This window comes from Pleurodeles waltl, chromosome 4_2 (genome assembly GCF_031143425.1).
Source record: "Pleurodeles waltl isolate 20211129_DDA chromosome 4_2, aPleWal1.hap1.20221129, whole genome shotgun sequence".
NCBI classification, from domain to species: Eukaryota; Metazoa; Chordata; class Amphibia; order Caudata; family Salamandridae; genus Pleurodeles; species Pleurodeles waltl.
The window spans coordinates 1,034,067,290-1,034,530,246 of NC_090443.1; the positions used below are offsets into that span (position 1 = coordinate 1,034,067,290).

A 462,957-nucleotide genomic window follows, 5' to 3' on the forward strand; every position below is an offset into this window, starting at 1 on the left:
TTTATCTGGGGGTGGTGCGTCCCCAGATGTGTGGGAGTTGGCTCTCTTCCGAGCTGCTCCCACTACGACGGAATCTGGTGGCAGCTGTGTGGTGATGAAAACAGGGTCTGTAGGAGGTGCTTTATATTTCTTGTCCACCCTTGGCGTTATTGCCCTACTTTTGACCAGCTCCTTGAAGATTTCCTTTGCGTGCCGAAGCATACCTGGCAGCATAGGCAGGCTTTGGTAGGAGCTGTGGGTGGAGGAGAGGGTGTTGAATAAAAAGTCATCCTCGACTTGTTCTAAGTGGAGGTTTACGTTGTGGAATTGTGCTGCTCTAGCCACCACTTGAGAATATGCTGTCTTCAGGTGGTGAGGGCTTTGTTGGATATGCCTCCGGACTGTTGTCCGACACTGGGGCGTCATATAAGTCCCAAGCGTCTTGATCCTGGTCACCTTGGCTCATGGTTGTGTGAGCCGGGGAATGTGACGGAGTTTGCGCTGGTGAGACGTTAATTACAGGTGGAGGAGAGGGTGGCGGAGTCACCTTTTTCACCATTTTTGTTTGTGGCGCCTGGTCTGTTTGAAACTCCAGTCTCCTTTTTCTCCTAATAGGGGGAAGGGTGCTTATTCTTCCTGTTCCCTGCTGTATGAAAATACGTTTTTGCGTATGGTCCACTTCGGTGGATTGCAGCTCTTCCTCAAACCTATGCTTTCGCATCTGAGAGGACAGTGATTGCTCCTCTGTATAAGAGCCTGGACCTGGGTCGGTTACGGGTTGTTTCGGCACCGAAACCCTGCCTGTATCTTTTTTCGGCTCCGAGGTGGCTTTTTTCTTTTTTGGAGTCGAAACCTCTCGGCGTCGATCTTCGTCGGTGCCGCTGTCTCGGCGTCAAGCCGTTTCTACACCGCTATCTCGGTGTCGTTGCTTCTCTCCAGCACTTTCTCGATCCCAAGAAGGCTGCGTGCCGGTGTCGGACGATCTCGGCACTGTTTTGGCCTTTTTCGGTCACCGAACTTATGGGTGGAGCCATGGCCTAATGGCAGGGGCGTCCCCTGGGCCTTGTCACTTTTCTTATGTGTTGTTTTCGACGTCTTACTCACGGTTCTTTGATCGTCGAATTCCTCGGAGTCCGATTCGTGGATCGAAAAGGTTTCTTCTTCCTCTTGTTCCTCGAACTCTCGGTGCGCTGTCGGCGTGGACGCCATCTGAAGTCTCCTGGCTCGACGGTCACGGAGTGTCTTTCGGGACCGGAACATGCGACAGGCTTCGCAAGTCTCCTCACTGTGCTCAGGTGACAGGCACAGGTTACAGACCAAATGTTGGTCTGTATACGGGTATTTGTTGTGGCATTTGGGACAAAAACGGAACGGGGTCCGTTCCATCGGCGGTGTTGGACACGCGGTCGGGCCGACCAGGCCCCGACGGGGGCTCGAAAACTACCCCGAAGGGCACCGGAGCGCGTCGATCTTCGATGCGGTGTTGAATCTAACTACGCCAATCCCGAACGCAACAATACCGACGAAAATCTTCCGAAATCTACTAACTTTCCATTCCGAAACTCGGAGCGACAGAAACACGTCCGAACCCGATGGCGGAAAGAAAACAATCGAAGATGGAGTCAACGCCCATGCGCAATGGAGACAAAAGGAGGAGTCACTCGGTCCCGTGACTCGAAAGACTTCTTCGAAGAAAAACAACTTGTAACACTCTGACCCAACACCAGATGGCGAGCTATGCAGAACATGTGTATCTACAGCGACAGATGCCATCGAACATATATTTTTCTATAACAAAACCTATTGGCTGGATTTGTCTCTGAGTATGTGTTCCTCATTTATTGCCTGTGTGTATGTACAACAAATGCTTAACACTACTCCTTTGATAAGCCTACTGCTCGACCACACTACCACAAAATAGAGCATTAGTATTATCTCTTTTTGCCACTATCTTACCTCTAAGGGGAACCCTTGGACTCTGTGCATACTATTCCTTACTTTGAAATCGTGCATACAGAGCCAACTTCCTACAGTGTTTTCCTATACTGTTAAGTGCCTAGCGATCTGGCAGTATCAGTGTCCGATTTTATAGCTTGAAGTGCATCAACGTGCTTTCCGAACAGTGCTTCTCCATTATAGGGAAGATCTAACATTTTCGACTAAACCTTGAGTCGGAAATTAGTGGGCTTAAGCCACCCTTGGCTCCCTAATACTGCTGCCCAAGCTAATTATCTAAAACCCATGGTGGCGATGTTGTGTGCACAATCTATTTCTGCAGAAGAACGTTGCCCTTCCATTAGTACCTTTTTGGCTTCTCCCCCAAAGCTCTACAACCATAGCTGCCCATCATATCTTCCAAAGAGCACCAGGGAACTTGCAGCTTGTACTACAATGGCAGTCATTGAGGAAATGCGTTTATTGATGTTATCACGGCGCCTTCCTTCTTCATCTGGCAGTGTGGTTAAAGGTTTGGAAAGGTTTCTAGAGCGCTGCTGTGCTGCTTGTGAGATAAGAGTCCGGCCTTGGATGACCCGTTAGACATGCAGGAGCATCACCAGTGGCCTTGTACTTTTTTTTTTTTTTTTAATCAAGCTAAGTTAACACCGCCGGTACTGTTGCAGGGTTACTCATAATTTATCACTTGGCTCCAAACGTGGTCAATGATTGGGATAGCCCTTAATGGTTTCCTGTGGGGCTCTTTAGAATCGTACAGGAAACAATCCTGCTGCGCCACCGGTATTTGTAAGTCAAAGCGTGTGGCTGCCTTTTCCAGTAGGGTGTCAAAACCCCCCTATATCCTCAGGAGATTCTACTATATGCAGCACAGGAGAAGCAGGCAATGGTATGATATATTTATCTCGTTCATCTTGATGGGTGCGGATCTCACTCTCTTCCCAGTCTTTGTCCGAAGAATTGTGGTTTTGAATAGGTACCACCTGATGGGAACCTCGTGGTTGAGGCAGAGGATACATCTGAGGCTGTTGAAGTTGTTGAGGGGTTGCTGGGATTGTGGAAATGTGTGGTTGCTGTGCAGATGCAAATACTGGTGGGAAGAGTTTCACCATAGCCTGTAGATCCGCCACCAAGCTGGAAGGTAGACACCATTTCCTGTGTCGATGGGGTGGCTGGTCATGATACTGTTGGTCATAATGTGCGCCATCCTTGACTATTCCTGACATTCGACATGCAGCTGCGAAGGGCTTCTAGCATCTTCCTCATCCAAAAGATAGGATGGTAACAGTCTTATTACTTTACTCCGAGATGTGAGAGATGGCATCAAAAAATGTTTACGCTTTTTAAGTCCTATATGTTCCGTCGACGGGAAACGAGGTAATGTTGATAAGCTCTCCCTTCTTTTTGGTGTTTCAATAGTCGACGGAAGGTGAATCGGAGTTGTTGACGGTGGTGGCATTGACAAGTTAATAGACGGAGTCGAAGGAGGTGTTGTCAACGGCGTTAGCGTCAGTGGATCAGTCAACGCGTGTGTAAAGAAATGGCTCCCTGTTGCAGTTACCCCCCACTTTTTGCCTGATACTGATGCTGACTTGACTGAGAAGAGTGCTGGGACCCTGCTAACCAGGCCCCAGCACCAGTGTTCCTTCACCTAAAATGTACCATTGTATCCACAATTGGCACACCCTGGCATTCAGATAAGTCCCTTGTAACTGGTACTTCTAGTACCAAGGGCCCTGATGCCAAGGAAGGTCTCTAAGGGCTGCAGCATGTCTTATGCCACCCTAGAGACCCCTCACTCAGCACAGACACACTGCTTACAAGCCTGTGTGTGCTAGTGAGAACAAAATGAGTAAGTCGACATGGCACTCCCCTCAGGGTGCCATGCCAGCCTCTCACTGCCTATGCAGTATAGGTAAGACACCCCTCTAGCAGGCCTTACAGCCCTAAGGCAGGGTGCACTATACCATAGGTGAGGGTACCAGTGCATGAGCACTGTGCCCCTACAGTGTCTAAACAAAACCTTAGACATTGTAAGTGCAGGGTAGCCATAAGAGTATATGGTCTGGGAGTTTGTCAAACACGAACTCCACAGCACCATAATGGCTACACTGAAAACTGGGAAGTTTGGTATCAAACTTCTCAGCACAATAAATGCACACTGATGCCAGTGTACATTTTATTGTAAAATACACCCCAGAGGGCACCTTAGAGGTGCCCCCTGAAACTTAACCGACTATCTGTGTAGGCTGACTAGTTTTAGCAGCCTGCCACAAACCGAGACATGTTGCTGGCCCCATGGGGAGAGTGCCTTTGTCACTCTGAGGCCAGTAACAAAGCCTGCACTGGGTGGAGATGCTAACACCTCCCCCAGGCAGGAATTGTCACACCTGGCGGTGAGCCTCAAAGGCTCACCTCCTTTGTGCCAACCCAGCAGGACACTCCAGCTAGTGGAGTTGCCCGCCCCCTCCGGCCAGGCCCCACTTTTGGCGGCAAGGCCGGAGAAAATAATGAGAAAAACAAGGAGGAGTCACTGGCCAGTCAGGACAGCCCCTAAGGTGTCCTGAGCTGAGGTGACTCTGACTTTTAGAAATCCTCCATCTTGCAGATGGAGGATTCCCCCAATAGGGTTAGGATTGTGTCCCCCTCCCCTTGGGAGGAGGCACAAAGAGGGTGTACCCACCCTCAGGGCTAGTAGCCATTGGCTACTAACCCCCCAGACCTAAACACGCCCTTAAATTTAGTATTTAAGGGCTACCCTGAACCCTAGAAAATTAGATTCCTGCAACTACAAGAAGAAGGACTGCCCAGCTGAAAACCCCTGCAGCGGAAGACCAGAAGACGACAACTGCCTTGGCTCCAGAAACTCACCGGCCTGTCTCCTGCCTTCCAAAGATCCTGCTCCAGCGACGCCTTCCAAAGGGACCAGCGACCTCGACATCCTCTGAGGACTGCCCCTGCTTCGAAAAGACAAGAAACTCCCGAGGACAGCGGACCTGCTCCAAGAAAGGCTGCAACTTTGTTTCCAGCAGCCTTGAAAGAACCCTGCAAGCTCCCCGCAAGAAGCGTGAGACTTGCAACACTGCACCCGGCGACCCCGACTCGGCTGGTGGAGATCCAACACCTCAGGAGGGACCCCAGGACTACTCTGATACTGTGAGTACCAAAACCTGTCCCCCCCTGAGCCCCCACAGCGCCGCCTGCAGAGGGAATCCCGAGGCTTCCCCTGACCGCGACTCTTTGAACCTAAAGTCCCGACGCCTGGGAGAGACCCTGCACCCGCAGCCCCCAGGACCTGAAGGACCGGACTTTCACTGGAGGAGTGACCCCCAGGAGTCCCTCTCCCTTGCCCAAGTGGAGGTTTCCCCGAGGAATCCCCCCCTTGCCTGCCTGCAGCGCTGAAGAGATCCCGAGATCTCTCATAGACTAACATTGCGAACCCGACGCTTGTTTCTACACTGCACCCGGCCGCCCCCGCGCTGCTGAGGGTGAAATTTCTGTGTGGGCTTGTGTCCCCCCCGGTGCCCTACAAAACCCCCCAGGTCTGCCCTCCGAAGATGCGGGTACTTACCTGCAAGCAGACCGGAACCGGGGCACCCCCTTCTCTCCATTCTAGCCTATGTGTTTTGGGCACCACTTTGAACTCTGCACCTGACCGGCCCTGAGCTGCTGGGGTGGTGACTTTGGGGTTGCTCTGAACCCCCAACGGTGGGCTACCTTGGACCACGAACTAAGCCCTGTAAGTGTCTTACTTACCTGGTTAACCTAACAAATACTTACCTCCCCTAGGAACTGTGAAAATTGCACTAAGTGTCCACTTTTAAAACAGCTATTTGTGAATAACTTGAAAAGTATACATGCAATTTTGATGATTTGAAGTTCCTAAAGTACTTACCTGCAATACCTTTCGAATGAGATATTACATGTAGAATTTGAACCTGTGGTTCTTAAAATAAACTAAGAAAAGATATTTTTCTATATAAAAACCTATTGGCTGGATTTGTCTCTGAGTGTGTGTACCTCATTTATTGTCTATGTGTGTGTACAACAAATGCTTAACACTACTCCTTGGATAAGCCTACTGCTCGACCACACTACCACAAAATAGAGCATTAGTATTATCTATTTTTACCACTATTTTACCTCTAAGGGGAACCCTTGGACTCTGTGCATGCTATTCCTTACTTTGAAATAGCACATACAGAGCCAACTTCCTACAGCGTGCTTCCATGAAAGTAGACGGGATAGTAGACGAGGTGTGCAGCGTCAGACTGCATGAACGGGACGAAATGGGACGCACTGTCGACGAAGAGGACAAGACAGTTGACAAGGACCCTGTTGACGCTGTCAGACAACGGTTGATGTCAACGCCTGAGCCATTGACAGTGATATGGTGCCGTCGACGGTGCAGAGGCTGTTTTTTTTAAATGTGTGCTTAACCTGGGGGCTCAGAATGAGATTCCGTTTTTGACAAGGAATCATACTGTTGTCTTATCCGTCTGCGACAAAAGTTTTTGAAGAGCTATGAGTTTTTGATGAGCCCTCAGATGATTCAGTGCCGTTTTTGGAGGTTCCTTAGAAGCAGTAGATGTATCCTTACTAGGGCTCTTCACTGGTGTCTTGGTGACTGACAGAAAAGGAGGCGCTGTCAGAGACAGTTGCACCTAGTATTTAACTTCTGCAGCCAGAGAAAACTACTCTCACCATCTTTTAATGTTTCAAATGAACATTTAACATACCTTGCAATCTCAGGTCTTATGGCTCGGGGAGTGACAGTATATACAGTCCTCATGCGGGTCATCACCATGAAGGCTCTTCATGCAGGTAGCACAGGATTTGAAAAGCCCCCTTTTAGGTGTGTCTGACATGGTCAATTTGAAACACCTACTTGAAGAGAATTCAGGTTCTGTGAAGTCAAAAGTTCAATTCCAAAACACCGCTGAATAACTTTGAGAAAGAACTGAGCAGAGCTCCCAGGAAACTCCTTAGCATCTGTGCAGTGGAAAATCGGAGGGACTACAGCTTCTCATAGGAGGGTTCTAGAGGGTGGTATAACCTGATAGGTGGATTTTGGCATTTGGTCCATTTTACAAAATGACTGATATGTTACTAAGCTAAAGACCTAATGCCTGTAATGTATTTGTAGATTAGAGCCTTGCTTTTGTACAACACCGGGGACTCCCATCTCTATGACCAAGAAGGATTCAAGCATGTAAATCTATTAAAGTTCCAATACTGGAGTAACAGTCTTAAGTCGTCTTGGGAGCCGCAGCATGCATTACGAGTCTTAGTCATTAACTGGACTTTAGGTGGCAATTGTGGCGACAATTGAGGCAGCACTGTTCAGGTTACAAAACGGCACGTCATAGTTTCAAGACCTTACTTTTAGCAATTAACATTCTAGGACTACAAAGACCTCCTGCAAAAACCTAAATTGTCATTACATTGTTGATCATGGGTATGTCGGACAACGTTTAAACAATCCTTCGACAAATTTCTCATTTGTTAGCCCATTCGTAGGTGCTCTTGATGCACTTTTGTACCCATCAGAAGAAAGTAAGAATCTAAAAGGAAAATGTTACCCTATAGGCATTTGTTCAAGGCATGTAGTGTTGTAAATATACATGCTCTGCATACTTCTACCTTCTTGTGTAGGGCACCGTTGAGTCAAACTAACTCAGCCTTGCTTGACACCCACCAGGAATGTCTGTAAATGAACACTTTCAAACCCAACCACTAGGGGGTAGATTAGTGCACAACATGTAAATCTAGAACACTTTTCAACTACAAAGCTCATAAGATACTATTTTCACAAAGGTTTGGTCAGCAGATTGCTAACAAACTCACTATTCTACTGAAAACCACCAAAGGGAAAACTGATGTACCAAAAAAACATACGCCAAATTGATATGGGCTACACAATGGTCGAACACCCCTGACCATCCCTTGAAAAGCCATATATGGAGGACCCTTAGTGTGTGCATCAAAGCCAAATGGCTAGTGATTTACTACATAGATGATGTACTACAGCAAACACAAAAATCAGACAGCTGCAGAACACACACAAAATCCCAACGAGGCAAAGTTTGTACAACTTTTTATTGTCAAAAAAAATATTTTGCTTCCAAGCAGGTATCTGTTTTTGTGAGGAGGACCAATAGACATCATTGCATGTCTTACAAAATCTAATTGAAATAGTCTCTGTAAATCATCCAAGCCCCAAGCACCAGCAGAAAAAATGAATCATACAGCCACGAAATGTAGCAGCCTCACACTCCCACTGACTGCATAAATAGACCTGGTATCAAACAAGAGACTGCGCTTTACTAACGCATTGAACATTAAGGGTTCTGCAGACACCCATGGCTAGTCACTCACACAAAAGAAAATGTATTATTGACTCAGTTAAACAGAAAGAACTAATATTTTACAAAATATTTCAATAGAAAAACATTTTCACCCCCCTAGCATAGCCATATGTGCACCATCACCAGCTAGTCATGTATCATGTTCACAAGAAGCCTCAGTCCTTTCTATCTAAAGCAAGGTGGTGCTGACAGTGTAGAATGGTGGTGCAAAAGTCCGGGAAATTTGCAGCAGGAGGGAGTAAAATAAGACTGCTATTACCCTGACTGTTCATTAAACAAAATCATTTTCTGTTTCTACAGTTGAAAAGAGGGAACGCTGAACAAAATAAAGAAATATTAAAATAACTTTTTAGGACTCCGGATGCATGTTGCTGATGCAATGACCACACATTTTTGTGCAACTCAAATATGTACAACATGTCCTTATCTGTAACAATGCTGTGGGTCTGTATTTCAAAATGTGCAGCTTCAATAGCCTGCTTTCCTCTTCGAATGAGTCACTGATTGCTGAGTGGTAATCAGGCTCCCCTCTTCAGAAGACATCAAGGAGGAGAGTTAATGCTGCAGAATCAACACATCCTTTTGGTAAATTAAATGTCTCATGTGAACAGAAAGTTTGGAGTAAAGATGGGCTAGAAGTTATCTTCTCTCCTCACTGAGGACAACACACGGCAACTGAGAGATGGAAATCCACCAGCAACCAACTCTGAATGGATATGTAAAATTTATGGTTCAACATATAGGACGTTTATGTTTGAAAAGATATCCCAAATGGCTGGTTCACTGCAGTCAGTGGAAATATAGCATGGAGAGTGATAAATGGAATAATGGAAGTGCTAAACAGTTGAAAGAAACTCAAAGGACAACATTATATGAAAGCTTATTAGTTCTTTTTGCCAAACATCTCGATTCCTTCTTGCAATATACTTTCACTTCCTACTTCTACTCCTGTGTCTATTCTTCAGACTTCCAGTCACAGCTACATTGCATAAGATCCTTATTTTAGTCTTACATAAGTTTTGGCAGTTTAAGAAGTGGTTTACTTGTTTTCTCGATACCCTGAGGAGCCAATGAACCAAAGGTAAATCGGCATCGGATGTGTTACACCAGTACATTCAATGGCTACTAACAGTTGTACGACGTACTTGTGCATAGGTCAGGGTACCCCGGTTCCAGCCGACAGGATATTACATTCCAGGAGCTGTGGGTATAATCAGCTGAGCAATGCAAGCTTACATCTAAGAGACCGGTCACTTCTCTGGCAAGCATACGCAACATTTTGTTCCCATCTTATTACAGGCATTCTTGATCACAGTTGCAGGTCATGATAAGTTGACTAATTATGGGTTTATGCTGGCAGTCTTGTATCACACTGGATCGTTTCAATTCCCCAGCACCAAGACACCCTTTTTTGGGTGATCACTGCTGTGGATGTCAAATCAAATCATTAGGCTGACACTGCAGCTGCTGTGCGCTTTGCTAGTGGTGTGTGGAGTAAAGATACAGAGAAGGGCTTGTCAAATGCTACATCATGCCTCTACAGCATAGTTACAACACAAGGAAGGAGACTGGCACAGACCTCGAAACTGGCAACTTCTTACAACCACAAAACTGACAGCTTGCTTTTCCTGCGTGCTCCACAGCACAAGACACTCACAAAGACGAGTGCAAGTACCCCAAAACTGTAAGAGGCTATTCATTCTAAATACAGCTCGTTCAGTGAGCATTTCACAATACACTTATTTTCTACTTCGTCATTGCAATGACGACCATAAGGACTATATGCCTTCTGGAGCTCACTGAAATCTGAGTACAAAAGGATGCACGTGATGCTAGGACACGGATCTATTTAGGAATTTCTACCGAACATCCTGCCAGGCAGGAGCCCAACCACACCACATATTTTGTTTATCCAGTGAGTCTCCTTTGGGCATGCAACTAGCAACCATTCTGAAACCTAGCTTTGTTTGAATATCAACTTGTTTGTGTCTATAAAGTTATACCCTTAGTTTAGTAAGTTCGTCCTAAAACTAAAATATTAAACCCCTTCTTGTGAAGATCAGTTTTTAACCATATTTAAACTCAAAGAAAGCCAAACAATCTGGCAAGTAAACTCACTCCTGGGAGGGATAGCGGAAAATATCCTCCACTATACGCAGCTCACACTGAATTACAAAGGGTAAAACGCAGGAAGTCTGGTGTCAGCTGTAGAAAAAGGAAACACGAGGCACTCACTTTTGCTACGGTCATGGTGTTTAAGAGTAGAGCTATATCTTAGAATTAGGAATGGTGCAAACAGAGATGGATTGTAGGGAACCAGCTCTAAATTATTTGTAGTTGCATGCATTTGAAGAAAAAGGATGGGCCAGGATGTAGAAAAGCTAAAGGGTTAACCTCTCAACCACTGAGAAATTCATTTAAAGAAGGTGGTAAGTGTGCAACTGCAATTTCAATATCTGTCTGAAAGATTATCTGACGAGGAGCTGCAACTCGTTCCAATAAATAACTTCTGCTTTATTTGGTGGAATATTTTCTGCAGTGTGTGTGTGTGTGTGTGTGTAAGTTGGATGTGTTCAGCCTGAATGTCATGGAGATGCAGTCCTTAAACAGCTCTGCTTCAAGCATGGAGCCACTTTCCTGTTGGTGAATTTGTTCCTTGGAAGATGATCTGTAGACAATGAAAGCTAACTTATTTCCGATTGTTTGAAGTAGCCTAGCATCAAAGCATGCACTTTAATGGGTAAAGAAAGCAGACTTACTGATGTCACAGTTGTCTACTGACCAGAGTAAACATCTTGCTTCTCATACAGTGCTGGCGACCTTATAACTTTCAAACACCATAGGGAAAGCACAGCTCACCCAAAAACTAACATAAAAAGCAGAGTATTATGGAAGACACTTCTCAGACTCTTGGTGCTTTAGCCAGTAATGAAGGGAAGGTAAAAGGAAATGCTGTATCACTGTTAGTGAGCCATGTCTGTAACCTCACCTGCACTCTAAATGCCCCTCCTTTCTTGCTAACAGGAAACAATGTAGCCAAGTGCCTTGCCCAGGTCAAATTCAGTGCCAAAGCAAAAAGAACAAAAATAACAGATGCCATTGTGGCATTGAATCAGCCCGGTGACAATTTCACAAACCAAATACCAGGTCCTCTGGAACAGTAAGGCTCCCCACAAACAAACCCTGTCAGAATAAACAAAATAAATTAAGTGAAACTGAAGGAGGAACATTCTTATTGCGCACTTCAGTTTTAATCCTCCTCTGCCCAAGCTTTTACTCTTCAGTGGACCAATTATGCCAGGCAGGCAAAAGTAAGAGCAAACGAGTGACAATCCGGAGAGTGGTGGAGGGGGATGTCAAGCACGGGCCCCTTCGCGCACACTTGCTCTCTCCAAGGCTTGCTGGTGGACACCGAGGCTGTCTGCAGTCTGTGCCTTGCACTGTACTCTCCTTGGAGGAGAAGGGGTTGGGGAGGGGTGTTTTGGTGGCAGGGACACAGAGCCCCATCCATAGTCTTTCACACCGTGCCCACTAGCTGATTTTCTGAATGAGCTTGTCGTCTGACAGGCAGTACAGGCTGTTGATTGAAAGGTCTGAAATGAAGCTCTCACAGGCTGAGCGAGTAATTTGTTTGCAGCCACGAAGGTCTATGAGGTTGATATTGGGTATTCGTCTAAGGAACAGCAGGCACTGATCTGTCATCTTATTGCAGCCTGTTTGGAAGAAGAGAAGAGGATGAGAACGCAAAACTGGATGGAGCAGATTAACAAGTTGCTTACCTTTGGTAATGTACTTTCTGGTGGATGCTCTATGGAACCATGTGTGGACCTCACCTTTTCAAATACCTAAGGCGCCAGATGGGATTTGAATGTCAACAATAGGTCCCATGCACTGGCAAGTTAGGCATCAGAACGTCATCCCACATCCATAAGTAGAGACACTGAGCTGCCTATAGGTACCAACCCTGCGCAATGATGTCATACACTTGACAACAAACTATAGCTCCTTTGGGAGCAACTGCATATTCAATTATATAGTGAAAACATCAAAGAATACATCAAAGAATACATCAAATTAGGGTAATCAAAGACCCAAAGAACTATACTTGTTACACAAATATTTATCTACGTAAGTAGCAATGCGGATAGAGCAACTAAGAAGGGAAAAACAGTACTGAACACATACTGCAGACAAAAGTGTGTTGAGACTTAAAATTACACAGGGCTAATGCAACACTCCACGTGAATAATAAACAGACTAGAAAAATATGAAATAGTTAAAGGTCAACCTTTCGGTCCACTCTTGCTGCTTTATAGGACCATCCTCAGGACACGAGGTCTAAGATTCCATGTGGCAGTCAGGAAGTGCTACAATGAGAAATTATTCGGAAAAAATCTGCCGGACAATATGTGAATAAGCTTAAATATGCAGACTAATGCAGCAGAGTTTATAGGACAATTTGTTATTTGTTTGGAAAATGCAACGAGTCACAGCATCACCAGCAGGATTCAGTCTCAATTCCATCATACTGAGACAACAACCACTTTTCTTGTCTATACGGAAAGCGGAATGTTCAAAGGCTACTTAATCTGCAGAAATGCTGAAATTTAAATGATACTGAACCCAGGAAGTGCTTCCGTGACTCATCACTTGGTGCGTCCAAGAAGTACTCCAAGTGTTTGACCCATTGAAAATGAAGCTTCCACTGGAGAACATGCATGTGCTAACAAGCACCAGCAGTAGTGAAGCAGTCTTAATTTCTTTAGTTAGGATGGTTGATGATCTTGGCACAAACTTAGGGAAAGCGAGAGGAATGGATAAAAATGGAACAGAGTAATCAAATTTAACGACCTGAACGACTTATTGGTCTGAAGTAACTACACGCTGCCTGGTAGACAAATTCTTTCCTTACTGATCTCATATGACCATGGCAAGGGAAACTAAAGCCATCTGGTGTGGCTGTAGCTGGTGAAGATTGCGGATTTACGGGCTTTGCCATCACAAATTCCAGCCACTAAAAGGCTGGCCACGTTAGGCAGGCTGTATTCATCATGTCAGAAGTCAAGACCCCTGGAGTATCCCAGAACTTCTGGTAGTACTGAAAACTGTAGCCAGCCTGTCTTTAAAGTGTTCCTGTAGTGAATTCACCTTCAAACGAAGAGCCGGTCTCTGTAAAGTGGCATGCCCATCAATGATGCTTGGAGATCTCCAGAGGACCTGGTCAGCATGAACCCAAGCATAATGTCTGACCAGGACGCCAGTGCCCATTAAGCTGCTGACAGTCCGTAGCGTCCAGACTAGTTCTAAGGATTCACTGCAACATACTGTAAGGTTTTTTCAAAGAAATAGCTCATGGCGACACGGAGAAAGGCAAGATGTCACTTCTTATGTCCCAGAGAACCTATATAATGGCAAAAGGCATACAGCATTCAATGACAAAAGGCCTAACTAGCAAAAGAAAAATACCTGCATATGTTAACATTTTTGGATTCCCTATCAGAAGAAGCCGTAGGGAAAGTGTTAGTGATCAGCACACTTGCCTGAGCGATGACACTCCCAGATTCAACCATGAAGGGTGCTTCCCCAAGACCAAGAATGTGGACAGTTGAGTTCACATGTGATGCAGGAGGATGTTTGGACCAGGTCGCTATATGTACCCTGGGCAGGGATTTGTTAAAGTAGTTTGTAAGTGTGAGTTGGTCTTTGCTGTGGGCAACCACAGCCAATGAGGCACTCTTCAGTGACTGGTGGGGTTTTCCGGATAGGCAGACTAGGTCAAATTTAATTCAGTTTCAAAAGAAGTGTCCAGACCACAGGCAATCTGAAGATCAGGGCAGAGGCCAGCACCAGGAGGGTATTGTCTGCCTCAGTCATCTTTGTTGTGAGGAACCTTTTCCTGCCCCTGAACCTTACTAGAGTAAGAACAGAAAAGAGTGGAGGCAAAGGAACAGTACAGGATTCTTCCCAAGGTGAGACATTCATAGCACAACATCCAGCTAGTTACTTCCAGATGGGACACCCTAGTCTGGAAGTAGTCTGAAACTAAAGCCTCAGGAGGTGCTGCAGGAGGACCTGCCAGTCGAAGTCCTACTGAAGGCTCTGACAGATCCATCGAGGTTAACGCGAGGGACAAGAAAACATAGGGAACAACTGCAGCCACTTAAAAGGCCTCAATCTGCTGTAGAGTTGACAAAAGACCTGGAACTGTGGGGGTACATTAGATTCAATCTGACTCAGATGCCAGAGGCGGACCTTTTGTATCAACTGAGCAACTTCTCCCTGGAGCTGGAACAGCGGGACAATGTTGAATCCCACTTAGCCTTCTTGTGCCGAGACTTGGCTTTCAAGTGTCTTGGATTTGCAAGCGGATAGTTAAAGGGATCTGGAACAGTCTTGAGACTTCAAAAGAGACTGATCTAGTTTCTGCGCTTGGTGAGTACAGGTTTTTATTTCACCCCCCCCGCCCCCCCCCCCCCCCCCCAAGATGGCTTTCGGATGCGCCAGGGAGCATTAGTCCGAGACCTTCAAGCTAGGGTTGGAACCAAGTCACTCAAGACTGACCCTGTATGTCCATTATCAACAGCTTCCTACAGGCGAAGCACAGCTTAAATCCTGAGGTCTTAGGGTACATCCCTGCACATTGTCAGAGAAAGTTTGGAAGTCAGTAAAACACTGAAAGTTTTGCCCTGAGGTCCGGATCTGCTTTGAAGGATGTAGAATGAAAATGTCACTTACCCAGTGTACATCTGTTCGTGGCATCAGTCGCTGAGATTCACATGGTATGCATGAGCTCGCCATCTGGTGTTGGGTCGGAGTGTTACAAGTTGTTTTTCTTCGAAGAAGTGTTTTCGAGTCACGGGACCGAGTGACTCCACCTTCTGTGCTCATTGCGCATGGGCGTCGACTCCATCTTCGATTGTTTTCCCCGCAGAGGGTGAGGTAGGAGTTGTACTATAGTAATAGTGCCCGCGCAATGAAAAATGTAAGTATGTACCTATTAAAGGATTAAGTAATATATATACAAATGTACAAAATTGAAGGTAACTTCTGAACTGCTACAGGCTTCCGGGGAGGTGGGTGGGTCCATGTGAATCTCAGCGACTGATGCCACGAACAGATGTACACTGGGTAAGTGACATTTTCAGTTCGATGGCATCTGTCGCTGTAGATACACATGGTATGCATAGACTAGTAAGCAGTTAGTTCCCCATAAGCGGTGGTTTAGCCTGTAGGAGTAGAAGTTGTCTGAAATAGAGTTCTTAATACAGCTTGACCTACTGTAGCTTGTTGTGCGGATAGCACATCTATACAGTAGTGTTTGGTGAATGTGTGAGGCGTAGACCAAGTGGCTGCCTTACATATTTCTTGCATTGGGATGTTTCCTAAAAAGGCCATTGAAGCACCTTTTTTCCTTGTTGAATGTGCCCTGGGAGTAATGGGCAGTTGTCTTTTTGCTTTAAGGTAGCAGATTTGGATGCATTTAACTATCCATCTGGCTATACCTTATTTTGATATTGGGTTACCTGCATGAGGTTTTTGGAATGCAATAAATAGCTGTTTAGTTTTTCTGATGTTCTTCGTTCTGTCAATGTAGTACATTAATGCTCTTTTGACATCTAATGTATGTAGTGCTCTTTCAGCCACAGAATCTGGCTGTGGGAAGAATACTGGTAGTTCTACCGTTTGATTTAGATGGAATGGAGAAATAACTTTTGGTAAAAATTTTGGATTAGGTCGTAGGACGACCTTATTTTTATGTATTTGTATAAAAGGCTCTTGTGTTGTGAACGCTTGAATTTCACTTACTCTTCTTAGAGATGTAATGGCGATGAGAAAGGCAACTTTCCAGGTGAGGAATTGTATTCCGCAAGAGTGCATGGGTTCGAAAGGTGGGCCCATGAGTCTTGTTAGAACCACGTTTAGGTTCCATGAAGGAACAGGTGGTGTTCTTGGTGGTATAATTCTTTTAAGCCCTTCTATGAATGCTTTGATAACTGGTATCCTATACAAGGAAGTTGAATATGTAGTTTGCAGGTATGCAGATATTGCTGCAAGGTGTATTTTAATAGAAGAGAAGGCTAGCTTTGCTTTTTGTAAATGGAGCAAGTAATTTACTATATGTTTTGGAGTTGCCTCTAGTGGTTGTATCTGATTATGATGGCAGTACCAAACAAATCTTTTCCACTTACTTGCGTAGCAGTGTCTAGTGGATGGCCTTCTGGCCTGCTTTATGACTTCCATACACTCTTGGCTAAGTTGTAAGTGTCCGAATTCTAGGATTTCAGGAGCCAGATTGCTAGATTCAGCGATGCTGGGTCCGGGTGTCTGATCTGTTGGTTGTGTTGCGTTAACAGATCTGGTTTGTTGGGCAGTTTGATGTGTGGTACTACAGACAGATCTAGCAGTGTTGTGTACCAGGGTTGTCTTGCCCACGTTGGTGCTATTAAAATGAGTTTGAGTTTGTTTTGACTCAATTTGTTTACTAGGTAAGGAAGGAGAGGGAGAGGAGGAAAAGCGTAAGCAAATATTCCTGACCAGTTCATCCATAGGGCATTGCCTTGGGATTGCTTGTGTGGGTATCTGGACGCGAAGTTTTGGCATTTTGCGTTCTCTTTTGTTGCAAATAAGTCTATTTGTGGTGTTCCCCAGAGTGTGAAGTAGGTGTTCAGAAGTTGTGGGTGGATTTCCCATTCGTGGACTTGCTGGTGATCTCGAGAGAGATTGTCTGCCAGCTGATTCTGGATCCCCGGAATAAACTGTGCTATTAGACCAATTTGATGGTGGATTGCCCACTTCCATATTTTTTGAGCTAACAAGCTTAACTGCGTTGAATGTGTTCCTCCTTGTTTGTTTAGATAATACATCGTTGTCATGTTGTCTGTTTTGACAAGGATGTATTTGTGGGTTATGATTGGTTGGAAAGCTTTTAGTGCTTGAAAAACTGCTAATAATTCTAGATGATTTATATGCAGTTTTGTTTGATGTATGTTCCATTGTCCTCTTATGTTGTGTTGATTGAGATGTGCTCCCCACCCTGTCATGGAAGCATCTGTTGTTATTACGTACTGTGGCACTGGGTCTTGGAAAGGCCGCCCTATGTTTAAATTTATACTGTTCCACCATAGAAGCGATAGGTAAGTTTGGCGGTCTAGCAACACCAGATCTAGAAGGTGACCCTGTGCTTGAGACCACTGTGAGGCTAGGCACTGTTGTAAGGGCCTCATGTGCAGTCTTGCGTTTGGGACAATGGCTATGCATGAGGACATCATGCCTAGGAGCTGTAGTATTGTTCTTGCTTGTATTGTTTGGTTTGGAGACATGTGTTGAATGACCCTGTTGAAATTGTGGATCCTTTGTGGAGTTGGCGTTGCTACTCCTTTTGTCGTGTCTATTATGGCTCCTAGATATTGCTGTACTTTGCTTGGCAGAATGTTTGATTTTGCAAAGTTGACGGTGAACCCTAGATTGTAGAGGGTTTGTATGACTTGATTTGTGTGGTTTGAGCATTGTGTGAGCGAACTGGTTTTGATTAGCCAGTCGTCTAGATACGGGAACACATGTATTTGCTGCCTTCTGATGTGTGCAGCGACTACTGCTAGGCATTTTGTGAATACTCTTGGAGCGGTTGTTAAACCAAAAGGCAATACTTTGAATTGGTAATGTATTCCTTTGAATACAAACCTTAGATATTTCCTGTGTGATTGATGTATTGGTATATGGAAATATGCGTCCTTGAGGTCTAGGGTTGTCATGTAGTCGTGTTTTCTGAGCAATGGTAACACTTCTTGTAGTGTGACCATGTGAAAGTGGTCTGATTTGATGAATGTGTTTACTACCCTGAGGTCTAGAATTGGTCTCAGTGTTTCGTCCTTTTTTGGTATCAAGAAGTACAGTGAATAAACTCCTGTGTTTATTTGTGTGCTTGGTACTAATTCTATTGCATTTTTTTGCAGTAGTGCTTGAACTTCTATCTCTAGAAGCTGTGAATGGTATTTTGATAAATTTTGTGATTTTGGTGGTATGTCTGGAGGGAATTGCATGAATTCTATGCAATAACCATGTTGGATAATTGCTAGGACCCATGTGTCTGTAGTTATTTTGTCCCATGCTTCGTAATATTGATGTATCCTCCCCCCCACTGGTGTTGTGTGGGAGGGGTGAGTGACGTGTGAGTCACTGCTTGTTGGTAGTGGTTTTGGGGCTTTGAAATCTTCCTCTATTCCTAGGAAATTGGCCCCCTCTATACTGGCCCCGAAAACCTCCCCTGTACTGTCCCTGGTAGGTGGGCGGTGCGGACTGTGAGGTGCTAGCTTGTGTGGCCTGACCCCGAAACCCTCCTCTAAAAGGTGTTTTGCGGAAGGTGTTATAAGCTCCTCTGCTCTGCGGGGAGTAGAGTGCGCCCATGGCCTTGGCAGTGTCAGTGTCCTTCTTGAGCTTTTCTATGGCTGTGTCGACCTCCGGACCGAACAGAAGTTTCTCGTTTACTGGCATGTTAAGCACTGCCTGCTGAATTTCTGGCTTGAATCCAGACGTTCTGAGCCATGCGTGCCTACGGATGGTAACCGACGTATTAATGGTTCTTGCGGCCGTGTCTGCTGCATCCATGGAGGAGCGTATTTGATTGTTGGAAATGTTTTGACCCTCCTCAACAACCTGTTTTGCTCTTTTTTGCAGATCTTTTGGGAGATGTTCAATGAGATGCTGCATCTCATCCCAGTGGGCTCTGTCGTATCGCGCTAGCAGCGCTTGTGAATTTGCGATGCGCCACTGGTTTGCTGCTTGGACAGCAACCCTCTTCCCGGCTGCATCGAACTTCCTACTTTCTTTATCTGGGGGAGGTGCATCCCCAGAAGTGTGTGAGTTTGCCCGTTTTCTGGCAGCCCCTACCACCACAGAGTCTGGTGGCAGCTGAGAGGTGATGAATACAGGGTCCGTAGGAGGCGCCTTATACTTTTTGTCCACCCTAGGCGTCACTGCCCTACTTTTAACTGGCTCCTTGAAAATGTCCTTTGCATGGCGTAGCATGCCTGGGAGCATCGGCAGACTTTGGTAGGAGCTGTGGGTTGAGGAGAGGGTGTTAAATAAAAAATCATCCTCTACTTGTTCCGAGTGTAGTTCCACATTATGGAATAGTGCTGCTCTAGCCACCACTTGTGAGTAGGCTGTGCTGTCTTCCGGTGGTGATGGCCTAGTTGGGTATGTGTCTGGGCTGTTATCAGACACTGGTGCGTCGTACAAGTCCCACGCATCCTGATCTTGGTCATCGTGGCTCATGGCGGTGTGAGCTGGCGAATGTGACGGGGTGTAAGTTGGCGAAGCCGGAGTTACAGGTGGAGGCGAGGGAGGAGGTGTTACCTTTTGTGCTGTTTGTTGCTGAGGAGTAAACTGAAGCGTTCTCTTTCGTTTGACAGGTGGAAGGGTACTGATCTTCCCAGTCCCCTGCTGAATAAAGATACGCTTTTGCGTGTGATCCACGTCAGTGGATTGCAGTTCTTGTTCAAATCTATGTTTCTTCATTTGAGAAGACATAGAATGCTCTTCGGTATAGGAGCCAGAAACAGGGTCTGATGTCGCTTTTTTCGGCTCCGAAAACCCTGTCGATTGTTTTTTCGGCTCCGAGGTAACCTTCCTCTTTTTCTGTGCCGAAAATTCTTGGCCTCTATGGTCTTCGGCGCCACTGTCTCGGCGTCGATCGGTGTCGACACCGAACTCTCGGTGTCGATGCTTCTGTTTAGCACTCTCTCGGTCCCGAGGAGGCTGCGTGCCGGTGTCTCGACCGAAGTCGGACGATCTCGACACTGAATGGGCCTTTTTCGGTGCCGATTGTTGGTCACCGAGAATTTGGGTGGAGCCATGGCCGGTTGGCAGTGGCGTCCCCTGGGCCTTCTTTCCTTTTTTAAGGTTTGATCTCGACGTCTTACTCACAGTTCTTGTAGAGTGTAGCTCGTCGGAGTCTGAATCCTGGATGGAAAAGGATTCCTCCTGTTCTTCTTCTGTCTCGAACTGTCGACGCTCTTTTGGCGTGGACGCCATCTGCAGTCTTCTCGCTCGACGGTCGCGCAGAGTTTTTCGGGACCGGAACGCCCGACAGGCCTCGCAGGATTCTTCACTGTGCTCGGGTGACAGGCACAGATTACAGACCGAGTGTAGGTCCGTATAAGGATATTTGTTGTGGCATTCGGGGCAGAATCGAAACGGGGTCCGTTCCATCGGCGTTGTCCTCCACGCGGTCGGGCCGACTAGGCCCCGACGGGGTGCCGAAATCTACCCCGAAGGGCACCGAAGCGCTTCGATGTTCAACGCGTCGTCGTATGTGTCTATTTCTAACCGGATCGCAACGATACCGTCGAAAATCTTCCGTTTTCAGCTATCTTTCCGTTCCGAAACTCGGAGCGACAGGAACACGTCCGAACCCGATGGCGGAAAGAAAACAATCGAAGATGGAGTCGACGCCCATGCGCAATGAGCACAGAAGGTGGAGTCACTCGGTCCCGTGACTCGAAAACACTTCTTCGAAGAAAAACAACTTGTAACACTCCGACCCAACACCAGATGGCGAGCTCATGCATACCATGTGTATCTACAGCGACAGATGCCATCGAACAGAGCAAATTATGTAAGTGCACAAGCATAGGGCATAAATGCGTCTCCATGTCATCACTTCAAAAGGTAGGATGAAGCCTGATGGCGTGGTCCTACAAGCAGGAAAGAGCAATTACAGAACTTTTGTAATTTCAGTCTGGTGCCTGGGGGTCGGGGGATGTTTGGATTCAATAGTTGATTAATTTGCAGTTTGCGGTATCGATAAGCAATGACAGGCTAAGAGAAAACTCAACTTAAGGGAAAGGACCTAGTCTGAGCTCTGGCAAAATCTCAACATTTTAACCAGGATGACAAATCTCACTTAATCTAAAAAGACAGTAGGATTTCCAGTGAAGAAGAAACTCACCTGCTAAATTTAACTCTGTCAATGAGTTGCGGGTCGAAGATCCAACAGCAGTTAGCAGGTTGACAGACTGGTCGGTTAGGAGGCTGCAGTGACTAACGTCCAGCCTTGAAAGGACAGGCATGTGTCTGATGATGAGCCTCAGTGTGGCATCAGTTAGGTCAAGGCCAGCCAGGCGAAAGTCAATCATGTTCCTGAGCTTGCTGCGATTGTCATGACCTGTAAATAAGTGCAGAAGAACTTGAGCCAACTTTCCAAAAATGCATCCAAAACAAAATGTTTTACCTGGCACAACTGCTATTTTTTGTACAAATGTATTTCCTCTCACAAAGCTTAGCAAAAGACTCAGGACTCAAATTTGCTGGGATGGGCTTGCGTTTAATATGTATAAACAATGAATATCTCCAAGTTCATGGGGAACAAAATTGTCTGTTTAAATGCACTTAATTTTATCCAAACAGAACTATCAATGGTTTTCTGAGTTCATGAACTGGAAATCTTAATCATTCAACATGGCCCCTGTACTATCCCTTCATAGAAATCTAAGAGCTCTACTTCTGAAGAACAGTCTGCACGTCTCCTAGATAAGCCTGCTAATTAGAGGTCTGCAAAGCTCACGCAATACCACTGTACTGGCAGCACTTACACACATGAAAGAAAACACTCTGTTACAAATATAAAGGTACTTTATTTTAGTGATACAATTACCAAAGAGTACTAGAGACACAACCCTTCAATAGGAGGTAAGTAACATACTAGATATGTACACTAGTAATCAGAAATAGGCATAAACAGCAATAGAAAACAGTGCAAATCGCAACGGACAATAGTGACCCTAGGGGGAGCCCAAACCATATACTAAAAAAATGGAATGCGAATGCAGGACCCCCACCTAGATAAGGTGAATGTGTAGAAGGGCGCTGGGGGAACTAGGAAGCCCCACTGTTAAGTTCTACAGTGCCCCCCAAGCGACTAGGAAGAAAGGAGTAAGTTACTGGATTCCCCCCAAACCACACAAAAGGACGAAAAAGAAGATAATGCAATATCCAGACAAGACCGCAAGAAACCAGCGGTAGATCCCTGGAGAGGAAGACCTGTGGAAGAAGGGGACCAAGTCCAGAAGTCACAGAAGAGTCCAGTGGGGGCAGGAGCCACTATCCACCTGTCTGTAGTTGCAGAAGTTGGTCGACGGTAAGCCGAAGACGGCCAGCAATGCCGCCCTGGAGTTGAAGAGATCCTGGATGATGCAGTCTATGTCCCACGCCGGATGGATTTTTGCAGTTGGTCAGTGGTGTGGAAAAGCCACCAATAAGCCCTGGCAAAGGCAGAAGTCGCAGTGAAGCAAAGGTGGAGCTGCGGGGACCAGCAAGGTCCAGGATGACTCAGCCCATGATTTTATTTTGAGTGGGGGCGCAGGTGTTTGGGGGCTAGTCCTAGGGGGTTCCTCAGCAAGGACAAGAGTCCACATAAAGGACAGCCCCCACTGGAAGAGGAACCAGTAGTCGCAGAGGAGCCCACACAACACAAGTGAAGGGTCCCATGTCGCAGGAGAAGCACGCAGACGGCTGTACGTCGCAGGAAGGAGTGCTGGGGGGCTGGGTCTGAAGATCCCTGGGAGGAGATGCCAACAAGCCTTGGGAGCTGCAAGAGACGTGGTGCACAGGGGTACTGTCCTGCGTCGGAAGGCAAGCGCTTACCTCCACCAAAGATGGAAAGTTGGCAGCAATGACCAAGAGAACTACTCCGGACCACCACCCGTGATGCAGGATCCATGCAGCTCAGGATGAGAGAAGATCCACGCAGCCGGTCGTTGTAGTAGTAGGTGCATGCGGCTGCAGGGAGTGACTCCTTCATTTCAAGGGAGATTCCTTCTTCCGTCTCGTGCAGACTGAAGACTTTCCGCCCTCAGAGGAGACACAGCCAGGGAAATGTTGCAGAAGCTGGAAGGAGCCGTGGAAACAATGTTGCAAGCAGAGTATTCATCGTGAATGCAGATTGTCGGTTCCTGGAGGGTCCAGTCGCAGTTCCAGTAGCTATAAGTCAAAGTAGAGGTTGCAGATGAGTCCTGCTGGAATCTTGCAAGCTGAACCTGAGGACTCAAAGAGAGAGACCCTAAGTAGCCCTGAAAGGGGAATTGGTCATCTAGCCTTGTGATCACCTATCAGGAGGGGGTTATGGTGTCACCTGCCTGACCTGGCCACCCGAGGCCCCTGCTCACCTTGGATTCAAAATGGCACAATCTAGGGACCCTGTGGAGGAGCTCTGGGTACCACTCCTGGGGTGGTGATGAACAGGGGAGTGGTCACTCCCCTTTCCATTGTTCAGTTTCGCGTCCGAGCAGGGACCGGGTGTCCCTGACCCAGTGTAGGCTGGTTTATGCACGGAGAGTACCAAATGTGCCCTTCAAAGCATACCAGTGGCTTGGAGAGGCTACCACTCCCAAGCCATGTAACACCTATTTCCAAAGGAAATCATTTGTTCTGCCTGCCCGAGCTGATCAAGTAGCAGGAGGGCAAAAACCTGTCTGAGGGGTGGCAGCAGCTTGGGCTGCCCGGAAAACCCTGGAAGGCTGGTGGTAGCAATGCTGGGGGTCCTCTAAGGGGCCTTCAGAGTGCATGGGATCAGACTTCCAATACTTGCAACAGTATTTGGGTATGATTTCGACATGTTTGATACCAAATATGCCCAGGTTCAGAGTTTCCATTATGTAGCTGGACATAGGTAGTGACCTATGTCCAGTACACAAGTAAAATGGCATCCCCACACTCTCAAAGTCCAGGAAAATGGAACTGGAGTTCATGGGGGCACCTCTGCTAGTGCAGGGGTGCCCTCACACACAGGTACCTGCACCCTGCCCTCTGAGCTGAGGGGGCCTACTCTAGGGGTGACTTAGTCACCAGTAGTGAAAAAGGGTGCATGCACCTGTTTTACGCAGACTGCAATGGCGGGCCTGCAGAACCTTTTGCATGGGCTCCCTGTGTGTGGCAGAATAACTGCTGCAGCCGATAGCGATCCCCTGGTAGCCCAGTGCCCTGGGTACCATATAGTAGAGACTTACATCGGGGGACCAATATGCCAAATGGGGGAAGAACAAGGTACAGTTACCAAATTTTACAGGAGAGAGCATAACCACTGGGGTCCTGGTTAGCAGGATCCCAGTGAACACAGTCAAACACAGCCAACAGGCAGAAAATGGTGGAAAGCATGCCAAGAAACAGGACACTTTCCTACACTGATCCAAAGGGATTTATCTAAACCAGACTGATCAAGACTTACAATGCCCGTACTCTGCTTTCAGAGGCAAAATAGTCCTAACAGGCCCTAAGAAAATCTACTCCAATCACCAGTAAGTACCATGGAAATTACCAAAGGGCTATTTTTCGTGCAAAGGAAGCATGTGTAGCCACACAGAATTTTCTAAGAGCCCTGACCTCGGCCTCAAATCACTACTGGAACAAGCACAAACAAATTACAATAGTGACATTGTTATATACTTATTACTGCGTCCATGCAAAATTAGATCTTATTGGTAGGTCTACCAGGTAAATCAGAACCAGAGTACTGGAACATAATTTCAAAATAAGACAAGCAATAGTAACAAATAAGTGCTTGCTTTAAGGAACATCAACACAGCAGATTAACTAGATTGGACTACGCCTGAGAAGATAATGGAGCAACCACTCTAAAATAGACTTCTGTTCAAAGAAAAGAAACTGATTTACCAAGAGAACAATCAATCAGTAATTTCTAAAGCGCAGCTAATCACCCGTAGGGTCTCAAGGCGCTGCTTGCTGGAGTGCTGTTCAATTGAAAAGCCGGGTCCTGAGGTCCTTCCTGAACTGCTTCAGTGATTTGGTCTGCAAGAGTTTGCGAGGTGGTGTGTTCCATGTCCGGGCTACAAGGTAGGAGAAGGATCTTCCTCCTGCTGTGCTTTTTCGGATCTTGGGAACGGCTGCGAGGGCAAGCTGGGAAGAGCAGAGTTGTCAGTTGGGTACATAGAAGGCAAGGCAGTGGTTGAGGTATGCCGGAAGTGCCTTGTAGGTGTGGATTAGGAGTTTGTATGTGATGCGCTTGTTGACTGTGAGCCAGTGAGGTGGGAGGAGATGTGGCTGTGTTGTTGGGGGGGGGGGGAGGGGGGATCCAGGGAGAGTCTGGCTGCTGCATTCTGGATTCTTTGTGGTCCTGGTTGCAATTTCTTGGTGATGTCGGCATACAGTGCATTGCCGTAGTCTAGTATGCTAGTGACGAGTGCGTAGGTGACTGCCTTCCTCATGTCAGAGGAGATCCACTTGAAGATCTTTTGAAGCAGTCAGATGGTGTGGAAGCATGACGACGAGACGGCGTTGACTTGGCGGATCATGGATAACATGTACATAACAGGCCTAAACAATAAGACTGAATGGCACTCTTACAATAAAAAGGTCAATCAGAATTATAACCTACTGAACACTATTTGCTAATGGTGAGGGCTAAGTGGTAAATGAAGTATACAAGAGCCACAAATCCAGAGTCCGTTTTTAAATCACCACTAACAGAATGTATCTGTAAGGAAATGCCTCCTTGGCATGGTTGCCCCCTGACTTTTTGCCTTTGCTGATGCTATGTTTACAATTGAAAGTGTGCTGAGGCCTGCTAACCAGGCCCCAGCACCAGTGTTCTTTCCCTAACCTGTACTTTTGTATCCACAATTGGCAGACCCTGGCATCCAGATAAGTCCCTTGTAACTGGTACTTCTAGTACCAAGGGCCCTGATGCCAAGGAAGGTCTCTAAGGGATGCAGCATGTCTTATGCCACCCTGGAGACCTCTCACTCAGTACAGACACACTGCTTGCCAGCTTGTGTGTGCTAGTGAGGACAAAACGAGTAAGTCGACATGGCACTCCCCTCAGGGTGCCATGCCAGCCTCTCACTGCCTATGCAGTATAGGTAAGACACCCCTCTAGCAGGCCTTACAGCCCTAAGGCAGGGTGCACTATACCATAGGTGAGGGTACCAGTGCATGAGCATGGTACCCCTACAGTGTCTAAACAAAACCTTAGACATTGTAAGTGCAGGGTAGCCATAAGAGTATATGGTCTGGGAGTCTGTCAAACACGAACTCCACAGCACCATAATGGCTACACTGAAAACTGGGAAGTTTGGTATCAAACTTCTCAGCACAATAAATGCACACTGATGCCAGTGTACATTTTATTGTAAAATACACCACAGAGGGCACCTTAGAGGTGCCCCCTGAAACTTAACCGACTATCTGTGTAGGCTGACTAGTTCTAGCAGCCTGCCACAAACCGAGACATGTTGCTGGCCCCATGGGGAGAGTGCCTTTGTCACTCTGAGGCCAGTAACAAAGCCTGCACTGGGTGGAGATGCTAACACCTCTCCCAGGCAGGAATTGTCACACCTGGCGGTGAGCCTCAAAGGCTCACCTCCTTTGTGCCAACCCAGCAGGACACTCCAGCTAGTGGAGTTGCCCGCCCCCTCCGGCCACGGGCCCCACTTTTGGCGGCAAGGCTGGAGGGAACAAAGAAAGTAACAAGGAGGAGTCACTGGCCAGTCAGGACAGCCCCTAAGGTGTCCTGAGCTGAGGTGACTCTAACTTTTAGAAATCCTCCATCTTGCAGATGGAGGATTCCCCCAATAGGGTTAGGATTGTGACCCCCTCCCCTTGGGAGGAGGCACAAAGAGGGTGTACCCACCCTCAGGGCTAGTAGCCATTGGCTACTAACCCCCCAGACCTAAACACGCCCTTAAATTTAGTATTTAAGGGCTACCCTGAACCCTAGAAAATTAGATTCCTGCAACAAGAAGGACTGCCCAGCTGAAAACCCCTGCAGCGGAAGACCAGAAGACGACAACTGCCTTGGCTCCAGAAACTCACCGGCCTGTCTCCTGCCTTCCAAAGATCCTGCTCCAGCGACGCCTTCCGAAGGGACCAGCGACCTCGACATCCTCTGAGGACTGCCCCTGCTTCGAAAAGACAAGAAACTCCCGAGGACAGCGGACCTGCTCCAAGAAAAGCTGCAACTTTGTTTCCAGCAACTTTAAAGAACCCTGCAAGCTCCCCGCAAGAAGCGTGAGACTTGCAACCCTGCACCCGGCGACCCCGACTCGGCTGGTGGCGATCCGACACCTCAGGAGGGACCCCAGGACTACTCTGATTCTGTGAGTACCAAAACCTGTCCCCCCTGAGCCCCCACAGCGCCGCCTGCAGAGGGAATCCCGAGGCTTCCCCTGACCGCGACTCTTTGAACCTAAAGTCCCGACGCCTGGGAGAGACCCTGCACCCGCAGCCCCCAGGACCTGAAGGACCGGACTTTCACTGGAGAAGTGACCCCCAGGAGTCCCTCTCCCTTGCCCAAGTGGAGGTTTCCCCGAGGAACCCCCCCCTTGCCTGCCTGCAGCGCTGAAGAGATCCCGAGATCTCTCGTAGACTAACATTGCGAACCCGACGCTTGTTTCTACACTGCACCCGGCCGCCCCCGCGCTTCTGAGGGTGAAATTTCTGTGTGGACTCGTGTCCCCCCCGGTGCCCTACAAAACCCCCCTGGTCTGCCCTCCGAAGACGCGGGTACTTACCTGCAAGCAGACCGGAACCGGGGCACCCCCTTCTCTCCATTCTAGCCTATGTGTTTTGGGCACCACTTTGAACTCTGCACCTGACCGGCCCTGAGCTGCTGGTGTGGTGACTTTGGGGTTGCTCTGAACCCCCAACGGTGGGCTACCTTGGACCAAGAACTGAACCCTGTAAGTGTCTTACTTACCTGGTAAAACTAATCAAAACTTACCTCCCCTAGGAACTGTGAAAATTGCACTAAGTGTCCACTTTTAAAACAGCTATTTGTCAATAACTTGAAAAGTATACATGCAATTTTGATGATTTGAAGTTCCTAGAGTACTTACCTGCAATACCTTTCGAATAAGATATTACATGTAGAATTTGAACCTGTGGTTCTTAAAATAAACTAAGAAAAGATATTTTTCTATATAAAAACCTATTGGCTGGATTTGTCTCTGAGTGTGTGTACCTCATTTATTGCCTATGTGTATGTACAACAAATGCTTAACACTACTCCTTGGATAAGCCTACTGCTCGACCACACTACCACAAAATAGAGCATTAGTATTATCTATTTTTACCGCTATTTTACCTCTAAGGGGAACCCTTGGACTCTGTGCATGCTATTCCTTACTTTGAAATAGCACATACAGAGCCAACTTCCTACAGTATCACTGCAGGAATTAATAGGAAAAAGGAATAGATTAATTGCACAAGTCTTTACCTGAACCAGAACTTTAGTGATGTGGAGGCATAAATGCTCCTAAAAGCTCTGGGCCATCTTTTGGGGCTTGGGTTGGGTCCTAATTCTAATACAGAAGAGGGCCTCCTGCAGTAGCTATCGCCTAGCTTGCATTACTTAGTGAGGTATTCACTTGACTTATCTGTATAATATAATACTAATGTAAACCATGCATAGTAAACCTCTGTAAGAATGATACCTACCTAGGAAAGCACTGCTGGCTGCTCCGAATATTGATGACCACATGATAGTTTGCATGCTACTGGCTCGCTCATTAAATGCGCCCTGGACCTACTGCAAGGCCATGCTCCAGACCCACTATTCCTTATGGAAACGTGGTTAAACCCCCACCTCCGCATCAGACAGCCACCCCCCACGGCTACAAGATCACCATGCAAGTCAGCAGAAGCTCAGAGGGGGAGTCACCAAGTCTAGACTAGAAGTGAGTCTTGTCTGGTTTTGGCACCAGAAGTATACTGGAGTGGAAGCCTTAATTAATCTTTTTAGGATTTTCTCAGTTATGTGTTTGTATAGAAGGTCCTTGGTTTCGAGCTGCATCTCCTCCTTTGTGTTACAATTTCTTGGTTTTGATTTCATGATTGGTGGGTATCTTAACAGTTCTATGTCGTAACCATGCCAGATGTTTAGAATCCATTAGTTGGTGGCAATTATTTGTTACTCCGAGAAACCCTCTATTCGCCCCCTATGGGTGTTGGGGTATACCTGCTGATAAGCCACTTCTTTGAAATCCCTGTGTGTCTCAGGGCAGCGCCTCTCCCTCTAGCCCGACTTCAAAAGGGCTGCCTCGGTGTGCTAGGGTATAGCTACTGAGAGGGTGTGCTTTGAGGGCTGAGCCGTAGCAAAGTTGAGTAAGGGGTAAAGATCTCCCTCATGTGGCTGGTCTTCTCCTAAGCATTGCTCCTCTAAATCTCACTGAATTGGAAAGCTCCCATAGCCCTTGCATTCCCACTACCTTCCTTCATTTTTTCCTATCAAAAACGCTGCCCTCCCCTCTTGTCTGAAACCAGATACCCAAAGCTATGCGTGTCTCCTTTGAGCAAGTAGCCAGTTGTTTGAAGGTACCACTGTATCAGTTGCACCTAGTGCTGACAAGGCGTGTTTGTGATTGGGTGAGCCTCTTTGCTCTAGTCTCCGCCAGGGATGTGTTGTATTAGCTCCCCGATTTCATCATAGGTAGCAGTACCTATTATGCACAGCATAAGAATTAGCAATGCGCCATTAGTTGGCCACTGACCTCTCAAATTTATTCACCCCACCATCTTTATCTTTTACTCTTGTTCGGTGGAGAGTCCTTACGGGGGGCACTGGCCCTTTTTTGTGGTGGCAACACATCTGGAGTCTGTCATGTCCTTGATGTAAGCCAGGCCTTTGGAGGAGGGCAAGCTTTTCCACCCTGGGAATCGCTTTTGGTGGTTCCCTAAAGGCCCCTCGTCCATGGTCAAGGACACAGACTAACAGTAGGAACTGGTTCTTTCTCTTTGCAGGCAGAAGGGTCTCTAGGAGGAAGCAGGACTGTTGTTCCTCCAGTTGCATCCCATATGTGCCTGCTGTCCTTTCAACCAGTGCGTTTTAGACAGCAATGTTGGCAGAAGGTGATGGTCTGGAGGGATAGGTGTTCACTATTTCAGAGCAGTCTGTGTCTATGTCCTGCCGCCACTCTTCATTTGTGTCTGGGTCTTAGAGAAACCTCTGGCCAAACGGACCACCTTCTGGGTGAATCTCTTCACTGACAAATAGCACTTCCTCCTCCTGGGAATCAAGTGTTGTTGGAGGCGTTGGTACCGCCCTGCTCCACATCCTGTCCTCTTGAGGATAGAGTGGAATGATGATTCCCTTGAGGAAATATAACTCCTTCCTCTTTACGAGGGCCTCTATTTCAGCTTTGAACCTGGTTTCTTTCTATGTCAATCTTCTCCACTTCAGAGCCAAGGCTTCCTTCTCTCTAGGCACTTTCCTCCTTCTGCCTCGACTGCCTTTTAAGAGTCAAGGCTGGCTCCAAGGGTTTATTGCCAAATGTTTTTCAACCTCGACCTATGGGGTTCCTTTTGTTTATGCTTACCCTCAAACACCGTTGTTTTTGGAGTTGAGGTAGCCTTTGATTTTTAGTCAGAATGTTATGCTTTTTCCCCAATTGTGCCTGTGTTAGCTGGTGCTTCTACGACTCATCCTTTGGCAACGTCTTCAGCTTCTCCCTCAGTTTTGATAAACTCTTCATCAGAACCTCCTCCTTCTGCTACCTCAGTTTCTTCTGGGTTCCCGTCTTTGCTGGACAGGCAGAGGTCCTTCAATGATGATTTTTGTGACTGCATCTTGGTGAAATGAGCCCACTTTAATTTCTCCCTCGTCTACAGGGCCTTCGGTTGGAACCCTGAAAACACATTACAGCCCTTGGCACCACTGTCTTTAGGTTGGAAAAGGTTGAAGTCCTCGCAGAAATTCTTATGTGCGTACATATGCTGGCATTTCAGGTAGAATCTATAGAGGGCCAACCACAAGATGGGGAATAATGTAAAGCATGTGTAGGAAAGTCCCTCTTACTTGCATGGTTACCCCCCCCACGTTTTCCCTGTTGTCAGAGAGCTTAGACTGCTCTTCACTGGGATCCTGCTAACTAGGACCCCAGTGATGGTGCTCTCCCCTCTAAATTTGTTTCTCTTGGTACCCTTTATAGCCCATAATTGGCATGTTGGTGTACCCCTGTAAGTCCCTAGTATATGGTACTTAGGTACCCAGGGCATTGGTACACCAGGGGTCCCCAGGGGCTGCAGCACGTATTATACCACCCATGGGAGCCCATGCAAACTGTCTGCAGGCTTGCCATTTGCAGCCTGTGTGAAAAGATGCATGCACCCTTTCACTGCTGGGCACTACATCATGTCACTGTAAGTCACTCCTATGGTAGGCCCTTCCAGCCCTAAGGGCAGGGTGCAGGTCCCTGTGTGTGTGGGCATCCCTGCAGGAGCAGAGGTGCCCCTACGAACTTCAGTTCCATTTCCCTGGACTTCGTAAGTGCAGAGAAGCCATTTTAGCTATGTACTGACCATAGGTCACTACCTATGGTCCATCTACTTAACGGTAACTTTGAACCCAGGCATGTTTGGTATCACACATGTCAGAATCATACCCCAATACTGATGCCAGTATTGGTGGCATGATTCTAAGAACTCCGGGGACTCCATAGAGGACCCTCCCGAGTATTGCACCTACCAATCTTCAAGGGTCTGTTGAGCAGGCCATGCTGCTGCAGCCCCTCAGACAGGATTCTGCTCTTTTGCTGCTTGACCAGCTCAAACAGGGGACGGAAGAACAAAGGATTTCCTGTGGGAGAGGGGTGCAACCTCCTCTTCTTTAGAAATAGGTCCCTGCTCTAGCACATAATTGGAGAAAGAAAAGGGGAGTGACCACTCCCCTGTCCATCACCACCACAGAGGTAGTGGCCAGATCTCCTCCAGGAGGCAACTTGATTCTGCCATCTTGAAATCAAGATGGGCAGAGGCCCCTGGTAAGATGTGACTGGTCAGGTTAGGCAGATTACGTCAGTGACCCCCTCTGATAGGTGGTCACCTTGCAAAGTGACCAAGCCCCTTTTGGGGCTACTTAGGGCCTCCCTTGCAGGTGGGTCCCCAGAGTCGAGGTGCAAGAATCCACCAGGATTCCTCTGCAACGACCTCTCCTGCTCCTGGCCACCAGAACCGCTGCTGGACATCACAGGAACCGACCTCTCCTTGCAACATTGTTTCCACGGCTCCAGTCCGCAACCTGCAACATTTGCACGGCTGTGCATCCTCTGGGTTGGCATTACTTCACCTGCACCGAAGAAGCAAGAAGGAATCTCCCTTGGAGTGAAGGAGTCACTCCCTTGTATCCGCAGGCACCTAAGGCAACAACGTCCGGCTGCTGGGATCTGCTGTTCTCTGGACCTGCGCAGATTCTCCAACACAGGTGGTGGTTCTGAGGGGTCCTCTTTGTCCTCTCTGCCTTCTGTACAACTTGGGAGATGGTGAGTCTTTGCCTCTTCCTCCAAGACAGAACCCCTGTGCACCGCGACTGTTGTAGCAACCAAGGCTTGTTGATTCCTGCTCTGAGGGATCTTCAGGCTCCAAGTAGCCCAGCCCCCGCACTGTACCTCTATAAGGAGTCTCCTCTCAGCTGCGCCAACGACATTGGACTACTCTTGAGGAGTGCTGCCTGGGCTCCACTGCGACTTACCGTACCTGCTGCTAGTGGGATGCTTGTGTGGGGGGGGGGGGGGGGGGGGGGGGGGGGATCAGATTCTGCTGGCTCTCCGGTCTTCTTAGGGTCAGACGAGACTCTCCCCTCTTCCCCCCCCCCCCCCCTCCAAGGGTGGAGCACCCAGGACCTTGCTGGTCCTCCTCAGCCCTCCAAATCTCCAACAGCTCCAACTGCATTTGCTTGTGGGCAGTGCTCCCGACCACTGATCTTTGTGCAATCCGGTGACCATGGAGGGACAGCTTCTAGGCAACTTCAGGGACTACTATGCAGCTCCTGGACTCCACAGCTGGATTTCATCTATCACGTCGACCTGGATCTTCACTCACAGAAGGGTGGGTATTGCCTCCTGCCCCAACTGGACACTCCTGTGTGGACTGGGCTCTGTCCCCTTCTTTAGCAGGTCCTCTTCATCCAGAATTCACCGTCGGGTTCCTCCTGCCTGGCCCTGTTCTTGCAATATTTCATTTACGATTCCCCATGTTAGCCTCTGGGAGGACCTATACTCAGCACAGAGTACTCCTTTCTCTTTGGTTTAGGAGTCTCCCTCAACTGCTTCAACGTCAACTTTCAAGGTTAAGCCGAAATCTGTGGGATTACCAACAGTAGTGTCTTTGGCTCTGACCAATGGGGTTATCTGCATTTCAACTTCTCTTCAGTCACAGTGAATTTTGGAGTCCGCTGTGTCTTTGAGAACACCCTTGAGCATAAAGATTTTAACTGTCCTGCTATGGCCTTGTGTGTGTGGCGTTAAGCCACTTCTTGTGCTCCTCCTTCTTAGTGTCTTCTTCCCAAACTGCCTTTTTGGGTTACACATCTATCCCCTTTACTTCGGATCTTCCGCGCACTTCCCTCCAATCACATTCTCGGGGGAATAGAGCAGAACAGCTTAATTCTTGGTTTGTTTTTAGATACTTGTGATGCATCCGTATAACAGAGAATGGGTCTCCGAGAAGGAACCCATGCACCTGTTCTGTCTTTCTGCAACTCCCCTCCCATCCCAATGAGGGAGATTTCCGGGTAAGTGAGACTACATGAAGATAGAAGACACCCAGAAAATAAAATGTAAAAAAGGAGAGAATTCCTGATGCACCCATTAGATAGAGAAATAAAGCACAGCATGTGAATCCAGAAAAAAAAATCATACTGCAAAACGTTTTTTGTATGTGTGGCTAACTACATGAATAAAATACTGCTATACTTTTGCTATACAATCTGAACCACTTCAGGAGACTAGCGACTCAGACTGAAGTGGGCAAGAAACATTCACAAAAGGTGTTTCTTTTATAAAACATGAGGTGCTTCTCTTCAGCACAAATGACTGCATGTGCCAAAACTGCTTTTGAGCTGTAATACAATCATACTGCATGCACTAGAATGAGCACAGGGAACATCAAAAAGTATTGTAGTTTTCTGTAGCTGTGATCTGTTCCATTTGGTGATCTCCCTGGTGTTCACTGGAAGCCACTTTAGTTTAGGCCAGACGACAAGCCCACAACACTGCTACACTGACATGGGAAAAAATGATTAAAAATGTCACTTACCTGGCTTTTCAGAAGGCGGTGTTAACAGGTCTCGGATCTGGGTATCTTTAATGCCTGGTGCCCACCGCAGATCAAGTGTCCTGAGAAGGGGGCAGCTGGAAGTGCTGAGAGCAGAGATGGCAGACCACGAACAGCCTGCTAGCATGAGGTCTTTCAGGCCTGCAAGGGAATGGAGAAAAGTGTGAGACACCAAATACATGTGAATCACCAAAGCCATGTCTGTACACTTAATGTATACAAAATAAATAGAATTTGGCCAAAGGCTTCAAATCTCTGAAAGTGGACAAATACAGGAATTACCAGGGTTGCAACTGCAAACAGTTACATGCTTATAGCTAATTATTAAGCTTTTGAGGCTCAGGAAATATGCACCTCAATAGTTTAAGGAGTTTGACAATAACAGTTGTACAGGTCAGTGTGTGAGCATCCTCGCTTCCAATGGACTGGTGGCTAGATGTCACAATGCTGAAAGTATGTGCTGACATTAAGATACACCAGGAATGCGCAAGAAAAATAAGTAAAATTAAATAGACAAGATAGGTGCCGGTCATCTAGAAAGACGATGAATTATTTGGATAAAACAAAGAAAAGCTTTCAGACTTAGGCTCTTTAACAGTTTGTTTTGTGCAATTGGCTAGAAAAGTATTGTTGCTTCATCGGTACTTCTGTAATCATGCAGGAGACGCATGAACTGCTCCCTTTCAGTAACTGTACTCAAAACAGTTACTCTGCTCAAACGTGGTATTTTGCCCTGATCCCATCAGGTGGCAACCTAATATAGAGTTGTGAGGTTAGTCATTAAAAATGTCAATGGAACTCAAAAGTCCACCATATGGAGAAAATGCAGCAACCTCCCCCCTACAGGAGATTCATGTGAAGGGATTGATGGAGGACTAAGGCTGCTTTCCCTGATGCACCCCTCCGGAGGAAGAGGCAGTGTGCTGCTGGATGGCCCCTCGCGTATGTACTCTACCCTGCCCCCTAGATCATCTTTAGGGGTGAGAAGTATTAGGTTGCTGACCTGCGGACTGGAATCTCCCCCGAAAGGAAGAGCTACGCCCAAACCCCCTGAACCTCCTAAATAATCTTAACGGAGTAGAGTTGGAAGCTTGTAAGCCAAAGGATCTTGCGGAAGCCCTACTCTCCTTGAACCGTTCCAAAGCTTTTGTTCCGAAGAGTTTGTCCCCATCAATAGGTAAGTCTAGGAGAGTAGATAGTACATCGGAGGAGAATCCAGACGACCTTAACCAGGCCTGACTTCTGGTCGCTATGGATGTGCCCATTGCCCTGGCCACTGAATCAGATGTGTCTAGCCCTGACTGGATGACCTGAGTTGCCGCCGCCTGTGCATCAGCCAAAAGGCTCAGAACATCCTGTGACAACCCAGTCTGTGCAGTCTTGGCCTCCTCCATTAGGGCATAGATGTACCTGCCTAAGACACAGGTTGTGTAGGAAGTTGGCTCTGTATGTGCTATTTCAAAGTAAGGAATAGCATGCACAGAGTCCAAGGGTTCCCCTTAGAGGTAAAATAGTGGTAAAAAGAGATAATACTAATGCTCTATTTTGTGGTAGTGTGGTCGAGCAGTAGGCTTATCCAAGGAGTAGTGTTAAGCATTTGTTGTACATACACAGACAATAAATGAGGTACACACACTCAGAGACAAATCCAGCCAATAGGTTTTGTTATAGAAAAATATATTTTCTTAGTTTATTTTAAGAACCACAGGTTCAAATTTAACATGTAATATCTTGTTTGAAAGGTATTGCAGGTAAGTACATTAGGAACTTTGAATCATTTCAATTGCATGTATACTTTTCAAGTTATTCACAAATAGCTATTTCAAAAGTGGACACTTAGTGCAATTTTCACAGTTCCTGGGGGAGGCAAGTATTGGTTAGTTAGTTTTACCAGGTAAGTAAGACACTTACAGGGTTCAGTTCTTGGTCCAAGGTAGCCCACCGTTGGGGGTTCAGAGCAACCCCAAAGTCACCACACCAGCAGCTCAGGGCCGGTCAGGTGCAGAGTTCAAAGTGGTGCCCAAAACACATAGGCTAGAATGGAGAGAAGGGGGTGCCCCGGTTCCGGTCTGCTTGCAGGTAAGTACCCGCGTCTTCGGAGGGCAGACCAGGGGGGTTTTGTAGGGCACCGGGGGGGACACAAGCCCACACAGAAATTTCACCCTCAGCGGCGCGGGGGCGGCCGGGTGCAGTGTTAGAACAAGCGTCGGGTTCGCAATGTAAGTCAATGAGAGATCAAGGGATCTCTTCAGCGCTGCAGGCAGGCAAGGGGGGGCTTCCTCGGGGAAACCTCCACTTGGGCAAGGGAGAGGGACTCCTGGGGGTCACTTCTGCAGTGAAAGTCCGGTCCTTCAGGTCCTGGGGGCTGCGGGTGCAGGGTCTTTTCCAGGCGTCGGGACTTAGGTTTCAGAGAGTCGCGGTCTGGGGAAGCCTCGGGATTCCCTCTGCAGGCGGCGCTGTGGGGGGACAGGTTTTGGTACTCACAGTCGTAGAGTAGTCCGGGGGTCCTCCCTGAGGTGTTGGTTCTCCACCAGCCGAGTCGGGGTCGCCGGGTGCAGTGTTGCAAGTCTCACGCTTCTTGCGGGGAGATTGCAGGGTCTTTAAAGCTGCTCCTTTGGATAAAGTTGCAGTCTTTTTGGAGCAGGTCCGCTGTCCTCGGGAGTTTCTTGTCGTCGTCGAAGCAGGGCAGTCCTCAGAGGATTCAGAGGTCGCTGGTCCCTTTGGAAGGCGTCGCTGGAGCAGAGTTCTTTGGAAGGCAGGAGACAGGCCGGTGAGTTTCTGGAGCCAAGGCAGTTGTTGTCTTCTGGTCTTCCTCTGCAGGGGTTTTCAGCTAGGCAGTCCTTGTTGTTGTTGCAGGAATCTGATTTCTAGGTTCAGGGAGAGCCCTTAAATACTAAATTTAAGGGCGTGTTTAGGTCTGGGGGGTTAGTAGCCAATGGCTACTAGCCCTGAGGGTGGGTACACCCCCTTTGTGCCTCCTCCCAAGGGGAGGGAGGTCACATCCCTAATCCTATTGGGGGAATCCTCCATCTGCAAGATGGAGGATTTCTAAAAGTTAGAGTCACCTCAGCTCAGGACACCTTAGGGGCTGTCCTGACTGGCCAGTGACTCCTCCTTGTTGCTTTCTTTGTTCCCTCCAGCCTTGCCGCCAAAAGTGGGGGCCATGGCCGGAGGGGGCGGGCAACTCCACTAAGCTGGAGTGCCCTGCTGGGCTGTGACAAAGGGGTGAGCCTTTGAGGCTCACCGCCAGGTGTTACAGCTCCTGCCTGGGGGAGGTGTTAGCATCTCCACCCAGTGCAGGCTTTGTTACTGGCCTCAGAGTGACAAAGGCACTCTCCCCATGGGGCCAGCAACATGTCTCTAGTGTGGCAGGCTGCTGGAACCAGTCAGCCTACACAGATAGTCGGTTAAGTTTCAGGGGGCACCTCTAAGGTGCCCTCTGTGGTGTATTTTACAATAAAATGTACACTGGCATCAGTGTGCATTTATTGTGCTGAGAAGTTTGATACCAAACTTCCCAGTTTTCAGTGTAGCCATTAGGGTGCTGTGGAGTTCGTGTAAAACAGACTCCCAGACCATATACTCTTATGGCTACCCTGCACTTACAATGTCTAAGGTTTTGCTTAGACACTGTAGGGGTACAGTGCTCATGCACTGGTACCCTCACCTATGGTATAGTGCACCCTGCCTTGGGGCTGTAAGGCCTGCTAGAGGGGTGTCTTACCTATACTGCATAGGCAGTGAGAGGCTGGCATGGCACCCTGAGGGGAGTGCCATGTCGACTTACTCATTTTGTTCTCACTAGCACACACAGGCTTGTAAGCAGTGTGTCTGTGCTGAGTGAGGGGTCTCTAGGGTGGCATAATACATGCTGCAGCCCTTAGAGACCTTCCCTGGCATCAGGGCCCTTGGTACCAGAGGTACCAGTTACAAGGGACTCATCTGGATGCCAGGGTGTGCCAATTGTGGAAACAATGGTACATTTTAGGTGAAAGAACACTGGTGCTGGGGCCTGGTTAGCAGGGTCCCAGCACACTTCTCAGTCAAGTCAGCATCAGTATCAGGCAAAAAGTGGGGGGTAACTGCAACAGGGAGCCATTTCTTTACAGGTTGCATTTGTCGACTTTAGGGCCATACTACATTAAGAGAAAGTTTTCTTCGTGGGCTGTTCCATTTTCTTGGATTCTCTGACGGGACCCCAGGAAAGGACCCAGGAGCTGTACGTGAAGAACATGAGGCTTGCACCACCAAACTCTCCGGAGTCGGGTGTTTTGAAAGAAATCCTGGATCCCCAGTAGCCACTCGGTATCTTCTTGCTACATATCTATTCACTGCTGCAGAAGACACAGGCTTTTTCCACACTTCCAAGATTGGATCCATGAGCACCTCATTGAAGGGGAGAAGCGGTTCCACCACAGCTGAAGCAGGGTGCAATACCTCAGAGAGGATGTTAGTCTTAACTTCAGCAGCAGGAAGTGGAAGGTCAAGAAAATCCGCCGCCTTCCTCAAAACTGAGTGAAACGATGCCGCCTTTTCAGTGTACTCCCCTGGAGAAGCCAAGTCCCATTCCAGGGAAGTGTCCAGACCGCTGGGGGAGTCCAAGCCCTGTAGGTCCCCCCAGGGGCTCTCCGATCTCTCACTCTTCCAGAAGCGGTCGCCTACAATCCTGCTCTTCAAGTAGTCAAAGAGCTTTTCTCCTGGAGCGCAGTCTGGCCTCAATTCTCAGAGTCAACAAGGCATTTATCGACGCCAAAGACCTTGGTTGGCGTCGATCATCGGATCCATCCAACACTGGATCAATCGGTGCCGTGGGTTGATGGACCTCCCTCTCCGGCGACGATTGAAGCTGAGGCGAAGACATCGGCGCCGGGGCAGCAGAAGTCGTTGGCGTCACAGGCCTTCTAGGCGACGCCACCGGTACTGGCGCCGAACCAGCACCTCCCACAGGCCAGAAAGGCATGAAGGGCGTTGGTCTGCACAGAGCCGGAACACCCAAGTCAAATGCCATATAACCCGAAGGTCCTGCAAGATCCACCGCCCGGGGCCATATGGGCGAAGATATTAAACATCGCATTTAAAAATGCGGCTGGATCCATACCTGCGCCGGCAACGCCGGGTACTCCTGCGGCGCCAGTGCTTGAGGTGGACCCGCCGTCGGCTTGGGCACCTCCGATTGCACCGGTGAGAAAGCCGGACTCTGATGAGGTTCGACCTCAAACAGATGGCGACAGAGAAGCAGGTGTGGTCGACGGTTGAGGTATCAATGTCAGGCTAACTTCCCAACTCGTATGGCACCGAGCCGACGTGCGTTCGAGTGGGACCGGTCCTTACTCGACCGACGTCGTGAACCATGCCGGCGCCATGAGTCATGGCGACGCCTCTTATGAGACTTCGAAGACTTAGAAGAAGAACTTCGATGATGTTTCTCCTTCACCAAGAATAACTTCGCTTCCCGCTCTTTGAGTGCTTTGGGGTTCATCCATTGACATGAACCGCATTCCTCGACATCATCATCGGAACAGACACCACAAGCAATCATTATGTGGATCCGTAACCGACATACGGCCACCACACTCCCTGCAGGGTTTAAACCCAGATTTTCGTGGCTGAGACATTATTAACTAAGTATCACTACACAAAGATACAGTTGCTCCCTGGAGCCTCGAAGAAATAACAGTTACTCGAAGGCACGGAAAAAAGGGAAATTACGTCAGCACGCCGGCGAGGACCTCTTATTGCCTGGATGACATCAGATGGCGTCGCGTGGGAGTCGGGCAATTGTGACGTCCTCGTCGACGTGCAGAGCTGGAAGAAAATTTCTATCAACGCTGGCACATGGGGGAAAATTCATTATGTGAGGAATCCACAGGTAGTTGTATCCATCAGAAATGAGAATTTTAAGTGACTAGACCTGGTGGCATTAGGAGCAGACATTCCCCCGTCCATCATTCATGTTGGGTGAGATGAAACACAGGGGATGCATCAGTGATGGAGCTTACTACAAGACCCTGGTGCTGAATCATGCATGTGCTGTAACACAGATTAAATAGAAAGTAGACTACTCTATCAGAGAAAAATTCAAACACTACTCAGTTATCAAGAAAATAGTCTGCATATATCTAAACGCATTGTGGGATAGGTTTAGATGCACAGGCCATGTTGCAGGGCTGAGGAAAATGAAATTTCTAAATTTCTTAGGGGAAAGAATGAATTGCAAAGCCCCCGGTTAAGCTGAGAGAGAATACCTGCTGATGCAAATCATTACAGAAAATGTGGCCTTACTTTCATGCAGGATGAAAAATTTGTATTATAGCACGAAAACTTTGAATATCAGAAGCCACTGTAAAACCTCACCTGGTAGTCTGTTGACAAGCCATGTTAGTTGCTTTTTGGAGATGTTCGTCCAGCTGAGATCAAGTATGACTGGTTGCCGTTTGATGATGCCGCTGAGAGCTTGTGGGACTATGGTCTTCCACCGGCTCAGATCAATCTTTGTCCACAGTCTCTTGTCACAACACCTATCCCAGACAGATGGAAGAAATATATTAAACAACAAACTTTAACATGTCGCAGAAGTGGCTATTCTGGAAATGGAACCAATAAGTGCTAATCCCTCTAGATATTTCTAACCTTCTTTGGCTCAATAGCATATCTGTTTATTCGCCATAACCTTAGGCAGGACTAACACCTAGAGTCCAATAACGCTGATGTCTTTACCATGTGATTGTGTCAAAGAATAAGCCCTAAACTAACATGTTCGTTTACAAACATCAACTTTGAAAATGCCCTAACGTGTACCTACAGTGCCCCTCACTACTGTAGCACCCTGACCATTACATCTGTGACAAAACGGGTCTGCTAATGTAGCTAAAAAATGACTAAGCACCTTGTGGTTCCATCCAGGAATACCTCTTAGTCATAATTAACTGCATACCTTGTTACTCCAACACTGAAACCCCAGGACGCAGCCATCAGCAAGTTAACTTTAAACCCCGGCCTGCAGACCCCCCCCCCCCTCCAACCTCCAAATATTTTAGGTCCAAACACTTCTCACAGGCCAGATTGGTAGCTCACCATTTGTACCATGTCTTGCAGACACGCATGCATTCGCACAGTTCTTTCCGGTTGAGGTAATGAAAGACAGACATCCAGACATCCTTTTGCATGAGCAAGTCCTGGCCCTCTCGAGACCCTGGTGTCCTTCTCCGCCCTCGGGGGCTGGAGCCATTGCTGCCACTTTCATCCATGCTGTCATCCTCATCGTCGTCATAATCATCCTCCTCTTCATCGTTGTCCACTTTGTCCCCATGCGACTGCAGCCTGGACTGTGCCTGTCGCGACAGTATGCGAGCTGGAGGCGCTGGGCGCAAGTTTGCAGACAATGCAGTTATAGCCTGCAGCTTGGGCACTATGGAACTGGATTGAAAATCTTTGGGGGCCCGCTGCAATGTCACTGTGAGGTAGGACCCACGAATCTTGGCCCGCTCTGCCTCGGACAGCTCCTTACCACTTGGATTATTCTCTTTTTCCTGTGCCAGTTCAATGCCAAGTTCACCAGTGTGAAGACGTAGGAGTTGCCGTCGCTTTAGACGGTCATCTCGGGGGTGATGGCTGGGGCCAGCACCCGGAGAGGATCGAGTCACCATTCCTCCCCTTGTGGGGGACTGTGGAGAACCTGGGTCAAGGGTTAGTTGTAGCCTGCTAGAAGGAGATGAAGGCTCGGAGGCCAGTGGGTCCTCACGACTCCGTAGTGGTCGCAGCACCTTCGTGGTCACGGTCTCATCATCGCTGTCCTCCATCTTCCGCTTCTGGAAATAAGAAAATATTTGTTATTTTTTCAGCCAACCACATCGATGTAACATACCACCACAAAACCTTTCATTTTGAGGAAACACTTATCCTTACGAAAATGATCTGATAATGAGTCATACAATTTATCTAGAAAGCAATCCGCAAAACAAATGTGTACTTAGAATTAGAGCATTGCCACTTTTAGGGTACATCCACCACTGCTCTTAAGTTGTCCCAGAGGCTTTGGTACTCCGAACAGTATGCAAAAACAATTAAAATAAGAAGGTAAAAAGGAAGAAATCACTCACCGGCTGCAATAGGAGCCGGTCATTTTCTGGCGCCATCTGCAAAGTAAGACACCAACAATCAGGGGGCAGCAAGTAACCTATGCACCACTGAGGGAGAACTTAGCCAGACAATCTAGGCACATAACTCCATTCACTATGTCTTAAATGGCACCAGAGCAGTGCAGAGCCATTACAGACTGATCCTTCTATAGCCAATGGAGGGGAGCAGTGAACACAGGTCAAAGCCTCCATCTTGTCAGGAAAGCGAGAGTGTAAAGACGAGTGTCCCTCATTTTCCAAAAAAGACAAGAGTATACCTCCTATTCCAAAACTGACTGCTCTAAATATTCAAAAACATCTGCCACCAGAATTAGGGTTTCTACATGATATAAAAAACAAAATGCCCTGAAAGAGCTGAAAAGATTTGTTTTCTCCACAGAATACATCTTGCTCATGAAAAGTGTCATCTTATTTAACAAGAAAAGCTGCAATATCAGTGAATGGCTCAAGAGATCTGTTAAGACATTTTGGGAGGCAGGCTGCACCTCAGATTCCAGAAACTATTAGCAGGTCCAAGTTGTAGTAAGTTGGCTCTGTATATACTATCCCAAAGGAAGAGATAGTGTGCACAGAGTCCAAGGTTTCCCCTTAGACGTACGATAGTGGCAAAAGTAGATCATTCTAATGCTCTATTTTGTGGTAGCGTGGTCGAGCAGTAGGCTTATCAGAGGGTAGTGTTAAGCATTGGTTGTACACACAGGCAATAAAGGAGGGACACACTCAAGAAGACTTAATTCTAGGCCAATAGTTTTTATATAGAAAAATATGTTTTCTTAATTTATTTTAGAACCACAAGATTCAAGATTTGAGGTAAGTACATAAAATGCAAGGTACTACACACAGGTAAGTATGGAACTTTGAATTAAAGCAGTAGTACACACAGTATAGGTTAAAATGGCAATCTATTTTAAAAGTGGACAAGTGGAAAAATCAACAATTCCTGGGAGAGTTAAGTATGGTTAGGTTTCTCACGTAAATAAAGCACTTACACAGTCAGTCTCCTGGGCATAGGCAGCCCACCGTTGGGGGTTCAAGGCAACCCCAAAGTCACCACACCAGCAACACCGGGCCAGTCAGGTGCAGAGATCAAAGGAGGGCCCAAAACACCAGGGTGCTGTGGTTCCATCTGCTGGCAGGTAAGTACCTGCATCCTCAGGGAGCAGACCAGGGTGGTTTTGTAGAGCACTGGGAGAGGAGGGGAAACACCAACAGGCACATAAAACATACCCTCAGCGGCACAGGGGCGGCCGGGTGCAAAGTTGGCGTCGGGTTTGCTATAGGAAGCAATGGAGGCACCCAGGGGTCACTTAGGTGATGCAGGCAGGGCACAGGGGGGCTACTCTGGCCAGCCACCAACTGAGCTAGGAAGAGGGCCGCCTGCTGGTCACTCCTGCACTGGAGGTTGGTTCCGCTCAGTCCTGGGGGCTGCGGGTGCAGTGCTTGGCCCAGGCGTCAGGTTCCTTATTACCAGGCAGTCACGGTCAGGGGGAAGTTTCTGGATCCTCTGTGCAGGCGTCACTTTGGGGGGTGCAGGGAGTCAACTCAGGTTACTCACATCGTCGCAGTCGCCTGGGAGTCCTCTCTGAAGTGTTTGTTCTCTGGAGCTCGAGCTGGGGGTGTCAGGTGCAGAGTGAGAAGTCTCACGCTTCCGGCAGGAAGGAAGAGTTCTTTGAAAGTTGTTTCTTTGTTGCAAAAATGTTGCTGTTGGTGAACAGTGCCGCTGTTCTCATGAGTTTCTTGGTCCTTCGGTTTCAGGGCAGTCCTCTGAGTCCTCAGAGGTCGCTGGTCCCCGCCGAATGCATCGCTGTGCAGGTTCTCCGAGTCTGGAGACAAGCCGGTAGGGCTGGGGCCAAGTCAGTTGTCTCCATCGTCTCTGTGGGTTTTCAGTTCAGCAGTCCTCTGTGTAGGTTGCAGGAATCTGATTTCCTGGGTTCTGGGTCGCATCTAAAGACTAAATTTAGGAGTGTGTTTAGGTCAGGAGGGCAGTAGCCAATGGCTACTGTCATGGAGGGTGGCTTCACCCTCTTTGTGCCTCCTACCTGAGGGGAGGGGGGCACATCCCTATTCCTATTGGGGGAATCCACCAAACTCAAGATGGAGGATTTCTAAAGGCAGAGGTCTCCTCAGGACACATTAGGGGCTGTCCTGATTGGTGGGTGACTCCTCCTTGTTTTTCTCATTTTCCTCTCCTGCCTTGCCGCCAAAAGTGGGGGCAGTGGCCGGAGGAGCAGGCATCTCCACTAGCTGGGATGCCCTGGGGTGCTGTAACAAAAGGCATGAGCCTTTGAGGCTCACCGCCAGGTGTTACAGTTCCTGCAGGGGGAGGTGAGAAGCACCTCCACCAAGTACAGGCTTTGTTCCTGGCCACAGAGTGACAAAGGCACTCTCCCCATGTGGCCAGAAACTCGTCTGGTTGTGGCAGGCTGTCAGAAACTGGTCCGCCTGCACTAGGAGTCAGACTTGTATTCAGGGGGCATCTCTAAGATGCTCTCTAGGTGCATTTTACAATAAATCCCACACTGGCATCAGTGTGTGTAGGAAGTCGGTGACTTACCTATGCCATAGGCAGTGTGAGGTTGGCATGGCACCCTGAGGGGAGTGCCATGTCGACTTAGTCATTTTCTCCCCACCAGCACACACAAGCTGGCAAGCATGCTGAATGAGGGGTCCCTAGGGTGGCATAAGACATGCTGCAGCCCTTAGAGACCTTCCCTGGCATCAGGGCCCTTGGTACCAGGGGTACCAGTTACAAGGGACTTACCTGGGTGCCAGGGTTGTGCCAATTGTGGAGACTGGTACATTTTAGGTGAAAGAACACTGGTGCTGGGGCCTGGTTATCAGGGTCCCAGCACACTTCTCAGTCAAGTCAGCATCAGGCAAAAAGTGGGGGGTAACTGCAACAGGGAGCCATTTCCTTGTCTGGAAGTCGTCGTCCCCCCCCCCCCCCCCCCCCCCCGGCCAGGAGACTCCGCCAAAGCTGGGAGAGTCTTCCTAGTCTGTCAGGCGAGGAAGAGTAGAGGAAATAGGCTGGTTTGTTGCAGCGCCTACTCTGCCTTACATCCTCCTGTTCAGGTCATTCCCTCTGGGGAACTGACCCACTTCCACAGTGATCGGACCTAGTCTGAATTGCCTTTTGTCTGTGCTTTTAATGTCTCCGCCCATTCTCTCTATTTTGGGGTTAGAGGTATCCACCTCTGCTAATCTTATCTTAGCCAGGGTCACCCCTAGCTTACCCAAAGAGGTTACCCAGAGCTGGAGTAACCCCACCATGACCAACAGGGTCAGGGGCCTAACTTGCTATTTGGCATGGGGTCAGACCACCATGCCAAGGATAGTGCAGCCATAAAGGCTAACACCCAGCAGAGGCCACTGACAGCTGTCAGTTCCCAGAACCACACCTTTAGCTCTTCACCTACAAGGGAAGGGGCTAAGTTACAGGTTTCTTTGGGTTCAGGGTGCCTGTCTGCTGTATTAGAGTGGGGGGTTACCACATGTTGTAGTAAACACCCTTCTTCCACTCTTTCTTCTGTTAAGCCTGAGTGGGTGGCTCCTCAGCTAACAGTTGCCTGACTAGCCAGGACTTCTGAAGGGTCAGGGTGGACGTTACCAGTGCCACTTTTGGATTTCTCCCCTACTGGAGCAGAATCTCCTTGGCTTGCTGGAACCTTGGCTAAAGGTTGTCCACCCTTCCTACACTGTTTTCTTTTCTTTTTCTTCTGGGGCCTGCTTGCAGTTACTACAGGGGCAGGACCTCCAGAATCCTTGAGAGAGGACTGGCACTGGACCAGTTCCTCTCTTGGGCTCTGACTAACTTCTGGGTAGTCATTTCCAAGGAGACAATCAAGGGGGAGGTCTGTACTGACTACCACCCTTCTCCAGCTAAAAGTCCCACCCACTTCTATGGGCACAAAAGCCACAGGCCTATCAGTGACCCTGTCTGGGCTAACTCTTACTCTGGCAGTCTCACCTGGGATGTACTGGTTTGAGAACACCACCCTGTCATGCACGATAGTGTGACTGGCACAAGTGTCTCTTAGGGCAGTGGCTGGGATTCCATTCACCAGTAGGTGGTGGAAGTGTTTACTTCCCTCTGGAATCTCCAACTCACCTGTTGGGCCCTTTTTCCAGTTGAAGGCTATGAAGACCTCATCTGAGGAGTCATCCCCAATGGCTACACTGGTCACCCCTGGGATTTTGCTAGGGGGTTTGTTTTTGGGACAAGAAGTGTCCTTGGTGTGGTGCCCTGTCTGTCTCAGTTATGGCACCATGCCTTAGTGGCATCCCAGTTCTTACCCTGGTACCCACCTTTGTTTTGGGTTGTGTCTCGTGGCCCACCCACCTGGTCTGGTTTTTGGGGGCCTACAGAGGACTCTCTTTCTTTGTTTCTAGTGTCACCCACTTTCTCCTGGGGAGGCTTTGTAACCCCTTTCTTTTGGTCACCCCCAGTGAAAGTTTTGGTTACCCTAGTCTTGACCCAGTGGTCTGCCTTCTTTACCAATTCTTAGGGAGAAATTGGACCTAGGTCTACCAGATACTGATGCAACTTTTCATTGAAGCAGTTACTAAAAATGTTTTCTTTCATAAACAAATTATAAAGCCCAACATAGTCATGCACTTCATTTCCAGTTACCCAACCATCCAGTGTTTTCACTGAGTAGTCCACAAAATCAACCCAGGTCTGGCTCAATGTTTTTTTGAGCCCCCCTGAATCTAATTCTATACTCCTCAGTGGAGAATCCAAAGCCCTCAATCAGGGTACCCTTCATGAGGTCAAAATATTCTGCATCTTTTCCAGAGAGTGTGAGGAGTCTATCCCTACACTTTCCAGTGAACATTTCCCAAAGGAGAGCACCCCAGTGAGATCTGTTCACTTTTCTGGATGCACAAGCCCTCTCAAAAGCTGTGAACCATTTGGTGATGTCATCACCATCTTCATATTTAGTCACAATCCCTTTAGGGATTTTCAACATGTCAGGAGAATCTCTGACACTATTTAAGTTGCTGCCACCATGGATGGGACCAAAACCCATCTCTTGTCTTTCCCTTTCTATGGCTAGGAGCTGTCTCTCTAAAGCCAATCTTTTGGCCATCCTGGCTAACAGGAGGTCCTCTCCACTGAGGCTATCCTCAATGGTTTCAGAGGTGCTGGTCCCTCCTGTGAGGGAAGCAGCATCTTTGACTGTCTGTAAGGAAATGCCTCCTTGGCATGGTTGCCCCCTGACTTTTTGCCTTTGCTGATGCTATGTTTACAATTGAAAGTGTGCTGAGGCCTGCTAACCAGGCCCCAGCACCAGTGTTCTTTCCCTAACCTGTACTTTTGTATCCACAATTGGCAGACCCTGGCATCCAGATAAGTCCCTTGTAACTGGTACTTCTAGTACCAAGGGCCCTGATGCCAAGGAAGGTCTCTAAGGGCTGCAGCATGTCTTATGCCACCCTGGAGACCTCTCACTCAGCACAGACACACTGCTTGCCAGCTTGTGTGTGCTAGTGAGGACAAAACGAGTAAGTCGACATGGCACTCCCCTCAGGGTGCCATGCCAGCCTCTCACTACCTATGCAGTATAGGTAAGACACCCCTCTAGCAGGCCTTACAGCCCTAAGGCAGGGTGCACTATACCATAGGTGAGGGTACCAGTGCGTGAGCATGGTACCCCTACAGTGTCTAAACAAAACCTTAGACATTGTAAGTGCAGGGTAGCCATAAGAGTATATGGTCTGGGAGTCTGTCAAACACGAACTCCACAGCACCATAATGGCTACACTGAAAACTGGGAAGTTTGGTATCAAACTTCTCAGCACAATAAATGCACACTGATGCCAGTGTACATTTTATTGCAAAATACACCCCAGAGGGCACCTTAGAGGTGCCCCCTGAAACTTAACCGACTATCTGTGTAGGCTGACTAGTTCCAGCAGCCTGCCACACTAGAGACATGTTGCTGGCCCCATGGGGAGAGTGCCTTTGTCACTCTGAGGCCAGTAACAAAGCCTGCACTGGGTGGAGATGCTAACACCTCCCCCAGGCAGGAGCTGTAACACCTGGCGGTGAGCCTCAAAGGCTCACCCCTTTGTCACAGCACCGCAGGACACTCCAGCTAGTGGAGTTGCCCGCCCCCTCCGGCCCGGCCTCCACTTTTGGCGGCAAGGCCGGAGAAAATAATGAGAATAACAAGGAGGAGTCACTGGCCAGTCAGGACAGCCCCTAAGGTGTCCTGAGCTGAGGTGACTCTAACTTTTAGAAATCCTCCATCTTGCAGATGGAGGATTCCCCCAATAGGGTTAGGATTGTGACCCCCTCCCCTTGGGAGGAGGCAAAAAGAGGGTGTACCCACCCTCAGGGCTAGTAGCCATTGGCTACTAACCCCCCAGACCTAAACACGCCCTTAAATTTAGTATTTAAGGGCTACCCTGAACCCTAGAAAATTAGATTCCTGCGACAACAAGAAGAAGGACTGCCCAGCTGAAAACCCATGCAGAGGAAGACCCGAAGACAACAACTGCCTTGGCTCCAGAAACTCACCGGCCTGTCTCCTGCCTTCCAAAGAACTCTGCTCCAGCGACGCCTTCCAAAGGGACCAGCGACCTCTGAATCCTCTGAGGACTGCCCTGCTTCGACGACGACCAGAAACTCCCGAGGACAGCGGACCTGCTCCAAAAAGACTGCAACTTTGTTTCAAGGAGCAGCTTTAAAGACCCCTGCAACTCCCCGCAAGAAGCGTGAGACTTGCAACACTGCACCCGGCGACCCCGACTCGGCTGGTGGAGAACCAACACCTCAGGGAGGACCCCCGGACTACTCTACGACTGTGAGTACCAAAACCTGTCCCCCCTGAGCCCCCACAGCGCCGCCTGCAGAGGGAATCCCGAGGCTTCCCCTGACCGCGACTCTCTGAAACCTAAGTCCCGACGCCTGGAAAAGACCCTGCACCCGCAGCCCCCAGGACCTGAAGGACCGGACTTTCACTGGAGAAGTGACCCCCAGGAGTCCCTCTCCCTTGCCCAAGTGGAGGTTTCCCCGAGGAAGCCCCCCCCTTGCCTGCCGGCAGCGCTGAAGAGATCCGTTGATCTCTCATAGACTAACATTGCGAACCCGACGCTTGTTTCTACACTGCACCCGGCCGCCCCCGCGCTGCTGAGGGTGAAATTTCTGTGTGGGCTTGTGTCCCCCCCGGTGCCCTACAAAACCCCCCTGGTCTGCCCTCCGAAGACGCGGGTACTTACCTGCAAGCAGACCGGAACCGGGGCACCCCCTTCTCTCCATTCTAGCCTATGCGTTTTGGGCACCACTTTGAACTCTGCACCTGACCGGCCCTGAGCTGCTGGTGTGGTGACTTTGGGGTTGCTCTGAACCCCCAACGGTGGGCTACCTTGGACCAAGAACTGAACCCTGTAAGTGTCTTACTTACCTGGTAAAACTAACAAAAACTTACCTCCCCCAGGAACTGTGAAAATTGCACTAAGTGTCCACTTTTGAAATAGCTATTTGTGAATAACTTGAAAAGTATACATGCAATTGAAATGATTCAAAGTTCCTAATGTACTTACCTGCAATACCTTTCAAACAAGATATTACATGTTAAATTTGAACCTGTGGTTCTTAAAATAAACTAAGAAAATATATTTTTCTATAACAAAACCTATTGGCTGGATTTGTCTCTGAGTGTGTGTACCTCATTTATTGTCTGTGTATGTACAACAAATGCTTAACACTACTCCTTGGATAAGCCTACTGCTCGACCACACTACCACAAAATAGAGCATTAGTATTATCTCTTTTTACCACTATTTTACCTCTAAGGGGAACCCTTGGACTCTGTGCATGCTATTCCTTACTTTGAAATAGCACATACAGAGCCAACTTCCTACATTGGTGGATCAGCGGTGGGATACAAGACTTTGCATTTGCTGGACTACTCAGCCAATACCTGATCACACGACAAATTCCAAAATTGTCATTAGAAATTGATTTTTGCAATTTGAAAAGTTTTCTAAATTCTTAAAAGACCTGCTAGGGCCTTGTGTTAGATCCTGTTTAGCATTTCTTTTAGAGTTTAAAAGTTTGTAAAAGTTTGAATTAGATTCTAGAACCAGTTGTAGATTCTTAAAAAGTATTCCAACTTTTAGAAGCAAAATGTCTAGCACAGATGTGACTGTGGTGGAACTCGACACCACACCTTACCTCCATCTTAAGATGAGGGAGCTAAGGTCACTCTGTAAAATAAAGAAAATAACAATGGGCCCCAAACCTACCAAAATACAGCTCCAGGAGCTTTTGGCAGAGTTTGAAAAGGCCAACCCCTCTGAGGGTGGCAACTCAGAGGAAGAGGATAGTGACTTGGAGGAAAATTCCCCCCTACCAGTCCTATCTAGGGAGAACAGGGTCTCTCAAACCCTGACTCCAAAAATAATAGTCAGAGATGCTGGTTCCCTCACAGGAGAGACCAACACCTCTGAAATCACTGAGGATAACTCCAGTGAAGAGGACATCCAGTTAGCCAGGATGGCCAAAAGATTGGCTTTGGAAAGACAGATCCTAGCCATAGAGAGGGAAAGACAAGAGATGGGCCTAGGACCCATCAATGGTGGCAGCAACATAAATAGGGTCAGAGATTCTCCTGACATGTTGAAAATCCCTAAAGGGATTGTAACTAAATATGAAGATGGTGATGACATCACCAAATGGTTCACAGATCTCACTGGGGTGCTCTCCTTTGGGAAATGTTCACAGGAAAGTGTAGGGATAGACTCCTCACACTCTCTGGACAAGATGCAGAATCTTATGACCTCATGAAGGGTACCCTGATTGAGGGCTTTGGATTCTCCACTGAGGAGTATAGGATTAGATTCAGGGGGGCTCAAAAATCCTCGAGCCAGACCTGGGTTGACTTTGTAGACTACTCAGTAAAAACACTAGATGGTTGGATTCAAGGCAGTGGTGTAAGTAATTATGATGGGCTGTACAATTTATTTGTGAAAGAACACCTGTTAAGTAATTGTTTCAATGATAAACTGCATCAGCATCTGGTAGACCTAGGACCAATTTCTCCCCAAGAATTGGGAAAGAAGGCGGACCATTGGGTCAAGACTAGGGTGTCCAAAACTTCCACAGGGGGTGACCAAAAGAAAGGGGTCACAAAACCTCCCCAGGGGAAAGGTGGTGAGACAGCCAAAAATAAAAATAGTCAAGAGTCTTCTAAAGGCCCCCAAAAACCTGCACAGGAGGGTGGGCCCAGAGCCTCTTCACAAAACAATCCTGGGTACAAGGGTAAAAACTTTGATCCCAAAAAGGCCTGGTGTCGAAACTGTAGTCAGTCTGGACACCAAACTGGAGACAAGGCCTGTCCCAAGAAAAGTTCCACTCCAAACTCCAATCCAGGTAACACTGGAATGGCTAGTCTCCAAGTGGGATCAACAGTGTGCCCAGAGCAAATCAGGGTCCACACTGAAGCTACTCTAGTCTCTGAGGGTGGGGTGGATTTAGCCACACTAGCTGCCTGGCCCCCTAACATGCAAAAATACAGGCAGCAGCTCTTTATTAATGGGACAAGTGTAGAGGGCCTGAGGGATACAGGTGCCAGTGTCACCATGGTGACAGAGAAACTGGTTTCCCCTGGCCAATACCTGACTGGAAAAACTTATACAGTCACCAATGCTGACAATCAAACTAAAGCACATCCCATGGCAATGGTAACTTTAGAATGGGGGGGGGGGGTCAATGGCCTGAAACAGGTGGTGGTCTCCTCCAACATCCCAGTAGACTGTCTGCTTGGAAATGACCTGGAGTCCTCAGCATGGGCTGAGGTAGAACTAAAAACCCATGCAGCCATGCTGGGTATCCCTGAACTGGTGTGTGTAAAAACAAGAGCACAATGCAAGGCACGGGGTGAAAAAGTAGAGCTGGAGTCTGGAAAAATGGCCCAGCCTACCAAGAGAAAAGGAAAGTCAGTTGGGAAACCAACTGCAACACAGTCAGAAAAAGGGAACCTCTCTTCTCAGGAAGAAGTTCTGCCCTCTGAGGGAACTGAGCCTTTGGAGCTTGAACCTTATCAGGTTGAGCTCTTGGGCCCAGGGGGACCCTCAAGGGAGGAGCTGTGTAAGGGACAAGAAACCTGTCCCTCTCTTGAAGGCCTTAGGCAGCAAGCTGCTGAAGAGTCCAAGGGCAAGAAAAATGGAACACATAGGGTCTATTGGGAAGATGGACTCCTGTACACTGAGGCCAGAGACCCCAAACCTGGTGCCACTAGGAGAGTGGTAGTGCCTCAGGGTTTCAGAGAGTTTATTCTGACCTTAGCCCATGATATTCCCCTTGCTGGGCATTTGGGACAAACCAAGACGTGGGAGAGGTTAGTCAACCACTTCTACTGGCCCAATATGTCCCAGAAGGTTAAGGAGTTTTGCCTCTCCTGCCCCACCTGTCAATCCAGTGGTAAGACAGGTGGGCACCCAAAGGCCCCCCTCATTCCACTTCCAGTGGTGGGGGTCCCCTTTGAAAGAGTGGGTGTGGACATAGTTGGTCCACTGGAACCTCCCACAGCCTCAGGAAATATGTACATCCTAGTAGTAGTGGATCATGCTACTAGGTATCCTGAAGCTATTCCCCCTAGGTCGACTACTGCCCCTGCAGTAGCCAAGGCCCTCATTGGTATCTTTACCAGAGTGGGTTTCCCTAAGGAGGTGGTGTCTGACAGAGGTACCAACTTCATGTCAGCATACCTAAAACACATGTGGAATGAGTGTGGAGTGACTTACAAATTCACTACACCATACCATCCACAAACTAATGGCTTAGTTGAGAGATTCAACAAGACATTAAAAGGCATGATCATGGGGCTCCCAGAAAAACTCAAAAGGAGATGGGATGTCCTCTTGCCATGTCTGCTTTTCGCTTACAGAGAGGTGCCACAGAAGGGAGTAGGATTCTCACCCTTTGAACTTCTGTTTGGTCACCCTGTAAGGGGACCACTTGCTCTTGTTAAAGAAGGCTGGGAGAGACCTCTTCATGAGCCTAAACAAGACATAGTGGACTATGTACTTGGCCTTCGCTCTAGAATGGCAGAGTACATGGAAAAGGCAACCAAAAACCTTGAGGCCAGCCAACAGCTCCAGAAGTTTTGGTATGACCAAAAGGCTGCACTGGTTGAGTTCCAACCAGGGCAGAAAGTCTGGGTTCTGGAGCCTGTGGCTCCCAGGGAACTCCAGGACAAATGGAGTGGCCCTTACCTAGTGCTAGAAAGGAAGAGTCAGGTCACCTACCTGGTGGACCTGGGCACAAGCAGGAGCCCCAAGAGGGTGATCCATGTGAACCGCCTTAAGCTCTTCCATGACAGGGCTGATGTGAATCTGTTGATGGTAACAGATGAGGATCAGGAGGCAGAGAGTGAACCTCTCCCTGATCTTCTGTCATCAGACCCAAAAGATGGCACAGTAGATGGAGTGATCTACTCAGACACCCTCTCTGGCCAACAGCAAGCTGATTGTAGGAGAGTCCTACAGCAGTTTCCTGAACTCTTCTCCTTAACCCCTGGTCAGACACACCTGTGTACCCATGATGTGGACACAGGAGACAGCATGCCTGTCAAAAACAAAATCTTTAGACAGTCTGACCATGTTAAGGAAAGCATCAAGGTGGAAGTCCACAAGATGCTGGAATTGGGAGTAATTGAGCGCTCTGACAGCCCCTGGGCTAGCCCAGTGGTCTTAGTCCCCAAACCTCACACCAAAGATGGAAAGAAAGATGAGGTTTTGTGTGGACTACAGAGGGCTCAATTCTGTCACCAAGACAGATGCTCATCCAATTCCTAGAGCTGATGAGCTCATAGATAAATTAGGTGCTGCCAAATTCCTAAGTACCTTTGACTTGACAGCAGGGTACTGGCAAATAAAAATGGCACCTGGAGCAAAAGAGAAAACAGCATTCTCCACACCTGATGGGCATTATCAGTTTACTGTTATGCCCTTTGGTTTAAAGAATGCCCCTGCCACCTTCCAAAGGTTGGTGAATCAAGTCCTTGCTGGCTTGGAGTCCTTTAGCACAGCTTATCTTGATGATATTGCTGTCTTTAGCTCCACCTGGCAGGATCACCTGGTCCACCTGAAGAAGGTTTTAAAGGCTCTGCAAACTGCAGGCCTCTCTATCAAGGCATCCAAATGCCAGATAGGGCAGGGAACTGTGGTTTACTTGGGCCACCTTGTAGGTGGAGGCCAAGTTCAGCCACTCCAACCCAAGATCCAGACTATTCTGGACTGGGTAGCTCCAAAAACCCAGACTCAAGTCAGGGCATTCCTTGGCTTGACTGGGTATTACAGGAGGTTTGTGAAGGGATATGGATCCATTGTGACAGCCCTCACTGAACTCACCTCCAAGAAAATGCCCAAGAAAGTGAACTGGACTGTGGAATGCCAACAGGCCTTTGACACCCTGAAACAAGCAATGTGCTCAGCACCAGTTCTAAAAGCTCCAGATTATTCTAAGCAGTTCATTGTGCAGACTGATGCCTCTGAACATGGGATAGGGGCAGTTTTGTCCCAAACAAATGATGATGGCCTTGACCAGCCTGTTGCTTTCATTAGCAGGAGGTTACTCCCCAGGGAGCAGCGTTGGAGTGCCATTGAGAGGGAGGCCTTTGCTGTGGTTTGGTCCCTGAAGAAGCTGAGACCATACCTCTTTGGGACTCACTTCCTAGTTCAAACTGACCACAGACCTCTCAAATGGCTGATGCAAATGAAAGGTGAAAATCCTAAACTGTTGAGGTGGTCCATCTCCCTACAGGGAATGGACTTTATAGTGGAACACAGACCTGGGACTGCCCATGCCAATGCAGATGGCCTTTCCAGGTTCTTCCACTTAGAAAATGAAGACTCTCTTGGGAAAGGTTAGTCTCATCCTCTTTCGTTTGGGGGGGGGGGGGGGGGGGTTGTGTAAGGAAATGCCTCCTTGGCATGGTTGCCCCCTGACTTTTTGCCTTTGCTGATGCTATGTTTACAATTGAAAGTGTGCTGAGGCCTGCTAACCAGGCCCCAGCACCAGTGTTCTTTCCCTAAAATGTACCATTGTCTCCACAATTGGCACAACCCTGGCACCCAGGTAAGTCCCCTGTAACTGGTACCCCTGGTACCAAGGGCCCTGATGCCAGGGAAGGTCTCTAAGGGCTGCAGCATGTCTTATGCCACCCTAGGGACCCCTCACTCAGCACAGACACACTGCTTGCCAGCTTATGTGTGCTGGTGGGGAGAAAATGACTAAGTCGACATGGCACTCCCCTCAGGGTGCCATGCCAACCTCCCACTGCCTGTGGCATAGGTAAGTCACCCCTCTAGTAGGCCTTACAGCCCTAAGGCAGGGTGCACTATACCACAGGTGAGGGCATATGTGCATGAGCACTATGCCCCTACAGTGTCTAAGCAAAACCTTAGACATTGTAAGTGCAGGGTAGCCATAAGAGTATATGGGCTGGGAGTCTGTCAAAAACGAACTCCACAGCCCCATAATGGCTACACTGAATACTGGGAAGTTTAGTATCAAACTTCTCAGAATAATAAACCCACACTGATTCCAGTGTTGGATTTATTAAAAAATGCACACAGAGGGCATCTTAGTGATGCCCCCTGTATTTTACCCAATTGTTCAGTGCAGGACTGACTGGTCTCTGCCAGCCTGCTGCCGAGAGACGAGTTTCTGACCCCATGCGGTGAGAGCCTTTGTGCTCTGAGGACAGAAACAAAGCCTGCTCTGGGTGGAGGTGCTTCACACCTCCCCCCTGCAGGAACTGTAACACCTAGCAGTGAGCTTCAAAGGCTCAAGCTTCGTGTTACAATGCCCCAGGGCACTCCAGCTAGTGGAGATGCCCGCCTCCTGGACCCAGCCCCCACTTTTGGCAGCAAGTCCAGGAGAGATAATGAGAAAAACAAGGAGAAGTCACTGGCCAGTCAGGACAGCCCTTAAGGTGTCCTGAGCTGAGGTGACTGACTTTTAGAAATCCTCCATCTTGTAGAAGGAGGATTCCCCCACTAGGGATAGGAATGTGACCCCCTCCCCTTGGGAGGAGGCACAAAGAGGGTGTACCCACCCTCAGGGCTAGTAGCCCTTGGCTACTAACCCCCCAGACCTAAACACGCCCTTAAATTTAGTATTTAAGGGCTCCCCTGAACCTAAGAATTTAGATTCCTGCAACTTACCGAAGAAGACTGCTGAGCTGAAAAGCCCTGCAGAAGAAGAAAGACGACACCAACTGCTTTGGCCCCAGTCCTACCGGCCTGTCTCCTGCCTTCTAAAGAAACCTGCTCCAGCAATGCTTTCTCCAGGACCAGCGACCTCTGAATCCCCAGAGGACTGCCCTGCTTCAAGAGGAACAAGAAACTCCTGAGGACAGCGGCCCTGTTCCAAAAAGACTGCAACTTTGTTTCAGAGGAGCAGATTTAAAGACCCCTGCAATCCCCGCAAGAAGCGTGAGACTTGCAACACTGCACCCGGCGATCCCCGACTCGACTGGTGGAGAACCAACACCTCAGGGAGGACCCTCCGGCGACTCAGAGACTGTGAGTAACCAAAGTTGTCCCCCCCTGAGCCCCCACAGCGACGCCTGCAGAGGGAATCCCCAGGCTCCCCCTGACCGCGACTGCCTGACTCTAAAATCCCGACGGCTGGAAAAGACCCTGCACCCGCAGCCCCCAGGACCTGAAAGATCGGAACTCCAGTGCAGGAGTGACCCCCAGGAGGCCCTCTCCCTTGCCCAGGTGGTGGTTACCCTGAGGAGCCCCCCACTGCCTGCATCGCTGAAGAGACCCCTTGGTCGCCCATTGATTTCCATTGGAAACCAGACGTGTGTTTGCACACTGCAGCCGGCCGCCCCCGTGCTGCTGAGGGTGTACTTTCTGTGCTAACTTGTGTCCCCCCCGGTGCCCTACAAAACCCCCCCTGGTCTGCCCTCTGAAGACACGGGTACTTACCTGCTGGCAGACTGGACCCGGGGCACCCCCTTCTCCATTGAAGCCTATGCGTTTTGGGCACCACTTTGACCTCTGCACCTGACCGGCCCTGAGCTGCTGGTGTGGTAACTTTGGGGTTGCTCTGAAACCCCAACGGTGGGCTACCTTGGACCCAAACTTGAACCCCGTAGGTGGTTTACTTACCTACAAAAACTAACAAATACTTACCTCCCCCAGGAACTGTTGAAAATTGCACTGTCTAGTTTTAAAATAGCTATATGTGATTTATTTGAAAAGTATAAATGCTATTGTGATTATTCAAAGTTCCTAAAGTACTTACCTGCAATACCTTTCATTTGAAGTATTACATGTAAAATTTGAACCTGTGGTTCTTAAAATAAACTAAGAAAAGATATTTTTCTATACAAAAACCTATTGGCCTGGAATTGTCCCTGAGTGTGTGTTCCTCATGTATTGCTTGTGTATGTAGAACAATTGCTTAACACTACTCCTTTGATAAGCCTACTGCTCGACCACACTACCACAAAATAGAGCATTAGTATTATCTCTTTTTGCCACTATCTTACCTCTAAAGGGAACCCTTGGACTCTGTGCATACTATTCCTTACTTTGAAATAGTGCATACAGAGCCAATTTCCTACAGCTAGCATCTCCAGGAGGGTCACCTGAGTTTCCTCACCACGTAGGGAAGGATTGGAAGGTGTGGAGAAAAAATCCCAGATGCGAAAGCTGAGGAAAGCCAGAGCTGCCCTGCTGTGTATGTAGTATATGTTGGTCATAACTGTTCTGATGAGGACCACCTTCCTCTCAATGATGTGAGTGAGGTAAATAGCCAGCAGTTCCAGGAAATTGATGTACCAATCCTGTTGAGGGCTACATACCATGGACAGTCATGTTGCTGAGATGCACTGGTTTTAATGGTCTCATATATTGGGTCCGCAAAAGGCTAGCCTTGTATGTAAGAGACTGTAGATATTCCACCTTTGCAGAGAGGTATGCCTCGGCATGTACCAATACTAGATAGGCTCACTAAGACTACGATTGTGCCCACTGAACAGAGAGGCACACTTAGAAGGGTTTAACTTGTAGGAGTGGGACTTGGTCATATTTATGGTGAACTCTAAGCTGTGGGGGTAGAAGCAGTTGTCTGCCCTGTTTCCTCAAAGATGTTTGAGGAGCTAGGTCTCTTTCCACTGTGTCGTCATTACATGAGGAGCGCAAGATAACTGCTTATTCACCAATAGGATACTGCTGTGCCACCCACTTGCCAAAGGCATTGATCTGTTTTCTCTCCTTTCTGAAGGAGTCGTCACTGGTCATCTGTGTGGAGGTGTGCTTGAAGGTGGGTGTCTACTACCAGTCTCATACCCTTGAAGTTGGGTCACTAGAAGAGGGTTTAAGCTTTTGCACGACCATCTGAGTGACAATCAGCCTTGATGGACTACCTAAAGTTTCTCTGGGACAGACTTTTGCATGCCCTTGAGAACACTCAGGAATAGGACAGTCAACTCAGAATTTGCGTGATTCTCAATAAAGAAGTTACCTCCTCCTGGGAAGGAAGTTGTCCTCCTCTGGGTATGCTGCACCCCTCAGAATCACCTTGTGGTATGCCGCTGGGTCACCAGGTGGCCCCTACTAGGTAATCTGTCTGGATCCCCAGGGGTCTATATTGTAGTCAAAGGAATCATCAGGGGAGACCTGTCCTGAGGTCTATTCGCATGATGTGAAGGTCCCATAGGGGCTACCAGGCTCAGCGTATAATGGGGGAAACCCACTGGTGACTGTTGCATCTAGATGGGGTGGTGTGCCTTGGTGTGGTGGGAGAGGAAGGGCAGATGGTGCAAGCAGCAGCTGAGGCAGTTTAGTTGAAATTTTGCCCGTGACTGGGTGAACAGTGCCTCTGTCAAGCATCCAGTTCCTGCTCGAGACTCAACATACCAATCAGAGGAACCTCAAAGTTGGCTAGGATCTTAGTTTCTACAACAATGAGGGTTTTGGTGCCACTGCTGGCATCAGATTCTAAGCAGATGGAGGCTTGAGTGCCAGGCTTACATGGGTGCAATAGAGGTAGGTGGCTTTGGAGCAGCTAGAGATCAACAGAAAGTGGATGGGGTCAATGTCGTTGAGTAGGATCCTGCTCAGCTTCAATAGGGCGGAGGGGGCCCTTGGCTTTCCTCCACATTCATGCTCCTGCCTAGACACCCAACTGCCTTGGGAGCAGTGCTCCTACTTCTGGGACCCGGCTTGGAGATGTGGACCTTAGATATACTTGTAGCTGGTCTCTGGAGAACAATTTCTGGCCTGTGCGTTTACTGCACAGCTGGGAGGCACAAGGGGTCAGTTTCCCTTTGGTATTTAGCAACAATGGGGTCTTCCTCACTGAAGATGGCTGGGGTGTCCAAGGTGCTGCTGGAACATTTTCCTGTGTTTCCAGTGGCGTTTCCTTGAGTACTTGGGGGTCTTCTTAGGTATGAAGCATGACAGACAAGAAGTGTTGCTGTGGTTTGGGGACAGGCACAGGTTGCACAACTTTGTGGTGGTCTGCGCAGGGACATTTCAACAGGCAGCAAGGGCAGTTCAGGAAGGGGGTTCATTTGATCACTCATGCAGCATTCTCTGGCGAGTATAGCCTGGAGGCAGGTTGTAGGAAGTTGGCTCTGTATGTGCTATTTCAAAGTAAGGAATAGCATGCACAGAGTCCAAGGGTTCCCCTTAGAGGTAAAATAGTGGTAAAAATAGATAATACTAATGCTCTATTTTGTGGTAGTGTGGTCGAGCAGTAGGCTTATCCAAGGAGTAGTGTTAAGCATTTGTTGTACATACACATAGACAATAAATGAGGTACACACACTCAGAGACAAATCCAGCCAATAGGTTTTTGTATAGAAAAATATCTTTTCTTAGTTTATTTTAAGAACCACAGGTTCAAATTCTACATGTAATATCTCATTCGAAAGGTATTGCAGGTAAGTACTTTAGGAACTTCAAATCATCAAAATTGCATGTATACTTTTCAAGTTATTCACAAATAGCTGTTTTAAAAGTGGACACTTAGTGCAATTTTCACAGTTCCTAGGGGAGGTAAGTATTTGTTAGGTTAACCAGGTAAGTAAGACACTTACAGGGCTTAGTTCTTGGTCCAAGGTAGCCCACCGTTGGGGGTTCAGAGCAACCCCAAAGTTACCACACCAGCAGCTCAGGGCCGGTCAGGTGCAGAGTTCAAAGTGGTGCCCAAAACACATAGGCTAGAATGGAGAGAAGGGGGTGCCCCGGTTCCGGTCTGCTTGCAGGTAAGTACCCGCGTCTTCGGAGGGCAGACCAGGGGGGTTTTGTAGGGCACCGGGGGGGACACAAGTCCACACAGAAATTTCACCCTCAGCAGCGCGGGGGCGGCCGGGTGCAGTGTAGAAACAAGCGTCGGGTTTGTAATGGAAGTCAATGGGAGATCTCGGGATCTCTTCAGCGCTGCAGGCAGGCAAGGGGGGGGTTCCTCGGGGAAACCTCCACTTGGTCAAGGGAGAGGGACTCCTGGGGGTCACTCCTCCAGTGAAAGTCCGGTCCTTCACGTCCTGGGGGCTGCGGGTGCAGGGTCTCTCCCAGGTGTCGGGACTTAGGATTCAAAGAGTCGCGGTCAGGGGAAGCCTCGGGATTCCCTCTGCAGGCGGCGCTGTGGGGGCTCAGGGGGGACAGGTTTTTGTACTCACAGTCTTAGAGTAGTCCTGGGGTCCCTCCTGAGGTGTTGGATCGCCACCAGCCGAGTCGGGGTCGCCGGGTGCAGTGTTGCAAGTCTCACGCTTCTTGCGGGGAGCTTGCAGGGTTCTTTAAAGCTGCTGGAAACAAAGTTGCAGCTTTTCTTGGAGCAGGTCCGCTGTCCTCGGGAGTTTCTTGTCTTTTCGAAGCAGGGGCAGTCCTCAGAGGATGTCGAGGTCGCTGGTCCCTTTGGAAGGCGTCGCTGGAGCAGGATCTTTGGAAGGCAGGAGACAGGCCGGTGAGTTTCTGGAGCCAAGGCAGTTGTCGTCTTCTGGTCTTCCTCTGCAGGGGTTTTCAGCTAGGCAGTCCTTCTTGTAGTTGCAGGAATCTAATTTTCTAGGGTTCAGGGTAGCCCTTAAATACTAAATTTTAAGGGCGTGTTTAGGTCTGGGGGGTCAGTAGCCAATGGCTACTAGCCCTGAGGGTGGGTACACCCTCTTTGTGCCTCCTCCCAAGGGGAGGGGGTCACAATCCTAACCCTATTGGGGGAATCCTCCATCTGCAAGATGGAGGATTTCTAAAAGTCAGAGTCACCTCAGCTCAGGACACCTTAGGGGCTGTCCTGACTGGCCAGTGACTCCTCCTTGTTGCTTTCTTTGTTCCCTCCAGCCTTGCCGCCAAAAGTGGGGGCCGTGGCCGGAGGGGGCGGGCAACTCCACTAAGCTGGAGTGCCCTGCTGGGCTGTGACAAAGGGGTGAGCCTTTGAGGCTCACCGCCAGGTGTCACAGCTCCTGCCTGGGGGAGGTGTTAGCATCTCCACCCAGTGCAGGCTTTGTTACTGGCCTCAGAGTGACAAAGGCACTCTCCCCATGGGGCCAGCAACATGTCTCTGGTGTGGCAGGCTGCTGGAACTAGTCAGCCTACACAGACAGTCGGTTAAGTTTCAGGGGGCACCTCTAAGGTGCCCTCTGTGGTGTATTTTACAATAAAATGTACACTGGCATCAGTGTGCATTTATTGTGCTGAGAAGTTTGATACCAAACTTCCCAGTTTTCAGTGTAGCCATTATGGTGCTGTGGAGTTCGTGTAAAACAGACTCCCAGACCATATACTCTTATGGCTACCCTGCACTTACAATGTCTAAGGTTTTGCTTAGACACTGTAGGGGCACAGTGCTCATGCACTGGTACCCTCACCTATGGTATAGTGCACCCTGCCTTAGGGCTGTAAGGCCTGATAGAGGGGTGTCTTACCTATACTGCATAGGCAGTGAGAGGCTGGCATGGCACCCTGAGGGGAGTGCCATGTCGACTTACTCATTTTGTTCTCACCAGCACACACAGGCTTGTAAGCAGTGTGTCTGTGCTGAGTGAGGGGTCTCTAGGGTGGCATAATACATGCTACAGCCCTTAGACACCTTCCCTGGCATCAGGGCCCTTGGTACCAGAGGTACCAGTTACAAGGGACTTATCTGGATGCCAGGGTGTGCCAATTGTGGAAACAATGGTACATTTTAGGTGAAAGAACACTGGTGCTGGGGCCTGGTTAGCAGGGTCCCAGCACACTTCTCAGTCAAGTCAGCATCAGTATCAGGCAAAAAGTGGGGGTAACTGCAACAGGGAGCCATTTCTTTACACAGGTCGATTCCAAAGAGGCACAAGACAGGCAGAGACTACAGTGTACGGTGTTGTTGAAGCTGCTCAGGAGTTGGAGGAATTCAGAAACCTACACCATAGGATCAAAATAACAGAATGGGCGGGTACAGTCTTTTATAACACAGCCAACTAAGAGCCCACCGTGGTAGGGTGTGGCGAGTCACCAATACTCTTGGAAAACGTATTCAAACAAAAACAGGAATCCGTGGCAAGGTGGAAAGTCTAGGGAAAATATCCCATATCAGCTTATCCACAGACATTGCTCATGGACTGCAAGTGTGAATACCTGGAGATAGTTCGCTGGCATTTCACGTTTGTGTAGGTGGTAAGAGGTGCACCGCTGGTGTCCCCCAGTGGTGGAAGTAATGGTTTAAAATTCTCACACTGTAAGTGTCTTGATGCTTTCTGGCGTGATCGACAAAGCATGCTGTCCACCCCAGAAATAAGCTCTGCTGCCAATTCCAAATTCTTAGAGTTACTCCCCGTTTCTTTACATAATATGGATGGGTCACCTTTTCTGTTCAAATCAGGGCCATTCTGCTTGAAGTTGTACAGCCACGAGTTCTAATTCACATATATGGAGCAGACGCTCATGCGCACAGCACTAACCCTGAATGGTGAGGTTGCCTATGTGAGAAACTATCACAACTGAGTAGAACATGATGCAAAATGATACCACGGCAAGCAATTCCTATTATGTTCCTAAATAGCAAAGACAGCTGTAAACAGGGAAACTGGTAAAAATGTCATGATGACTAATACAGTAACACAAGTCACTCTGATCTGCAGGTCCGAGGTTCTGCAGTGCAGCTACTCAGTTACAGTGAATCAATACAGCTCACTTTACCAAGATCAGAAGGATGAAAGTGGTCAATCTTTCTTAAGAAAAACACCGTACCTGCAAGTTCCACACAGATCTCAGCCATAGATGCCAACTGAACTAACTTGTTAGTTTCCATGACCAACAAAATGAACAGCTGCATTTGATTAACAATGATTCACTGGGACGTCTTGCTACAGATCAGGATTTATACCAAGTTACTTACCTTTGGTAACAATCTTTTAGTGGCTACTCTAACCGCAGAAGCTTAGCTTTAGGGATACTCCCCAAGAGTAAGACTGGATCTGGAAACTTAATGCAGTACTCCTGTGCGCCAAAATGTCAAGTTGCACGGCTTCCTGCAGACATCGTTGAGCTCCAGAAAGGTTGAGCGAAGCTACAGACATCATTTATGTGCGCGGCCATTAGTGGCTTTCTTAGGCTGTAGACACCCTCAGAAGAATAGCCTATCAGCAGATATGCACAACCAGTGTGCAGATCTCTAGATCTTTTAGATGGAAAAAGCCCAGTTCACAAAACAGGGAGGCAGAAGGACCTGTAAAGGATTTGGGAATAGAGCATCCACTAGAAAGAGCGATACAAAAGTAACTTGTTTTTTTGACGGCTACTTGTACCACTGATTCTGCACCTTGTGGGTGAATAGAGTAGCAGGCGGAGGGTCTGTACTGGCTCAGAACAAAAGGCCCACCAGCACTGCGTGGGCGAAACGCCCCTCTCGATGGGCAGACTGCTCAGGTAGTAGGGTTTCTCAATTTCCCACTGAGCCATGTGACAAATGTCCAGGACAGGTACTCCGCTTGCCAAAGCAGTGCTTGCAGCTTTTGTTCTGGTGGAATGAGCTAAGTAAGTCCTCCAAAGGCGGCTGCTTCACCACTGTGCAGCAAATGTTTATTCAGAACACAAGCCATCAGGTGATAGTCTGTTTTTGACAGTCCTGCCACTCCTTTGCCGTAGAGAAACCAATAAAGAGCGGACCCAATATTTTTTGGTGTGATCAATAGAAAAGCTTTGTCTTCTTGGGGGTCTAGGTGATGGTCATTCTTCGTTCCTACAGGAGTGAGGTGGGGCAAATGATGCCAGAAGGCAGATGGCCTACCCAACATTAAATGGAGCATGCACTTTTGGTAGAAAGGAGCAACAGGTCCTCAACACCAGTTTACTGGAAAGAATGTTGTAAAAGTGTAAAGAAATGGCTCCCTGTTGCAGTTACCCCCCACTTTTTGCCTGATACTGATGCTGACTTGACTGAGAAGTGTGCTGGGACCCTGCTAACCAGGCCCCAGCACCAGTGTTCTTTCACCTAAAATGTACTTTTGTATCCACAATTGGCAGACCCTGGCATCCGGATAAGTCCCTTGTAACTGGTACTTCTAGTACCAAGGGCCCTGATGCCAAGGAAGGTCTCTAAGGGCTGCAGCATGTCTTATGCCACCCTGGAGACCTCTCACTCAGCACAGACACACTGCTTGCCAGCTTGTGTGTGCTAGTGAGGACAAAACGAGTAAGTCGACATGGCACTCCCCTCAGGGTGCCATGCCAGCCTCTCACTGCCTATGCAGTATAGGTAAGACACCCCTCTAGCAGGCCTTACAGCCCTAAGGCAGGGTGCACTATACCATAGGTGAGGGTACCAGTGCATGAGCATGGTACCCCTACAGTGTCTAAACAAAACCTTAGACATTGTAAGTGCAGGGTAGCCATAAGAGTATATGGTCTGGGAGTCTGTCAAACACGAACTCCACAGCACCATAATGGCTACACTGAAAACTGGGAAGTTTGGTATCAAACTTCTCAGCACAATAAATGCACACTGATGCCAGTGTACATTTTATTGTAAAATACACCACAGAGGGCACCTTAGAGGTGCCCCCTGAAACTTAACCGACTATCTGTGTAGGCTGACTAGTTTTAGCAGCCTGCCACAAACCGCGACATGTTGCTGGCCCCATGGGGAGAGTGCCTTTGTCACTCTGAGGCCAGTAACAAAGCCTGCACTGGGTGGAGATGCTAACACCTCTCCCAGGCAGGAATTGTCACACCTGGCGGTGAGCCTCAAAGGCTCACCTCCTTTGTGCCAACCCAGCAGGACACTCCAGCTAGTGGAGTTGCCCGCCCCCTCCGGCCAGGCCCCACTTTTGGCGGCAAGGCCGGAGAAAATAATGAGAATAACAAGGAGGAGTCACTGGCCAGTCAGGACAGCCCCTAAGGTGTCCTGAGCTGAGGTGACTAACTTTTAGAAATCCTCCATCTTGCAGATGGAGGATTCCCCCAATAGGGTTAGGATTGTGACCCCCTCCCCTTGGGAGGAGGCACAAAGAGGGTGTACCCACCCTCAGGGCTAGTAGCCATTGGCTACTAACCCCCCAGACCTAAACACGCCCTTAAATTTAGTATTTAAGGGCTACCCTGAACCCTAGAAAATTAGATTCCTGCAACTACCAGAAGAAGGACTGCCTAGCTGAAAACCCCTGCAGCGGAAGACCAGAAGACGACAACTGCCTTGGCTCCAGAAACTCACCGGCCTGTCTCCTGCCTTCCAAAGATCCTGCTCCAGCGACGCCTTCCGAAGGGACCAGCGACCTCGACATCCTCTGAGGACTGCCCCTGCTTCGAAAAGACAAGAAACTCCCGAGGACAGCGGACCTGCTCCAAGAAAAGCTGCAACTTTGTTTCCAGCAGCTTTGAAAGAACCTTGCAAGCTCCCCGCAAGAAGCGTGAGACTTGCAACACTGCACCCGGCGACCCCGACTCGGCTGGTGGAGATCCGACGCCTCAGGAGGGACCCCAGGACTACTCTGATACTGTGAGTACCAAAACCTGTCCCCCCTGAGCCCCCACAGCGCCGCCTGCAGAGGGAATCCCGAGGCTTCCCCTGACCGCGACTCTTTGAACCTAAAGTCCCGACGCCTGGGAGAGACCCTGCACCCGCAGCCCCCAGGACCTGAAGGACCGGACTTTCACTGGAGAAGCGACCCCCAGGAGTCCCTCTCCCTTGCCCAAGTGGAGGTTTCCCCGAGGAATCCCCCCCTTGCCTGCCTGCAGCGCTGAAGAGATCCCGAGATCTCTCATAGACTAACATTGCGAACCCGACGCTTGTTTCTACACTGCACCCGGCCGCCCCCGTGCTGCTGAGGGTGAGATTTCTGTGTGGGCTTGTGTCCCCCCCGGTGCCCTACAAAACCCCTCTGGTCTGCCCTCCGAAGACGCGGGTACTTACCTGCAAGCAGACCGGAACCGGGGCACCCCCTTCTCTCCATTCTAGCCTATGTGTTTTGGGCACCACTTTGAACTCTGCACCTGACCGGCCCTGAGCTGCTGGTGTGGTGACTTTGGGGTTGCTCTGAACCCCCAACGGTGGGCTACCTTGGACCAAGAACTGAACCCTGTAAGTGTCCTACTTACCTGGTAAAACTAACAAAAACTTACCTCCCCCAGGAACTGTGAAAATTGCACTAAGTGTCCACTTTTAAAACAGCTATTTGTCAATAACTTGAAAAGTATACATGCAATTTTTATGATTTGAAGTTCCTAAAGTACTTACCTGCAATACCTTTCGAATGAGATATTACATGTAGAATTTGAACCTGTGGTTCTTAAAATAAACTAAGAAAAGATATTTTTCTATATAAAAACCTATTGGCTGGATTTGTCTCTGAGTGTGTGTACCTCATTTATTGTCTATGTGTATGTACAACAAATGCTTAACACTACTCCTTGGATAAGCCTACTGCTCGACCACACTACCACAAAATAGAGCATTAGTATTATCTATTTTTACCGCTATTTTACCTCTAAGGGGAACCCTTGGACTCTGTGCATGCTATTCCTTACTTTGAAATAGCACATACAGAGCCAACTTCCTACAAAAAGGTTGACAGTCTACAGCTTGTTCACACAGCTCACTGATGTTACAGTAAGGAAGAAGGCCGATTTCACAGTCACAAGACTCAGTTGGCAACTGTACAGCGGCTTAAAAGATGCACATCAAACAAAAGGACCGAGTTCAAGTTCCACTATGGCATCACAAACTGGCTGGTAGAAATGTTGCAAAACTTTCGTAAATCTCATCAGAACAGGTTTTTTAAATTTATGAGTTTGAGCAGGCCAATGCTAAAAAGCCAAAAGAGGTACAAATAATCTGCAACAGTGCCCGAAGCAAGTCTCTGCAGGGCAAAGGACAAACAAAATTTCAGACAACTCAGCTTGTAGTGGGTCAATCAGTATGGTGCTGCACCAAGCCACAAACAAGTTTGTTCCGAGTGGTATACAACGATCTTGTAGAGGTCACTTCCCCAGCAAAATGACAATGACCTCAGGAAGAAGGCTGAATGAGGACAAATGCCACCTCAATTTAGAAGCATGGACATGCAAATAGTGCTTGCCTGGATGCAGCACCGAGCCCTGCTGCTGCAACAGAAGAACCCCTGAAGCAGCAGCTCAATTAGAGGTAGATACTCATTCCCAGGAGTTCCGGCTACCACATTCTCCTGGCCTAATCTTGTGCCACTACGATGACGTGAATCAAGCAGAAGTGCAGCAAAAGAAAGGCACATCGGATTACAGAGCTCCGCTCTAGGTAGAATGAGTCTTCGAGAGAGAGCCTTCTTAAGATTTCCAACGCACAAATGTGCTGGCATTACGTTTTTTTCAGTGGTGGCAAAGATTGTGCCAAGGTTCTCCCAATTGATGGAAGGTGTTTTGTTCTACTTCAGGGTGTAACTGCCGATGATGGTGTGGCCATGCCAAGTGTACGCAGCAGAGATTGTCTGTCCAGGCATTTAGAGAGACTGCCAGGTTGTTCATCACAAGAGAAATTCCCTGGAATTTCAGCCATATAGGAGGTAGAGAGCTCCCTGCCACTGGACTCAAATCCAAATAATTGATGAGTAGTACAGCCTCTGTCAAGAGTCCTGTTTACCACCTCTCCCAGATGGACTCTCCAACCCAGAAGCAAGGCATCTGTTACCACTGTCAAATCTAGGTGGTGGTGATGTCTGCTCTGCCACTGACCCCATCGCGGTCCAGTAGTCACCACTGCAGATCTTTTGCAGTCTCCTCTGTGCTCTTAGATTGTCTCCAGATTCCCCTGCTGCTGTGCAAAACGGGACAGGAGGTCCCACTACAGAGTCTGCATACGGGATCTGGTAGGTTTGACTATCAGGATGCAGGAGACCACAGATCCAGGACAAAGACTGAAACACTGAGATCATAACCTGAATGTCCTGGACACTCTGCTTAGGGGGGGAAGGCACAAAACCGTACTGTATCCATAATAGCTCCAAATGAAGGAGCATCAGCAAAAGGGTCTGGTGTGACCCGGCATGCTGAACCACAATTTGGTTAGGTTTATAGTATTGAGATGGCTGAAGACTGGCTGGGGTGACCCTATCTCAAGCAGCCAGTAGCTGAGGTAGAGACAGGGAGTCTGACAGCCCAGTAAGCAAGGAAATTACTTCGGCGCACATTGGGTGCTGCTTGTAGGCGGCTCCGCTTGACACTTCCAGAGCAGAAGTACATAGGTACAAAGCCACATGATGCCACTTACTGGAATATAGGAGTACTTGTTTAAAAGTTTCTGGACCCAGTCTGAAGCCGGGAGAATACTCACAAGTTGAGGTATCTGTGGTTATAAGTTTCTATCTGAAATAATAGTTTATGGAGTCTAGAGAAATGCAATTGGTTTAAAACAAAACGTCATTTAATCTGGGAACCACTGATCGGATCTGCCCTCTGTCAGTAACCTTGCCTGATGGGAGTGGGAAATCTGACCTTCACAATGGCTGGTTTAAAAGTCAACAACCCAAGGCTGATTTCCCAGAATATTTTTTTTATACCTCACCACAAACTTTACAACGTGAAGTATTGGAAATGCACACTACCCAGAGCGGCTGTATGTCAGTAAGATGCGACTCCACTGGACTCGTAGGACTTTCTTCTTTCCAGATGCAGTGGTCCTCAGTAACACTTGTCCAATTTCGCAGGAGTGGCTGTCTGAAGTCCTTCATCTTGGACAGAGCGCTTGCCTGCCGATGCTTGGCCTTCTTAAGTCTGGACTGCCATCCATTTGCCCTTTGTTGCTTAACGGCACCTGCCATGGATGTTAGTTGGGGCTCCACGGTTACCCATTTCTCAAGCAGCCCAGGACTCATCAGGGGCTGAGCTGTCTGCAGAGGGAAGGAAACGTTGCAGTGTGCTATGTTCTCCACAGGAGCAAGACAAAAGTAAAACCCAGCTGTCAGCAACACCAACTGTCACATGTGCTCCCCTTCACCAGTGCTTGTGCTCAAGTTTGTGTTGTGATGGAATAAAGATTTCTACTGTTACAGCATTCCCCTTCACCAATGATCACATGTACAGCTAGGAACATGGAAAAGAAGCTCCATAAAGTGCTATGGTGAGTCGCCAAGCTGCAGGGCCAGAGCAGCTGCACCTGATCCCTGAGCTGATACAGTTGCTTCCTCACTAGAAAGATAATTTAGGCAGGAAACTAAGCTTCCCTTTGGTTTTCAAGAAAAGAAGTCAAGCTACTTCTGTCCTAAAAAGAAGCGGTTTACTTGGCTTTGTCATGAGGAGACCGTTCTACTGAAATACGGTAAAGGCTGAAGCGGCTTTCTGCAATTAATCGAGCATCAGTTTGCAGATTATGGAGGACTGACTATTTGATGAAGTATTTAGTGTTTTCCTTCCAAAAATTCATTGCTTCTACCCCAATGATTCAGTACAATCCGTGCTGCCACATTGTCCTGCTTCAGGAGAAGGTTGTTTTGGTTAACAGTAATACAGTGAGTGTTTGCAGGAGGGAATGGGGAGGGATTTGTTTTACCAGTCAGCAAGGAAAGTGGGACCCTCTAGAAAGGGGTAAACTAATCCATGCATGTAAAGTGCTACCCTTCAGGAGATCGTCTATATGCAATGGATGTGCCATTCTGTGATGACTAAATGAATGATAATTTGTATTGTGCAACAGTCACCCTAATTAGGGTATCCTGGAAAAAAGCATTTTAACAGTCAGAGAAAGCCAGCAGACTGAGGTAATGAGCTAAGAGGAAGGTTTTAAATTGTTTTGTGAAGTCCAATGTGGAGATTTAATGAAGTAACTGATTCTCTGCTTTGGTAGTGAGGTAGCTTAAACAAAATGTTCTCCAAGCCTTTGCCTGCATAGTACAAGAGCAAACAGCACGAGTACGTTAGCATTGTGTAAACATTTCTGACTATATCCAGATGCTGTAATATTCAATGCATGATAGCAGGAGTGGAGCACTTTGAATAGAGGCATCCTTTCGATGTTAAGCCGGTTCAAGTTGTGCAATTGCTGATACACACAACAGCATATATTTCAGCCAATTAGCAGGTGAGCCGCAGAGTTTTAGACTGGTTGTCGGGTTGTTTTAGGAGACCAAAATAAACTGCATGGCAATAGTCTAATCTGCACATCATTGATGCTTGGCTAACAGTTTCCCTATATTCTATATAGATAGAAGGAAAGATCTTCAAAGTTTTCAACTGAAAACAAGACAATTCGAGACTGTTTTAGAAATATGCTCTTGAAAAGATATTATGGAGATAAAAATGACCCTAGGATTCGTTGACGAGGAGAATGGAAAAATTGGTGATGCAAGTTCATCCTGCTACCAAGCAGTTCTAAATGGTAGGGTTCGCAAATATCAAAATTTCAGTTTTGGAGAAGTTTAATATAAATGAATCGGAAGTCATGCATTGAGCAATAAATAGACTGCACCCACAGTCTAAAATTAGTTTGCATGGAAGTTAGATCATCATATAGCCCGCGCAGATGATGATATTCGTCAGCATAGGAAATCAAGACTGAACGACCAGATGACTCCAGCCAAGGAGGACCGAATACTATAGAGCTAAGGGACACCACAATCCGTCAGTTTAAAACTAGATTTACAAGGCAGCATGAAGACAGCTGTCAGGCATGAGCAATGCCAGCCCATCTAGGACACAGCGCCCATACCTGCTGCTAAGAAAAAAAAAAGGAGAGGGTGGAAAAGGGAGTCAAATGTTTTGGAAGGTAAATGTGCATTAGCACTCAAAGGCATCTCCCTCATCCTGAAGTGTTAGACACTCATATTGTGACTGGAACTAGCATTCCTTTTTAGGCTACTCTATGGCACCCACCATTGTCTTATTTGGATAGGCATCATTCCAAGTATTTTATTCTCAATCGCTGCAAGTATCTGGGCCAAAGTGTGGATCCAGGGACTTCCTAAGGGTGAGCAAGGGTTTAGACAAAGGAGTCAGATGGTACGTTACTCTTGATAAGGGCAGTCTGAGGCTGGTGCGTTACTCTTGATAAGGGCTTAACGATGTTGGTTTGTATTTTTTCCTCAATCCACAGGGACACTGCTCCAACACTGACCGGGTCCTTGAAATTCTCCAAGGCATTAGCTGCCTTTGTATTCTGGCGCAGTAAGCCGCAGTGCCACCATGGAATGAACTTAACTGGATAAGTCTCTAGATTACTGTTCTCCTGTGGGTCTACACAGTAATTCTTCCACAGGTCATGCTCTCCAGGTGGTTCAAGACCAAAGAAAGAGTCCTGAGGGTTATACTGGCTGTCATGATATGAATCTATGATCTAGAAAAGTACAAGTGCAAGGCGTTGATGGTATTAGTGGTGAATGGGGTGGTGGTGGAGGTTGAGGAATGTGGAGGAAGCTGTGGTCCTGGCCTAGTGGCCCGGTCCATGCCCTTCCCGGGTATGGGATAATTACCTAACTCATCGGATACCCTGTTCAAGGTGCGCTTCCTTTTATTTTACGGGGGCGGCTGTGGGGTCTGTGGCTCCTCAGGAAGCAGTGGGAAGAACTTTTTCTGACGAGGGGTGATGTACATCTTGTGCTGGCCACATCGCCAGGCTACTTGCTTTTGGCTTGAAGCTGCCACGGAGCTGAATGAAACTCTTGGTGCTGCGGCACCCAGTCAGATGGCAGATCTGAAGACCAGTGCCTATTGTGGGCAGTCTCTGGGCTCTGTCCTCGTGTGAGTTGAGGAATGGTGGCTTTGGGTGTTTTCTTTGTTGTGAGCCCTGGTATTGTCTGTGGGTAAACAGGCCTTTCCTGGTCATCAGAGCCCTCTTATGAAAGAATCTTTGGGTCTCTGTTGCTGGGCTGGTGGATTAATGGATGGACCCTCACCTCCGCAACAGTGCCACTGAAGCCAGCCAGCATACCAGTCGGACCAGGCCACAGGAATTTGGTGCTACACTTAGGATAAAGTTAGAAAAGTATATTCTCTGGTATGGTAGTGATTTAAAGCGGTGATGCCTTAATCAGTTGTACAAGGGATCTTGACAATGGACAAATGGAACATAAAGAAACGGCAGACAGTTCCAGATACTCTAGCTGAAACGTCCAAACAAGATGGAAGAAAAATAATGCGAGGTGGAGGCTTTGCCCTGGTGTGTTATAGGCTAAGAAAGGAGTCAGAACACAGAATGAGGAAAAACTTGCAAATTCCTACTAGCAATGTAAGGTGGCAGGAGTTTGCAGAGCACATAATTTACAGTTTTAAAGGATAGCAGTTTGTACTTTGAAACAGATTAACGAGCAAAGCCAAAGCCTCTCCAAGTAAAATTTTGTAAAAAATATAAAATGGTTTAAGTACATTTAATATGTACCAAGGACTGCTAAATTACAACTGGACTTAAAGGAAAGCACTGTCTCGTGCATGGTGGCTACTGTTACACAAGAGAACGTTACAAATAACGGTTAGTTTTGGGATTCAGCAGTTGGTAAAAAGATTCTAGTATGCAAAAAATTAAAGCTAACTTATCCATGGTAGAAAAGCAGTTTGATTGGAATCCAGATCTCAAGCATGGGAACCTCCAAGAAGTGAGCACGTTGTTGGAATCGGATGAAACAAAACTGGGATCGACTGGTGCAATCTAGCATCACCGGAGAGCTACTCCTGTGGGGAAGTGCCGGATCCCGTAGGCCAATGGGAGGATATTTGGGAATCTAGCAGAAGTATCCACCAGAAATGGTGCTCCAACTTCTCTCCTGTACTGACAACCCCACAACAGCATATACGCAGGTTATTTTTTTATTTTTTTTAATAGTGAACACAAAAAAACACAAGAAAAGTCACTGACAAACTTGGACATAGCCCACAGGCAAACAGACATGAGATGGGTACTTCAAGCACAGCAAGGAGTCCGAAGTAATCCTAATAATGGCCTAAGGCAGAAGACTGGTTCACAGCTGTTCAAGCATGGTCGCTGCTGTTGATAATGTAGCAGCGTCTCATTCCTGCTTGTGCAGTATATGATTTGAGGACAGAGTTCACAGCTTCGTTAGCCACTGCAAAAATACATTCTAATAGTGCGAGTGAAGAGATACCAGGTAAGGCTCATCAACAGCGATTAGTTTCTGGCACATTCTACGATCCTTGGCGCATATAACCAGGATCTTAAACCACAAACCAGCATGTTGGCAAAATTAATAGGACATAAATGACATACTAAAAAGACGACGACTTTGGGGCTTAGTGGATCAAAGACGATACTCAACAGCTGATACAGGCAAGCAGAAGATGTACAGGGCAAGTCAGACGAAAGACTGCTGGGGCAACAATCTGGACTCTAAAGTTTTAAAGCTAGCAAATCTAGTTTACAGTGCTCGTCGGTTTTGGAAGCTGGAAATGTGAAGGGGTGAATGTGGCTATCAACAGTGAAGGAGGCAAGGTACAGAGTTGCAGGGAGATTTTCATTTAACGAGATTTAGAAAAGGGGTACAAAGGTAAAGACAGCAATGTAAGGTGCAGGAAGTTAAGCAACAGGCAGGTAAATTAGAGCCTGATTCAAGTGAATTAGAGAGCAGTATTAGAGATGCAGAAAACAACTGTGGAATGGAAGTTTAACTTTCCTACCATGACATTCTCCGATTTCTTCTCCTCGTTGCACTTTGGACACTCCCAGCAATTGGGCAACTCTTCGTTCAGTATCCCTTCTCCATCCATCTGCGAGCATAGTGATAGGCATAATGAATGAAGACATATAAAGTCCTTCCAAACCACATTCTTTGAACTTCACTGGCAGTATAGATACTAGTTAGATGCATTGAAAGACTCACCTACTGTTACAGTCTCTACAAATAAAACTTCTAGCAACACTGCCCTAGTTTTTATATAACCCATTTCGTTGTTAAAATAAAGTCTTGAACAGTATGCACGCAGCATGTGACTGGCTCACATTCTAGTAAGACTCACCATCAGGCAGCTTGGATGAACAATTTCGTTACAGATACAGCATTCCATGAGTTTCTTTTCAAAGCCCTCACCATTTTCATTCTTGTCCACTTCCCCGCAAAGGGCACAGGTTACAGAGTGAGGTAGCCTTGGCTGCAAAGAAAAAAGTGTGAGTTCAAGACCGAACAGACTTTGGCAGGAGCATAATAGCAACTGCGTAAACAGATTTCTGAGGATTACCTCTCCCAGTAAAAAGTGCTGTCCCAACCAAACAAAAAAGATTTCAGGGGTAACTTCGATTCTTTGGCCTCAGTATCTCAAAGCAAACCACTCACCACATGTGCCCCATGCTCACTCAGCATAGCACCAACTCTGTGCTTGTCCCCATTGACTCGAGTTGGAGGCCTTAACTTTAGAAACCAGGAGGATTACTCTGCCAGGATTAAGCATGTGAGGTTGTTGTGAACTAGAATACAAGTTTTCCATCAGAGCTATTGTATTGCTTTACTTATGTTTAGCTTCATCCAATTCTCCAAGTATAAAACTGTAATTCAGGAATTACCTGGGAGGACTGCAGAAGATTTCTGAGTACTAATCGCCTGTTTAACACAAACACCTGCCACTGGTGCAATATCCCCAGGAGCAGGAGTCGTAGATTGAGGGAGACAATGTGGCATAACTGCCTGGGGTGCTGACATCAGAGCTGGGGTAACCAGGATTGAGTCTCAGCATCGGCTCAACATCCTGTGATTCTTGGCACATCACAATCTTCAAGTGCCTACAATTCAGCGCCTTGAGACTCACGGGTGATTTGCCGCACTTTACAAACCCTGGATTTAGTTTTTTATTGTAAAATCCATCAGTGAACCAGAGCAGTCTGCCACATTTGGTACGTCAAGCACAATGTACATTGTGGCTAAATAGTTCCAGACAAACTGAAGTGGCATTGGAATGCCATTCCAGGCCCTGAACAGGCTAAGCCAAGGTCCATGAACTTTCCTTAAGCGTCACCGAGTGATGCAGGCAGCAGCCACAGAACAGTTCCGATTTAACACCTGTGACCAAAAGTCACTTCCTGATTAAGTTATACCAATGCCTAGACAGTTGTTGCTATTGTGTCATGGTGCACCACAGTATCCAGTCCTCACCATCTCTATCTAGTAAGGTAACTGCTCTCTATTTTTCTACCACCACAAACTTTGAAATGTTCTTCCCCAATACAGGCACCTTGATACAAATGTAATGGCTGTCTCTGAACATCACAGACTGGATGGCCACACATTCATTTCTCCTGCTAAGACCATGATTATCTCTTCACCTCATTTTTTTATTCTTAACATCTACTAACCATAACTTGATACAAATGTCACTCATAAATGTTAAGGTGTGAGAGCTGACAGGATACCCAAGTTATGTTAACATGTTGCTTTGCTTTTATACCTAATTTTTTGTTGGTGGATTACTCAAATATTTTTTTTTGTAACAACCATGCTTGCCATCTCTTCTTTGACACTGTTGTGATGCACCTCTGCCCTGCTTACCACCTCTCCGTGAGCACTGCTCCCCCCTCTTGCGCATGTAGTGTGCACACAAACGTACAGAGCATGCTGATAGGATTGTTCCCAGATTAGATAGGAATGTCTCTCTGCTGATTCATGCAGGTTTCTTCTTTACATCCTCTGCTGGTTCTTTCTTGCAGGATTGTCCTATCACCTACACTGTGCCAGTGTCTCTGCAACTGCTCATGAACTTCTTTTTGATGCAGAGATGGCTCGGACATACTTTTAGCAACTGGTTTCTTTGCCAGCTACATATTCTTTGCCAGCTCCAGTGGGTCACCTGTCCTCCGGTTGTGCCCAGTCCTTCACATCGCCTTCCCTGCAGCCTAGCTGTCTTCCATAAGGGCTCATTATCCACCACTGGCGAGTTCTGAGCACCGTTTCTTAGGAAGACAGTTTGTTTTGGCATTGTGTTGACCTAACAAACAAGTTACTGATGTTTAACTCTTTCTGGTGGATACTCTAAACACAGATTACTCACTGTAGAAGACCCCCCCCCAGGTGCCAGACTGGATCCAGAGAATATTTACACTCCTAGGAGCATTACGCAGCTCACTGACTCCATACCACACCAGAATCCATACAAGAACCACTCCTGCGTGCTGATGCCAGATCCTGGTTTTTACCTGTCCACACCGTCACATGTGAAGCAAAAAACATTTGTTGGTGACAGAGTGCTGATCTCCAGGTTGGACCTGCTCAGATGTTGAAAACAGGTCAGTCCACAGAAAGAGGAGGCAGGAGGGAAGTAAGGGTTCTGTGGTTAGATAAGAGTATTTTCCAGAAATGGCATTAAAAACAAGTAGCTTGCCCTTCTTATGGATACTTCTTACAGCAGATTTCTTACCTTAGAACAGATACCAAAGCAGTACCTACCAAAGATGGAGGGAATGTGGAGTGGACTCAAAGCAAAAGTTCTCACAGAAACAAGCAGGAAAAGGGTCCTTCCCACTGGACCTGGTGGTCAAGGTAGTGCACCAATGAGCACATCACAGCCTGGTCGATATCAAGGACGGGAACGGACTCGCACTGAAGCAGCCATAGTCCCAGGAGAAAGCTCCTGGGTCTCTTGGAGCAGTTTCTAGGCCAATGCATAGCAGATCTTGATACAAAAGAACCTCTACCCCAACAGGGTAATCTTCTGCACAGTGCTCCCTTATTTTGCCAGAGAAAGACCAACCAAATAGGTCAATAGGGCGTGGTACGATCAAAACAAAAGGTCAAATGCTGTTTGTGGTTCAACCAATGGAACCTTTTGAGGGTTGATGAGAAGCAAAGAAAGCCAGTAGTGATGGGCAGCCCAATGTAGAAGGGAGTCACAGACGTGGGTAAAAAAGGAGAATGGACACCTCAGTACTAATTCATCTGGTAAGGTAGCGGTGTAGGCGGTTATACTAAAAATTCCTCCAATTGACTCATGCAATGAGCTGACAATCAGAATGAGGAAGATAGTATTGAAAGTCAAGCAACGCTACAAGCAACTATGCATAAGTAACTATGCATACGTTCAAAAGGTGAACTAGGAACTTCAAGACCAAGTTAAGGTCTCAAGGACTGTTGGCCCAGCAAATGTAGAAACAACATAAGGAATACCAAATTACCTTTTACAGGCCCCACTGCAAAGCCTTGCTGGGCATCCGCTTCACATGTAAGGGGCCAGTGTTCCAGACACCACACCAGGCTACAAATTTTCCCAGTGCCATTTCGTATAACAACATCTGACAGCAAAGGTGCCTTCAACCAATTCAGATGGCAAGTCAAATACAATCAATTGCCACTACTCAATCTTCACACATGAAGAGTGAAGTTTTGGTTGGAGGACCTGGCCCTGCTACTGAGACAAGAGGTCTATGAAGAGTAACCTCAGAGGGCAGATACTCTTGTGCTGAAGTTACAGATACCACAATCTACTAGCCTAATGTGAGGGCATTTAGGATCACTTAGGCACAGTTCTGGATTATCTTTAAAAACTCCGGGGCAGGAGAGGTAAGCGCAGAAAGTCACTTAGGAGTCGCTCTGTCCATTCAGCCGGAATGCATCTCCTAAGAAGTACACTTGAGGAAACTCCAATGCTGCTGACTGTTCGATGGTGGAGTATAGATTTAGCCAAGGCTCTTTCCACTAACTGAATACACCTTTGTGCCACCTCGTGGGGCAGACATCACTTGTGATCTGCCACGAGTCTACTCAATATGCCTGCTCTAGCGTTCAGGGACTCTGTCGAGTTACTGGCAAAGATATTTAGCTGCACCAGCCACCTGCTGAGACAAAGCCTAGTGACAAAGGGCCCCACTGCACCATGCTTGTTGCAATAGTGTTGTCTGTGAGATTGTGCATCAAGCTCCCTTTAACAGACAAGAAAGCCTTCGGATATCTTGTACAGCCAGAAGGCTGATGTGGAGCTAGCCCTATGCTGGCAACTGGGGGCCTCCATCTCGATATCCCCCAGATGACTACCTCACCAAGCAGTAGCAATACGTCTTTCATCACAGTCATCTCTGGGTAGGGAAGGAAGAGTGGCCTACAACAGGACAAATTGTGAGTGGTCAGCCATCGCTCCAGACCTTGAGCCATCTCCTTCAAGACCTGAATGGGGTTACAATGGCAGCCTTGATGCAGGGCCCACTGCAATTTCAGTTGTCATTCTAGGGTCAGCATGTGCCACATGACAGTTCACACAGAGGATGCACAAGACTAAAGTTTGAGCCACCCTCAATGGGATCCAGGACTGAAATAAAAATATTGGGATCATAGCCCGAATATCCTGGAATGCGGGAAAGGAAAAGGCCTTGAATGCCACTGTGTCCACAGAGCACCAAATGAATGGAGGCCTCTTGAATGAAGCGGGTGAGACTTCGGCTAGCTTATGGAGAACTTCAACAATGTTAGGCATTCCATCACCAGGCGTTGTTCTGCCACTGACTATGATGAGCCAACCTTCAGCAGTCAGTTGGCAAGTTAATAGAAAATTGTAATTATCAACCTTTGAAGCTGGACAGCAACCACTGCCTAGAATTCAGTCTAGAACACTCAAGGAGCAGAGAAAAGGCAAATGGGAAGCATGGCAAATGGAGTGTCCCTGGGCCTCTTTAAAGTGCAGGTAACTACTGTGAGACTCCTGGTCTACTATCTGGATATGCAAGTCCTGAAACTCCAAGGACATCAGTCGCCTGGTTGTAGACCAAATAGAGTCTGAATTTGTTTTCCACAAGAACACTCGAAGGTATGCCAGAGGTCCTGATCCTTGTCTACAGGGAAACCCCGAAATTTGCAGAACTGACAGGATTCTGCGCTGCACTAATTAACAGCCCTCTGCGGGGAATGGACCTGTGTGCAGACCTCAACTACTACTTATATTGGTTGATGCACAGCGTCACATTTCCTCAAATCACCGTCAACTGCTTTATTTGCACAGTCGTGGAGAGCACCCAGTTACAAAAGCGTCCTTGCATTTGGGGAATGGCTTAAAACTTGTAGTTTTCCATGGCATCATTAACTAGCACACTGTAAAGACAACATGGAGTCATCAGAAGACTGGCACAAGGTAGGAGCGACACTCTATCTGTGTTGAAAGGTAAGGAAACTGCAACTAGAAGTGTCTTATCAGATGTCAGAGCACAGGGGTGGTGTTTATATGCAGCTGCCTTCCGCCACTTCTAGGGTGGTATGAGTCAGCTAGGAGCTGCATGGCACCATTTACCAGCACATAGGGTATTACTGGAAAATTCTCTGAATCCAGTCTGTGCCTTGGGTGTATTCTAAGGTGAGGGATCGTGTTGTGTTCTTTGTTGTCAATTATACAACCCCTCGTATAGCACGCCTCACCACAAAACTGTTACAGTATGATTTTCATGTCAGATACATTCCAGGAAAAGATAATTTCACAGCTGACTTTTTATCTCGTTTACCGGTTTGTGATGAAAGTACTGTTGATGTGGAGGATGATGTGGAGGATTGTATGACTAATGGGCAGCAGACAACTAGAATGGGACTCTGCAGTTACTTTGGTTGGCAATTTTGAGCGCCATCTTGGATGTAGTTGTTGTCAATGCTACACTGGGCCACAGTATTAAGGACAACAGCGAAAATACCGTTACATTGGAAATTTTTGTCTTAAACGCTACACTGTATCATTATAGCAGGAACTACCGGGAAAAATACGTCTATATTGCTTTAAAGTGCTACAGTTTTTTTTGTTTTTTTGTTTTTATTGAAACAATATTCATCTGAACACGTCCTGGTCAGTTCTGTTTTTTTTGCTGCCTCTTGATTTGTGCTATGCAGTCTGTTAATCCTCCACCACCCTTTTTGGAAACTCCAGGTGCCCCTCCCATCCCTTGGAGACAATGGTTTGACGGTTTCGAGACGTACCTAGGAGCTATTGGAGCCTCGCGTTTTCGCCCTGAAAGGAAGAAGTGTCTTCTTTTACATTCTTTGGGATATGAAGGTAGAGAGATTTTCAAACACTTACCGGACCTGCCGCAAACTGATGAGGAGCTTGATGAATATGATATGACCACCAAGAAGTTGTCCACAAGGTTTGATGTACTCCCGAGTTTGGTGGCTTTGCGGCACAAATTCTTCAAGCGTCAGCAGTCTCAAAGTGAGGATGTTGACGCATGTGTCAGTGCGCTGAGACAATTGGCCTCGAAGTGTGAATTTAGAGATTTCCAAGACCAGTTAATTAGGGACCAGTTCATCGGTCACTGCTCAAATAAGCACATTCAACAGAAGCTACTTACCATGGGCAATCCTACCTTGGAAGATGTCATTAAAACAGCTAAGAGCGTTGAACTGGCGCAGATATCTCTAAAGGAACTCTCAATAAGTACTGCGGTGAAGACTCTGATCAAATGCATGTGAATGTCGTTACTAAAATGAGTGCGGTAAAGAAAGGCGACTCGAGAAAATATGACAATCCATTCTTCAGGTCGTCTAACATATGTTTTAGATGTGGGAACATGCCTCACTTTAAGGATGGCAAAAGTTGTCCAGCAAAGAATGCTGTATGTAGGAAGTGTAGAAAAGTAGGTCACTTTGCTAAAGTCTGTCAATCCATGTTTAATAAGCAAGCTAAGGTGTCCACAGTGGTAGAGGAAGAGGGGGGGGAAATGAAGAGGATTCTTTTGTAAAGGCCTATGAAGATATGATTGTGGTGGTCACTGAAAAGGTATGTGGAGTCAAAGATCAAAATCAATGCTTAGATCCTCTTGTAGATATTCGGGTTGGTGATAAGTGGCTTCGGTTGTTGGTGGATTCTGGGGCACGTATTACTATGATTACATCGGATCTCTTCCACAATGTTTGGGGTGACAGGAAGTTATTGCCTCCCGACAGATCACCTGTGTCTTATGAGGGCAGGAAAATTGAACTGGAAAGCTACATAGAAGATAGTCTTGAGTTCAAGGATCGAAAGATTTTCGGTAAAATTTATGTGGCATATAAAGGTTTGAACATTTTAGGATGGTACCACCAAGGGCTGTTTGGCATGGTGTTGAAACCTGGTGCTAAAGAACAAGTACTTGTTGTAGGGAACTCAGAATCAAAGGCACTATTTGAAGAGGAGTTTCCTAGCATTTTTGCACAGGGTTTGGGAAAGATTGCTGGTTTCAAGCACAAAATTAAGGTAAAGGATCGGGCTATCCCAGTGAGACATAAGGTCAGGTCCGTACCATTTAGTCTAAGAGACGATCTTAAAGCTGAATTGCACAGACTACAAAATAATGGTGTAATTGAGCCTATTGAGTCCAGTTTGTGGCTTTCTCCATTGGTGGTTGCCCGGAAACGAAATGGGGACCTACGTTTGTGTGTGGACCTGAGGAGTCTCACTAAGGAGATATGGGTAGACTCGTATCCTTTACCTAAGATTAGCGACCTGCTCGATGAGCTCAGAGGCTCTATGTGGTTTTCAAAAATGTATCTTGCATCAGCATATCACCAGGTGGTGTTGGATGAGGATTTGCGCCATTACACAGCTTGCAATTCCCCGTTTGGCACTTTCCAGTTTTGCAGGATGCCATTTGGGTTGGCCTCCGCTGCCTCAGCGTTTCAACGCATCATGCACAAAATGTTGGGGGAAGTACAGGGCATTCTGGTTTTCCAAGATGATGTCTTGATTCATACTAGGGATTTGGAAGGTCATCACGAGAAAATCAGATATGTCTTTAAAATTCTTCAGTCATATGGCGTATGTGTAAGGAAAGAAAAATGTGAGTTTTACAAGAAAAAGATAGAATTTTTGGGTCATTGTGTGTCTGGGGATGGTGTTGCACCGCGGCCCAGTTTGGTAAAAGCGATTGTGGAATCGCCTAATCCCAAGGACAAAGACGAGTTGCGATCATTTGTAGGCATGTGTGAATACTATTCTAGGTTCATTTCCAATTATGCTAGCAAAATGAAGATGGTCAAACTTGCTCAAGAACAAAGTACCGTTCATATGGGACAGTGAGTGTCAATCTACATTCGAAAGGGTCAAGCAGGAGTTGGTCGATGCAAGGCCATTGAGTCCGTATGACCCCAGCCAATTGTGCACCATCACTGTTGATGCTAGTAGGTATGGTTTGGGTGCTGTGCTGTCTCAAGGTATGGGGAAGGATGAGAAGGTTATTAGTTATGCCTCTAAAGTATTACGTGAGTCAGAACTCAATTACTCTGTGATTGAGAAAGAGCTGCTAGCATGCTATTGGGCTAGTGAGAAATTTAGAAGCTATATATGGGGGAGAAATGTTGTTCAAACTGATCATAAACCATTGGAGTACATTTTAAATGGAGACAAGATCAATTATACAACCCCTCGTATAGCACGCCTCACCACAAAACTGTTTAAGTATGATTTTCATGTCAGATACATTCCAGGAAAAGATAATTTCACAGCTGACTTTTTATCTCGTTTACTGGTTTGTGATGAAAGTACTGTTGATGTGGAGGATTGTTTTATAGCGGCTGTGGATGCTGATGAATCCAAAGTTTGAACGGAAACGGTATGGAAGATGGCTGAAAGCAATGACGAGGTGCTATCCAGGGTTAAGCAGTATATAGTCAACGGCTGGCCTAAGGAAAGGAATTTGAATTCAGAGGTCCAACCGTATGCCAAGGTGGGTGATGAGTTATCAATTGACGATGGCATTGTGTTAAGGAACGATAAGTGTGTACCTCCGTGCGAAGTTAGACAACAATTGGTGGACCATGCACATGATGGGCACCTTGGTAGCACCATGACAAAAAGACGGATCAGGGCGCTCTATTGGTGGCCTTCTATGGATAAAGATGTGGAAAGGGCTGTTCATGGATGTGTTGTGTGCAATGGTGCCGAAAAAGGGTTAAAGATTGTGAAGCCACCATTACAACCCATACCTTTACCAGATAAGGCTTGGGTTAAAGTAGGTGTTGATATGGTTGGGCCTTTCAGTTTTCTCCCTAGTCACATGCACTATACCTTTGTACTGATGGATTACTTTAGTAAGTGGCCAGAAGTGCGGTTTTTCGCTAAGCCTTCAGCAAGTTCTGCCATACAGTTCCTCAAAGAGATCTTTTGGAGGGAAGGTTTTCCAGAATATTTAATCTCGGATAATGGTGTACAGTTTGTGAGCAATGAGATGCAAACCTTTCTAAGAGAGTCTGGTGTGAAACATTTGAAGAGTTCTCTGTACCATCCTCAAACGAATGGTTTAGTCGAAAGAATTAACAGAGTGGTTGTGGAATGCATAAAGTGGGCTAAAGCGAGTAGATTGGATGTGGAAGAGGCTGTGAATTCGATGTTGTGGTTTTATCGTACCACACCACATTCAGTGACAAAAATCTCCCCATTTGAACTTTTGAAAGGTAGGCGTAATACGTCAAAACTTTTCCCGGCTTGGTTAGCCAAGATCGTGTCGGGTAAATTTCCTGATGCAGTGGACAAGGATATAGTTAGGGATGAGGTAAAGAAAAATCAGGACAGGGTGAAAGCTAGGTATGACCAGTAAAATTCTACAAAAGAATGCTCTTTTCAACCAGGTGATGTTGTGCGCATTAAGTTACAGACCTTTGTGAGGAAAGGGGAAGCTTGTTATGGAAGTCCAGTTACAGTGAGGAAAGTGTGTGGTAATGCTATTATGGTTGAGGGTGGTCAGTGCTGGAATGTGAGTAAAGCTGTGAAGGTGAATGACGACAGTGACTGTGGAATGAAAAGGTGTAGTAGAGCGGTATCTGAGGGCATGGTTCAGGACCGATCGGCATTAAACACTAAGTTGGGAGTTCCCCAAACACTTAGATCTGTTCGAGTGAAATGGGTGCCGCTCAAACTTAGGGAATTCTCCCGTGCTGTCGAGCGCGAGTGAAACAGTTGAAGGCTGCGGGGCCGGAGGACGTGAAAGCGGCGGTCTCTGATTTTCACGGAAATAAACTTATTTAAATCTTCACATCGTCTCCTACCTTTCATCACAACAGATCGGTATTTACATAGTGTCCATAAGAAAACTTTATTTTAAGAAGCAGCACTTGTGACTACCCTCGTTTGGCGTTGCACAATGAAGCACACGCTCGCCTTTAATCCAGCTAAATGTCTTTGCCTCTTTTCATAGGAAAATAAATCCTAGGCCCATCTTCCGAGAGTGTCCTGCATTTGTACCAGCTATTGTCTTGCTTTCACCGATTGTATCGGTTTTCTCTGATTTCTCTCAGGATTGATACAAGTTACCAGTCCTGATGACTTATTTGCCTAGGGTCAAAACGTCACTGACTTTCACTACATGAACCAAAGAGTGATATTTTCATATTTGTTTTGTAATGCGAAAACATGTGATATAAAGATTGTTTTGTTTAGTCATCTGAAACTCGTTCTTACATTGTTGAATTCAATGGTTTGTGTCGATCATTAAGAGCAGTGAGCTCACTTTTTTTTTTTTAAACTTATTCACATTGTGCATATTAATTTCTCTTTCCCTGATACATTATATTGTGATTTATAAATATTTAAAGCTGGTCTAAAAGGAATGCTACAAATTCTATTAAATTAAGTGCGTTATAACACTGTCTTCATAACTAGTTCTAATTATTTATAGGAACCACTATTGCTTGTTAATAAACTTCTCTGCATCAAGGCACCAAAAACCATTCCATCCGTCATCTTATTTTTTGTCCCTGTCCGAAATTCATTTTCTAATTTTAATAGGGTATGGTTCGCCAAATTTATTACTTTGAACACTATTAAGGCCTTTCTAATATTTGCAATATCCAGCCACTGACCTGTTGTCAGAAATAACTAAACCTGTCTCTGAGTTGTCACTTTCTCTCTATTGCAAATTCTAACTTTGCCTGTTCAACACAATTGAGGACCGTTTCCCACCTGGAGGCCTGGAACTGTTAGTTCCCTGAACACGTTCTATCAGTCCCTAAACATCACTGACTTCAATGAGAGCACATTTCCAAAGCCCAGAGATCTGCAGATATATACAGCAGTAAGTGTTCACAGTGCACTCCAAGATGGACTGGATGTTGTACTTTTCGTTCTTCCACACATTCTTCTTTCTACAGCCAAATACTAATGTCTGCAGCATTTCTGCAACAATGTCTATAACAAATCAAATATAATACTTATTTGCTGACCTTATCTAAGGTCCTCTGTCCTTCAGACATTAGACTCACTTAAATGAAAATGTCACTTACCCAGTGTACATCTGTTCGTGGCATCAGTCGCTGAGATTCACATGGTATGCATTAGCTCGCCATCTGGTGTTGGGTCGGAGTGTTACAAGTTGTTTTTCTTCGAAGAAGTGTTTGAGTCACTGGACCGAGTGGCTCCTCCTTCTGTGCTCATTGCGCATGGGCGTCGACTCCATCTTCGATTGTTTTCCCCGCAGAGGGTGAGGTAGGAGTTGTACTATAGTAATAGTGCCCGCGCAATGAAGTGTGTAAGTATGTACCTATTAAAGGTTTAAATAATATATATACAAATGTACAAAATTGAAGGTAACTTCTGAACTGCTACAGGCTTCCGGGGAGGTGGGTGGGCCCATGTGAATCTCAGCGACTGATGCCACGAACAGATGTACACTGGGTAAGTGACATTTTCAGTTCAATGGCATCTGTCGCTGTAGATACACATGGTATGCATAGACTAGTAAGCAGTTATTTCCCCATAAGCGGTGGATTAGCCTGTAGGAGTAGAAGTTGTCTGAAATAGAGTTCTTAATACAGCTTGACCTACTGCGGCTTGTTGTGCGGATAGCACATCTATACAGTAGTGTTTGGTGAATGTGTGAGGCGTAGACCATGTGGCTGCCTTACATATTTCATGCATTGGGATGTTTCCTAAAAAGGCCATTGAAGCACCTTTTTTCCTGGTTGAATGTGCCCTGGGAGTAATGGGCAGTTGTCTTTTTGCTTTAAGGTAGCAGATTTGGATGCATTTAACAATCCATCTGGCTATACCTTGTTTTGATATTGGGTTACCTGCATGAGGTTTTTGGAATGCAATAAATAGCTGTTTAGTCTTTCTGATGTTCTTTGTTCTGTCAATGTAGTACATTAATGCTCTTTTGACATCTAATGTATGTAGTGCTCTTTCAGCCACAGAATCTGGCTGTGGGAAAAAAACAGGTAGTTCTACCGTTTGATTTAGATGGAACGGTGAAATAACTTTTGGTAAAAATTTTGGATTAGGTCGTAGGACGACCTTATTTTTATGTATTTGTATAAAAGGTTCCTGTGTTGTGAACGCTTGAATTTCACTTACTCTTCTCAGAGATGTAATGGCGATGAGAAAGGCAACTTTCCAGGTTAGGAATTGTATTCCGCAAGAGTGCATGGGTTCGAAAGGTGGGCCCATGAGTCTTGTTAGGACCACGTTTAGGTTCCATGAAGGAACAGGTGGTGTTCTTGGTGGTATAATTCTTTTAAGACCTTCTATGAATGCTTTGATGACTGGTATCCTATACAAGGAAGTTGAATAGGTAGTCTGCAGGTATGCAGATATTGCTGCAAGGTGTATTTTAATAGAAGAGAAGGCTAGCCTTGCTTTTTGTAAATGGAGCAAGTAATTTATTATATGTTTTGGAGTTGCGTCTAGTGGTTGTATCGGATTATGATGGCAGTAACAAACAAATCTTTTCCACTTACTTGCGTAGCAGTGTCTAGTGGATGGCCTTCTGGCCTGCTTTATGACCTCCATACACTCTTGGCTAAGTTGTAAGTGTCCGAATTCTAGGATTTCAGGAGCCAGATTGCTAGATTCAGCGATGCTGGATCTGGGTGTCTGATCTGTTGGTTGTGTTGCGTTAACAGATCTGGTTTGTTCGGCAGTTTGATGTGGGGTACTACAGAAAGATCTAGCAGTGTTGTGTACCAGGGTTGTCTTGCCCACGTTGGTGCTATTAAAATGAGTTTGAGTTTGTTTTGACTCAATTTGTTCACTAGATAAGGGAGGAGAGGGAGAGGAGGAAAAGCGTAAGCAAATATTCCTGACCAGTTCATCCATAGGGCATTGCCTTGGGATTGCTTGTGATGGTATCTGGACGCGAAGTTTTGGCATTTTGCGTTCTCTTTTGTTGCAAATAAGTCTATCTGAGGTGTTCCCCAGAGTGTGAAGTAGGTGTTCAGAATTTGTGGGTGGATTTCCCATTCGTGGACTTGTTGGTGATCTCGAGAGAGATTGTCTGCCAGTTGATTCTGGATCCCTGGAATAAACTGTGCTATGAGGCGAATTTGATGGTGGATTGCCCACTTCCATATGTTTTGAGCTAATAAGCTTAACTGCGTTGAATGTGTTCCTCCTTGTTTGTTTAGATAATACATCGTTGTCATGTTGTCTGTTTTGACAAGGATGTATTTGTGGGTTATGATTGGTTGGAAAGCTTTTAGTGCTTGAAAAACTGCTAATAATTCTAGATGATTTATATGCAGTTTTGTTTGATGTATGTTCCATTGTCCTCTTATGGTGTGTTGATTGAGATGTGCTCCCCACCCTGTCATGGAAGCATCTGTTGTTATTACGTACTGTGGCAATGGGTCTTGGAAAGGCCGCCCTTTGTTTAAATTTATACTGTTCCACCATAGAAGCGAGAGGTAAGTTTGGCGGTCTATTAACACCAGATCTAGAAGGTGACCCTGTGCTTGAGACCACTGTGAGGCTAGGCATTGTTGTAAGGGCCTCATGTGCAGTCTTGCGTTTGGGACAATGGCTATGCATGAGGACATCATGCCTAGGAGCTGTAGTATTGTTCTTGCTTGTATTGTTTGATTTGGAGACATGTGTTGAATGACTCTGTTGAAATTGTGAATTATTTGTGGAGTTGGCGTTGCTACTCCTTTTGTCGTGTCTATTATGGCCCCTAGATATTGCTGTACTTTGCTTGGCTGAATGTTGGATTTTGCAAAGTTGACGGTGAACCCTAGTTTGTAGAGGGTTTGTATAACTTGATTTGTGTGGTTTGAGCATTGTGTGAGCGAACTGGTTTTGATTAGCCAGTCGTCTAGATACGGGAATACATGTATTTGCTGCCTTCTGATGTGTGCAGCGACTACTGCTAGGCATTTTGTGAATACCCTTGGAGCGGTTGTTAAACCGAAAGGCAATACTTTGAATTGGTAATGTATTCCTTTGAATACAAACCTTAGATATTTTCTGTGTGATTGATGTATTGGTATATGGAAATATGCGTCTTTGAGGTCTAGGGTTGTCATGTAGTTGTGTTTTTTGAGCAATGGTAACACTTCTTGTAGTGTGACCATGTGAAAGTGGTCTGATTTGATGAATGTGTTTACTACTCTGAGGTCCAGAATTGGTCTCAGTGTTTTGTCCTTTATTGGTATCAAGAAGTACAGTGAATAAACTCCTGTGTTTATTTGTGTGCTTGGTACTAATTCTATTGCATTTTTTTGCAGTAATGCTTGAACTTCTATCTCTAGAAGCTGTGAATGGTGTTTTGATAAATTTTGTGATTTTGGTGGTATGTCTGGAGGGAATTGCAGGAATTCTATGCAATAACCATGTTGGATAATTGCTAGGACCCATGTGTCTGTAGTTATTTCCTCCCATGCTTCGTAATATTGACCTATCCTTCCCCCCACTGGTGTTGTGTGGGGGGGGGGGGGGGGGGGGGGGGGGGTGAGTGACGTGTGAGTCACTGCTTGTTGGTAGTGGTTTTGGGGCTTTGAAATCTTCCTCTATTCCTAGGGAATTGCCCTCCTCTATACTGGCCCCGAAAGCCTCCCCTGTACTGTCCCTGGTAGGTGGATGGTGCGGACTGTGAGGTACTGGTTTGTGTGGCCTGACTCCAAAACCCTCCTCTAAAAGGTGTTTTGCGGAAGGTGGTATAAGATCCTCTGCTCTGCGGGGAGTAGAGTGCGCCCATGGCCTTGGCAGTGTCAGTGTCCTTTTTGAGCTTTTCTATGGCTGTGTCGACCTCCGGACCGAACAGCATTTTTTCGTTTACTGGCATGTTAAGTACTGCCTGCTGAATTTCTGGCTTGAATCCAGACGTTCTGAGCCATGCGTGCCTACGGATGGTAACCGACGTATTAATGGTCCTTGCGGCTGTGTCTGCTGCATCCATAGAGGAGCGTATTTGATTGTTGGAAATGTTTTGACCTTCTTCAACAACCTGTTTTGCTCTTTTTTGTAGATCTTTTGGGAGATGTTCAATGAGATGCTGCATCTCATCCCAGTGGGCTCTGTCGTATCGCGCTAGCAGCGCTTGTGAGTTTGCGATGCGCCACTGGTTTGCTGCCTGGACAGCGACCCTCTTCCCGGCTGCATCAAACTTTCTGCTTTCTTTATCTGGGGGAGGTGCATCCCCAGAAGTGTGTGAATTTGCCCGTTTTCTGGCAGCCCCTACCACCACAGAATCTGGTGGCAGCTGAGAGGTGATGAATACAGGGTCCGTAGGAGGCGCCTTATATTTTTTGTCCACTCTAGGCGTTACTGCCCTGCTTTTGACTGGCTCTTTGAAGATCTCCTTTGCATGGCGAAGCATGCCTGGGAGCATAGGCAGGCTCTGGTAGGAGCTGTGGGTGGAGGAGAGGGTGTTAAATAAAAAGTCATCCTCTACTTGTTCAGAGTGTAGTTCCACATTATGGAACTGAGCTGCTCTAGCCACCACTTGTGAATAGGCTGTGCTGTCCTCAGGTGGTGATGGCCTAGTTGGGTATGTGTCTGGGCTGTTATCAGACACTGGTGCATCGTACAAGTCCCACGCGTCTTGATCTTGGTCATCGTGGCTCATGGCGGTGTGAGCTGGCGAATGTGACGGTGTGTAAGTTGGTGAAGCCGGAGTTACAGGTGGAGGCGAGGGAGGGGGTGTTACCGTCTTTGCTGTTTGTTGCTGAGGAGCCTCTCGTGCCACAAACTGAAGTGTTCTCTTTCTTTTGACAGGTGGAAGGGTACTGATCTTCCCTGTCCCCTGCTGAATAAAGATACGCTTCTGCGTGTGATCCACTTCAGTGGATTGCAGTTCCTGTTCGAATCCGTGTCTTTTCATTTGTGAAGACATAGAAAGTTCTTCAGTATAGGAGCCTGAAACTGGGTCTGTTGGTGCTTTTTTCGGCTCCGAAAACCCGGTTTGTTTTTTCGGCTCCGAGGTAACCTTCCTCTTCTTTTGTGCCGAAAAATCTTGGCCTCTATGATCTTCGGCGCCACTGTCTCGGCGTCGATCCGTGTCGACACCGAACTCTCGGTGTCGATGCTTCTCTTTAGCACTCTCTCGGTCCCGAGGAGGCTGCGTGCCGGTGTCTCGACCGGAGTCGGACGATCTCGACACTGAATGGGCCTTTTTCGGTGCCGATTGTTGGTCACCGTGAATTTGGGTTGAGCCATGGCCGGTTGGCAGTGGCGTCCCCTGGGCCTTTTTGCCTTTTTTAATTTCTGATCTCGACGTCTTACTCACTGTTTTTGGATGGTCGAGTTCGTCGGAGTCTGAATCCTGGATGGAAAAGGATTCCTCCTGTTCCTCTTCTGTCTCGAACTGTCGATGCTCTTTTGGCGTGGACGCCATCTGAAGTCTTCTCGCTCGACGGTCGCGCAGAGTTTTTCGGGACCGGAACGCCCCACAGGCCTCACAGGATTCTTCGCTGTGCTCGGGTGACAGGCACAGGTTACAGACCGAGTGTTGGTCCGTATAAGGATATTTGTTGTGGCATTCAGGGCAGAATCGAAACGGGGTCCGTTCCATCGGCGTTGTTCTCCACGCGGTCGGGCCGACTAGGCCCCGACGGTGTGCCGAAATCTACCCCGAAGGGCACCGAAGCGCTTCGATGTTCAATGCGTTGTCGTATGTGTTTATCTCGAACCGGATCGCAACGATACCGTCGAAATCCTCCGTTTTCAGCTATCTTTCCGTTCCGAAACTCGGAGCGACAGGAACACGTCCGAACCCGATGGCGGAAAGAAAACAATCGAAGATGGAGTCGACGCCCATGCGCAATGAGCACAGAAGGAGGAGCCACTCGGTCCAGTGACTCGAAAACACTTCTTCGAAGAAAAACAACTTTTAACACTCCGACCCAACACCAGATGGCGAGCTAATGCATACCATGTGTATCTACAGCGACAGATGCCATCGAACTAACACATTTCTAGTTATTCCTTTCACAGGCCACAACCAACAGCAAGCACTGCTGTGGCACTCAGCATGGATACATCTCTTGACACCTTCCTTACTCTCATTTAATGACTTCTGCTTAGAACTGCTACTACATACAGCACTAATGTACGCCTATCACAGACATCTTTCTTCTTGACTAAGACGCATTGATGTTTGTTGCCCTATCTGCAAGTCTTTTCCTCACAAGGTATACTCACGGCCAAGCACTGCCGCTCCACACAAGACTGCTTCATGCGTCCAGGGCCTCCAAACTTTTTCATGTCCCTGCAGTAGTGGCAGACACCACACTCCCCTTGCAAGCAGGCATCACATTTCCGGCAGCGAACTCTGCGTCGGCGAGCTCCGGACACGTGGGACGACACTGGCTTCATGTTGTAAGGTGGGTTAATTCTAGCTGCCGGTCGCATGGTATGTGGCTTTGTGATGGGAATAATAGGTGCGCCAACTTTTGGCTTCAGTTGGATCTTGTACTAGAGAAAGAAAAAAAATGAAGGGGTGAGCATGAACAAAATACATGGAGACCATATCAACTGCAAGTTTTATGAGGTTTCCCCAACATTCATTATATTGCTAAACTGCCAAATGTTCTATAAATATATGTTTTTAAGCTGCATGGCTCATTCATAAACAAAGGATGCTGGGCACTACTTTAAAGCCCACCAAATGCAGCAGAACCAGACCTCCAATAAAAGGCAGATAGCAGTGGAACAGAGCAAAAGTAACATCACAAAAAATTTGATTGGGTTGTAAGAAGGTCCATCTGACTAGAGGTTGAATAGTCAGCAGACTATGATAGGAAGAAAGTATGACTCTCTGAAGTGTGGGGCTTTATGCTAACAGAGGTAGTTCTCATATTTAACTTCCCACACAGATTAGCATAACAAATGCCACCATTTCAGAGTTGAAGATCAGTCTTCAGTACCTCACTCAAATACTCACTCAGGACAAGTCACTGCCCAGTGACAAAGCGTCAAACTACAGAGCAGATGACTTGCCTTATGCAACGATTTGTTGCCATTAAAAAAAAGTTCTCTCATTATACATTAACACCACAATTTAATTGAAAATAGGGAAAATAGTGACTAAATGGATACACTACTCTCAAATAGTTTTTGGTAAGGGCCGTCATGGACACACAAGACACCAATAGGAATTACTCAATTAAATCTTGTGATATTGCTATAGGAGTGTTCAGTTCAGATGACAAAATGCATTTGATAGGCATCTCCCACTTGTTCTTTAATCAGCTGACCAGTTCAGAAGCATTGTAGGTGCAGGAAGCAATACACTGAAGATTAAATAAGAGGAGGCAAGCAAAAGAGAACCACCTGGGAGCTGCTGGTCACTAAAAAACTTCACACAAAATAAAAGAAACCAAACGACTGGTCCACCAGCTCCTGACACCAAAGAACACATCAGGCAGATGCACACACCGGAACCAACACTCTTCCAGTGCCCGGGATAAAGTGTTACTCAAACTGAGTGAATATTATTGAGCGTGTGTTTGGCAGGGTCAAAAACAGAAGGCGATGCTTACAAGTTCTCATGGCACCAGCATCTATGATCTACATGTTTCAGCCACATGCAGTGCCAGACAACTGGTTCTGTGACTTTCTCATGACCATATCTACAACCCAAAAGTATAGGGCGTTTTCCTTATAAAATGAGTATGTTGACTCTTGATAAATTGTTAGATAGCATAACCACAGAAGGAAAATGTTACTTAGTTGTGTAAGGGAGTCTGTTCCATCACCCTGTGTGTATTTTCCGCAAAGCTGTTGGGAAAGTCTATGATGAGGGGCACATGGCCCAGAGGGCTAAAGCTCCTAACGGTTAGGAGTTGCTTGTAGCCGGTCTATTGGCTAAAGCTCCAAAAAGCGCAAGCATGAAAACGTGGAGGCGGGCCAGTAAGGTCAGAAGGGTGTTGGTTTGTCAGATGTGGAATGGCATCACCAACTACGGTAGAAACGCTGTTCGAGACGAACACCAGTTTCTGGTGAAAAAAAGGTGGCATAACGAGGCTGGATCATGAGGGCTTGAAAGCTCACTTACACTGCTGCCCGATATTACAACAACTAGAAAGACCTTTTTCAATGACAAAAGGCGCAATGGACAACTGCAGTGGCTGAAAGTGATACTACACATGGAGAAATTAAGGTTCAAGTCCCAAGGTGGCATCAGAAAGAGCTTTGCAGAAACATGTTGCAAACCCTTAAGAAAATTCATCACAACTGGTGATTTGAGCGCAAACAGCTGGTGTGGTAAATGTAAAAAAAATTTTTTTTTAAAACCACATAAGAAAATCCAACAGTTTAGCCTGGAGCAGGTTTGACTGGCAGGTGGCAAACTGTTAGGAGCACACCTGCCTAACATCCCAGCAAATAATCTGCCCCATTGCATCATGATAAATGTAGTTTCCTCAAAAAACGAACTCAGTTACTTTTAAATATTTCACCTCTAAATAGGTGCAGCCTTTGCTGTGCATCTCTGGACACATGTGTTTCTGGGTTAATCCCTTCTTCAGCAGAGAACAAGTTTGCGGGGTGCTGGAAATGCTGCCATTAATCATCCGGTTTCAATACCTCTTCACTGGCATGCTCCAGAGCTCGTCAGCCCAGTGGCTCAAGGGAGCCTTTTTAAAGTCACAAACAGTTAGGAGCACACCTGCCTAACATCCCAGCAAATAATCTGCCCCATTGCATCATGATAAATGTAGTTTCCTCAAAAAACGAACTCAGTTACTTTTAAATATTTCACCTCTAAATAGGTGCAGCCTTTGCTGTGCATCTCTGGACACATGTGTTTCTGGGTTAATCCCTTCTTCAGCAGAGAACAAGTTTGCGGGGTGCTGGAAATGCTGCCATTAATCATCCGGTTTCAATACCTCTTGACTGGCAGGTGGCACACCAAGCCACAAACTTATTTAAGAGTTCAGCATACACTGATTTTGTGGTTGGCTGCCTGCCTGCTAGGACCAAATCAAAGACTTCAGGAGGAAGGTTGAAGATCAGTTGTTGCCACTCTTTATCCATGCATGGAGGCGCAGACTGCATCTCCATGCCTACAAAGTGGCCCGTTTTTCAGCTAAATCGAAATATTATATCGCTAAAGTGAAGGAGGCAGAAAATGCCCCGAGAACTTTTTAATGTGATAAATACATTGTAAGTAAATGCCTCCTTGGCATGGTTACCCCCTGACTTTTTGCCTTTGCTGATGCCAAGTTATGATTTGAAAGTGTGCCGAGGCCTGCTAACCAGGCCCCAGCACCAGTGTTCTTTCCCTAAACTGTACCTTTGTCTCCACAATTGGCACACCCTGGCATTCAGATAAGTCCCTTGTAACTGGTACCCCTGGTACCAAGGGCCCTGATGCGAGGGAAGGTCTAAGGGCTGCAGCATGTCTTATGCCACTCTAGGGACCCCTCACTCAGCACATGCACACTGCTTGCCAGCTTGTGTGTGCTGGCGAGGAGAAAATGACTAAGTCGACATGGCACTCCCCTCAGAGTGCCATGCCAACCTCACACTGCCTATGGCATAGGTAAGTCACCCCTCTAGCAGGCCTTACAGCCCTAAGGCAGGGTGCACTATACCACAGGTGAGGGCATAGGTGCATGAGCACTATGCCCCTACAGTGTCTAAGCAAAACCTTAGACATTGTAAGTGCAGGGTAGCCATAAGAGTATATGGTCTGGGAGTCTGTCAAACACGAACTCCACAGCACCATAATGGCTACACTGAAAACTGGGAAGTTTGGTATCAAACTTCTCAGCGCAATAAATGCACACTGATGCCCGTGTACATTTTGTGAAATATACCCAGAGGGCATCTTAGAGATGCCCCCTGAAAACATACCCGACTTCCAGTATGGGCTGACTAGTTTTGCCTGCCTGCCACACACCAGACATGTTGCTGGCCACATGGGGAGAGTGCCTTTGTCACTCTGTGGCCAGTAACAAAGCCTGTACTGGGTGGAGGTGCTTCACACCTCCCCCTGCAGGAACTTTAACATCTGGCGGAGAGCCTCAAAGGCTCACCCCCTTTGTTACAGCGCCACAGGGCATCCCAGCTAGTGTGGATGCCCACCCCTTCGGCCACTGCCCCCACTTTTGGCGGCAAGGCTGGAGGAGATAATGAGAAAAACAAGGAGGAGTCACTGGCCAGTCAGGGCAACCCCTAAGGTGTCCTGAGGTGACTGACTTTTAGAAATCCTCCATCTTGCAGATGGAGGATTCCCCCAATAGGATTAGGGATGTGCCCCACAGGGAGGAGGCACAAAGAGGGTGTAGCCACCCTCAGAGCTAGTAGCCATTGGCTACTATCCTCCCAGACCTAAACACACCCCTTAATTGAGTAATTAAGGGCCCGCAGAACCTAGGAAGATAGATTCCTGCAACCTGAAGACGAAGAAGGACTGCTGACCTGAAGCCATGCAGAGAAGACAGAGACACCAACTGCTTTGGCCCCAGCCCTACTTGCCTGTCTCCCCACTTCGAGAAAAACTGCAACAGCGACGCGCCCCCCAGGGTCCATCGACCACTGAAGCCTCAGAGGACTACCCTGCATCTAAAAGGACCAAGAAGCTCCTGAGGAAAGCGGCCTTGTTCAACAAAACTGCAACTTTGCAATAAAGAAGCAACTTTTGAAGACCACACGTTTCCCGCCGGAAGCGTGAGACTTTCCACTCTGCACCCGACGCCCCCGGCTCGACCTGCGGAAAACTCACAATACAGGGAGGACTCCCCGGCGACTGCGAGCCCATGAGTAGCCAGAGTTGACCCCCCTGAGCGGGCTACTTTGGACCCAACTTTGAACCCTGTAGGTGCTTTACTTACCTGTGAACTTAAATACTTACCTCCCCCAGGAACTGTTGATTTTTGCACTGTGTCCACTTTTAAAATAGCTTATTGCCATTTTTGGCAAAACTGTACATGCTATTGTGATGATTCAAAGTTCCTAAGATACCTGAGTGAAACACCTTTCATTTAAAGTATTGTTTGTAAATCTTGAACCTGTGGTTCTTAAAAGATATTTTTCTATATAAAAACCTATTGGCCTGGAATTGTCTGTTGAGTGTATGTTCCTCATTTATTGCCTGTGTGTACAACAAATGCTTAACACTACCCTCTGATAAGCCTACTGCTCGACCACACTACCACAAAATAGAGCATTAGAATTCTCTTTTTGCCACTATCTTACCTCTAAGGGGAACCCTTGGACTCTGCATGCTATTTCTTACTTTGAAATAGCACATACACAGCCAACTTCCTACATACATTATCCACCCCCCCCCCCCCCCCCCCCCCCCCCCCTTAGGCCTCGGGATCTGGAGAATTCTCAGGAATTCTGTGACAAGGTCGTGGAGCACTTGGAAAATAAAATCCTCCAAATACATGCTACCTTTGACCCTCATGTTATCTCCAGGGAATCCTTGGCAGATTCGGACACAGATGTTAATGTAAGGGACCCACTTTTAACTGACTTTCATGCCTCCACTCAGGACCTTGTTAAAAAGATGATTTGCGATATAAAGTCAAGCTCCCCACTGGATCCGTGCCCCCGTTCATTTTTAGATTAGCCCCTGACCTGATGGCTCGGGCTTTAGTCCCGATCTTCCAAGAAGTGCTAGTCTCTGGGAAGTATCCAGCCTCCTGGAAGGAAACGATAGTGATGCCATTAAAAAAAAAAAGCCAGAAGGGGATAGTCAAGACTTAAATATCTTATGGCCTATAACGCTCCTTCCCTTTCTGGCCAAAATTCTAGAGAAATTGTTGAATGAGGAATTGGCAGAATTCCTAGTGGATGGGGAAGGCCTGGATTCGTCACAACATGGCTTCAAAAAAGCGCACAGTACAGAGACTGCTTGGATCTCTTCTGATTCAATCTGGAAATTCGTCGATGATGGCCAAGGGACCATTCTAGTATTGCTGGAGTTGTCAGCAGCATTTGACACTATTTCTCCTTATCTATTGATATCCTGCCTTAGTCAAGCGGGAATTAGAGGACGAGCCCTTAAGCTTTTAGAATCCTTCTTGTCAAATAGGTGGATAACTGTAAGCTGTGGCAATTTCCGATCTTCCCCTTTTTTTATTGCCATGTGGGATTCCTCATGGCTCATCCTTAAGCCCTACCTTGTTTAACCTTTATGTTGCACCTTTGGCCGATATCATCCGATCGTTTGGGTTTATCCCCACCTCCTATGCTGATGATACTCAGCTTATTATACCGATTGCAAAACCCTGGGAGGAGGTTGCGGACCGGTTTAGCAATTGCATGCAAAGTGTTAGCAATTGGATGAAGACAAACTGGCTGAAAATGAATGCCACTAAAACGGAAATTCTCTGCTTTGGGCCAGCAAAAGAATTATGGAATTCACACTGGTGGCCAGTAGACTGTGGGATTCCTCCAGCACCGACCACGGTCAGTAGGAACCTGGGCGTTTTCTTTGACGACCACTTGTCTTTCAGAAATCATGTAAATCACACTCTGAAGACATGCCTCTGGCTGATCAAAATGCTTCGCAAAATCTTTCCTTACCTCAAGCAGGAATGGAGAGTCTCTGCGGTCTTAGCTCTAGTAATGTCGAAAGTTGATTACTGCAACGCCTTACTCCTTAATGTTGATAAGACATTGATTAATAAGCTGCAGATGGTCCAAAATGCAGCAGCTAGAGCAATTTTAAATCTTCCACAGTGTAATTCAGTCAGTGGGAACCTTAAGAAATTACATTGGCTTCCAGTGTCCCAGCGGATTATTTTTAAAGCACTTTGTCTAACCCAAAAAGCAATTCATGGAATAGGTCCAACAATCTCACCACTAGGCTTTGGTGGTACGCTCCCAAGAGAAACCTGAGGTCTGCTAAAGCATTTAGAATTCAGGTTCCTCGTACACAAGGAGCAAGATGGGGGGACAAAGCTTTCACGGTGGCTGCTGCTAAAGGTTGGAATTCATTACCGCTGAGTATCAGGCAAGAACCAGCCTATTTAAGGTTTAGGAAATTGGTCAAGACATGGCTCTTTCCTCGATAGTCTGTTTTCTGGTTCACTCTTTTCTTAGTAGCATTTTGGTATAATTGAGGAGGGTGGTATGAAGGTTGGGTTTGCTAGTCTGTTTTCTTCCTCATCTTCGACTCTTTTTAGCGCTTCGATGCTCCTGGTGAGTCGGAATGCGCTTTACAAATACCACATAAATACATACATACAGGGGCGGGTGCAAGACCCTGCCCTGCTGCTGTGCCTGAAGCCTGATCTCAAGACAGATGCTCAGGCCCAGAAGCTCCAGGTACCACACACTGCTACCTCGATATGGAGCCACTAGGATTAGTTGTGCCAAGTTATCCTTAATCTTCAGAAACTGGAGCAGGCTATGCAGTGACATTAAGGTGTACAGGAGTCATGTGCTCCACTGCATACAGAATACATCTCAAAGGGACAGCCTTCTTCGTAACTAATGCCCAAGTGTTGACACTGTGTTCTGCACAATGGTAAATAAAATGAGCCACGGTTTGCTCACTAGAGGTTTGGAAGTTGTAGTCTGAGGAACGGTGAGTCTGAGGAACGCTGCCCCCGATGGTCTGCTTGTTGTCTGCTAGCCCATGCCACTGATGCTAAAGGAGCTGGTAGTACTGTTTGCGGGCAGTGACGCCAATGCGGTCGATATTCCCAGCTCCTGGCACCCCCCCCGAAAAGGGTGTTCCTTTTCTGAAACAAACATCTTCGTCCATGATGGAATTACATTAGGTCTTCCTATATGGACTGTTCAATGTCACCTGGGAGACAAAGTGGACGAGTCATCTGCTCAAAGGAAGATGGGACAGGGAGAGGCAATCTAGGAAGGCAAGGACAATACTGTGATCTCGGATGACTGGCTGAGGCCTGGGAGAGATGGCCAGGCTTCCTCAAGAGCAGACTGAACCTGAGCATATCAGAGATGAAGCGGCTGAACCTACAAGTTGATTGCCTCCCTTAGTTGTGGCATAGAGAGCAAAAAGGCGAGCAAGATGGTGCATAGATGTAAGGAAATGCCTCCTTGGCATGGTTGCCCCCTGACTTTTTGCCTTTGCTGATGCTATGTTTACAATTGAAAGTGTGCTGAGGCCTGCTAACCAGGCCCCAGCACCAGTGTTCTTTCCCTAACCTGTACTTTTGTATCCACAATTGGCAGACCCTGGCATCCAGATAAGTCCCTTGTAACTGGTACTTCTAGTACCAAGGGCCCTGATGCCAAGGAAGGTCTCTAAGGGCTGCAGCATGTCTTATGCCACCCTGGAGACCTCTCACTCAGCACAGACACACTGCTTGCCAGCTTGTGTGTGCTAGTGAGGACAAAACGAGTAAGTCGACATGGCACTCCCCTCAGGGTGCCATGCCAGCCTCTCACTGCCCATGCAGTATAGGTAAGACACCCCTCTAGCAGGCCTTACAGCCCTAAGGCAGGGTGCACTATACCATAGGTGAGGGTACCAGTGCATGAGCATGGTACCCCTACAGTGTCTAAACAAAACCTTAGACATTGTAAGTGCAGGGTAGCCATAAAAGTATATGGTCTGGGAGTCTGTCAAACACGAACTCCACAGCACCATAATGGCTACACTGAAAACTGGGAAGTTTGGTATCAAACTTCTCAGCACAATAAATGCACACTGATGCCAGTGTACATTTTATTGCAAAATACACCCCAGAGGGCACCTTAGAGGTGCCCCCTGAAACTTAACCGACTGTCTGTGTAGGCTGACTAGTTCCAGCAGCCTGCCACACTAGAGACATGTTGCTGGCCCCATGGGGAGAGTGCCTTTGTCACTCTGAGGCCAGTAACAAAGCCTGCACTGGGTGGAGATGCTAACACCTCCCCCAGGCAGGAGCTGTAACACCTGGCGGTGAGCCTCAAAGGCTCACCCCTTTGTCACAGCCCAGCAGGGCACTCCAGCTTAGTGGAGTTGCCCGCCCCCTCCGGCCACGGCCCCCACTTTTGGCGGCAAGGCTGGAGGGAACAAAGAAAGCAACAAGGAGGAGTCACTGGCCAGTCAGGACAGCCCCTAAGGTGTCCTGAGCTGAAGTGACTAACTTTTAGAAATCCTCCATCTTGCAGATGGAGGATTCCCCCAATAGGGTTAGGATTGTGACCCCCTCCCCTTGGGAGGAGGCACAAAGAGGGTGTACCCACCCTCAGGGCTAGTAGCCATTGGCTACTAACCCCCCAGACCTAAACACGCCCTTAAATTTAGTATTTAAGGGCTACCCTGAACCCTAGAAAATTAGATTCCTGCAACAACAAGAAGAAGGACTGCCCAGCTGAAAACCCCTGCAGAGGAAGACCAGAAGACAACAACTGCCTTGGCTCCAGAAACTCACCGGCCTGTCTCCTGCCTTCCAAAGAACTCTGCTCCAGCGACGCCTTCCAAAGGGACCAGCGACCTCTGAATCCTCTGAGGACTGCCTTGCTTCGACGACAAGAAACTCCCGAGGACAGCGGACCTGCTCCAAAAAGACTGCAACTTTGTTTCAAGGAGCAGCTTTAAAGACCCCTGCAACTCCCCGCAAGATGCGTGAGACTTGCAACACTGCACCCGGCGACCCCGACTCGGCTGGTGGAGAACCAACACCTCAGGGAGGACCCCCGGACTACTCTCCGACTGTGAGTACCAAAACCTGTCCCCCCTGAGCCCCCACAGCGCCGCCTGCAGAGGGAATCCCGAGGCTTCCCCTGACCGCGACTCTCTGAAACCTAAGTCCCGACGCCTGGAAAAGACCCTGCACCCGCAGCCCCCAGGACCGGAAGGACCGGACTTTCACTGCAGAAGTGACCCCCAGGAGTCCCTCTCCCTTGCCCAAGTGGAGGTTTCCCCGAGGAAGCCCCCCCTTGCCTGCCTGCAGCGCTGAAGAGATCCGTTGATCTCTCATTGACTTCCATTGCGAACCCGACGCTTGTTCTAACACTGCACCCGGCCGCCCCCGCGCCGCTGAGGGTGAAATTTCTGTGTGGGCTTGTGTCCCCCCCGGTGCCCTACAAAACCCCCCTGGTCTGCCCTCCGAAGACGCGGGTACTTACCTGCAAGCAGACCGGAACCGGGGCACCCCCTTCTCTCCATTCTAGCCTATGCGTTTTGGGCACCACTTTGAACTCTGCACCTGACCGGCCCTGAGCTGCTGGTGTGGTGACTTTGGGGTTGCTCTGAACCCCCAACGGTGGGCTACCTTGGACCAAGAACTGAACCCTTTAAGTGTCTTACTTACCTGGTAAAACTAACAAAAACTTACCTCCCCCAGGAACTGTGAAAATTGCACTAAGTGTCTGTAGGAAGTTGGCTCTGTATGTGCTATTTCAAAGTAAGGAATAGCATGCACGGAGTCCAAGGGTTCCCCTTAGAGGTAAAATAGTGGTAAAAATAGATAATACTAATGCTCTATTTTGTGGTAGTGTGGTCGAGCAGTAGGCTTATCCAAGGAGTAGTGTTAAGCATTTGTTGTACATACACATAGACAATAAATGAGGTACACACACTCAGAGACAAATCCAGCCAATAGGTTTTTGTATAGAAAAATATCTTTTCTTAGTTTATTTTAAGAACCACAGGTTCAAATTCTACATGTAATATCTCATTCGAAAGGTATTGCAGGTAAGTACTTTAGGAACTTCAAATCATCAAAATTGCATGTATACTTTTCCAGTTATTCACAAATAGCTGTTTTAAAAGTGGACACTTAGTGCAATTTTCACAGTTCCTAGGGGAGGTAAGTATTTGTTAGGTTAACCAGGTAAGTAAGACACTTACAGGGCTTAGTTCTTGGTCCAAGGTAGCCCACCGTTGGGGGTTCAGAGCAACCCCAAAGTCACCACACCAGCAGCTCAGGGCCGGTCAGGTGCAGAGTTCAAAGTGGTGCCCAAAACACATAGGCTAGAATGGAGAGAAGGGGGTGCCCCGGTTCCGGTCTGCTTGCAGGTAAGTACCCGCGTCTTCGGAGGGCAGACCAGGGGGGTTTTGTAGGGCACCGGGGGGGACACAAGTCCACACAGAAATTTCACCCTCAGCAGCGCGGGGGCGGCCGGGTGCAGTGTAGGAACAGGCGTCGGGTTCGCAATGTTAGTCTATGAGAGATCTCGGGATCTCTTCAGCGCTGCAGGCAGGCAAGGGGGGGATTCCTCGGGGAAACCTCCACTTGGGTAAGGGAGAGGGACTCCTGGGGGTCACTTCTCCAGTGAAAGTCCGGTCCTTCAGGTCCTGGGGGCTGCGGGTGCAGGGTCTCTCCCAGGCGTCGGGACTTTAGGTTCAAAGAGTCGCGGTCAGGGGAAGCCTCGGGATTCCCTCTGCAGGCGGCGCTGTGGGGGCTCAGGGGGGACAGGTTTTGGTACTCACAGTATCAGAGTAGTCCTGGGGTCCCTCCTGAGGTGTTGGATCGCCACCAGCCGAGTCGGGGTCGCCGGGTGCAGTGTTGCAAGTCTCACGCTTCTTGCGGGGAGCTTGCAGGGTTCTTTAAAGCTGCTGGAAACAAAGTTGCAGCTTTTCTTGGAGCAGGTCCGCTGTCCTCGGGAGTTTCTTGTCTTTTTGAAGCAGGGGCAGTCCTCAGAGGATGTCGAGGTCGCTGGTCCCTTTGGAAGGCGTCGCTGGAGCAGGATCTTTGGAAGGCAGGAGACAGGCCGGTGAGTTTCTGGAGCCAAGGCAGTTGTCGTCTTCTGGTCTTCCGCTGCAGGGGTTTTCAGCTGGGCAGTCCTTCTTCTTGTAGTTGCAGGAATCTAATTTTCTAGGGTTCAGGGTAGCCCTTAAATACTAAATTTAAGGGCGTGTTTAGGTCTGGGGGGTTAGTAGCCAATGGCTACTAGCCCTGAGGGTGGGTACACCCTCGTTGTGCCTCCTCCCAAGGGGAGGGGGTCACAATCCTAACCCTATTGGGGGAATCCTCCATCTGCAAGATGGAGGATTTCTAAAAGTTAGAGTCACTTCAGCTCAGGACACCTTAGGGGCTGTCCTGACTGGCCAGTGACTCCTCCTTGTTATTCTCATTATTTTCTCCGGCCTTGCCGCCAAAAGTGGGGCCTGGCCGGAGGGGGCGGGCAACTCCACTAGCTGGAGTGTCCTGCTGGGTTGGCACAAAGGAGGTGAGCCTTTGAGGCTCACCGCCAGGTGTGACAATTCCTGCCTGGGGGAGGTGTTAGCATCTCCACCCAGTGCAGGCTTTGTTACTGGCCTCAGAGTGACAAAGGCACTCTCCCCATGGGGCCAGCAACATGTCTCGGTTCGTGGCAGGCTGCTAAAACTAGTCAGCCTACACAGATAGTCGGTTAAGTTTCAGGGGGCACCTCTAAGGTGCCCTCTGTGGTGTATTTTACAATAAAATGTACACTGGCATCAGTGTGCATTTATTGTGCTGAGAAGTTTGATACCAAACTTCCCAGTTTTCAGTGTAGCCATTATGGTGCTGTGGAGTTCGTGTTTGACAGACTCCCAGACCATATACTCTTATGGCTACCCAGCACTTACAATGTCTAAGGTTTTGTTTAGACACTGTAGGGGTACCATGCTCATGCACTGGTACCCTCACCTATGGTATAGTGCACCCTGCCTTAGGGCTGTAAGGCCTGCTAGAGGGGTGTCTTACCTATACTGCATAGGCAGTGAGAGGCTGGCATGGCACCCTGAGGGGAGTGCCATGTCGACTTACTCGTTTTGTCCTCACTAGCATACACAAGCTGGTAGCAGTGTGTCTGTGCTGAGTGAGAGGTCTCCAGGGTGGCATAAGACATGCTGCAGCCCTTAGAGACCTTCCTTGGCATCAGGGCCCTTGGTACTAGAAGTACCAGTTACAAGGGACTTATCTGGATGCCAGGGTCTGCCAATTGTGGATACAAAAGTACAGGTTAGGGAAAGAACACTGGTGCTGGGGCCTGGTTAGCAGGCCTCAGCACACTTTCAATTGTAAACATAGCATCAGCAAAGGCAAAAAGTCAGGGGGCAACCATGCCAAGGAGGCATTTCCTTACACAACCCCCCCCCCCCAAACGAAAGAGGATGAGACTAACCTTTCCCAAGAGAGTCTTCATTTTCTAAGTGGAAGAACCTGGAAAGGCCATCTGCATTGGCATGGGCAGTCCCAGGTCTGTGTTCCACTATAAAGTCCATTCCCTGTAGGGAGATGGACCACCTCAACAGTTTTGGATTTTCACCTTTCATTTGCATCAGCCATTTGAGAGGTCTGTGGTCAGTTTGAACTAGGAAGTGAGTCCCAAAGAGGTATGGTCTCAGCTTCTTCAGGGACCAAACCACAGCAAAGGCCTCCCTCTCAATGGCACTCCAACGCTGCTCCCTGGGGAGTAACCTCCTGCTAATGAAAGCAACAGGCTGGTCAAGGCCATCATCATTTGTTTGGGACAAAACTGCCCCTATCCCATGTTCAGAGGCATCAGTCTGCACAATGAACTGCTTAGAATAATCTGGAGCTTTTAGAACTGGTGCTGAGCACATTGCCTGTTTCAGGGTGTCAAAGGCCTGTTGGCATTCCACAGTCCAGTTCACTTTCTTGGGCATTTTCTTGGAGGTGAGTTCAGTGAGGGCTGTCACAATGGATCCATATCCCTTCACAAACCTCCTGTAATACCCAGTCAAGCCAAGGAATGCCCTGACTTGAGTCTGGGTTTTTGGAGCTACCCAGTCCAGAATAGTCTGGATCTTGGGTTGGAGTGGCTGAACTTGGCCTCCACCTACAAGGTGGCCCAAGTAAACCACAGTTCCCTGCCCTATCTGGCATTTGGATGCCTTGATAGAGAGGCCTGCAGATTGCAGAGCCTTCAAAACCTTCTTCAGGTGGACCAGGTGATCCTGCCAGGTGGAGCTAAAGACAGCAATATCATCAAGATAAGCTGTGCTAAAGGACTCCAAGCCAGCAAGGACTTGATTCACCAACCTTTGGAAGGTGGCAGGGGCATTCTTTAAACCAAAGGGCATAACAGTAAACTGATAATGCCCATCAGGTGTGGAGAATGCTGTCTTTTCTTTTGCTCCAGGTGCCATTTTTATTTGCCAGTACCCTGCTGTCAAGTCAAAGGTACTTAGAAATTTGGCAGCACCTAATTTATCAATGAGCTCATCAGCTCTTGGAATTGGATGGGCATCTGTCTTGGTGACAGAGTTGAGCCCTCTGTAGTCCACACAAAACCTCATCTCTTTCTTTCCATCTTTGGTGTGAGGTTTGGGGACTAAGACCACTGGGCTAGCCCAGGGGCTGTCAGAGCGCTCAATTACTCCCAATTCCAGCATCTTGTGGACTTCCACCTTGATGCTTTCCTTAACATGGTCAGACTGTCTAAAGATTTTGTTTTTGACAGGCATGCTGTCTCCTGTGTCCACATCATGGGTACACAGGTGTGTCTGACCAGGGGTTAAGGAGAAGAGTTCAGGAAACTGTTGTAGGACTCTCCTACAATCAGCTTGCTGTTGGCCAGAGAGGGTGTCTGAGTAGATCACTCCATCTACTGTGCCATCTTTTGGGTCTGATGACAGAAGATCAGGGAGAGGTTCACTCTCTGCCTCCTGATCCTCATCTGTTACCATCAACAGATTCACATCAGCCCTGTCATGGAAGAGCTTAAGGCGGTTCACATGGATCACCCTCTTGGGGCTCCTGCTTGTGCCCAGGTCCACCAGGTAGGTGACCTGACTCTTCCTTTCTAGCACTGGGTAAGGGCCACTCCATTTGTCCTGGAGTGCCCTGGGAGCCACAGGCTCCAGAACCCAGACTTTCTGCCCTGGTTGTAACTCAACCAGTGCAGCCTTTTGGTCATACCAAAACTTCTGGAGCTGTTGGCTGGCCTCAAGGTTTTTGGTTGCCTTTTCCATGTACTCTGCCATTCTAGAGCGAAGGCCAAGTACATAGTCCACTATGTCCTGTTTAGGCTCATGGAGAGGTCTCTCCCAGCCTTCTTTAACAAGGGCAAGTGGTCCCCTTACAGGATGACCAAACAGAAGTTCAAAGGGTGAGAATCCTACTCCCTTTTGTGGCACCTCTCTGTAAGCGAAAAGCAGACATGGCAAGAGGACATCCCATCTCCTTTTGAGCTTTTCTGGGAGCCCCATGATCATGCCTTTTAATGTCTTGTTGAATCTCTCAACCAAGCCATTAGTTTGTGGATGGTATGGTGTAGTGAATTTATAAGTCACTCCACACTCATTCCACATGTGCTTTAGGTATGCTGACATGAAGTTGGTACCTCTGTCAGACACCACCTCCTTAGGGAAACCCACTCTGGTAAAGATACCAATGAGGGCCTTGGCTACTGCAGGGGCAGTAGTCGACCTAAGGGGAATAGCTTCAGGATACCTGGTAGCATGATCCACTACTACCAGGATATACATATTTCCTGAGGCTGTGGGAGGTTCCAGTGGACCAACTATGTCCACACCCACTCTTTCAAAGGGAACCCCCACCACTGGAAGTGGAATGAGGGGGGCCTTTGGATGCCCACCTGTCTTACCACTGGCTTGACAGGTGGGGCAGGAGAGGCAAAACTCCTTAACCATGTTGGACATATTGGGCCAGTAGAAGTGGTTGACTAACCTCTCCCACGTCTTGGTTTGTCCCAAATGTCCAGCAAGGGGAATGTCATGGGCCAATGTTAGGATGAACTTCCTGAACAGCTGAGGCACTACCACTCTCCTAGTGGCACCAGGTTTGGGGTCTCTGGCCTCAGTGTACAGGAGTCCATCTTCCCAATAGACCCTATGCGTTCCATTTTTCTTGCCTTTGGACTCTTCAGCAGCTTGCTGCCTAAGGCCTTCAAGAGAGGGACAGGTTTCTGGTCCCTTACACAGCTCCTCCCTTGAGGGTCCCCCTGGGCCTAAGAGCTCAACCTGGTAAGGTTCAAGCTCCAAAGGCTCAGTTCCCTCAGAGGGCAGAACTTCTTCCTGAGAAGAGAGGTTCCCTTTCTTTTGCTGTGTTGCAGTTGGTTTCCCAACTGACTTTCCTGTTCTCTTGGTAGGCTGGGCCATTTTTCCAGACTCCAGCTCTACTTTTTCACCCTGTGCCTTGCACTGTGCTCTTGTTTTCACACACACCAGTTCAGGGATACCCAGCATTGCTGCATGGGTTTTTAGTTCTACCTCAGCCCATGCTGAGGACTCCAGGTCATTTCCAAGCAGACAGTCCACTGGGATATTTGAGGAGACCACCACCTGTTTCAGGCCATTGACCCCTCCCCATTCTAAAGTAACCATTGCCATGGGATGTACTTTTCTCTGATTGTCAGCGTTGGTGACTGTGTAAGTTTTTCCAGTCAGGTATTGGCCAGGGGAAACCAGTTTCTCTGTCACCATGGTGACACTGGCACCTGTATCCCTCAGGCCCTCTATTCTAGTCCCATTAATTAAGAGTTGCTGTCTGTATTTTTGCATGTTAGGCGGCCAGACAGCTAGTGTGGCTAAATCCACCCCACCCTCAGAAACTAGAGTAGCTTCAGTGTGGACCCTGATTTGCTCTGGGCACACTGTTGATCCCACTTGGAGACTAGCCATACCAGTGTTACCTGGATGGGAGTTTGGAGTGGAATCTTTCTTGGGACAGGCCTTGTCTCCAGTTTGGTGTCCATGCTGTTTACAGCTATGACACCAGGCCTTTTTGGGATCAAAGTTTTTACCCTTGTACCCATTGTTTTGTGAAGAGGCTCTGGGCCCACCCTCCTGTGCAGGTTTTTGGGGGCCTGTAGAAGACTCTTTACTATTTTTAGTTTTGGTTGTCTCATCACCCTTCCCCTGGGGAGTCTTTGTGACCCCTTTCTTTTGGTCACCCCCTGTTGAAGTCTTGGACACCCTTGTCTTGACCCAATGGTCCGCCTTCTTTCCCAATTCTTGGGGAGAAATGGGTCCTAGGTCTACCAGATGCTGATGCAGTTTATCATTGAAACAATTACTTAACAGGTGTTCTTTCACAAATAAATTGTACAGCCCATCATAATTACTTACACCACTGCCTTGAATCCAACCATCTAGTGTTTTCACTGAGTAGTCTACAAAGTCAACCCAGGTCTGGCTCGAGGATTTTTGAGCCCCCCTGAATCTAATCCTATACTCCTCAGTGGAGAATCCAAAGCCCTCAATCAGGGTACCCTTCATGAGGTCATAAGATTCTGCATCTGGTCCAGAGAGTGTGAGGAGTCTATCCCTACACTTTCCTGTGAACATTTCCCAAAGGAGAGCACCCCAGTGAGATCTGTTCACTTTTCTGGTTACACAAGCCCTCTCAAAAGCTGTGAACCATTTGGTGATGTCATCACCATCTTCAGATTTAGTTACAATCCCTTTAGGGATTTTCAACATGTCAGGAGAATCTCTGACCCTATTTATGTTGCTGCCACCATTGATGGGTCCTAGGCCCATCTCTTGTCTTTCCCTCTCTATGGCTAGGATCTGTCTTTCCAAAGCCAACCTTTTGGCCATCCTGGCTAACTGGATGTCCTCTTCACTGGGGCTATCCTCAGTGATTTCAGAGGTGTTGGTCTCTCCTGTGAGGGAACCAGCATCTCTGACTATTATTTTTGGAGTCAGGGTTTGAGGGACCCTGTTCTCCTTAGATAGGACTGGTAGGGGGGAATTGTCCTCCAAGTCACTATCCTCTTCCTCGGAGTTGCCACCCTCAGAGGGGTTGGCCTTTTCAAACTCTGCCAAAAGCTCCTGGAGCTGTATTTTGGTAGGTTTGGGGCCCATTGTTATTTTCTTTATTTTACAGAGTGACCTTAGCTCCCTCATCTTAAGATGGAGGTAAGGTGTGGTGTCGAGTTCCACCACAGTCACATCTGTGCTAGACATTTTGCTTCTAAAAGTTGGAATACTTTTTAAGAATCTACAACTGGTTCTAGAATCTAATTCAAACTTTTACAAACTTTTAAACTCTAAAAGAAATGCTAAACAGGGACTTAACACACAAGGCCCTAGCAGGACTTTTAAGAATTTAGAAAACTTTTCAAATTGCAAAAATCAATTTCTAATGACAATTTTGGAATTTGTCGTGTGATCAGGTATTGGCTGAGTAGTCCAGCAAATGCAAAGTCTTGTACCCCACCGCTGATCCACCAATGTAGGAAGTTGGCTCTGTATGTGCTATTTCAAAGTAAGGAATAGCATGCACGGAGTCCAAGGGTTCCCCTTAGAGGTAAAATAGTGGTAAAAATAGATAATACTAATGCTCTATTTTGTGGTAGTGTGGTCGAGCAGTAGGCTTATCCAAGGAGTAGTGTTAATCATTTGTTGTACATAGACAATAAATGAGGTACACACACTCAGAGACAAATCCAGCCAATAGGTTTTTGTATAGAAAAATCTCTTTTCTTAGTTTATTTTAAGAACCACAGGTTCAAATTCTACATGTAATATCTCATTCGAAAGGTATTGCAGGTAAGTACTTTAGGAACTTCAAATCATCAAAATTGCATGTATACTTTTCCAGTTATTCACAAATAGCTGTTTTAAAAGTGGACACTTAGTGCAATTTTCACAGTTCCTAGGGGAGGTAAGTATTTGTTAGGTTAACCAGGTAAGTAAGACACTTACAGGGCTTAGTTCTTGGTCCAAGGTAGCCCACCGTTGGGGGTTCAGAGCAACCCCAAAGTCACCACACCAGCAGCTCAGGGCCGGTCAGGTGCAGAGTTCAAAGTGGTGCCCAAAACACATAGGCTAGAATGGAGAGAAGGGGGTGCCCCGGTTCCGGTCTGCTTGCAGGTAAGTACCCGCGTCTTCGGAGGGCAGACCAGGGGGGTTTTGTAGGGCACCGGGGGGGACACAAGTCCACACAGAAATTTCACCCTCAGCAGCGCGGGGGCGGCCGGGTGCAGTGTAGGAACAGGCGTCGGGTTCGCAATGTTAGTCTATGAGAGATCTCGGGATCTCTTCAGCGCTGCAGGCAGGCAAGGGGGGGATTCCTCGGGGAAACCTCCACTTGGGTAAGGGAGAGGGACTCCTGGGGGTCACTTCTCCAGTGAAAGTCCGGTCCTTCAGGTCCTGGGGGCTGCGGGTGCAGGGTCTCTCCCAGGCGTCGGGACTTTAGGTTCAAAGAGTCGCGGTCAGGGGAAGCCTCGGGATTCCCTCTGCAGGCGGCGCTGTGGGGGCTCAGGGGGGACAGGTTTTGGTACTCACAGTATCAGAGTAGTCCTGGGGTCCCTCCTGAGGTGTTGGATCGCCACCAGCCGAGTCGGGGTCGCCGGGTGCAGTGTTGCAAGTCTCACGCTTCTTGCGGGGAGCTTGCAGGGTTCTTTAAAGCTGCTGGAAACAAAGTTGCAGCTTTTCTTGGAGCAGGTCCGCTGTCCTCGGGAGTTTCTTGTCTTTTCGAAGCAGGGGCAGTCCTCAGAGGATGTCGAGGTCGCTGGTCCCTTTGGAAGGCGTCGCTGGAGCAGGATCTTTGGAAGGCAGGAGATAGGCCGGTGAGTTTCTGGAGCCAAGGCAGTTGTCGTCTTCTGGTCTTCCGCTGCAGGGGTTTTCAGCTGGGCAGTCCTTCTTCTTGTAGTTGCAGGAATCTAATTTTCTAGGGTTCAGGGTAGCCCTTAAATACTAAATTTAAGGGCGTGTTTAGGTCTGGGGGGTTAGTAGCCAATGGCTACTAGCCCTGAGGGTGGGTACACCCTCTTTGTGCCTCCTCCCAAGGGGAGGGGGTCACAATCCTAACCCTATTGGGGGAATCCTCCATCTGCAAGATGGAGGATTTCTAAAAGTTAGAGTCACTTCAGCTCAGGACACCTTAGGGGCTGTCCTGACTGGCCAGTGACTCCTCCTTGTTTTTCTCATTATTTTCTCCGGCCTTGCCGCCAAAAGTGGGGCCTGGCCGGAGGGGGCGGGCAACTCCACTAGCTGGAGTGTCCTGCTGGGTTGGCACAAAGGAGGTGAGCCTTTGAGGCTCACCGCCAGGTGTGACAATTCCTGCCTGGGGGAGGTGTTAGCATCTCCACCCAGTGCAGGCTTTGTTACTGGCCTCAGAGTGACAAAGGCACTCTCCCCATGGGGCCAGCAACATGTCTCGGTTCGTGGCAGGCTGCTAACACTAGTCAGCCTACACAGATAGTCGGTTAAGTTTCAGGGGGCACCTCTAAGGTGCCCTCTGTGGTGTATTTTACAATAAAATGTACACTGGCATCAGTGTGCATTTATTGTGCTGAGAAGTTTGATACCAAACTTCCCAGTTTTCAGTGTAGCCATTATGGTGCTGTGGAGTTCGTGTTTGACAGACTCCCAGACCATATACTCTTATGGCTACCCTGCACTTACAATGTCTAAGGTTTTGTTTAGACACTGTAGGGGTACCATGCTCATGCACTGGTTCCCTCACCTATGGTATAGTGCACCCTGCCTTAGGGCTGTAAGGCCTGCTAGAGGGGTGTCTTACCTATACTGCATAGGCAGTGAGAGGCTGGCATGGCACCCTGAGGGGAGTGCCATGTCGACTTACTCGTTTTGTCCTCACTAGCATACACAAGCTGGTAGCAGTGTGTCTGTGCTGAGTGAGAGGTCTCCAGGGTGGCATAAGACATGCTGCAGCCCTTAGAGACCTTCCTTGGCATCAGGGCCCTTGGTACTAGAAGTACCAGTTACAAGGGACTTATCTGGATGCCAGGGTCTGCCAATTGTGGATACAAAAGTACAGGTTAGGGAAAGAACACTGGTGCTGGGGCCTGGTTAGCAGGCCTCAGCACACTTTCAATTGTAAACATAGCATCAGCAAAGGCAAAAAGTCAGGGGGCAACCATGCCAAGGAGGCATTTCCTTACAGTGTCCACTTTTGAAATAGCTATTTGTCAATAACTTGAAAAGTATACATGCAATTGAAATTATTCAAAGTTCCTAATGTACTTACCTGCAATACCTTTCAAACAAGATATTACATGTTAAATTTGAACCTGTGGTTCTTAAAATAAACTAAGAAAAGATATTTTTCTATACAAAACCTATTGGCTGGATTTGTCTCTGAGTGTGTGTACCTCATTTATTGTCTATGTGTATGTACAACAAATGCTTAACACTACTCCTTGGATAAGCCTACTGCTCGACCACACTACCACAAAATAGAGCATTAGTATTATCTCTTTTTACCACTATTTTACCTCTAAGGGGAACCCTTGGACTCTGTGCATGCTATTCCTTACTTTGAAATAGCACATACAGAGCCAACTTCCTACAATAGATTTAAGAGATCTAAATAAAAACACACCAGTAGACAACTTCACTTTACCTAAGAACAATAAGCTTTTGGTTAAGGCCATGGGAGACAAGTGGTTTTCCACTATTGATCAAGCTTCAGCATACCACCAGGTACCACTCCATCACAATGGTACTATTCTAACTTCATCTGTAACACTCTTATGATGGTGTTGAATGCCTTGAGAACTAGTGGTTTGACTGCTGAATGTCAAATGTAACTGCTGTTAATTTGGTGACCTACTTTTGTTTAAGTCAATGAACACTGAATTTGTTTTTGGTAGAACTCAGCCTATAAAATGTTCACCCCTTGAAACTGCTATGGGTGAAGTAAGCCCTTTCTTATGACTATCAGAATATTTTTTTAAAGTTTGTGTGAGATTTTGCATGCAAGAGATACTATATTACATATAAGTATAAAGACAAATCAAAAATCGGAGCTGCACAAGAGTCTGCAAAGACATTGTGAAGCCATTAAGATATTTGTTATTGTCTTCCTTTATGGGGTTTGAACCTGTGTGCAGACAGATACTCAACTGCTGGAGGCTTTGGAGCAGTGCTGTGTCACATTACTGACAAGGGTCATATACGTACCATTTTTTTTTTCTCTCTATCCTCAGCACAGAAGAGGAGCTCCATAATAGTGTGATGCTCTAATGTATATGGGCAAAGGAAGAACTCAGACATTACGTATGGGGTTCACAATCTATTTTCTGTATTGACTTATAAAACACTTATTAAAATTCTAACCTCACCCCCTGTCCCTTGGACTTTTCAAAGCCACTCCTCGCTTTGCTAGAATATTTAATTCTCAGACTATAGCTACACAGTACAATACTAGGAACAAACAAAGGTGCAGATTACTAGGGCAGATTTCCCCATCAGACCAAAGAACATCTGGTGAATGAATGTGGGGGGTGAACTTTCCTTTCCATTAATCGATTCAGACTTTGAAAGTGCCATTTCACCAGATGACTACTACAGGATATGTTGTCCTTAGTGAAATTTGCAAACATGTTTAGAAATTTTTGGTCATGCTGCAAAACAATTGATGAGTGAACTGAAGAATTTTTGGGAGGTTGAGGATAAGCTAGTGGATGACTAGGGCTTATCAAATCCCAACTTAAACCACCTCTGTACCCAATGGAGATTCCACGGGAAGCCTTAGTGTAAGGAAATGCCTCCTTGGCATGGTTACCCCCTGACTTTTTGCCTTTGCTGATGCTATGTTTTGATTTGAAAGTGTGCTGAGGCCTGCTAACCAGGCCCCAGCACCAGTGTTCTTTCCCTAACCTGTACTTTTGTTCACACAATTGGCACACCCTGGCATCCAGGTAAGTCCCTTGTAACTGGTACCCCAGGTACCAAGGGCCCTGATGCCAAGGAAGGTCTCTCAGGGCTGCAGCATATCTTATGCCACCCTGGGGATCCCTCACTCAGCACAGACACACTGCTTGCCAGCTTGTGTGTGCTGGTGAGGACAAAACGAGTAAGTCGACATGGCACTCCCCTCAGGGTGCCATGCCAACCTCACACTGCCTATGCAGTATAGATAAGTCACCCCTCTAGCAGGCCTTACAGCCCTATGGTAGGGTGCACTATACCATGGGTGAGGGCACCAGTGCATGAGCACTGTGCCCCTACAGTGTCTAAGCCAAACCTTAGACATTGTAAGTGCAGGGTAGCCATAAGAGTATATGGTCTGGGAGTCTGTCAAACACGAACTCCACAGCACCATAATGGCTACACTGAAAACTGGGAAGTTTGGTATCAAACTTCTCAGCACAATAAATGCACACTGATGCCAGTGTACATTTTATTGTGAAATACACCCCAGAGGGCACCTTAGAGGTGCCCCCTGAAACCTTAACCAACTACCTGTGCAGGCTGACTGGTTTTAGCAGCATGCCACACTCGAGACATGTTGCTGGCCACATGGGGAGAGTGCCTTTGTCACTCTGTGGCTAGTAACAAAGCCTGCACTGGGTGGAGATGCTATCACCTCCCCCTTGCAGGAGCTGTAACACCTGGCGGTGAGCCTCAAAGGCTCACCCCCTTTGTTCCAGCACCACAGGGCATTCCAGCTAGTGGAGTTGCCCGCCCCCTCCGGCCACGGACCCACTTTTGGCGGCAAGGCCGGATGAGATAATGAGAAAAACAAGGAGGAGTCACTGGCCAGTCAGGACAGCCCCTAAGGCAACCTGAGCTGAAGTGACTCTGACTTTTAGGAATCCTCCATCTTGCAGATGGAGGATCCCCCCAATAGGGATAGGAATGTGACCCCCCCCTCCCCTTGGGAGGAGACACAAAGAGGGTGTAGCCACCCTCAGGTCTAGTAGCCATTGGCTACTGCCCTGCCTGACCTAAACACACCCCTAAATTCTGTATTTAGGGGCTCCCCTGAACCTAGGAAATCAGATTCCTGCAACTTACGAAGAAGAGGACTGCTGAGCTGAAAAACCCCTGCAGAGAAGACGGAGACACCAACTGCTTTGGCCCCAGCCCTACCGGCCTGTCTCCCTCCTTCAGAAGAAAACTGCTCCAGCGACGCTTTCCCCAGGACCAGCGACCTCTGAATCCTCAGAGGACTGCCCTGCTTCCAAAAGACCAAGAAGCTCCCGAGAACAGCGGCCCTGTTCAACAAAGACTGCAACTTTGTTTCCAGAGGAGCAGATTTACAGACCCCTGCAATCCCCGCAAGAAGCGTGAGACTTGCAACACTGCACCCGGCGACCCCGACTCGACTGGTGGAGAAAACGCTACAGGGAGGACCCCCGGCGACTCCGAGACGGAGTAACCAAAGTTGTCCCCCCTGAGCCCCCACAGCGACGCCTGCAGAGGGAATCCCGAGGCTTCCCCTGACCGCGACTGTCTGAATCCAAAATCCTGACGCCTGGAAAAGACCCTGCACCCGCAGCCCCCAGGACCTGAAGGATCGGAACTCCAGTGCAGGAGTGACCCCCAGGAGGCCCTCTCCCTTGCTCAGGTGGCGGCTACCCCGAGGAGCCCGCCCTTGCCTGCATCGCTAGAGAGACCCCTTGGTCTCCCATTGAAACCAATTGAAAACCCGACGCGTGTTTGCACACTGCACCCGGCCGCCCCAGTGCCGCTGAGGGTGTACTTTCTGTGCTGACTTGTGTCCCCCCCGGTGCCCTACAAAACCCATCTGGTCTGCCCTCCAAAGACGCGGGTACTTACCTGCTGGCAGACTGGAACCGGGGCACCCCCTTCTCCATTGAAGCCTATGTGTTTTGGGCACCTCTTTGACCTCTGCACCTGACCGGCCCTGAGCTGCTGGTGTGGTAACTTTGGGGTTGCTCTGAACCCCCAACGGTGGGCTACCTTGGACCCAAACCTGAGACTTGTAAGTGATTTACTTACCTGCTAAAACTAACAATAACTTACCTCCCCCAGGAACTGTGAAAATTGCACTGTGTCCACTTTTAAAACAGCTTATTGTGTTTTATGTAAAAAGTATATATGCTACTGTGATTATTCAAAGTTCCTAAAATACTTACCTGCAATACCTTTCAAATGAGATATTACATGTAGAATTTGAACCTGCGGTTCTTAAAATAAGCTAAGAAAAGATATTTTTCTATAACAAAACCTATTGGCTGGATTTGTCTCTGAGTGTGTGTTCCTCATTTATTGCCTGTGTGTATGTACAACAAATGCTTAACACTACTCCTTTGATAAGCCTACTGTTCAACCACACTACCACAAAATAGAGCATTAGTATTATCTCTTTTTGCCACTATCTTACCTCTAAGGGGAACCCTTGGACTCTGTGCATACTATTCCTTACTTTGAAATAGTGCATACAGAGCCAACTTCCTACACTTAGCAATTGATATCTTTAGCCCCATATTGGCTGCTAGTGGCTCTTCCAAGTAGGTTGTAGTACTGTTGGATCTTTTTTTCTAAAATGGTCAGAAGTGGCCATTTTGAATGAAGCCAATGACTGAAGCAATTATGAAGTTTTCGGATGAAGTGTTTTATCCGTCCTTTGAGATAACTATTCCTAATTTTTGTCAACCTGTATGAAAAACGTCATTTCCAGCAATAGGATTAAGACAAAATGAACATCTTTGTATCATCCGATGGGCAATGGTATGGCAGAACACTTTTATAGTTATCATAGGAAGGGTGACAGCTACTCATAGGATTCGGTGCCTTTAGGGCTTTAGATGGAGATCCCTGTTACAATGGACAGTGTGGCATGGATGTCCATGAAAGACAAGGTATAGCATCCTTCTGTTAAGGGGAATATCAGGAAGGCACAGTGTGTGTTCACAAAGAAAACTGTGTTGAAGTCACTGTGTTAAGGCAACTTTTCAAATAGGAAATTAGGTGCTTATCAGGAATCCAATTTAAACAAACTAGGGAACTAGTACATTTTCAAAACCGTTAAAATTTATAAACATTCACTAATTTTGCCAAGTTAAATGATGGGAAATGTGACAGTTCAGTGAATTGGCTAAATGCAACAAGAGCACGATTTTAAAGGGATAAACTTGGAGTTGGGAACTGTTCCACAGCATGATTGTAGGAAGATGACTTGTAATGGTAACAGTGAAGACTATTCTTCCGAGAAGGGGAGACAGTAAGACCTACGGGGAAGACTGCAGCAGAAGAAATGTGAATTAAAGTCGACAGACCACAAGTTCAGGCTGTATAAGTTCCTGGCGGAGCTAGAAGGAGCGGGGAAACCATTAGGTATATGGGTGGCATGACATTCTTGATGACTGACTACAGGGGCATGCCCCCTCCTCCCTCTCTGGTTGCCTTCAGTGTTTTCCGAATAAAGAATCACGATTGAATATCGCTCCAATTGACTGAGCTCACAAGACAGTTAAAGCATATAAATAATGTTGTACGTTTGTCTGCCCCCATTAACTAAAGCGGTAAACAAGAAATTAGATTCTGTGGCACTTTTTGGTCCTGATGAAACCCTGGATCCCATGTGGTCATGTGTTTATGGGCTGAAACACGTTGACAGATTTGTAGGCTAACAGGGTCCTCATTCTGCATGTTTACTCCATTTGTTGTTTTAATCATTTCTGAACACGTGCTAACAAGTGATATCTTGGTGGTTCGAAATTATTTTAAATTCTTTAAAAAAAAAAAAAAAAAAAAAAAAAAAAAAAAGACTGGCTGGTATTTATATTCAAAGTGCTCCCTGCAAAATGGTTGAGCCCATGCAGGTGTTAGGAACCAAAAGACCAGATGAACCATGCCACTATTAGAGTGAGGACCTTGAAAAGAAAAGAAGAAAAAAACAACAACAATTTAGTTTCCAGTGAAGAGAGTGATACACTCAGATCTGAATCTGTCAGGAATATATGTTGGGTGTGGGAAACACATAAGTGTGTTGATATAATAGGAAAAATGTATCTCCTACCCTGAAAAATGTCTCCCCATTTAACAGTAATATTAAGTCACCCTTAAAGGTTCATTTGATTTAATATATCCGTTGCACAATATATAGGTCAGGACTACTGCCTCCGTCATAGATTTTCATAATAAACAGATCAGACCTATGGCATGACAACTTTTCTCAATAAACCAATTAGATCAATAGCCTTTACCATTGGCTTGTAACCATAACCAACTCGGGTCTACTGAATTGAACAAATGCTTCCCCACAAAGCAGAAAGTGCAATATAAGCAGTCTTTTGGTGGGAGGACACATCTTTCGCCCAATCAAATGCTGTAGACCAAACATGTGATGAAGCCAAAGCCCCTCCGTCATTAGTGCTTCTTAAAGTTTTTTTCTGCTGATCACATAGGGTCTAGCAACAGAAGTGCTATTAAACCAAACAGTTCACTTTGGGGAAATGAGGTTTTCAAACAAGGAAAATGCTTTACTAGAAGCAGTGAATTAAATTGGTAAATCAATAGCAACCAGTTAAAATGAAAGCCCAGTGTAATTTGAAGACTTGAACAAATAGAATTCTGGAAGAATGAAGGAGAGAAATGGGCTTGAGAAGCTCTGCACAAACGTAAAGATGTTAGAACTCTCTAGTCACCAAAACATTATTTCATCCATCTTGACATGTTGATAGTGGACCGAAAAAGTAGGGACTTGCACTTCCTACTGGTTTAGTTCCTCATTGCTGACAAGCAGATAACGGGAAGAAGAGATGGGTGGTTCCTCCACCAGACCAGCCCACTGCACCAACAATGACCACAATCAGAGGATGGAAACATCAAGTGGGTGTGCAGGAACATTTCTAGTCTATCACCGCCCTGAATGTCAATTTTCTTGACGGGACCCCAAACCGATTCCATCAAAGAACAAAACCATCAGAATGTCAGGGGAACAAGGCACATCATTTTTGTTGTGTTCCCCTCTAACATCATGGTTTCAGTCTTGCTGTTGTTTCTAGTAGCTGCGTGAGGTAGTCGGAGTGCTCCAAGATTCCCTCAACTCTACTTGCTCCCAGCAGGGAACCTCAAGTATATTAATATAGTAGTGTGATGGGTCACATGCCACCCTGCTGCCAATGTATAGGATGACACGAAATAGTACATGAAGGCAATGAGGATAGGATAAGGGAACACAGAAAAGAACAGATGAGTGCAACTAGACAAGACAGCTGAAAGGATGAAGTGATAGAGGTTGATGAGTTAATGGATTAAGGCTCATAAGTGAGGGGTCCGAGGTACAATATGTAAAGGAGAAGCCACAGCGATACAACAGCAAGTGTGTAGAAAAAAACACATTACAAGAGCGGTCTGTCACTAATCATCTCTTGCATGGCTGGCTCCTGGGAACTCTGCACAAGGCGAGCAGAAGTCAAATGTGCCTCTGCATGAAGTGCACCACTATAGGTTAGAAACAAATTATGATCATCTGCAAAGCCCAGAGGTACTGATGGCTAGTGACCAAAGATAGATATGAAAGAAAATAAGCAGATGTTGGCAATATGGTTTTGATGCGTTTCCTTAGACCCCCTTGAGCTGTTCAAAGTAAAGAAAGAGAATCAGGTCACACAAAGTGACCAAGACTCCTACATGCAACTATGCAGGTTTATTATCCCAAACCTAAGAGGACCATAGAAAGGAGCATAAGCACCTACCTGACCAACGTACCTTGTCCTTCATGAGGCAAGGCAAACGTACATCAGCTTTATGGGAATACGAGGCCAAAACCTGAACTGCACATTCACTGTGGTCTCGCTGGCTACCTACCAGCTGAAAGAGGTTGAAATCACTGACTGCTTGAAGCGTTCAGATGTTAAAAACATCTTATGTACAGCTCCACCAAGAGCCACTAGCATGAATACTAACAGATTCTAAACTGAGTTATTCACTACTATGATCTAGCAGCAGTGGCTACATCATAATGTCAAAGGAATTCCAGGCTGCTCTTGTCAGTGTTCCTAGACAAACTTGGTGCAGCTGTGGCTCTCTGCTCTGGTGGAGATCAGAGAGCACATCTTCAGACAAGGATGTCTGAGTGTAGCTTTTAGTGATAAAAATCTAGAGTTAGTATGTAATCTTTTTGACAAACTATTGTGTGATTTAACTTTGATTAATAATTATATAAAGAAAACGGGTGACTTTTTTGACTTATGTTAACTTAAGCTAAATGGAGTTATTTTTCATTATTTAGTCTTCACAAGAGAAGATTGTGCTTCTTAATTAGAAAATGTGTTAATAGTGACAGCTGCAGGACTAGAGCAGAAGCAAGGTTGTTGTGTAATGCAGCTAATGGAAATGTTTCAACTGTCTTTCTACATTTGAAAGTCTCATTGTTAGAGAAATGTTCTTAACGTGAGTATTTTCCCCTAGGGTGGAAGTAAAACAAACAACTATTAATCGTTCTTCCCGTGTGTTCGCATTCTTGGTGAGGTGGGAACAAAGGATCCACAGATGAGATGGAAGAGAAGGAAATCAAGGATATAAAATGTATTAGTTTAGCTTTCGTCAACAGAGCAATAGCGAATAGAAAACTTGGTGTAAAATTAATGTATAATTTCTAGATATCTGTTAATATTCTGATTGGTCTTAATTTGCTCACCTTATGCCTCATCCAATCATTTTCACTGACAAGTTTAACTTTATGTTCCGTCACCATTGCTTGGGGGTCAGTCTTCGGGCAGTTACCTCTTGGATCATTCCATGAGTGTTTTTTAATGCTATATTAACGTTCTTAATTTGTTAATGGTTTAGTGTATCTTATAGTCCAAGGCCTAAACCATTATCCCTATCCTGAAGCCGATTGCTGATGGTGTCCCTCTGATGAAGTAGATGTTGTTGCGGTTATCTGTAGTACATTAGTAATGTATGGACTGTGATTTGTTACGTGTCTTGTTTTTCAGGTACCAGCTGCAAGTAACTGCTGCACATAATCTTTGATATTATCCGAGCTAGATGTCTTCCTAAAATTTTTGTTACTAAAACTTTTACATGAAGCCCAACATGTTAATGCTAATTAGTGGTTAGTGAGAGAAGTGTTCTCACATGAACATGATATGTTTCTGATGCTTTTTTGTTTATCATTATACTGATGTATTCAATCTCTCTTGCTCAGATTCTGTTGCTATGGTTTTGTGTTATAACCCTGGAGTTGATTTGTCTATTTGCATTGATTAAACTCAGATAGATAAGGCGTTCGAATCAGCCTTTGTCTCCTCTCTCTATATGTATCATTTGTGTTTAAGGATTATTTCCATGACCCTAGCACTGTTAATATAGGGAAATAAAATTGTTAACTTCTTAATAAACTGGTGTGGTTACTGAAGTGTTATTGAGATTGTATTGATTTCAATATCCTGTTATGATGTTTATGATGTATTACAATGGACATCTGTAGTGATGTATTGGTTTGTATGTAAAAGAAGAATGCTATGACATCAGGGGCAGTGGAATGTTGGGGCAGTGGAATGTTGGGACAGGCTGTGACTGGGGATTGGAATGTTTTCATATGAAAGGTCAGAGTTGTGCCGGTTTGGGGATGGCAAGCTCATGTATCTCTGTCTGTACATTATAACTGGAAATAAACTTTTAAGGAAAGAACAAGAAGAGCCAGTGTACTTACTTCAACACCCCCTCTAAACAATGCTGGTTCGGTTCATCGGCCTGATGCGTGAAATCCACTATTTAGTCTAAGATATTAGCTAGGGTTTGTCTGCATTCAGATGAAAGCCACAGAAGATGTTGAGTGGGTGGAATTCTATCTGGTAGAACTTATATGTTTGGGTAAAGATGGACTGAAGAGGGTGGTGTGGGTAAACGATAGGGAACCATGTTCTTCTAATTTGGGTGGGGAGGAGGTAGTAAATACAGAGGATGAATAGCAGGACACCAGGGTCTTTATTACACATAGGGCATACTTTTCCCGCTTGCGCAATGACATTTATAAAATAGATGCGCCTTGCACAAACACGGAAAGTGCACCCTATTACGGATAATGTGCTGCCCTGGAGGCAGGGCATTCAAGTGAAATATGGAGAGGCTGTGTTATAAATTAGGTTAACTCTAGTCACAGAAGGTCCATGAAGTAGTTTATTGAAAACTCACATTGATGCAGTTGGTGCTCCCTCTCTAGCCAGACCTCAACTGACTCCAGAGAGAACCCCAGCTAAGTCATGGAACATAGAACTCTCATACATGCCCTAATAATTACAGGGAGTGCAGAATTATTAGGCAAATGAGTATTTTGACCACATCATCCTCTTTATGCATGTTGTCTTACTCCAAGCTGTATAGGCTCGAAAGCCTACTACCAATTAAGCATATTAGGTGATGTGCATCTCTGTAATGAGAAGGGGTGTGGTCTAATGACATCAACACCCTATATCAGGTGTGCATAATTATTAGGCAACTTCCTTTCCTTTGGCAAAATGGGTCAAAAGAAGGACTTGACAGGCTCAGAAAAGTCAAAAATAGTGAGATATCTTGCAGAGGGATGCAGCACTCTTAAAATTGCAAAGCTTCTGAAGCGTGATCATCGAACAATCAAGCGTTTCATTCAAAATAGTCAACAGGGTCGCAAGAAGCGTGTGGAAAAACCAAGGCGCAAAATAACTGCCCATGAACTGAGAAAAGTCAAGCGTGCAGCTGCCACGATGCCACTTGCCACCAGTTTGGCCATATTTCAGAGCTGCAACATCACTGGAGTGCCCAAAAGCACAAAGTGTGCAATACTCAGAGACATGGCCAAGGTAAGAAAGGCTGAAAGACGACCACCACTGAACAAGACACACAAGCTGAAACGTCAAGACTGGGCCAAGAAATATCTCAAGACTGATTTTTCTAAGGTTTTATGGACTGATGAAATGAGAGTGAGTCTTGATGGGCCAGATGGATGGATTGGTAAAGGGCAGAGAGCTCCAGTCCGACTCAGACGCCAGCAAGGTGGAGGTGGAGTACTGGTTTGGGCTGGTATCATCAAAGATGAGCCTGTGGGGCCTTTTCGGGTTGAGGATGGAGTCAAGCTCAACTCCCAGTCCTACTGCCAGTTCCAGGAAGACACCTTCTTCAAGCAGTGGTACAGGAAGAAGTCTGCATCCTTCAAGAAAAACATGATTTTCATGCAGGACAATGCTCCATCACACGCGTCCAAGTACTCCACAGCGTGGCTGGCAAGAAAGGGGATAAAAGAAGGAAATCTAATGACATGGCCTCCTTGTTCACCTGATCTGAACCCCATTGAGAACCTGTGGTCCATCATCAAATGTGAGATTTACAAGGAGGGAAAACAGTACACCTCTCTGAACAGTGTCTGGGAGGCTGTGGTTGCTGCTGCACGCAATGTTGATGGTGAACAGATCAAAACACTGACAGAATCCATGGATGGCAGGCTTTTGAGTGTCCTTGCAAAGAAAGGTGGCTATATTGGTCACTGATTTGTTTTTGTTTTGTTTTTGAATGTCAGAAATGTATATTTGTGAATGTTGAGATGTTATATTGGTTTCACTGGTAATAATAAATAATTGAAATGGGTATATATTTGTTTTTTGTTAAGTTGCCTAATAATTATGCACAGTAATAGTCACCTGCACACACAGATATCCCCCTAACATAGCTAAAACTAAAAACAAACTAAAAACTACTTCCAAAAATATTCAGCTTTGATATTAATTCGTTTTTTGGGTTCATTGAGAACATGGTTGTTGTTCAATAATAAAATTAATCCTCAAAAATACAACTTGCCTAATAATTCTGCACTCCCTGGATTATATTTAAAGACATAGTAACCTTACAACACATCTTCCCCCTTACAGAAATTATACATACATATTTTCCTTTCAAACTATTATAAATTATTTCGGTGACATTCTTTGCTGTGTTAATGGTAACCTGGATAAACGATCCGCCTAAATATTTTTCCACCCTAGAATGTATTCCACTGTGTGCTGCTATTCTTACAAGCGGGATGCCAGTTTGGCTAAACTCACTGATCCTTTCTCTGCCCCACCAGGTAACAAATCCTCAATAATGGTTTATTATCTGTTCGTACAATGATCAGGAAACCCCACAAATACATCCTAAAGTATACAACTGCCGATACAGCTGATAGTACTTCCCTTTCTATAAAAGAATAATTTTGTTCTGCACGAGTTAAAGAACAGGAAGCAAAGGCTACTGTTCCCCCCCCCATCCTTGAGTTTGTGACATAACTGCACCCAAACCTACTGCACTTGCATCCACTGTAATTATAGATGTGAGTTGGGTGTCAAACGGAGTCAATACTCTTGCAGAACAAATTTCATTTTTTTATAATTTCAAAACATTTAGCTTCTGTCCACTAGTATTTGCATCCTTTCCTTAATTTTTTGAATCCTCAGTTTATTCCGCAAAATTCTTTACAAACTGCATAAAACTGAATAAGGCCAAGAAAGGATCTCAATTGGTCCTTATCTAATCAAATGCGTGCTTTCCTTATTCCTCTAGAAGATCTTTAGCCTCACCCCAGAAGATGACAATGTATAACCCAGGTATTTTACTTCCAACACAAAATGTACATTTTTTCTTTGAGTGTTAATTCTGTTTCAATTATCTAAAACTCTTAAGGACCATAATTGGACTTTTAATAGTGTCTCAAAAAAACAAAATATCATCTACTTTGTCTATCCCCTTCAAGATTTACATTGACGCAGCTGGTGCTCCCTCTCCAGCCACACCTCAACTGACTCCAGAAAGAACCCCAGCTAAGTCATGGAACACAGAACTCTCATACATGTCCTAATAATTCTTATACTTAAAAGACACAGGCCCTCACTATAAGGATGGTGGTCTTGAGACAGCCAGCCCTGCGGTGATGGTTGGGCCGTCACACCCCAGGCGGTCAGACTGCCACATTCCAACCGCAGCGGTCAGACCGATATCCCTGCCAGGAACATGGTGCCCGATGGGCTGAGGGCGGTCAAACCTGTGGTCAGTCACGTCAGCGCTGGACTCAGCACCACCGTGCTGATCAAGACTCCTGTTTCCACCAGCCTTTCCATGGCAGGGACCCTGCCATGGAAAGGCTGGCGAAAACAGTGCAGGAAGCCATAAGGGGGCTCCTGCACTGTCACCCCGCTCCATCCCCCCCAGAATGCTCAGTCTGCCTTGCTGACAGTGTGCATGATGCGCTACTATATTGGCCTTGGCTCCTTAAGAGAGCCGAGGCCAATACTGTAGCACTGTTACCGCCAGTCAGCAAGGTGGGAACATCATAAATGAACAGGGGATGGCAGCTAGTATTATGGCTGTCTTCTTCCCGCAGCTTTGGTGGTCGTAGTATTCTGACTGCCAAAGTCGTAATGAAGCCCATAGTAACCTTACAACAGTCCGCTGAAAAGCCACTCTGTTTTTCACTGTGAAAGCTGAAACTCACCTGAACTTTGGGGAAGGTTTAGACATTCCTTTGCAGGCAGGTGCAGTGAGTGACTGCGCCCGCCTGCAAGGGAATGTCTGTCAATTCCATAAGACCACCTCCCCCTTGCACAGGGCTGACATGGGGTGGGGGGGGGGGGGGGGGGGGGGGTGGGGGAGGGCTGACAGTACACCATTTTTTGTGACGTATTTTACAGCTCCTGACAGCTTCTTTGCTTGTTCTTCTGCATCCATAATACAGCGCAGACACAAGAATATTCTAATTTGCATGGGGCCATGCCCCCATGCAAATAAAGGAACTACCTTTTGAGATAGTGCTGGTGCACATGTAGCACCAAAACCATCCGCATTATAGAAGGGGCTACACAGTATCTGCAGCCCCTTCTGTAACACCAGAGTTCCCCAGGGGCACGCACAGTGGGTGCACATGCCTGTTCCACCATCTGTCCAGCCCCCAATGGCACTTTCTGTAATTTGCCCCCAGGTGTGTGTGTGTATGGGGAGGGGGGGGGTTGTAGGTGGTGCGGGATGGCCAGAGAGTGGTTGAAGTGGGTGGCAGGACACCAGGTTTAACAGAGCACAGGGCAAGGCATGCTAGATAATGTTATGTATGGCTCCCCATGAATCCTCTACCACTACCTACATAGGTGTTGAAAGCTAGGGCAGGTGATTTGGGTGGGCCACGTGCATCACAACTGTAGACGGGCAACAGTGAATAATGGATGTTTTTCACTTCGGAGGCATGAGGGACAGACACCTCAAGCTTTGCTCTCTTCTTCCTGGTGTCACTATGAATCTCCCAGTGAGAAACATCTGTTATTCACGGTTATCTATTCCATGTATGTAATGTTTTCCACTGGCACAGGGGTCACGTTCTGCGTCCAAAAGCCTCTGAATCATGCTATCCAGCTGTATCTAGCCACTTTGCAGCTTTCTCTCCTCCAGTAGCCCCTATGTCTCACTGTTTATTTTTATGTTTTATACCTTTCTCTCCCCCTTGTATATCACTATCCCTCTGTATGCAGCTGCTTTAGTGCCACTCCCCTTCCATGTAGCTCGCTATCCATCTGTATCTATTTGATTTGCACCTTTCACTCTGCCCCCTCCCAGGACTCCCTAACCCTTTTGCAAAATTTATGCTTCATAACTTTCTCTCCCCTCCATCTCGCTACCCCTCTGTACGTAGCTACTTTAGTGTCACTCTCCTTCCCTTCCGTGCATCTTGCTATCCATCTGCATCTAGCTGATTTCGTTTTTCTCCTCCCCTTCATCTAGCTACTTTACAGTTTCACTACCCCCCTCACTATCCATCTGTATCTAGCTGCTTTACACTTCACTCTTTCCCTGCTGCGTTTCCCTACCCCTCTGCATTTTTGCTTCAAGCATCTCTCCTTTTTACCTAACTGTATCTAGCTGCTTTAGTTTCTCACTTTTTCCCTGTACCTAGCTCCTTTACAGTTTCTCTCCTACCCTGTATCTCGCTATCCACCTGGATCTAGCTGCTTTACAGTTTCTCTCCGCCACCTCTCCCCTGTATCTCGCCATCCATCTGTATACAACATCTTTACACATTTCAGTTTTCCCCTCTCCACTGTCTCTCCCCCTCTGCATTTATGCTCCACATATTTCCCTCTCCCCTGTATCTCGCTATCCAGCTGTATCTAGCTGCTTTACAGTTTCTCTTCTCCTGTCCCCTGTATCTAGCTGCTTTACAGCTTTCACTTTCTTCCGTGCCTCCCTATCCCTCCGCATTTATATTCTTCACACTTTTCTCTCTGCCCTACTGTTACATGTATTTTGGGACTAGTGGACTTTTTCACCCACTATCCGTTACAAAGAAAAACACATAGCTTAGATCCGTGGACACAGGAAATTTTCCAGCAACGTGTAGAAGTTTTGATAGATTAGTGTTCTTTAGACACGATAAAACATTTTTAAAAAACTAATAGAACAACTACGTTAAAATCAAAGCCAACAAAAGAGAATGGCTATTTCTTTTAGAAGTCAGACTGATTATTAATGCATGCATCCAGGGAAATGACTGACGAGGTCACTCCAAGAGACTGACATTAGGCCATGACATTTTAGGAAAGGAACATCACCCTGTGCCATTCCTATATACAGCTTCAACATCGGTCTGAGGCTTGTTGCATGCTGACCTCACTCCACAACTCGGCACCGTGGCAACGCCCCAAGAGGCTGACTTCAGAAAGTCACATCAAGTTAAAGCAAGCATTTGCAAAGCAACAGGTCTCGCATTTGCTTGAGTTAAAGCTATTGGTGTTGTAAATGAATAACTGGACTTTTCTTGCCACATAACACGGTCAACCCTGCTGCATAATTTGGTTCTCTCTGCCACACAATTCCAGTGGCCCTGCATATTAACTAAAGCAATTCCATTTCACGTACTCCTCTATTTGCAGGGAAAAAATAAAATATTGCCATTATTTTAAAATGTATATTATTTTGGGGTCCCCCAACCTACTGTGGGTACCCAAAGATGTCCTAGACAGAAAGAGCATGTCATGCTGACCCTTTTGATGGTGGTCTCATTGTCCTGGGACCACCACACTGAGTTATGGGCAAAAATGTTTCATAAAAGGAATGCACCGCAAAGCATTATGGGGCAAGGTTCTGAATGCAGCGAATATTGTAGTATCTTGAATGTAATGCTCAGAACAGCCCCTAGAGGACACTACAATAGCAGCAGCATTTGGAAGAAACATGGTTATGTAACCATATAGTCAGCCCCTAGAGGGTATAACTACATGGAGAGTAGCAGAAAGTAATGCAGGGTAATATTTAGCCCCTAGAAGGTGTAGGTCCTTACACATTTTCGGGCCTATTGCAATAACATTACAAACAAGGTCCTTAAAAACACAAGGTACTCCCATCTGTAAAACAAAAGTTCCAGCCATGAGAGCTTAATTTTTTTTTTTTTTTTTAAAGACACTGAATGGAGGGAAAGGTTACTATTTTGCACCCCCCACCCCCACCCCAACCCCCTAGTGTGGAGACCCAGAGATGACAGACTGTGTGTTGTGCTGAATTGTTCCGTGGTGGCCCATTGTCTTTGGACCACCAAAGGCTGAGTTATGGGCCAAAATGTTTTGTCAACGAAATGCTCCGGAAAGCATCATGCGGAGAGTTTCCAGAGTGCAGTGAATATTGTAGTATTGGCTCTTCCGCTGTGCAGTAAGAGCTGTGTTGAGAATTTATGTTTTCTGTTTAAGATGCACCAGTTTGTATATTTTTCAACTGCTACACTTGTATGTAAGTGGTACTCATGTAAAGAGCTCCTCTGGTCGAGTTTGAGCTACATAAAACTTCCAAATAAATACAAAAAGAAATCCACTCCAGCTTGCAGCCTTTGGGAGCAGGTACCACAAAGAAACAGCAGCATGCCCAAAAAGGAAGAAACGGACACAGAGTGAGAAGACAAAAGAAAAAAGTAGTGCACCACAAAGGTATATGGCCGATCGTGCAATAATCCATACAGCAGGGTCAGTCTTCAAGGCGGTAAGAAAGGAGTGTAAAGGTAGGACAAATGTTAAGCATTTACCTACAAAATCAAGGAAATTTTGGAAGGCAGGTGAAGGAACGAATGAAAGTGATGGATGTGGTGAAAGGCCACAAAAGTAGATTACAAGGTTTCAAAGACAACGCATGTGCGCTGCCTAGGCTCGACCTAAAAAACTATGAAACTGGATGTTCAAATTATAAACTATACTAGAAGAGACTGACCTCCGACGTCCTACAATCTAGGACGTCAAATAGTATTATGCTCCGTTAAGGGGCAGATGCAGACTGACGTCACTCTGGGAACATGGCATTATTTCGGACAGAGAACACTAGTGTGACAGCAGTCTAGGCATCACGGTAAGACGCCACCTCAAAATCTTCAACAGCACTTGGCAAATGCAAGACTAGGCTGTGAGATCACCTGAGCAAGCATTCTTTAAATGGCAAGTTAATTGCAGGGATCTTAGAGGCTGAAGTTTCACCAGATTTGAGGTAATGACACTTGTCCAAGAAACTAACAAACGGAGATCCTTTTTCGAACGAGATTAGAGGGTGGTATTAAGAAGAAAAAAAAAAAGAGTACACACGAAAAGTGAAAGCAATAACAGGTTGGAAAATTACATTCGTAATCCAACATTAAAAAGTGACTGATGGTTGAGACCAGGGTGCGGCCTGTGTTTAGTAAACTGACATTAGGCCTTTCAGAAGCAGTTCAATGGCACGGAGCTCAGTCACCGCATAATTCTGACAGCGAACCACATGCCACGGTTTAGTGAGACACTAATATACTTATTCACCGGTGATGCGCTTGCATCTCACTCGAAGAGCTGTACCCCCACACCCCGAGATCGCCTCGAGAGAAGTGTAATTGAATGAGCCGCGCCGGCTGCGCTCCTGTGCAGCCCCCGTGCACGGCGCTGCTGGCGGAGATGTGACCGTGGCACCCGTGGCCTCGCAGTGCGTCTGTTCTGTACACCGGGCCCTGGAGCCCGCATTCTGCCTCGAATTCAGATTTGACCATCCGTGCGGTGTGTTATGCAGCGGTAGCGGCGTTGAGTGTGTGCGCTCGTGTCCGCCCTCCGGCGGCCCGCGGGGCCCGGGGCGAGGCGCTCTTCCGTGGGAGGCTTACCTCGGGGGGCGCGGCAAGACCCGGGGTGACCGCCGTGGGGCTCACTCAGACCCCCGGCACCTCCCCGCACCCTCGCGCTGAACTTCCTGCGGCTCCGGAGCTCCCCCTGAGGCCTGGGCCTCTCTCCCTCCCGAGGCCTGTGCCCGGGGCCCCTCTCCCCGGGGCCCCTCTCCCTCCCGAGGCCTGTGCCCGGGGCCCCTCTCCCCGGGCCCCTCTCCCTCCCGAGGCCTGTGCCCGGGGGCCCCTCTCCCTCCCGAGGCCTGTGCCCGGGGGCCCCTCTCCCTCCCGAGGCCTGTGCCCGGGGGGCCCTGTGCCCGGGGGCCCCTCTCCCTCCCGAGGCCTGTGGCCAGGGGGCCCCTCTCCCTCCCGAGGCCTGTGGCCAGGGGGCCCCTCTCCCTCCCGAGGCCTGTGGCCAGGGGGCCCCTCTCCCTCCCGAGGCCTGTGGCCAGGGGGCCCCTCTCCCTCCCGAGGCCTGTGGCCAGGGGGCCCCTCTCCCTCCCGAGGCCTGTGGCCAGGGGGCCCCTCTCCCTCCCGAGGCCTGTGCCCGGGGGCCCCTCTCCCTCCCGAGGCCTGTGGCCAGGGGGCCCCTCTCCCTCCCGAGGCCTGTGCCCGGGGGCCCCTCTCCCTCCCGAGGCCTGTGGCCAGGGGGCCCCTCTCCCTCCCGAGGCCTGTGGCCAGGGGGCTCCTCTCCCTCCCGAGGCCTGTGGCCAGGGGGCTCCTCTCCCTCCCGAGGCCTGTGGCCAGGGGGCTCCTCTCCCTCCCGAGGCCTGTGGCCGGGGGCTCCTCTCCCTCCCGAGGCCTGTGCCCGGGGGCCCCTCTCCCTCCCGAGGCCTGTGCCCAGGGCCCCTCTCCCCCTCAGGCCTGTGGCCAGGGGGCCCCTCTCCCTCCCGAGGCCTGTGGCCAGGGGGCTCCTCTCCCTCCCGAGGCCTGTGGCCAGGGGGCCTCTCTCCCTCCCGAGGCCTGTGGCCAGGGGGCCTCTCTCCCTCCCGAGGCCTGTGCCCGGGGGCCTCTCTCCCTCCCCAGGCCTGTGGCCAGGGGGCCTCTCTCCCTCCCCAGGCCTGTGGCCAGGGGGCCTCTCTCCCTCCCCAGGCCTGTGGCCAGGGGGCCTCTCTCCCTCCCCAGGCCTGTGCCCGGGGGCCTCTCTCCCTCCCGAGGCCTGTGGCCAGGGGGCCTCTCTCCCTCCCCAGGCCTGTGCCCGGGGGCCTCTCTCCCTCCCCAGGCCTGTGGCCAGGGGGCCTCTCTCCCTCCCCAGGCCTGTGGCCAGGGGGCCTCTCTCCCTCCCCAGGCCTGTGGCCAGGGGGCCTCTCTCCCTCCCCAGGCCTGTGGCCAGGGGGCCTCTCTCCCTCCCGAGGCCTGTGCCCGGGGGCCCCTCTCCCTTCCCAGGCCTGTGGCCAGGGGGCCCTCTCCCTCCCGAGGCCTGTGCCCGGGGCCCCTCTCCCCGGGGCCCCTCTCCCCCTCAGGCCTGTGCCCGGGGCCCCTCTCCCCCTCAGGCCTGCGGTGCTGCTCCTCCCCTCCGTACCTCGGTCACCTCAGGGCCTCCCCCGCGCGCGGCCTCTCCTCAGGCGACGCCTCCCGCGCGCCCCGGAGCAGCACCTCGGAGGGGGAGGGGCCGCACCGAGGGGAGGGCGGGGGTCTGCTGCGAGGAGGGCGGGGGTCTCCGGGGGCACCTGGCAGCGCGGGGGCGGGGCGGCTGCTGCGCGGAGACCGGTCTGTCCCCACCGGCCCTCGGGCTCAGGTGCTCTCAGGGAGACGCTCGGCCGCTCCGGAGCATCACAAACAAGGCACGAGGGAAGCACCCCGGGGGCTGCCGGGACCGTGCGCGGCACCCCAAAAATGAGGCAACGGGAGTAGAGGGAAGGAGCTGCAACACAAGAGCACAACCCTGAGAGCAGGGGGAGCACGGACAGGAAGGACAAGGGATGGCGCAGGAACAGCAGAGAAGGGAAACCGGAGGGAAGAGAGGGATGGAGCAGGAAGAGGAGGGAACACAAACATGAGAAAGAAAGGAGATGGATGGAGCAGGAACAGGAGAGAAACCTGAGAGAAAAGAAAGAGGGATGGAGCAGGAAGCGGGGGGAACACAAACCTGACAAAGGAGATGGATGGAGCAGGAACAGGAGAGAAACCTGAGAGAAAAGAAAGAGGGATGGAGCAGGAAGAGGGGGGAACACAAACCTGACAAAGGAGATGGATGGAGCAGGAACAGAAGAGAAGAGAAACCTGAGAGAAAAGAAAGAGGGATGGAGCAGGAAGAGGGGGGAACACAAACCTGACAAAGGAGATGGATGGAGCAGGAACAGAAGAGAAGAGAAACCTGAGAGAAAAGAAAGAGGGATGGAGCAGGAAGAGGGGGGAACACAAACCTGACAAAGGAGATGGATGGAGCAGGAACAGAAGAGAAGAGAAACCTGAGAGAAAAGAAAGAGGGATGGAGCAGGAAGAGGAGGGAACACAAACATGAGAAAGAAAGGAGATGGATGGAGCAGGAACAGGAGAGGACAAACCTGAGAGAAAAGAAAGAGGGATGGAGCAGGAACAGGAGAGAAGGGAAGCTTGAGAGAGTAGAAAGAGGGATGGCGCAGGAACTGGAGAGGTAACCTGAGAGAAGGAAGAGGGATGGAACGGGAGGGAAAAGGAACCTGTGAAAAGGAAGGAGACAACAGAAAGAGGGATGGAAAAGCACAGAACCCTCGGAGAGAAGGAACGAGTGCAGGAAGAGGGGTGGAGCAAGAACAGGAGAAAAGAGGAACCTGGAAGAGGGACTGAACAGGAGGGAAGAGGAACCTGAGAGAAAAGGAAGGAAGGAGAGCGCAGAAAAAGGATGGAAAAGGGCAGAGAAGCCTCAGAGAAAAGGAAGAGGGATAGAGAAAAGGAAGAAGGATATAGCAAGAAGAGGGATGGAGCAGGAACAGGAGAGAAGAGAACCCCGAGAGAGATGGAGCACCAACAGGAGGGAAGAGAAGCCTGAGAGACAAAGGAAGGAGCAGAAACAGGAAGGAAGATGAACCTGCGTGAAGGAAGGGGAGAGCAGAAAGAAGGACGGAGCAGGAACACAAGTGAGGAGAAACCTGAGAAAGGAGAGAGTAGTAACAGGGATGCAGTAGCAGCACGAGGGAAGAGAAGCCTGAGAGTCTGAAGAGGGATGGAGTAGGAGGGTAGAGAAACCTGAGAGAGAAGGAGGAGAGGCAGAAGAGGGATTAGACGGGGGGGACAAGATAGAGAAACCCGAGAAAGTAGGACGGTGGAGCAGCAAGAGGAGGGAAGGGAAACCCGAGAGTAAGAAGAGGGGGGAGAGTAGAAAGAGGGATAGAGCAGGAATAGGAGGGTAAGGAAACCTGGGAGAGAGGAGGGACGGGGAAGAGAAACTGGAGAGAGAAGGAAGGAGCGAATTGGAAAAGGGATGGAAGGGGAGGGCAGAGAAACCAGACGGGAAGAACAGAAAAAGGAGAGGAGGAACAGAAGGAAGAGGGTAGAAAGAAAAGAGTGATAATGGGAAAAAGACAGGAAGAGCAAGAAAGGGGGATAGAGACGAAATATGAACACGTAGAAAAGGTGAGAAAGTGAGACGAGTTTTTTTTTAATTTATTTATTAAAAACAAGGGCATGCAGGCTTGCCTTAGTGTCCAGATGACAAAGAACAGTTCAAGCATGACAGCATTCTAGCACCTATACCTAATAGATGATGTAGAATGTCAACCAAGCAAAGACTATTTTATTTGGAACTTGTTGCATGTCTGCAATCCTGAAGTAGTATGTCACTGCTGCTGGACTTAAAGGATTTCTGACCCTAACTATATGCACAGTTGTAACTAGTGTGTTTTATGTCTACTCGCCTCACGCTGAAACCAGCATTTGCTCCCATTTCTAAGGGAGCAGAGGAAAACGGACGACATGCATAGGCGGTGGAAAATGTTCATAAAGGGCAGGGCAAACCTACATCCACACAAAAAAAGAATGGACTGGATCTTCCACTCATCAGCAACAAGTTTCAAGGTTGTAGCTGCAGGTCGAGATGTCTAAAATGGACATCAACTTAAACACGAGAGAAATCGCAATTTGGTACAACACAAGGTGCAAATGGACTTCACCAATCACAAGTGCACACATATGAACCACAAATCCCACATAACGACAAACATACATTCTTCACTGGTCCCAGTTTTGAAGGCATCCCAGGTATGAGGCATTGATGGACCTTTAATCGGGGCAAAATAGTGGAAAGTCTCGGTCAAGGGGTGAGGGTAAGAAGGCGCTTGGCTCTCCATCAGAAGCACAGTATCACCAACACCAGGCCATTTCACAGCCCTGCTTGCAGTGACCGAGCGGCTCTCTGGCATTACAGTTGAGCTCTGGTCTCAATCGAAACAGAACATCTTCAGTTGGCTTGCATGCCTGTGACCCCACTGAAGGAACAACAAACAGAGGGCCAGTCTGAAAAAATATTCACATGGGGAGTATGACCGGTGTCCAGATTAATTTATAGGACTTTTGCTTTGACAGAAGTGGAGCAGAGAGTTGGTATAAAGAGTGGTGGACGACTTTCACCCAGGAGAGGCTGACTGAGTCAATACACAAAAGGGACCACTGTTCAGGTTGAGAGCAGGGTACCAGGACCCAGAGACAGATAAATAAGGCCATGATTGTGGTCGGAGACTAGAAGTGGACCTGCACCCTGTACCCAGCCATTCCCGCAATGCAAAAGTAACAACACATGCCAAATATTCTTAACTTTTACAATCAACTTACAAAGGCAGCTGCAACTAGCAACCAGCTTGTATGGTTCATTTACCCAGTATATACACACAGCACTTTAACAAGCCTGCATTTTCACAACTAGGTAAACCAATTGTGCAAACTCCGCCCCATACGCCCCCACAGCAGCTTATGGTCGGTCGAAAGTACTAATCTTGTCCAATGTAAGCAGTAAGCAAACGCTCTACTGCGCCAGACCATACCACGAACTATACTTCAATTAGCTCATTATAGCCACCGTTAAAGGGTCAGAAAAGAACCAACTAATGCTTCCTTGATAACATGGTTCTCTCCGAAGAACTGCTGGCATCTAGATATATAATCCATTATTCCCAGCATCAGACGATTGTACACCGTTTGCACTTTCGTTTTATCCACGTTGAAACATTAGTGTACACAAACATTTGAGTACATCCAGGTGTAATGAGAGCTGTTAGGTGACCTGTTTATGTAGCACAACGTGATGATATACATTGGCCAAATCCAATGTCAAACACTATAGCATTCGCCAAGATGAAAGCCATCTTGCACAAATATAGCACTAAATAATCAAAGTACAGCTTGCATACACCTAGAGAGAATCTCAAAAACCCACTACCACTATTGAGGGGACTAAAGGGTGACCAATTTGTAAGCCCAATGGCTTCTCATCAGTCTTGGCTGCCCTAACCGTGTGACATTTATCAGTTTCTTCCGATACGTTAGTAGATTCCTCACTTTGCCACATATCTGCACTGCTCCTTCACTCAAGGCCCTAAGACGATGACTAAATGCATTCTTCCAGAACGTCAATTTTCAAAAATTCCCATCAACTTTACATAAAGTTCAGTACAGTCAGTACAGCATGAGACTGCCAGGCCAAAATAACTGCTCCTTACATGACAGACGTATCTGCTCACTGTCCCTCCAAAACCTAATTCATTAAAAAAAATATCCAAGATTTGTTACTGTGCCTACATTATAACCAGATCTCGCATAAGCTGGCTGTGATCTACCTCACTCTAAAACAAAAGAGGGGATAGGAGGAAAAAAATACGGGCTGGGCTTACCCTCCTAAATGACTATGTAACGTGACCTAAAAGCCCAGCACAACTCAAAAGGAAGCCTCCACAGAAGAAATTCAGGAAAATATAGTTTTCCTAAGAAAAGACCTCACCCACCAGGGTTACCTCTTGGTGGTATGCATCATCATTGGGTCCATCTTGATCCGTTGCAGAACGAGGCGTGCTGCGAATAACGAATTACGCGGGAGCACTTTAAAAAAAAAAAAAGACTATTTTGAACTTCCTTGCATGCTAAAGATGAAGTATACTGCACCTAACACCTGTGGTGTGGTATTGCAAAGAAAATCATTGGTTCCGGTATCATAGATCCACGGGGCAGGTTTGGGGGTGCTTGTAGTCACAATTCCGCCAAAGCAACAATCCTGCTCTTTCACCTACTAGCCTCCTTACCACTTTTCAATGCAATACTTTTGATGACACCACGAGAGTTAGGTGCAGTATACCTTATCTTTAGCATGCTAAGGACATGCATTTTTCCTTTAAGGAGTGGTACCAGGGAGTTATCCCTGGTCCTGATAATAAGCCTAGCTGTAGACCGGGAAGGCAGGTACATAATATACCCCATTTTTAGGTTGAGCACGTAATTGCTCTGGCCTGGTGTAATCTATCTGTGGGCTTTTAACCACGCCCATTGCTATCACTCGTTCATGGGCTTGCCTTTCTAAAAACACTTATCAGTGGTAAATGCTTTACGTTTGTCCCTCCTTGGGGCAGTTTTGTGACCTCCTTGGCCATTAACTGTTACATGGATAATTACACGTTTGCCGATACGGTTGTCTGAGAGCTAACTTTTTTCCTCTTCTCTCTCCTTCGCGCTCCTGGCGGCAGTGGTGCTTTGAATCTGCTTGCTTATGTCAACTGTTTTACTTTTCATTTTCAATTTATGCGGCAAGAAAAGTCCAGTTAGCAATTTACAACACTAATAGCTCTAACTCAAGCAAACCTGTGACCCATTGTATTGCAAGTGCTTGATAATCATACCGCCACTGTGGCCGGTAGTAAAATATTGATGCCCCTGGTCGGCAGGTATTTTAAACCTTTTCAAGACCCTTACCCCTATTTTCTTCCCTCTCGGGGAATGAGGTTATATAGTTTTTTTTTTTTTTTTAAAGTGCTCCCACGTAATTTGTTGGTCGCACAGCACGCCTCATTCTGCAATGGAATGAGATAGACCCAATTATGAAACATGCCACCAACGGGTAACACTGGTGGGTGAGGGTTTTTCTTAGGAAAACTAATTTTCCTGTATTTCTTCTGTGTTTTGAGCTGGGCTTTTAGGTCATGTCACATGTGATCTACCTCAGTCAACAACTTCCACACATCTTCAAACATTTATCTACTCCAGGATTATCTTAAATGTGTACTAACTTATCTATTATACCATCCTTCTTTTGCTGTTCTTCAACTTCAGTAACCAGTAAAACTGTGTTGCTGGGCTGAAGAGAGCCTACTGTGTGTTTGGCCGGCCCAAGACAGCCGGCCAACCACGTGCACTGTGAAGGTGGAGTGCTGAGCACTCCCCCCTCCAGTCCACGTCACCCTCCGTAGCCCCGCCCCTTAGAGAAAACGATCATAAAAATAGTTTTGCATAGTTTTCTTTAAAAGGTTTTGCAGCGGCCGCTGCTGGCGGGGGACAACTCTCCTCCGCCCAAATGGAGGAGTCACCACTGTCTTTCACACATCACCTTAAAATGCCGATAACATGTACTCTTCTTCATACCTCCATTCACATACTGGATTGATCAGTTCCTCGTTTCATGGAGGCTTTTACCTTTTAGTTCCTCCAAAGACACTGACTGCGACCTGTAACGGAATCCCTGCCGAGGACCACTAATTCTTGGATCTTTTTACTTTAAGTTCTCATGAACATTTATTCATACAAAACCTAATTGGCGCGCATTTCAAAGCTGCATGTGGCAGCTCTTGTAAACATCAGATATGTATGCTTTCCGGCTTCTACACCTCTACTGCAATACGTCATTTGTTTTCTTGCAATACCTTTCTTCCATTTCCTTTGTGTGTTATTACATTCAGTCATCCTTGTAGATGCAGTTGCTACCTTATGTAAATGACTTGGCTCGTTCAACCCATAAAATTACCCCTCACTAGAGAATTGTTTTTAAAAAATATGTTCTTCCCCCTTCCTGTACTTCAATATACACTTCCGACAGGTCTAGTAATCTTGCTTGTTTGAAGCACACTGATGGGTCATTCACTGGTTTGTAAAACGACTGGCACATGATGCTGTTTAGGTGCCATGATTATAATACCCATCCACTCAACTGCGTAACTGCCTTCCCATTCAATTCTTACACATTTTGTTGTGGGTCAAGAACTGTCAGCCTTAATAGTTACAACATAAATCAATAGAGGCACTCCAACTAGCATCTTCACTTCGTTTTCAGAAATTCAATACTAAACACAAGCGAAAAAAAGTGTTGACAGCTGTCATCAGGATCTCAATACAAAGAGCACACGTTCTCTCGAGCCATACATGCAATATAAGCTAAAACAAAGCAGTCGCTGTCTGGTTACTATGGACTGAAGAAAATAATGTAACCCTTTACCTGAAAAATCACTGAATTTTGGGTATTGTCTTCATTGGAATAACATGCGATGTGTGGAATAAAACACTACACTGTAGCAATTACATTGTGCAACATACATCTTGTGTATATTCCCCACAGTTACATTGGCATGACAGTAATTTTTTCCCCAGTTTATTTACCTACACTGCATTTCATGTATAGTAACCAGAGATGGTGCAAACCACTGTGCAAGAGATGGCAGTCAGAGATGGGAGAGAGAGCACAGCCAGGGAAGGGAGAGGGAGCAGCCAGAGAAGTCAGGGAGAGAGAGAGCTGCCAGGGAAGGAAGGGAGAGAGCAGCCCGAGAAGTCAGGGAGAGAGACAGCTGCCAGGGAAGGAAGGGTGCAGCAGAAGTACGAACTCCTACGCTACAACCAGAGGAACTAGAGTGTAGTCAGGTGATGGACAGAGTCAGGGAGCTAAAGACTAACCAGGCACCATAAATACACCGCTGCTCTATCAACAGTAGTCTGTGAAGTCACACAAGGACCCTACCGAGAGGCAGTCTCAACAGGTCCCTAACCAGAGCGCCGAGAGCACACAAAGAGCCCCCGAGGGAGTACAAAACAATGACAATGCGCCTGAAGTTAAAGAGAAAGCTGCCAGAAGGCACGTAAAGACCATCACTTTATCGAGAATGCTGTCATGGCGGTCATTTATGAAAACATGAGACAATACGCACAAGCAAATGCGCACCGTGTTTAGAAACCAGCCATAAAGTTTATACAAAAGCATTGCACCATCAGGAGAGCAGAGGGGCCCCAACCAGACAGCAATCACAAACAGCAGGCAAGAAAGCAACATTACTGGAAGTGATTTGAAGCATAGAGATATGTGCTCTCATACCCCGATGAGACAGCATCACGGGGGAACACAAACCTCGTCATGACGCCAGGGTCGCAGAGACCCGGGTCTACTCAAGAGGCCTTCGTTTTACTGGGAATGAAGCCAAGTGAGGCACGGGCGCTGCTATCGGAGAGAGAAAACACAGACCGCCTCTCTGCGATCCCTGGAGTGCTGCAGAGCGCGCCTGGTGCCAGCTGGAAACAGACAAGGCACAGACAGACAAAGAGCTTACCTTGTCCCTCTTCGGCCAGTGCACGATGGGGAGCCCGGTCAAGGAAAGCTTCTTGGGGTCGTTGGCGTGTTCCTCCAGCAGCTTCTGAAAAAGAACAACACAGTGGGGGTGAGAGGAGGAAGGAGAACCCTGGCGTCACTGCAGATCAGAGGCAGACTCTAGGATGTGATAGCTCATGTCTAACCCTCTACTGTGGCGGCGACCTTCAGCCTGTGATGACTACTCCAGAGCAACTTGCCGCTACAACCGGTACCTGCTCCAAACCCAGCTACACAGTCACACTCGGAGCCCTGGTCCCTGTGCGCAGACCACGAGCTGCAGACAGGAACTGAGCCAAAGCGGTGCCACATCCCCCACGCAGAGCTGCAGCCACCGACAAGCCCCAGGCTGAGCCTCTCAAAGGGTTGGGGGCACGAGGGGCAAGCGAAGGGAGCCCTGCTACACAGAAGCAGAGGCCTGCCCGGTGGGGAGAAAGGCAGCATGACAGTGCCTTACATGGGCTGCGGAGCATGAATGACAGCACAGACCAGGCTGGGTCAGGCTCTGGCTTCAGAGTTTGAATCACAGTCGGCTGCAGAGCCCCAATGACGCGCCCCTCAGGGGAGGGGAGCCGCAGGGCAGGCTGGTGCTCACACCGGCTCCAGTATAAAGCACAGGCCCGGGGAGGGGGGAGGCAGGGTCAGGCTGGTGCTCACAGCGGCTCCAGTATAAAGCACAGGCCCGGGGAGGGGGGCAGCAGGGTCAGGCTGGTGCTCACACCGGCTCCAGTATAAAGCACAGGCCCGGGGAGGGGGCAGCAGGGTCAGGCTGGTGCTCACACCGGCTCCAGTATAAAGCGCAGGCCCGGGGAGGGGGGCAGCAGGGTCAGGCTGGTGCTCACACCGGCTCCAGTATAAAGCACAGGCCCGGGGAGGGGAGCCGCAGGGTCAGGCTGGTGCTCACACCGGCTCCAGTATAAAGCACACGCCCGGGGAGGGGGGAGGCAGGGTCAGGCTGGTGCTCACACCGGCTCCAGTATAAAGCACAGGCCCGGGGAGGGGGGAGGCAGGGTCAGGCTGGTGCTCACAGCGGCTCCAGTATAAAGCACAGGCCCGGGGAGGGGGGCAGCAGGGTCAGGCTGGTGGTCACACCGGCTCCAGTATAAAGCACAGGCCCGGAGAGGGGGGAGGCAGGGTCAGGCTGGTGGTCACACCGGCTCCAGTATAAAGCACAGGCCCGGGGAGGGGGGCAGCAGGGTCAGGCTGGTGCTCACACCGGCTCCAGTATAAAGCACAGGCCCGGGGAGGGGAGCCGCAGGGTCAGGCTGGTGCTCACACCGGCTCCAGTATAAAGCACAGGCCCGGGGAGGGGGGAGGCAGGGTCAGGCTGGTGGTCACACCGGCTCCAGTATAAAGCACACGCCCGGGGAGGGGGGAGGCAGGGTCAGGCTGGTGGTCACACCGGCTCCAGTATAAAGCACAGGCCCGGGGAGGGGGGAGGCAGGGTGAGGCTGGTGCTCACACCGGCTCCAGTATAAGGCACATGCCGGGGAGGGGGGGCAGCAGGGTCAGGCTGGTGCTCACACCGGCTCCAGTATAAAGCACACGCCGGGGAGGGGGGCAGCAGGGTCAGGCTGGTGCTCACACCGGCTCCAGTATAAGGCACACGCCCGGGGAGGGGGGAGGCAGGTGCTCACACCGGCTCCAGTATAAAGCACAGGCCCGGGGAGGGGGCAGCAGGGTGAGGCTGGTGCTCACACCGGCTCCAGTATAAAGCACACGCCGGGGAGGGGGGCAGCAGGGTCAGGCTGGTGCTCACACCGGCTCCAGTATAAAGCACACGCCCGGGGAGGGGGGAGGCAGGGTCAGGCTGGTGCTCACACCGGCTCCAGTATAAAGCACACGCCCGGGGAGGCAGGGTGAGGCTGGTGCTCACACCGGCTCCAGTATAAAGCACAGGCCCGGGGAGGGGGCAGCAGGGTGAGGCTGGTGCTCACACCGGCTCCAGTATAAAGCACAGGCCCGGGGAGGGGGCAGCAGGGTCAGGCTGGTGCTCACACCGGCTCCAGTATAAAGCACAGGCCCGGGGAGGGGGCAGCAGGGTGATGCTGGTGCTCACACCGGCTCCAGTATAAAGCACAGGCCCGGGGAGGGGGCAGCAGGGTCAGGCTGGTGCTCACACCGGCTCCAGTATAAAGCACACGCCGGGGAGGGGGGCAGCCTGGTGCATTACACTGAAACTCCAGGCTGCAGTGTAATGCACACGTCCGTCCAGAGAAGGGGGCAGCAGGGCCAGGCTGGTGCCTTGCACTACTAGAGCTCTGGAGTCGGAGTTTGCATGGCACGCCTGTCCCCGGGGCGCAGGCTAGGCGGCTGCCTTGCACTCCTGGCTGCAGAGCCTGAATCACGCCCCTGGGAGGGGGACAGCAGTGTGAGGCTGCTGCTTCACACTGGAGCCTCCAGGATCTCTCAGACGCCAAGGGAGAGGTGGGTCAGGCTGTGCTCACACCGGCTCCAGTATAAGGCACACGCCGGGGAGGGGGGCAGCAGGGTCAGGCTGGTGCTCACACCGGCTCCAGTATAAGGCACAGGCCCGGGGAGGGGGGGCAGCAGTATCAGGCTGGTGCTCACACCGGCTCCAGTATAAGGCACACGCCGGGGAGGGGGGAGGCAGGGTCAGGCTGGTGCTCGCAGCGGCTCCAGTATAAGGCACACGCCGGGGAGGGGGCAGCAGGGTCAGGCTGTGCTCACACCGGCTCCAGTATAAGGCACACGCCGGGGAGGGGGCAGCAGGGTCAGGCTGTGCTCACACCGGCTCCAGTATAAGGCACACGCCCGGGGAGGGGGGAGGCAGGGTCAGGCTGGTGCTCACACCGGCTCCAGTATAAGGCACACGCCGGGGAGGGTGACAGCAGGGCCAGGGTGATGCCTTACACCGGTATTCCGGCCGCAGTCCCGCCCCCAGCTCGGGGGAGGGCCGGCTCAGCGGCCCGCAGAGGCGCTCCGGTCCGGCCGCGGGCTCCCGGCGCGCACTTCCAGGCTCCCACAATGAGGAGCGGTGAGTCCGCGTCCGGCTCCGCTCCCCTCCCCCACGCACACACCGCCAGCTCCCAGCAGTGCATTGCAGCGGAAGGAACACACTGGGGCCCGCCCCCGCGAGCCAGCCCGGCCCCGCCCACAGCTGGCACCACGAGGCGAGGGGCGGGGCCAATGCAAGGGCCAGGACTCCCGGAGCAACAGCAGGCCCCGCCCACCGCTGGCGCCACGAGGCGAGGGGCGGGGCCAACAGGAAAGGCGTGGCCTCCCGGAGTAACAGCGCTGCTGGCGCCACGAGCCGAAGCAGGCGGGATCAACAGGTAGGCGCGACTTCCATAGGGAGAAGCAGCGGCACAGGGACAGGAGGCCCCGCCCACTGGGTGGGGTACATGAGCCATGGGGGCGGAGTCAAAAGGAGGAGCGCTGCTTCCTGAGGCAATAGTGCTCTAGGGACAACAAGGCCCCGCCCCACTGCCGGCGTCAGCCGCCGAGGGGGCGGAGTTAAAAGAACGAAATCACCAGCAGAGGGCGGCAGCTGAGAGGAGTTCCGTCCGGGCGGAGTCCAGAGCGGGGGCGGGGCCTGTCAGTGTGTATCACTCAAGGCCTCCCTCCGGGAGGGGCGGGCAGGGAACAGGACGCTCTCTGCCTCCCACAGACAGCACACACCCGCCTCTGCGGGCGCAATGACTCAGCAGCACACTGGCCGGCTGCAACGTCACTGCCATAAACCAGCAGCATGCACACACACACTGTCAAACAAGATTGCCCACAGCCGTACTGCCCTCAGCCAGACGCCTGCATCCACCATGCACATCCTACAGCAGCATCCAGGCTCCCACCAGACCACTGTCTGTGAACAAACTAGCAGCCTACAGCAGAACTAGCAGTAACTGCAGCATGTACACACCAGGACTGTCAAAAACTAGCAGCATTCTGCCTACACCATTCCTGCCCTGAGCCAGAAGCCTGCATCCACCATGACCATCCTACTGCAGCTTCCAGGCTCCCACCTGACCACTGTCTGTGAGCAAACTAGCAGCCTGCAGCAAGACGAGCATCAACTGCAGCATGTACACACTAGGACTGTCAAGAACGAGCAGCATTCTGCCTAAACCATTACTGCCCTGAGCCAGAAGCCTGCATCCACCATGCACATCCTACAGCAGCATCCAGGCTCCCACCTGACCGTGATAAAACTAGCAGCCTACAGCAGAACTAGCATCAACCGCAGCATGTATGTACACACCAGGTCTGCCCAGAACGAGCAGCATTCTGCCTCCACCATTACTGCCCTGAGCCAGAAGCCTGCATCCACCATGCACATCCTACTGCAGCATCCAAGCTCCCACCAGACCACTGTCTGTGAGAAAACTAGCAGCCTACAGCAGAACTAGCATCAACTGCAGCATGTACACACCAGGTCTGTCAAAAACAAGCAGCATTCTGCCTACACCATTACTGCCCTGAGCCAGAAGCCTGCATTCACCATGCACATCCTACAGCAGCACCCAGGCTCCCATCATACCCTTGTCTGTGAGTAAACTAGCAGCCTACAGCAGAACTAGCATCAACTGCAGCATGTACACACCAGGTCTATCAAAAACAAGCAGCATTCTGCCTCCACCATTATTGCCCTGAGCCAGAAGCCTGCATTCACCATGCACACCCTACAGCAGCATCCAGGCTCCCACCTGACCCTCGTCTGTGAGCAAACTAGCAGCCTACAGCAGAACTAGCATCAACCGCAGCATGTATGTACACACCAGGTCTGTCAAAAACAAGCAGCATTCTGCCTACATCATTACTGCCCTGAGCCAGAAGCCTGCATTCACCATGCACATCCTACAGCAGCATCCAGGCTCCCACCTGACCCTTGTCTGCGAGCAAACTAACAGCCTACAGCAGAACTAGCATTAACTGCAGCATGTACACACCAGGACTGTCAAAAACGAGCAGCTTTCTGCCTACACCATTACTGCCCTGAGCCAGAAGCTTGCATTCACCATGCACATCCTACAGCAGCACCCAGGCTCCCATCAGACCCTTGTCTGTGAGCAAACTAGCAGCCTACAGAACTAGCATCAACTGCAGCATGTACACAATTGGACTGTCAAAAACAAGCAGGATAATGCCTACATCATTACCTCCCTGAGCCAGAAGCCTGCATCCACCATGCACATCCTACAGCAGCATCCAGGCTCCCACCAGACCACTGTCTGTGAACAAAGTGACAGCCTACCCACAAACTCTGTCCTACATCCGCAACGTAAACACACACTGCCTGCCTTAAATCTGCTCACACTGTGCCTGATCGACGCCAGAGGCACACCAACAGCCGGCAGTGTGATAACAGAGCATCTAAACAAGACATTTGACCGCAGCAAGCTAGCGCTAAACCTGTACACGTGCACAATCACTTCACACCATATACTTACAAGTCACTCGACACTACCTATTCTAAGCCAGCAATCTACACCCATATGACACGCCCATGCGAGAAAGTTACCAACACTAACTCCATCCCAAGCCGGTAACCTAGCCACACTGCCTAACCCCCAAGCCAACATCCACTTGTCACCTTGCCAGGCCTAGTGTTTCAGCCAAGCAACCCACCCACACGTCTTCTCTAAGTAAACAACCTAACTCACACTTTATCGTTCCTATCTTTACTCAACATGCAATTGGCAACAATTACTATGCCTCAATACAGTCCTGCCCAAAAACAGTGCCTACTCCACCCAATGACCTTTGGGCACAAGAGTGCAACAAGTACTGTCTGCATCATGCATAACCCACTCGTCATCATGCCCTCTGGTATTTGTTTCACATCATGCCTGACACAAGAACCATATCTGTGTGCAACAAATATCATGCCTCAGTGCATGCCAATACCATATGTTAGGCACTCTTGGTACTTTCTTTCTGGTAGATACAATATTGAACTGCAGATTACTTACCTTTAGAATATCCCCAGGCACTAGACTGGATCCAGAGAAATTTCAACAGCAGTGTTTCTGCACACCGGCAGATGGTGCAGTTGAATTTCACAATGGCTCCATGGAACTCTGAACGTGATGGAGTGGAGCCCCACCCCAAAGTGCAGACATCTCTTTCTAGTCTTTCCCCCATTCCATGCCTTCAGATGCGTAGTGTATTAACAACTGATGGTGGCATAGTGCCAGCCTTTTTAAACACCAAAGAGGCGTTATGAGGAGTTAGGAGGCTTGCAAGGAATCTGGTTAGAAAGAATGCCCACCAGAGACCGCTACCAAAAGTAAGGAGCTTGTTCTTGCTTTCTGGCTAGGGAGGACTCTACATAAACAAGGCACTTTCTTACATTGGAGGCCTATGTGGCGAGTCAAGCTCTGCTGCAGGGCAGGTGGCTAGCCTACTGGCATTTTATAAATCCAAGCATACTGTATCATCAGTAGATAGAGTCAGGTTGCAGACAGAATCCTGCTGACCTATGAAGGACACTCAAGAGCCCCAAAAGCAAAGCCAGAGGAAGAGGCACATGACTTGGTCCCAGCCCTACTGCTCTGCTGCACCCACCGATTTGCACCAAAGTCGACTCGTCCTGCAAGCTGCAGAGCCTCCAAAAGCCTGGTAGACCTTCCTGCCCTACTTAGTATTTTTACTACAGTGGGCGTCCCTAAGGACGAGGTATAAGAGGCAGTAACTTCATGTCTGCACACCTCAAGGCCATGAAGAATAAATGCGGAGTGACTTATAAGTTCACTACTCCATCTCACCCACAAGGAAATGGTTTAGTTGAGAGATTCAACAAAACCATCAAAGGCATGATTGCAGTACTCCCTGAAAAACTCAAACGACGACAGGATATCCTGTTACCATGCTTGCTTTTTGCCTAGAGAAGTGCCACAGAAGGGAGTAGGGTTGTTCCCCTATTGAACTTCTGTTTGGTCTTCCTGTAAGGGGACCACTGTATCAAGTGAGAGAAGGCTGGGAGACACAACTCAAACAGTCCAAACAAGACATTGTGGACTATGTGATTGCCTACGTTTAAGGATGGCTGAGTATATGGAAAAAAGCATCCAACAACCTTGAGGCTGGCCAAGAGCTCCAGAAGCACTGGTATTACCAAAAGGTTGCCATGGTGGAGTTCTAACCGGGTCAGAAGGTGTGGGTACTGGAGCCTGTGGCTCCCAGGGCACTCCAGGACAAATGGAGTGGCCCTTACCCCATCCTTGGAAAGAAGAGTGAGGTAACTTACCTGGTTGACTGAGGCACCCCCAGGAACCCTCACATGGTCATCCATGTGAACCGCCTAAAGCTCTTCCATGACGTGGCTGAAGTGGCCATGCTGATGGTCACTGATGAGGATCAGGAAGAAGAGAGCAAGCCTCTGCCCAAACCCCTGTCTCACAGCCCCGAAGATGAGTATGTTGAGGGTGTGGTCGTTTCAGACACTCTCAAGCTTGACTGTTAGCATGTCTGACAGCAGTATGCTGAGCTCTCTTCCCTCACCCCTGGTCAGACTAACCGGTGTGACCATGATTTGGACACTGGTGACCACATGCCTGTCAAAAGCAACATTTATACACAATCTCACCAATTGAAGGATAGCATCAGCGCTAAAGTAAGCAGAATGCTGGATTTGGGGTTAATTGAGCCCTCTGACAATCCCTCTGCCAGCCCAGTGGTCTAAATACCCAAACCTCAGTCCAAGGGGTATGGTACCATTGTGGCACCCCCTCACAGAATTGACCTCCAAGAAAGTACCAAAGAAAGTAAACTGGACAGTGAGCTGTCGAAAGACTCTTGACACTATGAGGGAAGCAAGGGAAACTAGGGAATTTTGATATCAAATATTGTATTAATAAACCCTCACTGATGGCAGTGATGGATTTATTAATACATGCACCTAGAGAGCACCTTAGAGGTGCCCCCTGAAAACCTACCAACTACCCATGTGGGGACTGACTAGTTTTAGCCAGCCTGCCACCACCAAACACAAGCCTGAACGCCTAGGGTGACAGTCTTTGCTCTCGGGTGCTCGGCTACAAAGCCTGCTCTGGGAGAGGTGTTTACACACCGCACCTAACATAATGACCTGCGAACCTGCATTCTAAGGCAGGGGGCTTTAAAGAAGTCCACCATCCTTGGTATGCAGATCTGGCTTCACTCACAGGAGAGATGCCAACCCTCCTGCTCCAGGGCCTACTGGACACTTGGACAGGTGGGAAATTTAGTATTCAGGGAGGTGTCCCCAACCCTCAGGTCAGTTCCACTTCTAAGGTGCGCTGCCTGATGTAGAGACAACTTTTAGAAATCTGCCATCTTGGTGTGGGCAAATTTAGGAACTCTGGGACAGGGTTATGTCCACTTCCCACAGGAAGTGGTCATATAAGGGGTGTAGTGACCCCAGGTGTAAGTAGTCCATTGATTACTCCCTGCCCTCCCGAAACACACCTAAATGCAGTATTTAGGGGAGACCCTGGCACCAGGAAGGCAAATTCCTGCTGACCTACGAAGGACACTCAAGTGCTGCAAAAGCAAAGCCAGAGGAAGAAGCAAATGACTTGGTCCCAGCCCTACCGGCCTGCCTGCTGCTTCCACAGGTTTGCACCAAATAAGATTCATCCTTCAATCTGCTGTGCCTCCAAAACCCTGGGAGGCCTGCCTGCCTTCAACAAAGACCCAGGAACTTCTGTGGAGCAGCAGAGCTGCTTCCCTGCATTTTGGAGGCACCCCAAGAGAACTGCGAGGACTCTGGACCACAGAAAAACCAGACACCTGAAAGCACCACTGCACCTGTGCCGCCTTGGCCAAGATGAGGTGGGCCAACAGTGCCAAAGTGGTACCCCAGCCCTCCAGAGACAAAGCCCACACTGGACTTGCCCACTGTAGACTTACTGACACCACCTGCAGCCTCTACATGCAGGCCCCCTCAACCGCAAGTGCTCTGGTGGAGAAAACCCGATGACTCAGGACAACTCTGCACCAGTCACCCCTGGCTCATGAAGAAGAGGACTAAGGGTGTCCCCACGTCCCTGGACACCTCAAGATTGGAAACTACTTGTTGACCCCCTCCCCCCCCCCCCCCCCCCCAACGACTGGATCCCCAGTCCTCACCTGCAGCATATTTTCAACCAGACCAATCCCCATTGATTAACATTGGGCACTCAATGCCATAATACATCACTGCACCCAGCCACCCCAGTGCCACCCGGTGTGAGCTGTTGGGTGTGCTTCTGACCCTTGCCCAATACTCGCCTACAGTCCAGGGAATTGGCCCGTAAGTCATTGTACTGTACTTGTTTGCCATCCTTTGTTTTTCCTCCATAGGATAACACTGCAGCTTCCAAAAATTGCACTAGATGTCGACTTTTCAAAACTGTAAACATTTTTCTTGCAAAACGTACTTACCCGATTATAAGGAAGCACTTTCCAAAGTAAGTTTCTGAAGTAAGCAGGATGATATATGTAGGAAGTTGGCTCTGTATGTGCTATTTCAAAGTAAGGAATAGCATGCACAGAGTCCAAGGGTTCCCCTTAGAGGTAAGATAGTGGCAAAAAGAGATAATACTAATGCTCTATTTTGTGGTAGTGTGGTCGAGCAGTAGGCTTATCCAAGGAGTAGTGTTAAGCATTTGTTGTACATACACATAGACAATAAATGAGGTACACACACTCAGAGACAAATCCAGCCAATAGGTTTTTGTATAGAAAAATATCTTTTCTTAGTTTATTTTAAGAACCACAGGTTCAAATTCTACATGTAATATCTCATTCGAAAGGTATTGCAGGTAAGTACTTTAGGAACTTCAAATCATCAAAATTGCATGTATACTTTTCAAGTTATTCACAAATAGCTGTTTTAAAAGTGGACACTTAGTGCAATTTTCACAGTTCCTAGGGGAGGTAAGTATTTGTTAGGTTAACCAGGTAAGTAAGACACTTACAGGGCTTAGTTCTTGGTCCAAGGTAGCCCACCGTTGGGGGTTCAGAGCAACCCCAAAGTCACCACACCAGCAGCTCAGGGCCGGTCAGGTGCAGAGTTCAAAGTGGTGCCCAAAACACATAGGCTAGAATGGAGAGAAGGGGGTGCCCCGGTTCCGGTCTGCTTGCAGGTAAGTACCCGCGTCTTCGGAGGGCAGACCAGGGGGGTTTTGTAGGGCACCGGGGGGGACACAAGTCCACACAGAAATTTCACCCTCAGCGGCGCGGGGGCGGCCGGGTGCAGTGTAGAAACAGCGTCGGGTTCGCAATGTTAGTCTATGAGAGATCTCGGGATCTCTTCAGCGCTGCAGGCAGGCAAGGGGGGGATTCCTCGGGGAAACCTCCACTTGGGCAAGGAAGAGGGACTCCTGGGGGTCACTTCTCCAGTGAAAGTCCGGTCCTTCAGGTCCTGGGGGCTGCGGGTGCAGGGTCTCTCCCAGGCGTCGGGACTTTAGGTTCAAAGAGTCGCGGTCAGGGGAAGCCTCGGGATTCCCTCTGCAGGCGGCGCTGTGGGGGCTCAGGGGGGACAGGCTTTGGTACTCACAGTATCAGAGTAGTCCTGGGGTCCCTCCCGAGGTGTTGGATCGCCACCAGCCGAGTCGGGGTCGCCGGGTGCAGTGTTGCAAGTCTCACGCTTCTTGCGGGGAGTTTGCAGGGTTCTTTAAAGTTGCTGGAAACAAAGTTGCAGCTTTTCTTGGAGCAGGTCCGCTGTCCTCAGGAGTTTCTTGTCTTTTCGAAGCAGGGGCAGTCCTCAGAGGATGTCGAGGTCGCTGGTCCCTTTGGAAGGCGTCGCTGGAGCAGGATCTTTGGAAGGCAGGAGACAGGCCGGTGAGTTTCTGGAGCCAAGGCAGTTGTCGTCTTCTGGTCTTCCGCTGCAGGGGTTTTCAGCTGGGCAGTCCTTCTTCTTGTAGTTGCAGGAATCTAATTTTCTAGGGTTCAGGGTAGCCCTTAAATACTAAATTTAAGGGCGTGTTTAGGTCTGGGGGGTTAGTAGCCAATGGCTACTAGCCCTGAGGGTGGGTACACCCTCTTTGTGCCTCCTCCCAAGGGGAGGGGGTCACGATCCTAACCCTATTGGGGGAATCCTCCATCTGCAAGATGGAGGATTTCTAAAAGTTAGAGTCACTTCAGCTCAGGACACCTTAGGGGCTGTCCTGACTGGCCAGTGACTCCTCCTTGTTTTTCTCATTATTTTCTCCGGCCTTGCCGCCAAAAGTGGGGCCTGGCCGGAGGGGGCGGGCAACTCCACTAGCCGGAGTGTCCTGCTGGGTTGGCACAAAGGAGGTGAGCCTTTGAGGCTCACCGCCAGGTGTGACAATTCCTGCCTGGGGGAGGTGTTAGCATCTCCACCCAGTGCAGGCTTTGTTACTGGCCTCAGAGTGACAAAGGCACTCTCCCCATGGGGCCAGCAACATGTCTCGGTTTGTGGCAGGGTGCTAAAACTAGTCAGCCTACACAGATAGTCGGTTAAGTTTCAGGGGGCACCTCTAAGGTGCCCTCTGGGGTGTATTTGACAATAAAATGTACACTGGCATCAGTGTGCATTTATTGTGCTGAGAAGTTTGATACCAAACTTCCCAGTTTTCAGTGTAGCCATTATGGTGCTGTGGAGTTCGTGTTTGACAAACTCCCAGACCATATACTCTTATGGCTACCCTGCACTTACAACGTCTAAGGTTTTGTTTAGACACTGTAGGGGTACCATGCTCATGCACTGGTACCCTCACCTATGGTATAGTGCACCCTGCCTTAGGGCTGTAAGGCCTGCTAGAGGGGTGTCTTACCTATACTGCATAGGCAGTGAGAGGCTGGCATGGCACCCTGAGGGGAGTGCCATGTCGACTTACTCGTTTTGTCCTCACTAGCACACACAAGCTGGCAAGCAGGGTGTCTGTGCTGAGTGAGAGGTCTCCAGGGTGGCATAAGACATGCTGCAGCCCTTAGAGACCTTCCTTGGCATCAGGGCCCTTGGTACTAGAAGTACCAGTTACAAGGGACTTATCTGGATGCCAGGGTCTGCCAATTGTGGATACAAAAGTACAGGTTAGGGAAAGAACACTGGTGCTGGGGCCTGGTTAGCTGGCCTCAGCACACTTTCAATTGTAAACATAGCATCAGCAAAGGCAAAAAGTCAGGGGGCAACCATGCCAAGGAGGCATTTCCTTACACAACCCCCCCCCCCCCAAACGAAAGAGGATGAGACTAACCTTTCCCAAGAGAGTCTTCATTTTCTAAGTGGAAGAACCTGGAAAGGCCATCTGCATTGGCATGGGCAGTCCCAGGTCTGTGTTCCACTATAAAGTCCATTCCCTGTAGGGAGATGGACCATCTCAACAGTTTAGGATTTTCACCTTTCATTTGCATCAGCCATTTGAGAGGTCTGTGGTCAGTTTGAACTAGGAAGTGAGTCCCAAAGAGGTATGGTCTCAGCTTCTTCAGGGACCAAACCACAGCAAAGGCCTCCCTCTCAATGGCACTCCAACGCTGCTCCCTGGGGAGTAACCTCCTGCTAATGAAAGCAACAGGCTGGTCAAGGCCATCATCATTTGTTTGGGACAAAACTGCCCCTATCCCATGTTCAGAGGCATCAGTCTGCACAATGAACTGCTTAGAATAATCTGGAGCTTTTAGAACTGGTGCTGAGCACATTGCCTGTTTCAGGGTGTCAAAGGCCTGTTGGCATTCCACAGTCCAGTTCACTTTCTTGGGCATTTTCTTGGAGGTGAGTTCAGTGAGGGCTGTCACAATGGATCCATATCCCTTCACAAACCTCCTGTAATACCCAGTCAAGCCAAGGAATGCCCTGACTTGAGTCTGGGTTTTTGGAGCTACCCAGTCCAGAATAGTCTGGATCTTGGGTTGGAGTGGCTGAACTTGGCCTCCACCTACAAGGTGTCCCAAGTAAACCACAGTTCCCTGCCCTATCTGGCATTTGGATGCTTTGATAGAGAGACCTGCAGATTGCAGAGCCTTCAAAACCTTCCTCAGGTGGACCAGGTGATCCTGCCAGGTGGAGCTAAAGACAGCAATATCATCAAGATAAGCTGTGCTAAAGGACTCCAAGCCAGCAAGGACTTGATTCACCAACCTTTGGAAGGTGGCAGGGGCATTCTTTAAACCAAAGGGCATAACAGTAAACTGATAATGCCCATCAGGTGTGGAGAATGCTGTTTTCTCTTTTGCTCCAGGTGCCATTTTTATTTGCCAGTACCCTGCTGTCAAGTCAAAGGTACTTAAGAATTTGGCAGCACCTAATTTATCTATGAGCTCATCAGCTCTTGGAATTGGATGAGCATCTGTCTTGGTGACAGAATTGAGCCCTCTGTAGTCCACACAAAACCTCATCTCTTTCTTTCCATCTTTGGTGTGAGGTTTGGGGACTAAGACCACTGGGCTAGCCCAGGGGCTGTCAGAGCGCTCAATTACTCCCAATTCCAGCATCTTGTGGACTTCCACCTTGATGCTTTCCTTAACATGGTCAGATTGTCTAAAGATTTTGTTCTTGACAGGCATGCTGTCTCCTGTGTCCACATCATGGGTACACAGGTGTGTCTGACCAGGGGTTAGGGAGAAGAGTTCAGGAAACTGTTGTAGGACTCTCCTACAATCAGCTTGCTGTTGGCCAGAGAGGGTGTCTGAGTAGATCACTCCATCTACTGTGCCATCTTTTGGGTCTGATGACAGAAGATCAGGGAGAGGTTCACTCTCTGCCTCCTGATCCTCATCTGTTACCATCAACAGATTGACATCAGCCCTGTCGTGGAAGAGCTTAAGGCGGTTTACATGGATCACCCTCTTGGGGCTCCTGCTTGTGCCCAGGTCCACCAGGTAGGTGACCTGACTCTTCCTTTCTAGTACTGGGTAAGGGCCACTCCATTTGTCCTGGAGTGCCCTGGGAGCCACAGGCTCCAGAACCCAGACTTTCTGCCCTGGTTGGAACTCAACCAGTGCAGCCTTTTGGTCATACCAAAACTTCTGGAGCTGTTGGCTGGCCTCAAGGTTTTTGGTTGCCTTTTCCATGTACTCTGCCATTCTAGAGCGAAGGCCAAGTACATAGTCCACTATGTCCTGTTTAGGCTCATGGAGAGGTCTCTCCCAGCCTTCTTTAACAAGGGCAAGTGGTCCCCTTACAGGATGACCAAACAGAAGTTCAAAGGGTGAGAATCCTACTCCCTTCTGTGGCACCTCTCTGTAAGCGAAAAGCAGACATGGCAAGAGGACATCCCATCTCCTTTTGAGTTTTTCTGGGAGCCCCATGATCATGCCTTTTAATGTCTTGTTGAATCTCTCAACCAAGCCATTAGTTTGTGGATGGTATGGTGTAGTGAATTTGTAAGTCACTCCACACTCATTCCACATGTGTTTTAGGTATGCTGACATGAAGTTGGTACCTCTGTCAGACACCACCTCCTTAGGGAAACCCACTCTGGTAAAGATACCAATGAGGGCCTTGGCTACTGCAGGGGCAGTAGTCGACCTAAGGGGAATAGCTTCAGGATACCTGGTAGCATGATCCACTACTACCAGGATATACATATTTCCTGAGGCTGTGGGAGGTTCCAGTGGACCAACTATGTCCACACCCACTCTTTCAAAGGGGACCCCCACCACTGGAAGTGGAATGAGGGGGGCCTTTGGGTGCCCACCTGTCTTACCACTGGCTTGACAGGTGGGGCAGGAGAGGCAAAACTCCTTAACCATGTTGGACATATTGGGCCAGTAGAAGTGGTTGACTAACCTCTCCCACGTCTTGGTTTGTCCCAAATGTCCAGCAAGGGGAATGTCATGGGCCAATGTTAGGATGAACTTCCTGAACAGCTGAGGCACTACCACTCTCCTAGTGGCACCAGGTTTGGGGTCTCTGGCCTCAGTGTACAGGAGTCCATCTTCCCAATAGACCCTATGCGTTCCATTTTTCTTGCCTTTGGACTCTTCAGCAGCTTGCTGCCTAAGGCCTTCAAGAGAGGGACAGGTTTCTTGTCCCTTACACAGCTCCTCCCTTGAGGGTCCCCCTGGGCCTAAGAGCTCAACCTGATAAGGTTCAAGCTCCAAAGGCTCAGTTCCCTCAGAGGGCAGAACTTCTTCCTGAGAAGAGAGGTTCCCTTTCTTTTGCTGTGTTGCAGTTGGTTTCCCAACTGACTTTCCTTTCCTCTTGGTAGGCTGGGCCATTCTTCCAGACTCCAGCTCTACTTGTTCACCCTGTGCCTTGCATTGTGCTCTTGTTTTCACACACACCAGTTCAGGGATACCCAGCATTGCTGCATGGGTTTTTAGTTCTACCTCAGCCCATGCTGAGGACTCCAGGTCATTTCCAAGCAGACAGTCCACTGGGATATTTGAGGAGACCACCACCTGTTTCAGGCCATTGACCCCTCCCCATTCTAAAGTAACCATTGCCATGGGATGTACTTTTCTCTGATTGTCAGCGTTGGTGACTGTGTAAGTTTTTCCAGTCAGGTATTGGCCAGGGGAAACCAGTTTCTCTGTCACCATGGTGACACTGGCACCTGTATCCCTCAGGCCCTCTATTCTAGTCCCATTAATTAAGAGTTGCTGTCTGTATTTTTGCATGTTAGGCGGCCAGACAGCTAGTGTGGCTAAATCCACCCCACCCTCAGAAACTAGAGTAGCTTCAGTGTGGACCCTGATTTGCTCTGGGCACACTGTTGATCCCACTTGGAGACTAGCCATACCAGTGTTACCTGGATGGGAGTTTGGAGTGGAACCTTTCTTGGGACAGGCCTTGTCTCCAGTTTGGTGTCCATGCTGTTTACAGCTATGACACCAGGCCTTTTTGGGATCAAAGTTTTTACCCTTGTACCCATTGTTTTGTGAAGAGGCTCTGGGCCCACCCTCCTGTGCAGGTTTTTGGGGGCCTGTAGAAGACTCTTTACTATTTTTAGTTTTGGTTGTCTCATCACCCTTCCCCTGGGGAGTCTTTGTGACCCCTTTCTTTTGGTCACCCCCTGTTGAAGTCTTGGACACCCTTGTCTTGACCCAATGGTCCGCCTTCTTTCCCAATTCTTGGGGAGAAATTGGTCCTAGGTCTACCAGATGCTGATGCAGTTTATCATTGAAACAATTACTTAACAGGTGTTCTTTCACAAATAAATTGTACAGCCCATCATAATTACTTACACCACTGCCTTGAATCCAACCATCTAGTGTTTTCACTGAGTAGTCAACAAAGTCAACCCAGGTCTGGCTCGAGGATTTTTGAGCCCCCCTGAACCTAATCCTGTACTCCTCAGTGGAGAATCCAAAGCCCTCAATCAGGGTACCCTTCATGAGGTCATAAGATTCTGCATCTTTTCCAGAGAGTGTGAGGAGTCTATCCCTACACTTTCCAGTGAACATTTCCCAAAGGAGAGCACCCCAGTGAGATCTGTTCACTTGTCTGGTTACACAAGCCCTCTCAAAAGCTGTGAACCACTTGGTGATGTCATCACCATCTTCAAATTTTGTCACAATCCCTTTGGGGATTTTTAACATGTCAGGAGAATCTCTGACGCTATTTATATTGCTGCCACCATTGATGGGTCCTAGGCCCATCTCTTGTCTTTCCCTTTCTATGGCTAGGAGCTGTCTCTCTAAAGCCAATCTTTTGGCCATCCTGGCTAACAGGAGGTCATCTTCACTGAGAGCATCCTCAGTGATTTCAGAAATGTGGGACCCTCCTGTGAGGGACTCACTATTTCTGACTAACACAGTTGGAGACAGGACTTGAGGGGTCCTGTTCTCCCTATTTAGGACTGGAGGAGGGACATTGGCCTCCAAGTCACTAATTTCTTCCTCTGTGATGTCATCATCAGAGGGGTTGGCTTTTTCAAACTCTGCCAACAGCTCCTGGAGCTGAATTTTGGTAGGTCTGGAGCCAATGGTTATTTTCTTTATATTACAGAGAGACCTTAGCTCCCTCATCTTAAGATGGAGGTAAGGTGTGGTGTCGAGTTCCACCACATTCATCTCTGTATCAGACATTATTTTGCTAAAAGTTGGAAGACTTTTTAAAGAATCTAAAACTGTTTCTAGAATCTAATTTCAAACCTTTAACAAACTTTTAAACTCTAAAAGACAATGCTAAACAGGGACTTAACACACAAGGCCCTAGCAGGACTTTTAAGAATTTAGAAAAATTTCAAATTGCAAAAATGAATTTCTAATGACAATTTTGGAATTTGTCGTGTGATCAGGTATTGGCTGAGTAGTCCAGCAAATGCAAAGTCTTGTACCCCACCGCTGATCCACCAATGTAGGAAGTTGGCTCTGTATGTGCTATTTCAAAGTAAGGAATAGCATGCACAGAGTCCAAGGGTTCCCCTTAGAGGTAAGATAGTGGCAAAAAGAGATAATACTAATGCTCTATTTTGTGGTAGTGTGGTCGAGCAGTAGGCTTATCCAAGGAGTAGTGTTAAGCATTTGTTGTACACACACATAGACAATAAATGAGGTACACACACTCAGAGACAAATCCAGCCAATAGGTTTTTGTATAGAAAAATATCTTTTCTTAGTTTATTTTAAGAACCACAGGTTCAAATTCTACATGTAATATCTCATTCGAAAGGTATTGCAGGTAAGTACTTTAGGAACTTCAAATCATCAAAATTGCATGTATACTTTTCAAGTTATTCACAAATAGCTGTTTTAAAAGTGGACACAGTGCAATTTTCACAGTTCCTAGGGGAGGTAAGTATTTGTTAGGTTAACCAGGTAAGTAAGACACTTACAGGGCTTAGTTCTTGGTCCAAGGTAGCCCACCGTTGGGGGTTCAGAGCAACCCCAAAGTCACCACACCAGCAGCTCAGGGCCGGTCAGGTGCAGAGTTCAAAGTGGTGCCCAAAACACATAGGCTAGAATGGAGAGAAGGGGGTGCCCCGGTTCCGGTCTGCTTGCAGGTAAGTACCCGCGTCTTCGGAGGGCAGACCAGGGGGGTTTTGTAGGGCACCGGGGGGGACACAAGTCCACACAGAAATTTCACCCTCAGCGGCGCGGGGGCGGCCGGGTGCAGTGTAGAAACAGCGTCGGGTTCGCAATGTTAGTCTATGAGAGATCTCGGGATCTCTTCAGCGCTGCAGGCAGGCAAGGGGGGGATTCCTCGGGGAAACCTCCACTTGGGCAAGGGAGAGGGACTCCTGGGGGTCACTTCTCCAGTGAAAGTCCGGTCCTTCAGGTCCTGGGGGCTGCGGGTGCAGGGTCTCTCCCAGGCGTCGGGACTTTAGGTTCAAAGAGTCGCGGTCAGGGGAAGCCTCGGGATTCCCTCTGCAGGCGGCGCTGTGGGGGCTCAGGGGGGACAGGCTTTGGTACTCACAGTATCAGAGTAGTCCTGGGGTCCCTCCCGAGGTGTTGGATCGCCACCAGCCGAGTCGGGGTCGCCGGGTGCAGTGTTGCAAGTCTCACGCTTCTTGCGGGGAGTTTGCAGGGTTCTTTAAAGTTGCTGGAAACAAAGTTGCAGCTTTTCTTGGAGCAGGTCCGCTGTCCTCGGGAGTTTCTTGTCTTTTCGAAGCAGGGGCAGTCCTCAGAGGATGTCGAGGTCGCTGGTCCCTTTGGAAGGCGTCGCTGGAGCAGGATCTTTGGAAGGCAGGAGACAGGCCGGTGAGTTTCTGGAGCCAAGGCAGTTGTCGTCTTCTGGTCTTCCGCTGCAGGGGTTTTCAGCTGGGCAGTCCTTCTTCTTGTAGTTGCAGGAATCTAATTTTCTAGGGTTCAGGGTAGCCCTTAAATACTAAATTTAAGGGCGTGTTTAGGTCTGGGGGGTTAGTAGCCAATGGCTACTAGCCCTGAGGGTGGGTACACCCTCTTTGTGCCTCCTCCCAAGGGGAGGGGGTCACGATCCTAACCCTATTGGGGGAATCCTCCATCTGCAAGATGGAGGATTTCTAAAAGTTAGAGTCACTTCAGCTCAGGACACCTTAGGGGCTGTCCTGACTGGCCAGTGACTCCTCCTTGTTTTTCTCATTATTTTCTCCGGCCTTGCCGCCAAAAGTGGGGCCTGGCCGGAGGGGGCGGGCAACTCCACTAGCCGGAGTGTCCTGCTGGGTTGGCACAAAGGAGGTGAGCCTTTGAGGCTCACCGCCAGGTGTGACAATTCCTGCCTGGGGGAGGTGTTAGCATCTCCACCCAGTGCAGGCTTTGTTACTGGCCTCAGAGTGACAAAGGCACTCTCCCCATGGGGCCAGCAACATGTCTCGGTTTGTGGCAGGCTGCTAAAACTAGTCAGCCTACACAGATAGTCGGTTAAGTTTCAGGGGGCACCTCTAAGGTGCCCTCTGGGGTGTATTTGACAATAAAATGTACACTGGCATCAGTGTGCATTTATTGTGCTGAGAAGTTTGATACCAAACTTCCCAGTTTTCAGTGTAGCCATTATGGTGCTGTGGAGTTCGTGTTTGACAAACTCCCAGACCATATACTCTTATGGCTACCCTGCACTTACAACGTCTAAGGTTTTGTTTAGACACTGTAGGGGTACCATGCTCATGCACTGGTACCCTCACCTATGGTATAGTGCACCCTGCCTTAGGGCTGTAAGGCCTGCTAGAGGGGTGTCTTACCTATACTGCATAGGCAGTGAGAGGCTGGCATGGCACCCTGAGGGGAGTGCCATGTCGACTTACTCGTTTTGTCCTCACTAGCACACACAAGCTGGCAAGCAGGGTGTCTGTGCTGAGTGAGAGGTCTCCAGGGTGGCATAAGACATGCTGCAGCCCTTAGAGACCTTCCTTGGCATCAGGGCCCTTGGTACTAGAAGTACCAGTTACAAGGGACTTATCTGGATGCCAGGGTCTGCCAATTGTGGATACAAAAGTACAGGTTAGGGAAAGAACACTGGTGCTGGGGCCTGGTTAGCAGGCCTCAGCACACTTTCAATTGTAAACATAGCATCAGCAAAGGCAAAAAGTCAGGGGGCAACCATGCCAAGGAGGCATTTCCTTACAATATATTAAAACAGTCTTTCCTCACTGGACTTCACCTTCAACTGCCACTGCTGCTCCCGTCAACCACCCACATTCCACCCCCCCAACATTCCATTGAGCCTCAGTGCTTGTCCATATGTCAACAAGCACTGAGACCCAACACATATTTCCCCTTAACATAACAATGAAATACTATATAAGAATTAGAAGAATATATCAAAATGGAAAGCAAACAATAAATGCATAAATATTCTATAGAATAACATTAGAATATACAAATTAAAATGGAACATAAATATACGTGGAAACACAATCACATGAATCAGGAATACTGCATTGAAAATCCAATACCAAAGTTTCTAAACACATTAAGTAAATAATAAATAATCTCGATATTTGTTAGGTAATTTCTTATCCCTTAAAGATGCTCTTGGTTTTAGTCCTTCCACATTGTCGATTGAGTTCTTGTTGTTGCTTGCACTTATACCTTTTTTTTTCTTTAACTTTCACTTCATGAGCTATTGACAATTTTTCCTTATTTCACCAATTTCCATCATTCAATATAACTGCATTTTTGCAAACTCTCTCAACCGTTTTGGGTGATAAAAATGTTGACTCTCCTTTCTGAATCATACGAGCACTTTTAACTTTTACATAGTCTCCTATCTTCACACAAATTGTCTTTCTCAGTTCCTCTATGTACTTATTCTGAGCTTGTTCTCTCCTGTCACCTACCCTCTCTATCATGCATTTATCAATGACAACTCACCCATCCACTGTCTTGTTAATTTGGTTGCTGGAACCCTACCTCTCAATAATACAAATGGGGAAACGCCTGTATCCACGTTGGGAGTAGTACGCACAGCCCATAACAATTTTTTGAGCTCCAATTTGCAATTTAAACCATTAGCCTTTGCTAATTGCATATTATTTTTAATGACCCTATTGAATCGTTCCATGAGACCTTTGCTTCTAGGATGATACAATGAAGTTTTGGCATGTTTGATGCCCATGTATAACCAGGTAATTAGAGAACTGAGTTGAAGTAAATTGACAGCCATTATCTGTCAAAATTTCATCAGGGATTTCCTCCTTATCAAAAACTGATTCAAGGAATTCAATAATTTTTGTGGTATTACGCACTTTTACGAACTTGAGCTCAGACCAATGACTGTAAAAATCAATTAGTACTACTCTGTATTCAACTACCCCACTGAATAGCACGATGGGGCCAGTAAGATCAATAGCAATTTTGCTCCATAGTTTGTTAGGTATACTTATTGCCTCAACAGGACTAGGTAGCGTGACTTGAGATTTATCACTCACCACACACATTAAACAATCTCTCACAAAGTGTTCTACACTCTTATCTAATCCTGGCCACCAAAACGTTTCGCTGATTCTCCTCTTCACAGCCCGCATCCCTATGTGCCCTTCATGAGCAAGGGTTAGTATCTTGTTCCTTATGCTCTCTGGCACAACCAAAACATTAGACCGCATAAGAATTTGAATGACCACTAATAATTCTTCAAAAACTTGTTTGTATGCCTCACTTACTTTTCCATTGGATTTCCACTCAGTCCATCCTTGTGAAATACCTTGTTTAACCTCACTTATCAGTTCATCATTATCACATGCTTCCTTCCACTCATCTTCCGTTACAGCACCTTCCAGATGGCAATCTATTGTTCACACCAATTCATCATCCTCCTCAATCCCTTCTTCACCTTCATTATTTATACACACACTAGGAAGACGAGAAAGACAATCTGCAAGTACATTTCTAGCTCCTGGTACATATTCAATATGATAATCATATGTTTGTAATCTGTACTGCCATTTTGCAATTCTGGGAGTAGCACGTTGTGCACCTTCAGTAGAGAACAACTGCACTAAAGGTTTGTGATCCACCCTAACCGTAAAATGCACGCCCCACTGTTAGAAATGGGGTTTTTGGTTGGCAGTCAGGTTACCCCCTGTCCAAGCAAAAGCCCTCACTCTAGTCAGGGTAAGTCACACACAATCCAAGATTATCCTGTGCCCACCCTCTGGTAGCTTGGCATGAGCAGTCAGGCTTAACTTAGAAGGCAATGTGTAAAGTAGTTGTGCAATAAATCATACAATACCACCATATAGCACCACAAAAATACACCACACAGTGTTTAGAAAAATATATAATATTTATCAGGATAATTGTAGGTCAAAACGAATAAAGTTGCAATGTGAATTTGTAGAGATACCACTGAAAAGTGATATAAAGTATCTTAAGTCTTTAAAAAGCAAACAAAGTCTCTTTCAAGCACAAAGTACCTGGTTTGGAGTGGAAAATCTCCTCAGAGGGCCACAGAAGAAGAGATACGTGGAAAAAGGGTGTGTGCGTCGATTTCTCCCCAGCACACACGGACTCGCGTCGTTATTTTTCACGCGGGGAAGTCGTGCGTCGTTTTCCGGCACGCGGACAGTCTCTTTCTGTGGATCGCGGGGATTACCAGATGTCGAGGGTCTGTGCGTGGATTTTCCTGCTTGTTTTCCGGCTGCGCGTCGAAATTTCGATCTCACGGCAGGAGTCGCGTCGATTTCTCCTCTGGAGGTCGGGCGGCGTTGTCCTTGCGAAGCCGTGCGTCAAAGTTACGGTCGTCCCAAAGGCGTAGCGTCGATCAGCGTCGGTGTGCAGTGTTTTTCTCGCCGCGGAACAAGCTGTGCGTCGAAAATTTCGGCGCACGGAGCGTCCAAGTGAAAAAGAGAAGTCTTTTTGGTCCTGAGACTTCAGGGAACAGGAGGCAAGCTCTATCCAAGCCCTTGGAGAGCACTTTCACAGCCAGACAAGAGTTCAGCAAGGCAGCAGGCCAACAGACAGCAAGGCAGCAGTCCTTTGTAGAAAGCAGACAGGTGAGTCCTTTGAGCAGCCAGGCAGTTCTTCTTGGCAGGATGTAGTTTCTGGTTCAGGTTTCTTCTCCAGCAAGTGTCTGATGAGGTAGGGCAGAGGCCCTGTTTTATACCCAAATGTGCCTTTGAAGTGGGGGAGACTTCAAAGAGTGGCTAAGAAGTGCACCAGGTCCCCTTTCAGTTCAATCCCGTCTGCCAGGGTCCCAGTAGGGGGTGTGGCAGTCCTTTGTGTGAGAGCAGGCCCTCCACCCTCCCAGCCCAGGAAGACCCATTCAAAATGCAGATGTATGCAAGTGAGGCTGAGTACCCGGTGTTTGGGGTGTGTCTGAGTGAATGCACAAGGAGCTGTCAACTAAGCCCAGCCAGACGTGGATTGTAAGGCACAGAAAGATTTAAGTGCAAAGAAATGCTCACTTTCTAAAAGTGGCATTTCTAGAATAGTAATATTAAATCCAACTTCACCAGTCAGCAGGATTTTATATTACCATTCTGGCCATACTAAATATGACCTTCCTACTCCTTTCAGATCAGCAGCTACCACTTCAATACTGTATGAGGGCAGCCCCAATGTTAGCCTATGAAGGGAGCAGGCCTCACAGTAGTGCAAAAACAAATTTAGGAGTTTTACACTACCAGGACATGTAAACTACACAGGTACATGTCCTGCCTTTCACCCACACAGCACCCTGCTCTAGGGGTTACCTAGGGCACACATTAGAGGTGACTTATATGTGGAGAAAGGGGAGGTTTAGGCTTGGCAAGTACTTTTAAATACCAAGTCGAGGTGACAGTGAAACTGCACACACAGGCCTTGCAGTGGCAGGCCTGAGACAAGGAAAAAGGGCTATTTAAGTGGTTGGCACAACCAGTGCTGCAGGCCCACTAGTAGCATTTAATCTACAGGCCCTAGGCACAGAGAGTGCACATTACTAGGGACTTATAAGTAAATTAAATAGTCCAATCAGGTATGATTCACGGTTACCATGTTTTAGGGGAGAGAGCATATGCACTTTAGCACTGGTTAGCAGTGGTAAAGTGTGCAGAGTCTAAAAGCCAGCAAAAACAGTGTCCAAAAAGTGGAGGGAGGCAGGCAAAAAGTTAGGGGTGACCACCCTAAGGCTGTCAGGTCTAACATGTGTCCCCCCCCAGCTGAAAGTGGGGAGAGCTACCGACCTCCTGGGAGCTCTCATCGCTAAGGCGGAAGTATCTAGCGAGACCATCAGCATTGGCGTGGTCAACCCTGGGGCGATATTCCACCGTAAAGTCCATCCCCTGTAGGGAAATGGACCACCTCAAGAGTTTTGGATTCTCACCCCTCATCTGCATGAGCCATCTGAGGGGCCTGTGGTCTGTCTGAACCCGGAAGTGAGTCCCAAACAGGTAGGGTCTTAGCTTCTTCAGTGCCCAGACCACAGCAAAAGCTTCTCTTTCAATAGCACTCCACCTCTGTTCCCGTGGTAATAGCCTTCTGCTAATAAAGACTACTGGTTGGTCTAGGCCCTCCTCATTTAGCTGTGCTAGGACCGCCCCTATGCCATGCTCTGAAGCATCTGTCTGCACGATAAATTCCTGGGAGTAGTCAGGGGCCTTGAGCATGGGGGCCGTGCACATGGCTTCCTTCAGGGAGTCAAAGGCTTTCTGACAAGCCTCTGTCCAATTCACCAACCTAGGTTGTTTCTTGGAAGTGAGTTCTGTCAAGGGTGACACAATGGTACCATATCCCTTGACAAATCTGCGGTAGTATCCGGTGAGGCCTAAAAAGGCTCTCACCTCAGTCTGAGTTCTAGGTGGTTGCCAGGCCTTGATAGTTACAATCTTGGCCTGGAGTGGCTGCACCTTGCCACCACCCACTAGGTGTCCCAAGTACACCACGGAACCCTGCCCAATCTGGCACTTACTAGCCTTGATGGTCAGGCCTGCCTGTTGCAGGGCCTGAAGCACCTCCTTGAGGTGGAGCAGGTGTTCCTCCCAGCTGGAGCTGTAGACAGCTATGTCATCCAGGTAGGCTGCACAGAAGGCATCCTTGCCAGCTAGGACCCCGTTAACCAACCGTTGGAAGGTAGCGGGGGCATTTTTCAATCCAAATGGCAACACCCGGAACTGGTAATGGCCATCAGGGGTTGAAAATGCGGATCTCTCTTTAGCCCCCTCAGTCAGGGCGATCTGCCAGTACCCTGAAGTAAGATCAAACGTACTCAGGAACTTGGCAGCGCCCAGCCTGTCAACGAGCTCATCAGCTCGGGGGATGGGGTGAGCATCAGTCCGGGTGACTGAGTTGAGACCCCGGTAGTCCACAAAGAACCGGAGTTCTGGCTTCGCACCTGGGGCAGTAGCCTTAGGGACCAACACCACTGGGCTGGCCCAGGGACTACTGGATTTCTCGATAACCCTTAAAGCTAACATCTTGGAGACCTCCTCCTTGATGCTGGCTTGCACCTTATCCGATAACCTGTAAATTTTGTTCTTCACAGGGAGACTGTCACCGGTGTCAATGTCATGAACACAGAAGTGGATCAGTCCAGGAGTAAGGGAGAACAGGGGGGAGAACTGCTCCAACAGCTCATAGCAGTCTCCTTTCTGGTTTAGAGTCAGGGAGTCAGAGAGGATGACCCCTTTCACTGACCCATCACCTTCTTGGGCAGAGAGGAGGTCGGGGAGAGGTTCACTCTCATCTTCCATTCCTTCATCTGTGACCAGAAGCATGTTGACCTCAGACCTCTCAAAATGAGCCTTTAGCCGGTTGACATGGAGCACCCTTAGGGGGTTCCTAGGGGTTTGGAGGTCCACTAGGTAAGTGGCCTCCCCTTTCCGCTCCTTTACTTGAAATGGGCCAGACCAGCGGTCCTGGAGAGCTCTAGGCTCTACTGGCTCCATTACCCACACTTTGTCTCCAGGTTGAAACTCTACCAGGATGGCCTTCTGGTCATACCAGCGTTTCATTACCTCTTGACTGGCCTCAAGGTTACTTTGGGCCTCTTTCCAGAAGCAGGTCATCTGGTTGCTGAGGGCCAACATGTAGCTGACCACATCCTGAGGGGGTGCCTTTGGAGCTCTCTCCAACCCCTCCTTGACAATGCTTAAGGGTCCCCTGACAGGGTACCCATAGAGAAGCTCAAAGGGACTGAACCCCACCCCCCTCTGGGGGACCTCTCGGTAAGCAAAGAGAAGGCATGGTAAGAGGACGTCCCACTTACGCCTCATGGCCTCAGGTAGGCCACCAATCATGCCTTTCAAGGTCTTGTTGAATCTCTCCACAAGACCATTAGATTGGGGGTGATAGGGTGTGGTGAACTTGTAGGTTACACCACACGCATCCCACAGAGACTTCATGTATGCAGACATGAAGTTAGTGCCTCTGTCAGACATTATCTCCTTTGGGAATCCCACACAGGGAAGTTCTGGTCACCACCGGTGCAGTTACGGTCCTCAGAGGGATTGCCTTTTTTTTTAGCGCCTTGAGACCCGCACGGGTGAGTAGCGCGCTTTATAAATGTTAATGATTTGATTTGATTTGGGTAACGGGTGGCATGGTCACCCAAAACCAGGATGAACCTGTTTCCTAAGGCAGTTTTGGGGTCCAATGGACCAACAATGTCGATGCCCACCCTTTCAAAGGGGGTGCCAACGACAGGAAGTGGAATCAGGGGTGTTTTAACCCTTTTCCCTGCTTTACCACTGGCCTGGCAGGTAGGACAAGATCTACAGAACTTATCTGAGTTTGTCCTCATTCTGGGCCAATAAAAGTGGGTGACAAGCCTGTCAAAGGTCTTGCCTTGCCCCAAATGTCCTGCCAGGGGAATGTCGTGAGCCAGACCCAGTAGGAAGGTTCGGTAACACTTTGGGACCACCAGCGTACGCCCTGCCCCAAAGGCCGGAACCTTAGGCTCACTGTAGAGGAGATCATTCTCCCAATATATGTGGTGATCGCCAGAGGCTTCAGCTGCCGCCTGGTCTGAGGCTTGCTTCCTCAGACCCTCTAGAGTGGGACATTCTTTCTGCGCCTTGCAGAATTCCTCCCTGGTGGGTCCACCCTCAACTTGCCAGCCAGCAAGCTCCGGTAGGTCACCTAGGGTGGCAATGTCTTCCCCCAGTTGGCTCGGGAGCCTCCTCCTCAGGAGCCCCGTCAACCACTGCGGGAACTTCTGGGACCGGTTTCCCGCAACCCTTGCCCCTCCTCTTGGCAGCTCTCTGGGCCATTGTTCCAGGCTCCAGACGCCCTTGACTTCCCTCTCGGTCAGCCATGGACCGTGTGGTCATGCAGACCCACTCAGGTAACCCTAACATCTCCAGGTGAGATCTGAGCTCCACTTCTTTCCAAGCAGTATGCTCAAGATCATTGCCTAACAGACAATCTACAGGCATGGCAGGACTCACAGCTACTTTCAGAGTACCAGAGACCCCCCCCCTCAAAGGGAACCAGAGCCACCGGTAGGTGACTCTCACGATTGTCAGCGACTATGACCTGGTGGAATGTATTAGGGACTATCTGCTCTGTTGACACCAGCTGACTCTTGATAGTAGTCATACTGGCTCCTGTGTCACGCAGAGCCTCCACCTTCTGCCCATCAATGGTGACCCACTGCCTGTAATTGGAAGAATTTTGGGGCATGTGGGCTTTGGGCACCATTTCTCCTTCTCCCAGGGACACTAGGGAAATCTCTACCTGTTCCCCAAAGCTATCTGGGTCCATCTCCCCCCCGAGCGCTACACTAGTCAACCCAGGTGTCTATCCGGTAGTGGACGGTGCTCTCTTGGAGCACTGGGGGTCGCCTTTATAGTGACAATATTGGTAACACTCCATGCATTTGGGGTTGGATTTCCCTGACCTATCATATGTCCCTGGCTTTTTCCAAAATCTGGAAAAGGAATGGTTGCCACCCCCTCCCTGGGAATTCTTTTGGGGGCCTTTGGAGAGTTCCTTATCTGCAAGTTTATCTCCCCCCTCTTTCTTCTGTTGGGAACCCTGACCACCTTTGTGGGTGTCCCTTCCCCCAGGTACCTTCTTGGACACTCTGGTGCTAACCCAGAGGTCCGCCTCCTCAGCAAGCTTACTGGGATCAGTCAGCTTACTATCCACTAAGTGCTGGTGCAACTCTGTAAAAGTAGTATTAAGCATATGCTCTCTCATAATCAAGTCATATAACCCTTTATAATCATCTACTTTGTTGCCCCGCACCCATCCATTCAGTGCCTTACTGGAAAAGTCAAAGAAATCTACCCAGGTTTGTGTGGTTTGTTTGGTGCTGTCCCTGAACCTCTGACGGTATCCCTCAGGGGTCAGCCCAAACTTGGCAAGTAAAGTGGCTTTCTGAAGTGGGTATGTGTTTTGATCAGGTTGATCCAATGTGAGAAGTGTGTCCCTCCCCAATGGCGGCACATAACCCCACATAGCTACCCCCCATTGCCCTTCCGGAACCTCATGAGCCCTTAGTGCAACTTCATAAGCAGCTAACCATTTATCTATGTCATCTCCCACCACAAAACTGGGCACCACATTTTTGGGTATACGAACCTTCTTTTCTCCAGCAGGTCCTGTCTGTATGCTGCCACCATTATTGCTGGATTCAGACTGTCTCGCCTTGATCTCCAGCTCCTTGAGACTCAGTTCATGAGCCAACAATAGTTTCTTTTCAGCCAAAGCTCTCTCAGCTTCCACCTGTTTGGCTGCTCTTTCAGCTTCAGCTTGTTTGGCTTCTCTTTCAGCTTCAATTTGTTTGGCTGCTCTTTCAGCCTCAGCTTGCTTGGCTTCTCTCTCAGCCCTTCTTTCCTCCTGTTGAGCCTCAATTTTCAGTTTTGCCATTTGCAATTGGAACTCCCTTTCCTCTGCGGTCAGGCTTTGCACAGAGACACTGCTCCCTGGTCTGGAAGGGGGCACAATTGCAGTGGTAACATCATCCACAGATAGCAACAAATCCTCTGAAGGGCCATTTTCTGGCTCCTCTTCCTCATCATCCTCTTCTAAATGGGCTTCTGCCCAGGCCCTCAGCTCCACTTGAAAGTCCTCCTATTTGGAGGCCCCTTGGGTGGGTACCCTCATTGCCCTGCAGAACCCTCTTAGCTGTTTGACCGTATATGTATCCAACAGGACTAGGTCAAAGTCTCCCATTTGAGACCCAGTCAGAGACATGTTGAGTGAGGATTTAGTTTTTGAAAATTGTCAGGAAGAAAAAACCCCGATATTTTGCAAAAAGAGATAAAAATCAAGTTGACCTTCAACTGTGGGTAGGTAGTGAAATACTTAGCTACTGTATGCCACTGCACAAACACAAGTCCTATCCTCACCGCTGATCACCAATGTTAGAAATGGGGTTTTTGGTTGGCAGTCAGGTTACCCCCTGTCCAAGCAAAAGCCCTCACTCTAGTCAGGGTAAGTCACACACAATCCAAGATTATCCTGTGCCCACCCTCTGGTAGCTTGGCACGAGCAGTCAGGCTTAACTTAGAAGGCAATGTGTAAAGTATTTGTGCAATAAATCATACAATACCACCATATAGCACCACAAAAATACACCACACAGTGTTTAGAAAAATATATAATATTTATCAGGATAATTGTAGGTCAAAACGAATAAAGTTGCAATGTGAATTTGCAAGGGATACCACTGAAAAGTGATATAAAGTATCTTAAGTCTTTAAAAAGCAAACAAAGTCTCTTTCAAGCACAAAGTACCTGGTTTGGAGTGGAAAATCTCCTCAGAGGGCCACAGAAGAAGAGATACGTGGAAAAAGGGTGTGTGTGTCGATTTCTCCCCAGCACACACGGACTTGCGTCGTTATTTTTCACGCGGGGAAGTCGTGCGTTGTTTTCCGGCGCGCGGACAGTCTTTCTGTGGATTGCGGGGATTACCAGATGTCCCGGGTCTGTGCGTGGATTTTCCTGCTTGTTTTCCGGCTGCGCGTCGTTCTGCGGGGCTGCGCGTCAAAATTTCGATCTCACGGCAGGCGTCGCGTCGATTTCTCCTCTAGAGGTCGGGCGGCGTTGTCCTTGCGAAGTTACGGTCGTCCCGAAGGCGTTGCGTCGATCAGCGTCGTGTGCGGCATTTTTCTCGCTGCGGAACAAGCTGTGCGTCGAAAATTTCGGCGCACGGAGCATCCAAGTGAAAAAGAGAAGTCTTTTTGGTCCTGAGACTTCAGGGAACAGGAGGCAAGCTCTATCCAAGCCCTTGGAGAGCACTTTCACAGCCAGACAAAAGTTCAGCAAGGCAGCAGGCCAACAGCAAGGCAGCAGTCCTTTGTAGAAAGCAGACAGGTGAGTCCTTTGAGCAGCCAGGCAGTTCTTCTTGGCAGGATGTAGTTTCTGGTTCAGGTTTCTTCTCCAGCAAGTGTCTGATGAGGTAGGGCAGATGCCCTGTTTTATACCCAAATGTGCCTTTGAAGTGGGGGAGACTTCAAAGAGTGGCTAAGAAGTGCACCAGGTCCCCTTTCAGTTCAATCCTGTCTGCAAGGGTCCCAGTAGGGGGTGTGGCAGTCCCTCCACCCTCCCAGCCCAGGAAGACCCATTCAAAATGCAGATGTATGCAAGTGAGGCTGAGTACCCTGTGTTTGGGGTGTGTCTGAGTGAATGCACAAGGAGCTGTCAACTAAGCCCAGCCAGACGTGGATTGTAAGGCACAGAAAGATTTAAGTGCAAAGAAATGCTCACTTTCTAAAAGTGGCATTTCTAGAATAGTAATATTAAATCCAACTTCACCAGTCAGCAGGATGTTATATTACCATTCTGGCCATACTAAATATGACCTTCCTACTCCTTTCAGATCAGCAGCTACCACTTCAATACTGTATGAGGGCAGCCCCAATGTTAGCCTATGAAGGGAGCAGGCCTCACAGTAGTGCAAAAACGAATTTAGGAGTTTTACACTACCAGGACATGTAAACTACACAGGTACATGTTCTGCCTTTCACCCTAGGGGTTACCTAGGGCACACATTAGAGGTGACTTATATGTGGAGAAAGGGGAGGTTTAGGCTTGGCAAGTACTTTTAAATGCCAAGTCGAGGTGACAGTGAAACTGCACACACAGGCCTTGCAGTGGCAGGCCTGAGACAAGGAAAAGGGGCTACTTAAGTGGTTGGCACAACCAGTGCTGCAGGCCCACTAGTAGCATTTAATCTACAGGCCCTAGGCACAGAGAGTGCACATTACTAGGGACTTATAAGTAAATTAAATAGTCCAATCAGGTATGATTGAAGGTTACCATGTTTTAAGGGAGAGAGCATATGCACTTTAGCACTGGTTAGCAGTGGTAAAGTGCGCAGAGTCTAAAAGCCAGCAAAAAACAGTGTCCAAAAAGTGGAGGGAGGCAGGCAAAAAGTTAGGGGTGACCACCCTAAGGCTGTCAGGTCTAACACCCACAAATAAGCTTTAAAGTGCATAATCCCCATCAACACGCAAGGGCTTCTCATTCTATTGTCGAATAAGTAGATTCAGCACCCCTCAAACTACGAGAAGCAAAAGCAATCACATCATCCTTACCTAGTTTACGCTGCAATAATACAGCACCTAAACCTTTTTGACTGGCATCAGTCATGATTATTATTTCATCCTTAGTGTCGAATGGTTTTAATGGAATGGCATGTGCCATTTATTTTGTTATGATCTGAAATTCCTGCTCACAATTTGAGTATCACTCAAATTTGACATTCTTCTTCAAATGATTCCATATAAGTCTTTTCAGCACATTTAGGAACACATCTAGCATAGAATTCTATTAATCCCATAAAAGATCTGACCTGATCTTTATTTCCAGGAGATTGAAAATTCTCTATTGCTTTAACTAGGCTTGCCTTAGGTTCTACTTCTTGCTCAGATATTTTGTAACCTAAGTAATCAATACATGCTTCATTAAATTTACATTTGTTTGCCTTGAGAGTGACCCCTTTTTCTTTTAAAATTGACAAAGCTTGTCTCATCCTTTCATCATGTTGTCTTTGAGCCTTCCTAAAAATTAAGATGTCATCCTGGAATGCAATGGTTCCGTCAAGATCTTTAAAACAAATGATCTACAACCCTCTGAAATACAGCAGAGGCAGACGCCAGACTAAATGGCATAGGTTTAAATAGGAACAAAGCTTTGGGTGTGTTAAATGCAGTTAAATGCCTAGACTCAGGGTGTAGATTAATCTGATGGTACGCAGAAGCCATTTCCAATAAACTAAGCTACTGGCATTCTTTAGAGTGGACAACATCTCAGTGATGTTAGGTAAGGGATGACTATCTATCCAAATTTGTCCACTGAGATCCCGCAAGTCCACACACATACGCATAGACCCATTGGCTTTACGAGCGATAACAATTGTAGCAACCAAATTAGAAGATTCAACTCTTTCTATTACATCCTGTTCACATAACTGGTCAAGCTCTTTTCTTAATTCCTCTCATAAAGCTAAAGGTACTCTCCGAACCTTGTGTATCTTAGGAATAGCATTTTCTGTCAATTTAATTTTGTGGGTAAAACCTGTGAACATCCCAAGTGCTTCCCGGAATACATCAAGGATAATCATCTTCCCATGCATTACTTTTAACAGAAGGTATTTGCTTGTAATCCTTGCTTAAAATTACCTGGGCAGGATTGTTTGGATCAAGCAAAATTCCTAATTTCTTTTGATCGTTCCACCCCAAAAAACACGTATCATTTTTTGCACCATACACAGTTCCTTTCGCAATACTTCCTTGAAAACTGATTCGGCTTCATATTCACCCAATACTTCTATTGGTTTCCGTCCATAACCATCAAATCACCAAGAAAAAGAGGGGCTAAAAAGCAGGGGAGGGTCGGAAACGATGTCCAGGTCCTGTGTATAATACTCCCATCTAACGTATAAATCAAAAGTATACACAGTTCCACTAAAAAGAACACGCTCCTATAGTTCTAGAGACCCTGAGGATCAAAATTTCTTTGAGCAAGAGCCCTCACTCACTAGTTGGTGACATGCTTCATCATTGGGCTGTGCTCCTCGTCAGGCTGGCACTGTGTATACTTTAGATTTATTCCCTCCATAACCCACAGGTTTTATGCAAGAATCTAAGTTTAATGTGATCAAAACACTCTTTCCACTTTTGCTCACTCAGAAGAGTAAATTGCAAGCCTGAATCAGCCATTACTTTTATTTCATTTTATAATTTAGTTGCAAAAAGGTCTTCTAGCTCTATTAGAAGTTACACCACACGCATTCAGATATACTAGTAATAATTAGAATTTCATCTTCCTCACTGGTGGTTGTCTCATTACCACCTACGTTATCATTAAGCACCCTGGGATTTTTGCTCAGTGCAGATTTCCCTTTTGATCTACATACTCTAGCAAAATGCCCCTTTCTTTAAACACTTGGAACCTTTTTTTATCCATCACTGGACATACGTTCGCATTTCCTAAGTGAAACATGCTACAACACCTAGAACACACTTGTAAGGAAATGCCTCCTTGGCATGGTTACCCCCTGACTTTTTGCCTTTGCTGATGCTATGTTTTGAATTGAAAGTGTGCTGAGGCCTGCTAACCAGGTCCCAACACCAGTGTTCTTTCCCTAACCTGTACTTTTGATTCCACAATTGGCACACCCTGGCATCCAGGTAAGTCCCTTGTAACTGGTACCCCTGGTACCAAGGGCCCTGATGCCAGGGAAGGTCTCTAAGGGCTGCAGAATATCTTATGCCACCCTGGGGACCCATCACTCAGCACAGACACACTGCTTGCCAGCTTGTGTGTGCTGGTGAGGACAAAACGAGTAAGGCGACATGGCACTCCCCTCAGGGTGCCATGCCAACCTCACACTGCCTATGCAGTATAGATAAGTCACCCCTCTAGCAGGCCTTACAGCCCTTAGGCAGGGTGCACTATACCATAGGTGAGGGCACCAGTGCATGAGCACTGTGCCCCTACAGTGTCTAAGCCAAACCTTAGACATTGTAAGTGCAGGGTAGCCATAAGAGTAGAGGGACCAGCATTGAAAGTCTCTTTTAACTTGATCAATGATATGATCAGAGTTATCTGTCATCATATTTTTTAGGCCAGGATTAAGTAGAATCCCTATATATTTTAGTCTACAGCTAGTCCATATAAAAGCAAGATTATCAATAGAAGAGATTATAGTAGTATGAGTCATTGGTCTGGGAGTCTGTCAAACACGGACTCCACAGCACCATAATGGCTACACTGAAAACTGGGAAGTTTGGTATCAAACTTCTCAGCACAATAAATGCACACTGATGCCAGTGTACATTTTATTGTAAAATACACCCCAGAGGGCACCTTAGAGGTGCCCCCTGAAACCTAATCCAACTACCCGTGTAGGCTGACTGGTTCTAGCAGCCTGCCACACTCGAGACATGTTGCTGGCCACATGGGGAGAGTGCCTTTGTCACTCTGTGGCCTGTAACAAAGCCTGCACTGGGTGGAGATGCTATCACCTCCCCCAGGCAGGAGCTGTAACACCTGGCGGTGAGCCTCAAAGGCTTGCCCCCTTTGTTCCAGCACCACAGGGCACTCCAGCTAGTGGAGTTGCCCGCCCCCTCTGACCACGGCCCCACTTTTGGCAGCAAGGCCGGAGGAGATAATGAGAATAACAAGGAGGAGTCACTGGCCAGTCAGGACAGCCCCTAAGGTGTCCTGAGCTGAAGTGACTAACTTTTAGAAATCCTCCATCTTGCAGATAGAGGATTCCCCCAATAGGGATAGGGATAGGAATGTGACCCCCTCCCCTTGGGAGGAGGCACAAAGAGGGTGTACCCACCCTGAGGGCTAGTAGCCATTGGCTACTAACCCCACAGACCTAAACACGCCCTTAAATTTAGTATTTAAGGGCTCCCCTGAACCTAAGAATTTAGATTCCTGCAACTTACTGAAGAAGAAGAAGACTGCTGAGCTGAAAACCCCTGCAGAAGAAGAAAGAAGACACCAACTGCTTTGGCCCCAGTCCTACCGGCCTGTCTCCTGCCTTCTAAAGAAACCTGCTCCAGCGACACTTTCTCCAGGACCAGCGACCTCTGAATCCTCAGAGGACTGCCCTGCTTCCAAGAGACCAAGAAACTCCTGAGAACAGCGGCCCTGTTCAACAAAGACTGCAACTTTGTATCCAGAGGAGCAGATTTAAAGACCCCTGCAATCCCCGCAAGAAGCGTGAGACTTGCAACACTGCACCCGGCGACCCCGACTCGACTGTTGGAGAAACAACACCTCAGGGAGGACCCTCCGGCGACTCCGAGACTGTGAGTAACCAAAGTTGTCCCCCCTGAGCCCCCACAGCGACGCCTGCAGAGGGAATCCCCAGGCTCCCCCTGACCGCGACTGCCTGACTCTAAAATCCCGATGGCTGGAAAAGACCCTGCACCCGCAGCCCCCAGCACCTGAAGGATCGGAACTCCAGTGCAGGAGTGACCCCCAGGAGGCCCTCTCCCTTGCCCAGGTGGTGGCTACCCCGAGGAGCCCCCCCCCCTGCCTGCATCACTGAAGAGACCCCTTCGTCTCCCATTGAAACCTATTGAAAACCCGACGCGTGTTTGCACACTGCACCCGGCTGCCCCAGTGCCGCTGAGGGTGTACTTTTTGTGTGAGCTTGTGTCCCCCCCCCCGGTGCCCTACAGAACCCCCCTGGTCTGCCCTCCGAAGACGCGGGTACTTACCTGCTGGCAGACTGGAACAGGGGCACCCCCTTCTATCCATTGAAGCCTATGCGTTTTGGGCACCACTTTGAACTCTGCACCTGACCGGCCCTGAGCTGCTGGTGTGGTAACTTTGGGGTTGCTCTGAACCCCCAACGGTGGGCTACCTTGGACCCCAATTTGAACCCCGTAGGTGGTTTACTTACCTGCAAGAACTAACATTACTTTACCTCCCCCAGGAACTGTGAAAATTACAGTGTCCACTTTTAAAATAGCTAAATGTGTTTTATGTAAAAAGTATATATGCTATTGTAATTATTCAAAGTTCCTAAAGTACTTACCTGCAATACCTTTCAAATGAGATATTACATGTAGAATTTGAACCTGTGGTTCTTAAAATAAACTAAGAAAATATATATTTCTATAACAAAACCTATTGGCCTGGAATTGTCTCAGTGTGTGTTCCTCATTTATTGCCTGTGTGTATGTACAACAAATGCTTAACACTACTCCTTTGATAAGCCTACTGCTCGACCACACTACCACAAAATAGAGCATTAGTGTTATCTCTTTTTGCCACTATCTTACCTCTAAGGGGAACCCTTGGACTCTGTGCATACTATACCTTACTTTGAAATAGTGCATACAGAGCCAACTTCCTACAACACTGTTTTTCTAAAATTGTCTTTTTTCCCCAAGATGTCTCAGGCCTATCTTTCATATTATTTTCCTTATTCTTCTGTTTAACCAATGATACACATTGTTGTGACAATTTTGCATCTGAAATGTTCATTTGTTCCACATAAGATGTTGTGTTTTATAATCTGGTAGGGATCTCAACTGCTTTTTCTAATGTTAAGTTTGGGGTAGATAAAAGAGTTTCTTGCACCTTCCTATTCGTTTTTTCAACTAGTTGATCTTGTGTCATTTCATCTGAATATGCTTTATAATCGCATGACAGCTAAAATTTTCAAGGCACCCACAAAGCTTGCAACAGGTTCACCTGATATTTGAGCTCTTTTGTAAAACTTGTGTCTTTCCATAATGACATTCTTACATGCCTTAAATCTAGTGTCAAGAGACTTTATGGCTGAAGACTATTCATCAATACCTCCATCTCCCTCTCCTCCTTCGCCTAGCAGAACAACTTCTTGGGGAATATGTTTTAAAATCTTTCGACCGTCTGATCCTAAACAATGTCGAAGAATGGCAAACTTTTTTATTGAGTGAAAGAATCACCATCCAAAGCATCAAGGTATGCTTCAAACCCCTCTTTGCACGATTCCCAGTGTGATTCGGAAGAAGCAGGATCAGGTGTTAAAACAGGTGGTGGGATTATCGAGTATTGCATGTATTAAGAACACCAAGATAATTATGTATAAGGAACTGTATTAAGCGGGGAGTAAATGACTGATAATCCTACACTCCTTAACTGAATGGATGCCAAAAGGATGTGATCAGCAAGTGCTACCACTCATTAATGTCAGGCAGTATGTGACACGCTCAATTTATCAAGGTGTGCGTGTCACCGTTTGTATGTTGGAAGAGAAAATTGTCAGACACAAGTAATTCAAGACACGCTCGATTTAACAAGGTGTGCGTGTAGCCGTTTGGAAGCAGGGAGAAAGAGTCGCCAGAATGTTAAACACACGACGACACAGCGTGTGTAATTCAAGACAGAAGTGCAAAAGGTAACATGCTTAATACGACATGGTGTGCGTGTCACTGTTTACACTGGAAAATGCCGGAACAAGCCTTTACGATGCTTTGCTAAGCAACCGATGAGACAGCGTGCATGCGTTGCTTAGCATGAACCATAACAATGACACTTAATGTGCTTCTTTGACGTCTGCGTTCATGAGCAACTCCGCTGCATGTGCATAAAAACAATGGGGCTCACCAACAAAAACCATTAAAATCCGTGAATTGGAGCACTGTAACTTTAGGCGACCCCCCCTAACTCCCAGCAGACTCCAGAAGGATGGTGGGCAGCAATACCAGACCAAACAGCCTCACCTGGAGAGAACGAAAGACTGTCCAAACCTCTGTAGGCTGCACGCGTGGGTTGGAAGATCATCCTGCTTCTTAGACGCTCGTCGCCAATACAAGGAAGCGCTTTCCAAAGTAAGTTTTATTGAAGTAAGCAGGATGACATATTAGAACAGCCTTTCCTCACCTGACTTCTCCTTCAACTGCCACCGCTGCTCCCTTCAACCACCCACATTTCACCCTCGACATTCCATTGAGCCTCAGTGCTTGTTAATATGTCAACAAGCACTGAGACCCAACACTGATCCAACTGATTCTGGTGCCAAAATATATATAAAGATACGGGTTAATCTTGTAAATTGGTGTGGTTCTCCTTGAGTCGTGTGTCATTTATTGACTCATTTGCAGATGTCTCACACTCCTCCCGGATAAGCCCAAGGCTGCTCAGCTACACTACCCCCTAAAAGAGCACCTTGGGATTGCTAGAGCAAGCCCCAGTCCACTAGTAAGGGAACCCCTAGACTATCTGCACGATATATCTCATTTTGATATAGCTAAAGAGTCCGCTTCCTACAGCCCCACTATGTCATTTCAGGACTGTACTGAGCAAATGCAGTTCTGCAAAACTCCACATACCAGATCACTGCTTTTGAAGGTCTGTCACTTGGGGATATTCTAAGGGTGAGGAACTTGTTGTTAGAAATATCCATCAGAAATACCACTCCTTCATTAAAAAAGGGAATTTAACATAAAACCTGCTCCATGCAAGCAGCCCTTCCCACAGTGGCATTTTTAACAAACATCCAACCTCTTAGACACATCTAGTCTAGATGAGTTGGTGCCCCACCAAACACCTGCCATAAACTACCAGCCTGATAGTCCTGCCCTACAAGATTGCAGTCTGCCACTATGCTATAACCCACCACACCTTCTCAAACAATGTGCATCCCTATGCCTATTTCTAATTAAGTAGTGTGCGCCGCACTGTGGCTTTATTAAAGAATCTGCCATAATGTGTGCTTGTCCTTGGAGATGGGAATCTGAGTGAATGAAGCAAGTTTTTCTTTCAGAAAACAATCAAAAACAACTTCCTAGAAAATGTTTTACCAACATAGCCTTCTATCTGGCAATGATACATGCTAGGTGTACCCATCCAGTTTTAAGTACAAGTCCAGCACCTCGGATAGTCCAAGCCAGGTCTAGGCCTGTGAGGACAGACTTAGATTAGTGCCAAAATAAACAGCCGGGACACCAGGTATACACAATCACACACTCAGGGAAGGGGCACACACTCTTATACAATGCAAGGGACGTTTGTTCCAATCCCTATAAATGCACAATCATTCCTGCTATAACATCCCCAGTTAATGTGTGCCTAGCCCTCTGAAAAGAGCAGGAGAGTTACAGTGTAACCGCGATTTGAATTAGGAGTATTGTCATGTGGTAAAATTACTTAAAGTTACTAAGCATATCCTCATAATAAAGTATTACACATTTTTCTTCATAGAATAATAATGCTTTGACACTTTTTTGTGTCAGAGATTGAGATCCTGCACCAATTCATCCTTTCCGTCTCCATTTAATAAACTGGGGAGGGTCTCGCTGTCTTAAGGTCTCGACCATCACCACGCAGCATTAGTATGGCCGGAACCACCGGTTTTCACAGTACACTCTCTTTGTTCAAGTCAGCAGCCAGGTTGGTTGAGTAATTGACTTCACTGTTCTTTTTCAGAACTGTAAAGGTTACCGGTTCCTTGTGCTCTAGAACTACTGTGCAAACAAACATCACAATCAGGAACTGTTGTCCTTTCTGGTTGGCAGACAGCACTGCCTTCCTGGTTGCACCATTCTTTTAGCAGTTCCAGGCTAGCCTGAAGGCTGCTTTTCTCTCTTGCATCAGCTGCGCCATCTTGCACATCAGGGCAAGAAATTAATGCATTAAGTCACTTGTGTGTGACCTCAGTTTTCCTACTTAACCCCCTATCCCCAAAGTATTCAAGCTGCAGATAGTGAGTTAATAAAAAAAAAGTAAAAATGTGCTAAACCACACACACTTGTGTAGCACTGCCAAGTATGTGAAAAATATGGACAGCAGGCGAAGTTCCATTTACTCCTCTACGGTTGCTCTAATGCATCGATCATGCTCTTGAAAGTCTTCTTGAACCTCTCTAATCTAATACTTAGTGGTGACTTAAGATGGAAAACAAACTGGTTACTTACCTGTAGGAGTAGTTTTATAACCTGAAGGTCTTTCTGGATTCACATGCTGTGCAATTTTCAGCCATCTAGTGGTTGGGTTTTTTGTGCAAGCGTCGTTGATATCAGCCATCATTGGGTTTCATGCGCATCCTCCAATGACCTCACACTCCCTTAGCCGGAAGATGCTGCAAGCAGCCAACATCTTCAGATTCCTTTTTTTCTTTTCTTTTTGGCAAGTTTTGTGTTGTTTGACGTCCCACAGATCAATCTCTATTACCTCCATTAATGTTCCAAATCACCTAATTTCTTGGGGAGGTAGGAGAGCCGCATGTGAATGCAAGACATTCTTCAAGCTGCAAAACTACTCCAGCAGGTAAGGAACCATTTTGTTGTGCAGCTTGAAGCTTTTCTGGATTCACATGCTGTGCATATATTTTGTATCACTATTCCCTTCACTCAGGAGGTTAGGTTGAAATGAGAAGGTGTTTGTGAATACATGCAAAAGTATTTGTTGTCCGACTTGCACTCTGAACATGCGTATGGAACGCCATGTGGCTGTTGTGCAAATGTCATGAACCAGCACATTGGCAATGAAAGACAGTATTGCTCCCTTGTTATTTGTTCAATGCACTCTTTGCCACTCTCTTAATGCTACTCCTAATCTCCTGTAGCACATCTGGATCACTGAACAATCCATCTCTAGAGTTTCCTTATTTACCAGTGGACGTTTGTTAGCTGCTGCAAATGAGACAAATAAAGGGCTTCCTTTTCCGTAGTCTTTTGCTTCTTGTAAGTAGTATATCACTGCCCTTAAAAAATCCAGCTTTGTATTTTTTTTATTTTTTATTGCAGGTGCCTGCAGAGCTTGGTTAGCATTGAAGTGCGATATTACAATTGGAAGAAATGTTGGATTTGTACTCAGCACTATTGTAAAAGGCTCTTGCATGGTGTGACCTTGCAGTTTGCTCATTATTCATAAGGATGTGACGGCTATGTGGAAAACCGTCTTAAGCGTGGAGTAGGTCAATCCTCCTTTGTACAACGATTCAAAGGGCAGTTTTAATATTTGCATACCAGATTTAAGTTCAATAAAGGTGTTCCTACTATGTTAGCCCCCTTCCAAAAGATACTTCCTCTTGTAACACCTCCTAAATACGTCACTATGATTGACAAATGTTTCTTAAGAGAGGCCTAAAACAGTCCCTCATCTAGGAGCATGCTAGGTACCTATTCAATTATAGTCTTCGGTGCCCAAATGTCTGAGTTTGTTCCCATTGCACCTGTGAATAGACCTGCTCTATTTGACTGTGGAACATCTTCTTGCGGTAGCTCTTCTGACTTCTATGCGAGCTTCCACTGACCTACCCATATGGCAGCCCTCGATGACCAAACTGTCTACAGAAGCCATGACGATGCTAGGCGGAGGGTACCCGGTTCTGGGAGGTACACCTGCCCCTTACTAACAGCACCTTTGCTATTTCTCGCCATGAAGCATGAAGCTTATCATGGCCCATTTCCTTCACAGTATTCCTATTCAACTTTTCTAATATTTGAGAGACGTTTTAGCCTTGAGAAAGTCTAGAAGACGAAACAAGTGTTGGCTGCATTCATGGATGTTAACATGTGGCTGTTTCCATGGTTGTAACATGTTTTGGAAAGAATAAATCCTTTAACCACAAGATGTGTTTAAGTCTTTAACTTTAGTCACTTGATCTCTTATATGGACATTCTGCTAACTGTTTTGGTGTGCTCTGGTGATCCTATGAAGTAACCCTTTGGGTTGTGAGTAGGTACTAATGGGCTGGAGGTCTCATCACTGGAATGTGCCATTTCTACAAGGTCTAAAAACCAAGCCCATTGTGCGCTATCAGAATTAGGGTCACCTAAGCTTGGTTGCAGCTGTCCAGTATTAGCAGGGTCAGTGAAATTGGCGAAAAAGCATATGCAAATGTTCCTTAACAGCCCATCTACAGGGCATTCCACAGCGACCAGTATTGTGTGTACCTGGATATAAAGCTTTTACATTTCACACTCTAATGTTGCAAAGAGACCCACTTGTGATTTGCCAGATAGCTTGAAACTGTTTTCTATTTGTTGCTTTAGCTCCCACTCTTGAGAGACGCTTGCCCATCTGCTTAGCTCGTCTGCATGGGAGTTTTCAATCACTGGCAGGCAGATCTCTGTATGACCCACATCTCTTGTGCCAGTTGGGACAGTAATGTGACCTTGCTCCCCAGTTTGCTGAGATAAAGCATTGTGGTTCTGCGGATGGTTTGGATCTGAACTGCCCCACCCATATTTGTGCTTGGAATGCCTTCAGGACAAAAAAAATAGACTATCTGCAGTTCCAACACGTTTATGTGCTGTCCTGCCGCTCTTGGGTTTCAGAAACCCCCGATGTTCAGTTTTACTGTGCAGCTCCCACCCTGTGGGTGATGCATTTGTTGTGATGGTTACAGAGTGAGCTGGGTGTTTGAAAGGTCTGCTTGCAGTGATATTCCCTATGTTCCATCACCCTATTGCCTGTAGTTTCTCTGACAATCACTAGATGTTCCCAGCTTCCTATGACTACTGATGTTGTCGCCACCCATGGAAATGTCTTGTGTAACCTGGCATTTGGAATTAGTGAAATGCAATAAGTCATCATGCCCTATAGTTTCTCACTGTCAGAGCTTGGCCCTTCTGGTAAAAGTGAATATATGCTGTTATTGCCAAGATCCTTTTTGCAACTAGGTAAGCTTTGCCTTCCTTTGAATTTTGTCTCGCCCACAGAGAAGTATTTTTCAATGTTTAAGCAGAACCGTAGAGTGTGGAGCCTCTCCATGACTGATTATGCAAGGGTCAAGTTGCTTGTTTGAAGATCTAGCCCCTCGCGGGGTGCTACTTTCTCTATGTCGAGATGGTTGTTGCTCTTTTTGTTCCTAAATATTGCCATTGCGACCATGCGCTGCGTGAGCCGGTTTACAGAACGAAGGTAACTTGATGATGTGATCCCCCTCTTCAGTGGATTCATTTACTTAGGGCAAACCCCATTCTGAATTGTGTCCTGGACTGAAGTGCACCCACTGCCTCTTTTCATTCTTTGTAATGAATATGTCACCACAGATCCAAAGAGGCTTTCACCGCTGCACTTTTACTACCGGCTGGAACCCTGAGACCCTCCGCCAGGTGTGTGTTTCCTTGGGGAGGTTATCAAGCAGAGTTGTTGCCTTGGTGCATCTCCTGTATCTAACGCAGACTTCAAACATACATTGGCAATGCTTCTGCCTTCTTGGAAAATATGTGCTATTTTCTTGTGATGCGCAGAGATGTGTTGCATGAGTTCTGTTTCCTCCCAGCTTTGGTGGCTGTATCTGTTGAGCATCGCATTCGAACATCGAACTGGCGATGCACCACTGCATGGCGACTGTCTCTTCGTTTTTCTTCCAGCATGCCCACCATTTTGCGCTCTCTATCAGGTGAAGGTCCCATTACTGCAAGCGCATAGGGTCATTTACAGGCCCTGGCAACATTAGCAAAGTCCGCTAATGCATTCCCCTTGATGTACTCTAGGTATCTGCTATTGTTGCCTTAACTGCTGCCGATTCCCTAAAAACATATCCTCATTCTAAGACCTTGGGCAGCATTGGAACTGACTTTTTTGCATTGAGGGATCAAAAGTGTCAGCAACTCCTACAACGGTACCCTACAGTTATCAGCAGATTTTTTATTCAGAGCACTGTACAATGCAAAATCATCTCGAGGGGGGGGGGGGGGGGGGGGCCTTGAGGGATATGACTCAAATCCTTCCTCAGGCTCATGCCATGCCCCTTCTGTTTCAACATCGAGATACTGACTTCATACTGGGCCTCCTCCTGCTCACCTCTGTAGTCAAAGACGACTTTTTCTTCTTGGGGCTCTAGCATCGAAGGGGCCTCCAACACTGTGGGCACTTCTTCTTGTGACTTTTCCACCCAAGTTTTCTTTGGAATTAGGTAATCCTTTAAGGAGCTTTCCAACTTGTGTTTTCTTTTCATCAGAGCCTTTATTCCAGTCTCAAGGTAATGCTTTTTCTTTTAATTTTTCAGATGTTGATGGCCCTTTGTATGTCGGGGAGCATCAGTGCTTTCTTCTTCGATGTCGAGGACTCATCTTGACAGTTTCGCTCACTCCTGGTCCTCTTGATAGCCTGTCAGTCAAAGGTACAGAGGTTTTCAGTTTGTGCTGGGTTTGCTCAACTGGGAAGTATAGGCGCCTTTGCTTTTCTCAAGGCCTCAGCTGAAACACAGCACACACACTGCAGCCCTCTGCACTGTGATCCCTCTGCAAATAAGGATTACGTGCCTAGAGGCGGAACTTTTGAGAAAACATATGGTGACATTTGGGGCAAAATGTAAAAGGCGCATGTGCCATACCATTCTCCCATACTCCAACCACCCCAGTTGACCAAATCTCATGAAATCTCCAGTTTCGTTTTTTTTGTTGTTGTTTTTGAATTCCCTTGTAGTCTCTTGATCTTGTTTTCTTTGACTTCCATTTTTTCCTTCGAGGTCCTGCTGAAATACTCAATTTTTCTGATTCCACAACAGACCTTTTTGATTGCGTTTCCAGATCCAAAGGCAGAAAAATAAATCTGAAGATAGGGAACAAAGACTACCCGAGCATTTGCCTGACGTCACTGGAAGATGGATAGAGCACCTAAAGGTTGACAACGCCATGCCCCAAAAACAAAAAAACAAAAAACAATAAATACCATTTCCTACCCAATCCCTAAATGCACAGCATGTGAAGCGCTACAAAATGTATGGTGTAGGAAGTTGGCTCTGTATGTGCTATTTCAAAGTAAGGAATAGCATGCACAGAGTCCAAGGGTTCCCCTTAGAGGTAAAATAGTGGTAAAAATAGATAATACTAATGCTCTATTTTGTGGTAGTGTGGTCGAGCAGTAGGCTTATCCAAGGAGTAGTGTTAAGCATTTGTTGTACATACACATAGACAATAAATGAGGTACACACACTCAGAGACAAATCCAGCCAATAGGTTTTTATATAGAAAAATATCTTTTCTTAGTTTATTTTAAGAACCACAGGTTCAAATTCTACATGTAATATCTCATTCGAAAGGTATTGCAGGTAAGTACTTTAGGAACTTCAAATCATCAAAATTGCATGTATACTTTTCAAGTTATTCACAAATGGCTGTTTTAAAAGTGGACACTTAGTGCAATTTTCACAGTTCCTAGGGGAGGTAAGTATTTGCTAGGTTAACCAGGTAAGTAAGACACTTACAGGGCTTAGTTCTTGGTCCAAGGTAGCCCACCGTTGGGGGTTCAGAGCAACCCCAAAGTCACCACACCAGCAGCTCAGGGCCGGTCAGGTGCAGAGTTCAAAGTGGTGCCCAAAACACATAGGCTAGAATGGAGAGAAGGGGGTGCCCCGGTTCCGGTCTGCTTGCAGGTAAGTACCCGCGTCTTCGGAGGGCAGACCAGGGGGGTTTTGTAGGGCACCGGGGGGGACACAAGTCCACACAGAAATTTCACCCTCAGCAGCGCGGGGGCGGCCGGGTGCAGTGTAGAAACAAGCGTCGGGTTTTCAATGTTAGTCTATGAGAGATCTCGGGATCTCTTCAGCGCTGTAGGCAGGCAAGGGGGGGATTCCTCGGGGAAACCTCCACTTGGGCAAGGGAGAGGGACTCCTGGGGGTCACTTCTCCAGTGAAAGTCCGGTCCTTCAGGTCCTGAGGGCTGCGGGTGCAGGGTCTCTCCCAGGCGTCGGGACTTTAGGTTCAAAGAGTCGCGGTCAGGGGAAGCCTCGGGATTCCCTCTGCAGGCGGCGCTGTGGGGGCTCAGGGGGGACAGGTTTTGGTACTCACAGTATCAGAGTAGTCCTGGGGTCCCTCCTGAGGTGTCGGATCTCCACCAGCCGAGTCGGGGTCGCCGGGTGCAGTGTTGCAAGTCTCACGCTTCTTGCGGGGAGCTTGCAGGGTTCTTTAAAGTTGCTGGAAACAAAGTTGCAGCTTTTCTTGGAGCAGGTCCGCTGTCCTCGGGAGTTTCTTGTCTTTTCGAAGCAGGGGCAGTCCTCAGAGGATGTCGAGGTCGCTGGTCCCTTTGGAAGGCGTCGCTGGAGCAGGATCTTTGGAAGGCAGGAGACAGGCCGGTGAGTTTCTGGAGCCAAGGCAGTTGTCGTCTTCTGGTCTTCCGCTGCAGGGGTTTTCAGCTAGGCAGTCCTTCTTCTTGTAGTTGCAGGAATGAAAATGTCACTTACCCAGTGTACATCTGTTCGTGGCATCAGTCGCTGAGATTCACATGGTATGCATGAGCTCGCCATCTGGTGTTGGGTCGGAGTGTTACAAGTTGTTTTTCTTCGAAGAAGTGTTTTCGAGTCACGGGACCGAGTGACTCCACCTTCTGTGCTCATTGCGCATGGGCGTCGACTCCATCTTCGATTGTTTTCCCCGCAGAGGGTGAGGTAGGAGTTGTACTATAGTAATAGTGCCCGCGCAATGAAAAATGTAAGTATGTACCTATTAAAGGATTAAGTAATATATATACAAATGTACAAAATTGAAGGTAACTTCTGAACTGCTACAGGCTTCCGGGGAGGTGGGTGGGTCCATGTGAATCTCAGCGACTGATGCCACGAACAGATGTACACTGGGTAAGTGACATTTTCAGTTCGATGGCATCTGTCGCTGTAGATACACATGGTATGCATAGACTAGTAAGCAGTTAGTTCTCCATAAGCGGTGGTTTAGCCTGTAGGAGTAGAAGTTGTCTGAAATAGAGTTCTTAATACAGCTTGACCTACTGTAGCTTGTTGTGCGGATAGCACATCTATACAGTAGTGTTTGGTGAATGTGTGAGGCGTAGACCAAGTGGCTGCCTTACATATTTCTTGCATTGGGATGTTTCCTAAAAAGGCCATTGAAGCACCTTTTTTCCTTGTTGAATGTGCCCTGGGAGTAATGGGCAGTTGTCTTTTTGCTTTAAGGTAGCAGATTTGGATGCATTTAACTATCCATCTGGCTATACCTTGTTTTGATATTGGGTTACCTGCATGAGGTTTTTGGAATGCAATAAATAGCTGTTTAGTTTTTCTGATGTTCTTCGTTCTGTCAATGTAGTACATTAATGCTCTTTTGACATCTAATGTATGTAGTGCTCTTTCAGCCACAGAATCTGGCTGTGGGAAGAATACTGGTAGTTCTACCGTTTGATTTAGATGGAATGGAGAAATAACTTTTGGTAAAAATTTTGGATTAGGTCGTAGGACGACCTTATTTTTATGTATTTGTATAAAAGGCTCTTGTGTTGTGAACGCTTGAATTTCACTTACTCTTCTTAGAGATGTAATGGCGATGAGAAAGGCAACTTTCCAGGTGAGGAATTGTATTCCGCAAGAGTGCATGGGTTCGAAAGGTGGGCCCATGAGTCTTGTTAGAACCACGTTTAGGTTCCATGAAGGAACAGGTGGTGTTCTTGGTGGTATAATTCTTTTAAGCCCTTCTATGAATGCTTTGATAACTGGTATCCTATACAAGGAAGTTGAATATGTAGTTTGCAGGTATGCAGATATTGCTGCAAGGTGTATTTTAATAGAAGAGAAGGCTAGCTTTGCTTTTTGTAAATGGAGCAAGTAATTTACTATATGTTTTGGAGTTGCCTCTAGTGGTTGTATCTGATTATGATGGCAGTACCAAACAAATCTTTTCCACTTACTTGCGTAGCAGTGTCTAGTGGATGGCCTTCTGGCCTGCTTTATGACTTCCATACACTCTTGGCTAAGTTGTAAGTGTCCGAATTCTAGGATTTCAGGAGCCAGATTGCTAGATTCAGCGATGCTGGGTCCGGGTGTCTGATCTGTTGGTTGTGTTGCGTTAACAGATCTGGTTTGTTGGGCAGTTTGATGTGTGGTACTACAGACAGATCTAGCAGTGTTGTGTACCAGGGTTGTCTTGCCCACGTTGGTGCTATTAAAATGAGTTTGAGTTTGTTTTGACTCAATTTGTTTACTAGGTAAGGAAGGAGAGGGAGAGGAGGAAAAGCGTAAGCAAATATTCCTGACCAGTTCATCCATAGGGCATTGCCTTGGGATTGCTTGTGTGGGTATCTGGACGCGAAGTTTTGGCATTTTGCGTTCTCTTTTGTTGCAAATAAGTCTATTTGTGGTGTTCCCCAGAGTGTGAAGTAGGTGTTCAGAATTTGTGGGTGGATTTCCCATTCGTGGACTTGCTGGTGATCTCGAGAGAGATTGTCTGCCAGCTGATTCTGGATCCCCGGAATAAACTGTGCTATTAGACCAATTTGATGGTGGATTGCCCACTTCCATATTTTTTGAGCTAACAAGCTTAACTGCGTTGAATGTGTTCCTCCTTGTTTGTTTAGATAATACATCGTTGTCATGTTGTCTGTTTTGACAAGGATGTATTTGTGGGTTATGATTGGTTGGAAAGCTTTTAGTGCTTGAAAAACTGCTAATAATTCTAGATGATTTATATGCAGTTTTGTTTGATGTATGTTCCATTGTCCTCTTATGTTGTGTTGATTGAGATGTGCTCCCCACCCTGTCATGGAAGCATCTGTTGTTATTACGTACTGTGGCACTGGGTCTTGGAAAGGCCGCCCTATGTTTAAATTTATACTGTTCCACCATAGAAGCGATAGGTAAGTTTGGCGGTCTAGCAACACCAGATCTAGAAGGTGACCCTGTGCTTGAGACCACTGTGAGGCTAGGCACTGTTGTAAGGGCCTCATGTGCAGTCTTGCGTTTGGGACAATGGCTATGCATGAGGACATCATGCCTAGGAGCTGTAGTATTGTTCTTGCTTGTATTGTTTGGTTTGGAGACATGTGTTGAATGACCCTGTTGAAATTGTGGATCCTTTGTGGAGTTGGCGTTGCTACTCCTTTTGTCGTGTCTATTATGGCTCCTAGATATTGCTGTACTTTGCTTGGCAGAATGTTTGATTTTGCAAAGTTGACGGTGAACCCTAGATTGTAGAGGGTTTGTATGACTTGATTTGTGTGGTTTGAGCATTGTGTGAGCGAACTGGTTTTGATTAGCCAGTCGTCTAGATACGGGAACACATGTATTTGCTGCCTTCTGATGTGTGCAGCGACTACTGCTAGGCATTTTGTGAATACTCTTGGAGCGGTTGTTAAACCAAAAGGCAATACTTTGAATTGGTAATGTATTCCTTTGAATACAAACCTTAGATATTTCCTGTGTGATTGATGTATTGGTATATGGAAATATGCGTCCTTGAGGTCTAGGGTTGTCATGTAGTCGTGTTTTCTGAGCAATGGTAACACTTCTTGTAGTGTGACCATGTGAAAGTGGTCTGATTTGATGAATGTGTTTACTACCCTGAGGTCTAGAATTGGTCTCAGTGTTTCGTCCTTTTTTGGTATCAAGAAGTACAGTGAATAAACTCCTGTGTTTATTTGTGTGCTTGGTACTAATTCTATTGCATTTTTTTGCAGTAGTGCTTGAACTTCTATCTCTAGAAGCTGTGAATGGTATTTTGATAAATTTTGTGATTTTGGTGGTATGTCTGGAGGGAATTGCATGAATTCTATGCAATAACCATGTTGGATAATTGCTAGGACCCATGTGTCTGTAGTTATTTTGTCCCATGCTTCGTAATATTGATGTATCCTCCCCCCCACTGGTGTTGTGTGGGAGGGGTGAGTGACGTGTGAGTCACTGCTTGTTGGTAGTGGTTTTGGGGCTTTGAAATCTTCCTCTATTCCTAGGAAATTGCCCCCCTCTATACTGGCCCCGAAAACCTCCCCTGTACTGTCCCTGGTAGGTGGGCGGTGCGGACTGTGAGGTGCTAGCTTGTGTGGCCTGACCCCGAAACCCTCCTCTAAAAGGTGTTTTGCGGAAGGTGTTATAAGATCCTCTGCTCTGCGGGGAGTAGAGTGCGCCCATGGCCTTGGCAGTGTCAGTGTCCTTCTTGAGCTTTTCTATGGCTGTGTCGACCTCCGGACCGAACAGAAGTTTCTCGTTTACTGGCATGTTAAGCACTGCCTGCTGAATTTCTGGCTTGAATCCAGACGTTCTGAGCCATGCGTGCCTACGGATGGTAACCGACGTATTAATGGTTCTTGCGGCCGTGTCTGCTGCATCCATGGAGGAGCGTATTTGATTGTTGGAAATGTTTTGACCCTCCTCAACAACCTGTTTTGCTCTTTTTTGCAGATCTTTTGGGAGATGTTCAATGAGATGCTGCATCTCATCCCAGTGGGCTCTGTCGTATCGCGCTAGCAGCGCTTGTGAATTTGCGATGCGCCACTGGTTTGCTGCTTGGACAGCAACCCTCTTCCCGGCTGCATCGAACTTCCTACTTTCTTTATCTGGGGGAGGTGCATCCCCAGAAGTGTGTGAGTTTGCCCGTTTTCTGGCAGCCCCTACCACCACAGAGTCTGGTGGCAGCTGAGAGGTGATGAATACAGGGTCCGTAGGAGGCGCCTTATACTTTTTGTCCACCCTAGGCGTCACTGCCCTACTTTTAACTGGCTCCTTGAAAATGTCCTTTGCATGGCGTAGCATGCCTGGGAGCATCGGCAGGCTTTGGTAGGAGCTGTGGGTTGAGGAGAGGGTGTTAAATAAAAAATCATCCTCTACTTGTTCCGAGTGTAGTTCCACATTATGGAATAGTGCTGCTCTAGCCACCACTTGTGAGTAGGCTGTGCTGTCTTCCGGTGGTGATGGCCTAGTTGGGTATGTGTCTGGGCTGTTATCAGACACTGGTGCGTCGTACAAGTCCCACGCATCCTGATCTTGGTCATCGTGGCTCATGGCGGTGTGAGCTGGCGAATGTGACGGGGTGTAAGTTGGCGAAGCCGGAGTTACAGGTGGAGGCGAGGGAGGAGGTGTTACCTTTTGTGCTGTTTGTTGGTGAGGAGTAAACTGAAGCGTTCTCTTTCGTTTGACAGGTGGAAGGGTACTGATCTTCCCAGTCCCCTGCTGAATAAAGATACGCTTTTGCGTGTGATCCACGTCAGTGGATTGCAGTTCTTGTTCAAATCTATGTTTCTTCATTTGAGAAGACATAGAATGCTCTTCAGTGTAGGAGCCAGAAACAGGGTCTGATGTCGCTTTTTTCGGCTCCGAAAACCCTGTCGATTGTTTTTTCGGCTCCGAGGTAACCTTCCTCTTTTTCTGTGCCGAAAATTCTGGGCCTCTATGGTCTTCGGCGCCACTGTCTCGGCGTCGATCCGTGTCGACACCGAACTCTCGGTGTCGATGCTTCTGTTTAGCACTCTCTCGGTCTCGAGGAGGCTGCGTGCCGGTGTCTCGACCGGAGTCGGACGATCTCGACACTGAATGGGCCTTTTTCGGTGCCGATTGTTGGTCACCGAGAATTTGGGTGGAGCCATGGCCGGTTGGCAGTGGCGTCCCCTGGGCCTTCTTTCCTTTTTTAAGGTTTGATCTCGACGTCTTACTCACAGTTCTTGTAGAGTGTAGCTCGTCGGAGTCTGAATCCTGGATGGAAAAGGATTCCTCCTGTTCCTCTTCTGTCTCGAACTGTCGACGCTCTTTTGGCGTGGACGCCATCTGCAGTCTTCTCGCTCGACGGTCGCGCAGAGTTTTTCGGGACCGGAACGCCCGACAGGCCTCACAGGATTCTTCGCTGTGCTCGGGTGACAGGCACAGATTACAGACCGAGTGTAGGTCCGTATAAGGATATTTGTTGTGGCATTCGGGGCAGAATCGAAACGGGGTCCGTTCCATCGGCGTTGTCCTCCACGCGGTCGGGCCGACTAGGCCCCGACGGGGTGCCGAAATCTACCCCGAAGGGCACCGAAGCGCTTCGATGTTCAACGCGTCGTCGTATGTGTCTATCTCTAACCGGATCGCAACGATACCGTCGAAAATCTTCCGTCTTCAGCTATCTTTCCGTTCCGAAACTCGGAGCGACAGGAACACGTCCGAACCCGATGGCGGAAAGAAAACAATCGAAGATGGAGTCGACGCCCATGCGCAATGAGCACAGAAGGTGGAGTCACTCGGTCCCGTGACTCGAAAACACTTCTTCGAAGAAAAACAACTTGTAACACTCCGACCCAACACCAGATGGCGAGCTCATGCATACCATGTGTATCTACAGCGACAGATGCCATCGAACTCTAATTTTCTAGGGTTCAGGGTAGCCCTTAAATACTAAATTTAAGGGCGTGTTTAGGTCTGGGGGGTTAGTAGCCAATGGCTACTAGCCCTGAGGGTGGGTACACCCTCTTTGTGCCTCCTCCCAAGGGGAGGGGGTCACAATCCTAACCCTATTGGGGGAATCCTCCATCTGCAAGATGGAGGATTTCTAAAAGTCAGAGTCACCTCAGCTCAGGACACCTTAGGGGCTGTCCTGACTGGCCAGTGGCTCCTCCTTGTTTTTCTCATTATTTTCTCCGGCCTTGCCGCCAAAAGTGGGGCCTGGCCGGAGGGGGCGGGCAACTCCACTAGCTGGAGTGTCCTGCTGGGTTGGCACAAAGGAGGTGAGCCTTTGAGGCTCACCGCCAGGTGTGACAATTCCTGCCTGGGAGAGGTGTTAGCATCTCCACCCAGTGCAGGCTTTGTTACTGGCCTCAGAGTGACAAAGGCACTCTCCCCATGGGGCCAGCAACATGTCTCGGTTTGTGGCAGGCTGCTAAAACTAGTCAGCCTACACAGATAGTCGGTCAAGTTTCAGGGGGCACCTCTAAGGTGCCCTCTGTGGTGTATTTTACAATAAAATGTACACTGGCATCAGTGTGCATTTATTGTGCTGAGAAGTTTGATACCAAACTTCCCAGTTTTCAGTGTAGCCATTATGGTGCTGTGGAGTTCGTGTTTGACAGACTCCCAGACCATATACTCTTATGGCTACCCTGCACTTACAATGTCTAAGGTTTTGTTTAGACACTGTAGGGGTACCATGCTCATGCACTGGTACCCTCACCTATGGTATAGTGCACCCTGCCTTAGGGCTGTAAGGCCTGCTAGAGGGGTGTCTTACCTATACTGCATAGGCAGTGAGAGGCTGGCATGGCACCCTGAGGGGAGTGCCATGTCGACTTACTCGTTTTGTCCTCACTATCACACACAAGCTGGCAAGCAGTGTGTCTGTGCTGAGTGAGAGGTCTCCAGGGTGGCATAAGACATGCTGCAGCCCTTAGAGACCTTCCTTGGCATCAGGGCCCTTGGTACTAGAAGTACCAGTTACAAGGGACTTATCTGGATGCCAGGGTCTGCCAATTGTGGATACAAAAGTACAGGTTAGGGAAAGAACACTGGTGCTGGGGCCTGGTTAGCAGGCCTCAGCACACTTTCAATTGTAAACATAGCATCAGCAAAGGCAAAAAGTCAGGGGGCAACCATGCCAAGGAGGCATTTCCTTACACAACCCCCCCCCAAACGAAAGAGGATGAGACTAACCTTTCCCAAGAGAGTCTTCATTTTCTAAGTGGAAGAACCTGGAAAGGCCATCTGCATTGGCATGGGCAGTCCCAGGTCTGTGTTCCACTATAAAGTCCATTCCCTGTAGGGAGATGGACCACCTCAACAGTTTAGGATTTTCACCTTTCATTTGCATCAGCCATTTGAGAGGTCTGTGGTCAGTTTGAACTAGGAAGTGAGTCCCAAAGAGGTATGGTCTCAGCTTCTTCAGGGACCAAACCACAGCAAAGGCCTCCCTCTCAATGGCACTCCAACGCTGCTCCCTGGGGAGTAACCTCCTGCTAATGAAAGCAACAGGCTGGTCAAGGCCATCATCATTTGTTTGGGACAAAACTGCCCCTATCCCATGTTCAGAGGCATCAGTCTGCACAATGAACTGCTTAGAATAATCTGGAGCTTTTAGAACTGGTGCTGAGCACATTGCCTGTTTCAGGGTGTCAAAGGCCTGTTGGCATTCCACAGTCCAGTTTACTTTCTTGGGCATTTTCTTGGAGGTGAGTTCAGTGAGGGCTGTCACAATGGATCCATATCCCTTCACAAACCTCCTGTAATACCCAGTCAAGCCAAGGAATGCCCTGACTTGAGTCTGGGTTTTTGGAGCTACCCAGTCCAGAATAGTCTGGATCTTGGGTTGGAGTGGCTGAACTTGGCCTCCACCTACAAGGTGGCCCAAGTAAACCACAGTTCCCTGCCCTATCTGGCATTTGGATGCCTTGATAGAGAGGCCTGCAGATTGCAGAGCCTTCAAAACCTTCCTCAGGTGGACCAGGTGATCCTGCCAGGTGGAGCTAAAGACAGCAATATCATCAAGATAAGCTGTGCTAAAGGACTCCAAGCCAGCAAGGACTTGATTCACCAACCTTTGGAAGGTGGCAGGGGCATTCTTTAAACCAAAGGGCATAACAGTAAACTGATAATGCCCATCAGGTGTGGAGAATGCTGTCTTTTCTTTTGCTCCAGGTGCCATCTTTATTTGCCAGTACCCTGCTGTCAAGTCAAAGGTACTGAGAAATTTGGCAGCACCTAATTTATCAATGAGCTCATCAGCTCTTGGAATTGGATGGGCATCTGTCTTGGTGACAGAATTGAGCCCTCTGTAGTCCACACAAAACCTCATCTCTTTCTTTCCATCTTTGGTGTGAGGTTTGGGGACTATGACCACTGGGCTAGCCCAGGGGCTGTCAGAGCGCTCAATTACTCCCAATTCCAGCATCTTGTGGACTTCCACCTTGATGCTTTCCTTAACATGGTCAGATTGTCTAAAGATTTTGTTCTTGACAGGCATGCTGTCTCCTGTGTCCACATCATGGGTACACAGGTGTGTCTGACCAGGGGTTAAGGAGAAGAGTTCAGGAAACTGTTGTAGGACTCTCCTACAATCAGCTTGCTGTTGGCCAGAGAGGGTGTCTGAGTAGATCACTCCATCTACTGTGCCATCTTTTGGGTCTGATGACAGAAGATCAGGGAGAGGTTCACTCTCTGCCTCCTGATCCTCATCTGTTACCATCAACAGATTGACATCAGCCCTGTCGTGGAAGAGCTTAAGGCGGTTTACATGGATCACCCTCTTGGGGCTCCTGCTTGTGCCCAGGTCCACCAAGTAGGTGACCTGACTCTTCCTCTCTAGTACTGGGTAAGGGCCACTCCATTTGTCCTGGAGTGCCCTGGGAGCCACAGGCTCCAGAACCCAGACTTTCTGCCCTGGTTGGAACTCAACCAGTGCAGCCTTTTGGTCATACCAAAACTTCTGGAGCTGTTGGCTGGCCTCAAGGTTTTTGGTTGCCTTTTCCATGTACTCTGCCATTCTAGAGCGAAGGCCAAGTACATAGTCCACTATGTCTTGGTTTGGCTCATGGAGAGGTCTCTCCCAGCCTTCTTTAACAAGGGCAAGTGGTCCCCTTACAGGATGACCAAACAGAAGTTCAAAGGGTGAGAATCCTACTCCCTTCTGTGGCACCTCTCTGTAAGCGAAAAGCAGGCATGGCAAGAGGACATCCCATCTCCTTTTGAGTTTTTCAGGGAGCCCCATGATCATGCCTTTTAATGTCTTGTTGAATCTCTCAACCAAGCCATTAGTTTGTGGATGGTATGGTGTAGTGAATTTATAAGTCACCCCACACTCATTCCACATGTGCTTTAGGTATGCTGACATGAAGTTGGTACCTCTGTCAGACACCACCTCCTTAGGGAAACCCACTCTGGTAAAGATACCAATGAGGGCCTTGGCTACTGCAGGGGCAGTAGTCGACCTAAGGGGAATAGCTTCAGGATACCTGGTAGCATGATCCACTACTACCAGGATATACATATTTCCTGAGGCTGTGGGAGGTTCTAGTGGACCAACTATGTCCACACCCACTCTTTCAAAGGGAACCCCCACCACTGGAAGTGGAATGAGGGGGGCCTTTGGATGCCCACCTGTCTTACCACTGGCTTGACAGGTGGGGCAGGAGAGGCAAAACTCCTTAACCATGTTGGACATATTGGGCCAGTAGAAGTGGTTGACTAACCTCTCCCACGTCTTGGTTTGTCCCAAATGTCCAGCAAGGGGAATGTCATGGGCCAATGTTAGGATGAACTTCCTGAACAGCTGAGGCACTACCACTCTCCTAGTGGCACCAGGTTTGGGGTCTCTGGCCTCAGTGTACAGGAGTCCATCTTCCCAATAGACCCTATGCGTTCCATTTTTCTTGCCTTTGGACTCTTCAGCAGCTTGCTGCCTAAGGCCTTCAAGAGAGGGACAGGTTTCTTGTCCCTTACACAGCTCCTCCCTTGAGGGTCCCCCTGGGCCTAAGAGCTCAACCTGATAAGGTTCAAGCTCCAAAGGCTCAGTTCCCTCAGAGGGCAGAACTTCTTCCTGAGAAGAGAGGTTCCCTTTCTTTTGCTGTGTTGCAGTTGGTTTCCCAACTGACTTTCCTGTTCTCTTGGTAGGGTGGGCCATTCTTCCAGACTCCAGCTCTACTTGTTCACCCTGTGCCTTGCATTGTGCTCTTGTTTTCACACACACCAGTTCAGGGATACCCAGCATTGCTGCATGGGTTTTTAGTTCTACCTCAGCCCATGCTGAGGACTCCAGGTCATTTCCAAGCAGACAGTCCACTGGGATATTTGAGGAGACCACCACCTGTTTCAGGCCATTGACCCCTCCCCATTCTAAAGTAACCATTGCCATGGGATGTACTTTTCTCTGATTGTCAGCGTTGGTGACTGTGTAAGTTTTTCCAGTCAGGTATTGGCCAGGGGAAACCAGTTTCTCTGTCACCATGGTGACACTGGCACCTGTATCCCTCAGGCCCTCTATTCTAGTCCCATTAATTAAGAGTTGCTGTCTGTATTTTTGCATGTTAGGCGGCCAGACAGCTAGTGTGGCTAAATCCACCCCACCCTCAGAAACTAGAGTAGCTTCAGTGTGGACCCTGATTTGCTCTGGGCACACTGTTGATCCCACTTGGAGACTAGCCATACCAGTGTTACCTGGATGGGAGTTTGGAGTGGAACCTTTCTTGGGACAGGCCTTGTCTCCAGTTTGGTGTCCATGCTGTTTACAGCTATGACACCAGGCCTTTTTGGGATCAAAGTTTTTACCCTTGTACCCATTGTTTTGTGAAGAGGCTCTGGGCCCACCCTCCTGTGCAGGTTTTTGGGGGCCTGTAGAAGACTCTTGACTATTTTTAGTTTTGGTTGTCTCATCACCCTTCCCCTGGGGAGTCTTTGTGACCCCTTTCTTTTGGTCACCCCCTGTTGAAGTCTTGGACACCCTTGTCTTGACCCAATGGTCCGCCTTCTTTCCCAATTCTTGGGGAGAAATTGGTCCTAGGTCTACCAGATGCTGATGCAGTTTATCATTGAAACAATTACTTAACAGGTGTTCTTTCACAAATAAATTGTACAGCCCATCATAATTACTTACACCACTGCCTTGAATCCAACCATCTAGTGTTTTCACTGAGTAGTCAACAAAGTCAACCCAGGTCTGGCTCGAGGATTTTTGAGCCCCCCTGAACCTAATCCTGTACTCCTCAGTGGAGAATCCAAAGCCCTCAATCAGGGTACCCTTCATGAGGTCATAAGATTCTGCATCTTGTCCAAGGAGTGTGAGGAGTCTATCCCTACACTTTCCTGTGAACATTTCCCAAAGGAGAGCACCCCAGTGAGATCTGTTCACTTTTCTGGTTACACAAGCCCTCTCAAAAGCTGTGAACCATTTGGTGATGTCATCACCATCTTCATATTTAGTTACAATCCCTTTAGGGATTTTCAACATGTCAGGAGAATCTCTGACCCTATTTATGTTGCTGCCACCATTGATGGGTCCTAGGCCCATCTCTTGTCTTTCCCTCTCTATGGCTAGGATCTGTCTTTCCAAAGCCAATCTTTTGGCCATCCTGGCTAACTGGATGTCCTCTTCACTGGGGTTATCCTCAGTGATTTCAGAGGTGTTGGTCTCTCCTGTGAGGGAACCAGCATCTCTGACTATTATTTTTGGAGTCAGGGTTTGAGGGACCCTGTTCTCCCTAGATAGGACTGGTAGGGGGGAATTGTCCTCCAAGTCACTATCCTCTTCCTCTGAGTTGCCACCCTCAGAGGGGTTGGCCTTTTCAAACTCTGCCAAAAGCCCCTGGAGCTGTATTTTGGTAGGTTTGGGGCCCATTGTTATTTTCTTTATTTTACAGAGTGACCTTAGCTCCCTCATCTTAAGATGGAGGTAAGGTGTGGTGTCGAGTTCCACCACAGTCACATCTGTGCTAGACATTTTGCTTCTAAAAGTTGGAATACTTTTTAAGAATCTACAACTGGTTCTAGAATCTAATTCAAACTTTTACAAACTTTTAAACTCTAAAAGAAATGCTAAACAGGATCTAACACAAGGCCCTAGCAGGTCTTTTAAGAATTTAGAAAACTTTTCAAATTGCAAAAATCAATTTCTAATGACAATTTTGGAATTTGTCGTGTGATCAGGTATTGGCTGAGTAGTCCAGCAAATGCAAAGTCTTGTACCCCACCGCTGATCCACCAATGTAGGAAGTTGGCTCTGTATGTGCTATTTCAAAGTAAGGAATAGCATGCACAGAGTCCAAGGGTTCCCCTTAGAGGTAAAATAGTGGTAAAAATAGATAATACTAATGCTCTATTTTGTGGTAGTGTGGTCGAGCAGTAGGCTTATCCAAGGAGTAGTGTTAAGCATTTGTTGTACATACACATAGACAATAAATGAGGTACACACACTCAGAGACAAATCCAGCCAATAGGTTTTTATATAGAAAAATATCTTTTCTTAGTTTATTTTAAGAACCACAGGTTCAAATTCTACATGTAATATCTCATTCGAAAGGTATTGCAGGTAAGTACTTTAGGAACTTCAAATCATCAAAATTGCATGTATACTTTTCAAGTTATTCACAAATAGCTGTTTTAAAAGTGGACACTTAGTGCAATTTTCACAGTTCCTAGGGGAGGTAAGTATTTGCTAGGTTAACCAGGTAAGTAAGACACTTACAGGGCTTAGTTCTTGGTCCAAGGTAGCCCACCGTTGGGGGTTCAGAGCAACCCCAAAGTCACCACACCAGCAGCTCAGGGCCGGTCAGGTGCAGAGTTCAAAGTGGTGCCCAAAACACATAGGTTAGAATGGAGAGAAGGGGGTGCCCCGGTTCCGGTCTGCTTGCAGGTAAGTACCCGCGTCTTCGGAGGGCATACCAGGGGGGTTTTGTAGGGCACCGGGGGGGACACAAGTCCACACAGAAATTTCACCCTCAGCAGCGCGGGGGCGGCCGGGTGCAGTGTAGAAACAAGCGTCGGGTTTTCAATGTTAGTCTATGAGAGATCTCGGGATCTCTTCAGCGCTGTAGGCAGGCAAGGGGGGGATTCCTCGGGGAAACCTCCACTTGGGCAAGGGAGAGGGACTCCTGGGGGTCACTTCTCCAGTGAAAGTCCGGTCCTTCAGGTCCTGAGGGCTGCGGGTGCAGGGTCTCTCCCAGGCGTCGGGACTTTAGGTTCAAAGAGTCGCGGTCAGGGGAAGCCTCGGGATTCCCTCTGCAGGCGGCGCTGTGGGGGCTCAGGGGGGACAGGTTTTGGTACTCACAGTATCAGAGTAGTCCTGGGGTCCCTCCTGAGGTGTCGGATCTCCACCAGCCGAGTCGGGGTCGCCGGGTGCAGTGTTGCAAGTCTCACGCTTCTTGCGGGGAGCTTGCAGGGTTCTTTAAAGTTGCTGGAAACAAAGTTGCAGCTTTTCTTGGAGCAGGTCCGCTGTCCTCGGGAGTTTCTTGTCTTTTCGAAGCAGGGGCAGTCCTCAGAGGATGTCGAGGTCGCTGGTCCCTTTGGAAGGCGTCGCTGGAGCAGGATCTTTGGAAGGCAGGAGACAGGCCGGTGAGTTTCTGGAGCCAAGGCAGTTGTCGTCTTCTGGTCTTCCGCTGCAGGGGTTTTCAGCTAGGCAGTCCTTCTTCTTGTAGTTGCAGGAATCTAATTTTCTAGGGTTCAGGGTAGCCCTTAAATACTAAATTTAAGGGCGTGTTTAGGTCTGGGGGGTTAGTAGCCAATGGCTACTAGCCCTGAGGGTGGGTACACCCTCTTTGTGCCTCCTCCCAAGGGGAGGGGGTCACAATCCTAACCCTATTGGGGGAATCCTCCATCTGCAAGATGGAGGATTTCTAAAAGTCAGAGTCACCTCAGCTCAGGACACCTTAGGGGCTGTCCTGACTGGCCAGTGGCTCCTCCTTGTTTTTCTCATTATTTTCTCCGGCCTTGCCGCCAAAAGTGGGGCCTGGCCGGAGGGGGCGGGCAACTCCACTAGCTGGAGTGTCCTGCTGGGTTGGCACAAAGGAGGTGAGCCTTTGAGGCTCACCGCCAGGTGTGACAATTCCTGCCTGGGAGAGGTGTTAGCATCTCCACCCAGTGCAGGCTTTGTTACTGGCCTCAGAGTGACAAAGGCACTCTCCCCATGGGGCCAGCAACATGTCTCGGTTTGTGGCAGGCTGCTAAAACTAGTCAGCCTACACAGATAGTCGGTCAAGTTTCAGGGGGCACCTCTAAGGTGCCCTCTGTGGTGTATTTTACAATAAAATGTACACTGGCATCAGTGTGCATTTATTGTGCTGAGAAGTTTGATACCAAACTTCCCAGTTTTCAGTGTAGCCATTATGGTGCTGTGGAGTTCGTGTTTGACAGACTCCCAGACCATATACTCTTATGGCTACCCTGCACTTACAATGTCTAAGGTTTTGTTTAGACACTGTAGGGGTACCATGCTCATGCACTGGTACCCTCACCTATGGTATAGTGCACCCTGCCTTAGGGCTGTAAGGCCTGCTAGAGGGGTGTCTTACCTATACTGCATAGGCAGTGAGAGGCTGGCATGGCACCCTGAGGGGAGTGCCATGTCGACTTACTCGTTTTGTCCTCACTATCACACACAAGCTGGCAAGCAGTGTGTCTGTGCTGAGTGAGAGGTCTCCAGGGTGGCATAAGACATGCTGCAGCCCTTAGAGACCTTCCTTGGCATCAGGGCCCTTGGTACTAGAAGTACCAGTTACAAGGGACTTATCTGGATGCCAGGGTCTGCCAATTGTGGATACAAAAGTACAGGTTAGGGAAAGAACACTGGTGCTGGGGCCTGGTTAGCAGGCCTCAGCACACTTTCAATTGTAAACATAGCATCAGCAAAGGCAAAAAGTCAGGGGGCAACCATGCCAAGGAGGCATTTCCTTACACAACCCCCCCCCAAACGAAAGAGGATGAGACTAACCTTTCCCAAGAGAGTCTTCATTTTCTAAGTGGAAGAACCTGGAAAGGCCATCTGCATTGGCATGGGCAGTCCCAGGTCTGTGTTCCACTATAAAGTCCATTCCCTGTAGGGAGATGGACCACCTCAACAGTTTAGGATTTTCACCTTACATTTGCATCAGCCATTTGAGAGGTCTGTGGTCAGTTTGAACTAGGAAGTGAGTCCCAAAGAGGTATGGTCTCAGCTTCTTCAGGGACCAAACCACAGCAAAGGCCTCCCTCTCAATGGCACTCCAACGCTGCTCCCTGGGGAGTAACCTCCTGCTAATGAAAGCAACAGGCTGGTCAAGGCCATCATCATTTGTTTGGGACAAAACTGCCCCTATCCCATGTTCAGAGGCATCAGTCTGCACAATGAACTGCTTAGAATAATCTGGAGCTTTTAGAACTGGTGCTGAGCACATTGCCTGTTTCAGGGTGTCAAAGGCCTGTTGGCATTCCACAGTCCAGTTTACTTTCTTGGGCATTTTCTTGGAGGTGAGTTCAGTGAGGGCTGTCACAATGGATCCATATCCCTTCACAAACCTCCTGTAATACCCAGTCAAGCCAAGGAATGCCCTGACTTGAGTCTGGGTTTTTGGAGCTACCCAGTCCAGAATAGTCTGGATCTTGGGTTGGAGTGGCTGAACTTGGCCTCCACCTACAAGGTGGCCCAAGTAAACCACAGTTCCCTGCCCTATCTGGCATTTGGATGCCTTGATAGAGAGGCCTGCAGATTGCAGAGCCTTCAAAACCTTCCTCAGGTGGACCAGGTGATCCTGCCAGGTGGAGCTAAAGACAGCAATATCATCAAGATAAGCTGTGCTAAAGGACTCCAAGCCAGCAAGGACTTGATTCACCAACCTTTGGAAGGTGGCAGGGGCATTCTTTAAACCAAAGGGCATAACAGTAAACTGATAATGCCCATCAGGTGTGGAGAATGCTGTCTTTTCTTTTGCTCCAGGTGCCATCTTTATTTGCCAGTACCCTGCTGTCAAGTCAAAGGTACTGAGAAATTTGGCAGCACCTAATTTATCAATGAGCTCATCAGCTCTTGGAATTGGATGGGCATCTGTCTTGGTGACAGAATTGAGCCCTCTGTAGTCCACACAAAACCTCATCTCTTTCTTTCCATCTTTGGTGTGAGGTTTGGGGACTATGACCACTGGGCTAGCCCAGGGGCTGTCAGAGCGCTCAATTACTCCCAATTCCAGCATCTTGTGGACTTCCACCTTGATGCTTTCCTTAACATGGTCAGATTGTCTAAAGATTTTGTTCTTGACAGGCATGCTGTCTCCTGTGTCCACATCATGGGTACACAGGTGTGTCTGACCAGGGGTTAAGGAGAAGAGTTCAGGAAACTGTTGTAGGACTCTCCTACAATCAGCTTGCTGTTGGCCAGAGAGGGTGTCTGAGTAGATCACTCCATCTACTGTGCCATCTTTTGGGTCTGATGACAGAAGATCAGGGAGAGGTTCACTCTCTGCCTCCTGATCCTCATCTGTTACCATCAACAGATTGACATCAGCCCTGTCGTGGAAGAGCTTAAGGCGGTTTACATGGATCACCCTCTTGGGGCTCCTGCTTGTGCCCAGGTCCACCAAGTAGGTGACCTGACTCTTCCTCTCTAGTACTGGGTAAGGGCCACTCCATTTGTCCTGGAGTGCCCTGGGAGCCACAGGCTCCAGAACCCAGACTTTCTGCCCTGGTTGGAACTCAACCAGTGCAGCCTTTTGGTCATACCAAAACTTCTGGAGCTGTTGGCTGGCCTCAAGGTTTTTGGTTGCCTTTTCCATGTACTCTGCCATTCTAGAGCGAAGGCCAAGTACATAGTCCACTATGTCTTGGTTTGGCTCATGGAGAGGTCTCTCCCAGCCTTCTTTAACAAGGGCAAGTGGTCCCCTTACAGGATGACCAAACAGAAGTTCAAAGGGTGAGAATCCTACTCCCTTCTGTGGCACCTCTCTGTAAGCGAAAAGCAGGCATGGCAAGAGGACATCCCATCTCCTTTTGAGTTTTTCAGGGAGCCCCATGATCATGCCTTTTAATGTCTTGTTGAATCTCTCAACCAAGCCATTAGTTTGTGGATGGTATGGTGTAGTGAATTTATAAGTCACCCCACACTCATTCCACATGTGCTTTAGGTATGCTGACATGAAGTTGGTACCTCTGTCAGACACCACCTCCTTAGGGAAACCCACTCTGGTAAAGATACCAATGAGGGCCTTGGCTACTGCAGGGGCAGTAGTCGACCTAAGGGGAATAGCTTCAGGATACCTGGTAGCATGATCCACTACTACCAGGATATACATATTTCCTGAGGCTGTGGGAGGTTCTAGTGGACCAACTATGTCCACACCCACTCTTTCAAAGGGAACCCCCACCACTGGAAGTGGAATGAGGGGGGCCTTTGGATGCCCACCTGTCTTACCACTGGCTTGACAGGTGGGGCAGGAGAGGCAAAACTCCTTAACCATGTTGGACATATTGGGCCAGTAGAAGTGGTTGACTAACCTCTCCCACGTCTTGGTTTGTCCCAAATGTCCAGCAAGGGGAATGTCATGGGCCAATGTTAGGATGAACTTCCTGAACAGCTGAGGCACTACCACTCTCCTAGTGGCACCAGGTTTGGGGTCTCTGGCCTCAGTGTACAGGAGTCCATCTTCCCAATAGACCCTATGCGTTCCATTTTTCTTGCCTTTGGACTCTTCAGCAGCTTGCTGCCTAAGGCCTTCAAGAGAGGGACAGGTTTCTTGTCCCTTACACAGCTCCTCCCTTGAGGGTCCCCCTGGGCCTAAGAGCTCAACCTGATAAGGTTCAAGCTCCAAAGGCTCAGTTCCCTCAGAGGGCAGAACTTCTTCCTGAGAAGAGAGGTTCCCTTTCTTTTGCTGTGTTGCAGTTGGTTTCCCAACTGACTTTCCTGTTCTCTTGGTAGGGTGGGCCATTCTTCCAGACTCCAGCTCTACTTGTTCACCCTGTGCCTTGCATTGTGCTCTTGTTTTCACACACACCAGTTCAGGGATACCCAGCATTGCTGCATGGGTTTTTAGTTCTACCTCAGCCCATGCTGAGGACTCCAGGTCATTTCCAAGCAGACAGTCCACTGGGATATTTGAGGAGACCACCACCTGTTTCAGGCCATTGACCCCTCCCCATTCTAAAGTAACCATTGCCATGGGATGTACTTTTCTCTGATTGTCAGCGTTGGTGACTGTGTAAGTTTTTCCAGTCAGGTATTGGCCAGGGGAAACCAGTTTCTCTGTCACCATGGTGACACTGGCACCTGTATCCCTCAGGCCCTCTATTCTAGTCCCATTAATTAAGAGTTGCTGTCTGTATTTTTGCATGTTAGGCGGCCAGACAGCTAGTGTGGCTAAATCCACCCCACCCTCAGAAACTAGAGTAGCTTCAGTGTGGACCCTGATTTGCTCTGGGCACACTGTTGATCCCACTTGGAGACTAGCCATACCAGTGTTACCTGGATGGGAGTTTGGAGTGGAACCTTTCTTGGGACAGGCCTTGTCTCCAGTTTGGTGTCCATGCTGTTTACAGCTATGACACCAGGCCTTTTTGGGATCAAAGTTTTTACCCTTGTACCCATTGTTTTGTGAAGAGGCTCTGGGCCCACCCTCCTGTGCAGGTTTTTGGGGGCCTGTAGAAGACTCTTGACTATTTTTAGTTTTGGTTGTCTCATCACCCTTCCCCTGGGGAGTCTTTGTGACCCCTTTCTTTTGGTCACCCCCTGTTGAAGTCTTGGACACCCTTGTCTTGACCCAATGGTCCGCCTTCTTTCCCAATTCTTGGGGAGAAATTGGTCCTAGGTCTACCAGATGCTGATGCAGTTTATCATTGAAACAATTACTTAACAGGTGTTCTTTCACAAATAAATTGTACAGCCCATCATAATTACTTACACCACTGCCTTGAATCCAACCATCTAGTGTTTTCACTGAGTAGTCAACAAAGTCAACCCAGGTCTGGCTCGAGGATTTTTGAGCCCCCCTGAACCTAATCCTGTACTCCTCAGTGGAGAATCCAAAGCCCTCAATCAGGGTACCCTTCATGAGGTCATAAGATTCTGCATCTTGTCCAAGGAGTGTGAGGAGTCTATCCCTACACTTTCCTGTGAACATTTCCCAAAGGAGAGCACCCCAGTGAGATCTGTTCACTTTTCTGGTTACACAAGCCCTCTCAAAAGCTGTGAACCATTTGGTGATGTCATCACCATCTTCATATTTAGTTACAATCCCTTTAGGGATTTTCAACATGTCAGGAGAATCTCTGACCCTATTTATGTTGCTGCCACCATTGATGGGTCCTAGGCCCATCTCTTGTCTTTCCCTCTCTATGGCTAGGATCTGTCTTTCCAAAGCCAATCTTTTGGCCATCCTGGCTAACTGGATGTCCTCTTCACTGGGGTTATCCTCAGTGATTTCAGAGGTGTTGGTCTCTCCTGTGAGGGAACCAGCATCTCTGACTATTATTTTTGGAGTCAGGGTTTGAGGGACCCTGTTCTCCCTAGATAGGACTGGTAGGGGGGAATTGTCCTCCAAGTCACTATCCTCTTCCTCTGAGTTGCCACCCTCAGAGGGGTTGGCCTTTTCAAACTCTGCCAAAAGCCCCTGGAGCTGTATTTTGGTAGGTTTGGGGCCCATTGTTATTTTCTTTATTTTACAGAGTGACCTTAGCTCCCTCATCTTAAGATGGAGGTAAGGTGTGGTGTCGAGTTCCACCACAGTCACATCTGTGCTAGACATTTTGCTTCTAAAAGTTGGAATACTTTTTAAGAATCTACAACTGGTTCTAGAATCTAATTCAAACTTTTACAAACTTTTAAACTCTAAAAGAAATGCTAAACAGGATCTAACACAAGGCCCTAGCAGGTCTTTTAAGAATTTAGAAAACTTTTCAAATTGCAAAAATCAATTTCTAATGACAATTTTGGAATTTGTCGTGTGATCAGGTATTGGCTGAGTAGTCCAGCAAATGCAAAGTCTTGTACCCCACCGCTGATCCACCAATGTAGGAAGTTGGCTCTGTATGTGCTATTTCAAAGTAAGGAATAGCATGCACAGAGTCCAAGGGTTCCCCTTAGAGGTAAAATAGTGGTAAAAATAGATAATACTAATGCTCTATTTTGTGGTAGTGTGGTCGAGCAGTAGGCTTATCCAAGGAGTAGTGTTAAGCATTTGTTGTACATACACATAGACAATAAATGAGGTACACACACTCAGAGACAAATCCAGCCAATAGGTTTTTATATAGAAAAATATCTTTTCTTAGTTTATTTTAAGAACCACAGGTTCAAATTCTACATGTAATATCTCATTCGAAAGGTATTGCAGGTAAGTACTTTAGGAACTTCAAATCATCAAAATTGCATGTATACTTTTCAAGTTATTCACAAATAGCTGTTTTAAAAGTGGACACTTAGTGCAATTTTCACAGTTCCTAGGGGAGGTAAGTATTTGCTAGGTTAACCAGGTAAGTAAGACACTTACAGGGCTTAGTTCTTGGTACAAGGTAGCCCACCGTTGGGGGTTCAGAGCAACCCCAAAGTCACCACACCAGCAGCTCAGGGCCGGTCAGGTGCAGAGTTCAAAGTGGTGCCCAAAACACATAGGTTAGAATGGAGAGAAGGGGGTGCCCCGGTTCCGGTCTGCTTGCAGGTAAGTACCCGCGTCTTCGGAGGGCAGACCAGGGGGGGTTTGTAGGGCACCGGGGGGGACACAAGTCCACACAGAAATTTCACCCTCAGCAGCGCGGGGGCGGCCGGGTGCAGTGTAGAAACAAGCGTCGGGTTTTCAATGTTAGTCTATGAGAGATCTCGGGATCTCTTCAGCGCTGTAGGCAGGCAAGGGGGGGATTCCTCGGGGAAACCTCCACTTGGGCAAGGGAGAGGGACTCCTGGGGGTCACTTCTCCAGTGAAAGTCCGGTCCTTCAGGTCCTGAGGGCTGCGGGTGCAGGGTCTCTCCCAGGCGTCGGGACTTTAGGTTCAAAGAGTCGCGGTCAGGGGAAGCCTCGGGATTCCCTCTGCAGGCGGCGCTGTGGGGGCTCAGGGGGGACAGGTTTTGGTACTCACAGTATCAGAGTAGTCCTGGGGTCCCTCCTGAGGTGTCGGATCTCCACCAGCCGAGTCGGGGTCGCCGGGTGCAGTGTTGCAAGTCTCACGCTTCTTGCGGGGAGCTTGCAGGGTTCTTTAAAGTTGCTGGAAACAAAGTTGCAGCTTTTCTTGGAGCAGGTCCGCTGTCCTCGGGAGTTTCTTGTCTTTTCGAAGCAGGGGCAGTCCTCAGAGGATGTCGAGGTCGCTGGTCCCTTTGGAAGGCGTCGCTGGAGCAGGATCTTTGGAAGGCAGGAGACAGGCCGGTGAGTTTCTGGAGCCAAGGCAGTTGTCGTCTTCTGGTCTTCCGCTGCAGGGGTTTTCAGCTAGGCAGTCCTTCTTCTTGTAGTTGCAGGAATCTAATTTTCTAGGGTTCAGGGTAGCCCTTAAATACTAAATTTAAGGGCGTGTTTAGGTCTGGGGGGTTAGTAGCCAATGGCTACTAGCCCTGAGGGTGGGTACACCCTCTTTGTGCCTCCTCCCAAGGGGAGGGGGTCACAATCCTAACCCTATTGGGGGAATCCTCCATCTGCAAGATGGAGGATTTCTAAAAGTCAGAGTCACCTCAGCTCAGGACACCTTAGGGGCTGTCCTGACTGGCCAGTGGCTCCTCCTTGTTTTTCTCATTATTTTCTCCGGCCTTGCCGCCAAAAGTGGGGCCTGGCCGGAGGGGGCGGGCAACTCCACTAGCTGGAGTGTCCTGCTGGGTTGGCACAAAGGAGGTGAGCCTTTGAGGCTCACCGCCAGGTGTGACAATTCCTGCCTGGGAGAGGTGTTAGCATCTCCACCCAGTGCAGGCTTTGTTACTGGCCTCAGAGTGACAAAGGCACTCTCCCCATGGGGCCAGCAACATGTCTCGGTTTGTGGCAGGCTGCTAAAACTAGTCAGCCTACACAGATAGTCGGTCAAGTTTCAGGGGGCACCTCTAAGGTGCCCTCTGTGGTGTATTTTACAATAAAATGTACACTGGCATCAGTGTGCATTTATTGTGCTGAGAAGTTTGATACCAAACTTCCCAGTTTTCAGTGTAGCCATTATGGTGCTGTGGAGTTCGTGTTTGACAGACTCCCAGACCATATACTCTTATGGCTACCCTGCACTTACAATGTCTAAGGTTTTGTTTAGACACTGTAGGGGTACCATGCTCATGCACTGGTACCCTCACCTATGGTATAGTGCACCCTGCCTTAGGGCTGTAAGGCCTGCTAGAGGGGTGTCTTACCTATACTGCATAGGCAGTGAGAGGCTGGCATGGCACCCTGAGGGGAGTGCCATGTCGACTTACTCGTTTTGTCCTCACTATCACACACAAGCTGGCAAGCAGTGTGTCTGTGCTGAGTGAGAGGTCTCCAGGGTGGCATAAGACATGCTGCAGCCCTTAGAGACCTTCCTTGGCATCAGGGCCCTTGGTACTAGAAGTACCAGTTACAAGGGACTTATCTGGATGCCAGGGTCTGCCAATTGTGGATACAAAAGTACAGGTTAGGGAAAGAACACTGGTGCTGGGGCCTGGTTAGCAGGCCTCAGCACACTTTCAATTGTAAACATAGCATCAGCAAAGGCAAAAAGTCAGGGGGCAACCATGCCAAGGAGGCATTTCCTTACATATGGGTTATCCCAATCTTGCTCCACATGGTCCTCATTTAGGTCAACATGAAATCTATTTAGTTAGTTCTTTTGGGAATCTATTGTGTGAAAATATGCAACAACTTTAGCTACCACAGGGACGGTCATGCTTCTCAAACTGCTTCCAATCTTCCTGCATGATACACAACCGTAGGATATACCAGTTACCATAAGTCAGACAACCTGAGGAACTAACAAGGCCTTTCTAAAGGTCCTCCAACCAGTGGCAGGGCCTGATGTCCACACTTTTAACTCTTTTGTCAAGTAAGACACAAGGAGCAAAAGCAACACATTTGAATTCCATATCCAGGACAACAGAATGTATAGAAAACAATCTGTATTTGTTTCAAAGACATAACATCTACCCCAGTCTGGTCTGGGGTGCTTCTCTGTACCTCCACCATTCCCACAAGGGTGCCCCTTCTGATAGAATCCATTACCCTTAGGCTCTTGCCTTTGCAGTCACTTTGGACTATTATTATTTTTTTTTAAGAGATTTGGGGCTAGGATGAGGTACTCATCACCATGGCATTTTGCCACTTGACTACTCTGTTTTGTCTTACCTGGTTCAATACTGGCATTTTAATGGGGTACAATGTAGTTGTGTGGCCTCATTGTGTAATACACTTACCAAACCCTTTAGGGCCAGTAGGTCTTGTTTGTGAAACTCTTAGCTCAACCTTGAGCAGTTGTGGCTCTGCACAGTCCGACTTACATAAAAGAACAAGGGTTAAGCATATACACAGCACCAAAACAATTTCAGAAGGAATACACGAGACACCCAAGAACCCGGACATCAATTTAGAACAAACATTTGCAATGCAATGGGTCTCGCGATTGCTCGAGTTAGGGCGATTAGCGTTGTAAATTCCTAACTGGACTTTGCTTGCCACATAAATTGAAAATGTAAAGTAAAACAGTTGACATAAGCGAGCCGATTCAAAGCGCCACGGCCACCATGAGCATGAAGGAGACAAAAGGAAAAAAGAAGCTCGCAGTTTTACATACCGGCAAAAGTGCCATTATCCACTTAACAGGGTTGATGGCCAAGTCGGTAACAAAACTGCCCCAAGGAGGGACAAACGTAAAGAATTTCCCATGATAAAGGATTTTTAAAAAGGCAAGCCCACAAATGAATGATAGTGATGGGTGTGCGGTGGGCATGGTTAAGAGCCCACAGAGAGATTGCAACAGGCCAGAGCGCTTGTGCTCAACCTAAAAATAAACTATTCTAATGTATTTTTAAACAAGAAAACGAAAAAGTTCCACCAGAGGTTTACAGAGATACAAATTTGTATAAGAGCCTTCTGCCCTCATGGGGAGATGTGTGAATGACTAACAGGAAAGGTAACAGTAGAGGCCTGACACTGGAGGAGGTGTTAGCTCCTCCAGGCAAAAAAACATACAGGGTGTATGCCCAAAAGGCTATCTTCAAAGTGGAAGCTGCCTTTTGAAGGGCAAATGACTAACATGGGAGAGGGACTGCTCTATTGTCTTGGTAGACAGGCTGACACTAGCTAGGGGCAGAGCGGACAAGCCAGCTGGCAAACTATTTTTTCAGTGGGAGTGTAACCCCTAGATGGCCACACGTCCAGGGTAGGTTGCTGAACTCTAGAGACCAAGTGAGGGTCTCTGCCATGATGGACTGGGCAGAATGGTGCATCAAGGTTTAGCCAGATTCCACACTTCGCAGGAAGTGGTCATCAGGAGGGAGAGAACCTGGTAGATTGGCTACCAACCGCATCCTGCCCCTGAGGGCATTTTCTGAGCATTAAGAGGGCACCCCTGACATCCCGAACTCAGATCCTGACTGGACAAAAAACCAAAGAAGGACTGCCCTATTATACCAAGGACCAGGCAAAGGTAGGCTGCACAGCTGCGGACTACACCTGGTGAACCTGGTGGCTAGCAAAGGAGAGGAGACTCTGTCTGCTGTGTCCTGCTAATGGAATAGTAGTCTCGGAGCCCAGCCAAAGCTAAAGACTTCAAGGGTCAGGTGGCTGACCACCTATTTGCAACACAGGGCCACCACAACAGCGGAGTAGCTGCAGTAAGACCCATGTCAACCGCACTGCAGCCACAAAATCCTTCAGCATCCTGTATCCCTTACATCAGGACCACTTACATATGAATCAATCGAAAAAACAGAAAAGTGCCGGGAACTACCCGACGAACAACTCCTCCCTTTGAGGCAACTGTTTCAGAGGACCTCAATGGCCCTCATGACTGGCTCCCTGCAGCGTTGGTCACCTAAAGTAACATTACACACTCATTGATTCTTACCCAAGTTTTTCTTGAAAACGTTTTTAAGTGTCAAGTGTAATTTGCCAAGGCTTGTTTGCGGTTGAGTAAAAAGTGCACATTCACTGTCCCTTGCAAAATCTATATTTCCAGAGCCCTGCTGTTGATCTTTTTCAATTTGATGTCTAAAAATACAGCCTATTTCTATAAATTGGTGTCATATTTCTAAAGTGTGTTGAGTACTTCTCAATTGTTTTGGTGCTGTATAAATGCTTTAAACTTGTTTCTGTGAGTAAGCCTTGCAGTTTAGAGCCATAGCTACCCAGAGTTGAGCTGAAGGTTTGAAAAATGAAACATACTGATCCTAAAGTGGTTGGTAAATATATTACATGGTGAGGTTGCACAACCACACCATATAATACACTCCATTTCCCCACATTGGTGCCTAGTGGTGAGATCTAGAACTTGTGTGTAGCAGTAGCAATACAGGTGTTTAAGTTTTAGACCACCGAGAATCCCCTGAGGTCTTGTGCCTCCCAAGAATTTGTTGAAGTTAACATTCTTCCGTAACTGGAAAAGGAACTGCATGCATTGTAGTGGGGGAAGAAGATGACAAAGAGGAGGATGGCCAGAGTGTCATGGACCAAACCAGTGGGGCTGGGGATGTTGTCTTATGCCTGCTCCACCAGCCACGCCACAAAAGGCCCAAGGGTGGCCTTACGAACTGGCAGCCAGGCATGCTCCATCACCATCCGTAAGTCCATCCAAGAAAGTATATCATCAGTGAACATGGAGGAGCCAGCCATGGTCTTTACTGAAACAAGAATGGCCCTTGAGGAAAGAAGGGCCAGACTGGGCCCAGGGCCCCTGGCCCAGGGAAGATGGTAGCTGCAGAAAAACAACTGAAAGTGCTGACAAGGGATCCCATGAAATCAGGCTGCCAGAAGCGATTGTCACTAGCTATGTCCAGGGGGGTGACAGTAAAGTGGCCAACCTCATATAAGAGATCTCAAGATGAGGAAGGTGGGTACACAACAGTGGGGGAAGACTACTCTGGCAGTTAGTGCCCGTAATTGGTAGGGACAGACTGCTCACACTTGAGGATGTGGTAGCAGAATCCTACCCACATATGAAGGCAGAACTGACTGAGAATTTTGGACTGTCCTCTGAAGAGTATAGGCAGAAGCTGAGGACTAAACAGAAGGGGCCAGCACAGACAAGGGTTGACTTTGTTGACAGTACAGTTAAGGCACTAGATGGCTGGGTTAAGGACAACAAAGTATACACTTGAAAGCCTTTACAAATTTTATTGTCAAGGAGCACATTTTAACAAGTTGTTATTCAGAGAAGCTGAACCAGCATTGGGTGAGTTCATTTGTTTCAGGGTCTCCAAGAAGTCCCTGGAGGTGACCAAAAGAAAGGAGGTCAGGCCCCCTTTAGCGGAAAGGGAGGAGGTAAAGATTAAAAAAGAAAAGAAAAACAGGATAGCCCCCAAACAGTCCCCTAAGGATGCCGGGGGGCAGAGCCACATCCCATTCCTGAGGGGTTGGCAAGTACTGAGGAAAGAAGTAAAGGCTGGGGTATGTTCTGACTAATCAGCCAAGACACAAGAGGGGTGATTCAGTATGCACTACAAAGGCACCCACTGGTGACCAGTTCAAAGGGTTGGCTACTGTAGGAATGGGTTAAGAAGTTACCCCTAGAGATCCCAAAGGTTATACAGAGGCCACCTTAGTGCCCAAGGGTGGGGAGAACATTGACCTTTGGCTCACTGGCCTGCTTGTATGGAAAAAGTACAGACAGAAGCCAAAAAATCAATGGGGTGCAGGTGAAGGCTCTGAGGGATACAGGTTCTAGTGTGACCATGGTAATGGCAAAACTGTTTTCCCAGACCAGATCCTACCACAGCAGGTGAACAACATTGTCAATCCATTAAACAATGAACTAGGTCCCTTGAGCCAAGAGGAGGGGCAGGAAGGATAGCCGCCGAGCTTCCTAGAGTCCACAGTCTCAAAAGGAGCCCAACCCTCAGAGGGAAGGCCTGGTGCCTGAAGATGTGAGTGCTGTAGGTTGCTTGCCAGACCTGGCAAAACTCCAAGGAGCAGGAGGGAACTCCAGAAAGGTTCTGAGTAATGAACAAATGACATTTCCCTACCCTTCAGGTAGCTGTCCAATAGGAACAACAGTTAGCTGTCCAATAGGAACAAGGGGATACTAGTGGTACCAATAAGGTATACTGAGAGGATGGAATTCTATTCAGCAAGTAAAGGGGCCCCAAACCAGCGGCATCCAGAAGACTGGTAGCCCCCCAGCAATATAGAGAGTTTCTCCTTAACCTGGCCCACAAAATCCCCTCAGCTGGGCATCTGGGCAGGCCAAGACCTGGGAAAGGCTGGTCAATCATTTCTACTGGCATCAAGATTGATGTCTGATTGATCCCACCTCACTGCCAAGACGTGGAACACTTTGACTATCCACCTGCGACAGACACAGGGCCTGCTAACCTTCAGGAGAGACACCTCAAGACCTTGCTGTTCGAGCAGTAGCAACACCTCCCCCCTTTCATCACCCCCCCAGACCACCCTCAGTGCCTTGAGACCCTCACAGGTGAGTAGTGTGCTTTACAAATGCTATGATTGATTGATTTAAGATTATGGAGCATTCGCTCTGAAAGGAATGTTGGGAAACACATTTCCACCCACACAATACACAGGATAAAGCATACTGCAGCTGAGAAGTGGGATGCACAGAATGATTAGGAAGCTCAAATAAAAAATAAAAATAAAAAAAAAACACAAAAAAGGAGGAGGAAAGGCATGAGAAGAGACTGCTAAAAGAAAACCATGGAAAACAATGGATTCCCCACCAGCCCTGAATATTAATTACAGTAATTTTCAGGTGGACGTGCATATGTGATTCGGAAAAATACTGTTACTGGCAGAGCAGCAGGACAAAGGGTGACCAAAAACACACTGTATATGTACATACATATACTCTTTATGCCTTGTTTTATTAAAAGGTCCTCACACGTACACCTAACCAAGGATTTGTGCAAATGTTCAACACCCAGAATTTGTCAATGGAAGTAATCATCACCAAATCTTTGCTTACCACAGTAATCTGTGAGATTCAATGTAACAATATGCCAAGCTACACATGACTGAAGAGCCCAATCAAGGAGAAACTGGCCCTTGGGCGATTGTGTTCTTAGAGAGGACCTGGCTTGTCAGTTTGAGCTGGACTGTTACTAGAGGAGCAGGGTCAAGACTGATTTGCTTAAGGCTGGGTCTGATCTGAGGTGGCATGGTGGGAAAAGGACAATGGTTTGGAATGCTACCCGAGCGACTGCCGGTGGTTTAACTTATTGCAAGTATCCTCCCTTTTGTGATTTTGACAACATGCCAATCTGCAGGTATTTTTATACAGTGTAATAGCAATGTAAGCTTAAAGACCTACTGGTCATTATCACAATTAATAAGTTAGGACTACTGCCTTTGTTGCAACTTTTCATAATAAACAATCGGTCCTGTGGCGTCTGAAATAACATTTCCTAACGAACCAATAATGCCTATACCCCTTATCATCCGCTCATCAGCATAACTAACCTAGGCCTACCGTAACATGCATACATGTTCCTACAAAGTAATCATCAGGTATGCAATTATAAAAAATAGAAATAATTACAAAATAACAGTTGACAAAACAATAAACAACCCTTCATAAGAGGGCCTAACAAGAATTCTCACGGAGCAAATCTTGTACACCCACGGTTTTCTCAGAGAGATAAACACCAGACCTATTGCCTAATTATAATAATTGTAGTAATCAATGAGAATCCAAGTAAAGCAATACCGGTCTACAGGTTTTAACACAATGTAATAACAATCCACACTTCAAGGCATACTGGCTTTAACACATTTTCACAATAAATAAGTCAGGCCTCCTGTTTTTCTGACAACTTTCAGAACAAAAAGATCACACCTATAGCATCTGACATAACTCGTCTCATTGACGATTTGTATCCTTTTATATGGGTTTATTGCCAGTACCAACTGGGGCTGCCAAAATTGCATTCAAGCTATCAACCATCAGGCCCCCAGTCATAAAATTAATTTATGTACAAAACTACTGCTGGCATAACAAATCACAACCCTTCTGTAAAGGAGAGAAGCAGAATGATCACACTACAAGGGTTTTTCAGTAGAGGTATCAACACTTAAACCCTTGCCAACTATGCTAATGCGTGAGAGCCATGAAACAAAATACCAGTCTTCTCCGGCCTTCAGCACTATGTGCCTGATTTAGATACTGGCGGATGAGTTACTCCGTCACACCGGTGACTGATATCGCATTCGACAAAATCTAAATCCCATACGATATAATGGGTTTAGATTTTGGCAGACAGGATATTCATTACCGGTGTGACGAAGTAACTTGTCTGCCAATTTCTAAATCAGGCCCAAAGGTACAACAATCCACCCTGGAACTCCTGCAGGAAATAAACGAAATTCATAATAAACTGGCCGAGCCTAATACCTTAGTTGTAAGTTTTTATAATGAAGATATCAGTCCAATGGCATCTGATGTTTTCACAAAGAACCGATCAGGTTATAACCTTCATTACTGGCCCGTCACCATAACCAACTCAAACCTAATGAGTTTTGCATTAAACTTTCCCACATGGCATTCCTTAGGCATATAGTCATAAAACTATTTAAAAACCTCACAAAATCACAGTTGGCAAAACAATATTCACCCCATTCTAAGAGGGTAAACCAGGATTATATAAGGGCAAGTGTTCTATCCACAGGGTTTGACAGAGGAGGAAGTAACGCCCAAGCCCTTGCCTACCACAGTCATCTGTGAGAATACATATAACACAATTACTATCTGCATGCCTTAACGTAGTGTAGCAACAATCCAGCCTTTGAGGCTTATTGGGTATAACATATGATTTTCACAATAAAGGAGGCAGGCTTGCTACATTTGTCATAAATGTTCATAATAACATTAAATCTATGGTCTCTACCCAATCAGGCCTATTGCCTTTGCCTAAACGCCATAAACCTCTCCGGCAGCATAACCTTGCCCACAAGGAAAATCCAACAGGTTTTCATTCATAAAATTTGAAAAATGTTCACATGTAAAATTGGCAAAAAATTATACAACCCTTCCTAGAACTGCATAACAAGATTCACAAAGTGGATAACTACCCAAAAACCTTTGCTTACTGTGGTAATCTGTGAGATTCCACCTATCTACAAACTTTAGCACAGTGTAAAGACAATCCACTCTTGAAGGCATATTCTCTTCACAATCAATAAGGCACGCCTAGTGACTGTCATAACTTCATAATACACCAATCAGACCTACAGCTTTGAACAATGGCTTGTCACATAACTCTGTCCTGCTCTACTGAGCATAAGCTTTCCCTCAAGGCAACAAAACACTATGCAAGCACTCTCTTTCAAAACTGAGACACAGAACACCTGCCCATTCAAACTCTGTGTACCACCATACTTCTTAAAGAGATTCCATTCAAGCAATAGGGTGACTGATTGTAAGGAAATGCCTCCTTGGCATGGTTGCCCCCTGACTTTTTGCCTTTGCTGATGCTATGTTTACAATTGAAAGTGTGCTGAGGCCTGCTAACCAGGCCCCAGCACCAGTGTTCTTTCCCTAACCTGTACTTTTGTATCCACAATTGGCAGACCCTGGCATCCAGATAAGTCCCTTGTAACTGGTACTTCTAGTACCAAGGGCCCTGATGCCAAGGAAGGTCTCTAAGGGCTGCAGCATGTCTTATGCCACCCTGGAGACCTCTCACTCAGCACAGACACACTGCTTGCCAGCTTGTGTGTGCTAGTGAGGACAAAACAAGTAAGTCGACATGGCACTCCCCTCAGGGTGCCATGCCAGCCTCTCACTGCCTATGCAGTATAGGTAAGACACCCCTCTAGCAGGCCTTACAGCCCTAAGGCAGGGTGCACTATACCATAGGTGAGGGTACCAGTGCATGAGCATGGTACCCCTACAGTGTCTAAACAAAACCTTAGACATTGTAAGTGCAGGGTAGCCATAAGAGTATATGGTCTGGGAGTCTGTCAAACACGAACTCCACAGCACCATAATGGCTACACTGAAAACTGGGAAGTTTGGTATCAAACTTCTCAGCACAATAAATGCACACTGATGCCAGTGTACATTTTATTGCAAAATACACCCCAGAGGGCACCTTAGAGGTGCCCCCTGAAACTTAACCGACTGTCTGTGTAGGCTGACTAGTTCCAGCAGCCTGCCACACTAGAGACATGTTGCTGGCCCCATGGGGAGAGTGCCTTTGTCACTCTGAGGCCAGTAACAAAGCCTGCACTGGGTGGAGATGCTAACACCTCCCCCAGGCAGGAGCTGTAACACCTGGCGGTGAGCCTCAAAGGCTCACCCCTTTGTCACAGCCCAGCAGGGCACTCCAGCTTAGTGGAGTTGCCCGCCCCCTCCGGCCACGGCCCCCACTTTTGGCGGCAAGGCTGGAGGGAACAAAGAAAGCAACAAGGAGGAGTCACTGGCCAGTCAGGACAGCCCCTAAGGTGTCCTGAGCTGAGGTGACTCTAACTTTTAGAAATCCTCCATCTTGCAGATGGAGGATTCCCCCAATAGGGTTAGGATTGTGACCCCCTCCCCTTGGGAGGAGGCACAAAGAGGGTGTACCCACCCTCAGGGCTAGTAGCCATTGGCTACTAACCCCCCAGACCTAAACACGCCCTTAAATTTAGTATTTAAGGGCTACCCTGAACCCTAGAAAAGGAGATTCCTGCAACAACAAGAAGAAGGACTGCCCAGCTGAAAACCCCTGCAGAGGAAGACCAGAAGACAACAACTGCCTTGGCTCCAGAAACTCACCGGCCTGTCTCCTGCCTTCCAAAGAACTCTGCTCCAGCGACGCCTTCCAAGGGACCAGCGACCTCTGAGGACTGCCCTGCTTCGAAAAAGACAAGAAACTCCCGAGGACAGCGGACCTGCTCCAAAAAGACTGCAACTTTGTTTCAAGGAGCAGCTTTAAAGACCCTGCAATCTCCCCGCAAGAAGCGTGAGACTTGCAACACTGCACCCGGCGACCCCGACTCGGCTGGTGGAGAACCAACACCTCAGGGAGGACCCCCGGACTACTCTACGACTGTGAGTACCAAAACCTGTCCCCCCTGAGCCCCCACAGCGCCGCCTGCAGAGGGAATCCCGAGGCTTCCCCTGACCGCGACTCTCTGAAACCTAAGTCCCGACGCCTGGAAAAGACCCTGCACCCGCAGCCCCCAGGACCTGAAGGACCGGACTTTCACTGGAGAAGTGACCCCCAGGAGTCCCTCTCCCAAGTGGAGGTTTCCCCGAGGAAGCCCCCCCTTGCCTGCCTAAAGCACTGAAGAGATCCGTTGATCTCTCATAGACTAACATTGCAAACCCGACGCTTGTTTCTACACTGCACCCGGCCGCCCCCGCGCTGCTGAGGGTGAAATTTCTGTGTGGGCTTGTGTCCCCCCCGGTGCCCTACAAAACCCCCCTGGTCTGCCCTCCGAAGACGCGGGTACTTACCTGCAAGCAGACCGGAACCGGGGCACCCCCTTCTCTCCATTCTAGCCTATGCGTTTTGGGCACCACTTTGAACTCTGCACCTGACCGGCCCTGAGCTGCTGGTGTGGTGACTTTGGGGTTGCTCTGAACCCCCAACGGTGGGCTACCTTGGACCAAGAACTGAACCCTGTAAGTGTCTTACTTACCTGGTAAAACTAACAAAAACTTACCTCCCCCAGGAACTGTGAAAATTGCACTGTGTCCACTTTTGAAATAGCTATTTGTCAATAACTTGAAAAGTATACATGCAATTGAAATGATTCAAAGTTCCTAATGTACTTACCTGCAATACATTTCAAACAAGATATTACATGTTAAATTTGAACCTGTGGTTCTTAAAATAAACTAAGAAAAGATATTTTTCTATAACAAAACCTATTGGCTGGATTTGTCTCTGAGTGTGTGTACCTCATTTATTGTCTATGTGTATGTACAACAAATGCTTAACACTGCTCCTTGGATAAGCCTACTGCTCGACCACACTACCACAAAATAGAGCATTAGTATTATCTCTTTTACCACTATTTTACCTCTAAGGGGAACCCTTGGACTCTGTGCATGCTATTCCTTACTTTGAAATAGCACATACAGAGCCAACTTCCTACACTGATGCTCTGGCTCAGTCTCGATACTAGTGACAAGAGAGAAAACGCTCAACTAAGAAAAAGACAACACTGAAATTCTTTCTAATATTAACCAAGCTGAATCTCAAACTTTGCACCCTCAGGAGAGAAAAACATATTCAAACTTATTCTGAATACTGAGATCTCTACTCCATCTACAGATAAAACTGAACTATTTTCTCCAAATAAATTCTATCCACAATAGTTCTCCAAACATAAACTTCCTATCACTTCTCAACAAGCTCTCAATATTGCAATTTCTCATGCTAGTTATTGCATTAGCTCTGTAAGCAATCAAATTAAGGCAAGGATACCCAAAGATTGCTTTGATCCCACTAGACACGGGTCCATCAGCACAAACCTGTCCACTAACACACCTATTTAACCACAAACAGAGGAGAAATCATTAGCACTATCTGTAACAGACTCAATACAAGGTACTGCATATTCTTACCTACAGAAATATATGAACTCAATGAACACAGCTGGGAACATATACAGAGCAGAGTTACAATAGTCAGGTACACCAGGAACATCAATCTTAGCAATCTTAAAGAAAATTAACCCCATGTCACTTTGGATTTGAATAGATAACTACACGAATACCATACAGAATCTGTCAAGCCTTATATAAATAATACACCCACAAAGTCAACTTACATCACTTTAAAAGTACACTGCAAAACAGTTGTAGTGCACAGGATCATATCCTGATTCTCAGTGAACTAGACCTATTAATACTTACAGAAACCTGGCTTATCAGCAGTTCCCAACATTTAATTGACTGTGTGCTTCCGCCAGGATCATCAATCCTTTGCATAGGATGAGAGAACAGGAGATGTGGCATTCATTCACAGGGACTCACTATCATGGAAGATTATCTAGATGCGTAACTTTCAGCACCTGAAATGCGCAGTAACTGAAATCTGCTCAAACCACATAAGACCCATATATCGTCTACAAAGTGACTGAACACAGTCCTGGCCAGGATAACAACTTCCTAGAAGAACTCATGAAATTCATACTATCTGAAATTCGAATTTTATGCCAGCAACATTTTTATTGCCAATGTCAATATTGACTGGCGTGACAACTCCAACACTGGCAACCTCACTGCAGGAGCACAACATGATGCAATACTCAACATTTCCCATTCACACCAGTAACACCAGCATAGGTCTCAACTAATGGTTATGAAAACAGCAATTAAGTAATAATCTGATTTTCAACAGATTCCATTCGAAATGATGAGCACCAAAACAGTGCTCAGAGAACAACTTAAGTGCATGCACATCAAATGCAGGGACCTGAAAAATATCAATGAATGTTCTGTGAGGGAAAAACACCACAAGTCGCTGATAAGGATAAGTTACTTACCTGTAAATCCTAGTTCTCTTCCAGGGGTATCCTCATCAAAGTCATAAACATTGAATATTCTCGCCCTCGTGCGGGGACCCCAAAGCATACATAAAATACACAGATGTAATAGTATGAAATATGCACGAAAAATATATATATTTAGCATTTTTAGTAGACAATTTTCATACCAAACTCATGTATACGTGTGTACAACAGCAATGCAGACTTAATTCATAAACAGGCAAAAATGCTTTATTTCTATGGAGTTTTTTTTTATTTTATTTTTAAACAGTCCCTTTCAAAATTACAATAAGAGAAAAACTTTCCAAAGCCCCACTACTGGGCCCAGGGAAAGAAGCAGTAGCAACATCAGCGAAAAAAGAGAAAAAAAACTAAATTGAAAACAATGGAGCATTATTAGCCAATAGGCTGCATGCAGGTTAACACAGGAGAACCATAAAATTCTGGCACCCTGCCTTTAAGACCCTGAGCACCTCCAGTGTCCCACCATGCCTCAGGGGTGAAGGAGAGGTGACAGTTGGTTCACAGTTAGGTCAGTTCTTTTTTATGTGACAACGTATCCAACAGATTAGGGAGATAGTCTGTCCTGCACTTCTAGGAGACTTGCGTCCGGAGAGGAGGGTGGGTTGTTTATGACTTTGATGAGGATACCCCTGGAAGAGAACTAGGATTTACAGGTAAGTAACTTATCCTTCTCTTCCAGGGGATCCTCATCAACAGTCAAACATTGAATAGATTAGCAAGCCCATCCCCTATCTCTGCAGACTGTCCAATAGAAGCGCAGGAAAAGATACACTACGCAAACAAATTTCTCAGAGACGCTTGCCCAACTTGAGCGTCCGCTCTGGCATCTGAGTCCAAACAGTAATGCCTAGTAAATGTATGTACAGACTTCCATGTAGCAGCCTTTCAGATTTCAGAGATTGGAACATTATGAAGGAGGGCAGCAGTGGCCGCTTTTCCTCTTGTCAAATGAGCCTTAGGCCTAGCTAATAACTGTTTGTTAGCCAAATGATATGCAGTAACAATGCATGAAACTATCCATCTAGATATTGTTAGTTTCGAGGCTGCATCGTCTGTTCTCATATGACCGTAATTTACAAATAGGTGGTGAGATCGTCTAATACATTTGGTCTTATCCAAGTAAAATTTTAGCACTCTTTTCAAATCCAGAGAGTGTAAAGCTTTTTCCGCCGGAGTATCCGGATTGGGGAAAAAAGGTGGTAGTGAAATAGTCTGATTAATGTGAAAATCCGACACCACCTTCGGTAAGAATGATGGATGAGTTCGTAGAACCACTCTATTTTCATGGAAAACCGTGTACGGTTCCTTGGAGGACAAAGCCTGAATTTCACTGACCCTCCTCGCTGAAGTAATGGCTACGAGGAAAGCTGTCTTCCACATAAGGTGTTGCAAAGAAGCTTTGTGGATAGGTTCGAAAGGAGGGCCCATGAGTCTAGATAATACTATGTTTAGTTCCCATGGAGGAGAGGGTTTTCGAATGGGTGGAAAAACCTTCTTCAAACCTTCTAAGAAATCCTTGACTACTGGTCTTGTAAAAAAGGATTCCTGAGAAGATGACTTACGATAGGCTGTAATGGCAGATAAATGTACCTTAATAGATGACACTTGCAGACCCGATTTCGCCAGATGGAGCAGGTAAGACAGTATGACCTCCTCCTGAGCCAGTATAGGATTCTGACCTTGCTGACAACAGCATAGGTAGAACCTCTTCCACTTCAACGCGTAAGAACGCTGCGTGGAAGGTCGTCTGGACTCCTTTAAGATGTTCATGCACTCCTGCGAGAGCCCTAGATGCCCATACTGCAGGAATTCAGGAGCCATGCCGTCAAGCTCAGAGAGGGAAGGTTGGGATGAAGTATCCTGCCTCCCAGCCTGCAAAGGAGATCCGGTCTGCACGGCAGCCTCCTGTGCGGTTGTTCTGATAGGCTGAGGAGATCCGTGTACCAGAACTGACGAGGCCATTGCGGGGCTATGAGAATCATTCTGGTGCTGGTATGAGGGGAATCGGTGGAAAGGCGTAGAGAAATATCCCTGACCAGTCGATCAACAGGGCATTCCCTCGAGACCCCGGACGGTAGAACCTGGACGCGAAGTCTGGGCATTTCTTGTTTACCTCGTCTGCGAAGAGATCTAACTGAGGCCGACCCCATTGAACGAAGATGTCTTCGACGACCTCGTCGTGAAGAACCCAATCGTGGGCGTCCTCGAGGGTTCTGCTTAGGAAGTCCGCCTCCACGTTTTGCTGCCCTGGGAGGTGAATTGCTGTAAGAGACATTCCCTTCGCTAAGAGCCAATGCCAAATGGCCTGAGACTCCAGAGACGGGGGCAGGGATCTCGTTCCTCCTTGTTTGTTCAGATAGTACATTGTCGTTGTATTGTCCGTTTGTACTAGGAGAGATTTCCCCTGAATCGATGGAGCAAAAGACTTGAGAGCCAGATGAACTGCTCTGAGCTCCAGCAGGTTGATGTGGTACGCTCTTTCTTTGTTGGACCACAGACCTTGAGCTTGAAGGGAACCTAGATGAGCTCCCCAGCCCTGAAGCGACGCATCCGTTACCAGAGTGTCGGACGGGATCGGCTGATGAAAAGGAACTCCTACTGACAGGTGATGCCTGTGCATCCACCATTGTAACGATTGTCGTGCTCCTATCGGAAGAAGCATTCTGTCTTCCCAGTGGCCTGTGTGCTGGTTCCAGTTGTTCTCCAGAGCCTCTTGAAGAGGCCTCATATGCAATCTGGCATTCGGGACAATGAAAATGCAAGAGGCCATGGAGCCCAACAGAGATGTCACCTGACGGGCAGTAGGTGCGTGGGAACTCAGGTCTTGACACTTCCTCCTTATTGATAACAGTTGTTCCTCCGAAGGATACACTCTTTCGAGCTCTGTATTCAGTATTGCTCCCAGGTAGTGGAGGGTTTGTGTTGGGATGAGGGTGGACTTTTGGTAGTTGACTTGTAGACCTAGAGATCGGAAAACACTGAGCACAATGTCCAGATGGTTTTTCGCCTGCTCCGGAGAGGAGGTTTTCAGTAGCCAGTCGTCTAGGTACGGATAAATAAAGATTTTCTGCTTCCTTAAATGCGCCGCTACCGTTGTTACACATTTGGAGAAAACGCGAGGGGCAGATTTTAGGCCGAAAGGAAGCACCTTGAACGGATAGTGTTGGAAGGCTATCAGGAATCGTAGGAATTTCCGATGTTTGGGAATGATCGGGATATGAAAATACGCGTCTTGCAGATCTATGGAGCACATCTAGTCTCCTCGATGCAGTTGAGGGAAAATCTGGTGGAGAGCCAGCATCCTGAACTTTTGCTTCTTTATGTACTTGTTCAGCAGCCTCAAGTCTAGGATCGGTCTGAAAACTCCTTCCCGACCCTTCTTTGCTACTAGAAAATAGCAGGAGTACACCCCTCTCCCTCTGTGTGCGGCTGGAACCTTTTCTATTGCTTTTTTCTGTAACAGAGCATGAGCCTCTTTGCGTAATAAGCTCATGTGAGCCGGATTGCATTTGGTTGATGGCAAGTGAGGAGGAGGTTGTCGGAAAAGAAGAGAGAGTACCCATTCTCTACAATGTTCAGCACCCAACAGTCTTTTGTTATGCCACGCCACTCGTGAATGAACGCTGTGATACTTCCCCCAACCGGAGTGGTGCACGGTATTAAGGGAAGCGAATCCTCATTGCTTTTCAGGAGATTTGGGGGTAGACTGCTGAGGTCTGCTTGACCTTCGGTCTCTTGTGGCTTTACGAGACTGGAAGAGTGGACGCCCTTGTTTCTGGTGTGGCCTCTGGGACCAATGAGGGGTTTGAACCCTCTGTTGGAATGGGCACCTGTAGTAAGGCCTATATCTTCGCCTTAAGTCCTTCCTTTTCTCGAGGCCCACTGCCCTCATGGTGTCCACCTCCGCCTTCATACGCGCCATCTCCTCATCTGTGTGGGTTCCAAAAAGCGAGTTTCCGTTAAACGGAAGGTTTAGGATACGCTTCTGCGCTTCCTGCTTCAATCCTGTGAGTCTTAGCCAGGAAGACCTTCTCGCACAAACCCCATGCGCGTAACCATGTGCTGCTAAGTCTGCACCATCTGCTACCGCACTGATGACCTGATTGGAAACCAGACTTCCCTCCTGAAGGATCTCCTGAAAATCCTGCCTGTCCTCTCTAGGCAGCTATTCTGTAAACCTGCTCAGTGAGTCCCAGAGTGACCGATCGTATCTGCCTAGGAGTGCGGAGGCGCTGGAGACCTTCATCATGGAAGCCGTCGTGCCACACATCTTCCTCCCCAGAGAGTCCAGGTGTCTACTCTCCTTGTCCGGTGGAACCGTGGAGGATGATGCCACTGAGTGCGTCTTCCGGGCTGCGGCCAATATGACTGAGTCTGGCTGTGGATCAGTCCTGAGAAACAAAGGATCTTGATCAGGTGCCTTGTATTTCTTTAAGATCCTATTAGGAGCTGATCGGAGGTTGGCTGGTGCTATAAAGGTGTCCATGGTTGGTTGTAGAAGACCAGGCACCAGCGGTAACAATTTCTTTGAAACCGCCCTGTGTTGCAGGGTTTCAAAGATTACGGATGAGGAGGTTGAAGGCTCCGGGACCTCAATATTCAGCTTCTGTGCTCCCCTGAGAAGCACCTTGTTAAAAGTTGTGATGTCGTCCACCGGGGAAACTCTAGCTGGTGGAGAATCCGTCGGGGAGTACCCTTTTACTGAAGACCCCGACGATGTGGACCAAGAAGGAGACCTTCTGTGACGGCGTGATATTGATCTGGATCTTCTCTGGGAGCGTGACCTGCTCCGAGATCTTGTTGCAGCGCGCCGAGGCCTAGTGGCAGACTGGCGAGACGCAGAACGAGCCCGTTCTGCCCGCGCTGTTGGCGATGGGGTCCTCGGGAGAGAAGCCGAAGGTGAGTACATTCTCGAGTATTGCGAGTCTGGAGAAGCAGTCGTTTTATTAAGACTCTCCAACCACCTTGGCGATAAGTTGATGGGCGAGATGTGCCCAGACGATGCGACTCTCGACCGCCCAGGCGAACCACTCCTTATGGAGACCACTGGACTTGTTGGAGTGTTCTTATCAGCCGGCGGTAGCCGACGCTCTTCTCCTTGTGAGATAGGCAACACTTGTGTCGACGTCGAAAGTTGCAACGACGTCGAAGGGAGTACCACGGACTGTTCTGGTCTCGACATCGAGTGCCTCGACGGTGACCGGTGGTCCCTTGACCGCGACCTGCTCCACGTCGTGTGCCTCGCCGTCGAATGGTGGGCCGCCGCCGACGGATGTCTTTGCTCTCGCCGTTGAGGCGATCTCAACGTAGTCTTCCGTGCTGTCGAGGGGTGCGAGGCCTTCGACGGCGAATGAGCACGGCGGTGCTGGCTCGACGTCGATCGGCGGGTTGCCGTCGACGGAGATCTGCCCTTATGAAGGCTATGTACCTTCGACGTCGTATCCCTCGACGTCGGTCGGGTCGCCGTTGACGGCGATCTAGGACGATGTGACGGTGGCAGCGATGACGTCGACGGGGAACAAACAGGCACCTTCCTACCAACTGACGTCGATCTAGCCTGTCTCTCCTGAGAATGGCTTGTTGGCTGCCTGGGAAGCGAAGAGGATGATGTCTTCTGTCTCTCATGAAGACCATGAAATCTGATCTTCTCCCTGTCCTTCAGAGTTCTTTTTGACATGTTCTTGCAGTGTCTGCAAGTGTCAGGGCAGTGACTCTGAGGTAAACACACAATGCAGAGAGAGTGTGGATCAGACTGGGCCGCCTTCTTCCCACAGGAAGGGCACTTCACAAAAAGAGAAGGCATTTTCCAGTCAGGAAAAAATCCCTTGACTCAGACAAAGGTGTGAAATGTCGAGTGAAGGTAGAAATAACGCTGTTTTTAAATATTTTCCTGAGAAAAACTCAGAAAAAACTGAGAGCTCAATGCTCCAGCATCCTCTCAGAAGAAGCCGGAAAACAGAACTGACCTAACTGTGAACCAACTGTCACCTCTCTTTCACCCCTGAAGCATGGTGGGATACTGGAGGTGCTCAGGGTCTTAAAGGCAGGGTGCCAGAATTTTATGGTTCTCCTGTGTTAACCTGCATGCAGCCTATTGGCTAATAATGCTCCATTGTTTTCAATTTAGTTTTTTTTCTCTTTTTTCACTGATGTTGCTACTGCTTCTTTCCCTGGGCCCAGTATTGGGGCTTTGGAAAGTTTTTCTCTTATTGTAATTTTGAAAGGGACTGTTTAAAAAAAAAAAAAAAACTCCATAGAAATAAAGCATTTTAGCCTGTTTATGAATATAGTCTGCATTGCTGTTGTACACACGTATACATGAGTTTGGTATGAAAATTGTCTACTAAAAATGCTATATATATTTTTTTCATGCATATTTCATACTTTTACAAGTGTGTATTTTATGTATGCTCCGGGGTCCCCGCACGAGGGCGGGAATATTCAATGTTTATGACTTTGATGAGGATACCCTGGAAGAGAACTGACCATCCAATCCAGGAAAAATCATACAAATGTTACTGTAGGTCGAGTAACTTAAATAATCTACTCGACCTAACTGTAATGTACTTGACCCATAAACGGGTCTCGAATTGTTTGATCCTAGGCAAATAGTTTACAGAGTCACCTTTTTCTTCATTCTCACATATGATTACACCTTCAAATATGTGAGCTCAGCATTTCTGCAGTACAAAAAGAAACTCTTTTATTTGATTAAGTAGACTAAAGTTTGCTGCATGCATCACAAGATCTAGCCCACATAAAGGGGACACATGAACCATAACTTCTTTTAGTTTACTAAGAGCATTGGCATCAGAGCAGGAGTGTTTCTCAGTTTGTTTAAAAACTCAATTTTAATAAATATGTTACTAAACCCTGATGCGGTAACTATACACAGTAGATTTCCAATAAATGTCCAAAAACATCTCCACTGACTTGCAGCTTTACTGATAAAACTATATAGTCATTTAACAATTTGTGAAAATTGGATTTCAGAAAACATATCCTTTGCACAGCAACATGTAAAGTATTCTGATTTGTTTTCATTCTATTAAAATATGTTTTTCATCACACAGAAATATAAAAAATGGGCTTTCACAACTCCTGAAATATATTTTGAAAGTTTGCACAGTTGACTAAGTCATTTAAATGTTGTGTGTTACGAAAAACCTGACACACTATATAGTTTTATTTTACTTTCTAAACAGCAGGTCACACAGTTCACCTTACAAAGTCCTGGGACTCTGCAGTCAAGGAAAATTAATTGTAAGATAAACTGACTTTTTACCTCTGTCTGTAAACACAGAGCAAATGTGACATAAGAACAAGATTTAAAGGCATATTTCTTTGCCCCTCCACTTTTCAACTGAACCGAACACCTGATCTTTGTCAACTCGCCAGAAGGGGCGAGTAAGTCCTAAAAGTTGCTCGACCATAGCGAGTGGCCGAGTAGATTTTTCTAAAGAACTGAGTCAAGAAACAACTTGGTGAAGGTACTGGTAAACAACTGATAAACAAAAAAAAAAAAAAAACAAGTTCAAGTTCTATTGTTTCTCTCCCTAAAAACATCAAGAAAATTATACAAAAAGTAATTCTTAATGGCCGAAGCTTTTTATTTCCAAAACGACCTGACTGAAGCAACAAGCCAAAGACACTAGTGAACATGAGCAATAAAGTACCCAGACTTCCTCAAAGCCCTCCTCCAGATACCTCCGGCAAGAAATGTAAACTAGTTCTTTTATCAAAAAAAAAAAAAACAGGAAGTAAGGGATCATTAAGTATAGTCACAACAGAGTGACCAACTGTTTTTGTCTTCATATGAGAGAGCTCTATAAAAAAGAAAAAAAAAGTCCCTATCCCTTGCTCAACCCCCATCCATACCCTGAAGAATCTGTTGTTGTGGCGGGTACCTTTGGTAAGTGAAAACAACCTCGATGAAGGTGAATTGATTTCTCGCTTCACCAAAGCAGGTCTCAGATTTTTGATGCAGACATGGAAATTCTGCACAATTGGCACTGTCTTGATTCCAGGAATCTGAAAGCTGCATCTGAATGTCCCTGCAGTGTAAGTGATTCATTGGAGTCTCTAGGTTACAAAATCAACGAGCTTTAGCAATCCACAGAGGTAGTGGGCTGATATTTGCTGTCTCTTTTGGAAATAGCAGAGTGTTGGATTCACAAGAATATGTTTCTCTGAAAGAGAAAGTACATACTCAGACAAGTGTCTAGCACTACACCAATAAAGTGAGGTCTCTGAGATTATTGCATACTGACAGACAAGCCCACATTGAAAAGTGTAACTAGGATGAGTAATCACTTTTCAATGAGGTGTATTAGTGGTCAGTCGATTGACATTACAGGCTGCCACTACCAACATGACTTTGGTGACTACTCTTGGAGCGGAGGGCAGGCCACAAATAGAGAACCCCCACACAGATTGAAAACAATTCCACTTCAAATCAAATGTACTTGCAATGGGGTATGTAATATAATATATGGAAATATATGAGGTTCCACTTTTGCATTTGTCAAGCACACAATATGCCACTGGTGTGTCCCCTGAAATACTCCAACATTTGTCCCACATGAAATGTTCTAAAGGTGTTCAACAATCTAGGGAAAAAAGACCCAGGAAAGTGCAGCTAACCCACCTTCTTCGGCACCCTATAAATAGAAGCTGAACCCCCATCTCCAGCCCGCAGGACTCTGGGATCTTCAGAGATCTGGAATTAGCCATGAATTAAAAAAAAAAAAAAAAAACAGACACTTTGGCTCCCATTATGGACGTGTGAGAATGGAGCTACTCATGGTTTACCATTAAAATCAACTATGATTTTTTGATTCTGCACAGTCCCAGTTATAGAAAAGGTTACGTGCTTCGGTGCGAACAAGTTGTAATGAAAATGTCACTTACCCAGTGTACATCTGTTCGTGGCATCAGTCGCTGAGATTCACATGGTATGCATGAGCTCGCCATCTGGTGTTGGGTCGGAGTGTTACAAGTTGTTTTTCTTCGAAGAAGTGTTTTCGAGTCACGGGACCGAGTGACTCCACCTTCTGTGCTCATTGCGCATGGGCGTCGACTCCATCTTCGATTGTTTTCCCCGCAGAGGGTGAGGTAGGAGTTGTACTATAGTAATAGTGCCCGCGCAATGAAAAATGTAAGTATGTACCTATTAAAGGATTAAGTAATATATATACAAATGTACAAAATTGAAGGTAACTTCTGAACTGCTACAGGCTTCCGGGGAGGTGGGTGGGTCCATGTGAATCTCAGCGACTGATGCCACGAACAGATGTACACTGGGTAAGTGACATTTTCAGTTCGATGGCATCTGTCGCTGTAGATACACATGGTATGCATAGACTAGTAAGCAGTTAGTTCCCCATAAGCGGTGGTTTAGCCTGTAGGAGTAGAAGTTGTCTGAAATAGAGTTCTTAATACAGCTTGACCTACTGTAGCTTGTTGTGCGGATAGCACATCTATACAGTAGTGTTTGGTGAATGTGTGAGGCGTAGACCAAGTGGCTGCCTTACATATTTCTTGCATTGGGATGTTTCCTAAAAAGGCCATTGAAGCACCTTTTTTCCTTGTTGAATGTGCCCTGGGAGTAATGGGCAGTTGTCTTTTTGCTTTAAGGTAGCAGATTTGGATGCATTTAACTATCCATCTGGCTATACCTTGTTTTGATATTGGGTTACCTGCATGAGGTTTTTGGAATGCAATAAATAGCTGTTTAGTTTTTCTGATGTTCTTCGTTCTGTCAATGTAGTACATTAATGCTCTTTTGACATCTAATGTATGTAGTGCTCTTTCAGCCACAGAATCTGGCTGTGGGAAGAATACTGGTAATTCTACCGTTTGATTTAGATGGAATGGAGAAATAACTTTTGGTAAAAATTTTGGATTAGGTCGTAGGACGACCTTATTTTTATGTATTTGTATAAAAGGCTCTTGTGTTGTGAACGCTTGAATTTCACTTACTCTTCTTAGAGATGTAATGGCGATGAGAAAGGCAACTTTCCAGGTGAGGAATTGTATTCCGCAAGAGTGCATGGGTTCGAAGGGTGGGCCCATGAGTCTTGTTAGAACCACGTTTAGGTTCCATGAAGGAACAGGTGGTGTTCTTGGTGGTATAATTCTTTTAAGCCCTTCTATGAATGCTTTGATAACTGGTATCCTATACAAGGAAGTTGAATATGTAGTTTGCAGGTATGCAGATATTGCTGCAAGGTGTATTTTAATAGAAGAGAAGGCTAGCTTTGCTTTTTGTAAATGGAGCAAGTAATTTACTATGTGTTTTGGAGTTGCCTCTAGTGGTTGTATCTGATTATGATGGCAGTACCAAACAAATCTTTTCCACTTACTTGCGTAGCAGTGTCTAGTGGATGGCCTTCTGGCCTGCTTTATGACTTCCATACACTCTTGGCTAAGTTGTAAGTGTCCGAATTCTAGGATTTCAGGAGCCAGATTGCTAGATTCAGCGATGCTGGGTCCGGGTGTCTGATCTGTTGTTTGTGTTGCGTTAACAGATCTGGTTTGTTGGGCAGTTTGATGTGTGGTACTACAGACAGATCTAGCAGTGTTGTGTACCAGGGTTGTCTTGCCCACGTTGGTGCTATTAAAATGAGTTTGAGTTTGTTTTGACTCAATTTGTTTACTAGGTAAGGAAGGAGAGGGAGAGGAGGAAAAGCGTAAGCAAATATTCCTGACCAGTTCATCCATAGGGCATTGCCTTGGGATTGCTTGTGTGGGTATCTGGACGCGAAGTTTTGGCATTTTGCGTTCTCTTTTGTTGCAAATAAGTCTATTTGTGGTGTTCCCCAGAGTGTGAAGTAGGTGTTCAGAATTTGTGGGTGGATTTCCCATTCGTGGACTTGCTGGTGATCTCGAGAGAGATTGTCTGCCAGCTGATTCTGGATCCCCGGAATAAACTGTGCTATTAGACCAATTTGATGGTGGATTGCCCACTTCCATATTTTTTGAGCTAACAAGCTTAACTGCGTTGAATGTGTTCCTCCTTGTTTGTTTAGATAATACATCGTTGTCATGTTGTCTGTTTTGACAAGGATGTATTTGTGGGTTATGATTGGTTGGAAAGCTTTTAGTGCTTGAAAAACTGCTAATAATTCTAGATGATTTATATGCAGTTTTGTTTGATGTATGTTCCATTGTCCTCTTATGTTGTGTTGATTGAGATGTGCTCCCCACCCTGTCATGGAAGCATCTGTTGTTATTACGTACTGTGGCACTGGGTCTTGGAAAGGCCGCCCTATGTTTAAATTTATACTGTTCCACCATAGAAGCGATAGGTAAGTTTGGCGGTCTAGCAACACCAGATCTAGAAGGTGACCCTGTGCTTGAGACCACTGTGAGGCTAGGCACTGTTGTAAGGGCCTCATGTGCAGTCTTGCGTTTGGGACAATGGCTATGCATGAGGACATCATGCCTAGGAGCTGTAGTATTGTTCTTGCTTGTATTGTTTGGTTTGGAGACATGTGTTGAATGACCCTGTTGAAATTGTGGATCCTTTGTGGAGTTGGCGTTGCTACTCCTTTTGTTGTGTCTATTATGGCTCCTAGATATTGCTGTACTTTGCTTGGCAGAATGTTTGATTTTGCAAAGTTGACGGTGAACCCTAAATTGTAGAGGGTTTGTATGACTTGATTTGTGTGGTTTGAGCATTGTGTGAGCGAACTGGTTTTGATTAGCCAGTCGTCTAGATACGGGAACACATGTATTTGCTGCCTTCTGATGTGTGCAGCGACTACTGCTAGGCACTTTGTGAATACTCTTGGAGCGGTTGTTAAACCAAAAGGCAATACTTTGAATTGGTAATGTATTCCTTTGAATACAAACCTTAGATATTTCCTGTGTGATTGATGGATTGGTATATGGAAATATGCGTCCTTGAGGTCTAGGGTTGTCATGTAGTCGTGTTTTCTGAGCAATGGTAACACTTCTTGTAGTGTGACCATGTGAAAGTGGTCTGATTTGATGAATGTGTTTACTACCCTGAGGTCTAGAATTGGTCTCAGTGTTTCGTCCTTTTTTGGTATCAAGAAGTACAGTGAATAAACTCCTGTGTTTATTTGTGTGCTTGGTACTAATTCTATTGCATTTTTTTGCAGTAGTGCTTGAACTTCTATCTCTAGAAGTTGTGAATGGTATTTTGATAAATTTTGTGATTTTGGTGGTATGTCTGGAGGGAATTGCATGAATTCTATGCAATAACCATGTTGGATAATTGCTAGGACCCATGTATCTGTAGTTATTTTGTCCCATGCTTCGTAATATTGATGTATCCTCCCCCCCACTGGTGTTGTGTGGGAGGGGTGAGTGACGTGTGAGTCACTGCTTGTTGGTAGTGTTTTTGGGGCTTTGAAATCTTCCTCTATTCCTAGGAAATTGCCCCCCTCTATACTGGCCCCGAAAACCTCCCCTGTACTGTCCCTGGTAGGTGGGCGGTGCGGACTGTGAGGTGCTAGCTTGTGTGGCCTGACCCCGAAACCCTCCTCTAAAAGGTGTTTTGCGGAAGGTGTTATAAGATCCTCTGCTCTGCGGGGAGTAGAGTGCGCCCATGGCCTTGGCAGTGTCAGTGTCCTTCTTGAGCTTTTCTATAGCTGTGTCGACCTCCGGACCGAACAGAAGTTTCTCGTTTACTGGCATGTTAAGCACTGCCTGCTGAATTTCTGGCTTGAATCCAGACGTTCTGAGCCATGCGTGCCTACGGATGGTAACCGACGTATTAATGGTTCTTGCGGCCGTGTCTGCTGCATCCATGGAGGAGCGTATTTGATTGTTGGAAATGTTTTGACCCTCCTCAACAACCTGTTTTGCTCTTTTTTGCAGATCTTTTGGGAGATGTTCAATGAGATGCTGCATCTCATCCCAGTGGGCTCTGTCGTATTGCGCTAGCAGCGCTTGTGAATTTGCGATGCGCCACTGGTTTGCTGCTTGGACAGCAACCCTCTTCCCGGCTGCATCGAACTTCCTACTTTCTTTATCTGGGGGAGGTGCATCCCCAGAAGTGTGTGAGTTTGCCCGTTTTCTGGCAGCCCCTACCACCACAGAGTCTGGTGGCAGCTGAGAGGTGATGAAGACAGGGTCCGTAGGAGGCGCCTTATACTTTTTGTCCACCCTAGGCGTCACTGCCCTACTTTTAACTGGCTCCTTGAAAATGTCCTTTGCATGGCGTAGCATGCCTGGGAGCATCGGCAGGCTTTGGTAGGAGCTGTGGGTTGAGGAGAGGGTGTTAAATAAAAAATCATCCTCTACTTGTTCTGAGTGTAGTTCCACATTATGGAATAGAGCTGCTCTAGCCACCACTTGTGAGTAGGCTGTGCTGTCTTCCGGTGGTGATGGCCTAGTTGGGTATGTGTCTGGGCTGTTATCAGACACTGGTGCGTCGTACAAGTCCCACGCATCCTGATCTTGGTCGTCGTGGCTCATGGCGGTGTGAGCTGGCGAATGTGACGGGGTGTAAGTTGGCGAAGCCGGAGTTACAGGTGGAGGCGAGGGAGGAGGTGTTACCTTTTGTGTTGTTTCTTGCTGAGGAGTAAACTGAAGCGTTCTCTTTCGTTTGACAGGTGGAAGGGTACTGATCTTCCCAGTCCCCTGCTGAATAAAGATACGCTTTTGCGTGTGATCCACGTCAGTGGATTGCAGTTCTTGTTCAAATCTATGTTTCTTCAGTTGAGAAGACATAGAATGCTCTTCGGTATAGGAGCCAGAAACAGGGTCTGATGTCGCTTTTTTCGGCTCCGAAAGCCCTGTCGATTGTTTTTTCGGCTCCGAGGTAACCTTCCTCTTTTTCTGTGCCGAAAATTCTTGGCCTCTATGGTCTTCGGCGCCACTGTCTCGGCGTCGATCGGTGTCGACACCGAACTCTCGGTGTCGATGCTTCTGTTTAGCACTCTCTCGGTCCCGAGGAGGCTGCGTGCCGGTGTCTCGACCGAAGTCGGACGATCTCGACACTGAATGGGCCTTTTTCGGTGCCGATTGTTGGTCACCGAGAATTTGGGTGGAGCCATGGCCGGTTGGCAGTGGCGTCCCCTGGGCCTTCTTTCCTTTTTTAAGGTTTGATCTCGACGTCTTACTCACAGTTCTTGTAGAGTGTAGCTCGTCGGAGTCTGAATCCTGGATGGAAAAGGATTCCTCCTGTTCTTCTTCTGTCTCGAACTGTCGACGCTCTTTTGGCGTGGACGCCATCTGCAGTCTTCTCGCTCGACGGTCGCGCAGAGTTTTTCGGGACCGGAACGCCCGACAGGCCTCGCAGGATTCTTCACTGTGCTCGGGTGACAGGCACAGATTACAGACCGAGTGCAGGTCCGTATAAGGATATTTGTTGTGGCATTCGGGGCAGAATCGAAACGGGGTCCGATCCATCGGCGTTGTCCTCCACGCGGTCGGGCCGACTAGGCCCCGACGGGGTGCCGAAATCTACCCCGAAGGGCACCGAAGCGCTTCGATGTTCAACGCGTCGTCGTATGTGTCTATCTCTAACCGGATCGCAACGATACCGTCGAAAATCTTCCGTCTTCAGCTATCTTTCCGTTCCGAAACTCGGAGCGACATGAACACGTCCGAACCCGATGGCGGAAAGAAAACAATCGAAGATGGAGTCGACGCCCATGCGCAATGAGCACAGAAGGTGGAGTCACTCGGTCCCGTGACTCGAAAACACTTCTTCGAAGAAAAACAACTTGTAACACTCCGACCCAACACCAGATGGCGAGCTCATGCATACCATGTGTATCTACAGCGACAGATGCCATCGAACTTGTCTGTTCTTAGTTGCAATCATTCTAGGCTTTCCTGAATATTGTTGAAAACTCGATCCAGTGGCACCTGGTTTGGTCAAAAGAAACTTGAAGACTACCTTTTCGAAGGTCTGATGGGAGTTACAATTATTACCTGTTATGACACATTGACTTACAATGTCCAAAACCTTAATGTTCCCATCGAAAGGGAGATCACAGTTTCTTGATCTTTTGGTTCCCGACTCAAAAACATAGCTATAATTCAGGTGTGACACATGGTAGCTACTCCATGCCTCTCAGTCAGCAGTTTTCCCTTCCAGTAGTAAGTTGTGCTCATTACCAGATACACAAAATTGTTCCGATGGTAATAAATTCATTTCCATCAATCTCCTGTAGCTTTTTCTTAAAATGGAACCATCCCCTTCCATATTTAAATAGCACAAGGCACTCGAATGACTGGTGGGCTCGACTAATGTAAAGTCACTGAGGATCAGTATTAAATCCCCTGCTTGCAGTATCATGTAACGTGTCCCTTTAGCTGGCAGAGAAGCAAAAGAAAATGCCGCAGCTTACTTAATGAATTGTTCAATCAGGCAGGGCTCTAAATTGTCTCCCCAGCCCCACGAGCAAGCTTGACAATACTTTGTCCTATTAGAATACCTGAGCAACACCTCTGATGTCCACACAAAACAATCAGAAGTACTGAAAACCTGCTCTTCTAGATCCTAAAGGCAATAGGCATTCTTACTACATAGAAATAAAAGCTGACTGGAAAAGTTTTGTCAGTACCAGTCTGTAACTGTGGTAAGGGAGGGACAGCAATCTCCTGCAGTGGTTGGAACAGCACTCTGAAGAGCTGGATTTAGAAACAGCAGAGCAATCACAAGCCTTGGAATTAGAGTAAGTAACCAAGGAACTGGCAGTGAAATAGCTGAGCCCGAAAGAGAAACATCTGAAGACAGACGGTAGTTGTGCCCTAACAATTCTGCTACATTTTGGAGAGATCTAGTTGTTGTCGAGCACACCTCAAAGAATTGATGAGACCGAACCTTTCAACTTTCTTTTCCTCCACACCGATTCTCGCAATACTAGGACAGCATGAGAACAGCAGACTGGTCCATGCATGCCTAAATCCTAGTACATCTATGGGTGATGTACGTAATGTGTCATTAACGGAACACCTATCCTGGTCCAATTGATACTAGTGCTAGAGACCACCATTGGCAATTTCTGTTTTCCCCTCAAATCCGTTCTCCAGCAAAACTATTGGTGCAGATTTCATTTCTAATCAAAGAGTATACCACAATGTTGAGTACCCTTGGGCCCAGTGTCAGATTGGCGTGCTTTCTGGCTGAGTCCCCCTCCACCTAGGTCGAGATATTTGTGGAAATAGGACTGTTTGTGCTTCTGATGGTGTTTTTTTCAGGCATACTCATAGGAAATACAAATGCTCTTCTAGCTTTGGTTAAACGTCTTCTGAAGATACCAAAGAAACATACCTACAGAGTATGTGTCAACTATTGTAAAGCAGATCCCTGCTTCCCTACGGGCCAGACATGTTAGAGAAGTAGGAGGTATTCTCAGTGCTCACACAGTAGAGATTCACCTAAACCCAATAAAGAAACCTCTATGTATACACCAGTATATTCATAGACCTGAATCGGCAGAAGGAATCCACCATTCACATGTACATTATTAGACCAATGTATTCCCCTCCCTACTTCGAATATTTGCAAAACACCTATCCTACCTGTTAAGAAACCCAAAAAAAGATACAAACAGCTTTGTGCAAGATTCATGAATTGTGCATATCTATTCTTCCGAATCCACTATTTAGTCTTACATACCTTCCACTCCCTAGTTCAATGTGGCTGATTTGTGATCTGCTTTCTTTTCAATCTCACATCTTGATAGTCAATTTATAATTGTGTCTACATTCAATCCAAGGCAGCTACTGTGGACTCAGCTATCAGAGATGTACAGAAGTACCCTCTATTTTCCAACAATCCTTTAAGAAGAATATTGGTTTCCTAACTTCCCCTTATGGTTTTGTTCTTAAAAAAAAAGATTAAAATAAAAAAATTGCAGACAAACTGTTGGTCACTTCTGGTTGCTTGGACCAACGCTAATGTGACTCACTTATCTGCTCACCAAAATAGCCAGGAAGGAGCAAAAGTCCTTCAAAGACCAAGAAAAGTGTTACTTACCAGTAGACACCTGTTCATGCTGCAGATTCACATGCTATGCATAAGCTCGCCATCTAGTGTTTGGTTCGGAGTGGTACAACTTGTTTATGTTCGAAGAAGCTTTTCGAGTCATGGGATCGATTGACTCATCTCGGTAATACTGCGCATGGGCATAGAGTCCTTTGTTAGATTGTTTCTCCGCAGGTGGGAGAGTGAAGTGGTGAAGAGAGATTAGGATAGAAAAGATGTCCATGCCATGTATGTATACATGTACAATATTTACATGTTAAATTGCAACGGCCACACGTGCCCGGAGAGGAGGGAGGGTGCATGTGAATCTACAGCACTACATGCTACGAACAGATGTCTAGTGGTAAGTAACATTTTCTGTTCGATGGCATGTGTGGCTGTTGATACACATGCTATGATTAGACTGTAAAGCAGTCCCTCCATCAAGCAGTGGCTAACGTGCAGGAGTTGGAATTGTTTGAAAGTGTTTTTAGTACTGCTTGCCCGACATTTGCCTGTTGACGTGCAACTACATCAACACAATAATATTTTGTAAAGGTATGCGGTGTAGACCATGTAGCTGCTTTACAAATATCTGCTATAGGTATGTAACTTAAAAAATGCCATAGATGCACCTTTTTTCCTAGTGGAGTGTGCCAAGGTGGTGTAGGTAATTGTTGTTTGGCTTTATGATAGCAAGTTTGAATACATTGGACTATTAATATAGCTATACCGGATTTAGATATAGCTTCTCCTTTATGGGGCTTTCAAAAGGCCACAAAAAGTTGTTTTGTTTTCCTAAAGTGTTTTGTTCTATCTCTATAGCACATAAGAGCCCTTTTAACATTAAGAGTGTGTACAGCTCTTTCCGCTACGGAATCTGGTTTGGGAAAGAAAACCGGCAATTCAATTGTCTGATTGATATGAAATTGTAAAACTACTTTTGGAAGGAATATTGGATTATTTCTTAAAACAAGTTTTTCTTTGTGAATTTGGAGAAAGGTTCTTCCAAGGTTAAAGCCTGGAGCTCACTTACATGGATATCTTCCATGACAGACATTGTAGAGAACAGGAATGTAGTGGCTCAAAAGGAGGACCCATAAGCCTTGTGAGAACAATATTAAGATTCCAGGATGGTGCTGGAGGAACCCTTGGTGGAATAAATCGTAAGTCTTACACAAATGCCTTAATAACAGGAACTCTAAACAAAGAAGTATGCTATCTGTTCTGAAGATTTGCCGCTGTAGCTGATAAGTGAAGAAGAATGGAAGTATAAGCAAGATTAGCTTTTTGTAAATGTAGTAAGTAACAGACAATCTGTTGAATCGTTGGTTTGAGAGGATCTATGTTTTGCTGATTGGCAATAGCAAACAAAACATTTCCATTTTGCCGCGTAAGAATGTCAAGTTGTGAGGGTTTACATGCTTCTCTAAGAACATCCCTACATTCTAGTGGTAGATGTTAGTACCCAAATTTTATGACCCCAGGAACCATATCGCTAGGTTGAGGATGTCTTAATTGCCCTTGATTTTGTGTTAGAAGGTCCAGCATGTAGGGGAGATTCTGATGTGGCACTACTGAGAGATCCAGAAGTGTTGTGAACCATGGTTGACGTGCCCATGTAGGTGCTACCAGGATAATGGTGAGTGAAGATTGCCTGAGCTTCCGAACTAGAAAAGAAATGAGTAGGAGCGGGAGAAAAGCATAAGCAAATACTCCTGACCAACTCATCCATAGAGCATTGCCTCTGGGGTGAGGACACCTGGAGGCAATGTTTTGGCATTTCGCGTTCTGAGGTGGGGCTAATAAATCTATTTGAGGTGTTCCCCACTTTAGAAAGTGTTCCCATTCGTGGACTTGTTGCTGCATCCTGCTTAGCAGGTCTGTAAACTGATCGTCTATCCCTGGGAGATATTGTGCCACTATGGGAATGTGGTGATGAATTGCCCAATTCCATATTGTTTGTGCAAGATGGGATAGTTGAGGTGATTGTGTCCCCCCCGTTTTTGAACATAGTACATGGCAGTCATGTTGTCTGTACGTACCAAAACCACCATGCGTTGCAAGTGTGAAGGGAATGCTTTCATTGCTAGGGAGACTGCTAGGAGTTCTAGCTGATTAATGTGTAAGGACTGTTGAGTGATGTTCCATAGCCCCTGGACTGTGAGGTTGTGGAGATAAGCTCCCCAACTGGTATGTGAGGCGTCTGTAGTGAGAATGATCTGAGGCACAGGGTCTACAAAGGGCCGCCCTTTCATAAGGTTTGTGGTGTGCCACCAGTGGAGAGATAGATGAGCTTGGTGGTCCAACAACACTAGATCTTCCAGGTGACCATGTGCTGAGACCACTGACGAGAAAGGCACTGTTGGTGGGATGCATGTGAAGTCTGGCATGTGGTACAATGGCGATGCAGGATGCCATCATCACTAGTAGGCGCATAAAAGTCCTCACTGGGTATGAATGTTTCTCGGTCAACAAAGCGCTCATCTTTTGAAAGCTTGCATTCGGGCTGAGCTGGGACATGCTAGTCCTAAGTGTGTATTGAGAATCACTCCTATATAGGGCTTTATCTGGAGGGGCTGAAGATGTGATTTGAGATAATTGATGGGGAATCCTAAAGTGTGTAAGAGATCGATTGTAAATTGAGTGTGATGTTGACATTCTTGGAGGGTACAGGCCTTGATAAGCCAGTCGTCCAAGTAAGGGAAGGCATGAACTTGTTGTCTTCTGAGGTGCGGGGCTACTGTTGCGAGACATTTGGTGAATACTCTGGGAGCAGTTGTGACCCCGAAATGTAAGACCTTGAATTGCTAATGTTTTCCTGCAACCACGAATCTGAGATATATGTGCGCAAGTGACCATATGGAAGTGTTCTGACAGGATGTATTGGTTTAAGGGTTTGAGATCTAACATTGGTCTGAGAGACTCGTCTTTTTTGGGTATTAGAAAATAGAGGGAGTAAACTCTTATACCTTGGTGTTGTAAAGGAACTGGGTGTGAGCTCTAAACAGTAACCATTTTGGATAACTGACAGTACCCATTGATCTGTGGTAGTTTGAGACCATTGTGGGTAAAAGTGTTGTAGTCTGCCGCCAACAGGAGTGATGTGTGGTGGTGGTGGCAGGTGGAGGCAGTCATTGCTTGGTGGTGGATCAGGAGCCTCTAGACGTAGATGGCTTTCCTCCGCCTTTATTTTTGTTCCCTCTGTAGGAACCTCTATAATAACCTCTGGAGTATAACTGAGAGGTGGGGCTCTGCCCAAGTGGAAGACTGGTTCGTAAAGGATAACCGAAAGCCTCTTGAGAACCCAGGGTGACAAAAAGTACAGGGTGTACAGGCTTGGAGTGCCCCCATAGCTTTGGCAGTCTGATTATCTTTGTTGAGCTTTTCAAGTTTGGTATCCACTTGTGAGCAAAATCAGTGCTTTTTATTTCAAGGCATGTTTAACACTGCCTGCTGTACCTCTGGTTTAAAGCCTGAGCATCTAAGCCAGGCATGTCGTCTAATGATGACGCTGCTATTAATATTGCGTGCTGCTGTAGCAGCAGCATCCAGCGCACATTTAATTGAATTGTTGGTGACAGTTTACCTTTCAGCTACAATTTCTGCACCCCTTTTACGATGCTCCTCTGGGAGTTATTGTAGAAGCTCCTCCATGGCATCCCAGTGTGCTCTACCAGAGCAGGATAGTAACGCCTGTGCGTTAGCAATACACCAGTGATTGGCTGCTTGAGACACCACCCTCTTACCTGCTGCATCTAACTTTTTACTTTCCTTGTCAGGAGGGGGTGTGTCTCCTGTTGATTGGCTCTTAGCCCTTTTGCGAGCAGCAGAGGCAACAATAGAGTCAGAAAGAATCTGGGCCTTGAGAAATAAAGAGTCAGTGGGTGCAGCCTTGTATTTTCTGCCTACCCCGGGAGTGATAACTCGTGATCTAAAAGGTTCCTTAAAGAGTTCATCTGCATGCCTGAGCATGCCTGGGTGCATGGGAAGAAAATGACTTTCCTTGAGTGTTGTGTGAAGGGTGTTGATTAGAAAATCTTCTATTGGATCAGTGTACATGTGCACGTTATCAACTGCAGCTGCCCTACCTATAACCTGTTGATTTGAGGTGGAATTCTCAGGTGGTGAAGGTCTAGCTGGGTAGAGATCCAGATCATTAGGTGTAATAGGATCCGGATCATATGTATCCAATGGGTCTGGATCATCTCATGTATCTCCTAAATCATGAGCCCCACCACGTGGCTAATTAGGTGGTGTGAACCCCGAAGGAGGAGATGTTGGTGGAGGAGAAGGATCAGGAGAAGAAGGTGGAGAAAATTGATGAGAAGTCTGAGGGAGAAAAGGAGCCTTATCCTTAGTAGGCTTTTTTGGATGCGGAGAGGAGTCAAGCGCCTCTTGAAAAGTTAATTTCCTCTTTAAAAGGGAGAGGAGGTAATGTTCTAATACGTCCTGTTCCTTCTTGAATCTGAAGTCGGTGGGGACGAGCGTCCTTAACTTAAAAAAATTGCTTCTATTGGTGAAAGGATGGCCGAAGACTGTTCGGAATCAAGAGAGGTCTTTTTTTTTCGGTTCCGAAGATTTCAGTTGTGGGATATTTTCGGCACCGAAATAGAGGATGGCAGTTTTTTCTTTGGTGCAGAAGTGGTTGGTACCGAAGCACTGTGTGTACTCGATCAGGTTGGTGCTGAGGTGGAGGTACGATGCCGAAGATTTGTCTTTGGCTTTTTCGGGGCCGATCCAGAGTGCAGGGTATCTGAAGGAGTTTCACAGTTCCGACCATGGCCAGAAGGCAGTGGCAGACCGGTGACCTCTTTAGATGTGTTCTTGACAGAGGGTGAAGGGGTGTTTTTACTCAGTCTGTGGTGACTGCAGCAGTTGACTTTCGATGTCGGATCAAACTTTTGAGTCAGAGTCTTCAATGGAGAAGGCCTGTTCTTGCTCCAGTTCCTCCTGTGCATGCTTGTCGCCGAAGATGTCTGGTGTGTCAACTGGAGTCCGAGATGCCATTTCTATCCGATGAGCTCTTCGATCTGTAGTGTCTTCTTTGATCAAAAGGAACGGCACTGGTCGCAGGTCTGCTCATTGTGGTCAGGGGAGACACACAAATTACACACCTGGTGGTGGTCAGTGTGTGGAAATTTGGAGTGACATCGAAGGCAAAACCAAAATGGAGTCTGTTCCATCAGGTCTGCATAACTGGATGCCACGCGGCTGAGGTAGCCTGAAGAGGGCCAGAGAGGATCACATCTGCCTCAAAGGGAAGAGAATCAATTCCGGGTGTAAGCTGGAAACGAAGGCAGAGTGAGGGAAGAAAACGTGATTGAACAATACAGACGGTGATAGAAAGATGGAGAGAGAACCGTTTTGGATTGTATTGAGCTGAGAACTCGGTGCGAGAGGAACACATGTCTGAACCAGATGGCAGAGAGAAACAATCTAACAAAGGACTCGATGCCCATGCACAGTATTCTGTGACTCGAAAAGCTTCTTCGAAGAAAACCAAGTTGTACCACTCTGAACCCAACACTAGTTGGCGAGCTTATGTATAGCATGTGTATCTACAGCCACACATGCCATCGAACGTGCAATTTTGCTTTCCTTGTGTGCATTATGCATTCCTTGTTTACATAATGTGTAAATTTTTAGGATCGAGCCTGCGTTGCATGCGCTCGCGCATGTGTATCGCAGCGAGACGCTTTTGTTATTAGAAAAGGGCTCGGAGCCCGGTCGACGTCACGTCAGTGTGTTTCATTGGTTCGTGGGCTTGTCTAGTAAAATCTGCTTGCTTTCATTAGTGGAAGGCATGCACACGTCATGCCTTTTCCGGTGGTTAGCCCTCCTCGAGCGCAGCAACCAAGTACAGAAAACATGCGAGGCTCCCTGTTTTCTGTCGTATCGTGGACTACTTTTTCTCTATTTTCCTAGCGTGATTCCGCTTGGCAGAAGTCGAGCACTTTACACAGTTAATTTCACTTTTTCGGGTTACGTACATAAAAACACTTTTGCCGATAGATGAAAAGTCGGGTTAGGAGTTTACAACGCGATCAGCTCTAACATGAGCAAACGCGAGACCCGTTGCATTGTAAATGCTTGTTTAAGTCATGATGTCACAGTTGGAGAAAGACACGTTCTGTAAACCACATACAAGTGTTCCATTACTGTGCGCTGAATGCACATCCTTCTAGATATAGCATTTTTGGTTATGATGATATTGTAAAACCTCTATGTCCACATGATTTTACAAAGAACTACACCCCCTGAACTATTGCAAACAACTGATTTGATGCCTAAACATCTTCTGTTTGCAAGTTAAGGAGACTATTGAATAGATGATGGCAAGCAGGACGCTAGCCGCATGTCAAGGGCCACCAGAGCAAGTCATTGCTTCAGCCTCAACGGCATAAAAAGTGCCTTAAAAAGTGCTGCTCATCGCCACTACAGCTGTCAAGTGGGGTTTTGGAGAAAGGCTGTTGTAATGAGCAGCGTTTCTGTCACTGCTGCAAAACCGGGAGGAAGACTAAATGCTGCAGCCCTTCCCCCTGCCAACAACCACGGTAACAGAGGCTCAGGCCACTGTAATCTTGTGTGGGTTTGGCCTGCCCTATTTACAGCAGATTTAACAGGCTGTTTAATTATTTGGATGTGCCCTGAAGCGACAGTATGTGGCGGGTCCAGAAGAGTACAATTAGACAATGTTTGTCAACATCACCAAGATTTTTCCTTTCATCCCTAAGGAATTACGTCAGGCAGTTATCATGCTTATCACTTCTCGTCTAGATTATTATATTTCTCTATACCTGAATACCAATATGAGAGGCATCAACAAGTTGCAGGTGGTTCAGAATGCAGCTGCCTGGCTCATTTTGAATATCCCTAGACAACTATCGGTTAGGGAAGGTCTGCGTGCCCTACAATGGCTTCCTATCGGAAACAGAATTGTTTTTAAAGCCTTGTGTATGGTCCATAGGGCCCTTCACATCCAGAGCACTGAACAGCTTAATGCTATGTTTCGTTGGTATGTACCAGCGAGACCACTTAGATCTTTCTCTCGTAGACTGGCAACTGTTACAAGATTTCGCAGAGCCAGATGGGGCAGAGGGGCTTTCTCTGTGGGAGTTGCCAAACACCCTGCCGCCCCACACTGTGGATACAGAAACCCTTTCAACTTTTAAAAAACAACTGAAAACATGGCTCTTCACTCAGCCGGGCTCTGCATGAGTGTTTGCCTTGCCGGGTCTCTGCTAGCGATTTGATGCCCTTGGGTTTAGTGCACTCTACAAATGCTCTTAACATAACCAGAGGTAAACGATGGGCTATCAAGTTAATGGTTACTGGAGGTTCTTCATTTCTAATACACTGGACTTTAATTTGACAGAATGCTGTCTCTGTTCCCATGTAGCCACAGATTCAAAGGGAATTGAGCCCACTGACTTACATCTGGCAAATGTACCTTGGCCCGAACCATTCTAGAAAATAAATCTAAAGGCGCACATCTACGAGGAAGACAAAGAGCCTTGCTGTTCATCTAATGGGTGCTGTGTAAGGGGGGAAATGGTAGTAATATGAGTACAGCACCGCATCCATACAATAATCCAGCAGGAGGACCAAATCCTTTCCTGACTTACTCCCCCCAAAAATGTACCCACAACTACCTTTCCATAAGGAGCGCTTCTCACCTAAAAAAGCATCACCTGCCTAAACTGGTAGTTGGTACATTTGTGAAAATAAAGCAATATGTGGTTCCCTAAAGCTCTACCTGGCTCCTAATATTCCCAATATTTGTGATGATTCTGAAATTGCAGAACTGGGTAGATATGCCCACTACTTAGTGCAATCGAGTGAATTCATCTATAATGTTGCATTGTGGACTGAGGATTCACCAGAAAGCCAAAGAGGGATAGTAGAATATGAATGAGAAACACTTCATTCTACGTTCTGGGACAAGGATACAGAAAAAAAAAACCATCCACAGGTGCTAAAAAGAAGTTTGAACCTTAAAAATGCAGCTAGATATGTTGTAAGAACAACACTGGAGAACAAAAGAATACATAATCTTAGCTGTGAATACTGATCTATTTTAAGTTTTAACTCAAAACAGTGTTTATGCATCAGATTCCCTGTATGAGAAGAAACACTCAGTCAATTTAATATTGCTCTAAGACAACTCAGAACACAAAACCTTTTTTTGCTATATGAAGAAAGGGGATACTTGCTACTTTGTTCAGGACCACTATCTCTCTAGGCATGAGGTAATGTGTACGTACTCATGCCCGGAGAATGAAAATGAAGAAAAAGCTGGATACACAAGAATTCTGAGAGAATGGTAATTATTCTTCCTCGCAGACGTAGTTCACAAATAATTAGCTAGAGACATGCTGAGCATGAGGCATTTTGCTTTAACTAGATGATATGCTTGGAAGGATTTAGTGATATCCTAGACTTTGGTTGGAACAGCTATTGAATGCTGGGCCAAGATCAGTCTTCCGTCATGTATTTCAGGATACATCGGAATACGTACTCTGGTAATATCTTTATCGGGTGATAGAAGTGGTGCACCAAAGGCTGTAGCCTTTTGAAGGTCAGACTGAACGTACTGTGTGATGACAATTTTAGTATACCCACTGCAGGGATGTAATCTCTACAGAGTTGACTGTCACCTGCTCAGGTTTATGGAGGAAAAAAAAAAACAAAACACAGTTTTACTCCTCCGACAGCATACATAAAAAAAGAATCAGGATGGAGTAGGTACCCTGCACCAAGAGCCCACTTACAGTCAACTCTGACAGAAATATCTAGTTTCCTTTGGCAGAGAAAAATGAGGGAAAGCAGCGCTGATCCAAAGAAAAACCTTTTAAATACTAAATTGGTAAAAGGCATTGTAGGAAGTTGGTTCTGTATGTGCTATTTCAAAGTAAGGAATAGCATGCACAGAGTCCAAGGGTTCCCCTTAGAGGTAAGATAGTGGCAAAAAGAGATAATACTAATGCTCTATTTTGTGGTAGTGTGGTCGAGCAGTAGGCTTATCCAAGGAGTAGTGTTAAGCATTTGTTGTACATACACATAGACAATAAATGAGGTACACACACTCAGAGACAAATCCAGCCAATAGGTTTTTATATAGAAAAATATATTTTCTTAGTTTATTTTAAGAACCACAGGTTCAAATTCTACATGTAATATCTCATTCGAAAGGTATTGCAGGTAAGTACTTTAGGAACTTCAAATCATCAAAATTGCATGTATACTTTTCAAGTTATTGACGAATAGCTGTTTTAAAAGTGGACACTTAGTGCAATTTTCACAGTTCCTAGGGGAGGTAAGTATTTGTTAGGTTAACCAGGTAAGTAAGACACTTACAGGGCTTAGTTCTTGGTCCAAGGTAGCCCACCGTTGGGGGTTCAGAGCAACCCCAAAGTCACCACACCAGCAGCTCAGGGCCGGTCAGGTGCAGAGTTCAAAGTGGTGCCCAAAACGCATAGGCTAGAATGGAGAGAAGGGGGTGCCCCGGTTCCGGTCTGCTTGCAGGTAAGTACCCGCGTCTTCGGAGGGCAGACCAGGGGGGTTTTGTAGGGCACCGGGGGGGACACAAGCCCACACAGAAATTTCACCCTCAGCGGCGCGGGGGCGGCCGGGTGCAGTGTAGAAACAAGCGTCGGGTTCGCAATGTTAGTCTATGAGAGATCTCGGGATCTCTTCAGCGCTGCAGGCAGGCAAGGGGGGGGTTCCTCGGGGAAACCTCCACTTGGGCAAGGGAGAGGGACTCCTGGGGGTCACTTCTCCAGGGAAAGTCCGGTCCTTCAGGTCCTGGGGGCTGCGGGTGCAGGGTCTCTCCCAGGCGTCGGGACTTTGGATTCAAAGAGTCGCGGTCAGGGGAAGCCTCGGGATTCCCTCTGCAGGCGGCGCTGTGGGGGCTCAGGGGGGACAGGTTTTGGTACTCACAGTATCAGAGTAGTCCTGGGGTCCCTCCTGAGGTGTCGGATCTCCACCAGCCGAGTCGGGGTCGCCGGGTGCAGTGTTGCAAGTCTCACGCTTCTTGCGGGGAGCTTGCAGGGTTCTTTAAAGCTGCTGGAAACAAAGTTGCAGCTTTTCTTGGAGCAGGTCCGCTGTCCTCGGGAGTTTCTTGTCTTTTCGAAGCAGGGGCAGTCCTCAGAGGATGTCGAGGTCGCTGGTCCCTTTGGAAGGCGTCGCTGGAGCAGGATCTTTGGAAGGCAGGAGACAGGCCGGTGAGTTTCTGGAGCCAAGGCAGTTGTCGTCTTCCGGTCTTCCGCTGCAGGGGTTTTCAGCTGGGCAGTCCTTCTTCTTGTAGTTGCAGGAATCTAATTTTCTAGGGTTCAGGGTAGCCCTTAAATACTAAATTTAAGGGCGTGTTTAGGTCTGGGGGGTTAGTAGCCAATGGCTACTAGCCCTGAGGGTGGGTACACCCTCTTTGTGCCTCCTCCCAAGGGGAGGGGGTCACAATCCTAACCCTATTGGGGGAATCCTCCATCTGCAAGATGGAGGATTTCTAAAAGTCAGAGTCACCTCAGCTCAGGACACCTTAGGGGCTGTCCTGACTGGCCAGTGACTCCTCCTTGTTTTTCTCATTATTTTCTCCGGCCTTGCCGCCAAAAGTGGGGCCTGGCCGGAGGGGGCGGGCAACTCCACTAGCTGGAGTGTCCTGCTGGGTTGGCACAAAGGAGGTGAGCCTTTGAGGCTCACCGCCAGGTGTGACAATTCCTGCCTGGGAGAGGTGTTAGCATCTCCACCCAGTGCAGGCTTTGATACTGGCCTCAGAGTGACAAAGGCACTCTCCCCATGGGGCCAGCAACATGTCTCGGTTTGTGGCAGGCTGCTAAAACTAGTCAGCCTACACAGATAGTCGGTTAAGTTTCAGGGGGCACCTCTAAGGTGCCCTCTGTGGTGTATTTTACAATAAAATGTACACTGGCATCAGTGTGCATTTATTGTGCTGAGAAGTTTGATACCAAACTTCCCAGTTTTCAGTGTAGCCATTATGGTGCTGTGGAGTTCGTGTTTGACAGACTCCCAGACCATATACTCTTATGGCTACCCTGCACTTACAATGTCTAAGGTTTTGTTTAGACACTGTAGGGGTACCATGCTCATGCACTGGTACCCTCACCTATGGTATAGTGCACCCTGCCTTAGGGCTGTAAGGCCTGCTAGAGGGGTGTCTTACCTATACTGCATAGGCAGTGAGAGGCTGGCATGGCACCCTGAGGGGAGTGCCATGTCGACTTACTCGTTTTGTCCTCACTAGCACACACAAGCTGGCAAGCAGTGTGTCTGTGCTGAGTGAGAGGTCTCCAGGGTGGCATAAGACATGCTGCAGCCCTTAGAGACCTTCCTTGGCATCAGGGCCCTTGGTACTAGAGGTACCAGTTACAAGGGACTTATCTGGATGCCAGGGTCTGCCAATTGTGGATACAAAAGTACAGGTTAGGGAAAGAACACTGGTGCTGGGGCCTGGTTAGCAGGCCTCAGCACACTTTCAATTGTAAACATAGCATCAGCAAAGGCAAAAAGTCAGGGGGCAACCATGCCAAGGAGGCATTTCCTTACACAACCCCCCCCCAAACGAAAGAGGATGAGACTAACCTTTCCCAAGAGAGTCTTCATTTTCTAAGTGGAAGAACCTGGAAAGGCCATCTGCATTGGCATGGGCAGTCCCAGGTCTGTGTTCCACTATAAAGTCCATTCCCTGTAGGGAGATGGACCACCTCAACAGTTTAGGATTTTCACCTTTCATTTGCATCAGCCATTTGAGAGGTCTGTGGTCGGTTTGAACTAGGAAGTGAGTCCCAAAGAGGTATGGTCTCAGCTTCTTCAGGGACCAAACCACAGCAAAGGCCTCCCTCTCAATGGCACTCCAACGCTGCTCCCTGGGGAGTAACCTCCTGCTAATGAAAGCAACAGGCTGGTCAAGGCCATCATCATTTGTTTGGGACAAAACTGCCCCTATCCCATGTTCAGAGGCATCTGTCTGCACAATGAACTGCTTAGAATAATCTGGAGCTTTTAGAACTGGTGCTGAGCACATTGCTTGTTTCAGGGTGTCAAAGGCCTGTTGGCATTCCACAGTCCAGTTCACTTTCTTGGGCATTTTCTTGGAGGTGAGTTCAGTGAGGGCTGTCACAATGGATCCATATCCCTTCACAAACCTCCTGTAATACCCAGTCAAGCCAAGGAATGCCCTGACTTGAGTCTGGGTTTTTGGAGCTACCCAGTCCAGAATAGTCTGGATCTTGGGTTGGAGTGGCTGAACTTGGCCTCCACCTACAAGGTGGCCCAAGTAAACCACAGTTCCCTGCCCTATCTGGCATTTGGATGCCTTGATAGAGAGGCCTGCAGATTGCAGAGCCTTCAAAACCTTCTTCAGGTGGACCAGGTGATCCTGCCAGGTGGAGCTAAAGACAGCAATATCATCAAGATAAGCTGTGCTAAAGGACTCCAAGCCAGCAAGGACTTGATTCACCAACCTTTGGAAGGTGGCAGGGGCATTCTTTAAACCAAAGGGCATAACAGTAAACTGATAATGCCCATCAGGTGTGGAGAATGCTGTTTTCTCTTTTGCTCCAGGTGCCATTTTTATTTGCCAGTACCCTGCTGTCAAGTCAAAGGTACTTAAGAATTTGGCAGCACCTAATTTATCTATGAGCTCATCAGCTCTTGGAATTGGATGAGCATCTGTCTTGGTGACAGAATTGAGCCCTCTGTAGTCCACACAAAACCTCATCTCTTTCTTTCCATCTTTGGTGTGAGGTTTGGGGACTAAGACCACTGGGCTAGCCCAGGGGCTGTCAGAGCGTTCAATGACTCCCAATTCCAGCATCTTGTGGACCTCCACCTTGATGCTTTCCTTAACATGGTCAGACTGTCTAAAGATTTTGTTTTTGACAGGCATGCTGTCTCCTGTGTCCACATCATGGGTACACAGGTGTGTCTGACCAGGGGTTAAGGAGAAGAGTTCAGGAAACTGTTGTAGGACTCTCCTACAATCAGCTTGCTGTTGGCCAGAGAGGGTGTCTGAGTAGATCACTCCATCTACTGTGCCATCTTTTGGGTCTGATGACAGAAGATCAGGGAGAGGTTCACTCTCTGCCTCCTGATCCTCATCTGTTACCATCAACAGATTGACATCAGCCCTGTCGTGGAAGAGCTTAAGGCGGTTTACATGGATCACCCTCTTGGGGCTCCTGCTTGTGCCCAGGTCCACCAGGTAGGTGACCTGACTCTTCCTTTCTAGTACTGGGTAAGGGCCACTCCATTTGTCCTGGAGTGCCCTGGGAGCCACAGGCTCCAGAACCCAGACTTTCTGCCCTGGTTGGAACTCAACCAGTGCAGCCTTTTGGTCATACCAAAACTTCTGGAGCTGTTGGCTGGCCTCAAGGTTTTTGGTTGCCTTTTCCATGTACTCTGCCATTCTAGAGCGAAGGCCAAGTACATAGTCCACTATGTCCTGTTTAGGCTCATGGAGAGGTCTCTCCCAGCCTTCTTTAACAAGGGCAAGTGGTCCCCTTACAGGATGACCAAACAGAAGTTCAAAGGGTGAGAATCCTACTCCCTTCTGTGGCACCTCTCTGTAAGCGAAAAGCAGACATGGCAAGAGGACATCCCATCTCCTTTTGAGCTTTTCTGGGAGCCCCATGATCATGCCTTTTAATGTCTTGTTGAATCTCTCAACCAAGCCATTAGTTTGTGGATGGTATGGTGTAGTGAATTTATAAGTCACTCCACACTCATTCCACATGTGCTTTAGGTATGCTGACATGAAGTTGGTACCTCTGTCAGACACCACCTCCTTAGGGAAACCCACTCTGGTAAAGATACCAATGAGGGCCTTGGCTACTGCAGGGGCAGTAGTCGACCTAAGGGGAATAGCTTCAGGATACCTGGTAGCATGATCCACTACTACCAGGATATACATATTTCCTGAGGCTGTGGGAGGTTCCAGTGGACCAACTATGTCCACACCCACTCTTTCAAAGGGAACCCCCACCACTGGAAGTGGAATGAGGGGGGCCTTTGGATGCCCACCTGTCTTACCACTGGCTTGACAGGTGGGGCAGGAGAGGCAAAACTCCTTAACCATGTTGGACATATTGGGCCAGTAGAAGTGGTTGACTAACCTCTCCCACGTCTTGGTTTGTCCCAAATGTCCAGCAAGGGGAATGTCATGGGCCAATGTTAGGATGAACTTCCTGAACAGCTGAGGCACTACCACTCTCCTAGTGGCACCAGGTTTGGGGTCTCTGGCCTCAGTGTACAGGAGTCCATCTTCCCAATAGACCCTATGCGTTCCATTTTTCTTGCCTTTGGACTCTTCAGCAGCTTGCTGCCTAAGGCCTTCAAGAGAGGGACAGGTTTCTTGTCCCTTACACAGCTCCTCCCTTGAGGGTCCCCCTGGGCCTAAGAGCTCAACCTGATAAGGTTCAAGCTCCAAAGGCTCAGTTCCCTCAGAGGGCAGAACTTCTTCCTGAGAAGAGAGGTTCCCTTTCTTTTGCTGTGTTGCAGTTGGTTTCCCAGCTGACTTTCCTGTTCTCTTGGTAGGCTGGGCCATTCTTCCAGACTCCAGCTCTACTTGTTCACCCTGTGCCTTGCATTGTGCTCTTGTTTTCACACACACCAGTTCAGGGATACCCAGCATTGCTGCATGGGTTTTTAGTTCTACCTCAGCCCATGCTGAGGACTCCAGGTCATTTCCAAGCAGACAGTCCACTGGGATGTTTGAGGAGACCACCACCTGTTTCAGGCCATTGACCCCTCCCCATTCTAAAGTAACCATTGCCATGGGATGTACTTTTCTCTGATTGTCAGCGTTGGTGACTGTGTAAGTTTTTCCAGTCAGGTATTGGCCAGGGGAAACCAGTTTCTCTGTCACCATGGTGACACTGGCACCTGTATCCCTCAGGCCCTCTATTCTAGTCCCATTAATTAAGAGTTGCTGTCTGTATTTTTGCATGTTAGGCGGCCAGACAGCTAGTGTGGCTAAATCCACCCCACCCTCAGAAACTAGAGTAGCTTCAGTGTGGACCCTGATTTGCTCTGGGCACACTGTTGATCCCACTTGGAGACTAGCCATACCAGTGTTACCTGGATGGGAGTTTGGAGTGGAATCTTTCTTGGGACAGGCCTTGTCTCCAGTTTGGTGTCCATGCTGTTTACAGCTATGACACCAGGCCTTTTTGGGATCAAAGTTTTTACCCTTGTACCCATTGTTTTGTGAAGAGGCTCTGGGCCCACCCTCCTGTGCAGGTTTTTGGGGGCCTGTAGAAGACTCTTTACTATTTTTAGTTTTGGTTGTCTCATCACTCTTCCCCTGGGGAGTCTTTGTGACCCCTTTCTTTTGGTCACCCCCTGTTGAAGTCTTGGACACCCTTGTCTTGACCCAATGGTCCGCCTTCTTTCCCAATTCTTGGGGAGAAATTGGTCCTAGGTCTACCAGATGCTGATGCAGTTTATCATTGAAACAATTACTTAACAGGTGTTCTTTCACAAATAAATTGTACAGCCCATCATAATTACTTACACCACTGCCTTGAATCCAACCATCTAGTGTTTTCACTGAGTAGTCAACAAAGTCAACCCAGGTCTGGCTCGAGGATTTTTGAGCCCCCCTGAACCTAATCCTGTACTCCTCAGTGGAGAATCCAAAGCCCTCAATCAGGGTACCCTTCATGAGGTCATAAGATTCTGCATCTTGTCCAGAGAGTGTGAGGAGTCTATCCCTACACTTTCCTGTGAACATTTCCCAAAGGAGAGCACCCCAGTGAGATCTGTTCACTTTTCAGGTTACACAAGCCCTCTCAAAAGCTGTGAACCATTTGGTGATGTCATCACCATCTTCATATTTAGTTACAATCCCTTTAGGGATTTTCAACATGTCAGGAGAATCTCTGACCCTATTTATGTTGCTGCCACCATTGATGGGTCCTAGGCCCATCTCTTGTCTTTCCCTTTCTATGGCTAGGATCTGTCTTTCCAAAGCCAATCTTTTGGCCATCCTGGCTAACTGGATGTCCTCTTCACTGGGGCTATCCTCAGTGATTTCAGAGGTGTTGGTCTCTCCTGTGAGGGAACCAGCATCTCTGACTATTATTTTAGGAGTCAGGGTTTGAGGGACCCTGTCCTCCCTAGATAGGACCGGTAGGGGGGAATTTTCCTCCAAGTCACTATCCTCTTCCTCTGAGTTGCCACCCTCAGAGGGGTTGGCCTTTTCAAACTCTGCCAAAAGCTCCTGGAGCTGTATTTTGGTAGGTTTGGGGCCCATTGTTATTTTCTTTATTTTACAGAGTGACCTTAGCTCCCTCATCTTAAGATGGAGGTAAGGTGTGGTGTCGAGTTCCACCACAGTCACATCTGTGCTAGACATTTTGCTTCTAAAAGTTGGAATACTTTTTAAGAATCTACAACTGGTTCTAGAATCTAATTCAAACTTTTACAAACTTTTAAACTCTAAAAGAAATGCTAAACAGGATCTAACCCAAGGCCCTAGCAGGACTTTTAAGAATTTAGAAAACTTTTCAAATTGCAAAAATCAATTTCTAATGACAATTTTGGAATTTGTCGTGTGATCAGGTATTGGCTGAGTAGTCCAGCAAATGCAAAGTCTTGTATCCCACCGCTGCCACCAATGTAGGAAGTTGGTTCTGTATGTGCTATTTCAAAGTAAGGAATAGCATGCACAGAGTCCAAGGGTTCCCCTTAGAGGTAAGATAGTGGCAAAAAGAGATAATACTAATGCTCTATTTTGTGGTAGTGTGGTCGAGCAGTAGGCTTATCCAAGGAGTAGTGTTAAGCATTTGTTGTACATACACATAGACAATAAATGAGGTACACACACTCAGAGACAAATCCAGCCAATAGGTTTTTATATAGAAAAATATCTTTTCTTAGTTTATTTTAAGAACCACAGGTTCAAATTCTACATGTAATATCTCATTCGAAAGGTATTGCAGGTAAGTACTTTAGGAACTTCAAATCATCAAAATTGCATGTATACTTTTCAAGTTATTGACGAATAGCTGTTTTAAAAGTGGACACAGTGCAATTTTCACAGTTCCTAGGGGAGGTAAGTATTTGTTAGGTTAACCAGGTAAGTAAGACACTTACAGGGCTTAGTTCTTGGTCCAAGGTAGCCCACCGTTGGGGGTTCAGAGCAACCCCAAAGTCACCACACCAGCAGCTCAGGGCCGGTCAGGTGCAGAGTTCAAAGTGGTGCCCAAAACGCATAGGCTAGAATGGAGAGAAGGGGGTGCCCCGGTTCCGGTCTGCTTGCAGGTAAGTACCCGCGTCTTCGGAGGGCAGACCAGGGGGGTTTTGTAGGGCACCGGGGGGGACACAAGCCCACACAGAAATTTCACCCTCAGCGGCGCGGGGGCGGCCGGGTGCAGTGTAGAAACAAGCGTCGGGTTCGCAATGTTAGTCTATGAGAGATCTCGGGATCTCTTCAGCGCTGCAGGCAGGCAAGGGGGGGGTTCCTCGGGGAAACCTCCACTTGGGCAAGGGAGAGGGACTCCTGGGGGTCACTTCTCCAGGGAAAGTCCGGTCCTTCAGGTCCTGGGGGCTGCGGGTGCAGGGTCTCTCCCAGGCGTCGGGACTTTGGATTCAAAGAGTCGCGGTCAGGGGAAGCCTCGGGATTCCCTCTGCAGGCGGCGCTGTGGGGGCTCAGGGGGGACAGGTTTTGGTACTCACAGTATCAGAGTAGTCCTGGGGTCCCTCCTGAGGTGTCGGATCTCCACCAGCCGAGTCGGGGTCGCCGGGTGCAGTGTTGCAAGTCTCACGCTTCTTGCGGGGAGCTTGCAGGGTTCTTTAAAGCTGCTGGAAACAAAGTTGCAGCTTTTCTTGGAGTAGGTCCGCTGTCCTCGGGAGTTTCTTGTCTTTTCGAAGCAGGGGCAGTCCTCAGAGGATGTCGAGGTCGCTGGTCCCTTTGGAAGGCGTCGCTGGAGCAGGATCTTTGGAAGGCAGGAGACAGGCCGGTGAGTTTCTGGAGCCAAGGCAGTTGTCGTCTTCCGGTCTTCCGCTGCAGGGGTTTTCAGCTGGGCAGTCCTTCTTCTTGTAGTTGCAGGAATCTCCTTTTCTAGGGTTCAGGGTAGCCCTTAAATACTAAATTTAAGGGCGTGTTTAGGTCTGGGGGGTTAGTAGCCAATGGCTACTAGCCCTGAGGGTGGGTACACCCTCTTTGTGCCTCCTCCCAAGGGGAGGGGGTCACAATCCTAACCCTATTGGGGGAATCCTCCATCTGCAAGATGGAGGATTTCTAAAAGTCAGTCACCTCAGCTCAGGACACCTTAGGGGCTGTCCTGACTGGCCAGTGACTCCTCCTTGTTTTTCTCATTATTTTCTCCGGCCTTGCCGCCAAAAGTGGGGCCTGGCCGGAGGGGGCGGGCAACTCCACTAGCTGGAGTGTCCTGCTGGGTTGGCACAAAGGAGGTGAGCCTTTGAGGCTCACCGCCAGGTGTGACAATTCCTGCCTGGGAGAGGTGTTAGCATCTCCACCCAGTGCAGGCTTTGTTACTGGCCTCAGAGTGACAAAGGCACTCTCCCCATGGGGCCAGCAACATGTCTCGGTTTGTGGCAGGCTGCTAAAACTAGTCAGCCTACACAGATAGTCGGTTAAGTTTCAGGGGGCACCTCTAAGGTGCCCTCTGTGGTGTATTTTACAATAAAATGTACACTGGCATCAGTGTGCATTTATTGTGCTGAGAAGTTTGATACCAAACTTCCCAGTTTTCAGTGTAGCCATTATGGTGCTGTGGAGTTCGTGTTTGACAGACTCCCAGACCATATACTCTTATGGCTACCCTGCACTTACAATGTCTAAGGTTTTGTTTAGACACTGTAGGGGTACCATGCTCATGCACTGGTACCCTCACCTATGGTATAGTGCACCCTGCCTTAGGGCTGTAAGGCCTGCTAGAGGGGTGTCTTACCTATACTGCATAGGCAGTGAGAGGCTGGCATGGCACCCTGAGGGGAGTGCCATGTCGACTTACTCGTTTTGTCCTCACTAGCACACACAAGCTGGCAAGCAGTGTGTCTGTGCTGAGTGAGAGGTCTCCAGGGTGGCATAAGACATGCTGCAGCCCTTAGAGACCTTCCTTGGCATCAGGGCCCTTGGTACTAGAAGTACCAGTTACAAGGGACTTATCTGGATGCCAGAGTCTGCCAATTGTGGATACAAAAGTACAGGTTAGGGAAAGAACACTGGTGCTGGGGCCTGGTTAGCAGGCCTCAGCACACTTTCAATTGTAAACATAGCATCAGCAAAGGCAAAAAGTCAGGGGGCAACCATGCCAAGGAGGCATTTCCTTACAGGCATGGTGTGAAATGTAAAGTTAAAAAAAAAAAAAAAGTTCCAGCCCATAAATGCATGTGATAAAAGAAAGAGGAAAGGGCCGAACCTCTGATTGTGGATCCTACCACAAAGATGGAAAAATAGCTGGTGGCCCATTTACTAACACAAAAGGATAATGGACGGAGTGCTGACAATGCAAATACTCACCCCCAGTCACAGATCTGGGTTTAATCCATCGTTTTTTTGCTGCCCATGCCATTCCAGTTTGGACCCAGCCATATGCAAATCAGTCTTGACCCTGTTCCCCATGGGAACAGTCCAGCCCGAACTGCCAGGCCAGGTCTTCCCTGGACTGGAAACAAGCATCCTGGGACCGGTTTCGGGGTTTCACCCCTCATCAGCCAGGCTAGCTTGAATCCAGTGGCATGGGAAGCACGGGACCCACGTCTGGGCATACCCTTCCCACTTAGGGCGACATTAGCAACACATAAGGATGATGGACGGAGTGCTGACAATGCAAACATTCACCCCCAGTCACAGATCTGGGTTTAATCCATCGTTTTTTTGCTGCCCATTTACTATACTTCGTGCGCTTGCAGGTACCAGGCTCCTAATGCGGCAACGTGTCGTCTTCAATGTTGGGTTACACGCTACGGAACCAATTTCAGTTTATTTTCCATTATTTAAAAGGCACGTGTTAATTAGGCAGTAAAGCTAACATTTGGGTTTGAAATGCATTTTTAATTGCCTGATGGGTTTTGTTATTTAGTTTATAAATTTGGTTTATATTTTATGAAATCTGAAAAGAAAATGTTGCTTTACATTGTATTCTTATTCTTTTTTGGATGTCTACATTTTAAAAGTGCTCCAGGATCCAGAAAGTGAGTGGAAATATTTAGTGCCTTTGAATATTAACGAAGATTCCATTATACAGAAACTCACTTCTAGTCCACGGCATTGACTCAAGCTCAGCTGATCGTGCATTTCTTTTACCTCATGGCTCTGTCCTAGGTTGGCCAAACCTCTGCTGTAGTACACACATGCGGCTCAGCTGCCAGAATCCCCTCGGCTTCGAGCATGGAGTTCAGTTCAGCTGATCATGCCTCTATGCCAAGCCTAACATGTCTGTGTGCCTGACTGCCCAGACTTCTTCTCTAGTGCTAAAAAGGGCTCAAGCTAGACTGATCATGTCCCTAGGCTGCAACCTTCCTCTCAGCAGGGCTGATTAGGCCTCAAATAGTAAACTGTGCTCACATAATCTACCCTCTGCTCAACCCCACCAGCACAGCTAGGTGTTGGACTGATTCTGACACCTCCCCCCGCAAAAAAAGTTCCCCAATAGAGTTCTGTACTTCGTACATAAAAACCAAGGGTATTGGAGTTTGTAAAAGTTATAATACTATATTAATTCCTGTGTTGTAATACATTAGGGTTGGGTCAGTGTCGGTCACATGTTAAGCATGCTAGAAAAGTGCATGACTTTCTGGGTTATATTAGGTGATCCGGAAACACGAGTAACTACCATTTTTTCCATCATACCACAGAATTTGTCAACTAACTCGCTCTTGCCCAACAAGCAATTCAGAAAGAAATTGCACAAAACAACCTTCCCAAAGCTCTAGCAGTAATTTCACTGGGTTCTTGGAAATATTCCAATCAGTAGCATCCCGCAACGTAGTTCACTGGGAAAACAAGTCGGAAATCTTGCCAAAGTACATGTATATTCATTCTCATTCATTCTCTCTCTCAGACAGTGATCCTTCAGGCTCTCATATTGCTGACCTTACTATATTAGAGTAACAACAACAAATAACAGCTCACTGCCAAGTGAAGACAATCTCTTGAGACATAAGTCACAGTTTTGTACATTTTTCAGATTGCCTCACTCTTTCTCTCCCTCTCACACATACAAGACAGTGCTCCTTCAAGCTATGACATTGTGGACATCACTACACATTAGAGTAATAAAAACAGATAATAGCTCACTGCCAAGTGAAGAAACCAATCTCTTGGAACGAGTAAACTTTGAACGGTAGGCCCAAGTAGAATCTGAGCCCTGAATGTTCTTCATCTGCCAAACTTCAGTTTGAAAACACTTTTTGCATTGCCTCTACTGTAGCCCAGCTGTTTTACACCTTTAACTTTTGTATATGCGTATCTCTCCATCATGTTCATTGTCTTGCATCCCCTGTGAAACTTACCTTAACATCAGCAATAAGGGCATCCTCATCTTCAATGCCAGTGGGCACACACTTCTTGTGCAACGGCAACGACTCAAGCTTCTCGACGAGGCTGCGCAGCCCTTCCAGTTCAAAGTCTGTCAAGTAAATCGGAGAATTGTCCTTGGGGGCTCCAGCAAATGACATCTCTGTGGGAATGGTCCGCTCACTGCTGCCATGCGAGCTGGCAGACTCAGATGATTCTGTGGACACCATCCGCTTCAGGGTAAGTGGGGCATCGCGAGTGCACTTTCCTATGTCAAGCTTCGGCACCACTATCCCAGAGCGACCGTTCGACACAGGGTTGGTCAGGATGCAGCGTCGGGAACTTGGCTTCTTGTATTCCTCTTCAACCACATAGTCTTCGTCATCGTCATCATCATCGTCCTCCTCCTCTTCTTCCTCATCCTCATCTTCCTCCTCGTCTTCAGACTGGTCCTCATCCTTTACATGCCGTTTCCTTCCAGATTCCGATCCATTCAGTTCCAGATCTAGAGGATAGGTACAAAAAAATGTGCTGAGGAATCCGGCAATTTATAACACTCCATGCTTTTGCCTTATCTTGGAATTACATATGAATTGTATGGTTAAGCAAAAAAAAAAAAAAAAACGTAACTTTGGAAGCAATCCTTTATGACTAGTACTAGATATTCCTGTAGATTCCTTATATTTTCAAAATACAAAGCAGGACTATGATTGCACAAAGATAATTTGGATATGAAAGTCAAGGATCCAAGGTAGATCCAGAAAGACACTCTACACCCAGGTGTTTGTTTCAGCCACATTAAAAACAAAACAAAAAAAACACAAAAGCAGAGAAACTTCAAAACTTTAGAAGAAAATGAAATTATTTCATTATTAAATTATAATTACAATAATAATTAATTATAATTAAATTATCTAGAAGAGAGGAATTATGGTTAATGATTCATTTTTTTTGTGATGGCACTTGATTGGAGATGGGACTTTTGAGGTCTATTGTGTGGGATTTGTATTTTTCAGTGTTGGCTGAAGCTTCCTTGTGCTAATAATTTCACAGTGGCACAGCAAACCGACTGAAATCTCTTAACAAGAAAGATGAGTCTTTCACAACTTTTAGAACCTCACAAGGTTAGCATTAGCACGCAAGAAGAGACGAAGGCTGCTGCCACTGAGAAAGTCTTGTCACCTACTTTAGCAGTTCTATTGTTCGGAACCGACCCAGAACTGTGAGCCAGACTGAAAATGGTGAAAAAGCGGATAACAATTAAATGTTTTTGCTAAGAACAAGTAAAGGGCTCTATGGCAAGATATGCCAATCTTTGATTAACCAGGAGCGAATGTAGTACTGTTGTTGATTCTTTGGATGGTGGACAGGGTATTAGTGATGTATAACAAGGCATGGGAGAGCAGGCGGCACCTGGGCACTATGAGGGAGGCGCATATTGTCATGCTGCCTAAACCGGACAAGGATGCTACAAACGTGACGTCCTACCACCCCCTTTCGATGCTCAATGTCAAACTACTCAGTAAAATCTTGCGCCTCGGGTGCTGAAGCATTTGCCGCAGCTGGTACGCGAGGACCAGTGTGGGTTTATACCACATCAGAATACCCTATATAGCTTAAGGAGGCCATCATTGGTCATGCCACCCCCATTATGGAGAACGATCAATACGCACTGGCACTGCTTGATATTGTACACGCATTTAATTCCTTGTTGAGGGAATTCTTGTGGAAAGTCAAATATTGGTGAGCGGTACATTAAATGGGTGCAGTTGTTACTCAGCACCCCCGTGGCGAGAGTGAGGGTGGGTGGGACAGTGTTGCTGCACTTTTCTTTATATTGGGGGACAAGACAGGGCTGCCCATCATCTCCCTTACTTTTTGTGCTGGTAATGGAGACCCTGGCAAGCAAGCTGTGTACTATGCTGCAGGGTTGGGAGAACACAAATTGGGGAGACCACTCGTGGTCTCCTTATATGCGGATGATGCATTGGTCTAGCTGTGACCGTGCTAAGAGTGTCCTTTATCTTGGGACCAGAATTACGCATGGGACGAAAAAGTTTGAGGTTGCAAATATAGGTAAAAGTACTGGAGGGGTTAAGGCGGGAGTGAAACTGTGGAACACTCTGCAGTTGTTTTTGAGGGGTACGTTGGCGATGGTTAAAATGATGGTACAACCAGCATGCCTATATGTATCCCAGGGGACATTGTTCGAGGTCCCTAGAAAATACTTTGTGGAATTAGATTAACTGATTGTAGACCTTCAATGGGCCTCGGGGAGGAAAAGGGTTAGCATTGCCACTCGTGCCCATGGAGGAGGGGGCGTGGTCTTGAATGACCTTGTCTGGATCTTTACTGCCCTGCGGCAGTAACAACATGCGGTACACTGGTTGAACAACAACGAGAATTGGGAGTGGAGGTATCCTCTGCCTGAGCATCGAATGATAGGGGCAGGGGTTCCAGCCTTGATGCCTTATGTGGTCGGTCAGGTGTATCGAGTGTGGGGGAAAGCAGTCAAACTCGCAGCGTGGAGGGCCCCTTATGCGCCACATGTGTGTATCTGGGCGTTGCACCAATTTGAGAGCATTGCACAGACAATGTCAGTCGAAAGATGGCGTGCTGGTGGGTGTGGAACTTTCTGGGACTTATACCCAAATGATAGGTTTATCACATAGGCAAATGCAATACTCTCTTCTGATGTGGGAAGTGGCCAGTTCTTGCAGCTTGCAAAACTTGTGGCGGCGGCCTGTGGGATTTGGCCTTCCTTCCCAGAGGCCCCTCGGGAATCGCAGATGTTGGGAACTCTGTTGCATATGGCTGGGGTTGGAGGATGATCTTGCAAATCTACAGGGCACCGAGGCAGGATCTGCTGCTGTGCAATTTACTGGTACACGCCAAGTGGCATGAGATACTCTAAGCTCCTTTATGGGAACAGGAATGGGAGTGAGTTTACGAAGGGTGAAGGGAACCTCTATCAATGTGAGGTTTAAATTGTTCCAGTATAATGTGGTATACCTCACCCAGAGTACGCTGTATGAAATATACCCAGTGAGATCTTCCTCCTGCCCCCGTTGTGTGGGCAGAGAGCTTACTTTCTCCATGTGTTGTGGGGATGTCTGAGCCTGGTTACCTTAGGGGAGACGATTGTAAAATCCATAAATGCGGACACAGGGTGGTCCATTACTAGTGATGTCGGGCAGTGCCCGACCAAAAAGAAAAAAGGAGCTAAGTAAGAGGTTCCTCATTTTGCGTCTGGTGCTGGCCAAGCGCAGAATAGCCATTAGATGGATGTCTCCTTTTGCACCGAAGGTGGCTGACTGGTTGAGAGATATGGCTCAATGGGTGGTGGCAAAAGGAAGCCACATGCGGAAAACGGCAATAAACTTACCGATGACCTGTAGGCTTGGGCAGCAGTGTTGCTGAGCTCTTGGAACCCCCAGATGCTCTGCTCCCTTGAGTGCGGAGCGCCCGTGGGCGAGGAGGAGCTGTCTGACTGCGGAATGTTACTGTAACTCTGCTTATGGACAAATACACCTACTCCACTAAATAGGCCTAATCATTGCACCACATTTTTGTTTTTCCACTGTGCAGTTTAGAATAGAGACATGTTCTGTTAGAGCCGATTGGGGATGTGGGGGGGTTGTCTTAGACTTTACATTGCCTGTCACTATGTTTCTTCCAAGTGATACAGATGTCATGTTTAAGTTCGTAAATGCCAAAAAACAACCAACAGAAAACCGGTGATGCCATTGGCAAAGCTCGTAGGTGCCCTATTGATGCCACCGACTTCAGAAGTAGCTTTGAGGCCAGTATGAGCCACGATGGAAGGTGACAGTATGAGCAACTTCAGACGAAGGTACATCAAAGAGTAAATTGGAAATGTAGCAACCACTGGTTTTCAAGTACTGCAACCTGCTCTGCAGAGTCCCCATAGGAAGGAATCCTGACCTCTCTAACCTCCGGCAGAAATGGATCAGACTCTGAAGATGAAGAGGATATTTCTTTGCCCGCCTGTGCTTGTTGCGGGAAGAATGATGTTCCTACTTATGATGGGCCTAGAATAGGATGTCATTCTCATCAACCTGCATTGCAATTTACAACAAGCCTTTACAACGGTGATCATAATTAGTTTTCTCTCCTCCTAACTACTTTGTGGTGCATGACAGCACATATATTAAATGACACGTGGTTGAGTGCATTATCCAAACATCAAAGATGGATCATAGCAAGGTCTGAGACGGTCATCTTATGCTTACAAGAACCTCAAAGTTTAAAATCCTTGTACTGTGGCAGGGGGGCTTAAAGAAAGGAACTGATGACAACCTCAAGGTGATACCTTATGCAGCATCTGTCATGTTTGGTCCAGTCTCTGAGTGGCTCTCCCAGCATCACAGCAGTACCATCTGGTGATGGAAGACCACCATGGGATGGGAAAAAAATTCCAGATCAATTCTGCCACCTAGGATGCGCTCAATTGAGGAATCCGCACGAGCGACCATCCAAAACAAAACGTGTGCCTCGTTGTCATTTTAGTACAGGAGCGTTAGGAAAAAGTACCATCACACTCTAAGTTGACATACCAGCCAACTCCTTGCATGGTACAGGCTGTGCATAAAGGCACAAAGGAAGCAGCAGTAACTACCTTATTTTAGCGGCGGCAGCTAGATAGATGAGACAGAAAAGTGAACTAGTGGCTCTTACCAATGCTGAGCGATTCCTTCTGGTACTCTTTGGTGAGGTGAGATCGGCGCGTCATGCAGTACACGTAGCGCTCTAGGACGTACCAGCACATCTCATAGTAGTACGGATAGCGGAACTTATTCGGCACCTGGAGAGAAAAAAAAGCATAAGATTCCCTTAGATCATTCACCATTGCGATGGAAAATTAGCGTCTCCATGAGGGCAGCATGTCATGACTGATGTTTGTTTGTAAATTTGGGGTGCTAATATTAAAGAGCTCAACAGGAGTTGTCTGTGCCCCAGGTTAACAATTAGAAACACTGATTTATTTAGGTGTGTAGATTTCAATACACAAATGTTTACTGTATGAGGGTAGTGTAGGAAGTTGGCTCTGTATACACTATTTCAAAGTAAGGAATAATATGCACAGAGTCCAAGGGTTCCCCTTAGAGGTAAGATAGTGGCAAAAAGAGATAATACTAATGCTCTATTTTGTGGTAGTGTGGTCGAGCAGTAGGCTTATCAAAGGAGTAGTGTTAAGCATTTGTTGTACATACACACAGGCAATAAATGAGGAACACACACTCAGAGACAAATCCAGCCAATAGGTTTTGTTATAGAAAAATATATTTTCTTAGTTTATTTTAAGAACCGCAGGTTCAAATTCTACATGTAATATCTCATTTGAAAGGTATTGCAGGTAAGTATTTTAGGAACTTTGAATAATCACAGTAGCATATATACTTTTTACATAAAACACAATAAGCTGTTTTAAAAGTGGACACAGTGCAATTTTCACAGTTCCTGGGGGAGGTAAGTTATTGTTAGTTTTAGCAGGTAAGTAAATCACTTACAAGTCTCAGGTTTGGGTCCAAGGTAGCCCACCGTTGGGGGTTCAGAGCAACCCCAAAGTTACCACACCAGCAGCTCAGTGCCGGTCAGGTGCAGAGGTCAAAGAGGTGCCCAAAACACATAGGCTTCAATGAAGAGAAGGGGGTGCCCCGGTTCCGGTCTGCCAGCAGGTAAGTACCCGCGTCTTCGGAGGGCAGACCAGGGGGGTTTTGTAGGGCACCGGGGGGAACACAAGTCAGCACAAAAAGTACACCCTCAGCAGCGCGGGAGCGGCCGGGTGCAGTGTGCAAACACACGTCGGGTTTTCAATGATGTTCAATGAGAGACCAAGGGATCTCTTCAGCGGTGCAGGCAGGCAAGGCGGGGCTCCTCGGGGTAGCCACCACCTGGGCACGGGAGAGGGCCTCCTGGGGGTCACTCCTGCACAGAAGTTCCGTTCCTTCAGGTGCTGGGGGCTGCGGGTGCAGGGTCTTTTCCAGCCGTCGGGACTTTAGGTTCAGGCAGTCGCGGTCAGGGGGAGCCTCGGGATTCCCTCTGCAGGCGTCGCTGTGGGGGCTCAGGGGGGACAACTTTGGTTACTCACGGACTCGGAGTCGCCGGAGGGTCCTCCCTGAGGTGTTGGTTCTCCACCAGTCGAGTCGGGGTCGCCGGGTGCAGTGTTGCAAGTCTCACGCTTCTTGTGGGGAGTTGCAGGGGTCTTTAAATCTGCTCCTTTGAAACAAAGTTGCAGTTCTTTTGGAGCAGTGCCGCTGTCCTCTGGAGTTTCTTGTCTTTCTTGAAGCAGGGCAGTCCTCTGAGGATTCAGAGGTCGCTGGTCCTTTGGAAAGCGTCGCTGGAGCAGGTTTCTTTGGAAGGCAGAAGACAGGCCGGTAAGACTGGGGCCAAAGCAGTTGGTGTCTTCTGTTCTTCCTCTGCAGGGGTTTTTCAGCTCAGCAGTCCTCTTCTTCTTGTAGTTTCAGGAATCTAAATTCTTAGGTTCAGGGAAGCCCTTAAATACTGAATTTAAGGGCGTGTTTAGGTCTGGGGGGTTAGTAGCCAATGGCTACTAGCCCTGAGGGTGGGTACACCCTCTTTGTGCCTCCTCCCAAGGGGAGGGGGTCACATCCCTAATCCTATTGGGGGAATCCTCCATCTGCAAGATGGAGGATTTCTAAAAGTTAGAGTCACTTCAGCTCAGGACACCTTAGGGGCTGTCCTGACTGGCCAGTGACTCCTCCTTGTTATTCTCATTATTTCCCCCGGCCTTGCCGCCAAAAGTGGGGCCGTGGCCGGAGGGGGCGGGCAACTCCACTAGCTGGAGTGCCCTGTGGTGCTGGAACAAAGGGGGTGAGCCTTTGAGGCTCACCGCCAGGTGTTACACCTCCTGCCTGGGGAGGTGTTAGCATCTCCACCCAGTGCAGGCTTTGTTACTGGCCTCAGAGTGACAAAGGCACTCTCCCCATGGGGCCAGCAACATGTCTCGGTTGTGGCAGGCTGCTGGAACCAGTCAGCCTACACAGATAGTCGGTTAAGGTTTCAGGGGGCACCTCTAAGGTGCCCTCTGGGGTGTATTTTACAATAAAATGTACACTGGTATCAGTGTGCATTTATTGTGCTGAGAAGTTTGATACCAAACTTCCCAGTTTTCAGTGTAGCCATTATGGTGCTGTGGAGTTCGTGTAAAACAGACTCCCAGACCATATACTCTTATGGCTACCCTGCACTTACAATGTCTAAGGTTTTGCTTAGACACTGTAGGGGCACAGTGCTCATGCACTGGTGCCCTCACCTGTGGTATAGTGCACCCTGCCTTAGGGCTGTAAGGCCTGCTAGAGGGGTGACTTATCTATACTGGCATAGGCAGTGAGAGGCTGGCATGGCACCCTGAGGGGAGTGCCATGTCGACTTACTCATTTTGTTCTCACCAGCACACACAAGCTGGCGAGCAGTGTGTCTGTGCTGAGTGAGGGGTCTCCAGGGTGGCATAAGACATGCTGCAGCCCTTAGAGACCTTCCCTGGCATCAGGGATCTTGGTACCAGAGATACCAGTTACAAGGGACTTACCTGGATGCCAGGGTGTGCCAATTGTGGATACAAAAGTACAGGTTAGGGAAAGAACATTGGTGCTGGGGCCTGGTTAGCAGGCCTCAGCACACTTTCAATTCAAAACATAGCATCAGCAAAGGCAAAAAGTCAGGGGGTAACCATGCCAAGGAGGCATTTCCTTACAGGTAGGTTTCAATATTGGGGCATAAATGGTGCTGCAGTTAACAGGAAGTTCATTGGGAGACTTCTGTGAGGCGGTCACTACTTGAATAGCTTGAATACAGGACAGTACTCAAGAGCGTTGGCTGAGCTGGGTGTACTGGTTTCAGTCCTTTGGGTGACTCATTCGGGTGTGCGGGGTTTAATATCGGGGTGATTTATCTGGATGGGAAAATTGTGGGGGGAAATTGGTGCCATAGTTCATGGCTGTGATTATTTGGGAGAGCTGTGGGAGGAAGCTGACACTGAAATAGCAGAGGGCTGCACAAGAGTAATATGGTTAATTTTAGGTCCCAGTGATGGCTTACAAGAGGATGCTGTGGGTCAGGAGTGAAGTGTACTGCAAGAGCGGTAGGTGGTCTCAGTGTTGGAGTAGTGTGTCCATCACCCTGGAGATTTCTGCAATCGCACTGCCAAGTCCCCTCTCTTTCCAGACATAGTGGAAGGCCATGCTTGCAGACTGCAGCACAGGATGGATTAAAAAAAAAAAAAAAAAGCCCAAAACCATGTGCGAGCCACTTGTGACTCAGCCTTTAGAGAGTTCACAGGTATCCATTTCCTCATTCCCCAACTTCCCATTGAGAGAGGTTGGTGGTAAACTGGACAGATGGGTAAGTGTGAAGTGTGGAAAGTATAAATGTGACAATAATGAATGAGGAACATTTACTGACGTGAACTGCGGAACCTCCATCATGGGCGTTGTTAGAATAAAACGTTCTCAGCATGACTTGATAAAGCTATGCTAGTATAACATGTGCATAATGGAGAATTTACCTCTCCTTTACTCCGTGACCTCTTATACCTCTGTCCGTGACCTTATAGGCGGCACAGAGGGAGGCCGTGTGCGTCAGAGGAGCTATGGTTCCTGTGAATCACACAATTATGTGAGCCACTCGTGCTTTTTACATCTTTCCTTAGTCGGAGGGAACTGTGAAAGCCTATAATTCACATTAGGAATAAAAACGCCTCAGCCAGCAGCCAACCTTTGCAGTCCGGCTGTGAAACCCGCTTTGGGAAAAACAGCAAAGTAGCAACATTTCCATAAAAACATTTTGGTGTCAACCTAATGAAGGAAGCCGGCTCTTTATAGGATATATCAAACTGAGATACATTGTGCAAAAAGCCCATGGCAACCCTTACGAGTGGACAGGACTTGCTATGCAATCCCGAAGTGCTCTATTAGGAGGTATTGTAGGCGAGCAGCCTTAGGCTTAACACAGAGGAGTGTGAGACACGTGCAAGTATACACACCATCAAAAAAATGAGACGACTCAAGGAGATCCACAACAATTTACAAAAATAACAAATATCTTAATATATATTTTAGCACCAGAATACGTTCGTTCAAGTAAGTATGTTTTGTAAGAAATATCTTAACAGTTTTGAAAAGTCAACATTTAGTGTAATTTCTGAAAGCTGAAATGCAATCCTATGGAGGAAATGAAATACGGAAAATCAGGTAAAGTACAGCAACTTCATAGACCAGTCTCCTGGACTTTAGGCAAGGGTCAGGACCACATCAAAAGGTCACACTGGGTGGCCGGGTGCAGCGGTGTAGTAGGGTATTGGGTGCCAAATGTTACTTTAAGGGGGATCGGTCCGGTTGAAAAGATGCTGCAGGTAAGGACTGGGTGGTGCAGTCTGGGGGAACCACTGAGTGGGTTCCAATTTTGGGATATCCGAGAACGTGGGGACACCTTCAGTCTGCTTCTCCATGGGTCAGTGGCGACTGGTATAGAAGTGTACTGAGGCCTCTAGTTTTCTCCATGGGGGCAGTCACGGTTTTGGGGGTGGGGACTGGGGGAGGGAGTGTCATGCATGCTGAGGCTGCAGGCAGAAGGTCCACGTGGTCAAGTCTGGGGTGGACTTAGTCTCTGAAGGGCTGGGAAACCACGCTGGCACAGCTAGTCCACTTCGACTCGAGCTGTGCGGCACGGGTGCAGTGGTGCTTCCAGGCGTCTGTTTTTTGGCAGTCCGGAGTCCTTGCACGTTGTCTTGGGGTGCTTGCAGATGCACAGAAGCAGCTCTGCTGCTTCATGGGAGTTCCTGAGTCTTTTTAGAAGGCAGGAGGTCTCCCCACGCTCGGGGGCACAGCAGCTGCAGGATGAGACCACTTTGGCGTAATTCGGCAGGAACAGCAGACAGGGCAGCATGGCTGGGTCCAGGTCAGGTGCTTCTTCCTTTGCTTTTGCGGCTGTTCAGTGTCCTTCATAGGTCAGCAGGAAACTGATTTCCTGGTGTAGGGCCTCCCCTCAATACTGCACTTGGGGTTGTTTTGGTGAGTGTAGGGTAGTAGCCAAAAGGATACTTCCCCCGGGGGTCACCACACCCTTTATATGACTACGTCCTGTTCAGGCAGCGCACCTTAGGGGTAGGATTGACCTGAGGCGTGGATACACCTTCTGAATACTACATTTCCTGCCTGTCCAGGTGCCAAATGGGCCCTGGGGTAAGGGGGTTGGCATCTCCCTTGCGAGGGAAGCTAGATCTGCATATTAAGGACAGCGAGCCTCTTTGAAGCCTCCTGCCTTGGAATGCAGATCATCCTATTCAGTGGGGTGTGTAACGCCTCTCCCAGAGCAGGCTTTGTGGTCAACCGCCTGAGAGGAAAGGCCCTCACCCTAGGAGGTCAGCCCCTTGTCTGGTGGTGGTCGACTGGCTCAAACTAGTCAGTCCACACACGGATAGTTGGTAGTGTTTCAGAGAGCACCTCTAAGATGCCTGTGGAAGTATTAATAAACGTGCCACTGGCACTAGTGAGGGCTTATTAATATGAGATGTTTGATACCAAACATCCCTGGTTTCAGTGAAGCCATCATGAGCTGGGGAACCCGTAATGACCAGTGTCCAGCACATGTACTTTAAATGGCTTCCCTGTTCAGTCACTAGGTCTAAGTATCGACAAAATATAGCAGGGGCATGTCTGCAACCAGAACCCAGCTTCCTACACTAAGCTCCCAGGGTTCATGCAGTGCCGCTATCCATTTTTATTGTTGGTTGAACATCCCACATAACGTTTGCCCCTTGAAGAGCATGTCCAAGATTTTGGATTTGACCTTTATGGCTCAAGACTGCAGCTCCCACAGGTGGAAGCCTGACTGGAGACATCCGTAGCCAAATCTAGGTTGGTTGCTGATGCCTTGACTCCTTTCTTGACCATAGTCTTCGCTTCCTCCCGCCTATCATCTGGGATCAGGTTACTTGTGAGCTATCATGCCACATCTAGCAGGCATAACAACCAAGGATGGCCAAGGCATTTGCAGCTTTGATGAAAGATGCTGCAAGCTGAACTGACCCTACGGTCCAGGTTGTCAATCCACTGCCCATCTCTGTCCAGTGGTGCAGATGCTCATGTGACTGGATTCTGTAAGCACATTCGTACCACTGACAATGCTGGGATCCAGTTTCAGATGGCCCGCCAAACAGAATGGGGAAAAGTCTGAGTCTCAATATTTTTTCTCTAGTTAGGACACTATTGCTGGAACACTAGCCGACAGCCTCATTAATACCTGCCCAACCGACCATACTTAATTTGAACTTTGTGGTTTTGCAAGACTGGTCTTTAGACTCGTAAAGGAAATACTGTTCCACTGATAACATGGGGAGATGCAATTTCTTAGATTTCTATCAATGCTCGAAAGCAAGCTATGCCATCTGGAAGAGAGCCAAGGTGTATAGGCGATTCGTCTACCTCCTGTGGCACAATGTAATCTTCCCACTCCTTCCCAGCTTCTGGGAGCACATCCGCTTCTTCCATCTCTGGCAATTGATCAGAATCTGATGTGTCTTGCTCGTCTATCTCCTTGGGTGTTTGTAAATGGGGAAGTATCCCATGGAGGTGTCACCAAAATTGCAGGAGGTAGAGGTGATGAAGGCAGTGTAGGGACTCGTGGCGGTGGTATGATTGGTGGTGGTAAACTGAAAGCTGTACAATAGGATGCTGAAGTAGTAGTCTTTGAAAGGGTCCATCTGTTGCAGAATTATCATGAATGCAGAAGCAAACATCTGTTGCTGGGACGAATACTGTTGATGCCACTCCTGTTCCCAAAACAATTCCTCCTGAATCTCATGCATGTAATGGACAATTACAAAATTTAGTTACACAGGACTGTATGCCACATCAGAAGTGCTGCCCTTGTCATAACATCAGCAGCAATTTCGGATTCCAAAATCTGAATGAGAAGGAAATTGGGCACTTATTATGGTGAAATGGTGACTGGAATGCAGAATGCTGACACGGCCTGAGTCAAGTTCGTTATTGGTTCAGTCACCAATAGTGACAAGAGAATTGCCACTAACTGGTTCGACAATGATGGTATGATTCTCTATGGTCTTGTCAACGAAGAGCGCCTCACTGTTTTTGCAAAGTGACCCCTTTGAGTGATCATTCCCAGTTATCCATTTATTGGGGGGGCTCAACCACTGGTAATCTTGAATAATCACAATAGCATATATACTTTTTACATAAAACACATATAGCTATTTTAAAAGTGGACACAGTGCAATTTTTACAGTTTCTAGGGGATGTAAGTTGTTAGTTCTTGCAGGTAAGTAAACCACCTACGGGGTTCAAATTGGGGTCCAAGGTAGCCCACCGTTGGGGGTTCAGAGCAACCCCAAAGTCACCACACCAGCAGCTCAGGGCCGGTCAGGTGCAGAGTTCAAAGTGGTGCCCAAAACACATAGGCTTCAATGGAGAAGGGGGTGCCCCGGTTCCAGTCTGCCAGCAGGTAAGTACCCGCGTCTTCGGAGGGCAGACCAGGGGGGTTTTGTAGGGCACCGGGGGGGGGGACACAAGTCAGCACAGAAAGTACACCCTCAGCAGCGCGGGGGCGGCCGGGTGCAGTGTGCAAACAAGCGTCGGGTTTTCAATAGGTTTCAATGGGAGACCAAGGGGTCTCTCTAGCGATGCAGGCAGGCAAGGGGGGGGCTCCTCGGGGTAGCCACCACCTGGGCAAGGGAGAGGGCCTCCTGGGGGTCACTCCTGCACTGGAGTTCCGATCCTTCAGGTCCTGGGGGCTGCGGGTGCAGGGTCTTTTCCAGGCGTCGGGATTTTGGATTCAGACAGTCGCGGTCAGGGGGAGCCTCGGGATTCCCTCTGCAGGCGTCGCTGTGGGGACTCAGGGGGGACAACTTTGGTTACTCACAGTCTCTGAGTCGCCGGGGGGTCCTCCCTGTAGCGTTGTTTCTCCACCAGTCGACTCGGGGTCGCCGGGTGCAGTGTTGCAAGTCTCACGCTTCTTGCGGGGATTGCAGGGGTCTTTAAATCTGCTTCTCTGGAAACAAAGTTGCAGTCTTTGTTGAACAGGGCCGCTGTTCTCTGGAGTTTCTTGGTCTTTTGGAAGCAGGGCAGTCTTCTGAGGATTCAGAGGTCGCTGGTCCTGGGGAAAGCGTCGCTGGAGCAGTTTTCTTCTGAAGGAGGGAGACAGGCCGGTAGGGCTGGGGCCAAAGCAGTTGGTGTCTCCGTCTTCTCTGCAGGGGTTTTTCAGCTCAGCAGTCCTCTTCTTCGTAAGTTGCAGGAATCCGAGTTCCTAGGTTCAGGGGAGCCCTTAAATACTAAATTTAAGGGCGTGTTTAGGTCTGGGGGGTTAGTAGCCCTGAGGGTGGGTACACCCTCTTTGTGCCTCCTCCCAAGGGGAGGGGGTCACATTCCTATCCCTATTGGGGGAATCCTCCATCTGCAAGATGGAGGATTTCTAAAAGTTAGAGTCACCTCAGCTCAGGACACCTTAGGGGCTGTCCTGACTGGCCAGTGGTGACTCCTTGTTATTCTCATTATTTCCTCCAGCCTTGCCGCCAAAAGTGGGGCCGTGGCCGGAGGGGACGGGCAACTCCACTAGCTGGAGTGCCCTGTGGTGCTGGAACAAAGGGGGTGAGCCTTTGAGGCTCACCGCCAGGTGTTACAGCTCCTGCCTGGGGGAGGTGATAGCATCTCCACCCAGTGCAGGCTTTGTTACTAGCCACAGAGTGACAAAGGCACTCTCCCCATGTGGCCAGCAACATGTCTCGAGTGTGGCAGGCTGCTAAAACCAATCAGCCTACACGGGTAGTTGGTTAATGTTTCAGGGAGCACCTCTAAGGTGCCCTCTGGGGTGTATTTTACAATAAAATGTACACTGGTGTAGGAAGTTGGCTCTGTATGTGCTATTTCAAAGTAAGGAATAGCATGCACAGAGTCCAAGGGTTCCCCTTAGAGGTAAAATAGTGGTAAAAAGAGATAATACTAATGCTCTATTTTGTGGTAGTGTGGTCGAGCAGTAGGCTTATCCAAGGAGTAGTGTTAAGCATTTGTTGTACATACACATAGACAATAAATGAGGTACACACACTCAGAGACAAATCCAGCCAATAGGTTTTGTTTATAGAAAAATATATTTTCTTAGTTTATTTTAAGAACCACAGGTTCAAATTTAACATGTAATATCTTGTTTGAAAGGTATTGCAGGTAAGTACATTAGGAACTTTGATTCATTTCAATTGCATGTATACTTTTCAAGTTATTCACAAATAGCTATTTCAAAAGTGGACACTTAGTGCAATTTTCACAGTTCCTGGGGGAGGTAAGTTATTGTTACTTTTACCAGGTAAGTAAGACACTTACAGGGTTCAGTTCTTGGTCCAAGGTAGCCCACCGTTGGGGGTTCAGAGCAACCCCAAAGTCACCACACCAGCAGCTCAGGGCCGGTCAGGTGCAGAGTTCAAAGTGGTGCCCAAAACGCATAGGCTATAATGGAGAGAAGGGGGTGCCCCGGTTCCGGTCTGCTTGCAGGTAAGTACCCGCGTCTTCAGAGGGCAGACCAGGGGGGTTTTGTAGGGCACCGGGGGGGACACAAGCCCACACAGAAATTTCACCCTCAGCGGCACGGGGGCGGCCGGGTGCAGTGTTAGAACAAGCGTCTGGTTCGCAATGTAAGTCAATGGGAGATCAAGGGATCTCTTCAGCGCTGCAGGCAGGCAAGGGGGGCTTCCTCGGGGAAACCTCCACTTGGGCAAGGGAGAGGGACTCCTGGGGGTCACTTCTGCAGTGAAAGTCCGGTCCTTCAGGTCCTGGGGGCTGCGGGTGCAGGGTCTTTTCCAGGCGTCGGGACTTGGGTTTCAGAGAGTCGCGGTCAGGGGAAGCCTCGGGATTCCCTCTGCAGGCGGCGCTGTTGGGGCTCAGGGGGGACAGGTTTTGGTACTCACAGTCGTAGAGTAGTCCGGGGGTCCTCCCTGAGGTGTTGGTTCTCCACCAGCCGAGTCGGGGTCGCCGGGTGCAGTGTTGCAAGTCTCACGCTTCTTGCGGGGAGTTGCAGGGTTCTTTAAAGCTGCTTCTTGAAACAAAGTTGCAGTCTTTTTGGAGCAGGTCCGCTGTCCTCGGGAGTTTCTTGTCGTCGTCGAAGCAGGGCAGTCCTCAGAGGATTCAGAGGTCGCTGGTCCCTTTGGAAGGCGTCGCTGGAGCAGAGTTCTTTGGAAGGCAGGAGACAGGCCGGTGAGTTTCTGGAGCCAAGGCAGTTGTTGTCTTCTGGTCTTCCTCTGCAGGGGTTTTCAGCTAGGCAGTCCTTCTTCTTGTTGTTGCAGGAATCTAATTTTCTAGGGTTCAGGGTAGCCCTTAAATACTAGATTTAAGGGCGTGTTTAGGTCTGGGGGGTTAGTAGCCAATGGCTACTAGCCCTGAGGGTGGGTACACCCTCTTTGTGCCTCCTCCCAAGGGGAGGGGGTCACAATCCTAACCCTATTGGGGGAATCCTCCATCTGCAAGATGGAGGATTTCTAAAAGTTAGAGTCACCTCAGCTCAGGACACCTTAGGGGCTGTCCTGACTGGCCAGTGACTCCTCCTTGTTATTCTCATTATTTTCTCCGGCCTTGCCGCCAAAAGTGGGGGCCGGGCCGGAGGGGGCGGGCAACTCCACTAGCTGGAGTGTCCTGCGGTGCTGTGACAAAGGGGTGAGCCTTTGAGGCTCACCGCCAGGTGTTACATTTCCTGCCTGGGGGAGGTGTTAGCATCTCCACCCAGTGCAGGCTTTGTTACTGGCCTCAGAGTGACAAAGGCACTCTCCCCATGGGGCCAGCAACATGTCTCTAGTGTGGCAGGCTGCTGGAACTAGTCAGCCTACACAGATAGTCGGTTAAGTTTCAGGGGGCACCTCTAAGGTGCCCTCTGGGGTGTATTTTGCAATAAAATGTACACTGGCATCAGTGTGCATTTATTGTGCTGAGAAGTTTGATACCAAACTTCCCAGTTTTCAGTGTAGCCATTATGGTGCTGTGGAGTTCGTGTAAAACAGACTCCCAGACCATATACTCTGATGGCTACCCTGCACTTACAATGTCTAAGGTTTTGCTTAGACACTGTAGGGGTACAGTGCTCATGCACTGGTACCCTCACCTATGGTATAGTGCACCCTGCCTTAGGGCTGTAAGGCCTGCTAGAGGGGTGTCTTACCTATACTGCATAGGCAGTGAGAGGCTGGCATGGCACCCTGAGGGGAGTGCCATGTCGACTTACTCGTTTTGTTCTCACTAGCACACACAAGCTGGCAAGCAGTGTGTCTGTGCTGAGTGAGAGGTCCCCAGGGTGGCATAAGACATGCTGCAGCCCTTAGAGACCTTCCTTGGCATCAGGGCCCTTGGTACTAGAAGTACCAGTTACAAGGGACTTATCTGGATGCCAGGGTCTGCCAATTGTGGATACAAAAGTACAGGTTAGGGAAAGAACACTGGTGCTGGGGCCTGGTTAGCAGGCCTCAGCACACTTTCAATTGTAAACATAGCATCAGCAAAGGCAAAAAGTCAGGGGGCAACCATGCCAAGGAGGCATTTCCTTACACAACCCCCCCCCCCCCCCCAAACGAAAGAGGATGAGACTAACCTTTCCCAAGAGAGTCTTCATTTTCTAAGTGGAAGAACCTGGAAAGGCCATCTGCATTGGCATGGGCAGTCCCAGGTCTGTGTTCCACTATAAAGTCCATTCCCTGTAGGGAGATGGACCACCTCAACAGTTTAGGATTTTCACCTTTCATTTGCATCAGCCATTTGAGAGGTCTGTGGTCAGTTTGAACTAGGAAGTGAGTCCCAAAGAGGTATGGTCTCAGCTTCTTCAGGGACCAAACCACAGCAAAGGCCTCCCTCTCAATGGCACTCCAACGCTGCTCCCTGGGGAGTAACCTCCTGCTAATGAAAGCAACAGGCTGGTCAAGGCCATCATCATTTGTTTGGGACAAAACTGCCCCTATCCCATGTTCAGAGGCATCTGTCTGCACAATGAACTGCTTAGAATAATCTGGAGCTTTTAGAACTGGTGCTGAGCACATTGCTTGTTTCAGGGTGTCAAAGGCCTGTTGGCATTCCACAGTCCAGTTCACTTTCTTGGGCATTTTCTTGGAGGTGAGCTCAGTGAGGGCTGTCACAATGGATCCATATCCCTTCACAAACCTCCTGTAATACCCAGTCAAGCCAAGGAATGCCCTGACTTGAGTCTGGGTTTTTGGAGCTACCCAGTCCAGAATAGTCTGGATCTTGGGTTGGAGTGGCTGAACTTGGCCTCCACCTACAAGGTGGCCCAAGTAAACCACAGTTCCCTGCCCTATCTGGCATTTGGATGCCTTGATAGAGAGGCCTGCCGATTGCAGAGCCTTCAAAACCTTCTTCAGGTGGACCAGGTGATCCCGCCAGGTGGAGCTAAAGACAGCAATATCATCAAGATAAGCTGTGCTAAAGGACTCCAAGCCAGCAAGGACTTGATTCACCAACCTTTGGAAGGTGGCAGGGGCATTCTTTAAACCAAAGGGCATAACAGTAAACTGATAATGCCCATCAGGTGTGGAGAATGCTGTTTTCTCTTTTGCTCCAGGTGCCATTTTTATTTGCCAGTACCCTGCTGTCAAGTCAAAGGTACTTAAGAATTTGGCAGCACCTAATTTGTCTATGAGCTCATCAGCTCTAGGAATTGGATGAGCATCTGTCTTGGTGACAGAGTTGAGCCCTCTGTAGTCCACACAAAACCTCATCTCTTTCTTTCCATCTTTGGTGTGAGGTTTGGGGACTAAGACCACTGGGCTAGCCCAGGGGCTGTCAGAGCGCTCAATTACTCCCAATTCCAGCATCTTGTGGACTTCCACCTTGATGCTTTCCTTAACATGGTCAGACTGTCTAAAGATTTTGTTTTTGACAGGCATGCTGTCTCCTGTGTCCACATCATGGGTACACAGGTGTGTCTGACCAGGGGTTAAGGAGAAGAGTTCAGGAAACTGTTGTAGGACTCTCCTACAATCAGCTTGCTGTTGGCCAGAGAGGGTGTCTGAGTAGATCACTCCATCTACTGAGCCATCTTTTGGGTCTGATGATAGAAGATCAGGGAGAGGTTCACTCTCTGCCTCCTGATCCTCATCTGTTACCATCAACAGATTTACATCAGCCCTGTCATGGAAGAGCTTAAGGCGGTTCACATGGATCACCCTCTTGGGGCTCCTGCTTGTGCCCAGGTCCACCAGGTAGGTGACCTGACTCTTCCTTTCTAGCACTGGGTAAGGGCCACTCCATTTGTCCTGGAGTGCCCTGGGAGCCACCGGCTCCAGAACCCAGACTTTCTGCCCTGGTTGGAACTCAACCAGTGCAGCCTTTTGGTCATACCAAAACTTCTGGAGCTGTTGGCTGGCCTCAAGGTTTTTGGTTGCCTTTTCCATGTACTCTGCCATTCTAGAGCGAAGGCCAAGTACATAGTCCACTATGTCTTGTTTAGGCTCATGAAGAGGTCTCTCCCAGCCTTCTTTAACAAGAGCAAGTGGTCCCCTTACAGGGTGACCAAACAGAAGTTCAAAGGGTGAGAATCCTACTCCCTTCTGTGGCACCTCTCTGTAAGCAAAAAGCAGACATGGCAAGAGGACATCCCATCTCCTTTTGAGTTTTTCTGGGAGCCCCATGATCATGCCTTTTAATGTCTTGTTGAATCTCTCAACTAAGCCATTAGTTTGTGGATGGTATGGTGTAGTGAATTTGTAAGTCACTCCACACTCATTCCACATGTGTTTTAGGTATGCTGACATGAAGTTGGTACCTCTGTCAGACACCACCTCCTTAGGGAAACCCACTCTGGTAAAGATACCTATGAGGGCCTTGGCTACTGCAGGGGCAGTAGTCGACCTAAGGGGAATAGCTTCAGGATACCTAGTAGCATGATCCACTACTACTAGGATGTACATATTTCCTGAGGCTGTGGGAGGTTCCAGTGGACCAACTATGTCCACACCCACTCTTTCAAAGGGGACCCCCACCACTGGAAGTGGAATGAGGGGGGCCTTTGGGTGCCCACCTGTCTTACCACTGGATTGACAGGTGGGGCAGGAGAGGCAAAACTCCTTGACCTTCTGGGACATATTGGGCCAGTAGAAGTGGTTGACTAACCTCTCCCACGTCTTGGTTTGTCCCAAATGCCCAGCAAGGGGAATATCATGGGCTAAGGTCAGAATAAACTCTCTGAACGACTGAGGCACTACCACTCTCCTAGTGGCACCAGGTTTGGGGTCTCTGGCCTCAGTGTACAGGAGTCCATCTTCCCAATAGACCCTATGTGTTCCATTTTTCTTGCCCTTGGACTCTTCAGCAGCTTGCTGCCTAAGGCCTTCAAGAGAGGGACAGGTTTCTTGTCCCTTACACAGCTCCTCCCTTGAGGGTCCCCCTGGGCCTAAGAGCTCAACCTGATAAGGTTCAAGCTCCAAAGGCTCAGTTCCCTCAGAGGGCAGAACTTCTTCCTGAGAAGAGAGGTTCTCTTTTTCTGACTGTGTTGCAGTTGGTTTCCCAACTGACTTTCCTTTTCTCTTGGTAGGCTGGGCCATTTTTCCAGACTCCAGCTCTACTTTTTCACCCTGTGCCTTGCATTGTGCTCTTGTTTTTACACACACCAGTTCAGGGATACCCAGCATGGCTGCATGGGTTTTTAGTTCTACCTCAGCCCATGCTGAGGACTCCAGGTCATTTCCAAGCAGACAGTCTACTGGGATGTTTGAGGAGACCACCACCTGTTTCAGGCCATTGACCCCTCCCCATTCTAAAGTTACCATTGCCATGGGATGTGCTTTAGTCTGATTGTCAGCGTTGGTGACTGTATAAGTTTTTCCAGTCAGGTATTGGCCAGGGGAAACCAGTTTCTCTGTCACCATGGTGACACTGGCACCTGTATCCCTCAGGCCCTCTACACTTGTCCCATTAATAAAGAGCTGCTGCCTGTATTTTTGCATGTTAGGAAGCCAGGCAGCTAGTGTGGCTAAATCCACCCCACCCTCAGAGACTAGAGTAGCTTCAGTGTGGACCCTGATTTGCTCTGGGCACACTGTTGATCCCACTTGGAGACTAGCCATTCCAGTGTTACCTGGATTGGAGTTTGGAGTGGAACCTTTCTTGGGACAGGCCTTGTCTCCAGTTTGGTGTCCAGACTGACTACAGTTTCGACACCAGGCCTTTTTGGGATCAAAGTTTTTACCCTTGTACCCAGGATTGTTTTGTGAAGAGGCTCTGGGCCCACCCTCCTGTGCAGGTTTTTGGGGGCCTGTAGAAGACTCTTTACTATTTTTATTTTTGGCTGTCTCACCACCTTTCCCCTGGGGAGGTTTTGTGACCCCTTTCTTTTGGTCACCCCCTGTGGAAGTTTTGGACACCCTAGTCTTGACCCAATGGTCCGCCTTCTTTCCCAATTCTTGGGGAGAAAATGGTCCCAGGTCTACCAGATGCTGATGCAGTTTATCATTGAAACAATTACTTAACAGGTGTTCTTTCACAAATAAATTGTACAGCCCATCATAATTACTTACACCACTGCCCTGAATCCAACCATCTAGTGTTTTTACTGAGTAGTCTACAAAGTCAACCCAGGTCTGGCTCGAGGATTTTTGAGCCCCCCTGAATCTAATCCTATACTCCTCAGTGGAGAATCCAAAGCCCTCAATCAGGGTACCCTTCATGAGGTCATAAGATTCTGCATCTTGTCCAGAGAGTGTGAGGAGTCTATCCCTACACTTTCCTGTGAACATTTCCCAAAGGAGAGCACCCCAGTGAGATTTGTTCACTTTTCTGGTTACACAAGCCCTCTCAAAAGCTGTGAACCATTTGGTGATGTCATCACCATCTTCATATTTAGTTACAATCCCTTTGGGGATTTTCAACATGTCAGGAGAATCTCTGACCCTATTTATGTTGCTGCCACCATTGATGGGTCCTAGGCCCATCTCTTGTCTTTCCCTCTCTATGGCTAGGATCTGTCTTTCCAAAGCCAATCTTTTGGCCATCCTGGCTAACTGGATGTCCTCTTCACTGGAGTTATCCTCAGTGATTTCAGAGTTGTTGGTCCCTCCTGTGAGGGAACCAGCATCTCTGACTATTATTTGTGGAGTCAGGGCTTGAGAAGCCCTGCTCTCCCTAAGTAGGACTGGAGGGGGGGAATTTCCCTCCAAGTCACTATCTTCATCCTCTGAGTTGCCATCCTCAGAGGGGTTGGCCTTTTCAAACTCTGCCAAAAGCTCCTGGAGCTGTACTTTGGTAGATTTGGGGCCCATTGCTATTTTCTTTAGTTTACAGAGTGACCTTAGCTCTCTCATCTGTAGATGGAGGTAAGGTGTGGTGTCGAGTTCCACCACAGTCACATCTGTGCTAGACATTTTGCTTCTAAAAGTTGGAATACTTTTTAAGAATCTAAAACTGGTTCTAGAATCTAATTCAAACTTTTACAAACTTTTAAACTCTAAAAGAAATGCTAAACAGGATCTAACACAAGGCCCTAGCAGGTCTTTTAAGAATTTAGAAAACTTTTCAAATTGCAAAAATCAATTTCTAATGACAATTTTGGAATTTGTCGTGTGATCAGGTATTGGCTGAGTAGTCCAGCAAATGCAAAGTCTTGTACCCCACCGCTGATCCACCAATGTAGGAAGTTGGCTCTGTATGTGCTATTTCAAAGTAAGGAATAGCATGCACAGAGTCCAAGGGTTCCCCTTAGAGGTAAAATAGTGGTAAAAAGAGATAATACTAATGCTCTATTTTGTGGTAGTGTGGTCGAGCAGTAGGCTTATCCAAGGAGTAGTGTTAAGCATTTGTTGTACATACACAGACAATAAATGAGGTACACACACTCAGAGACAAGTCCAGCCAATAGGTTTTGTTTATAGAAAAATATATTTTCTTAGTTTATTTTAAGAACCACAGGTTCAAATTTAACATGTAATATCTTGTTTGAAAGGTATTGCAGGTAAGTACATTAGGAACTTTGATTCATTTCAATTGCATGTATACTTTTCAAGTTATTCACAAATAGCTATTTCAAAAGTGGACACTTAGTGCAATTTTCACAGTTCCTGGGGGAGGTAAGTTTTTGTTAGTTTTACCAGGTAAGTAAGACACTTACAGGGTTCAGTTCTTGGTCCAAGGTAGCCCACCGTTGGGGGTTCAGAGCAACCCCAAAGTTACCACACCAGCAGCTCAGGGCCGGTCAGGTGCAGAGTTCAAAGTGGTGCCCAAAACGCATAGGCTATAATGGAGAGAAGGGGGTGCCCCGGTTCCGGTCTGCTTGCAGGTAAGTACCTGCGTCTTCGGAGGGCAGACCAGGGGGGTTTTGTAGGGCACCGGGGGGGACACAAGCCCACACAGAAATTTCACCCTCAGCGGCGCGGGGGCGGCCGGGTGCAGTGTTGGAACAAGCGTCGGGTTCGCAATGTAAGTCAATGGGAGATCAAGGGATCTCTTCAGCGCTGCAGGCAGGCAAGGGGGGCTTCCTCGGGGAAACCTCCACTTGGGCAAGGGAGAGGGACTCCTGGGGGTCACTTCTGCAGTGAAAGTCCGGTCCTTCAGGTCCTGGGGGCTGCGGGTGCAGGGTCTTTTCCAGGCGTCGGGACTTGGGTTTCAGAGAGTCGCGGTCAGGGGAAGCCTCGGGATTCCCTCTGCAGGCGGCGCTGTGGGGGCTCAGGGGGGACAGGTTTTGGTACTCACAGTCGTAGAGTAGTCCGGGGGTCCTCCCTGAGGTGTTGGTTCTCCACCAGCCGAGTCGGGGTCGCCGGGTGCAGTGTTGCAAGTCTCACGCTTCTTGCGGGGAGTTGCAGGGTTCTTTAAAGCTGCTTCTTGAAACAAAGTTGCAGTCTTTTTGGAGCAGGTCCGCTGTCCTCGGGAGTTTCTTGTTGTCGTCGAAGCAGGGCAGTCCTCAGAGGATTCAGAGGTCGCTGGTCCCTTTGGAAGGCGTCGCTGGAGCAGAGTTCTTTGGAAGGCAGGAGACAGGCCGGTGAGTTTCTGGAGCCAAGGCAGTTGTTGTCTTCTGGTCTTCCTCTGCAGGGGTTTTCAGCTAGGCAGTCCTTCTTCTTGTTGTTGCAGGAATCTAATTTTCTAGGGTTCAGGGTAGCCCTTAAATACTAGATTTAAGGGCATGTTTAAGTCTGGGGGGTTAGTAGCCAATGGCTACTAGCCCTGAGGGTGGGTACACCCTCTTTGTGCCTCCTCCCAAGGGGAGGGGGTCACAATCCTAACCCTATTGGGGGAATCCTCCATCTGCAAGATGGAGGATTTCTAAAAGTTAGAGTCACCTCAGCTCAGGACACCTTAGGGGCTGTCCTGACTGGCCAGTGACTCCTCCTTGTTATTCTCATTATTTTCTCCGGCCTTGCCACCAAAAGTGGGGGCCGGGCCGGAGGGGGCGGGCAACTCCACTAGCTGGAGTGTCCTGCGGTGCTGTGACAAAGGGGTGAGCCTTTGAGGCTCACCGCCAGGTGTTACAGTTCCTGCCTGGGGGAGGTGTTAGCATCTCCACCCAGTGCAGGCTTTGTTACTGGCCTCAGAGTGACAAAGGCACTCTCCCCATGGGGCCAGCAACATGTCTCTAGTGTGGCAGGCTGCTGGAACTAGTCAGCCTACACAGATAGTCGGTTAAGTTTCAGGGGGCACCTCTAAGGTGCCCTCTAGGGTGTATTTTGCAATAAAATGTACACTGGCATCAGTGTGTGTAAGGAAATGCCTCCTTGGCATGGTTGCCCCCTGACTTTTTGCCTTTGCTGATGCTATGTTTACAATTGAAAGTGTGCTGAGGCCTGCTAACCAGGCCCCAGCACCAGTGTTCTTTCCCTAACCTGTACTTTTGTATCCACAATTGGCAGACCCTGGCATCCAGATAAGTCCCTTGTAACTGGTACTTCTAGTACCAAGGGCCCTGATGCCAAGGAAGGTCTCTAAGGGCTGCAGCATGTCTTATGCCACCCTGGAGACCTCTCACTCAGCACAGACACACTGCTTACCAGCTTGTGTGTGCTAGTGAGGACAAAACGAGTAAGTCGACATGGCACTCCCCTCAGGGTGCCATGCCAGCCTCTCACTGCCTATGCAGTATAGGTAAGACACCCCTCTAGCAGGCCTTACAGCCCTAAGGCAGGGTGCACTATACCATAGGTGAGGGTACCAGTGCATGAGCATGGTACCCCTACAGTGTCTAAACAAAACCTTAGACATTGTAAGTGCAGGGTAGCCATAAGAGTATATGGTCTGGGAGTCTGTCAAACACGAACTCCACAGCACCATAATGGCTACACTGAAAACTGGGAAGTTTGGTATCAAACTTCTCAGCACAATAAATGCACACTGATGCCAGTGTACATTTTATTGTAAAATACACCACAGAGGGCACCTTAGAGGTGCCCCCTGAAACTTAACCGACTATCTGTGTAGGCTGACTAGTTTTAGCAGCCTGCCACAAACCGAGACATGTTGCTGGCCTCATGGGGAGAGTGCCTTTGTCACTCTGAGGCCAGTAACAAAGCCTGCACTGGGTGGAGATGCTAACACCTCCCCCAGGCAGGAATTGTCACACCTGGCGGTGAGCCTCAAAGGCTCACCTCCTTTGTGCCAACCCAGCAGGACACTCCAGCTAGTGGAGTTGCCCGCCCCCTCCGGCCAGGCCCCACTTTTGGCGGCAAGGCCGGAGAAAATAATGAGAAAAACAAGGAGGAGTCACTGGCCAGTCAGGACAGCCCCTAAGGTGTCCTGAGCTGAAATGACTCTAACTTTTAGAAATCCTCCATCTTGCAGATGGAGGATTCCCCCAATAGGGTTAGGATTGTGACCCCCTCCCCTTGGGAGGAGGCACAAAGAGGGTGTACCCACCCTCAGGGCTAGTAGCCATTGGCTACTAACCCCCCAGACCTAAACACGCCCTTAAATTTAGTATTTAAGGGCTACCCTGAACCCTAGAAAATTAGATTCCTGCAACTACAAGAAGAAGGACTGCCTAGCTGAAAACCCCTGCAGAGGAAGACCAGAAGACGACAACTGCCTTGGCTCCAGAAACTCACCGGCCTGTCTCCTGCCTTCCAAAGATCCTGCTCCAGCGACGCCATCCAAAGGGACCAGCGACCTCGACATCCTCTGAGGACTGCCCCGGCTTCGAAAAGACAAGAAACTCCCGAGGACAGCGGACCTGCTCCAAGAAAAGCTGCAACTTTGTTTCCAGCAGCTCCAAAGAACCCTGCAAGCTCCCCGCAAGAAGCGTGAGACTTGCAACACTGCACCCGGCGACCCCGACTCGGCTGGTGGCGATCCAACACCTCAGGAGGGACCCCAGGACTACTCTAAGACTGTGAGTACAAAAACCTGTCCCCCCTGAGCCCCCACAGCGCCGCCTGCAGAGGGAATCCCGAGGCTTCCCCTGACCGCGACTCTTTGAACCTAAAGTCCCGACACCTGGGAGAGACCCTGCACCCGCAGCCCCCAGGACCTGAAGGACCGGACTTTCACTGGAGGAGTGACCCCCAGGAGTCCCTCTCCCTTGACCAAGTGGAGGTTTCCCCGAGGAACCCCCCCCTTGCCTGCCTGCAGCGCTAAAGAGATCCCTAGATCTCCCATTGACTTCCATTACAAACCCGACGCTTGTTTCTACACTGCACCCGGCCGCCCCCGCGCTGCTGAGGGTGAAATTTCTGTGTGGGCTTGTGTCCCCCCCGGTGCCCTACAAAACCCCCCTGGTCTGCCCTCCGAAGACGCGGGTACTTACCTGCAAGCAGACCGGAACCGGGGCACCCCCTTCTCTCCATTCTAGCCTATGTGTTTTGGGCACCACTTTGAACTCTGCACCTGACCGGCCCTGAGCTGCTGGTGTGGTGACTTTGGGGTTGCTCTGAACCCCCAACGGTGGGCTACCTTGGACCAAGAACTGAACCCTGTAAGTGTCTTACTTACCTGGTAAAACTAACAAATACTTACCTCCCCTAGGAACTGTGAAAATTGCACTAAGTGTCCACTTTTAAAACAGATATTTGTGAATAACTTGAAAAGTATACATGCAATTTTTATGATTTAAAGTTCCTAAAGTACTTACCTGCAATACCTTTCAAATGAGCTATTACATGTAGAATTTGAACCTGTGGTTCTTAAAATAAACTAAGAAAAGATATTTTTCTATATAAAAACCTATTGGCTGGATTTGTCTCTGAGTGTGTGTACCTCATTTATTGTCTATGTGTATGTACAACAAATGCTTAACACTACTCCTTGGATAAGCCTACTGCTCGACCACACTACCACAAAATAGAGCATTAGTATTATCTATTTTTACCACTATTTTACCTCTAAGGGGAACCCTTGGACTCTGTGCATGCTATTCCTTACTTCGAAATAGCACATACAGAGCCAACTTCCTACAGTGTGCATTTATTGTGCTGAGAAGGTTGATACCAAACTTCCCAGTTTTCAGTGTAGCCATTATGGTGCTGTGGAGTTCGTGTAAAACAGACTCCCAGACCATATACTCTGATGGCTACCCTGCACTTACAATGTCTAAGGTTTTGCTTAGACACTGTAGGGGTACAGTGCTCATGCACTGGTACCCTCACCTATGGTATAGTGCACCCTGCCTTAGGGCTGTAAGGCCTGCTAGAGGGGTGTCTTACCTATACTGCATAGGCAGTGAGAGGCTGGCATGGCACCCTGAGGGGAGTGCCATGTCGACTTACTCGTTTTGTCCTCACTAGCACACACAAGCTGGCAAGCAGAGTGTCTGTGCTGAGTGAGGGGTCTCCAGGGTGGCATAAGACATGCTGCAGCCCTTAGAGACCTTCCTTGGCATCAGGGCCCTTGGTACTAGAAGTACCAGTTACAAGGGACTTATCTGGATGCCAGGGTCTGCCAATTGTGGATACAAAAGTACAGGTTAGGGAAAGAACACTGGTGCTGGGGCCTGGTTAGCAGGCCTCAGCACACTTTCAATTGTAAACATAGCATCAGCAAAGGCAAAAAGTCAGGGGGCAACCATGCCAAGGAGGCATTTCCTTACAACTGGCATCAGTGTGCATTTATTGTGCTGAGAAGTTTGATACCAAACTTCCCAGTTTTCAGTGTAGCAATTATGGTGCTGTGGAGTCTGTGTTTGACAGACTCCCAGACCATATACTCTTATGGCTACCCTGCACTTACAATGTCTAAGGTTTTGCTTAGACACTGTAGGGGCACGGTGCTCATGCACTGGTGCCCTCATCTATGGTATAGTGCACCCTGCCTTAGGGCTGTAAGGCCTGCTAGAGGGGTGACTTATCTATACTGCATAGGCAGTGTGAGGTTGGCATGGCACCCTGAGGGGAGTGCCATGTCGACTTACTCGTTTTGTCCTCACCAGCACACACAAGCTGGCAAGCAGTGTGTCTGTGCTGAGTGAGGGGTCCCCAGGGTGGCATAAGATATGCTGCAGCCCTTAGAGACCTTCCCTGGCATCGGGGCCCTTGGTACCAGGGGTACCAGTTACAAGGGACTTACCTGGATGCCAGGGTGTGCCAATTGTGAAAACAAAAGTACAGGTTAGGGAGAGAACACTGGTGCTGGGGCCTGGTTAGCAGGCCTCAGAACACTTTCAATTCAAAACGTAGCATCAGCAAAGGCAAAAAGTCAGGGGGTAACCATGCCAAGGAGGCATTTCCTTACAGGGGTTTTGAAGAAACTCCTTCCTATGTGATCTTTTGTGTAGGCCACTGCTGCTGCCAAATGTACTTTCAATGATGCTTATGTTAGTCTGCCATCTGGTGCATGTGTGAGGTATCATGGGACTGTAGCATCCTTTGTACTGTTTTGTAAGTAGCCACATTTCTGGCACCATCTTGGGTATATTTGCCATTTAGCCTTATACCACGTCTTTGTTGTTGTCATTCTTGCTTCTCTGAAGAGCTCCACTGTTCTTTCTAGAAGACCTAGATGTCTAAACTATGTTTTCCGGAGACAACCTGCTAAACTTGAGGATTTTGGCTCTGGGTGTTGAACTTTCTCCCTTTGCAAGTAGATTAGGTCTTGTACCCCCCCAGTAGTTTTAGCATTGTCCTGAGCTATCTTTGTAAGGTCTGAGAACCAGGTTTGTCTGGCCCACTGTGGGGCGATAAGTATTAGACTTATTTGTGACTGTTTGCATTTGTTGATTACTAAGGATAACAGTGGAATCAGAGGAAAAACGTAAGCAAATTGCCCTTACAAGTCTATCGTCAGAGCACTCCCCAGGGAGTGGAGGCGTGGGTGTCTGGGCATGAAGGATTGGCATTTTGTTCTGGGGTGTTGAGAACAGATCTATTTCTGGCATTCCCCACTGCCTGAATATCTTTTGAGCACTGTCTGATTCCGTTTCCACTTGTCTGAAGTGGATGCTTGTCTGCTCAGTTTGTCGACTAAGTTTTCCTTCCCTGGTAGATGTACTGTTGTTGTATTTGTCTCTGGATGACCCATATCCAGATTTCCTGTGCTAGTTTTGAAAGTACAAAGGATTCTGTAATTCCTTGCTTGTTGAGGTAGAACATGGTCATTGTATTCTCTGTTTGAATTAGTAATATTTTTCCCCACTGCTGCTTCTGAAAGGCTTTTAAAGCTACGAATACTGTTTTTAGTTTCAGTACATTTGTGTGTTGTACTGCTCCCTGTACTTTCCATATTCCTAATTGTGAGCCTTTCCACATTTGCTCCACAACTCATATGTGAGGCGCCCATGGTAGTGGTTGCTGTCATGAACGATCTTTCTGCTGCTACATTTGCTCTGTTACACCACGCCATCTCCTCTTGTAATTTCTGCGCGCTGCAACCAGTAGATCTTCTCACCTGCCTGTGGCTTGTGACCATTGATTTTGTATCCATTCTTGAATCGGTCTCATAAGCAGCCTTGCATAGGGTATAAGAGGTATGCAAGAGGCCATCTTCACCAGAATTTTTCCCCACCGTCTTCACTGTCAGAAACCGTCGCTTCTGGTATTAGTGAGTTTCGTCCAGTAATGATAATAACCGTTTCTCGTTAGGGTAAACTTTCGCCCGTTGAGCTGATTCTCGCTCCTAGGACCAGTTTCTCTTGTTCTAGGTTGGGAGATGATTTTTGTCTGTTTGAGGACCCCAGGTAGTAAAGTGTTGATATAACTGTATTTATGAGGTCTTTGCACTTGTTTAGGGAGTTTGCTTTCTCCAGCTAGTCGTTTAGGTAATGACATACATGCATGCATGCCTTCCCTTCCCTTCTTAGATGCACCGCCACAGCTGCTAGAAGCTCTCTAAACACTTGGTGCTGATTTTGTCCTGAAAGCCACCACTTTGAATTGACGGTGTATTCCGCCTATCACAAATCTCAAATATGTTTTGTGGCTGCAATTTATTGGGCTGTGCAGCTTTGCATCCTTTAGATCTATAGTTGCCAAATAGGCTCCTTGCTGTAGTTACAGTGTGACATCTTGCAGTGCTGTCATTTTAAATGATTGATTTTTTTTCACAACTGTTTACGAACCGGAGGTATAGTATAGGACACAGAGACAAGTCTTGCTTTGGTATTGGGAAATATGTGGAGTAGTTTCCCTGGTTGAACTCGTTCTTGGGTACTCTACTGTGTTCTTTTGTAGCAGTTATTTTACTTCTTATGGTAGACAGTTTTGTTTACCTCCTTTTTGTGGCCCACTTTCTTTGTTCCTTTTACTGATAGTTGCTTGATCAGTTCTATGCAATATCCAAATTGTATGATGTTGACAATCCATTTGTCTGAAGTCACCTTCCTCCAGTCCTGGAAGAAGTCTTTATCCTTCAGACACACAGGTGTTTTGTAAGCGAGGGCCTGCTGTCGTAGCAAGTCAGTTTCTGGTTGACGCAGCTGCCCCTTTGTGTCTGCGATCTTCCTCTTGCATGTCCCCGAAAGGACTGACGCAGTGGTGTTTGATACTGCCATTGTTGTGTTGGAGTCTGCGTTTGACATGCACCCCGAAACCCGTGGTGTGCGGCTGCACTCCACAAACGTCCTTTACCTTTCGGTCTTTTTCCAAGTGCGGATCCTCTTATATGACCCTGAATTGCAGGGCTCCCCTTGACTTGGCAGTGTCATCGTCCTTGTTTAGTTGTTGCAGTGTTTCATTCACTGCACTTCTAAATAGCTGTTCCCCACTGAATGAGGTGTAATTGATATTTGCCTCTACTTCTGTTTTAAGACCTAACACCCTTAGCCAGGCAGGTCGTCTCAGGGTTGTTCCCGCCATCATCTGCCACATCTAAAACAGATTTCAAGCAGGTGTTTGCTTTAGTTTCTCTTCTGCTAGGGATGCAGCGCCTCTTGGCACTGTTCCACCACATGTTTCATCAGCTCTGCCATTGCGTCCTAGTGCTGACATGCATACCTGTTGAGCAGGGCACTGGAATTGGCTATTAGCCGTTGTGTGGCTGCCCCTTTTTAACTTTCTCCCCCCATGTCCATCTTCTTACTTTCTCTAGCCGGTGGTGCTCCAGATGCAGTTAGAAGTTTCCTGCCCGTGCAGCAATAATAAGAGTCTGCTGGTATTGTTCCTCTTACATTTGGAGGGTCTTCTTTCTCAGAGCCTGGTGTTACTGACCTGCATGTTGCAAGTTCCTTAAGGGCCTCTCTTCCCTGATCCAGTATGCTTGAGAGTATTGGTAGGCATCGGCTCTTACTTTTAGATGGTAACCGTGCCTCTAAAGGATAAATGACTGTTGCACCCTATCTTTGTCTGCTGTCCTTTTTATTAACCAATTGTATTTGCAATGTCGTCCAGGGTGATGACCTCCAAGGATACTTGTTTATGCCCTCCTCTGGGGAATCAGTTTTGATGTCCTCCCACTGAGTCTCAAGGTATTTTGAGCCCTTTGTTTTCTGTAACATGCCCAGGGTTTTAGGATCATCCTCTCCGAAGAAGATTTCTTCCTCCTTTTCCTGTGGCTCTGGGGTCATAGGGAGCTCCGGTTCTTCTGGGTCATTATCTATTTGAGTTTTTTCCGTCAAAGTTTTTGGCAGAATTCTACATTCTTGAAGCACGCCATCAAATATTTTTTTCTTTTGAAGCATCGCTGCCATTTCGGCTTCGAGTCCGCTCTTTTTCCCCTTGAGCTCGACTGCGTGGGCTTCGGCGTCAAGAGTAGGAGAGGATTACCTTTCAAAGTCAAGGCTTCTTTCATTGCTGCATCACTCGACCCCTTTTTCAGCCTCTCTCAACTTTGATAGTCATGACTTTGCTGACTTCTTGGTTGTTCTACCGCCTTTGTGTCTTTGCTGTGGGACCCAGGTTTTTTTTGGCTTCAGCTTACCTTTAGTCGGAGAGCTCTTCAACACCACAGCAGCTCTTTGTGACAGAGTTTGTTGTTCAAGACTTCCACCCCTTCTTTTTCGACATTACCTGCAAACATTCCTTGTGTTTTCACTGTTCTTTCTATGGGTGGGCATTGAATTCTGCTCCGCTGATGGAGTTCGCAGAGTTTTGCCAACTCCATGCTCCGTATGGAGCGCAGGGTTCTGAAAAACTCAGCGCATCAGAGTTTTTGCTCTCTCACAGCTTGCCGACATTAGGCTGGTGAGCTTAAGCGAGAAAAATCACACACCAGACCACCTTTCGGCGAGATCTCTCACTGCGGGCGGTTGCAGCAGGTTTCTACCCCTTGAGTTGAGAAACCTGCTGCTCGCGTTGTGGAAGCTGCCGCTCAAGTAGATTATCTACTTGAGCGGCAGAAAGAAGCAGCGCCCTCTTGCGCTGTGCATGGTGTCGTTCGCGCTGATTTACAGCGCAGGACAAACTCCTGGCACAACAAAATCAGTGAGAGGAACCACACTTCCCCACTCGCAGAACTCTGCGGAGAGCAGCATTTTCTTTGGCACTGCGAACTCCCCAAACTCCACCCAGGTTTAGTTCTTTCTCGATGTCCCGCATTTCGGCATCTGAGCCTTCACCTTCGGCAACTAGGGCGATCAGGTCTTCCTCCTCGCTTGACAAACCCAGGTCTCTCAGTGACAGTCTTTCTGCCCCTGCATGGCATAGTGTGCTCGTCTCAGTTTATCCCTTGCCCTTAAGGTCTTTGGCTTAAAGTCTCTGCAGGCCTCACAGTTATCGCTTTTGTGATCAAGCAGAAGGCAAAGGTTGTACACTTAGTGGTTGCCCTTTTGTAGGAATTTATAATGGCACTTCGGGCAGAATAGGAAGGGTGTGTTCTCCATGCCACATGGAGGAGTGGGGCCCCCCCTCCCCGTCCACATTCCCAGTTTCACCCTCAGTGTGTAGTCTCGATGAATCTTAAATGAGTCCCTTATTTTGATGGTGGTCTTTGATACTTCTATTTCTTCCTCCACGAACTTTTGAGCAAACTTCCATATTTTCTTTGATTGGGGGAGCATTCAGCAATGCCTTGAGACGCAATGGGCGAAAAAATAAAAACAATCTGAAGAAGGGAACCACACATGGGAGATTCTAGAGACGGCGTATGACATCAGGAGAGGATGGATTAGGCACCAAATGGTGTGACAGTCGACAAAAAAAATAATAATAGAGAAGGTCTACTAATACAAAGGAGAATTCTGGACCCAACCACTAGAAACCATGGAATATGCACAGCATGTGAATGCAGAGAAGTGTCAAGCTGAAACAACGGTTCTCACTCACAACAGAGTGGGACTGGACACTGGTGTTGGCCTCTGGGAGTCTCTAACTGCCCTCCCCTGAGGTCCTGGGGGTATTGGAAGTGTACTGCTGTGGTTTTTTTGGGCACCAGAAGAAAGTAGAGAAATTTTGGAAAACTTTTCCTTCAGAGCTTCAGGGAGACGTCTGTAAAAAATCTTTTTTTTTAAAGTATCCGACTGCCAGTTCCACGAATTTGGGTTGAATTTCAGTTTCATCCCTGTCAAAACTACATGAAGCGCTGGGAAAAAAATGAAGAAGTCCAATTCTGTGTTGTAACTTTGAACATTTTCTGGAAGAAATCTCCAAAGCTTCATAGCTCCAGCGGAACCACCTCACTTCAAATATCCAGTCGTTGGTTCCATGGAAGTGACTACAATTTCAGCGCTAGGAGAATTCTTCTTCTCAAAAAAGTGACACGGCCTAGGTACCATTCTACAGCTTCCACACACTATCATTGACACTTTGTGCTTTTTGGCGCTATTTTCACAAATGTTTAAAAACAAATCCACATTTCTCCACATTTCTCTGGTTTACCTTATTGGGTTTTTGTTGTTTTGGTCTTATTTCACTTTTAAAATGTTTCTGTTATTTTAAAATTGGTTGGCAGAATTGACTGTGTATGCTTGAACACTTTACACAATTACTTTATTTGAGCCTGACTGTTTTGTGTCACGTTTCCAGGGATCAAGGGCAGGTTTACTTTATTTAATTTATAGACATCTAGCGGTGGTGGCTTTTTCCTTAGCAGTGGTTAGTTGTCCATCCCAAATCAGTTCAGTTCAGGTGTTTTTATAGCTCACAGCTACCCGTACGGGCCTCCCAGCGCTGAGACAGACAACACCTGCCGGTACCTTGACTCACTTAAAGATAACAGGACTACCTGTTAAAAAGATTCATCTTCAGGAGTTTTCTGAAGGTGATTTCCTGTTGGTCCAATCTAAGGTTGGTGGGGAGACTATTGCATAGCTTGCGAACCAGATATAATAATGCACTTTCCTACAGCTGTAGTCCAAGAGGCTGGAATCAAAGGTTTCAATTGAAAAGCCGTAAACTGAATGGCCGTCAACGATGGCATCTTCTTTTTAATCATCCACAAGGGTAACAATCATCGATGGCCAAGCTGGCAATTTTGACAGAAAATCAAGGAAGCAGAGTTTTCACATAATCCTCTCGGAAGGTTGAATTTCACCCTTCCTGGAGATTTTCCTGTGTAAAACACCAAGTTTATCCATCTCTGGAAATTCCAGGTTTACTTTTCTGCGCTGTTTCTTGGAAGTGCTTGCTGGAGAACCTTTCACGGAATGCTCCCTCCCCTCAAGAGGATTCAATTTGGCGGGAGGAATATTTTCTTTCCCGCACGACAGTGCCAGCCTCATTTTTCCCCGATCATTCAGAGTCTTGAAAGTAAAGATTTTACAAATGTCTAAACATGAAGCCTTGAGAAATCTGTACAGGCAATACACAGCTAATGTCAGTCATCTCTGTAGAGAGATCTAGTCTCCTCAACAGGCATGAGGGCAGTCAGTGATAAGGAAGGGTTCTCATAATCCAAATTGTGGACATTTACCACAGTCTCCCTAAGAGCAACATATAAAACTGACATTACGGCTGGCTGAAGTCCAAGAAAGTATCAGGATAAGATGATAGAGGTTAGAGCAGAGGTCCTTGTAAGAACACCATCTCACACAACAATGCTGGCTTACTGGGGAAGTAAGAGAGCTCAGCACTCCTACCTCCGTGGCTGAAGTTTAGGCTGCTTAAAAGAGGCGGTGCTACTAAACAAACACTGTTGTTGAGGCCTACGGCCATTTTAGCATGGTTTCCTGCTATTTAAAGTAATCAAGAATTCCCAGATTTCAACAAGGAGTGATTCAAGCATGTGAATATATGAAAGATCAGATGCTGGAGAAACAGGATAAGCACCATTTCATCAGATGATTTTACTACTCTCCATGTGAGTCCCCACACCATCTCAAACACATGCAAAGAGAAGGAGAGAAGGTGGGCCACAGCTTGTCAGACAGACTTAATATGTGGGTGCTTACAGGAGAAGGTTGGAACTACTTCCTGATACAACAGGACACAATCACAGTAATAGATGGTGAGCTGGTGACACAAAATGCACCCAGGGATGGTCAGACCTTCCAGTGTAGTCATGCAATGCTACTATGCCCAGGTGGTGAGACAATCTTGACTCCACTGTGCAATAACTCCTTGGAGCCTCATCACACAGGCGAGATGTACTTTCCGAGATTGTGCAAAGTGAATTGAGGTGATGTTATTGGTAATTAGCACTTGACAACAGGATCTAGCTGGACCAAGTGGGCATGTTCCTGAAAGGTGCCCGTGTATGCCCCCTAAGGTTATCCATCAGACAGAACTAGCAGCTCAGATGCTGCTGTAAACCGCGCATGGCTGGAGCTCAATTATATAGACTGCTCAATATTAAGGGGGAAAACTGGTAGAAAATGCTAAAATATTTTGAGCAGGGACCCTAGGACATACAATTGATAATTGTGAGATAAATGCCTGGAGGCACCAACATACAGAACTGGCGGTGTGTATATACGGTGTTGCTTGTGTGGTACCAGTGCTGTCAGATTTGGGGAGCAGTCTGCAGTCCCAGCCTCAGAGCAGGGTAGAGGCAAAGTGGGAGGGAGACAGACTCAGGATACAGCAGGTAGAGTGTTCGACACTGCATCCCTTCGAGGGGTGACAGTGAGCTGTAAAGGCTCTGTACTAAAGAGAACAGTCAGCTCCCCACTTGCATCTTACCCTTGTACGATCTTCAACGCCATAGATTCGAAGCTGCATAGGGATGTTGAAGCTGTGCAGGAAGTTCCCCCCAAACACCAGTGTATCCGTTGGAGTGTACACAGCATGGATCCAGCCTGCAGGAATAAAGCACAGTAAGAGGGCATTCTTTTAAACATCTTCTGCATCTTGCACTGCATTAGTATAAACCAGTGGGAGCTAGAACTAATGTCCTTACATTGCAAATCTCAAAATCACACAGGCAAAAATGGCGATTGGCAGAGCAACAACCTACAGAGCTCGCATTATAAGGTCACAGAGCATGTCAGATGCGGGGAGTTTAAAATGTAGCAACTAATTTGTTGCACAACTTTATTTGCTGATTCAAAATAAATGTCTTTCACAGACGTTTACAGCAGCCATGACCTCAGACATGGTGAGAGTGCAGCATCCCACTGCGAATTATAGCCATGGAGCTGTCAGAATTGTTTATAAGCTATGCCAAGTGACCATATACAGACACTGCAATAGAGAGTGCAGAAAGACAACTGGACTCCTTTGAAGTGAGGTGTTTCTAACCATAAGAATAAGGTGAAGGCACTTCGAGGTTGTCCGTTTCAAATCTGTCCACCGTGATTTCCGATGCTATTCTGCTAGCTTCCAATTAGTACCTTGGTTTAACCCTTCACCTGACAGAGGATTCATAGTAACAATGCAAACATCAACATTCCTTTAATATATGCAAAATGATGCAATAACTGTTTGACTTCCCCAGTAACATCCTTAATCACAGTACTTTTTAAAGTGTCAGAACTCTGGCAGCTTTGTTAAACATCCTATGAAAAATCACAATGTCATCCAGAGAAGCAATTCTTATATGAGCCGAATCTAAACAGAGGTGAATATAGATCCATAATAAGAGTTTGTGTCTTCTTTCAAAATATGTTTCTTACCGGAACGAGGCCTAGAGCTGCAAGGACTTTTAATAGGAAATCTGGCCCTAGCTCAGGGGTTGCCTTTACATTTGTCTATGCACTACTAAGGGAAGAAGTACAGTAAGAAAAGTATTAAAGATGGAGGCATGGGAATTATGATATGCTGTATTTAAAACCAGTAGTAGAAGGGGTTTGGCCCTTATAGAGGTGGAGTATGTACATGGGTCTTTGCCCAGTTAATGGCTATTTGGAAGCATCCTATGTGGGTATTCTTGCTTACCACTGATGTCCAATGCTAGTGCCACAATACTGGTCACTCCAATTGGATAACCAAGTTAATCCTTTTGGGCGTACGACTGCCTCTGGACAGTGAGACAGAGCAGTCAATGCATTCTCTAGGTGGAGGAGGGGGCTGCCGGAAACTCCAACAGCATTGGTGCAGCAAATAAAACCTAAAACTGCCATTGTTTAATAGGTAAATCAGAGAACAATTAAAACTAAGATAAATAAAAACAGAATGTGATGGCACCTTCTAGACTGTAAATACAACCCTAAAGTTGCCATAGCCTCTACGGCCCAGGTATCGTGTTTTGGGTCCACCCAGGAACTATAGGAGCACTTGGCCATCGTCTTTTGCTGGTGCCCTTTCACTGCACAGATTTTGGTGCTCCATCAGGCAGATGGAGTCCTGGTGTCGAAGGTTCTTGTAAACCAGAATCCAGTTACCAGTGTCCTATGGAAAACAGTCCACATCGTAGACATTGACTGGATTGCAATTGCCAGCTTAGGGCTCAGGTTCGGGCCCAAGTGATAGACTGTTCTAAGAAGAACCACATGGACCAGTCAGCCAGTATTCATTAGAATGGTAATAGGATACCATATTCTTAACAGGACTGTACTGGGATGAACTGTTTCCAGTTGCAGGGGTAACAAAAGGTGCAGGCCGTAATTTCCAGCACAGACTCAGGTAGCCTATACAGTACGGACTATCGCCAAAACAGCCCTACTTTCCAACAGTCCAACTTTGAATTATGCAGACATGCCTTCGACACATAAGAAAACCAGCAGTCTCTCCTAAGGGCCAGTGGCAGTGCTCAGTGTGTCACATGAGACTGTTTATCGTGGAGGTTACATAGATATCGCTTGTTGGGCATCTCTCTTGATGTTGCCTTGGTTACAACCACTATCCTTAGAGTGGGGTGAAGTTCCATAGCTCCATTATCCTTTAGCTTCTGTCCCCGATGGGAGTGCAGTGATTTGGTCTTTACTCTTGGCAACCTTTTTACTCCCCTTGGACGAGCGGAGGTGCTTCTGCCCTTTCTGCCCCACAGTGTTGGCAGTCCACCTATTGGTTTCTATTGCAGCCCACCTAGGATGTCTCTTCAGTTAAGAAAAATATTACCTGAATAACAGTGCCTCCCTTTGTCCCCTTTATGCAGACACCTCAGATTTTTCACCACTTGCTGGACCCTATATTTTTGCTGGCTGCATCACTAACATTGAACCTTACCCTTGCTAACCAGCGATAAGGTGCCTGTGTTTTCCCCCCCCTTTCCAAATGTTGAAATTCGGATACCCCTAAACATATTTAAATTACCTATAAGTGCCTGGAGTATGGTACAAAGTGTATCCAGGGCCTGTGATAAATGTCAATTGTGGACTGCAGCGCCCACTATGACACTGACTACAATGGCGGTGTAAACATGACTGCAGGCCTAGAAAATTGTAGCCTAGCTGTTGCATTTTTTTTTTTTTTTTTAACTGCAACTCTGACCTTTCAAAATGACCCCTTTCACTGCCCAGAAAGCAGGGTGTATGGTATTTAAAAGTAGGACATGAAGGAAATTAATGTTAAACGTTGTTACAGTGAAAAAGCCCCAAAAGCTATTTTCCCTGTTGCAAGGCTGGCTGTTCCATAGAAAAGCACTGGGTTCCATTATTACAGGTAATAATGCTAGTTTTGGTTAGGAAACAGCTAGAAAAATAAACAATTATTTCAACAGTGTGACTGTTCATAAATATTAAAGAAAACATACTTTTAGAAAGTTATCTTTTCCCTACATAAAGTCTCTGCCGTGTGCTTTTGCTTTCCCACCCAACAACTAGCATCTGAATAGGTGTGAAATGCTTCTCAGGTAAAATAGGCTGACTTGAACAGCCAGAGGTGACCCCTCTGAACCTCACAAATATGTAGTGCTGGGCTAGGAGCATCTTTGCTGACATTAGTGTCAAATCCTGCTTGAATGTCAAATCCCGTTTGAGAGGACAGCTGGGGTTTTACATAGAACACTTGGTGCACACTTCAAAGGGGGAAAATTGATGTCAAAACACTACTTGTGTATACACTATTTGGTTCCTGGAAAACCCAGCTTTGGTCTACCAAACTTGTGTCTCTGGGTTTATTGGGGGTACAGTGACTGCCCCAAAATGAGTTTAGATTGGGGGTGGGGAGGAAAAAGAATAGTGCAGTAAAGACTTATCCACAGCCCACAGAGCAAAACGTTAGTGTGGCCTGCAACTAACGGCATCCTGAAAATGCCCAAAATGTGTAGGGTTAGACCAGGGAACTTTTACCCCTTTGGATAGGGCATTCCCAGAAGTAATTCCCACCCACTAGCTTGTGCCAGACATAAATGTGGCATCTCCAGGCACCCACTTCAGAACACTTCTGGACATGTAGAAGATCAGAAGAGCACTGAACGGGCAGTGTGAGACCCGAGGAGAGTCCTAAATGACTGGACCTGTTCATCCTCTTGTACCCAGGACATAGTGGATTCCAAGAGCCTAAAGGCTAACCTGTGAAAGCCACAGGGACAAACCAAGCAACAGGAGGCCTTTACCTGGAACTGCCGACCTGACCAGTGGCAACTGGACCTGGAGTGATATTTGGCTTCTGCCTGATACCCTGCGAGTCTCTAATTGCCTCTCCTGAGACTCTGGTGTACCTTGGAAGGAGACCCCTGTAATGGGTTGGGTCTTAAAGGACTAAGGGCCTGATTTAGGCTGCATTGGTGCCATTCACAACTAACAAATGTAATCACTATTGGGCAAGTGTGTTTACCTAAATCACTACCGTGCCAAAAAGCAAGCCCTTCGAAGTTTGAAAGAAAAACCAAAAACATTTCTTAAGTTGAACATTTCTCAACATAACCCATCCAGGTGTACTTCAAATCAGATTAAAGTAACAAAGTGTACAGCATTAAAATGAGAGAGCGTAGCTTACCAGAGGGGATAACAAAAGTATAACCCTGCCGCAGCTCTATGCGCTGGCAATCTGCTACATCGTCACCCAGGAAAATATCCCCCTGTTTGCCTGACAGCACCCAGCTCTCGTACATCTCCAGATTGTGGGCCGTGGGTGGGATCAGCCAGAAGATCTGCCAGATAATGGAGAAAGAATACAGTTACATTACACTGACGCCATATCGGTGACTGAGAGCAACAACATGCTGGATAACGGACAGAACGTTAAGCATTTAAAATAAAAAAAACACATTCACTGAAGAGTGCTACTTTTATCCACCTCGTCCGGATGACAAGCTGAGCTGTGCTGCCAGGGATTGAAACTTGTAGTTACATAAACTGAAAGGAACAATCATTCAAAGTGACTAATCTTTATAGTTTTTAACAAAATGGTTACTAAACTGCAAGAGTATTTTTGCAGATTGAACGATTTTCTGGATTTTTACGCTGTGCTTTATTGTGCCTTTCTGTGTAAGTGTGGGTCTGGAACTGTCTCATGCAGTCTCTATTTAGGTCGAGCATAGCAGTGCACAAGCGCTGCTTTTCCGATGTGTTGGTATGTATCTGGGCTTTTAACAACGCCCACCTCAGGCCCATCACTACCACTCGTTCGTGGGCTTGCCCTTCAAAAATCCTTTGATGACATTGGTAAATGGTTTATGTTTGTCCCTCCTTGGGGAGGTTTTGTTACCGCCTTGGCCATCGCCCCTGTTACCTGACTAATTGCACTTTAGCCGATAAGTTTGACTGAGCAAACTTCTTTTCCCTTTTGTGTCTCTTCACGCTGATACTCATGGAGGCCGTGTTGCTGTGAATCGGCTCGCTTATGTGAAACTGTTTTACTGTAAATTTTCAGTTTATGTGGCAAGAAACGTCCGGTTAGGAGTTTACAACGCTAATAGCTCTAACTCGCGCAAATGCGAGATGCATTGCATTGCAAATGCTTGTTTTTTTGGTGAGTGTCAGAGGCACCGATGCACATCGATGATGTCCCTCAGCGTGGATGCCATGTTCAGATTCTTTATCCAACCCTGACGACAGTCGTGAAGTGTTAGCTTCCTGTTCTTCTGTGCTCTGAGATGCCTCGCCTTGTAGCAAACTCATGTTCTTTTCCAGGGATGTGGGTGGGTTGCATGGGGATACAAATAATGCAAGGAGCAGGAAACTACTCCTACAGGTAAGTAACCGTTTCGTTTTTTCGCAGCATTCTGGATTCACATGCTGTGCACTGATTCAGTAGCGGTATATATATAAAATAATTTTAAAAAAATTAGATTAAAAAAAAAAAGTTTGTATTTGCAAGCAGGTGTCTAACTACTTTTTATTCCATCTGTGCCTCTGTTAGCTTTCATGTCAACAGTAATGTTTAGTAAAGGTGTACATAGAAGAGCCGGTGCCGCTACGCAGATGGCGCTTACTGATACATTAGTGATGAAAGTCAGTCACTCCTTTCCACCGCATGACATGCACTATTTGTTTCCTTTTCAGCATCAGGTCTGCTGCCTTATTGTCTCTTCAGCGACTGCCGAAACTTTACTCGCTAGGACAAAGGCGATGAAGAATTGCTTTGCACTTTTGATGTCCAGTGGAAGAAGGTCCCATTCAGCCTTTGGTGGTTGGAAATAAACTGGTATTTGCATGGCCTGATTGACATCAAAATGTGAGCACACCTTTGGCAAAAACTGGAAGGTAATTCTTATTGTCACACTGTCTCTGAATTTGCAGATCAGGGTCTTGCGTTGGGAAGGCCTGGAGTTCAATCATCCTCCGTAAAGAATTGATAGTCATTAAGAAGGCTGTCTTGAGTGTTAGGTACTTAAGTGCTGTGCTGTGCTGTGCATAGGCTCAAAGGGTCATGTCACAAGCTGACTTAGCACTAGGCATGTACTTATGTGTGGGGTCTAAACTTGGTGGAAATAACCTCTGCTCCCTCTAAAAATCTCTACATGATGGATGTTTGGAAGCAACTCCATCCCATAATGCCTCTTGAGTAAGCTAATATGGCTGGCAGGTGTACCTTGAATAAGCATAGAAGAAAGCATAGGAGATTCTTTCATCCAGAGGGTAGGTGAGGTATTTGAGGATGGTGGTGACCCGAGTCCAGCTTTCCCCAGGCAGTTTCCTGTTACACCAGTGACTGTACCTGTTCCTTTTAAAGGTGTAGCACTTCCTTAAGGTCTGTCTTCTTAGCTTCTTCAGGACCTCCACACTCCTCTGAGGTAGACTTAGGTGACTTAATTCTAATGGGGCTACTCACAAAGGTAACTTACAATTGTGAGCAATGCATACATGTAATTGACACTAAAACTTTTAGTACCTTTGTTTGTTCACAAAATCAGAGGATAAACTTACTCAAAAATGTAGACTTGCACATCTCCACCCCTTCAAAAACAGGGTTTAGCCACATTTACAAGCGTGAGTTACTACCGCCAATTAAAAAACAGTAACCGTTAAACATACAGAGGGTAACCCATTAACAGCCTGTAGGACTTAGGTAAATCATATTACACAACTACAATGATCCCACTGGTAATTGCTTGAACATGAAATTTTAACAACGCATAACATGCACATGTAGCACAAACCAAAAATTATTTTACGCAAATAATATTAATGCCCAAATTAATGTAAAAATATACAATTTATTACTTAGCTTTCCATGCAAAAATGTCCTGTTCAAGAAATTACCGGCGGGACCATTGTAGCTGCGTTTAAAAAAAAAAAAAACAGTAGCAAGTCTAGCAACACACATGGTCAGCCACTGATACTGCAAACCTCTGCCTCAGAATATGAGGGAGACAGGGACTTAAAATAAAACCCCATAGCAAATAATGTTAAATGAAATTACATTATTTACGACACTACAATATAAACAGATATAAAGCTAAAAAAATATTTTAAAAAAATGTAATTCTAAAATATTTTACCCATCTTTTTTAGTTCAGAAATAAATATAACCTTTAAATTATAGTAAGATACAAATTTGTTTTAATTAGTTTTAAATATCACTTATAATTATTAATGCATAAAGTTTTTTTCAATTTATATGGGAATATATCTAGACTTCAAAACTTACTTTAAACATGTAAATTAACTATTTTTTTTGCAAAATCAAGCTACAAGTGCAGTATCAGTTTTTTATTTTGTTGCAAAATAAATCTATAAAATTACTGTGTGCTAATATTTACCATAAACTATTTTACTGATGTTTCCAAAGTTTAATAAAGCTTTTAGCTTTCACCTCTATTTTACCATGCTGAAATCTGCACCCCGACTGTGGAGATTTCTAATGGTGTAACATAGGAAAAAGTAAAACATTTTTATTTAGCTCGAGAAAAAATAAAAAATAGAAAAACATTTATGTTAAATCATAATGTAAATTAATTGATCGTATTTATTTTGAGCGAAGAACAAAATCTACTAACTCAATTCAGATTTAAATTGAATTAATTTAAATGTATTACATTAAATACAAATTATTATCTGAAGTTTAAATTACAAAATAAATTCCCACCTAAAGAAATATGCATTATTAAAAGTGATGTAGAGTACAGAATTAATTAAAAGTAATTGAATTGTTAATGTTGTTTTGAACATTAGAGAACATTTATTTATATTGTTAAATAATTTAAATAATTAAGAAAAAAATTCTATAGAGTATTATTTTAAGTCCTTTGCTCTATTGTTTTCTGTGGGAGGGTATTGCTGTAACAATGGAAGGCAAGGTGTTGTGCTTAACTTACTCAGCTTTGGGCTAGAAATATTTACAACAGTGTTGGGTCACTTTTTGGCTGTAGTTATTTAGATGTGCAGTTTATGAATAGCAACGGGCTTACTCGGTGGGGGGGGTGGGTGCCTGTCCTTTCCCAAAACCCCTTCTTCCTCTTTCCTAAATCACTACTATTCAGCAATAAGTGTGGCCTCCTTTTCAGGACAACCCCCTGGTCCAGGCAACACTTATTACGAAGTAGTAAACTTACATCTCTGAGTATCTTCCCACAGAAAAGACAGCAGAAGTGGTGATTTACATTCAGGTTTGTGAATACCATTTTGTAGTACTTGAGTAGTACTATTTGGGTACTACTAAACAGAATACACACAGTTTGTGAATAGATCCATACATCTTCAGAAACCATGCTGCTGAGCGTGGCTGGTTCCGGGAGGTAAACTTGGGCCCCTGTAATGTTAACTGGTCCTGATGCGCGGGAAGCCACAATGTCTTTTCCACCAGGTCGGAGAAACATGTTTGTCTGCTCCACTGAGGTGCTACCAGCATTAGGGTCACAGATGCTTGCCAGATTCTCTCTAGCACCAGTGGTGTGAGTGGGATTAACTAGTAACTCATCACGCCCCCTATGTCTGTTCACATCAAACATGATGGTAGTGTTGCCTCTCTCTGTCTACACTTTCTTCCTTATGACCCATGTTGTTCTCAGGGTGGCACCTGAGCACACTTGTCTGCTGGCAGTGCTGGCGGCATCCAGAGCGGACTTAAGGCATGTTTGGCAATGGTTCCTCTGCATATGTTGATAGCCGTCTTTGACTTTTTTTTTTTTTTACATTCCTTCAGGACATGCTGCATGAGATCTCCCACTGTTGGTGCCCATGTCGTATGAGCAGTGCATTAGAGTCGGAAATGCGCCACCATCATCAATTGTTTTGCTTTGTCTGGTGGGGGCCCCATGGTGGCCAGTGTGTTAGCCCTCTGATGTGCCAGTGACTAAAACGGAGTTAGCAGTGACATTGCCTTTGAAGTAGGCCGGGTCTGGGTAGAATGTAACTAATTTTAATCACCCTGAGGGGTGTCCACCGTGGCGGCAACATGTTCTCTAACATCATCCCCCCACTGGCCAAACACACTGGGCAGTATATAAAGGAAATGATGTGTCTTTCAATAGGGTAGTATTGTTTCAAGCATGAAGCATGACTACTAAGTGTACCACAAAGTGTCTGCTATGTCGTGTAGGAACGTGGGTCGAAGGGTACCTGTCAACCTGTTCTTTTGGTGAATGAGTTTGGAGACTCTGCCCACCCCCCCTCTGTAGTTGCAGGAAGTGACCCTGCTAAAACATACCCTCTCCTTGTTCTTCCTCATACCGTAATATATCTTCCTCTTGAGGTGTTGGTGCTAACATAGGTTCAAGTATGCTTTGCGTCTTTTCAGGGTTTTCTCTCTGAGGTTTCAGAAGAATTTGATAGGCCTTTACGGAGTCCTCAAACTTCCTCTTTCTTCTCATGAGAATCTCCACCTCAACATCGGTTTCAAGGGTTTACCAACAACAGTGCCTTTTGACTTCAACCTGTGGAATTTCTTTGGTTTTGACTTGCCCTGGCATCAGAGCAAACTTCGAGGACTGAGTCCGGAGATCTCAGCTCAGTCCCACTGCACCCCGGGGTGTTACCGGATGCTTCTTGGAGGCTGTTCTTCAACTAGGACGCTGGTGGGGCCTTTTCTCTCTCCACCTCAACTAATTCCTTACCTGAGGTGTCTTGCCTCATTGTCAACTCTGTTTCCTCTGGTTTTCCTCATTGTTCAACTCCTTAACAAAAGCATATTTATGTGCCTGTGACATTGCGTAGTGTCTACCTTTGTTTCTCCATGGTGTTCAAGGTCTTTGGCTGGAACGCTATGAACGTGTCACACCCCTCTGAGCTGTCATCCGTCGGAAAACAGAAGTCACAGACTTCACGGTTATCTTCTGGGGAAAACCTGTGGTGGCACTTCGGACAGCACATTAATAGGAGAGGCTCCATCATAAGTTTTCATTTTCCTACTCGCTTCTATAACAAAATCTTCAACTTTGGAGTGGTTCCATCTATTAGCCTTTTCCCTCAACATCAGTTGACCATTGTACTGTTTTCTTCCGTTATTTGATTATTGTTTGGCATGTTCCATAAGAAAAATTGAGTTTTCTTGTTTTTCCTTTCTTGGGGTCTCAGCGATGCTTCCAGATCCAATCACGGAATAACGATTCTTAAGATGGCCCCATATTAGAGGTGTTCCATGCATCTTTTAAGGAGGGACCCAGCACCAAATGGCCTATAATAGAGGATGCCTTATTAAAAAAAAAAAAAAGAAAAAGAAAAAAAAAAAAAAACCTGCAAGATAGAATTACGGACCCAACCACTAGATGAAAGAATAATGCACAACACGTAAAAACCAAAAAAGATTCATGCTGCAAAACTTTAATATTTTGATTGTAACAAAAAAAGTCCATTCTACAGTAGAAGGGTTCCCTAAGGAAAGAAGATTGCCTTTGGCAAAAAAATTCCCTGCAGCAGCACGATTTACTGAATCGGGTCAGCCGAATTCGATGCAGAACCAGGATTCCCGTTTAATTTCTATAATATGCTTAAGTAAAGAAGGCCGCAACAGCGCCTTTTCTTTTTGGTTCTAGGATCTCTCATGCTTGTTTAAGGTACTGCACCAACCAAACACCAATGCCATTACTGTTTTCACTCAGTATTCAGCTTTTAGGTCTTCCCATCAGGCAAAAGCACAATTCTACGTTTCCATAGGTTTTCTTTGGTATTCCTGCATTGCATGGCATTGAGATGGACACCCTTACCAGAGAGAGAGAGAGAGAATTCATTTACACCACTGTTCTCTGTCCAGGACTTGGAAGGCTCATCCCTTCAGTACACTCCTAAATATCACTTTCCTCTCAGTATCTCATCATCTGAGTCCAGCTTTCTGTCTCTCCATCCATCGCCTCGCCTCTAACAAATTTATGCTTGTCATCTTTATTTATCGTGTGATGGACTCTACTCTCAGTATGGCCACCTTATATGCTACCACTTTTTAGCATACATCTCAACATTGGCACAGAGCAATTCCAGTACAAATTTTAGGCCATATCACCCTAACCGCATTCCCTTGTACAATCTGTTAGTTTACCAGACCTTTAAGCTAAGTAACTGGCAAACAGCATTGTGAGCTTTATATGTTGAAAAAAACAAAACAAAATCCTTCCATGAATCATGCATGTTTTCATAACTTTGACTAACTGCCTGGATCAACTTATACTCCATTTAGGTTTGTTCTATACTATGGGTATCAACAGCCTGCCTTGCCTTTGTACCATTGTTATATGAAAACCAAGGAACATATATTAAAATAGTATATATATATATATATATATATATATATATATATATATATATATATATATATATATATATATTTCTAATCTGAAATATATTTAGTACCCTGATGAAGCAATTGCAAAGCTGTCCTTTATCTTGTGCAGCAAAATTAAGACAAATGCTGCAATATTCACTAGCACCAAGTTACACATCACAGGTGGATACAATTTACTTTGCAATATACAATCAGTGCATTATCCTCTGTTGTTCTCCTGGATATACACAAGACAACGGTGGACAAGGGATGCAAAATATATATATCAGCCAGATGTTAAAAGAGGCAGAGGCCGCAGACTCTGACCCTCAGGAGGAACAAACTGGTGGGAATAACTATGTGTCAGCCAGATGTTAAACAATGCAATGGTTGCAGACTCAGGCCCACAACAGTCTGGCAGGAATCGGCAAGTTCAACAAAAACGTTTTTCAAGCCCAAATAAGTGCTGTAGTAAAGCTTGTGAAGCCACTATTATAGACCAATATTACAGTAAACAGTAAGCAGCTCAACTAGCATTTTCAAGTGGCTGGCTGAGCGGTGTTGATTCAGATGCAGTTGCCATTGACAGAAATCATGCCATAAGACATAAGCAGTAGTCGAACACCATGGCAACTAAGGAGGACAGAAATATCCAAGATGAATAATACACTAACAACCTATTAAAATGATCTAAGGTAATGGAGTTAGGTCATTGCATTCAGTACAAAGATCCTGTCTGATATGCAACAACACATACACCAGTCTTAAAGACAACTGCAATTTACAGCTTCACAGACGCTGACGCAGAATGGACTTAGTCATTTTTTTTCGAGGTACTGGAAGTCTTCAGTGGAAAGAAGCGGAAACTCATCCAATGCTATGGAATTCCCAAATGAATACTTATTTCTTCTGGACCGCTTAAGGAAAAGTTTTCAGAAGTTTCCAAACGTTCTTCTCGTGCCCAAACATCCACAGAACTACAACCAATCCTCCAACCCCTGTGGACTCAATGAAAGGCACTTAGAAACTACCAGTGTGTCAGGCAGAGGCCAGCAAAAAAGTCCATTCCAGGTCCTGTTGCAATTGGTCAGATGGGCACTTTAGGGAAAAGGCCTCTTGCAGCTTGGGTCCCTGTAGCCATCCAGGAGGTCAGCCAACTGATCCTTTAGGTCCACTTCTTTGCCCTGCGTAAACAGGGAGCAGGTCAAATCCTTTATGACTTTATGATGCCCTGCTGGTCCAGAGCATGGGGTTGCCACATTTATGCTTGGCAACTATTTGGTGGGGTGCTTCCTGGGCACTCCCTAATCAGTGGGGTTAAAGTTCCTTGGGGTAAGCCTACCACGTTTTTCAGTAGTTCATGATTTCCATACTCCAATCTTAGTGCCCCTTGCTCTCAAAATCCACGATGGGGAAGCCCTAGTTCTCTTGAGCTGTGTATAACCAGATATGTGGCCAGGGTAAATGAGCTGTCACCTCCTCTGTGGTGAATCAAGACCGTTTGGGAGGGAGGTCAGATTATCTTCCCTCCCCATCACCCCTATGGTTTGGAGACAGTCTACGAGTACAAAGGCTGGCCCTTTCGCAGGTGTCACTTGATGTTTACTCGTGACAGGGCAAGCTTCTCTGAAGTGAATTAATTTTCTGCAGCTCCCCCACCACAACTGGATTTCCTGCCAAGGGAAGAACACACCTCCCTACTCCCAGGCCTTTGTCTCTGCTCTAGAAGCAGTTTTCACACCTCTTTTACACCTACTTCATGCCATGTACAGGCTGGACGGAGATCTACTACAAATTAGCCTCCATCAACTTCATGCAGGTTATAAGTGACTTTCTAAAAGTTACATTTCCAATATATTTAATAAAAAAACCTATCTGATTTTACCCTTAAACTGGATTAGAAATAAGTTTCTGAATGGATCCTGTAGCAGCCAAAGGTCACACGTTTGACTTTTTCCTATGTACCAACCACTGTCTGACCAGTTTTGTGCCCAGTCACTAGGGGAACACGTCATTTCTAATGTCACACATGCTCCACTCAAGTTTTCTGCACCCGCCTTGTGGGCATCAAGGTGTGATTAAAATTTTAAATCATGTTTTCCTACTTGTCAAAAAAGGAGATTTTAACAGGTCTGCGCTGCAGGGTTCAAGCTGCTGCTGACAGGTTAGATGGGCTAGGCCTGAATCCATGTTTTCCCTGTAAAAGATGGCACAATAGATGCTGCAGCCCACAAGCAGCATTTAACTTTCAAAGCAATGGGTGTACTTCTGCACAATATACTATGGCCTTACAGGGAAAGTTAAAAATGCCAATCAGGTTTTAAAGCAATTTCAACATCTAAGTGTCAGAGCACATATAACGGATGCTGCAAGGCAGTGTCCTAGAGTTAGAGTTCAAGATTGCCAGCAGGACAGCCCCAAAATAAAATAAAAATAATGGAGAACTGCGGGGCGATCGCTGTATCCATCGAGATCACCTCTAGCAGAGTCAGTATCCTAGAGACACCTTTGTAGGTGGTATAAAATCCACTCTGCTTCAAAGCAGCAGAACTAGCCTCGCCTCCAGAACACCGGCAGGGATACTATTTACGTTAAGAGGAAAAAGGGCAGGAAGACCTGCCACATTTTAGATCTTCCCAGTCTTATCCAGTCCCCGCCACCCTCCTGCACCGACACGGACTCAAGTTCTAGCATTGGTGCAGACATGACTGGATGTGCACCATGAATCTTTCACACTTCTTTTATCTGCCTGTCAAAATGGAGACCAGAAAGAACCTCGTTATGGTGGGAAATCATCACTGAAAGTACAGGATGCTGTACTATTTCAATCATCTGATTGCCACCCTTTGAGCCTTCACGAAAATCTTAGGCTTTGCATGAGCAGGTGTGTCATGAGCACCATGACAGTTCTAATTTAGATTGTTTTCATTCCGTGCCTGCTATCAGCTTCTCTATTGCTATTGACAACCGTCACGTTCCTAGAGAACACACAAAAATGCTGATGGACTGGACAGAGGCATTCATATAAGCCTTCCTCCAACTACTGAGACTACGACAAGGGCAGGATATACATGATGCACAGCAATCCTGATGACTCTCTCCTGGCCTTGCCAGATCTGGTATTTGGATCTGCTCCACCTCCTACAGAGGAGGAGAGAGTGTTCTGCTGCCACTTTTCATTGCTCAGCTGACCTTTCATCCCCTAGGTTTCGCTTTAGAGGCCAGTACAAAATGAAATAGTTCTGATTCTGCCATGGGGCACTGGCGAGGAACAGCAAGCCTCCAACCTGTTCCCTGTCTGATATCCTTTTTTCATCACCTGCCTAGAGCTGAAGTGGACACATGAAAGAACTACCTTGCAGTCACTGAAACCTGTGGGTACAGGAGTTTTTATACCTTCTCCACAACCCATGAGACTGTGAAAAGTCATCTGATGATTAAAGGTACATTCATTTAATGGCATCCTCCGAATGAAAGCTCTTTCCATGGAAAACAAATTTTCTATTAGCTGGAACGATGGCCAAGTGGCGCAGAACTGTTCACATTATTTTACAAAAAGGTTTGTGGGTATCAGGACTTATACCTACTTTACTCAGAAAGTACTGTTACCGGTTTCACCTGAATGAAGTCATTGTTCCACCAAACTTTCTTTCTGCTTCCTCATACATTCAACTTCAGAGTCTCTCCATAATTTGGGGGCAAGTTGTTCAACTATGTTTTTTCTTTGACTGAATAAAGGTGGTTGCCGTCTCAAAATGTATTTTGTGACCTTTGCTGGGTAATGACACTGAATGAGCAGTTGCTAAAGCCATCACTGCGAGAAGTACACTCTGCGCACAGGCCAACCTTTATCTGGTGTACGGACAGATAACAATATGACTGAGGTTAGCACGTATACCAGGAGACTGTGGGCTACAAAACACAGAATCAGCTGCTACAATGCTCTTTAATCGTCCTGGATTGGCAAGGTTTAGCCAGGAAATACTCAACAAAATGTCTACCTAATCCTAAACTGCTCGATGGTGGTATTGTTTGCCTCTTCCCTTTTCTACTACTAAGAATCAGCCCAGATTTAGAACCGGAAAGAGCCAGACCGTAAAAGCAGAATAAAGTTACCCTTAGGATGGCTCTATTCATCTAACTCCATAGGTCAGGGCTTTAAGTGGGCCGGGTCCTGCTGGTGCTCGGCACCGGCAGTTCTAACAAGCAGAGGCTGAGATGGGTCTCTATCGGGCTTCCCATTAATAACCTCATCCTCAGGATGAAAAAATATCTTAACTCAGCAGCACTGAGCTGCTACAGCTATTTCAGTCTCATCATTTCAGAACTGAAGCATTTTCAGTATTGTTCTAATTGTTTACCTTATACAACTAACAACCCCTGACAAACCCAATAGTCTTGGGTTGTTTTAGGTGTAATGTCAGTTGTGTTATATATATGGATGCAATGACTGAATGAAGCAGCAACATACCAGCTGGGCGGCACACTGGGATAAGCACAGAGCATGTTTTAAGCCACACCCTGAATTGTACACGCCGCAACCCTCCTCCAGGTTTTAAATCCCACTTAAAGCACTGCCATCGGTTCTTTCTTATCATCAATGCCCTACTACTGACCCCACTGCTGTCAATCTGAAAAAACGTACTAACTTATTCTTTTTTAATTAAAGGGGTAGGGCGAGGCTGGCATATACGGAGGAGGAATGGGGATGTCGCTGTCGAAATGTAAAAAATAGATATGCGGTTTCAGGTTCCATCACTGGATGGCAGGGATAACCACAAGCTGGTAATGGGACAAATCGGAACAGACCATAAACGTAGTTTATGCATGTGACGAATAGACACTGCTACATTAAATATATGTATATATATATAGCACTTTGCTTTTACGTAATGGCTAAAGCTCAATAATTCTGCCTTCTGTATCACTGTCAGCAATAAATGGTACTATTACCCCAAGTAAAACATCGAGTTCAGAAGGATGACAGGCTGAGTTTGCCATGTCTGGACTCAAAACGTAAAAGTGCCAATTAAGAGTTATTTTCACAACACTGTAAACAATTTTACAGTGACATACCTTTCCGAAGGAAGAAGACATTCCTAGTCTTTAAGCCTTGAAGGTGACATTTCATGGTAGAACACACCCTTAAAATGAAAGTTATGTAGGTGAGTGGTCCAAGACATTGACAACAAAGAAATAAAAACATGACAAAACTCACCTTTCCACCACGGTGAATGTGGTACCAGACTGACGTGCCACCAAAGTCTACATGGAAATCAGTGTAACACCCACGCACACTCATCAGGCAGTACCTGTGAGAACAAGATAACAGTGAGAGAAATGTCAGAAAATTCCTCTTACTCCTTCTACAGTGATCATGCGTTGAATAATGTTGTTCTACCACTCCCATCCATCCACAAATAGACAAACCTGATTAAGGAAGGTTTTCTTTTCAAAGTGACAGCCAAGTAAACTGTGTTAAGGTAAGGAATGTGAAGAGGAAAACAACCTGACTATTAGTAAATAGTAAAAAGGAAACATTAAAACGGTTACCTACCTGCGACTATGCTACTCCTGCACAGTTTGTCAAAAACATCTTGTGCAGACAATGCAAATAACACCTGTTACAGGTTAAACAATGAAAACATCTACAACTCCCATGCATTTGAAAAATAATGGGCTTGACTGAATTACAGTGGTTGCTCTGTTAAATCAGAATCACAGGCTATTGTTCGCATGAAAATGCTTTATAAAAATCAACCACTTATAAAGCATTAACTGAAGAATCTGTTGAAACTTTAGTGTTAGCCCATCCAATTTATGGTCCTTCTTTTAAGCAGATTATGAAACCCTGGGTTGAGCTTATCTAGCATCGAACCTGTTGTTACCTGCTTATTCCACATACTTGCACTGTTGCCATACAGTCTGGTGACATGTACTTACTTGGCCACCAACTGCGCACCATGACAGCAACCTTGGGTCTAAAGGGTCATACTTTAATAAAGATCTCTGGACACCACAGGGGCTAGCATCTTCCTTCTCCATTGCCTTTCAACAGATTAATCTCTTACATCTATGCAACAATCTGTGTAACTCATCAATGAGTTAACCACCCTTCCGCTACTACTGAGACAAAAGATTGGACAACAAAATTGTACAATGAAACAGAATAAAAAAACATACAACAATGCTATGTGGGTGACGTCCTCAAACTGATGCTCAAATCCCTACCACGCACATGCAGTTTCTCCATATTTTTGTATTTTTTCTTCAGTCGATCCCTATGTGGTATGAATATGTAAAGTCTGGAACCATTTCCAGACCCATCCACTCAGTGGAGAAATAATGCACAGATTGTGAGCAAGAAGAGATTCACGCTCCAAAACATATTCTACTATGTCAAAGCACATACTTGGAGGTACAGAAACTACCAGTTCTTCTGAAGATTCAGACTAATATGTTTCTCAACAAGGCATCAAAGTACTGAGAATAAGCCGGAGAACAATGCATAAAGTTTACAGAAGACATGCAGTGTGGCCCCAGAGGCTGATTAGTATCCTACATGCAGAGAAAGAGGCCAGTGGAAATCCACCAATACCATCCTGACCTGGCATAAAGGGGAACACCAGTACAGCTGCATTCAGCGTACAGACAACTTTCCAAAGAGGACTTCAATGTGCTCCTTCACCAATTAGGGATGCCAAAAGTACCAGTTTTGACTCTTCAGTAATCTACTAAGGCATGATCAAAGAGTGAAAAAAAAAGGGCAGGAGAAATGTTCTTGTTTATAAGAAAACGTGAGGGAACGATTAGAAGAACTAGGAGATGAGATTTACAAACAATCTACTCTCTACAAAATACCACGCAGGGATCCTCAGACTGGAGTTTAAATACACCGCAAATTAATGTAAGAGCAGTAACATAAGCAGCTTCACATCAATAGATGCATAAACCGAGAACTAATTAAAGACTGGGTGAGAAGGCGGAGTACTTAGACGAGCCTTACGAGTAACGGCTACCTATAGCGAACAAGGCGGTAGTGCTGTGCATATGTAGCGGCCAAGAATCAAACAGTGAAGCCTCTTTACAGCATTTATAATATTCTATTTTCAAACTGAAAACATTTGGACTACTCTCTGTTACCCAGAATAGTGAGGACACAAAACAGAACCAGTTTTCTAAACTATACCAAAAACAAAATTAATAAACAAACATGTATACAATTTTTATTTCCATTTTAGAGTTGGAAAACTTGGAAATGGTTCTTGTACAAATTTAGGTTTTAAATAAGAATCCACAGTTTTAATAGGTGATCTACTGTAATGCTGTGGTGGTCCAAGTAAGGATATTTTGCATTGCACCGTGGGCGGAATTGGAGGGGTGTGCGTTACATCAACCTCTTCCTTTAGTCATTATCAGAGGCCAGCTCGGCAGGAACCAAAGGGGACCTGATCGAGTCTTTGGAGATGCCGGGACGTCGAAGCGGGACAGTTGAGTTCAGTGGGGTGGGGCCTGCTGGTTTGCGGGCCGAGAGAGCCGCTGGATAGGTGCTGACCACACAGTGATTGTTAACCAAGGTTCTGCTCACAAAGAGTGGAGTAAGAAGACCTGAAAAAGTCACAAGAATTGCACTGGTCTCAGAGCCATTGCAAGACTGAGCCTGTTGGCGCATAAAAGTGATCTAGAGTGGAGTTGTGTCATTGAGCATTGTGGAGTAAAGAAAAACAAAACAAGTTGTAATGTGCGAGCCCAACAATAATATGGCGGGAGTATACAAAACATGTGTATCTATAGTCACAGATGTTACGAATGCAAGAGTAATGCTAGAGTTCAAATGTTAAAAAAATCCGTATGCTGGGGAATTCTAGATGTTAGTAACAGGTGTTAGGAATAAAGTACAATAGGAAAGTCGAGAAGAAGACTGGCTGTAATCTGTAGAGTCTCAGCCACATGCACAACGGAAGAGGTGCACTTGTTAAAACTTTAAGGGCGCTTCCAGAGGGAAAGAAACATCTATAGATCAACTAACACCTGAAATGCAGAAAAGGCCCTTTGCCGCTTCTCACATTTTACGTGCTCTCATATGTATATTGAGTTTGTGCGTGGCCTTTATTAATACGCCTACAAGGGTTGAGAACCAAATGAGGTCCCAGGCTTATGCCACACCTATTCAACCTGAACCCCTCAATCTTTGGATATTTGAAGTCCCAAGGAAAAGGCATGCAGAAGGTCCATTCTACAGCTGCGCAGAAACACTAATGGAAATAATGGATGTCTGTCTATCCATGAAGCAAACAGCAGATAATTTATGTTAAGCCTCGTCTCCATGTTAACAGGATAGTCGGCCACTTCTGCACACAAGTTCCACTTGCAAGAATTATTTGGACACATGTACCGCCTCTATGCAAGTGCAAAATAGGATGCCGTGCTTAGGCTTCCAACCCTCTACTCATACTCTGCAGAGAGAAACAAGTTATTCTCAACCTCCTCATGCACAATAAGCGTTCACCAAAAACATGACCATAGGTTTGTTAAGTGAGAGCTAACGTTCTCTTTTCTGCTACTTCAGCTAGGCTTCCCAGCTTCAAGTAGAGCAACATGGCCTTACAACCCTGACTGTTGGAGAAGGTATGGCCTCCTTAAGGGATTAAAGCAGATCTTTGAAAAGAAAGCAGCCATTTATGCTCAGCAGAATATGTTGCAAACAATGTGGGTGTGGTGAGGTAACGGCTAGTATTAGGTTATCCTGTGAGGGTGAACAAAAGGGTGATGAGATTGGGGAACAGTCTTCTATTGTCCTTGTCATGGAGCAACAAGCTACATTACCATTCAAAACTACTGTGCGGGTCATATTTGTACTCGAACAATGAACAGCGTTTACCATGATGCATTACAGGAGGACTGATGCAACATCTGACAAGTAAACGGCACATAGCGAGATGCTAATGAGGACTCATTTTCAGCCGGAAGACATAGCAGTTTTCTGAGCTAGTGTCAGAGAATAAAGTTTCAGTTGGTACCCGATCTCAATGTATAAATAACTAGCTAGCAAGCAAGCAACATCCCCAAATGGAAGGAAAATTCACCAAAATGTGTCTATCCTAAAGTGAATCTAGCCTGTTGCGCTGTAGGAAGACTGATGCAACATATCAGAGCACACCACAACCTGTTAAAGTCTCACAGTTTAAAGTTTGCTTGCAGACCAGATACCTACTCCCACATGTATACGGCTTGTGAGAACAAAGCATATCAGATTACTTTTTGATTGGATGTTAAAATATATTTTTCTAAAGATAAGGTTCCTTTGGTCACAACGAGCAAGTTGCAAATTGAATACTGAAGCCTCCCACTGGATAGCTTTGCACTGCAAATGCTGATGATGAGGCAGGAGGGTGCTGGACACAAAGGGATAAAAGCTTAGCCTCATTGCACAGTGAGCATTGTAACATGATTGTTGGAGACCATAGACGTATCTACTTTTTGCAATATTTACTGAATTATGATTGTCAATCAGTTTGCAACTCACTAACATATTTGGCAATTCAGTTTGATGAATTATGTATTAAGTTACAATGATGATTCTACAATTTGTATGGTTTATTTCAAATTGTATATTTGTCATAAATCAATCACAAACTGAGGGTCTGTCTGTAAAGCTTCTTCTGGAAGGACTGGGGTTGAACTAGCCATGGCAGATGAGTGTTGACCTCTTACAAGCATGGGAGGTGGTGGTACATAGGTGTGTGCATTTAGGTCATATTAAAGGATAAATAGGAATACATTCTTAACTTTGTGAGACCACAGCATAATGTATATAGCCCACTTACACTATCTGCTTGGCCTCATGGAGAGGCACTTTTATTTTTGCTTTTTTTTTTTTTTTTTAACCAAAAAGGGGTTTTATTCAGTTAATAAGTACTTATTGAAGATTACAAGATTAAGAAGGAGCAGCTCTTTCAGAGTACATAGGTTAGGATGATTGGTGATGCACGGGGAGCAAGGCTGAGCCTCGTCTAAACAAATCTGTGACAGCATTCTGTCAAGACTTCCTCGGTTCTGTTTGCAGTACAAGAAAACTCTTGACCTGCTGGGACAGGACGACATTCTTTCAAGGCTGTAAATCTCTAAAATAATTCTACAGTGGTGGGAGAATCCTGGACCCACGTGGTGCGCAGTTTCTTTTTTGCTGGCCAAAATGAGTTGGCCCGAAAACAAAGCCGACAAAATCAAGAGTGAACTGGTGACTGGTCCCAGTGCCAATTAACTTCCAAAATGGGGGCTCAAAATGAAGCTCATGCCAGCTATATTACTGACACTGTGTTGAATCGCCTGAAAGTGTTTTTTATTTTTTATTTTAATTAAACAGATATCAACAGATGGTCCGTTCCTGAATGTGCTTGCAGGCCATCCAATGACATGATGTAAACTACCAGCACAGTATGTACTACTCTACGACTCCAGTGGCACTGGCTGCCAAACCATTTACAGAACCTCAATGGGAGATCAAGAAAAAAAACAATCAATCTAGACCTCCGCAAGCTGGCCAGGTACCTACCCAGAGAACTGAAAAACACCGAAGCCTGACTGCATGAAGACGTACTGATGTTGGAAAGTAGAAAATTGAGTTTGATGAGCAGTTTCCCTGAAATAAGCAGATTCCAAGTCTGCCACTGTGTTGCTATTGGCTCCCTTGAGATGACAAAAATAAATAACTAGAGGAAGAAGGGACATATACTGAAACCAAAAATGCAATGATTGATGGAATTATGGTATAAACTGTGGAAATAACGTAACATAAAATATACATGAGTTCTATGCTCCTCATTAGGAAAGCAACTGGGTCACGGAGCAGTCAGACTTCAATGCATCATTGTAGGAAATTATGCTTTTTTTGCAGGTTTCCCCCCTCCTCCCCAAAAACACTTTTTACCCCTATTTGGACTACGAAGCACTGGTTTTAAACTCAAGATAGTGCACAGGGAGTCTGCTAACCAGCCCCAATGTCAGTGTTCTTTCCCCTAAGAAGGTGAACGTCTAATTTTGTTACAATTGGCACACGCATTAGCACCCCTGTAAGTTCCTAGTAAATGGCACCCCTGATACCTAGGGCATGGGTACTACAAAGGGTCCCTAAGGGCTGCAGCATGTATTATGCCACCCTAAGGGATCCCCTCCAGACAAACAAATTGCATGCAGATTGCCATTGCAGGGTGTGTAACATGGTGCAAACCATGTGTGAAAACACAACATGGCACACTTGTGTTTCATGTCCAAGTCATTGCATATAGTATATGCACGTCACCCCTAAAGCAAGACTTATAGCTCTATGGCAGGATGCATTATATTACATGTGAGGGCATGTCTGCATGACCAGATATACCCTTGTATTGGCTAAGCCAATCACTAACTGGTACAAGTGAATGGGGAAGCCATCTGATTTAGCAGCTCCAGCAGGAAGGCTTGTTAATCAGCATATCTGGACTGGAAGCTTCAAAGCCTCTGCTGCCACCTGATATGTGAACCTGTCTTCACCCAGACCTGCCACCCTCCTGCCCTGACGCCCATTTGGCACCAGGACAGGCAGGAAATGAACTAGGTAAAGGGCATGTTGCACCTCCATGGTAGACACCCCCCTAAGGTGGGCAGCCTGATGTGCTCAACAAAAGGGTTCCACCGTCCTGTTTTTAGTAGAATTAGGAACCCTGGGACAGGGGTGTGCCCACTCCCCACAGGAAGTGGTCCTATAGGGGGCGCTGTGATCCTGTAAGGAGGGGTGGGGTGGGAGAAGAAGCATTATCTTAATAATTGGACCTTTGCTTTAAGCTGAAAAAACATGAGCAGCAATAAACCACTCTGTAATGGGCCATCACTAACATGTTGTAAGGAAATGCCTCCTTGGCATGGTTACCCCCTGACTTTTTGCCTTTGCTGATGCTATGTTTTGAATTGAAAGTGTGCTGAGGCCTGCTAACCAGGCCCCAGCACCAGTGTTCTTTCCCTAAACTGTACTTTTGATTCCACAATTGGCACACCCTGGCATCCAGATAAGTCCCTTGTAACTGGTACCCCTGGTACCAAGGGCCCTGATGCCAGGGAAGGTCTCTAAGGGCTGCAGCATGTCTTATGCCACCCTGGAGACCCCTCACTCAGCACAGACACACTGCTTACCAGCTTGTGTGTGCTAGTGAGAACAAAATGAGTAAGTCGACATGGCACTCCCCTCAGGGTGCCATGCCAGCCTCTCACTGCCTATGCAGTATAGGTAAGACACCCCTCTAGCAGGCCTTACAGCCCTAAGGCAGGGTGCACTATACCATAGGTGAGGGTACCAGTGCATGAGCACTGTGCCCCTACAGTGTCTAAGCAAAACCTTAGACATTGTAAGTGCAGGGTAGCCATAAGAGTATATGGTCTGGGAGTCTGTTCTACACGAACTCCACAGCACCATAATGGCTACACTGAAAACTGGGAAGTTTGGTATCAAACTTCTCAGCACAATAAATGCACACTGATGCCAGTGTACATTTTATTGTAAAATACACCCCAGAGGGCACCTTAGAGGTGCCCCCTGAAACCTAACCAACTATCTGTGTAGGCTGACTAGTTCCAGCAGCCTGCCACACTAGAGACATGTTGCTGGCCCCATGGGGAGAGTGCCTTTGTCACTCTGAGGCCAGTAACAAAGCCTGCACTGGGTGGAGATGCTAACACCTCCCCCAGGCAGGAGCTGTAACACCTGGCGGTGAGCCTCAAAGGCTCACCCCTTTGTCACAGCACCGCAGGACACTCCAGCTTAGTGGAGTTGCCCGCCCCCTCCGGCCACGGCCCCCACTTTTGGCGGCAAGGCTGGAGGAAACAAAGAAAACAACAAGGAGGAGTCACTGACCAGTCAGGACAGCCCCTAAGGTGTCCTGAGCTGAAGTGACTCTAACTTTTAGAAATCCTCCATCTTACACATGGAGGATTCCCCCAATAGGATTAGGGATGTGACCCCCCTCCCCTTGGGAGGAGGCACAAAGGGGGTGTACCCACCCTCAGGGCTAGTAGCCATTGGCTACTAACCCCCCAGACCTAAACACGCCCTTAAATTTAGTATTTAAGGGCTTCCCTGAACCTAGAAAAACAGATTCCTGCAACTTACAAGAAGAAGAGGACTGCTGAGCTGAAAACCCCTGCAGAGGAAACAAAAGAAGACACCAACTGCTTTGGCCCCAGACCTACCGGCCTGTCTCCTGCCTCTCCAAAGAAACCTGCTCCAGCGACGCTTTCCCAGGACCAGCGACCTCTGAATCCTCAGAGGACTGCCCTGCTTCAAGAAAGACAAGAAACTCCCGAGGACAGCGACCCTGCTCCAAAAGAACTGCAACTTTGTTACAAGGAGCAGATTTAAAGACCTCTGCAACTCCCCGCAAGAAGCGTGAGACTTGCAACACTGCACCCGGCGACCCCGACTCGACTGGTGGAGAAACAACGCTTCAGGGAGGACCCACCGGCGACTCTACGACTGTGAGTAACCAAAGTTGTCCCCCCTGAGCCCCCACAGCGACGGAATCCCCAGGCTCCCCCTGACCGCGACTGTCTGAACTCCATTTCCCGACGGCTGGAAAAGACCCTGCACCCGCAGCCCCCAGCACCTAAAGGAACGGAACTTCTGTGCAGGAGTGACCCCCAGGAAGCCCTCTCCCTTGCCCAGGTGGTGGCTACCCCGAGGAGCCCCCCCCATTGCCTCCCTGCGACGCTGAAGAGATCCCTTGATCTCTCATTGAAAACCATTGTAAACCCGACGCGTGTTTGCACACTGCACCCAGCCGCCCCCGCGCTGCTGAGGGTGTACTTTCTGTGTGGACTTGTGTCCCCCCCGGTGCCCTACAAAACCCCCCTGGTCTGCCCTCCGAAGACGCGGGTACTTACCTGCTGGCAGACTGGAACCGGGGCACCCCCTTCTCTCCATTGAAGCCTATGTGTTTTGGGCACCTCTGTGACCTTTGCACCTGACCGGCCCTGAGCTGCTGGTGTGATAACTTTGGGGTTGCTCTGAACCCCCAACGGTGGGCTACCTTGGACCAAAAACTGAAACCTGTAAGTGACTTACTTACCTGTTAAAACTAACAATAACTTACCTCCCACAGGAACTGTGAAAATTGCACTGTGTCCACTTTTAAAACAGCTTATTGTGTTTTATGTAAAAAGTATACATGCTAAAGTAATGATTCATAGTTCCTAGAGTACTTACCTGCAATACCTTTCAAATGAGATATTACATGTAAAATTTGAACCTGTGGTTCTTAAAATAAACTAAGAAAAGATATTTTTCTATAACAAAACCTATTGGCTGGATTTGTCTCTGAGTGTGTGTACCTCATTTATTGTCTATGTGTATGTACAACAAATGCTTAACACTACTCCTTGGATAAGCCTACTGCTCGACCACACTACCACAAAATAGAGCATTAGTATTATCTCTTTTTGCCACTATCTTACCTCTAAGGGGAACCCTTGGACTCTGTGCATGCTATTCCTTACTTTGAAATAGCACATACAGAGCCAACTTCCTACACATGTATTGTCATTTATATCCAAGCTGAGAGTATATGTCAAAAGGGAAGGGACTACAAATACTCATCAAAAGCCTCCCACCCCCCACTTCTAATAATCACACTGTGGAAACTTTTCCATGTTAGTAAAGCCTGCCTGATGATATTTTTAAAACAGTAACAGAACTTAACTGCAATGCTTACATGTAGACATATGTAAATATAGGCAATTTAACATAATTGTGAAAAATTGGAAGGGGGGGCCAATGATTTTTTTTTTTTTTTACTTTTATTATTTTCTCTTTTTTTTTTTTTTTTTACTAGAGTTGGCCAGAGCATTAAAATGTTTCAATTCCACTGCACTAGATTCTCCCAATGCCCTTCCACTTCTTCCCACTGCTGTAATAGACGCTCCTGTAATGCACATGTGTAGCCTGGCATGTGGGACAAGTACTATGTAGGAAGACATTGCACCAAGAGTTTCATCTATTTATCAAACTGTGATGGGACATTGCATCTGAAAAATAGGCAGCAGCTGCAGGAACGCCTTCACCCTCTGTAGGTTTGGGTATGCCTTGATTGTCTCTGCATTGAGGACTGTTTCAAGAAAGGGCTGGCATTGATGGGGTTGGAGTTGTGATTTGTTTTCCATTGGTAGCGAATCCCTGTTTGTGCAGTAGAGACACTGCTATTCCATTGTGTGCCTGGCACTGTTCTTTGCTGTTGCCACTCGTCTGGGTATGGAAACACATGAAAAGCATGTCTGCACGCCCATGCTGCCACAACTGCTGGGCACTTTGTAGATACCCTTGGGGCTGAAGTAATGCCAAAGGGGAGAATCATGAACTGGTAGAGTTTTCTGCTTAGCAGAGTGATAGGCTGGCATTAATGTCCCCAGTGGCTGCATCAAGGGTGCACCAGATGTTTGGTTTGCTGATGGTCTTATCCTCTGCAACTAGTTCTCAAATCTAATGGTGAGCCTAAAGAAGGTGCCTGGTGAACTTCTCCATAATACCTATAGGTCATACCTACAGCGATGGGTCAATCAAGTCTGCAATTCTCTAAAGAGTGGCAGCCTCGTCAATCTTTTTTAACTCTTTATCCGAGCAAGGAACATCCCCGAAGCCTACGCAGAGGCCCTCTTATAGGCAGTATGACCCACCAGTGAGTGGGGGATAATAGCCCTCTGATGTAGGTCAGATCCCGAGGGGCTGGCTTGTATTTCTTTTCGATACGAGCGATTACTACACTGGCCTTAACTGGGTCCATGAAAGTGTCTGTTGTGATCTTAAGCATGCCTCAAGCAGGAGAAGGTAACTGAAGGAGATTTCAGTTTAGGAGAGGTTTTCAGCAGGACATCATCCTCATCCTCTACTGTGTGCAGATAGATCTCGTGATGTTGGCCTGTCCACTGTATGACATAATATGCCGTGGTATTATCTAGTGGGACGGCATAACCGGGAATGGCTGAAGCACAGTCTTCCTACTAGTCAACTTTATAGTCTTCCAGAGGCTCCTGCCCTCTTTCCCTGGTCTATAGAGCTCTTCTTCTGTCCTACTAGTCCTCTAGTGTGCTGGCTGACTGGTAATTATAAGAGATTATACATAGTTTTATTCATAAATAATATGTGCATTTGCACAAAGATGTGCATATCCGAATACATACATCTATTCAAAGTATACAGGCTTACAAACGCATATGGACAGCTGGTGCCTTGTGCATACTACTGCTGAACATTTTTACTTTGAATATGGACGTCATTTACAGAAGAGACAGCTCTCGAGTAATTTTCTGAAGCTAAGACGGCTATCTGATCTGTGGATCACACACAAACTTTGTTGGTTGACGTGACAGCTCAAAATAGTCATACAACTCATCTGAGAATTTTATAGCAGAGAAAGACAACGTTGGAGTTACATAATTTTATAATCTTAGCTTCAGAAAGTAGCAAACCCATGATCTCTCAGTTATTCTGGCAATATGTGCGATTTTAATAAAAATGCCCCCTCCTTAAATTGTTTCTAATAACCACGCACCAGCTCTAAAAAGCTGCCAGTTGCATTCACAAGAAATCTCCGAACAGTACCTAATCAGAGGAAGAGAGCCGACACTTACTTCTGGACCTTTGGGTACTGCATACCATGGATCGCGTTGGTCGCTTCAGTTTGCCTCTCTTTTAGGTGTCGAGGCCACATGTTGTCCACCCAATCAATAAGGTCTACCTGTCGCAAGAAAGATATGACAAATGGTTAGCATGATGTGTGTTGGTTGTCCGGTATTATGTCTTTTTGTGAACACAGCCAACGCGAGCCATCTGCACAAAATGAGCAGCAAGAGGGACACAGTGGAAGGTCTCTTCATCCACATTTATTACCAAATGATTTCCCTGCGATGCAGGATTTCTTCCTTGGGTTCTTTTAAAGCTTCACAAATGTAGTTGGCTCCGTAAAGGAGTTTTAGTGGCCTAAAAGCCACACAGTGACCTAAAATGGTGGAACACCAGCGCCCTTGGATTTGTTTTGTTTAGTGAAAAGTCAAATGATGAGAGCGTTCATGCTAGAATTGTTCCTTGGTGAGTCAGGTGGCACACAAAAGTTTAAATAAATATGACAACAAAGCTGCAAAACAGGTCCTGTGGGTATGGCAAAGTTAATTACCTTTGGTAAAGCTTTAGTTTTTCTGGCATAATGCGTCTTCACACATTACTGATATGAACTTACTTCTCTAAGTGTCACAACATATCTTGGAAGCTGGCAAAGTCTGTGTGCCACAGGGGCGACTGAGTGGTGCCTTTGTGGTCTGCCCGCAAAGTGATGATGTGGCACCACAAAGGCACAGCCAATTACATTTTCTAGACATTAATTTACCACAACACAGAGGCTTGAATGTAAAAGTAAAACAACTATATCAACTTAAACCCTGCATAACCTCGGCCTCAGAAGACAGAAGATGTGAGAGAATAAGGTAACTTTCTTAAGATGGATTCTTCCTGAAGACTCCTTGTTTGATGTAATACTCCACAACAAAGCCAACGAATCCCAAACACCACTGAGAATTAGCAGGTTACCCATAGAAGAAAACACAGCTCAGACAAATTTACTTTATTAAAAGCTTTACACCCACCCAACAATGACTCACAAGTGTTCGAATTAAGGACCAAGTTATAGTGTATTAGTCGACACACCTTGAAAAAGGCAGGAGAACAACTGGTGCCTATTGTCAACTGAGCTTTTCTCTCAGGGTGCTTCTCCTTAGCTAACTGCTATCACAATTTGATAGCTTCCTTTACCATACTTTATCCTTCTGGTAAACAAACTCTTCTCGAGTGAAACTTTTATGTCCTCAAGACTTGCTCTTGTGGAATAAGACAGTGCCTGTGCAGTTCTGCTTTTAGAGAGTAAGAAAGTGAAAAGAAAACTGAACTGAGATCTACTACAGCAAAAATGTTAGTATTGATACCTTTCTGTCTAGAAAGAATAGGAATGAAAGGAAGGGCAAACCTTTCATTTCTCTAATCCTCTTTGCCAAGGTAATGCCCACCAAAGCACAGAATGTTCAGAAGTACAGAACTACAGCAATGCAAAGGCTCAAAAAGGACAAGCCATTTATACGTCATGACAGCATTTAACTGAAAATTAAGAAAGCCTTTGGAAAGCAAAACTAGTTTAACAACCCTTTCAATAACCTCAAAAATCAAACGAAGTTAAAAATAAAAAAAATCATCAGGTTAACAAGCAAAAAAAAGTCAAAGTCATGGTTTAAACCTCCAGTAGAATCAATACGGAGGCCATAAAGTGGAATAGAAACGAACTGTTTTTTAACAATTTACCAGCACAAAACGATCAACCATTCCCGAAAGTAAAGGATTTGGAGGTTTGACACCTTCCCAATAACTTAATATGCAAAGCTTCGCTCCTATACCTAACCAGGAAGAAGAGTAAAACAATCATCGTTAAGGGGTCCACCTAACAAGTGCACCTATTAAGTCCTGTGCTAGTAGGGTTAACTTGAATCCTCAAGGCACACAGAGGGATCTCATTTTCTGCACAACTCTAGGATAGAGGAAACTGAATGAAAACTCTATGGAGTGAAAGTTAGCATCCGGATTAGTGCCTAAAACTTACTGCAGTTACTTACTTTTCTATTAGACATGTCCTACAAGTTGAGGTAAAGGGCCAATATAACCATCCGCTCTCAATCTTTCAATGCTTTTCATTTTAGTAGACAAAACCTTGTAAAGAAGAGGACTGGGCATTCGTACAGGGTAGACAACTGCCCCATAACTGGTTTTAGTGCTCCCCCACTGTACTGTACAGACTGCAGAGGAGATCTGTTACTCTATGATCTGTAATCTTTTTCCTGGCTTCAGGAATGTGTCCAAGAAATCCTTTATAAACTTGACACTCAAAAGTTTGACCGAGGACTGTCAGGCAGTGGAAGATGTGCTCAACAACTGGAAGAACTGCAAATTAGAAAGGGTGCAACTCAATAGGAAACTGAAGAACTTCCTATCATACTTCCTGAGAAGAATGTGAAAGTACACCTACAGCAGACCATACGGTCTGCATTTCCAGGGAACAACTCATCTGGGGTTAAAAAAAAAAATCATCTAAATAAAATCCACAAAATAAAACCCTTTCTTCCTTCTTCTCTCAAACTGATTCTACAATGCTTGCTTTTTTCCTCACATCAACACATTTTTGTCACTTTAAAAAGGTCCTCCTAAACATGTCCTTATTTCACTTCAGTCGATTTAAAACATTTGTATCCGCGTGGTGTCTCAACTGATACACTCACATTTCTCTTTACAAGGGTCAGCTTTGGTGGGTTTCGATCTCAAGGCAGTTCGAACACTAACATCTTTGTATTGTCTACAATCACTTGCACCTCCAAATCCATCAACTCTTTATACACTCCTTGCCACTCTATTTGGCATTTCTGATTTTTGTGTTCATCTTGTGCCTCTTCATGCTTTCGTTCTTTTACACTCTGTGTTTCACACCTATTTTCAGGAAATTTTACAATGGACAGCCGATACCTATACAAGAGTGGGGGTCTCTTGCTTTAGTTTGACACATTTATCCTTACTTTGCGTTCTACTGCAAATTTTTTGGATATGAAGCGCTTTTGTTACAGGCATTATAATAAATCAATAAATAATAAGTAGAAGTATCCTGCTCTTTTGAAACCCTCCATTTTTATTGAACTTCATAAGTGACTCATTCTATGTCTCCCTAAAAGATAATCTTCGTATTATGGCAAATCCAATTATTTTACATGAGAAGGGAAGTACCCATCAAGTACATCCAAGCGTGTCATTTATGCACAACTGCAGCCCCCTAGGGTGTGACACAGCTCTCCAGTCACATCACCTGGAGACTTCTCATCTCAAGTGATTTGTTTCATTCATACATTTAAGGGCAAGTTTGCCTGAAGTGATGTTCTTCTTTTCCAGTGAGTCTCTCTCGAACTAATGATTAGGAGGCAAGTTTGGGAAAGCATTTGTCCTCAAAATGGAAGATCCATGGGCTACCAGGCTTTCAGATAGAAGGTGGGCCAGAGGCAGAGAAAATCTGGATCACTCGGATAAGGTGGTGCATCTTAGCTCCTCTTGCTCTCTGTAGGGGTTAAAGAAAGCTTCTCCCAAACAGGCACTGGCCAGCCAAAGATTCATTAAACAGGCATCACGCTTATCCTGAGGGTCCTGGAACGAAACTTGTATTTATTTCATTTACATTGCCCTACAAATTCCAGAAACAAATGTAGCTTCCTGGGGACCAAGCTTAGTCCTGGGTACAAGAGAGCAGGTCCAATCCTTTCAGGGCTCTCCTCAGCTGGCAGACAGAACGTTCAGTCCTCTTCTGATCTTCCTCAGGTCTAGAAGTGTTCTAAAGTGGGTGATTGGAGGTGTCACATTTGCACCTGTCATGAGCCAGTGAGTGTGAGTGACACTTGGGCACCCCCTAACCAATGGGGTAAATGCTTCTGGTGCCAACCCTACAATCTTTGGGCATTTTCAAGATGGTTAATGTCTTTGACCACACTAAGTTATGCTCCGAGGCCCAGGAGAGTGTGAGGAGAGTGCACTATGGTAGTCCTAGTGTCCTCCCACATCTAACAATTTGGGGCAGTCATTGAATCTCCTATAAATTCAGAGATATAAGTCTGGTAGAACAAAGTCAGATTTTTCCAGCAACCAAACAGTGAATACACAACAATTGTTTTGGCATCCTATTCTCACTGTGTGAAGTGTGCACTAAGTGTTCTATGTGATACCTCAGCAGAAGTGCTTTGCAGGATTTGACATTAGTGTCAAAAAGGATGATTACAACACCACCCTGCACATTCGGTCAGATTCTGAGGGATCATCTCTGCCCATTCAGGTCAGCCTATTGCTTTGCTCAAGGGACACACTTCACACTCTTTCACACCTACTCAAGTTCTAGGTACTGGCTGGAAGAACTGGTAGAGCAAATGCAAGTGCCTCCGGGGATTTAGGCAGGGAAAGGGTATCTTTCTAAAAGTAAATTTTCCTTAATATATATAAAACACCCAACCACCATTGAATTGCATTTGTATTAACTATTAAAAATAATTAGTACAAAGGCCTGAAGCACTGCTTGCCACTGTCTTAAGTGATTATAATCCAGTTGTCTTAGGTGCTCCTATTGTTTTTATTTTAACACGTGGTCCTCCCCTGCCAACACATATTTAGTCGTTTAGGACTTCATTAGGGCTAGAAACCATATAAAGCGTACATCAAATTACTTCAACAAAAATATTATTCACTTACACCACGTGGTTATACCATGCACAAGGAAGTGGAAGACCTCAAAAGGGACTGGCGGAATAAATCATAAATTGAAAAGAGTATTGTCATTCCACCCAATGGCTTACATACAGGCTAAATCTCGATTCATGACACAATAACCAGTGAATACCTTTAAAACTAGGTAATGACTGAAATAGAACCTGAAACATCTGGGCCACTTGTCTCAATAGGGTATGGCGATGTTTTAAACTGCTGTATTATTTCAAACAGATTAGAACGTGAAACCACCCCTTTAGACATGCAACCAAGTGAACCTATGCCATAACAAAGCAGCATCTCACCTCTAAACATTAAACTGCACTAATCCTACATTCGTAGGATTAAGATACGAAAACATTCCAAGTCACTCAATCCTACAGGTGAATCCTTACCACACAGTACAATAAGAAAGGAAAATGTCACTTACCCAGTACCCAGTGTACATCTGTTCGTGGCATTAGTCGCTGCAGATTCACATGCTGTGCATAGTCCGCCGTCTGGTGTTGGGTCGGAGTGTTACAAGTTGTTTTTCTTCGAAGAAGTCTTTTCGAGTCACGAGACCGAGGGACTCCTCCTCCTTTGTTTCCATTGCGCATGGGCGTCGACTCCATCTTAGATTGTTTTCCCCGCAGAGGGTGAGGTAGGAGTTGTGTATGTTAGTAATAGTGCCCATGCAATGAAATTAATAAGTATGTACAAAATAAAGCTTAAGGTAATATATTTACAAATGTACAAATGTTGGAGATTACTTCCAAACGGCTACAGGCTCCCGGGGAGGCGGGTGGGCGCATGTGAATCTGCAGCGACTAATGCCACGAACAGATGTACACTGGGTAAGTGACATTTTCCGTTCGGTGGCATGTGTAGCTGCAGATACACATGCTGTGCATAGACTAGTAAGCAGTTATCTCCCCAAAAGCGGTAGTTCAGCCTGTAGGAGTGGAAGTAGTTTGAAATAAAGTTCTCAGTACAGCTTGACCTACTGTGGCTTGTTGTGCAGATAGCACGTCTACACAGTAGTGCTTAGTAAATGTGTGAGGCGTAGACCATGTTGCTGCCTTACATATTTCGTTCATTGGAATATTTCCTAGGAAGGCCATGGTAGCGCCTTTCTTTCTGGTTGAGTGTGCCTTTGGTGTAATAGGCAGCTCTCTCTTTGCTTTAAGGTAGCAGGTTTGGATGCACTTAACTATCCATCTGGCTATACCTTGTTTTGATATTGGGTTTCCTGTATGAGGTTTTTGAAATGCAATAAATAGTTGTTTTGTTTTCCTAATTGGTTTTGTTCTGTCAATGTAGTACATTAGTGCTCTTTTGATGTCTAATGTATGTAGTGCCCTTTCAGCTATTGAGTCTGGCTGTGGAAAGAACACTGGTAGTTCTACTGTTTGATGTAAGTGGAACGGTGAGATAACTTTTGGTAAGAATTTTGGATTGGTTCTTAGAACTACCTTATTTTTGTGTATCTGAATAAATGGTTCCTGTATAGTAAACGCCTGAATCTTCTTAGAGATGTAATGGCAATGAGAAATGCAACTTTCCACGTTAGGTATTGTATTTCGCAAGAATGCATGGGTTCGAAAGGTGGACCCATGAGTCTTGTTAAGACAATGTTGAGGTTCCATGAAGGAACAGGTGGTGTTCTTGGTGGTATAATTCTCTTTAGGCCTTCCATAAATGCTTTAATGACAGGTATTCTAAACAGTGAAGTTGAATGAGTAATCTGCAGGTATGCAGATATTGCTGCGAGATGTATCTTTATGGAAGAGAAGGCCAGATTTGATTTCTGCAAATGTAGTAAATATCCTACTACATCCGTTGGAGATGCATGTAATGGTTGAACTTGATTATTATGGCAGTAGCAAACGAATCTTTTCCATTTACTTGCATAGCAGTGTCTAGTGGATGGCCTTCTAGCTTGTTTTATGACCTCCATACATTCTTGAGTGAGGTTTAAGTGTCCAAATTCTAGGATTTCAGGAGCCAAATTGCTAGATTCAGCGATGCTGGGTTTGGATGCCTGATCTGTTGTCTGTGCTGTGTTAACAGATCTGGTCTGTTGGGTAGTTTGACATGAGGCACTACTGACAGGTCTAGTAGTGTTGTATACCAAGGTTGTCTTGCCCATGTAGGTGCTATTAGTATGAGTTTGAGTTTGTTTTGACTCAATTTGTTTACTAGATATGGAAGAAGAGGGAGAGGGGGAAAAGCGAACACAAATATCCCTGACCAATTCATCCATAGAGCATTGCCTTGAGACTGCTGGTGTGGGTACCTGGATGCGAAGTTTTGGCATTTTGCGTTCTCTTTTGTTGCAATTAGGTCTATTTGAGGTGTTCCCCAAATTTGGAAGTAAGAGTTTAGAATTTGGGGGTGAATTTCCCATTCGTGTACTTGTTGGTGATCCCGAGAGAGATTGTCTGCTAGCTGATTCTGGATCCCTGGAATAAACTGTGCTATTAGGCGAATGTGGTTGTGAATTGCCCACTGCCATATCCTTTGTGCTAGGAGACACAGCTGTGTTGAGTGTGTTCCCCCCTGTTTGTTTAGATAATACATTGTTGTCCTGTTGTCTGTTTTGACAAGAATGTATTTGTGGATTATGATGGGTTGAAATGCTTTCAACGCTAGGAATACTGCTAACAATTCGAGGTGATTTATATGAAACCTTCTTTGATGTACGTCCCATTGTCCTTGGATGCTGTGTTGATTGAGGTGTGCTCCCCACCCTGTCATGGAAGCATCTGTAGTTATCACGTATTGTGGCACTGGGTCTTGGAAAGGCCGCCCTTTGTTTAAATTTATACTGTTCCACCATAGAAGCGAGATGTATGTTTGGCGGTCTATTAACACCAGATCTAGAAGGTGACCCTGTGCATGTGACCATTGTGATGCTAGGCACTGTTGTAAGGGCCTCATGTGCAATCTTGCGTTTGGGACAATGGCTATGCATGAGGACATCATGCCTAGGAGTTTTAACACCATCTTTGCATGTATTTTTTGTGTTGGATACATGGCTTGTATGACTTTGTAAAAATGTTGAACCCTTTGTTGACTTGGAGTGGCTATCCCTTTTGTTGTGTTGATTGTTGCTCCCAAGTATTGCTGTGTTTGGCACGGCAGAATGTGTGACTTTGTATAGTTGATGGAGAACCCTAGTTTGTGGAGGGTTTGTATGACATAATCTGTGTGGTGTGAACACCTTGTTAGGGAGTTGGTCTTGATTAGCCAATCGTCTAGGTAGGGGAACACGTGTATTTGCTGCCTTCTGATATGTGCAGCTACTACTGCTAGACATTTTGTAAAGACTCTCGGTGCGGTTGTTATACCGAACGGCAACACTTTGAATTGGTAATGTATTCCCTTGAATACGAACCTTCGGTATTTCCTGTGCGAGGGATGTATCGGTATGTGGAAATACGCGTCCTTTAGATCTAAGGTTGTCATGTAGTCTTGCTGTCTCAACAGTGGTAATACGTCCTGTAGCGTGACCATGTGAAAGTGTTCCGATTTGATGTAGGTGTTTAGTGTTCTGAGATCTAAGATTGGTCTCCGTGTTTTGTCTTTTTTTGGTATTAGAAAGTACAGTGAGTAAACTCCTGTGTTTCTTTGTGGACCTGGTACGAATTCTATTGCGTCTTTTTGTAGTAATGCTTGAATTTCCAGATCTAGTAGGTCTAAATGCTGTTTTGACATATTCTGTGTTTTTGGTGGGACGTTTGGAGGGAGTTGGAGAAATTCTATGCAATAACCATGCCGGATAATTGCTAAGACCCAAGTGTCTGTTGTTATCTCCTCCCAAAATTTGTAGAACTGGCTTAGTCTTCCCCCCACTGGTGTTGTGTGAAGGGGTTGAGTGACTTGTGAGTCACTGTTTGGTTGGCGGGGTTTTGGGACCCTGAAATTTTCCCCGGTTTCTAGGGAACTGTCCTCCTCTGTATTGGCCCCGAAAGCCTCCCCTTTGGTACTGTCCCTGGTAGGTAGACGGTGTTGTTTGTGAGGTACTAGCTTGTGTGGTTTGACCTCGAAACCCCCCTCTGAAGGTTGTTTTTTGCGAAACGTGCCAAAAGTGCCTCTGCCCTGCGGGGAATAGAGTGCGCCCATGGCCTTAGCTGTGTCAGTATCTTTTTTCAATTTTGCAATTGCCGTGTCCACTTCGGGTCCAAACAATTGTTGTTCATTGAACGGCATATTGAGTACTGCCTGTTGTATCTCAGGTTTGAAGCCGGATGTGCGCAACCATGCGTGCCTCCTTATGGTTACCGCGATATTTATTGTTCTTGCAGCTGTATCCGCAGAGGAATGTATTTGGTTATTGGAGATATTTTGTCCCTCCTCAACCACTTGTTTTGCCCGTTTTTGTAATTCTTTGGGTAGATGCTCGATGAGATGCTGCATCTCGTCCCAATGGGCTCTGTCATATCGCGCTAGGAGCGCCTGCGAGTTGGCGATGCGCCACTGGTTTGCAGCTTGTACTGCAACCCTTTTCCCAGCTGCGTCGAACTTGCGGCTCTCCTTGTCTGGAGGTGGTGCGTCGCCTGATGTGTGCGAGTTGGCTCTTTTACGAGCTGCTCCTACGACAACTTAATCTGGTGGCAGTTGTGATGTGATAAAAGCAGGGTCCGTGGGCGGTGCTTTATATTTCTTCTCCACCCTTGGAGTTATTGCTCTGCTTTTGACAGGTTCTTTAAAGATCTGTTTAGCGTGCCTTAGCATTCCCGGGAGCATAGGAAGGCTTTGATAATTGCTGTGGGTGGAGGAGAGGGTGTTGAAAAGGAAGTCATCCTCGACAGGCTCTGAGTGTAACGACACGTTATGGAACTCTGCTGCCCTAGCTACCACCTGTGCATACGCAGTACTGTCTTCAGGTGGTGAGGGCTTAGTAGGGTACGACTCAGGGCTATTGTCTGATACTGGGGCGTCATAGAGATCCCACGCATCCTGGTCATCTTGGCTCATAGTGGAATGAGCTGGTGAATGTGACGGTGTCTGTGCCGGTGATGTATGAGTTACCGGTGGTGGAGAGGGTGGTGGAGTTACCTTCTTTACCACTTTTGCTTGTGGTGTCTTTTCTTGTGGTTGGAAATCGAGTTTCCTTTTCCTCCTGATTGGGGGAAGAGTGCTGATCTTCCCTGTACCACTTTGTATGAAGATCCGCTTTTGGGTGTGGTCTACATCTGTGGTTTGTAAATCTTCCTCAAACCTGTGTTTGGGCAATTGGGAGGACAGTGATTGTTCCTCTGAGTACGAACTGGCTGTCGGTTCGGTTGCTGGTCGTTTAGGCACCGAAACCGTGTCTTTTGTTGTTTTTGGCTCCGACGAGATTTTTCTCTTTTTCGGTGTCAAACTTTCTCGGCGTCGAACATCTTCGGTGCCGCTGTCTCTGTGCCGAGCAGCCTCGGTGGCGCTGTCTCGGTGTCGACCCTTTTCTGCAGCACTTTCTCGGTCCCGAGATGGCTGCGTGCCTGTGTCTCGACCCGAGTCGGACGACCTCGGCACCAGTTCGCCTTTTTTCGGTGCCGATGGACGGTCACCTACTTTATGGGTTGAGCCATGGCCTGTTGGCAGTGGCATCCCCTGGGCTTTGTCTGTTTTCCCGTGTGGTGCTTGCTTCGACGTCTTACTCACGGTTTCTTCGACATCGAATTCTTCAGAGTCCGATTCATGGATGGAGAAGGCTTCCTCTTCTTCTCCCTGTTCCTCGAACCCTCGTTGTCCTGTCGGCGTGGACGCCATCTGCAACCGTCTGGCTCTTCGGTCACGGAGCGTTTTTCTGGACCGAAACGCTCGACAGGCCTCACACGTTTCTTCCTTGTGCTCGGGTGACGGGCACAAGTTACAGACCAAATGTTGGTCTGTATAGGGATATTTACTGTGGCATTTAGGACAGAATCGGAACGGGGTCCGTTCCATCAGTGTCGATGTTGCACGCGGTCGGGCCGACCAGGCCCCGACGGGGGATCGAAATTACCCCGAAGGGCTACCGGAGCTCTTCGGGATTCGGTGTCTATTCTAATCTAACCCGATACCGAACGAAACAATACCGACGTAGTTTTCCGAAGTTATGACTATCTTTCTGTCCCGAAACACGGAGCGAAAAGGAACACGTCCGAACCCGATGGCGGAAAAAAAACAATCTAAGATGGAGTCGACGCCCATGCGCAATGGAAACAAAGGAGGAGGAGTCCCTCGGTCTCGTGACTCGAAAAGACTTCTTCGAAGAAAAACAACTTGTAACACTCCGACCCAACACCAGACGGCGGACTATGCACAGCATGTGTACCTGCAGCTACACATGCCACTGAACACTTAATTAAATACCCCACACCAATTGTGGTAACAACCCTTCATGGCATACCTAGTTTAACTCAGTAAGTAGCGCTCCCAAGTATCTTTTCAATGAGGTGGGATTCCAACCTGCTAGGGACCTAGATATAGGTACCATAGCTCACAATCAGCAATCCATTAAAACTAAAATGTTTTATTATATGTTCTAATATTATCCAACAAGAGCTACTTACCACGGACCGAGTCTTCAGTGCTAATGAGTGCAGCACCAGGTGCTCGTGGCGCCCTATGTAACCGCCATCTTGACTGGCGTTTTTAGTAACAAAGCAAGACAACAGAAATACTAGGCGCTGTTGTCTACTCTGCTCAAGACTACCAGCGCCATCTCAGAGTGTTATCTCAAAACTGTTCTCTATGGAATGTAATAATGAAATATCTATTTTCTCATTACACCACTGTAGGAAGTTGGCTCTGTATGTGCTATTTCAAAGTAAGGAATAGCATGCACAGAGTCCAAGGGTTCCCCTTAGAGGTAAAATAGTGGTAAAAAGAGATAATACTAATGCTCTATTTTGTGGTAGTGTGGTCGAGCAGTAGGCTTATCCAAGGAGTAGTGTTAAGCATTTGTTGTACATACACATAGACAATAAATGAGGTACACACACTCAGAGACAAATCCAGCCAATAGGTTTTTGTATAGAAAAATATCTTTTCTTAGTTTATTTTAAGAACCACAGGTTCAAATTCTACATGTAATATCTCATTCGAAAGGTATTGCAGGTAAGTACTTTAGGAACTTCAAATCATCAAAATTGCATGTATACTTTTCAAGTTATTCACAAATAGCTGTTTTAAAAGTGGACACTTAGTGCAATTTTCACAGTTCCTGGGTGTAGGAAGTTGGCTCTGTATGTGCTATTTCAAAGTAAGGAATAGCATGCACAGAGTCCAAGGGTTCCCCTTAGAGGTAAAATAGTGGTAAAAAGAGATAATACTAATGCTCTATTTTGTGGTAGTGTGGTCGAGCAGTAGGCTTATCCAAGGAGTAGTGTTAAGCATTTGTTGTACATACACATAGACAATAAATGAGGTACACACACTCAGAGACAAATCCAGCCAATAGGTTTTTGTATAGAAAAATATCTTTTCTTAGTTTATTTTAAGAACCACAGGTTCAAATTCTACATGTAATATCTCATTCGAAAGGTATTGCAGGTAAGTATTTTAGGAACTTCAAATCATCAAAATTGCATGTATACTTTTCAAGTTATTCACAAATAGCTGTTTTAAAAGTGGACACTTAGTGCAATTTTCACAGTTCCTAGGGGAGGTAAGTATTTGTTAGATTAACCGGGTAAGTAAGACACATACAGGGCTTAGTTCTTGGTCCAAGGTAGCCCACCGTTGGGGGTTCAGAGCAACCCCAAAGTCACCACACCAGCAGCTCAGGGCCGGTCAGGTGCAGAGTTCAAAGTGGTGCCCAAAACACATAGGCTAGAATGGAGAGAAGGGGGTGCCCCGGTTCCGGTCTGCTTGCAGGTAAGTACCCGCGTCTTCGGAGGGCAGACCAGGGGGGTTTTGTAGGGCACCGGGGGGGACACAGGCCCACACAGAAATTTCACCCTCAGCGGCGCGGGGGCGGCCGGGTGCAGTGTAGAAACAAGCGTCGGGTTTGTAATGGAAGTCAATGGGAGATCTAGGGATCTCTTTAGCGCTGCAGGCAGGCAAGGGGGGGATTCCTCGGGGAAACCTCCACTTGGGCAAGGGAGAGGGACTCCTGGGGGTCACTTCTCCAGTGAAAGTCCGGTCCTTCAGGTCCTGGGGGCTGCGGGTGCAGGGTCTCTCCCAGGTGTCGGGACTTTGGATTCAAAGAGTCGCGGTCAGGGGAAGCCTCGGGATTCCCTCTGCAGGCGGCGCTGTGGGGGCTCAGGGGGGACAGGTTTTGGTACTCACAGTATCAGAGTAGTCCTGGGGTCCCTCCTGAGGTGTCGGTTCTCCACCAGCCGAGTCGGGGTCGCCGGGTGCAGTGTTGCAAGTCTCACGCTTCTTGCGGGGAGCTTGCAGGGTTCTTTAAAGCTGCTGGAAACAAAGTTGCAGCTTTTCTTGGAGCAGGTCCGCTGTCCTCGGGAGTTTCTTGTCTTTTCGAAGCAGGGGCAGTCCTCAGAGGATGTCGAGGTCGCTGGTCCCTTTGGAAGGCGTCGCTGGAGCAGGATCTTTGGAAGGCAGGAGACAGGCCGGTGAGTTTCTGGAGCCAAGGCAGTTGTCGTCTTCTGGTCTTCCTCTGCAGGGGTTTTCAGCTAGGCAGTCCTTCTTCTTGTAGTTGCAGGAATCTAATTTTCTAGGGTTCAGGGTAGCCCTTAAATACTAAATTTAAGGGCGTGTTTAGGTCTGGGGGGTTAGTAGCCAATGGCTACTAGCCCTGAGGGTGGGTACACCCTCTTTGTGCCTCCTCCCAAGGGGAGGGGGTCACAATCCTAACCCTATTGGGGGAATCCTCCATCTGCAAGATGGAGGATTTCTAAAAGTTAGAGTCACTTCAGCTCAGGACACCTTAGGGGCTGTCCTGACTGGCCAGTGACTCCTCCTTGTTTTTCTCATTATTTTCTCCGGCCTTGCCGCCAAAAGTGGGGCCTGGCCGGAGGGGGCGGGCAACTCCACTAGCTGGAGTGTCCTGCTGGGTTGGCACAAAGGAGGTGAGCCTTTGAGGCTCACCGCCAGGTGTGACAATTCCTGCCTGGGGGAGGTGTTAGCATCTCCACCCAGTGCAGGCTTTGTTACTGGCCTCAGAGTGACAAAGGCACTCTCCCCATGGGGCCAGCAACATGTCTCGGTTTGTGGCAGGCTGCTAAAACTAGTCAGCCTACACAGATAGTCGGTTAAGATTCAGGGGGCACCTCTAAGGTGCCCTCTGGGGTGTATTTTACAATAAAATGTACACTGGCATCAGTGTGCATTTATTGTGCTGAGAAGTTTGATACCAAACTTCCCAGTTTTCAGTGTAGCCATTATGGTGCTGTGGAGTTCGTGTTTGACAGACTCCCAGACCATATACTCTTATGGCTACCCTGCACTTACAATGTCTAAGGTTTTGTTTAGACACTGTAGGGGTACCCTGCTCATGCACTGGTACCCTCACCTATGGTATAGTGCACCCTGCCTTAGGGCTGTAAGGCCTGCTAGAGGGGTGTCTTACCTATACTGCATAGGCAGTGAGAGGCTGGCATGGCACCCTGAGGGGAGTGCCATGTCGACTTACTCGTTTTGTCCTCACTAGCACACACAAGCTGGCAAGCAGTGTGTCTGTGCTGAGTGAGAGGTCTCCAGGGTGGCATAAGACATGCTGCAGCCCTTAGAGACCTTCCTTGGCATCAGGGCCCTTGGTACTAGAAGTACCAGTTACAAGGGACTTATCTGGATGCCAGGGTCTGCCAATTGTGGATACAAAAGTACAGGTTAGGGAAAGAACACTGGTGCTGGGGCCTGGTTAGCAGGCCTCAGCACACTTTCAATTGTAAACATAGCATCAGCAAAGGCAAAAAGTCAGGGGGCAACCATGCCAAGGAGGCATTTCCTTACACAACCCCCCCCCAAACGAAAGAGGATGAGACTAACCTTTCCCAAGAGAGTCTTCATTTTCTAAGTGGAAGAACCTGGAAAGGCCATCTGCATTGGCATGGGCAGTCCCAGGTCTGTGTTCCACTATAAAGTCCATTCCCTGTAGGGAGATGGACCACCTCAACAGTTTAGGATTTTCACCTTTCATTTGCATCAGCCATTTGAGAGGTCTGTGGTCAGTTTGAACTAGGAAGTGAGTCCCAAAGAGGTATGGTCTCAGCTTCTTCAGGGACCAAACCACAGCAAAGGCCTCCCTCTCAATGGCACTCCAACGCTGCTCCCTGGGGAGTAACCTCCTGCTAATGAAAGCAACAGGCTGGTCAAGGCCATCATCATTTGTTTGGGACAAAACTGCCCCTATCCCATGTTCAGAGGCATCAGTCTGCACAATGAACTGCTTAGAATAATCTGGAGCTTTTAGAACTGGTGCTGAGCACATTGCCTGTTTCAGGGTGTCAAAGGCCTGTTGGCATTCCACAGTCCAGTTCACTTTCTTGGGCATTTTCTTGGAGGTGAGTTCAGTGAGGGCTGTCACAATGGATCCATATCCCTTCACAAACCTCCTGTAATACCCAGTCAAGCCAAGGAATGCCCTGACTTGAGTCTGGGTTTTTGGAGCTACCCAGTCCAGAATAGTCTGGATCTTGGGTTGGAGTGGCTGAACTTGGCCTCCACCTACAAGGTGGCCCAAGTAAACCACAGTTCCCTGCCCTATCTGGCATTTGGATGCCTTGATAGAGAGGCCTGCAGATTGCAGAGCCTTCAAAACCTTCCTCAGGTGGACCAGGTGATCCTGCCAGGTGGAGCTAAAGACAGCAATATCATCAAGATAAGCTGTGCTAAAGGACTCCAAGCCAGCAAGGACTTGATTCACCAACCTTTGGAAGGTGGCAGGGGCATTCTTTAAACCAAAGGGCATAACAGTAAACTGATAATGCCCATCAGGTGTGGAGAATGCTGTCTTTTCTTTTGCTCCAGGTGCCATTTTTATTTGCCAGTACCCTGCTGTCAAGTCAAAGGTACTTAGAAATTTGGCAGCACCTAATTTATCAATGAGCTCATCAGCTCTTGGAATTGGATGGGCATCTGTCTTAGTGACAGAATTGAGCCCTCTGTAGTCCACACAAAACCTCATCTCTTTCTTTCCATCTTTGGTGTGAGGTTTGGGGACTAAGACCACTGGGCTAGCCCAGGGGCTGTCAGAGCGCTCAATTACTCCCAATTCCAGCATCTTGTGGACTTCCACCTTGATGCTTTCCTTAACATGGTCAGACTGTCTAAAGATTTTGTTCTTGACAGGCATGCTGTCTCCTGTGTCCACATCATGGGTACACAGGTGTGTCTGACCAGGGGTTAAGGAGAAGAGTTCAGGAAACTGTTGTAGGACTCTCCTACAATCAGCTTGCTGTTGGCCAGAGAGGGTGTCTGAGTAGATCACTCCATCTACTGTGCCATCTTTTGGGTCTGATGACAGAAGATCAGGGAGAGGTTCACTCTCTGCCTCCTGATCCTCCTCTGTTACCATCAACAGATTGACATCAGCCCGGTCATGGAAGAGCTTAAGGCGGTTCACATGGATCACCCTCTTGGGGCTCCTGCTTGTGCCCAGGTCCACCAGGTAGGTGACCTGACTCTTCCTTTCTAGCACTGGGTAAGGGCCACTCCATTTGTCCTGGAGCGCCCTGGGAGCCACAGGCTCCAGAACCCAGACTTTCTGCCCTGGTTGGAACTCAACCAGTGCAGCCTTTTGGTCATACCAAAACTTCTGGAGCTGTTGGCTGGCCTCAAGGTTTTTGGTTGCCTTTTCCATGTACTCTGCCATTCTAGAGCGAAGGCCAAGTACATAGTCCACTATGTCCTGTTTAGGCTCATGGAGAGGTCTCTCCCAGCCTTCTTTAACAAGGGCAAGTGGTCCCCTTACAGGATGACCAAACAGAAGTTCAAAGGGTGAGAATCCTACTCCCTTCTGTGGCACCTCTCTGTAAGCGAAAAGCAGGCATGGCAAGAGGACATCCCATCTCCTTTTGAGTTTTTCTGGGAGCCCCATGATCATGCCCTTTAATGTCTTGTTGAATCTCTCAACTAAGCCATTAGTTTGTGGATGGTAAGGTGTAGTGAATTTATAAGTCACTCCACACTCATTCCACATATGTTTCAGGTATGCTGACATGAAGTTGGTACCTCTGTCAGACACCACCTCCTTAGGGAAACCCACTCTGGTAAAGATACCAATGAGGGCCTTGGCTACTGCAGGGGCAGTAGTCGACCTAAGGGGAATAGCTTCAGGGTACCTGGTAGCATGATCCACTACTACCAGGATATACATATTTCCTGAGGCTGTGGGAGGTTCTAGTGGACCAACTATGTCCACACCCACTCTTTCAAAGGGCACCCCCACCACTGGAAGTGGAATGAGGGGGGCCTTTGGATGCCCACCTGTCTTACCACTGGCTTGACAGGTGGGGCAGGAGAGGCAAAACTCCTTAACCATGTTGGACATATTGGGCCAGTAGAAGTGGTTGACTAACCTCTCCCACGTCTTGGTTTGTCCCAAATGTCCAGCAAGGGGAATGTCATGGGCCAATGTTAGGATGAACTTCCTGAACAGCTGAGGCACTACCACTCTCCTAGTGGCACCAGGTTTGGGGTCTCTGGCCTCAGTGTACAGGAGTCCATCTTCCCAATAGACCCTATGCGTTCCATTTTTCTTGCCTTTGGACTCTTCAGCAGCTTGCTGCCTAAGGCCTTCAAGAGAGGGACAGGTTTCTTGTCCCTTACACAGCTCCTCCCTTGAGGGTCCCCCTGGGCCTAAGAGCTCAACCTGATAAGGTTCAAGCTCCAAAGGCTCAGTTCCCTCAGAGGGCAGAACTTCTTCCTGAGAAGAGAGGTTCCCTTTCTTTTGCTGTGTTGCAGTTGGTTTCCCAACTGACTTTCCTGTTCTCTTGGTAGGCTGGGCCATTTTTCCAGACTCCAGCTCTACTTTTTCACCCTGTGCCTTGCATTGTGCTCTTGTTTTCACACACACCAGTTCAGGGATACCCAGCATTGCTGTATGGGTTTTTAGTTCCACCTCAGCCCATGCTGAGGACTCCAGGTCATTTCCAAGCAGACAGTCCACTGGGATATTTGAGGAGACCACCACCTGTTTCAGGCCATTGACCCCTCCCCATTCTAAAGTAACCATTGCCATGGGATGTACTTTTCTCTGATTGTCAGCGTTGGTGACTGTGTAAGTTTTTCCAGTCAGGTATTGGCCAGGGGAAACCAGTTTCTCTGTCACCATGGTGACACTGGCACCTGTATCCCTCAGGCCCTCTATTCTAGTCCCATTAATTAAGAGTTGCTGTCTGTATTTTTGCATGTTAGGCGGCCAGACAGCTAGTGTGGATAAATCCACCCCACCCTCAGAAACTAGAATAGCTTCAGTGTGGACCCTGATTTGCTCTGGGCACACTGTTGATCCCACTTGGAGACTAGCCATACCAGTGTTACCTGGATGGGAGTTTGGAGTGGAACCTTTCTTGGGACAGGCCTTGTCTCCAGTTTGGTGTCCATGCTGTTTACAGCTATGACACCAGGCCTTTTTGGGATCAAAGTTTTTACCCTTGTACCCATTGTTTTGTGAAGAGGCTCTGGGCCCACCCTCCTGTGCAGGTTTTTGGGGGCCTGTAGAAGACTCTTTACTATTTTTAGTTTTGGTTGTCTCATCACCCTTCCCCTGGGGAGTCTTTGTGACCCCTTTCTTTTGGTCACCCCCTGTTGAAGTCTTGGACACCCTTGTCTTGACCCAATGGTCCGCCTTCTTTCCCAATTCTTGGGGAGAAATTGGTCCTAGGTCTACCAGATGCTGATGCAGTTTATCATTGAAACAATTACTCAATAGGTGTTCTTTCACAAATAAATTGTACAGCCCATCATAATTACTTACACCACTGCCTTGAATCCAACCATCTAGTGTTTTCACTGAGTAGTCAACAAAGTCAACCCAGGTCTGGCTCGAGGATTTTTGAGCCCCCCTGAACCTAATCCTATACTCCTCAGTGGAGAATCCAAAGCCCTCAATCAGGGTACCCTTCATGAGGTCATAAGATTCTGCATCTTGTCCAGAGAGTGTGAGGAGTCTATCCCTACACTTTCCTGTGAACATTTCCCAAAGGAGAGCACCCCAGTGAGATCTGTTCACTTTTCTGGTTACACAAGCCCTCTCAAAAGCTGTGAACCATTTGGTGATGTCATCACCATCTTCATATTTAGTTACAATCCCTTTAGGGATTTTCAACATGTCAGGAGAATCTCTGACCCCATTTATGTTGCTGCCACCATTGATGGGTCCTAGGCCCATCTCTTGTCTTTCCCTCTCTATGGCTAGGATCTGTCTTTCCAAAGCCAATCTTTTGGCCATCCTGGCTAACTGGATGTCCTCTTCACTGGGGTTATCCTCAGTGATTTCAGAGGTGTTGGTCTCTCCTGTGAGGGAACCAGCATCTCTGACTATTATTTTTGGAGTCAGGGTTTGAGGGACCCTGTCCTCCCTAGATAGGACTGGTAGGGGGGAATTTTCCTCCAAGTCACTATCCTCCTCCTCTGAGTTGCCACCCTCAGAGGGGTTGGCCTTTTCAAACTCTGCCAAAAGCTCCTGGAGCTGTATTTTGGTAGGTTTGGGGCCCATTGTTATTTTCTTTATTTTACAGAGTGACCTTAGCTCCCTCATCTTAAGATGGAGGTAAGGTGTGGTGTCGAGTTCCACCACAGTCACATCTGTGCTAGACATTTTGCTTCTAAAAGTTGGAATACTTTTTAAGAATCTACAACTGGTTCTAGAATCTAATTCAAACTTTTACAAACTTTTAAACTCTAAAAGAAATGCTAAACAGGATCTAACACAAGGCCCTAGCAGGTCTTTTAAGAATTTAGAAAACTTTTCAAATTGCAAAAATGAATTTCTAATGACAATTTTGGAATTTGTCGTGTGATCAGGTATTGGCTGAGTAGTCCAGCAAATGCAAAGTCTTGTATCCCACCGCTGCCACCAATGTAGGAAGTTGGCTCTGTATGTGCTATTTCAAAGTAAGGAATAGCATGCACAGAGTCCAAGGGTTCCCCTTAGAGGTAAAATAGTGGTAAAAAGAGATAATACTAATGCTCTATTTTGTGGTAGTGTGGTCGAGCAGTAGGCTTATCCAAGGAGTAGTGTTAAGCATTTGTTGTACATACACATAGACAATAAATGAGGTACACACACTCAGAGACAAATCCAGCCAATAGGTTTTTGTATAGAAAAATATCTTTTCTTAGTTTATTTTAAGAACCACAGGTTCAAATTCTACATGTAATATCTCATTCGAAAGGTATTGCAGGTAAGTGCTTTAGGAACTTCAAATCATCAAAATTGCATGTATACTTTTCAAGTTATTCACAAATAGCTGTTTTAAAAGTGGACACTTAGTGCAATTTTCACAGTTCCTAGGGGAGGTAAGTATTTGTTAGATTAACCGGGTAAGTAAGACACTTACAGGGCTTAGTTCTTGGTCCAAGGTAGCCCACCGTTGGGGGTTCAGAGCAACCCCAAAGTCACCACACCAGCAGCTCAGGGCCGGTCAGGTGCAGAGTTCAAAGTGGTGCCCAAAACACATAGGCTAGAATGGAGAGAAGGGGGTGCCCCGGTTCCGGTCTGCTTGCAGGTAAGTACCCGCGTCTTCGGAGGGCAGACCAGGGGGGTTTTGTAGGGCACCGGGGGGGACACAGGCCCACACAGAAATTTCACCCTCAGCGGCGCGGGGGCGGCCGGGTGCAGTGTAGAAACAAGCGTCGGGTTTGTAATGGAAGTCAATGGGAGATCTAGGGATCTCTTTAGCGCTGCAGGCAGGCAAGGGGGGGGATTCCTCGGGGAAACCTCCACTTGGGCAAGGGAGAGGGACTCCTGGGGGTCACTTCTCCAGTGAAAGTCCGGTCCTTCAGGTCCTGGGGGCTGCGGGTGCAGGGTCTCTCCCAGGTGTCGGGACTTTGGATTCAAAGAGTCGCGGTCAGGGGAAGCCTCGGGATTCCCTCTGCAGGCGGCGCTGTGGGGGCTCAGGGGGGACAGGTTTTGGTACTCACAGTATCAGAGTAGTCCTGGGGTCCCTCCTGAGGTGTCGGTTCTCCACCAGCCGAGTCGGGGTCGCCGGGTGCAGTGTTGCAAGTCTCACGCTTCTTGCGGGGAGCTTGCAGGGTTCTTTAAAGCTGCTGGAAACAAAGTTGCAGCTTTTCTTGGAGCAGGTCCGCTGTCCTCGGGAGTTTCTTGTCTTTTCGAAGCAGGGGCAGTCCTCAGAGGATGTCGAGGTCGCTGGTCCCTTTGGAAGGCGTCGCTGGAGCAGGATCTTTGGAAGGCAGGAGACAGGCCGGTGAGTTTCTGGAGCCAAGGCAGTTGTCGTCTTCTGGTCTTCCTCTGCAGGGGTTTTCAGCTAGGCAGTCCTTCTTCTTGTAGTTGCAGGAATCTAATTTTCTAGGGTTCAGGGTAGCCCTTAAATACTAAATTTAAGGGCGTGTTTAGGTCTGGGGGGTTAGTAGCCAATGGCTACTAGCCCTGAGGGTGGGTACACCCTCTTTGTGCCTCCTCCCAAGGGGAGGGGGTCACAATCCTAACCCTATTGGGGGAATCCTCCATCTGCAAGATGGAGGATTTCTAAAAGTTAGAGTCACTTCAGCTCAGGACACCTTAGGGGCTGTCCTGACTGGCCAGTGACTCCTCCTTGTTTTTCTCATTATTTTCTCCGGCCTTGCCGCCAAAAGTGGGGCCTGGCCGGAGGGGGCGGGCAACTCCACTAGCTGGAGTGTCCTGCTGGGTTGGCACAAAGGAGGTGAGCCTTTGAGGCTCACCGCCAGGTGTGACAATTCCTGCCTGGGGGAGGTGTTAGCATCTCCACCCAGTGCAGGCTTTGTTACTGGCCTCAGAGTGACAAAGGCACTCTCCCCATGGGGCCAGCAACATGTCTCGGTTTGTGGCAGGCTGCTAAAACTAGTCAGCCTACACAGATAGTCGGTTAAGTTTCAGGGGGCACCTCTAAGGTGCCCTCTGGGGTGTATTTTACAATAAAATGTACACTGGCATCAGTGTGCATTTATTGTGCTGAGAAGTTTGATACCAAACTTCCCAGTTTTCAGTGTAGCCATTATGGTGCTGTGGAGTTCGTGTTTGACAGACTCCCAGACCATATACTCTTATGGCTACCCTGCACTTACAATGTCTAAGTTTTTGTTTAGACACTGTAGGGGTACCCTGCTCATGCACTGGTACCCTCACCTATGGTATAGTGCACCCTGCCTTAGGGCTGTAAGGCCTGCTAGAGGGGTGTCTTACCTATACTGCATAGGCAGTGAGAGGCTGGCATGGCACCCTGAGGGGAGTGCCATGTCGACTTACTCGTTTTGTCCTCACTAGCACACACAAGCTGGCAAGCAGTGTGTCTGTGCTGAGTGAGAGGTCTCCAGGGTGGCATAAGACATGCTGCAGCCCTTAGAGACCTTCCTTGGCATCAGGGCCCTTGGTACTAGAAGTACCAGTTACAAGGGACTTATCTGGATGCCAGGGTCTGCCAATTGTGGATACAAAAGTACAGGTTAGGGAAAGAACACTGGTGCTGGGGCCTGGTTAGCAGGCCTCAGCACACTTTCAATTGTAAACATAGCATCAGCAAAGGCAAAAAGTCAGGGGGCAACCATGCCAAGGAGGCATTTCCTTACACTGGGGGAGGGAAGTTTGTGTTAGTTTTACCAGGTAAGTAAGACACTTACAGGGTTCAGTTCTTGGTCCAAGGTAGCCCACCGTTGGGGGTTCAGAGCAACCCCAAAGTTATCACATCAGCAGCTCAGGGCCGGTCAGGTGCAGAGTTCAAAGTGGTGCCCAAAACGCATAGGCTAGAATGGAGAGAAGGGGGTGCCCCGGTTCCGGTCTGCTTGCAGGTAAGTACCCGCGTCTTCGGAGGGCAGACCAGGGGGGTTTGGTAGGGCACCGGGGGGGACACAAGCCCACACAGAAATTTCACCCTCAGCGGCGCGGGGGCGGCCGGGTGCAGTGTTAGAACAAGCGTCGGGTTCGCAATGTAAGTCAATGAGAGATCGAGGGATCTCTTCAGCGCTGCAGGCAGGCAAGGGGGGGCTTCCTCGGGGAAACCTCCACTTGGACAAGGGAGAGAGACTCCTGGGGGTCACTTCTGCAGTGAAAGTCCGATCCTTCAGGTCCTGGGGGCTGCGGGTGCAGGGTCTTTTCCAGGCGTCGGGACTTAGGTTTCAGAGAGTCGCGGTCAGGGGAAGCCTCGGGATTCCCTCTGCAGGCGGCGCTGTGGGGGCTCAGGGGGGGACAGGTTTTGGTATTCACAGTCGTAGAGTAGTCCGGGGGTCCTCCCTGAGGTGTTGGTTCTCCACCAGCCGAGTCGGGGTCGCCGGGTGCAGTGTTGCAAGTCTCACGCTTCTTGCGGGGAGTTGCAGGGTTCTTTAAAGCTGCTTCTTGAAACAAAGTTGCAGTCTTTTTGGAGCAGGTCCGCTGTCCTCTGGAGTTTCTTGTCGTCGTCGAAGCAGGGCAGTCCTCAGAGGATTCAGAGGTCGCTGGTCCCTTTGGAAGGCGTCGCTGGAGCAGAGTTCTTTGGAAGGCAGGAGACAGGCCGGTGAGTTTCTGGAGCCAAGGCAGTTGTTGTCTTCTGGTCTTCCTCTGCAGGGGTTTTCAGCTAGGCAGTCCTTCTTCTTGTTGTTGCAGGAATCTAATTTTCTAGGGTTCAGGGTAGCCCTTAAATACTAGATTTAAGGGCATGTTTAAGTCTGGGGGGTTAGTAGCCAATGGCTACTAGCCCTGAGGGTGGGTACACCCTCTTTGTGCCTCCTCCCAAGGGGAGGGGGTCACAATCCTAACCCTATTGGGGGAATCCTCCATCTGCAAGATGGAGGATTTCTAAAAGTTAGAGTCACCTCAGCTCAGGACACCTTAGGGGCTGTCCTGACTGGCCAGTGACTCCTCCTTGTTATTCTCATTATTTTCTCCGGCCTTGCCGCCAAAAGTGGGGGCTGGGGCCGGAGGGGGCGGGCAACTCCACTAGCTGGAGTGTCCTGCGGTGCTGTGACACAGGGGTGAGCCTTTGAGGCTCACCGCCAGGTGTTACAGCTCCTGCCTGGGGGAGGTGTTAGCATCTCCACCCAGTGCAGGCTTTGTTACTGGCCTCAGAGTGACAAAGGCACTCTCCCCATGGGGCCAGCAACATGTCTCTAGTGTGGCAGGCTGCTGGAACTAGTCAGCCTACACAGACAGTCGGTTAAGTTTCAGGGGGCACCTCTAAGGTGCCCTCTGGGGTGTATTTTGCAATAAAATGTACACTGGCATCAGTGTGCATTTATTGTGCTGAGAAGTTTGATACCAAACTTCCCAGTTTTCAGTGTAGCCATTATGGTGCTGTGGAGTTCGTGTTTGACAAACTCCCAGACCATATACTCGTATGGCTACCCTGCACTTACAATGTCTAAGGTTTTGTTTAGACACTGTAGGGGTACCATGCTCATGCACTGGTACCCTCACCTATTGTATAGTGCACCTGGCCTTAGGGCTGTAAGGCCTGCTAGAGGGGTGACTGACCTATACTTGCATAGGCAGTGAGAGGCTGGCATGGCACCCTGAGGGGAGTGCCATGTCGACTTACTCGTTTTGTTCTCACTAGCACATACAAGCTGGTAAGCAGTGTGTCTGTGCTGAGTGAGAGGTCTCCAGGGTGGCATAAGACATGCTGCAGCCCTTAGAGACCTTCCTTGGCATCAGGGCCCTTGGTACTAGAAGTACCAGTTACAAGGGACTTATCTGGATGCCAGGGTCTGCCAATTGTGGATACAAAAGTACAGGTTAGGGAAAGAACACTGGTGCTGGGGCCTGGTTAGCAGGCCTCAGCACACTTTCAATTGTAAACATAGCATCAGCAAAGGCAAAAAGTCAGGGGGCAACCATGCCAAGGAGGCATTTCCTTACAACCACTAAAAGAAAAAAATTGCAATTTGTTCGGGTCCTACCAAGATGATTCTAAAACACCTCAATATAAAACTACACACAAGATTAATATGACTAAGTCTTGGTTATTGATATTGTGACTGTCATGTTGTTCCTTTCCAACTTAATAGATGAGGCGTATACTGTATACAATGCACCTATAAAATATTTTATTGAGAGAACATGGTTTGCACTTACTTTCTGCATTGGGATCGATTACAAAATAAAATCTTTTTCAAAGATGCTTTTGGGGAACCAATAGCAAACCATAAACACTGATTTCCTTTGCTAAAAACTGTGATTGGTTACAAAATATAAGCGTTTAAAAAAAATGTTTTAAGGAACTAGCAGAACACCTCCTGTTGGTCATTTATTCAAGCTATAAATAATTCGGCTCAAGGAAAGGAGGGGCAGAGAAGACTTACAAGAGCCACGGTTAGACATGCAGACCTTTGGTACAGCAACAGTGCTTGTGGCCAATTCCGCAAAAATTCTGAGTTTATAGACTCCTCTCTGCCAAGCAGACTCTGGTACCATGGCCACAGCATATAGTGAGGAAGTATAGCAGCACCAGTATGTGCGCTAAAAGGATGGGGAATCTGATATGCGTTTTGTCGGAGAAGACTGAGAAATCATGTAATTCCTGGCTAGAGAGAGAGAAGATAACCTTTACAGCCCTTGGTGCATGCAACAGAGAGCAATGTTATCAGCTTCATTACAAACGTTGAAAGGTAGCGAAGTACACAACCTTGTTTGCTGTATATAAAGAGTTCACAAGATTCTGAGTTACAAGTTTTCAGGGTTTCTACTGATATGAGCCTACATTCTTATAAACACTAATGCCTAAATGAATCACATGACCATCTGTTTTACCTTTTCGATGCATAGCTGTGCTGCTTTGAAATAGGGAATGTAACTCTTTGTAGTGAATAAACATGTCGTTGTTTCAAAATAAACAGATTCAAAAGCATCAAGTGGTATTGAGCTATCTTGTTCACTTAATATGGTGCGTATATTCTTGACTTACAAAGCGTACGATAGGGACTGTTGTTCAGAAACCTACTCAGATAGGAAGTAACAGAAGGGAGGACATTCTCACCTGGCCACCCTATTCCAATTAATAAGTTTTGCTTTTGTCCTCACATGGAGTACTATAAGCACCCTCATAAAACTAATGATAAAAACAATGAAATAGTACAATGATTAAAATACGGTACAGTAAAATTTATATAATTCCATAAATGATTAGAATATTCAAAATTATGGTAAACATCTGTAAGAGAAGGTGGACAAATTAGGCAAGCTTGTTTAAAATTATACACTATTCCTTAAATACAGATTTCTCAAGAAGTATCTCTGACAAGCGGAGTGTGAGGCAAATTAACAAAACACGCTTCAACTTTTGCATTCTTTCAGGACATATGAAGAGTTTGGTTTCCCTACACCAAGGTCCTTCACATCTGCCAGTGTAACTAAACTGTTATGGCTTAAAAGTAACTCCTTGAACTAGGTGGAGACATACTCTACATCTGGAATGTTGAATTAGCAGATCTGGATTTCAGACGTACCATCATATCCAATCCTTTGGAGGCTAGACAGCCCACTCAGGGCTATGGGGGACTGTATCAGTTGTTGATACTTATGGTTATGCCTTCTAAACTCTTGAAGGAGTCCCGTCAAACATATTTAATACCTTCTTTGAAGTTCGCTGGTACATGTTAATTCACAGTGATGTTTCAGTGAATGCCATTCTGGGAGCCCTCTTTCATAAGCTTCCTTAACCATCTCCAAAAGTACATTTACTCTCATCCTCTGAATCAGAGCTTTCCTTGGCGTTATTCTTTAGAAGCCAGATCAGCATCCTAACTTCTCTGTGCTTCAAAATCGTTGAGAAAAAGGTTGGGAAGATTTGCTATCCTTTGCTTTATGAGAGGGATAAACGCAGTAAATACATCCTTTGTAGGTATTCTCAGATTGTAGCTTCAGGTACCACAAGCTCTAAAGAGACCTTTCTGGATTTGCAGCGGGAGTCCCAGCTCAAACATGGGAATTAATTCAAGCATGTGAATCTATGAAAGATCAAATACTGGAGACGATAAATTACTTATAAAAGGGAGATTCATATAACTGTTGGAAAAGTGAGCATTTTACACTACTGCAATTCACTTTGAATAAAAGACAGTTTGTATTCTGAAAGAAGCACTTTTGTTGGGATTTCTTTAAAAAGGGTGAAGGAGTAATAACTGCACAGATGCAATTCCCACTAAAGAGGGGTGCTTAGCAGCTCAGTTCTCTCTGTGCCTCCCCTTGCCCTCTATTCTACATCTTTCTCAGCTAATGACATCTATCACAAGTCAAACTCAAACAAAACAGATTTCTTCTAAGCGTACAAAAAACAATTCCGATGGTGGAGTCCATCTGTGGTGAATTGTGGATTCGTTGTGACTGCATGGGTAGTCATTCTTGAAACACAAGCAGATCCAAACAAGAGTTTGAGAAAAAAAAGCTAGCTGTAGCATTTGAGAAAGATCTCTAGGTGAGACTATTCATAGCTGTTGACTCTACAACAGAATCATGCTGCAAAACTACATATTCCATCATGCAAAATGTGGAAAAAAAAGCTCAGACAGAAGAACCACCTCAAACAAGGCATAAGAGCATTTAAAAGCTGTATTATACCCTTTATAACAATATATAGAACTATTAGCAGTTTTGTCCGCACTGGAACACAGAAATATAGATTACCAAAGTGTTCTGGCACACTCATCTGTAAATAATTCAAAAGCACATGATAATATAATAAACCATTGGTGCTGGAGAAAAAACATTAACTGAGGACCTTCAGGCATCATCAGAAACTAATCAAAATACCTACTCGTAATATTGAAAGACTACACACAATTAGCTTATTTTACCAAGATCCACCACTATACCAGTACACTCTGAAGAGAGGTATATAAGGAATAAATGCTGGCAAACTTTCTCATTAGGACTGTCTTGATCTTGCTCAAACAAAGAAAGATAGTGGTTTTTAAGCCGAAGGTGGACAGCGTTCAAATAAACTGCAAATCTATACTGACCAGAGCGTGAAAAATTGAGAACTCCCAACTAAGCCTGTTGTAAGGTACCAAAAGAAAAAAAGGCTGAAAATTCCCTTCAGTCGTATCAACATTCTAAGTGTGAAGAGGCCTAAATATCTCAAGGAGATGGTTCAATTTATGCTGCGGTTTCCTGATACTGGAAATCTTGAAGAAGAAAGAAGAGCAAGAACTCACCGTGGCTGGCCTCTGTACTAGGCTTTCAAGCCTGGTGTGGCTGAACTCCAGACTGATGACATTGTACAGCTTCTCTCGCTCTTCCTCGGGAGTCTCATAGTACTTTGCCCACTGCGACATGGACATCTCGATGTCGCGCTGTGTATTTACATCCATCACGTCCACAATGCGCCGGCTACCTGCCCGTGAGGAAGTGCAAGGACAAAATGGAGACAAAGTTGGAGGGATTAAACATAACACCTTGCCGGGCGGCACCATTACCCTCGAGAAATGAACATTATCAACTAGGAGAAAGATTCATCAAATGGGTGCTTGATGAATCACAGTAAGTAAAGAGGGCTGATAATCTTATCCCTCAACACTGCTCACAAACAGCTTCCATTTCCTACTATTCTCACACTTGCAGGAAATGCATAACAGTTGCAAATCCGATGGCATATGCAAGAGAAAAATCAACATATACGTATTGCTCGGATGAAAACCTTTCTTATAACTTGGCTACCTATTAGCAACAGAGGAATGCTTTAAAATGCATTCCAGAATTACTGTACTTCAGGCATTTCAATCACAGGTAGTACCCCACAAACCAGTTATTGAGATCAGACTTGCCCCACACACAGCACCAAACACTGCTAGCACCACAGCTCACCAAAACTGCCCTGGAAGAAGTGCCTTCTTAGGATGAGGGGAAGGAGCTGTGAAGTGTCGCTGCTTTTGTGGGCAAGTGTCCATTTTTTCCTTCATGGACACACCACCTAAATATTCTTTACCAACATGTTTAGAACCTAGGTATATCTGCAAGGCTGAAGCGCATCATATTTTTAAAAATACTACATCTCTCTTAGTCCTTTCTCCTCCCTCCTTCACAACACATACTATGGAAGAGAAAGGAATATTGGGACCCAAGTAAATATGTAGGACACTTCTCCTTCTGGAAGTGTTGGGAACCAAATTTTAACTGTGAAGTATAATTAAATGCCGGGAAAGGCTTCTTTCAAAAAACATCATCTACTCTATAAGGCGAATTTAGGGATTAATGCTTACAGAAAGAACGAACAGTGACAAGTCACTGATGGATGTGTATCTTTGAGAAGCTAATAATGATGCTTTTGCTCAGGTGAAGTGAAGGTCAAGTGTCTGAGGGGTACTTTATCGTCATATTATATGTAATAGGAACACAGGAAACTGTCCGTCAGCCTGGCATAAGTTTAAAGTATGTGATCAATAATGTAGGAAGATGACTCTCTGTATAGTGCGCTAAAAAGAAGTAAACCGTGCAGAGAAATCAGTGGATTCCAAATTGTTTTTCAGACGCAAAAGTAGACAGGACTAGTGCTCTATTTTGTGGTAGTGTGGGTGAGGGGTAGGCTTATCAGAGGATTGTGCTAAGCATTTGTTGTACTCACAGATGCAATAAAAGAGAGACACGCTCAAAGAATAAATCTGAGACCAACTTAGAAAAATAATACTTTTGTTTTTATATATACTTTAAACCCAAGAACTGCGTTATAAGGCAAGTATGTTATCAAGCATAAATACTTTTAGTTTCAAAAATCGATTTCAGAGTTCTTCAGTGTTAACCTATGGAGGAAAACAGTGTTCATCAAACACATGGATAACAACGACTTACAAGGCCAATCTCAGAGTTAAGGTAAGTACTGGACACTGATCAGAACCACACCAGCGGGTCACTCCAAGTAGCACTGGGGCAGCTGGGTGGAGAGGTGCAGCACGGCATCAGGTGCCCAATGGTTTTCAATTGGAACTGGTTCTCGTGAAGACAGGCTGCAGGCTCTGGCTAGGGAGCCAGTCGGGAACAACAACCAGGTAGCTTGAGAACGTGAGGTGCTCGAGGACGTAGGTGCACCGTTGGTCCTTTTATCCAGGGCCAATGGATGCAGGGGTGTTTTAGGCGTCGTGTTTCTCTGTCCAGCAGCACTAGCAGTCAGGAGGCCCTGTGTGTTGAGGCTGCAGGTATTGTCATGGAGTCCAGCAGGGTGAAACCTGGGTGCACTCAAGCTCAGGGGACCTCGGGGATGTCACTGGCTCAAGTGAACTACTTCAGATTGGGCCGTGGGTGACGGGTGCAGTGGTTGCTGGAGGTGTCGGGTTTTCTCCCACCACAAGGCCACGTGAGAGGGAACTTGCATGCAGAGGCTGCAGGCAACTTGTGGGAGTCCAGGAGAGGTGGATTCAGACTCTGGACAGCTGGGGAACCTTGCTGGCACCATTGGTTTGCTTCACCTCGGGTTGTGGACGTTGGGTGCAGTGGTCACTTCTGGTGTCAGGTCTTTGCTGTTCCAGTGCCTGCAGACTCTCCGACGAAGCCTGAAGTGTCTGGATGCAGGCACCTCTCCACCTCGACCGCTTCGGTTAAGAAAACCTGACACCTAAGGACACCTCTGCACTCGTCGCCCCGAGCCTTTCTTGAGACTTTGTTGCAGAGCAGACCTGCTTCTCACGGGAGTCTGAGTATTTGTGGAAGGCAGGAAGTCCTCCTGGGTTTCTTGGAGGCTCAGCTGCAGGGTCATTTTGGGCAGAGTACGTTTAGGTCAGCAGGCAAGCCGGTACCAAGTCAGCTGCTGCTTCTTTTCCTCTTCTGCAGGTGCAACTCCTCTGTGTCCTTGATGGTCATCTCCGCCATATTGAGAGACTTGGGTTGCATTATAAAGGCAGCTAGGCCTTTGAAGCTCCATGCCCTGGAATGTCCATCCTGCGTGCGTGAGGTGCTAACACCCCGGTACAGTGCAGACTTTTGTCTCTGGTACTTGAGAGTACAGTCTCTCACCTTGGGCGGGAGTTCAGAAACATATCTAAGGTGGCTGAACTGGTCAGGACTAGTCAGTCAACACATGAGTACCACGTAGGTTTTCATGGAGCACCTCTAAGGAGCCCTCTGGGGGCAGTTATTAATAAAACCCTCACTGGAGTCAGTGAGGGTTTATTAATCGGAGATGTTTGATACCAAACATCCCCATTTTCAGTGAAGCCATCATGTAGCTGGGGAATTCGTACTGACCAGTGATCAGTATATGTATTTAAAATGGCTTCCCTGGTCACTTGTAATGTGTGAGAATTCACAAAGACATAGTCGGGGCATATCTGCTCGTGCAAATATGTCCTCACATGTTGTAGGAAGTTGGCTCTGTATGTGCTATTTCAAAGTAAGGAATAGCATGCACAGAGTCCAAGGGTTCCCCTTAGAGGTAAGATAGTGGCAAAAAGAGATAATACTAATGCTCTATTTTGTGGCAGTGTGGTCGAGCAGTAGGCTTATCAAAGGAGTAGTGTTAAGCATTTGTTGTACATACACACAGGCAATAAATGAGGAACACACACTCAGAGACAAATCCAGCCAATAGGTTTTGTTATAGAAAAATATCTTTTCTTAGTTTATTTTAAGAACCACAGGTTCAAATTCTACATGTAATATCTCATTTGAAAGGTATTGCAGGTAAGTACTTTAGGAACTTTGAATAATTACAGTAGCATATATACTTTTCACATAAAACACAATTAGCTGTGGACACTTAGTGCAATTTTCACAGTTCTTGGGGGAGGTAAAGTATTGTTATTTTTAGCAGGTAAGTAAATCACTTACAGGTCTCAGTTTTGGGTCCAAGGTAGCCCACCGTTGGGGGTTCAGAGCAACCCCAAAGTTACCACAGCAGCAGCTCAGGGCCGGTCAGGTGCAGAGGTCAAAGTGGTGCCCAAAACGCATAGGCTTCAATGGAGAAGGGGGTGCCCCGGTTTCAGTCTGCCAGCAGGTAAGTACCCGCGTCTTCGGAGGGCAGACCAGGGGGGTTTTGTAGGGCACCGGGGGGGGGGGGGGGACACAAGTCCACACAAAAAGTACACCCTCAGCAGCACAGGGGCGGCCGGGTGCAATGTGCAAACATGCATCGGGTTTCAATAGGTTTCAATGGGAGACCAAGGGGTCTCTTCAGCGGTGCAGGCAGGCAAGGGGTGGGCTCCTCGGGGTAGCCACCACCTGGGCAAGGGAGAGGGTGTAAGGAAATGCCTCCTTGGCATGGTTGCCCCCTGACTTTTTGCCTTTGCTGATGCTATGTTTACAATTGAAAGTGTGCTGAGGCCTGCTAACCAGGCCCCAGCACCAGTGTTCTTTCCCTAAACCTGTACTTTTGTATCCACAATTGGCAGACCCTGGCATCCAGATAAGTCCCTTGTAACTGGTACTTCTAGTACCAAGGGCCCTGATGCCAAGGAAGGTCTCTAAGGGCTGCAGCATGTCTTATGCCACCCTGGAGACCTCTCACTCAGCACAGACACACTGCTTGCCAGCTTGTGTGTGCTAGTGAGGACAAAACGAGTAAGTCGACATGGCACTCCCCTCAGGGTGCCATGCCAGCCTCTCACTGCCTATGCAGTATAGGTAAGACACCCCTCTAGCAGGCCTTACAGCCCTAAGGCAGGGTGCACTATACCATAGGTGAGGGTACCAGTGCATGAGCATGGTACCCCTACAGTGTCTAAACAAAACCTTAGACATTGTAAGTGCAGGGTAGCCATAAGAGTATATGGTCTGGGAGTCTGTCAAACACGAACTCCACAGCACCATAATGGCTACACTGAAAACTGGGAAGTTTGGTATCAAACTTCTCAGCACAATAAATGCACACTGATGCCAGTGTACATTTTATTGTAAAATACACCACAGAGGGCACCTTAGAGGTGCCCCCTGAAACTTAACCGACTACCTGTGTAGGCTGACTAGTTTTAGCAGCCTGCCACAAACCGAGACATGTTGCTGGCCCCATGGGGAGAGTGCCTTTGTCACTCTGAGGCCAGTAACAAAGCCTGCACTGGGTGGAGATGCTAACACCTCTCCCAGGCAGGAATTGTCACACCTGGCGGTGAGCCTCAAAGGCTCACCTCCTTTGTGCCAACCCAGCAGGACACTCCAGCTAGTGGAGTTGCCCGCCCCCTCCGGCCCGGCCCCCACTTTTGGCGGCAAGGCCGGAGAAAATAATGAGAATAACAAGGAGGAGTCACTGGCCAGTCAGGACAGCCCCTAAGGTGTCCTGAGCTGAGGTGACTCTAACTTTTAGAAATCCTCCATCTTGCAGATGGAGGATTCCCCCAATAGGGTTAGGATTGTGACCCCCTCCCCTTGGGAGGAGGCACAAAGAGGGTGTACCCACCCTCAGGGCTAGTAGCCATTGGCTACTAACCCCCCAGACCTAAACACGCCCTTAAATTTAGTATTTAAGGGCTACCCTGAACCCTAGAAAATTAGATTCCTGCAACTACAAGAAGAAGGACTGCCTAGCTGAAAACCCCTGCAGCGGAAGACCAGAAGACGACAACTGCCTTGGCTCCAGAAACTCACCGGCCTGTCTCCTGCCTTCCAAAGATCCTGCTCCAGCGACGCCTTCCAAAGGGACCAGCGACCTCGACATCCTCTGAGGACTGCCCCTACTTCGAAAAGACAAGAAACTCCCGAGGACAGCGGACCTGCTCCAAGAAAAGCTGCAACTTTGTTTCCAGCAGCTTTAAAGACCCCTGCAAGCTCCCCGCAAGAAGCGTGAGACTTGCAACACTGCACCCGGCGACCCCGACTCGGCTGGTGGAGATCCGACACCTCAGGAGGGACCCCAGGACTACTCTGATACTGTGAGTACCAAAACCTGTCCCCCCTGAGCCCCCACAGCGCCGCCTGCAGAGGGAATCCCGAGGCTTCCCCTGACCGCGACTCTTTGAACCTAAAGTCCCGACGCCTGGGAGAGACCCTGCACCCGCAGCCCCCAGGACCTGAAGGACCGGACTTTCACTGGAGAAGTGACCCCCAGGAGTCCCTCTCCCTTGCCCAAGTGGAGGTTTCCCCGAGGAATCCCCCCCTTGCCTGCCTGCAGCGCTGAAGAGATCCCGAGATCTCTCATAGACTAACATTGCGAACCCGACGCTTGTTTCTACACTGCACCCGGCCGCCCCCGCGCCGCTGAGGGTGAAATTTCTGTGTGGACTTGTGTCCCCCCCGGTGCCCTACAAAACCCCCCTGGTCTGCCCTCCGAAGACGCGGGTACTTACCTGCAAGCAGACCGGAACCGGGGCACCCCCTTCTCTCCATTCTAGCCTATGTGTTTTGGGCACCACTTTGAACTCTGCACCTGACCGGCCCTGAGCTGCTGGTGTGGTGACTTTGGGGTTGCTCTGAACCCCCAACGGTGGGCTACCTTGGACCAAGAACTGAACCCTGTAAGTGACTTACTTACCTGGTAAAACTAACAAAAACTTACCTCCCCCAGGAACTGTGAAAATTGCACTAAGTGTCCACTTTTAAAACAGCTATTTGTCAATAACTTGAAAAGTATACATGCAATTTTGATGATTTGAAGTTCCTAAAGTACTTACCTGCAATACCTTTCGAATGAGATATTACATGTAGAATTTGAACCTGTGGTTCTTAAAATAAACTAAGAAAAGATATTTTTCTATATAAAAACCTATTGGCTGGATTTGTCTCTGAGTGTGTGTACCTCATTTATTGTCTATGTGTATGTACAACAAATGCTTAACACTACTCCTTGGATAAGCCTACTGCTCGACCACACTACCACAAAATAGAGCATTAGTATTATCTCTTTTACCACTATTTTACCTCTAAGGGGAACCCTTGGACTCTGTGCATGCTATTCCTTACTTTGAAATAGCACATACAGAGCCAACTTCCTACATGAGGGCCACCTGGGGGTCACTCCTCACTGGAGGTCGGATCCTTCAGGCCCTGGGGGCTGCGGGTGCAGAGTCTTTACCAGGCGTCGGATCTTAGAAGCAGGCAGTCGCGGTCAGGGGGAGACTCGGGATTCCCTCTGCAGGCGTCGCTGTGGGGGCAACTCTGGCTACTCACGGTCTCGCAGTCGCCGGGGAGTCCTCCCTGAAGTGATTGTTCTCCACAAGTCGAGCCGGGGGCGTCGGGTGCGGAGTGTCAAGTCTCACGCTTCCGGCGGGAAACGTGTGTTGTTTCAAAGTTGCAGCCTTGGGTGAACAGAGCCGCTCGGGAGTCCTCGGGAGTTCTTGGTCCTTCTAGATGCAGGGCAGTCCTCTGAGGCTTCAGAGGTTGCTGGTCCCTGTGGAAAGCGTCGCTGGGGCAGTGTCTTTGGAAGTGGGGAGACAGGCCAGTAGAGCTGGGGCCAAAGCAGTTGGTGTCTCCGTCTTCTCTGCAGGGTTTTTCAGCTTAGCAATCCTCTTCTTCTTAGGTTGCAGGAATCTGAGTTCCTAGGTTCTGGGGAGCCCTTAAATACTAAATTTAAGGGTGTGTTTAGGTCTGGGGGGTTAGTAGCCAATGGCTACTAGCCCTGAGGGTGGGTACACCCTCTTTGTGCCTCCTCCCTGAGGGGAGGGGGGCACATCCCTAATCCTATTGGGGGAATCCTCCATCTGCAAGATGGAGGATTTCTAAAAGTTAGAGTCACTTCAGCTCAGGACACCTTAGGGGCTGTCCTGACTGGCCAGTGACTCCTCCTTGTTTTTCTCATTATCTCCTCCGGCCGTTCCGCCAAAAGTGGGGCCGTGGCCGGAGGGGGCGGGCAACTCCACTAGCTGGAGTGTCCTGTGGTGCTGTAACAAAGGGGGTGAGCCTTTGAGGCTCACCGCCAGGTGTTACAGTTCCTGCAGGGGGAGGTGTGAAGCACCTCCACCCAGTACAGGCTTTGTTACTAGCCACAGAGTGACAAAGGCACTCTCCCCATGTGGCCAGCAACATGTCTGGTGTGTGGCAGGCTGTAAAAACCAGTCAGCCTACATGGGTAGTCGGTTAAGGTTTCAGGGGGCACCTCTAAGGTGCCCTCTGGGGTGTATGTTACAATAAAATGTACACTGGCATCAGTGTGCATTTATTGTGCTGAGAAGTTTGATACCAAACTTCACAGTTTTCAGTGCAGCCATTATGGTGCTGTGGAGTTCGTGCATGACAGACTCCCAGACCATATACTCTTATGGCTAACCTGCACTTACAATGTCTAAGGTTTTGCTTAGACACTGTAGGGGCACAGTGCTCATGCACTGGTGCCCTCGCCTATGGTATAGTGCACCCTGCCTTAGGGCTGTAAGGCCTGCTAGAGGGGTGACTTATCTATACTGCATAGGCAGTGTGAGGTTGGCATGGCACCCTGAGGGGAGTGCCATGTCGACTTAGTCTTTTTGTCCTCACTAGCACACACAAGCTGGCAAGCAGTGTGTATGTGCTGAGTGAGGGGTTCCCAGGGTGGCATAAGACATGCTGCATCCCTTAGAGACCTTCCCTGGCATCAGGGCCCTTGGTACCAGGGGTACCAGTTACAAGGGACTTACCTGGATGCCAGGGTGTGCCAATTGTGGAAACAAAAGTACAGGTTAGGGAAAGAACACTGGTGCTGGGGCCTGGTTAGCAGGCCTCAGCACACTTTCAAATCAAAACATAGCATCAGCAAAGGCAAAAAGTCAGGGGTAACCATGCCAAGGAGGCATTTCCTTACAAGCATCAACATAAATATGGTGTGTGAAACGCAATGTGCACTGAAACGCAAGAATCAAGAGATTTGCAAAAGAAACAGGCTTCCAGGGAGGAGGGTGAGCACAGGTGATCTACAGCACATTGTGAACGGAAGCGTACAGGGTAACTGGCATTTTCTGTTCTTAGAATGTGTGTCTGTGGATAAACAGCTTAACGGAGACTGTAAAGCAGTGCCCTCCGGGAGCAGTGGCTAGCGTGGGGATGATGCAGATGTCTGGTATAAGGCCCTTAACACTGTCTGGCCACCACTGCCTGCTGTCGGGCTAAGATGTCCACAACGTTGTGCTGGGTAAATGTGTGTTGTTAGCTAGTTGGCTGCCTTATAAATGCTCACCAGTGTGGTATTTCCTAGAAAGGCCGTGCTGAAATGCACCCTGGCAGGAGCAGGTTTGCTTTAAGATAGTAGGTTTGAATGCATTTAAACATCCGCATAGCAATACCTCTCGAAGTTGGGATGACCTCTCTGAGGCTTTGCAAAGGAGACAAAGTGCTGAAACGATTTCCGGAATGGCTTGGTCCTGTCCATGTAGCACATGAGCTCCTTTGACATCCAATGTGTGCAGTTCTCTTTCTGCAACAGAAAGAAGTTGTGGGGAAAAACAGGGAGCTCTATGGTTTGAAAGTGTGATGCCACTTTAGTTAGAAACCTAGAGTTGGGTTAAAAAACAACCTTGTCCTTGTGGAAATGGAGAAAGGTTCCTGCTTTAGAGATATAATGGTCACCAGGAAGGCGATATTCTAGAATAGGATCTGAAGTGGTCATGAAAGTAGAAGTTCAAATGGTGGTCCCATGAGTCTTGTAAAGACGTCATTGAGAGAGCAAACTGAAGCAGGCATCGCTCTCTGGATTATCACTCTCACAAGACCCTTCATGAAGGCCATAACCATCAGAATTTTAAAGAGGGACAAGTGTAATATTCTATACAGGATGCTGATTTTTAGAAACGCGGCGATTAACGAAACTTTTCTAGTTTGCCATGTACAAAAATGTATTGACCATTAGGCCTCCTTTAAGATGGACATACATTTCGGGGGAAAGTTGAGGTACCCAAATTCCAATACCTCGTCTACCAAACCGCAAGGTTGTCAAGCAAAAATGTCATGATAGGATCCAGCAGGGGAGATGCCTGAGGTCAAGAATGGGCCTCGGAAAGCCGTCCTTCTCAGGGATGAGAAAGCCGAGCGAGTAACGCCACTACCTTGATGTTGCCTAGGCACTCTCTCTATGACACCCTTTTGTGGGAGAGTGCACTTTTTTCTGAAGGAGGGAGAGGTGCTCTTTGCTGAGAGCAAGTACAGAGTAGGATGATGGGAGGGTTTCTGAGCAGTGTAAGTTAATAACTATGTTGGACCACCGCTAGGACCCACTTGTAGAACATGCTTTTCTTCCAGTGAGGTAGGGAACTTCGTATCCTTCTCCCAAACAGATGACGTGTGATCAATTGAATGCGGCGGTGAGGCAAGTCACTGTTTGGGTTTGGTCGCTAAGTTGCTGGAGCCACCTATGCCCTTAACCCTGAACTGTACCCTCTCCCAGCCTGCTGGTAGTAGGACTGCTGCTGTCAGTGGTAGTAGAGCAGTTGCTCGGACGCCAGTGTCTTTGCTACCCCTCTGGGCAGATGATTGCAAGAGGAGCCCGTGGGCAGAGGGGTCTGGAGAGCCCCCATGAACCTTGTTGTCTCCATATATTTTATTTTTAGTTTTCCAGTATCTTGTCAACCTCAGCCCTAAGAGGTGATCTTCATCGAAAGGGAGGCTGAAGGGATGCTTGCTGGACTTCAGGCTTGAACTGGAAGATATGGAGCCAGGCATGGCATCGAAGGGTAACACTGGTATGAATGTCCCTACAGGATGTGTTTTTGGAAGTTAAGTCACAGCTAATGCTGGGCGTAGAGATGACTCTGCCTTCAGACACTATATCCTATCCACGTTTCCTTACTGCTCGGGGAGATGCTTAAAGAATTTGTGCATCCCCTCCCACTGTGCTCCGTCGTAACTTGAAAAGGGTGCCAGTGAACTGGCTATACACGTCAATGTGATGTAGCTTCCACTAAAACCCCCCTGCGCCGATCTTTTCACTCTCCTTGTCTGAATGATGACGGTGGCCTGGATAGAGGTGCTTCTGCGGACAGGGTGGACCACCAAAGAGCAGTTATGTAATCTGGGTCAGTAGTGAAGAGTTTGAACTTCTTTTTGACTCTCGGGGTCTTTACCCTCGCCTTGAGAGGCTCATTAAAGTTATCAGGAATAGAGTTCAACAATCACTTCAATATGGGCTGGAAATGAAGGATCTCTACAAATAAGTTATTCTCCTGGATGTCATCCATGTCTGCTTTGTACAAATCTGTGGCCCTCTAAATCATACCAGGGTGAGGCCCTCACTGGGTAGTGGCCTAGATCGAGTCAAGTGGCGATCCACATTATAGTCATCCCAGAGTTCATCACTAGTGCCATGTCCTAAGGGCTGGTCTTAGAGGTCTAACAGGCCATAGAGGCTGTCTGGCTCTGAATTTGAAAGAAAGGACTCCTCAGCAACAACAGTGGGGGGGTAGAATGCATGGGTGTGGTGGGAGGGGTGTTCCAAGAGTTGGGCTCTGTGGCAGAGGACTCTGATTTTGCCTGCAACCGGTTACAAAAACAGGCACTTCTGCATGGTGCCCAGGTCTTGTTGGAGCATCAAGGATCGAAGCCTCAACATCACTGCCTCCAGGCATCGATGGAGGCTTCAAGGTCATCCTCGCCATTAAGGAGGGTTTCGGCATCAAGGCACATTTTAGGGTTAACAAGGTCTTCTACATCCGCACAGATGAGGCCTTTAGTGTTTGCTTCGGGCGGTACGGATGGTGCTCGGCACCCTTCGAGTAATTCAGACTCGATGGCTGATGAGGGTCAACACCCTTAGGTGGAGGCATATTCCGCTCCTAAGTCGACCACATCCTATAGTACCTTGGAATGCATTTTCTGTGTCCAAGCTTATGCTCAATGCTAGACTCTTTCTGAAGCAGTGTTCTACCTCAATGGGGGACTTCTTTTGGGTCCCTGGCTCAGAGATATGGGGCTCAGGGGCCAAAAGCATACTCACAACCCAGAGCATGGTCTTAATGCAAGAGCAAGTATTTGGCTCCGGGTCAAAGCCTTTCATCAGACTCGCTTAAGACAACGTTCTCTATACAGGGTGTCAGCTGCGCAGCTGGGAGACTATACAGGCCTGTGTCTTCCTGTTCTTCAGTGCTGAAGGTTTTTTTTTCCCCTGAAGACCTCCAGGTTCTTCGAGGTGCTCTGCTGATACAGCTTGTGGTCTGCCTAGTACCATTCCCTTTGTATCCTGACAGTCTTATGATCTGAAGGGGATGCATGGCAGACAGAAGATGATGATGTGATCAGGGAGGAGGCATATGTTGCACAACTCGTGGCAGTTCGCCCACAGATATTTTGACTGCCAGCGAGAGGAACTCTGAGAGGGTGCAGCATTCTCTGGCAAAGAACTGGAGGTCATGGAGCATCGAAAACAGTCTTTGCGCTCCTGCAATTGTGTTTACAACATCAGTGAGACAAAGGTACTGGGGCTTGCTTGACTCCAACGTGACTGGATCGAAAAGTAATAGAACAGGGCTGACGAAAACATGTTCAAATCAAGAACTAGCAGCCGACTTTGTGCCAAACTGAATCCGATGTTGAAAAAAAAAAAATCTAACATGCAGACACTTCCCATGATCAATGCACATTGATGAGGAGTCACACTATACATTGTGACTCGATAGACTTCTTCTGCGAAAAACAAATTGCAAACGTCTGTGCCAAACACTGTTTTTATTAAGACAAGCCTTTCAAACTCTGTAACCCTACTTTGCAAACGTTTTGCAGTTCTCCCTGCTCTCTCACTGTTGTATCAGAGATGATGTTCTGTGGTCCTTCCTGTTCCCTCACTGTTTGAGATGTTTTGGAGTTCCTCCTGTCCTCTCACTTTTGTGTCAGAGATGATGTTCTGTGGTCCTTCCTGTTCCCTCACTGTTTGAGATGTTTTGGAGTTCCTCCTGTCCTCTCACTGTTGTATCAGAGATGATGTTCTGTGGTCCTTCCTGTTCCCTCACTGTTTGAGATGTTTTGGAGTTCCTCCTGTCCTCTCACTGTTGTATCAGAGATGATGTTCTGTGGTCCTTCCTGTTCCCTCACTGTTTGAGATGTTTTGGAGTTCCTCCTGTCCTCTCACTGTTGTATCAGAGATGATGTTTTGTGGTCCTTCCTGTTCCCTCACTGTTTGAGATGTTTTGGAGTTCCTCCTGTCCTCTCACTGTTGTATCAGAGATGATGTTCTGTGGTCCTTCCTGTTCCCTCACTGTTGAGTCTGAGAAGTTAAGCTCAGGCAAGAGCTTCAGTGACAACATTGCGTCTTTTATGAAAGAGTACTGCAACCCATGAAGATAAAATCCCAAGCTCCGTAGTTCTAGTTTTACTTTCCCCACATTTAAGAAAGACTGCCACAGATGTGATCACCAATTTGTCTCCGACAAGCTTTCCTGAAGTAAGTTCTTCATTAACAAAGCTCAAGTCAGGTCACCTAACAATCTCTCACTGACAGCTATGCTACATACTTTGGCGCCCCCCATCATTTCACCACTGCGGGATTTTATCAACTCTTCATTGGTTAGTCGTTTTATGCCAGATCGAGGAGGGAAAAAAGCATATTAACCCCTTTTTTAAAGGATTTGATCTACACCAGGGGATCTGGAAAAATTACAGACCAATAATCCTACTTCTAGTCTTTCCTATAATTTAGCCAAGTGGCTTTCTGGCACCACGGAAACTCTTAGGGCCTTAAAATAACGCAAGCAGGTTTCTATCCTAGCTATAGCACAGATGAAGTGATTCTGGCATCTCTTGTTGAGATGATTCACCAGACATTCCCCAGTCTTCTCACTGACCTACTGCTCAGTCTCTCTGCAGCTTTATACAAACCATTAAATCTAGCTTGATCGTTTATCACGTGCTTCCTTAAAGGTAATGGACACACCTTCCATTCCCATCTAGGGAGAGGTCTTTGGATTATGGGGTTCCCCTTCTGTTTAAAATGTATCTTCAGCCTTTAGGCAAGCAGATTAGAACATTTGGTTTCAAGGTCTTCTCATATTCCAATGCCATGCATCTGCTACTGAAATGTGAACATCTTTCCTCAGATTGCATTGTGCGCCTTGGGGACAGCCTCATTGATGTTGCTGAAAAAAGTTCCACGGGAACAAGATGCGGATCTTGGGGGATTGGCAGATATTATTCGATTTGGTCAGTGATGTTTTGGACTGTGTCCCTGGGAGATCCTCCTGCTCTCACAACTATAGCTATACTGCTCAAGTTTGGTTTGATCAAAAACACACTTCTATCGCCTAGCTTCAGAAAGCACAGCCATCTTGTCTCTTCCATCTCATCACTTTGACGGTGATCATGGATTTTGAATCTGAAGGAGATGCACATGTTTGCTCCCGACACTTTTTTGTGCAGATTCCTACAGCTCGAACACTGCCTCAAGACAATAAAATGGTTTATATGTGAAAGATAAAGCTACAAGGGAGAACTGAGTGGGCATCAGGGCAAACAAAAGAGCTATACACAAAGAGGAAAAGTCACAGACAGAATGGAAATAGGGCGGGGGACACTCAAAATGATATGGAACAAATTACAAGACATCCATCAAATGATAATCAGCATGGAAGCAACTGTGGAGTACATACAGTTAACTCTGAAATACAGAGATAATGAGAACATCAATACCAACATCAGTCAAATAAGGATCCACAGGGAACCAATAGTGGAGGATATACAATAAATGATGAGTCTGGGAAGCACTCCAAATTCTGGCAGTGCTGCCCAAGAAAGAGTGTTTCTTTTTGAAAGGTGGACATTCTTATAATAGTGTTTCAGATCCAGGTAGGACTTTACCCTCATCACCCCAGCAAACTGGACACTTTCAAGGTCGCCATGGGTTATTGGTGTTCGGAAACTTGTGGATGATGCAAGCTGTCTTGTATAAAGACCTTGACACTGCAGATTTAGTAGCAAAGGTGTGACATGACAATCATTTCGGACCAGAAATAAAATGGGAAGTTTAGTCAGAAGACAACTGTCATGGTCAATCTGTGACAGCACAGGAGATTGAACAATAGTCTTGAGGTCGTTCCTTAGGATAAACTGACAAGTTCCTCAAAGACAATGTACTTTAAAAAAAAGTGTGCTCCTGGTCACTGAACTCATTTGCATCTGGAGTTTGCGCCTAGGATCGAGAATAGCCTCCAGTGATTTCCCACTGTTTATGAAACACCAAAATAGTCAATACTGAATTGGACTGATATTGCCGAGCGTAAGGGGCTGCATTTCATATGGCAGTCTGAACAAAAAGCAACGTTTGTGCATTAAGCGGCACACCCCTGAGAGGGCTGATCCTAAACTACACCTGTGTCTCATCCGCATGATGAAGAAAGTGGATAACTAAGTTCTTGGGTGAGATTCCAAGGGGGCCGATGCCTAGATTAAAAGGAGAAAGCTCAAGAATGGAATCATATGGGAGCGAATGTGCCACGGTAACCGAACTAGAAAAGCAATTTTAATTTGCTGTAGCCGGTTCAAAAGACATGAAACAATGTGAGGACAACTTTATTAATATCCATAAGCAAGGCAAATTCAGGGTTATCTGTCTCAAGCCCAAATTAAACTCATCAAAAAAGATTGTTGCGAGAGACATGCTAAGTATATTGTGCTACAACACAACGTTCAATCACTTTAGCAAGCTTTAGCAGGAAAAAGTAGACAAGAGAAAATGTTTTTCCCGCATCAGGCTACTTCAGAAGGAGACCGGCTTGGCAGACTGAGACAGTCAAGGAACACTCCTCGTCCAACTTACAAATTCACTATTGTGGCATAAGCTTGTAAACCAGGTCCTTGCTAATATATATTCCCGGGAACCAGATCAGTGAAAAGCTTCAATGGTTTAATTTTAGTAATGGTATTTAAAAGATCACCCTTGCAAACTAGATCAAAATGGAGCCAGTTAAAATTGGATATACTAGTAAAGTGCAGATTCTTCCTGTACTGTGGAGGGTGGAGCGATGAATTGTCAAAGCACTGAACCATTGATCAAGTAACTTTTCAAACAGTTCAGATTTAGCTGAGAGAAACTGGATTTTAAATGAGGAAGGAAACTTGCTCCTGCTCTAACTACAAAGGGTTTTTGTGGTTCTTGGTAGAATTAATAAAGGTTTTAATGAGGAAACCCTTGGTAATAAAAATGGTTTTCCTACAAATTCTTTTGGTTGCCTTGAAGAGCTCAAAATTAGAAAAGGGGAGCAACTGTTTTTTTGCTGTCCAGCGCTCTTAATTATTTCCTTTCCTCAAAGAGATGTTTAGTTAACCAATGGGCAGAGGGTTTAGGTATTTTCCTTTTGTTCAGTAAGGACATTTTTTGATCAAGATCTTTAGACATACATTTGCTGTATCTGGAAGTGAAAGCATTAAAAATGTTATTGGGGCAAACAGCTGACAGATTTTTTTTGTTTCCCAAACCACACTGATTCTTTCCTGATTTGTATAAAAGTTTATATTTATGTGTGTGAACCAATGATAACCGGAGTAGGAAATGACCCGTCAGTCTACAAGAATTGTTTCTTCAGCGGAAAGCATGTCAGCCATCAAACGTAAGGTCTAAGTTAGAACCTCTGATGTGACTAAGCTTAAAGGAGTTTTGAACAAGCTCACTACCCAAAAGAAATGAAGGGAACAGATTTACTGCTGTCAGAGAAGTCATCTTGTTGGAGGTTAAAATCTACAAGAAAAATTAAGTAAACTCCATGTTTTTAACCAGGCAGATGTATGATCATATGACGTCTGATGTATTAAGCATGTAGGAGTATGATTTCTAAAATCATACACCGGAAAGAGAAGTATATGTCGGAAGTTTCTATTTTGCACTAGACTGCTTTCTTTTAAATTACAGCAACCCCGCCACCAGACCTGCCTTTTCAATCGCAGTGCAGAACCGAGTAGTCCGGGAATTATGAGAGGTGTTACTGAACCATGGCTCCAGTGAGAGCAGACAGACTAAGGTTATCATTGACAGCAATGCCCACAATTTACAATTGATTTCACCACTGCTAGTACACCTTTGCCTAAAAGACAAGCAGTGGATATTTTGCAGTTTTCATGACCGGTAGGCCCAAGGGTTCTACTTGGATCTGAAAAGGGTTGCGTTATACAACGTTCCTTGGCAAATGTGAATTTTTGTGGAGATCTGTTTTCAGGGGTGATTTGGTGGCTGAACAGTTAACTATATCCACAAATGGGAAATCCACATTAAACGTACGTCAGAAGAGGCAGGCGTTAGTGTCCCAGAACATCTCGACACCCAGGACGAGGATGAGGATGAGGATGAGAAATTCCTCTCTAAAATAAATAAATGCAACACATCACCAGATGCTGCGACCTGACTAATCTAAGCCATTACAGAGGAAGAAAATCTGAAAAGTCATAGATGGCCTCCTATTCTCTGATACTCTGGAACAGATGTCTTGTGAGTCTAGCTTTACAAAATAAACACTTGATCTCCCTCTTATGCCTAATGCTTAATGCAATCCAGGATTATACATCTCCCCCAACTGAAGTGCCTAAAGCAAGAATAGTGGCAATCCTTAAACAGGACAAAGATTCTCCCTTCCCCCCACCAAATAAATGTGAAAGCCGCAGGCCATTATCCTTACTGAACAAAGACTAAGATCTCAGTGGAGTAATTTGCTAACCGATTGAAACAGATTCCCTCTCAGACCATCTTAGCTTTGTACCACACTGCTCCTCAGCTGCCCACCTCCGAATTGTTGACCACACCTATTGCCAAGTACACAACAAGAATGATAAAAAAGCGTTTTCACTCGTTGCTGAAAAGGCTTTTGACCAGGTGGGTACCCATTTAGGAAACTAGAGCGCATGGGTCATTGTTTCCTTCCAAAGCTAAATAGTTTTACAAGGACACTACTGCGGTTGAAACTTGTAATGGTCACAACCCTCTACCAATCCAAATTTGCAGAGGAACATAGCAAGTGTGTACCCTGTCCCCACTGCTGTCCATCTTGGCCTTCAAAAAACTCTGAGAACCTTTAGATTAGACAACACTCAGGAATTAAAGGAATTAGCACCATGGCAGCAGAGGTGAAAGCACTGCCGTATGTAGAGGACAAACTACTGACACTATCCAATCCAGAATGCTCCATCACACATTTCACATTTCAGTCCGCTAATCTCCAACTCTTCTATATACTGTATTAACTGGCGCAAGCGTGAAGCCCTGTCTGACTCAAACAACAATGGCAGCCGAATTAGGGCGTCATCTGTTTCAGTGGGAGGTATCCAATCTCAAATACCCAGGACTCCTGGAAAATACTGGACTGGAAAGAGCAGTAGAAGACAACCTGATACCTTTAATACCAAAACTACAGAAGACATGCCCAGATGGGCAGCCCTGAAGTTGTCCCACTAGAGAAGATCACAAATCATCAAGATGAATGTTTCACCCCAAGTAATTATATATTCAGAAGGTTTCCCGTAGTAATACCCAAGACACTGAGAACTGATGAACATGACAAAACTCTTCATGTGTGGAGGAAAAAGAGACCAGACTAAAAATGGAAAAAAAAAAAAAAAAAAATGCAAGCAACCATGGAAAATGGGGGATTACAAGTACTCAATTTAGAGCTATATTGGATCTCGTCAAATGACCCCCTCCCTACCTCTGACTTAGACCTATATTGGATCTCTTCCGAACTAGCCCCCACTGACTTAGAGCTATACTGAATCTCTTTTCAGCCGGCCCCACTGAGACACATGATGGGTACATATCAAGAACAAAATCTTAGGCAGCAAGGGGAGGCATTAATACACAATACTCTAAGGACAGAAATTGCATCACTCAGTCCCTCCCGGTACTACACGCATGGTCTGGTGAAATGCACACCGCCCCACTCATGCTCATCACGCATTACATGTAGAAGCCCCTTCATGGGGTAATGACGAGATTCAAACTGAAAACGGGAACCTGTATCACCAACATTTAGACGTAAGGGCATATTACTGACTGAAGGAAGGCTACTGACATTAGACAAGGTTCATGCCTCCTATGATCATGACATGACGTACTCCTAGAAAAATAGGCAATACATTACCTACACAGCACCAGACCCCTGTACGACCACTTTTTAGACATCTGCATGTTTTCAGTACCTTATGGTCTGGGGCAATCGGAATATATAACACCTTCATAGATGACGCTTACTCAAAACTGCTACTACCCAACTTTAAAGCCGGGTGCTTGATTAGACTCAGAGCTCCTCCACACTCATGATAAACACATTAGAGAAGCCAGGCTGAAACTGGGGTACTACAAACCAGTACACAGATGACACTGGTCATCCTATACTCTAGCAAAGGCAGGAATCGCAACTTCCTACCTCTGTTAGAGGTGTAAGCAATAAGAGGGTGATATAGCTTTCCATAGAAGAGGCCAAAATGGGAGTCTTACCACTAAAGAATTTATGCAGCTGCGCCGGTGGCAGGAATTGTGAATGTTGCAGAATCAATGTTCAAGTCTGTGAAGGACAGATTCTTCTACGTTTTAAAAATTCAGTAAAAATTACTAACCAAGAAAAAGAAGTGACATCTGAAATAATGGGAGAAGCAGGCACAGATTACGTACATCATGTTTGAGGCAGTGGGGTAACATTCACCCTATTGGGTGCCTAAAAAGGTTGAAATTTACTGACCGAAAACAAAAAAAAGATTAAAGACTAGACAAAGTGTGTGAAAATTGTACCATGAGTCACCATACTGGTCATGAGGTTCATTTCGAAGGACAAGCCCCAGACAGACTGAGTAAACCATGTTTTGTGCGTAATTTGAGACTATTTTATATATGTATAATACTATGTATTGGGATGTAAGGGCGATAAGGTTGTTGATGACTTAGTGAAAAGTTCACCTTTAGAAACATATGGATACAACTAAACCTCTACTCAGAGATGAGTGGAATTGTAGAGTGTCTTCTTGGCTCATGTGGACCTTCTGTTCTAGAAACTACAATGTGGTTCATAATAGGATTAGATTTCCCAGTACAACTTTCCTGGCCTACTGATCGATTAGCATCAGCAGCAGTCCCACAAGGAGAACTTTTAGGTTTCAGCAAAGAGGAAGGTGTGTTCTTGGCCGACTAGGTACAAGCAAAATACAATGAGATGAGGGAGAAAGCAATTGAGGAAGTAGGGTACAAAGAAAATGCCGCAATCAGGGGCCTGCGGAGGAATATGCAATAGAAATGGGGAGGGGGAATTTAAGAAATAAGTCTGGAGGATGTCTGGTAGATTACACAGGAGGATGGCGGAGAATAAAAAGGATGACTTCCGCCTAGCATCATCAAAGTTACTCTAAGATGTACTATGTGAGACGAGCAGAGGAACAGGGTAGCTAAGTTTAACTTGCAGAGGCAAAAAGGCAAGGGGAGCAGTTAGAACAGAGACATACATAGAGACGGGGGGTAATGGGCGAATAGTTAAGTAAGAATAGGAAGGTGACATGAACAATGGGTGCGTGGAAGATAAAAATGGGCTGCAAGAGCCTGTGCTGAGAAGATACAGATGTAAGATAGGAGACTGACCATCAGAAGAGTTGATACTACATAAAGCAGGTTGTGGAGGGGGGTTGGCAACTACTTCCCAGCACAGAGAAGTGTTTATAAATTAAGATCAACAAGAGTTAGGTTATTATCCGGAGACTGGAACATAACCGTCTCACTGCTGTAAGTAAATACCATGGGTAAGGCATTAAAGTAAGGAGAGACAGTCAGTTTATGGTTGCATAACCTTCTGGAGACACACAAAACATTAAATTAATCAATAAATATTCTAAGCAGAGTGCTTTATTTTTTTAACAAAAAAAGATACGTTTTTAGTCCTCTTAAGGTTGCAATGGTAAAGGGCAGTAAAGACTGTTTCAGGGTACTAACTCGCCCTTATATTTCACTTTTTTCCTACCCAGATTTAAACAGATTAGATGGGTAATGTATTTTAAAAGAATGACAGGAGCTTGTCTCGATTTTGCAACAACATGCATCTCTGTCTTCCTGAGAGGAGCTTGGGAAGCTTCAGAGAACCTAAATGGTTACTGGGTTCATCTCTGGACTTTAGCAGCCTCTCCTAGACTGACCCTAAGTTCCTATCTAATCTGATCGCTCCCCATAAACAGGCATTAGATGGTAAAAGGAGTTGACTGTCAATCTGACAAAGATGTTTTATTTTTAACACTGCCGCCACCGTTATTTTGTTTTTTGTTTTTGCAGAGTGCGCCCACCTCTCTAGAACAGTTTCAGATGGGTCTGTAAAAATCCATTTTCATCACTGCATTCTTCGCCCTGCAAACTAGTCAGCGCTTTCAGAGACTGGGTTTTCTCTGGTGAAGCACTAAATACACTCGCACCTTCCTCCCTAGCAGTGGCAGACCGCAGAAGGAAATCTGTGAATCCAAGAGAAATTAAAACAATCTAGGGACAGAACTTACCCACAAACATCTTCACGTCGTTCACGCTGAAGTTGGAGTGTGGCATCCTGCAGATGTAAAGAAGAAAATTATAAACAATGCAAGAAGAGAGAGAAGACCAATAGACACAGGGTAGACAGAGAGGAACAAGCGATACTGAGGCTTTCGGAAAAGGAAACCTAGAAGAAGAAACAGACAAACCACAGTACAAAGGATCGAAAGAACAAAAAGGGAAACAAATGACATGAAGTGAGGAGAGAATTAAGTTAAAGACGGGGTGAGGAATAAATTCATGTATTTGCTGTGATTATTCCGGTACTCCTTATGTCCTTTTGCCCTATCAGTCATGAGCAAAGAACGTACAACATTAATGAGATGGGGCAAGGTGTTTTCTTTGGGTTTCAGTAAATATCATTAGGTCCTGGGCAGTATATTGTCTGGATTTTTATATATATACACAAGGTCCACCTAGACTGCTGCTGACAACTTGATAAATAAATTAGTAATTTTGGTCATTGCACTTTTAGAGTATAGTAAAGTCAAGGGTTACTCTAGGTCTTAGTAGAAGCCTGAAGTTCAGTAAAGAACCCTCAAAATCAAATCCACCTCAGTGTTATACCCTCAGTAAGCATACGGACAAGTAAAGTTAAATGTCGGAAAATGTGACAGAGGTGTGACCAACATAAAAAAAACACTTCGTGTAGGATTTATTTATCCTTGCATGAATGGTCTTTGAGAGCAGCTCTCGACCACTCATTGGGTGAAGCTAACCCTGCTGACAGACAAAAATGGCAGATCCCTTCAGACTAAAATCCAACATCCGAACAACATGGTTCCCTTTCAAATTAATTCAATGGGCGAAGTGTTTATGATGAAAAGATCCTCCGGGTAACCAACATCTGGTTGGGACACTTCAGTTTAGAGAACCACGGAGTGTGCTCTCCACTCAGCAAGGTCATCAAGAACCATCCACAGGCCTACTGCAGCCGTTTCCTCCTTTCAGAGGTCATACAGTTATAGCTGGGACAGGAACGAGGACTTCATATGGTCTACTTCTCTCTTCTAGACATTTCTCTGCCTGGAAAGCACTACAGAATTACAGACCAATGCTGGTGAAAGCACAACAAAAAAAAAACACAAAGGAAGCAGGGTACACGGGGGCACCAGTTAGGTCATAAAAAGAGGCCCTGGTTTCATGGGATTTATTTTTTGACACATCCATCTCCATTTATCCAGGTTTATTTTTTGCTCATTTTATCTGTTTTTATCCATATTTATTTTTTGCCTATTGTAATAATTAAAAAACAATAATAACGCTGCAATGGGTATATTTCCACTTTTAGTTCAAGAAAATCCGGGTCCTTCAGTGCATGTCTGACGTCTGCCTACTGGCGAAGAACAGAGCTTCTACCAAGAGCCCCTTTAAGATGTCAGTGAGGGCCTTAAAGAAAGGGATTAAGGGCTGGCCCAGGCTGTAAGATTTCTTTCAGGCATTTGTCAACAGAGGACAGATGAGGTCTAAGACCATAGCTGTTCATCATATTACCATTTCCAATTATGCACCCACTTCCGTTGGAGGTCCAAATAGCATGTTCAACCCTGTATCAGAGTAAGTATCAAACCCACTGGCTTCCTCTAAGTCCATCTAAAAATGATCATCAAAAACTAAGTGCAAATCATCCCAACCTCCATCATCATCATCATCTCTGAGTGATGGTAAGCTTTGGTCAGAATCTGAACCAAAAAGATAATGGAGCTTCTGATGCATGTCCACCCTAAGAGGCAAAGGATCAGAATTAGTCTGTATGGCAACTGGCTGGGCTTTAGTAAATTTGTAGCAAAGACATTAGTCAGGATTGGGCCACAGTTTGTTATGGATCAGACATCGGAACCAGCACTGGGTTCTCCTCCAGAGCAGTCAACAAAAATAGAGTAGAGGATTGGGGGGGGGGGCGTTGGATGGCTAAATTCAGTCAGTAACGATTCAGAACAGATAATAGTGTAATGGGTCCAAGGGAGATCAGACGGTGAAAAGGAATGACCCACCAGCAGTAAAAATGATTGAGCACCCTGCAGATACTTGGGGCCTGAAGGCGCGTCAGAGAGAGGCAGAAGAAAGTCAAATATCTGCAGTGTGTCCTCTTTAAATGTGTCCATTTGCTGCGCTGTTGCTACTGGCTCACTGGAGGACTTCAACCGCAAAGTTTCCTCTGGAGCAAGTCCGCATTCACAACTTGGAGTTGGACTTACACTAGGCCTGTGACATTTATTTGTGTTCGGCAATGTACACCTTTGCTTATCAGTCCCGGATCGCCTTCAGAGGACAAACGTCTCACAACTTGGAATCGCGTCCTGAGCCCAAGCACCACAAACACAGGCCCATGACTGACATCTGTTTTCTACAGGTAGAGCTCTATGGCGAGGAAAATGATGTAACGTCCATTAGAATTCAAGTAATAGGACTATCAGTGGTGTATAGCGTGCTCTAGTGAAATGTACTAGAGTCCACTATGGCCTTGATCAGACTTACGGACTAAGTCTAGAAGTCCTTGGCTACCTTTAACACAGTGGTTCCCAACCTTTTGATTTCTGTGGACCCCCACTTTAACATTAATGGAACACAGGGACCCCCACTGAATCATCATGGGAATCCGGGTACCCCCGCCTGAGTCATTACTGGAAGCTGGGGACCTAATTTGTCAATATTTTTTAATTTTCTAGGCTCTCGCAGACCCCCAGGGGTCCCCGGACCACAGGTTGGGAACCACTGCTTTAACATACTTCTCCGGTTGCTTTTACTTCAGACAGATGTCTTCTTGTGCTTTAAGGTTACATGCATCTGAGTTGTACACTGAGGTTCATCTTAACAAGGATGTGTTAAGGACACACTCGAGCTTTGATCACAAGTTACTGAATGTAATCCAGCTGATTGATAAACGTTTGGTTCCAATCTCCTTTCCATTATCTTCTGCAAATAAGGAAACATTGGGAAAAGTTATATAAAGGGGAAATGTATCCCTCTATATCTCGGATGCTCAATAAAATACTCTGGTGTTGCCAACAGCACTGATCTTGGGAGCGCCAGGATTAGCAGGGCATGCAAGGTGACTGGTTATGTCGGATGCTGCATGTGGTGGCACTTTTTATTTGAGTCAGTGGGTCACTTGCAGACATATGTTGAAGAGAAGAGACGGACGTTACTAACCTAGCATTAAGTGAATGAGATATCTGGGACCGCATGGCTGTTTGGCAGAGAGTAAGAGGCATAGAGATTGGTGGTAAAACGGCATGCGTGCCTCCTGGTGCCAGGGGATTTCTGCATATCATGCTGTTAAAAATAAGCTGGATTTCTGAGCTTGTGGGGCATCTAGAAGCGAGTTAGAAATGGTAGGTTAAGGTACATCAGGGTTCTTCTATTAGGGAATATCACAAGAGAGCCATTATGGAGGCTTCTGCCATCGATTTTCCATAGTAGATGTCCTACGCCTGAGCTACCTGGATCAAATTCTGGCACTAAACTAGATGGCATTGCAGAAGTCAAAGTTACTGTGTAGCACCAAAGGATGAAAATGCTAATCCAACAGGATCCTAACTGAACAAGGCTCGAGTAGCTGAGCAGCTGGCAAAAGTGATTTCACAATGCCCGGCTTTGCACTGCGGGAACCGAATGGTTCAACCATGTTACTGACCGGGTCACATTTACAGTAAGGGAATTAAAATAAATCCAGTGAATCCAATGGTGGGACTCACGAGGCTGTCAAAAGTAAATGAGAATTGAATAAATGAGGCCTTATGTCAATTCGTTATGTGAGGTATCTCGTCCTTTCATCACAATACATTTCAAAGAGAATCCTTTTAATTAAAACATTTAATTGATAAACAAAATCAGAGAAATAGAAATCAGTTACAAAAAATCATAAAAATTCTGATACTGTTGAGGATAATGTTAAGATGAGGATTAAATTCAGATTCAGGCATACGTTAAATGTTCGAGTCGACGATATAAAGAAAGAAACTGTCAAGTTTAGGTTCACCTTAGGATAACAGCTGTAAAGCAATAGTATGACAATTTTTTAATGCTGCTACGCTGCCATGTAAAAAACAAAAATCACTGGTCCCCCGGAATAATAAGCATATTTTTGACCATTGTTCTACACGGTTGGCAGCTCAAAACATATTTATTAGTTCAACCAAAGCATGTTGTTTGGGTATCCCTTTTCAAAATGTACTCATCTACAGGATTTCCAACATGGTATGGGTAACCTGATCTCCCTAAAGTGCAAAAGTATCCAGAGAGTGCAGGAGAGGGATTTTCAGGGTTATTTGGAGCCCTCTTTCATACCTAGTGGCACTGTTTTCTGCACAAGGCTCCCTTGCCCAGTATCTGCTATCCCGCAACTCCCCCATATCCAAAAATGATCACTTAAGGGTTCTCTGGTGTGAGGGGTGGTTGACCGTCCGAAATTTGAAGATCAATTTTAAAGAAAAGTGTAAACATTAGGGTTAGACTGGATTCATGGTTAAGGTAAGGGTCAAGATTTGGTTCGGAAGATGGTGATGGTTATAGCAAGAAGAGGGGTATTTCAGGGTAAGAATTATATACGATTATGGGTGAGCGTTGGAGTTAAAATTGGAGTAATGTTTGAGGATAAGGTTTGGGTGATGTAAAGATTAGGCTAGTTTTAAAAGCTAGGTTAAAGATTAGGGCATGAGTTAAGTTTTAAGATAGGGTTTAGGCAAAAATATACAAAAATAAATATCACTTAGATTGATAGTTAGGGGAGTGGCCTAGGCTCCTAAGATTGCAGTAGTAACCTGGAAGAGCTCAGAGTCCAGTGCCTGAATGTTGCAGTATGAGGTCCTTCGCTATCCCAAACACCCCCTCCCCCCGATCCCATGTGGAAACTGGGGCTTGGGAGCCAGCTGGGTCTCGTGAGGGAGAGAGGGCCTTACCAAGCCAGATGAGCCCAGGCACAGGGCAGGCAAACAGGCATCAGGAGTAGCCAAAGTTGCAGGTATGCCTGAGGGCAAGGTAGAGCGCTGAGCCCTGCGGACCCAAGGAGTGTGCTATTTTCCCAGAAGCGGCCGCAATAGTTCAAGAAGACTGCGGATCATCAGGTCAGTGACAGGGGAATTACCCAGAGCCAGGAGTGAAAGGGACAAGGAGAATCATAAGGCTGCAGTGATTGCAGCGAGGTAAGATAGAGCGCTGTTGAAGTGGGACGCCTGTGGGCAGCCTCTGGAATGGAGAGCAGTGCCTTCCAGACAAAATGAGGTCAGGAACGTCCCAGCAAGCAGAATGGTGGGACTCCGAAGACACTAACGTGCCCGTCCCCCAGAATCAAAGGCAATTCAGCAGACAAAAGATGAGCTGCACAAACAATACACTTGGAGCACTGTCTCTAGAGCCCACACGTAGGAATGCAGTGACCTGTCAAATTTAACAACCAACGAGGATAGAGTGATGTTTCACGATATACCGAACAGAGGCAGAGGACAGCAAAGTAATGAGCGGGCCCATATGGACAGACAGACAGACTTCCCCATTCCAGTGGCAGCCTTTCTGTGTGTGGGTAAACCAACTGGTAGAGTAAGAGCGTCAATCAAGGCCGTGCCCCCTCCCGCCCTCCTAAATGTGCCCTAAAGAAGGGAAGAGGCCAGTCTGTGGACACGCTTTTTGGTGGCAGCGACAATCCACCTCACCTGGAGCAACAGAATAGGAGCTGATAAACAGCAGACAACAGCATAAAGACTGCTGTGGTGAGTCATGGCAAGTGACAGTGAGAGACCCCTTAAACAAGGGAATCCCTGGAGCTCACAACGGTTAGTTTCAGCCCAAATGCAGGAAAGCCTTGCGTCAGGTACCCGCAACGGCACTCAGTGCACTTTCGGTGCAGCCAGACCCCCCCCTCCCCCAGCTGTGAGCCTGCAGCCCACTGATCAGCAGTGATCTGACCCATCTACAGCATTACACTTTGAAAAGATAAATGACAAGGCACCCGAGCAGAAAAAAAAAAAAACGATACATTTGCAAAGCTCTTGTTGAGGGAAGTCTTACAAAATGTGAACAGGAAGAAAACTGAACCCTGGTGGAATGAAGTGGGAGCAGCCTCAACTACAGGAATCTTATAAGTCATCTGAAACCCCAGTGTTACCTTGGAGGTTAAAAAGAACAAGAAGGGGGATAGAAGTCTCACTTATCCGTCAAGATCGGAGGAATATGGTGGATAGAGTCAGAGAGGCTGAGGCGTATCAAAGAAGCAAAAATTATTGTCTAGACTCTTTGGATAGATGTAACAAGCCCACAAGTAACCAACACGCACATGGAAAGAAAAGCTGAAGATGCAGACGGTAGACTCTGCATGAGTAATATATTCTGTGGGCAATCTGAAAGGGGCCGAAGACCTCCAACCTGAAAGTTCCTGCCAGACTAGTTTTATTTCTCAGTCCGTAATGAACATTTACATCCTCCTTTATGATTGAGAAGACAACACGCTGACCATCTCGGTCCAAGCGCTTGATCGACAGGGTGCCCGTGGACCGTAACACCATGCTGTATACAGCCCACCACAAGATGGACCAGCTAGACAACTCTTCCAAAATCATAATTTTTTCAGGACTACACATTGCTAATCCAGCAACAACGTAGAGCCTTCTTGCCAGTCAAATAGAAACTAAAGTCAATGAAAATACAGACATGCTGCTTTAATTGGTCAACTGAAGGTCATCCACAGAGGCAAATATTTGTTCTTTGACACACAGAGGTGCATGGGACTAGGTTGAAGAAAGGAAGGTTATCAACATGGGAACAAGGCCACACACAACACTGGCCAACCACTCATGGCTCCCCTCTAAAAAACTGTCAAGCCCACAGAAGCTGGTGGCACAGGGAGATGGGGAGAGGAGAGTTTAGAGAGGGAGTGGAAACAAGCTCCTTCAGTGGCAACAGCAATTGTAAAGAAAATTGCAACAGTGGTAGGCAATGCTTCTAAGATGCAGCTCCCAGTGCCCAGATCTGATAGTGTGATCAATGTTTCTATCATATGTCTCTGATAATGAATACTGTTAAACTGATACCTATGTAAACCTCGCAGGGAGGTGACCTTTAGGGGTCAACCACAATAGTTTATTAAGATTCAATTGAAAAGGTACAAATGGGGCTTTGTTAACCACTGGATCATTACTAAGGATAGATTCCTCACTTATAGTTAAAGGTGGGAGTGCTTCAGGGTTACTGGTGCTTTTGGGACAGAGTAGTAGGGTACAGTATAGCTAAGAGCAGTTTTTTTTTTATGTTTAGGGCATTTTACGGTTCGGCTAGACAGACAGTGCAAATTGTAGGCTTTTTACAATTTCCCACCCCAGAGCCTCCATAACCTAGGCTGGAAAACCCATGTAACATTGGGTATTATCATGGAACATTAAAAGCTTTAGCAGAATGAAGGAGGGCGTTGGCCATCACTTTCCAAAGTGGCACTCTCCCGCGAATGTTGATGTTGCAGGAAACACATGTTTTGGGCACCACGTGGGTTTTCTTGGGTCGAAACTGGTACTCTTGGGTGATCCTTTAAGGGTTCAGGATAGGATCCAAAGGGGTAGTGATTTTACTGCATATGGCCTGCCCCTTTACGTGGTCAGGATATGCACCAACAGACTGAGAAGATACTTGCTAGTATATGAGTCACTTGCGGGCCAGATCTGGGCATTTTTGTTCGAATGTATGCACTCTACAGATGTGACACCTTGCTGGTGGCAGAAACCGCACCAGGTATGACAGTCATAGGGGCAGATTTCAATGCAGGTATGGACAGGATGCTGGACATGACAGGCCTCACTTCTGGAGGGAATCGTAGATCGGTCACACCACTAGCTGGGTGACCTCAATGGGACTGAGCGAGGCCTGGCTATCTTGAAAACAAGGAGAAAAACATACATATTCTACCTTTCACCCCATCCTTCATTCTACTGATTGGGCTACTGTTTCTTCTAGTTGCAGATCTGGCAGCCAGAGCGTATCTCCCCAAGTGAGGCCTCTCAGACCATTCTCCAAAAGAGCTGACCTATACCAAGCTAAGGGAGGGAGCCATGAGGAATAGCACTTGAATGTCTGGTGGCAACAAGACAACAATTTGCCTGCATTTTGGTGCTTCAAGGCTACCTTCTACTTTAAAGTCAACTTGAGCTCAATCAGGGCAGCTGCCACAATATGGAAGGCACTAAGGACGGAGATCCAGGATAGGGCAGTGGCATTTCTCCACAGGCATGCTAGGGAACAAGACAGAAAGGTCACACTGCTATAAAGATTACCACAGCGAACCATCTAGTCACGACCCTCCCATCAGTTTGAGGCAACAAGAGTATTAAAAAGAAATGAAAAATAAAAAAAAGGATTTTTCAGGATGCAGACCAAAATGCTTGAATAGCCCTGCAGCAGTGTTTTTATGAATCACATAACACATCAGGCAAGTTATTGTACTGGCTTGCCAATAGTAACAAGACATCCAGGGTAGACCACCAGGGTCAGCATGTCTGACTCTCCAGCAATCCAGCTCAATTTGAAGACTACTAAAAGTGTGTATATGCAGTTCGGCTCTATCGACGGCCAAAGCAGATCAACCTATAACTAAAGATCAAATAAACCCTCCCCTCCTCCCCCGTAACACTCTGAGAGGGTCTTGACCTGCCCTGGATGTTATAGGATGTCAAGGAGATAATCAGAGAGATTTTCTCAGACAAGACCCCAGGTCCCAAATGTTTCCCCTCCGAGTTCTATAACAGACACGCCTCCCTACTGGCTCTGCATCTGTTAGCCCTTTTGAAGAGGACAGCCACATAGGTTACCTTCTAAGTGATCTCAGCAAAGCATATGTCTCTGTATTGTTAAATATGGGAAACCCCACGACCAATGATTATCATCCCATAGCAATTACTGACAGTGAAGGCAAAAGTCTGACCAAATTAATTACTGCACAAAAGGTTGCTCAATGTGGTGACCACCTTTGTTCACAAGGATCAATGTAGATTTGCGCTGGGATACAGAAAACGGCAATGCCTGACACACCTGCATCTGGTCTTAGCCCATGAGATCCCATGGCCCAGAGTTCTGGCTTTGATGGAAAAGTCATTTGATTCAATGAGTTCGAATTTTCTTCACCAAAGTAATGGGCCCTTTTTTTCTCTAATACATTAGGACCAGTTTGCTTCTCCTTGAGCCCACGTATGAGTTAAGGGCACTTTGTTCAATCCATTCCCCGCTGAGCTTAGTACTAAATTGGATGCATCCTATCACACCCTTTGCCTTCGCTCTGGTGACTGAGCCCTTAGCTGAGTGGATTATGAACGATGCCCCACCTACGACGGGAGGCGATAACAAGGACTCCATTTCACAAAAGACAGACAATGTGCTCCTTGTGCTTCATAACCCATGGTGGATGGAGCAAGGATAAAGGCCATGGTTTGTATGTAAACACGTCAGGGCTCAGAGTTCATTGGTGGAGTTCTGCACTTGTTCCGATACAAGGTAGGAGCCTGGCATGTAACTCGCAGTCGAAGATAAACGCTCAATTGGAGCGCTTGAGTATCTTGTCCTACACATATCCATAGACATTAGGATTTTGGGGCCTCAATTTAACCCTTCTTACAGAATGAACACTTCTACTTTCAATAATTGAGAGAGTGACACAATTTAAAATGATTGTGCTTCCCAAGACACTCTACAGATTTCAGAATTATCCATATGAGATCCCTTGAAAGTTTCCTGAGAGACTGCAGACCCAGATCCAACCATTTGATAAATATAAGTAATTACTATATGATAGAGGGCTGCTGATATACAGCTTTATTATGGCGATGTTTAATTGCTGCGCATCAACCACTGGCTTTTTGGCGTAAGGGCAAACAGGGCCCATCTGCTTGAGATCAACCTCCTTGAAGGACCCGAGGAGTTTGTCTTACTCAATGGTGCCAACATCCACTTCTGGCTCTACAAGGTTACCATGGCTACAACCAATTGGTGGCCTGGGGCAATAAAGTGGGAAAAGTGCCATGGTAGGACTACAGGTGAAACTCAAGTAGGGCCGGGAACATGATTCTCACCAGGTGAGACTTGAAAAAGTGGAACCTGATTGGTGTCTCAAGGCTCACAGATGTGTGGAATGGTAACCACATTAAATCATTAGAGGAACTGAAGCAAGAGTTCTTCCTCCTCAAGTCCCAGTTCTACTGATACCTTCAACTGCGTCACATTCTAGAGACGCAGAAGATAAACTTGACTTCTTTGTCTTAAGTGAACACTCAGTAGGCCAAAATGACCACAGAGCCAATAGGGAGAAAGTGCATGCTACGAATTAAGAAATTCATGGCCACAAATACCACCAGTTCATTACAGGGATTCTGAGACTGATGGAAGCAGAACGAGAGTCGCCTGGTGGAAGAGAACAGAACAGAACTTAAAATGGCCATCCAACCCCTAGCTATATGAACACGGCCGCACTTAGTGCAGTTTAAATGATTTCATAGGGTCAATTATATAGACGAAAGAGTGTGAAGGATAAACGGGAGCTCCAATTCGGAGTATCTCAGTTATATGAAAGCCATGGGTACATTCCTACAGGTTTTCTTAATTTTGTGGGCAGTTCATTTTGAAGGATAGCAGAAGATCTGTAATTAACCCGGTTAGGAGCCCCACTCTCGGGTCCACTTTTTAGGCTTCACCAGTCAGGAAAAAAATGAACTGGGAATGCATTAGACAATTCACTTGTTTTTTAAAGAAGTAGAGAGCAACATTTTGGGAATGTTAGAGGTCCAAAAATCACTCACCAACAGGGAAATCGGTTGGATTTCTAGTGCTTAAAGAAATTCAGAGGGTCAGCTTGTGAAATACCCAAGCTCACTAAACAAGGGTGCATATCGGAAATTTAAAAAAAATAACAAACTTTTAGCAGCAGGTGTTACTAAAAGCTGATTTAGCAGGCTTAAGTCTTTCAAAGGTGTAACAACCAAAAAATTATCGAAATCAAAAAGATTTCTCAACTGTCTACAGCACAACTAGTCAAGAGCAAAATGCTCCAACTGCAGAGATCATCATTTGCACACAACAAAGGAGCTGAGTTCACATGAGGCACAGAAGAAAGGAGCAAACGTTGTGCCTGGAAGCATTAATCCTTACTCGGCGCTCTACACTCCTTCATGTATTAAGTCCTAACTCTGACAAAACATCTTCACCAGGCATTTTGCACAAAGGAATAAAGAGAGGCTGGGAGGTAAGACTATTTTTACCATGCTAACAGTGGTGCACAAGAAGCTGTTACCAAGTACAGAACGTGCATGCAGCAAATAAATCAACCATCTTCAAAGCAGGCATTAAAAGGCTGACAGACTTCTGAAATTGATTAACATGCAGTGCTTAAACAACAATGCTATTTCTCGGATACTGTTGTCCCTAAATGAACATGCTCTACTTTTCAAAACACTGCTGTACTAGACTGTCTGGGTTTCTGAGATGCCCACCACAAAGCTCTTTACTTTTTATGGACTCTGGTGGTTTCTGTCCTTGTAAAGCAAATAAACATGGCTTCTGTCACAAGAACAAAACCATGAGAAACTAGTGGCAGACAAGTAATCAGATTTTAACTAACATTGTTTATGCTCTACAGGCCCCACTAATTGCAGCCATCAAGAAAATCCAAGTGACCTATGACATGGTCTTCACACTCGTCATTTCCAAATGCAGCAACATTTCAGACACTTACTTGATGCCGAGCCCATCCGGCTTCTTGAAGATAAGAGGTGCTCTCAGGCCACCTTGCTGGATGTATTCCATATTAAAATCTGGAAAAGTAACCAAAACAATCAATTGGATCAGCAGTTAACTCATAATCAGGGCCTTCTACTTCAGACAAATAGATGGGAAACTATTTACTGTATACATCTTCCAAGGTGAAAATGACAAGCGTAATCCTCATGCAAGTCCTCAAAAAGCATGGAAAATTATCCTCATTTCAAATTTACATTTAGGTCAGAACTACAATGTGCTCCTAATTGCATAAGGAACAAGTACCACACAGACTAGGCCACATTCCCAAGAAAGGTAGGGAAATAGTTTGATTTGGCTCATAAACCCGCATGTTCCAACTACACGTGTACTACCATACAGCAGCAGCAAGTCCTATCATGGCCATCCACCACAGATGGAGAGAATAACTGCTTGTACCTTTGGCTCTTCAACCTTGTGATGGTGCACAGGCACATACTCAAAGCGCTTTTCTTATCCAGTGGTACTTAAGCAGCACCCCCTTTGGTATCACTCTTTCTGGCAGCTACCCATTCTAAATGCAAATTCCTCACTTTCTGAAATACCAGATTGGATTCTAAAACTTGGGTAGAAAACTGTCCAGCAGTTGCTACACCGCACCCGTAAAGTGGCGACATGAGACACACAGTGGCTCCATTCCGCCTCTGTAGATGATACCGTAGAGCTGTATATAGGCACCACTTCTGCACACCGACACCAGTTTACAAAAAAGGCATTCCTTGTTCTTAGACGGGGAGCGCACCAACGGATACAAAATTGTGCCAGTGTGCAGAATCTAAGATGAAACTTTATCAACAGCTAGAAATCCACTCAAATGGACACATGTATGGTTGGATAGCTTATCCACCAGAAACATCATTATTGAAGGTAAGTAACTTCACCTCCTCAATAGACACAAAAGCAGTACCCACCCCGCCACCTCACCTCCCCCCAAAAAAGTGAAGGGTCTGATGAGTAGACTTCACACCAGGAAGTCTTGAAGGACTGAGTGGGCAAAATAGTCCTCCATACAGACCCACAAGTCAATGCAGTAATGCCAGGTGACGGTGTGGATGGACAACCATGTAGTTATCTGGCAGATATCCAGAACCGGAAGAACCCTCTCCTAGACTGTACCTCTGATAGAGTGCACCTGAAGAACCTCAAGAAGGTCTGAATACAGGTCAGCATCAGTACGGTGAGGTGAGGTGATAAAGTGTAGTTGTTTTCTGCATCATTCATGATCATCTAGGACATTCTGAAGAGGTCTATAATGCCTGAGCCTAAATCAGACTGAATAATGCCTGAAGGCATTGGAGATGCGTGCCGAAAGGCATTAGCAGAGAATCCTCACACACCATGCGCTCCGTTTTAGTGAGCTTATAACGAGACACTTATTTTATTGTAGCTCAAGTCTGTTACTATCAGAGTTCAGCATCATGGTCCGATCCAGGGCTGGCTCTGGGCTGGGCCAGATGGAGCACAGTCTTCGGCAAAGAAGTTGAGGTATGATTTGGTGCTGTTGATAATCCAGTGGTGGAACTGTCTAGGAACCACGGCAGATCCATGAGGACTAGGGGCGCTCCAAGGGTACCTGGAATAATCTGGAAAAGCTGCAGGGTGGCCTACTTAAAGGCGTCTAACTGCTGTGAAGTTAAAGAGGGCCAGGGAAATCCAGGCAGCATCAGCTTCATCTGAGGAATGGTGTTGAAGTCAAACAGCTGGCATGGAGTCAGACTTTTTGACTGCTAGCAGTGCAATCTCTTCGTAAAGCGGGAGCGGCTAGAAGAAGACTTCAGTCTGTACTTATGCTTCTGCCGAGATTTGTCCTTAAACTTGGTCCTAGACTTACCTGAGACAGAGACCTAGATTGCGACCAGGACTCGAAGTGGGAAAGGGCTTGCACCATGGAAAGAGAAAAAGCTTTGTTTCTTGTGCTTGGCAACGTACAAGTTCACCTTCCACTCCCGAGAGCCTTCAGCTAAATGAGGGAGCATTTGTTGCAGGACTTAGCATGTAGTCCTCCAGTGAGACATTTCGCTAGCATGCGCTCACTGGAAATATTGTTTTGGAAGTTGGTGAAGAACCTACTAAATTTTAGGCGGCAGATCTGTGTCTAAGAGTGGAGGAATAAAAAAGGAACTGAAAGTCTAGCATGCACGATTAGCACCTATATATGGCTTCCTGCCACTTTAGAGACGGATGAACCTCTCTTTTGCTTCAACATTTGAACTATGTGCGTAGACGTCTTGCTGTAGGCTAGACAGTAACCTGAAAGAGGATGCTGCATACCTGAAGAACTGGTTTTGCCGGTTGCTGTAGTCGATCGATTCACATTCACTGCATTGGTTCGCCACAATGGGGCTGCATCAAAAATACGTCAAAAAAATGCAGCTGTTCGAGTGTGACTTTAATTACCCACAGCAGTTTCAAATTAATGTGTATGGCCGCAAAACCTCTGACATTTTGCTTCAGACGGGAACCCAGAAAGGATGGGCATTAATTGCACTCATGAAACCCATCAGTGCACAAGTTCTATATTTCAGAGCAAACTGGCCAGTCTGTGTGCCTTCAGTGGAGTTCTTTATAAGGGAACATGGGGAGATGAGACAAATAGGAGTATTATCCATTACTGCATGCAACCCACCCATATATCACTGGACTGTGCCTGAATTCTTCCAAAGGCAGGCTGGATGTCATTGCAGCGACTTCAAGCACAGTAGAAGCTTCATTTAATGATGTCTGGATACACTACAACTCACCCCGAGCGGCCATGAAGATTCATATAAAACTCATTACATTCACACTTGTGGGGCTCCTCAGTGCCCCTCTCAAGGGTCAGTCGGGTGGGTAGCCACATGGAAACACCAAGCAGTGACTTAACCATGCAGTGTTTTTACCTTTCACATAATCATGCCATAACCAGTTTAGCCAAACTCTAAATTGTCAGCCCCATTCTGAACTGCTTTGGAAAGGGACCTTAAAATCAAATTGCCTACTGAAGCTACCTACTGAAATTACCTTCAAGCATGCCTCCACAAAACAATTCAAGAGTTTAGACTCCAACCACTGTGCAGGTTATAAATCTTTTATTCAGTTGCGATTTTGTTCAGTTCGAGCCAACATTATTTTTGTGAATTGCTGGCTTTAATATGGCTAAAGGTTACACAAAATATAGTTTAAAATATTAGTATATTAGTCCATCTAATACTAAACAAAATGGTCTCACTCACCAAGACAGATCACCAATCATGTGGAGTTCATGCTAATAGGGAAATAAAATAAACCTCAGTCGACCCAAGAACCTTTGTTTTGTATGAAATAAATTCCAAGGCATTGTACGTCGCCTCTGCTTTGGTGCTAAAATGTAGAAGAACCAGAGTATGAATTTCAAATTATGTCTTTAATGCAACTGAACTTTATACTAATGTGACTTACTTTTGTAATGCACAACCCTTCTTTTGTCCAGGAGATGCACTTTTTATTCTTCTCCCAGCCTTTGACCATCTTTAGTTATTTCCCACTTGACATGACAGAGGAAACATCACCTCTTGCGTGATGGTGTGCAGGAAGGAAGCCTGACACCAATCCAGGGGGCAGACTTGAGGAGGAGAGTTTAGTAGACACATAGTCGACCACTAAGATAATGTTACATCTTCCCTGAGCCAAACAGAAGGGATCTAGTGGGAACAAGCATGGTGCTGAGAGGATACATTGCGCGACACCTGGTGCTGTCAAGTGCCCCTCACCCCGTATTAAGGTGGAAACCTCTGCACATATGTAGGTGCACGTGAAAACGGGTGTTTGTTATATTAGCTGCAATGATGAGAAATAGCGGGTACCACACCAACCCCAATGCAAACTTCTTCCTTCTGAATTCTCACACCACAGCATACAACAATAGTCTAAGAAACAGAAACACGTCCGCTGCAAAATGCAGCTTTGGGGAGCTCTGAGCAACCATGGAAATCTCTGCAGGCATACATCTGTACATGCCAGCTTTATTAAAAAAAACACTGCAGACAGACAATTGTGCTAAAGTTTTCCTGAGGTGAAAAACAAAACGGAAATAAAGAAAAATGGTGACCACACCTAAGCAGACTCTTAAGCCCAACAAAAGCAGAAACATGGAAAAGCGGTAAGTGCACAGGCATATAAGGTGTTACGTGTGTCTGCAAACAGCAGGGCTGCACAAAGATTTAGTTCTTACAGCTTAGAAGGCAGCCTGTTGGGTGATTGATCCCACAATGAGCTATAACACAAGAATGCCATGGTGTAGGAGGACCTCGTGATCCTAGCTAGTCATTCCAGTAAGGCAAAGTATAAGTCTTTCTGGTTGTTGAGGTGAAATATTGCCCTTTTTCATGAACGCACTGGAGGAAGGCTCTTGAGGCTAATGAAACCAACTGTAGCTCCATTACACGGCTAGAGTTAAGGCATTCCTCCAACAACCTAAGGAAGCACCATGAGATGCTCAAACATCAGAGGGAAAAAAAAAAAAAAAAACACACACAAACTAGACGACTGCTCTACGAGAGACCTTGCGCTAACTGGAGAGAAATGTCGCTAAATTTATGAGGGAATAATTCTGTGAGCTAGGACAAGAGGTAAGGTAAATCATGTGCTACAATGTCATCCTTCATGGCGAAGGTGGTTGTATGTCTAGGAAGAAATCTGATTTGAAAAGTTTCTGCACAACACTACTTAAAATAGATCTTCTTCAAAAACATGGAACGAGTGCTGCACATCGTGACCTGGGTTTTGAACAGCACGAAGTACTTCTTTACTCTTCAATTGACAATCTCAGATCAAGAAAGCCTGAGCTCGCATATTTGTTTGTGCTAATCAGGCCTGTGTGACTGAAAATTCTACAAATGACAGAACTGAAATAGAAAAAAGTCCATATGATTCGGAGAGAGGAATGCAAAATGAAGGTAACATGAAAAGGCTATGGAGAAAAAATGAAAACCTTGAGAAGCAATATAACCTGTAATATTTAGCTATGACTAGAAATTATTATTGAGGCATCGAATGCGATAATTAGGTTTTGAAGTATGTCAAAACTTTAAAGTTATGTGGAAATGGACGTAGCCATAGATGAAACTGAAGCAGCAGGGTGATTCACCCCCCCCAAGATGACAGGAATGGTTTATTTGTCAGCTGCAGGAACACAAGGGTAGCAAGCGGACCAACTTCTATCCACGACTCCATCTTGCGCGACTTATAGGCCCGCTGGTAGGGACGCTGCAATGTAAATACTGTGCCGCTCACTTACCCGTAAGGGCCATTCACATGATCATGACTTTGGTGTGGTTTTCCACTTAGTCAATGTCTTCCCAGGGAGGAAATGAAGGTGTTTCAGCTGTCGTGCAATGTCACCAAGTATTACTCCTGGACTGTACGGTGCGTTCTCTATCTTCTGACAGGTGCTTCTGTGCCGGTGCTTGTCACAGCGGACTGTGTCTCTGGCAACCTCTCAGAAGCAGACTTTCCTGCCTGGTGGTCCTGCATGGGTTAGTTTGGATGATAGTCCTCAAGGTTATACGATCTTTGATGATCATTTTGAGGTCATCTTAATGCCACTGCATCTACCCAGCCGCGAGGGGCGGCTTCATAAGTAGAACTGCAGTCAGTAACCGCCCTGAGGGGAGAAAAGACAACACCGCAGGGTTTGAGCCGGGGGCTATCTGGCTGCTGAAGATACTGGAAGCACTGAACAAACAGCATCCCTCTCTACTACCTCGACACAGGGGTCAGACAGACGTTCTTTCTAATGACGTGGAATTGAGCCCAGTGTGTATGTAAGACTCGAGGTCCATCATTCCGGGAACAATGTTAGACGTCAATAAAGGCACTGGTCATAACTGGAGCTCTCATGTAAAAAGGACACCAACGTAAAGGTCCGAGCAAAGTTTTACTTTGAGCAACAATGGGCAAAAACCATCCTATCAGGGAATGACACTGAAAAGCAGCAGCAGTAAAGGAAGGAGACTGGCACCAAACAAAAAACGTACCTGAAGCAAAGGTTTCCAACTAAAAATGTAAAGCTAAATTCTGAAGCGAGTCTAGAGAGAGGACTCAGAATCTCAGGTGCCTCTCATTGAGTGGACAACGTCACTAAGCCTGGAGATGCGTTACTTCATCTCCAGAACATTGGCCGCCTGCAGTGCGAATCTCATGACACTAAAAGGTTGCTGAGAGTTTTCATTTCTGTATAAATGTGTTCCAGTCTCTTCAAATATCCCAGGTGACTGACCAAAAGTGAATGGCAAAAGACCCCAGGAAGGAGAGCTAAATAAGAGCACAAGGACATTCACTAGAAACCCATCTCATGATCTCAAGGCATGGCACAACGCCTACATCGATGATCGGATCACCACTGCTGGAAGGAGGGCTATTTTGGCTCATCGGACAGTTACGCAAAGCTTTCTTACAGCAGTCTGTGTTCACAGAGAGAACGGCATTATTATTTAGTAACACCAATAACTAACCTTTGCCCTCCATAAAAATGACAAAATTTGCATTGTATTTGGTGCTGCACAATTTCTCCTCCAGGTCAAAGGTCCTCTTGCCCTCGATCTCTTCATCGGAGATGCCATCGTCTTGATACTTGCGTCGCATCGTGCCGCGCTGGAGGGGAGAAAAAACAGAGAGGAAGAAAAGGGAATCAAAGTTAAATAGTTTGAGATGGGAGCCATTATCTTGCTTTGACTCAATCTCTCACAGTGCCCCCAATGCACGTGAACCCAGGTGTGCAGCCTTGCATTCCTGCTTCAGTATAGACAGCCAGAGCGCCAATACATCTCAACCAGCCTGCGGCGCTCACTCGGTTTAGAGGAGGCCACACACCTCTGCACCAACCTCATTACTCCCCTCCAGTAACCCTGTTAGTTCACGGAGGGGTTTGTGCTTTCTCTGCCAGAGCACCCCAGACCTGATGTGGTAACAGATACTTTAGCACTGGAAATGTCCCGCTGTGTCAGTTTCTCCCTTTCATCACCTTCAGTCTTGGTTTTAAGGCCCTAACTGATCTTTAAAAATAAACTTTTTTAATAGTGCAGGACCTTGCTTCCTGCGTAATGCAGTCTCTCTCCGTGCGGCACACACATACACACAACTCCAGACACTGTACTACACTGAGGCACAGTAAAGTCATTTATTATTTCATGAAAAGCTTTGACTAGAGTCTCCGGTATGTAAAAACAGCTGAAGGGCAGGGTGGTGGCTGAATGTGGGCACACTGTGCCAGAGGAATGAATGCACAAACAGAGGGAGAAGTGAAAGGGCACTGTGGCATTACTGTGTGGAAGCCACATACCTCGAAACGACAAGACCAGACAAGAGAAAGGCTTCTACCATTGTTTCTACCACTGTATGCATCCTCCCTGAACAGGTCAAGAGAAACGCAGCTAGGTACTGTTAATGAGAGTCAAATACCCTTACACCAGCAGTGAACAGATTCACAGCCAGCAATAGTTATAACTGAACCTGCGGCTACTGAGCACACCCGGTCCGCACTGGTAAGTTTAACCCACAAGGTGACTAAGAAGGAACCTGCAAGGTAAACTCCAGTATTACTCGAACGCTAAACTTCACTTAAAAGTTAGTTAACACCCAAAACCTGCTGATGCGACAATGGGCGCAAAAGAAACATGTACTTGCTTTTGGTCACAATATTTCCGATGACAATAATATTTTGTAGCTTTGTGCGGACTGCTCTGTTTACTGCCCAGGCACTGTGGTCGGGCCAGGAAGATGCAAGCAGTGGGCGGGGGAGGCTGCATCCGCACTCGGGTATCCCTGTGACAATCGATGCCCAGGCACTTCTATGAACCGAGGGAACGCGACTGTCACAATCCCTCTTCCGCTCACACCATCAACCACCAGCTAAGCCATGTGCAGCGGGGGCAAGTGCCTTTATAAGGATCTGCCATCTCTCAGATCTGTAGGATGCGCAGTAAAATGGCAAAGGTTCCCTGCATTTGGGACTCAAATACAAGAAAGGACATTAGTTGAACGAGTAATCCTTGGAGTGGGTGGCAGAAAAAGAAAAAACACCATCAACCAACAAGCCTGAATCGGAGATGAAAAAAATGAACCTTCCCTGGCCTCCGGCTCCAAAGAAGGCCTGCTATCCTGCTTCAAGAAGTTTCAAAGTAGTTATCTAGAAATTCAAAGAAACTCTAAACGTCTTACAGAGGAACAACGCACAATATTCACGCGTCACTGAAAACCAGGACCCATTGATCACTAATGGCAATTTTTGAAATTGCAGAAGATTCCTTAACCGTATCATCACCAACCGAGCCGATGGATTAGAAGGTTAAAAACAAGAGAAGGGGCTTCCTGGCCAAGTTAGACGCTCATGTGGGAGGGCAGAAGGTGAAAGGAATCGCAATCGAAGCACTGACAGGGTGTGGAGAAATGCACCCGGAATGAGAAGAGGCCAAAAGCCGCAGAACCTGCAGAATAGTAGTTAAAGAAAAAAACGGAAAATCTATATTTTAGCACAAAAAGGGCATACAAGTATCTTTGGGACAGCTAGATAAAGAAGAGTATGCATCCACTCATGCCTAGAGAAAGGGGTATGTGCTTGGATAAAATTGTCTGCCTGTCTTGCCTTAATGAAAAAAGCACAAAACAATGCATCCATTTGCAGGGATGGAGAGTACATTCTTAAGGCAACCTTGTACTTGCGGAATAAGGAGCAAGGTCAGGGGAACCTAAAGACTATATCCAATTATATTTGGCCATTCGTAGGAGCACACTTAAACCAGATGATATAAGAAGGGCTATATGCGCGTTAGCTGAGGAGACCTGTAGTACAGATGTAGTTAAACTGATGGGATGAGGTACTACTGTTTCTCCTTTGCAAGTCACGTGGTTGAAGACTTCCACTAAAGCTCTGAAATTTCTTCCACTTCAAGGCATTCAAGGATCTTTTAAAAACGTCAAAGCACTTGAGATAAACCCAAGTGGGCATGTTGGGTCATTTGCAATCCAAGCACCTATGACAGAGACTGAAGTTAATGGTCAAAGATGTTGCCACGGAGCATGATTTTGCATTGAAATTTACTTTATTTCAGAACTGCAGTAGGTCCGGGAATTAAACATTTAGTAGGCATAATGGCGTAACATTAATTACCATCAACAGCCTAACATCTCTGTATGTTTCTGCCCTTAAGCTAATATATGTCCCTTAGTATACCTTTCTTCCCAAGCCCTCTTCACCTCCATCCTTTTCATATTCTTCACTTAACCTGGGTCCTAGCCCTGGACCCCTCAGTTACATACTCTTGTTCCTCACCGAACTTCTATGTCTCATTAAAGAATCGTCTCCAATGTGGAGCTTTGCTGAGGAGGTTTCAAACAAATGTGTGGAGGCGTCCCTTTCAAGTAGAGCTATAAACTCCCTTTTCTACAACTCGATTACTATAAACACCACCGAGATGAAAACGGGCAATAAATAATATGAAATAAATACATATCTACCACCAACTTGGTGAAGGTTCTTAAGATACTTTGAAGCAGCACCAACACTGGACGACGTTGCCTCAAATCCGTACCTCTCGTGTAAAGTGCCTACTTAAATACTATTCACATCCAAAATTCACTAAAAAAAACCAATACACAACTGTATATAAAGTTCTCCTCTGCTACAGACATCCAATACCTCACTGCTTGCATCTCTACCCAAAACATAGCAGAATTACTCTTAGTCAAGAGAAAGCAACTAGTCCAAAACAGTCTGACTGACATGAACGTGGATGGGCTCAAACAACATCTTTCACCCAATCCTATGTCTTTTAGATTCACCCTAGACATGCTCACTCTGAAGAAACACATCACTGAGAAAACTGGTGTGTACCAGCTCTCTCTCTACTGAAGAAAGTAAACACATTCGTACAAGAAAGCCACAACAGAGCTTCTGTTTTAAGCTCTCACACTCTTGCATCTGCCAGGTGACAATGCACCACTCTAGGGCTTTGCCGGGTCCATAATGGCTCCGCTTAAGGGCATCCTACATGCCGCAGCACACATCATTAAGGGCTTGGTGACACAGGCAATCGCCCTACAGGTAGATTCCTCATGTTCTGAACATCACAGGAGTCATACTGAATTCAGAAACTGTTCAAAAGCTCTCCGTGCAAGTAGGGGGTGCTGGCTCCACTTCAGCTCTAGGAAAGATGCCACTGTTGCATCACTAGAACCATAAAGCACCCCCTCTGGTGCCCCACGTAGGTTTCCCATCCATGTTCTATGCGTCTGAGGCAAAAGAGATGAGAACAGCATTAGCTGGACAAGGTGCAATACAACCTTTAGAAATGGGATGCTTAATGAAGTGGTGGAGTTAGAAACCTGCTAGAAGGGAGAGGAGAGTGGGGTCGGTGAGGAATTTGCAGGCAGGCAGAGTATCCGCTATAGGAAGCTGGCCTGTTGTGTGGTGGGTACCTATGGTACTTACACCTTATACCAGGTACAGGTATTCCCTCTTAGTGAAGTGTAGGCAGTATCTAGAGGTTAGGCTCTCTAGGGGTAGTGTGGATGAGAAGCCAAGGCTTACCTAGGAGACATGCAAAGCTCACGCAATACCACTGTAGTCACACAGCAAGTACACACACACACATGAAAGAAAACACTCAGTATTACAAAAATAAAGGTATTTTATTTTAGTGTCACAATTACCAAATATACTAGATAGGTAGTTACCCCAACAGGAGGTAAGTAAACAGACTAAATATGTACACTAGTAATTAGAAATAGGCATAAATAGCAATATTAAACAGTGCATAGAAATAGGCAATAGTGACCATAGGGGGAGTCCAAACCATTTACTAACAAAATGGAATACAAATGCACGACCCCCACCCAAGTAAGTGAAATCTGTAGAGGGGAGCTGGAGGAACTAGGAAACCCCAAATGCAAGTACCACAGTGCTCCCAGCTACCAGGAAGAAGGGAGGAGGTCACTGGATTTTCCCCAGACTACCAAAAGGACTGAAAATGAAGATAATGCAACACCCAGACAGGACTGCAAGAAACCAGAAGTGGATTCCTGAAGAGGAAGACCTGAAAAAGAAGCAGACCAAGTCCAGAAGTAGCAGGAGTGTCTGGTGGTGGCAGGAGCCACTACCCACCCGTCTGTGGTTGCAGGAGTTGGTCGATGGTAGGACAAAGATGGTCAGCAATGCAGCCCTGGAGCCGGTGAAGAGCTCCTGGAGGATGCAGTCTATGTCCCACGCCGGATAGAAGATTGGAGTCTGTCTGTGGCGTGGAAAAGGCGTCCAGAAGCCTTGGCAATGGCAAGAGTCAAGGTGGAGCTGCCGGGGACCAGCAGGATTCAGGAGGACACAGCCTGGGGTGGGGTGTGGGGTTGGAGTCCCAGGGGACCCTCATCATGGAAGGGAGTCCACAGAAGGAGACCCACTGGAAGAGGTCCCAGGAGTCGCAGAAGAGCTCACTGCATAACTGAAGAAAGGTCCCAAGCCGCAGGAGAAGCACGCAGAGGGCTGTACAAGCCTTGGTAGCTGCAAGAGACGCAGTGCATGGGGGTACTGTCCCTGCTTGGGAAGGCAAGTGCTTACCTCCACCAAAGTTGGCAGCTGGCAGAGAGGACCAAGGGGATCACGCCAGCCCACCAACCGTGATGCAGGATCCACGCAGATCTGGAGGAGAGGAGATCCACGCAGCCTGTCATCATCGCAGTTGGTGCCTACAGATGCAGGGGAGTGACTTCCACCTTCTTCACTCCAAGGGAGATTCCTTCTTCCTTCTCGTGCAGACTGAACACTTGCCGCCCCCAGAGGATGCACAGCCATGGAAATGTTGCAGAAGCTGGAAGGAGCCATGGAAACAATGCTGCAAGCAGAGTCCTCATTGTGAATGCAGACTGTCAGTTCCTGGAGGGTCCTAGTCGCAGTTTCAGTGGCCAGAAGTCGAAGTAGAGGTAGAGGTAGAGGTTGCAGAGGAGTCCTGCTGGAATCTTGCAAGCTAGGAGACCCTAAATAGCCCTGGAAGGAGGGGGGGTGGGAGGGGGCTTGGGGAGTGAGGGGGCTGGTCGCCTAGCCAGTGACCACCTATCAGGAGGGAGTTCTGACGTCACCTGTCTGACTTGGCCACTCAGATGCGCCCAGAGGCCTCTGCCCACCATGGATTCAAGATGGCAGAATCAAGGGACCCTCTGGAGGAGCTCTGGGCACCACCCCTGGGGTGGTGATGGACATGTGAGTGGTCACTCCCCTTTCCATTGACCAGTTTCACACCAGAGCAGGGGCTGGAGGTCCCTGAACTGGTGCACACTGGTTTATGCAAGGAGGGCACCAAATGTGCCCTTCAAAGCATACCAGTGGCTTGGGGAGGGTGATACCCTCTCTCCCTAAGGAAATTCTTTGTGCTGCCTTCCTGGGATTGAGCTGTTCAAGCAGTAGGAGGGCAGAAACCTGTCTGAGGGGTGGCAGCAGGTGGGTTGTCTGGAATACACCAAAAAGCTGGTAGGAGCAATGCTAAGGGTCCTCTAAGGAGCCCTCAGAGTGCATGGAATCATACCATACTTCCAATACTGCCAACAGTATTGGGGTATGATTCCGACATGTTTGACACCAAACATGCCGAGGTTTGGAGTCACCATTAGGTAGCTGGACAGAGGTAGTGACCTATTCCAAGTACATGTATAAAATGGTGTTCTTGCACTCACAAAGTCCATTAAAATGAAGCTGGAGTTTGGGGGAGCATCTCTGCTCATGCAGGGGTGCCCTCATAAACAGGTACCTGCAACCTGCCCTCTGGGCTAGACGGGCCTACCATAGGGGTGACTTACAGTGACGTGGTGCAGTGACCTATAGTGAATGGCAATGGCAGGCCAGCAGATACACTTTGCATGGGCTCCCCATAGGTGGCATAATACTGCTGCAGCCCATGGGGGAGCCCTGGGCCCCAATGCCCTGGGTACCATATTCAAGGGACTTCTATGGGGGCACCAGTATACCAAATTTGGGGGGGGGGGGGGGGGGTTGTGTGTGTGTGTGTGGGGGGGGGCAAACACCAACTGTAAAGGGAGCGAGCATAGTCACTGGGGTCTTGGTTAGCAGGATCCCAGTGAATACACAGTCATAACATACTGACAACAGGCAAAGGTGGGGGTAACTGTGCCAGAAAGAGGGTACTTTCCTACATTCACCATAAAGATAGTTACCGAAAGTGACTTTTCTTCTGATGGATACTTCTACCTGCAGAGTCCTCAACTTTTGCATATCTTCCCTGAGCAGTAACCAACCAATAGGTGGGTTGAATGGCTGGTTAAACTACGAAATCCTGGAGGACAGACTGTGCAAAGTGACCTTCCCTCCACACCTCAGAGTCCAAACAATAATGCTTTGCAAAGGTGTGGAGAGAAGCCCAAGTTGCTGCTTTACAGATGATTGAAAAGGTACCAACCTTTGCCAGGGGAGATCTAGAAGATTTTGTTCTGGTGCCCTCTGGAGGATGTTTGTGTGGTAAGACATAGCATTACTTAATAAATAAGATGATCCACCTGGCTAATGTCTCTTCTGGATGGCTTTGCCCTTCATCTCACCAATATAGCGAACAAGTATGACCACAGCACTCAACAATGTACAGAATAAGAAAGTACAGCTGAAAGCATGTGTATAGCAGCTTAGTTCATAAATGATTCGGTATTCTTCATGGTGTTCCAGAGGGTCGTTTATTAGGATTAATTTTTGTAAATACAGTCAAACAGGCACAGCCGACACGTATTTTGTCTCATCAGTGACTTCATCAAGGCTCAATTGGTATTATGAGGAAGGAAATCCAAAGACGGCCCAGGTTATGGTAGTACCTGGGGGACTGTTTTTAAAAGTAGAAAAGGGATGCCGAACAATTATGTCACGCCGCATATGACTGTACTAAATGTGGTGTCATCCAAGAGTATAAGGTAAGTACATCCAAGGTACACAGATAGGTGGAGGAACCTTGGTAAGTCCGAATGTACGGGAGCTCGTTGTTGTATTCAAATCTAAACCTCTTACCAATATAGCTTGTGAAAAGCTGGCCGTCCATCCAGAGGTCATTGACAAGTGACCACTCTCTCATCATATAGCATAAAAACTTATCTTCCTCTTTAGTAGCATGTGGAGAAGGAAAGAATGTGGGTAAGGTGATAGACTATCCCAAATGAAACAGAGGACCACTCTAAGGGAGAAAGGATCCCAGGTTTTAAGAATCACAATGTTGGAGAAGAACACAGATACCTTGCCAACATAACAGTTACAAGAAAAAATAGTCTTAAAAGCAAAGTAAGCAGCTGTAACTGGAAACTATGTAATGGTTCAAACAAGGAACAAAATAAACAAGCACTAGCAAAGCTAGTAGGTTACACCGGCACAAAGGTATTGGTTTTGTCAATGTTTTGTTTAGTTCTGCTGTACAGCAAAGCGGCTGCTGTGTATGTAGCATAATTAAAGTAGAGGAAAAAAAGTGGCATGACCACGTCTTTACTTTAGACCAGCAGCAGCATAGCTGTACAACAGCTCTCGCACAGGTAAGACCTACTGGCTTTGCTAATGCTTGTTAAGAACAGTCTTGAGCCTTCTGCATCATAGTGTATTAAATCCCAGCTCACTGAGCAATGCTGTGCCATGATGCCTTTTTTATGTCTAGAAGCGTTTTATAAAATAAGTAATGTAGAACAAGTGTTCCTAATCTGTAAAGGAAATAGCAGGATCCTTTGGTAAGATTGCACTTTTCAGCAGTGTTAGTAAATGCTGGAAGGATAAATCAGTGAGCAGGTTAGTACAAGGTTCGAATTCTGGCAAGATGGACTGAGCCCATTATCCTTAAAGGCTGGAAAAAATAAAAACTTAATTTTATGACAGAGTAAAAAATAACCAGTATGGAAAAAAAAAAAATCCCATTAAATCACTTTGGCAAAAGTATTGTTTAACAAATAATAAATGCATTGACTAGCCCCCACACAATGCCCACAAAATAAGACTAAATGAAACAAAGGAAGACGCTGGGCTTCCGCAGCTGGATGACAATGGCCATGTACCTTAGCTCTACAGCCAACTTCGGCACTCAGAACTCAAAGCTGTGACAAATTATACCTCTATACAAAAGCATGTGGGGTAGGGCAAAAAACAAAAAGTGAAGAAATAGTACCTGAATTGTGTCAGGAGCAGCAGGCGGGCACTGATTAAACTGAATTAATCTGTGCTTGGTCCCAGCTCCACAGCAAGCGCCATAAGTGACATTTCGGCTGCACTGGCGAATTAATGCAGCTGCAAAGAAGAAGACGCAGAAACAGACAAACCATATGCAATGGAAGGACTCCGAACCCTTTTTGTAAACAACAGTATCTCGCAATTGAGACACGTGCGCTAGTGCATGCTCTCGCAGAAGCGACCCTAAAAAGGAAGAACCAGACTAAGGTCCCAATATGGCATTGTGAAAGGAATCAGCAGAATATGGTGAGGCCCTTCAGAAACCTCATAACTATAGGTGATTTGAAAAGGGTCCGTTAACATGGGAGACAGAGAAAGAGCAAAAAGGCCTTTTACTATTGCCTTTTACTGTTAACGCTGCACACCCCTGTGGGCCTTAAGAGGGTCTACAGAAATGTCCATACACTATTTAACAAGCCTACTACATCTCCCAGAAAATACTCTTTTGGTGGAGTGTCTGCAGGCACTTAGGATAACTTCCACCACTTAAGGGTGTAGAAAAAAAAGCATTCAGGTTATCCTACTCAACCTCCCAAAATCTGAAGTTGGAGACTCTGGAGGTTGGGGAGTAATACCTGCCCCTGCGATTGCGAGAGGATGTCTACTCTGCGTGGGAAGCAGACCAGGTAGACATAAGGAGAAGTACATCATGTCCACATAGCACACCCTTCTTGGCCTGTTTGAGGCTATTAAAATGACCTGGGCCAAGTCAAGGTGAATAATCCTCAGCACCCAAGGAATCAAGGGTATTGGAGGTGGGGATTGGCTAGTGAAGGGGAAAGCTCAACTTCAAGCTAAATGTGTCCCCCCCCATGGATCCCTGCAACAGATACTGGAGGGCACAGAACACTGAGCATTGTCGTGGGTGGCAAAAAGCGCCATCTGAGGATGTATTAGACCACCTCTGGTTGGAGTCGCCACTCATGGTCAGCAAGGTGACTCGGACTAAGGTAGTCTACGCGGACATTCTGAACTTCAACCAGATGAGTGACAACCAGCAAGATCTGATGCTACCCAGAACACAGCCATAAAGGATTCTCGACAGAGAAGATGCAACCTTAAGCCCCTTGCTTGTCACATAGCAGTCCTGCTGTGTGAAGGCTATGAGTGCCAGTCAATCGCCTGTAGTTCTGGAAGATCGATGTGCAACATCCACTCTTCCAGAGGCCTCTGATTTTCAGGTGTCTAGACGAGAATCCTCACATGAGGATTGTAGCATCCATAATGACTCATCACTGGTGGAGATGGTTGAATAACCTCCTGTGCACCAGACTGCCTCCCACACTACACCACGTCAAAGCCACTGCAACTTCCCGTAAGATTTTGGTTGAACAATATACATCTCCTCCGTGTGGGGACCACTGCTTGTGAAGGCACCACTGGAGGGCCCTCATATGTGCCAGTGTGTGACTAGCAGAATGCAGGAAGCTAGCAAACCTAGCAGACACAAAATCCTCAGCACTGAAACTTGTGCTCCATTGTGAAACATCAGAATCATAGCGTGAATATCTTGTATTCCCCGAAGAGGAGGAAAGGCCTGATTTGATGTGGTGTTCTGTACTGACCCTATAAAATGAATGTGCTAATGGAAAAACCTGAGTAGAACAGCAGAGATGCTCTGACTTGCAGGTATTGCACATCTACGGGGGTTCGGCTTCGATGAGTCAGTCGTCCAGGTTAGGAAACACTGGAATTCCTTTGGCTTCTCAATCACTGCCACCACCTTTGTGAAGATGCGTTGAGCTGAAATCAGACCAAACGGAAGGACTGCAAACTGGTAATGTGCTGATCCGACAGTGAAGAGTACATACCTCGTGGGAAACTGCATAATCCGTATGAGAAAATACGAGTCCTGCAGGTCAACATCCAGTTTCCCACTTCCAGTGCACGTAACACCTGTGCTAAGGATAGCATTATGAACTTGTCCTTTCGAAGGAACCAATTCAGAACCCTTAGTTTTTAGATCCCTAAAGAATGCTATCCTTTTTTGGAACCGGCAAGTACCTGAAATCGCATCCCTGGCCCTGTTCTTGCTCTAAGACCAGTTCCACAGCCTCTTTTTTTAGTAGAATCTCTACCTCCTGCTTAAGGATCAGAAGGTAGTCCACTGGGGAGGGCAGTGGCAAGGAGAAATAGTTGGGGAGGGCTGCTTGAAGGGTAGGGCATACCTCTCCACAACCTGCAGGACCCATTGGTCTGAAGTGATGTCCCACTAGGCATGTGGAAAGGAGGACACCCAATCTTAGACCAGTGACCTATATTCCAACAAGAATAAACTATGGCTGCTTCCCTGCAGTAGCTGCAGAGGAAGGGAGGGAAGAGGGGCAAGGAATGGCCACCTTTGCCACATCCTCTATATTGGTCATACAGTGGGTTGACTTATTTCTTTTGTTAGGAGGTATGGGCTTGCTGTCTCCACCTCGTAAGGAGAAAGTTCTAGAGAAGCTTAAAACTTTTAATTATTGCCAGCAATCCCACTGTTGTAGAGTCTATACGCCCTGAGACCGTGAACCTGCTCTTTCAACCTTTCCAGAGCTGAATTTGTTTTCGTTCCGCAGAGGTGAAACGCATCACATGGGAAATTCATTAGGGTTAATTGGATATCCTGGGAAAATGCTAAATTTCTGAGCCATGCATGGTGATCCCGGGATAGGATATGCCCATGGCTCGTGCCACAGAGTCTGGCGTATCCAGGTCCAATTGCTTGACATGCTCTGGGGCTGTTTGTCCATCCCTCACTACCTCCGTCAAGAGGGGCTCAAGGTGGTCTAACAAGTCAAGATCACTTGCTGTGCCATTTCCCATAAAGCCACAGAGTGACACCCCTTCAAACAAGTCATATTAAGGGAGGACCAAAAAAAGCTTTCTTCACAATTTGTTCTAATTTCTTGGATGCTCTGCCCAAAGGTGTGGAAGGGAATGCTGAAGTTACTAGTTCAATGAGCAGGAGGCCTGGAAGATAAGGCTCTCTCGCGACAGATAAATTGGGAGAAATTATTGGTCGCTATGAGCTGGCTTATATCACCTGACCACCACTTTGCTAATGACAGAAGTAGTAGTGGGCTTCTCCCACAATGCAAGTACGGGACAGCTTCATTAAAGGGTAGCAAAGGTTCTGCATCACAAGCTGCATGGTGTAGCACTTCAGTGAGAAAGCTAGCTCTGGTCTCTGCTGAGGGGGGTTGAAGGTATAGAGTTTTGACAGCTTTTCATATGCCGGCATGGTAGGATTAGAGATCCGGTGGCAGAAGTGGTGTTTGTAGGAAAGTACCCTCTTTTTGGCATGGTTAACCCAATTTTTGGACTGTTTGTCAGTGTGTTGTGACTGTGTTAACTGGGATCCTGCTAACCAGGATCCCCATGACTGTGCTCTCTCCCTTTACACATGGTTGCTTGGACCACAAACACCCCACATTTGGCATATTGGTGCCCCAATGTAAGTCCCAAGTATATGGTACCTAGGTAACCCAGGCACCGGGACACCAGGGGTCCCCGTGGGCTGCAGCATGCATTATGCCACCCAAGGGAACCCATGCAAACTATGTCTGCAGGCCTGCCATTGGAGCCTCCATGAAAGGGTGCATGCACCCTTTCACCACAGGTTACTATACCAGGTCACTGTAAGTCACCCCAAATGGTAGACCCTCCTAACCCAGAGGGAAGGGTGCAGAGCCCTGTGAGTGAGGGCACCCCTGCATGAGCAGAGGTGCCCCTATGAACTCCAATTCCAATGCACAAGGTTGGGGAGAGGTAGCCACCGGCTTGCTTTGAAGGGCACATATGGTGCCCTCCTTGCATAATCCTGTTTGGACCAGTCCAGGGAACCCCAGTCCCATCTCTGGCATGAAACCACACAAGGTAAAGGGGAGTGACTACTCCCCTGCCCATCACCACCCCAGGGGTGGAGCCCAGAGCTCCTCCAGGTGGCCACTTGATTCTGCCAGCTTGAAAACAAGATAGGCAGAGGCCCCTGGTTGGCCAGGAGAGGTGACTCACGTCACTGACTCCCTCTAACAGGTGGTCACCCCGCAAAGTGACCAAGCCCGCGGTTAGCGCTATTCAAGGACTCCCTTGCGGTTTGGTCCCCAGAATCGGCGCGCAAGACTCCAATAGGACTCCTCTGCATTGACCTCTTCTGCTCCTGGCCACCGGAACCGCTGCTGGGCTTCACAGAAACCAGACAAGCCTGCAACTCCCAAGATGACCTTGCCTTGTAACATGGTTTCATCAGTTCCTTCCAGCAACATTTCTACAGCTGTGCATTCTCTGGGGTCTGCAAGACTTCATCTGCACCAAAGAAGCAAGAAGGAATCTCCCTTGGAGTGAAGGAGTCACGCCCCTGCATCCGCAGGCACCCAAGGCAATAACGTCCGGCTGCTGGGATCTTCTGCCATCCGACTCCAGGAAGAATATTCAACACAGGTGGTGGTTCTGAGTGGTCCTCTCTATCTCCTGTCCAACTTCAGAGACGGTGAGCTCTTGCCTCTCCTTGCAGGACAGTACCCCTGTGCACCGCAACTTTTGCAGCAACCAGGGCTTGTTGACTACTACTCCAATGGATCTTCAGGCTCCAAGTAGCCCCGACCTCCAGCACTTCATCCTTGCAAGGACAGTCTCTCCTCTGCTGCTCCAGCGATGTGGAACACCTCTCCAAGTGTGCTGGCTGGGCCTCATCGCAACTTACTGTGCCTGCTGCCAGTGGGTTGCCTGTGGGAGTTATGATGGCTTCTGCTGGCTCTCCAGACTGCTGAGGGTCAGACCGTACCCCCCTCCAAGGGTTAAGTCCCCTGGACCTTACTGGTCCTCTTCTTCTCTGCAAAACCTCTTCTGCCCGGATTTGCATTTGCCAAGGCTTATTGGTGGTCCTCCTGACCACTGACCATCTGCGACCCAGTCACAAGCGTGGGACATCATCTGCACAACTCCAAGGACCTCTCTGCAGCTCCTGGGCTCCACAGCGGATCATCTTCCCTCGTCGACCCGGATCTTCATCCACAGAAGGGTGGGTAGTGGCCCCTGCCCCCCTGGACGCTCCTGCGTGGACACGACTGTGTCCTTTTGCAGGTCCTCTTTGTCAGGAATCCACCGTTGGGTTCCATGGACTGGTCCTGGTCTTGCAATCTTCGTTTTCCAAGTCCCCTTCTTAGCCTTTGGGAAGACCAGGTAACTTACCTCTGCCTTCCTGGTCGCTGGGGGGAGGGGGGTCACCTAGGTACTCACCTCTTGGGGTCTCCGAGCTCTCCCAGCTCCCTTCTAACTATTCCACACCCTTGTGTGGGGGACCTAGCGTCGCATTCCCCTATTCTGGTATATATGCTTTGACCCCCCCCAAATAGGGCCGTAGCTATTTTCTGCTATTTCTTGCCAATACTTGTTGTTTTTCTATGCTAAGTCCTAATATATATTGTGTATATATAGTGTGTACTTACCTGCGGTTGGGGGACTGCCTATAAGTAATCTAGTTCAGTGCTACTGTAATAAAGTACCTTTATTTTTTTAACACTCAGTGGTTTCTTTCATGTGTGATAAGTTGTTGTGTGACTGCTGTGGTATTGCAAATGCTTTACATTCCTACTAGATAATTCTTGGCTGATCCCCCACAGCTACAACTAGAGAGCCCTGGCTTCCTAGACACTGTCTTCATTCACTAATAGGGGTTGCCTGGACCTAGTATATGGCGCAAACACTACAGGTGCCCACCACACACAAGGTCAGATTCGTACACTGCTGGTGAAAAGAGTTCCCACTCAAGCTATGTGTAAAGGCCACTTGAGTCCCTTAGCATGATGAAGACAGGATCCATGGTGTCGGACTGCCCATAACCGTCATCACCAGTGTCCCGACCTTGTTCTGTCAGGATGTCAAAATCTCCTTCTTGTACGAGGTCTGCTTTGCAGAGTAGGTATTTCCATTAGAGGCAATGGATCCGGGGCAGTGACCCGTTATGGCAAGGTTGGTTGTGGTGCCAGTAGCAGTGGTGAAGGCTGACCCAACGCTGCTCTGGGTGTGGGGAGGTGGTGATGTCAAATGAGGCGCTGAGGTCTTTGTTCAAGTGGCACCAGTAATATGGGTGACAGCAGGAGAAATGGCACGAATAGTGCTTGAGCATAGGACACCAGCACAGTATCAAACGTGTACCCCATAGGACACAGGGGTCCCGAAGGGACTCTGAAGGGGACCATGGCCCTGCGAAAAACATTGAACAAGGTGTTTAAGAAACGTGGCAGGGTCTGTGCCTGGGACCAGAAAGGTATTGCTGACCGGGCTGGGGCCTAGGCCATGGCACTGTGGATGTCAAAATGCCAGGTACAGATGTGGGGTCAAAATGAGCCGCAGGCACTCTGTCCTCTGAAATACGGTCAAATATTTCCAGCTTCGAAGAAGATTGCCGAGAAAGCAAAAGGGAATAATGACTTGGGGACTTACTTTTAGAAGATGGTAACACTCTGAGTCATGGCGTCACCTCTTCTTGTGCTCCCTACAGGCTGTCTAAGACGATGACAGTGGTGACTCCAGCAACCTCGTCCTGGTCCTTGACTTCCATTTGGTTGGATGGTCGTTCTCAGCCATAAAGAGCTTGGAGTCTTTCTCCTTTATAGCCTTGGGGAGCATGCTTCTGTAGGAAGCACAGACCTTGATGATGTGTTATCATCGCAGACACCACAAGAAGATGTTGTGCAGGTCCGTGATGGACATTTTTCCATCACAGTCCAGACAGGGTTTGAAACCCGAAGGTTTAGTGGGAATACATCCTTGTACTGCACTTGAAAGTAATTTGGAAAAATGACAACTGTTAAAAGTACAATGTCCTGTGAAGAGTGAAGTAACAGATTCACGTCAAAGACATGGAAAAAAGGCATCCCACGTCACAGTGCCGATGGGGCGCTTTATGACTACAGTAGTGTCACAAAGGCATTGCTTCTGGCACCAAAATGGAGCAAGTGCCCCCCTACAGGCAATAAGAGCTACTGAAAAGTCTCCAGGTTTAGTGTGACACCTGGGATATTCAGAAGGTGAGAAACCTGCCGGCAGAAGTATCCATTAGAAAAAGTTGCTACAAGTTCAGTGTTGTGTGTAGCATCACTAGTTCAAGACCTGCACTATGTCCAGCTGCACCACTTACTGGCCCCCTGCCTTTCTTGGTGACAAGATCACCAATCATCCCTGGTGGAGAAAGGCAAAAAAGAAAATTAAAACAAGACAAAAGGCATTCTCCAGCTTTGCATGCAGAATCTGGAACAACCACCACATAGTCAAGAGGACCGACCTCATGCTGCGCCATTGTAGGTACAAGCATGATGCAGGAATAGGCAGCCTTTCTTCTCTGAATCCAGTTACATGCTGACGGTGTCTGTGCCTTCTACCATGTGCAGCGCTCTGCTGCCTTTCCACTGGGACTGCACTAAATAATTACCACATACATCCATACAGTCAAACCTTTCGCTTTGTCTCAGCAGTGCTCTGGGGGCAAAAGTGTAAAGCAATAGCAATATCTGAATATAGGATTGAAGCCAAGGCAGAGGCTTGCAAGCAGCTCAATATGAGGAAACAATTAACAGCTGGAAAACCAATGCAGTCTCCCTGTGGACATATGTGCCACGAAGAGGCATCGCTGTGGCAGCTAACAGAGGACAAACACAAGCAGAATGAGATCCAGACCACACCGAAGGCCTCCGCACACCTTGATGCTGCAGCCATGTTGGAAGGAAGGACCACTCACCAGTCGGCGGCTGTAGCGCGTGCCCTCCTCCTCCAGCTCCATTTCTCCCTCCATCTGAGAGCCGTCGCTGTCGAAAGAGGGAACCCACTGGGGAAGGGAAACGACAACAGGTGCAGTCCCAGGTGATCTTCACAGTCCCCACCTTAGAAACCAGAAAGAAGAGAGGAACACGCTTAGCATGGAGTGCACAGGTGTGACCACGTCAGCAAAACCTCTGAACAGACAGATGATGTGGAGGACACCTGAGGCGGATGGCAGAGGCCTGGCCTGAGATCTGAAGGGAAGATGGCAGCCCTCCACTGCTCTAGGCATCTGTCCAGGCAGGACACATGAAAGCCTCAGTCCCATGACGTACCTATGGGCGTCAATCATGTCACACAAGGCGCTCTACGCCTGTCTGTGGCATTAAATTCAAGCCCTTGTATCGCATGACCTCAGCTTCTCACTACACCAGTATTTACTACCACACAATAACACATTTAATAAACGAAAATCAAGTGCTAATAGTTAACTGCTGTAAGTTAACTACAGAAGAGAAATAAAAGCAGTGAATCTTTAAAATGATAGTTATTGCCCTGCATGTAATAAGAATTATTGCACAGTCACAATCTCACCCCGTTAGGGTAGAGTTACCAGGAGTGATAAACCGTTATTACATTGCATGTAATAAGAATTATCGCATAGACACAATCTCACCCTGATAGGGTTGCGTTATCAGGTGTGATAAACAGTTTTTGCCCTGCATGTAATAAGAACTATCGCACAGTCAGAGTCCCACCCTGCTAGGGTAGTTACGACGTGTGATAATCGGTTATTGCACTGCATGTAATAAGAATTATCACATAGTCACAATATCACCATGCTAGGATGAAGTTACCTTGTGTAATAAACAGGAATTATACCGCATGTGGTAAAACAGGCCCTCACCCCGAGCAGTTTACCAGGTGTTGTCAACAGTACATACCTCAGCACCCATCATTCCTCCTCAATCACGGACAGATGCGGACGCTTACTGCACTGAAACCTGCATGTGTCGGTAATTAGCCTGCATTGCTTACCTGTTGAAATTCAGCAGGTCCGACAGTCTCAGATTTAACAGGTATGGGTTTTATAGCACCCGGTCACCGAATCACCAGGTGCGAAAACCTCCACATAAATCACAGTTCTGACGCCGGAAAGCAGCGGACCCCTGATAAGGAGGCATAACACTGAACAGTGCACATGTGGTTTTGCGACAGTTAGACAATGTCATCAACCTCCTTAACCTAAAAGGCGACGGAGTGACTGGTGCTGCTGAAGGGGGTCGGTGTGCAGACCCCACAAAGGAACACTATATTTGTTCAGTACAGACACGGCACCTAAGGAGACAGCCAGCACTATGTGTGGTGCACGCCGAACAGCCACCAGGCAGGCTCTGCTCCCGAATACACATGTCCTGGATGGGCACCACACAGACAGATCCAATTGTGGTGAGAGGCCAGACCTGGCTGCGAGGCAGTCTTTTACACACGGGCTACGGTGGATTTAAACATGGTGTGCGCTGACCACCACAACACTTTGCGCCGACCACCACCGCACCTTGTGGGCCGATCACCACCACACCCTATGATCCAACCACCACCACACCCTGTGTGCCAACTACCACTATACTGTGCGCCGACCACCACCCACCACCACACTGTGCACCGATCACCACCCATCACACTGTGTGCTGACAATTCACCCACTACTGCATTCTGTGCCGACCACCATACTGTGCGCCATCTGTAAAGAAATGGCTCCCTGTTGCAGTTACCCCCCACTTTTTGCCTGATACTGATGCTGACTTGACTGAGAAGTGTGCTGGGACCCTGCTAATCAGGCCCCAGCACCAGTGTTCTTTCACCTAAAATGTACCATTGATTCCACAATTGGCACACCCTGGCACCCAGATAAGTCCCTTGTTACTGGTACCTCTGGTACCAAGGGCCCTGATGCCAGGGAAGGTCTCTAAGGGCTGCAGCATGTATTATGCCACCCTAAAGACCCCTCACCCAGCACAGACACACTGCTTACCAGCTTGTGTGTGCTAGTGAGAACAAAATGAGTAAGTCGACATGGCACTCCCCTCAGGGTGCCATGCCAGCCTCTCACTGCCTATGCAGTATAGGTAAGACACCCCTCTAGCAGGCCTTACAGCCCTAAGGCAGGGTGCACTATACCATAGGTGAGGGCACCAGTGCATGAGCACTGTGCCCCTACAGTGTCTAAGCAAAACCTTAGACATTGTAAGTGCAGGGTAGCCATAAGAGTATATGGTCTGGGAGTCTGTTTTACACGAACTCCACAGCACCATAATGGCTACACTGAAAACTGAGAAGTTTGGTATCAAACTTCTCAGCACAATAAATGCACACTGATGCCAGTGTACATTTTATTGTAAAATACACCACAGAGGGCACCTTAGAGATGCCCCCTGAAACTTAACCGACTATCTGTGTAGGCTGACTGGTTCCAGCAGCCTGCCACACTAGAGACATGTTGCTGGCCCCATGGGGAGAGTGCCTTTGTCACTCTGAGGCCAGTAACAAAGCCTGCACTGGGTGGAGATGCTAACACCTCCCCCAGGCAGGAGCTGTAACACCTGGCGGTGAGCCTCAAAGGCTCACCCCTTTGTCACAGCCCAGCAGGGCACTCCAGCTTAGTGGAGTTGCCCGCCCCCTCCGGCCCCGGCCCCCACTTTTGGCGGCAAGGCTGGAGGGAACAAAGAAAGCAACAAGGAGGAGTCACTGGCCAGTCAGGACAGCCCCTAAGGTGTCCTGAGCTGAGGTGACTAACTTTTAGAAATCCTCCATCTTGCAGATGGAGGATTCCCCCAATAGGATTAGGGATGTGACCCCCTCCCCTTGGGAGGAGGCACAAAGAGGGTGTACCCACCCTCAGGGCTAGTAGCCATTGGCTACTAACCCCCCAGACCTAAACACGCCCTTAAATTTAGTATTTAAGGGCTCTCCCTGAACCTAGAAACTAGATTCCTGCAACAACAAGAAGAAGGACTGCCCAGCTGAAAACCCCTGCAGAGGAAGACCAGAAGACAACAACTGCCTTGGCTCCAGAAACTCACCGGCCTGTCTCCTGCCTTCCAAAGAACTCTGCTCCAGCGACGCCTTCCAAAGGGACCAGCGACCTCTGAATCCTCTGAGGACTGCCCTGCTTCGACGACGACAAGAAACTCCCGAGGACAGCAGACCTGCTCCAAAAAGACTGCAACTTTGTTTCAAGAAGCAGCTTTAAAGAACCCTGCAACTCCCCGCAAGAAGTGTGAGACTTGCAACACTGCACCCGGCGACCCCGACTCGGCTGGTGGAGAACCAACACCTCAGGGAGGACCCCCGGACTACTCTACGACTGTGAGTACCAAAACCTGTCCCCCCTGAGCCCCCACAGCGCCGCCTGCAGAGGGAATCCCGAGGCTTCCCCTGACCGCGACTCTCTGAACCCTAAGTCCTGACGCCTGGAAAAGACCCTGCACCCGCAGCCCCCAGGACCTGAAGGACTGGACTTTCACTGGAGAAGTGACCCCCAGGAGTCCCTCTCCCTTGCCCAAGTGGAGGTTTCCCCGAGGAACCCCCCCCTTGCCTGCCTGCAGCGCTGAAGAGATCCGTTGATCTCTCATAGACTAACATTGCAAACCCGACGCTTGTTTCTACACTGCACCCGGCCGCCCCCGCGCTGCTGAGGGTGAAATTTCTGTGTGGGCTTGTGTCCCCCCCGGTGCCCTACAAAACCCCCCTGGTCTGCCCTCCGAAGAAGCGGGTACTTACCTGCAAGCAGACCGGAACCGGGGCACCCCCTTCTCTCCATTCTAGCCTATGCGTTTTGGGCACCACTTTGAACTCTGCACCTGACCGGCCCTGAGCTGCTGGTGTGGTGACTTTGGGATTGCTCTGAACCCCCAACGGTGGGCTACCTTGGACCCAGAACTGAACCCTGTAAGTGTCTTACTTACCTGGTAAAACTAACAAAAACTTACCTCCCCCAGGAACTGTGAAAATTGCACTAAGTGTCCACTTTTAAAGTAGCTATTTGTCAATAACTTGAAAAGTATACATGCAATTGAAATGATTCAAAGTTCCTAATGTACTTACCTGCAATACCTTTCAAACAAGATATTACATGTTAAATTTGAACCTGTGGTTCTTAAAATAAACTAAGAAAAGATATTTTTCTATACAAAACCTATTGGCTGGATTTGTCTCTGAGTGTGTGTACCTCATTTATTGTCTATGTGTATGTACAACAAATGCTTAACACTACTCCTTGGATAAGCCTACTGCTCGACCACACTACCACAAAATAGAGCATTAGTATTATCTATTTTTACCACTATTTTACCTCTAAGGGGAACCCTTGGACTCTGTGCATGCTATTCCTTACTTTGAAATAGCACATACAGAGCCAACTTCCTACACCATCCATCACGCACCACTGCACTCTATACACCGACCACCACCCACCACCACACTGTGCGCCATCCATCACGCACCACTGCACTCTATACACCGAGCACCACCCACTACCACACTGTGCGCCGACCATCACCCACCACCGCACTCTGTGCTCCAACCACCACCACATACTGTGCGTCGACCTCACTGACAAGCCCTTCAGACACAGGCCTGTCAGAGATGCCTACGGGGTACAGGAGGGACCAGAACAGAAGGGGTGCTGTAGATGGGGTATTGACGGGTCGCTTTATATGTGGCAGTCACCGATACATACAGCGCATGCTAGTGACCAGAGGAGAAGGGGCGCTGTAGATGGGGCATTGATGGGGCGCTTTACAGATGAGTCGCTGATAAAGTGCAGACTAGTGACCAGGGCAGAGGGGGCACTGTAGATGGGACATTGATGAGGGGCTCTGCAAATGACAATTGTAGGAAGTTGGCTCTGTATGCACTATTTCAAAGTAAGGAATAGTATGCACAGAGTCCAAGGGTTCCCCTTAGAGGTAAGATAGTGGCAAAAAGCGAGAATACTAATGCTCTATTTTGTGGTAGTGTTAAGCATTTGTTGTACATACACACAGGCAATAAATGAGGAACACACACTCAAACAATTCCAGGCCAATAGGTTTTTGTTATAGAAAAATATATTTTCTTAGTTTATTTTAAGAACCACAGGTTCAAATTCTACATGTAATATCTCATTTGAAAGGTATTGCAGGTAAGTACTCTAGGAACTTTGAATAATCACAATAGCATATATACTTTTTACATAAAACACATTTAGCGGTTTTAAAAGTGGACACTTAGTGCAATTTTCACAGTTCCTGGGGGAGGTAAAGTAATGTTAGTTCTTGCAGGTAAGTAAACCACCTACGGGGTTAAAATTGGGGTCCAAGGTAGCCCACCGTTGGGGGTTCAGAGCAACCCCAAAGTCACCACACCAGCAGCTCAGGGCCGGTCAGGTGCAGAGTTCAAAGTGGTGCCCAAAACGCATAGACTTCAATGGAGAAGGGGGTGCCCCGGTTCCAGTCTGCCAGCAGGTAAGTACCCGCGTCTTCGGAGGGCAGACCAGGGGGGTTTTGTAGGGCACCGGGGGGGACACAAGTCCACCCAAAAAGTACACCCTCAGCAGCGCGGGGGCGGCCAGGTTTAGTGTGCAAACAAGCGTCGGGTTTGTAATAGGAATCAATGGGAGACCAAGGGGTCTCTTCAGCGGTGCAGGCAGGCAAGGGGGGGGCTCCTCTGGGTAGCCACCACCTGGGCAAGGGAGAGGGCCTCCTGGGGGTCACTCCTGCACTGGAGTTCCGATCCTTCAGGTCCTGGGGGCTGCGGGTGCAGGGTCTTTTCCAGGCGTCTGGATTTCAGAGTCAGGCAGTCGCGGTCAGGGGGAGCCTCGGGATTCTCTCTGCAGGCGTCGCTGTGGGGGCTCAGGGGGGACAACTTTGGTTACTCACAGTCTCGGAGTCGCCGGAGGGTCCTCCCAGAGGTGTTGTTTCTTCACCAGTTGAGTCGGGGTCGCCGGGTGCAGTGTTGCAAGTCTCACGCTTCTTGCGGGGATTGCAGGGGTCTTTAAATCTGCTCCTCTGGATACAAAGTTGCAGTCTTTGTTGAACAGGGCCGCTGTTCTCTGGAGTTTCTTGTTCTTTTGGAAGCAGGGCAGTCCTCTGAGGATTCAGAGGTCGCTGGTCCCGGGGGAAAGCGTTGCTGGAGCAGTTTTCTTCTGAAGGAGGGAGACAGGCCAGTAGGGCTGGGGCCAAAGCAGTTGGTGTCTTCTTCTTCTCTGCAGGGTTTTTCAGCTCAGCAGTCCTCTTCTTCTTTAAGTTGCAGGAATCTAAATTCTTGGGTTCAGGGAATCCCTTAAATACTACATTTAAGGGCGTGTTTAGGTCTGGGGGGTTAGTAGCCAATGGCTACTAGCCCTGAGGGTGAGTACACCCTCTTTGTGCCTCCTCCCAAGGGGAGGGGGGTCACATTCCTATCCCTATTGGGGGAATCCTCCATCTGCAAGATGGAGGATTTCTAAAAGTTAGAGTCACTTCAGCTCAGGACACCTTAGGGGCTGTCCTGACTGTCCAGTGGCCCCTCCTTGTTTTTCTCATTAATTCCTCCGGCCTTGCCGCCAAAAGTGGGGCCGTGGCCGGAGGGGGCGGGCAACTCCACTAGCTGGAGTGCCCTGTGGTGCTGGAACAAAGGGGGTGAGCCTTTGAGGCTCACCGCCAGGTGTTACAGCTCCTGCCTGGGGGAGGTGATAACATCTCCACACAGTGCAGGCTTTGTTACTGGCCACAGAGTGACAAAGGCACTCTCCCAATGTGGCCAGCAACATGTCTCGAGTGTGGCAGGCTGCTAAAACCAGTCAGCCTACACGGGTAGTTGGTTAAGGTTTCAGGGGGCACCTCGAAGGTGCCCTCTGGGGTGTATTTTACAATAAAATGTACACTGGCATCAGTGTGCATTTATTGTGCTGAGAAGCTTGATACCAAACTTCCCAGTTTTCAGTGTAGCCATTATGGTGCTGTGGAGTTCGTGTTTGACAGACTCCCAGACCATATACTCTTATGGCTACCCTGCACTTACAATGTCTAAGGTTTGGCTTAGACACTGTAGGGACACAGTACTCATGCACTGGTGCCCTCACCTATAGTATAGTGCACCCTGCCTTAGGGCTGTAAGGCCTGCTAGAGGGGTGACTTATCTATACTGCATAGGCAGTGTGAGGTTGGCATGGCACCCTGAGGGGAGTGCCATGTCGACTTACTCGTTTTGTCCTCACCAGCACACACAAGCTGGCAAGCAGTGTGTCTGTGCTGAGTGAGGGGTCCCCAGGGTGGCATAAGATATGCTGCAGCCCTTAGAGACCTTCCCTGGCATCAGGGCCCTTGGTACCAGGGGTACCAGTTACAAGGGACTTACCTGGATGCCAGGGTGTGCCAATTGTGGAATCAAAAGTACAGGTTAGGGAAAGAACACTGGTGCTGGGGCCTGGTTAGCAGGCCTCAGCACACTTTCAATTCAAAACATAGCATCAGCAAAGGCAAAAAGTCAGGGGGTAACCATGCCAAGGAGGCATTTCCTTACAACAATCACTAATGCATAGAGCGCTCACTGGTGACTAGGACAGAAGGGGCGCTGTAGATGGGACATTGATGAGAGTCACTGATACATAGAGCACAAACTAGTGAACAGGGAAGAAGGGGCGCTGTAGATGGGCACTGACGGGGTGCTCTACAGCGGACAGTCAATGATACACAGAGCACACATGAGGGACCAAGGCAGAAGGGGCGCTGTAGAAGGGGGCACTGATGGGGTGCTCTACAGATGACAGTCATTGATATATAGAGAGCACACGAGGGACCCAGACAGCAGGGGCGCCGTTGAAGGCAATATGGACGGGGCACTCTACAGGCAGTGATGCACAGAGCGCACACAATGCACCAGAGTTGAAGGGGTCCTGTAGGGGAGGGCATCGACAGGCCAGCACAAAGGTAACCGTGATGGTATAAACAGCACTTATTCAGGCTTCTGCTGACAAACTACACTCAAGATTAGGCTTTTACAGGACAAAGAGGACATGTTTATAAGTCACCAGCTGGCTCCGATACGGTTCCAAAGCAGTGGCAGAAACAGCTAGGAGTCAAACCTCGTGGGCCGACATGGGGGTCTGTGCAGGGAGAAAAAGTGCCAACTGGCTGATCCAAGCGGGTGGCAAGTGTGTGTGTGTGTCACAGGTTTGGGACATCACGATGGAGCAGACTCAGAGAGATAAATAGACCAGGTCCTATGACACGGAGGCTATATGTTCAGGATAACGATTATCAAGGAGGTTTAAAAGGTCCTGCTAAAGAGAGGCACAATAATGAAACGTTTGACCATTTAAAACACGAGAGGTTGACAGGTGCTTCTTACACCGAGCAGCCGACAAGTTTTAAGACTCGTGCTAAACCTGAATTGTATTCCTAAGCACGTGGCAGAGCATATAGGTGCCATGGTATCTATGGGAGGGGACAACAAGCGTTACTTGGTGCGTGCAGGAGAGTTCGCTGGAGATTTTGGATTGAGTGGGGCATGAAGGGAGAAGAAGTAGAGAAGATTTCAGAGTTGCCCGTAACATGCGAACAGGAGAGGCTAAACATATGCCCAAGTGAGGTGGTGACAGAGAGGGCTCAGCGCTTAGCTTGGAGGGCCGCTTACTGCTTGGGACAGGAGGCAAGTAAGAAGATGGTTGGAGCATTAGGCGATTGAAAAATTGCATAAGAAAGATAAAATCGGTACTTTAGAACCTATTGGTATTGCCACTGGTTTCAGTGATGGTGTTCACCACAGCCACTCACAAACATTTTCCCAGGGGCCAAAAAGTATTGTCTGTGGTATTGGCAAAGGCAGCATTGAAGTCAGCAGGGTGGGAGTCAGGAGAGAAGTGCATGTAAGGTGGACATAGGTGGAGCAAAGCATGTAAATGTTGTTGACGGAGTTGTGGTGCTATTTGGAAGGTTTCATCCATTTCTGACTGCCCCCACTGTCAGGAACCCTGGCCCTCTCCCAGCTCCCACGTGGCGACCCTTCATGCTCACAACCCCAGCCGCCTCTCCCTATGCTGCTGCCTTGCTCCACAACACAACACCAAGGGGGCGTTCTCCTACGCTCCCTACAAGTGTTCATGCACTTACCCAACACTCACTGCATTAAAAACACCCAACATTTTACACTCTTACAGTTCTGCAAGCACCCATACAACACTTCACACTCGCATGCATGATCAACACCTGCTCACTCACCAAACATGCCACAGAGATTTAGAATCTACTGAGGCAAAGTAGGTGTTCGCCATTGTAGGCATGACAGTGGCCTACATCTACTTTACCTCTCGGATATCTAGCTGAATCTTGTATCAGTACCTGACATCACCTCAGCCACCCAACGCCTGACAACAAGATCACCAGTCAGGAAAGACTTCACAAGCCTGGATGCGGAATTGGCATCATCCACAAGAGCATCATGCGCTGCACCACCTTCAGTGACAAATCATCCTCAAACTTGTAACACCTGTTGTTCAAGCGCCACGCCACAGCCAACTTTGCTGTAAGTAGCATTCTCATCTACAGACCACATGGAACGCCTACCAACTTCACCAGCACCATCATGGACTTTGGCGCACCACTCACTTGTAGACCTGGAAGAATACGCCAACACCAACTTAAAAGCACTCAAGAATCTTAGCCTCGCCCAATGAGTAAAGGGATCTAACCATGTCTCCCGAAACCTCCAGAGACCTCCTGGGCCATATTTTCATCACCTCATGCAACACAGGAATCAAAGAGGGCACACCAATCTTCTGGACAGATCATGCCCTCATTAAGTTCAGCATTCCTATCTAATGCACATGCACCCCCATCAGAGCAGCACACCGAAACTGGAGCAGCATCACAGACAATGTCTGGAAGACCGCTCTTAACACCCACCTACTCGCAACAGCCTCCACAAAGCCATCAAGAATTTCAAAATTTGGATCACCTGCGTTGATTGCGTGGCCCACCGCTCAAACACAGCAATATAACAAGATCTAGACCTCAGGCCAGTTGGCATTTGGAAGAACTCAGACTTATAAAACATCACCACAACAACTAGAGCACAACTGTAGAATGAGCCAAGAAAATGCAGATAAAACCACCCTCAAATACGCAGCTCTGGTGCGGACCGCACTGATACCAGCGGCAACAGAAGCAAATAAATCTTCATCACTGTGAAGAATTTCACCTTACCGGCTGCCGCCTCCACCTATATCACAACCTCACAGGACCTGTGCAACAATCTCTCTCAATTCTTCAGCAACAAAATCACCACCATTTACAGCAACTTCTAGCCGCCACTGGACCAGACAGACCTTGCCAAACTCTACCATATCTTATCAAAAGGACGGAGGATAACCACATGGTCCATTATCACTCCCAGAAGAAATTACTGCCACCATGAAGTCCATCCACTTAAGGGCCCCAATCAAACCACTTCCCTCACCATGCCTACTCCAGAGGACTGCAATCCACCAGCGCTGTGCTCACACCCATCCTGACTACCTCCACCTCTTCTGCAACCTTCACAGCCACTTTGAAACACATAACCGTCCTGTTGCTGAAGAAACCCCCTGCAGACCCTTCAACGCTTGTCAACTGCAGACTGATCTCTCAGCTACAGTTACTGGCCAAAGTCTTAAAGTAAACCATCAACAAACGCACAACCAAATACCTCAGTGACCACCATCTTCTTGAAACCATTCAGTCTGGTTTCAGACCCAACCGCAGCATGGAAACTGCCCTCATTGCTGCAATGGCTACTATCTGCATTATTGTGGAGGGTGGATACACAGAGGCATTCATCCTCCTGGTCCTCTCCACAGCGTTTGACACAGTATCCCAACCCTATCCTCATCCAATGCCTCTGGATCCAATGGATCTGTTCCTTCCTGAACAGAAGAACCCAGTCAGCTAGATTGGTATCACACACCTTGGACAACAGTTAAATCATCTGCTAAGTTTTGCAAGGATCCTACCCAAGCCCGACCATCTTCAACCCATTTGTGAATCATCCAGCCAGCATCGTCTGCTCTCACATTAGGATTCTCTGCTTGAAATCGCCCACTGGATGATGACCAAGTGTCTGAAGATGGACACCAACAAGACCTAAATATTGATCTTCTGGGAATGGAGTGCACAACACTGTGGTACTCTACCTGATGTTGACTAGAGCTAGTGCCAACACCATATGCCACCACCCATGCCAAGAACCTAGGGATCATCACTGAAAACAAACATGCCATGACCACCGAAGTCAACGCCGTCAGTGCCTTGTGCTTCCAACCCTGAAGCAGCAAGGGAAGATTATCAAAGCGCTCCCAATCAGTACTCGGAAGAGAGTCACACCCCCCTCATCACAACAAGTTTAACTATATGAACACTCCTTACAACGGGGTCAACATACGAACTCACCCAAAGACTCCAAACGTTTCAGAATGCAGCGGCCGGAATCACTCTCAATCTCCCATGCCACTCTCACAACACACCACATTTGAAGGAGCTTCGATGGTTCACCAATACACGAGCTAGCTCAATTCTAACTCCTCACCCACAATTTCAAGGGACTTAACACTGGCCCAGCATACCTCAACAATCGTAACTGCTTTCAGACTTTCCAGGCACCTCCGCTCATCCGGACTCATACTTGCACACTTCCCATGCATATAGAGAACCAGATCCAACGGTCAAGCCTTCTTCTACATCGCACATTGGACAACCTGTGCGCTACACACAAGAGCCTCACTTTTTGAATTCCACATGAAGCTGAACACCTGACTTTCAAGTTGTATCACTAGGCCATAGGTTTGGCTAGACTCACACCTGGTCAACACCAGGATACCCTCCCAGTTGAAAGTGCGCTCTACAAATCTGCATAAATAACAATAACATAACAAAGGAAATAACTTGGTTATTAAATTGGAATAAAATAGTATCGTACTCCTCAAAATCTCCTTATTCCTCTAGTCGCCTATCTGTAAACATTAGGAAAGCTGTGAAACAGGCTCACTTAAGATAGCAAGTGCTAAAAAAACTCTTTGACAACAACCCCAACCCTTTTGTCGAGATCTGCAATATAAGACTTGCTGGTAAATGCAGCATAGTTAGCGGTTCTTCAAATTATTATTATTTAGGTCTGTCACACCCTTCCTTTATTGCATTTGATTAGATCGCTGTGTACGTTTAGATTCTTGCGAAAAGACCTTCGAAAGTGCCCCTGCGCTGACAGCACGTACAAGTAAAATCCGTTATATTGTTTTGCTGAGATGTGAATTACAGATAATACAATAACCCATATGTATGCTTCATTAATACTAGTCTTTTTCAGAATTTAATACAGAAGAAAAAGGTGAGAAGTCTGTGGCAGATAATTGAGTAAATGCTGTTCAAATTACAGTACATTGCTTCCTTTAAGACCTGGGTAAAAACAAGTTTGAGGTGAAGCATACAAACAAGGGCTCATGAGTGAATGACGTTTGCAACTGGCATGCACTAGAAGTACTGGATTAATTTTCAGAGTGGGATTGCTGCAAATAAGGTTACATCACTGATGGCTCCAGAGGAGGGATGGAGGTAAGTTCTGCTGTGCAGTGCTTGGTGTAGGAGTTGGCACTGAAGGCAGGAAGGAGGCAATACTTATGTCCGGTGCATAGAGAGCCTGGTCTAGGGGGTTGGCACAGAGATAGGAATGAGGTAAGGCTAATCCTGTGTGTGCTGTGGCATTCGTAGGTATAGACAAAGGAAGTAGAAGGAGATATTACTCTTGGTCTAGAGGACAGCACTGAAGAAAGGAATGAGGTACAGTTCATGTCCTGTTTACGCAGTGCCTACTGCTGCGGTTGGCACTGGAGGTAGGAAGAAGGTGAGGGTTATTCTGTATGTGCAACGCTTAGTGTAGGAGGTTGGCACTTGTGGTAGCAAGAGATAATGATCCTGTTCTGTGTGTGCAGTGCCTACTGTAGGGGTTATCTGAAGGCATGAATGAGATGGTGCTTGTGTCCTGGGAGTAGGGGTTGGCACCAAAGGAAGGAAGGAGTGAGACTCCTGTTTGGTGTGTTCAGTGCAGTTGTAAGTGCTGCCACTGGAGATAAAAACTAGTGCTCATTGTGTGTGTGCACTGCCTGGTCTATGTGTTGGCAAAGCAGCCAGCAGTCTGGTGTATGCAGCATTTGGTAGAGGGGTTGCCATCTTAAGTAGGAAGAAGGTGAGGCACATCCTGTGTGTGCAGCACCTGGTGTTGGTACTGGAGGTCGGATGAGGCAATGCTTGTGTTCAGTGAATTCAGCACGTGGTGTGGGAGGTGGAAGGAGGTGGGGTGAATGTTCAGTGCATTCAGCACCTGGTGTATGGGTTGGCATTGCGGGTAGGAAGAGTGAATGCTCATGTCGGTGTGTGTCTGCCTGGCACAAGAGATGGCATCCGAGGTAGGAAAGAGATGATGCTCACCTCGTATGTGCAGAGCCTGGTGTAAATGTTGGCACTGGAAGTAGGAAGAGGTAATGCTCATGCCTGGTGTATTCAGAGCCTCTTACAGGATTGGCACAGAGGCAGGCAGCAGGTAAGGCTGATCTTGTGTGTGCAGGAACTGGCTTAGGTGCTGGCACTAGCAGTTGGAAAAGTTAATGCTAATATTTAGTGTATGCAATGCTATTTGCCGGGACTTGGCAATCGAGTTTGGAAGGTGATGAGGCTCATCCTTCTGTGTACACTGCCCGGCTCTGGACTTAAAAAGATGTAATGCTGATGGCCTTTGAAGTGGGGGAGACTTCAAAGACATGCCTTTGGATTGAACAGAGCCAATGCCTTTCCTGCCCTGGCTCCAGACTCGCTTCAGGGGGTTAAGTAGCCCTGGAATGCAGGAAGCCGTCTCTTCATATAGTGGATCAAAAAGAGGTACACTGAGTTAAGAGTCCACGCAAACCACAGAGGAATTACAGAGGCACAAATGACACCCTAAAAGCTCTGTTTTGTGGTAGTGTGGGCGAGCAGTAAGGCATATCAGAGGGTAGTGACATGACCATTACCTCATTCTTCGTTCCAGGATCAACCACAACACTAGGCACAGCACAAAGACCTTCTGCGTCCGCTTTCCTCTGGTGCCAACCGCCGAACCAGGGGCTGAAGTCTAAGGACATGGGAACTAGAGCCCCATTCCTGCCTTTCGTACCACTCCATACAGCAGGCGCTGCACACACAGGATGACCGTCACCTCATTCCTACCACCAGCACTGTGCCAACAGAATAGAAATATAGCCTCATTTATATCACCAGCCCAACTCCTATACCAGGCACTGCACACATAGGCACTACCTCCTCCCTACCTTCTGTGCTAGACTGTACACCAGGCACTAAATCCAGGACCTTCTTCGCCCACCTCCCTCCAGCGCTAGCGTGAATAGATTTTAAAACCAAATACTGAAACATGCACACACAGAGAAGTTGAGATTACAATTTTACACTGACCATGCAGCAGAGCAGGACAATCATTCGCGCTCAAGATGACGAGGCACTAAGGCACCAAGATTTATATTTTTGTCTTACTAGGGAAAAAGACTCAACTTTGAAACATCTGTATCACTTAATCTCCTTTTTTTGTGCACGATCGGGCATAAACCTTAGTATGGCGCACAACTTATATCTTTTGCCTCGCCGCTTCGCGCTGCGTGGCCGCATGTTTCTTCCTCTTGGTTGTTTTCAGGCATCTTGCTGTTTCTCTGCGATGTCTGTGGGGTCTTATTTATTAATTTTTTTGCAGTTTTATGTAGCACGAATTCACCATGAAGGTATTGGAGCCCTGTATTTTTTTTTTTGGGCAGTTTTATGTAGCGCAGACGCAATACAAAGGTATTACAGCTTCCATGAACACCAGTTACATTGCACAAGAACACATACATGTTTGGTAGCAAGGAGAGATTAAGTGATATGCCCAGAATCACAGGATGTTGAGCCAGCACAGAGACCCGAACCGTGAGCCCCAGCTCCAAAGTCGGCAGCTCTGGCCCTTACGCACATCGTCTATCACATCACCCGAGGGTCTTTGTCTAGTGCGTGTTGGGCAGTCTGGAAATTATTATTATTATTATTATTTTTTTATAAAGTGCTTGGTAATACAGGATCTGCTATTTCACATCCCTGCAAAGCGGGTGCCATTCTTAACAAAAATCACTACAATTCATTTGCATCGACTTTGTAGAAATGAAGGGTGGAAAAAGCTATGTCCGGATTGTAATATGTGACATTTTCATTCTGTCAAGACCTCTGCAGTGGGTGCATTTACCAACTGACTTTAGTAGAGCTCAACATTAGGCAACATCATGTTCTCTTGTTAATCTCCGGAGGGTCACCAACCAAGCACATTTGTTAGTTCTAGGCAAGAAGATGGCAAAAGGTGTTGTCTCCAAAATGGTGGAAAAGGAGTTGTGACTCCAGATCCAAGCACTTTACAGCCTCAAGCTTGATAGCAAAAATCATCTAGCCTTTGGATGTAAGTTGGGCCTCTTCAAATAGAGTTCAGCTAGTAGAGGCATCAATTGTCTTAACCCCATGGCGCAAAGAAGCGAACACACTGGTGCCGAGGAGCAGCGTATCATAGGGTGCAAAAGTGAAGCAAACTCCATCACTTCTTCCTCTTAGAATTCGCTGGTGTCCTACTTTTGACAGTCCCCTCACAGCTACTGCGAGCTTGCAGATGCCACTTCCGAAAGTGCTGTTTAAAACAGCGCTCTAATAGCACTGCTTACTGTTTGAAGAGGCCCCGCCTCGAATACCCCCACAGTCTGTCACAGGCGCAGACGCTTCCCCATCACCCTCTGGACTCCTGTGTATAATATCACAGCCAGTCTGTAGGAATGAGGCAAAAACACTCCCAACATGGCAGACTTGCTGTGTCGTCTCTCCTGCAGGCCTGGAAGGTTGCTGTCGCACCTGACATACATCTACTACACTCCAAACCAAAACACACAGGTAAAAGACATTGTCATTTACCGCGCCAATAGCCTCAACTCTCACAAATGCTGGACCTAATGCATTGCAAATACTTGTTTACTTTATTGTAATCTCATTTATATAGTCCCAAGTGGAGTGCCGAAGCACATTATTGGGCGGGTAGGGAGTGTTTCAATGGAAGTGTCATACCTGTTGAAAGCCTTCGTGGGAAGTGTTAGTGTTAAGCTTGAATGATCAGCGTGGTTCACCTACCAGTCTTGATGATGCTGTTTATACAGGTACACATCACATGAAAACACGTCTCTATCTCTCTGGGCTTAGCAGACGCTCTTTAAAACCAGGAGAGAAATCAGGTACAATGCACACATTGTAAATCTTGGACGTCTGGACACTCTATCCACTGCCAGTCTCCTATACTCCTCTAGGCACTACAAACGCAGATATGGGAAATGCCTCCTTCAACCCTCCTGTGACAGCCTCCAGCCCTCCTCTAGGAGCTGCCTAGACAAGACAGCCTTGTCTACTTGATACGTCCTGTGCCAGCACCCACCCCCCTCTAGGCGCTGCATACATAAGACATCAGCACTGCCCCTTTCATATCTCAAATGCCAGCGTCCAGCCCTCCTCTAGGCACTCCAAAGAGACCCTAGCCTCTTTCATACATCTGTGCCAGCCTACTGCCTTCCTTTAGGCATTGCATACTCTATACATCACTCTTGCCTCCTTAATACATCTGTGCCAGACTCCTGTCCTCCTCTAGGCACTGCATGCACAACACATCAGCCTTGCACATCTAATCAATGCTATGCAAGACCTTAGCCTTGCCTCCTTGATACCCAGTGCCAGCGTCCTGGCCCACTAGGCACTGCACACATGTTGTGGCCTCCAGTGGAGTGAGCGAGCTTTGTTACCCCCTCTTCCTTTTTAATAGCTCTATGTCAACCCTAAGTAAGGCCTCACAAACCCATAAGGCAGGGTGCAGAGTATTAAAAAGCAGGACATGCATTTAAGAAATTGGGGTGTTAGGTGACTGGGGCATGAGCCCTGGCCAACCAGCAACCACAATCCTTGTCAGGGTGAGACACATGCCAACTCTAAATTAACATGCGCTCAGCCCTCTGGCAGCATGGTGCTTAACTTAGAGGCAATATATAAAGAATTTGTACAACACTTCAAACAATTAAGTGAAAACAACACACACAAAGTATCACACAACAAGTTTGAGAAATAGAAGTTGTTAATAGATACAACAATACCAAAATGAAAAAACTCCAAACAGTAGAACAGGAGATGAGCAATTTTAAAGATTTTAGTGAAAATAGCACCAAAATTTACAAAGCGCCAACTGTGGATAACTGGGCGCGCCGGACTGACACAAAGTCACAAGTTCAGGCCGCCTGCGATGGAGTGTATGCCGACTACAGAGATCGAGTATGGCACCCTCAACAATGTATATCCACAGGGTATAGAAGTAGAGGACAAAGTCCCTGTCAGACAGCCTCCACCTATTACACTAAACTCACAAAAAGGTAGAGCAGTATGGAGTGGCTCATCTTCACTCCATCGGGTTTCCCCTGACTCATGAACAAAACGACGAGAAAAATAATAACGGGCACCCTAGCATTAATGGATGGAAAGGCCTAACCCACTCAGTTGTGGCATGCATCATCATCCAGTCCGCCCCAAAGAATTACAACAATGCCAAACCTTTGGTCTCCACCATATTACAAAGCACAAGCATTGGCATAGCCAATAGGTCTCGCCTTTGGAACCATATAAGTATTTAACCATACAATACATTGGCAGATGGAACATGCCATAGCTGACACTGTGCATCCACTGGTGACCCCCTAGAAAGGTCACCCAAACATAAAGAGTGTTCAGTCATAGTGCAATAAGGATGTTATGTTGGCATGAATCATGGTCATAACCGCAATAAGGAGAGATCAATAAAACATATACAATCATCATGTAAACCGAATAAAAACCATTATTAGAAATAAACAAGCCCCGTTGCCCAGGGCGAAGCAGCAAGTGTCTTGCTGCGCTATGCCACCGAGAAAGGGCAGAAATGTGCCATATCTACAAGATACGGTGCATTTCTGTCTTCTCCCCATGTGCTGGCACACAAATTGCTGCCTAGCGCCAACGCAGGCACCCTTGCACAAGAGGCGTTTTCCTCTTTCTATGTGTACTGCAGAATTGTGCACACATAGAAAGAGGAAAAAACAGGGAGAACCAAAAGATATTTCTCCCTGCTGCGTCACTTCTACGCCACCTCTGACGTAGCTTAAGAATCTGACGCATTCCCAGACTTGTAAATCTGGGAATATGTCAGATTCCTTAGCGTTCCATGGGTGTTGCGTGGGAACACCCCAAGCAGCACCCATGGACCTCCCCTTTCATGCAGTGTTTTGAGACAAGGGCTTGCGATGTGAAGTCAGGCGTTGAGAAGGCTTAGTACAGTTGGGGCCATGCGTTGGTTCAAAGGCGGAGATGCAGAGTTCAGCATCGTCTTCGGGGCTGCTGTCGATCAGGGATGCGAGGGCCTGCGCTGAGAATGAGGGTCTTTGAGAAGGGTTGAATCCAAACAGCAGCAGTGAATTTAGGTTCTGCTCTGGGTTGCTCCGCACAGCAGAGGAGATTGTAGGTTCCGCTGGACCCATAGAGACTGGCCGACCTCTTTAGGCCCACTTCAAATGGCCCAGGACTGGGGTGGCAACACTTGGCAGGACTCTGAAGCCAGTGTCCAGGTGCTGCTGTTGAGGTTGTTGGAACCTTCTGTCCCAGAGTCTCGAGTGAGGAGGCCAGTCAAAAAATTGTTGGAGTCACTCTGGTGGTCCTGGATTAACAGATGCAGGTCCAGTCCTTCTTACCCAGGCAGGAGGGCAGCAGTTGAGTATAGCAGCGGTATTTCAGGGCAGCAGTCCAACGCAATGTCAGTGCTTTCAGCAGCACAGCAGTCCTTCTTCCTTGCAGAGTATTCACAGGTCCAGAAGTGGACTGAGGAGTTGGTGTTTGAGGTCCAGTATTTATACAGAGTTGTGCCTCCGAAGGGGGAGAAGCTTTTAGAGGCATGCCTTTGAAGTGCACAGGTGCTCTGCCACACTTGCCCTGGTTCGGAATCAAAGGCAGTATGCAGCCCTTTGTGTGGAGGCAGGAAATAGCCTATTCAAGTGTAAGTGGGGCTGTGCCCAAATCCTCCTGCTCAGCTCCTCCCTCTCATCCTGCCAGTGATGGCCTATCCAGGAACACCCAAGCTCCCTATCTATTATGTGTGGCTGTCTAGGAGAAATACAGAAAGCCCAACAGTGAACTACACCCAGTCATGTGACCCAGAGACGGGCCGAAGGCAACAAATGGTTAAGGCATAAAAATACCAACTTTCTAAAAGTGGCACTTTCAAAACGTTATTTAAAATTTGACTTCTCCGTAGGTTAGGAACACCAAACATAAATGAGTTATGTGTTCCCATTTGGAAGTTACATATTTTGAAATGTAATACGAGGTGGGCCTTGCAATAGTGAAAAATGAATAGGTTTCACTATCAGGACATGAAAAACTAAAAAAAAAAAAAAAAAAAACATACATGTCCAACTTTTCAAATACACTGTACCCTGCTCTCTGGGCTGTCCAGGGTCTACTGGGGGTGACTTCCATGTATTAAAAAAAGGAATGTTTGGGCCTGGCTAAAGATTTCTTTAGCTAGGTTCAAATTGCAGTTTAAAAGTGCACACAGGCAGGCCTGTCATTGCAAAGGCCTGTTTATAGTGGTAATTAAGGAAGTGGCACAATCAGCACTGTAGGTTAACTAATAGTGTTTAATTTACAGGCCTTGAAGACAGTTATTGCCACTCTACAATGGGCTTAAAGGTAAATTATACGTGCCAATTGGGTATACGCCAGTTCTACCATGTTTTAAGGAGAGAGCCCAAACGCTTTAGCACTGGTTAGCAGTAGTAAAGTGAGAAGAGTCCTAAAACCAGCAAAAACGAGGTTTGAAGGCAAAAAGGGGGAAAACCATGCCAAGAATACCAGGTCCAACAATGTTTCTTTTCTGATTTACTTGTCCTGACAGTGAAAACTCGCAATTGTCGTTTTCACTGCAGCAAGACTGGTAGTCGCTTTGGCTAACATGAGGCTACACTAGCTGAACCGCTAAGTGCCAACTTCCTTTGGGACCACCAAAAATAGTATTTTAAAGTATCAAATTTATGGTTACAGCAAGGATGTTTAATTCCTATCGCCCGGGACATATTGTTTGGGGTCAAGGGCAACAAGTTTTCATGTTTATTTTGTCCTTAGGGAAAGTAAGCCCAACCCCCTGCAGCGCACACCCTTTAGCTGCCAGTTTACCATAAGTGAATTCTGCTCGAGCTTGTATTTATGGTTCATTAATTAAAAGCCTTCATTATTAGGGAGAGAGCTGTAAATAAACGTTTTAAGGTCACACTGCACTACAGACAGTGGTTCCAGAAAAAAAAAAAAAAAAGTGTACACGCGTTTTGAAAAGTTTAAAAATATGAGGCTAAGTATAATGCTCCTAGAATTTTCTCCCAATTAGATGCAAATGTTTGCAGAAGCTTGTAAGCAATAGTCATGATCCTTTGCTTTAAAAATAAAATGTTTAGAAAAAAATTCAAGTAGGGAAAAAACGTTTTGCAACTATGAACTTTTAGGTGCTTTTTTTTTTTTAAGCATCATTTAGAAGAATGTGCTGATGCATGCTAGTATTTCCCAAAAATATTCCTAATGGAAAAATCAGTGCAACCATTTTCAACGGGATTATGGGAAGCATGAAAATAAACAAGCAGTGGCAAAGCCAACCGATCCGACCCAGTATGCCCCTTGTGGAAGAGCAGAATGCAATCACTCAGAGTAAAGCCAGCCTATACATAGGGAGAGAAATAGAAGTTTAATAAAAACAAAATGTCTTGGTTAATGCCAGACCTAATTAGGGACTCAATTCTTTAAGAAAGTCAGAAAAGTGCACCCATGGTATGTCTTTTTATAAGTGGCTTTCATGAATTCATGAGAACTTATAGAAGTAGACCAGGAAATTGCATGTCTAGAAAATATTTGTGAACTGTATTTTAGCACGAGAAGATTTGCTCAGGTGAAAATCTATCGAGTGTTTACTTTCTCTCCAACCACTTTTTCCCAACCCTGGAAGAACTTCTACTTCTGGCCTTGTCAGGAGTAAATTTTCAACCTTTTCATTATGAGAAATGATCAGAGAACAGCTGATGAAAATCCTTAAAACATGAAAGTTAGTACGTTTACCGACTCCAAGGCATTCCAGGCCTGGAAGTATTGCTTACTGCTTCCTCCCAGTATGTAGATCTTCGAAAAGGTGCCAAAATAAGAATATTGCAATAGTAGGGATTGAAACTGCAAGTATTTAAGCCCTACTAGAGTAGCAGCCCTGGCATAATCAGAGAGGCTATTATCAGAGCTCTTGCATAATGAAATTGCTGCCATAATCTGTTGTCGCACGACATGGCACCCAAGGGACAAGTAGATTTAAGAAGCAACCTGTCCCATGGACAAGTAGATGTTTTATTAAATTCCACACCCCTGAAGTTACATTAAATCAACTAAGTTGTCGCTGATTAACTACAGCAGTTGTCACCTGAGACAGTGTGTTACCCTCCTGTCAGTAGGTATGAATGGCTCACCGGGCAAGGGAACAAAAGCCCCATTAGTAAAGGGCGGTACAAGCTCCTTTTAACAGGATGGACAGAGGGCTGTGGCCACTGATGTCCCAGGTTCAAAGAGGCTGCGCCTCCAACGGGCAAATTTAAGTCACACTGTAACACGCCCTGTCTACTGTTGTGCAAGGCAGGCTGGTATCTCCCCCATATGGGATAATCCTGTTGCAGAACTGGTTTTCCAGAAGGAGCTGCTCTTTCTACTGAACACACCTCAGTGGATTGCCAATAGCTTTGACCCAGGGAAGAGGGGCTCTGACATTTTGGATATGGGCAGAGAGCCATAATGTGGGATTGTTTACTGCCAACCCTACAGGAAGTGATGTAAGTGTGGGTAGGGTTGCACAGTGGGAATTTCCCCCCCACTGGTTAGCCCCTCCCCCCCACATAATCCCAAAACTTGAAACAGGCATAAAAGTGGCACTGCCAGCATACAGCCTCGGAACACTACTGGACTTGATAAGAAAAGGAGGAGGACTGTACCTGCAAAACAGCAGAAAGAATGGCTCCACCAAAAAAGATTTCACCTGCTGAGCCAAGACAGGACTTCAGAAAGATAAGTGCTGCTCCTGCTGTTGACTTCATAGAGAGCGACCCCAGGGACCAGACCTGCTTCCACCAGTGACTGGACTCCAAATGTTCGCTGGCTAGCCTCTTGTTAAGCCTCAGGGACACTAAAACTAAAGAGGCCCTGCACAATGCACAGCTGACCAGTTCCCAGTGGACTTAGCCTGAATTTCGCTGGTGTAGCCCATGTGAATGAACCCTAGCCCAAAGAGATGCTCCCCAAGCTCCTGGACCCGTAGCTGGTGCTAAAGTGTACTATTTCTTCTTCTCCTACCTCGCAGCCACCGCCTGGAATACCCTACCCATCCACATCAGACAAACCACCTCCGTCCCCAGCTTCACGAAGGAACTGAAGACCTGGCTTTTTTAATCCACCTCCGATACACCTACCTTCCCCCCCACTCACGCGCCTTGAAACCCTAACGGGTGAGTAGCTGCGCTTTATAAACACTGATTGATTTCTCACCACAGAACTGCAACTAGTGAGACTAAAGCAAAAGATAATTATTTTGGGGCACAGACCCCAAAGTTCATACACTACTGCTAGTTACCTGTTTGTAGGGAGCCTTCAATGCCATCGAGAACCAAGGCTTCCACCAGACCGCAGGACTTCATCTGCCTATCGATGCTGAACCCAATGCTGGACTCAAGCTGCAGTGGACCCCGACGATGAGCACATCAACAACAACAAAAATTGTTTTTTTTGTTTTGTTTTTTAAAAAGAACCAGAAAAGCTTTCAGGTGAAAAGGTTATAGTTTGACAGGGACCAATCTGGCACCTGCACCCAACATGCGTTACATTGCGGCAAGCGTGGAATTTTTACTTCAGCCCAGACACTCTGATTCAGGGTTCAAACTACATCAGTAGCAGTGATTTATATACCTTTTTGGAATGAACGGCAGAGAGATTTATCTAAAAACTTTCAAAAATCATAACTTGGATTTCCTCAACTGATTTTTGTTGTTTTGATGTATATTTAAAGATAAAAAATATATACTATTTTTATAAATTGGAGTGGGATTTTTAGCGTGTTTTATTTCTTAGTTATTTACTTTCTTAGTACTGACAAATATTTCACACTTGTTTTCTTTGATTTAAGCTTGACTCCTCTGTGCCACCGGTAACCAGGACTGAGCCATGGTTTAACTGGAAGTGACCCAATTGGACCTGATAAGCAATAGTGACATTATTACTTGGTGAGGTCTCACAACCACCCAAACTAATAATTTACTTTGTTCAGAGGTTGCCACCTCTATCTCAGGTATCTTCAGCTACAGTGTCGCCCGTCGAATCCCATCAATTGAGCTTTATGGAGCTGGTCTTGGACACCCTATGTCCCTCTTCTACAGTCCTGGAGGCGGCCGTTTATCCTCTATATGGAGGTCCCTGCATGCCCTAAATACCAAACAGCCTGCAGCAACCTGCCCAATGTACCCACCTCCTTGTAGCCACACATCTAGTATGCATGACTACCTGCAGCAGTCTGTCCAATGCATCTGACACACTACAGTTGCCTGCCCAGTATACAGGACCCCAAGCAGCTGCATGCCCAGTGTACATGACAACCTGCAGACGCATGCCCAGTGTACAGGACCCCCTGTAGACGCATGCCCAGTGTACATGAACCCCTGTAGACGCACGCCCAGTGTACACGACTCACTGCAGCCGCACGCACAGTGTACACGACTCACTGCAGCCGCACGCCCAGTGTACACGACTCACTGCAGCCGCACGCCCAGTGTACACGACTCACTGCAGCCGCACGCCCAGTGTACACGACTCACTGCAGCCGCACGCCCAGTGTACACGACTCACTGCAGCCGCACGCCCAGTGTACACGACTCACTGCAGCCGCACGCCCAGTGTACACGACTCACTGCAGCCGCACGCCCAGTGTACACGACTCACTGCAGCCGCATGCCCAGTGTACACGACTCACTGCAGCCGCATGCCCAGTGTACATACCTCCCTGCAGCATTCTGCTGTGTGAATCCGAAACACTACAGTCGTGTGGCCCATGTACGCAACTCCCTACAGCTTTGTGGCCTATGTAGAGGACCCACCCCTCACAGTTGTGTGGCCTGTGCACAGGACCCTACCTCCCCACGCAGCTGTGTGTGAGTAAGGAGAAGGGCAAATCAGATAAAACAAGGGGTAGCCAGTGATGGTATAATGGGTATACAGTTACTGCACTGACAAACGTTAAACAGCGGGGAACACTTAATTGAATTGGCGCATCCCTATAATCACTTCTTCCCCTTAACAAGGCCACAAAGCCCCAAGTTTAGGCTCTTAGAAACTAGTATTACAGCCATGGCATCCACAAAAATCACAAGTCCACTGGAATCGGGGAACAGGGCATACTGGTAGCTCAGAGTAGTCAAAACATCACAGGAAAGTTCAATCTTAATACACTTTGCTGCTGCACAACATAGAGTTGAAGCAACTGGTGAAACAGGGCACTGCTTTATAGAATGTTATTAATGAAGCCCTAGAGGCTGCTCTTCAGACAATCAAAAGCATACACTCACTTCATAATATAACCTCTACATGGAGGCCGTGTACAAGCGGAGCAAATACTGCAGGTGCCTTACAAGTGAGGTGCAGCTTACAGCATTAACAGGACCTGTAGAGTTTATAAGTACTTCACTGAAGGCAGATACCAATGTACAGTTCATAGGTAATTCTTTAAGTACTGATTACGTAAGCAGGAACAGTTCAGTATTTAGGGGATGAGAGTGTAAAGTCTAGCTGTCCAGATTTCTGAAGATCGTTCTTAAGGGGCTGTTTTGGCTTGTGATAGAAATAAGGTACAAAATACTGCAAATGAGAGAGTATATCAAAAGAGCACAATCAGAAGTGAATGTAGGGTGCATGGCACTTAGCGGTTTGCAGAAGGCTGCTAGTTCCACTAATGCTTTGCAGTATGTACATAAAACAATGGTTTGCCTGGAACGTATTGAGTAAACAAATGCTTGGCAGAAGAAATGCTGTCGCATACATTCAAAGGAAAAAAAGATTTTGCTTGCACTTCCCCATAAGCTTGCACCTGCCTTGTTCGTCACATGAATGCCTTGTAACTGTAGAATAGCATAAGAACCCTTTGCAGATGTTCATATCCTTTTTAGGTCTTGCACAGACAGTACACGAGCGGTCTCAGAGTCATTTTGCTTACCATATGGTGGACTACAGGCCGTCCATGGTTAACCATTGGTTAGGTTCAGCCTGGTTCTCATTTGCTTCTTCTCAATGAGACAGGGCTTGCGTGCGTCATGTTGTCTCTTGAGTTTGTCCCTTCCCTGGGGCACAGACCAAGTACTTGTGTCCTTCACTGCTCTCGTCTTTGGACCTACTTTTTTTCTGTGTTCAAGCGCTCCATATGAGCGCAGTGTTCTCAGACAGTCTCCCACAGCCCTGTGAATGATGCTTCTCTTCGCTCCCAACCCCATCTCCCGTCTGTTACTCACCCCTTCCCTCCACCCTGGTATCTTCTACCCTACTCCACCCGCCCCACGTTCATCTCCCTCCACCCGCCCTTGTGTTTGTTTCTTCTCCCCCATCCACTTGTCACATTTTCTTGTTTACTTTCGCCTCTCACACACCCACCCAACCCTACTGAGAATGGCAATGACCATTTAACTAGCCAATGCGCTCAGCAGTTCCTATTTTCTACTCAAACTCGGAGAAGACACTAACCGAACGCTGAAACGATTGAGTGAAAAGCGGGCAGTAACATCTATCTTTATTTAGATATTAAAAGCAGAGCACCTACAGATGAGTAAACACCAGCCCAGCCAGCACCCACCAGGCGCGGCCGTCATGGAATAGCAGTGGCCCCTTGCAGCCGATTGTAGACATGCAGAACCACAATGCTCGCCAAAGAGTCCTGAAGGCCACCAGCCATTGTTAGGCCAGCAGCTTCGGGAGGGAAAGACGCGTTTTGTGTATCTCACCCCTGCTTCACGTCGCTGCCATGAAACTCGCGTTCATCTCAGCAGACAGTGGGGAAGGGGGGCCTTCAGTGGCAACTGAACACGAAATGTAGCCACACTGTGAAGAAGGGCCCGCTACTGCTGAACCCCCACACAACTGTGTGACAAGGGGTCTGCGTAACAGCAGTTGTGTCTATAGAGACAGCGTATGATCTCCGTTCTCCTGAAATGTGTTGTCACACAAGAAGGAAATTAGGCTATTTACACGGTTTTCTTTAACATTTGGAGTCAGTGTGCCATGCTTTGCAGTGAAGGGCAGGGGGTGTGGTGGGCGGTGAATGATCCTGGGGGAAACGTTTGATTTTAACCCCACCCTTTGCAATAGTCCAGAGCTCCAATTTACAACTTCGAGTGGGGCACGAAAAGGCGCGTCAAACAATACACTACACCCTCCTGGGCAATTTACTTCAGTGACATGGGAAGGACGGCACAAACCAGAGAGGACGGGGAGGGTGAACGCTGCTTCTGCTTTCATTTTAGCCTTAACTCGTTCTCTGCAGCGTTATTTCAGCCCAGGATGGAGCTGGGCTTACAGCCCTGGGCGGGCCCTGCGGATTCTGTTCTTCTCAGGCTCTGGGAATGATGAGACCCCAGCACTCCTTGCTCCCGCCTGGATGGTTCATCTCGAAAGCAGCCTGCATTATTTGACGCATGGAAGCGCCTAGAAGCGTGCAGCTGTACTGGCTGCAATACTAGGGTAGAGTAATGTTCAGGATTTAGTCTCCGAGTGTCCAACAGCGCGTTCGTAAAGGGACCGCGGGAAACCAGAAGCAGGTCCATCTATGCGCTATCGTAGCTTCCCTCTTTTAGAGGAACACTATATTCATGTCCTAAACATTTAACTATTCTGTTCGGCAATGAGATGAATGGCAGAACACTGGTTATTTATTAGGCTACAAGGAAAACCCCAGCACGTAGGTGCAGTTCATGAGTCAGTTGAACAAACCGTGGAGACCCTTCACTAATTTATCAGGCGGCCAGGACAATACAAAATGTATATTTTATCCGATGGAGGAGAGGTATCCAGCTGGGACATAATGAGTTTTCCAACTGAAAACAAGCATTGGAAAACCCAATAGGTCTTGCGTATGTGAGATTTATTAACTTTGCAATGACAATAGCCAATAGCTTTACTGGCGTTGCCAAGGCTTGTTACATAGTACTGCCTAGTGGATAAAAAGGTCCCTCTCTTTCTGGTAAAACCCAAGTACAGCATTGGGTGGGGCTTGATTGCCGAGTTCCACCTCTATGCCTCCACCCTGCCTCCCTGGAAAGCCTTGTACTGCTCGGCCCGGTACCCCGAGTCAAGCACTGAAAGGGTGTGTCTGCTTTGTGTTTAGTTCTCACTCTTTGGCGGACATCTGTGGTAAACAGCCTCAACCGCGGTAACCCCCAGATACCGCAGGGGGGCCGAAGAACTGCTTCTGAAACTTCCTAACCAGTGTGTTCAAGGTGACACGCAGAGGATCAAACCACACTGCCCGACATGCGACAACCATCCGCCCTTATGACCTGTAAACACAATACTTACGCCCTGCACTAACAAACAATCTATGAAAGAAATCATGCTGCTGCCTCACACCACAGATCTTCACAGAAAATGGAGAAGAGGAGGAAATACCATGTTTAGCCTTATATCTGGAATTCTTCAAGTTTCATTAGATACTTTCGTGGCCTATCAGTTCTTTCAGCTTTAGAAGCCATAGATTCAATGGTGTCCAACCATATTATTTCACATCCTCTGAGTTAACCATCGATGGTGTTATTCCCACCAACCACAGAAGGCCTTTCTTCGGAAACGTGTCCACGTGGTTCACATATGGAAGCCGCTCTTCCTTCTCATTGTACCAATCTTTCCAAACACTGCAAGTCTTCTACGTTTTTCTTCACTCTCACACAAGTTCCCCCAACTACCAAATCTTTCAAGAGTGGATTATTGTAAACTTACCCTTCACTCCATAGCCCGGCAAAATCACTCATACCTATCTCAAATGATTCCCTTTTAAACATCTCTGCCCTGTTATCAGTCAATAACTATCTCTGGCCCTCATTCACTTTGGAAAATTCGAGGTAAGAAATCCAATATAGGCATAACTGAAAGTCTCACAACCCCCACCTTTAGCCATTTCAATTGCTAATCTATCAGTACCAATGCAGACATCTTAAACTGGGCCATCACACCAAAACCAACCTTACGCAAGCCTCGTCTGACCACTCCACTGGTCCCATCACATCACGCAGAGTACATACCACTGCACTCACACAACACTGGCTAATTACTTTCTTAGCCTGACACCCATAGCTGAGCAATGATCACACTCTTCTATCGAGCTTCTTGCACCCAAGAGATTTAAATCTGCCTATTTTATACTGTGATAGCTAAATATCCCCCCAGGCTCCTTCTGCATCTATCAAATCTGAGTCCAAATATGTTGTCTCACTCCTCCAACACCATAGTCTCATTCTCATCCTCTCCAGTAACTTATTTTGTTCATCTCCCAATTTCCATACCAACGAAGCCTGGACTGAACATTTCCTATCACCAATTCTTGCTCATCATGACTGGAAATCGGGAACCTAGAAAGGTAGCCAAGACACGCTTATATTTTTGTACATAACACGCTCCACCCGATACATCTGGAGTTTAGAGCCAAGTCTCGTCATGGCATCCCTGCCACATCGTGGTGGCAGAATGCCTATGACTGAGGAGTAAGCACGCCTGAAGCAAAAGGAACATCAAAGTTCGACCCAACTCCTGCACCAACACAGCCTCTATGAAATACACTCACATCAACAAGTATCAAACTTTTATCAAACAACCCGAATAGGAGTCCAGCACTTCCATGCTTTTTCGCCCTCTAAAACGTTCTGTTGTTCCTCAACATATCAACTATCTAGTTTGAGGGCACAAGACTAATCTTGTGCATTCTACCTTGTCACTGAAGTGCAGATGAAGACAGACTGGCCCCATAGCTACTGAAAAAACATGACCCGACTGTTCATCAAAACCACAAATCAATATTAAACATAGCAATGTACACTCAGATGATGCGAAATACAAGTATTAAGCTGGGCAGACGTCCCCATGCCTGAACCTCTCCCGAGAGGAGATGTGCAATTCAGTGCACTACTGCCCTAAATATATGCATTTTGTGCATACTACGTTAGATAAGAAGGTGTAGCTTAGAACGTTGTAGCGTTTGGTATACTCTGTATGAAGGAAATAAATAAATTAATTAATAAAAACGTATAAATACCATCTCAGAAAGCTGAACTAAGGAAGTACAACCTGCACAGAGCGTAAAGAGCCAAGTCTTTATAAATTTTCTAAAGAAGTGTGGCATCTAAGCACCTAAATTCTAGGAGATCGGAGTTCCAAAGCTTGGTCGTCAAATAGGAGGGAAAAAAAAAGTGAAACCTTGATGCCATGATTTCCAGAACTGTATTTTAAAAGAGTCTTATGTGCTAAACAAAGTACCTTAAACATAGCTCATCTCTCTGCAGGCAACAATTGGAGCTTGATCAACTCTTCGGAGACCGAGCTGTGTCACGATGAGGCATGCTATGCTGCCTGGCAGTTCAAGGAGGTGGGCAGACAGACAAGATCTGATTTATTTCTAAACATGTACCACTGAACGTTCCACCTACTGAAGATGAGGTTTCACAGCAGAACATCGCCTGGATTATTCCAGCAAGCACAATCCCACCTGTGGGTACACAACCTTTCCATTACTTCAATGGCTTTACTAGTGAATCCCGAGGGCTGTATTGAATCGATTTGGCATCTTCTACGATGCACATCAATTGCCCGGCAGGTTGAGGGACAGGGTAAGTTAGAGTGTCGTTGTCAGAGCTATACAGTAAAGTTATGCTGTGTGTATTGTTGGTGCACAAGTGCACAGCTGGATGTTAGGTTGTGCACAACTACAGGTGCTCTCTAGAAGCACAGAAATACTCAACGACAGCTAAACCGAATCTAGACTATACTGGATGGATGCGCAATGTTCAACCCAAACTGCACTGCTCGAACAAGTGTTTATGGCGTGTGATCAAAGAGGTAAATGGAGGAAAGGAAAATAACCACTCTACTTTCAGCCATGCTGCTAGCACCCTGAGAACCCGAATGCTGTGGTGTGATTATGTAACATTTCCCTGAAAGGACAGGTTCTGAAGGATAGAGGAATTAACAGATCATACCTGTAGGAAGTTGGCTCTGTATGTGCTATTTCAAAGTAAGGAATAGCATGCACAGAGTCCAAGGGTTCCCCTTAGAGGTAAAATAGTGGTAAAAATAGATAATACTAATGCTCTATTTTGTGGTAGTGTGGTCGAGCAGTAGGCTTATCCAAGGAGTAGTGTTAAGCATTTGTTGTACATACACATAGACAATAAATGAGGTACACACACTCAGAGACAAATCCAGCCAATAGGTTTTTGTATAGAAAAATATATTTTCTTAGTTTATTTTGAGAACCACAGGTTCAAATTCTACATGTAATATCTCATTCGAAAGGTATTGCAGGTAAGTACTTTAGGAACTTCAAATCATCAAAATTGCATGTATACTTTTCAAGTTATTCACAAATAGCTGTTTTAAAAGTGGACACTTAGTGCAATTTTCACAGTTCCTAGGGGAGGTAAGTATTTGTTAGGTTAACCAGGTAAGTAAGACACTTACAGGGCTTAGTTCTTGGTCCAAGGTAGCCCACCGTTGGGGGTTCAGAGCAACCCCAAAGTCACCACACCAGCAGCTCAGGGCCGGTCAGGTGCAGAGTTCAAAGTGGTGCCCAAAACACATAGGCTAGAATGGAGAGAAGGGGGTGCCCGGTTCCGGTCTGCTTGCAGGTAAGTACCCGCGTCTTCGGAGGGCAGACCAGGGGGGTTTTGTAGGGCACCGGGGGGGGACACAAGCCCACACAGAAATTTCACCCTCAGCAGCGCGGGGGCGGCCGGGTGCAGTGTAGAAACAAGCGTCGGGTTTGTAATGGAAGTCAATGGGAGATCTAGGGATCTCTTCAGCGCTGCAGGCAGGCAAGGGGGGGGTTCCTCGGGGAAACCTCCACTTGGTCAAGGGAGAGGGACTCCTGGGGGTCACTCCTCCAGTGAAAGTCCGGTCCTTCAGGTCCTGGGGGCTGCGGGTGCAGGGTCTCTCCCAGGTGTTGGGACTTAGGATTCAAAGAGTCGCGGTCAGGGGAAGCCTCGGGATTCCCTCTGCAGGCGGCGCTGTGGGGGCTCAGGGGGGACAGGTTTTTGTACTCACAGTCTTAGAGTAGTCCTGGGGTCCCTCCTGAGGTGTTGGATCGCCACCAGCCGAGTCGGGGTCGCCGGGTGCAGTGTTGCAAGTCTCACGCTTCTTGCGGGGAGCTTGCAGGGTTCTTTAAAGCTGCTGGAAACAAAGTTGCAGCTTTTCTTGGAGCAGGTCCGCTGTCCTCGGGAGTTTCTTGTCTTTTCGAAGCAGGGGCAGTCCTCAGAGGATGTCGAGGTCGCTGGTCCCTTTGGAAGGCGTCGCTGGAGCAGGATCTTTGGAAGGCAGGAGACAGGCCGGTGAGTTTCTGGAGCCAAGGCAGTTGTCGTCTTCTGGTCTTCCTCTGCAGGGGTTTTTCAGCTAGGCAGTCCTTCTTCTTGTAGTTTCAGGAATCTAGTTTTCTAGGGTTCAGGGTAGCCCTTAAATACTAAATTTAAGGGCGTGTTTAGGTCTGGGGGGTTAGTAGCCAATGGCTACTAGCCCTGAGGGTGGGTACACCCTCTTTGTGCCTCCTCCCAAGGGGAGGGGGTCACAATCCTAACCCTATTGGGGGAATCCTCCATCTGCAAGATGGAGGATTTCTAAAAGTTAGAGTCACTTCAGCTCAGGACACCTTAGGGGCTGTCCTGACTGGCCAGTGACTCCTCCTTGTTGCTTTCTTTGTTCCCTCCAGCCTTGCCGCCAAAAGTGGGGGCCGTGGCCGGAGGGGGCGGGCAACTCCACTAAGCTGGAGTGCCCTGCTGGGCTGTGACAAAGGGGTGAGCCTTTGAGGCTCACCGCCAGGTGTCACAGCTCCTGCCTGGGGGAGGTGTTAGCATCTCCACCCAGTGCAGGCTTTGTTACTGGCCTCAGAGTGACAAAGGCACTCTCCCCATGGGGCCAGCAACATGTCTCTGGTGTGGCAGGCTGCTGGAACTAGTCAGCCTACACAGACAGTCGGTTAAGTTTCAGGGGGCACCTCTAAGGTGCCCTCGGTGGTGTATTTTACAATAAAATGTACACTGGCATCAGTGTGCATTTATTGTGCTGAGAAGTTTGATACCAAACTTCCCAGTTTTCAGTGTAGCCATTATGGTGCTGTGGAGTTCGTGTAAAACAGACTCCCAGACCATATACTCTTATGGCTACCCTGCACTTACAATGTCTAAGGTTTTGCTTAGACACTGTAGGGGCACAGTGCTCATGCACTGGTACCCTCACCTATGGTATAGTGCACCCTGCCTTAGGGCTGTAAGGCCTGCTAGAGGGGTGTCTTACCTATACTGCATAGGCAGTGAGAGGCTGGCATGGCACCCTGAGGGGAGTGCCATGTCGACTTACTCATTTTGTTCTCACCAGCACACACAGGCTTGTAAGCAGTGTGTCTGTGCTGAGTGAGGGGTCTCTAGGGTGGCATAATACATGCTACAGCCCTTAGAGACCTGCCCTGGCATCAGGGCCCTTGGTACCAGAGGTACCAGTTACAAGGGACTTATCTGGATGCCAGGGTGTGCCAATTGTGGAAACAATGGTACATTTTAGGTGAAAGAACACTGGTGCTGGGGCCTGGTTTGCAGGGTCCCAGCACACTTCTCAGTCAAGTCAGCATCAGTATCAGGCAAAAAGTGGGGGGTAACTGCAACAGGGAGCCATTTCTTTACAATACCACTTAAAACAAGCATTTGCAATGCAATGGGTCTCGCGTTTGGAGCTATCAGTGTTGTAAATTCCCAACTGGACTTTTCTTGCCACACAAACTGGAAATAAAAAGTAAAACAGTTGACGTAAGCGAGCAGATTCAAAGCGCCATGGCCGGCATGAGCACAAGCCCAAAGGAGACACACAAAAGGAAAAATAATTTAGCTCGCAGTCAGACGTATTGGCAATCGTGCAATTATCCACGCATCAGGGTCGGTCCCCAAGGCGGTAACAAAACCACCCCAAGGAGGGACAAACAAAGCATTTACCAATAAGAAAGGATGTTTGAAAGGCAAGCCTATGAACAAGTGATAGTGATGGGCATACGGTGGGCGTTTAAAAGCCCACAGATAGAGGCCAGATCGCATGCGCGCTCAACCAAAATAAGCTTTTCTTCACACAGTGCGGCCAAACTAAACTACCTCTGGCCTTGGCAACACCACCTCCCAACCAGGTATTTAGAAAGCAATGTGTGCAGGGACAGGGCCAACCACAGGGCATTTCCAAGGACTCATCCCAAACTTAAAGCAGCTTCAGGGGAAAATCACAAAGGTCCCTAAAACTGCATTACATTTTAAAGTGAAAATACAATACTTATTCATGAGTTTTATAAAAACATTGAACAAGTCTTCTTGCAGCCACTATCATAGTCAGAAGAGTAAAATAAATGTAATAAAAGTTCAGCCAATATCAAAGTCTTGCTTATCCATCGATCTGTAATCACCACCACTGGCTTCGCCAAGACCAGACACTTTAAAATACACCACTCTGGCAGAGGCAATAGCAGCAACCGGCCATCCTGAAAGTATATTTGTTATTCTTTTGAGATGGCCGCCACTTTGCATGATGCAACTTGGCATGACTCAATGAGGCTGTTCCTTGGATCTATAGAAAATAATGTTTTCTAGCTTTCAAGATGGTCATCATGTTGCACAGCACACTGTAACGCAACAAGGAAGCCATCTGGAAAGTATATTAACGTGATATTCTATTTATTCAAAGCAGTTGTCATGCTGCGTGTAAACAGAAATCGATAGCCACTTTGGAAGTTTAGCAAATAACTTTCCATACTTTGAAGGCGGCCAGTGCCGCCGCCATTTTAAAATGATCCAGGAGTGGAGAAGAGGGCAGAGAGCCCAACACAAAGCTGCAGCGGTGGTTTATGTCAGACAATGAGGAAAAAGAAACACGACTGAAGTTTGGAAAAAAAAAAAAACATTGGGACGACTGAAGTGGGTGAGGAAGTGAGGGAACACTTGAAAGGTTGTGTTCAAGAAAGATTTAAAAAGAAGAACGTGGGTAACGGAAACAGCGGGGGTTGGTGAGTGAGGGAAACCTCAGGCATGCTCTAGGTACAGAAAACATACAGCAGACAGTAGAACATGGCTCATGCAGAGTGATAAATGAGAACTGAAAGGAAAAACAAAAAAAGCATCGACACTGTGTACGTTTTTTTAAGTCTGCCATTCGAACATAACCATTGACCACATTATAAAAAACAAAGTAAAACAGTCTTAACAGTAATTGGTGCATCACGCCAAGTGCTCATATGTGCACAGCCCCCCCACCCCCCATTCACTGCTTCAAGATGGCGAAACTGTAAACTAAAGTTAAGCATGAAGTGTGCAGGAATGCGCAGAAGTGCAGCGAGCAGCAAGGAGCACTGAAGCAGGGAATAGATGAAGCACAACAGATGAACTGGGGGTGTTGGAAAGCGGGGTAGCACACAGAGTGCACAGGGGCCCACTTGATGCAGTTAAATAAATAAAAAAGAATAAACAAAGCCAAAACCAATAGATTTCGATTGTTTTAGGTCCAAGGATTCCTAGTTTTAATGATCAAACCTAGCATGATATTCCAGTGTAGTTTACTGGAGCACACAGAACCCACATACATGCACCCCCTGCATACAGTCAATATTCAGATACAAACATACAGACCGCCATGGGTGGTTGGGCAGCCCAGGGGTAATCCATGGGAAAGTGGGTAGATTGATCGGCACGGCTACATAGGTGGATGCATAGAGTAGTAGAATGCAGAATAGTCAAAGGTCTGAAGTAGGTACAAGCTAAAAAAATAAAACAAAAAAAAAAGCACAGGTGAGAGTAGGTTGAAGTTCCTGATCATTCAGTATTCCATATCCCGGAACCACTGTTCTAGGTTCTGATTTTGGCTCAAGGAAAGAGTGTGAACAGAGCATGGGCTACAGGGATAGTGCAGCACAGAGGGCACAGGGCACGCACTTTAAGGCTGAGACCCTCGAACAGCTTTCAGTTCCTTCTGCACTGAATGGCCTCCATCCCTTGACTTTACTTTTGTTTGATGCTCATTGGGATGGTCCATGATCCAGCACTAGCTCCCCTACAGATACCACAGTAAGTGGGGGTTCCTTCACCAGACGAACGACCCAGGAGGCAAAGGAAAGAAGACTAGCTGTGATTTGTAGTTATATGAGACTTCATCTGAAATAAGACTTTAAAATGAGTTCGACTACAGTCGGAATTATATTTAATATTCTCTTGAAAGGAAGAAATACTTTGCTATGTCTTGATTCAAAGTTTGGATACTTAAACAACATACTTTCTGAAAAACACAAACTGACTTCCCCAAGTCTACAGCAGTACAAATAAAATCATATATTAAGTATAATAATAAGACAATGACTTTGCCACAGCAATTCTAAGCACACCATATATTCTAGTATAATTACAAAAAATAGACACATCCAAAACTAACACAAAGATACGTAAAATCCCAAGACAAGTGTAATTGTCATTTATTCCAACATGCACTGTCAAGACCAATAGGTCTGGTTTTGGCCACCAGCCCTTGGGGTTTGTCAATGTTTGTCTTGCACAGCTTTTCAAACTTTTATTGTTAAGGAAAAAGCTGGGCCCTAGTCAGTCAAAAATCATTTTGAAAAACTAAAAGCAAACATATTTCTTGTCTCAAAAAGCGGTAGCTCCTGCGATTTATGGAATACCTGTGTATGAATGTACTTCTTGTGAACGGACAGAAAGCAATCACTCACAATAACGTCAGCAAATGGCTGAAGTCGGGACAACCACTGCCCTATGCTGTTTTTTCTAGTGGGTGGAAGAAAATGTGAATGACCATAAGAAAAATAAAACGATGAAGAGACCAGGCTGAAAATTGTATTATATATATATATATATATATATATATATATATATATATATATATATATATATATATATCCTCCAACACTCCTCCAAATCACAGGAGACCCAGGACACCTCCAAGGTGCAAATCAATTTATTTCAGCACACAAATCCAACGCGTTGCGGCAACAGCCTTACTCATGGATACATCATTGTTACAGTGCTCCAAGCTAAAAACCATGTAATAATAGACATAAAAAACAGACAAAATCTCAAATCCCCACCAAAAGACACAAAATGTGGCGGCCATCTTAAAGTGCATCTATAAATAAGTTTCACAGTAGTTTGTACCATAGTCCTATCAAAATACAACTCTAATTATTGTTCAAATCCATCGGAATCTTTAAATTAATGTGATATCATACTTCGCACAATAAATAGAGTGAAATTCAATTGCCAAAATACAAAAATTGTAAATAGAATAATTCATTGCATTATAAAAGTTTGTTAAATATAAATATTTTCAAAATTTAAAATTCAATATATCACTTATAAATCCTGAACATTACTACCTGTGCTTGAATTAATTACATTTCATCCTATACCATCCAAATAGACCTGTACACCTACACAAAACTTTTGGGGGATCTCATATTTTTGGGGGATCTCATATTGGTATATGGTCAATCTCTCCGGTCAATCCTTTATCAATCTGACATTATATATATATAAAATCCATAAATGTCGCTCTTACAGGTCAGCGCCCTAACACGACAGTCCGAGGCTGGGCAGCGAACCCTCGTAAATGTCACAGCTGTTACTTCGTCAAAAGGAAACACCTTGGTCACAAGCTGCCTTGGAATTCCATTTATTTAACTTAACTCGTAATGGCAAACAAATCAAATCAAATCATTAACATTTATAAAACGCGCTACTCACCCGTGCGGGTCTCAAGGCGCTAGGGGGAAGGGGGTTACTGCTGCTCGAAGAGCCAGGTCTTGAGGAGTCTCTGGAATGCGGAGTGGTCCTGGGTGGCCCTGAGGCTGGTGGGGAGGGTGTTCTAGGTCTTGGCTGCCAGGTAGGAGAAAGACCTCCCACCCGCCGTGGAGCAGCAGATGCGAGGGACGGCAGCGAGCGCGAGGCCGGTGGAACGGAGGAGACGGGTGGGGGCGTAGAAGCGGAGGCGTCTGTTGAGGTATTCAGGTCCCTTGTCGTGGAGGGCTTTGTGTGCGTGGGTGAGAAGTCGGAAGGTGATCCTTTTGCTGACTGGGAGCCAATGCAGGTGTCTCAGGTGTGCGGAGATGTGGCTGTTGCGGGGTACGTCGAGGATGAGGCGGGCGGAGGCGTTTTGAATACGTTGCAGACGTTTTTGGAGTTTTGCAGTGGTCCCAGCATAAAGGGTGTTGCCGTAGTCCAGGCGGCTAGTGACTAGGGCGTGGGTCCCGGTTTTTCTGGTGTCGGTGGGGATCCAGCGGAAGATCTTGCAGAGCATGCGGAGGGTGAGGAAGCAGGAGGAGGACACGGCGTTGACTTGTTTGGTCATGGTGAGCAGAGGGTCCAAGATGAAGCCGAGGTTGCGGGCGTGGTCTGAGGGAGTTGGTGCGGTGCCAAGGGCCGTGGGCCACCAGGAGTCGTCCCATGCGGTCGGGGTGTTGCCGAGGATGAGGACTTCCGTTTTGTCAGAGTTCAGTTTTAGCCGGCTGAGCCTCATCCAATCTGCGACGTCCTTCATGCCATCTTGTAGGTTGGTCTTAGCGCTGGCAGGGTCCTTGGTGACGGAAAGTATAAGTTGAGTGTCGTCGGCGTAGGAGGTGATGATGATGTTGTGCTTGCGTACGATGCCAGCGAGGGGGATCATGTAGACATTGAAGAGTGTCGGGCTGAGCGAGGAGTCTTGAGGGAGGCCGCAGATGATCTCGATGGGGTCTGAGCGAAAAGGTGGGAGGTAGACTCTTTGAGAGCGGTTGGAGAGGAAGGAGCCGATCCAGTCCAGGGCCTGGCCTTGGATCCCGGTGGAGCGGAGGCGGGTTATTAGGGTGCGGTGACAGACGGTGTCGAAGGCAGCCGAGAGGTCGAGGAGGACGAGGGCGACTGTTTCACCGTTGTCCATCAGGGTTCTGATGTCGTCTGTGACTGAGATGAGGGCGGTTTCAGTGCTGTGGTTGGTACGGAATCCGGATTGTGAAGGGTCGAGAAGGTTGTTGTCTTCCAGGAAGTTGGTAAGCTGTTTGTTGACGGTCTTCTCTATTACCTTGGCAGGGAAGGGGAGGAGCGAGATGGGGTGGAAGTTCTTCAGGTCGCTTGGGTCAGCCGTAGGTTTCTTTAGTAGGGCGTTGACTTCGGCGTGTTTCCAGCTTTCGGGGAAGGTAGCAGATGAAAAAGAGGAGTTGATGATGGTCTGGAGGTGCGGGCGATGATGTCGTCAGCTTTATTGAAGATGAAGTGAGGGCAGGGGTCCGAGGGGGCGCCGGAGTGGATAGAGTTCATGGTGGTTTTGGTCTCTTCAGTGTTGATGTGGGTCCAGGCGTTGAGGGTGATTGCAGGGGGTGTGGGTTCGGTGTTGCTTGGCTGGGTCTGGTGTCCAGGCAAAAGAAAAAGTTAAAAGTTCACCCGACGCGTTTCGGGAATCCTCGTTCCCTTGTTCACGGACGGCAGGTTTTGCTTGTTATTAGCATATAATATTAGAATGCAACAACTTGGCTTAGCTACTCTTTAAAAATCATACTATCTGGTTCATAGTTCCAGAACAGACATTGAATCGGAGATAACACTAGGTTCTAATATTTTGAAGTGCCAAGGGAATAAACAAATGTAAGAAAGCATGACTAATACTTAGCTCTCTTAGGCAATGGGGATCAGTTTACTATGCTACAAGAAAATCACACTCTTGGTGGGGCACGTATCTACTCTATGCCTCATATAGCTCGTACTCTTGGAGTTGCCAAACTGATCCTCAAAAACTTAGATTTCAAATTGCTAAAGATATAAGGAGAACAAGATGGTAGATGCACAAGAAATAGCAGACTTATATCAGTGGATCGTTATTACCTGCTTTGCCAAGTATAATATGCACATCTGTAGTGATATTTGTGTTTTGACCACTGACTTCATGTTGCACCACTTTGCATTTGGCTTAGCTGTCCACCGTCACATTGGCGGTCACCAGTTACAGGCTCCATTTTGTTTTCAGCTTGGCCTTAGCTTCACTGCTACTTTAAAGGTCCAAGTAGTTTTCCATACAAAACATGTTATACAACGTGTTTTCTATTCTGCATGTTCTTTTCTCACCGAGGGGCTAGGACATAACGTGGAGGAGTCAGTCAGCAAGATAAGGATGTACTAGAATGATGTTTATGGTACAGTAGGGAATGGCTTAGGCGAGACACCTTGGGATACTGGCCAAGTTCCAACGTGTTTCTTTCAACCCTCCCCTAAAATAGCCAGCATTTTTGAGGTGGAGGTTTTTTTACAGAAAGCTCTTTCCTCGTCTGTTTAAGGTATATAAGAGACCCAGGTCGACAGTTGGAGATTCAGAGACCTCAATGAGGATTTAGATGGCGAATGCCCGATATATTTCTCGGGAGGGTAGAGTTATCTTTTTCTCGTTGCGGTCGAACCGGGGCCAACGACTTGCTAGCAGGAGAAAGATGAAGCACCAGACAGGCCCTACGGGGATGCATTTTTATTAATTATTTGCTTTGTATTGTGTATGAATATATATACAGATATCAATATAGGTGTTTGTATCTTTGCATGTATATATTCTCTGCGTATAGATTGAAGATTCTTTGTACATGGTCTTACTTCATTGTTGCAAATTTTAAAAGTACACTTTCGGTTATACAGGGCTTCCTTCACGAGCCTTGCAAAATGATATAATAAATGTCTTCTTCAGATTAAGAGGTGCATTCCAGAGAATCCTTTTGACTCCTCTCAGTGTGATTATATTGGCTCAGTCAGCAGTAAAGCAAAACAACATCACCTTTATTATATGCCCAGTTCTCTATTAAATTTGGACTTAGAACTGACACTACATGTAGAAGATGCCATTATGTACATACTGATTTTATTCATGTTGCTTGGGGCTGCCACAAACTTCACTACTGGAGAAAGGGAGACCATGAATAGTCTAGGATGACTGCGAACATCCATCTTTGTCACTGCTTACACTGTTGGGATATGTTGTACAGATCCTCAAGGCAGTCAGGGAATTAACTACACAGAGCTTTTTACTGGGGAAGTGACATGCGATCTGACGTGGATGAGACGTCCAGTGCCTTGTATATCATATTTGTGTATTGACAAGATGCACAGGATAGTCTCATGTAACAGGGGGGGCTACGTCCATATCTTTTGTATTGTATATTTGCCACATGCACGTCACTCAATGCAGACTGCCCGTTTGCCTGTACATTTAGTAATAGACACGTTATCACTGCAGAAGTGTTGCAGAGCGCTGTCAATGTTAGTATTGTTATTTTGACGAGCAGCCACAATCAAATAACAAAAATAGAAAAGCACTGGCAACGATAATAAGTCTGGGATTGGCTGACAAAATTGTGGCTTTGGCAGTCTATTTTGTTGTTATATTTGTAAACCTCTACTGTTGGTGGAGCTACGACGCTCCCATCAGTGTTAAAAAGGCAAAACCACACATCGCCATGGTAGTACCTTAGTAAATGTAATCGGTCTTGGCTAATGCCAGACACTGCTGTTGCTTACTGGCTATGGCAGTCATGGCTAGAATCTGTATGCCTTCATGGATGATATCAAGTTGTCATTCACTGTCCAACAATCTGAATATTCTAGCTAGCTGTAAATAGTGTACATATGGTTGTTAAGGAAATAGTATTAGCATGCTCTGAAAGGAGAAGTAAACTATTTCTGAACTGTATACTTATTTGAATACTGAAACGAGTTTTGAAAGCTGTGGTTCTAAACAATACCATTAAACAGCTGGATATATGAATGAAATGCTGAATTATAAACAGGAATCAAAATAGATATATTGAGCATAACTTTTTTTTTTATAAACTGCAGATTGTTTGGTAAAACGTACATACACTCCTGAAGAAGCATTTCAACAGTAAGAAAAGTATTAAGTGTGATGGCATGCCTGATTGGATGACATTTTAAGAACATTGATTATAGATAACCAATAAAGGACTTATACAATTAACAGAAATAATTAACCAAATTTGTTTCTGAAGACACATAAGAGACATCCTGAATATAAAACTTTAAAACAAAAGAACTTGGATAATGAAGAAACAACTAATAGTATAGAAGTTAAACTTTAGAGTGAGATGGGTTATTGGAATGTAACATATTAAAATGTGAGGTTGTTGATCTATTAGGTGTCAAGATACTGCCCAATGCACACAAAATATTAATTATTTTGCACTACAAAACCAAGGAAACAAAAACGAAATAACAGGAGGGTATAACCGCGGTCCAATATTTGTATGAGTACTGAGAATGCCATTTCTGGAATGGAAAGTCTTTTCTAAAATACAAGTATTCATGCAACCAAGGACCTGGTACAAAATTCCAAAAAACTAGATGAGAAGAAGATCATAGATACAATTCAACAAACGGTGAACATCTTCAAAAATAACAAATCTAGGATCCAGGGATTAGCAGCAATGTGTTCAACCAAAGCTAAGGCACAAGCAGGGTGTGTTGATAAGTCAAGACATGATTAAAAATATATATCACAAGGAGAAACTGCAGCAGCAGAGAGAAGAAATAAATGTGATTATGTCAGCTGGTGGGTACTCATCTGGTCACTGCAGTAGAAGAGCACCCATCATAAAGAAGAACAGTGCCGCGCCAGGGGTAGTAAGTGTCATCTAAAACCACTGCAACAGCCAGCTTGCAAGCACGGCTCCAACAGTCAAAAGTGCAATGTACAATCTCAGTCATTCCACTGATGCAGCTCCAGTGACCACACTCACTCATGGTGCTACACTTGGAATTCGAACGTATAAAATAAACTCTATCCTACAGACCAGCACAGCTACAGCACAAACCTGATGCCAGCGAGAGTTATCTCAGCTTTTTCACAGTGGAGACAGCTTTTGCTACCGGCATCTCACATAGGACAAAAAAAAAGTCCAAGGTTTTCATCGACCTCCAGGATTCCACAGTAAGAGCCATGTCAGTTGTACGAAAGATGGGTCTAGCTAGAAAGCCACCTCTATTGCAACCGTTTAGCAGGAAGTCCTCAGGTCTATGCCTACCGTATATCCTCTGCAAATGACAATGATATCCATGAATCCCCCAAGGTCCTACTTAACAAGCTCTGCACTGGTGTCATCAGGAAAAGAAACCCTGGGCAGGGAGTTTAAACCTCCCCATACAAGTACAGATTTAATCTTCATTAGCACAAGCACTTATCGGCATTAACATTCAGTAAGTATATTATCATAAATATTATGTTTTTGTAGTTCTAAGCACTGCAAAAAGTGGAACAGTATCCTTGCTAACGCTGAGCAACTCACTACTAACACGTTTCATACTAGCAACACACAACAAGAACCATGTTCTTAATTCAAGCGAAGCTGGCAAGAACAATTTGCTCCAAATAATGGCACTGTACCTTCATGTGGGGTGCCTGCCTACAATCAATGCTTGGTTCCTGATCTGTAAACACAATTCCCTAATTTTCTTGGAATGAGGAAAATACCCAAGTGCAATTGTTAAGCTAGCTGGATGCTTCAAGAATAAAGAGAGGGGCGGGTTAATCAGGGACTGTAAATAACACTGCAATACAGCACAGTCATTGAGGCTTTGGAAAGGTAAACTATCCAAAAAGACAAGATCATGCAAGACCTTACTTCAAATTAGCAACACATCATCTATGAAGAGACAAAGGATTGCGTACAAAGGTATCTGTGTTGAAAGAGAGAACTGCTTTGCCCGCTCACACCCGTAGGATTTCAGCGACTAGTGCACAAGGCCAAAAGGGATTTGTGCCTTAAGAACTAGAATCTGTGACTTCATTTAAGCGCCACCAGTAGTGTATTTGTGATGTGCGCGAGCTTTTATCTCTTAATGCCTGCAGAAAGGATGGGAATGGCAAGATGTGGAGATGTAATGTTTGTAAACACGATAATTCACAAAGTATCCACCAAATGTGTTACAATCATTTAGTGCTAATTAATACCGGCATCACGTAAGAGCAGTACAGAGCATGAACTGATGCCTTCAGAGAAAAGAAGTCATCTGCAAAAACACCCCCTCTTAATTCTGGTTAGAATATATTGTAGAAATACTGTTCCACATAAAAATAACTGAAGAAAGTAGGGTTTATGCCAAACAAGAAAGCTATACTAGACTGGATTCTATCACAAAACAGTTTTCAGAACAATCTACTTAATTATAAAATAGTCCAGTTCTTGTATTTTAGAATACTTAAAACTTGGATCTCATCAGCAGAAGTGAGAATCCCTCAAATATAGATTGTTTTTTCATGAGGAACAAGCAAACAAGCTTAACTTGTGCAGGGAAAAGATGGGACTTCCAAGATATGCAGAAAGTAACTAAAGATTCCAAAGCGCGGATTGCATCCTTCTGTATTGTGGCAGGATTTTTCCATTTTTAGGTCGAGCGCGCAAGCGCTTTAACCTGTTGTATGTATTGTGAGCTTTTAAGAACACCCATTACTTTTACTCGTTCGTGACCCTGTCTTTCAAAAATCACTCGCTGTCATTGGTAATTGCTTTACGTTTGTCCCGCCTTGAGGCTGATTTTTGTCACGTCTTGCAGACTGCCCGTTACAGGGATTATTGCACGATTGCTGATATACTTCAGCAAGGGTGAACTATTTTTTTTCTTTTGACTCTCCCCTTTGTACTGCACGGCGGCCATGGCGCACGCATCGCGAACAGGCACAACAGCATGAACTCGATTGGCGGTATTGAAGCGCTGGTCATATTGTTCAGTTACCTAATCAGTCATTTTTTGTGGCTCTCCCCTTAAGACACCTGAAATTTGTAAATGCTTTACATAAAACGATAATACTTGAAGTGAAAGTGGCTCTTCCGGCACAGCGGTAGAGCCGATACAGCAATATTCACTGCACTCGAGAAAACCTGACCCATAACGCTTTGCAAGAATTCTTTTCCCCAACATTTTTGCCTATAACTCGGCCTGTGGTGGTCCTAGGACAATGGGACTACCACCAAAATGTTAATCGCAATGCACTCTTTCTGTTTATGTCATCGCTGGGTCCCCACACTTCATTGGTGGGGACTCCAAAACAATAACCCCTCCCACCATTTAGTGTCTTTCTAAGCATTCTCATGACTGGAACTTTTGTTTTCTAGCTGGGAATAGCTTGTGTTTTAAGGGCCTTGTTATCATTGATATTGATATCATTGCTATAGGCCTGCTACCTCTGAAAATATGTAATGCACCATGCCCTCCAGGGGGTACATATATAGTTACTCTGCATTGTTTATTGCCATTTTCTTTTTGTGTGGTTATACCGTTTAGGGGCTAACTATATAGTCACATGATCATGTTTCCTACAAATGCTATTTCCATTGTGGTATCCTCTGGTGGCTGTTCTAAGCATTACAGTCATATCAAAATAAAATATTTATGGCACAGAAACTTGCCCCATAATGCTTTGCTTCAATGTCTTTTAAGCTTTTTCATGGCTAGAACTTGTGTTTTACAGCTAGGAGAAGTTTTGTTTTAAAGGCCTTGTCTGTAATATAATTGCAGTATGCCTGCTAGCCCTCTAAACATCCTCTAGGGGCTAAGTATATGGTTACACAGCATTACTTTCTTTTGTTTATTTTTTTCAAGGGGTAATGCTCTATAGGGTCTAACAATATGGTTACATGACAGGGATGTGGAATTCCTATTCCCCGACACCAGAGACATATTGTTTGGGGTCAAGGGCAAAAGGTTTTCATTTTGTTCTTAGGGCAAGTAGGCCCAACTCCCTGCAGCACAAACCCTTTGGCTGCCAGTTTACACAAAAGGGAATTGTCTGCAGTTGAGGTAATTAGTGTGCCCATATGGTAATGCTGTTCGAACTTGTATTTATGGTTCATTAATGAAAGTCCTTCATTGTTAGGGTGAGCAGTGTAAATAAACGTTTTAAGGTCACACTGCACTATTGACAGTTGTTCCAGTAAAAAAAGAAAGAAAAAAAGTGGAGACACGTTTGAAAAGTTTAACAATATGACGCTAAGTATAATGCTCCCAGAATGCTCTCTGATTGGATAGAGATATTTGCAGAGGCGTGTAAGCAAGAGTGATGATTGTTTGCTTTCAAAATAAAATGTTCAGGAAAAAAATGGAAGTAGAAAAAAAATGTTTCACTACTATGAAATCTTAGGTGCTATTTCTCTGAAGCATCGTTTAGTAAAATGTGTTGATGCATGCTAGTATTTCCCCAAAATATTCCTAGTGGAAAAATCAGTGTAACCATTTTGACAAGATTATAGGAAGCATGAAAATAAACAAGCACTGGCATAGTCAACAGATCTGACATTTGGTTTTGTTAATGCATGTCTTGTTATGACATGGCTTTTGTGACACTTTATTGTTGTGGGCACTGTCAGCCATCACCACTGTAAAACACAGGCAAAAAGAAAAAAAGCTTTTGTTCTCAAAAAGCACACATTGACACCAGTGGTGTAACAAAGGCACTGCAGCAAAGCACCTACTCTGAGTGAGTCTGCAGGGGGCCCAATCAATATTTTTTGCAACCCCCCCCATATTCTTTGCGGGGGGTCCCCTCCAGTTTCATTACGCCACTGATTGCCACAGTAGTAGTTCCTGGCACTGAACAAAACGACTGTGTGCCAATATGCTCCATGTGGAATAACAGAAGGCAATCATTCACAGTAACGCCAGCTGATAGAGATCAAAATAGAAGTTTAATAAAAACAAAATGTCTTTGTTAACGACATACCCAGGGCTTGAAAAATCCACTCGACCCCTGGCATTGGCAAGTCTTATTTGATCTTGACACTGAACAGGTGTTCTGTTCAGTTGAAAAGTGGAGGGGCAATAAAAGATGCCTTTAAATCTTGTTCTTATGTCACATTTGCTCTGTGTTCATGGACAGAGGTCAAGAGTTAGTTTTTCTTACAATTAATTTTCCTTCTGACTGCAGAGTTTCAGGACTTTGTACAGTGAACTGTGAGACCTGCTGCTTAGAATGTAAAATAAAAGAAGATAGGGAGTCAGCTGTTTCCTAACATATCAAATTTAAATGACTAAGTCAGCTGTGCAAACATTTCAAAATATTTCAGTAGTTGTGAAAGCCCTTTTTTACATTTCTGTGTGATGAAAAAATATTTAAATAAGATGAAAACAAGTCAGAGTACTTTACATGTTGATGTGAAAAGGATATGTTTTCTGAAACCCGATTTTCACACATTGGTAATACACTATATAGTTTTACCAGTAAAGCTGCAAGTTAGTGGAGAGGTTTTTGGACATTTCTTGGAAAGTTACTGTGTGTAGATGACAATATGTTACCAAATCATGGTTTTGTAACATTTATGAAACTTGAGTCTTTAAACAAACTGAGAGACACGCCTGTCCTGAGGGCAATGTTGTTAGTAAACTAAAAAAAAGTCCTAGGTCTTGTAGACTTCATGGGTATTCGGGCTAGATACTTGTGATACAGGCAGCAAACTTTAGTCTACTTAATCAAATAAAAGAGGTTTTTTTGTACTGCAGAAATGCTGAGCTCACATATTTGAAGGTGAGAAATAAGAAAAAGGAGTCTCTGTAAACTATTTGCCTAGGATCAAACAATTTTAAACCTGTTTACCGGGTCAAGTACATTATAATTAGGTTGAGTAGATTATTTAAGTTATTCAACCCGCAGGTCTAGTAACATTTTAATGATTTTTCGAGCCTAGCAGACCTAATAAGGGACCCAATTCTTTAAAAAAGTCATAAAAGTGTACACATGATATAGGTCTTTGAATTAGTGGCGTTCATGAATGCACGAGAACTTACAGAAGTAGACAAGGAAATTGTACTCCTAGAAAATATTTGTTTACTGTATATTAGCATGAGCAATGCATTGCAAACAAATGCAATTTGCATTTGTAGATTTGCTCATGTGAAAATATAGTGAGCATTTACAAATTCACTTTCCCTCCAAACACTTTTTTCCCCAACCCTGGAAGAACCTCTAATTCTGCCATTGTCAGGAGTAAACGTTCAACCTTTCTCATTATGGGAAAAGATTAGAGAAGAGCTGGTGAAAATCCTTAAAGCATGCAAATTAGTAGGTTTGCAGACTCAAAGACATTCTAGCCCTGGAACTACTGCTGCTTTCTCCAGCCCCAGTATGAGGATCTGCAGAAAGGTGGATAAATAAAGAAATTGCTATAGTAGGGATTGAAACTGCAAGTATTCAAGCCCTACTATAGTAGTAACCCTGGCATAATCAGGGAGGCTATTATCAGAGCGCTTACATAAAGAGATTGCTGACATAATGTGTTGCTGCACTACATGGCACCAAAGGGACAAGGAGGTTTTTTTTTTTACAGGACAAGTAGATTCAAGAAGCAACCTGTCCCATGGACAAGTAGATATTTTATTAAATGTCACACACATGCATGACCATGTTTCTTACAAATTATATTTTTGTTATGGTGCCCTCTATGGGCTGTTTTGAGCATTACAGTCTAATGCCAGAAGTGTATTTCTCATAAAGGTTTAAATGATAATTGTATATGTTTTAATAATCTCTCCTTATTACAATTAAGACCACAATTCAGGCCAATTTAACACTCTTTTTTACGCTATGAATGTCTGAACAAGCTTGATATGTACCCTTCTAACTTATTTCTCCTTCGTGGCTGTCTTGTGTCTTTTTTGGGGAAATGTGTTAGCCAGCCTGCAACTCTGATGGTGGGGTGGTGAAAGTGGTATTCTACTGGGATTAGCATGGCAGATTTAAATTAGGATGCTAAATGGCAACATTTTCCTTTTTGCCGCAAATAGAGGAAGAAGGTAAATGGAAGTGCTTTAGTTATATGGAGTTCCACTGGAATTATATGGCAGAAGAGACGAAATTATGAGCCAGGGTTGACCAATTTATGTGGCAAGAAAAGTGCAGTTATGAATTTACAATGCCAATAGCTCGAACTCAAGCAAATGTGAGACATATTGCATTGAAAATGCTTGTTTTCCTTTAGCCTTAGGTATTTGTTACAGAGAAGGTGGAAACTTTAATTGTGACGTTTTGGCATGGAAGATTTGTGAGGAATCAGGGTTCAACTTGCTTAACATTCTTAAACAGGGAACTGAATCACAGCACCACTGTGTTTGAAGTCAACTGTTATAGGCTTCATCTCAATCCCTAGAAACATCCACCCTTGGGAAAGTGGTGGCAGGACACTATTCATAATGGATCCTTTGTTAATCAGTCCCTAAAGCAGAATTGCTAAGGACACTCTTATGGCATTGCTGTCCACCACCTCAGTCAATCATGACAGAGGACGGGAAACAATCAAAGTAATAATATGTCTAGCTTTTTAGAGACCACTTACAGAGGCTAGGCAATGTTTCCACTTCTCATCATATTCAGAGCAAAAACTGCATATTGAGAACCCAACATATGGCTAAATCGAAATCAGCAATGCATGGTAAAAAAAAGTGTCTTGCCAGACAACGCAAAAAAAAAAAAAAAAAAAAAAAAAAAGGCGGCGGCACCGGAGATTGAACTTTTTCTCACTAAAACCAGCAGACACGCTTCATTTCGTGTCCCTGTAGTTATCCACCCAAATGGGGAGGACAGCCCATGCTAGAACTATTTAACTACAATTACGATGTTTTATTTCAAGAAAGGTGTAAGTATGTCCACAGGGTGGAATACTTCTCTCACAGGAGTATCTCGCAGCTCAGTTTTATGACAAATTACTGACTACTAATTTATTGTCTTATATAAACGATCGTATTTCATCACTTTCAGAAAGTACCTCTCTTTCTAATATTACTAGAAAGCAAAATACACCTACTGTTCTACACTACAGTCCCTAGCAGCAGCTGAAGTATCACACATACTAAAATCACCACCAGCACAACTACAAACACGTTAGTAGCATCTAAGTACAAATACCAGCCATGTTACGACTACTACGCTAATTAAAATATTTAAGGTACTACAAAGATCACGTGAAAGTATTCAACGATTTCAAGGTGAGCCCTATAAACACATATCCTTAATCCCGGATTGACTACTGGATGTCAGTTACACATTTCATACTGCTACGTCGCGAAAGCAAGCGCACAACCATATTCACATCATACTTAAACGGGGATTTAAAACTGGTCGTTACAGACGAACTGTACAGCCATGGAATATTGTACAGCAAACTCATGCTTAGGGCACTACTCATAATGGCACGCATGATTTATTGGTACTGGTATACTAAGTACCACTCCTACCATTGTCTGTAATACTTCTAGTATTATAAAAAAAGGCTAAAAATAATTAACATGCAAATTCTGAACCTAGCACATCCAAGTGTTTATGATGAGTGCAAAAGAACGCTAGAGCTCCACACATTAAACTACGGAAGACCTTAGTTTAAAAAGCAATAATCTAGTATTTGAAGGAAGGGTTTCAAGGTCTTCCTAAATGTAACTGGACACGAGATGGAGTCAATGGAAAGCGTGGGAGCATTCCAGAGCTCAGATGCAAGACACGAGAATGCTCCACCTCTTTGAAAAGGACTTTGGAAGAGGTGGATCAAAGCGGCTGAAGAGGCATCAAGACTGAGATGTCTTCTGGCAGCTAGAAACAGAGATATAAACTGCTCAAAAGCCCAAGCAGGTGGCTGTGGAGTGCCCATGCTGCTCAGTGGCCAGTGGAGGTCTGGCCGGCGGCGGCAGACACCGGGGAAACATCCACACTCCCTGAGCTGCAGCAACGGGTGGGTAACACCTTCCACCCACATCAACCCAACCACCACGGATCCGTAACACAGACCAGAGCCCGAAAAGAACACACACGGGCACAGGGGGGGGTTACTCACCGGCTGCTCACAGGTGTCCCCTCTCGCAGGTGGCTCCAGAAGTGAAAATTAAAATGATAATCCAGTGTGCTTGGAAGATCGACTTCAATCCCAGGAAAATGCAAACATTGAAAGAAAAATCCCAAAAGGTAGTTGTGCATAAGTGGCGCTGAGGGATGCGCTAGCGAGCTGGGCGGTGGGGGAGCACCGCGAAGGGAGACTCGGAGAGGCTGGGGGGCAGCAGAGCCATCGCTCCGGGGCACCCCCGGGACCTCCGCGCCGGCCGGGACCCCCTCAGCACCCGCGCACCGGGGGGGCGCCTAGATGCGGGGACCGCGACACTGTCATCTCTAGGCGCTTCCCGCCCAGCCCGGCCGTCTGCAGTAAACTTTGAGGCCACGGCGGGGGAGGGGGCGCTGTGCCCGGGGCAGCTGCTACGTGCCAGTCCTCACGAGGAGGGCGGGAGGCTCCCAAGCCAGGGCCCTCCCTCCCGCCTCAGACCCCCGACCGCTCCGACCGCCGCGGCTTTCGGCCCTGACCGACCCCTGCGGATGAAGGACGGGGAGACACCGACCCGAGTAAGTGAAGGCACCGGAGGGCAATCGGAGCGCTGGCTTAAAGTGATTGACAGGTTGAGCTACGAGAGGGGGCGGAGCTTCGGGGGCTGGGCCGCCCCATCCTTCTTCCGATTGGTGAAGATTATGATCCGCCCCGGAACCAAAGGCACGACCGCTCCGGAAGACACCGCCCCTTATTTCTGTGCCGGAAAAGACCTCGCAGTATCTACGGAAGTGATGCCCATGTGGCCCGGAAGCAATGAGCCAGCAGCAGAAGGGCCTGTCAGGGAGAAGGGGCTGTATGTAGCAGGCGCGGATGCGTTTCACTCTACGGTCCGCGCTTCCCATGGAGCCGGAGGGAGTGACCGGTGATGCTGTTGTCATTGATGTCATGCGATAGGGATATAATATAGACGCTACACTTTGTATTTTCTACCTCGTTGATGCTCCGCCCTCTTACAGCCCATTGGCTGTAATCGCGTCACCGAGTCGTCTCTCCTAGTCCCGCCCCTTCCGGCGGCGCGAGGCAGGCTAAGGATGCGCCGGTTGCCGGAGTCGCGCTGCTTTTGGCGAGGGCCCGAGTCCGCTGAATGAAATCCTTCACGCTTCCCTTCATTCGGAGGGTGCTGCCGGGGAAGCATCAAACGCACCTATGGCTAAACAGCAGTGCGGTCCAGTGTCCTGCCAACGCGCCATTCTGACCCATGAGGTTACCGTTTGGTACAGCTGAGGATGAGCAGAAGTTATTTAAATTAGCGTCACCCAGGAAGATGGACGGATTTCAAGCTTACTAGACCTCCGTTTATTGTGTAGGAATGTCCTCGCTAATTATCGGTAATCTTCATTACTACTAAGTCCTCCCTGGGAGAGTCATTGCAGCCTGAGGTGGCTCCACCTCCCAAATAGGAGAAACGCAGGAGAATTCTAAATAAACCCAAGCCACCCTCCTGGGTGCTGGATATGGGTAGGGGTAGCTTACCCACAATCCTCCTATTGTAGCTGAGCACTGTCGAAGGCAAGGAGGGAGGATGAGTATGGTGACCGGCCATCCTGGATAGCCCTGGTATTTCAAGGAGTGTCCAGGCAACCCAGCAGTTTTAGCTGAACAGAAGAGTCCTGGTTTTTGAGAGAGAATCGTGTGATAGTGTCCGTTAATCCGCGTGGTGCAGGCTCAAGTTTGCTCCGATCCTCTCAACACCAGGAACAGAAGTTGAGTGATGTAAAAGAGTTCTCCTGTCACACTGTTATCAGTTGTTAAAAAGGTCACCTGTTGTGCTGCCTCCTTTCACTCATGCAGCTCAGCAGGATTTAATGAGGGGTGAATTTTTTTTTTTTCTAGTGAACACATCAAGAATTTTAGATTCTATTAAGGACACGGAGGCGAGGATTAGCTTTCTCTTTTCTGTCAAAACGACAGCCAATAAAATGACAAAACTTTAAACTACATACCCAATGACGTATACTCGCATCCAGTCATACTCTTTCCCCCAAGGCTATATAAGTTCCATGCACGAAAGTCTGTCCTCTTTCTTTGCAATATACTCATAACAAGAAGATATCAGCTTAAGTACAGCTTGAAAACAATTACAATGACAGCCCTTTGATCCTTGAAGATGTCAGCAACTTACAAAGGCAATCCCCAGCGGTGGCATCGGCCTAGGGCTAGAACTCCTGAACTGTAGCACTCCTTCGCTCCTCGGACCCCGGAGTTCAAGTAGAGGTATTGGAAGCCCCTACCAGAGATAACAAAATAAGAGCTAAAATCTACACTCCTATACGGATGGGCAGTGTTGCATTCTTTGAACACGTCTGGTATTGAGCACTGTCCATATTACAATACATGCTGAACACACACTTTGATAGGGTGGGATAATTCTCGCCTCCGTGTACTTAACAGAATCTAAAAATCTTGCCACTTTAGCTAGAACATTTTTTATTATATGGCAGGACTGGAGGATTTGGATTATGCTAGTTTATATTCACCGCCCCAGGCACCACATCCACAATTGGCTTATGATAGAGCACTTTAAACATAGAATTAGAAGACCAATCTGCAGAAGCCGTGATGTCTTCCAATCTTGTACCAGTAGAGAATGCTTTAGAGGCCATAGCTCCTCTAACAGAATGAGCCCCAAAGAGAGACACATCTATACCTGCCTCCGCCAATAGCCACTTGACCCAGTGAGTCACTGAAGTAACCGGGCGGAAAGGTTTCTGTAAAAACATGAGCAATTGCCCAGAAGCATTCTGTCTGAATTCATGAGTACAATCTTCGTAAACTTTTATACATTGAACCACACACAACTTTTTATGATGAGGAAAAGATGTGTATGCAATTCAACGTGAAGCAGTTTTAGTGCACCTTGAAATAGCAAATCACACTCCAAAGGTAGTAAATACTCTACCTGCTACATCTAAGGCTCGGGCATCCGAAACTCATCTACAGGAGAGTAGGCATAATAACATTGTTATTTATTGTTTATGTGAAAGATCTTCGTTACTAGGCCAACTTTTTAGAAATCAGAGAACCACACTGACCTAAGATGGAATACTTTGGTTGAGGAGTCTTAATCATACGGACACCTCAAAGGAGCTTACAAATTAACAGATGTTCCCCTACTGGTTTTCCCAACATATGGGGATGACGTGCAGATATAGCAGACCAAAAATTATGAATTGTTCTGTAGGCTAAGCCTTGAGAGGCTAAGTCAGTAAGAAAATTTGTCATGGCATGAATTTCTGATCCCAATGGATCCAAACGACGTTCACCACACCAACATACCCATTTCGACAGGCTTGCTCATATGTTTTATGAGTAGAGGACGCCCAGCATTGTGATAGGAAAAACAGTGCTGATTCTGAAACTCATGGCACTTGCCAGCGTCTCCTGAAAGCCTCCATGCCATCAGTGGCAGTTGGCCTTGCAGGATCAGAGGATGCAGAAGTCCCAACGGATCCATTAAAAGATCGTGGAACAGTGGCAACATTCCCAACAGACCCACTGAAAGATCCTGGTATGGTGGCAACATCACTGGAGGCTTGCATGATAGAGTTATCACTGACGGGAACCAAGACTGTGCCTTCAAATATGGTGTCAACAAGATTACGTCCGCTACTTGTCAATGCAACTGGGATAGGCCCCCGCTGTCATGGCGAACGGAGGAAAGGCATACAGAAGACCCTCTGACCAGGAGAGCAGAAATGAATCTGTCCTGCTGCATGAGGGTCCGGCCTCCAACTGAATTTGGGTGTTCAGTCGGGAGGCAAATAAGTCAGAAGTCATCGTCCCCACTGCTGTTGTAACGCTTGGAAAACTTGTGGTTTGAGCTTCCAATCGCTGGATTCCTGAAGGAAAAGTGTGAATACCAATCCACTGTCAGATCGGAGCGGCCCAGAGTATATTCTGCTCTGAACAAAATGTGGTGCTGCAGGCAATAATGCCTAAAATCCTTTGCAATGTCTGCTAACAGTCGAGACGTGGTACCCGCCCTGGGTAAAAAGAACATTGCCGAATAACTTTTTTATGGAAGTTTGCACCTTACTGAGTGCTGTAAACGTGGCTACATACTTGCCTAGATCTTTGAGAAACTTGTCTCCAAGTAGCAAGCCACTGGCCAGAGTCCCTGCCTCAGTAGAAGCCATATCTGCCAGCTTTGGGTCCAGGTGCATGAGGAAAGAGCGACAGTGCTCTGTAGACATGGCGCAGTTCTCATTGCTTATAAGGCATATAGCCCTTAGCTCCCACTCCAATATGACCCCAGGGGTGTATTAGCGTCCTTTGCTTAGACTGCCAAATCTAAGATTTTTGTTAAAGGCTCCAAAAGATCCAAGAGTTTGTCTTGGCAGCTGCTTCACATGTGATCCAGACCCTTTTTGTGGTCCTTCGCAAACTTCTTCAAGAATGTCATCAAAACGGTTTCCAAATCAGGGGTATCTGCTACTTTGCCTATCAGAGAGGGATGCGGGCACTCCAATCTAAATGTGTTGCAGACATCTTTTTCAAAGCTCTTAAGCAATCTGTCCTGCACATAGTGTGCCGCTTCCCCACAGGGGACCCACTCGGTTGAGCAGGATTGAACGATGTCTTCCGGAGTAAAGAGGAGATTTCAAACACCAGAGGAAGGTAGACCAGAGGATAAATTATGAGATTTGTGCTTCTTCTTTAGAGGTGGAGTGTCTTTTTGCGAGTCTTTCAACTTAGAGGTTCAAGAAGTACGCACATGCGATTCATCTTGAGGCTATGGTTGCTTGGCAAGAGGGTACACCGCCTCACAAGGATTAATTCCCCCATATTCGTGGTCACGCAGCACAGAGGCGGTCATCTGCTCCAAAATCTCAGCGGATGATGAACACCCGAGCATTGCAATTGGAGGCTGGGGAGTCCATGGGATTGTATTTCTGCAAAGGTGCTGACTGACTGGCTTCGCCCAGCAGTTCTCTTTTGCCAAAATTAGTCAAGGGCTGAGTGAATGGCTTTAAGGGCTTTATCAGGGCCCAACTCACAGATTCTTGCACTTGGTGACTGTAGGAAGATGGCCTTTTCTAGCATTGTTACCTCCACTTTTGGCCTGTTTGTGAGTATTTGTCAGGGTGTTTCGACTGTCTCACTGGGATCCCGCTAGCCAGGACCCCAGTGCTCATAGTGAAAAACCTATTGGTCAGTGTGTTTTATATGTCTCACTGGGACCCTGCTAGCCCAGACCCCAGTGCTCATAGTTTGTGGCCTGTATGTGTATCACGGCCTGTATGTGTATCACTGTGTAGTACCTAACTGTGTCACTGAGGCTCTGCTAACCAGAACCTCAGTGCTTATGTTCTCTCTGCCTTTAAAATTGTCACTTTAGGCTAGTGATCATTTTCACCAATTCTAATTGGCACACTGGAACACTCTTATAATTCCCTAGTATATGGTACCTAGGTACCCTGGGTATGGGGGTTCCAGGAGATCCCTATGGGCTGCAGCATTTCTTTTGCCACCCATAGGGAGCGCAGACAAAACTTACATAGGACTGCCACTGCAGCCTGAGTGAAATAACGCACACGTTATTTCACAGCCATTTTACACTTCACTTAAGTAACTTATAAGTCACCTATATGTCTAGCCTTCAATTAGTGAAGGTTAGGTGCCAAGTTACTAAGTGTGAGGGCACCCTGGCACCAGCCCAGGTGCCCCCACATAGTTCAGGGCAATTTCCCTGGACTTTGTGAGTGCGGGGACACCATTACGCGCGTGCTCTGCTATAGATACCTTCTATCAGCCTAAGCTGCTAGAACACTACTAATCTACTAATAAGGGATAACTGGACCTGGCAAAAGGTGTAAGTACCACCACTAATCTCCCCTCCATTTGGTGCTCCAGAGGCACTTCTGAAATCTCTTGAAACTGGTCCTTCTCATTGGCTTAGTAGGCCATAGTTACTCAGTTATGAGGTAAAGAGGATGTTCAGGTGGGGGGGGGGGGGGGAGAACCATGGAGGATGTTCAGGGGGGGGGGGGGGGGGGAGAACCATGGAGGATGTTCAGGGGGGGGGGGGGGGGGGGGGAACCATGCAGCAGATGAGAAAATGCCAATTCAGGTGCAGTAAGGCAGTACTACTGCCTGTCCAGGAAAATTGTTTGTGGAGGGAGCCACCTGCTGCTAGAAACACGAGCCGCAATTCAATTTCATTTCCCCAGGGCCCGGCCCTTACTCGTTTATTGCAGCCCCGTTGGGCATTTACTGAGACCAAAGATGACTCACAAGTGTGACAAGCTGATCAGAAAAGAAAAGTGTTCTAATATGGCTTGATGTGAACACACATCAGGAGCAATAGAATGAGGACACAGTTCTTAACAGAACATGCAGAGAACGCTCCGCTGGCCTCGCTCCCGCTCCACTTCTGGCCCACGTTTAGGATTCAGGATCCCAGTGATTGCGCTGCAAGCGCGACGCGCATGCGAAAACAGTAAACAAACCAGGCTTCTAAAATCCCAATATTATAAGAACAATGATAAGCACTTAATTGGCTGGAACAGCAGCAAGGAAACGGGACAGTCTTTCGTGCATGGAACTTATATATCTTTTGGGGAAAGGTTATGATTGGATGTGACTATACTACATGGGATATGTAGTTTAAAGTTTTGTGTCATTTTATTGGCTG

At 46.8% G+C, this 462,957-nt stretch overlaps 1 protein-coding gene across 3 annotated transcripts; it reads right to left on the reverse strand.

The window, feature by feature from the left end:
* Positions 1–8,012: 8,012 nt before the first annotated feature.
* On the reverse strand, positions 8,013–456,901 carry KDM2A (lysine demethylase 2A). Of its 3 annotated transcripts, XM_069232943.1 has the most exons (23): positions 456,282–456,901; positions 405,943–406,084; positions 389,494–389,632; positions 382,962–383,040; positions 371,233–371,279; positions 350,145–350,323; positions 322,274–322,380; positions 310,842–310,935; positions 298,484–298,637; positions 294,347–294,462; positions 263,611–263,737; positions 258,909–259,417; positions 140,106–140,189; positions 92,177–92,449; positions 74,864–74,995; positions 74,525–74,614; positions 69,511–69,795; positions 42,458–42,493; positions 41,433–42,166; positions 40,713–40,876; positions 34,341–34,499; positions 21,250–21,465; positions 8,013–12,013 (listed from the first exon to the last, which is right to left on the reverse strand). In XM_069232943.1, exons 2-23 carry the CDS (start codon positions 405,994–405,996, stop codon positions 11,832–11,834), a joined length of 3,960 nt encoding a protein of 1,319 aa, XP_069089044.1. In that variant the 5' UTR covers positions 405,997–406,084; positions 456,282–456,901; the 3' UTR covers positions 8,013–11,831. The 3 variants fall into 3 exon arrangements, with proteins under 3 accessions (XP_069089044.1, XP_069089045.1, XP_069089046.1); XM_069232944.1 differs by lacking the exon at positions 69,511–69,795; XM_069232945.1 differs by lacking the exons at positions 389,494–389,632; positions 405,943–406,084; positions 456,282–456,901 and having other exon boundaries at positions 350,145–350,319.
* Positions 456,902–462,957: the final 6,056 nt, after the last annotated feature.

Excerpts from the sequence above, each read along its gene's own strand:
- KDM2A (XM_069232943.1), bottom strand. The coding sequence starts at position 405,996 with ATGGAGGGAGAAATGGAGCTGGAGGAGGAGGGCACGCGCTACAGCCGC. Across the intron at positions 389,633-405,942 it reads CGCGCTACAGCCGCCGACTG|CGCGGCACGATGCGACGCAA; the intron begins GTGAGTGGTCCT and ends TCTCCCCTCCAG. Across the intron at positions 294,463-298,483 it reads TACTTTTGTTATCCCCTCTG|GCTGGATCCATGCTGTGTAC; the intron begins GTAAGCTACGCT and ends TTATTCCTGCAG.